The sequence below is a fragment of the Pseudophryne corroboree genome, chromosome 2 (genome assembly GCF_028390025.1).
Source record: "Pseudophryne corroboree isolate aPseCor3 chromosome 2, aPseCor3.hap2, whole genome shotgun sequence".
Lineage (NCBI taxonomy): Eukaryota > Metazoa > Chordata > Amphibia > Anura > Myobatrachidae > Pseudophryne > Pseudophryne corroboree.
In genome coordinates, this window is record NC_086445.1 from 501409718 (window position 1) to 501986433 (window position 576716).

General features: G+C 45.4%; 1 protein-coding gene and 1 pseudogene across 2 annotated transcripts; both read right to left on the minus strand.

The window, feature by feature from the left end:
- Positions 1-7513: 7513 nt before the first annotated feature.
- USP32 (ubiquitin specific peptidase 32) lies at positions 7514-441271 on the minus strand. 2 transcript variants are annotated; one of them, XM_063954012.1, is made up of 34 exons: positions 440772-441271; positions 307727-307857; positions 261081-261186; positions 259776-259894; positions 239126-239285; positions 195403-195534; positions 194523-194630; positions 187771-187886; positions 179191-179253; positions 178477-178560; positions 155903-155964; positions 154818-154920; positions 144634-144811; positions 140377-140552; positions 136144-136284; positions 135010-135127; positions 125353-125507; positions 119662-119743; positions 117198-117272; positions 116603-116741; positions 114136-114241; positions 112838-113011; positions 71778-71952; positions 68712-68863; positions 67213-67324; positions 65591-65802; positions 56998-57182; positions 44354-44440; positions 38639-38759; positions 30754-30945; positions 25450-25741; positions 19848-20269; positions 18685-18777; positions 7514-12086 (listed from the first exon to the last, which is right to left on the minus strand). In XM_063954012.1, the coding sequence occupies exons 1-34, from the start codon at positions 440827-440829 to the stop codon at positions 11913-11915; spliced, it is 4803 nt and encodes a 1600-aa protein (XP_063810082.1). In that variant the 5' UTR covers positions 440830-441271; the 3' UTR covers positions 7514-11912. The 2 variants fall into 2 exon arrangements, with proteins under 2 accessions (XP_063810082.1, XP_063810081.1); XM_063954011.1 differs by having other exon boundaries at positions 134968-135127.
- An 87393-nt stretch (positions 441272-528664) lies between these two features.
- On the minus strand, positions 528665-528782 carry LOC135051643 (5S ribosomal RNA; annotated as a pseudogene).
- Positions 528783-576716: the final 47934 nt, after the last annotated feature.

The following is a 576716-nucleotide window of genomic DNA, read 5'->3' on the forward strand; positions in this document are numbered from 1 at the left end:
AGATCGTCCAAGTATGGGATAACTGTGACTCCTTGCTTTCTCAGGATCACCATCATTTCTGCCATTACCTTGGTAAATATTCTCGGTGCCGTGGACAGGCCAAACGGCAACGTCTGAAATTGGTAATGACAGTCCTGTACCACAAATCTGAGGTACTCCTGATGAGGCGGATAAATGGGGACATGCAAGTAAGCATCCTTGATGTCCAGAGACACCATAAAATCCCCCTCTTCCAGGCTTGCAATGACCGCTCTGAGCGATTCCATCTTGAACTTGAATCTTTTCAGTTAAATGTTCAGGGACTTTAAATTTAATATAGGTCTGACCGAACCGTCCGGTTTCGGTACCACAAACATTGTGGAATAGTATCCCTTCCCCTGTTGAAGAAGGGGAACCTTTACCACCACCTGCTGGAGAAATAGCTTGTGAATTGCCGCTACCACTACTTCCCTTTCTATGGGGGAAGCTGGCAGGGCCGATTTTAGGTAACGTTGAGGGGGCATCACCTTGAATTCCAGCTTGTATCCCTGAGACACAATCTGTATAGCCCAGGGATCCACCTGTGAGCGAACCCACTGGTGGCTGAAATGTCGGAGACGCGCCCCCACCGCTCCTGGCTCCACCCGTGGAGCCCCAGCGTCATGGGGTGGATTTAGTGGAAGCCGGGGAGGACTTCTGTTCCTGGGAACTAGCTGTAAGGTGCAGCTTTTTTCCTCTGCCCCTGCCTCTAGCAATAAAGGAAGCACCTCTGACCTTCTTGCTTCTTTGTGCGCGAAAGGACTGCATTTGGTAATACGGTGCTTTCTTCTGTTGTGAGGGAATATATGGCAAAAAGTTTGACTTCCCAGCAGTAGCTGTGGAAACCAGGTCCGAGAGACCGTCCCCAAACAATTCCTCACCCTTGTAAGGTAACACCTCCATGTGTTTTTTGGAGTCAGCATCACCTGTCCACTGCCGAGTCCACAGGACCCTCCTGGCAGAAATTGACATTGCATTAATTCTAGAGCCCAGTAGGCAAATGTCCCTCTGGGCATCCCTCATACATAGGACAGTGTCTTTTATATGCCCCAGGGTCAGCATAATGGTATCCCTGTCTAAGGTATCCATTTCCTCAGACAGATTATCTGTCCACGCTGCTACAGCACTACACATCCACGCCGACACAATTGCCGGCCTCAGTCGAGTCCCTGAATGTGTATAAACAGATTTCAGGATACTTTCCTGCTTTCTATCTGCAGGATCCTTTAGGGTGGCCGTATCCTGCGACGGCAGGGCCACCTTCTTAGATAAGCGTGTCAGAGCTTTATCTACCATAGGGGAGGATTCCCAGCGCACCCTGTCCTCTGGCGGGAAAGGGTACGCCATAAGCAACCTTTTGGAAATCAGGACTTTCTTATCTGGGGAATCCCACGCTCTTTCACATAACTCATTTAACTCATGTGAAGGGGGAAAAGTCACCTCTTGCTTTTTCTCCCTATGCATATAAACCCTCTTGTCAGGGACAGGGTTTACCTCTGACATGTGTAAAACATCCTTCATCGCTATAATCATGTAACGTATAGCTTTTTTGCATCATCGTGATCGACACTGGAGTCAGAATCCGTGTCGAGATCTGTGTCAACCATTTAGGATAGTGGGCGCTTTTGAGACCCTGAGGGCCTCTGCGCTGTAGGATCAGGCATGGGTTGAGACCCTGACTGGCCCGAGGTATCAGCTTTATCCAACCTTTTATGTAAGGAGTTTACATTATCATTTAACACCATCCACATATCCATCCAATCAGGTGTCGGCGGCGACACGTCAGTCAACTGCACTTGCTCTGCCTCCACATAGCCCTCTTCGTCAAACATGTCGACACACGCGTACCGACACACCACACACACAGGGGAAGCTCTAAATCAGGACAGGACCCCCACAAGGCCTTTTGGAGAGACAGAGAGAGAGTCTGCCAGCACACACCCCAGCGCTATATAACCCAGGGATTACACAGTAACTTAGTGTTTACCCAGTAGCTGCTGTATTATGATTTATGCGCCTAAATTTATGTGCCCCCCCCCTCTCTTTTTTACCCTTCTACCGTGATTCTGCAGGGGAGAGCCTGGGAAGCTTGCTCTCAGCGGAGCTGTGGAAGGAAAATGGCGCTGGTGAGTGCTGAGGAAGAAGGCCCCGCCCCCTCAGCGGCGAGCTTCTGTCCCGCGATTTTTAGTAAAATAAATGGCGGGGGCTCATACATATAACAGTGTGCCACTGTCTATATGCAGCATTCGCCAGGAGGTAACAATTGCTGCCCAGGGCGCCCCCCCTGCGCCCTGCAGTGACCGGAGTGTGTGGGTTAGTGTGGGCGCAATGGCGCACAGCTGCAGTGCGCTACCTCATGTGAAGACAGGAGTCTTCTGCCGCCGATTTCGATGTCTTCTCCGCTTCTGCCTTCTGTCTCTGTGAGTGGGACGGCGGCGCGGCTCCGGGAACGGACGACAAGGTCAGGTCCTGTGTTTGATCCCTCTGGAGCTAATGGTGTCCAGTAGCCTAAGAAGTGCAACCTAGCCGCAGTTAGTAGGTTTGCTTCTCTCCCCTCAGTCCCTCGTAGCAGAGAGTCTGTTGCCAGCAGAAGCTCTCTGAAAATAAAAAACCTAACTAAAATACTTTCTTATTAGCAAGCTCAGGAGAGCTCACTAAAAGCACCCAGCTCTGTCCGGGCACAGATTCTAACTGAGGTCTGGAGGAGGGGCATAGAGGGAGGAGCCAGTGCACACCAGATAGTACTAAATCTTTCTTTAGAGTGCCCAGTCTCCTGCGGAGCCCGCTATTCGCCATGGTCCTTACAGAGTCCCCAGCATCCACTAGGACGTCAGAGAAATGTGGCTGAGAAGGAGTGTTCTTATGTAGGCAAAGTGCAGTTACAGTGTGTTTGCATAAATGTGGCCCATGCTTACCAGTAGACAAGTACATACAGCAGCGGTTCTCATAGTGTGTGCAGCAGCCCACTTACAGGGGTGCCGTGAAATGGCTGGGAAGTCCGGTCTCTGAAGTAACCGCCGGCATTCCCGAACATGTAGCTCAGCCCGACATTGTCGGGTTGAGCTACATGTCAGCTCAATATTGGTGATCGCTGAACGACGTGCGGAAGCGCGCACTGTTCACCAATAATACCCCCATACATACTGGACGATATGTCGTTTTCGTAAATTTTTTAGTCTGAAATTGCCCAGTGTGTATCCGGCTTTACAGTAGAAGATAATGTAGAAAAAGTACTTGATATATAAACATTTCTGCGTTAGCAGACATGACACTGAAATAAGCATCTGGGAGAAAGAAACTCAGAGTTAGACTTCTACTACAAACTGCTTTACGGGGCAGTACGGATGGTGTAATGGTTAGCATTACTGCCTCACAGCACTGCAGATGCAGCAAAAAGACGCTCAGTGTATCAGAGACCCTGGGCTGCAACTTTAATGGTGCAAAACTTGGTATTACACTCGTACAGAGCTGCAGATGAAGCACAACGAAACTTGGGAGTGAGGAGAAGCTGCAGCTGCTTGTATTGGAGCCCTTTTTACATAGGTTCAGTGGCATACAGAGGTTCAAACATCGCACACCAAATTGGTCAGTGTAAGCTGGCAATGCCGTCTAGCCGCTCCTATGTGGTTTAATTATGTGAATAAAATGCACATCTTCAGCGAGAAACACTCAGCGCAGTCGAGTCGCAATGAGAAAAGACATATCTCTATGACTATACTGAAAAAATACGATGTGTGGAGTGTTGAAAAATATAAAATGTTATTGGATTTATAACACTTCGAACATATATACACTGCTCAAAAAAATAAAGGGAACACTAAAATAACATCCTAGATCTGAAGGAATGAAATATTCTTATTAAATACTTTGTTCTTTACATAGTCAATGTGCTGACAACAAAATCACACAAAAATTATCAATGGAAATCAAATGTATTAACCCATGGAGGTCTGGATTTGGAGTCCCACTCAAAATTAAAGTGGAAAAACACACTACAGGCTGATCCAACTTTGATGTAATGTCCTTAAAACAAGTCAAAATAAGGCTCAGTAGTGTGTGTGGCCTCCACGTGCCTGTATGACCTCCCTACAACGCCTGGGCATGCACCTGATGAGGTGGCGGATGGTCTCCTGAGGGATCTCCTCCCAGACCTGGACTAAAGCATCCGCCAACTCCTGGACAGTCTGTGGTGCAACGTGGCGTTGGTGGATGGAGCGAGACATGATGTCCCAGATGTGCTCAATTGGATTCAGGTCTGGAGAACGGGCAGGCCAGTCCATAGCATCAATGCCTTCGTCTTGCAGGAACTGCTGACACACTCCAGCCACATGAGGTCTAGCATCGTCTTGCATTAGGAGAAACCCAGGTCTAACCGCACCAGCATATGGCCTCACAAGGGGTCTGAGGATCTCATCTCGGTACCTAATGGCAGTCAGGCTACCTCTGGCGAGCACATGGAGAGCTGTGCGGCCCCCCAAAGAAATGCCACCTCACACCATTACTGACCCACTGCCAAACCGGTCATGCTGGGGGATGTTGCACGCAGAACGTTCTCCTTGGCGTCTCCAGACTGTCACATCTGTCACATGTGCTCAGTGAGAACCTGCTTTCATCTGTGAAGAGCACAGGGCGCCAGTGGCGAATTTGCCAATCTTGGTGTTCTCTGGCAATAGCCAAACGTCCTGCACGGTGTTGGGCTGTAAGCACAACCCCCACCTGTGGACGTCAGGCCCTCATACCACCCTCATGGAGTCTATTTCTGATCGTTTGAGTAGACACATGCACATTTGTGGCTTGCTGGAGGTCATTTTGCAGGGCTCTGGCAGTGCTCCTCCTGTTCCTCCTTCCACAAAGGCGGAGGTAGCGGTCCTGCTGCTGGGTTGTTGCCCTCCTATACGTCTCCTGATGAACTGGCCTGTCTCCTGGTAGCGCCTCCATGCTCTGGACACTACGCTGACAGACACCGCAAACCTTCTTGCCACAGCTCGCATTGATGTGCCATCCTGGATGAGCTGCACTACCTGAGCCACTTGTCTCATGCTACCACTAGAGTGAAAGCACCGCCAGCTTTCAAAAGTGACCAAAACATCAGCCAGAAAGCATAGGAGCTGAGAAGTGGTCTGTGGTCACCACCTGCAGAACAACTCCTTTATTGGGGGTGTCTTGCTAATTGCCTATAATTTCCACCTGTTGTCTATTCCATTTGCACAACAGCATGTGAAATTGATTGCCAATCAGTGTTGCTTCCTAAGTGGACAGTTTAATTTCACAGAAATGTGATTGACTTGGAGTTACATTGTGTTGTTTAAGTGTTCCCTTTTTTTTTTGAGCAGTGTAGTTGAATGTGTAAAGTCAAGAATAGTGGCCTACTTACTTGTGAGGTGGAGATACCGTTGCCCTAATCAAGGTTGTCTGCTCATCTGACAGTTTATGGCACCATGGCATATTATTAACGTCCTACCTCACAGAGGTATTATTTATCAGGGGCTTCAGGGTTTTACCAAGCTCAACACAGACCTTGTCCACAGAAGCTAAAAGGCAGGGAATGGGCAGGATCCCAGTGCTACAAAGTCTGATCACCCATGGGTCTTGTCAGGAAAGCATATGTAAACAATATAAATTATCTCCTGCTTGAACATTTCAACAAAACATATAGGTCTACTATACAGATCTATACTTTAAACTGGTTCCAGAACAGGCACAATATAACTAAAACATGTCACATTTACCATGGTACAGGTAAATTGTGTTTTCTCCTTATTTGTGCCTTTTTACATTCCTAAATGAATCCGACCATCCTCTGAGCAGCATTTAGAGGTCTATTTACTAAGCCTTGGTTGGATATAAAGTCAACGGAGATAAAGACCCAGCCAATCGTCTCCTGTCATGTCACAGGCTGGGTTTGAAAAATGACAGTTAGGAGATGATTGGCTGGTACTTTTGTCACCATCCACTTTATCTCCTTTCAAGGCTTAGTAAATAGACACCTAAATATTCAAGTGTAGTACTGACCAAGCACACAGTCCATGTGCTGGCAGGAGCATGCTCACTGTGCACCTGACACATTCTGTGATGTCATTAACACTCAGAATATTGCCAGCTTTCAGGCACTAACATGTTAAGATTACTCACAGTACTGTCTGCTAACAATCACAGCAGTGATATATGCAGCACAGAATATGGAGTGTCATAATTACTGTAGTTTTGATTAAGGGTGTATTTTTGTCTACTCATTAGGTACACTATTATTAGTGCTATTTAATTAAGATAATGCCTATGGTACACACCTATACTATCATTGGCCTAATCACCTGATACCGGCTGATCAGCCAGACGATTGTATAGGTGTGTATCAGGTAGCATTAGCTGTAAACAACTTAAAAACCTCCAGCAATGTCGGAAACCAGGAGGCCGCATCTTTAGTGCTGTTTAATATTTTAGATGCCCAACCTCCTGATCCCATAGTAGACCTTAAGGTGCCCAACACGGTGCTATTTGTGCTAGATGCGACTTGAGCCTATACAATGTGTGCTATGCGATTTGGACTAAGTGGGTATGCTATTTGAACTACATCCGATTTTGAATACACTACAATGTACTATGGGGGTCATTCCGAGTTGATCGCAGCGCAGCGATCAGTGAAAAACACGGCAAATCTGCGCATGCACCACAATGCGCACGTGCGACGTACGGGAACAAAGAGCATTGTGGTTTTGCACAGGTTCTAGCGAAGCTTTCAGTCGCACGGCCGAATGCAGGAAGATTGACATGAAGTGGGCGTTTCTGGGTGTCAACCAACCGTTTTCAGGGAGTGCTCAGAAAAACGCAGGCGTGGCTGGGCGAACGCGTGACGTCAAAAGCCGTCCCTCCGTCGTTACAATCAAAGCACACGAAGAGTAACTTCAGGGCTGGTCTTGTTTTGCACAAAATGAGTTTGCAGGCGCTCTGCTGCACAAGCGTTCGCACTCCTGCAAAGCTAAAATACACTCCCGGTGGGCAGCGACAATGCGTTTGCACGGCTGCTAAAAGTAGCTAGCGAGCAATCAATTCGGAATGACCCCCTATATGCGATGTAGTACAAAAATACCTGCCTGCACATACTATTATGCCTTGAGATATGGACTAGACGGGAGCGCGCATCACATCGCAAGGGACAATACACACAGCGCAATTTGAACTCGACGCAATGCTATTTGAACTAAATAGATCACACATCATGCGAGAATTGCACCGTGTGGGCACCATTACACACTGACATATTTCTTGCTCAAAGTGTACAGGGTCACAGCGGGTCAAGCTGGGTACACACTACTTGTCTAATCAGCAGTGTCAGCCGAGTGATCGCAAAGTGTGTACCCAGCTTAACACAGGTAACAGTATTTCCATCTGCTGGCTCCTGGGGTACAACTACAACTGATGGAAAACACACTATTTAGGTAATGCATCGTTCTGTACAATAACAAAAACCGAAATAATTCAGTCCATGGAAAACATCTGCATCCACAGTTTTTAATTTGTTGGAATAATAGTTACAGTTAACAAGGTCACTCCATGTACAATAACCAATACTTTTTTTTATACATCTCATATTTCAATAACATCAACACTATTTTATTTACAGAGCACATATGTACATAAAAATCTTTCTAAAGTCAGTGCATTGTCAATATTTATACATGAATTTACAAAGTGAACATAGTGAACGGTTAATTTCATAAATGTCCTGGTAATTTCTGAGCTCATATAATTTTATAATTTAAAAAAATAATTACAACCAAGCATAAGACAAATAAGATTAAAAAACAGAAGTATGCTACCAACATAAATATGATTATTTAAACAATCTCCATCTTTTTCCCACTAAAGTTTGTTCATAACAAATAAATGCACTTTTTCACATTTTTTTTGTTTTAATTATGTAAGAAAATTTAGAGGCATAAACTGTGTTGTTATACTGGCACATCCTAAAATATATTGGGAAACATGGGTGCGGACATAGTTAGGATGGAACTTGTGAGCCCGGAAGGATGACTAACACTGTTAACCCGTAATTTTTATTACATATTATCTATCTGAACAGTTCCCGACTTCCACCTATACAGCTTTTGACACTGTCTAACTTAATAAACAGATAACACACATGACTTTACTTATACTGTAGACAAATTCAGAACAATGAGATGCACTGTGGTAACTAAACGTTTAAAAGTAATAGGAGACATAGATATGGTAGGAGAACATTCATATTAAGAAACAGGTATTTCCATGTACGTGGGGAACTTGTACAAGTTCACAATATTGGGGCGAGTGACAGGTGTCCACACACAGGTCAACTGCGGTCATCTCCAAATGAATTCATCATGCCCAATAATTAGCCGATCTGATGGTTATTTAATTTACGGTTTATTTTTGAGGCCGTATGCTCTGCAATATCAGCCCAATGCTCTATTATTGCTGCAGATATTAACAGTAGCTTAATAAAAAACAAAGTAGCCATCCAAAGATCTGCTTATAATTTGCACTATACTGATGTCCCCCCCAGCTGACCTGAGAACCGATGGTACGATATATTGTGTGACAGAACACACTGCACGACCGGGAGATATCGTTATCATTCACCTGCATGCCGTCGTTAGCGGTGTCGGCCTATCTGACATACAGCACGTCAGGTTGGACGACCCTGCTTATGACAGCTGGGAGTGCGCAATCGCAGGTACACACTAGGCAAAATATCACCATATCGTTCAATGTTTACCTGGCCTAAAGCTATAATCTGACAGACTGTAATAACCAGATGGAGCTGATGTTCAATTAAATGCAAAAAAATATTCAAGCATCTATAATTTGGCAAATCAAAAGAACTATAAAAATATTACTTTCCACGTGAAAATAAATGTAAACAGCCTACTACTGGGTCTCTGTTTCAATTAAAGGTAAATTGAATATAACGACCATAGAGCACTGCGCACAATGAAACACTTATCTATGCTTACAAACGTGCTATGTTACCGAACATCTTGGTACATTTTTGTCTCAGTACTTAATTCATTTCCTATGTCTATAAACCAGTAGTTTACACAGCGGCTATAATTCATGTGGCAAACGAAGATCTAGTTAATCAGTGCTACTGTACCTGTCTGACAAAGGAATTTTATAAGTGGGCAACAAAACATACATAGTGGCTTATGCTTGTATGGCAATGCAAAGTGTTATGGTATGGAAACACGGTCACATTTCAATGGCATACTTTGGTTAATCATCTGGTCAACCGTCTTCACTATAAGTAATCACATGGCACTTCAGTTTGCATATTTACATAACGGGGAAAAGATTAACTGGAGACAGAATGATTTACACTATGCGGTCCATACATGTCAGATATTGTGCTTATCTGTGTGTTGGTGAAAGCCATAATGAAGACATGTAGAGCTTAATAGATACAATATTGATGAGGGGAGTAGCTGGATAATTTAAGGTAAAAATTTTATATATTAACAGTGCAAACTTGTTGACAGACAGGTTCTACTTTCTAGCTGTCAATCTGAAAGAAGAATACAAATGCATTTAAATAATAAATGATGAGGCATTGGCCATTTTTGTTTTCATTTCTGCATCTCACCACAGACCATCAATAACAGGGCTTATGAGTAATGAATAAAGACATATCGACGTGTTATGCAACGTATATTGATCATTAACAACTTTGGAAACATTCCTGAGAAACACTGAAATTGGCAAGCTTTTAGAGTCCCTTACAATATGAAATAGAACATATTTGCAATATACACAAGGTGACACAGTAAGGTTAATAATCAATGAGTGTGCAGTTTGTGTATGTCCTTTGTATAAACCTTGGATGGTGTAATGCAAAAAACATAACCATGAATTTCCCCGAAACTATTGCAGAAAGAGTACAAAAATCAAGTCTTGTATTAATGCACATCAACTCACTGATCAATAAAATCTTATAAAATATTAAGAGGAGGAAGCTCATATATACCTTCTGAGGTCTGTACTCTAACTAAACAGAGATACATGTTCCAGGTGGTTGACTGCTCCCCTTAAGATGAGCAATCGGAATAAAACAGTGGTAAAAACTTAGCTGGTTTAGTAGTCTATTATGCTGGGTTACACTAAACAGCACATTCTCACTGCAGCACCTCAGCATGAAGTGCTTTTCAGATTAAGTTTTCACTATTTTAAGAGCACCCAGTTTAGAGGGAAAACTGAAGTGGATTTGGTAAATTATAAAACGATGTATAAATTACTTGATGAAGAGCCAATTCATATACCATAAAACATTACTGATGCTTCAGCATTAAATTTAGAAAACAGGGAGATACTTGTCTCTCAGAAGACAAAAAAAGAGTAGCATGTTATTTTGTATAAACCTGCAAGAACTAAAGTTTTGTTTTTATTTTGCCTTTTCTTAAATCATGTGTGCTTAGATAGGAAAAGATACAAATATGACACTAGCACAAAACGTTTCGTTTAATATGTACATTGTATAAATTCCCACAGAGTTTTCTTCAACTAGACTCAAATCATTAATGTACTTTTAAATGCCTCAGCCTTATTCAAGACGATTCAACACGCTAAAACAAGCTCAGATGTTTCCACATTATACATGTGACTTGAAAACATTGGTATTTTATCTTCTTGTGTATATTTAGGGGTGTATTCAATAGGACGGAGAGAATCCGACACTGCAGTATTAAATTTGCGGGCACTTTTGACAGGTTTTTGCCCGTTTTCGACAATGCCATTCCGACTTTTTTTTTTTTTAAAGTCGAATCGGCATTGTCGAAAACGGGCCAAAAACTTCTAGAAAACGCCCTCAAATTCCGCAATGTACGTGTATCGGTGGTGAATTCGCCGATACACGTACTTTACGACAGGGTCAGATTTTCCGACCTGTCTAATTTATTGAATAGGGCAGGCACGAATTCGCCTGAAAAACGGGCGTTTTTGGACGGGCCGGAAAATCCGACCATAATTAAATACACCTACTAATCTATAAAAGTGTCACAGCAAACGAATAATGTATTTTGCAGTGCTTTTCATTGGTATGTCATAAAAATCTATAGTTAACATTGTCATTTTTATAAGTGCATGCAAATAATAGCACCGTGTTTCAGAGTGATGCAAGTGCATGGTTTTAGTAATGAAGTTTATTTTTCACAATGAAGCCAAATGCTCTCTGATACTGTACTTTCAAGCTGTCCAAAATGGAAATTGCCATGACAAAGGAATAGAACAAGGAAATGTGTTTTTCAAACATATTTATGTTATAGTGCTCACTTTAGCACCCTGCACCTAATCAGTGAGGAGGGCATATTTTCATTTTTAGAGGCAACATTGTAGACGTGATGTTTCCCTACAGATACTGTAGCGTTTGCCCTTAAAAAATAAAATATACCATCCTCAATAATTAGGTGCAGGGTTCTAGAGTGAAGACTATGTAAGCCATGATATTTTTCCATCTTAAGCACACATGAAAAAGGCCTAGTACATTTATTTAGTGAAATTTAAACAGTGAATTCCAACATTTCAGAAACTGCTTTAAACCATTTAAGTTATTTTCAAATTGTATTCGTGTTTTTTGCAGCTCAGAATAGTTATTGCTGGCTTATTATGCTTTCCCCAAATACAGTGCTCAACAGGACATAAAAAAAAAAAGTTTAAAATAAATAAAATATTATTGAACAAAATAGGACATTTAAAACAAACAATGCCATGTTACCTATATTTGTTGAATGGCCCTACATGCATTGGTGACCTCAACACCAGTATGTTTAGATTAATTAATGACAGCTTAACATTATTCTCTAGGTCTCCTTTTGATCATCCTTTCTTACGCCAATGTATACATTAACTGTATAGAAACAACCATTTTACTGCAGCACACAATATTTTTTATAATCCGATTCAAAGTCTTCATCCATGCTGCTAGTGTCTGCCATCTTTTTCCCATCAATCTTTGGCAGAAATTGTGCATAGTCTACCCCTTGCTGCTCATAGAATAGGATGTAAGCAGAATCTGTATCAATTTCATCAGGATGCAACTCCTGTTGATTAAAAAAAAGACATACACTGTGTTTAATAATAGTATTAAATAAAATGGAATAATAATAATAATAATAATAATAATAAATAAAAAAAATGATTTGCTCTCTGTATGCAAATACCCCTGCCACTATTGTTTTGTAAATGGCACAACACACATCCGATCAGCTACAACTGCTACATTGATGCATTTTAACTAGGCAACTAACTAACTTTCTCTAACGTCCTTGAGGATGCTGGGACTCCGTAAGGACCATGGGGAATAGACGGGCTCCGCAGGAGATAGGGCACTTTAAGAAAGCTTTGGATTCTGGGTGTGCACTGGCTCCTCCCTCTATGCCCCTCCTCCAGACCTCAGTTTTACACTGTGCCCAGAGCAAGATGGGTGCACTTGCAGAGGGATCTCCAGAGTTCTCTGCCTGAAAGCATTTTTGTTTGGATTTTTCTTTCTACTTTTTACTACTTTTTCACAGGGAGCACTGCTGGCAACAGGCTCCCTGCATCGAGGGACTGAGGAGAGAGGAGCAGACCTTCTTGTCAAAGATAGGCTCTGCTTCCTCGGCTACTGCACACCATTAGCTCCAGAGGGGGTGAACGCAGGTTCTTACTGGGCGTCCACCCCCGGAGCCGCGCCGCCGTTCTCCTCACAGAGCCAGAAGTACAGAAGTCAGAAGACGTCTCAGGCGGCAGAAGCCTTCAGCTTCACTGAGGTAAGGCACAGCACTGCAGCTGTCCGTCATTGCTCCCATACACCTCACACACTCCGGTCACTGTAAGGGTGCAGGGCGCAGGGGGCGCCCTGGGCAGCAATATAAACCTCTGCATGGCAAAAAGACTATATACATGTACAGGTGGGCTCTGTACATGTATATAAAAGAGCCCCCGCCATATTTTAAAAAGTTTGAGCGGACAGAAGCCCGCCGCCGAGGGGGCGGGGCTTCTCCCTCAGCACTCACCAGCGCCATTTTCTCTCCACAGCACTGCTGAGAGGAAGCTCCCCGGACTCTCCCCTGCTTACACATAGGGTGCTTAAAAGAGAGGGGGGGGGGCTGCACATAAATGGCGGTTTACATATTACACAGCGCTGCTGGGGAATAACAGTTTGTGTTGGTCTCCAGGGTTATTGCGCTGGGGTGTGTGCTGGCATACTCTCTGTTTCTCCAAAGGGCCTTGACAGAGATACTGTCTTCAGAAAAGGGGTTCCCTGTGTGTGTGAAGTGTGTCGGTACGCGTGTGTCGACATGTTTGACAAGGAAGGCTCGCGTACTGTGGAGGGGGAGTGTTTGAATGTCAGGTCGCCGTCGGCAGCGCCGACACCGGAGTGGGTGGATATGCTGAATGTCTTGAATGCAAATGTCAATCTATTGCATAAAAGGTTAGACAAGGCAGAAGCTAGGGATCAGTCAGGTACCCAGTCCATTCCTGTCCCTGTGGCGCCAGGCCCGTATCCCAGATCGATGACACAGATACCGACACAGATTCTGACTCTAGTGTCGACTATGAAGATGCAAAATTACAGCCGAAGGTGGCAAAAGGTATTCGGTACATGATTATGGCCATTAAAGAAGTTTCGCATATTACTGAGGAACCCCCTGTCCCTGACACGAGGGTACACATGTATAAAGAGAAAAAGCCTGAAGTCACTTTTCCATCATCATTTGAATTAAGTGAATTGTGCGAAAAGGCTTGGGACTATCCAGATAGGAGACCACAAGTTCCCAAAAGGATTCTTATGGCGTATCCTTTTCCACAAACTGATAGGATACGCTGGGAATCTTCACCAAAAGGTGGACAAGGCGCTGACACGCTTGTCCAAAAAGGTGGCACTGCCTTCTCAGGATACGGCTTCCCTCAAGGAACCGGCTGATCGCAGGCAGGAAATTACCTTGAAGCACATTTACACTCACTCAGGTACTATTGCTAGACCGGCTATGGCGTCGGCCTGGGTTTGTAGTGCGGTTGTGGCATGGGCAGATTCCTTATCTACGGAGATTGACACCTTAGATAGGGATGCCATTCAAATGACCATAGAGCATATCAGAGATGCTGCCTTGTATATGAGAGATGCTCAGAGAGACATTTGTTTATTAAGCTCCAGAATAAATGCTATGTCTATTTCTGCTAGGCGACTCCTGTGGACCCGGCAGTGGACGGGAGATGCCGATTCTAAGCGGCACATGGAGTCCTTGCCATACAAGGGGGAGGAGTTGTTTGGAGACAGCCTCTCGGACCTTGTCTCTACGGCTACGGCTGGTAAGTCGAATTTCTTACCTTATGTCCCCCCGCAGCATACTAAGAAGGCACCTCATTATCAAATGCAGTCCTTTCGTTCCAATAAAAACAAGAAGGTACGGGGATCATCCTTTGTTGCCAGAGGGAAAGGCAGGGGAAAAAAGCTGCACACAGCTAGTTCCCAAGAGCAGAAGTCCTCCCCTGCAAAGTCCACCGCATGACGCTGGGGCTTCACGGGGGGAGGCAGATCTGTTGGGGGCTCATCTTCGGTTTTTCAGCCACGTCTGGGTTCAATCGCAGGTGGATCCCTGGGCAGTAGAGATTGGCTAGAATTCGAAGACTTGCCTCCTCGCCGGTTTTTCAAATCGGCTCTGCCGACTTCACCGTCAGAGAGGGAGTCAGTGTTGACAGCAATCCAAAAATTGTATGTTCAACAGGTGATTGTCACAGTTCCTCATCTCCAGCAGGGAGAGGGATATTATTCAACCCTGTTTGTGGTCCCGAAACCGGACGGTTCGGTCAGGCCCATTTTAAACCTGAAATCTCTGAACTTGTACTTGAAAAGGTTCAAGTTCAAAATGGAATCACTCCGAGCGGTCATCACCAGCCTGGAGGGGGGGGGGGGGGGGATGATTGGATGGTGTCCCTGGACATAAAGGATGCATACCTTCATGTTCCAATATTCCTCCCCATCAGGCGTTCCTGAGATTTGCAGTGCAAGACTGTCACTACCAATTTCAGACCTTGCCGTTTGGGCTTTCCACGGGCCCGAGGGTTTTCACCAAAGTAATGGCGGAAATGATGGTGCTCCTGCGCAGGCAGGGGGTCACAATTATCCCATACTTGGACGATCTCCTAATAAAGGCGAGATCTCGGGAGAAGTTGCTGGACAGCGTGTCTCTGTCCGTGAAGACGTTGCAGCTACACGGCTGGATTCTCAATATACCGAAGTCCCAGCTAGTTCCTACAACGCGTCTGACCTTTCTGGGCCTGATCCTAGACACAGACCAGAAAAAGGTTTTTCTTCCGATCGAAAAGGTTCAGGAACTCATGACCATGGTCAGGAACCTATTGAAACCAAAGAAGGTTTCAGTGGATCAGTGCACGCGGGTCCTGGGGAAGATGGTGGCTTCATACGAGGCCATCCTTTTCGGCAGATTCCATGCGAGGACTTTTCAATGGGACCTCTTGGACAAGTGGTCGGGGTCCCATTTACAAATGCATCAAAGGATCACCCTGTCTCCCAGGACCAGGGTATCTCTCCTGTGGTGGCTGAACAGTGCTCACCTTCTAGAGAGTCGCAGGTTCGGCATTCAGGACTGGGTCCTGGTAACCACGGACGCAAGCCTCCGAGGCTGGGGAGCAGTGGCACTGGGAAGAAATTTCCAAGGTCTCTGGTCAAGCCTGGAGACTTGTCTCCACATCAACGTCCTGGAGTTGAGGGCCATATACAACGCCCTGCGTCAAGCGGAGAACTTACTTCGGAGAAGACCGGTTCTGATTCAGTCAGACAATGTCACGGCAGTGACTCATATAAACCGCCAAGGCGGAACAAGGAGCAGAGTGGCCATGGCAGAAGCGACCAGGATTCTGCGCTGGGCGGAAGGCCATGTAAGCGCGCTGTCAGCTGTGTTCATCCCGGGGGTGGACAACTGGGAGGCGGACTTCCTCAGCAGGCACGACCTGCATCCGGGGGAGTGGGACTTCATCAAAAAGTCTTTGCACAGATCGCGGATCGGTGGGGCCTGCCTCAAATAGACATGATGGCGTCCCGTCTCAACAAAAAGCTAAAGCGGTATTGCGCCAGGTCAAGGGACCCTCAGGCGGTAGCGGTAGACGCTCTGGTGACACCTTGGGTGTTCAGATCGGTCTATGTGTTTCCTTCTCTTACTCTCATACCCAAGGTGTTGAGAATTGTAAGAATAAGCAGGGTCAGAACAATCCTCATTGTTCCAGATTGGCCACAGAGGACTTGGTATCCGGAACTGCAAGAGTTGCTCACAGAAGATCCGTGGCCTCTTCCTCTAAGGCAGGACCTGCTGCAGCAGGGGCCCTGTCTGTTCCAAGACTTACCGTGGGTGCGTTTGACGGCATGGCGGTTGAACGCCGGATCCTAGCGGAAAAAGGAATTCCGGAGGAAGTCATTCCTACCCTGATCAAGGCTAGGAAAGATGTGACGTTGAAACATTATCACCGTATATGGCGGAAATATGTTTCTTCGTGTGAGGCCAGAGCTGCTCCTATGGAGGAGTTCCATTTGGGCCGTCTACTTCACTTCCTTCAAACAGGAGTGACCTTGGGCCTAAAATTAGGGTCCATAAAGGTCCAGATTTCGGCCTTATCCAGTTTCTTTCAAAGAGAATTAGCCTCTCTTCCTGAGGTACAGACTTTTGTGAAGGGGGTGCTGCATATTCAGCCTCCCTTTGTGCCTCGGGTGGCGCCTTGGGATCTTAACGTGGTGTTACGTTTCCTCAAGTCACCTTGGTTTGAACCACTTAAAACTGTGGAGTTGAAATACCTCACGTGGAAAGTGGTCATGTTGTTAACGTTAGCTTCGGCGAGACGTGTTTCAGAATTGGCGGCTTTATCGCATAAAAGCCCATACTTGGTTTTTCACGTGGATAGGGCAGAGTTGAGGACTCGTCCTCACTTTCTGCCAAAAGTGGTCTCATCTTTTCATGTGAACCAACCTATTGTCGTGCCTGTGGCTACAAGGGACTTGGAGGATTCCGAGTCCCTGGATGTAGTCAGGGCTTTGAAGATTTATGTGACCAGAACGGCTCGGATCAGGAAGACTGAAGCTTTGTTTGTTCTGTATGCGGCCAACAAGGTTGGCGCCCCTGCTTCATAGCAGACTATTGCTCGCTGGATCTGTAATACGATTCAGCAGGCGCATTCTACGGCAGGATTGCCGTTACCGAAATCGGTTAAGGCCCACTCCACTAGGAAAGTGGGCTCTTCTTGGGCGGCTGCCCGAGGGGTCTCGGCATTACAGTTGTGCCGAGCAGCTACTTGGTCGGGGACAAACACCTTTGCAAAGTTCTATAAGTTTGATACCCTGGCTGAGGAGGACCTCCTGTTTGCTCAATCGGTGCTGCAGAGTCATCCGCACTCTCCCGCCCGTTTGGGAGCTTTGGTATAATCCCCATGGTCCTTACGGAGTCCCAGCATCCTCAAGGACGTTAGAGAAAATAATATTTTACTTACCGGTAAATCTATTTCTCGTAGTCCGTAGAGGATGCTGGGCGCCCGTCCCAAGTGCGGACTTCTTCTGCATGACTTGTATATAGTTATTGCTTACATAAGGGTTATGTTCTAGTTTTCGGTGATACCGGGGCTATGTTGTTGTTCATACTGTTAACTGGGTAAGTTTATCTTAAGTTATACGGTGTGATTGGTGTGGCTGGTATGAATCTCGCCCTTAGATTTACAAAAATCCTTCCTCGTACTGTCCGTCTCCCCTGTACACAGTTTCCCTAACTGAGGTCTGGAGGAGAGGCATAGAGGGAGGAGCCAGTGCACACCCAGAATCCAAAGCTTTCTTAAAGTGCCCTATCTCCTGCGGAGCCCGTCTATTCCCCAAGGTCCTTATGGAGTCCCAGCATCCTCTACGGACTACGAGAAATAGATTTACCGGTAAGTAAAATCTTATTTAATATGTATGCCAGTTGAAAGGAGCAATGATAATATTCTAAAACAAAATAAAAAGCTGTGCTGTTTAACAGGGAGACCATCGCCCAAAATAACCACCAAAAATGGATATATTTCTAAGTACATTGTATTACAGGTTGAGTATCCCTTATCCAAAATGCTTGGGACCAGAGGTATTTTGGATATCGGATTTTCCCGTATTTTGGAATAATTACATACCATAATGAGATATCATGGTGATGGGACCTAAGTCTAAACACAGAATGCATTTATATTACATATACACCTTATACACACAGCCTGAAGGTCATTTTAGCCAATATTTTTAATAACTCTGTGTATTAAACAAAGTGTGTGTACATTCACACAATTCATTTATGTTTCATATACACCTTATACACACAGCCTGAAGGTCATGTAATACAATATTTTTAATAACTTTGTGTATTAAACAAAGTTTGTGTACATTGAGCCATCAAAAAACAAAGATTTCATTATTTCACTCTCACTCAAAAAAGTCCGTATTTCGGAATAGTCCGTATTTCGGAATATTTGGATATGGGATACTCAACCTGTATAAATAAAGCTAAAATAGTGGCTCCAGCTGCTGGATCTTCTCCCCTTGGTTGGACATCCCATTTAAACTTCAGAATTTTTTTTTTTTTTAACACAATGAAACCACCATGGAAAAAGGTGGGTGCAGCATCCACATCTTACCTTACAACTGCTGTCGTTGTAGCAGTACCATTTGTCATTTGGATTTTTGGCATAAGTAACATAATGACCTCCACCCATTATTCCTGAATGGCACTGAAGAAACAAAATTATTAATATAAAAATAAAGAGAACACTACAAAATAAATATTTGTTGTCTACCTCTTAAAGCAAAAATTGAGTTACTTATTAACATTCAGCACTGAATACACTGAATGACATCATAGCGGTGACGTCACAAGAAATCCCCAGTAGAGGCGGGGTATTAGTAGTGTACTAAATCTCGCATCTAACATGTAGACATCTATCTATGTAGACATCTATCTATGTAGACAGGAACAATTTGCTCTGGCTTAAGTGTGGGTACCTTACAGAAAGGTTTTTTTCTCTCTTACATGTGAGAAATAAAAGGTTGAGAAAAAAAGAAAAAAGAAAAACAGACTTTTTTCAAGTCTCCACCTTCGTTTTAGACCAAAATGAGATTTATGGCCTTCTTGTTAAATCCAATTATTTGAATCCTTTCAAGGGACACTGTTGCAGCAGTTACAGTATAATAGGGTGATACCAACTGATTGACATACACAAGGTTGACATTGTCAAAAGGTCAACACATGAAAAGGTCAAACAGAGTTGATGTTTTTTTTATTTTTTTTTGGGGGGGGGGGGGGGTTGTTACATTTTCCCTTTTAGCATGTGGAACCCCAATTAGTGTACTGCTTCGCTCACCATGCTTCAAGGCAAGGTGCCTCGCTCCGCTACACTTGGCACAGGTTACCATTACCATTGTAGGCCACGTGGATAGTAAAGTATGAAAAAGTACCCCAACAACATCCTGTCGATCATATGTGGTGTCGACCATTGTTATGTCGACAATTTTAACCTGTCAACCTTTTGACCACGTCGACCATTTGGTGTCAGCCTACTGACTGTCGACCTATCATCCGGATACTGTTGCAGCAGTATTCACTCTTGTAGGTAAATACACCTTTTTCATCCATCTCCTCACCTTTAAACTCTTTACCAATGAAAGCCCAGTTTGTAGACTAACAAAGCCCATAGGAAAGGACTGGGCAGAATAGAAGCAATCAATTCAAAAGCCAACTGTGTGAAAGCAGTCAATCACTCTATGTTAGTTTAGCTCATTAACTTAATGTTATGCTCCTTACCGAAATTGCATAAAGGTTATAGATAGGCTGACAGCAGATGTCTTCTCTTTGGTCATCAGTGATGTCCTCCTCTTCCCCCGTGTGGTTATCAAGCTGGCCATTGTTGCATGTGTTCTGCTCATTATTCAGTCCATTGATTAAAACCACCTCAGTGTCCTGATTTGTACCTAGCTCTGTTTGACTTCCACTCAAAACATGTCCTTTATTTGACTCTACCTGATCCAAAGTCTCTTTTGTTTCATTATCACCTCCACTGTCTTTGCTTTGATCCAAATTTTCTTTGCTGCTTGACAGTTTTTTGCCTCCTAGCTGAGGTAAACGTAGACGGCCTTTACCCCTTGCCAGGCACCTGGGGCTGTGGTTAGGACTGTTATTTTTACTTGAGGAGTTCGTAGCAGCTTTCCTTCCCTGGGATGGGGATGCTGAAAAACAAGGCCATATGCATAATGTAAAACAACTTAAGAGCATATTATTTTTGTGCAATAACAGCAAGTAATTAACAAATTTTAACTAAACATAACTGTTTAGAGAGACTGCAACTCTTCCAAGTTGTATCCATGGCAAAAAGTATTATAAGGGCACGTTTGTGCCCTTATATTAAAGCAGAATTGAATAAATGGATTTTTTTCCCATAGGGATTTTCTGAGAGTATGGCATGGTGCTTGAGGAGCTACACATCAGAAGTTATTTGACGTACTGAGCTGAAATTTGGTATGGATATGTAGAACCGTTGGTTGCTACTGCATGCCAAAGTCCAAAGCAAAAAAATAAAAAATAAGAAATTTGGAATAATCTGAATTTGAAAATGTCAGTGTTGTTCTTCTTCCTGTTTGACCAAAACTGCTACTTTTCACCTTTTTTGCTGTATGCTTGGGAAGGCATCACTCAGGGTTCAGGACGTGTTAAGATTAGGGGTTTGTTTTGTTAGATAATTCTGGTTTCAGTTTAGGGCCTTTTGGTGTTAAGGTTTTGAGAAAAGTACAGGTTTAAATTGAGTAAAATATGGCCCATATTTTAAAGATAGGGAATTTCAATTTGATGTGCATGCTCAATACATGGCCATCTACAGGGAAAGTAGAGTGACTTCACTTTGGTGTACAAACATGGCCGACTTTTCACCTTGCATCCAATTTTTACACAGTAAACTGTAGAGGAATTACTTACATTTGATTGATACAGTGGGGCAAGGGGTTGTTTTGGGGTTGGTGGGGGCACATTGTGACAATAATTAGCTATGGCATTGCTCTAATAAACAAGTGTAATTATTCAGTGTGAGCAGTGCCACAGGTCGGCTGTTACAGCACGTGATCAATGAGTGATATCACATAATTTATTTCTTTATTTACTGAACTGGTGAGAATTTCAAAAGTGCCATGTGTGCTAGGTGGCGGTGCAAGGAGAACCCCGGCGCTGTACACCGGCACACAAACTATATATGTGAAGGAGACGCACATCGGGCTTGGGGAGGAGCTGGGGGCTGTCTCCCCATCACTGACCCCCGGGCTGTGCTGTTCATCCTCTCCTGATACCCAGGCTGTGCTGAACCGCCACTGAACCCCAGCCTGTGTTGTCCCACCCAACCACTGGCACCTGGGCTGTCCTGCCCCCCACCCCCCCCAGCCATTGACCCCCAGACTGTGCTGTCCCTCCAGACACTGACCCTCAGGCTTTACCGTCTCCCACTCTACCCTCACTGACCCTTGAGCTGTGCTGTCCCCCATTCACTGACCCCCAGATATCGCTTTCTGGTCCCCCAGCAGAGGATGTGGTCTCCGCTCAACAAGTGATCATCGTCCTCCGGAGTGGTCTGTGATCAGTGTCCGTGTTCCGGCGATCGCGGTGCTGCCAATCAGCAAGGACAAGCAGCGGGAGCACTATGCGGATGGAGGAAGGTGAGGGGGTAGTCGTGGGCAGTCCCAACAGAACTCTCTTACCTGCTGCCTTCAGGACACCAGCAATTTCTATGGCAGCTCTAGGCAGGGAGGCACCAAGAGACCCCCCCAAACTAGTCCAGATCCGCTGCAGCAAGAGGTGAGGGCTGGCCTCAAAACATTGTGTCCACCCTGACATCACCAGCAGAAACCTGTGTGTATCCCCATGTTACCTTCTCCACCCTGTGTGTACCCCCATGTGTCACTTTCTGCCCCCTATGTGTACCAAATATGTCACCTTTTGCACCCTGTGTGAACTCCCATACGCCACCAGCAGCATCCTGTGTTTACCTCCTATATCACCCTATGGACCTGATTCAGTATCAGTTTTGCTAAATTAGCAAAACTACAACTGCTAACTATTGCATGCTGGGGGCCGTCTAGCATGCTAATGGCTGCCAGAATGTGATCGCAATTCAATTGCATCGCTGACCCCGCAAAATAAGTGATGCACCCTGTCTGCACAGCCTTACTCTGAAGGCAGACACAGCGCAGCCATCTTGCCTGTTGCAGCGGCCGCATGTGATGTCACACGGTCGCCCGGAAAACATCCCGGACCCGCCTGCGTTTCCGTTGCCATGCCCCATGCAACACCGCCCCTGTCTGTCAATCAAGCAGAGGCGTTCACATCAATGTGTGCACACTGACTCCGTTTTCCCTGTAGTCACTGAGGTAGGGAGGTACATGTGGGTCAGTTATTACAGGGGGCAAGTGATCACTGTAATCGCTGACCTTCGTGCACCTCCCTACCTCACCTGCACCCTAAAATCACTAACTTACGTGTACCGTCCTATCTCACCTGCACCCTGTAATCGCTGACTTCTGGGTACCTCCCTAGCTTCTCCCCATAATTGCTGAACAATATGTACCACCCCTGGTCCGTGTACCTTTCTACCCTCATTTGCACCTTATAATTGCTGACCTACGTGTACCTCCCTACCCTCACCTCTAATCACTAACCTACGTGTACCTCCCTACCCTCACCTATAATCTCTGACCTACATGTACCACATCTGTAATCACCAACATACGTGTACTTCCCTATCCAGACCTGCAATCAGTAAACTTACTATACGTGAATTTCCCTACCCTCATCTGCACCCTATAATCTATGACCTATGTGTACCCCCTTACATCACCTCTATCCTGCATGTACCACCCCTACATGCATGTACACCCTCTTACATCGTTGCACCCTGCGTGTACTTTTCCCCCCTACATCTCTTGCACCCTGGATGTACTTCTCCCCCCTACATCTCCTACGCATATCTCCTCCCCACATCACCTAAAATCTACGTGTATCCCCCCCGAACATCACCAGCAGCCTGCATGTATCCCTAATGCCCATATGCAGCTCTTTATTTGCACCAGAGTCCAAACACATAAGAACTGCAGCTCCCCTTGTCCTCCTCCTAAGGTGTCTGGAAGTCATTACCAGCATCATGCCAGTGGATTAAAGTCATCGCAACTTACTCCTATTGCAAAAAAGTGAAGGAGAGGGTTACACACTGGTCCCAGCATCTGTATGCACAGTAGCAGCTCCTGCTTATCTTCATACTCTTGGGCCAAGAGTCCACTCTCTTTAAAAGTAAGTCCCAAACTAGTAGACGGTGCTAGATTGTTCATATGGCAACCAGCACATCTGCGTTTACTCGTGATATATTTCTGCATGAATTCCTGTGTACCATTCTTGCTGACCCATGTCCTGAGTCAGCTCCTGCTTAGCTCCCCTGAACCACTGCCAATGTACAGTCTTGTGTATCTGAGCTGGACTTCATATTTGTATTCCACTGCTGTCTACTCCTTCTGTGATTTGTTTGCCTACATGTGTAGCAGTTCTCTGACTGATTTAATACAAGGATAGATTAATAAGTAAGGTAACAGGAGCTCTCATGTCTGTAATATCCTCTATTATGTTCTAATTTCCTGTCAGAGCAGGTAGACCACTGCTTCCCCACACAGCCTTTAAATTGTGCCTCATATCAGTCATACTGTCCCAACGTTAGTCATAAGATGGCGGGGCTGTCGGAAACATGGTCACACATTGAGGTGCGTAGTGTGATAAGATCTCTGCGTCACATCAGCAGCTGAAATTCATTGCCAACTTATTGAGGTGTATGGGAAAAACAATGTCACGGAAACAGGTTTGGATTTGGTGCCTTTGATAACTGCAGGCCAGTCCTTCACAATCTGACCAGTCATGCACGTCCACCACGGATAACAAATTGTGCCGCACTGAAGGTCTAATTCAGGCGGACAAATGTATTTGTGTATGAATACTGCTGACGAACTGAGCATCTCAGTGGGTATGGTGTACAACATTGTTAATGAGCCACAATGGCTCAGGAAAAAATGTGCACGCTGAGTACCAAAGCAACTCACAGAAGTTCACATAACCAATAGGATGAGATTCTCTCTCCTGCAGTGTATTGTCACAGACAATGAAACGTGGGTGTACCATATAACAATGGAGACAGTTCCCACCTTCAAAGAAACTGAAAACAACTCCATCAGCAGAAAAAGTCATGGTGACTGTGTTTTGGGGCCTCAATGGCATCCTTCTAGTTGATTTCCTTACCAAGAGAGAAACTGAATGCTGACTAACAAAGTGAGCCAGTTTGTGGAGGGCAATTTTTTTTTTTTTTTAAACGACCAGGGTTGCTGCGAACATGCATTGTATTGCAGCAAGGTAACGCCAGGCCACATTTAGCCTTCCACACGCGTGAGTTGTTACGGCGCTACAATTTGGAGGTACTGGACCATCCTCCCCACAGTCCTGACCTGGAACCAAGTGATTTCCACCTCTTTGGATCAATAAAAAAAGCACCTGGAGGGAAGTTATTTTGTAACAGATGGTGAAGTTCAGCAAGCTGTAATGTCCTGGCTTCAGGCGCTTGACACTGAGCTATGCCAGGATAGATGCTTAGACAAGTATGGGGACTATGTGGAAAAATACTCTGTACTAAGTCCATACTATTTATTACATACATATATACAGAGGCGTCACCGAGACGGGGGCACAGCCGCGACGGGGGTGCAGTGCAGAGTCTATTTCTTCACTCTGGGGACGTGTCCAGCATCCTCGGAGATGCTGGCTGCCCCCTGAGATTGGGCTGAGTGCAGTGCCGGCTCTTCATGTGTGACAAGAGCAGAGTGCTGCAGGTGAATATCACCCGCATGTGACGCCACTACATATTTATGTACGAGTTGACTAAATTTAGGCAGTGAGAGGTCTTGTCACCATATTTATTGAACCACCCTCATAATAGGACGTTGGTTAATTTCTTGTCTTTCAATAATCTCTATCCTGCCATATTATGCATGTCTCTGTTTTCACCCCACTACTGGTATTAACATTCTTGTTGCAAATATTGAACTCTCTGCTTTAACACAATTTGGCGACGCTCATCTGCTAACATGACGTCATTTATATCATTTCAAATTTACATTTTAGATTTGGTTTATTTACAAACGATATAACAGTACTGTTTGCTACTTAGATGTTTACTTATTTAGAAATATTCATACACTATTCCAGATAACTAAACAGCTACACATATAAGCGAAGTGTATGTGAAAGAACACCAATATCATTTTGAAAGAAATACAAATCAATTAGCTCCTACAAATTTACTGCTAAAAGCAGCACAAGGAAAATTTATTTTAAATACCTTTACTGTTATTTGTTGTGGAAGAACTGATTATTGGCTGAACCTTACTGAGTGCATCCACATCTCCAGCAGAACAGGAGTTTATCAAGTCCACTTTCTTCAGGTCACCCTGTATCAAACGTGGTTCAGCTTGATCATTCCACTGAAGTCTTGCTTTCCTTTTCTGGTATTGTACTGGCCCTTTAGGTACCAAGAAGGCACTCGGATCAAACTTCTCCCGGGGAAATTTGACAATTTTTTGAGACTTTATCCAACGACCATTAACAAACTGGAAACGCTTTAAGTGGATGATCTAAGATCCAAAGACATTTCACAATATTAAAATGAAAATTGCTAAAATACAGGTTCGTTAACAAAAACTCAAGGGGCTAAGCTATCTTTATATATGCTGAAATATTTCAATATGGACTTCTTACAGTAATATAGAGATGTGCACCGGAAATTTTTCGGATTTTGGTTTTGGATTCGGTTCCGCGGCCGTGTTTTGGATTCGGACGAGTTTTGGCAAAACCTCCCTGAAATTTTTTTTGTCAGATTCGGGTGTGTTTTGGATTTGGGTGTTTTAAAAAAAAAAAAAAAACCCTCAAAAACAGCTTAAATCATAGAATTTGGAGGTAATTTTGATCCTATAGTATTATTAACCTCAATAACCATAATTTCCACTCATTTCCAGTCTATTCTGAACACCTCACAATATTATTTTTAGTCCTAAAATTTGCACCAAGGTCGCTGGATGACTAAGCTAAGCGACCCAAGAGAGCGGCACAAACACCTGGCCCATCTAGGAGTGGCATTGCAGTGTCAGACAGGATGGCACATACAAAAATTGGCCCCAAACATCACATGATGCAAAGATAAATAAAAAAACAAAAAAAAAGAGGTGCAAGATGGAATTGTCCTTGGGCCCTCCCACCCACCCTTATGTTGTATAAACAGGACATGCACACTTAAACAAACCCATCATTTCAGCCACAGAGTCTGCCACACGACTGTGGCTGAAATGAATGGTTGGTTTGGGCCCCCACCAAAAAAAGCAATCAATCTCTCATTGCTCAAAATGGCTCTACAGAGGCAAGATGTCCACCTCATCATCATCCTCCGATTCCTCACCCCTTTCACTGTGTACATCCCCCTCCTCACAGAGTATTAATTCGTCCCCACTGGAATCCACCATCACAGGTCCCTGTGTACTTTCTGGAGGCAATTGCTGGTGAATGACTCCACGGAGTAATTGATTATAATTCATTTTGATGAACATCATCTTCTCCACATTTTGTGGAAGTAACCTCGTACGCCGATCGCTGACAAGGTGACAGGCTGCACTAAACACTCTTTCAGAGTACACACTGGAGGGGGGGCAACTTAGGTAAAATAAAGCCAGTTTGTGCAAGGGCCTCCAAATTGCCTCTTTTTCCTGCCAGTATACGTACGGACTGTCTGACGTGCCTACTTGGATGCTGTCACTCATATAATCCTCCACCATTCATTCAATGGTGACAGAATCATATGCAGTGACAGTAGACGACATGTTAGTAATCGTTGGCAGCTCCTTCAGTCCGGACCAGATGTCAGCACTCGCTCCAGACTGCCCTGCATCACCGCCAGCGAGTGGGTTCGGAATTCTTAGCCTTTTCCTCGCAGCCCCAGTTGCGGGAGAATGTGAAGGAGGAGCTGTTGACGGGTCACGTTCTGCTTGAGTTGAAAAGTGTCTCACCAGCAGGTCTTCGAACCTCTGCAGACTTGTGTCTGCTGGAAAGAGATACAACGTAGGCTTTAAACCTAGGATGGAGCACGGTGGCCAAAGTGTAGTGCTCTGATTTCAACAGATTGACCACCTGTGAATCCTGGTTAAGCGAATGAAGGGCTCCATCCACAAGTCCCACATGCCTAGCGGAATCGCTCTGTTTTAGCTCCTCCTTCAATCTCTCCAGCTGCTTCTGCGAAAGCCTGATGAGGGGAATGACCTGACTCAGGCTGGCAGTGTCTGAACTGACTTCACGTGTGGCAAGTTCAAAGGGTTGCAGAACCTTGCACAACGTTGAAATCATTCTTCACTGCGCTTGAGTCAGCTGCATTCCCCCTCCTTTGCCTATATCGTAAGCAGATGTATAGGCTTGAATGTCTTTTTGCTGCTCCTCCATCCTCTGAAGCATATAGAGGGTTGAATTCCACCTCGTTACCACCTCTTGCTTCAGATTATGGCGGGGCAGGTTCAGGAGTGTTTGCTGGTACTCCAGTCTTCGGCACGTGGTGGCTGAATGCCGAAAGTGTGCCGCAATTCTTCGGGCCACCGACAGCATCTCTTGCACGCCCCTGTCGTTTAAAAAAAAAATATATAAATATGCACCACCAAATTCAATGTATGTGCAAAACATGGGACGTGCTGGAATTTGCCCACATGTAATGCACGCACAATATCGGTGGCGTTATCCGATGTCACAAATCCCCAGGAGAGTCCAATTGGGGTAAGCCATTCTGCGATGATGTTCCTCAGTTTCCGTAAGAGGTTGTTAGCTGTGTGCCTCTTATGGAAAGCGGTGATACAAAGCGTAGCCTGTCTAGGAATGAGTTGGCGTTTGTGAGATGCTGCTACTGGTGCCGCCGCTGCTGTTGTTGCTGCGGGAGGCAATACATCTACCCAGTGGGCTGTCACAGTCATATAGTCCTGAGTCTGCCCTGCTCCACTTGTCCACGGTTAAGTGGACATTGGGTACAACTGCATTTTTTAGGACACTGGTGAGTCTTTTTCTGACGTCTGTGTACATTCTCGGTATCGCCTGCCTAGAGAAGTGGAACCTAGATGGTATTTGGTACCGGGAACACACTACCTCAAGAAATTCTCTAAGTCCCTTTGAGCTAATGCCGGATTCCGGACGCACATCTAACACCAACACAGCTGCCAAGGCCTGAGTTATCCGCGTTGCAACAGGATGACTGCTGTGATATTTCATCTTCCTCGCAAAGGACTGTTGGACAGTCAATTGCTTACTGGAAGTAGTACAAGTGGTCTTCCGACTTCCCCTCTGGGATGATGATCAACTCCCAGCAGCGCCAGCAGCAAATCAAGGATCCATCGGAGGAATCTCAGTCAGGAGAGGACTCGTCAGACTTGCCAGTGACGTGCCTGCAGGACTACTGGCATTCCTGTCTAAGGAGGAAATTGACACTGAGGGAGTTGGTGGTGTGGTTTGCAGGAGCTTGGGTACAAGAGGAAGGGATTTAGTTGTCAGTGGACTGCTTCCGCTGTCACCCAAAGTTTTTGAACTTGTCAATGACTTCTGATGAATGCGCTCCAGGTGACGTATAAGGGAGGATGTTCCTAGGTGGTTAACGCCCTTACCCCTACTTATTACAGCTTGACAAAGGCAACACACGGCTCGACACCTGTTGTCCGCATTTCTGTTAAAAAAATTCCACACCGAAGAGGTGATTTTTTTTGTAATTTGACCAGGCATGTCAATGGCCATATTCATCCCACGGACAACAGGTGTCTCCCCGGGTGCCCGACTTAAAGAAACCAACTCACCATCAGAATCCTCCTTGTCAATTTCCTCCTCGGCGCCAGCAACACCCATATCCTCATCCTGTGACATCTTCAATTTGACTATCAGGGACTGGATTGTGGGTGCTCCTTTCAGCACTTCCAGGGGGCGTGCAAATGGTGGAAGGAGCCACCTCTTCCCGTCCAGTGTTGGGAAGGTCAGGCATCGCAACTGACACAATTGGACTCTCCTTGGGGATTTGTGATTTAGAAGAACGCACAGTTCTTTGCTGTGCTTTTGCCATCTTAACTCTTTTCAGTTTTCTAGTGGGAGGATGAGTGCTTCCATCTTCATGTGAAGCTAAACCACTAGCCATGAACATAGGCCAGGGCCTCAGCCATTCCTTGCCACTCCGTGTCGTAAATGGCATATTGACAAGTTTACGCTTCTCCTCAGACGCTTTTAATTTAGATTTTTGGGTCATTTTACTGAACTTTAGTTGTTTGGATTTTACATGCTCTCTACTATGACATTGGGCATCGGCCTTGGCAGACGACGTTGATGGCATTGAATCGTCTCTGCCATGACTAGTGGCAGCAGCTTCAGCACTAGGTGGAAGTGGACCTTAATCTTTCCCTATTTCACCCTCCACATTTTTGCTCTCCATTTTTTAATGTGTGGAATTATATGCCAGTAATAATATTATATCAATAGCAATGGCCTACTGTACAACTATATACTGTTGGTCACCAAAATGCTGCACTGTACTACTATATATACTGCTCACAAAAATGCAGCGCAGATATGGAATGGATACTTGCAGTGACACGGAGCTGCAAGATACAGCAATGGCCTACTGTACTGTACAACTATATACTGTTGGTCACCAAAATGCTGCACTGTACTACTATATACACTGCTCACAAAAATGCAGCACAGATATGGAATGGATACTTGCAGTGTCACAGAGCTGCAAGATACAGCAATGGCCTACTGTACTGTACTGTACAACTATATACTGTTGGTCACCAAAATGCTGCACTGTACTACTATATATACTGCTCACAAAAATGCAGCACAGATATGGAATGGATACTTGCAGTGACACAGAGCTGCAAGATACAGCAATGGCCTACTGTACAACTATATACTGTTGGTCACCAAAATGCAGCACACTGAGCACAGATATTTGCAGCACACTGAGCACAGATATGGAGCTTTTCAGGCAGAGAACGTAGATATTTGCAGCACACTGAGCACAGATATTTGCAGCACACTGAGCACAGATATGGAGCTTTTCAGGCAGAGAACGTAGCCACGTCCTCTCCGTTCAATATCCAATGCACGAGTGAAAATGGTGGCGGCGCGCGGCTCTTTATATAGAATACGAATCTCGCGAGAATCCGACAGCGGGATGACTACGTTCGGCCGCGTTCGGGTTAACCGAGCAAGGCGGGAAGATCCGAGGCTGCCTCGGACCCGTGTAAAATAGGTGAAGTTCGGGGGGGGGGGGGGGGGTTCGGATCTCGACGAACCGAACCCGCTCATCTCTACAGTAATATAATACATAATATAAAACTTGATGTGCTAGAAGCTTCCGAGTTATAACAACATGTACATGCTGGCTTATTAACAGCTAAATGTGACTACAGTATGAACACATTATTGGTAATACTATATACCTGTCAGATATATATTAGATTGCAAAGAACAATTAAACGACTAGGTTTAATTAAGTTGTTGACAATTAACTGCTAGATTACAAAACACTTTAAAACTATAAATTTTCTTAAAGATTTAAGAATATAAAAACAAGACGTACTAGAATTGGCGGAAGCCTCCAAAGGTCAAGTTTCTTTGTGGCTAAACAGTGTGTTCTACATTTGGAACAATAATACATTTCATCCTCTCCCAGCTCCTCCTCATTTGTGAAAGCCCGGAGACAGCTATCAAGGTTAATGGGTTCTGCTTGTGCCCTACGACTCTGTTCAACACTTTCGTGCTCCTCCACAATCTGCACACGAGGGAGAAAAGGTGGAGTTTAGGCTGGAGTCTATGAGGGACAGCTCAGTATGCGGCACAGAAGATTCTAACAAAAAACAAACATAGGGGAAATGGTTCTCCAGCTCGGACTTAAAGATAAGCACTTGATGTAATTCAGATTCACATATATTAATACAAGATAGCACCCATATACCAGTATTAAATAAAGGGATGGTTAAATTACTGTAACTCAGTAAATGAGCTATAAATGTGATAAACCAATAAAATTGATCTTTATTTATAAAATCCATAATACAAGGTGGGTACAAATCCCCAAATATAGAATACAAAATAAGAATTTACTTACCGATAATTCTATTTCTCATAGTCCGTAGTGGATGCTGGGGACTCCGTAAGGACCATGGGGGATAGCGGCTCCGCAGGAGACTGGGCACATCTAAAGAAAGCTTTAGGACTATCTGGTGTGCACTGGCTCCTCCCCCTATGACCCTCCTCCAAGCCTCAGTTAGGATACTGTGCCCAGACGAGCGTACACAATAAGGAAGGATTTTGAATCCCGGGTAAGAATCATACCAGCCACACCAATCACACCGTACAACTTGTGATCTGAACCCAGTTAACAGCATGATAACAGAGGAGCCTCTAGAAAAGATGGCTCACTACAGCAATAACCCGATTTTTTGGTAACAATAACTATGTACCAGTATTGCAGACAATCCGCACTTGGGATGGGCGCCCAGCATCCACTACGGACTATGAGAAATAGAATTATCGGTAAGTAAATTCTTATTTTCTCTAACGTCCTAAGTGGATGCTGGGGACTCCGTAAGGACCATGGGGATTATACCAAAGCTCCCAAACGGGCGGGAGAGTGCGGATGACTCTGCAGCACCAAATGAGAGAACTCCAGGTCCTCCTCAGCCAGGATATCAATTTTGTAGAATTTTACAAACGTATTTGCTCCTGACCAAGTAGCTGCTCGGCAAAGTTGTAAAGCCGAGACCCCTCGGGCAGCCGCCCAAGATGAGCCCACCTTCCTTGTGGAGTGGGCATTTACAGATTTTTGGCTGTGGCAGGCCTGCCACAGAATGTGCAAGCTGAATTGTACTACAAATCCAACGAGCAATAGTCTGCTTAGAAGCAGGAGCACCCAGCTTGTTGGGTGCATACAGGATAAACAGCGAGTCAGATTTCCTGACTCCAGCCGTCCTGGAAACATATATTTTCAGGGCCCTGACAACGTCTAGCAACTTGGAGTCCTCCAAGTCCCTAGTAGCCGCAGGCACCACAAATAGGTTGGTTCAGGTGAAACGCTGAAAACACCTTAGGGAGAAAATGAGGACGAGTCCTCAATTCCGCCCTGTCCGAATGGAAAATCAGATAAGGGCTTTTTCAGGATAAAGCCGCCAATACTGACACGCGCCTGGCCCAGGCCAGGGCCAACAGCATGACCACTTTCCATGTGAGATATTTTAACTCCACAGATTTAAGTGGTTCAAACCAATGTGACTTTTGGAACCCAAAACTACAGTGAGATCCCAAAGTGCCACTGGAGGCACAAAAGGAGGCTGTATATGCAGTACCCCTTTTACAAACGTCTGAACTTCAGGGACTGAAGCTAGTTCTTTTTGGAAAAAAATTGACAGGGCCGAAATTTGAACCTTAATGGACCCCAATTTCAGGCCCATAGACACTCCTGTTTGCAGGAAATGTAGGAATCGACCCAGTTGAATTTCCTCCGTCGGGCCTACTGGCCTCGCACCACGCAACATATTTTCGCCAAATGCGGTGATAATGTTTTTCGGTTACATCCTTCCTGGCTTTGATCAGGATAGGGATGACTTCATCCGGAATGCCGTTTTTCCTTCAGGATCCGGCGTTCAACCGCCATGCCGTCAAACGCAGCCGCGGTAAGTCTTGGAACAGACAGGGTCCTTGCTGGAGCAGGTCCCTTCTTAGAGGTAGAGGCCACGGATCCTCCGTGAGCATCTCTTGAAGTTCAGGTTACCAAGTCCTTCTTGGCCAATCCGGAGCCACGAATATAGTGCTTACTCCTCTCCATCTTATCAATCTCAGTACCTTGGGTATGAGAGGCAAAGGAGGGAACACATACACTGACTGGTACACCCACGGTGTTACCAGAGCGTCTACAGCTATTGCCTGAGGGTCCCTTGACCTGGCGCAATACCTGTCGAGTTTTTCCCAACGGTTTATAAACAAGTGGAAGACTTCTGGGTGACGTCCCCACTCTCCCGGGTGGAGGTCGTGCTGAGGAAGTCTGCTTCCCAGTTGTCCACTCCTGGAATGAATACTGCTGACAGTGCTATCACATGATTTTCCGCCCAGCGAAGAATCCTTGCAGCTTCTGCCATTGCCCTCCTGCTTCTTGTGCCACCCTGTCTGTTTACGTGGGTGACTGCCGTGATGTTGTCCGACTGGATCAACACCGGCTGACCTTGAAGCAGAGGTCTTGCTAAGCTTAGAGCATTGTAAATGTCCCTTAGCTTCAGGATATTTTTGTGAAGTGATGTCTCCAGGCTTGACCATAAGCACTGGATATTCCTTCCCTGTGTGACTGCTCCCCAGCCTCGCAGGCTGGCATCCGTGGTCACCAGGACCCAGTCCTGAATGCCGAATCTGCGGCCCTCTAGAAGATGAGCACTCTGCAACCACCACAGGAGGGACACCCTTGTCCTTGGTGACAGGGTTATCCGCTGATGCATCTGAAGATGCGACCCGGACCATTTGTCCAGCAGGTCCCACTGGAAAGTTCTTGCGTGGAATCTGCCGAATGGGATTGCTTCGTAGGAAGCCACCATTTTACCCAGAACCCTTGTGCATTGATGCACTGAGACTTGGCTCGGTTTTAGGAGGTTCCTGACTAGCTCGGATAACTCCCTGGCTTTCTCCTCCGGGAGAAACACCTTTTTCTGGACTGTGTCCAGGATCATCCCTAGGAACAGAAGATAAGTCGTCGGAACCAGCTGCGATTTTGGAATATTGAGAATCCAATCGTGCTGCCGCAACACTACCTGAGATAGTGCTACACCGACCTCCAACTGTTCCCTGGATCTTACCCTTATCAGGGAATTGTCCAAGTAAGGGATAACTAAAATTCCCTTCCTTCGAAGGAATATCATTATTTCGGCCATTACCTTGGTAAAGACCCGGGGTGCCGTGGACCATCCATACGGCAGCGTCTGAACTGATAGTGACAGTTCTGTACCATAAACCTGAGGTACCCTTGGTGAGAAGGGTAAATTTTGACATGAAGGTAAGCATCCCTGATGTCCCGAGACATCATGTAGTCCCCTTCTTCCAGGTTCGCAATCACTGCTCTGAGTGACTCAATCTTGAATTTGAACCTCTGTATGTAAGTGTTCAAAGATTTTAGATTTAGAATCGGTCTCACCGAGCCGTCCGGCTTCGGTACCACAACAGTGTGGAATAATACCCCGTTCCCTGTTGCAGGAGGGGTATCTTGATTATCACCTGCTGGGAATACAGCTTGTGAATGGCTTCCAAAACTGTCTCCCTGTCAGAAGGAGACATCGGTAAAGCCGCCTGAAGGATCCAGGGGTCTACTTGCGAGTGAGCCCACTGCGCGCTGAAATTCATTGAGACGGGCCCCCCACCGTGCCTGATTCTGCTTGTAAAGCCCCAGCGTATACTGAGGGCTTGGCAGAGGCGGGAGAGGGTTTCTGTTCCTGGGAACTGGCTGATTTCTGCAGCCTTTTTCCTCTCCCTCTGTCACGGGGCAGAAATGAGGAACCTTTTGCCCGCTTGTCCATGAAAAGACTGCGCCTGATAATACGGCGTCTTCTCATGTTGAGAGGCGACCTGGGGTACAAACGTGGATTACTCAGCTGTTGCCGTGGCCACCAGGTCTGAAAGAGCGACCCCAAATAACTCCTCCCCTTAATAAGGCAATACTTCCAAATGCCGTTTGGAATACGCATCACCTGACCACTGACGTGTCCATAACCCTCTACTGGTAGAAATGGACAACGCACTTAGACTTGATGCCAGTCGGCAAATATTCCGCTGTGCATCACGCATGTATAGAAATGCATCTTTTAAATGCTCTATAGGCAAAAATATACTGTCCCTATCTAGGGTATCAATATTTTCAGTCAGGGAATCCGACCACGCCAACCCAGCACTGCACATCCAGGCTGAGGCGATTGCTGGTCGCAGTATAACACCAGTATGTGTGTAAATACATTTTAGGATACCCTCCTGCTTTCTATCAGCAGGATCCTTAAGGGCGGCCATCTCAGGAGAGGGTAGAGCCCTTACAAGCGTGTGAGCGCTTTATCCACCCTAGGGGGTGTTTCCCAACGCACCCTAACCTCTGGCGGGAAAGGATATAATGCCAATAACATTATAGAAATTATCAGTTGTTATCGGGGGAAACCCACGCATTATCACACACCTCATTTAATTTCTCAGATTCAGGAAAACTACAGGTAGTTTTTCCTCACCGAACATAATACCCCTTTTTGGTGGTACTCGTATTATCAGAAATGTGTAAAACATTTTTCATTGCCTCAATCATGTAACGTGTGGCCCTACTGGAAGTCACATTTGTCTCTTCACCGTCGACACTGGAGTCAGTATCTGTGTCGGCGTCTATATCTGCCATCTGAGGTAACGGGCGCTTTAGAGCCCCTGACGGCCTATGAGACGTCTGGACAGGCACAAGCTGAGTAGCCGGCTGTCTCATGTCAACCACTGTCTTTTATACAGAGCTGACACTGTCACATAATTTCCAACAGTTCATCCACTCAGGTGTCGACCCCCTAGGGGGTGACATCACTATTACAGGCAATCTGCTCCGTCTCCACATCATTTTTCTCCTCATACATGTCGACACAAAAGTACCGACATACAGCACACACACAGGGAATGCTCTGATAGAGGACAGGACCCCACTAGCCCTTTGGGGAGACAGAGGGAGAGTTTGCCAGCACACACCAGAGCGCTATATATATATATACAGGGATAACCTTATATAAGTGTTTTTCCCCTTATAGCTGCTGTATAGTTAATACTGCGCCTAATTAGTGCCCCCCTCTCTTTTTTAACCCTTTCTGTAGTGTAGTGACTGCAGGGGAGAGCCAGGGAGCTTCCCTCCAACGGAGCTGTGAGGGAAAAAGGCGCCAGTGTGCTGAGGAGATAGGCTCCACCCCTTTTTCGCGGACTTTTCTCCTGCTTTTTTATGGATTCTGGCAGGGGTTAAATGCATCCATATAGCCCAGGAGCTATATGTGATGCATTTTTTGCCATCCAAGGTGTTTTTATTGCGTCTCAGGGCGCCCCCCCCCAGCGCCCTGCACCCTCAGTGACCAGAGTGTGAAGTGTGCTGAGAGCAATGGCGCACAGCTGCAGTGCTGTGCGCTACCTTGTTGAAGACAGGACGTCTTCTGCCGCCGATTTTCCGGACCTCTTCTGTGCCTTCTGGCTCTGTAAGGGGGCCGGCGGCGCGGCTCTGGGACCCATCCAAGCTGGGCCTGTGATCGTCCCTCTGGAGCTAATGTCCAGTAGCCTAAGAAGCCCAATCCACTCTGCACGCAGGTGAGTTCGCTTCTTCTCCCCTTAGTCCCTCGATGCAGTGAGCCTGTTGCCAGCAGGTCTCACTGAAAATAAAAAACTTTCACTAAGAAGCTCAGGAGAGCCCCTAGTGTGCACCCTTCTCGTTCGGGCACAGAGATCTAACTGAGGCTTGGAGGAGGGTCATAGGGGGAGGAGCCAGTGCACACCAGATAGTCCTAAAGCTTTCTTTAGATGTGCCCAGTCTCCTGCGGAGCCGCTATCCCCCATGGTCTTTACGGAGTCCCCAGCATCCACTTAGGACGTTAGAGAAATATAATATTGTTCTGTAAAGTACATTCTCAATATTACAGACAACATAAACAAAAACATAATAGGCATCACAGTATCGCATTAAGAGGAGCAGGCATAAAAAGATAAACATTTTAAACAAAAACACAGCATAAAAATATACGTTATCTCACTCTGGTTTCGCTACATTTTTATTTATGTTTTAAACAGCTCCTAAAATACCATGGGGTATATTCACTTGAAGTCGAAAACTGCCGTCTGTCGAAAAGACGGCAGTTTTCAACTTTTTAAGGTCGAATCCTGATTCGACCTATTCAATATATCCCTAAATTTTTCGACAAGTCGATGAATTCGACTTGTCGAAAAGCACGTGGATCGGCGGAATAGCTGCCGAACCGCGTGTTTATATCGAAAACAGGGCCAAAACCGACAGGTTTTGGCCCCCTTTTCGACCATATCAGTCCGACATCAAAATGATGTCGGACTGAGATGCGGACCCAGAGGAGGCAAGGGCGGGAGCCGCAGGGAGACAGCCGCGGGCATACAGGGAAGATCAGCGCTACAGTAGCGCTGCAGCTGGATGTCACTCAGCCGCCCAACCTCACGGCTGCTTCCACCCGGCTCCAGCACGCTGCTGGAGCCGGGTGGAAGCTGCCGTGAGGTCGGGCGGCTGAGTGACATCCTGCTGCAGCGATACTGTAGCGCTGATCTTGCCTGTATGTCCGCCGGCTGTCCCCACGCGGCTCGCCCCCCTTCTCCTTCTCTGCGTCCCATCTAAATTCGACTTGAAAAAGTCGAATTAAGATGGGATTGAATAGGGGTTGTCGGATCCATTCCGACAAATACATGTCGGAATGGATCCGTCTTTAATTGAATATATCAACATGTCTGCACAGGCCTTATTCAGCTTTAAATAATGAAAGTAAGAGGATAATGGCACGGAAAGATTTAGGGTATTTTTTTTTATCACAATGGGACAATTGTGCATATAGGTTTGGAAAGTGCAAAATATGTTCGGATGACTAAAGCACTCAACATACCCTAAAAAATGACACATCCAGAGCACTGGAAAGAAATACCCCAAAGTGCGCACTCTACATTGCGTGAACTCATATCAATATATCCCCTAATCTTTGCATCTACATTGCACAAATTGGGCAATTTTCTTGATCATTAAGAGAAACCTCTTTCCAGCAGCGCAGTCACACACATCTTAATGCACTAATACACACATTACCCATAACAGGTACATTTGGTGAAAAAAACCCATAACATTTCCTCTGGGATGATCACTTTCCATATTTATAAATAACCTTTTTCATTTCTTGTGCCAAAGCAAATTACCAGAATGAGATCTTAGAAAACTGGGAATATATACAGGAAATACAGTATGCATAAAGACTTCATTAACTAATTATATTAAAAAAAGGTAATCTAGTGTCATAAGTAATTTTGCTTTGGCTCCAAGTAGTGATCCAACCACAAAATTGCCGACACCAAGTAAAAATATTTATTTACTGCAGCCAGTTGTTTTAGGTTCAGTGCATATTAGTATGGAAAGGAAGCGTGAACACGGCTCACCCGTGCCATAAATTAGCATAAGACCAAGGTCTTAGCTGTAAGGATTTTGTATGTCCTTCTACAATTCAAAACCATACTGATAGGTTAAAATGGCTTCTGACTAAAATGGACCCCAGTGCATATGTGTTTGGACATTAGTAACTGCTCCATTAGAGCTTAGTGTCTTAATGTGACTCATTAATATTCTGTACATAGCACTTGGCAACAGGGTATCGCTTTACAAACTACAATATAAAAAATATAATGAGGCATAACTTTCACCAGAACAGTGTCCTTACCCTTTCTTGTGACGTCTGGTAACGGAGATGTAGGGCTGTGGGGTCCCAATCCACAGCAATGTAAGCATTACCAATGTAAGCGCGGTCTTCTGCACAATCAATTTTACATCCCCGACAAAATCTACATGAGAATCAAAGGCAAGAGATACTTTAGAGTGCATCCACATAAGGAACAAGGGATAGAGAAAAGGATTTCCGAGAAAGATACTGCCGCGGGCATTCTTTCCTCTGATGTTCGGTACGCATATAACTTATAAAGATTTATACTGAAAGATCAGTCACTGTCATAGCACTGAAGGCGCAGAGGTTTTACTCTCAATGAACATACACACATATATATATATATATATATATATATATATATATATATATACACACACACACACACACACACACACACACACATGTATGTGTGTGTAACATAACAATCCCCTCCCCCCAAAGGGGGTATTGTACGTGTGTGTGTGTATATATATATATATATATATATATATATATATCTCTCACAATAAATTCCTTAGGTGCACCAATATACTCAGAATATATTTTAAAATTATCCTCTATGGACCTAATGTCCCTTTTCTTACAACACCAATGTGTATTCAAATGTACATATAAAACATTTACATAAAACCCAAACAGCATAATACAATGAATAATATCAACAAGACCTGTCTATTAATAGAGGCTGGATGTTCATGCACTTTGCCCTTACGGGAGTGTGCTCACAAAAAAAAGAAAAAGAAAAAAAAAAAAAAAAAAAAAGAGATCCACTGTATATTTTCAGGTCGTTTGAATCACCCAACACGTTTCGTCCTTTAGGTTGGACTTCTTCAGGGTAAATTATAGGTGAATTACTCCATAGTCAAAAATTGCTGTAGGCTTGATCTCCACTCAGACATTTCTAGTACTAGGGAATAGTCAGTTTCCATCCACAGATAAAGTAATGTTGTCTTGTAGACACTGTGTCAGAATCTGTCTTTCTAGCAAATGCTGCAACATATGTATGTATGTATATATATATATATATATATATATATATATATATATACACACACACACACATATACAGGTTGAGTATCCCATATCCAAATATTCCGAAATACGGAATATTCCGAAATACAGACTTTTTTTGAGTGAAAGTGAGAGATAGTGAAACCTTTGTTTTTTGATGGCTCAATGTACACAAACTTTGTTTAATACACAAAGTTATTAAAAATATTGTATTAAATGACCCCCAGGCTGTGTGTATAAGGTGTATATGAAACATAAATGAATTGTTTGAATATACACACACTTTGTTTAATGCCCAAAGTTATAAAAAATATTGGCTAAAATGACCTTCAGGCTGTGTGTATAAGGTGTATATTAAACATAAATGCATTCTGTGCTTAGATTTAGGTCCCATCATCATGACATCTCATTATGGTATGCAATAATTCCAAAATACGGAAAAATCCCATATCCAAAATACCTCTGGTCCCAAGCATTTTGGATAAGGGATACTCAACCTGTATAGTGCATCTGGAAAGTATTCACAGCGCTTCAATTTTCCACATTTTGTTATGTTACAGCCTTATACCAAAACTGAATAAATTCATTTTTCCCCCTCAAAATTCTACACACAATACCCCATAATGACAATATAAATAAAGTTTTTTTTGAGATTTTTGCAAATTTATTAAAAATAAAAAACTAAGAAATCACATGTACAGAAGTACTCACAGCCTTGTCATGAAGCACAAAATTTAGCTCAGGTGCATCCTGTTTCCACTGATCATCCTTGAGATGTTCCTACAGCTTAATTGGAGTCCACCTGTAGTAAATTCAGTTGACTGGATATGATTTGGAAAGGCACACACCTGTCTATATAAGGTCCCACACTTGACAGTGCATGTCTGAGCACAAACCAAGCATGAAGTAAAAGGAATTGTCTGTAGACCTCCGAGACATTATTGTCTCAAGGCACAAATCTGGGGAAGGATAAAGAAAAATATCTGCTGCTTTGAAGGTCAAAATGAGCACAGTGGCCTCCAACATCCATAAAAAGTTCGGAACCACCAGGACTCTTCCTAGAGCTGGCCGTCCGTCTTAACTGAGAGATCGGGGGAGAAGGGCCCTAGTCAAGGAGGTGACCAAGAATCCAATGGTCACTCTGTCAGAGCTACAACATTCCACCGTAGAGAGGAGAAACTTCCAGAAGGACAACCATCTCTGCAAGAATCCACCAATCATGCCTGTATGGGAGAGTGGCCATACAGAAGTCACTCCTTAGTAAAAAGCACATGGTAGCCCACCTGGAGTTTGCCAAAATGCATCTGAAGGACTCTCAGACCATGAGAAACAAAATTCTCTAGTCTGATGAGACAAAGATTGAACTCTTTGGCATGAAAGCCAGGCATCATGTTTGGAGAAAACCAGTCACCGCTCATCACCAGGCCAATACCATCCATACAGTAAAGCATGGTGGTGGCAGCATCATGCCGTGGGGATGATTTTCAGTGGCAGGAACTGTAAAACTAGTCAGGATAGAGGGAAAGATGAATGCAGCAATGTACAGAAACATCCTGGATGAAAACCTACTCCAGAGCACTCTTGACCCCAGACTGGGGCGACAGTTCATCTTTCAGCAGGACAACAACCCTAAGCACACAGCCAAGATATCAAAGGAGTGGCTCCAGGACAATGCTGTGAATGTCCTTGAGTGGCCCAGCCAGAGCCCAGACTCGAATCCGATTGAACATCTCTGGAGAGATCTGAAAATGGCTGTGCACAGACAATTCCCATCCAACCTGATGCAGCTTGAGAGGTGCTGTAAAGAGGAATGGGCGAAACTGCCAAAGACCAAAGATAGGTGTGCCAAGCTTGTGGCATCAAATTCAAAAGGACTTGAGGCTGTAATTACTGCCAAAGGTGCATCAAAGTATTGAGAGAGGCTGTGAATACTTATGTACATGTGATTTTTTTCTTTTTTATTCTTGACAAATGTGTAAAAATCTCAAAAAAACTTTTTTCACGTTGTCATTATGTGGTATTGTGTGTAGAATTTTGAGGGAAAAAAATGTATTTATTCCATTTTGGAATAAGGCTGTAACATAACAAAATGTGGAAAAAGTGAAGTGATGTGAATACTTTCCAGAAGTAATGTATGTATGTATGTATGTATGTATGTATGTATGTATGTATGTATGTAGCTTGGGAGAGACACGCTCGTCTCCGAAATAACTTTTGCACTTTATAAACTTATATGTATAATCTATTTACTGAAAACAGAACAGGTAATTCACATTACAGGGGGGGCGGGTATACTGTTAGCTGCAATAACACAATCCACGATCGTAGCGAATGTTATTGCAACTATTGCCTGACAAATCAGGTTATCGCAGCTTGCGCACTCCCATTCTTCACACCTACCAGATTACAAAACGGCGATAAAATGTAAACGCGCGATAATTCTAGCCAGCAAAAGCAAAGGAAAAAATTGGAGAAATGTGCCTGTACCCAAAAATGCCAAACTGATATTGGAAATCATTACAGAGGTCTATTAGTAGCCATAAAGAACTAATTGGTGTTATTAAATCTGGTCAAATGGCTGTTATTCTTTTTTTTTTTTAGCTTTAAATGCTGAAAAATTATATAAATCTATTTTTTCCAGCTAAATAAGTGCTCTTGGGTACATACAAATGGGTATAAGTACAGGTATATATTTGTGTAATTTTAAGGGACTTTAAAATAAAAAGTGGAAACGGACAGTTTACTCCCACCTGCAAGACTACAAACACTTGTCCAACTCATAAAGCACCCCAATATACCTGTCCCATACCTTGTACACCAATTTCCATTGCTCTGCATTTTTGACCCCAAAAATGACGTCATTATTAGAGAATTAAAAATAATTAAAAACTTTTCAGTGGCTAATTAGTCATTAGGGGGTGTCCCAGGGGTTCTGAACCAAACCCCGACATTTTTAGCTTAAAATAGGGATTTTGCACTACTTACCACCAGCTCTGAGATGTTGAAGAGAAATCTGCGATAAACCCTATGGAGACCTATTAGCAGTAACTTATCACCGCTAATAGGATACTGAATTATCGCATTTGCGATATTGCGGCTAATAGGGCACCTCCTTACATATATAATGAGCATCAAAATCATGAACCTGTTAAGCCATGTAATAAATTCAATAAAAACAAAAGTCATACCACCATTGTCGCAAGGAAGTTGTTGTTTCCTAGTAACAAATGAGGAATAGGGACGGGTAGGGAATTGGGTGGGGGGATGTTGGGGGAAAGAACAGGCAACCACTAATACAAGCACTGCAGAGTAGGAAATAAAAAGGCATAAACAATGAGGGTGAAACTGTGTCGTAGCTCTGAGGATGCGCTTAGGTAAAAACAGGGAGTTGTCTGTTGAAGTGAGAGAACCAAGGACCCCAAACTGCATGAAACTTATGTAGAGTGTTGCGAATGAGGACGGTAATGTACACCATCAAGGCAGAGCACCATATTTATTAATCAGAGCAGGGAGGGAAGGAGCAGTAGGGTTGCTTCCAGTGTGTTGCAATGAGGAGTTTAGATTAAAGATGTGGCTACAAAGTTTCTGTGGGTCAGGGACCCCAATCAGTTGTTTACACAACAGTACAGGTACAATACTTTAGGAGAAGCAAGATTAATCAAACTGCCAGCCAAAGAAAGGACTTCATCCCAGTATGTTGAAATCTGGGGGCGTTCTCACCAAGCATGCAAGAAAATACCCTTAATTCCACAATTCCGCCAGCAAAAGTCTCGGACATCGGAAATATAAAGGTAAATTTATTGTATCAGCATGGATCGTGCCGCTATAACACTTCCTGTTTCATCTCGTTACTGAGGCGAAGCAGGAAGGGACATCGACAAGATGTATTAACATCTTGTCTGACAAAGCAGGGCAGTGAAAACTCCCGCCTCTGGCTTAGTGCTGATGTGCTGTAACTCCCTGCCCGGCCGGCTGTGCATGTGCAGAATCTCGCTACTCACACAAAATTCCCTGAACAGTCCGGAGTTGGCACCCGCCACAGCCAGGGACAGCTGTGGAGATAGGGCATCGCTACCTGTCGAAATCGGTAGCTGCAAGTATCGGAACGGTCAGCAGTGCATTGCCAACGCACATTGGTGTGCCATCTTATAGACAAGCATTGTCGATATGGACAGGGTTGCATACCGGCACATTCATATATGGGGGAGAAGAGGTAGAGCGCACATAACGTGCGCTGACATCGCTTCTCCCCCATAACGACAGATAATACATTTGCCCCACAGAATGCAGTTTAGCAGTAACCAAGTACTATCATTTATATATTTTTAAGGATTTAAAAAAAATTGGTATTAATGGAGGATTTAGCTACCCCATTATCCAAATGCCTATTCACTCTGTCCCAAACTGTAAGAATGGCTCTCACACATGAAACTTCATGTACCGAGGCTGGCCTCAAATATTGGGGGCATCCATGGGAGAAACCCAACCAACTGGTGTCCAATCAGGCCACCCATTTTTTACATCCCTCACTCATATGCCACCACTTGATGTTAACTAAAATAATTTTAAAATGGCAGAATACTCACAATAAATATTCAATACATATGGCATTATGACACAATGGAAGGAGCAGTCTATAAAACAAGTGATTAGAACTATTACTGTACAATATAAATTTAATATAACATTTTCATGATTTACCTGTACCATGGGCAGGACGCACATGAATTACCATCTTTTTGCACCACTCTCAACGTGAATGGATACTGATATCCCATGCTGTCATCACTGAAAATGAAAAGAAAAATGAAGACTAGCTGGATGGTGAGCACATTTGCCATGTGTTAAATATCTGTACTGGAACGATGTTATATCACATGAGGGTTCTATCTATTTAATATATACATATAGATTATATACATACTTGTATTTGACCTATCACTGATTGGAGAGCACAATTGATTGGGCATTTGCTTTTTGGTGTTTATTAGTATCTGATATGCTTTATGCACAAAACTTGTATGTGTTTTTTGGTACCCAAACCATTGGCGGGATGTAATAGAGTCCGAGATTGCTGTATATGCGAGATGCCGCAGGATCTTTGACTTTTGATTTAAAGGGGCAATCACTTACAAGACATGGTATTGCCTTGTAAGGGACAGCCTCTTTAAAAAAACGTCAGAGATTGTCCGGCATCCCACACTTCAGGTGATCTCGGACTCCATTACATCCTGCCGCATGTGTTTATTGTTTTTGACATGTTAAATTGCTTAAAGATGCATACTACTCAGGAGCAACATATACAATATGGGGTTATGACAAGACTGATGAGAATCCTGGGACATGAACTTGAGAGATCTTGTCTGAGGTTCCTGTAAATCCTCTCTATCAATCACCATATTTTCCGTGAATGAGGCACAGTAATATACTGCAATACAGCAGGTAAAAAACGAGATTTATGGTAAGAACTTACCTTTGTTAAATCTTTCTGCGAGGTACACTGGGCTCCACAAGGATAGACATTGGGGTGTAAAGTAGGATCTTGATCCAAAGCACCAACAGGCTCAAAAGCTTTGACCTTCTTCCCAAGATGCATAGCGCCGCCTCCTATATCACCCCGCCTCTGTGCACAGGAGCTCAGTTTTGTTAACCATCCCAATGCAGTAGCAAGTAAAAGACGACAACTGCAAGTTGCCACAAACACCACACCTTCCCGACAGGAGAATGTGGCAGCGGCCATAGCCACACCAACCCAAAGAAGCTAAGTGCGTCAGAGTGGGCGCCTTGTGGAGCCCAGTGTACCTCGCAGAAAGAGATTTAACAAAGGTAAGTTCTTACCATAAATCTCGTTTTCTGCTGCAGGGTACACTGGGTTCCACAAGGACAGACATTGGGGATGTCCTAAAGCAGTTCCTTATGGGAGGGGATGCACTGTAGCGGGCACAAGAACCCGGCGTCCAAAGGAAGCATCCTGGGAAGCAGCAGTATCGAAGGCATAGAACCTTATGAATGTGTTCACGGAGAACCACGTAGCCACCATGCACAATTGAACAAGGGTCGCACCACGTTGGGCCGCCCAAGAAGGTCCAACAGACCGATTAGAATGGGCCTTAATGTGATCAGGAGCAGACAGACCAGCCTTCACACAAGCATGTGCAATCACCATTCTAATCCACCTGGCCAGGGTTTGCTTGTGAGCAGGCCAGCCACGTTTGTGAAACCCAAACACAACAAAGATAGAATCATATTTTCTAATAGAAGCAGTTCTCTTCACATAGATACGGAGAGCCCATACCATATCCAAAGACCGCTCTTTGGGAGACAAGTCAGGAGAGACAAAGGCCGGAACCACAATCTCCTGATTAAGGTGGAACGAAGAAATCACCTTCGGTAAATAACCGGGACGAGTCCTAAGGACCGCCTGGTCACGGTGAAAAATCAGATGTGGGGAACTACAGGACAGGTCACCCAAATCTGATACTCGTCTAGCAGAGGCAATAGCCAGCAAGAACACCACCTTAAGGGAAAGCCACTTAAGATCAGCTGAACCAAGGGGTTCAAACGGAGGCTCCTGTAACGCCTCCAAAACCACCGACAAGTCCCAAGGAGCCACAGGCGGGACATAGGGAGGTTGGATACACAACACACCCTGAGTAAAAGGTATGAACATCAGGTAAAAGGTTGCAATTTCTCTCTGAAACCACACCGACAAGGCAGAAATATGAACCTTGAGGGAAGCCAGACGCAGGCCTAAATCCAGGCCCTGCTGCAGAAAAGCCAACAGTTTGGCTGTACTAAATTTGGAAGCACCATAATTATTAGATGTGCACCAAACAAAGTAGGAATGCCAGACCCTATGGTAAATCCGGGCAGAAGCCGGTTTCCGGGCCTGCAACATAGTTTTAATGACTGCCTCAGAAAAACCCTTAGCCCTCAAGACGGAATCTTCAAGAGCCACGCCGTCAAAGACAGCCGGGCTAGGTCCTGGTAGACACATGGGCCCTGAACGAGGAGGTCTGGGCGTTGTGTAAGTAGAATTGGACGCTCTGACGAGAGGCCCTGCAGGTCTGAGAACCAGTGCCGTCTGGGCCATGCCGGAGCTATGATCAGCAGGAATCCTCCTTCTTGCTTGAACTTCCGAATTACCCTGGGCAGGACTGACACCGGAGGGAACGCGTACGGTAGCCGAAACCTTCATGGCACCGCCAGCGCATCCACGAATGCCGCTTGAGGATCCCTTGTCCTTGCTCTGAAGACCGGAACCTTGTGATTGTGTCGAGACGCCATCAGATCTACATCTGGAAGGCCCCACCTTTCCACTAAGAGTTGAAACACTTCGTGATGGAGGCCCCACTCTCCGGCGTGTACGTCCTGACGACTGAGAAAGTCTGCTTCCAAATTCAGAACCCCCGGAATGAATATTGCCGATATCGCCGGTAGATGGCGTTCTGCCCATCGAAGAATCCGTGAGGCTTCCTTCATAGCCAGGCGAATTCGAGTGCCGCCCTGATGGTTTATGTAAGCCACTGTGGTGGCGTTGTCCGACTATACTTGAACAGGACGGTTCTGTATCAAATGCTGGGCCAGGTCCAATGCGCTGAAGACCGCCCGCAATTCCAGAATGTTGATCGGGAGGAGAGACTCCTCCCTGGTCCACCAACCCTGAAGGGAGTGTTGCTCCAACACTGCGCCCCAACCCCGTAGACTGGCATCCGTTGTTAACAAGACCCAGTCGGGTATCCAGAAGGGACGACCCCTGCACAGTCGCTGATTCTGGAGCCACCAGTGTAGCGACAGACGAACCTCCGGAGTCAATGAGATCATGTGAGACCTGATCCGGTGAGGCAGGCCGTCCCACTTGGCTAGAATCAGCCTCTGGTAGTGGGCGAGAGTGAAATTGAGCATACTCCACCATGTCGAATGCTGACACCATGAGGTCCAGCACCTGCATCGCCGAATGTATAGACACTTGCGGACGAGATAGGAAGCAACGAATCCTGTCCTGAAGTTTCAGGACCTTCTAATGAGACAGGAACAACCGTTGGTTGGGAGTGTCCAATAACGCTCCCAGGTGCACCATGCTCTGAGCAGGGACCAGGGAGTATTTCTTCCAGTTGATGAGCCACCCGTGGGCTTGCAGAAACCGGACCGTCAGATCTAGGTGACGTAGGAGAAGTTCTGGGGAATTTGCCAGGATCAACAAGTCGTCCAGATACGGTAGGATCCTGACCCCTTGATGGCGGAGTACCGCCGTCATCACCACCATAACTTTGGTAAAAACTCGCGGAGCCGTGGTTAAACCAAAAGGTAACGCCGGAAACTGGTAGTGGAGGTTGCCCACCGCAAACCTCAGGTACTGCTGAAGCGACACAGGAACATGCAGGTAAGAATCCTGTATATCCAGGGAGACCATATAATCCTCAGGTTCCAAGGCCAGAACTATAGAGCGAAGGGTTTCCATACGGAACTTGGAAACTTTCACAAACCTGTTCAATGCCTTGAGATTGAGCCGAGAGGACCCATTCGGTTTCGGGACTAGAAACAGCGGAGAATAGTACTCCCGGCCCCTCTGAGCAAGAGGCACCTGTACTACGACTCCTGTATCCAGGAGGGTCTATACCACCGAATGTAGAGTGTTTGCCTTTGTCTGGTCCAACGGGACGTCTGTCAGGCAAAATCGATGAGGGGGGCGGTTTTTGAAGGCAACGGCGTAACCTCGAGTGACGACTTCCCGTACCCAGGCATCTGAAGTGGTCTTCAACCATTCCTGGGTATACCCTAGAAGCCGGCCCCCCACCCTGTCATGCGGCAGGCTTATCCGTCTTGGAAGCTGGCTGACGGGCAGCCCAGGCTCTTTTGGCCTTCGGCTTACCAGGTTTGAAAGTGCGGGCCTGCTTGTTGTATGCCTGACCTTTTGCTTTACCTGAAGGACGAAAGGGGCGAAAGGAAGTACCTTTAGCCTTCGACACAGAAGGAGCGGTACTTTGCAGACAGGCAGTTTTGGCAGTAGCCAAGTCAGCCACTATCTTATTTAAGTCCTCCCCAAACAGAATATCTCCCTTAAAATAAGAATTTACTTACCGATAATTCTATTTCTCGTAGTCCGTAGTGGATGCTGGGGACTCCGTCAGGACCATGGGGAATAGCGGCTCCGCAGGAGACAGGGCACAAAAATAAAGCTTTAGGATTAGGTGGTGTGTACTGGCTCCTCCCCCTATGACCCTCCTCCAAGCCTCAGTTAGGATACTGTGCCCGGACGAGCGTACACAATAAGGAAGGATATTGAATCCCGGGTAAGACTCATACCAGCCACACCAATCACACCGTATAACTTGTGATCTGAACCCAGTTAACAGTATGACAAACGTAGGAGCCTCTGAACAGACGGCTCACAACAATAACAACCCGAATTTGTTTGTAACAAAAACTATGTACAAGTATTGCAGACAATCCGCACTTGGGATGGGCGCCCAGCATCCACTACGGACTACGAGAAATAGAATTATCGGTAAGTAAATTCTTATTTTCTCTAACGTCCTAAGTGGATGCTGGGGACTCCGTCAGGACCATGGGGATTATACCAAAGCTCCCAAACGGGCGGGAGAGTGCGGATGACTCTGCAGCACCGAATGAGAGAACTCAAGGTCCTCCTCAGCCAGGGTATCAAATTTGTAGAATTTTGCAAACGTGTTTGCCCCTGACCAAGTAGCAGCTCGGCAGAGTTGTAATGCCGAGACCCCCCGGGCAGCCGCCCAAGATGAGCCCACTTTCCTTGTGGAATGGGCCTTGACAGATTTAGGTTGTGGCAAGCCTGCCACAGAATGTGCAAGTTGAATTGTGCTACAAATCCAACGAGCAATCGTCTGCTTAGAAGCAGGAGCACCCATCTTGTTGGGTGCATACAATATAAACAGTGAGTCAGACTTTCTGACTCCCGCCGTTCTTGAAATATATATTTTCAATGCCCGGACCACGTCCAACAACTTGGAATCCTCCAAATCGTTAGTAGCCGCAGGCACCACAATAGGCTGGTTCAGGTGAAACGCTGACACCACCTTAGGCAGAAAATGAGGACGCGTCCGCAGTTCTGCCCTGTCCGTATGGAAAATCAGATATGGGCTCTTATATGATAAAGCCGCCAATTCTGATACTCTCCTGGCTGAAGCCAGGGCCAGTAGCATGGTTACTTTCCATGTAAGATACTTCAACTCCACCGATTTGAGCGGCTCAAACCAATGGGATTTGAGAAAATCCAAGACTACATTAAGATCCCACGGTGTCACTGGGGGCACAACCGGGGGCTGTATATGTAGTACTCCTTTTACAAAAGTCTGGACTTCAGGAACTGAAGCCAATTCTTTCTGGAAGAAAATCGACAGGGCCGAAATTTGAACCTTAATGGACCCCAATTTGAGGCCCATAGACAATCCTGTTTGCAGGAAATGTAGGAATCGACCCAGTTGAAATTCCTCCGTGGGGGCCTTCCTGGCCTCACACCACGCAACATATTTTCTCCAAATGCGGTGATAATGTTGTGCAGTCACCTCCTTCCTGGCTTTTACCAGTGTAGGAATGACCTCTTCCGGAATGCCTTTTTCCCTTAGAATTCGGCGTTCAACCGCCATGCCGTCAAACGCAGCCGCGGTAAGTCTTGGAATAGACACGGTCCCTGCTGAAGCAGGTCCCGTCTTAGAGGTAGAGGCCACGGATCCTCCGTGAGCATCTCTTGAAGTTCCGGGTACCAAGTTCTTCTTGGCCAATCCGGAGCCACTAGTATCGTTCTTACTCCCTTTTGCCGTATAATTCTCAGTACTTTTGGTATGAGAGGCAGAGGAGGGAACACATACACTGACTGGAACACCCACGGTGTTACCAGAGCGTCCACAGCTATTGCCTGAGGGTCTCTTGACCTGGCGCAATACCTGTCCAGTTTTTTGTTGAGGCGGGACGCCATCATATCCACCATTGGTTTTTCCCAACGGTTCACAATCATGTGGAAGACTTCTGGATGAAGTCCCCACTCTCCCGGGTGTAGATCGTGTCTGCTGAGGAAGTCTGCTTCCCAGTTGTCCACTCCCGGAATGAATACTGCTGACAGTGCTATCACATGATCTTCCGCCCAGCGAAGAATCCTTGCAGCTTCTGCCATTGCTGTCCTGCTTCTTGTGCCGCCCTGTCTGTTTACGTGGGCGACTGTCGTGATGTTGTCCGACTGGATCAACACCGGCTGACCCTGAAGCAGGGGTTTTGCCAGACTTAGAGCATTGTAAATCGCTCTTAGCTCCAGTATATTTATGTGAAGAGACATCTCCAGGCTTGACCATACTCCCTGGAAGTTTCTTCCCTGTGTGACCGCTCCCCAGCCTCTCAGACTGGCATCCGTGGTCACCAGGACCCAGTCCTGTATGCCGAATCTGCGGCCCTCTAACAGATGAGCACTCTGCAACCACCACAGAAGAGACACCCTTGTCCGTGGCGATAAGGTTATCCGCTGATGCATCTGCAGATGTGATCCGGACCATTTGTCCAGCAGATCCCACTGAAAAGGTCGTGCGTGGAATCTGCCGAATGGAATCGCTTCGTAAGAAGCCACCATCTTTCCCAGGACTCTTGTGCATTGATGCACAGACACTTTCCCTGGTTTTAGGAGGTTCCTGACAAGTTCGGATAACTCCCTGGCTTTCTCCTCCGGAAGAAACACCTTTTTCTGAACCGTGTCCAGAATCATTCCCAGGAACAGCAGACGTGTCGTCGGGGTCAACTGAGATTTTGGAAAATTCAGAATCCACCCGTGTTGTTGCAGCACTAGTCGGGTTAGTGCTACTCCGTCCTCCAGCTGTTCTCTGGACCTTGCCCTTATCAGGAGATCGTCCAAGTAAGGGATAATTAATACGCCTCTTCTTCGCAGAAGAATCATCATTTCGGCCATTACCTTGGTAAAGACCCGAGGTGCCGTGGACAATCCAAACGGCAGCGTCTGAAACTGATAATGACAGTTTTGCACCACGAACCTGAGGTACAGTACCCTTGATGTGAAGGGCAAATTGGGACATGCAGGTAAGCATCCTTTATGTCCAGGGACACCATAAAGTCCCCTTCTTCCAGATTCGCTATCACTGCTCTGAGTGACCATCTTGAACTTGAATTTTTGTATGTACAGGTTCAAAGATTTCAGATTTAGAATAGGTCTTACCGAGCCGTCCGGCTTCGGTACCACAAATAGCGTGGAGTAATACCCCTTTCCCTGTTGTAGGAGGGGTACCTTGACTATCACCTGCTGAGAAAACAGCTTGTGAATGGCTTCCAATACCGTCGCCCTGTCTGAGGGAGACGTTGGCAAAGCAGACTTTAGGAACCTGCGAGGGGGAGACTTCTCGAATTCCAACCTGTAACCCTGAGATACTACCTGCAGGATCCAGGGGTCCACCTGTGAGCAAGCCCACTGTGCGCTGAAATTCTTGAGTCGACCCCCCACCGCTCCTGAGTCCGCTTGTAAGGCCCCAGCGTCATGCTGAGGGCTTTGCAGAACCCTGAGAGGGCTTCTGTTCCTGGGCAGGGGCTGCTTGCTGCCCTCTCTTACCCCTTCCTCTGCCCCGAGGCAGATATGACTGTCCTTTTGTCCGCTTGTTCTTGTAGGACCGAAAGGACTGCGGCTGAAAAGACGGTGTCTTTTTCTGTTGGGAGGGGGTCTGAGGTAAAAAGGTGGATTTTCCGGCAGTTGCCGTGGCCACCAGATCCGATAGACCGACGCCAAATAATTCCTCCCCTTTATACGGCAATACTTCCATATGTCGTTTGGAATCCGCATCACCTGACCACTGTCGCGTCCATAAACTCCTTCTGGCAGATATGGACATCGCATTTACTCTCGATGCCAGAGTGCAAATATCTCTCTGAGCATCTCGCATATAAAGGAAAGCATCCTTTAATTGCTCTATAGTCAATAAAATACTGTCCCTATCCAGGGTATCAATATTTTCAGTCAGGGAATCCAACCAGACGACCCCAGCACTGCACATCCAGGCTGAGGCGATGGCTGGTCGCAGTATAACACCAGTATGTGTGTATATACTTTTTAGGGTAGTTTCCAGTCTCCTATCAGCTGGATCCCTGAGGGCGGCCGTATCAGGAGACGGTAACGCCACTTGTTTTGATAAGCGTGTGAGCGCCTTATCCACCCTAGGGGGTGTTTCCCAGCGCGCCCTAACCTCTGGCGGGAAAGGGTATAATGCTAATAACTTTTTTGAAATTAGCACTTTTCTATCTGGGTTAACCCACGCTTCATCACTTAATTCCTCTGATTCACGAAAAACTACAGGTAGTTTTTTCACCCCCCACATAATACCCCTTTTTGTGGTACTTGCAGTATCAGAGATATGCAAAGCCTCCTTCATTGCCGTGATCATATAACGTGTGGCCCTACTTGAAAATACGTTTGTTTCATCACCGTCGACACTAGATTCAGTGTCTGTGTCTGGGTCGACCGACTGAGGTAAAGGGCGCTTTACAGCCCCTGACGGTGTCTGAGACGCCTGGGCAGGTACTAACTGGTTTGCCGGCCGTCTCATGTCGTCAACTGATTTTTGTAATGTGCTGACATTATCACGTAATTCCATAAACAAAGCCATCCATTCCGGTGTCGACTCCCTGGGGGGTGACATCACCATTATCGGCAATTGCTCTGCCTCCACACCAACATCGTCCTCATACATGTCGACACACACGTACCGACACACAGCAGACACACAGGGAATGCTCTTATCGAAGACAGGACCCCACTAGCCCTTTGGGGAGACAGAGGGAGAGTTTGCCAGCACACACCCAAGCGCTATAATATATATGGGAACAACCTTATATAAGTGTTGTTCCTTATAGCAGCTTAAATATATCAAAATATCGCCAAAAAATGCCCCCCCTCTCTGTTTTACCCTGTTTCTGTAGTGCAGTGCAGGGGAGAGTCCTGGGAGCCTTCCTCACAGCGGAGCTGAGCAGGAAAATGGCGCTGTGTGCTGAGGAGAATAAGCCCCGCCCCCTATTTCGGCGGGCTTTTCTCCCGGAGTTTTAGATATCTGGCATGGGTTAAATACATACATATAGCCTCAATGGCTATATGTGATGTATTCTTTTGCCATAAAGGTATTAAATATTGCTGCCCAGGGCGCCCCCAGCAGCGCCCTGCACCCTCCGTGACCGCTTGGTGTGAAGTGTGTGACAACAATGGCGCACAGCTGCAGTGCTGTGCGCTACCTTCATGAAGACTGAAGAGCCTTCTGCCGCCTGTTTCCGGACCTGAAATCTTCAGCATCTGTAAGGGGGGTCGGCGGCGCGGCTCCGGGACGAACCCCAGGGTGAGACCTGTGTTCCGACTCCCTCTGGAGCTAATGGTGTCCAGTAGCCTAAGAATCCAATCCATCCTGCACGCAAGTGAGTTGAAATTCTCTCCCCTAAGTCCCTCGATGCAGTGAGCCTGTTGCCAGCAGGACTCACTGAAAATAAAAAACCTAAAAACTTTTTCTAAGCAGCTCTTTAGGAGAGCCACCTAGATTGCACCCTGCTCGGACGGGCACAAAAACCTAACTGAGGCTTGGAGGAGGGTCATAGGGGGAGGAGCCAGTACACACCACCTAATCCTAAAGCTTTATTTTTGTGCCCTGTCTCCTGCGGAGCCGCTATTCCCCATGGTCCTGACGGAGTCCCCAGCATCCACTTAGGACGTTAGAGAAAAGGGAGTACCTCCAGGGTTTTTCTAGAGTCCAAATCCACAGACCAGGATCTCAGCCACAATATCCGGCGAGCCAGGACTGACGTAGTAGAGGCCTTGGCTGCTAGAATACCGGCATCAGAAGCCGCCTCTTTAATATAGTGAGAAGCTGTGACAATATATGACAAGCATTGTCTAGCATGGTCAGAGGAGATGTCAGTTTCCAACTCTAGGGCCCATGCTTCAATAGCCTCTGCAGCCCATGTTGCAGCAATATAGGGCCTTTGTGCAGCACCCGTGAGGGTGTAAGTCGCTTTCAGACAATCCCCCACACGTTTATCCGTAGGCTCTTTTAGAGACGTGACGGTAGTGACAGGTAGAGCTGAGGAAACCACCATCCTAGTCACATGTGAGTCTACTTGAGGAGGTGTTTCACAATTCTTAGACAGCTCTGGCGCGAGGGGATAGCGAGCCAGCATCTTCTTTTGAGGCACAAACTTCTTTCCCGGGTTTTCCCAGGGTTCCTGACGTATATCCACTAGGTGGTCAGAGTGAGGTAAAACTTGTTTAACCACCTTCTGACGCTTGAACCTATCTGGTTTCTTAGGAGGGACGGATGGCTCGGGATCATCCGTAATCTGTAGAATTAACTTAATAGCCTCCAAAAGATCAGGAACATCCACATGTGAACTACCCTCCGCATCAGCAGTATCTGTGTCAGAATCTGTGGGGTCAGTGTAAGCGCCATCTTCATCAGACGAGGTGTCAGTGACGGCAGTGGATTGTGAGGAGGTAAGAGCTCGCTTAGAGGACCCCTTGGTCTTAGGCGAGCGAGGGTCAGACTTTTTAGTAGTCAGGGACTGGTTCAACTTCTTCAGTTGAGCAGACAAGTTATCCGCCCACGGCGGGTTAGCTGCGGGGACCACATACGGTTGAACCGGCATTGGAGGTCCCATAGGGGGTGTTAGTTTAGTAACTAGCGTATTTAGAAGCGTGGAGAAAGTAGCCCACAGTGGGTCATTTTGGACCCCAGTTGCCACAGTCCCACTGGAGGGCAAGGAGCCCCCAGAACCAGAGCCGCCAGCTGCTATAGTCTCCTCATAGGGATCTGTGGCTTCAGCAACACCGGCAGTGTGTTCAGCCCCAGAACCGTTACCTTCAGAAGCAGACATGATATAGGTAACACAGTACAATTGTCAGCAGCACAATACCTCTTACCCAAACCCCTGCGCAGTGTAGTCAGCACCAGCAGAAATACAGGAGAGATATGGTGACTAAAATCACAGAGAAAAATACGTATTAGAGTATATCTTGTGAATATCCTATATTATTATAAAACCTGACGCACCAAGCCCCCTCAGGTTATAGAATATAGGGATAGCAAGTTGAGTGAGAGACACGAAATGTAAATCACCCAGCAAGCTAATGCACGCTTATTTATATATATATATATATAGCTCTGTAATCAATAGATATAACACTGCACAGTAAGAACTGGATGTATATCACAGGGTGCTTGTACCAGAGAACCCTGACTAAATGCACTCTCTTAACTAACACTGTCTAATTGACATGTAGAATACTTAAGTGTCATGTAAAGGCACAGCGCTGACAAGCAGGCGGCTTTACAAAGGAGGATTTGCCCAAGCAGTCCCAGGAACAGTGTAGCTGAGAGAAATGGCGCCCAAACACTGACAGGGAGTGAGGTAGAGACAGATATGCAGCTCCAGGGCGGGAACATTTGCTGGAAATGGCGCCCTCGGGCTGGGGGAGGGGCTCCAGGTCTAAGCCTTATCCCCTCTGCAGGCAAAACCACCTGGTACTGCGGGCTACACACAAAAAAGGGTTTTAAGAGAATACCTGACCTGCACCCGTGCCCTGGTGATCTAGTGGGATCGCCTGTACTGCCACAATGTCCACCTCCAGCGCGTGCGGCTCGCCTCCCACCGGCCGCGCCGGATCGCGGTAAAGCGCGGGACCCGCTTACTACCTCCCAAAGTGCGGCCACGCGATCCTGAAGAGCCCCAGCCGTGTGTGACTAACTTGGAAGAAAACCGGAGCCTCCTGCTGTAGGTACCCGGCAACCAGAGCTCGGGAGTGTACAGCGCCGCTGGGGGAGAGATGGAGCTGTAACAGGCAATGTCTACTGACATCTAGCACAAGCTGTGCCTCTGCTGCAGCCCTTGTAGTCTTCTTTTTTCCTCAGAAAAAGCTTTTTCTAGAGCTGCTGTGAGCAGCTCTTCCTGTTACATGCTTGCACTGCAAGCACCAACTACAAACTGAGCACCTGTGATATAGGAGGCGGCGCTATGCATCTTGGGAAGAAGGTCAAAGCTTTTGAGCCTGTTGGTGCTTCGGATCAAGATCCTACTCTACACCCCAATGTCTATCCTTGTGGAGTCCAGTGTACCCCGCAGCAGAAATAAGAGATACTCGTCCTCTGGGATCTTTGCTGCAATGAGCAATAGTATGGATAGTGAATGGATAGTGGTTGGAGGTATTTTGCTGAAAAGGTTGCACTAGCATTACATAAAAGTGTCATTTGATCAATTCCCAAGCTACCCTGGGCCTATCCCCAGCTTAATTGTGGTAAATATTACGACAAAGCCAGGGGATTCTCATCCATTTAGTTTAATTTACGTACCAGTCTTGTGCATGGTTACTGGCTTCTTGTGGAGGGAGTGGACTTGCCAGTCGGGAGACCTGAATCCAAACAGCATCATACAAATCTTTCTTGCGGGTATGGACAGTACAGGGAACGATTAAAGGCATGCCAAACAGGCTGGGGCGGTTTTTTTGAGATGACAGGAAATACAGCTCTGTTCTCATCTTAAAAAAAAGAATATAAAAAAAAAAGAAAATTACATAAAACACCAAATAACTGTAAACAGTAAAAAATAAAGAAAGAAAAATTAATAATAATATTAATAAAAAAAAGAAACACTGTTTACTACCACAAAGTATTTAAGCAGTAGAAATGTAAGAAATATGCTATTTGTTTCTACATTGCCTTTTACGGGATCCGGTTAGCATAATGTAAGTTAGGATGCCGGCAGTCGGACTCCTGACACTGTCCATAAGTCCGGCACTGGGATCCCAACATCGGTCACAATGCCGGCACAGGAATAACAACTGTCGGCATCTCAATCGTAAGTATGCTGGGAAGCAGAGGCTGGCTGGTAACGTTCAGTCAGGGGGGCATATAAGTGGTCCCGGCTTTTCTACCAGCTCACTGCAATGGAAAAACTGGCATGACAAAAACCCCTGTAAGCCTGACGATTGTAACTGAAACAGCCAATGAAATATATGGAAAATTAGCATTTCAAAGATCTACAAATAAATCGAACACCTACCAGCACCATCTAGCAAAGGAATGACCCCTACAAAAGACAAACAGCACTCTAGTGCCCAATACATACAATGTAGGGACCATTCTAGGGACTGATATACATCCTAGTGACCAATAAACAATACAGGGACCACTGGTTTAAAACATTTAGTGGTATATTCAATTGACGTCGAAAGCTGCGGTCTGTCGATAAGACGGCAGTTTTCGACTTTTTTCGGTCGGAAGGGGTTCCAACCTGTTCAATATATTCGACAAGTCGAGGAATTCAACTGTGTCGAAAAGCACGTGGATCGGCAGAATAGCTGCCGATCCACGTGCTTGTGTCGAAAACGGAGCCAAACCGACAGGTTTTGGCCCCCTTTTCGACCATCTCAGTCAGACATAAAAAAATATCGGACTGAGATGTGGGACGGGGAGCCGCAGGACAGCCGCGGGCAGACAGGGGAGATCAGCGCTACAGCACAGCGCTGCAGCAAGATGTCTCACAGACGCGCCGCTCACGGCAGCGTCCACCCGGCTCCAGCAAGTGAGGTCACGCTTGTTGGAGCCAGGTGGACACTGCTGTGAGGTCGGGCGGCTGTGTGACATCCTCCTGCAGAGCTGATCTCCTCCGTCTGCCTGCCGGCTGTCCCCGCTGATCTCCCCACGGCTCCCCCCCTCCTCTCCTCCTCTGGGTCCCTCATCTCAATTCGACTTTTTAAAAGTCGAATTGAGATGAGATTGAATAGGGGTTGTCGGATCCATTCCGACCCTAATTGAATATACCCCTTAGTAAGCTAAGTATCACTCCATATACTTTGTACATAAAAATGTACCTGATGTAGTATAACACAAGTCACAATATATTCTACTACACATACACTAGCAATATGAAAGCAAAGTATTATAAACTGCCATTCTCAAAGGTTTTCACAAGAAGGTCAGGCTGTGGGAATGGGGGTGGGATTGAAGTTCCAGTAGTGACCCGAGAACAAAGCAGGGTGTAATGACTGAAGCCACTCTGGGACACAAGTGGATTCATAAATATCTGGCGTGGGGGGGGGGAGGGGGGATTCAAATACAATGTAGGCCGGTTACCGGAATTCTAAGAGATCTGTGCAGCCAAACTTCAGTGGTAAGTGAATCCCACCATCTGTGTCTCATTTTAACAGCAAAATTACACGGAGTAAATATAGTACACCACCAGCAGCAGAGCTTTGCAAAAATGAAAAATGCAAGTGCAACAACAGTATTTTCCATTTCCATTCTTGTGCTGGGGGAATTTAGGGTTAATGTTTATTACCAGTGTAGATTATCTTAAAATGCAGATGTAGTGCTTTCCAATACTAGGCATCACATCACACTGCACCTATTACAAGCAAAAATATTGACATGACTATAAAGTCAATTCAGTCACGTTTGATCTCATAAAATAAGAATTTACTTACCGATAATTCTATTTCTCGGAGTCCGTAGTGGATGCTGGGGTTCCTGAAAGGACCATGGGGAATAGCGGCTCCGCAGGAGACAGGGCACAAAAGTAAAGCTTTCCGATCAGGTGGTGTGCACTGGCTCCTCCCCCTATGACCCTCCTCCAAGCCAGTTAGGTACTGTGCCCGGACGAGCGTACACAATAAGGGAGGAATTATGAATCCCGGGTAAGACTCATACCAGCCACACCAATCACACCGTACAACTTGTGATCTAAACCCAGTTAACAGTATGATAACAGCGGAGCCTCTGAAAAGATGGCTCACAACAATAATAACCCGATTTTTGTAACTATGTACAAGTATTGCAGATAATCCGCACTTGGGATGGGCGCCCAGCATCCACTACGGACTCCGAGAAATAGAATTATCGGTAAGTAAATTCTTATTTTCTCTATCGTCCTAGTGGATGCTGGGGTTCCTGAAAGGACCATGGGGATTATACCAAAGCTCCCAAACGGGCGGGAGAGTGCGGATGACTCTGCAGCACCGAATGAGAGAACTCCAGGTCCTCCTTAGCCAGGGTATCAAATTTGTAGAATTTAGCAAACGTGTTTGCCCCTGACCAAGTAGCTGCTCGGCAAAGTTGTAAAGCCGAGACCCCTCGGGCAGCCGCCCAAGATGAGCCCACCTTCCTTGTGGAATGGGCATTTACATATTTTGGCTGTGGCAGGCCTGCCACAGAATGTGCAAGCTGAATTGTATTACACATCCAACTAGCAATAGTCTGCTTAGAAGCAAGAGCACCCAGTTTGTTGGATGCATACAGGATAACAGCAAGTCAGTTTTCCTGACTCCAGCCGTCCTGGAACATATTTTCAGGGCCCTGACAACATCTAGCAACTTGGAGTCCTCCAAGTCCCTAGTAGGTGCAAGGCACCATAATAAGCTGGTTCAGGTGAAACACTGACACCACCTTAGGGAGAGAACTGGGGACGAGTCCGCAGCTCTGCCCTGTCCGAATGGACAAACAGATATGGGCTTTTTTGAGAAAAAACCACCAATTTGACACTCGCCTGGTCCAGGCCAGGGCCAAGAGCATGGTCACTTTTCATGTGAGATGCTTCAAATCCACAGATTTGACTGGTTTTAAACCAATGTGATTTGAGGAATCCCAGAACTACATTGAGATCCAACAGTGCCACTGGAGGCACAAAAGGGGGTTGTATATGCAATACTCCCTTGACAAACTTCTGGACTTCAGGAACTGAAGCCAATTCTTTCTGGAAGAAAATCGACAGGGCCGAAATTTGAACCTTAATGGACCCCAATTTGAGGCCCATAGACACTCCTGTTTGCAGGAAATGCAGGAAACGACCGAGTTGAAATTTCTTTGTGGGGCCTTCCTGGCCTCACACCACGCAACATATTTTCGCCACATGTGGTGATAATGTTGTGCGGTCACCTCCTTTCTGGCTTTGACCAGGGTAGGAATGACCTCTTCCGGAATGCCTTTTTCCCTTAGGATCCGGCTTTCCACCGCCATGCCGACAAAACGCAGCTGCGGTAAGTCTTGGAACAGACATGGTACTTGCTGAAGCAAGTCCCTTCTTAGCGGCAGAGGCCATAAGACCTCTGTAAGCATCTCTTGAAGTTCCGGGTACCAAGTCCTTCTTGGCCAATCCGGAGCCATGAGTATAGTTCTTACTCCTCTACGTCTTATAATTCTCAGCACCTTAGGTATGAGAAGCAGAGGAGGGAACACATACACCGACTGGTACACCCACGGTGTTACCAGAACGTCCACAGCTATTGCCTGAGGGTCTCTTGACCTGGCGCAATACCTGTCCCGTTTTTTGTTCAGACGGGACGCCATCATGTCCACCTTTGGTATTTCCCAACGGTTTACAATCATGTGGAAAAAACTTCCCGATGAAGTTTCCACTCTCCCGGGTGGAGGTCGTGCCTGCTGAGGAAGTCTGCTTCCCAGTTTCCATTCCCGGGATGAAACACTGCTGACAGTGCTATCACATGATTTTCCGCCCAGCGAAAAGTCCTTGCAGTTTTTGCCATTGCCCTCCTGCTTCTTGTGTCGCCCTGTCTGTTTACGTGGGCGACTGCCGTGATGTTTTTCCCACTGGATCAATACCGGCTGACCTTGAAGCAGAGGTCTTGCTAAGCTTAGAGCATTATAAATTTACCCTTAGCTCCAGTATATTTATGTGGAGAAAAGTCTCCAGACTTGATCACACTCCCTGGAAATTTTTTTCTTGTGTGACTGCTCCCCAGCCTCTCGGGCTGGGCTCCGTGGTCACCAGCATCCAATCCTGAATGCCGAATCTGCGGCCCTCTAGAAGATGAGCACTCTATAACCACCACAGGAGAGACACCCTTGTCCTTGGATATAGGGTTACCCGCTGATGCATCTGAAGATGCGATCCGGACCATTTGTCCAGCAGATCCCACTGAAAAGTTCTTGCGTGAAATCTGCCGAATGGAATTGCTTCGTAGGAAGCCACCATTTTTACCAGGACCCTTGTGCAATGATGCACTGTTTTTAGGAGGTTCCTGACTAGCTCGGATAACTCCCTGGCTTTCTCTTCCGGGAGAAACACCTTTTTCTGGACTGTGTCCAGAATCATCCCTAGGCACAGCAGACGTGTCGTCGGGATCAGCTGCGATTTTGGAATATTTAGAATCCACCCGTGCTGTTGTAGCAGTATCCTAGATAGTGCTACTCCGACCTCCAACTGTTCCCTGGACTATGCCCTTATCAGGAGATCGTCCAAGTAAGGGATAATTAAGACGCCTTTTCTTCGAAGAAGAATCATCATTTCGGCCATTACCTTGGTAAAGACCCGGGGTGCCGTGGACAATCCAAACGGCAGCGTCTGAAACTGATAGTGACAGTTCTGCACCACGAACCTGAGGTACCCTTAGTGAGAAGGGCAAATTTGGGACATAGAGGTAAGCATCCCTGATGTCCCGGGACACTATATAGTCCCCTTCTTCCTGGTTCGTTATCACTGCTCTGAGTGACTCCATCTTGATTTGAACCTTTGTAAGTGTTCAAAATTTTTTTTAGAATAAGTCTCACCTAGCCTTCTGGCTTCAGTACCACAATATAGTGTGGAATAATACTCCTTTTCTTGTAGTAGGAGGGGTAATTTAATTATCACCTGCTGGGAATACAGCTTGTGAATTTTTTCCCATACTGCCTCCTTGTCGGAGGGAGACCTTGGTAAAGCAGACTTCAGGAGCCTGCGAAGGGGAAACGTCTCGACATTCCAATCTGTACCCCTGGGATACTACTTGTAGGATCCAGGGGTCCTGTACGGTCTCAGCGCCATGCTGAGAACTTGTCAGAAGCGGTGGAACGCTTCTGTTCCTGGGAATGGGCTGCCTGCTGCAGTCTTCTTCCCTTTCCTCTATCCCTGGGCAGATATGATCTTATAGGGACGAAAGGACTGAGGCTGAAAAGACGGTGTCTTTTTCTGCAGAGATGTGACTTAGGGTAAAAACGGTGGATTTTCCAGCAGTTGCCGTGGCCACCAGATCCGATGGACCGACCCCAAATAACTCCTCTTCCTTTATACGGCAATACACCTTTGTGCCGTTTGGAATCTGCATCACCTGACCACTGTCGTGTCCATAACATCTTCTGGCAGTTATGGACATCGCATTTACTCTTGATGCCAGAGTGCAAATATCTCTCTGTGCATCTCGCATATATAGAAATGCATCCTTTAAATGCTCTATAGTCAATAAAATACTGTCCCTGTCAAGGGTATCAATATTTTTAGTCAGGGAATCCGACCAAGCCACCCCAGCTCTGCACATCCAGGCTGAGGCGATCGCTGGTCGCAGTATAACACCAGTATGTGTGTATATACTTTTTATGATATTTTCCAGCCTCCTGTCAGCTGGTCCTTGAGGACGGCCCTATCTATAGACGGTACCGCCACTTGTTTTGATAAGCGTGTGAGCGCCTTATCCACCCTAAGGGGTGTTTCCCAACGCGCCCTAACTTCTGGCGGGAAAGGGTATACCGCCCATAATTTTCTATCGGGGGGAACCCACGCATCATCACACACTTTATTTAATTTATCTGATTCAGGAAAAACTATGGTAGTTTTTTCACATCCCACATAATACCCTCTTTTGTGGTACTTGTAGTATCAGAAATATGTAACACCTCCTTCATTGCCTTTAACGTGTGGCCCTAATAAGGAATACGTTTGTTTATTCACCGTCGACACTGGATTCAGTGTCCCTGTCTGTGTCTGTGTCGACCGACTAAAGTAAACGGGCGTTTTAAAAACCCCTGACGGTGTTTTTGAGACGTCTGGACCGGTACTAATTGTTTGTCGGCCGTCTCATGTCGTCAACCGACCTTGCAGCGTGTTGACATTATCACGTAATTTCCTAAATAAGCCATCCATTCCGGTGTCGACTCCCTAGAGAGTGACATCACCATTACAGGCAATTGCTCCGCCTCCTCACCAACATCGTCCTCCTACATGTCGACACACACGTACCGACACACAGCACACACACAGGGAATGCTCTGATAGAGGACAGGACCCACTAGCCCTTTGGAGAGACAGAGGGAGAGTTTGCCAGCACACACCAAAAACGCTATAATTATATAGGGACAACCTTATATAAGTGTTTTCCCTTATAGCATTTTTTATATATATTTCTAACGCCAAATTAGTGCCCCCCCTCTCTGTTTTAACCCTGTTTCTGTAGTGCAGTGCAGGGGAGAGCCTGGGAGCCTTCCCTCCAGCCTTTCTGTGAGGGAAAATGGCGCTGTGTGCTGAGGAGATAGGCCCCGCCCCTTTTTCGGCGGCCTCGTCTCCCGCTCTTAACGGATTCTGGCAGGGGTTAAATATCTCCATATAGCCTCCGGAGGCTATATGTGAGGTATTTTTAGCCAAAATAGGTATTCATTTGCCTCCCAGGGCGCCCCCCTCCCAGCGCCCTGCACCCTCAGTGACTGCCGTGTGAAGTGTGCTGAGAGGAAAATGGCGCACAGCTGCAGTGCTGTGCGCTACCTTTAGAAGACTGAGGAGTCTTCTGCCGCCGATTCTGGACCTCTTCTTACTTCAGCATCTGCAAGGGGGCCGGCGGCAAGGCTCCGGTGACCATCCAGGCTGTACCTGTGATCGTCCCTCTGGAGCTGATGTCCAGTAGCCAAGAAGCCAATCCATCCTGCACGCAGGTGAGTTCACTTCTTCTCCCCTAAGTCCCTCGTTGCAGTGATCCTGTTGCCAGCAGGACTCACTGTAAAGTAAAAAACCTAAGCTAAACTTTTCTAAGCAGCTCTTTAGGAGAGCCACCTAGATTGCACCCTTCTCGGCCGGGCACAAAAATCTAACTGGCTTGGAGGAGGGTCATAGGGGGAGGAGCCAGTGCACACCACCTGATCGGAAAGCTTTACTTTTGTGCCCTGTCTCCTGCGGAGCCGCTATTCCCCATGGTCCTTTCAGGAACCCCAGCATCCACTAGGACGATAGAGAAAATCATATTTATTTTTTTATTTTTAAAAATAATTTACCGATAATTCCTTAGTTTACCAGGGAGTAACTGTAATCCCAGAAGCGTGGTCTCTCTACACCATAGGGTGTACAGTTACAGCACAGTGTAATATGGGTGGCACTTGCAATAGTGCTTGGGAACCAAACTGCTACTGGCTATGTATAACCACCAGGAACCAAGGCAGACAGTTCTAGGCCAATAGGCTCTTCCAGCACACACCATGTATATACAACCCTCTAAGACGTATTTTGAAGAAAGCCAAACAGCACACCAAAATTAATTTCCACATATATCTAAAATAGAAACACAAGGTGTAGAACAGTGAAAGAAATAATGAACTAAAACTTACATCTAAAGCATTGATTCCCAAAATGTGGATACACTGACAGCTAAATGGATAATTGCACGTCTGAAATGCTGACTGAAAAGGTGACAGCTGCTACACTACCTTGGGACATGCCTCCACAGCACTGCAGGGGGAACACTAATGAAATCAGGGCTCCACAACTGAAATTAATTTAAGGAGTAGGCATCAGAGCAGCATACCGTAAAGGCCCACCTCCAATTGTATTGCTAATAACTGCATGTCCTACTTAAACCCATCCCTGTTACACCGTGATAGATTGGCTGTGTGCACTGCAGTAACATCTGTCTGGGTGAGAACTGGTCTCACTTAACAAAAGACAGAACAGAGGACAGGTGTATGACAGGATTCCCATGTGTACATGCACACCTACCTTGCTCATCAGAAAGCTGCACAGCTGAAGTGCTAAAAGTACCTCACCTATGATTTCACAATCAAGAATATTACACACCTTCATGTCCAGACAATATTACCCAAGTATTATCATGTGTGTCAATTACACTGACTACAGGACTTTGTGTACCTTTTGTGTAGGAGGTTTCCAGACAAACATACAAATTAAACTCTGTCTTACCATTTTCCTGTGAATAGCAATGATATAGCCTATGAAAGGGCCATCTGGGTGAACAGAGACATGACCATTAAGTACTCCATTGGCCATAGTCTTCTCCGTTCCACATGGCACTACAGTATTTGGCATCCCATTGGGGATTATTGGTGGCTGACCAAGACCTCCATTTGCAATGAGACTGTGTGGTCCATTTGATGATGGCATGGGGTTGAAATCTGCAAATTGAAGAACAAGCTCAGAGAAATCTACTTAGCACTGCCTGACTATTAATATGGATTACTGTTTAAACCTCTTTGGCTGGGCATTTTACTAACTCAGCAAAGCTCATTTAAAAGCATAGGGGAGATGAAAAGATATTAACTATTTAACACCCAGAAAATACAATAATTCTAATTGAATGTTAATGGTGTGGGTTTTTTTTTTTATACCTTACATAAGCATTGCAGGCTTTGCAATAAATGATGCTTAACGTAACAAACCAAACATTTATACTGTGTACTGTACAGGTTAGGCAGTCTTTAGTGCACAATGAGGGTCATTCAGATGTGGTTGGAAATTCCTTGGAAGCAGCAGTGATTGCACTGTATGGTAATGCAGCAGGAGGAGTCTATTACACGCAGACACCTCCTGCCCTAGGATGCAGCATCGGATCACTCACAAACCATAGGGAGATCCGCCCGTCGCAGAGACCAGGAAATCCCCGTCCAACTACTGAGATACCAGGCCTCTTCCCTCCCCCTAAACAACAGCGACACACCTGTTTTTATAAACGGAGGCTGACACCACCCCCAAAATGGCATCAGACTGTAAATCACTGACAGTCTGATGCTGGGTTGCTTGCTACATCGCAGGGCACATCAGAGCATGCGCAGAACGGGTCCAGCTCATGCGCAAAGTACCGATAATCGGTAGTTAGCAACATGAAAAGCAACTCCATCCACATCTGAATAACATCCAATGTGCAATGATGCAGCCTACATACTACAGCTTGACCCCTTCACTTCATATTCAGTGATTCCTAACTAATGCACCAATAAGAATCCCATAAAGCTTCCTCCGTGTCTTCAAAAAATACATTTCACGGCTGCGATTTTAAAAGCTACAAATGGCAACTGACATTAGTTTAAGATTATTTTTAATATGTATGTTTTTTCTTCAAGCTGAAGATATAGCAGTAATCTCTGTTTAGCAGGCATCAATCTGCATTGGTTTTCCATGTGAAAGTATACAACTCTGAGTGAGGCAGTTCTGTCTGCGTAATTTCAACCAAAGAAACTACCATATAAGAAGAAAATCAAAACAAAACACAAGTGTAGGAAAATGGCAAATAATATGGGTCTTACAACACATGCATATTGAAAAATACATAACTACAGTACAAAGCTTGTGTGAAAGCTTTTGACAGTATAAGAATTCTAGTAGTAGTAGTAATAGTAATAGTAGTAGTAGTAGTAATAGTAGTAGGAATAGTAGTAGGAATAGTAGTAGGAATAGTAGTAGGAATAGTAGTAGGAATAGTAGTAGGAATAGTAGTAGGAATAGTTAAAAATAACCCAGTAAAGCCTGGTAGTATGTGAAACAGAAAGACCAATTAATGATATGCTTACCCCTTGACTAGTTCTCACCTGGTTGAGTGGGGCTTGTGGCTGATGTAGGAGATCCAGGAATTGGAATTTCAAAAGCACAGAGAAAGCCACTCACCGATAACCGGACCTTCTGGTTATCTTGGGGAAAGTTCTATAAATAACAGTGATATTTTAAATAAAACAATTTTATTTTGCTCAAAAGATAAATACAAACTAGTACAGGCTAGAAACTTTAAAAGGGTAAATTTAAATAAAAAGACAATGCTTTTAAAAGCAAATCACCCAGTGCTTTGCTATTAAAAGCATGAAGCGCATGATACTAAATTGCTGATAGGAGATAATCCTATAGCACTTAATGATTAGACAACCTGGGGTACTTCAGCCCCCTCCTACTCCTGTTGTAAGGAATCTCTGGGCAGATGTATTAAGCCTGGAGAAGTGATAAGTGGAAGGTGATAACACACCAGCCAATCATTATGGGTTTGAAAAATGACAGTTAGGAGGTGATTGGCTGGTGCATTATCACCTTCCACTTATCACTTCTTTATCACTTCTCCAGGCTTAATACATCTGCCCCCTCATGACTATTGGTTGGATCATATAATGGTTTCAACTGATTTCTCAATGTGTGATTGGAATATGTATATGGGGAATGCTGAGAGCTACGATCATTTGTAATGCTGTCAACCACTGCAGACATGGACTTGCTTTTATATGTAATGTTCTATTTTAAACCAATGTATTTGATGGGTGTAGTATGATGTGATGATGTAATAAAAAGCATAAAAAACCCCCCAAAAAACACAGGCCTCTTAAGTTTTGGAATTAAACATACCGGTAAGCAGTGTTAGTAAATAAATCCCTAGATGTCAGTGATAGATGTAGCTACTAACAAATATTTTAAACCTTATGTGGAAGACACAGTACACAGATACTGACCACATTTAAATACTTATAGCAGTACATTAATATGATTTGCAAGAAACAAATGAAAAATAAAAAGTTTTGTATTTGCAAATCCTACTAAAAAGAACTGCACTGACCATGTGGTGTTGACAACCTTAAATACAACGTAATTTTGTCATGATTGCAACCATTTTTCATTTTGTCTTCTACCCTACTCACTAATGGACAGACTCAATTAGCTTTAATGGGAGACCAGCTATCAACCCTGAGGCTGCAGCTGACAGTACTTGTGGCACAGTGCTTGTATTATTGCTTAACATTACTGAGGTTTTGGGTTCAATGCCCACCCAGACACACTCTATGGATTTAGTATGTCCTCCCCTTGTTTGCATGGTTTCCATCCTCGTACTCCAGTTTCCTCCAACAATTGATGTGAATGAGTAAATATTCTTTGTAAAGCCCTGCAGAATATTTCTGCGCTACATAAATCACTTAATAACTAAAACCCCCCACTAATCTCTGCTCGCACCTCCAGGCACTTTACCCGGGGTAACAGCCCATGCAAATCAACCTGTTGCTATTTGAATCTGCCCCAAGTGTGAAAACTTGCACAATAAAATACTCGTCATTACCTTAATGTTAGACCCATGTACTTCTGCCAAAAGTATCTGCTCAGGTTTCAAACCGCAAAGCTCACTCAGCTGTTTCTTCAGCCCTGTGTACTTTTCATCCATGTTTAGTCTCAGCCCATACCGTACAGGCGTGGTGCCATCTAATTTAATCACTTATAAATGCAAATTAGAAACAGTGTTAACTTCACTTTTTTTGATAAAAATGTTCTTAGCCATCACTTAAAGGTTTTTAAATAAATGGAAATTGAATATGCTACTTAACAGTGTCATATGCAGTAAATCAAATTCATATTTAATAAAAAAAAACATTTATGGTCATGGTCTACAATGCACTGCGCTATAGGTTAAACACAACGTGTATACTGCACCACGTTACTAAATAAGCGATATGCAAAAAAAAAAAAAAAAAAATGCCACCGAAACATTAAAATAGTCAAAACTGGGATTGCCAATATAAACCTATGTAAACAGTGTTAGAACTGTTAATTTTCTGTTCTAACTATGCAAACTATTGTTAGAATAACAGAGGCTTATCACAAATTACATAAGCTAGAACAATGGTCCGCAAACTCTGTCCTCAGGACCCCAAACAGATAACGTTTTCCAGGTCACCCAGCAGGTGCATAAGTGTCGTCATTACTCACTGACACATTTTTAAAAGATCCACAGGTGGAGCTATGTATTTCCCTTGTGATTCTGTGAGGAGACCTGGAAAACTAACTATTTGGGGTCCTGAGGATGGGATCAATATGAGATCATGGCGGCGAGCGCAGCGTGTCCGCTTCGGGCCCGGTGGCGACCCTCCGGGTGGTGGTGTGGACCACCACCCAAGAGGGGTAACCAGCCGGCAGTCAGAACTCCGACCGACGGTATTTCAGCTGGTGTCGGGATTCCGGTGTCGGTATCCTGACAGGCGGCAAAGTGACTGCCTCCCCTGAGGACAGTGTTCGAGAACCTATGAACTAGAACTTACATGTGTTTTATCAAAAATTAAAATAGGTTGGTCTGCAGTGTCATCAAATGACTGTATAGTTTAAATCAGTGGTTCCAAACCGCGGTCCTCAAGTACCCCCAACAGTTCATATTTTCCAGGTCTCCTCACAGAATTGCAAGTGAAATAATTAGCTCCACCTGTGGGTCTTTTAAAATGTGTCAGTGAGTAATGATTACACCTGTTCAGCTGCTAGGTGACCTGGAAAACATGAACTGTTGGGGATATTTGAGGACCAAGGTTGGGAACCACTGGTTTAAATGCTTAGGAAATACACAGAAGTATTAAATCAGAGGTGATCTTACATGGAAAGTTCCAGCACAATGTAGGGGAGATGAACAGCAAGCACAAATCCTGTACATATGGTATGTTTACATTGTGCACTTTAATGTGCCCCCATATGAGGCTACGAGATAAAATGTATGGTGTAGGGCACAGGTTCTCAAACACTGGGGCAGATGCATTAACCTGGAGAAGGCATAAAGAAGTGATTAACCAGTGATAAGTGCAAGGTGATAAACGCACCAGCCAATCGGCTCCAATATGTAAATTAACAGAAGCCGATTGGCTGGTGCATTTCTCACCATCCACTTATCACTGGTTAATCACTTCCATATGCCTTCTCCAGGTTAATACCTATACTCCTCTCTGTCCTCAGGACCCTCAACAGTTCACGTTGTCCAGGTCTCCTCACTGAATTGCATGTGAAATAATCAGCTCTACCTGTGGATCTTTTAAAATGTGTATCAGTGAGTGATAAATACACCTGTGCACCTGCTAGGTGATCTGGAAAACGTGACCTGTGTGGGATCCTGAGACATACTTGCCTACCTGACCCTCTCCATGAGGGAGAAAATGCTCTGTTCCTGGACTTTCCTGGTAATGTATGATTGCCATCACCTGTGGTGAAACACCTTTCTTATCTATTAACTAGCTCACCACAGTTGATGGCAATCATACATTAACAAGAAAGTCCAGGAACAGAGCATTTTCTCCCTCATGGAGAGGGTCAGGTAGGCAAGTATGTCCTGAGGAGAGTTTGAGAACCACTGGTGTAGGGTACCATTGCTGGTATATAACCCATACATCATTTCTATTTAAACTGCCACCATTGTGTAATGAACAGATAACCTGACAGCAGGTGAATGCTACAGTACATGTTTTACTTTATAGCACTTCAATGTCATAATGAGGAAACCGTAAGCCAGAGGTTCCCAAACGCGGTCCTCAAGGCACCCCAACTGTCCTGGTTTTAAATGTATCCATGTTTGGCCACAGGTGACTTAATTAGCACCTTAGTCAATTTGATTTAACCATCTGTGCTGATCCATGGATATACCTTATACCTGGACTGTTGGGGTGCCTCGAGGATCGTGTATGGGAACCTCTGCCATAAGCCATTAATACAGTAATGTATGTGTGGTACTGTAGGTGAGTGCACAGTATTAGTGCAATTTGTCTGAACTTAAAGTAATGAAATCTAAATACCAGCCCGAAGTCTACAGCTGATTACAATTGCATGCTACATTAGTGTTATGCTTTATGTGTAACTGATAGATAATAGATTGAGGAAACTTGATCTCTCTCCATCTCACAGGTTCTCAAACTCGGTCCTCAGGACCCCACACAGTGCATGTTTTGCAGGTCTCCTCACAGAATCCCAAGTGAAATAATTAGCTTCTTTTAAAATGTGTCTGTAAGTAATTAATACACCTGTGCTCCTGCTGGGTTACCTGCAAAACATGCACTGTGTGGGGTCCTGAGGACCGAGTTTGAGAACCTGTGATCTATCTCAGGGGTTCTCAAACTCGGTCCTCAGGACCCCACACAGTGCATGTTTTGCAGGTAACCCAACAGGTGCATAGGTGTATTAATTACTCACTGACACATTTTAAAAGGTCCACAGGTGGAGCTAATTATTTCACTTGCAATTCTGTGAGGAGACCTGCAAAACATGTACTGTGTGGGGTCCTGAGGACCGAGTTTGAGAACCTGTGATCTATCTCATTCAAGCTACATGTAATAGTATCATCAGTAGCCTCAGATATTAAAATGAAAACTGTATATCCACCAACCTGTGATTTCCAAATGCATGTAACTGTCCATAGGGAGAGGCAGGGAGAGAAAGTTGAATGGATCAAATCGGACACTCACGTGTCCACACGTTTTACATTTTACTTGAGATCTCAACTGTCCATGAAACAAGTCTACGACTATTGACCTGTTTCTTCTCAAGTGATTGTCCCATGCCTGTGACAAAAAATAAGAAACCTATGTTTTATAAAACTCTTTAGTAGATAATGAGTATAGCTGTAACATTCTAAATTATTGCCAATTTTAGTGAAAATAAATGAATCATTCAACACCAAAGTCAATAAGATGATGGGTAATATGGTCTAATCTACTTTTACCACTATTCCACCAAAAATCCAGGTCCGTCCCAGGTTTCTGAACACTGTTCCAACCCAGGTCAGACCCGGTGAATAGTCGATGGAGTCTAAAAGTCCTGCTCCGCAGGCGCCTGTGTTAGAACATCACCGCTCCCGTGGGAAGAGACGCCGCTCGGCTATTTTCACAGTGGGAAAGAGAGAAAGGACCTATTAGGAGCAGGACTTTCAGTCTCCACCGACTATTCGAACTAATCTCTGAATATATGAACTGCAGAATTGCCACTCTTCATTCTTTTATATTGATTAAATCTATCAGCTTTTTATTTTGTGATACCCCTTTTATATTGTGACACCCATTATTATTGTACTGTTTATATTTTACTTGTGTTTATTCAAATGTTATACTACACAATTATATTATTTTAGAATGGTCAATCTCTATGCCATACTTGTACCATTGACAGCATATTACAAATAGATAAGGGTTGGGTATGCATGACCACCGCTGGGGACGGGATGGGGGTTTGAGGGGGGGAGGGCAACAAGCCCCTTGCGGGCTCACCACAGGTTCTATTTCCACTCTATGGGTGTTTGTGACCGCCGGTCACACAACTACATCCCATAAATACTACCTTTAAATAACGAGTTTTATGGTAAGAACTTACCTTTGTTAAAACTCTTTCTGCGAGGTACACTGGGCTCCACAAGGATTGAACAATGGGGTGTAGAATAGGATCTTGATCCGAGGCACCAACAGGCTCAAAGCTTTGACTGTTCCCAGAATGCACAGCGCCGCCTCCTACATCATCCCGCCTCCCAGCACAGGAGCTCAGTTTTTAGTTAACCAGCCCAATGCAGTAGCAGGAAAAGAGACAACAGTTAGTAGCCACATACACCACACTCTCACGACAAGAGAAGTGTCAGCGGCTAATGCCATACCAACCCAAAGAAGCTAAGTGCGTCAGGGTGGGCGCCTTGTGGAGCCCAGTGTACCTCGCAGAAAGAGTTTTAACAAAGGTAAGTTCTTACCATAAAACTCGTTTTCTGCTGCGGGGTACACTGGGCTCCACAAGGATTGGACAATGGGGATGTCCTAAAGCAGTTCCTTATGGGAGGGGACGCACTGTAGCGGGCATAAGAACCCGGCGTCCAAAGGAAGCAACCTGGGAAGCGGCAGTATCGAAGGCATAGAACCTTATGAACGTGTTCCCGGAAGACCACGTAGCCGCCTTGCACAATTGTTCAAGGGTCGCACCACGTTGGGCCGCCCAAGAAGGTCCAACAGACCGAGAAGAATGGGCCTTAATGTGAACAGGAGCAGAGAGACCAGCCTTCACATAAGCATGTGCAACCACCATTCTAATCCATCTGGCCAGGGTCTGCTTGTGAGCAGGCCAGCCACGTTTGTGAAATCTAAACAAAACAAAGAGAATCAGATTTTCGGATAGAAGCAGTTCTCTTCACATAGATACGGAGAGCCCGTACCACATCCAAAGACCACTCATTGGGAGACAAATCAGGAGAGACAAAGGCCGGAGCCACAATCTCCTGATTAAGGTGAAACGAAGAAACCACCTTAGGTAAATATCCGTGACGAGTCCTAAGAACCGCCCGATCACAGTGAAAAATCAGATATGGGGAACTACAAGACAAGGCTCCCAGATCCGATACTCTTCTAGCAGAGGCGATAGCCAGCAAGAACACCACCTTAAGGGAAAGCCACTTAAGGTCAGCTTGAACCAAGAGGTTCAAATGGAGGCTCCTGCAACGCCTCCAAAACCACCGACAAGTCCCAAGGAGCCACAGGCGGGACATAGGGAGGTTGGATACGCAACACACCCTGAGTGAAAGTATGAACATCAGGCAAAGTCGTAATTTTTCTCTGAAACCACACAGACAAGGCAGATATATGAACCTTTAGGGAGGCCAGACGCAGGCCCAACTCTAGGCCTTACTGCAGAAAAGCCAAAAGCTTGGATGTACTAAACTTGGAAGCGTCATAATTGTTTGATGCGCACCAAACAAAGTAGGAATGCCAGACCCTATGGTAAATCCAAGCAGAAGCCGGTTTCCGGGCCCGCAACATAGTTTTAATTACCTCTTCAGAAAAACCCTTAGCCCTCAAGACGGAAGCTTCAAGAGCCACGCCGTCAAAGACAGCCGGGCTAGGTCCTGGTAGACACAGGGGCCCTGAACGAAGAGGTCTGGGCATTGTGGAAGTAGAATTGGACGCTCTGACGATAGGCCCTGCAGGTCTGAGAACCAGTGAAGTCTGGGCCACGCAGGAGCTATGAGAAACAGATTTCCTTTTTCTTGCTTGAACTTCCGAATTACCCTGGGCAGGAGTGACACCGGAGGGAACACATACAGCAGCCGAAACCTCCACGGCACCGCCAGCGCATCCACGAATGCTGCTTGAGGATCCCTTGTGCTTGCTCCGAAGACCGGAACCTTGTGATTGTGTCGAGACGCCATCAGATCCACGTCTGGAAGACCCCACTTTTTCATGAGGAGTTGAAACACTTCTGGATGGAGGCCCCACTCGCCGGCATGCACGTCCTGACGACTGAGAAAGTCTGCTTCCCAATTCAGGACTCCCGGAATGAATATTGCCGATATGGCCGGTAGATGGCGTTCCGCCTAACGTAGAATCCGTGAGACTTCCTTCATTGCCAAATGGCTTCGAGTGTCGCCTTGATGATTTATGTAAGCCATTGTGGTGGCGTTGTCCGACTGTACTTGAACAGGACGGTTCTGAATTAAATGCTGGGCCAGGTTCAACGCATTGAAGACCGCCCGCAATTCCAGAATGTTGATCGAGAGGAAAGATTCCTCCTTGGTCCACCGACCCTGAAGGGAGTGTTGCTCCAGCACTGCGCCCCAACCTCTTAGACTGGCATCTGTCTTCAACAGGACCCAGTTGGATATCCAGAAGGGACGACCCCTGCACAATTGTTGGCCCCGGAGCCACCAGTGTAGCGACAGACGTACCTCCGGAGTCAAAAAGATCATTTGAGATCTGATCCGGTGAGGCAGGCCGTCCCACTTGGCTAGAATCAGCCTCTGGAGGGGGCGAGAATGGAATTGAGCATACTCCACCATGTCGAATGCTGATACCATTAGGCCCAGCACCTGCATTGTCGACTGTATCGACACTTGCGGACGAGAAAGGAAGCAACGAATCCTGTCCTGAATCTTCAGGACTTTCTCCTGAGACAAGAACAACCTCTGGTTGTGAGTGTCCAACAAACGCTCCCAGGTGCACCATGATCTGAGCAGGGACCAAGGAGGATTTCTTCCAGTTGATGAGACACCCGTGGGATTGTAGAAACCGTACCGTCATATCCAGATGACGCAGGAGAAGATCTGGGGAATTTGCCAGGATTAACAAGTCGTCCAGATATGGCAGTATCCTGACCCCTTGACGGCGGAGTACCACCGTCATCACCGCCATAACTTTGGTGAAGACTCACGGAGCCGTTGTTAAACCAAAAGGTAACGCCCGAAACTGGTAATGGAGGTTTCCAATAGCGAACCTCAGGTATTGTTGATGTGACACTGCTATAGGAATATGCAGGTAAGCATCCTGTATGTCCAGGGAGACCATGTAGTCCCCAGGTTCCAAGGCCAGAACTATAGAGCGAAGGGTTTCCATACGGAACTTGGAAACCTTCACAAACCTGTTCAATGCCTTGAGGTTGAGAATGGGCCGGGAGGACCCATTCGGTTTCAGGACTAGAAACAGCGGAGAATAGTACCCCTGGCCACTCTGAGCAAGAGGCACCTGTACGACGACTCCTGTATCCAGTAGGGTCTGTACCACCGAGTGTAGAGTGTTTGCCTTTGTCTGGTCCAAAGGGACGTCTGTCTGGCAAAATCGATGAGGGGGTCGGTATTTGAAGGCTATGGCGTCACCTCAAGTGACGACATCCCATACCCAGGCATCTGAAGTGGTCTTCAACCATTCCTGGGTATACCCTAGAAGCCGGCCCCCCACCCTGGAATCCCCCAGGGGGAGGCCCGCCCCGTCATGCGGCAGGCTTATCGGTCTTGGCAGCTTTTGGGCTTTGGCTTACCAGGTTTGGAAGTGCGGGCCTGGATCTCAGCCACAATATCCGGCGAGCAAGGACTGACGTAGTAGAGGCCTTGGCTGCTAGGATACCGGCATAAGAAGCCGCCTCTTTAATATATTGAGAAGCTGTGACAATATATGACAAGCATTGTCTAGCATGGTCAGAAGAGATTTCAGCTTCTAACTCCAAGGCCCATGCTTCAATAGCCTCTGCAGCCCATGTAGCTGCAATAATGGGCCTTTGTACAGCCCCCGTGAGGGTGTAAATCGCTTTCAAACAACCCTCCACACGTTTATCCGTTGGCTCTTTTAGAGACGTGATGGTAGTGACAGGTAGAGCTGAGGAAACCACCATCCTAGCCACATGCGAGTCCACTTGAGGAGGCGTTTCCCAATTTTTAGACAGCTCTGGCGTGAGGGGATAGCGAGCCAGCATCTTCTTGTGAGGCACAAACTTCGTACCCGGGTTTTCCCAGGGTTCCTGACATATATCCACTAGGTGGTCAGAGTGAGGTAAAAATAGGATTTTGGTACTTACCAGGTAAATCCTTTTCTTTGAATCCATAGGGGGCACTGGAGTACTCTTGGGATATGGACGGCTTCCACAGGAAGTAGGCACTGAATAAATTAATTTTGGAACTATACCTCCCCTCCATATCCCTGAGTACCTCAGTGTTTTTTACTGAGCTGAACAGGAGCGATAGAGAGGTTGACAATGGAGCATTACATATAACATAACTGACAACAATAAAGTTGACCCAACATTACTGACAACTAAACAGTTGACACCATAACTTGTTAATCTGAACCAGTCGGTGAAAGTGTGTTACCATAAGATCTACTGAACCTACCACAAACCAGGTAAACTGCTCTGGGTGGGCGTCCAGTGCCCCCTATGGATTCAAAGAAAAGGATTTACCTGGTAAGTACCAAAATCCTATTTTCTTTTTCATCCACTAGGGGTCACTGGAGTACTCTTGGGACGTACCAAAGTTTCCCCCCGCGGGCGGGAGAGCTGTTTGGCACTTGTAACACTAGGCGGCCAAAGCTAGATGCTGATGCCGCAAACGTATCAAACTTGTAGAGGCGCACAAACGTGTGCACCGAAGACCATGTAGCCGCCCGGCAAAGCTGTGTCGTAGAAGCTCCACGACTCGCTGAACATGATGTTCCCACAGCACGTGTGGAATGAGCTGTTATCGATGTAGGCGGCTGTAACCTAGCATGAAGGTAAGCCTGACGTATGGTCACTTTAATCCAACTGGATAAGGTCTGCCTAGAAGCTGGCCAACCCATCTTGGCAGCATCATAGAGAGCAAACAACGTATCCGTCTTACGAACGGTCGACGTTCGGGATACATAAATGCGTAAAGCGCGTACCACATCCAACCTACCAGAGTCTCCTGTTAACATAGGAACTACTATTGGTTGATTGATGTGAAAAGATGACACTACCTTTGGTAGAAAAGCAGAATTCGCTCGGAATTCCGCTCTGTCATCATGAAACACTAAATACGGTGGTTTGCACGACAAAGCACCCAATCTGAAACACGCCTTGCTGACGCTAAGGCTAAAAGAAACATTATTTTCCCAAGTGAGAAATTTAATATCCACTTGTTGTAAGAGTTCATAATAAAAAGACTAAGACATCTAAAAACTAGATTCAAGTCTTATGGCGCAGTAGGTAGAGTGAATGGAGGCTGAACTCTGAGGACACCCTGCATAAAAGGTGTGAACCGACGGCAATAGGGCCAATCTACTATGAGAATAAATGGACAACTCAGATATCCGCACTTTTAGTGTGGATAAATTCAGACCTCTATCTAACCTAGGCACGCCAAATTCTGTAATAATGAGCTGCCGTAACCGGCTTCCTAGCTCATAACATGGTTGGAATAACCGATTCTGGAATGTCCTCTCTTCTTAAGAGGGCTGTCTCAACAGCCACCCCGTCAAACGCGGCCGCGCTAAAATCGGGTAAAAGGAATGGACCCTGCTGTAACAGGTCAGAACGTAGTGGGAGCGGCCAAAGACCGACTGCGAGTAGACCGCGGAGATGCGAGAACCAAGCTCTCCAAGGCCAAAGAGGCGTCACTAGTATAACTGTGACGGACTCCCTTTGATCCGTTTTAGCCACAGAGGGAGCAGCGGAAACGGTAGAAATAGATACACGAGACTGTATGGCCACGTGATTGTGAGAGCATCCACCGCCACTGCCTTTGGATCTCTCATTCTGGACACGACCTGGGGCGTTTGATGATTGTGGCGAGATGCCATCAGGTCCACCTGCGGGTAACTCCACTTCTGGACCAGCATGTGAAATACTTCTGGATTTAATGCCCATTCTCCTGGATGAAAATTCAGACGGCTGAGATAATCCGCCTCCCAGTTGTCCACTACCGGAATGACTACTGCCGACAATATCATTTGGTGATACTCGGCCCAATAGAGGATTCAAGCTACAGATGTGACAACTTACATCTTCGCATTTTTTTTTTTTTTTTTTACAAATTTGGCACATCATGCAAAACACAGCTAAACTGTTTTTCATGAAAAGCGAGTGGATGAATTTTAAAATTTTTGTTTGCCATAAAAGAATATGTATAAAGTAACATATTAAGGAAGCAAATTTAAGAAAAAAACACAAGACATGACTAAATCTCCGAGTATATAGCATGCAAAACTGTGCCATACATGACGGGATATAGTAAAGATGTATGTGGACACATCTGTACTTCCCGCATTGCCATACGGCTTTTCGTTCCTCCTTGTTTGTTGATGTATGCGACCGCTGTCGCATTGTCTGACTGCACCTGAACAGCCTGAGCCTGCAGCCTGTGCACTACTTGTCATAGCGCATTGTAAATTGCCCGGAGTTCCAGGACATTTATAGACAGCAATCTTTCGTGATCCGCCCAGAGACCCTGGAGCTGATAATTTTGAACTACAGCTCCCCAACCTCTGAGACTTGCGTTCGCCGTGAAAATTATCCAATTCCAGGCACCGAACCGTTTCCCTGCGGTTAGATTCTGTACTTTGAGCCACCAGAGTAGAGACTCTCTGGCCCTTGGAGACAACCTCACTTCTGCAGTAAATCTGCAGATGCGAGCCCACTACTGTGCGAACACATCCAATTGAAAAGGACGTGAGTGAAGTCCTCCGAACTGAAGCGCTTCGAAAGCCGCCACCATTGTGTCTAATAGGCGAACGCACAAGTGAACCGAGACTGTGCGTGGCTTGAGCACTAATTGTACCAGATGACGAATTACCTGTACTTTCTGTTCGGGTATGTAAGTTCTTTGATTTACCGTATTGAGAATCATACCTAGGAATTGAAGTCGTTGAGACGGAATCAATCAGGAATTCGCGTAGACAATGGTAGGAAATCAGATTTTTCCTCCCCAAATGGTCTGCGATCTATCTCGTTTGGAATCGGACTCCGCCTGTTAGGAACGTAGCCAAAGTGGACGTTATGCGCTACTAGCGAAGCTGAAAACGCAAGAACCAACTGCCAACGTCCAAAGAAGCTGTAGGCAGCAAGAAGTGTAAGGTGGTCTTTATTTAGGGCAAACCTGAACTGGAATGCCCTGCCACTACAGCCTTGTTACCTCATCCCCTACCAAAGCAGGGCGAAGCAACAGCCCTACTGCTGTGTAGGGTATACTCCGATATGTAGTAAAACACCCAATAATTGCAATTGTCTCTGATTGGAAATTGTTCAGCCTTCGCTGAGAACCTGACGTACTGGCCTGGTGCTATGAGGGCTGGCGGCAAATCGACCGCAACAATGTAACTGAAACTGTCTGCTTTACGCAGAGTACTAACCACTATACGATCACGGCAACTTAAACGAGCCAGGTAGGAGACGACCTACAATCCTGTTATCCATAGTCAGATGCGTTATACATTGCGCCACTGGCCCAGATTCGTATTTGTCCGACACACTGTGTGACCGACTTTGCAGCGAAGCTGCTTGTTTGATTATGCCTTAGACTTAGTGATCATGTACTCCAACCAGTAAGTACACCACGGAAGTAACGTGTGTATAAACCTGCATTACCGTGCATGTGGTTACCAGCAATAGTGAATCTTTCTGTAGAGTCATGCTGTACAAAACAATTAATAAATTAAACTCCTAACAACACCCCGCTCCTCCAGAGTCTAAGTGTTGTAGGGCAGCAACTTCCGAGAAAGAACCAGGAAGTAACATTAAAAGCAAAAATGGTCCTACCATGGCTTTTTTTTTTTTTTTTTTTAAAACACCTGTTAAACCAGGATCTGAACCAGTGTCCATGCAAACACAATGTTCACTGTGGCCGGAAACCTAACCACTTGGCTACAGAGCCACCTGTAAAACAATAAGCAAAGTTGCTGCAGGTGTGGCCATGTTTGCAGTGCTCAACAGATACTGTTAATAAGCACTGAGTGCTAACCAATTATTCTTGCTTACTGCAAAATAGATTTTTAATGTCAGCATATTATATATATATATATATATATATATATATATATATACACATACATACAACAATGTATATTCACACATATTCAGACTTTAATAAATATATAAATATATATATATATATATATATATGCATACATGCACACTATATATATACACATATCCTGATACACAGGTATAACACATTTTTACAAGTCTGAAACTAAATGTGACCTCACACAGGCTTAAAACCTGAGATGACTGCTGCTTGACCACAGCTTAGTTAATGGGCCCTTCTAGTGGCCGGCGCCGGGAGCGCGCTCTGGAGAGCTATCCTGACTGTAAAACCTATGGTAGGTTTATATTGATAGTGTAAGCCCAAACTGAGCTATTTTTAACAGTTTAAACTAGCATGTATCACTGGTAGTACACTGGTGATACCTGTGATACATGTATGTAGGTGATCACTGGTGATACATGTGATACATGTATGTAGGTGATCACTGGTGATACATGATACTAGCATGTATCACTGGTAGTTGGATCACCAGATTCCCCCAGATGGCAAAACAGTATGCAACCCTTGCTTAGCTTCCAAGCTCAGATGAGTTTGTCCAGTGTGGTGTGGCTGTAGATTAAAAAATACCTACAGCACCTTGTACTCCCAGGTGGCTAATCAGGCCCAACCCTGCTTAGCTTCCAAGCTCAGATGAGTTTGGGCGTATCCAGTGTGGTGTGGTTGTAGATTAAAAATACCTACAGCACCTTGTACTCCCAGGTGGCTAATCAGGCCCAACACTGCTTAGCTTTCAAAATCAGATGAGATTGGGCGTATCCAGTGTGGTGTGGCCAAGTGAATTAAGCCAAAGCTGCTGCAGGTGAGACCTGAACTCATACTGCTCCACAGATACTGTTTTATAAGCACCATGTGCTGACCAAATGTTATAACATATCTTACTTTACAACAATGAACAAAGCCAGTTTTTGGCTGCCACAACCATGATTCAGATTTGCAGTCTTTAGGATAATATCATTATAAACAGTTATGATATAAATAATTATGTATATCCATGTTTTAGACATGGCAAGGAAACTGCTTATTAGTAATTGCTGGTGTCTTACTCATGCAGACAGACAATACAAAAACAAAACAAAAACAAAGACAGACAACTTGCACGACTCAGTAATTATAGCACTAAGTTGTCTCTATAAATATATATCTGGCCAAGTGCAGTGCACGCCAGCCATATGCCTGCTCCCAAATTCCCCTTAACACCCCTGCGCCTTCAATGGAGGAGAGATGTACACAGGAAATTCTGGAAATACAACAGGAAACATGGTTAATCTTGTTTTAACAAAGACTTCATAGCCTATTGTAATACATATGCAGCGCTGCTGTATTCCCTTATCAATAAGAGTTGAATCATGAGATTTCATCCAGTGACCCTGACATTTCTGTGTGCAGGGAACATCACTGTGGCAGCAAAGTTACTCACTATAAGAAACCTGCCTTTTGACTCTCATTTGTGTGCCCCCCCATGCTCCGTATACCATTCTCTATACACGGAGCCGGGCTATGGTGGAGAGGGAGCCCAAAGCGGCATCGAGGGCCTGGGCCACACACACACACATACACACAGTATCCCACACAGTGGGGCGGCAGCGTGAGCTGACCGCCCCGTTCAACATACCTGGACCCTGTGGTGAGGGCTATGACGGGCCTTCTCTGTAAGTTCCGTCCAGCCTTTACTGCAGGTTTTAGTCCTGCACATGGTAGTGAGGGAGCTCTTTTTAGAGAGGTCCGACAACCACAGCTGCTAAAGCAGCCTTCACTATCCCTGACCCACGCCTATTGGAAAGGAGGATGGGATGTGGTAAATCGTTGAAAAAAGAAAAACTTAGAAAAAAAATCCAATGAAATGTGGACCTCTGTGGCAGCAAAGCCACAAGCCTACTAACTGCGTCGAGCACAGAAAAAAACACTGAGGTACTCAGGGATATGGAGGGGAGGTATAGTTCCAAAATTAATTTATTCAGTGCCTACTTCCTGTGGAAGCCGTCCATATCCCAAGAGTACTCCAGTGACCCCTAGTGGATGAAAAAGAAACTTGCTTAACCACCTTCTGACGCTTGAACCTATTCTGGTTTCTTAGGAGGGACGGATGGCTCGGGATCATCCATAATCTGCAGAATTAACTTAATAGCCTCCAAAAGATCAGGAACATCCACATGTGAACTACCCTCCCCCATCAGCCGTATCTGAGTCAGAACCTGAGGGGTCAGTATATGTGCCAGTTTCATCAGACGAGGTGTCAGTGACAGCAGTGGATTGTGAGGAGAGAAGTGCTCGCTTAGAGGACCTCTTGGACTTAGGCGAGCGTTGGTCAGACTTTTTAGTAGTCAAGGACTGGTTCAACTTCTTTAATTGAGCAGATAAATTGTCCGCCCACGGCGGGTTAGCTGCAGGGACCACATACGGTTGTACCGACATTGGGGGTCCCATAGGAGGAGTTAGTTTATGAACTCTAGCGTATGCAGAAGCGTGGAAAAAGCGGCCCACGGTGGGTCAGTATGTGCCTCCGTTGCCACAGTCCCACTGGGGGCAAGGAGCCCCCAGAACCAGAGTCCACAGCTGCTATATTCTCCTCATATGGCCCCGTGGCGTCAGCAACATCGGCAGTGTGTTCAGCCCCAGAACCGTTCCCCTCAGAAGCAGACATGATATAACTTGTAGTATGAGGTTAACACAGTACAATTATCAGCAGCACTATACCTCTAAACCCAAACCCCTGCGCAGTGTAGTCAGCACTAGCAGAGATAAAGGAGAGATATGGTGACTAAATCACAGAGAAAAATACGTAATACAGTATATCTTTGTGAAAATCCTATATTGGATAACACCTGACGCACCAAGCCCCCTCAGGTTATGGAATATAGGGATAGCAGGTTGAGTGAAAGACACGAAATGGACACCACTCAGCTATCAAATGCACACACAGAAAGTCACAGTTTGTACAATGCAGAGGTTATTACTGACAATAATACTGCACTGGACTAGCTTACACAGCTATATAACAATAGATATAACAGTACACAGTAAGAACTGGATGTATATCACAGGGTAATTGTACTATAAAACCCTGACTAAGTGCACTCCTTCTTAACTAACACTGAATAAAAGGCAGGTAGAATACTTACGTGCCATGTAAAGGAGGAGGATTTGCCCAAGCAGTCCCAGGAACAGTGAGCTGAGGGAAAATGCCGCCGCAGACACTGACAGGGAGTGAGGAAAAGACAGATATGCAGCTCCAGGGCGGGAACACTTGCTAGAAATGGCGCCCTGGGGCTGGGGGAGGGTCTTCAGGTCTAAGCCTTATCCACTCTGCTGGCAAAACCACCGGGTACTGTGGGTGATATAAGAATTGGTTTAGAGAGAAAACCTGACCTGCGCCCATGCCCTGGTGATCTAGTGGGATCGCCTGTACTGCCACAGAGTCCACCGCCAGCGCGCGCGGCCCGCCTCCCACTGACCGCGCCGGATCGCGATAAAGACCGGGTCCCGCAAGCGGGACCCACTTACCACCTCCCGAAGCACGGCCACGCGATCCTGGAGAGCCCCAGCTGTGTGTGTCTAACGTGAAGAAAACCGGAGCCTCCGCTGTAGGTACCCGGCAACCAGGGCTCGGGAGTGTACAGCGCCGCTGGGGAGAGCTGGAGCTGCAGCAGTGAATGTCACAAGACATTTACCACCGCTGCTGCCCTTGAAGTCTTCACTTTTTACCTCATAAAAAGCTTTTCTTAGGGCTGCCTGGAGCAGCCCCTCTGTTCAGTGCCTGCTTACTGCAGCACCAACTTACAAAACTGAGCTCCTGTGCTGGGAGGTGGGGTGATGTAGGAGGCGGCGCTGTGCATTCTGGGAACAGTCAGAGCTTTGAGCCTGTTGGTGCCTCGGATCAAGATCCTATTCTACACCCCATTGTCCAATCCTTGTGGAGCCCAGTGTACCCCGCAGCAGAAAATAATCATATTGATAAATATCTTGCTGTGCCCTAGATTACTCTTGCCTTTTACCTATGCTTAAAAGCTGCTGATTGGCTGTGTATGTAGAAGTCGCCCTAAAAGGAAGTGTCTGTGAGTATCTTGCAAGGCAGACTTGGGTTCAGTGTAAACGGGGTTGACCTGGGAATAACCTGGGACCAAGGTGCAGTGTAAACGGGGTCTGACCCGGGTTGGAACAGTCCCCAGACCTGAGTTTTTGGTGGAAAAGTGTTATTTAGTTTGAAGGATATACAGCCTACTCCTGTGCAGAATGATGTAGAATAGCACTGCATTATGGCATTTCAAATTGGAAAGGCATTAACGACTACATTTCCCATTAATTCAGCATGATCCAAAATGCAAATGTAGTGCTCACCAACATGCCTGTGTCTATGTAGCAGTTATGCACCCTAATCACACCTGGAAACTGCAAACATATACAAAATGAGAATGCCTAAAAGAGAAAACTAAATTGATATTTCAGACCCAATTACTTTAAAATGCATTTGATAACATATGGGAAGCTGGCTGTACAGCTGTTGAGCCACATTAAGAGGAACAGAACCAATCTGAAATTCAATTTTTTGGCCTAAATGTAATAATTATTTATTTATCAGTTATTTATATAGAGCCCACATATTCCGCAGCGCATTACAGAGAATATTTGGCTATTCACATCAGTTCCTGCACCAGTGGAGCTCACAAGCTATATTCCCTAACACATGTACAGGCACACACATTCACTCTACGGTTAATTTTGTTGGAATCCAATTAACCTACCAGTGTTGCCATATAGGTAATTGTCCACAGTTAACATAATATTAGGGCAATAGATATTGTCTGAATTAAAATATAATTCATTATAAATAGGTGATGTAACCATAGTGAATAGTATAGTGGATATATATAGTAAGAGATAGCTGAATTAGGTTTGTATATGTATAAGTTAAATGTTTAAGTAATTTACAAAACTACATTGTGTGTATACTGTATATATATATTTGTGTTTTACTGCAATATTAAGAATCATTATGGTCTAAATAGGTTTCAGCCCATAAATGATAATAGATATGTGACTGAGAGCTCTAATGGTCACTTGGACACTGGAATTCACAAATGTGCTTACAGTAGATTGGAACCAAAGCTCAAATTGCCTTTGGCAATTATAAACTAGCTGGCCTATTGTATTGTCCAGTTATATTGCAGGCCAGTGACAATGACAACAGAAGATCTATTGAAACTGTAACCCCCAAACCAAGTGATAATATTTACAGGGAAATAGTACTGTAAGATCTTTGATGATGAAGGAAGTAACATTTTATGACACCATGCCTCCGTGAACAGGACACGAAAGCTCAGATCAATGTTTGTTTTACGACACCTTGGAATCTGGCAAACTTATAATTATCTTTTACACTGAGAAGAATATGAGAATATACCAGCAGATGGTTAACAGTATAGGCATATATACTTGAGTCAGTCAGTGGTAGAGTAGTCAGGAAGAGAAGAAGTCAGGAACAGGAGAGAAGATGCAGAAGTAAAGGATCTGTAACTTGCAAGTATACACTTTATGTTAGTAATTGAAACTGTTTTATGTTCTATAACTAAGAAAGCATATATAAATATTAATATATATATATCTCTATCACTACTGTGTATATCTTATTCTGTACGATTTGATCTACCTGTAAATAAATAATCATATAAAAGGAGCAGTAATATTCAAGCTTGAACTCTCTTCACTTCATAATTTCATAAGTCATATGTATAAGGACTGCATATATTTATCAGCCGCTTAGTTTGTAAGCCTGACATAATATATTTGCAGATATATATGATAAATGCATATTAATTAAAATATATCCATATATTAAATACCATATATGATATATTAAATATTAATATTCATAAATATGATTCCATGAATCAATACCAGTATATTTTTGGATTGTGGGAGGAAACCCACGCAAGCACGGGGAGAATATACAAACTCCACACAGTGAGAGCCATGGTGGGAATCGAACCCATGACCTCAGCTGTGAGGCAGTAATGCTAACTATTACACCAACCGTAATCATGACACAAACCATTCTAAATAAGATTTTTTTTTTACAATTTGGCTTATTTCTGATGTTATGACTATCTAGAAAAGAGATGTGATTTAAAGGGGTGGTCTTCAGTATGCCGGCGGTCGGGCTCCCGGCAACCAGCATACCGGCGCCGGGAGCCCGAAAGCCGGCATACAGACACTTATTCTCCCTCGTGGGGGTCCACGACCCCCCTGGAGGGAGAATAAAATAGTGTGGCGCGCGTAGCGCGCCACCGTGCCAGTAGCGTGGCGAGCGCAGCGAGCACGCAAGGGGCTCATTTGCGCTCGCCACACTGTCGGTAAGCCGTCGGCCGGCCTCCCGGCGCCGGTATGCTGGTCGCCGGGAGGCCGGCCGCCGGCAGATCGTAGTGAACCCATTTAAAGAACTTACACCATTCATAAATACATGGCATGTTCCATTTGGTGGTTGATTGGCTGAATTGCCAGAGCGTCCACGAACTTTGCTTGAGGATCCCTTGTCCTTGCTCCGAAGACCGGAACCTTGTGATTGTGTCCACTAGGAGTTGAAATACTTCTGGATGGAGGCTCCACTCTCTGGCGTGTACGTCCTGACAACTGAGGAAATCCGCTTCCCAGTTTAGGACTCCCGGGATGAACACTGCCAATATGGCTGGCAGATGGCGTTCTGCCCCCTGAAGAATTCTGGATACTTCCCTCATTGCCATGCGGCTTCGAGTGCCGCCTTGATGATTTATGTACGCCACCGTGGTGGCGTTGTCCAACTATACTTGAACAGGTCTGTTCTGTATTAAATGCTGGGCCAGAGCATTGAACACCGCCCGCAGATTTAGAATGTTTATCGGGAGGAGAGACTCCTCTCCTTGGTCCACCAACCCTGAAGGGAGTGTTGCTCCAACACCACGCCCCAACCTCTCAGACTGGCATCAGTCGTCAGATGGACCCAGTTGGAGATCCAGAAGGGATGACCCCTGCTCAATCATTGGTCCTAAAGCCACCAGTGTAGTGACAGACGGACCTCCGGAGACAAGGAGATCATGTGAGACCTGATCCGGTGAGGCAGGCCGTCCCACTTGGCAAGAATCCATTTCTGTAGAGGGCGGGAATGGAATTGAGCGTACTCCACCATGTTGAAGGCCGACACCATGAGACCTAGCACTTGCATCGCTGAATGTATCGACACTTGCGGACGAGATAGGAAGCATCGAATCCTGTCCTGAAGTTTCAGGACCTTCTCTTGATACAAGAACAACCGCTGGTTGCGAGTGTCTAACAACGCCCCCAGGTGCACCATGCTCTGCGCAGAGAGAAGAGAAGATTTTTTCCAGTCGATGAGCCACCCATGACCTTGCAGAAATTGGAGCATCAGATCCAGATGGCATAGGAGAATTTCTGGGGAATTCGCCAGGATCAACAAGTCGTCCAGATACGGGAGGATCCTGACCCCTTGACGGCGAAGTACAGCCGTCAATACCGCCATGACCTTGGTGAAGACTCGCGGGGCTGTGGTCAAGCCAAAAGGTAATGCCCAAAATTGGTAATGGAGGTTGCCGACAGCAAACCTCAGATATTGCTGACGCGACATTGCAATAGGAATATGCAGGTAAGCATCCTGTATGTCCAGGGAGACCATATAATCCCCTGGTTCCAAAGCCAGAACAACAGAGCGAAGGGTTTCCATACGAAACTTGGAGACTCACAAATTTGTTCAAGGACTTGAGGCTGAGAATGGTCCGAGAGTACCCATTCGGTTTTGGGACTAAAAATAGCGGTGAATAGTACCCCATGCCTCTCTGAGCCAGAGGCACCTGTACTACCAATCCTGTGTCCAGGAGGGACTGTACCACCGAATGAAGAGTTTTTCATTCACCTGATCCGAAAGGACGTCTGTCAGGCAAAATCGATGAGGGAGACGATTCTTGAAGGATACGCCGTAACCTTGAGTGATGACTTCCCGTACCCAGGCATCGGAAGTGGTCTTCAATTATTCCTGGGTAAACCCTAGAAGTCGGCCCCCCACCCTGTGATCCCCCATAGGGAGGCCCGCCCCGTCATGCAACAGGCTTGTCCGTTTTGGAAGCAGGCTGACGGGCAGCCAGGCCCGTTTAGGTCCTCTCCAAAAAGAATGTCTCCCTTAAAAGGGAGCACCACCAGGGTTTTCTTAGAGTCCAGATCCACAGACCCGGACCGTAACAAGAGAATCCGGCGAGCCAAAATGAACGTAGTAGAAGCCTCGGCCGCCAGAATACAAGCATCAGAAGCCGCCTCCTTAATGTAATGACATGCTGTGACAATATACGAGAGACATTGTCAAGCAATATCAGAAAAGTTGGATGGCAGCTCTGCTTCCACCTCCTGAGCCCACGCTTCAATAGCCTCTGCAGCCCATGTTGCTGTAATAGTGGGCCGATGCGCAGCACCTGCTAGGGTGTAAATCGCTTTTAAGCAACCCTCCACACGCTTATCCGTCGGTTCTCTCAGAGAAGTGACTGTAGTTACAGGCAGAGCCGAGGACACCACCAGCCGCGCCACTTGAGAATCCACTGGCGGGGGCGTTTCACAATTTTCACTTAGCTCCGCAGCGAGTGGATGGCGAGCCAGCATCTTCTTGTGAGGTGTGAATTTCTTTCCTGGATTTTCCCAGGATTCCTGACGGTCAGAAAGAGGTAAAACTTGTTTAATAACCTTCTGAAGTTTAAATCTGTCTAGTTTCTTGGCGGTAGCATCAGGCTCTGGGTCATCAGTAATTTGAAGAATTAGCCTGATAGCCTCCAATAAATCAGGAACATCCACATGAGAGACAGATTCCCCATCAGAATTATCTGGATCAGTGTCTGTGGGGTCAGTACTTACGCCTTCTTCATCAGACGAGGTGTCTGGGACGTGGGTGGATTGTGAGGAAGTAATGGCCCGCTTAGAGGACCCCTTGGTCTTAGGCGGGCGAGGGTTAGACGTCTATTTAGTCAGTTCAATTGCTGTAACTGACAGTTGATCTGCCCATGGCGGCAGAATATAGGGGTAGCAATCTGAGTGAGATACACGAAATGGAAGTCACGCAGCAGCTATATGCACACACACACACAGAGTCACATGTACAATGCAGAAATTAGGACATGCAATAAAACTGCACTGGACTAGCAATACAAAGCAATACTAAGTACAGCTATATAATCAAAAGATATAACAATGCACAGTAAAGACGATGTATATCACAGGGTATTTGTACTAAATAACCCCGGCTAAATGCACTATTTCTTAACTAACACTGTCAGCAGACATGTAGAATACTTAAGTGTCCTGTAAAATGCACAGCGCTGACATGCAGGCGGCTTTACAGAGGAGGATTTGCCTAAACAGTCCCAGGATTAGCTCAGCTTGAGGTAATGGCGCCCAAATGCTGACAGGGAGTGAGGGAAAGAGAGATGCAGCTCCAGGGAGGGAACATTTACTCTAAATGGCGCCCTGGGGCTGGGGGAAGGGCTACAGGTCAAAGCCTTATCCCCTTGCTGCGCTTCACCACCGGGTACTGTGAGCTATGTAATAAACGGTTTACGAGGACTTCCCTCGTCTGTACATGTTTAGACGAGGGAGGAGGTCGTTAACAATGAGTGGGAGCGCGCATCATTAAAAACATTGAGTGTACACACTAGACTAGATTGTAAAAGATCTCGCTCAGATTGACCCTTCTGAGCCAGATCTTTTACTTTCTCGTCTAGTGTGTATGGGCCTCTACACCAATATACTGTATGTGCTTTAGTACAGTGTATACTGCTCAAACTTTTATTTACATTATTGTGATAACCCTATAAGCATATAGTAAATAATGTCTTTCTTTTGGCAGATGGAAACTTCCCTCGGGTAGAACACCTCGGCAGACTGGTTCTCATTTGGAGTGTCCTATTCCAAATGCTGACCGGACAATCCCCAGAAGAGGGGTCTACTATGATATCCCGGCAGTGGGGCGAGTGCAAAAAAACCCTTGCAGGCACGGCTATGCACGCCACGCTACTTATTCACCCTCCAGGGGTGTCGTGGACACAACAAGAGTGAGAATAGTTGTCGGTATCCCGGCGGTCGGGATGCTGAGCGCCGGGATATCAAATGCTTACCCCGTAAGAGTGCAGGCTAGTTGGTCTACAGGACTTTTCATTAGATCCTGATGCTGAAGACATCATTGAAAAGGTGAGTGTAAGTGCCGAGTATGCAGCTCAGGTTGCCAGGTCACTCATTTACAGTGAGGCACAGGAAATGTAGGTGATACATTTATATAGAAACCATTACAAAGAATGACACCCTAAGGGCCTGATTCATACTCACTGCAGATGGCCATGAAGTTGAGCAATATATTTGCTACTGTGTGCGCTCACGGGAGGTAGTTATGTGACCGACGGTCACAATACCTACACCTACATCCCGCCGCCTCAAAATCCCGACAGTCGGCATGCCGATAAAAAGCCATAGAGCGGGAATAGAACCTGAGGCAAATTCAACTCGCCACCGAACACACTGTGCTCGCCCCCCCCCAGCATACTAATCCCCGGGATCCCGTCAATATGGTGATTGGCGGGATCCCAAGCGCCAGTCACCCATACCCAACCTGTGCGCACAATCAGTAATAAGACAGAGGGCATGCACATAGGCACAGTTGTGTGAGACACACAGTATCAGATATGTCTTGTACTGGGCAGCCTGGGCAGAGACTGGGAGGTGGCTAAGCAGACACATGGAGATGTCTTATGGGTGTTTGGGAGTGCCTTGGCCAAGTCACTGATGTGGTTGCCAACTCAGATGCTTCATTGCTTACATTGGAGGCCATACTCAGTCGGGAAATCTGCACCTGCTATAAGGCTAGCACAAGTTCTGATGGTGCAACCAATGGCAGTGTCTATACATGCACCAGGCAGTATTAACACGCTTACAGTGGGCAGTAGCCCCGGCAGCACTCAAAGCACGTCACTGGGATGGGCTCCTTTCGGAACCCCTGTGCCTCCAGGTTCTCTTTAATACATCCTGCAAATGTAATCACATTCTGCAATGCGATTCTGGAATCACAACCATATCGCATTGCAAATGCAATTAATAATAAATGGGCCCCTTAATGTTTTAGCAAAACACAAAAGCATGGATGACACGTCTTTATAACACACCACAATAATCCTGCAATATAATTATGAATGCCATCTAAAACAAATTTATTAAGAGCATATTAAATCACTGCAATCTTAGTGCCACAGCATAAAAGGGAAAAATAAGGGCAGTGAGACATGTTAGAGACCTACGTGTTTTGCATCATGGACCCTGCACCTATACCCTGCATATAGCAAGCAGAAAAACCCAAGTTCCTGGCACATTAACACTGATACAGTCTATGGGGGGTATCCAATTACCAGCGGTGGCTGACGGCAGGTTATTTTATCGCTGGGGGCTGTCCTATTAGCCACGATGCGCCGGGCTCCCCCCGATGCCGGCACTTATCTTGGATTATGCTTCGGGAGCCTGAGGCTCCCGAAGCATAATCCACGATAAGCGGCTGCCGGAGCTGATAACACATGGGATTGGGGACTTATCCCCATTCTCATGTGTTTTTGCGCAATCGTGGGTCATTTTCGGCCAATGAAAACAGACCTTAACTGGAAACCACGATAATGATCATCAGTCATTAATCGAGATTTCCATCTGTTTTCACCCACCGAAAACAGATCTGATCTAATTGGATACCCCTGTAAGAGAGCTGCCCACTGTACCAGTGCTGGTGTTACATGAATGCAGCACTCACATTTAATGCACTAAAAAACATAGCACATAATTGATTTCCTCTCTGTAGCAAGTAGAGGAGAGGGGAAGGGGCGAGTGGAATGAGCAGTGTCTGGTGTTTTCATAATTCCTCTCCACATTTACTAATGGCAGCCCTGGTTACTGCTATGTGTGTTCTGCATTCTGTATGGGAGTAACTCCAGTGCAGACACGCAGCATGTATATAGCATATCTGTGCCATGTTTTAAATGAGCAACCTTTCAACCCAACATACTGTACATTATTTAAAACACATTTCTTTCTATTTACAATTTGTCTCGTCTGAAATATTTTTCACCTGAAATCGTTTATAGATTTATTCTTGAGCTTATCTGATGTGTCAAAAGCTGGTGTCACTTGTTTGATCTTGCAAGTGAACAACAGCTAATGAATGACTAGATATACGGGTCAGAATTTCATTGGCGATTAGCTGTTACATAGTTATGGTCTTGTTGCTCTTTTCAGCTCCTGTGTGAAGATCCGGATAAGCGTCTGGGTGCAGATGGTGTAATTAGAGACCATCCCTTCTTTTGGAGTATGGATTGGGAGAGGCTACAGGCCATTCAGATACCACCCCCATCCAGCAATCCTGGCGTCTGGATACCAGCACCACAATACCGACAGCCGACATCCCGATCGTCCTGACAGCTGGGGGTTAGGTTTGGACAGAAGGGGGTTAGGGTGCAGGGCCGGGAAGGTTAGGGACCGGGGAGGGAGGATTAGGTTTAGGCACACAGAAGGGGAGATTAGGGCTTGGCATTAAGTGGAGAGGGTTAGCTTTAGGCAGCGGGCAAGGGAGGGTTAGGCATCACCCGGGAAGGTTAGGTTTAGGAACCCACAAGGGAGTACTAGGGTTAGGGTAGGGGGCAGTGGAGGGTTAGGGGTCTCTAGAGGGGGCTGTCGGTATTCTGATGGACAGGATGCTGCTGTCTGTATTTTGACCACCGGCATTCCGTACATCGGTAAATCGTGCTGAACCCGATAAAACACCTTAATTTGGGAAGACAAATGTGAATTCTCCAAATGTGAATAAAATATTATGTATCGTCGGTCTGACACATATAAGGGTGTTCTCTCTCCCTATTTATATGAAATACAAGTATCATATTTCTTCTCTCTGCAGCCACCTAAGAAGTCACTTTCACACCTGGCGTTAGAGGACCTTCTGTCAACTGCAACATCTGCCTATGATCCACCAATAAGTTCTGAGACCAGCATATAGCTGTCCTGCTGCAGAATACACCTGACACCCCTTCATGAGCCCTGCTGCAATTTTATATGAGATAACATCGCCCATCAATTCTCTGAAACCCTGTACCCAGTCCAGAACGTCTATCATCTGACGTTTCCAAGATTAAGGCAAGGTAAGATCTCCTTTACTAATTATCATCCTAAACTTACCATTATACTATATTTTATATTTATTTTATTCTAAATTATTTTAGATAGTAATTGGTCTCAGAACTTATTGGTGGATCATAGGCAGATGTTGCAGTGGACAGAAGATCCTCTAACGCCAGGAGCGGAAAGGACTTCTATTTAGTATATTAAATGCGTCTTGCTTATGTACTATGCCCTAGTTATTTTTCTGACTTTATTATAATTGTTCTATTAGCTTTAAATCTTACTAATATGCCATATTTTATATTTTATTTTAGATCTATTAAATTAGTACAGTATGTGTGTCTTGGTTTATTTACTTTGCCATTAGTCTCTATTTATTAAAGTTACGGTTATGCCATATTTTGTTAAATGAACACTCTGAGCCAAGTTCCCAGCTAAGCTCCAATGCCTCTCTGAGGATGATAGAGAAATTAAAATTTTTAGGAGTGTGATTGGCCGGTTAGTAAGGGGAGGTGGAGAACAGATTTGTATTTCTCTATTATTCTCCCACATAGGATACTAGAGAAATAATAACTAAGGAGTGTGATTGGTCAGCTATTGAGTGGAGATGGAGGCAGGAATTTTATTTCTCTATCATCGTCCCATATAGTATAATAGAAAAATAATATTAGTGTGACTGGCCAGCTATTGAGGGGAGGTGGAGGCCAGAATTTAATTTCTCCATCATCCTCCCACAGAGGACGCTATATATCTGAATGTCATCATTATGCCATATTTTATATATTTGTTTAATTCTGTATTATTTTAGATATTAAATTAATTTAGTAAAGTATGTGTGTCTTGCATATTTAATATTCCATTAGTCTATTTTTGAGATTTTTATTAGATATGTTCCATTTGCTATATATTTAAAACTTACCAATTTGCCATATTTTATATTCATTTTATATTATTTTAGATATATTAATTTAGTACAGTATACGTGTCTTGGTTGATATACTATGCAATTAGTCAATTTTTGAGAATTTTATTAGCATTCTTACATTTGCTCTATATATGAAACTTACCATTATGCCATATTTTATTAAACGCACACTGTGGGCCAAGTTCCCAGCTAAGCCCCAGTATCCCTCTGAGGATGATAGAGAAATAATATCTACAGAGTGTAAGTGGCTGGCTAAAGAGGGAGGTGGAGACCAGAATTTTAACCACAATATTTTATAAAAAACTAAAAAATTATTTATTTTTCACATCTTTAATATATTAAAGAAATTCTATATTGGTATGATATGTATTTGGCCTATATAGGCCTATGTAGAGTTCTGGGGAATTGGTAAATCACGGTGTGCTTATTAACATACCTTGCTGTGTTCATTATTTATTTGCAGATAAACTCATGTATTCAGGTACTATATTAATAAACTATGGGCGGAATCCTATTAGCTGTGGTGAGTTACCGCAGCTAAAGGATTCCCCAGGAGCTATCTAAGTAGCACCGTAAACCGGCACTTATAAGTAATTATGCTTCACGTGTCCCCGACAAGCAGCCCCAGAAAACCTGTTATCAGACGTAAACACATGGGTCACATGTGTTATCGGCTGATAACGGGTGATTTACTGCACAGTAAAAAATAAGATTTTACTTACCGATAAATCTATTTCTCGTAGTCCGTAGTGGATGCTGGGGACTCCGTCAGGACCATGGGGAATAGCGGCTCCGCAGGAGACAGGGCACAAAAGTAAAAGCTTTAGGATCAGGTGGTGTGCACTGGCTCCTCCCCCTATGACCCTCCTCCAAGCCTCAGTTAGGATACTGTGCCCGGACGAGCGTACACAATAAGGAAGGATTTTGAATCCCGGGTAAGACTCATACCAGCCACACCAATCACACTGTACAACCTGTGATCTGAACCCAGTTAACAGCATGATAACAGCGGAGCCTCTGAAAAGATGGCTCACAACAATAATAACCCGATTTTTGTAACAATAACTATGTACAAGTATTGCAGACAATCCGCACTTGGGATGGGCGCCCAGCATCCACTACGGACTACGAGAAATAGATTTATCGGTAAGTAAAATCTTATTTTCTCTGACGTCCTAGTGGATGCTGGGGACTCCGTCAGGACCATGGGGATTATACCAAAGCTCCCAAACGGGCGGGAGAGTGCGGATGACTCTGCAGCACCGAATGAGAGAACTCCAGGTCCTCTTTAGCCAATGTATCAAATTTGTAGAATTTTACAAACGTGTTCTCCCCCGACCACGTAGCTGCTCGGCAGAGTTGTAATGCCGAGACCCCTCGGGCAGCCGCCCAGGATGAGCCCACCTTCCTTGTGGAATGGGCCTTGACAGATTTAGGCTGTGGCAGGCCTGCCACAGAATGTGCAAGTTGAAATGTGCTACAAATCCAATGAGCAATCGTCTGCTTAGAAGCAAGAGCACCCAGTTTGTTGGGTGCATACAGGATAACAGCGAGTCAGTTTTCCTGACTCCAGCCGTCCTGGAAACCTATATTTTCAGGGCCCTGACAACATCTAGCAACTTGGAGTCCTCCAAGTCCCTAGTAGCCGCAGGTACCACAATAAGCTGGTTCAGGTGAAACGCTGACACCACCTTAGGAAGAAACTGGGGACGAGTCCGCAGCTCTGCCCTGTCCGAATGGACAATCAGATATAGCTTTTGTGAGACAAAGCCGCCAATTCTGACACTCGCCTGGCCGAGGCCAGGGCCAACAGCATGGTCACTTTTCATGTGAGATATTTCAAATCCACAGATTTGAGCGGTTTAAAATGTGATTTGAGGAATCCCAGAACTACGTTGAGATCCCACAGTGCCACTGGAGGCACAAAAAGGGGGTTGTATATGCAATACTCCCTTGACAAACTTCTGGACTTCAGGAACTGAAGCCAATTCTTTCTGGAAGAAAATTGACAGGGCCGAAATTTGAACCTTAATGGACCCCAATTTGAGGCCCATAGACACTCCTGTTTGCAGGAAATGCAGGAATCGACCGAGTTGAAATTTCTTCGTGGGCCTTCTTGGCCTCACACCACGCAACATATTTTCGCCACATGTGGTGATAATGTTTTGCGGTCACCTCCTTCCTGGCTTTGACCAGGGTAGGAATGACCTCTTCCGGAATGCCTTTTTCCCTTAGGATCTGGCGTTCCACCGCCATGCCGTCAAACGCAGCCGCGGTAAGTCTTGGAACAGACCTGGTACTTGCTGAAGCAAGTCCCTTCTTAGCGGCAGAGGCCATGAGTCCTCTGTGAGCATTTCTTGAAGTTCCGGGTGCCACGTCCTTCTTGGCCAATCCGGAGCCACGAGTATAGTTCTTACTCCTCTACGTCTTATAATTCTCAGTACCTTGGTTATGAGAAGCAGAGGAGGGAACACATACACCGACTGGTACACCCACGGTGTTACCAGAACGTCCACAGATATTGCTTGAGGGTCTCTTGACCTGGCGCAATACCTGTCCAGTTTTTTGTTCAGGCGGGACGCCATCATGTCCACCTTTGGTCTTTCCCAACGGTTCACAATCATGTGGAATACTTCCCGATGAAGTCCCCACTCTCCCGGGTGGAGGTCGTGCCTGCTGAGGAAGTCTGCTTCCCAGTTGTCCACTCCCGGAATGAACACTGCTGACAGTGCTATCACATGATTTTTCGCCCAGCGAAGAATCCTTGCAGTTTCTGCCATTGCCCTCCTGCTTCTTGTGCCGCCCTGTCTGTTTACGTGGGCGACTGCCGTGATGTTGTCCCACTGGATCAATACCGGCTGACCTTGAAGCAGAGGTCTTGCTAAGCTTAGAACATTGTAAATTGCCCTTAGCTCCAGTATATTTATGTGGAGAGAAGTCTCCAGACTTGATCACACTCCCTGGAAATTTTTTCCCTGTGTGACTGCTCCCCAGCCTCTCAGGCTGGCATCCGTGGTCACCAGGACCAGTCCTGAATGCCGAGTCTGCGGCCCTTTAGTAGATGAGCACTCTGCAGCCACCGCAGAAGAAACACCCTTGTCCTTGGAGACAGGGTTATCCGCTGATGCATCTGAAGATGCGATCCGGACCATTTTTCCAGCAGATCCCACTGAAAAGTTCTTGCGTGAAATCTACCGAATGGAATCGCTTCGTAAGAAGCCACCATTTTTCCCAGGACCCTTGTGCAATGATGCACTGACACTTTTCCTGGTTTTAGGAGGTTCCTGACTAGCTCGGAGAACTCCCTGGCTTTCTTCTCCGGGAGAAACACCTTTTTCTGGACTGTGTCCAGAATCATCCCTAGGAACAGCAGACGTGTCGTCGGAAACAGCTGCGGTTTTGGAATATTTAGAATCCACCCGTGCTGTCGTAGAACTACTTGAGATAGTGCTACTCCGACCTCCAACTGTTCTCTGGACCTTGCCCCTATCAGGAGATCGTCCATTTTCTTTGAAGAAGAATCATCATTTCGGCCATTACCTTGGTAAGGACCCGGGGTGCCGTGGACAATCCAACCGGCAGCGTCTGAAACTGATAGTGACAGTTCTGTACCACGAACCTGAGGTACCCTTGGTGAGAAGGGCAAATTGGGACATGGAGGTAAGCATCCCTGATGTCCCGGGACACCATATAGTCCCCTTCTTCCTGGTTCGCTATCACTGCTCTGAGTGACTCCATCTTGATTTGAACCTTTGTATGTAAGTGTTCAACTATTTCAGATTTAGAATAGGTCTCACCGAGCCGTCTGGCTTCAGTACCACAATATAGTGTGGAATAATACCCCTTTCCTTGTTGTAGGAGGGGTACTTTGATTATCACCTGCTGGGAATACAGCTTGTGAATTGTTTCCACTACTGCCTCCCTGTCGGAGGGAGACGTTGGTAAAGCAGACTTCAGGACCTGCCAGGGGGAGACGTCTCGAATTTCCAATCTGTACCCCTGGGATACTACTTGTAGGATCCAGGGGTCCACTTGCGAGTGATCCCACTGCGTGCTGAAACTCTTGAGACGACCCCCCCCACCGCACCTGAGTCCGCTTGTACGGCCCCAGCGTCATGCTGAGGACTTGGCAGAAGCGGTGGAGGGCTTCTGTTTCTGGGAATGGGCTGCCTGCTGCAGTCTTCTTCCCTTTCCTCTATCCCATGGCAGATATGACTGGCCTTTTGCCCGCTTGCCCTTATGGGGACGAAAGGACTGAGGCTGAAAAGACGTTGTCTTTTTCTCCTTTATACGGCAATACTTCCATGTGCCGTTTGGAATCTGCATCACCTGACCACTGTCGTGTCCATAAACAACTTCTGGCAGATATGGACATCGCACTTACTCTTGATGCCAGAGTGCAAATATCCCTCTGTGCATCTCGCATATATAGAAATGCATCCTTTAAATGCTCTATAGTCAATAAAATACTGTCCCTGTCAAGGGTATCAATATTTTCAGTCAGGGAATCCGACCAAGCCACCCCAGCGCTGCACATCCAGGCTGAGGCGATCGCTGGTCGCAGTATAACACCAGTATGTGTGTATATACTTTTTAGGATATTTTCCAGCCTCCTATCAGCTGGCTCCTTGAGGGCGGCCCTATCTGGAGACGGTACCGCCACTTGTTTTGATAAGCGTGTGAGCGCCTTATCCACCCTAAGGGGTGTTTCCCAACGCGCCCTAACTTCTGGCGGGAAAGGGTATACCGCCAATAATTTTCTATCGGGGGAAACCCACGCATCATCACACACTTCATTTAATTTATCTGATTCAGGAAAAACTACAGGTAGTTTTTTCACACTCCACATAATACCCTTTTTTGTGGTACTTGTAGTATCAGAAATATGTAACACCTCCTTCATTGCCCTTAACAAGTAACGTGTGGCCCTAAAGGAAAATACGTTTGTTTCTTCACCGTCGACACTGGAGTCAGTGTCCGTGTCTGTGTCGACCGACTGAGGTAAAAGGACATTTTAACGCCCCTGACGGTGTTTGAGACGCCTGGACAGGTACTAATTGGTTTGCCGGCCGTCTCATGTCGTCAACCGACCTTGCAGCGTGTTGACATTATCACGTAATTCCTTAAATAAGCCATCCATTCCGGTGTCGACTCCCTAGAGAGTGACATCACCATTACAGGCAATTGCTCCGCCTCCTCACCAACATCGTCCTCATACATGTCGACACACACGTACCGACACACAGCACACACACAGGGAATGCTCTGATAGAGGACAGGACCCCACTAGCCCTTTGGGGAGACAGAGGGAGAGTTTGCCAGCACACACCAAAAACGCTATAATTATACAGGGACAACCTTTATATAAGTGTTTTTCCCTTATAGCATTTTAATATATATAGTCATATCGCCAAATAAGTGCCCCCCCTCTCTGTTTTAACCCTGTTTCTGTAGTGCAGTGCAGGGGAGAGCCTGGGAGCCTTCCCACCAGCATTTCTGTGAGGGAAAATGGCGCTGTGTGCTGAGGAGAATAGGCCCCGCCCCCTTTTCGGCGGGCTTCTTCTCCCGTTTTTCTGAGACCTGGCAGGGGTTAAATACATCCATATAGCCCCCAGGGGCTATATGTGATGTATTTTTAGCCAGAATAAGGTACTATCATTGCTGCCCAGGGCGCCCCCCCCAGCGCCCTGCACCCTCAGTGACCGCTGCTATGAAGTGTGCTGACAACAATGGCGCACAGCTGCAGTGCTGTGCGCTACCTTATGAAGACTGAAAAGTCTTCTGCCGCCGGTTTCTGGACCTCTTCACTTTTCGGCATCTGCAAGGGGGTCGGCGGCGCGGCTCCGGGACGAACCCCAGGGTGAGACCTGTGTTCCGACTCCCTCTGGAGCTAATGGTGTCCAGTAGCCTAAGAAGCCAATCCATCCTGCACGCAGGTGAGTTCACTTCTCTCCCCTAAGTCCCTCGATGCAGTGAGCCTGTTGCCAGCAGGACTCACTGAAAATAAAAAACCTAACAAAACTTTTACTCTAAGCAGCTCTTTAGGAGAGCCACCTAGATTGCACCCTTCTCGGCCGGGCACAAAAATCTAACTGAGGCTTGGAGGAGGGTCATAGGGGGAGGAGCCAGTGCACACCACCTGATCCTAAAGCTTTTACTTTTGTGCCCCGTCTCCTGCGGAGCCGCTATTCCCCATGGTCCTGACGGAGTCACCAGCATCCACTAGGACGTCAGAGAAATGGGCTGTAACTGGACAGTCCAAAAGAGCTATTGGCCTAAAAAGCAGGTATCACCATGCAGTAAGTCACAGCACCTAATAGGATACCGTCCTATGTTTTTTTTATTTGATTTGCGCTACTCCATTTGCTATATATTTAAAATCTAATATTATGCTGTACTACCTTGCTGTGTTCATTATTTGTTAGCGGATAAACTCATGTATTCAGATATTGTATTAACGGATTATGTGTTTGAGTACTGTTGTGTAAGCTTAGTATAGTGTTGTATCATTTAGCATAGTGTACCACATCCAGAGGTCAGGGGTTATTATTACACTAGGACAGTTGTGTCAGTGTATTGTTATATAGTTAGTTACCTAGCTGGGTGGGCACATCACTAGGGCTAGTGAATAGACTAGCTGTTTGGGTGGTCCCATTACATTTCCATGCAGGGCGATCAACCAGCGAGATGACAAGTGGCCAGCCAGAGAGTATACACTCCATCTTGTTCTGCATCTTTCTTTCCTCCGTTTTTAACAGGCATTGCCAGTGCATGCATACTTGTGCAAGGACAAAGTACCTCACCTGAGCGTGTAAGCGCTCGATAGGTTACCCGAGGCTTATGATGACCAATTGGCTTCCCTGATGCAAAATACACCTGGCAGCTTGCACAGAATGGATCACACTCTCCGTGCTTTCATTCACCAATGGAACAAAGTTTGAAATTCATCCCCATACACTAAATGGCGCGCAGCCAGAGCGCTACACAGAGGAGCATCTTTTGTATTTCTCATGCTACAAACTTACACGTTCTCATTTATCTAGTGTTTTTACACCATATAGCACAAGACGCTAGACGTGACTAAAATGCTTTCCCATGGGTAGCAAGGTGAACTGGTGCCAGAATCACTATTGCAATGCCAGACGGAGCATCCAGATGTGCACATTACAGCTCTGTAGTCCTCTGGAGCATCCTCAGCATGCCCTGGCCAGTGCTGTAATTAGTAGCGCTGGTGGCCCCACCCTCTCTACATGACATCATGATGCCATGCACTTAATGGGCGTGACTGACACAAAGTGCAGTAACTAATGGCTCACAAATCCACTAACATTGACCTTTGAACGCGATAAAAACATCCACTACTTTGCCTGGCAGCAATACTACCAGAGGACCTGAAGAGAAAGCGTGTGTGTATAATATATATATATATATACATATATATATATATATATATATATACACACACACACACACACACACACACACACACACATCATACAGTTGTGCTCATAAGTTTACATACCCTAGCAGAATTTGTGATTTTCTGGCCATTTGTCAGAGAATATGAATGATAACTCACAAACATTTTTCACTCATGGTCAGTGGTTGGGTGAAGCCATTTATTGTCAAACAAATGTGTTTACTCTTTTTAAATCATAATGACAACAGAAACTACCCAAATGACCCTGATCAAAAGTTTACATACCCCAGTTCTTAATACCGCGTATTGCCCCCTTTAACATCAATGACAGCTTGAAGTCTTTTGTGGTAGTTGTGTATGAGGCTCTTTATTTTCTCAGATGGTAAAGCTGCCCATTCTTCTTGGCAAAAAGCCTCCAGTTCCTGTAAATGCTTGGGCTGTCTTGTATGAACTGCACGTTTGAGATCTCCCCAGAGTTGCTCAATGATATTGAGGTCAGGAGACTGAGATGGCTACTCCAGAACCTTCACTTTATTCTGCTGTAACCAATGACAGGTCGACTTGGCCTTGTGTTTTGGATCATTGTCAAGTACGTCCCATGCGCAGCTTCCGGGCTGATGAGTGCAAATTTTCCTCCAGTATTTTCTGCTAACATGCTGCATTCATCTTGCCATCAATTTTGACCAAGTTTCCAGTGCCTTTGTAGCTCACACATCCCCAAAACATCAGCAATCCACCTCCGTGTTTCACAGTAGGAATGGTGTACCTTTCATCATAGGCCTTGTTGACTCCTCTCCAAATGTAACGTTTATGGTTGTGGCCAAAAAGTTTAATTTTGGTCTCATCACTCCAAATGACTTTGTTCCAGAAGTTTTGAGGCTTGTCTCTGTACTGTTTGGACTATTGTAAGCGGGATGCTTTGTGGCATTTGCGTAGTAATGGCTTTCTTCTGGCAACTCGACCATGCAGCCCATTTTTCTTCAAATGCCTCCTTATTGTGCATCTTGAAACAACCACACCACTTTTTTTTCAGAGAGTCCTGTATTTCAGCTGAAGTTATTTGTGGATTTTTCTTTGCATCCCTAACAATTTTCCTGGCAGTTGTGGCTGAAATTTTTGTTGGTCTACCTGACCATGATTTGGTTTCCACAGAATCCCTCATTTTCCATTTTAATTAGAGTTTGAACACTGCTGATTGGCATTCTTTTTATATCCCTTTCCTGTTTTATACAGTTCAATTACCTTTTCCAGCAGATCCTTTGACAATTCTTTTGCTTTCCCCATGACTCAGAATCCAGACACGTCAGTGCAGCACTGGATGAAAGATGCAATGGTCTTTCAGGAGTCCAGAAACTCACTGACCTTTTATACACACACACTGATTACAAGCAAACAGATCACAGGTGAGGATGGTTACCTTAATAGCCATTCAAACCTGTTTGTGTCAACTTGTGTGCATGTTATCAGGCCAAAATCTCCAGGGTATGTAAACGTTTGATCAGGGTCATTTGGGTAGTTTATGTCGTCATTATGATTTAAAAAGAGTAAACACAGTTGTTTGACAATAAATGGCTTCACCCAACCTCTAACCATGAGTGGAAGAAAAGTTTGTGAGTTATCATTCACATTCTCTGACAAATGGCCAGAAAAAATCACAAATTCTGCTAGGGTATGTAAACTTATGAGCACAACTGTATATATAAAATAGAAAGTGCTTAACGGGACGAAACGCGTTGACGTCACTCCCCAAGTCACATCCCCAAAAGCTCCGTTGCCTGGCTGCACGCCAAACGGCAAGGAGACCGCTTCTGTTCAGACCTCCGGTCCTCTTTATATCGACCACCCGCAGCGGTGATCCACTTACGTGACAATCCGGAGCGCAGAGATATTACAGCCGGCTTCCATCCTGAACAGCGCGGCCAAACGGATATAAAGAGTGTAATTATTATCGGCTCTATATATAAGATTTTCAGAGCAAGTAGTAGGAAAATACGTGTGTAGCTGTGACTCCACTTTAATTACCCACTAATACCGATACAGCTTGGCTCAGTAACTTTGTATCAACTTTTACGGGCATATTCATGGATGAGATTGCTGGCCCAGTAACTTCATAAGGATTAGCAACATCCTAGTTACAAATGACATTGTCACAAAATAACAAATACACTGACAGTAATGGCTTACTACAACGGAGCCGACTAGGGGAGTGTGGAATGCTCAGTAGAACTTCTTGAATTTTTTAACATTTACATCTATTTAATATTTATATATATATATATATTTTTATTTTATCCTTTCATTTCATATCCTTTCGTGTTTTACCTTAAATTTGTAGTCTGTATAAGACTTATAAACATTGTCTTAAATAAACTATATTATATTTTGCAGAAGCACAAGTTTTCTATTTACTGATAGAGAGCAGGCACCGACCTAAAAACAATCTTATTAGGGTGATTCTTCATGATGCACGGGACAGCTACACAAATTAAAACCACATACTTCACCAAAGTTCCAAGATTTTAGTGGGTCTTAAGTTATATATAAACTCACAAAATTTCCAGAAGTTTATACTGTTGCACCTCTGTATAATGCACAGATGAACCCTTTGGCTCATATATTGCATGTAATCTGGCACTGGTACAAGCCAGTGCCTCCTGAACCATTTAGCTCACTGCAAGTCCCTGGATATATGATAGATAGATAGATAGATAGATAGATAGATAGATAGATAGATAGATAGATAGATAGATAGATAGATAGATAGAGAGAGAGAGAGAGAGAGAAATACAGGTTGAGTCTCCCTTATCCAAAATGCTTGGGACCAGAGGTATTTTGGATATCGGATTTTTCCGTATTTTGGAATAATTGCATACCATGAGATATCATGGTGTTGGGAACTAAATCTAAGCACAGAATGCATTTATGTTTCATATACACCTTATACACACAGCCTGAAGGTCATTTTAGCCAATATTTTTTATAACTTTGTGCATTAAACAAAGTGTGTCTACATTCACACAATTCATTTATGTTTCATATACACCTTATACACACAGCCTGAAGGTCATTTAATACAATATTTTTAACAACTTTGTGTATTAAACAAAGTTTGTGTACATTGAGCCATCAGAAAACAAAGGTTTTATTATCTCACTCTCCCTCAGAAAAGTCCGTATTTTGGAATATTCCGTATTTCGGAATATTTGGATATGGGATACTCAACCTGTATACATACAATTTCTATATATGCAGAGTCTAAATGCAATGTTCATAATGTATTAATTACAAACATACATATATTTTGTTATTTATATAAATATATATAAAATAAGAATTTACTTACCGATAATTCTATTTCTCGTAGTCCGTAGTGGATGCTGGGAACTCCGTAAGGACCATGGGGGGATAGCGGCTCCGCAGGAGACTGGGCACAAAAGTAAAGCTTTAGGACTACCTGGTGTGCACTGGCTCCTCCCCCTATGACCCTCCTCCAAGCCTCAGTTAGGATACTGTGCCCGGACGAGCGTACACAATAAGGAAGGATTTTTGAATCCAGGGTAAGACTCATACCAGCCACACCAATCACACCGTACAACTTGTGATCTGAACCCAGTTAACAGCATGATAACAGAGGAGCCTCTGGAAAGATGGCTCACAACAACAATAACCCGATTTAGTTAACAATAACTATGTACAAGTATTGCAGACAATCCGCACTTGGGATGGGCGCCCAGCATCCACTACGGACTACGAGAAATAGAATTATCGGTAAGTAAATTCTTATTTTCTCTGACGTCCTAGTGGATGCTGGGAACTCCGTAAGGACCATGGGGATTATACCAAAGCTCCCAAACGGGCGGGAGAGTGCGGATGACTCTGCAGCACCGAATGAGAGAACTCCAGGTCCTCCTCAGCCAGGGTATCAAATTTGTAGAATTTAGCAAACGTGTTTGCCCCTGACCAAGTAGCTGCTCGGCAAAGTTGTAAAGCCGAGACCCCTCGGGCAGCCGCCCAAGATGAGCCCACCTTCCTTGTAGAATGGGCATTTACAGATTTTGGCTGTGGCAGGCCTGCCACAGAATGTGCAAGCTGAATTGTACTACAAATCCAACGAGCAATAGTCTGCTTCGAAGCAGGAGCACCCAGCTTGTTGGGTGCATACAAGATAAACAGCGAGTCAGATTTTCTGACTCCAGCCGTCCTGGAAACATATATTTTCAGGGCCCTGACAACGTCTAGCAACTTGGAGTCCTCCAAGTCCCTAGTAGCCGCAGGCACCACAATAGGTTGGTTCAGGTGAAACGCTGACACCACCTTAGGGAGAAACTGAGGACGAGTCCTCAATTCCGCCCTGTCCGAATGGAAAATCAGATAGGGGCTTTTGCAGGATAAAGCTGCCAATTCTGACACTCGCCTGGCCGAAGCCAGGGCCAACAGCATGGCCACTTTCCATGTGAGATATTTTAAATCCACAGATTTAAGTGGTTCAAACCAATGTGATTTGAGGAACCCCAAAACTACATTGAGATCCCAAGGTGCCACTGGAGGCACAAAAGGAGGCTGTATATGCAGCACCCCCTTGACAAACGTCTGAACTTCAGGAACTGAAGCCAGTTCTTTCTGGAAGAAAATCGACAGGGCCGAAATCTGAACCTTAATGGATCCCAATTTGAGGCCCATAGACACTCCTGTTTGCAGGAAATGCAGGAATCGACCCAGTTGAAATTCCTCTGTTGGGGCCTTCCTGGCCTCGCACCACGCAACATATTTTCGCCAAATGCGGTGATAATGCTTTGCGGTTACATCCTTCCTGGCTTTGATCAGGGTAGGGATGACTTCCTCCGGAATGCCTTTTTCCTTCAGGATCCGGCGTTCAACCGCCATGCCGTCAAACGCAGCCGCGGTAAGTCTTGGAACAGACAGGGTCCTTGCTGGAGCAGGTCCCTTCTTAGAGGCAGAGGCCACGGGTCCTCTGTAAGCATCTCTTGAAGTTCCGGGTACCAAGTCCTTCTTGGCCAATCCGGAGCCACGAGTATAGTTCTTACTCCTCTCCGTCTTATAATTCTCAGAACCTTGGGTATGAGAGGCAGAGGAGGGAACACATACACTGACTGGTACACCCACGGTGTTACCAGAGCGTCCACAGCTATTGCCTGAGGGTCCCTTGACCTGGCGCAATACCTGTCCAGTTTTTTGTTGAGGAGGGACGCCATCATGTCCACCTTTGGTTTTTCCCAACGGTTTACGATCATGTGGAAGACTTCTGGATGAAGTCCCCACTCTCCCGGGTGGAGGTCGTGCCTGCTGAGGAAGTCTGCTTCCCAGTTGTCCACTCCCGGAATGAACACTGCTGACAGTGCTATCACATGATTTTCCGCCCAGCGAAGAATCCTTGCAGCTTCTGCCATTGCCCTCCTGCTTCTTGTGCCGCCCTGTCTGTTTACGTGGGCGACTGCCGTGATGTTGTCCGACTGGATCAACACCGGCTGACCTTGAAGCAGAGGTCTTGCTAGGCTTAGAGCATTGTAAATGGCCCTTAGCTCCAGGATATTTATGTGAAGTGATGTCTCCAGGCTTGACCACAAGCCCTGGAAATTCCTTCCCTGTGTGACTGCTCCCCAGCCTCGCAGGCTGGCATCCGTGGTCACCAGGACCCAGTCCTGAATGCCGAATCTGCGGCCCTCTAGAAGATGAGCACTCTGCAACCACCACAGGAGAGACACCCTTGTCTTTGGTGACAAGGTTATCCGCTGATGCATCTGAAGATGCGACCCGGACCATTTGTCTAGCAGATCCCACTGGAAAGTTCTTGCGTGGAATCTGCCGAATGGGATTGCTTCGTAGGAAGCCACCATTTTTCCCAGGACCTTTGTGCATTGATGCACTGACACTTGGCCTGGTTTTAGGAGGTTTCTGACTAGTTCGGATAACTCCCTGGCTTTCTCCTCCGGGAGAAACACCTTTTTCTGGACTGTGTCCAGGATCATCCCTAGGAATAGAAGACGTGTCGTCGGGATCAGCTGCGATTTTGGAATATTGAGAATCCAACCGTGCTGCCGCAACACTACCTGAGATAGTGCTACCCCGACTTCCAACTGTTCCCTGGATCTTGCCCTTATCAGGAGATCGTCCAAGTAAGGGATAACTAAAACTCCCTTCCTTCGAAGGAGTATCATCATTTCGGCCATTACCTTGGTAAAGACCCGGGGTGCCGTGGACAATCCAAACGGCAGCGTCTGAAACTGATAGTGACAGTTCTGTACCACAAACCTGAGGTACCCTTGGTGAGAAGGGTAAATTGGGACATGGAGGTAAGCATCCTTGATGTCCAGAGACACCATATAATCCCCTTCTTCCAGGTTCGCAATCACTGCTCTGAGTGACTCCATCTTGAATTTGAACCTCTGTATGTAAGTGTTCAAGGATTTTAGATTTAAAATCGGTCTCACTGAGCCGTCCGGCTTCGGTACCACAAACAGCGTGGAATAATACCCCTTTCCCTGTTGCAGGAGGGGTACCTTGATTATCACCTGCTGGGAATACAGCTTGTGAATGGCTTCCAATACCGCCTCCCTGTCGGAGGGAGACGTCGGTAAAGCAGACTTTAGGAAACGGCGAGGGGAAGACGTCTCGAATTCCATTTTGTACCCCTGAGATACCACCTGAAGGATCCAGGGGTCCACTTGCGAGTGAGCCCACTGCGCGCTGAAATTCTTGAGACGGGCCCCCACCGTGCCTGAGTCCGCTTGTAAAGCCCCAGCGTCATGCTGAGGACTTGGCAGAGGCGGGAGAGGGCTTCTGTTCCTGGGAACTGGCTGTTTGCTGCAGCCTTTTCCCTCTCCCTCTGCCACGGGGCAGAAAAGAGGAACCTTTTGCCCGCTTGCCCTTATGGGGCCGAAAGGACTGCGCCTGATAATACGGCGTCTTCTTATGTTGAGAGGCTACCTGGGGTAAAAATGTGGATTTCCCAGCAGTTGCTGTGGCTACCAGGTCTGATAGACCTACCCCAAATAACTCCTCCCCTTTATAAGGCAATACTTCCATATGCCTTTTGGAATCCGCATCCCCTGACCACTGTCGTGTCCATAACCCTCTTCTGGCAGAAATGGACAGCGCACTTACTCTTGATGCCAGTCGGCAGATATCCCTCTGTGCATCACGCATATATAGAAATGCATCTTTTAAATGCTCTATAGTCAGTAATATACTGTCCCTGTCTAGGGTATCAATATTGTCCGTCAGGGAATCCGACCAAGCCACCCCAGCACTGCACATCCAGGCTGAGGCGATTGCTGGTCGCAGTATAACTCCCGTGTGAGTGTATATACATTTTAGGATATTTTCCTGCTTTCTGTCAGCAGGTTCCTTAAGGGCAGCCGTCTCAGGAAAGGGTAGTGCCACCTGTTTAGACAAGCGTGTGAGCGCTTTATCCACCCTAGGGGGTGTTTCCCAACGTGCCCTATCCTCTGGCGGGAAAGGGTATGATGCCAATAACCTTTTAGGAATTATCAGTTTTTTATCGGGGGAAACCCACGCTTCATCACACACTTCATTTAATTCCTCCGATGCAGGAAAAACTACAGGCAGTTTTTTCTCACCAAACATAATACCCTTTTTAGTGGTACTTGTATTATCAGAAATATGTAAAACATATTTCATTGCCTCAATCATGTAACGTGTGGCCCTACTGGAAGTCACATTCGTCTCTTCATCGTCGACACTGGAGTCAGTATCCGTGTCGGCGTCTGTGTCTGCCATCTGAGGTAACAGGCGTTTTAGAGCCCCTGATGGCCTTTGAGACGCCTGGACAGGCACAAGCTGAGTAGCCGGCTGTCTCATGTCGTCAACTGTCTTTTGTAAAGAGCTGACACTGTCACGTAATTCCTTCCATAAGCCCATCCACTCAGGTGTCGACTCCCTAGGGGGTGACATCTCTATTACAGGCAATTGCTCCGCCTCCACATCATTTTCCTCCTCAAACATGTCGACACAATCGTACCGACACACCGCACACACACAGGGAATGCTCTGATAGAGGACAGGACCCCACTAGCCCTTTGGGGAGACAGAGGGAGAGTATGCCAGCACACACCAGAGCGCTATATATACACAGGGATACCACTATATAATGTGTTTTTCCCTTTATAGATGCTGATATTATCAAACTGCGCCAAATTAGTGCCCCCCCTCTCTTTTTTACCCTTTTCTGTAGTGCAGGACTGCAGGGGAGAGTCAGGGAGACGTCCTTCCAGCGGAGCTGTGATGGAAAATGGCGCCAGTGTGCTGAGGAGATAGGCTCCGCCCCCTTCTCGGCTGACTTTTCTCCCGCTTTTTGCTGAATTCTGGCAGGGGTTAAAATACATCCATATAGCCCTGGGGGTTATATGTGGTGTATTTTCGCCAGCCAAGGTGTTTATATTGCTGCTCAGGGCGCCCCCCCCTAGCGCCCTGCACCCTCAGTGACCCGAGTGTGAAGTGTGCCTGAGGAGCAATGGCGCACAGCTGCAGTGCTGTGCACTACCTTGTTGAAGACGGATGTCTTCTGCCGCCGATTTTCCGGACCTCTTCTTGCTTCTGGCTCTGTAAGGGGTCCGGCGGCGCGGCTCTGGGACCGGACTCCGAGGCTGGGCCTGTGTTCGGTCCCTCTGGAGCTAATGGTGTCCAGTAGCCAAGAAGCCCAAGCTGGCTGCAAGCAGGCAGGTTCGCTTCTTCTCCCCTTAGTCTCTCGATGCAGTGAGCCTGTTGCCAGCAGGTCTCACTGAAAATAAGAAACCTAAAACTAACTTTTTCTAAGAAGCTCAGGAGAGCCCCCTAGATTGCACCCTGCTCGGTCGGGCACAAAAATCTAACTGAGGCTTGGAGGAGGGTCATAGGGGGAGGAGCCAGTGCGCACCAGGTAGTCCTAAAGCTTTACTTTTGTGCCCAGTCTCCTGCGGAGCCGCTATCCCCCCATGGTCCTTACGGAGTTCCCAGCATCCACTAGGACGTCAGAGAAAACATATATAAATGTCTATATATTATATTTAGACTGCGTATAGAGAAATTTATATATATATATATATATATATATATATATATATATATATATATATATATATATATATATATATATATCTTTATTAATCAGTGCCATTTATTTTCTTGTCCACTGCAGATAACAATCTACAGATGTTGTGAGCCTATTTGGACAGTGGGCCTGGAATTGTAGCTCCATTAGCCACATTGTTAATCCAGCCCTGTATAAATAAATTTGACTATGACACAAGAGATTGTGATAACCTTCAGAAACCTATTTCTAAATGTGGTCACTGATGGCATTTAGACAGCTTGGCATTTTATCAGCTTACGATCATTAGGTCGACAGTCATTTGGTCGACCACTATTGGTCGACATGCATTAGGGCGACATGGTCATTAGGTCGACATGTACTAGGTCGACATGGAAAAAGGTCAACATGAGTATTTAAAAAAATTTCCTTCACTTTTTCATACTTTACGATCCACGTGGACTACGATTGGGAATAGTAGTCGAAGCATGGTGAGCGAAGCGAGCCATGCGAGGGGACACGGTGCACTAATTGGGGTTCCCCATCACTTTACGAAGAAAACAACATAAAAAAAGTAAAAAAACCAACCATGTCGACCTTTTTCCATGTTGACCTAGTACATGTCAACCTAATGACCATATCGACCTAGTGACATGATGACATAATGCATGTCGACCTAATGACTGTCGACCTAATGACCCATACCCATTTTATCTACTCTTGTTACATAGCTTTGTTTGGTAATCAGATACTTCAACCAGAGTCCTGCTTTGTGTCTCTCTAAGGGCAAGTCAGTTCTGCACAGAGATAGAAGATCTTACAACACAATAACACTACCTCAAATATCTTTAGTTTAGATAAGCATGTTACATTATATGTTTGTGAAACTTATTAGTAGTCCTTTGTATAAACCAGAGGTTCTCAAACTCTGTCCTCAGGACCCCTACACAGTGCATGTTTTGCAGGTCTCCTCACAGAATCGCAAGTGAAATAATTAGCTCCACCTGTGGACCTTTTAAAATGTGTCAGCGAGTAATTAATACACCTGTGCACCTGCTGGGTTACCTGCAAAACATGCACTGTGTGTGCCCCCGAGGACCGAGTTTGAGAACCTCTGGTATAAACCAACCTGTATTTTAAGTTCCGTTGTCCTGTAACAATAAGTGCACATTGTAATAGCCTGAACTGTTTGTGTACAATATATACATTCAGCCTGAGCATGGTGAGGTCATTGATGATACAGGTTGAGTATCCCTTATCCAAAATTAAAAATCCCAAATTTGTTGGTCCCCTACTGAGATAATCACATAAATATTATATATACTATATATATTATTTAATTTTATATATATATATATATATATATATATATATATATATATATATAAAATACATATGTCATTATCTCAGTAGGGGATCCAAAAATGTTGGATTTTGAAGTTTGGATAAGGGATACTCAACCTGTATTGCAATCTACTCAAAGGATTTCAAGCAAAGCCCAAATGTTTTGCAACACAAATGTAAAACTGCTCTGTACTATAAATTATGCACAGTGTGCTCAGATTTGCAAATAAATGCTGCATTATAAAACATCTAACCTCTGCAGCAACTTCCCAGTCTGGTCGTCCATCACTGTCCTTGAGCTCAACATACGGCTTGTCATGGACTCTGTTGAGGTCTTCATGCAGACCATCGAGTAGAAACGCAAGCAGCTCCTGGGAGTCCTGCTGCTGAAAGCCATTGAATCGTGGAGCATACTTTGCTATTGTCCACTGTCAAAGCATTAATATACAGGTCAGATTTTCACTTTACTGATCATCTTATTTTTAAGCTTAATTTCTAGAAGCCAATTTTTCTGTGACTACACTTTCCAGACCATACAGTTCTTACATAATGACTGCTCAGAAAAGAGAGCACACAGCATGCTGCCTAATATTTCTGGTCAACAATACCAAGATAGCAGGAGGAAATGTTATTTTTGAGTTTGAAGTTGTTCTTCCATTTAGTCTGCAATTTTTATTCACCCCTTTATTTGAAGGAGTATTTCATATCACAATTACCAGAATAAATATCATATGTGGGTACGATGGTTTTATTGGGAATAAATCCTAGTGGTAATGCTGGTTAGTCCTGTATAGTCATTTTGATATCTTTTTATTATTATTCGAGCACAAGGAAAACCAGGCAAATTGGGACAGGTATAGGGGGACAAAATTTTTCATTATTCGTCCCATAGTTACTGTCACGTAATTAGTGTAACTACACAATTATACCCAAAAATGTCCGCTGGTTGGGATAGAGTAGAGGGGTATAAAACTGTGTCATTTACACTGTAATAGGACCGGCAACATATATATTTTAAATTTTTTTATAATTTAAAATACTCTATGATGGCACATATAATTATAATAAAATTATAGAAAGTTGACACATGTCAACATGTTGGATACTTCCCTGTGCATGGTTAAAAAAAATTTAAAAAATATAAACCTTTCTTTCTTTTACTGTACATTATTTTAAATACAGCATTACTATACAGATCCAGCATCAATACTCTACACAGCCGGATATGCCTGTCACGAGAATAAAAAAAAAGAAGAAAAAAAAAGATGCAAAGACAACGCTGCTACCAGAGTCTCACGGGACCTGGTGTTCCAAGAGGGGCTGTTTGGATATCTTCTATGCTTTTTATATACATTGCTCTTCCCATACCACATACTTGCATCCATTTTTAAAGCTCTAAGTTGCAGTCGTAAAGTGCTCTGCAACAAAAATAATAACTGGTGTCTTACAAGTCGTAGTTATTTCAGTGTTTCTTTCAACATTACTAACTGAACACTCTCTTGCATACTGACAATATTACTAAATACAGCACACATGTAATTCTACATCTTACCCTTAATTTAAGAGGCGCTACATTCTTCTGAGTCCCACTCCACAACTCTTGAACCAAATCACCATAGCATTTTGCCATATGTCCTTTCATTCCTATAGGGTTCATTCTAAAATGGGCAGAATGTTTCAAAATAAATGACAATGAAAGATTCTCCAATGAGATATTATACCATGGTTCAGATCAGTTAAACTTAACATTATTACAACTGGTGCATCCTGCAGCTGTTACTGTAATGTTCTGTGGAAATTCATGGAAACTAATTTGTATTATGTTGCAGAGGTTTAGTAAATGTTAGGTTTCTGATTGTATATCACACAGTTCCCTTAGGCTACCAAGCATCAGATGTCTTACTAAAGAAATATACAGTAGATGAAAACTGTACGCATGTGTCGGGGATTGCATTCATGAATGGGACAGCTTCATAAATAGATAACGTAGTGGGACAGCTTCATAAATAGATAACGTAGTGGGCATGGCCTAGATGTTTGTTCCACGATTAGGTTGATATTAGAGTGGCCTGGTCCGGCGTTAGGTAATATTATGCCATATGGTGTTTATGTATAAGCAGGCTTTTTGCATAGTAATAAGTACTATTTGATGTTTGAGGTGTAAGTACCACAGTTTTTCCTTTTCTTGCCGTGTCTTCTGAAATACTGGTTACTTTTCCTGCTGAATACGGAGTCATTGATTATCTATTTTTACACTATATTTCTATTTGGTTTCTCAAATTTAGTGTCAACTTTGCTGTGATACCTCTTTCCTCCAGTCCTATATACCGGATATGCGCACAGCTATTTGTAATTTTACATGTTAGTCATGTGTCAGGCTTATTCTGTTTAATGTGTTTATGTGGGAGTAACATCTAAAAGTCTATAAACACAATGTAATAAAACATGGCACCAACACACAATCCATATCCAGCACCAGCCCGTTAAAGCATCTACGAGTACTAGGCTTCAAACTCCCAGGCTGAAGAGCGCTGGGTACTCCTCAAGGTACTAATCTGCTGCATATACTGGTGTAATGCTGAACAGTTCAAACTAGGGGGCGTGGAGCTGCAATTCTGGAAGCCACAGTATATCACACCATTATTCCAACTCCCATTATGCTAGCATATTATAATAGATAAAAAACAGAGCACAGACACAAAAGGTTAAAAGCTTATTAAATACTGTATGAAACTATACATTGTAAAAAATATGCTTCTATCTGATGAAATTATTGCTATTTTCTTCTTTAACATAATCATTTCTTTAAGCACAAGTGGTGATAGTTATGGGAATGACACTGCAGGATCATATCATCATCCTAATGAACCAGCAACTTGAAGCAGAAGAATTTCTCTGTAACTCGAGTCCCACGCAATGCTGATGTTCACGGAGATGACCAATCTTTTTCTACTGTGTGTGTGTGACAAACCCTAAACACTTGTATGGGTTCACATGCGAATGACATGCACAGTGCCAGAAACGTAGTGAAATGTGTTGGGAGTTCCAGGGCACTGACTATTCAGAAGTATGGTAATTGCCCATCTTATGGGAGTGTCACAGGTGTGTCGCTGAACTGGTTGCATAAACAGGCCATTCACAGATGGAAAATATGCACCTGCCATAGGCTAGATCAAGTTTTGATGGTGCGACCGATAGTGGCGCCTTAAAATGCTCAAGGTAGGTGGCTCAGCCCCATGCACACTGCATCCAGGAAAAGGGATAATACTACTATTAGCATAAAGTTACAGGCATGACTATGGCAAAGGACGCTACAGCAGCGCGCGACTATAGGTGGTAATTCAGCTCCATAGAGGCTTCCCTTTTGGGTATGGGTCATTAGGTCGACAAGATTTAGGTCGACCACTATTATTCGACATGCAGTAGGTCGACATGTCATTATGTCGACATGAGGTTGTTGTTGTTTTTACTTTTCTTGGAGTCGTTTTCTTCGTAAAGTGACGGGGAACCCCAATCGGTGCACCGTGTTCGCTCGCCATGCTTTGGGCAAGGGGCCTCGCTACGCTCGGCAAAGATTACCGTTTCCAATCTTAGACCACGTGGATCGTAAAGTATGAAAAAGATCAAAAAAGTGAAAAACTCATGTAGACCTTTTTCCATGTTGACCTAATGACCATGTCGACCAATAGTGGTCGAGGTAAGTCTTGTCGACCTAATGACCGTAAGCCTTCCCTTTCATACATTACAGTGCTGCTTGAGTTCCCCCTGTGGACAATACTGGTAATGCAAGCAAACACTATTAATGATTGGAGGATGTTGTATTATCATTATACAAGATAGTAATTCTTGAACAGCTTAAATTCATAGATTTCTAAAGAAATAAATATAGGAATTCTTAACACTTCAGGGCAAAATAGTTATCACAATTTCTATTTGTGGGGAGTTTATATCTCAACATAATTTACAACTTAACGGTCACTAGTTTTCAAAAACTAAATCTAAAAAGTGTATATAGTTACCTATTTAGCTCATACAGATGTCTCCCTGAGATGAAATACTTTGTTAGTGGCTGTGTGTTGCTGACACACTGGATACTGGAATTCATAAAGCAGGTGTTTCCCAAGTTGCTGAGCCCTGTTGCTCCCTTTTCAGTGGGAACTAGAAATATAAATAGAGTATTATCAATTATAAGTAAAGCCATAATGGTAAGCAGGTAGACAAAAACACAAAACAGTGCTTTAATTTAAAATGAAACTCTAAAATGTACTAATGTTACCAGAAAACAGAAAATAAGTGAGGGATTTAGAAATAAGAGACACGATTGTGTGTAGATAAGACCTATAGAATTAAGGCAATTACATATCTGTAATTATTTCATGATACTTTGAAAAAAAATTAATAAATAAAAATCTGATGGTTATAGGTATATAAATAGTGCAGGTTTATAAATAGTTCCAAGACACCAGTCCTAAATACACTATTTATCAATTTACTATTTTAATAACAGAACAATTTATACTGTGCTACATAAACAACAATCAGGTGTTCTTCTCACACTATTCCCTATTACAATAAACTCCCCAAGGTGAGCCGTCGCTTATCCTTTAGCCTTACCTTTATGTCTATCTATTTTACTGCTGTTTGCAATAAATGACATTTCTTCTGGCCAGCTCATATCTTTGTTACGAACTACAAAAAAGCATACACAAAAAAGTAACGTATTAGAAAACGGACTGACTTTAATAATATAACAACTAATTGAAACATATCAAATAAAATCATTGCGACATTATAGAAAGAAAGGGAACTTACTAAATACATAGAATGCACATTTCAAAAAATAATAATAAATTAAAATACTTCCTATACACTCTATTTAGTCATGAACACAGATCATTGGGCCTGGTTCAGACAAGATCCGGTGTGAAGGTCGACAATGTTTAGGTCGACATGTTTTCAAGGTCGACAGGGTTTCTAGGTCGACATGTTCAAGGTCGACAGGTCAAAAGGTTTTTGACCTTTTCATACTTAACGATCCACGTGGACTACGATTGGAACGTCGCTGCGCTCGGCACATTGACCGAAGCATGGCGAGTGAAGCGAGCCATGCGAGGGGACACAGAGAAAACAACACAAAAAAACCCATGAAAAACTCATGTCGACCTTTTGACCGCATGTGGCTCTTTCTTTATTCAAATGTGGCTCCCGACATTTGAGGTCCACAACCGCTTCACTCCAGCCAGACACGCAGCAGCACTATGCGGGCTGACAACTGAGGGAGCCAGACACTAGAGTTGAGACACCCACCGGCAAACAGAGGACAAATAAGGCGCTGCTGCAATGGCAAGAGTTGAGGGACTGTAGTGACACATGAGAGTGGGCTGGAGTGACATAAGGGGGTGCTGGCGGGAGTGACACAGGGGAGCTGGCTGGAGTGACACGGTGCTGGTAGGAGTGAAACATGGGGAAGTTGGTTGGAGTGGCAGGAGGGTGCTAGCAGGAGTGACATATGGGGAGCGGAATTGAGTGACATAGAAGGGTGCTGGCTGTAGTGACACATGGTGGAGCTAAAGTGTATTATGTGAATCTGTCTTTTTCAATATATTTTATGTGGATCGGCTTTTCAATTATTTTATGTGGAAGTAGCTTTTTTAATATATTTTATGTTGTATCTGACTTTAAAATGTATTTTATGTGGATCTAGCTTTTTCAATGTCTTTTTTTGTACTAGTGGCGTGGCCTAGCAGGAACAAGGCCACACCCCATTTTTACACATGCAACTTTGGTTCGATGTCGGCTTTTAGATGTACCTAATAAGATTTTTTTTGCTCTGTCACTGACTGGTTGGCCACCCCTGACCTAGAACATGTCGACCTAGAAACCCTGTGGACCTTCAAGCCCTGTCGACCTAGTTACTGTCGACCTATAGTCGTCTCATGATCCACACCCATTCAGACTTGTACGCTAACCCACTGGTTAGTATACAAGTCAGATGGTAGGGACACTGCGCATGTGCAAAACGGGTCTTGCATCATCACACGCAGTGGCCCCTAAGCCCCAGCTTGATTGACAGGCTGAGGGCGTTTGGGGTCGGGGAAGTGGTGACAAGCCTTCCATTCTTCAAAATGGAGGCGTGTTGCCTCCGTTTTGTGGGAGTGCCATAGTCAATGTCTGCGTCTGGCAACGAAGACTGACCTCAGCTGCGGACCTGGGTCGGAAATCTGAGTAACCCCAAGGTTACTCAGATGACCGATGGTCATGCGGAGTGATCCGATGGTGCATCTTGAGACGCAACAGCAGATCACATAAATGGGCAGGAGGCACCTCTTGCTGCATTAGCATATTAGCTGTACAGTATTGCACAGCTGCTTCCTTGTGGCTGTGCAATATCGTACAACTCTGAATCAGGCCTAATAATACTTATGCTAACTAATGGGAATGTTGCATTCTGCTAAGTATTGATAAGCATCCTCAATATCACCGTTTTTCTACTATTCCAAAATTCAGACGGACATCAAAACTAACTAATATGTGCTTTTCCACAATTTCTATTAATTTAAAAGTACTCTCTAAAGAATCCAAAAAGTGTTTAACAGTACAGCAAAGAGCGAGCTGTCATCTTACTGGCTGTGCTGTACACAGGCAAGAAATGAACAACAAAATGTAAGAGACTACAGGCAGCAAGGTGGCTCAGGGATTAGCACTAACGCATGATAGCACTGAAGTCACGGGTTTGTGTGGGTTTCCTCTGGGTGCTCCAGTTTTCTCCCATAATCAAGAGACATACTGGTTAATTGGCTTCAAACAAAAAAAATTAAAAATCACCGTTGATGGTTCATGTGTGTGTGTGTCGGTGTGGTAGAGTTCAGATTGTAAGCTCCATTGGCGCAGGGACTGATGTGAAGGACTACTTATTCACTGTCATGTACTGCGTAATGTGTGTCTATAAATAAAATAACTTTGGAATTTCATAAGGGAATGGAGTGTTATAAAAATGTTTAGAATATATGGTACATACAATTTCCATGCATTTTGTTTGCTTCTACTAAACATTAATATCATAGAATGTTTTGAATACCTTCTATTACCAAGTGTTGATCATCTTGAATTTTGAGATATTCTAGTCTATGATCTTCATCGTCCAAAAGAGTGAGATAGTTCTAGTGAAAAACAGATATTTACTTTTTAGATCACAAAAGTGAGTCCTAAAGGGCCCTACACACTGGCAGCTGATACTGCACGATATGAACGATCTTGTTCATTAAAGAACGAGAACTCGTTCATGTCATGCAGTGTGTAGGCACCAACGATGAACGATGCGCGGCCCCGCGCTCGTTCATCATTGGTGCCCCATCGCTTATGCATGCAGAACAGTATGGACGAGACTGTCCATATTAGCATGCATTGCTATGGCTCCGGGTGACGGGGGGAGTGAAGAAACTTCACTCCCCCCCCCCCCCCGTCACCTTCCCCCCCACCGGGTCGCCCGTCTGTCGTATAGGCGGTCAGGCAGCTCGGCGGCGGGTCGCCCAGTCTGTAAGGCCCATCAGAAACAACTATTTAGTCACATTTATGTATACATTTGCATGCTGAATTGTTACAAATATAGAATGTTGTTTTTAGATCAGTGCTTCTCCTGGTCCTCCACCTAATGAATAACATTTATTTGCGGCTTAAATTGACATTTAGAACACATACAGATCAACCAATAACACAATAGCATTGCCTACACTTTATAAGAATTCATTTCCAGTACATTTTTTTTTTTATCTTGTTCGTGTGTCTGTTAATAAAATCAAACCAGTTATCAGGGACTCAGCCAGATGACTACTTTTAGGTAATTTTCTAATATCACATTCTCTGTACTCCTAAGGGCAGTATCCAATTGGCCGCTGTAATTTATTGCCGATAATTACCTCCCCCCAGGGCTATCCAATTAGCACCAATGCAGGCATTTATCGTGGGTTTTGTTTTCGCCTACCTCAGGCAGGTGAAACCAAACCCGCAATAAGCTTGCATTTTTTTTATCCGATTGCAGCTGCGAAACACACATAGGTTCTTTGTATCCCTACCCCCGTAAATGGGGAAAAAAAATGGGGACTAATTAAATAGCCTGAAATGTTTTTTCTTTTAAAAACTCCAGATTTTCGCGTCCAAAATTTTTTCGGGACTAATTGGATACCCCTATAATGTAAACTTGAAATTAAAAATTGGTTTTACAAAGAATTTAGGGATTACATAATTTACTGAACCCTATAGAATGCAATGGCCAATGTCAGATATCAGAGATTGCGAATTGATCAATGACTGCGTCAGTACTTGTTCAATGCTAGTACTGTCTCAGCAGGATGGTGGGAGCAGGGTGCAGTAAAGGGAAAAAATGCCTTATTTAATTTATTTAATTAAAGCTTTTTTTTTTTAATCAATTTAAACAATGTCATTTTTTTTTTTTTTTTTTACTTTTGGAGAATCTGTATCTGGAGCCCGAGGATGGTGTTCATGTGAACTGGTTCATTCGAGCTCAGAGGAAAAAGCAAAGTCTATGCTTACCACTGCCAGGTCAGTCTCACATGAGCTGAGCATCGCTCAACTGTTCTTGAGATTCAAAATGCTAGAACCCAAATAATAAACACACTATTTTTGTGTGTAAAATAATTAAAAAATTTTTGCACACTGTCTAGCAAAATTCTCTCTAAAAATTATTTGATTTTTCAATACCGGTATCCAATAAGCCCCGGTAATTTACCGCAGCTAACTGACTCACCCGGGGCTATCCTATAAGCCCCGATGCCGGGACTTATTAGGGGTTTTGTTTTGTCTGCCTCAGGCAGGCGAAACCAAATCCCTGATGAGTATGTTAATACATTTTGCGGAACCTATGTGTTTTATAGGCTACGTGCGATATAGGGTATTTGTCACATGAAAAAAACGGGCTATAAATTAGATAGCCCGATAATGACCATAATGACCATTGTGAAAAACAGCGATAAAAGGCAACAAATTATCGCGACTAATAGCATACACTGTAAGACATATTTAGGTACATATTGCACATGTTCTTGCCTGTCCCTCCTCTGTGGTGCAACTTCCTTTTGCTTTTATCAGCAACAATGAAGAGGATAATAAGGAAGGAAACAGACTGAGATAAGGGGGAAAAAAGTGTGGAAAAAACATAACATTTGCAGCAAATAATTTTCTCCGCGGCCCACCAGGTGCACACACAGTCAAACGGTGATAACGCCCTTGTCCAGCTCTAAAACTAATCAACCCACCGTGAATACTTCAAATGTAATAATAGTATAAAAATAATATAAGGTCACCGCAGCACACAATGGGATATATAATTTAAAAAAAAATTGCAACATTATAAATGCTAGGGTTTATCAATTACCACTTGCAAAACTTTGAGGTCAAAAACTGTCCCTTTGGAATATATGAGGTCCAATCGGTAATGATGAACACAAGCGCTGAAACACCACTTGGCTGCACAGCTACTCAGGTCTGTTGGAGTGCTCTTTCTTTTCAAGTAGTAGTCACCAATTTTGTAGCCAGAGTATCTGCTGTTGAACAGGCAAAGGTAATGGAATGAAAATTCCACTTGGTGAGGGTGTCAAATTTAAATACTTTCTCCTATGATTAGCAAACCCTTAAATGTCATATTTTAAGCACTACTGTAGCTCTTGTTACCTTAACTTGGAAGTATTAGTCTTTGTATTATTAATGATAAGGGCAGAAGATTGCAGAAAAATTTATGTTGAAGGAAGACAAGCCTTAGGGCTTTAGGAGAACTTTATGTGTTAGTAAGTCATTTTTATGATAAATATACTGATGGCGGTGCTCCAAAATTCCATCTTCTACTGCTATATGATCTGGATGCCCGACTCCATTCCGCTCTCAGTGCTACCTTAAGCACGAGGGAGGATCATCAGACTCAATCTTTTATATTAACACAACGCTACCCTTGCTAATTTGGGCATCAATTGAACTACTTTTCAGCCATTTACTCCAGAACAATTCCAACAACTGGACAAGCATTTTACTGGAGAATATCCCTTTCTATCAAGAAGGGCTACACCTGGCAGCTGGAGTGTGCTGTTAATGGTGCCCTGAAACAGTGAAGAGAACTGGCGCTGTAGTGGTGGTTAGTAATTTCTAATAAAGGAATGGTGACTTTCTATGTTCAGGCAAAGGGCAGGACGTAACAGTTTGCCCGACGTGTGGGATGCCGGTCGAACTTAGACTTTTTTTTAAAGGAGCAGTCATTTACAAGGCAAAAACATGCCTTGTTAATGAGTGCCCCTTAAAAAATACAAATCTGCATTCCACCGGCATTCCCGCACGTCGGGCGAACACAGACTCTATTACATCCGGCCTTTAATGATAAAGACTGAATTATAGAACATATACCAGAGAATCAGTGCTACCGAGAGCAACAACCCATATTAGCTGCTATTTGTTCTACTAGGTATATCAACTGATTATACAAAAGCAGTTCTAATATTCATGAGCACATTTAATATCACATTATGCATTTTATTGGTGAAAACTACTATATTTGTATTTTATAGGTTTTATCTCAGCAACGGATATTATATTAAATGTATTACTTTTCTGTCCAGTTTCCATCTCTTTTTAAATTAAGAGGCACAGCCTCAGTTTTTCTATATAAATCCATACAAAACATCACTGAGATGTGTTTTATATACAAAGAATTAAGAGAAACGTAAGGTCCATACACTCTATGAGCGTCGTCTAGTGTTTCCACTCCCGGGCTGGGCGGTCGGCGGCTGCCCGTACACACTGAGCAATATGACCGCTCGTATCGCTCAGTGATGTCACGCAGCCGCCCATGCATGCAGCTCCTGGACGACAGTCCAGATGCTGCATGCATGCACTGCCGACAGCGCCGATCGTTGCCGAACAGCAGGGCCGCACATCGATCGTCGCTAGCGGCATACACACTTGTCGAGAAATGAGCGACGTCGCTCAGTAAGGGGGAAAATTAGCAACGTCGCTCATTTTCTCGGCAAGTGTGTATGCACTTTTAGAGGCAAATTTAATGTTAAAAATAAAAATAATAATAAAATAAACAAGCAAAAACAAACTAAAACCCCACATTTCCTATTAAAAGACATGGGAGTGTGGGAAAGAGGGAAATAACTAAGCACGCCATACACTGGCCAGGAATCTTTATCTTTGTTTTTCTTTGTGCACGTGCTAGTTGTACTCACTCCGTATTATCAGTGTTTTTTTTTCTTTTGTGCATTATTATTCCTATACACATCTGACATGTACGATTACTTTTCCTCATATACTGTATCCTGGACTGGACTGTTTGCTTATTTTTTATTGTTGTTTTCTTTTAGTATTTTTCTAATTTTTTGAACAGTTAAAAATATCTGAATAGAACACACTTTAAAGAATGAAAGCATTCATTTATTCATGAGCGACTGCCTTGGCTGGAGGAAGGAAAGTCAGACCAGGTAAGCAGACTTTTGACTGCAAAAGAACTCTTTTTTTCTTTTTCTTTTTTTTAAGAGTCTAAAATTGATACTAAATAGACATTACAAAGCTACTGAAAATGATGGCTCACTTTAATAGTGAGAACAGATTTTAAATGGAAGAAACTCTGAGATGCAGTATATCATATCCCATTGTGTGTGCTGATATGAGCAACGTGGAAACAAATATTCTACCTACATCCTATGTTTTGGCTTGCAGTTAACGTACCTCAGAATAAGTCAAGGATAACTTAAAATCTGTTAATTATAACATTTATTAGTAATCAAAACAAAAGAAAAACCATACAAAACTTAATAGATTAGGTATTCCTAAAATACAGTCAGTGGCCACTTAATTAGGTACTCTTTTAAGTACTTTGGTATAACTGGTGTGAGGTTTGAGCAACAACTAAACCTCTTGACCAAGTCCACATGCTTTTATAGATGAGGTTGCTGCCACATAATTGGCTTATTGTATATTTACAATAACAATCGGGTACATCTAATAAAATGGCAACAGAGTATTTACAAGATGATACAGAGCACATTGGCACTCATTGTTCACTCAAGTTAGGTAGCTTTGTGAATACATTTACATAATTAGGAGTTTTTTTTACAAGAATAAACTATTGTCTATAAATGGTTAATATGTCACATATAGGTAGTAAAATGTTTGAATTTTTTTGAAAGCCACCCATAGTGGTTCATGGCTAAAGGGGACAAGGCCACACATGGCTGCAGCTCTTTGGAGGCCTGGGCCCTAATACATTATACCAGCTGGCAGCCCTTAAGGATCCAAAGCATAAGTAATATACTAAACTATATTTTATTTTTTTATATATATATATATATATATATATATATATATATATATATATATATATCTCTCTCTCTCTATATATATATATATATATATATATATATATCTCTCTCTATATATATATATATATATATCTCTCTATATATATATATATATATATATATATATATATATATATATCCGTTCACGCCTTGACAAAGGAGCTACAAGCCCCGAAACATTGGCCCTTAGTGACCACTTTTTTGCTTTTTTCACTAAAGTGACTTGTTTAACTTTTATCGGAGTGTAGCTGCTTCTTTCCATGTTTATTCTATTACCATTCCGTGGAGGGCACCCGTGACTACTGCAGGTACGCAGGGAGTGCCGGGCACATACAATCATATATATAAGTTAAATACCAAAAAATACTGTTTAGACAGAACATATAATTATAAGAACTATATATTACCTCACTATTATACAACCACAAACGCATATCTTCTTCTTTTATGCGCAGACGCTGCGAAAGATATTCATGGATTTCTTTTATCGTCTGCATCCGGCTGAAGCACCCGGTATAAGCCAATACTCTTTTTAGAGGCGCATTTGGGGATGGAACATTTCCTGTTTTATTTTGCAAAAGAAACACACACATAAATACCTACAGCATTTAGGTATACACATCATGTTTATTATGCTATCTCACACTATACCCAACACAACTATTGCATTATATTCGGAATGGCCTTCTGTCAAGATGTTAAGTGAGTGATATATGCCACTAAACATAACTAAACACACTGAATGGGATAAGACTATAAAATGGAGCTTAAATTAAATGCGATAAATGCATTGCTGATCATTAAAACGCATTGAAATGTCTATCTTGATATTAAATATTAATTTGCTTTATGAAGCAAATGATAAATGTTTTATATAAATATACAGTATATATGAAAGCCAACGATGAACTAAGGTTTTAAACGTTGAAGAAAACAAAATCCTAGTTACTTATATTATCTTTTCATATCATGACACAACATGTTTCTCTGGCCTGAAAAATAATCTTATCTTTTGCCAAATAGTAAATTTCTTATTTCTTCACTTTGGCATTGAGTCTCATGCATCTGGGATACCATTTCTATTTCTTTGCAGTGAATCAGAAGGTATGATTGCTTTCTGTTTGCCTTATAACCCTACTAAAACAACTCTGCAGGCATGTTGTAATGCCCCTGATTAGAACACCGTAAGACTTACTTAATAATATGGTGCAAAAAGCTATGCTGTAACCCATAGCAAGCAGTCACAGAGCTATTGCAGCACGTTGATTCATACTTGCCTACTCTCCTGGAAGCTGCGGGAGGCTCCCATTTTTTTGGGTAGCCCCTCGCACCTCCGGAAGAGTAGGCAGGTCTCCCGCATCCTGCTAGCACCCTAGTGATGCGGGCAGGATGGAGATAATCTCCCATATTCGCGGGTCCGTGGGGTGGGGAAGGGGTTAAAATGATGCAAATCGCTTGATGATAACACAGCCCGGCCCCGCCCCCGAACTCTTCTGCAGAAATGTAAAGTAGGTAAATATGCGTTGATTTCATGATGTAGTAGTGAGTACTGTAGAATAAGCATCTTCACCTCTGTTCTCCTTCCACTGGATACCAGAGTGATCATTTGGCAAGTGGAAATGATGAACAGACTGGGACGCTAATCAGTGTCAAACATCTAGCAAGGTTTTGTATCAGTTTTATGCTTACTGCTCCTTTAAACTTTTGTGCTGCAATGGTATCCCAATAGGACACTGCTTTACTGTGAACCACACTGCTTAACAATTGGAGCAACTGAACAATAATATCAAACAGATATACATTTTTGTAGGAGGACGTGATTAAGGAAGATTAGTTTTATTAACAAAGCCGACAAAGTTTTCTACACAAGGCTTTGTGGAGAAAAATAAGAATTTACTTACCGATAATTCTATTTCTCGGAGTCCGTAGTGGATGCTGGGGTTCCTGAAAGGACCATGGGGAATAGCGGCTCCGCAGGAGACAGGGCACAAAAAAGTAAAGCTTTACTAGGTCAGGTGGTGTGCACTGGCTCCTCCCCCTATGACCCTCCTCCAGACTCCAGTTAGGTACTGTGCCCGGACGAGCATACACAATAAGGGAGGCATTTTGAATCCCGGGTAAGACTCATACCAGCCACACCAATCACACCGTACAACTTGTGATCTAAACCCAGTTAACAGTATGACAACAGAAAGGGCCTCTTAAAGATGGCTCCTTAACAATAACCCGAATTAGTTAACAATAACTATGTACAAGTATTGCAGATAATCCGCACTTGGGATGGGCGCCCAGCATCCACTACGGACTCCGAGAAATAGAATTATCGGTAAGTAAATTCTTATTTTCTCTATCGTCCTAAGTGGATGCTGGGGTTCCTGAAAGGACCATGGGGATTATACCAAAGCTCCCAAACGGGCGGGAGAGTGCGGATGACTCTGCAGCACCGAATGAGAGAACTCCAGGTCCTCCTTTGCCAGGGTATCAAATTTGTAAAATTTTACAAACGTGTTCTCCCCCGACCACGTAGCTGCTCGGCAGAGTTGTAATGCCGAGACCCCTCGGGCAGCCGCCCAAGATGAGCCCACCTTCCTTGTGGAGTGGGCTTTTACAGTTTTAGGCTGTGGCAGGCCTGCCACAGAATGTGCAAGTTGAATTGTGTTACAAATCCAACGAGCAATCGACTGCTTAGAAGCAGGTGCGCCCAACTTGTTGGGTGCATACAATATAAACAGCGAGTCAGATTTTCTGACTCCAGCCGTCCTTGCAATGTATATTTTTAAGGCTCTGACAACGTCCAACAACTTGGAGTCCTCCAAGTCGCTAGTGGCCGCAGGCACCACAATAGGTTGGTTCAGATGAAATGCTGATACCACTTTAGGGAGAAAATGCGGACGAGTCCGCAGTTCTGCCCTATCCGAATGGAAGATTAGATAAGGACTTTTATAAGATAAAGCCGCCAATTCAGATACTCTCCTGGCAGAGGCCAGGGCTAGTAACATAGTCACTTTCAATGTGAGATATTTCAAATCCACCTTTTTCAATGGTTCAAACCAATGGGATTTGAGGAAATCTAAAACTACATTTAGATCCCACGGTGCCACCGGAGGCACCACAGGAGGCTGTATATGCAGTACTCCCTTGACAAAAGTCTGGACCTCAGGGACAGAGGCCAATTCTTTTTGGAAGAATATTGACAGGGCCGAAATTTGAACCTTAATGGATCCCAATTTGAGACCCATAGATAATCCTGATTGCAGGAAATGTAGGAAACGACCCAGTTGGAATTCCTCCGTCGGAACCCTCCGATCCTCGCACCACGCTACATATTTTCGCCAAATGCGGTGATAATGTTTCACGGTGACTTCCTTCCGTGCCTTAATCAAGGTAGGAATGACTTCTTCTGGAATGCCTTTCCCTTTTAGGATCTGGCGTTCAACCGCCATGCCGTCAAACGCAGCCGCGGTAAGTCTTGAAAAAGACAGGGACCCTGCTGTAGCAGGTCCCTTCTCAGAGGTAGAGGCCACGGTTCGTCCGTGAGCATCTCTTGAAGTTCCGGATACCAAGCCCTTCTCGGCCAATCCGGAACCACTAGTATTGTTCTTACTCTTCTTTGCCGTATGATCTTCAATACCTTTGGTATGAGCGGCAGAGGAGGAAACACACACACTGACTGGTACACCCAAGGAGTTACCAGTGCGTCCACAGCTATTGCCTGTGGATCTCTTGACCTGGCGCAATATTTGTCCAGTTTCTTGTTGAGGCGAGACGCCATCATGTCTACAATTGGTCTTTCCCAACGGTCTATTAACATGTTGAAGACTTCTGGATGTAGACCCCACTCTCCCGGATGAAGATCGTGTCTGCTGAGGAAGTCTGCTTCCCAGTTGTCCACGCCCGGGATGAACACTGCTGACAGTGCTATCACGTGATTCTCCGCCCAGCGAAGAATCTTGGCAGCTTCTGCCATTGCACTCCTGCTTCTTGTGCCGCCCTGCCTGTTTACATGGGCGACCGCCGTGATGTTGTCCGACTGAATCAACACCGGCTTTCCTTGCAGGAGAAGTTCCGCCTGGCTTAGAGCATTGTAGATTGCTCTTAGTTCCAGAATGTTTATGTGAAGAGACTTTTCCAGACTCGTCCATACTCCCTGGAAGTTTCTTCCTTGTGTGACTGCTCCCCAGCCTCTCAGGCTGGCGTCCGTGGTCACCAGGATCCAATCCTGAATGCCGAATCTGCGGCCTTCTAATAGGTGAGCCTTCTGCAACCACCACAGAAGTGACACCCTTGTCTTTGGTGACAGGGTTATTCGCAGGTGCATCTGCAGATGCGACCCTGACCATTTGTCCAACAGATCCCTTTGGAATATTCTTGCATGGAATCTGCCGAATGGAATTGCTTCGTAAGAAGCCACCATTTTTCCCAGGACTCTTGTGCATTGATGTACTGACACTTTTCCTGGTTTTAGGAGGTTCCTGACCAGATCGGATAACTCCTTGGCTTTTTCCTCTGGAAGGAAAACCTTTTTCTGAACCGTGTCCAGAATCATTCCTAGGAACAGCAGACGAGTTGTCGGGATTAAATGGGATTTTGGAATATTCAGAATCCACCCGTGTTGTCTTAGCACCTCTTGAGATAGTGCTAAAGCTGTCTCCAGCTGTTCTCTGGACCTTGCCCTTATTAGGAGATCGTCCAAGTATGGGATAACTAATACGCCTTTTCTTCGAAGAAGAATCATCATCTCGGCCATTACCTTGGTAAAGACCCGAGGCGCCGTGGACAATCCGAACGGCAGCGTCTGAAACTGATAGTGACAGTTTTGAACAATGAACCTGAGGTACCCCTGGTGTGCGGGGTAAATCGGAACGTGTAGATACGCATCCTTGATGTCCAAGGATACCATAAAGTCCCCTTCTTCCAGGTTCGCTATCACTGCTCTGAGTGACTCCATCTTGAACTTGAACTTTTTTATGTAGAGGTTCAAGGACTTCAGATTTAGAATAGGCCTTACCGAGCCATCCGGCTTCGGTACCACAAATAGAGTGGAATAATACCCCTTTCCTTGTTGTAATAGGGGTACTTTGACTATCACCTGCTGAGCGTACAGCTTGTGAATGGCTTCCAACACCCTCTCCCTTTCGGAAGAGACGGTTGGTAAGGCAGACTTCAGGAAACGATGAGGAGGATCCGTCTCTAATTCCAACCTGTACCCCTGAGATATTATCTGCAGGATCCAGGGGTCTACCTGCGAGTGAGCCCACTGCGCGCTGTAATTTTTGAGACGGCCCCCCACTGTCCCCGAGTCCGCTTGAGAGGCCCCAGCGTCATGCTGAGGTTTTTGCAGGAGCCGGGGAGGGCTTCTGTTCCTGGGAAGGAGCTGCCTGTTGGTGTCTCTTCCCTCTTCCTCTGCCTCGTGGCAGGTACGACAAGCCCTTTGCTCTCTTATTTTTGTAGGAGCGAAAAGGCTGCGGTTGAAAGGTCGGTGCCTTTCTCTGTTGGGGAGTGACTTGAGGTAAAAAAGTGGATTTCCCGGCAGTAGCCGTGGCCACCAAGTCTGATAGACCAACTCCAAATAACTCCTCCCCTTTATACGGCAAAACCTCCATGTGACGTTTTGAATCCGCATCGCCTGTCCACTGTCGTGTCCATAAGGCTCTTCTGGCTGAAATGGACATAGCACTCACCCGAGATGCCAGTGTGCAAATATCCCTCTGTGCATCACGCATATAGATAAATGCATCCTTTATTTGTTCTAACGACAGTAAAACATTGTCCCTATCTAGGGTATCAATATTTTCAATCAGGGATTCTGACCAAACTACTCCAGCACTGCACATCCAGGCAGTTGCTATAGCTGGTCGTAGTATAACACCTGCATGTGTGTATATATTCTTTTGAATAACTTCCATCTTTCTATCTGATGGATCCTTAAGTGCGGCCGTCTCAGGAGAGGGTAACGCCACTTGTTTGGATAAGCGTGTGAGCGCCTTGTCCACCTTAGGGGGTGTTTCCCAGCGCGCCCTAACCTCTGGCGGGAAAGGGTATAATGCCAATAACTTTTTTGAAATTATCAACTTTTTATCAGGAGCAACCCACGCTTCATCACACACGTCATTTAATTCTTCTGATTCAGGAAAAACTGTTTGTAGTTTTTTCACACCATACATAATACCCTGTTTTACGGTATCTGTAGTATCAGCTAAATGTAACGTCTCCTTCATTGCCAAAATCATATAACGTGTGGCCCTACTGGAAAATACGTTTGAATTTCTACCGTCGTCACTGGAATCAGTGCCCGTGTCTGGGTCTGTGTCGACCGACTGAGGCAAAGGGCGTTTTACAGCCCCTGACGGTGTTTGAGGCGCCTGGACAGGCATTAATTGATTGTCCGGCCGCCTCATGTCCTCAACTGACTGTTTAAGGGAAGATAAACCATCACGTAATTCCACAAATAAAGGCATCCATTCTGGTGTCGACCCCCTGGGGGGTGACATCTGCATATTTGGCAATTGCTCCGCCTCCACACCAATATCGTCCTCATACATGTCGACACCACGTACCGACACACACCGCAAACTCACAGGGAATGCTCTAATGAAGACAGGACCCACTAGCCCTTTTGGGGAGACAGAGGGAGAGTCTGCCAGCACACACCACAAAGCGCTATATATACAAGGGATATCCTTATATTAAGTGCTCCCTTATAGCTGCTTTAATATATATATATATAGCCATTAATGTGCCCCCCCTCTCTGTTTTACCCTGTTTCTGTAGTGCAGTGCAGGGGAGAGACCTGGGAGCCGTTCTGACCAGCGGAGCTGTGACAGAAAATGGCGCCGTGTGCTGAGGAGATAGGCCCCGCCCCTTTTTCGGCGGGTTCTTCTCCCGCTATTTTTCCAGTCAGGCAGGGGTTAAATATCTCCATATAGCCCCTATGGGCTATATGTGAGGTATTTTTAGCCTTGTATAAGGTTTATATTTGCCTCTCAGAGCGCCCCCCCCCAGCGCTCTGCACCCTCAGTGACTGCCCAGTGAAGTGTGCTGAGAGGAAAATGGCGCACAGCTGCAGTGCTGTGCGCTACCTTATGAAGACTGAGGAGTCTTCAGCCGCCGGTTTCCGGACCTCTTCACGCTTCAGCATCTGCAAGGGGGTCGGCGGCGCGGCTCCGGGACCGGACTCCACGGCTGGGCCTGTGTTCGATCCCTCTGGAGCTAATGGTGTCCAGTAGCCAAGCAGCAAATCCACTCTGCATGCAGGTGAGTTTACTACTTTCCCCCTAAGTCCCACGTTGCAGTGATCCTGTTGCCAGCAGGACTCACTGTAAAGAAAAAAACCTAAACTAAACTTTCTCTAAGCAGCTCTTTAGGAGAGCCACCTAGATTGCACCCTTCTCGTTCGGGCACAAAATCTAACTGGAGTCTGGAGGAGGGTCATAGGGGGAGGAGCCAGTGCACACCACCTGACCTAGTAAAGCTTTACTTTTTTGTGCCCTGTCTCCTGCGGAGCCGCTATTCCCCATGGTCCTTTCAGGAACCCCAGCATCCACTTAGGACGATAGAGAAAAAAGGTTATGCATTTTCCAAGTTTCAGGAATGTAAAGCTAATAAGACTAATCACTGGTAGCAGATACTTTTCTTCAACTGATAAAGGGAAAGTAATCAGCATATGAAAAAGCTGAACAAAAATGTTGTTTTGCATAGCTATCCTACCAGAAGACATGTAATGAATATCATCTAATTCTTAGTATGCAGTATACACTATGGACTGAAATTAAGGGATGTTCAGTCAAAATGTTTATCTTATCTTTAGCTAATGAGTGTAAGCCATATTTTACTTTATAATGTTACCATTATTAATTATGACTATCTAAAAGATACTGCCAAAGATTACTGCCTTTACAACGCAATAAAAATGATGAAATGCATATCAAAGATTTTGTTTTCCTCAATTTTTAAAGCAAATGAAAATTTGGGGACACAATAGAAATGTCAAACTAAATTAAATATCCAAACGGTTGATTAAAGCACAGAAATCATCACGGACCGGATGCAATGGCTTGTGAGACAGACGGAGCTCTGAGACTCAGGCCGAACTCATGTTTTTTTAAAGCAGGAAACATTTACAAGACAAAACCAACCAGATTTTGGCTTGTAAATGTTTGCTGCTATAAAAAAAACGTACGAGTCCGTTGGAGTATCGGAACTCCAGCCGTCTCGTAAGCAATTATATCCGGACCTACACAATTATTTTAAATACATTTTTCAAGATCAACTATTAAACAAATCATTATTATTTAATTGCTGCTTAACATGGGGTGTGGGTTGTAATGCATATAGAAGGGCAAATTACATACCCAACAATATAAATGCGTGTCACTAGAGTATTAACAAAATTTTACCCCAGCAACAAAACTCAATCTCTTATGTGGTAGGTAGCATGCCATACCATTAGTATCACTTAATGCTACACAAAACATTTTTTAATTGCAAAGCAACAATGTTACCTTAACTGTATCACAAAATGTATCACAATATCCCTTAAAAAGAAAAAAAGCTCATTTTCAGCAATTACAGGTAAGAGGATTAGTTGTAAGATTACAGCAAGAAAGCTTTTTTGTAAAACAAAAACCCAACAAGATTAATTACTGATTTGACATTAATTAGTGCACAGCAAAAACGTAAATTTAAAATATCTAAATTATTTTGGACACAAATCATTTGATAAATTTAAGTAAATTAATAAAGTATTTAACTTACATATTCTCCACAACCAAATAATTAATAATTTTGATTATTTCGGAGGGATGGGGGAAATAAAAGCTCGGAAGCAGCAAGACCCATGGTCTGCACAAGAACTGGATCAATATGAAATGTGCAGCTGTCTCTTTATTTCAGTGATCAAATGTATCTTATCTTGGTTTTGAAAATATGACATGCATGGAAACAAATTACAGCAGACCAGAAGAACAACTGCAACAAAATTTAGATCTGTTTCAACTATTCCCACAACAAAAGACTTAAGTAATGGTGAGGAATAATATTAAGAGAGACATTTTAGTTTTAACAGAAAAGATAGACGTTAAAGAGAATCTCTTTCCTTAATGAAACATATTTATGTATTTAAATAAAAATGCAAAACATACTGCAGTTTAAGATCTTGCGTTCTTATTTCTAGTGATGTAATACCTTTGAGAATGCCACAGAAACATAAAAAGTAACAATTTGGTGTCTGCCATATTCACTTTAGGTGGGTATCCAATTAGGTACGATAAAACATTGGGTGCAGAAAACATCAGTTTTTTTTAAGTTTTTTTTAAAAGCATTTTTCCTGATGCTTCACTCGATTTTTTTTTCCGACTATAAAAAAAAAAAAAAAATGTTCTCCCGAAAACACACCGGTTCAGTGAAACCTTTGTTTTTGTGTCCACAGCTCCGTTTTCACACAAAAACAGAGCTGCTTTCGGGGATTTTGTTTCGCCTGCCTGAGACATGTGAAACGCAATTCCCGATAAGCAGTGCCTTGTTATCAGGGCTAACTGCATAGCCCCCGGAGATATAACTACCCGCGGTAAATTACAGCGGCATTGGATACCCTCCATTAAACAGGCAGTGGTGTTGTCAATCCACAACCCCGATGTACTTCCTACTGCATGCTAATGGTAAGTACATAAGGGAGAGCTGATAAACCCATTACCATGTTAAGTGAACTTAAAAAGTACACAGTAGAATAACATAGACCAAGAGAAAACAGACATTTTGGGGAATAACGCATTAGGGATAAGTAGAATGTATATATAGCTCCTAGAATGTATATATAGCTCCATCCAATACATGATTTAAAACTTTGGGCAGAGTCTTCTTTAACACTATTAGTAATATTTCATTTTATTTTTAATGTTTTACATGTTCTTGTGCAAGACCATAGGTTAAAGACCGACTGCTTGGAAATGCAGCTTGCAGAGCTAGCAGACGTAACACTGGCCTAAATACTATGGCACCCCATTCTTGCTGCATTCTTACGTTACCTCTGGGTAAATGCTGAGGAAACATTCTCAGGCTCATCATACCCATATTCACCCAGATGTTAGACTGTTGCTGGCGTGTCACTGGCTGCTGTCTCAAGAAAAGCAAATAGCGTGGGAAGAGTTCCAGCTCTGGAAAGTTTGTTTTGCTATTTTTGATGACCTAATAAAAGATAAAATAAAATAAAGTAAAGTATCCTATTATTCACAGTATCAAACTGTAAGTAACTGGCAGAAATAAATGTCCAAAGTATGCAGAAAGAACATATAAAATATTGAGACAATAGTGACTGCTCAATTCCGTACAGTTATTTTCTGAAAAATTGAATGGATATGTCCAAGATCATGTATTATTTAAACCTTGTTAAAGTAATGAACCCATAGTGTTTCTGGACTAAACACGGACGACTACAATGTCAGTACACACAGTAATATTTATTTCAAATGCTAGATGGACCTTTAGTCCATGTGTTTGCAGTCAATACCATAAGTATGGAAGATGCAGTCCACATAGTGAGAATGTTTGACTAGTAATGAATTTATTTTATGAAAAGCACGCAAAAATTAACAAATAGTATATGGAGTTCTTATAGTAATATATAACAAATAATTTTTAGTGATGGATAAATGAGGGAAGCACACAGTAACAACAGCATTTAAATTGGGAAGTACCATTTTGAATTAAAAAAATAAAAAAATAAAAATGTGCAAAAACGGTCACAATGATAGCGTTCTATTACTGCAACTAAAAAATAAGAAATATAAAAAACAAAACAAGCATTAAGAAACCCTCCACGATTATTAAATTCAGTAAGTTTTAGCATTAGCTGCAGGTGTCCGTAAAATCACAACAAATACATTATCTAGACTGCAACATAGAATAAAGTGGCCCACATACTGTATCAATCGGATAAATCCCCAATGTTCAATCTGATTCACCAGCAATTGACAGGTGATTGGCAATATAAAACTTGTTATATATCTCTGACTCACTGCATACAATCATTTTTGGGTTGGGATTGGCAAATTGAGGTTTTCCAACATGTTGGGGTTTTCCTATTTTCTTTTTTTTTTTTTTTAAATTATGGGCTACTTAAACTGGGCACATAGATCAATGATTCTTGATATCTGTGTTAAATACCACACCTGTGTTACACGTGAAAAACATTTAGCACTTACTGGTCGAGGTAAGGACAGGTTAGCCCCGTACCAATGATAAAGTGCTCTCCACACTGGCTCTGGTACTATTTCATAATCTTTTCCACGGACTAGAGAAGGACTTTGTTTCAAGCGCCCCCCTTCCAGTGTTAAGGTGGGTACCTAATCAAACAAAAACAAAGAAATCAGGTATTAGTTTTACACTAAAACATTAACTAAACTAGGCCATAAACTACACTGGATAACACCTGAAGTACACTGAATAGATAAAACAGCTGTTACTGAGAGAGACTAAACTCACTAAAGAATAGGACGGATCAAATTTAGGACATGATACATTTTTAGTGTATCCTGATCTTAGTACATAGAAGGTATTTGCAGACACAATGATCTGTATGTATTCAGCTTTTCAAGCTGTGCCCTCTTTACAGTGGACACAACTAACTGCAATATGGGTAAAATTATACATGTTTACCCATTGTGTAATGACTGATCTGTACATAGGTGATTCTTATGCTGAAAATAATCCCACAAACTACCTGGTAGATGTCTGTTACAAAAGTGTAGCAATGTGGTTTTATGTAAAATGGAAGTCTGCTTTTGTGAAAGTAGCACCAGCCTTAAAAAGTGCATACTGTCCAAAAACTGTATTTTCAAGCAATCACTATTATAATGCAAAGGAGCTATAACCCCCTTTATATTTTCATGAAATTTTGTAGGAGGTGCCAGGCTATTACAATAGCTTCATGACGCTACACTAGTTTAGCATTATTACAATTCCTGCTGCTTTAGAGATAGTGCTGGTACCTTTGTAGGCTTGGTAGCCTTACCTTAGAAGTCAAAGGATTGTTATATAGTAGGTTCCAAGAAACTAGCTTTGTAACGGATTACAAATTTACATTTAGCAGCGTGCTAGCCGAAATTATGCCAGTTCCATTATCTCAGAACCCCAAAGAGTCTTGACCTGCCATGGCAAACATAGATTGTGATGTTTCGCAGAGAAACATGTTGCAGTCAGTTAATGAGTCGAGTCAGTGACTCTACATTAACAATATTACCCAATTATGATTCAAAATGTATACTATGTGCTTCACAGATTTCTTATATGCTTCATTATATTTCTGAATTTCTGTTCCAGGTCCCATCACATTTTAGCTGTTTTTTTTCTCCATATATGCTTCCCGAGGTCTCATGAGCTAGCTAGGTTTCTTAGACATTCCCCCAGTGCATACTTCCATTATTTCTTCAGCTCTCTCATGACTTCTAATATGACTGTTTCTCCTGATTTTCTACAAGCAATGCAACAAACACAATAAAGCGGTTCTCAGTTTGTAAACTCTCACAGAAGCACTGATCTCACCAGAGACAGACAAACTTATTTGAATGTTTCTATATGCAGACTATAATATGAAGCACTGCAAGCATATTGATGTCTGATGTTTGGGGCAGTACGGATGGTGTAATGGTTAGCATTACTGCCTCACAGCGCTGAGGTCATGGGTTCGATTCCCACCATGGCCCTAACTGTGTGGAGTTTGTATATTCCCCCTGTACATGCTTGGGTTTCCTCCCACAATCCAAAAGTATACAGGTAGGTTAACTGGCTCTGTTCAGATCCACACAAATTATTTGGATATGAACGTAACCCAAATCAGGTCTGGATCCCCCAAGGAAATCTGATCCAGAAAGAGTCACGGTTCGAATATTAAATCTGAATTTATTGTTTTTGAATGTCAAAAATTACATGATTTTAGATATTTATTTTAATTGATTTCATTTTTTTTTTTTTAAACCAAACCGAAATCCAAATCCGTACCAAAACACGTGAGTGGTTCTGCAAAACCAAAACACGAGGATGAAATTAGAACCAAAACACAGGGGTCAACTCACATCTCTAATTAAAAGTAGGCTGTTGGCAGTTTAATGCAATATTATAATCAAAATACTAACTATAGAACAACTGTGATCAATTGTTACTAGAAGTTTGTGTTACTACTTTGTGGGACTATTGCTAATCCTTTTCATTTATGTTATCTTTTTGCACACAGCCATGAGTCATATGGCAATAAGCTGAGGGGTGCTGCAGCACATAAACAAGTTAACAAGTAATGTCATGGACTCAAATTCGATTCTTCAAATGCATTAAAAACAAACTTCTACAACAAATTACTACAGGCAGTCATCTGTGAATGTTATGTTACTAACAACATATTATATACACAATAATTAAGAAATACTTTTTTTCACTTATTATGTTGCCATTTTTCTTCCCATGGTGTTTCAAATTAAGAAAATCAAGGCTGATATTTATAGAATTCTTAAACTCCAACTTTGAATTCCCAGTTTCAGACTGTGCTTACAGATTGTTGAATTTGAGAACTGCAATTTGGAGCCCAGAGGGAAATAAAACACAATTGTTTTCTTGTGTTAATACAATACTTGAGCTGTGCTGTCCCTTTTTGCTCATACGGTGCAATGTCTGGCTTCCTTTAATTAAGTATAGAATAACTTGCTCTTCTACTGGTACTTGTTCTCTCCAGTACCACATTAAAAAAATATAAATTTTTCTTCCCTCAACCATTCTTGTCTAAGTTTCACAATCTATAGTTGTGAAGAAAGATGGGTCAGGAAGATAAATTTCAACATTATGTAAGTGTCCACAATCTGCTAGCACAGGATTGATGTAGATGCTTGACATTACACATAAAGCATCAATAGATTTTTACATTGCTTCTAAAAGTTCAGCGCATAACTCAGGTCCCAGGGAACAGCCCTGGAGCTCCATTTCCTACATTTTAAAGAGTTAGGCCATATTTAATTAATTCATTTTCAACATAAAAAATGAGGAGGCAGGTGAGATGACTAAGTACAGGTTGAGCATCCCATTTTCAAATATTCCAAAATACAGAATTTTTTGAGTGACTGAGATAGTGAAACCTTTGTTTTCTGATGGTTCAATCTACAAACACTTTGTTTACTATACAAAGTTATTAAAAATATTGCATTAAACGACCTTCAGGCTGTGTGTATTAAACATAAATGAATCGTGCGTATGTAACAAACTTTTTTTTAATGCACAACGCTATTAAAAAAATTGCCTAAAATGACCTTCAGTCTATGTGTATAAGGTGTATATGAAACATAAATGCATTCTGTGCTTAGACTTGGGTCCCATCGCCATGATATCTCATTATGGTATCTCATTATGGTATGCAATTATTCCAAAATACGGAAAAATCCGATATCCAAAATACTTCCGGTCCCAAGCATTTTGGATATGGGATACTCAACCTGTAGATACATTTTATTCAGCCTTATTCAGAATTTATTGTGGCGTTCACAGCAAAAGGTCTAAACTACAGTTTATAAAGCAGAGGCAAATGCTAAGAAATTTAGGTCCTTCCAAACATATCTTGTGTTTGGCAAATCTCCTGTATTGCTGTAAGCTAGTTTACAAGCTTTAGTATTACCTTGGTAGAGTAAAAGTTAAGAGAACACAAATTACTTCAGCATTTAAATGTTTCAGTAATAGTTTAGAGACGGACTGCCTCAAATTCAATGGCCTTGCTGTGATATCCTAGCTCGCTGTCACATTGCAAGAAACACTTTGACAGTATCATCTTAAAAGATTTTATATTGTTCAGGTAGGATTTCTTTAATATCTGCTTTTTTTCTATTTAAGCATTTTAAGACATTTTACTTCACTTTTACGGAACTCTGGCTGAAATACTCTGAATGAGTAACATAAGATATAATTATCGGATATAATTATCTCCAGGAATGATTAAGCAGCTACCACTGTTTGTCTGCATCAGTAACATAAGAGACAGGTACATTTAGAACCACTGAAGTACAGTTTCTAAGTACAAAGTTATTTTATAAATACATGATCAATTTTATTTTTCAATAACCATTCATGTTTCCAGTTTGATTGTTGTTGTGGACTTCTTTACCAATATTGCTAATATCAAGCAGATCAGTCCAAAGTTATGCAAGTAGCTATTTAAACATTTAATAAATGGTCTACAGATATTCATATGGAATTTTGCAGAGGTCATATTGTTTGCCCGTTGTCTCACAAAGACTTAATAATTGTTTCACGACTTAGTCTGTCCCGTAATGTGCTCATGTTAAAAGAAAAAAAGCTTATCCATCATTAACTGCAGAGCACATAATTAAATTAGTCAGGAGACCCCACCCATAACAGAATCGCAGTAGCCAAATGATAAACAATCCTTGTTATGTGCAACTTACCTTTACATTCTCTTGCATTACCAGAGGATGATTGTCAATGGCCCCAGGTTTCTGCGGATTAAGATGTAATAATACACTGCCATTGGAACCAAGCATACTCTGGTTATTATTATCTGAAGTATTATGTTGGCGTGCAAAGCACATGTCTGCACCTGGTGTGCTGGAATAAATGAAAGCTGAAAGAGAAAGAATATCGCTATGTGCTTATCCTTACTTAACCTGAAGGCACAGCCACTTGACAACAAAATGAAAAAAGACAATATATAAGTACAAGTTTGGGACCATGTACAGGTAAACTATTACAAAGCGGTTCAGAAAACCAGAATGTTATTAAAGTAACGGGATCCAGTCAAAATCAGGGCGGTTGGGATCCTGGCAGTCGAAATACAGACGTTGAAATTTCGACACTACTCGGAATGCTGGCACCTGCATCCCAACTAACTAGGTTTAGGCACCCATGGGGAGGGTTAGGTTCAGGCTGCGGGAACGGGGGGAGGAAGGGGGCTGTTAGGTTTAAGCACCACCAGGGAGGGTTAGGCTGCGGGGGAGGGAGGGTTAGGTTTAGGCTTCTGGAAGGTTAGGGGGTCATTGGGGGAAGGCAAGTATACTTACCTTCCCCCTGTCTGGATTCTCAACATTGGGACTACACGGGCAGTATTCTGTTCGCTGGCATAGTAATCCCAAACCAAAAGTAACTGTACATAAGTTATACATTATCACACCCTCCTTAGTGCATCCTCATACAGTAGCAGTGAACACTTAGGGTCTGATTCAACTAGCCGTGGTTTCTGTGCCCTCTGCTTAATGTTAACATTATGCACATTTCACTGGATATTTCATGAAGCGCGCTACCAATTCCTTCGCAAATAATTACACACGGCAAGTAGAGCATTATTTCTGCAGTGTGCAACCTATGTGAAGTGAATGAAAGTGTGGAGAAAAAAATCCAGAAACCCAAAAATGTCAAGTAAGATAGCAGAATAGTGTAGAAGGCTATTAGTGGCAAAGTACTGCAGGCAGTTCAATGGTAACAAATGGTTGAATTTTGCAACTTTTTTAAATGATGCAACCATAACAGCCAGTAAGTGTATTTTACCACATAAACGTTTTTTGGAGTGGTTTGGTGTACATTAAAATGGCTCTATAGTGATTTTTAGGTGTATATACACAAATGTATGAATAGACAAAAAAAACACACAAAAAAAAACACCACACTTTAAATTCCCATCTACAAGTTTAGAAACCCCTTTGGAATCAATATTACAGCCAACATACTTGTCCCCACACCATTTAACCCACTCTTCTGCTTTTTAGAGAAAATTACCTGTCTTTATTGGTTGGATTTTAGAAATGCTGACTTTGCAAAAATGGGGAGATGTTTTAAGTGATTCATTGGCAGACTGGAGGAACTTGGAATGAGTGCAGGAGAGGTGGAAAAAACTGAAAAGTGCAATGCTAAGTGCAACAGACCTTTGTATCAAAATGGTTAGGAAAAGCACCAGGAAAAGGAAGCCAGTGTGGTTCACAAAAGAAGTATCAACTAGTGTGAAAGCAAAAAAGATGGCTTTTAGGAAATACAAACAGACTCAAAATAATAACGACAAAGAGGTGTATCTGGACAGATGGAAGGATGCTAAGAAAGTGATCAGACGTGCAAAGGCAGAAGCTGAGGAGAAAATGGCCCAGTCAGTAGATAAAGGGGGCAAATTTTTTTTTTAAGTATATAAGTGAAAGGAGAAAATCAAATGGAATAATAAGACTTAAGACAGAGAGTGGGCATTTGGTGGAGGGAGACAAGGCAATAGCAGATCACCTAAATAATTATTTTTGCTCAGTATTTACTACAGAAGAAGGGATGGGGCCACAGTTAAGTTGCAAGGACATTCATAAAAATAAGGTAGATGAAAATACATTTACAGAGGAGAAGGTCCTAACAGAACTTTCAAAACTAAAAGTGGAAAAATCAATGGGACCAGATGGGATACACCCAAGGATACTCAAAGAGCTAAAAGATGTGCTGGTTACACATTTAACAGAATTATTTAACCAGTCACTAAATACAGGTGCTATTCCAGAGGACTGGAAAAGAGCAAATGTAGTTCCACTGCACAAAAATGGAAGCAAGGAAGAAGCAAGTAACTACAGACCAGTAAGCCTTACATCAGTAGTAGGGAAAGTAATGGAAAAACTATTAAAAGAAAGAGTAGTGGAATACCTTAAATCAAACAACTTACAGGATCCAAAACAGCATGGATTTACTGGTGGGAGATCATGCCAAACAAATCTTATTGACTTTTTTGACTCTGTGATGAAAATAATAGATCAAGGGGGAGCTGTAGATGTAGCATATCTAGACTTTAGTAAGGCATTTGACACTGTCCCACATCGCAGACTGCTAAATAAACTTGAAATCCTGGGGGTGGATTATAAATCAGTTAAATGGATAAGAACCTGGTTGCAGGATAGGAAACAGACAGTCGTAGTTAATGGAGTGCAATCTATGGAGGGAAATGTTACCAGTGGAGTACCCCAGGGATCTGTACTTGGTCCAGTTCTCTTTAATATCTTTGTTGGTGACATTGCAGATGGTATTGAAGGGAAGATATGCCTTTTGGCAGATGATACAAAGATATGCAACAGGGTAGACACACCGGGAGGGGTCAAACAAATGATTAATGACCTAGGTAGGCTTGAGAAATGGTCAAGAACGTGGCAACTACAGTTTAATGCTAAAAAATGCAAAATCATGCACTTGGGTCTCAAAAACCCAAAGGCTAAGTATAGTATCAAGGGTACTATAATGGAAACTACTGAGGAGGAAAGAGATTTAGGAGTCACTATTTCAAGTGACTTGAAGGCAGGAAAGCAATGCAACAAAGCAATGAGAAAGGCAAGTCAGATGCTTGGTTGCATAGGGAGAGGAATCAGTAGCAGGAAAAAAGAAGTGATAATGCCACTGTATAGGTCATTGGTACGGCCCCATCTGGAATACTGTGTCCAGTTCTGGAGACCCTATCTCCAGAAGGATATAAATACATTAGAGAGTGTACAAAGAAGGGCAACTAAAATGGTGCATGGCCTACATCACAAAACTTACCCGGAAAGGCTAAAAGATCTTAACATGTATAGTTTGGAGGAGAGAAGGGAAAGGGGGAACATGATAGAAACTTTCAAATATATTAAGGGTCTTAACAAAGTTCAGGAGGGAAACATTCTTCAAAGGAAAAGAAGTATTAGAACTCGAGGGCATACATTGAGACTGGAGGGGGGGAGGTTCAGGGGAAATTTAAGGAAAAATTACTTCACAGAAAGGGTAGTGGATAAGTGGAATAGCCTCCCATCAGAGGTGGTAGAGGCTAAGACTGTAGGGCAATTTAAACATGCTTGGGACAGGCATATGAATATCCTTACAAAGAATTAAGGTTAAAAAAGTGTTGAGATTGCCTAAAGGATAAAATAAAAAAGGGGCAGACTAGATGGGCCAAGTGGTTCTTATCTGCCGTCAAATTCTATGTTTCTATATTATTATTTATTAGGCGGGGTGATGCAAGGATACTGACCTGTGTCCCCACAATTTTGCCTTAAAGTAAGGCTTTCCCTATTTTTCAACTAGTCTGGAGCGGACATATATATATATATATAAAAAAATCTGCGGTAACTCCCACCGAGACCCATATTAACTTAATGCAGATTTCTAATAATATAACAAAGTCACAGCCGGAGGTTTTTAACAAAGTTAAGAACATTTTCAGCCAACTCGATGCTGATTAAATCAGTCTAGAGATTACAATGTGTGTAAAAATAGGGTATTTTATTTTTAAAGCTATGGTGCTGAAAATGACAGAAAGTGTTATTTGAAAATCCTTAAGTATTAAGACTTCTGTATAATAAATCACACACCTGTATGTAAAGCCTAAATGAATTTCAATAAAAATGAACCCAAAGTTGTAACCTAGCTACAGACTAAGAGGCTATGAAGCTAGTGTGTTGCTTGTTTCTTAAGTTCACCCCAAATGATAGCTGCATTGCGGGAATGGATATTACTCTATAGTGTATTACTTCTTCTCTCTGAGCAAATAAATAAAAACCTAAGGACCCTATGATCGTATAAAACAAAAATATGGACATCTTATTTGATTTTCAACCATCTTTTTTTTTTACTGTGTTGTGTAATGGAAAACATTCATTTCCCTGTGGGCTTCACCTCAGATAGAACTAGACATAAAAGCACTGCTTGGAAAGAGCCTTTATTCTTACTGCTCGTTGCTGATTCTGAAGCTTCTGATGCAGTAGATATGTTATCAGAAGATTTATCTTCTGTAGTGCCATGTACATTAGTGCCGGCCCTGTCATCTTCCCTTTGATCCAATGAAGGCAGTGAGTGTCGGCTGCCATTTAATGATGGAGAAGGCTCAATAACCACAGGTTTAGATTCCTGAAAAAAAGCAAATGAAAAACTGACAATATAACGAGTACATCTTTCAAGCTTTTAATAAAATTATTTTTTTCGAGCTTTGCCTTTCCAATAACTGAGGCAAGTTAGCGGCAAGCTATGTAGTGAATGTGGCAGCTCACATGGCGCAGTCACACACTGCTCTGCCCAGGACAGCTGAAGACCTCTACATTTCAAATTCTCCGACAGCAGAAAGAAACGCTAAGGGACAGATTTACTTAAGCAGCAGAGTATTAGACACAGCTTGTGAAAAGTGCTGGTGTTGTCCACATCAGATGTCTATCATACATCTAGGATGCAACAGAGAAATGATAGATAGAATCGGATTGGTTGCTATGGGAAACACCACTTTTCATTTTTAGAAGCTTTAGTAATTCTACCCTTAATTATAAGGTTATGATTGTGCCCAAAATGAGAATCTTTACTTAATGGGACAAAGTGTACTGACTTCAGAAAGGTGCCTTCCAAAGCTCCCCTGTCCATCTTCTTACAATACAATGCCTTAATGAGACAGCTGTAATGGATGTGTCATGTGTGACATAAGCAAGATGGGTGCATGCGGAATCATTTCAGTACCGCACCTACTCAGTCACCCTCCATCACCCACTCAGGTGCTGCCCAAACTCTTGCCATGAGTGGAGCAAAGAATGAAGGGGGAGAATAATCTTCTGCAAGGCTGGCAGTGTGGTGCCAGCCATGCAACATAAATATCGTAGACCAACAATAACATAATAAAAGAAACAAATAATCAAAGACAATTATTGCTGTTAAAAGTAGACAGGAGTAAGGGAACATCGTGGCAGATAAAGAATGGCTGACAAACCAACTATCCATAAACAATCAAAACATTTGCTGGAGAACTACTCTCCCTTAGATACAACTTATGGTGGACACACATGGATGAGTGGTGGCACCAAAACAGTGGGGGGGTCATCAGCAACCACAAAACTGAAAGAGAGAGCAACATTTAACATGAGTAAATAAATACAAACACAATCGTTCATACTAAAATACAAAAACATCAGAAGACAACCAACCCCCCCTCAAAAAACTACTAACTAACCAAGGGTGGGTGGGAGTCAAAGCCTCAGGACGAAGATGCTGGACAGAAAGGTAAACTTACAGATAACTCAACAAGATAACACACCATTTACCACACCACCAATCACAAGTAACCTAACAAAAACAAAACAGTCATACCACACACTGAAAATGTAACTTTCCTAACCTCCTCAATTGAAAAAAATACACATGACCACGTCCCTTATTGAGCTTTAATTATTTTCAGGGTTAAATTAAACCTTTAGTTGCCCTTCACCTCGCATCAATAGCATGAAAAACTAGCATTTAATTTAAGATAGCCAGCTCTGAAAATATCTGGAAACATGACAGAGCAGGTAAAGATGAAGCAAAAATATTTATTCTACAGAAGTGTCCTCTTACATTCTTGCTGCAGCCACGCTAGACAGCCTTTCAAGTCACGCCATGCTGTGGTGGAAGTCTGTAGTGCCAAGCATCTTTTTTTTTTTTTGGCAGCAAAAATGCATCTTAGTCATAAGTAATGCAATAGTACGCATGAATGCATTACTTGCGACTAAGGTCATGCTGATTAAAATGATATGGAGCATGCCTATATTTTGTGTGTGATTGCGGCTGTATCTGCAACTGAAATGGCACACTACAGTGTTTTCCTAAAAAACACTGTAGCATAGCCTTTTGTATGCAAATACAGTCACATACAGAATATAGGCATGTCGCATATCATTTTAATCATCTGCTTGTGCGTCCTATTACATTACTTTGCGACTAAGATGCATTTTCGCGGTGAAAGATGCAAAAAAAGATGCTCAACACCTCAGAGTCACATGGCACTTACATGTTATGTGTAACGCGACTTGTGGCGCATGGAGCAAAGATATGAGGACACATCTGTATTTGCTCGAGTGTAAAGAGATGACTTAAAGTTGTGTCTAAAATAAACTCAGCTGCTTAAGTCTCAATTAGCATATACACTTTTGTCAAAATAAAAATATATCCCCAAACAAAACACCTCCAAACAGGAGCAAGTAAACGTAAAGACAGCAGCTCACTTACCTGTCACACTAAGCCAATTAGAAAGAACGTTAATAACAATTAAAGCTCTCCACAACATAAATAAAGCTTTTTATGCAGTAACAGCAAATTACAATGCTTTTAAGTATATGACACTAATGATAAAGATTTTTAGGACCATATATATTGTGATTAAACAGATGTCCTATTAAACCCACTTTTCTAAACCTGTGGTGCCAAAGATCCTGTCTGTGCCTTGTAATGTATTTTTAAATGCGCTTCTGGCAGCTTTCAGAGCAAAACAGCAACTTAGAAAAATGAAATTGTCTGCAAGCCATGACCATTTTCAGATCAGTAGCTATGAACCTTCATAAGCATACTGTGCATTAATAGGACTAAACACTGAAAACAAAGCAAAGAAAAAAAAATGTGAAAAGAATGACTACATAAGCTTTCATTAGTCTAAGGCAGTGTTTCCCAACCGCGGTCCTCAAGGCACACTAACAGTGCAGGTTTTAGTGATATCCAGGCTTCAGCACAGGTGACTTATTTAGTAGCTCAGTTATTTTGATTTAACCATCTGTCCTGCAGCCTGGATATCACTAAAACCTGCACTGTTGGTGTGCCTTGAGGACCGTGGTTGGGAATGCCTGGTCTAAGGGGTCAATTCAATTAGATGGGAGAAGAGCGAGTTATCGTTGCAATGATGTAGAAACCCCTGGCAGCTGATTTCACTATCCTCCGCGCAGCACGATCTCACACTGAACTCATACATTTTTGTAAACAGCCCTGTAGGGCTGCAAACAATATCTGAGTCCAGTAGTAACACAAGTGTAGCATATAGCTACACTTACAGCAGTGACTCATTTGCGCCTATTTGAACTGACCCCTGAAGTAAAAAACAAAAAAACAAAAAAAACAGCTTTCAAAGAACATACATACCAGATATATGCATAATATTCTAGCCTGCAAATATCACATATGCTTTAAGTTGTTACTGACCATATTTTTGTGGCAAGAAAATACTGTTTTTTTTATCTTCAATATCAATTCAAGCTGGTATTTGCAGTAGAGAAGCATTTATGCATTGCAAATCTGTCTTCTGTTTTTTACTACTACGTAGATGACCAATCCTTGGGACTGGCAATGCATCACGTCACAGCAATGGCATTGGGTAGAGACACTGTTACACTAACACTGTCACAACACATTGACAGGGTTCGGTATGAATTACTGATTGCCGGCCGTCAGTATACAGACAGTGCCATCCTGGCCACCAGTATGCCGACAGCAGGGCGTGCGCTAGTAAGCCCCTTGTGGGCACGGTTGCTCGCTGCGCTGGCCACAGGTTATATTCTCCCTCTATGGGTGTCATGAAGAATTACCAACTCTGCCGGTATTCCGGCACCGGCATTACACCCCTGTGCGGCGGTATGTTAACCGCTTCCCCATTGACATGTCCATTAAATCCATTAAAGAGTCACATCATCATTATTAATAATTTTAGTCAAACACTGAAAAATGCTGCTTGCTCAGCTGTCAAAGAAAAGTGTTACCTGTGTACAGTACACACGGGAGACATTAGACAACACACAAGTTCATGAGAAAATGTAATGCAGTAGCAAATAACCCAAGCCCTTTGATACCCATCATGAAACTCTAATTTGACTTAAATATCTATGTAAAATGTAACATACTGTATAAAACATGTTCCTAATAAATGACAAAGGCATGGCATTACTCCGCACCTACTTAATGTCATTGCATCAAAACTTTATTTCTCATACATCCTAGAGAATGCTGGGGATGCTTCAAGAACCATGGGATATAGACGGGATCCGCAGGAGACATGGGCACACTATAAGACTTTAAATGAGTGTGAACTGGCTCTTCCCTCTATGCCCCTCCTCCAGACTCCAGTTAGATTCTGTGCCCAGTGAGACTGGATGCACACTGAGGAGCTCTCCAGAGTTTCTCTGAAAAAGACTTTATTAGGTTTGTTATTTTCAGGGAGACCTGCTGGCTACAGGCTCCCTGCATCGTGGGAGTGAGGGGAGAGAAGCAGACCTACTTCTTAAGAGTTCAAGGACTCTGCTTCTTAGGCTACTAGACACCATTAGCTCCAGAGGGTTCGATCACTACGGTACGCCTAGCTGCTTGTTCCCGGAGCCGCGCCGTCACCCCCCTCACAAAGCCAGAAGATAGAAGCCGGGTGAGTATGAGACGATCAGAAGACTTCAGTGACGGCAGAAGAGGTACCGCGCTGCGCGCCATGCTCCCACACATAACACAGCACTGCAGGGTGCAGGGCACAGGGGGGGCGCCCTGGACAGCATGAATACCTCAAATCAGACTGGCATGAGTTATAACAGTGCCCCGGGCACTAGTTAAGGGACCCCCGCCAGTATAAACATATTTTTAAGTGGGACTGAAGCGCGCCATGTAGTGGGCGGGGCTTGGCCCACACAGCTCTGACCAGTGCCATCTTCTCTCCTCAGAAGCTGCAGAGACGCTGGCCCTGTCCTCCACACTGCTGTACAAGTAACAGGGTGCAAAACAGGGGGGACGGGGGGGGGGGGACGGGGGGACGACACAAATAAATTGGTGCCGATTTGTATATATATATATAAAGCGCTAACAGGTCTGGGCAGTCATTTTACTGGCCTCAGTACCGGGATAGGCGCTGGGTGTGAGCTGGCAGAACTCTTTCTGTGTCCCTCTTGCAGGCTTTATTGTGGGTCTGTCTCCTATAGCCCCAGTGTGGTTGTGCGTGTCGGTACGTGTGTGTCGACATGTCTGAGGCTGAATGCTCTTCCCAGGAGGAGCCTGGAGTGGGGACAGAAAACAATGTGAGAGTGACCGTGTCGGCATCGCCGACGGATGATTGGGTGAATATGTTGAGTGTTTTAAACGCAAACGTGACTAAGTTGAATAAGAGATTTGATAAATCTGAGTCTAAGAACCAAACATGGAGGAAATCCATGGAAAATGCTTTGTCACAGGCCCAGACCCCTTCGGGGTCACAGAAACGTGCATTTACCCAGATAGCAGATACAGATACCGACACGGACTCTGATTCCAGTGTCGACTAGTGATGCCAGATTACATCCAAAGCTGGCTAAGAGTATTCAGTACATGATTGTGGCGATAAAAGACGTATTACATATCACTGAGGAGGACCCTGCTGTTCCTGATACTAGGGTCTGTATGTTTAAAGGAAAGAAACCTGAGGTAACGTTTCCTCCCTCTCATGAACTGAACGCGCTTTTTGAAAAGGCTTGGGAAAATCCTGACAAAAAGATACAGGTTCCCAAAAGAATTCCAGTGGCATATCCGTTCCCCTCTGGGGACAGGGAAAGGTGGGAGTCAATCCCCACGGTAGACAAAGCTTTATCGCGTCTATCCAAAAAGGTGGCACTTCCGTCTCCTGACACGGCAGCCCTAAAGGATCCTGCAGATCATAAGCAAAAAAATACACTGAAATCCATTTATGTCACTACAGGGTCGCTACTCAGGCCTGCCGTTGCTGCGGCATGGGTGAGTAGCGCTATTGAAAGGTGGGCAGATAACTTGTCATCTGAGGTAGATACCCTAGACAGGGATAGTGTGCTTTTGACTCTGGGTCACATCAGGGACGCTGCAGCATATTTAAAAGAAGCTGTAAGGGATATTGGCCTTTTGGGTTCAAGGGCCAATGCCATGGCGGTCTCAGCAAGGAGAGCGTTGTGGATACATCAATGGAATGCTGATGCTGACTCTAAGAAGGCGATGGAGTCTCTTCCGTTTAACGGTAGGGTCTTGTTTGGCGACGGCCTCACTGACCTGGTGTCTACGGCTACCGCGGGTAAGTCTTCATTTTTACCTTATGTCCGTGCACAGCAGAAGAAATCGCCTCACTGTCAGATGCAGTCCTTTCGGCCCAATAAATTCAAAAAAAGGACGTGGGTCCTCCTTCCTTGCTGCGAGGGGGAGAGGACGGGGAAAAAGGTCACAGGCTGTGGCAAGTTCCCAGGAGCAGAAGCCCTCTCTGGCTTCTACTAAATCCACCACATGACGCTGGGGCTCCGTTGCGGGAGTCCGCACCAGTGGGGGCACGTCTCAAACTCTTCAGTCAGGTCTGGTTGCACTCGGACCTGGATCCTTGGATAGTAGCCATAGTAACCCAGGGGTACAAGTTAGAGTTTCAAGACATGCCCCCTCACCGATTTTTCAAATCAGCCATGCCAGCTTCTCTTCCAGAAAGGGAGCTAGTAAGCGCTGCGATACTAAAGTTGTGTCAAAATCAAGTGATTGTCACGGTACCCCCGTCTCAACAGGGGGAAGGGTTTTATTCGAGCCTGTTCGTGGTCCCGAAGCCGGATGGCTCAGTCAGACCAATTCTAAACCTAAAATCCCTCAATTTCTTTCTGAAAAAATTGAAGTTCAAGATGGAGTCTCTACGAACAGTGATCTTCAGTCTGGAGGAGGGGGATTTTATGGTGTCGGTCGACATACAAGATGCCTACTTACATGTCCCCATATTTCCTCCACATCAGGCTTACCTGAGATTTGCTGTGCAGGATTGTCATTACCAATTTCAGACGTTGCAGTTTGGTCTGTCCACCGCCCCGAGGATTTTCACCAAAGTAATGGCGGAAATTATGGTTCTCCTGCGCAACCAGGGAATCACAATTATCCCGTACTTGGACGATCTCCTCATAAAGGCGAGGTCCAAGGAGCAATTGTTGAATAATGCTGCCCTTTCACTGACAATTCTGCAACAACACGGTTGGCTCCTAAATTTGCCAAAATCACAGTTGGATCCAACGACACGGCTGTCGTTCCTGGGTATGATTCTGGATACAGAATTGCAAAGAGTTTTTCTTCCAGTGGAAAAAACTCTGGAAATACAGAACATGGTAAAACAGATTCTGAAACCGGCAAAGGTGTCAGTTCTTCACTGCACTCAGTTGCTGGGGAAGATGGTGGCGGCCTACGAGGCCGGGTCTCACCTGGACATGCACCGGAAAATAATCCTATCTCCCAGGACCAGAATTTCACTTCTGTGGTGGCTGCACAATTCTCACCTTCTGGAGGGACGCAGGTTCGGGATTCAGGATTGAATCCTGGTGACCACAGATGCAAGCCTCCGAGGCTGGGGAGCAGTCACACAGGGAAGAAACTTTCAGGGAAAGTGGTCAAGCCAGGAAGCTTGTCTACACATAAACATTCTGAATTAAGAGCCAACTACAACAGCATACTGCAAGCAGAACATCTTCTTCGAGGTCTGCCAGTCTTGATTCAGTCAGACAACGTGACAGCAGTGGCGTACATAAACCGCCAAGGTGGAACAAAAAGCAGAGCGGCGATGGCCGAGGCCACGAAGATTCTTCACTGGGCGGAAAGACATGCCAGCGCTCTGTCAGCGGTCTTCATTTCAGGAGTGGACAACTGGGAAGCAGACTTCCTCAGCAGACACGATCTCCTTCCAGGAAAGTGGGGTTTTCATCAAGAGGTCTTTGCAGAGGTGACAAGTTGTTGGGGAGTTCCTCAAGTGGACATGATGGCGTCCCGCCTCAACAAGAAACTTCAGAGATATTGTTCCAGGTCAAGGGACCCTCAAGCGATAGCGGTGGACGCTCTAGTGACACCGTGGGTGTTTCAGTCGGTCTATGTGTTCCCTCCACTTCCACTCATTCCGAAGGTGATAAAAATTATAAGAAGAACAAGGGTTCAGGCGATCCTCATTGTTCCGGATTGGCCAAAAAGGGCCTGGTAGCCAGATCTTCAGGAGTTGCTCATAGAAAGATCCCTGGCCTCTTCCTCTTCGATGGGACCTGTTACAACAGGGGCCGTGCGTGTATGAGGACTTACAGCGGCTGCGTTTGACGGCGTGGTGGTTGAACGCAATATCCTAGCCCGAAAGGGTATTCCCAGTGAAGTCATTCCTACACTTCTTCAGGCTAGAAAAGAATTAACGGCAAAGCATTACCACCGTATTTGGAGAAAATATGTGTCTTGGTGTGAATCCAAGAAGGCTCCCACGGAAGAATTTCACCTGGGGCATTTGCTCCATTTCCTACAAGCAGGTGTGGATGCGGGCCTAAAGTTAGGCTCTATTAAAGTACAGATTTCAGCCTTGTCGATCTTTTTTCAAAAAGAATTGGCCTCCCTTCCAGAAGTTCAAACCTTCGTAAAAGGCGTGCTGCACATCCAACCTCCCTTTGTGCCCCCAGTGGCACCATGGGACCTTAATGGGGTGTTGCAATACTTGCAATCACATTGGTTTGAACATTTGCGCAAGGTTGAGTTAAAATTCCTTACTTGGAAAGTGGTCATGTTGTTGGCCTTGGCGTCTGCAAGGCGAGTGTCTGAGTTGGCGGCTTTGTCTCACAAAAGCCCCTATTTGATTTTCCATGCTGATAGAGCGGAGTTGAGAACTCGTCAGCAATTTCTGCCAAAAGTGGTTTCATCATTTCATGTTAACCAGCCAATTGTGGTGCCAGTGGCTACTGACGCCTTGGCGGAGTCAAAGTCTCTCGATGTTTTCAGAGCTTTGAAGATCTTTGTCGCCAGAACGGTGCAGATTAGGAAAACAGAGGCTCTGTTTGTCGTGTGGGCTCCCAACAAGATTGGGGCTCCTGCTTCTAAGCAGACTATTGCACGCTGGATTTGTAATACGATTCAGCAGGCTCATTCTACGGCAGGATTGCCGTTACCGAAATCGGTGAAAGCCCATTCTACCAGAAAGGTGGGCTCATCCTGGGCGGCTGCCCGGGGAGTCTCAGCGTTACAACTTTGCCGAGCTGCTACTTGGTCGGGTTCAAACACCTTTGCGAAGTTTTACAAGTTTGATACCCTGGCTGAGGAGGACCTCTTATTTGGTCAATCGGTGCTGCAGATTCATCCGCACTCTCCCGCCCGTTCTAGAGCTTTGGTATAAACCCCATGGTTCTTGAAGCATCCCCAGCATCCTCTAGGACGTATGGGAAAATAGGATTTTAATACCTACCAGTAAATCCTTTTCTCTTAGTCCGTAGAGGATGCTGGGCGCCCGTCCCAGTGCGGGTTGTACCTGCAGTTTGGTTATAGTTACGCTCATGTTGCGTTGAGTTCAGTCAATCTGTGACTGTTGTTGGTCATGCCGTTGCATGCGTTGTTGTTGTTGAATGCCGTGTTGTACGGCGTGTTAGTGGTGTGAGCTGGTATGTATCTCACCTTAGTTTAAAATAATTAAATAAATCCTTTTCCTCGAAATGTCCGTCTCCCTGGGCACAGTTCCTATAACTGGAGTCTGGAGGAGGGGCATAGAGGGAGGAGCCAGTTCACACCCTATCAAAGTCTTATAGTGTGCCCATGTCTCCTGCGGATCCCGTCTATACCCCATGGTTCTTGAAGCATCCCCAGCATCCTGTACGGACTAAGAGAAAAGGATTTACCGGTAGGTATTAAAATCCTATTATATGCAGAATATTCATGTGACTCATGTTTTTTATGGAAGCTACATTATCAATATTATCATATTACATTTTAACAAAAGGAAAGGCAGCAACTATAATATAGTTGGACTTATTAAGCCAATACAGTAAGGATTTGTATTCATTCCCTAAAAAAAAAAAAAAAACGATATAATTTTTATTTTTATCACCTCACTAAATCCTTAAAGCATTGTAAAATTCCATTTCATAGTCCGTTGTACAAAAGAGCTCACCACCAATAACTTCCCTGTAGAAAGACTGCGGACTCCCTATTTGCTACTTATCCCAGTTATTGTACACCTGTATGTGAAACCACTCTATTTGGTCACAAAGTTACTGTATTTCCACATGCATGGTTATAGTAGTATACAGTGAGAACCAAATCTGCCATACCATCGTTTGTCAACATTTAACTATATTCCCACACATAAACTGTACATGTTCGTGCACAGATTGCTATGTGTATAATAATCACTTACATATCTGACATATTCCTTCCATTGGTGCCACCACTGCATAGAGATCAGAAACCAGTTGTGCCCAAATTGGAGGCCATACCGACTCTCTCTTTCCAACCATCCCCTGTAGGCAAAGACAAATAGATTATGGTGGGTATCCTATTAGCACTGGTAGGTTCGCCGGGGGCTATCCAATTAGGCCCAATAATAGGCACATATCAAGGAATATGCTTCGGGTGCCTGAGCCAAAGTATAGTCTCGATAAGCAGCCCTCAGAGCAGCGATAACTCATGGGATCCCATATGTCACCCCACGATAATGGGTACTTTTTCGGCCGATAAAAACAGCCTATACCAGGATAAATAAAAAATTAAAAAACGCCATATCAGGCTGTTATTATCGTCCGAAAAATTATCGGGGCTAAATGGATACCACCCTTAGTGGGTAATTCAAATTTGCGCGTGAAAAACACGGATTATTAAGGGTTATTCAATTATACCCCATTTTTTTCCCTCACAAAACACATCCCAGACCTATTTGTTTTCACGAGAAAACAGGACTGATAAGGCTGGTTACTGGCATTTTTTTTCCCCGCCTGCCTCAGGCATGTGGGAAAAAAAATCCAAGATTACAGTCGGCTTTGAGGACAATTAAATATCCTGGGGACAGGGTCAACCATCCGCAGTAAATTACAGCAGCTAATTGAACATCACCCTTATACCCCTTTCACATCGCAAATCCCAGGTCCCACCCAGTAATTGGAAACGGGTCCTTACCAGGTGGGACCAGGCATTTGACCCAAAACGCTGCCATCCCAATATGCCAGGTTGGGTTGATATCTGGGGGCGGCGACTGTGGCGTCATCGGGGGTGGCGCTGGAGATGAGCTCATCCCCGCGCCGCCTCTCCCTATATAGTGAACGGGTCCCGGGTCGCATCGACTCAGGAATTCGCCATGGACCCTTTCACATATCAGAGTGACCCGTGTCGACCCGGCAATATACCGGGTCAATATCAGGATATTTGTGCGGTGTGAAAGGTGTATTAGTGTGTAATATATGGTGTCTGCAGTTATTCAGAAATGAATCATTAAAACATTTACTGTACCTGATGATCTGTCCCTCTTCCTCTGGGGTGGCTGGTCTTAAACCCAAAACTATATGGCAAACCTAAAAGTTCATGGAGATATGAGTACATTATTGATACTAAAAACTTGTCTTTTGTTGTATAATAATTAGGAGATCAACCTGGTAAATTATAATAAAACATATTGTACAGTCAGGATATAAGCATGTTCATTATTTTCAAGTAGATTGTTAGTTATCCATATCACCACTAATGCTATTGCTTCAATTGTAACACTATCACAATCCATTTATTTACATTTTCAATACTGTCATCAGCACTTCAGTCAACACAAACACACATTTTATATATACACATTATATACACATACCCCCCCTTCCTCCTCTCACAACTGTCACCGGAAGCATACTTCCCTTACAGCACATCCCTATTGTATACAAACCCCCCTTTTTCCCCTCAAAGCTGTCACCGAATGCATACCTACCTCACATAAAAACCGTATTCCCTCCCTCAATGTATACATACCCCTTTCCTCCTCTCACAATTGTTACCGGATGCGTACCTCCATCACAGCTCACCCCTATTCCCTCCCTCATTGTATACATATCCCCTTTCTCCTCTCAAAGCTGTCACCGGATGCATACCTGACTCACATATCACCCCTATTACCTACCTCATTGTATACATACCCTCTTCCTCCACTCAAAGCTGTCACCAGATGCATACCTCCCTCACATATCACCCCTATTCCCTTACTCATTTTATACATACCCCCTTTCTCCCCTCACAGCTGTCAACGGATGCATACTTCCCTCACAACTCACCCCTAATACCCAATGCAACAGAGGAGGAAAAGAGAGACACAATGAAAAGGGAATACAGTCATAGTGGAAGATAGAGACAGTTGGGCCAGATGTGATAAGAGAGGGTCAGACAGAGTGGGTGATTAGGGAGGTCAATCTCGGGCCATTTTTTTCAATCCTGGGATTCGGGATTAAAAATGCTCAATCCCGGGATTGCAGTAGGGATCAGTGTAGGGAGCAGGGAGAGTGGATGTGGAGGGCAGCTAGGGAGTGTGGGTGTCGGGAGCACGTAGGGAGCAGCGGGAGGGTGGGTGTAGGGAGCAGCGGGAGGGTGGAAGGGTGTAGGGAGCAGCGGGAGGGTGAGTGTAGGGAGCAGCGATAGGGTGGGTGTCGGGAGCAGCGGGAGGGTGTAGGGAGCAGCGGGAGGGTAGATGTAGGGAGGGTGTAGGGAGCAGCGGGAGGGTGGGTGTAGGGAGGGTGTAGGGAGCAGCGGGAGGGTGGGTGTAGGGAGGGTGTAGGGAGCAGCGGGAGCGTGGGTGTAGGGAGCAGCGGGAGGGTGGATGTAGGGAGGGTGTAGGGAGCAGCGGGAGGGTGGATGTAGGGAGGGTGTAGGGAGCAGCGGGAGGGTGGATGTAGGGAGCAGCGGGAGGGTGGGTTTAGGGAGCAGCGGGAGGGTGGGTGTAGGGAGCAGCGGGAGGGTGGGTGTAGGGAGCAGCGGGAGGGTGGATGTAGGGAGCAGCGGGAGGGTGGATGTAGGGAGCAGCGGGAGGGTGGATGTAGGGAGCATGTAGGGAGCAGCGGGAGGGTGGGTGTAGGGAGCAGCGGGAGGGTGGGTGTAGGGAGCACGTAGGGAACAGCGAGAGGGTGGGTGTAGGGAGCACGTAGGGAGCAGCGAGAGGGTGGGTGTAGGGAGCACGTAGGGAGCAGCGAGAGGGTGGGTGTAGGGAGCACGTAGGGAGCAGCGGGAGGGTGGGTGTAGGGAACAGCGGGAGGGTGGGTGTAGGGAGCAGCGGGAGGGTGGGTGTAGGGAGCAGCGGGAGGGTGGGTGTAGGGAGCATGTAGGGAGGGTGGGTGTAGGGAGCATGTAGGGAGGGTGGGTGTAGGGAGCATGTAGGGAGGGTGGGTGTAGGGAGCAGCGGGAGGGTGGATGTAGGGAGCAGCGGGAGGGTGGATGTAGGGAGCAGCGGGAGGGTGGATGTAGGGAGCAGCACAGAAGAATGGATGTAAGGAGCAGGAAGGGAGGGTGGGTGTAGCGAGCAGGGAGGGAGGATGTCAGGAGCAGTGAGGGAGGGTGGGTGTACATTAGGTAGCATCAGCTATACTTAAATATTACTTAATACTCTTACTATTAGGCAGGCAGTAGCCATGGACACACACAGTGACTGCGCCGGCGGCATTTCAAATGTAGCGCTGGCTGCCGGACAGTCAGAACTGGCAGTCCGTCAGCCAATCAGGAGCGGCGGCTAATGCCGCTTCCCTGATTGGCTGTCGGTCTGCTAGCGCTGATTGGCTGGCGACCGGCACTACAATTGAAATGCCGCCGGCGCGGTCACTTTGTGTGTCCATAACTGCTGTAAGTACCTCGCTGACAGCCAGGCAGCGCTGTGCTATAGTGCTCAGCGCTGCCCGCCAAAACTGCGCATGCACCACCTAATACCGGGATTGGAGACTCCAATCCCGGGATTCAAATCCCGGCGTTTTTGGGCTTGGCCTCCCTAACTTCGATGCGAATGAGCAACAGAAGCAGAAAAACACACAGGTTTTACTCGAGTGTAGTATGGTATGCCGGCGGCCGGGCTCCCGGCGACCAGCATACCGGCGCCGGGAGCCCGACCGCCGGCATACAGACAGCGTGGTGAGCGCAAATGAGCCCCTTACGGGTTCGCTGCGGGCACGATTTTTATTCTCCCTCCAGGGAAGTCGTGGACCCCCACGAGGGAGAATATCTGTCGGTATGCCGGCTGTTGGGATTCCGTGGCCGGTATACTGTGCGCCGGGATCCCGACAGTCGGTATACTGAAGACAACCCGTTTTACTCCCATCAGTTAAGCGTCTACAGTGTGCACAAGCAGAGCAATACTGGATAGTTTACGATTAGAAAAACATCTGTTTTGCAAATATTGATTTCTGCTGCAACATGCATATGGCAGGGTCTGAAATGATCATAAACCTGCAGCATACTACAGCTATCTCCTCTTCAGTGCTGGACTCTCCTGCTATTAGGCTCTGACCCCAAAATGGAAAAATACCACGAATTGCGGGTTCGTGGGTAGGGGGCAGGGATAAAATGACGTGATTCACGTCATTAAGCCATTCCCCCTCTTTTCCTCGCCACAATTCCTGTGATACACTCCCATTCCTGCCCGCTTCACTATGAAGTAGCCAGGATGCGGGAGATCTGCCTAATCACCAAGGGGTGAAGAGGACTACCTGAAAAATCGGGCGTAACCCGCAACTTCCATGAAAGTAGGCAAGTATCACATAAAGCCAACCTGCCATTTGTTAATGGTTCTCGGGACACATTGAGCCACTTAATACCAATTGAGCAATGTTTTAAAGTACTGTGGCACACCAGGTGCAACTCTTTAATGGCACAGTCTAACCATCCTCTAGTGCAGGCCTGGTCAATCTGTGGCTCACCATCTGTTGTGAAACGAAGTCCTAGCATGTCCTGCCACAGTTTTGATAATTAGGTAATGTTAAAACTGTGGCAGGGAATGCTGGATTTTTTAGTTTCATAACAGCTGAAGAACAATAAGTTGGCCAGGCCTGCTCTAGTAGCTATTTCCAGTAGGATAATGTGCTACAAGTGTGTCCGCATACATCTAGATTCCCAGCACGTTAAACAATCCTTCTAGTCACCCCATGCCGTGGATCAAATCGGTAGAGATGAGCGAGACTTTTTCTATTTAAAGGAGTCTTATTCACAAACTGATGTACATAGAATGCACATGCAGTTTATGGTGATAAAAATGATGTGCGGCATGCCTATATTCTGAGAGTGACCGGGGCCGTATCTGCATATTAAATGCTACGCTACAATGTTATACTAGAAAATACTCTAACATAGCATTTCGTATGCAGAAACAGCCACAGTCGCACACAGAATATTGGCTTGCAGCATATCATTTTAAATCAGCAGAGTCTGCTTGTGCGTCTTATTCCCATAGCGAATTAAGACAAATTTTTGACCAAAAAAACATACCCGACGCTAACAGACTTCACGGGACCTGTAAGCCTACTCACCACCAGGCATCTCCCGTTGTGTGGCGTATTGAGGCAAGATGTATGAAGACACATCTGTATGTCACAAGGCACATGTAATCTTAAACTGGTTCCACATACATAAGTGTGTTCAGTCAGTGTACCACAAAATAATCTCCAGTCAGCACTGAAGACCTAAATCCAAAAGAGCATCTAATACAGTGTCCACTGAATGTTTTCTTTCCTCTTTAATAGCAGTGAACTAATCTAGCACAATGGAAACATAGCCCTTTTCCACTGCAATCCCAAGTGCGACCCAGGTTTTGGAACGTGGTTCCAACCAGAGTCGGACCCCGTTCACACCACACTGGCAACCCTGGTTTATTCCTGGGTAGGTGCTGTTTACACTGCACACAGTGCAGTCTTTCTGTTCTGCCGACGCCCGAAGATGATGTCATCTCCAAGTACCAGCGATCTTGCTTTCCCTATGCTTTTGACAGGACGTGGGGCGTAAGACCCGGATCACTGTTTACACTGCCTAGTTAGATGGGTCCAACCCTACTCGCTACACGGGTTGGATGCCTGGCTCACTGGACCTGGGTTACTGTATCTTTTTTGGACCATTTCCACTGAGCTGTGACCCAGGTTAACCAGATAATAACCAGAGTTATTACGGCAGTGGAAAAGGATTATTCTAGTACCCAAAACATACATATCTCAACTACACTTGTGGCAAAGTAGCAGTAGTGCAGAATTTGAGAAAGGCTCCTGGCACTTTTTCTTTTCTACCAGCACTTAAACGACATGAGGCATCTTTCTCCATATAAAGCAAGCCCATATGTTAACATACGCTGTTACTGATAGCTTGTGATAGCAGAATTTCACATCCAACTGTTTATTAGTACACAGAGCCACATTCTGCTACAATTACTGACACAGCAGGGAACAGAACAGAAGGGTGTACATCATTCTGCCTCCTGCTGGAGAACACATAACATTGTAACATTCACCTCATATCTTAGTTTCTTTAGAAAGCAGGGAATATGATCTTTTAAGGAAGGCAAATTCTCACTCCATATACCCCTCAGTGTCATTCTAGTAGAACAGAATGGTAGTATTATGTCGTAATTTAAAACACATGAAATACTGCTTAAAATAGTCTCAAAGTGAGTTTTTAAGTATAGTGGGCATTGAGAAGCCCTGGGGTTGAATGCCAGTTTTCATCTATTGCAGTATGGTATCTGGGGGTACTGGAAGGTTTCTCATAGATACTGTAAGTACATTTTATATACCAAATTCACAGGAATAAAGACTACCTTCTTTTTTGTTTTTAAACAGCAAAGATTCAGAACGAAGCATCTTCAAAATTACACAGTTGTTACATTATAATTAAATTGCTTTTAAAATGTGTTGCTCTCTCCCAACAGATGTAGTGACTAACAAAAATTCTCTGATTTATATTTGAAATGTGTGAATTCTGAACATTCAGCACAAGCTGTAAAAAGTAATATTTATTTGCAGTTTACATAGGATGGACACTTATTATGCGGATTCCAAAGAGATCATTCATTTTCAGGAATCTAAATTCTGAATTTTTTGGTACACCTTCGGAAGAATAAATATATATATATATATATATATATATATATAGGCTTGTTATATAGTAATATACATTTTATATATATATATATATATATATATATATATATATATATATATATATATATATATTTATTTATTTTCTCTGTGGGTAGTCCGCCACGCCCAATACTTCTTAAATAATGCCCTGGTGACTTCTGTGGTATGAGGTAGTAGAAAAGAGCAGACAGCAGCACTCCAGGTCTTCCATGCAAATACCCCAGTGTCAGCATGTTCCAGTGTTCCCTAGTGGATGACTGAGAAAAGATGTATTTGGCAGTCAAAAAAACATGAACCAGCGTTTCGGGACTGCCAAATACATCTTTTTGCACATAAGATCTGAAGTGACGCTGTCTGCTTCTTTCAATATACAGTGCAAGATCTCAAAGGAGTGGCTTCAGGACAAAGCTGTGAATGTCCTTGAGTGGCCCAGCCAGAGCACAGACTTGAATCCAACTGAACATCTCTGGAGAGATCTGAAAATGGCTGTGCACCGACGCTTCCCATCCAAGCTGATGGACTTTCCGAGGTGCTGCAAAGAGGAATGGGCGAAACTGCCCAAAGATAGGTGTGCCAAGCTTGTGGCATCATATTCAAAAAGACTTGAGGCTGTAATTGCTGCCAAAGGTGCATCAACAAAGTATTGAGAAAAGGCTGTGAATACGTATGTACATGTGATTTCTTAATTTTTAAACGTTGTCATTATGGGGTATTGTGTGTAGAATTTTGAGGGGAAATATTAATTTATGCCATTTTGGAATAAGGCTGTAACATAACAACATGGAAAATGTGACGCGCCGTGAATACTTTCCGAATGCGCTGTGTGTGTGTGTGTGTGTGTATATATATATATATATATATATATATATATATATATATATATATATATATTTATATATTTCTCCCCAAAGGAACGGCACTCTGAGACCCACGGATGTGTTGTTGGTGGGCTTGAGAAAGGGGGTTGCACCCCGAAACGTTGCCCCAGCCTAAATACAAGTTGATGCTGATTAAAAGACTCAGAGTGCCGTTCCTTGGGGAGAAATATGCATGCTATGTATTGAACTGGACACCTGAGCAGTTGTTTTGTGCTAATGGGAGTGCCGACATACGATCATTGGATAATATATATATATATATATATATATATATATCTCACACCTGTGTAGCTGTGTTGGTGACTGTCTTACCTTTTAAAAGCCATACTGTAAGTGTGGCAGGTAAGCTTTAAACCAGGTAGGCACATTTTCCCCTATGAGACAGCAGTAGCCAGGTCCCTAAAAACTAGGATTTTAATTACCTACCGGTAAATCCTTTTCTCGTAGTCCGTAGAGGATGCTGGGGTCCATATTAGTACCATGGGGTATAGACGGGTCCACCAGGAGCCATTGGCACTTTAGGAGTTTAACAGTGTGGGCTGACTCCTCCCTCTATGCCCCTCCTACCATACTCAGTCTAGAAACTGTGCCCAAGAAGATGACATACTTCGAGACAAGGTAATACACAGATAGTGGCGAGATTCATACCAGCTTACACAACAAGGCAAATCCGGCCAACATGCCAGAAAACTCAGCAACAGCTGAAACAGTACTGAAACAGTAAAGAACGCGGAACTTACCTAGGAACCAGGCAGTACTGAACCAAACAACCACTGCAGGATAAAGATGCGCTGGGCGGGCGCCCAGCATCCTCTACGGATTACGAGAAAATATTTACAGGTAGGTAATTAAAATCCTATTTTCTCTTACGTCCAAGAGGATGCCGGGGTCCATATTAGTACCATGGGGATGTACCAAAGCTTCCAGAATGGGAGGGAGAGCGCACAGGCTTCTGCAGAACTGCTTGACCAAACTTGAGGTCATCAGAGGCCAAAGTATCGAACTTGTAAAACTTAGCAAACGTGTTCGATATAGACCAAGTAGCTGCTCGGCAAAGCTGTACAGCCGAGACACCCCGGGCAGCCGCCCAGGAAGAACCCACCTTACGAGTACAGTGGGCCTTAATAGATTTTGGACACGGCAATCCTGCCGTAGAATATGCATGCTGGATGGTGAACCTGATACAGCAGGAAATAGACTGCTTAGAAGCAGGACACCCAATTTTCTTGGGATCACAGAGGACAAACGGAGTCAGATTTTCTGTGACGTACCGTCCTCTTCACATAAATCTTCAAAGCCCTCACAACATCCAAGGCCTTTGAAGCAATTGAGGAGTCAATAGCCACTGGCACCACAATAGGTGGGTTGATATGAAAAGCCGACACAACCTTAGGAAGGAAATGTTGATGAGTCCTGAGTTCTGCTCTATCTTCATGGAAGACCAGATAGGGACCTTTACAGGACAAAGCCCATAATTCCGACACACGTCGAGCCGAAGCCAAGGCCAACACAGTTACCGCCTTCCACGTGAAAAACTTGATTTCAGCCTCCTGTAGAGGGTCAAACCAAACAGATTGCAGGAACTGTAACACCACATCAAGATCCCAGGGTGCCGTTGGCGCCACAAAGGGAGGCTGGATGTGCAGAACCCCTTTAAAAAAGGTCCGAACCTCAGGGAGGACAGCCAATTGTTTCTGGAAGAAAATGGACAAAGCTGAGATCTGGACCTTGATGGAGCCGAATCTCGGGCCCGTATCCACACCTGCTTGCAGGAAAAGGAGAAAACGTCCAAGTTGAAACTCCACCGCAGAAAACTTCTTGGATTCACACCAAGACACACATTTTTTCCAAATTCGATGTAATGTTTAGACGTTACCTCCTTCCTAGCCTGTATCAGGGTAGGAATAACCTCGCTCGGAAAACCCTTCCGAGCTAAGATCTGGCACTCAACCGCCATGCCGTCAAACATAGCCACGGTAAGTCTTGATAAGCGAACGGCCCATGCAGTAGAAGATCCTCTCGAAGAGGTAGGGGCCTTGGATCTTCCAGCAGTAGATCCAGCAAATCAGCGTACCAAGGCCTCCTTGGCCAGTCTGGAGCAATGAGGATTGCCAGAACTTTTGTTCTTTTTACAAGTTGTAAAACGCTTAGAATTAGAGGAAGTGGAGGGAATACATACACTGACGTGAACACCCATGGCGTTACTAGTGCGTCCACCACCACTGCTTGTGGGTCCCTCGACCTGGAACAGTACCTCTGCAGCTTCTTGTTGAGGTGGGAGGCCATCATGTCTATGTGAGGAACACCACACCAACTGGTTACCTCCTCGAACACCTCCGGGTGGAGGCCCCACTCTCCTGGATGGAGATCGTGTCTGCTGAGGAAGTCCTGGAATGAAGATTGCCGACATCGCTACAGCGTGCCTTTCTGCCCAGAGGAGGATTTTTGTCACCTCCGACATTGCAGCCCTGCTCTTCGTTCCACCTTGTCTGTTTATGTAGGCCACTGTAGTCACGTTGTCCGACTGCACCTGAACAGCCCAATCCTGTAGTAGGTGTTCTGCTTGAAGAAGACAGTTGTATACGGGCTCTTAGCTCCAGGATGTTTATCGGAAGAAAGGACTCCTGACTCGACCCCCTTCCTTGGAAGGTTTCCCCTTGAACGACTGCTCCCCAACCTCTTCGACTTGCATCCGTGGTTAGAAGGATCCAGTCCTGAGCTCCGAAACGGCCCTCCAGAAGGTGTGGTAGTTGTAGCCACCAGGAGCGAAACCTGGCTTTCGGAGTCAGACGTATCCTCTGGTGCATGTGTAGGTGAGATCCCGACCACTGGTCCAAGAGATCCAGTTGAAAGGAGCAAGCATGAAACCTTCCGTACTGCAGAGCCTCGTAGGAGGCAACCATCTTCCCCAGAAGGCGGATGCACTAATGAACCGACACCCTGGCAGGCTTCAAGACATCCCAAACCATTGTTTGAATCACCAACGCTTTCTCCACCGGTAGAAACACCCTCTGCACCTCCGTGTCGAGGATCATCCCCAGGAAAGACAGCCTCCTTGTCGGCTCCAGATGAGACTTTGGAAGGTTCAGAATCCAACCGTGCTCCTTGAGCAGATGCGTCGTGAGAGCAATGGATCTTAACAACTTCTCCTCGAACGATGCCTTGATCAGCAGATCGTCCAGATACGGAATTATGTTAACCCCCTGCTTGCGGAGGAGAGCCATCATCTCTGCCATCACCTTGGTGAAGACCCTCGGTGCCGTGGAGAGACCGAACGGCAGTGCCTGAAACTGATAGTGATCTTCTAACAGTGCAAACCTGAGAAAAGCCTAATGCGGCAACCAAATGGGAATGTGGAGGTACGCATCCTTGATGTCCAGGGACACCAGGAACTCCCCCCTTCGTCAGTCATGAGATAACTGCCCTCAGAGACTCCATCTTGAATTTGAAGTACCTGAGATAAGGGTTCAAAGATTTCAAGTTAAGAATTGGCCTTACTGAACCATCCGGCTTCGGAACCACAAAAAGGTTCTAACAGTAACCTTTGGTCAACTGATGAGGTGGATCTGGAACAATGACCTCGGACACTATCAATTTTTGGATAGCGTCCAGTAGAATAGCTCCGTCTGCCGGCAAGCCTGATTTGAAGAATCTGTGAGGTGTGAGTTTGAAACTCCAGCCTGTACCCCTGGGACACAATATCCTGTATCCAGAGGTCCAGGCCAGACGACACCCAGACGTGACCTTCCTCCCGGCTTTGTGGTCCACCGTCATGCTGAGGACTTTGAGGTACCAGAAGCAGGCTTCTGGTCCTGGGAACCTGCGGGAGCAGGCTTTTTGGATTTGGCACGACCACCTCTAAAGAAGGTGTGAGAGGGCTAGTGGGCAGATAGGACTGTGACGTGTTGGGAGTAAAAGGCTTCTTCGTAGCCGGTACAGCTGAGGGGAGAAAAGGAGACTTACCCGCTGTAGCTGTGGCAATCCACGCATCCAGCGCCTCCCCAAACAGAGCCTGACCTGTATGGTTAGGCTTTCCACACTTTTCCTGGATTCCGCGTCCGCAGACCATTGGTGGAGCCAGAGACACCTGCGAGCCGAGACGGATATGGAGGAGATCCCCGCAGCCATGGAACCCACATCCTTCATGGATTCTGCCAGGAACCCTGCAGAATCCTGCATGTTACATAAAAATAAATCATCGTCCCCTTTATTCATCGTAGTCAAGTCCTCCTGTAGAGTGATTGACCACTTTGCTATAGCTTTTGAAATCCATGCACAGGCAATAGAAGGCCGCAGTATAGCCCCTGAAGCCGTATGGATTTGAGCGTAGCATACACTTTGCTATCTGCCGGGTCTTTCAACGGGGTAGATCCCGGACTGGTAAGACCACCTGTTTTGACAGCCTAGAGACAGAGGCGTCAACTATAGGCGGAGACTCCCATTTTTTTCTATCATCTTCCGGGAAGGGAAAAGCAACCAGAACCCTTTTAGGGATCTGGATTTTTTTCTACGGGTTTTCCCAGGCTTTTTCAAATATAGCATTTAATTCCTTAGATGCCTGGAAGGTGAGAGGGGCTATCTTACTGTCTGTGAAAAAGGCCTCCTCAAACTGCTCAGGAAGGGTGTCAGAAATATGCAACACATCCCGCATGGCCTCAATCATCAACTGTACCCCCTTAGCAAGTGATGACGACCCCCTCGACACATCCCCATCACCGTCTGCGGTGTCAGAATCGGTATCCGTGTCATCCTGCATAATCTGGGCAAAAGCACGTTTGAGAATGTACCGCAAGGGGCCCCGAGGGAGCAGTATCGGACCATAGTGCCATAGGGGACTGCAATACCCGAGTAGCATGCTCAGTCCTTGCAACCCTTTCAGAAATCTGAGAAATAGCCCCCCTAAGAGAGGTTAACCACTCCGGTTCTCTAGCTGGGATCTGTGCTACAACAGTGCAATCCTGATTACATGGGATGGGATCCTCCTGAAAAGATAAATCCTCTAGACATGTTTGCTTGTACACCCCACACACACACACACGGTACAGGGCAGACAGAGACTCCCCCCCCAAGAATGGCAGGGAGACACAGAGATTGGAGCCAACCCACACACAGCGCTATATAGGTATAGGGAGACCCTTAACCAGCGCTGTGTCCCTTAATAGGTGACACAGTCTTTACACAGCCTCCCCTCCCTTCTACAACCCCCTTGGTACCATACAGATAGCTGGAGGTGCTCTGGAGGGACTGCTCTTCCACTGGCAGCGTGTCTGCAGGCAGGAAAATGGTGCTGAACGCTGCTGGGTCTGCCCTGAGGAGAAGATCTGCGCCCTTAAAGGCGCTGCCTTCCCGCTCTTCCTAGATTATACTGGCCTGAGGACCTTGACAGGCTTTCTGGTCAGTGTAGGGTTAAGGCGCCGGCTCAGGGCGCCCCTCACAGCGCCGCACCTAAGTACCGCTGAGCTCCCCGGAGCGCAGTTAGTACTACGCTCCTATCCTGTAGCTGCCATCTTTACATCGGCTCCCTGCTTGTTAGGGAGCCGATGACTCACTCACCACACTTCAGCTCTGTAAGGGGGTGGCGGCATGCTGCTGGGGTGAGCGTTCCCCTGCGGCGGGGAGCGATCTATCCCCTCTGGAGCTCAGTGTCGAGTCAGCGGAGACAGTGGCTCAGACCCCGCAGGGCGGACACTGCTCCACCCCTCAGTCCTTCGTTGCAGGGAGGCTGTTGCCAGCAGCCTCCCTGTAAAAAAACAAACTCTACAATAAACTTTTCTAAAGAAGCTCTGTAGAGCTCCCCTTGCTGTGACCGGCTCCTCCGGGCACATTTTCTAAACCGAGTCTGGTAGGAGGGTCAAAGAGGGAGGAGCAAGCCCACACTCTCAAACTCTTAAATGTGCCAATGGCTCCTGGTGGACCCGTCTATACCCCATGTTACTAATATGGACCCCAGCATCCTCTAGGACGTAAGAGAAATCTATGTGAAAGTCTGTGATAGAGTAGGACTTGCAGTGAAATGGGGTCCCGTGGAGTGGGCCGCAAGCTTAAGTGCATTGTACAATACATAAACCAAAACCCCATAGTTTACTCAGATGTATACTAAAGCATTAAGGTGAATGAAGCAGCCAAGGAGAGTGCAGGGTTCTCTGTATATGTATATTTGAGTTAGGTGGTCACAACCCACCGAACCCTAACCTAGGGGTGGGTCACCGGTAATTCTATTTCTCGTAGTCCGTAGTGGATGCTGGGTACTCCGTAAGGACCATGGGGAATAGACGGGCTCCGCAGGAGACTGGGCACTCTTTAAAGAAAGATTAGGTACTATATCTGGTGTGCACTGGCTCCTCCCTCTATGCCCCTCCTCCAGACCTCAGTTAGGGAAACTATGCCCGGAAGAGCGGACACTACAAGGAAAGGATTTGGAATCCAGGGTAAGACTCATACCAGCCGCACCAATCACACCGTACAACTCGTGATAACTATACCCAGTTAACAGTATGAACAACAACTGAGCCTCACTGAACAGATGGCTCATAACAATAACCCTTTAGTTAAGCAATAACTATATACAAGTATTGCAGACAATCCGCACTTGGGACGGGCTCCCAGCATCCACTACGGACTACGAGAAATAGAATTACCGGTGAGTAAATTCTTATTTTCTCTGACGTCCTAGTGGATGCTGGGTACTCCGTAAGGACCATGGGGATTATACCAAAGCTCCCAAACGGGCGGGAGAGTGCGGATGACTCTGCAGCACCGAATGAGCAAACTCAAGGTCCTCCTCAGCCAGGGTATCAAACTTGTAGAATTTTGCAAACGTGTTTGATCCCGACCAGGTAGCAGCTCGGCAAAGTTGTAAAGCCGAGACCCCTCGGGCAGCCGCCCAAGAAGAGCCCACCTTCCTCGTGGAATGGGCTTTGACTGATTTAGGATGCGGCAGTCCAGCCGCAGAATGTGCAAGTTGAATCGTGCAACAGATCCAGCGAGCAATAGTCTGCTTAGAAGCAGGAGCACCCAGCTTGTTGGGTGCATGCAGGATAAACAGCGAGTCAGTCTTTCTGACTCTAGCCGTCCTGGAAACATAGATTTTCAGGGCCCGGACTACGTCCAGCAACTTGGAAGCCTCCAAGTCCCGAGTAGCCGCAGGCACCACAATAGGTTGGTTCAAATGAAACGCTGATACCACCTTAGGGAGAAATTGGGGACGAGTCCTCAATTCTGCCCTGCCCATATGGAAGATCAGATAGGGGCTTTTACATGACAAAGCCGCCAATTCTGACACCCGCCTAGCCGAAGCCAAGGCCAAAAGCATGACCACTTTCCACGTGAGATATTTTAACTCCACGGTCTGAAGTGGCTCAAACCAATGTGATTTTAGGAAATCCAACACAACGTTGAGATCCCAAGGTGCCACTAGGGTCACAAAAGGGGGCTGAATATGCAGCACTCCCTTAACAAACGTCTGAACTTCAGGCAGTGAAGCCAGTTCTTTTTGAAAGAAAATAGACAGGGCCGAAATCTGGACTTTAATGGATCCCAATTTTAGGCCCATAGTCACTCCTGACTGTAGGAAGTGCAGAAATCGACCCAGCTGAAATTCTTCTGTTGGGGCCTTCATAGCCTCACACCAAGCAACATATTTTCGCCATATGCGGTGAATATGTTTTGCTGTCACATCCTTCCTAGTTTTTATCAGCGTAGGAATGACTTCAACCGGAATGCCCTTTTCCATCAGGATCCGGCATTCAACCGCCATGCCGTCAAATGCAGCCGCGGTAAGTCTTGGAACAGACAGGGCCTCTGCTGTAGCAGGTCCTGTCTGAGAGGCAGAGGCCAAGGGTCCTCTGAGATCATTTCTTGTAGTTCCGGGTACCAAGTCCATCTTGGCCAATCCGGAACGATGAGTATAGTTCTTACTCCTCTCTTTCTTATTATCCTCAGTACCTTTGGTATGAGAGGAAGAGGAGGGAACACATAAACCGACTGGTACACCCACGGTGTCACTAGAGCGTCCGCAGCTATCGCCTGAGGGTCCCTTGACCTAGCGCAATATCTTTTTAGCTTTTTGTTGAGGCGGGACGCCATCATGTCCACCTGTGGCCTTTCCCAACGATTTACAATCAGCTGGAAGACTTCTGGATGAAGTCCCCACTCTCCCGGGTGGAGGTCGTGCCTGCTGAGGAAGTCTGCTTCCCAGTTGTCCACTCCCGGAATGAACACTGCTGACAGTGCTATCACGTGATTTTCCGCCCATCGGAGAATCCTTGTGGCTTCTGCCATCGCCATCCTGCTTCTTGTGCCGCCCTGTCGGTTTACATGGGCGACCGCCGTGATGTTGTCTGACTGAATCAGCACCGGCTGGTTTTGAAGCAGGGGTCTTGCCTGACTTAGGGCATTGTAAATGGCCCTTAGTTCCAGAATATTTGTGTGTAGGGAAGCTTCCTGACTCGACCATTGTCCTTGGAAGTTTCTTCCCTGAGTGCCTGCCCCCCAACCTCGGAGGCTTGCATCCGTGGTCACCAGGACCCAGTCCTGTATGCCGAATCTGCGGCCCTCGAGTAGATGAGCACTCTGCAGCCACCACAGCAGAGACACCCTGGCCCTCGGGGACAGGGTGATCAGCCGATGCATCTGAACCACTTGTCTAACAGATCCCACTGAAAGATCCGTGCATGAAATCTGCCGAATGGAATTGCCTCGTAAGAAGCTACCATCTTTCCCAGGACTCGCATGCAGTGATGCACCGACACCTGTTTCGGTTTTAGGAGGTCTCTGACCAGAGATGACAACTCCTTGACCTTCTCCTCCGGGAGAAACACCTTCTTCTGTTCTGTGTCCAGAATCATACCCAGGAACAGCAGACGCGTCGTAGGAACCAGCTGCGACTTCGGGATATTCAGAATCCAGCCGTGATGTTGTAGCACTTCCTGAGATAGTGCTACTCCGACCAACAACTGCTCCCTGGACCTCGCCTTTATAAGGAGATCGTCCAAGTACGGGATAATTATAACTATTTCTTTCGAAGGAGTATCATCATTTCGGCCATTACTTTGGTAAATACCCTCGGTGCCGTGGACAGACCAAACGGCAACGTCTGGAATTGGTAATGGCAGTCCTGTACCACAAAACGGAGGTACACCTGGTGAGGTGGGTAAATGGGGACATGTAGGTAAGCATCCTTGATGTCCAGTGATACCATGTAATCCCCCTCTTCCAGGCTTGCAATAACCGCCCTGAGCGATTCCATTTTGAACTTGAACTTCCTTATATAAGTGTTCAAGGATTTCAAATTTAGAATGGGTCTCACCGAACCGTCTGGTTTCGGTACCACAAACATTGTGGAATAGTAACCCCGTCCCTGTTGAAGGAGGGGAACTTTTATTATCACCTGCTGGAGGTACAGCTTGTGAATTGCCGCCAGCACTACCTACCTGTCCTGGGGAGTAGCTGGCAAGGCTGATTTGAGGTAACGGCGAGGGGGAGAGGTCTCGAATTCCAGCTTGTATCCCTGAGATACCACTTGTAGAACCCAGAGATCCACCTGTGAGCGAACCCACCGGTCGCTGAAGTTCCGGAGACGGGCCCCCACCGCACCTGGCTCCACCAGTGGAGCCCCAGTGTCATGCGGTGGACTTAGTGGAAGCAGGGGAGGATTTTTGTTCTTGGGAACTGGCTGTATGGTGCAGCTTTTTCCCTCTACCCCTGCCTCTGGGCAGAAAGGACGCGCCTTTAACACGCTTGCCTTTCTGGGACCGAAAGGACTGTACCTGATAATACGGTGCTTTCTTAGGCTGTGAGGGAACCTGAGGTAAAAATGTCGACTTCCCAGCTGTTGCTGTGGAAACGAGGTCCGAGAGACCATCCCCAAACAATTCCTCACCCTTGTAAGGCAAAACCTCCATGTGCCTTTTAGAATCCGCATCACCTGTCCACTGCCGAGTCCATAATACTCTCCTGGCAGAAATGGACATTGCATTAATTCTAGATGCCAGCCGGCAAATATCCCTCTGTGCATCTCTCATATATAAGACGACGTCTTTAATATGCTCTATGGTTAGCAAAATCGTATCCCTGTCGAGGGTATCAATATTTTCTGACAGGGTATCGGACCAAGCTGCTGCAGCACTACCCATCCAAGCTGAAGCAATTGCAGGTCTCAGTATAGTACCTGAGTGTGTATATACAGACTTCAGGATAGCCTCCTGCTTTCTATCCGCAGGCTCCTTTAAGGCGGCCGTATCCTGAGACGGCAGTGCCACCTTTTTTGACAAGCGTGTGAGCGCCTTATCCACCCTCGGGGATGTCTCCCAACGTAACCTGTCCTCTGGAGGGAAAGGGTACGCCATCAGTAACTTTTTAGAAATCACTAGTTTCTTATCGGGGGAAGCCCACGCTTCTTCACACACTTCATTCAACTCATCTGATGGGGGAAAAACCACTGGTTGCTTTTTCTCCCCAAACATAATACCCTTTTTAGTGGTACCTGGGTTAATGTCAGAAATGTGCAACACATTTTTCATTGCCGTAATCATGCAACGGATGGCTCTAGTGGAATGTACATTTGTCTCGTCCTCGTCGACACTGGAGTCAGACTCTGTGTCGACATCTGTGTCTGCCATCTGAGGTAGCGGGCGTTTTTGAGCCCCTGATGGCCTTTGAGACGCTTGGGCAGGCACTGGCTGAGAAGCCGGCTGTCCCACAGCTGTTATGTCATCGAACCTTTTATGCAAGGAGTTGACACTGTCGTGTAAAACCTTCCACATATCCATCCACTCTGGTGTCGACCCCGCAGGGGGTGACATCACATTTATCGGCACCTGCTCCGCCTCCACATAAGCCTCCTCATCAAACATGTCGACACAGCCGTACCGACACACCGCACACACACAGGGAATGCTCTGACTGAGGACAGGACCCCACAAAGTCCTTTGGGGAGACAGAGAGAGAGTATGCCAGCACACACCACAGCGCTATATAATCAGGGATTTACACTAACACAAAGTGATTTTTCCCTATAGCTGCTTTACATATACAGTTTGCGCCTAAATTTAGTGCCCCCCCTCTCTTTTTTACCCTTTGAGCCTGGAAACTGTAGGGGAGAGCCTGGGGAGCTGTCTTCCAGCGGAGCTGTGAAGAGGAAATGGCGCCAGTGTGCTGAGGGAGATAGCCCCGCCCCCTTCTCGGCGGACTTCTCCCGCTCTTATATTTATATTATGGCGGGGGATTTTTGCACATATATAGTTTTTTAGACTATATTATGTGCTGTTCGCCAATGTAAGGTACTCTAATTGCAGCCCAGGGCGCCCCCCCCCCCAGCGCCCTGCACCCATCAGTGACCGGAGTATGTGGTGTGCATAGGGAGCAATGGCGCACAGCTGCAGTGCTGTGCACTACCTTAATGAAGACCGAAGTCTTCAGCCGCCGATTTCCAGGATGTTCTTCTTGCTTCTGGCTCTGCAAGGGGGACGGCGGCGCGGCTCCGGGACCGGACGACCGAGGCTGGGCCTGTGTTCGATCCCTCTGGAGCTAATGGTGTCCAGTAGCCTAGAAGCCCAAGCTAGCTGCAAGCAGGTAGGTTCGCTTCTCTCCCCTAAGTCCCTCGTAGCATTGAGTCTGTTGCCAGCAGATCTCACTGAAAATAAAAAACCTAACAAATACTTTCTTTACTAGAAGCTCAGGAGAGCCCCTAGTGTGCAACCAGCTCGAGCCGGGCACAGATTCTAACTGAGGTCTGGAGGAGGGGCATAGAGGGAGGAGCCAGTGCACACCAGATACAGTACCTAATCTTTCTTTAAAGAGTGCCCAGTCTCCTGCGGAGCCCATCTATTCCCCATGGTCCTTACGGAGTACCCAGCATCCACTAGGACGTCAGAGAAATATATATATATATATATATATATATATATACACATACACACACAGGTATAGGCGGGTCGCACTCACATCAACACAATGTCCATCGGCTGAGGTGTCACTTGGGAAATCCAAAGGAAGTCCATGTATAGAAAATTAGAAAAAGTGCACTCACCAGAGCAAATCCATAAAAAAGAATATTTTAATCCTCACATATGCATCATAGTTGGTGATCTCAACGTTTCGGTCTACTCCGGACCTTCATCAGGATAATCACAGCATTATCTGTTACAGCATCTTGTCACAGTCCAAACCAGACCAGCATCAACCAAACAATGCCTGACAGGCCCCTAAAATACCACCAGGAAGTCCCAGAAAAAGCGGCAAATTCAAATTAGCCAATCACAATGCATAATGGAATTGCATCACTTCCTGATCCAACCGCATAACAAACAGTAAATAATAACCTAAGTCAATGGGCTTTTTATTACCTGGCCCGTGCATGTCACACCTAGCCATCAATAGCATTGATCAGATCAGACAGGGGCCTTTAGCGTGCGCTCCACCGAATACCGGTGGAACGCACCGCGCCACTTCAGCTTCCGGAACAATGTGTTCCACCAGGCATCGGCGGAGCGCATCACGTCACCGTCACTTCCGCGTGCGCTCCGAGTAACACAGGGAGCACTCGTGCGACCACATTAAAGCCACCTGGGTGCGTTCCACCAGAACCCAGTGGAACGCATCCATCACTTCCGCCGCCTGTTGGTGATGCATCCATGGCAACCAGGGACGCAAATGCGCTCCACATACAACAAGTGGAGCACAACGCGTACTCGGCCACCATGAATCCGCCAACCTGTCATCCAAATAAAATAAGTGTTCAGATATATTACCCTAATCAAATGCATCCGGACACACGGCGAGACATGTATAGGTAATTTTGGAACATCATAATTAAAGGGACCCTGGATCGTAATTAAGGAGCCCGTCAGGCAAGAAAAGAGCACATAGATCAGATCTAACCTTAACCAGATATACACACAGTGCGACGTCCATGCTAGCCAGGCACAAGAACAATGTTAAACTAGCTAGTAAACATATATAATCCTAAAAAGTACCAAATATCAAACAACTAATGTATATAGAAACAAAAAAACAAAACAAAACAAGTACAAATGCCCGGGGATGTGTTGGTCAACAAAAAACAAAAAACCTTTTTTCGTGTATGACTTGTCCCTGAAGACGGGGCCTAGTCCCCGAAACGGCGTAGGATCTTGCCATAGATCGCAGAGGGCACCGCAGCAAGTACAATTATATACCCAACTGAGTGCCGAACCTTTCCATTGTCTATATATATATATATATATATATACACATATACACACACATATATATATATACACACACACACACACACACACACACACACACACACACACACACACACACACACCACACAGTGGAGGTCACTGGAGAATAACATGGAAAATGGCCGAGGAGCAGAGCAAGCCCCTCTATAACCTCCTTCACATATAGTGTCACAGTTTGATTACTATACAGACCATCCATACTATACAGACCAGTACAAAATGAAGGTATCTTGTAGTGTGCATCATAAAATGAGATGTATTATACGGATCGTAAAATACTTATACTTATATGTAAACTGCACTGATATAGTCCATATCACACGGACACTTAGTGCATATCGCACTGTGTGTATGCACTTGCAATGCCGATGCGCGGTCTCGCAGGATCGGCATGGTAAGAAAATATAGTGCATAGGGGTCTATATTGTCTACATGCCTCCGGGCACAATGTAGTCAGAATCGGCCTTTATAGTCTGCATCGGTGCGTGTGTACGCACCTAAACAGAAACAACTAACCCTTATATGATTTATTGCCTGAGAATTATTATATCCTGATTGAAATGAATTGCAAACACAACTTTAGGTTGAAAGGAAGGCAGTGTACACAACACTGCCCTATCCTTGTGAATTACCAGAAATGGAGGACTACAGAATAAAACTCCTAATTCTGACACTGCACTAGCTGACAAATTAGCCAAAAGAAACAATAACTTCCAAGTGACCCACTACAGGTCTACCTCCAGCAAAGGTTCAACAGTGCTGACAGAACAAGATTTAGATCCAAAAGCTCTAGGTGATGCCAATAAGGAGACTGTATGTGTAATATACCCTGCAGTAAAGGAACGTATTTACTTCTTCAATAAGAACCAATCTTCTCTGAAAATAGGTAAGACAAAACTGACACAGACACTTGCACCTTAAAGGATCCTAATCAGAGACCCAACTCAATTCCTGCATTAGGAACGAAAGGCTACTTGCATAGAAAGAGAGAAAATGCCTTTTACTTATTACATCAAGCAATATTATTTCAAGACTCTGTGGTAGTTGTCTGAAGAGACTGTCTTTCTGGCTTTGATAATAGTCTGAACTACTGAATCTGAGAAACCCTTCTTTTTTAAGATCTTGGTATCAAGAGCCATGCCATAAAATTTAACGGATGGATGACCTGACAAACAATTGGCACCTGAAACACGTCCTTTCAAAGCAAATATCAGGGGGAATCTGCTACACCACTGGATGGCTGCGTGACCCATGGAGCCGCGCAAGCTGGCCGCCTCGGGATCAAGACGCCAGGAAATCTCCATCATGGCTTTGTCCCTCTCCTGCAACGGCTGAACCAAAAGCCCTGAACTGAAAATATATTCCTCCAACAGCTAACCTTAAACTACATTGATGGCCATCTCAAATGGGCATGTGAAGATGAACATTCTTTAAGTCTATACATGTCAAAAACTTGTTTGCCTCCTTTCCATTTATAGCTAAATTTACAGATTCCATCCTGAATCTGTCTACCCTCAGTCTTGTATTTAAATCCTTCTAGTTTATAATGGGTTTGTGCTTCCCATCTGGTATTTGAACTAAAAACAGATTGGAATAAACTCCCATTTCTCTTTGACATTCTGGTACTGGGCAACTCCTGAGTCCTGAAGAGACGTAGTAGCTTGCTCTAAAAAACAGAGATTTTTGGATGTCCTTTGGTAAAGCACCTTCTTGGTGGTGGACCCAATAGACCTAGAATGTAACCTCATTATATTGTACGAATATATCTGTCAACAGTCTGTATGATGAGGACCTTCTCCACTGGTCCCTGAATGAAAGCACATGGGCATTCACCACAGACATTTCTGGATGTGTGCCGTTCTCATCATGATGACTTTTTCTGGAGCCTTAGCATCTGTTCCCTGGCTGCATCTTTAGACCTAGAGAGAGCGCCAGGTTTCCTCTGGCACTACTCTCGCACAGTCCCCTAGTTGGAACTTTCTATCCCTGCAAAGCAGCAACTGCCGCCAGACTGCCAGCTGAGACCGGATCCTGCTGCTCTGCAGCTGCTCTCACTGCCAGCTTGCTTTTGACAGCTGCTGTCAGCTGTGCGCTTCCAGCAGTGGCTCCTAGCTTCAGCCTGCTTCCCTGGTGCCAGTAGCTGGACTGCTGACGCCATATTGGACCATTGCACCCCACTTTGATACAATACAGGCCGTCGGCAGCCTTCCTTCCTGGGCAAGACTTTCTCTGACACTGCTAAAGGTATAGAAAGGGGTGGTTGAGTCCTGGAAGGACTGACTGATTCCTTTAACACTTAATTTTAAACTAAGAGGTTGGAGAGTAGGATTTTATATACCTTAAAAAAGTTCACTTATTCCTTTCATAATGTATGGGATGCCTGGACACTTCCCGCTGCGCTCGCCCCGCTTTTGTAGGTTCTAATCTACTACTGAGGCTCTAAGTCTGTTCCTCAGTTACACATTGCCCCCCTTTGTTTCCTTTCTTAATTTTTAAACCTGTAGGCATTTCAATTTTATACATATTATATATTTTGGTATAGCCATAAGGGTAATGTTACTCCTCTTCTCTTGCATCTTTGTCCCATCTCAGGGTTCCTTGTTATTTGTAATTTTATCTGTACTTCTGCTCCTCTGCCTAGGAGCACAGCATATTCTTATGAAGTGCGTGAGTGCCGCTTTAAGCTTTTTTACTGTCTATATAATGACCAAATTGATTTCAAAATAAATTAAAGGAAAAACATATGGCTTTGTATAAGACTCATTTTTAAAACTATTTATCATGTTTCATAAAAACACAATAATTTCTCCCCAAAGAATACAAGTATGCATTGTTAATGCACTTACCTGAAAAAGAAGATTTAAAAACTCATTGGCAAGAGCATTTTTAACACTCCATATCTGGTAATCCTCCAGTGTAAGGTGCCCACTCTGTAACAGATTAAAAAAAAAAATGTTATGTCCAAAATTACATTAAATGGTCAACAATTTTAATCATGAGGTATAAAAACAAAACAAATTGTCACCATATTATTGCTATGTGTTTATTGACTATGAAGAAAATAATATTTCCATCATAAAGCAGGCAGTCAATATTATATGGGTAAGCCCAGTGGTTCTCAAACTGTGTGGATTGGTGGTTCATGACCAATTCAAATTATTTATAGTCAATGTAATAGGCAAAACCAGTGCTGGTGGCTGTCAATCATAAAATATGTGGACAAACAGAAAGGAATCCTGTCCCTCACATACAATTGAACCTAAGGATGTCATATAAATCCAATTTACTTTATTTAACACTTCTTTCTAAATTTCTCAGTAAAAAACTTTTGGCCTAAGTGTGCTGTGAAAAAACATTCTGATCCTCTAGGGCGCCGTGATTCAGTAAAGTTTGGGAGACACTAGTTTAGCCTGTTCTAAGATATATAGCATAGCTTAAACAAATGTGTGTATGTTTGTGTAAAATATAAGGCTCTATGTAACTGTATAATAAATATGAAAAATGTAATTGCTTTCTGAAAAATATAGATTATGTACAACAAAGAAATTAAATTAACTTACCTTTGTCGTATCATGAGTTTTTAATATATGATCTATTATATCAGAAAGATTCAAGTGTAATTCCTGTAAAAGACAATCAGATGAGAAAAAGGCTTTATTTATTATTGCATTATTCACAACAAAAATTCTATGAAATAGAAGCAGTGATAACTCACACGAGTTTGTATCTATTTTTTGCACTGTTGGGTCTGTTTTTGGTACAGAACACAAGTAAGCACAAGCCAACAATTAAACATGCATACAAACATGAATCAGATGTCCATCTGTGCGTTTCATGTATGTGACCAGTGTATGCGCTGCCTACCTGTGTGCCTTCGGTGGGTATTCAATTAGCCCCGATAATTTTTCTAACGAAAAAAAAAGTCTGGTAGCGCAATTTTTGACCGAAGGTTATTATTGGGCTGTTCAACTAAAGCCCGGGAGAAAAATGTCCCTTTTTCGTGCGATAACATATGTGATCCGGGATCAGTTTCTGGACCCATGTGTTACTGCCAGCTGCTTACTGGAGATTATACTTCAGGTGCCTGAGGCACCCGAAGCATAATCCCCAACAAGTGTAGGTATCGGGGCTAACTAAATAGCCCCTGGAGAATCAATTAGCTGCGACAAATTACCACAAGTAATTGTATACCCCCCTTTGTCTACCCTCTCTAGATAACCAAATATGCTAAAAATAACTAAATTACCACTTGTATGTACCTCAATTAATAATGTGGACATGAGGTGGTTCATTAAAAGGTCCTATATTTAAATTCATTAATTTAAGTAGGAATGGCCATGGTCCATTGATGGATTGTAACCAGTGACTGTCTACAGTTAATGGCGAGTGTTTTATTTAAAAAAAAAAAGAAAGAATATATTTTCTTGAAAGGTTAATATACTTCAAGTACATTCGTTATGAGTACAAAATACCAGACAATATTACGGTATACCCTATGTATCCAGGTCCAGGCTGGAAGTGCCCAAATACAATCCTGACGGTCAGAACAAACAACCAGAGAGAACAATGTGTATGCTAACAATGGCCCTCATTCCGAGTTGATCGCTCGCTAGCTGCTTTTAGCAGCCGTGCAAACGCTAAGCTACCGCCCTCTGGGAGTGTATCTTAGCTTAGCAGAAGTGCGAACGAAAGGATCGCAGCATTGCTACAAAAATAGATTGTACAGTTTCAGAGAAGCTCGAGACTTACTCCTAGCTAGCGATCACTTCAGACTGTTTATTTCCTGTTTTGATGTCACAAACACGCCCTGGGTTCGGCCAGCCACGCCTACGTTTCCCCAGTCACTCCTGCATTTTTAACGGACACGCCTGCGTTTTTACACGCACCATACGCAAGTGCAGAAATGCCGCTTTTTTACCTATTCGCTGCGCTGCGACCGAAAGCAGCTAGCGAGCAACTCGGAATGAGGGCCAATATGCATATGATAATAAGGGTATACATCACTGGTGTCTCAAGAGTTACACAACATCCATATAAGAGCTAGAGAACCACTCAACATAGATACTTTTCGATACATATGTACATAAGGTGGTATACAATTCAGAAATGGGCATAAAAGATTTAAAGGAGACCCTGTGTTCAAGAGCCTCCAAATTATACCATGCAGGAAGTTGAAAGCACCTCTGTAAGGTGTACCAAATAATTTTCTATGTAGACCCTCATTGTTCACTGGGGCCAATCCATCATGAGGCAAGCGGATTATTTTTTCCCCTCATTGATGACACAGCACCGATGTTGATGGTAAAAATAAACAAACATTGGTGGCACCTCTCTAATGGCCGATGTCTGTGCATGCTCACTACTCAGCCATCGATGGCTAAACCATTGAAGATTTAAAATATTCAACCATCAATTCAAAAGCTATGACTACTTTGAAGTACATCATATTACACAGGAATGAAACAAATTGTGAAAGATTCCAGGCTGTTAAAGTTTCCCACAATGAGATTGTGACTCCACAAGGTGCAGCCTACAAAACAAGCCAGCTCGGACATATGAAACACCCAGCAACATCTCCAAAGTTCGTCTGGACATTTTTGCCATTTGTTTTTACCTCATCTGGTATTTCATACTTAAAGCACACTTAATGAATTAATGAGTAAGTGTAAATAGATACACTTATGTGTCTTTCTAGCACACACTCATCTCTTCTGCACCTTTGTAAAAGCCATGCAGATAAGCAAATGCCTAACCTCCCAAACTGAGAAATCACTCCACTGCACTTCATGCACAACGCAAACTGCACAAGTTGTGTTTAACACAACTACTGTAAAAACAAATATAATACATACACAATATAAAATTGAATAAGACATCAGTAAATATGTTAATTCTTTTTAGCAATGCCAAAAATAAGAATTTACTTACCGATAATTCTATTTCTCGGAGTCCGTAGTGGATGCTGGGGTTCCTGAAAGGACCATGGGGATAGCGGCTCCGCAGGAGACAGGGCACAAAAAAGTAAAGCTTTTACCAGATCAGGTGGTGTGCACTGGCTCCTCCCCCTATGACCCTCCTCCAGACTCCAGTTAGGTACTGTGCCCGGACGAGCGTACACAATAAGGGAGGCAATTTGAATCCCGGGTAAGACTCATACCAGCCACACCAATCACACCGTACAACTTGTGATCTAAACCCAGTTAACAGTATGATAACAGAAAGAGCCTCTTAAAGATGGCTCCTTAACAATATAACCCGAATTTGTTAACAATAACTATGTACAGTATTGCAGATAATCCGCACTTGGGATGGGCGCCCAGCATCCACTACGGACTCCGAGAAATAGAATTATCGGTAAGTAAATTCTTATTTTCTCTATCGTCCTAAGTGGATGCTGGGGTTCCTGAAAGGACCATGGGGATTATACCAAAGCTCCCAAACGGGCGGGAGAGTGCGGATGACTCTGCAGCACCGAATGAGAGAATTCCAAGTCCTCTTTTGCCAGGGTATCAAATTTGTAGAATTTTACAAACGTGTTTTCCCCCGACCACGTAGCTGCTCGGCAGAATTGTAATGCCGAGACCCCTCGGGCAGCCGCCCAAGATGAGCCCACCTTCCTTGTGGAATGGGCCTTAACAGATTTAGGCTGTGGCAGGCCTGCCACAGAATGAGCAAGTTGAATTGTGTTACAAATCCAACGAGCAATCGTCTGCTTAGAAGCAGGGGCACCCAACTTGTTGGGTGCATATAGTAACAACAGCGAGTCAGATTTTCTGACTTCAGCCGTCCTTGAAATGTATATTTTTAAGGCTCTGACAACGTCCAACAACTTGGAGTCCTCCAAGTCGCCAGTGGCCGCAGGCACCACAATAGGTTGGTTCAGGTGAAACGCTGATACCACCTTAGGGAGAAAATGCGGACGAGTCCTCAGTTCTGCCCTATCCGAATGGAAGATTAGATAAGGGCTTTTATAAGATAAAGCCGCCAATTCAGATACTCTCCTGGCGGAAGCCAGGGCCAGTAACATAGTCACTTTCCATGTGAGATATTTAAAATCCACCTTTTTCAATGGTTCAAACCAATGGGATTTGAGGAAATCTAAAACTACATTTAGATCCCACGGTGCCACCGGAGGCACCACAGGAGGCTGTATATGCAGTACTCCTTTAACAAAAGTCTGTACCTCAGGAACTGAGGCCAATTCTTTTTGGAAGAATATTGACAGGGCCGAAATTTGAACCTTAATAGATCTCAATTTGAGACCCATAGACAATCCTGATTGTAGGAAATGTAGGAAACGACCCAGTTGAAATTCCTCCGTCGGAACACTCCGATCCTCGCACCACGCGACATATTTTCGCCAAATGCGGTGATAATGTTTCGCGGTGACTTCCTTCCTTGCCTTAATCAAGGTAGGAATGACTTCTTCTGGAATGCCTTTCCCTTTTAGGATCTGGCGTTCAACCGCCATGCCGTCAAACGCAGCCGCGGTAAGTCTTGAAAGAGACAGGGACCCTGTTGTAGCAGGTCCCTTCTCAGAAGTAGAGGGCACGGGTCGTCCGTGACCAACTCTTGAAGTTCCGGGTACCAAGTCCTTCTTGGCCAATCCGGAGCCACTAGTATTGTTCTTACTCCTCCTCACCGTATACTCTTCAATACCTTTGGTATGAGAGGCAGAGGAGGAAACACATATACTGATTTGTACACCCAAGGTGTTACCAGTGCGTCCACAGCTATTGCCTGTGGATCTCTTGACCTGGCGCAATACTTGTCCAGTTTCTTGTTGAGGCGAGACGCCATCATGTCTACCATTGGTCTTTCCCAACAGTTTATTAGCATGTGGAAGACTTCTGGATGAAGACCCCCCTCTCCCGGGTGAATATCGTGTCTGCTGAGGAAGTCTGCTTCCCAGTTGTCCACGCCCGGGAAGAACACTGCTGACAGTGCTATTACGTGATTCTCCGCCCAGCGAAGAATCTTGGCAGCTTCTGCCATTGCACTCCTGCTTCTTGTGCCGCCCTGTCTGTTTACATGGGCGACCGCCGTGATGTTGTCCGACTGAATCAACACCGGTTTTCCTTGCAGGAGTGGTTCCGCCTGGCTTAGAGCATTTTAGATTGCTCTTAGTACCAGAATGTTTATGTGAAGAGACTTTTCCAGGTTCGTCCATACCCCCTGGAAGTTTCTTCCTTGTGTGACTGCTCCCCAACCTCTCAGGCTGGCGTCCGTGGTCACCAGGATCAAATCCTGTATGCCGAATCTGCGGCCCTCCAATAGATGAGCCTTTTGCAACCACCACAGAAGATATACCCTTGTCCTTGGCGACAGGGTTATTCGCAGGTGCATCTGAGGATGCGACCCTGACCATTTGTCCAACAGATCCCTTTGGAAAATTCTTGCATGGAATCTGCCGAATGGAATTGCTTCGTAAAAAGCCACCATTTTTCCCAGGACTCTTGTGCATTGATGTACAGACACCTTTCCTGGTTTTAGGAGGTTCCTGACAGGTCGGATAACTCCTTGGCTTTTTCCTCGGGAAGAAAAACCTTTTTCTGAACCGTGTCCAGAATCATCCCTAGGAACAGCAGACGTATCGTCGGAAAACAGCTGCGATTCTTGGAATATTTAGAATCCAGTCGTGCCGTCGAAGAACTACTTTAGATAGTGCTCTTCCGACCTCCAACTGTTCTCTGGAACTTGCCCTTTTTAGGTCGTGCAAGTAAGGGATAATTTAGATGCCTTTTTTCTTTGAAGAAACATCTTTTCGGCCATTACCTTGGTAAAAAGGCCCGGGGTGCCGTGGATAATTCAAACGGCATCGTCTGAAACTGATATTGACAGTTCTGTACCACAAACCAGAGGTACCCTTGATGAGAAGGACAAAATTTGGACATGGAGGTAATCCTTGATGTCCAGGGACATTCCGGTTCGCTATCACTGCTCTGAGTGACTTTATCTCGATTTGAACCTTTTATGTAAGTGTTCAAAACATTTTAGATTTAGACTATGTGTCACCAAGCCGTCTGGCTTCAGTACCACAATATAGTGTGGAAAAATAATACCCTTTTCCTTGTCGTAGGAGGGGTACTTTGATTATCACCTGCTGGATATACAGCTTGTGAATTGTTTCCAATGCTGCCTCCCTGTCGGAGGGAGCCGTTGGTAAAGCAGACTTCAGGAACCTGCGAGGAGAAGATGTCTCGACTCTCCAATCTTTACCCCTGGGATAATACTCGTACGATCTAGGGGTCAACTTGCGAGTGATCCCACTGCGCCCTGAGACTCTTGAGACTACCCCCCCACCTTGAGTCCGCTTGCACGGCCCCAGCGTCATGCTGAGGACTTGGCAGACGCGGTGGAGGGCTTCTTTTCCTGGGAAAGGGCTGCCTGCTGCAGTCTACTTCTCTTACCTCTATGTCTGGGCAGATATGACTGGCCTTTTGCCTGCATGCCCTCATGGGAAAGGAAAGATTGAGGCTGAAAAGACGGTGTCTTTTTTAGCTGAGATGTAACTTGGGGTAAAAAAGGTTGGATTTCCCAGCTGTTGCTGTGGTCCCCAGGTCCGATGGACCGACCCCCAAATAACTCCTTCCCTTTATACAGCAATACTTCCATCTGCCGTATGGGATCTGTATCACCTGACCACTGTCGTGTCCCTGACATCTTCTGGGAGATATGGACAACGCACTTATCTTGATGCCAGAGAGCAAATATCCCTCTGTGCATCTCACATACATATATATAGAATGCATCCTATTAAATGCTCTACATGAATAAAATATTTTCAGTCAGGGAATCCGACCAAGCCAACCCAGCACTGCATCTCCAGGCTGATGGCGATCGCTGGTCGCAGTATAACCACCGTATGTGTGTATATACTTTTTAGGATATTTTTCCAGCTTCCTATCAGCTGGCTCCTTGAGGGCGGCCGTATCTGGAGACGGTAACGCCACTTGATAAGCGTGTGAGCGCCTTATCACCCTAAGGGGTGTTTCCCAACGTACCCTAATTTCTGGCGGGAAAGGGTATAACGCCAATATTTGCTATCGGGGTAACCCTACGCATCATCACACACTTTTATCTGATTCAGGAAAAACTACAGGTAGTTTTTTCACTCCCACATAATACCCTTTCTTGTGGTACTTGTAGTATCAGAAACACGTAACACCTCCTTCATTGCCCTTAACGTGTGGCCCTAATGAGAAATACGTTTGTTTATTCACCGTCGACACTGTATTCAGTGTCCGTGTCTGTGTCGACCGACTGAGGTAAATGTCTGCCAGCACACACCAAAAACGCTATAATTATATAGGGACAACCTTATATAAGTGTTTCTCCCTTATAGCATCTTTTATATATATACAATATCGCCAAAATCAGTGCCCCCCCTCTCTGTTTTAACCCTGTTTCTGTAGTGCAGTGCAGGGGAGAGCCTGGGAGCCTTCTCTCCAGCTTTTCTGTGAGAGAAAATGGCGCTGTGTGCTGAGGAGATAGGCCCCGCCCCTTTTTCGGCGGGCTCGTCTCCCGCTATTTTTGAAGTTAGGCAGGGGTTAAATATCTCCATATAGCCTCTGTGGGCTATATGTGAGGTATTTTTTGCCTCTAATAAGGTTTTTATTTGCCTCTCAGAGCGCCCCCCCCAGCGCTCTGCACCCTCAGTGACTGTTGTGTGAAGTGTGCTGAGAGGAAAATGGCGCACAGCTGCAGTGCTGTGCGCTACCTTTATGAAGACTCAGGAGTCTTCAGCCGCCGATTTTGGACCTCTTCTCTCTTCAGCGTCTGCAAGGGGGCCGGCGGCGCGGCTCCGGTGACCATCCAGGCTGTACCTGTGATCGTCCCTCTGGAGCTAGTGTCCAGTAGCCAAGCAGCAAATCCACTCTGCACGCAGGTGAGTTCACTACTTCTCCCCTAAGTCCCTCGTTGCAGTGATCCTGTTGCCAGCAGGACTCACTGTAAAGTAAAAAACCTAAGCTAAACTTTCTCTAAGTAGCTCTTTAGGAGAGCCACCTAGATTGCACCCTTCTCGTTCGGGCACAAAATCTAACTGGAGTCTGGAGGAGGGTCATAGGGGGAGGAGCCAGTGCACACCACCTGATCTGGTAAAAGCTTTACTTTTTTGTGCCCTGTCTCCTGCGGAGCCGCTATCCCCATGGTCCTTTCAGGAACCCCAGCATCCACTTAGGACGATAGAGAAATAAATATAAGGTAGTCCATTATGGTATTCACAGCCAAACAACTACATGTGTGTCCTCATACACTATTGCCGCTGTGGCGCTAAACAGCCCTTTTCGGTCCTGTGCTACTCAGCTTGCGCTGATAGGCACATTTGAGCAAAAAAGACTCTTAATTGCAAAAATTAACTGGATGCGATAAAACAGCTTAATGAGACTGCACTGATTAATTTGATATGCAACACTTGTAATCTGTGTGTGACTGTGTCTGAATCTGTATATGAAGTGCTTGGATGCAGCAGGCGTGGCTTTTCTTCACACCAAGGTCCGCTGTACTTTATTTGTACATTTTTAAAACTAATTCCTGTGTGGTTTAAATTGCAGACTGTTGTCTCTGGTACAAACTGACTTGTATTTCCATGCATCTGCTGTGCAAATAAGGTGCAAATTGAACAAAAAAGTCACTATGTTACATTTCTCTGCGCCGCTCACTCTTTCCGGGTGTCTCCCACTGCATGGAGTATTGAGGTTTGTTGCATGAAGAGCAACTGTAATTCATTTTTAACACTGCATGAGGTCACCACATATTACATTATTTGAAAACTAGTTTATTGGACCCGGGGACATCCATCCCTCCTCAGCTCCAACACTTTCCTGGCAGCCAGTCCTCCTCTTTTAGGTCTGTCCAGTCACGCTCGCACTGGGAGCTGTTGGGGCATGAGCATAGGCCTCCACAGCACATGAAGTCAGGACAGTCCTTCTACAATTATAATATAAAGTCTCACCGGGTAAAAAACCCATCCACTGATGCTTTATTTTCTTAAGTTTCAAATGAGTGTAATAATTACAGTTTAAAGGACACATTCTAAATCAAAATGTTTTGCAATACTGTTCTAAAAGGCTGATCTAAGCTACATACATATACACTATTAAGGACAGCAGTTACATTATAGAAAATAAAGATCTTACAGGTATGGCATCAGTGCGGTTATCCTTCCACACCTCTAGTAGTGCAAGCACCATCTCTTCCAGTTCAGTGCGAGACAAAACACCATCTCGATCTATGTCAAATACCTTGAAACAAACTAGTTTAGAGGAAAATAAAAGAAAAAAAAGATAGAAATGTTAGAGACTAGATTGTGTCTGAAAATAATTCTATATAAATATATATTTGGCCAGTACGGATGGTGTAACGGTTAGCATTACTGCTTCACAGCACTGAGGTCATGGGTTCGATTCCCACCAAGGTCCTGTATGGAGCTTGTATATTCTCCCCATACTTGCGTGTACTCCGGTTTACTGACACAATCCAAAAATAATTGGCTCCAAAAAAAAAAATAACCCTAGCGTCTGTGTGTACATGTGATAGGGGATATAGATTGTAAGCTCCACTGGGGCAAAGACAGATGTGAATGGCCAAATGTTCTCTGTAAAGCGTTGTGGAATATGTGTGCGCTAGCTATATAAGTAACTGGTAACAAATAAACACATTTTTCATAAACTATCCTCCTAGCAAAAATGCAGGGTTCCCACATGCAAACTAGTTACATTTTTGTTAAGTCACCCTGAAGTCTGATTGGACTGCAGATTTCACTGCTCTGCCACTCCCACACAATGGCTATAAAAAATAAGATTTTACTTACCGGTAAATCTATTTCTCGTAGTCCGTAGAGGATGCTGGGACTCCGTAAGGACCATGGGGAATAGACGGGCTCCGCAGGAGACATGGGCACTTTAAGAAAGCTTTGGACTCTGGGTGTGCACTGGCTCCTCCCTCTATGCCCCTCCTCCAGACTACAGTTAGGGAAACTGTGCTCAGAGGAGATGGACAGTACGAGGAAGGATTTTTTGTAAATCTAAGGGCGAGATCCATACCAGCCACACCAATCACACCGTATAACTTGTGATACACTACCCAGTCAACAGTATGAACTGTTGAACATAGCCTCGGTTAAACCGATAAACTATAACATAACCCTTATGTAAGCAACAACTATATACAAGTCTTGCAGAAGAAGTCCGCACTTGGGACGGGCGCCCAGCATCCTCTACGGACTACGAGAAATAGATTTACCGGTAAGTAAAATCTTTTTTTTCTCTAACGTCCTTGAGGATGCTGGGACTCCGTAAGGACCATGGGGATTATACCAAAGCTCCCAAACGGGTGGGAGAGTGCGGATGACTCTGCAGCACCGATTGAGCAAACTTGTAGAACTTTGCAAAGGTGTTTGAACCCGACCAAGTAGCAGCTCGGCACAATTGCAATGCCGAGACCCCTCTGGCAGCCGCCCAAGAAGAGCCCACTTTCCTAGTGGAATGGGCCACAACCGATTTAGGCAATGGCAAACCTGCCGTAGAATGCGCCTGCTGAATCGTATTACAGATCCAGCGAACAATAGTCTGCTTTGAAGCAGGAGCGCCAACCTTGTTGGCCGCATACAGAACAAACAGAGCTTCAGTCTTCCTGATTCTAGCCGTTCTGGTCACATAAATCTTCAAAGCCCTGACCACATCCAGGGACTCGGAATCCTCCAAGTCCCGTGTAGCCACAGGCATGACAATAGGTTGGTTCACATGAAAAGATGAGACCACTTTTGGCAGAAAGTGAGGACGAGTCCTCAACTCTGCCCTATCCACGTGAAAAACCAAGTATGGGCTTTTATGTGATAAAGCCGCCAATTCTGAAACACGTCTTGCCGAAGCCAATGCCAACAACATGACCACTTTCCACGTGAGGTATTTCAACTCCACAGTTTTGAGTGGTTCAAACCAAGGTGACTTGAGGAAACTTAACACCACGTTAAGGTCCCAAGGAGCCACCGGAGGCTGAATATGCAGCACACCCTTCACAAAAGTCTGTACTTCAGGAAGAGAGGCTAATTCTCTTTGAAAGAAAATGGATAAGGCCGAAATTTGGACCTTTATGGACCCTAATTTTAGGCCCAAAGTCACTCCTGTTTGAAGGAAGTGAAGTAGACGGCCCAAATGGAACTCCTCCGTAGGAGCAGCTCTGGCCTCACACCAAGAAACATATTTTCGTCATATACGGTGATAATGTTTTAACGTCACGTCTTTCCTAGCCTTGATCAGGGTAGGAATGACCTCCTCCGGAATCCCTTTTTCCGCTAGGATCCGGCGTTCAACCGCCATGCCGTCAAACGCAGCCGCGGTAAGTCTTGGAACAGACAGGGCCCCTGCCGCAGCAGGTCCTGCCTTAGAGGAAGAGGCCACGGATCATCTGTGAGCAACTCTTGCAGCTCCGGATACCAAGTCCTCCGTGGCCAATCTGGAACATTGAGGATTGTTCTGACCCTGCTTATTCTTATTATTCTCAACACTTTGGGTATGAGAGGAAGATAGAGGAAACACATAGACCGATCTGAACACCCAAGGTGTCACCAGAGCGTCTACCGCTACCGCCTGAGGGTCCCTTGACCTGGCGCAATACCGCTTTAGCTTTTTGTTGAGATGGGATACCATCATGTCTATGTGAGGCAGACCCCACCGACCCGTGATCTGTGCAAAGACTTCTTGATGAAGTCCCCACTCTCCCGGATGCAGGTCATGCCTGCTGAGGAAGTCCGCCTCCCAGTTGTCCACCCCCAGGATGAACACTGCTGATAGCGCGCTTACATGGCCTTCCGCCCAGCGTAGAATCCTGGTTGCTTCTGCCATGGCCACTCTGCTCCTCGTTCCGCCTTGGCGGTTTATATGAGCCACTGCCGTGACATTGTCTGACTGAATCAGAACCGGTTTTTCCTGAAGCAATTCCTCCGCTTGACGCAGGGCGTTGTATATGGCCCTCAACTCCAGGACGTTGATCTGGAGACAAGTATCTAGATTTGACCAGAGACCTTGGAAATTTCTTCCCAGTGTGACTGCTCCCCAGCCTCGGAGGCTTGCGTCCGTGGTCACCAGGACCCAGTCCTGAATGCCGAACCTGCGACCCTCTAGTAGGTGAGCACTGTGCAGCCACCACAGGAGAGATACCCTGGTCCTGGGAGACAGGGTGATCCTTTGATGCATTTGTAAATGGGACCCGGACCACTTGTCCAAGAGGTCCCATTGAAAAGTCCTCGCATGGAACCTGCCGAAAGGGATGGCCTCGTAGGAAGCCACCATCTTCCCCAGGACCCGCGTGCAATGATGCACTGAAACCTTTTTTGGTTTTAATAGGTTCCTGACCATGGCTATGAGTTCCTGAACCTTTTCGATCGGAAGAAAAACCTTTTTCTGGTCTGTGTCTAGAATCAGCCCCAAAAAGGTCAGATGCGTTGTAGGGACTAGCTGGGACTTCGGTATATTGAGAATCCAGCCGTGTATCTGCAACGTCTTCATGGACAGAGAGACACTGTCCAGCAACATCTCCCGAGATCTCGCCTTTATGAGGAGATCGTCCAAGTATGGGATAATTGTGACCCCCTGCCTGCGCAGGAGCACCATCATTTCCGCCATTACCTTGGTGAAAATTCTCGGGGACGTGGACAGCCCAAACGGCAACGTCTGAAATTGGTAGTGACAGGCCTGCACTGCAAATCTCAGGAACGCCTGATGAGGGGGGAATACCGGAACATGAAGGTAAGCATCCTTTATGTCCAGGGATACCATCCAATCCCCCCCCTCCAGGCTGGCGATGACCGCCCTGAGTGATTCCATTGTGAACTTGAACCTCTTCAAGTACAGGTTCAGGGATTTTAGGTTTAAAATGGGTCTGACCGAACCGTCTGGTTTCGGGACCACAAACAGGGTTGAGTAATATCCCTCTCCTTGCTGGAGATGAGGAACTGTGACAATCACCTGTTGAATATACAATTTTTGGATTGCTGCCAACACTAGCTCCCTCTCTGACGGGGAAGCCGGCAGAGCCGACTTGAAAAACCGGCGAGGAGGCACGTCTTCGAATTCCAGCCTGCATCCCTGAGAAACAATCTCTAATGCCCAGGGATCCACCTGCGAGTGAACCCAGACGTGGCTGAAAAACCGAAGACGAGCCCCCACTAGATCTGCATCCCCCCGGGAAGCCCCAGCGTCATGCGGTGGACTTTGCAGACGCAGGGGAGGACTTCTGCTCTTGGGAACTAGCTGTGTGCAGCTTCTTTCCCCTGCCTTTCCCTCTGGCAAAAAAGGACGATCCCCGTACCTTTTGGTTTTTATTGGAACGAAAGGACTGCATTTGATAATGAGGTGCCTTTTCTGTATGCTGCGGGGGGACATAAGGTAAGAAATTCAACTTACCAGCCGTAGCAGTAGAGACAAGGTCCGAGAGGCCGTCTCCAAACAACTCCTCCCCTTTGTAAGGCAAGGACTCCATATGCTGCTTTGAATCGGCGTCTCCCGTCCACTGTCGGGACCACAAGAGCCGCCTAGCAGAAATAGACATAGCATTTATTCTGGAGCTTAATAAACAAATGTCTCTCTGAGCATCTCTCATATACAAGGCAGCATCTCTGATATGCTCTATGGTCATTTGAATGGCGTCCCTATCTAAGGTGTCAATCTCCGTAGATAAGGAATCTGCCCATGCCACAACCGCACTACAAACCCAGGCCGACGCCATAGCCGGTCTAACAATAGTACCTGAATGAGTGTAAATGTGCTTCATGATAATTTCCTGCCTGCGATCAGCAGGATCCTTGAGGGAAGCCGTATCCTGAGAAGGCAGTGCCACCTTTTTTGACAAGTGTGTCAGCGCCTTGTCTACTTTAGGCGAAGATTCCCATCGTATCCTATCCGTTTGTGGAAAAGGATACACCATAAGAATCCTTTTGGGAACTTGTGGTCTCCTATCCGGAGATTCCCAAGCCTTTTCGCACAATTCACTCAGTTCAAATGAGGACGGAAAAGTGACTTCAGGCTTTTTCCCTTTATACATGTGTACCCTCGTGTCAGGGACAGGGGGTTCCTCAGTAATATGCAAAACCTCTTTAATGGCAATAATCATGTACCGAATACCTTTTGCCACCCTCGGCTGTAGTTTTGCATCTTCATAGTCGACACTAGAGTCAGTATCCGTGTCGGTATCTGTCTCATCGATCTGGGATATGGTGCGCTTCTGTGACCCCGAAGGGCCTGGCGCCACAGGGACAGGCATGGACTGGCTACCTGACTGATCCCTAGCTTCAGCCTTGTCTAACCTTTTATGCAATAGATTGACATTTGCATGCAAGACATTCAGCATATCCACCCATTCCGGTGTCTGTGTTGCCGACGGCGACATGACATTCAAGCACTCCCCCTCCACATTAAGCGAGCCTTCCTCGTCAAACATGTCGACACACGCGTACCGACACACTTCACACACACAGGGAACCTCTTTTCTGAAGACAGTATCCCCTTCAAGGCCCTTTGGAGAGACAGAGAGAGAGTATGCCAGCACACACCCCAGCGCAATGAACCTGGAGACCAACACAATGTTTTTCCCCCAGCCGCGCTGTATAATATGTTATCCACCAATTATGTGCCACCCCCCCTCTCTTTTAAACACCCCTTTACTGTGTGTAAGCAGGGGAGAGTCCGGGGAGCTTCCTCTCAGCAGTGCTGTGGAGAGAAAATGGCGCTGGTGAGTGCTGAGGGAGAAGCCCCGACCCCTCGGCGGCGGGCTTCTGTCCCGCTCAAACTTACTAAAATATGGCAGGGGCTCCTTTATATACATGTACAGTGCCCACCTGTACATGTATATTGTCTTTTGCCATAATAGAGGTGTTATATTGCTTCCCAGGGCGCCCCCCCCCTGCGCCCTGCACCCTTACAGTGACCGGAGTATGTGAGGTGTATGGGAGCAATGACGCACAGCTGCAGTGCTGTGCGTTACCTCAGTGAAGCTGTAGGCTTCTGCCGCCTGAAGTCTTCTGACTTCGGTTCTTCTGGCTCTGTGAGGAGAACGGCGGCGCGGCTCTGGGGGTGGACGCCCAGTAAGAACCTGTGTTCACCCCCTCTGGAGCTAATGGTGTCCAGTAGCCGAGGAAGCAGAGCCTATCTTAGACAAGAAGGTCTGCCCCTCTCTCCTCAGTCCCTCGATGCAGGGAGCCTGTTGCCAGCAGTGCTCCCTGTAAAAAAGTAGAAAAAAATCCAAACAAAAATGCTTCTAGGTAGAGAACTCAAGAGAGCTCTCTGCAGTGCACCCATCCTGCTCTGGGCACAGTGTAAAACTGAGGTCTGGAGGAGGGACATAGAGAGAGGAGCCAGTGCACACCCAGAGTCAAAAGCTTTCTTAAAGTGCCCTATATCCTGCGGAGCCCGTCTATTCCCCACGGTCCTTACGGAGTCCCAGCATCCTCAAGGACGTTAGAGAAAATGTTTTAAAAAAAAAAATAAGAATTATTGCTAAAACCCTTAATTTAAAGAAATGATTGAAGAAAAAGCATAGTAAAACATCAGAAACAAAACAAACAAAAAAGCAAATAAAACTAGAAATACATTTTGAGCAGATGTATTGTAATGGCACGGATCGTGCTGCTATAGCACTTCCTGTTTCGCCTCATTACTGAGGCCAAGCAGGAAGCTACACCAACAAGATGTATTAACATCTTGTCTGCCAGGGTGGGGGAGTGGAAATAAACTCCCCCCTCCCTCCACAATCCCTGCCTGACTGCACAGTGCACCAGCTTAGTGTTGATGCGCTCTGTCTAAAATTAATGGGAGGCTACCACATTGGAGTACATTAGGCAGCAGTTATCACTGACAGAAAACATTCCTTCTTCCCTGTGAGCAATGGTATTTACATTTTTGTCTCTCAGCTAGTGGTCCCCTGCAGCACGCAGACAGCCCACATGATATCTCCTTGAAGTCTATGTGGTTGTCACGGTTTTCATCAAAGGCGTTAAATAAACCTAAAGAAAAGAAAAGAAAATTAAATTAGATATTTACATGTAACAGCTAAAAACAGTGCACTAATTTTACCTAAAATGTGATATAATACTCATAGAAGTTCTAAACCCACATGAAAGTAAATATGCATTTATTTAGCACCTTTATCCAATATCCACTGTATAATCTGTAAATATATATGCAATAATCTGAAATGTTAAGGTGCTAATTTATATCAGATCTGCCTACCAATTAGATGAGCAAACTGTAAGATGGTGAATCACAGCCTTAATGTAAGACTGCTGAGGACCTCAGAAAAGGACTGGAAATGGCAGCAGTTACTAATGCACAGCTTTTCTACGTGGATTAGGGAACAGTACCTAGGAGTAATACCTCTGTAATTCCAGCAATCTACTATTGAGTGAGAGGTAAATAGGTATAAATGTCCTGTGATGAAACTAACACAATGAAATATCAGTCAAATATGCATGCAGGTTTTTTTGTTAGCATTACATATGTATATGCCACTGTCATTCAAAAGACAAATACAGATTTGTTCATACTACTGTAATAGGGCAAGCAAATACATATCTGTTTGTAAGCATAGCAAATTCAATTAATAGTGCTTTAAATACAGAAAGGAGGATAAAAATGAACGAAAAAAAATCATATGTGATTTGTACATATATTTCTTTAGAAAATAATGTTTGCGTTTGAGGTGTACGTAAGATAGTAGCATAATTGTTGGAAGCTCTAATTGTTCACAAGCCCCAAACTGTATAAACAGTAAAATACCTTCACTCAAAGACTGATGAATTGGAGGTGAAATCAATGGGACAAATGTTTCCAGATCAAATCGTCCAGTCCGTGACTGAGCCTTTAATAGCCAATATCTTTTTTCCAGGTCGATGATGTCAGATTCTTCCACTGTCAAGGCATGCCAAAATAAGTGGTTGCTATAAGCATTGTGAGTTCAATAGTAATATACAGACTTCCAAATACATAACTAGACAGACAGAGAGTTTGGTAAAGTAACTGCAAATAAAAAATGTGCGCAAATGTTTCTGGCCAGTTTAATTTTTTTCCTAATCACACTTTTGCACTTGCACATAAAAATTACTTTTTAAACTGTTTTGGAACATTATATTGAAAATGTCTTATGCCAGATGTGCTAAGGTGTAGAAAAAGGTATTACTAGTCAACAGCACAAGCCTTCCTAAGAACCTGGACAATCAGTAGGAAATACCTCCTCGCAGGAATCCCAATAGTGGACGGAGGAGTGCAGTCTAAGCATAACTTGGTGACCCACAACCACCGTTCTGATAATTTCATCAATATCCTGTGTTTTAACCACTCACCTTATATAGATCATGAACATTAAATGCTATACACAGAATAGGAAGATCTGTAAAATGTTACTGGCTATGATAAAAAAAATAGAAACGTCTTTAAAATCTCAGACTGTCCTTGGAAGTAAGGATCATCAATTATGCAGCAAACAAGTGTACATACAGTAGTTGCTTAAATAATCTAAATACAATATGAAAATTGTGTAAGCTCTATTAAGGTATGGGGCCCTTTACAATACACACCGTGAATGTTCCTACTAAAAGAGAAACATACCAACGAGAAACCACACAATTGCAAATTGATGAAAAAATATTTGTTTACATGTTTATGGGCACTGGGTGTGCATTTTACATTTTGCCTCAATCTTATTTTTGTGCTAGCCCATAACGAATATCTATTTTAAACTGCACTGGAAGCAAAACTATACAGCAAATTAGTTATTATATAGATACGACAAAACAGAATAGTATGCCGAAAAGGTAATATTTGGTAACAAGATACCTGTAACCTGGACAAGCGGCAGACAAAGCATTCCTAGGCAAAGGCGCTCTTAAAATACAGAGTTCACAGTAAAATGCCATAAAGACTAAAGCCGGGTACACATTATACGACATGTAAATGATACGATGTCGCTCACGATTTCCCTGAAACTCCCGGACAACGATATTGAGCATAGACACTGAGCGATTTTATAAATGACCAAACGATATACGAGTCATATGACACTACTACATTGTTGGGTTTCAGCCTAATTTAACGACATTGTCGTAACTGAGCTGCATGTACAGACGACGTCACCAACGACCAGGGGTGTAGCGAGGGTGGCTCCGGTGGAGCGCGAGCTCCGGGCGCCAAAAAAGTTAAAGGGCGCGCTACCACCCCCAACCCCCCATTCCTGTGGGCCACTGTACTGGCACCCACAGTGCAGGAGGAGGGGAAGCAGAGGGGGTGCACACTGGTTCGGAGACAAGGTAGGGAACAGGGCAGGCCAGAGACGATAGTGGGAGAGACTGACAGCTCTGCCCACCCTCTTTATAGTGCTGTGAGGCAGTAATGCTAACCATTAAATCGTCCGTACTGCCATGCCCCTATATTGTTGTTGCAAGCCTTCAGTACACACTGAGCCTATTTTAAACATGGGGGGCACCCAAAGGAAACTTTTGCCCTGAGCTCCACAAGGTCTGGTACCGGCCCTGTCACCAATTTAGGATTTTTAAATATGGTTTCTTTTCAAATGTAACTTGCCACCACATGTTGACCAGGCCCCCAATTCAGTACAGGGGAAGGGGGCGCCAAAACATGCCCTTGCTCCAGGCACCATGGCGCCTAGCCACACCTCTGCCAACAACTCGCGGGAGCGCGCATCGCTAGCGACATAGTGCGTACACAATGGACAATATCACAAATCAGTTTAAAATGTCATCTAATGTGTACTCATCAAAAGTGAACTCTTATTTACTGCAGCATGACAGACGAAAGTATAATTTATCAACATTGTCGCAAGAATAACTTTAGGCAGGGTATTAGTCAAAACATGAAATAGGTAGTGTTTATTCTAAATTTGTATTTTATGTTAAATTGTCCTTTAAAATTTCAACAAATAGGCTACTACAAACTCTCGAAGTGTGGCAGCAATGCCCCCAGTAAAATAAATCATCTATGTGCCCTGTGATTGCGTAGTACTGTATTATAATCTACATGCATTTAAAGCTAAACAGAGGGGTTTTCTTTTCTAGTGCATACCACCATCGACCATAGCAGTTAAGTAAGAAGAAAAAACAAAACAAAAGTCTAATCTAAATGTCCCTTTCAATACTCACATTCAATTATGTATTTTAGCTGAGGAAACATTAGTAATATCAACTCATTTTGAGAAATGTACACAATGTACTGCTGCCCACTGATCTAAAGCATGCCTGTTTTTCTTTGTATTACATATTAATGAAAACCAGGGCTATAACACATACTGATCATTGCAGAAAAAAAATAGGATTTTAATACCTACCGGTAAATCCTTTTCTCTTAGTCCGTAGAGGATGCTGGGGACGCTTCAAGAACCATCGGGGGTATAGACGGGATCCGTAGGAGACATGCGCACTTTAAGACTTTGAAGGGGTGTGAACTGGCTCCTCCCTCTATGCCCCTCTTCCAGACTCCAGTTATAGGAACTGTGCCCAGGGAGACGGACATTTTGAGGAAAGGATTTATAGGTAACTAAGGTGGGACACATACCAGCTCACACCTCAAACACGCCGTACAACATGGCATTAAACAAACTCCAGTCAACGGCATGAACAACGTCAGCAACAGGCTGACTACAACATAACACAACCCGTGTGTAAACATAACTAATAACTGCAGGTAGAGTCCGCACTGGGACGGGTGCCCAGCATCCTCTATGGACTAAGAGAAAAGGATTTACCGGTAGGTATTAAAATCCTATTTTCTCATACGTCCTAGAGGAGGCTGGGGATGCTTCAATAACCATGGGGTTTATACCAAAGCTCTAGAACGGGCGAGAGAGTGCGGATGACTCTGCAGCACAGATTGACTAAACATGAGGTCCTCATCAGCCAGGGTATCAAACTTGCAAAATTTCGCAAAAGTGTTTGAACCCGACCAAGTAGCTGCTCGGCAGAGTTGCAATGCAGAGACTCCGCGGGCAGCCGCCCAGGATGAGCCCACTTTCCTGGTAGAGTGGGTCTTTACTGATTTCGGTAACGGCAATCCAGCCGTAGAATGAGCCTGCTGAATCGTATTACAGATCCAGCGCGCAATAGTCTGCTTGGAAGCAGGCGTTCTAATCTTGTTGGCAGCATACAGGATAAACAGAATTGAGCCGTTCTGGCGACATAAATCTTCAAGGCCCTGACAACATCGAGGGTTTTTGACTACGCGAAGGCGTCAGTAGCCACTGGTACCACAATAGGCTGGTTCATGTGGAACGATGAAACCACCTTCGGCAGAAATTGTTGACGAGTACTCAACTTTGCTCTATCTTCATGGAAGATTAAATAAGGACTCTTGTGAGACAAAGCCGCTAACTCAGACACCCGCCTTGCGGATGCAAAGGCCAATAGCATGACCACTTTCCACGTGATAAATTTCAACTCAACCTTCTGCAAAGGTTCAAACCAATGTGATTGAAGAAAATGCACCACGTTAAGATACCATGGTGCCACTGGGGGGCACAAAGGGAGGTTGGATGTGCAAAACTCCTTTCACGAAGGTCTGATCTTCCGGAAAGGAGGCCAACTGTCTTTGAAAGAAAACCGATAAGGCCGAAATTTGTACTTTAATCGAGCCTAACTTTAGGCCCGCATCCACACCTGCTTGCAGGAAATGGAGAAAACGCCCTAGCTGAAATTCTTCCGTAGGAGCCTTCTTGGATTCACACCAAGACACATTTTCTCCAAATATGGTGATAATGTTTAGACGTCACTCCTTTCCTAGCCTGAAGAAGTGTGGGAATAACTTAATTGGGAATACCCTTCCGGGCTAGGATTCGGCGCTCAACCGCCAAGCCGTCAAACGTAGCCGCGGTAAGTCGTGGTACACGCATGGCCCCTGTTGTAACAGATCCTATCGAAGAGGAAGAGGCCAGGGATCTCTTATGAGTAATTCCTGAAGATCTGGATACCAAGCCCTCCTTGGCCAGTCTGGGGCAATGAGGATCACTTGAACCTTTGCTTTTCTTATGATCTTTAGCACCTTTGAAATGAGTGGAAGCGGAGGAAACACGTACACCGTCTGAAACACCCATGGTGTCACCAGGGCGTCCACCGCTATTGCTTGAGGGTCCCTTGACCTGGAACAATATCTCTGAAGTTTCTTGTTGATGCGCGATGCCATCATGTCTATTTGAGGAATTCCCCAAAGACTTGTCACTTCTGCGAAGACCTCTTGATGAAGACTCCACTCTCCTGGAGGGAGATCGTGTCTGCTGAGGAAGTCTGCTTCCCAGTTGTCCACTCCTGGAATGAAGACTGCTGACAGAGCGCTTGTATGTCTTTCCGCCCAGCGGAGAACTTTTGTAGCTTCTGCCATTGCCGCCCTGCTCTTTGTTCCGCCCTGGCGGTTTATGTGTGCCACTGCTGTTATATTGTCCGACTGTATCGGAGACGGGCAGATTGCGAAGTAGATGTTCCGCTTAAAGAAGGCTGTTGTAAATGGCCCTTAACTCCAGAACCTTTATGTGTAGACAAACTACCTGGCTTGACCATTTTCCCTGGAAGGTTTCCCCCTGTGTGACTGCTCCCCAGCCTCGGAGACTCGCATCCATGGTTACTAGGATCCAGTCCTGGATCCCGAACCTGCATCCCTCTAAGAGGTTAGAGCTGTGCAGCCACCACAGGAGTGAGATTCTGGTCTTGGAGGATAGGACTATTTTCCGGTGCATGTGCAGATGGGATACGGACCACTTGTCCAATAGGTCCCACTGAAACACTCTGGCATGGAACCTGCCAAACTGAATGGCCTCGTAGGCCGCCACCATCTTCCCCAGCAACCGAGTGCATTGATGAATTGATACTCTCGCTGGTTTCAGAATTTGTTTTACCAAACTCTGAATTTCCAGAGACTTCTCTTCTGGAAGAAAAACTCTCTGTAATTGTGTGACCAGAACTATTCCCAAACACAACAGCCGCTTTGTCGGATTCAACTGTGATTTCGGCAGGTTTAGGAGCCAACCATGTTGTTGCAGCACTGTCAGGGAGAGCGCAATGTCCTGCTCCAGCTTGTCTTTGGACCTCGCCTTTATCAGATCGTCCAGGTACGGGATAATCGCGACTCCTAGCTTGCGAAGGAGGACCATCATTTCCGCCATTACCTTGGTGAAAATCCTCGGAGCCGTGGACAGACCAAACGGCAACGTCTTAAATTGGTAATGACAATCCTGAGTAGCAAACCTCAGGTAAGCCTGATGCGGAGGATAAATGGGGATGTGTAAGTAGGCATCCTTTATGTCGACCGACACCATGAAATCCCCTTCCTCGAGACTGGAGATCACTGCTCAGAGAGATTCCATCTTGAATTTTAATTTTTTCAGGTAAAGATTTAGGGACTTTAGGTTCAGAATTGGTCTGACCGAGCCGTCCGGCTTCAGGACAACAAACAGGCTTGAATAAAAGCCTTCTCCCTTTTGTGCCAGGGGGAACCCTGACAATAACTTGATTTAGACACAACTTTTGTATTACATCGCATACTACCTCCCTGTTCGGAAGTGAAGCTGGTAAGGCTGATTTGAAAAAACGTTGAGGGGGAACGTCTTGAAGCTCCAGTTTGTACCCCATGGACACTATTTCTACAATCCATGGGTCTAGGGCCGAACGAGCCCAGAATTGACTTTAGAGCTTGAGACGTGCTCCCACCGGTGCGGACTCCCGCAGAGAACCCCCAGCGTCATGCGGTGGAATTGGCATTAGCCGGGGAGGACTTCTGCTCCTGAGAACCTGCCATGGCCGGAGATCATTTACCTTTTCCTCTTCCTCTATTAGCAAGGAAGGAATAACCTCGGCCTTTTTTGTATTTATTCGGCCGAAAGGACTGCATCTGCAAGTGGTGCGCTTTCTTTTGTTGTGGAGGAACATAAGGCAAAAATGACGAATTACCCGCGGTAGCCGTAGATACCAGTTCAGCGAGACCTTCACCAAACAATACACCACCTTTATACGGTAGAGACTCCATAGCTTTCTAAGAGTCCGCATTAGCATTCCATTGATGAATCCACAATGCCCTCCTAGCTGTGACTGCCATGGCATTGGCCCTTGATCCCAAGAGGCCAATATCTCTCGCCGCTTCCTTTAGGTAGGCTGCAGCGTCCCCGATATAACCCAGCGTTAAAAGGATGGTATCCCTGTCCAGGGTATCTAAATCAGATGACAAGTTATCTGCCCATTTTTCGATAGCACTACTCACCCACGCAGATGCAATAGCTGGTCTGAGTAGTGTACCTGTGGTGACATAAATGGATTTCAGCTTATTTTCCTGCCTACAACCAGCAGGATCCTTAAGAGCTGCCGTGTCAGGAGTTGGTAAAGCTGCCTTTTTAGACAAACGTGACAGTGCCTTGTCTATAACGGGAGGTGACTCCCACTTTTCTCTATCCCCAGAGGGGAACGGATACGCCATTTGAATCCTTTTGGGAATCAGAAACTTTCTGTCAGGATTTTCCCACATTTTTTCAAAAAGGGCATTCAGTTCGTGAGAGGGAGTAAACGTTACCTCAGGTTTCTTTCCCTTATACATACAGACCCTAGTATCAGGAACAGCAGGGTCCTCAGTGATGTGTAAGACGTCTTTTATTGCCACAATCATGTACTGAATGCTCTTTGCCAATTTTGGGTCTAATCTGGTATCACTATAGTCGACACTGGAGTCAAAGTCCGTGTCGGTATATGTGTCTGCTAACTGCGCAAACGAACGTTTATGTGACACTGAGGGGGTCTGTACCTGTGATAACACATCCTCCACAGATTTTTTCCATAACTGGTTCTGAGACTCAGATTTATCTAATCTCTTATTAATAAGTGTCACATTAGCATTCAAAGCATTCAACACATTTACCCAGTCAGAAGTCGGCGGTGCCGACAGGGTCACTCCCACAGCCGTTTCTGCCCCCAACACAGTCTCCTCCTGGGAAGAGCACTCTGCCTCAGACATGCCGACACACCTTTACCGACACCCACAGACACACTGGGCCAAAAGGACCCACAGTAAAGCCTGTCAGAGAAACACAGAGGGAGTTTGCCAGCTCACAACCCAGCGCCTGTCCCGGTTCTGAAAGCTATAAATATAATGCCTCAGACCCTGCAGCGCTTTAAAAACACTTAATATTGCACCAAATATGCTGTGCCCCGCCCTGTTTTGCACCCTGTTATATCAGTGGTGAGGAAGGACCAGCGTCTCTGCATGCTCTGGAGAGAAAATGGCGCTGATGTGAGCTGTGAGGGCTAAGCTCCGCCCCCTACATGGCGCGCTTCAGCCCGCTCTTTTTTAAATACATTATGCCGGCGGGGGTATGAATTTAGTGCCCAGTCACTTCAATTCCAGTCTGCCAGCCAAAAGAGAGGTTTATAATGCTGCCCAGGGCGACCCGGGCGAAACCCCCCCCCCCTTGCACCCTACCGTGCCGCTGTGTATGGGAGCATGGCGCGCAGTGCGACCGCTGTGCGGTACCTCAGAGAAAGTCACTGAAGTCTTCTTTTCTTCTCCTACTCACCTGTCTTCTGACTTCTGGCTCTGCAAGGGGGTAACGGCGGGCTCTGGGAGTGAACCCCTAGGCGTACCTAGTGTTCCAAACCCTCAGGAGCTAATGGTGTCCTGTAGCCAAGAAGCAGAGCCTTTAAACTCCCTAGAAGTAGGTCTGACTTCTCTCCCCTAAGTCCCACGATGCAGGGAGACCGTTGCCAGCAGCCTCACCGAAAATAAAAAACCTAACAAAGTCTTTTCCGAGAAACTCAGTAGAGCTCCTCAGTTGTGCATCCAGTCTGCCTGGGCACAGATTCTAAGCTGGAGTCTGGAGGAGGGGCATAGAGGGAGGAGCCAGTTCACACCCCTTCAAAGTCTTAAAGTGCCCATGTCTCCTGCGGATCCAGTCTATACCCCTCATGGTTCTTGAAGCGTCCCCAGCATCCTCTAGGACGTATGAGAAAATAAGTTTTAAAAAGACATCCGAACACAAATATGGGCAGATGTCCATCTATAATATGTGCAGTAATACTTCAATTATTACTTACCCAGCTATGTAAATATCTGAGCAACTAACAAAGAAGGAGTATGCTTTTACAGAGTACGCTGACTCATTCCATGGGCAACAACTATTTTGTCCTAAGGGATGTAATGAGTGTTCCTAGTTTTTTAAAATGAATCCAAATAAGCAATTAGATTTTTCCTATCAGGATTATTTTTCTTGAAGCGTCTACAGCAGTGGTTTCCAAACTTTTTTGAATCACGGCGCCCTAGAGTAGCAGAATTTCTTTCACGGCACCCCTAGGCCAAAAATTTCTTATTGAGAAATTTAGAAAAAAATATTAAATTAACTAGATTGTGTTTATATGCCATCCTTAGGCTCAAATGTGTGGTGAGGGACAAGATTTGCTTCTGTTTGTCCCCATATTTTATGACTGACAGCTACTAGCACTGGTTTTGCCTATTATATTGACCATAAATAATTTGAATAGGTCCTGGACCACCAATCCAAGGCACCCCTGCAAGTGTCCCGAGGCACCCCAGGGAGCCACGGCACACAGTTTGGGAACCACTGGTCTACAGCATTTTCTTTTCTTATATAGGGGGGAATTCATTTAGAAGAAATACTGTAAGCACCAGGAGAGAAAAACACATTTTACACGACTTTTCACAATATTCATCCTGGATTTTTTTTCCGTGCTGACCAATTTGGCATGACCCCCCCCCCCCCCCCTCCCCCCAGGGTTCCAGACACACAGGATTCAGAGAAAACTGTGTCTTCGGAATAAGCAGTCTGCTATTTCCGGATGAGCAATCCCCAACAAACCCAGGCTCGAGCCGACTTATCAGGGTTAATTTAGTAGGCCCGGGGGGGTGGGGGGGGGGGGAGGGGCAGGGAAGGTGTGACAAAACATGGTGACTAATTAAATCCCCCCTTAGAATAATTGCAAGGGAGAAAAATGTATTACTTTTTTTTGTTTTTTTCTTTATTGGTCATGAATACTTCATGGACAAGTGACACTGGTTCACGGAATCCCCAGAATTCAGCTTATAAGCAGTCCTCCTTCTTAACAAAATTTATTTCCTTCTATACCTATTGCAGATGCTGCAAGCTGCATTTAAAAAGGTTCATTATAAGAAATAGAAGTGGAATACATGCAGAGATCTAACGATCATTGCAATTATGCTACGGATGCACCCGAGTTACACCAAGTACTGATATTTAAGTGATTGGGACAGTAGGGACAAAGAAAGCCATTATATTCAGGTGGATTGGCCAAAACACACCTCGCTTGTTCCAGGAAAGAAAAACGTTGTGAACAGGTAACTTGGTGACCCTGATAAAGTGAAACTTCCTCCTTTGTAGATCAAAATTAGACTATTAAAAAGAGCTTGTTTAAAATGGTGAATAAGGCGCAAACTGGGTTCACAACCTTGAGAAATAAGTTTCCCCTGAATCAGCGATGCCAAGAGTAAAGAAAGTATTTTTGTAGGTGGTCAGATCAGAGAATTGTTAAGAGATGGGAGATGTGTAGGAGCGCTGAATGATGCTGAGGAAGCGGTGTGGCAGAGATTCAGATGTGTCTGCACAAACATTTAGGGGGAATCACAAGGCCAAAAACTTCCAAAATAGTGGATGACCTTACATCTTACAAAGTAATGGGGTGCAATATGTCATTAAAGATTAATTGCTTAGACGCTCACTTGAAAGTTTTTCTGGAAAACATGGGTGCAGTGAGCATCTGTGTTGAGCCATGGATTTGGCTTGGTGACAGAGTTTGAGCACCTCTGCTGTACACATTTCGACCATTCTTGTGATGCTCTACCAGCAGTGCCGCCAATTCTCTGAGTTGTACAATTGCTTTCAATAATTGGGAAGTCCAGGATTGAAGGTTGTAAGTATGATTAGGTTTGTAGACACGTATCGGCACCGTGGTCGGGACTTCCGATTGCGAATTAAGGCAATCGAAACATTACATCAAAAGAATGATCGCAAAGTTGTGTACCTAGCTTTACGTGTCAATCAAAAACCTTGCCTGATGAGGGAAATTTCACAGATTTAATTTAAGCACAAAAAATACGTGGGATAGGACATTTTTTTCTTCTGGTTTCCCACCGTTATCAGTCAGAGACAGATAATGCAAAACTTTTTTTGAACATTTATCGCACAGCATGTACATAAACAAAAAAATTGTTCACTGCTGAAAATTGTAATACAATGGTCTGAATAGTCTGACTTGCTTTCAAAGCATGTTTTATCATCAAAAAGTTGTCCTGATGATCATGCCAAACAAAGTGAGGTGTACGGAGGCACGCAGGAATTGTAACATCACTCAACTCATACATCTGTTGTTTCGAATTGTCTCTAAAGTTAGGTAGTAACTAAAAGCTGTACATTTTCCTGCAACAAAGAGCTTCAAAACAAGCTATTTTAAAGTTCAACTTTACAGGCCATATACTGAATATTTTTTTCAGCAGATCAGACAAAACAAGATCCTGAAGTGACTCCATTCATAAAAAGTTTTGTCTTCACGTTTTTACAGTTCATTGGTCCAATAAAAGAAAATCTGCTGTAGAGCAGTCTGGCAGATCAAACATTGGGGAATATCAAAGCAACAAATCAGGAGTCAGGACCCTGTTTTGTTGTTTTTCAGCATTGGCAGATTATATTTCATGTCCATACCCTGAAAAATAATATTTTACCTTCAGCACCAGTCACCATTCCTGGCACTCACAACAGTTTCCAGTGTGCTCCTTTGTTACCCTCAGTGCCAATCGCTATTGCTGGGTGCTCTCCAGAGTTTCCAGGGTGGTCCTTTTGTTACCCTCAGTGGAAATCACCATTGCTGGGTGCTCTCCAGAGTTTCCAGGGTGTTTCTGTGTTACCCTCAGTGCCAATCACTATTGCTGGGTGCTCTCTGGAGTTTCCAGTGTGCTCCTTTGTTACCCTCACTGGCAATCACCATTGCTGGGTGCTCTCCAGAGTTTCCAGGGTGTTCCTGTTACCATCAGTGCCAATGTTCGGAATCAGGAGGCTGCATCTTATGTACGGTTTTCCCAAACCCATAGGGGTAGATGTAGTCAGGGTCCGGACTGTCACAATACTGGCTGCGGAATCACGACGGTCAAAATAATGACAAATCCAAACTGAGACTTAGGGTTAGGTACCAGGGGGAGGGTAAGGGTTAGGCTGCAGGGAGGAAATTTTAGGGTTAGGTTGCAGAAAAGGACAGTTAGGATTAGGCTGCGGGAGAGGTAGGTAAGGGTTGAAATACTCATCAACATTTGTTGAGATTCCGCTACCAGTATTGTGAACGCTGGGATGGTTAACCAACAACTGTTGCTGCTTTAAGGTGCATACACACGGTGCAATGTAACCTTACGATTTTGACTACATAGTCAAAATCGTAAGGAAAGTTTGTGCAAATCGTGCCATGTGTACACAGCTTGCGATACCGATGCACAGCCCCGCGGGATCAGTATCGCAAGAAAAAAAATAGACTGTGCAGGCAAGGCAATTTTGACTAGAATGTGTACAATCTAGTACATTGTATAGTCAAAATCGCAAGTAAAGATAGTCAATATCAGTGGTTCTGGGGAGTTCAAAGGAAATCACAAAGTCAAAATCGACACTTAGTATATCACCATGTGTATGCACCTTAACACAGGGGGTCATGCTGGATACACAATGCTCAGCTGACTGGGGGGGCAATTCAGACCTGAACGTAGCAGCAAATTTGTTAGCAGTTGGGTAAAACCATGTGCACTGCAGGGTGGTTAGATTTGGGTGAGGTGTGTTTAAACTGAAATCTAAATTGCAGTGTAGAAATAAAGCAGGTAGAAACAAAATAACCCACCCAATCTAACTCTCTCCGCAAATGTTATATCTATCACACCTGCTTTGCCCAGCTGCTAACAAATTACTATCAGGTCTGATTTACCCACTGGGAGCGTGAAACTCTGCCCCCTTGCTGTGCAACACGGTTTTCCCTTGCTATGTTTTTTCTTTGCTCCCAATATATAAACTGTAATTCATTCTGAACTCACTCCTACTCACAAGAAAATGCAGCTCAGCTTATAAACTAGTTAAGAGAAGACAAAGGAGTCTGCTATTCAATAATCATTGGGGTGCTGATGTGCTATCTATATAATAAATACCAATATGCTGGCTTAAACGCATTATTAAAATAAACTGCTGCACTTAGTACCTTATATTAGACTCGTAGACAATATCTGTCCAGAAGCAAAGGTTTGGAAATTAAACAAGACGGGTCCTGAGAGCTCCTAAAAGATGCGTAGATACCTGTAAAAGTGTACTTATATGGCCATTGTTAGCGTTTCTTTTTCAGGCAATTATTTACATCGTAAGCTAATCGCTTAACAAATATGACATTTGTGTCTTGTTCTACACTGTACAGCTTCCCTAAAGTCTGTGCTACTGTCTGTCATAAATGCTATTTCCTGCATTTTTTTCTCTCCAAATATAAAAATGTACAACACATTTTTTATTTTGTGCTCTGGGTGGGATTCAATTTTTTTGGGAGGGCACCCGCTCCTCCTGTTGGTGACTGGAGCTATTCAATTGTTTGTGCCAATGGGTGTGAATACCGCAGGCGTCCATTATTTCTAAAATGGAAGTGCTGAAATGGAAGAAGGCGGATATCTGGGGCTGCTGACATAAGCCTGACGGATAGCCAGACGAATCCATCTGGCTAACGTCTGTATTGAGGCTGGCCAACCCCGCCGAACAGAATCATACAGCACAAACAACGCATCTGATTTACAAGTAGACGCCGTTCTAGCAATGTAAATACGCAAGGCCCTGACTACGTCTAGGGTGGAAGATTGACCATAATCATCCCTGAAAGAACTAACCACAATAGGTTGATTTATGTGAAATGCGGACACTACCTTTGGAAGGAACGAAGCGTGTATCCTGAGTTCAGCTCTGTCCTCGAGAAAAATGAGGTATGGGTGATCTGCATGACAGTGCCCCCATTTTTGAAACCCGGCGAGCCGATGCCAGGGCCAAACGGAGAACCTTCTTCCACAAGTGATATTTGAGGTCCACGTCTTTTAATGGTTCAAACATAGAAAATTGAAGAGAAATGAGCACCAAATTAAGGTCCCACGGAGCTGTAGGTAGGATAAAGGGAGGTTGTAATCTGCGTGCCCCCTGAAGAAATGTTTGCACTTCCGGTAGAAGGGCTATCCTTCGGTGAAAGAAAATGGATAATGCAGAGAATTGTACCTTTTAAAGAACCCAGGCGGAGACCAGCCCATCCTGAATAAAGAGCAGCAGTCAAGGAAGACGAAAAGACCTGGATGGAATAGCTTTTCTTTCACACCATGAAATATAAGAACGCCAGATGTGATGATAATGAGCCGCCGTAACAAGCTTTCGGGCGCATAACATGGTAGGCATGACAGTTTCTGGAATACCCCCGTCTCTTAGTATAGCGGTCTCAACAGCCACCCCATTAAACGCTACCGTGCTAAGTTGGGGGGTGCATGAAAAGGCTCTGTTACAGAAGATCTGGACGAAGTGGAAGGGTCCAAGGTTCATCCGCCAGTAGAATTCGTAGGTCGGAGAACTAAGTTCTCCAAGGCCAGTTTGCCGCGACCAGAATGACTCTGACTGTCTTGTGTTTGATGTGTTTTAGCACTCAAGGAAGAAGTGGAATTGGTGGGAAGAGGTAGTCTAAATCGTACAGTCAGGCTACTGTGAGAGCATCTACTGCTTCCACTGTTGGATCTCTGGCTTTCAACACATGTCTTGGGAGTTAATGGTTCAGTGGTGATGCTATTAGGTCTATCTGAGTACATCCCCACCGTTGAACTAGGGCTTGAAACACTTCTGGGTGTAGTGCTCATTCTCCGGGGTAAAGGTCTTGTCTGCTGAGATAATCTGCTTCCCAGTTGTTCACTCCTGTGATGAACACTGCAGATAGGATCACCTGTTGTCTCTCGGTCCATGATAGGATACGAGTGGTCTCTTGCATTGCCATGCAACTTCAAGTACCACCTTGTCTGTTGATATAGGCGACTGCTGTCGCATTGTCTGACTGTATTCTTACTGTTTGAAAATGATGAAGATGAGCCCTCTCCAGTAATGCGTTGTAAATTGCTCTGAGTTCCAGTACATTTATGGGCAACCTGCTTTCCTGAGTTGACCACTTTACCTGAAAATGATAGTCTAGGACTAGCACATCCCATCCTCCGAGACTCAGAATTATCCAGTTCCTGATTCAAAATCGTCGACCCGCAGTCAGATTGTTGGTCTGGAGCCACCATAGGAGCGATAACCTGGTTTGAGGCGACAATTGGACAGTCCGATGTAGCTGTAGGCGAGAGCCTGACCATTGAGATGCTAGTTGAAATTGTATGGACTGAAAACGTCCGAGTTGTAGTGCCTCTAAAAGCAGCCACCATCTTTCCTAGCAGTCGAATGTAAAGGTGCAAGGAACACCTTCTTCGGTTTGAAGACCAATCGAACCATTTGACGAATGTTGTGAGCCTTAACCATTGGCAGAAACACATGTTGCTTCTTCGTATCCAGTATTAAGCCCAGAAATTGAAGTCGTTGGGATGGAATCAGATTGGAGTTGTCGAAACCGATTATCCAACCGTGCTGCATCAGAATCTGATACGTTAGGATAGCATGCCCTAGAAGCATGGTCTCTGATGAAGCCTTGATCAAAACGTTGTCTAGGTATGGGACTATTGTGACACCCCGCAATCGTAGGTGTGCAACCATCACTGACATGACTTTAGTAAAAACACGGGGTGCTGATGACAATCCGAACGGCAGCGCCAGCAACGGATAATGATCCTGTAAAATTGCAAACCTTTAAAACGCTTGATGAGGTTTCCAGATTGGGATATGGAGATCACTGATTGAATAGATTCCATCTTGAATCGATAAAATGCTTTGTACAGGTTTAGGGTTTTCGGGTTTAGAATTGGACTGAGTGAACAGTCTGGTTTCGGTACTACAAAAAGGTTTGAGTAAAACCACCTGACCCATCTGTAGTATCGGTACTGGCAACAAAACCGGAGGAGGGACTGGATTGCTTCTTGAAAAAAACTGCAGTCCTGTCTTGAGATACCAGCAGGCCAGTTATGAAGAACGGATTTGGCGGAGAAACTACCAAATCTTTTTTGTAACCTTGTGACACTAACTGGTGAATCCCGTGGAAGTCTGTATCCATACCTGTTGAAATGACTGCAGACGAGACACCACCTGTGGAGCCCCAAGGTGGGTTGGAAGAAGATCATGCCAACTGCTTGTCTGCAGGCTTAGCCTACGGATGGCGTGCTGCAGCTTGCGGGTGACCTCTACCTCTGCCACCTCTATCATGGGTGATGGAAACTCTACCTCTGCCCTGAAAGGGCTGAAAAGACGGTCCCGTATATGTTCATCTGGTGGGATTAGCAGCCGAAGGTAAAAAGGTGGACTTACTCCTGGTAGCTTGGGAGATCAATTTGTCCAATTCTGGGACAAACAGGATGTCCCCTGAGAATGGCAGAACCTTGACAGCTCGTTTGGAATTTGCATCCAATTGCCAAGAGTGTAGCAAAAGAGCCCTGCGAGCTGCTATAGCAGAAGCGGAAATCCTAGAACTGACCCGACTAATGTCATTTAGAGGCCACTTCTAAGTATGTCGCTGACTCACTGATGTGCTCTGCCAGTACTAGAAGATCTGCTCTCGGAGTACCGGAATCTAATCCTTGTGCTGCCCGTTTACCCACAGCTTAATTCACCGAAGCACTTACAAGTGCTGGTCTGAGTAGTACACCAGCGGCAATGTACATAGACTTTAGTGTTGTTTCTAATTTATGTTTAGACAGGTCCTTAAGTGAATTCGCCCCTGGAACAGGGAGGGTCGTCTTTTTGGACAATCTGGACACCGCAGCATCTACAGGAGGAGGAGTCTCCCACTTCTCCGTCATAGAAGGGAAATTTGAAAGGAATTTTTTGGGGACCTGAAAATGCTTGTCTGGCTGTTCCATGCAGTCACCAAGTGGTCATGCATCTGTGGCGAGAAGGGTAAAACCACAGAAGATTTTTGTTGCTCACCAAACAAGTCTTATTCCTGAGGCGCAGATACTGGTTCCTCCGGAAGTTTAGTACCTGTCTCACCGCAGTTATCAACTGTTCCGACACCCTGGGTTCTGATCTCAGTTTCTTGTGGAAGGTCTTCCATGCATTCTTCCCATTCACCTTCCTCTGCTTCCTCTAGGGAAAAGTGTTCCTCGTCCAACTCATTCTACTGAAGTACAGTAGGCTGTGGACGTTTCTGTCTAACGGAAGGAACAGGAGCAGTTATATTTGAAGAATACATAAAAGTTACTAATCCATCCACGGACATAGCCAAGCCCGTAGCCCAAGCTGGTTCCGTCTTACAAGACTCTGATAATTCTGAAGATAAATTAGCAATGCTTCCCCCACTAGGACCAAACCCCAGGGCGGGGCAGGAGAGGAATCAGCTGTCATATCAGCTTCTGCTGCAGTACAAGATCTCCCCTCTAACTGTGTAAATTTAGTATTACACGTAATACAATTAAACAGCTTCTGATTTGGCAGCAAGCCCAATACTCTGCACGGGTTTAGCCGCTTTAAAAGTCTAAACCCGATGTATTTGTGCACAACAAGGGCGATAAGTAACGTGCGGATGTGGCTGTCACGCCCAAGTGCCTAAAAGGCAATATTGGGCATAAGAGCTCCTAAATGGAAATGCTCAGGTAGCAGGCCAAATAACCATTACTGAGCTACATAGCTTTTTATAATAACGTTTAAAACTGCAAATATGCAGAAAAGCAGCAGCATAACATGACTATGCCATCTATTTTAGACAGCATCTTCTAGTTAGGTAAGCCCACTGCTCCCTTCAGCTCCTTTAAGTAGGCTTCCATTATTGGTACTGGGCTCTAGGTGACAAAAGTGAAGTCCTGCAGTGCTAACATCATAGAAAGCAGTCAGTCAAGCTAGACAGGTAGTTCATACTTCCTAACCCTGTAAGCGTGTAGCACATGGGCTTCTGATTATACAACACTTAATCCAATTAAGTTACACATGCAGTGCACATGCCCCTTTACTACACATAAGTGGCTAGGATGGGATCTCAGTACTATCCATTTTGGATGAGAAGCTACATATATGTGAAGTACTGGTTAGGATCCCAACGTTTAAAAAAAAAAAAAAGTGAATATACGTTTTATACACACACACACACACACACACACACAGAGATAGATAGATAGATAGATAGATAGATAGATAGATAGATAGATAGATAGATAGATAGATAGATAGACGCACCCCTATCACTTAAATTATTGTATTATAAAATAAATCATTATTACAAGTGATTGCTCTACATTGTGTTTTATGTACAGTAATTCCTGACCGGTTAAACAAAAGGAGGGAGACAGAGGTAGACATTTTCTCAGTGCTTCAACTTCTACTTTCAGGATATTCCATGAAATCAAGGACACAATACATGATAATTAAATCTCATATAACCGCTAACATTTCAGCATACTTCTGCTGCTAAAAGATTGTAGCATCTGTTACAAGAATCTCTGCTACAAGAATCTGTCGTACAGGGAGGGAAGTGCTACGCTAACCAGGCAGTGACTGGCAGAATGGGAATGTTGCTTTGCAGAAATGCACTAGTGGACTACATACAGAGGCAAGAACAATGATCTCACAATACTGTAGTTACATCTCCTGCAGAATAAGCTTTTTGGCCTGTAACAAATATACACCGTCTTAAAAGTGTAGGGAGGTGCATCAGCGGTCTGATTAACAATAAACAATGTAGTGAACCTTCATGGTGCTATCTGAATACAACAAATTTAGGGTTTTGCAGTATTTTAAAGACGAGCAATACTTCTAATATTAATTCCTTTGTTCATTCAAATTAAAAGGACAACACTGCTCCATTCTGCAAAAAAAAAAAAAAAAAGAAAGAAATCACACAAAAAAAAGCACAAAGGAAACGTAGCCAAACGCCTAACCTTTTAAAATAATCTTAAAAGGACACCACTATAGCAAAAGATTCAGTTTAGCAGGTTATACCCTGGTTGTATTAGGTGCTCTTTGGGCCATGAAATGAAAGAGGGCAGAGAAAAGATTTAGTATTATTAGGTAGAGATTACATTCTCTAATAACAGAATGCAGATGAAGTTGTGCACTGTTCTGCTTAGTCATTCCCAAGGTTTAATTGCTGGAAGAAGCTGCCAATTAAAGTTATTGCGGTTTCCTTCATGGCATCCTTCTAAGAGCTAGATAACCCACGTAAATTGATAAAAATGAAAAACGATTATTGTTCTGCTCTCTATAATTACGAAAGAGTAAGTTCCTAAATTTTGAAACAAACTATTACAACGTTTTCTGTTGGTCTAGGTAATTACATGTATTCACAAAGGGCACCTAATGCATGCCAAATCTAAAGACTTTTAAACTAACATTTCTGTATTTTTTCACACTAAGATCACACTAAAAAAAACTTTGCAATACATTAGTGATATACTGACATTTAAATGTGCCCTTCACAATATAAAAAAAATAAAAAATTTCATAAAACTGGTGAAAACATGCATTTATATTTCAGAAATCAATAATAAAAATGGAAATACGCAATTTGTCGATTATCAATGCACAACAAACTGGTGACATTAAGCATCAAATAAATCAAATTACAATGTCGTTGACTGATTCACCTACCTACGGGCCCGATTCTTGTTGGCTCACAGCAGTAGAGATATACCATGCTCCAAACATTTTAATAAGAGGATACATCTAGTATGTGCCAGAACTGAATTATACTAGGTTGGCAAATTCAACAGAATTTCCTATAGCAACACCGTCACCATTGTGTGGTCACTTCTACGCCACAAAAACAGCACACTGACAGCATGTAAGCTCTAAGAATATTAAGGATCTACTTAGTGTGACGTAGTGTGGCAGGGGAGAAAAGAAGATAATATAAGGGATAGATTCAGACTAAGCCACACTAGAAGGTTTACTGATTAGCCCAGTGATTTGGAAAACACTACCATTTCGTTTCAGTGACCATGTCACAGAAAACTATGACTCTATAACAGTGGTTCCCAACCTCGGTCCTCAAGTACCCCGAACAGTTCATGTTTTCTATTATTTTTAAAATAAAATACAACAGATTCTGTTCTACAGACTGAAGATAAAATTTCAAACAGTCAAATATCTTTGATAAGGAAGAACAAAGAAAATTAAAGAAAATAGAATTTTAATTACCTACTGGTAAATCCATTTCTCGTAGTCTGTAGAGGATACTGGAGTTCCATTTAGTACCATGGGGTATAGACGGGTCCACTAGGAGCCATGGGCACTTTAAGAATTTGATCGTGTGGGCTGGTTCCTCCCTCTATGCCCCTCCTGCCAGACTCAGTCTAGGAAACTGTGCCCAAGGAGACGGACATACTTTGAGAGAAGGATAGATAAAGATAGTGGTGAGATGCCGAACCAGCACACACAAACAGAGGAAAGCCAAGCTAACCAAAGTTGGAAAAGCAACGGCTGAACCAACATTACTTAACCAAGTAACAGTGCAGGAAGAATGAAGTACTGTGCGGGCGTCCAGTATCTTCTACGGAATACGAGAAAAGGATTTACCGGCAGGTAATTAAAATCCTATTATCTCTTACATCCTAGAGGATACTGGGGTTCCAATTAATACCATGGGGATGTACCAGAGATCCCAAACTGGGTGGGAAAGTGCTGATGTTCCTGCAGAACTGATTGACCAAACTGAAGTTCCTCAGAGGACAAAGTATTAAACTTGTAGAACTTAGCAAACGTGTTCGATCCTGACCAAGTAGACACTCGGCAGAGCTGTAAAGCCAAGACACCATATGTAGCAGCCCAGGAAGAACCCACTGACCTAGTAGAGTGGGCCTGTACAGATTTTGAAACCTGCCGTGGAATAAGCATGCTGGATAATGAGCCTGATCCAGCGTGCAATTGTCTGCCTTGAAGCAGCACACGCAATTTTATTGGGATCATATAGAACGAACAGCAAGTCGGAATTCCTGTGACGGGCTGTCCTCTTTACGTCTACCTTCAAAGCCCTCACAACATCCAAAGACTTTGAAGTAGCAGAAGTGTCTGTGATAACCGGAACCACAATAGGTTGGTTGATGTGAAACGCAGACACCACTTTCGTAAGAAATTGCTGACGAGTTCTGAGTTCAGCTCTGTCCTCATGCAAAATTAAATAGGGGCTCTTGTAAGACAAAGCCCCAGCTCAGACACACGTCTTGCTGAAGCAAAGGCCAACAGTGTGACGGTCCTCCACTTAAGATATTTTATGTCCACTTCCTGTAATGGTTCAAACCAGTTCGATTGCAGGAACTGTAACACCAAATTGAGATCCCAAGGGGCACAAAGGAAGGTTGGATGCGCAGAACACCTCTCAAAAACGTCTGGACCTCAGGGAGAGAAGACCATTGTTTTTTAAAGAAAATGGACAAGGCTGAAATCTGAACTTTTATGGAGCCCAGACGCAGGCCCACATCCACACCTGCCTGCAGAAAAAGAAGGAAACGTCCCAGGTGAAATTCCACTGCAGAATAAGTTCAGCTCTCACACTAAGACTTATTTCTTCCAAATACGGTGGTAATGTTTAGAAGTTACCCCCTTCTTGGCTTGGATCATAGTCGGGATAACTTTGTTAGGGATCCCTCTTCTGGCTAGAATCAGCCGTTCAACTTCCATGCCGTCTAACGTAGCCACGGTAAGTCCTGATAGACGAACGGGCCCTGTTGCAGAAGATCCTCACGAAGTGGTAGAGGCCATGGATCTTCCAGGAGCATCTCCAGAAGGTCTGCATAACAGGCCCTCCTTGGCCATTCCGGAGCAATGAGTATTGCTTGGACCTTTTACATTTTTATTCGTTTGAGAACTCTTGTGATCAGAGGAAGTGTAGGAAACGCGTACACCATCTGATAGACCCATGGAGACGTCAGAGCGTCTACCACCACCGCCTGTGGGTCTCTCGACCTGGAACAATACAGCTTGAGCTTCTTGTTGAGACGAGAGGCCTTCATGTCGATCTGTGGATATCCTCATCGATGTGTCAAGCACCTGAACACTTCCAGGTGAAGGCCCCACTCCCCCGTGTGCAGGTCGTGTTTGCTGAGGAAGTCTGCTCCCCAGTTGTCTACTCCCGGAATGAAGACCGCTGACAATGCCACAGCGTTTTTTTCTGCCCAGAGGAGAATTCTTGACACCTCTGACATTGCTGCTCTGCTTCTCGCTCCGCCCTGTCGGTTTCTGTACGTCACTGCCGTCACATTGTCTAACTGGACCTGAATGGCCCAATTGTGAAGATGTGAGGCCTGCAGGAGGGCGTTGCATATGGCCCTGAGTTTCAGAATGTTGATTGTAAGGATGACTTCCTGACTTGACCAGCTTCCTTGAAACTGCACCGCCTGGGTGACTGCAGCCCAACCTCTGAGGCTTGCGTCCGTGATTAACAGGATCCAGTCCTGAATTCCGAATCTCCAACCCTCAACGAGGTGAGAAATCTGTAGCCACCACAGAAGGGAGATCCTGTCTTTTTGCAACAGACAGATCCTCTGGTGCATGTGAAGATGCGATCCAGACCATTTGTCCAACAGATCGAGCTGGAAGGGTCTTGCGTGAAACCTTCCGTATTGAAGCACCTCATAAGAGGCCACCATTTTCCCCAGAAGGCGAATGCACAGATGCACCGATATTTGGTTTGGCTTCAGGACATATTGAACCATTGACTGGATAACCAATGCCTTTTCCAACGGAAGGAACACTTTCTGCGACTCCGTGTCCAGATCATTCCCAGGAATAGGAGCCATCCATGTTGGCTCTAGGGGAGATTTTGGAAAGTTCAGAATCCACCCGTGATCCTGGAGTAGTTGGGTTGTGAGGCCAATGCTGTCCAGCAACCTCTCCCTGGACGGCGCCTTTATCAGTAGATCGTCCAGGTCTGAAATTATGTTCACTAACTGCTTGCGGAGTACAAACATCATCTCTGCATCACTTCAGTGAACACCCTCGGTGCCGTGGAGAGACCAAATGGCAGGGCCTGGAACTGGTAGTGACAGTCCTGCAGTGCAAACCGTAGATAAGGCTGAATAGGCAGCCAGATCGGAAATGTGAAGGTACGCATCCTTGATATCCAGAGACACTAGGAATTCCCCTTCCTCTAGACCCGAGATCACCACTCTCAGAGACTCCATCTTGAACTTGAACACCCTTAAGAGCGGGTTCAAGGAATTGAGGTTCATAATTGGTCTTACCGAACCGTTCAGTTTCGGTACTACAAACAAGTTGGAAGAGTACCCCTTGTTGTGCAGATGAGGTGGAACTGGAACAATGACTTGAGTCTGTACCAGTTTCTGGATGGCGTGCTGTAAAGTTATACTTGCCTCTTGTGAAGCTGGTAAGCTTGATTTGAATAATCTGTGAGGTGGGAGCTCTTTGAACTCCAGTCTGTAGCCCTAGGAAATAAGATCTATGACCCAGGGATCCCAGCACGAACTTGACCAGAAATGACTGAAGAATTTTAGTCGGGCTCCCACCTGACAGTCCTCCAGGCATCGCAGTCCACCGTTATGCTAAAGGCTTTGAGAAAGCAGAGCCTGAGCTCTGTTCCTGAGCACCTGCACTTGCTGGTCTGCGTGGTTTACCTCTTGCGCCGCTGGAGCCCGTAGAAGCACCCCTGGATTGTCCCTTAAACTTGGCTGTTCGAAAGGACTGTAAATTTGAAGCTGAATAAGCTTTTCTGGCTGGGGGAGCTGCGGAAGGAAGATACGTAGACTTATCCGCAGTAGCTTTGGAGATCCATTTGTCTATTTTGTCTCCAAACAAGGCCTCTCCTGTGAATGGTAGGCCTTCCACGCCTTTCCTGGAGTCCGCATCAGCAGTCCACAAGCACCTGCATGCTGACACTGCCATAGCGGTGGTGCGTGCATTAAGCAAACCAATCTCTTTTATGGCTTCCCCCATAAAGTTTGCAGAGTCCTGTATATGTTGCAGGAGTAAAACAACATTTCCCCTAGACAAGGAATCTAACCCCTCAATTAGGTTACCTGACCATTTAGCAATGGCTTTTGTGTTCCATGCACATGCAATAGTGAGTCTCTGGGCCACCCCAGCAGCTGTGTACAATGATTTGAGTGTAGTCTCAATTTTATGATCAGACGTATCTTTAAGGGAGGCTGCGCCAGGGACAGACGATACAATTTTTCGTGACAGCCTAGAGACTGATGCGTCCACTATCGGTGGATTTTCCCTTTTTTTCCTATCCAATAGAGGAAAAGGAAAAGATGAGAGCAACCTTTTAGGGATTTGAAATTTCTTATCAGGATTAACCCACGGTTCTTCAAACAGGGTATTCAATTTCTTGGACGCAGGAAAAAAGTGACGGAGGACTTTTTTTTTTACATTGAAATAAGATTCCTCACACTCCCCTGACACCTTATCAGGAATTTGCAGAACCTCTCTGATAGCCTCTTAAGAGCCTCTATTCCCTGTGACAGAGTAGCATCCCCACCCTCCAAATTCACCTTACCCTCCTCCATGTCTGACCAGTCAGCATCAGTCAGACTGCAGGATATGAGCCAGAGATCATTTTTGCAGACAAAATGGGAGGGGACCGAGACGCTGGTTTGGGGACAGTCTCTATTCATAAACTCATCCACAGTCTGTCTTAAGTATTGCGTTTCTTTCTCATTGCGGGACAGCTTTGAAGAAATATGTGAGATCATTCCCTTAATGGAATTAACCCACTCCGGTTCAGTCACGCTATTCTGGGAAGGTGCACTGCCCTGAGTACCCAGTAGTGAGCCCCCTGGTTAAGAGGAACACTCCGCTGTACAAGAAACACACTCTTTGCCTGACATAATGTAAATGTGACAGCACACACACACACACAGGAAAAGGTTAAGCACAATTAACCCACAAAGAGCCCTTCAGGGAGACACTGAGTTATTTGGAGCCAGCCCCCAGCGCGCCCTTATCGCTAATGCCAAGCTTAGCCGGGTCGCAGACTAAGTACCCTGATATGGGACTTAGTACACTAATAATCGCTCCCACACTGCTATGACCCCCTGGTACTGCTGAGGTAATCTGGAGTTTCTCCGGAGGAGCTGCGCGTCTGTCAGTCAGCGTTTGTGTCCACTCCAGAGGGAATACGGCGCTGGTGAGTTGCTGGATCAGCTCATCGTGAATCCCCCCCCCCTCCCTTCAATGGCGCACGGTCTTCCCACTTTTTTTATACTGACTGAGGTAATCTGGTGCTTAAAATGGAGAGAAAACAGGTTTAAGGCTGTTTTAGACGGTGTGGGTGCTGTGTACAGTGTACCGAGATGCAGCTGTGTACTCTGTCTGGAGACGCATTCCGCCCCGGTTAGAAACCGTGCGTCTCCGTACCCTCATGCCGCCATAATGGCCGGTGACCCTCTAGTCGGGACGCCAGCTTAGTACTCACTCTTCTTTCTTCTAGCTCTGTTCGGGGTGGCGGCGTGCTGCGGGAATGTACGCTCGCCGTGGTGGGGCTTGCGAATAGTTCCCTCAGGAGCTCAGTGTCCTGTCGGTGTGGAGCGAGACCATTAACAAGTCAAGAGGTTGGTCCGTTTCCCACCATTCCCCCTAAGTCCCACGAAGCAGGCAGGCTGGTGCCAACCAGTCCTGCCTGAAAATAACAAACATATAAAATAAATGCAGAAAACTCTTCAGGAGCTTCCATAAGCGTGACCGGCTCCTCCGGGCACATATTCTAAACGGAGTTTGGTAGGAGGGGCATAGAGGGAGGAGCCAGCGCACACTATCAAATTCTTAAAGTGCCCATGGCTCCTAGTGGACCCGTCTATACCCCAGGGTACTAAATAGAACCCCAGTATCCTCTAGGACGTAACAGAAATGGGTATTGATTATTTGTAGTGCAGTTAATAAAGAGAATGCCTGTGGAATATATTTGATCAAAGTAGACTGTATGACTAGTATACAGGCTAGAGTTTCGGACAAAACCCTGTTGGACAGCACTATATTACAATTTCACAAAAAAACTCCAGGTAAAATTAGAAGCAAGATCAAAAGGTAGGAAAATGGGCTGGGTTTGATCTGCTGGCGTTTGGGATGCCAAAAGTCAGAATACTTTCTGCAGCATCCCAATGGTTAGAAACCCAACAGGGGAAGGTTAGTATACTCTCTTGAGCCCCGGTTAGAAGCTGCGCGTCTCCGTACCCCCACAGTGCCAGATACAGATATGCCCCCACAGTGCCATGTGCCCACAGTGCCAGATATGACCCCACAGTGCCAGATATGACCCCACAGTGCCAGATACAGATATGCCCCCACAGTGCCAGATATGCCCCCATAGTACTGCTCACCGTGCTGTGTGTGAAGAGCGCAGCGTGTGCTTCTCCTGCCTGCCGCCCTGCCACTCAGTCTGATCTCCGGCGGTGACGGCAGCGTGTATATCTCAAATCAGGTGCCGGTCCGCGAGCTCTGATTGGCTAACGAACCGGCGCCTGATTTGAGCTATACACTCCGCCGTCACTGCCGGAGACCAGACTGAGGGGCAGGGCGGCAAGCAGGAGAGGCGCGGCTTCGGGTGGATGGGCGGCGGATCGCAATCGACTGGTCGCATGTCCGCGATCGACTGTTTGGCCACCCCTGCTGTATGTGATAAAAAATAAATAAATAATTATCTCTTGCCAATTACAGGTTGAGTATCCCATATCCAAATATTCCAAAATACAGTGAGTGAGATAGTGAAACCTTTGTTTTCTGATGGCTCAATGTACACACAGTTTGTTTAACACACAAAGTTATTAAAATATTGTATTATATGACCTTCAGGCTGTGTGTATATGAAACATAAATGAATTGTGTGAATGTACACACATTTTGTTTAATGCACAAAGTTCTTAAGAATATTGGCTAAAATTTCCTTCAGGCTGTGTGTATATGAAACATAAATGCATTCTATGCTTAGACTTATGTCCCATCGCCATGATATCTCATTATGGTATGCAATTATTCCAAAATACGCAAACATCGGATATCCAAAATACTTCTGGTACCAAGCATTTTGGATAAGGGATACTCAACATGTATTAGCAATATATTACTGGGGCAGTTAAGTTACACTTAGGACAAGGTTTTGTGGGATATGTACATGTGACAACTGAAAAACATACTCTCCTAAGATGGTGACAACAGGAGCAGGAAATCAGAGGTACATTTACTTGCTATAATACTTGCTAAAAAAAGGAAAGTTTTCACTGTCTAGACCCAGCAATCCGTTTTGTTGGTGTAGGCAAACACTAACGGCATCTCTTTCACAGTAATAGTATATTTGTCTCTAAACTAGTGGTTCTCACCCCCAGCACTCAAGTACTCCCAACATGTCATGTTTTGATGGTTTATGACTGTGGACACAGATGGGACAATTACTTGAGTCACTACAGATACTTGAAATTGTGCTTCTGCCTGAAATTTGCCTGTTAAGGCATTAGAAACCAACTACTGTATTGCTAGTATGCCAAATCAGTTGTTAATACTGTAAATTATGTCATACCAGTTTGTTTCCATGGTTTCAGCTATAGCTAAGGATGGTTGACTATTCTGAGGTTACAATTACAGATAAAAGTCCAATTTCAAATATCAGCAGTGTTGCCGGAAGTGAAAAGTAAAAAATTGGTTTCTCTGCCTGTCACCCTAAAAAAGCTAAACTGCCATCAGATAGATGTATAGAGGTTTATTATTGGTTATAATAAAAAATATTTTGGGTACTGTGGGTCAAATGGCTGTTACAGGCATTTTTTAAAGTGAAAAAATTAAAGAAAGCAGGTATTTTTCATTAAAATAAGTGCTAAAATCAACTTGGGTTACATACAAAATGGGTATTAGTATATATAAAGTAGGTATCATTTTACACCACTTATGAAAAAAAGTTGCCCCCCCCCCCAAAAAAAAATGACTACTTCTACCGGCAAGCCTAAAAAGACTTGTCACACTCATAAATCACAACAATGTACCTGACCCATACCTTGTACCCCAATTTCCATAATGTCGCAGTTTTGCACCCCAAAAATGAAAGATCATTGTTGGCCAATTAAAAATAATTAAAAACTTCTAAGTGCCTATGTTTTCCCCAAGTTTATCACCTGCTCAGAGGTGGTGAATAGAAATTACCGCAAATCCGTTTTCACGGACAAATGAATAGGCACAATTAACATAATTTTACTGGATTCGGCCCTATATGTTAAAGTAAGGGAAAACAGTTTAACGGAAATTATGTTGGACGGAAGTTGCAGCAGATGTGACGGCAGCCAGTAGCAGACAAATACCACTAGAGGTAGAAAGAACGTTATAGACAAAAAAATAAAATCATACAAAAAAGATGCACAAAAGAAAAAATAACCCTGCTAGTAACTTATACATATATTAACCTATGTTTCTAGACTTTATGGCCTATATATATATATATATATATATATATATATATATATATATATATATATATATATATATATATATATATACATACATACATACATACATACATACATACTGCTCAAAAAAATAAAGGGAACACTTAAACACAATGTAACTCCAAGTCAATCACACTTTTGTGAAATCTAACTGTCCACTTAGGAAGCAACACTGATTGACAATCAATTTCACATGCTGTTGTGCAAATGGAATAGACAACAGGTGGAAATTATAGGCAATTAGCAAGACACCCCCAATAAAGGAGTTGTTCTGCAGGTGGTGACCACAGACCACTTCTCAGCTCCTATGCTTTCTGGCTGATGTTTTGGTCAATTTTGAAAGCTGGTGGTGCTTTCCCTCTAGTGGTAGCATGAGACGGAGTCTACAACCAACACAAGTGGCTCAGGTAGTGCAGCTCATCCAGGATGGCACATCAATGCGAGCTGTGGCAAGAAGGTTCGCTGTGTCTGTCAGCGTAGTGTCCAGAGCATGGAGACGCTACCAGGAGACAGGCCAGTACATCAGGAGACGTGGAGGAGGCCGTAGGAGGGCAACAACCCAGCAGCAGGATCGCTACCTCTGCCTTTGTGCAAGGAGGAACAGGAGGAGCACTGCCAGAGCCCTGCAAAATGACCTCCAGCAAGCCACAAATGTGCATGTGTCTACTCAAACGATCAGAAACAGACTCCATGATGGTGGTATGAGGGCCCGACGTCCACAGGTGGGGGTTGTGCTTACAGCCCAACACCGTGCAGGACGTTTGGCATTTGCCAGAGAACACCAAGATTGGCAAATTCGCCACTGGCGCCCTGTGCTCTTCAGAGATGAAAGCAGGTTCTCACTGAGCACGTGACAGAGTCTGGAGACGCCAAGGAGAACGTTCTGCTGCCTGCAACATCCTCCAGCATAACCGCTTTGGCAGTGGGTCAGTAATGGTGTGGGGTGTCATTTCTTTGGGGGGCGGCACAGCCCACCATCTGCTCGCCAGAGGTAGCCTGACTGCCATTAGGTACCGAGATGAGATCCTCAGACCACTTGTGAGACCATATGCTGGTGCAGTTGGCCCTTGGTTCCTCCTAATGCAAGACAATGCTAGACCTCATGTGGCTGGAGTGTGTCAGCAGTTCCTGCAAGACGAAGGCATTGATGCTATGGACTGGCCCGCCCATTCCCCAGACCTGAATCCAATTGAACACATCTGGGACATCATGTCTCGCTCCATCCAGCAAGCGGATGCTTTAGTCCAGGTCTGGGAGGCGATCCCTCAGGAGACCATCCGCCACCGCATCAGGAGCATGCCCAGGAGCATGCCCAAGCACGTTGAGGCCACACACACTACTGAGCCTCATTTTGACTTGTTTTAAGGACATTACATCAAAGTTGGATCAGCCTGTAGTGTGTTTTTCCACTTTAATTTTGAGTGTGACTCCAAATCCAGACCTCCATGGGTTAATAAATTTGATTTCCATTGATCATTTTGTGTGATTTTGTTGTCAGCACATTCAACTATGTAAAGAACAAAGTATTTAATAAGAATATTTCATTCATTCAGATCTAGGATGTGTTATTTTAGTGTTCCCTTTATTTTTTAGATGAGAGAGAGAGAGAGAGAGATGTATATATAGAAGGTGCAATGGTTAGCATTACTGCCTCACAGCACTGTGGTAATGGGTTCGATTTCCACCATAGCCTTAATTATGTGGCGTTTGTATAGTCTCCCCGTGCTTGCGTCGGTTTCCTCCCGGTACTCTGGTTTCCTCCCAAAATCCCAAAAACATACTTGTAGGTTGATTGGCCCCCAACAAAAATTAACCCTAGTGGAATGTGTGCGCATGCACATGTGGTAGGGAATATAGATTGTAAGCTCCACTGGTGCAGGGACTGATGTGAATGACCAAATATTCTCAGTAAAGCGTCATGGAATAGATGTGCGCTATATAAATAACTGGTAATAAATAAATAGTGCAGACAAACAGTGGTAGTTGCTCAATGTGTGAGAAGGCAGTGAATTGGAGCAGCATTTGGAAGGCATGCTGTTCCTTGTTGTGCTAATGGGAGATCCTGGGGGTAGCTCCCAGGTAAGTTATCCCTCTGTCTGGATGCGTTTTAGTATGAGCCTTTATCATGAGGCCTTACTGTAGACAAATCACATGGCCCTATGTGGGCACAGCTATTATGTAGTGTTAGGACTGCTGGTATCGGAGAAGCCTTGACGCGGCCAACAGCTAAACATGTCTTTGCAAACACATGTGACCAATTTCTCTGAAAACAGGAATTTGATACCTACCGGTAATTCCTTTTCTCGCAGTCCGTAGTGGATACTGAGGTTCTGTACTTTAGTACCATGGGGGTATAGATCGGGTCCACTGTAGCCTGGCACTTTAAAACATTTAGTATATGTGTGTGCTGGCTCCTCCCCTCTATGCCCCTCCTACCAGACTCAGTCTAGGAAAACTGTGCCCGAGGAGACGGACATACCATGAGAAGGAATAAAGACAACAGCGGTGAGGCACGAAGCCAGCACACAACCATAACTAAAAGGAGGGCACAAACCAGAACAGAGTATAGCAACACTAACCCAACCTGGATAGTACAGCTATCCCAACAACATAATGGGACCGAAACCGCAGCCAACCAAATACTTACTCAGGTAGGCAGGAATCGAAGCACTGAGGCGGGCGCCCAGTATCCACTATGGATTACGAGAAAAGGAATTACCGGTAGGTATCAAATTCCTGTTTTCTGAAACGTCCTAGTCACCTAGTGGATACTGGGGTTCTGTACTTTAGCACCATGGGGAAGTCCCAAAGTTCCCAAACGGGTGGGAGAGTGCCGAGACCCCTGTAACAGCGCCAGACTAAACTGAAGGTCCTCCTTGGCCAAGGTGTGGAACCGATAAAATTTCACAAAAAAGTGTTCAAACCAGACCAAGTAGCAGCTCGGCACAACTGTAAGGCCAAGACACCCCGGGCAGTCGCCCAGGAAGATCCCACCGACCTTGTTGTGTGGGCCTGAATAGACGATGGCAAAGGCAGAGCCGCAAAAGTATAGGCCTGTTGAATGGTTAACCTGAGCTAACGAGCAATGAATTGCTTGGAAGCCGGACGACCAATCTTGGTGGCATCATAAAGGACAAACAGCGAATCAGATTTCCGATGACGAGCCGTCCTCTTTACATAAATCTTCAGAGCCCTCACCACATCTAAGGATTCTGGCCCAATGGAATTGTCAGACAACACCGGAACCACAATGGGTTGATTCACATGAAAAGCTGAAACCACCTTTGGTAAAAACAGAGGATGGGTCCTGAGTTCCACCCTGTCTTCATGAAAAATCAAATAAGGGCTGTTATAGGACAAGGCATCCAATTCAGAGACGCATCTTGCAAACGCCAATAACATTACCGTTTTTCCAGATGAAATATTTTAACGCCACCCTATGCAAGGGTTCAAACCAGTCCGATTGAATTAAGGACAAAACCACATTTAGATCCCACGGAGCCGTGGGAGGTACAAAGTACGGTTGTATATGAAGAACTCCTTTTAGAAAAGTTTGTACTTCCGGCAACATGGCAAGTTGTTTCTGGAAGAAAATAGAGAGCGCCGAAATCTGAACTTTGATGGAGCCTAAACGTAGGCCCATATCCACTCCCGCTTGGAGTAAAAGTAGAAAACTACCAAATCTAAATTCCACGGGAGACACTTTTCTTCTTTCGCATTAAGAAACATGCTTCTTCCAGATATGATGATAATGTTTTGACGTCACCATCTTCCTGGCTTGGACCATGGTGGAAATAACCCGGGAGGGAAGACCTTTTCTTGCTAAAATCTCCCTGTCAACTTCCAAGCTGTCAAACGTAGCCACTGTAAGTCTGAATAGACAAACGGACCTGGTTGAAGAAGATCCTTTCGGAGCGGTAGAGGCCAGGGATCCTCCAGAGCCATGGTTAGAAGGTCCGAGTACCACGGCCGTCAAGGCCAGTCCGGGGCAATTACAATTGCTTGAACGCTTTCCCTTCTTAGTCTTTTTAGAACCCTTGGGATTATCCGTAGAGGAGGGAACAGGTATACAAACTGGTACGTCTATGGTGTCATCAGCGTGTCCACTGCTACAGCATGCGGATCCCTCGTTCTGGAACAGTAATGGCAAAGCTTCTTGTTGAGATGAGAAGCCAGGATAAAACTAACAGAAATAGTTCCGCAACAGGTTATTGATACAGACAATAACCAAAATAGGTTCTTGGTCTGTGACCGACTTTAAACAAATAATGTACACTAAGTGTATTAATTACCAGTCGGTGGTGCTCCCAGAGTCAGTGAATTTCAAGCAAAAGAACGGAGAGGAGAAAGACTCTTTGTTGGGGCACTCTTTGTCAAATATTAGACATTTAAAACATAACTTTTAATAATTATATTAAAAATAAAGTGACACAATTATTAAAGATATGTTTGCAAATAGTGATACATATCAATTATGCTTATCTTAAAAAATTATTAATTAACAAATGTAAAGATAGTGAGCGCCTTGGTGAAAATTATTAGTAATCAATAAATAATTAATTTGAACTGGGAAAAGGTCTGTCTATAATATATGACAGATTATTTTTCTGATCCCAGAAAGAAAAGGATACCTTGGTTTAGTTACCTCCGTGTTTGTGAATGCTTACCATGAAAAGGAGAGTATGTGTGATATGGCAGATTTGAATGTTGCCTATGTGGGTTCTTGAACACCTTCTGCTCTATGTTTAGGCAGACCTGTACCCGGGAAGGCTTTTGCTTAATAAGTATAGTGTCATTCGGCTTTCTACTATGAATAGAAGTCTGAAAGTCCGAATAGTTACTGATTTGGTATGAAATTATACTGATCACACAAATCGTATAATAAGGTAAACAAAGAAGAAATTAATTGGGTATATGATATATGTGATTGTCACTACTGAATTTTTAAGATACAGAAAAGACAAGAGTGAAGAAAAAGGTGGAATAATTTAAGGGGGTGTCTTACTTCTGCTGTTCAGCTGGGTTGTTTACTGCACCTGGTGTTCACTGCTGGTCCCCCACACAGTTACTGACCAGGCCTGCCACAGATTTGCTTCCAAGATCGACCGGGATCAGGCGTATCCTGTGGAGTATGGCCGTAATCTGCTGAATGAGAGAGTATGACTACCAAAGTGCTTCTGCTGTCCAGTTTAGTGGATGAGAGAGCATGAAATTTAAAGGCTGTGTATCAGAAGGAGCACATTGGCTGTATAACAGAAAGAACATATATCAGAAAGAGCATAGGACAATCTTCAATAATATTAGCCTATACAGGTTTGATACCAAAAAAAGGAGAAATCCTTGCTCCACCTTGTAAATAAGATTTTTTACTTTTTACTGAAAAAATAGTTTTTTTCTCGTCCCTAGTGCAGAGCAACCTTCTGTGCACTGTTGTAACCAAATTTAAATATCAAATTAAATTGTAAAAAAAGTAACAGGAAATCAACAAAACAAACACACACTGATTTTCTATTTAAAAGAAACAGGATAAAGTATTATGTAAATTGCTGCTTTGAGAATAAAGACTGGTGATATGTTTAGATTGCATAGATATAACCATCACAGTTTTGCTCCTCTAACAAATTAAAGCACATGAACAAAAGGAGGTCCCTAGATAGAAAAAAAAAAAAAAAAGGAAAATGGAATGATAATAAAAAAGATATGGTATATCTTGTTGCCCTAAATGGGCTCTTACTAAACCGTAGTATTCCTTCTCTGGGAGTGGGCTGCGCAGTCCCACTAGATCCCACTGAACCAAACGGACCGTTTCACCATAGAATAGGCTTGTTCACTGGTGATTAGCGTGGCTCATAATAAGGGCATATATAAGGTAAAACAAATTACCTAAGTGGCTGCCGGTGATTAGAGGGAACGCGCCGTGTGTAGCCGGCGGTTCCGGAAATGACGTTGAGGCTAGGACTGGAGTCATGGGAACGCAATGCGTTCCAGGGACGCTATGCGTTCCACAGCTTTGGCGGAAGTGACGTTGGAACGCTATGCGTTCCACAGCTTTGCGTTTCACAGCCATTACATTCGGCTGTTTGTAAAGAGAAAGCTCCCCGTGGCGTCTGACGTATGACGTATATATTATAGACAGACCTTTTCCCAGTTCAAATTAATTATTTATTGATTACTAATAATTTTCACCAAGGCGCTCACTATCTTTACATTTGTTAATTAATAATTTTTTAAGATAAGCATAATTGATATGTATCACTATTTGCAAACATATCTTTAATAATTGTGTCACTTTATTTTTAATATAATTATTAAAAGTTATGTTTTAAATGTCTAATATTTGACAAAGAGTGCCCCAACAAAGAGTCTTTCTCCTCTCCGTTCTTTTGCTTGAGATGAGAAGCCATCAGATCTATCTGCGGACAGCCCCACCGGTGAATTAGCTGTTGAAACACCTGGGGATGTAGGCTCCATTCCCCCGGATGGAGGTCGTGTCTGCTGAGGAAGTCCACTTCCCAGTTGTTCACTCCTGGAATGAATATGGCTGAGATGGCCCTTGCGTTGGCCTCCGCCAAGAGGAAGATTTTTGACACGTCTCGCATCGCTTCTCTGCCTCTTGTTCCCCCCTGTCGGTTTATGTACGCCACTGCTGTGGTGTTGTCCTATTGAACCTGGATCGGTCGATCTCTCAGGAGATGGGAAGCTTGCAGAAGAGCATTATAGATTGCCCTGAGTTCCAGGATGTTTATCGGCAGAGCAGATACCTGAACTGAACATATCCTATGAAACTGGGCCCCTTGGGTCACAGCCCCCCAATCCCAGAGGCTGGCGTCCGTCGCGAGTAGAATCCACGAGTGGATATTGAAATTCCTGCCTTCGATCAGGTGAGGAACTTGCAGCCACCATAACAGAGAAATCCGGGCTTTCGGAGATGAGGTCACTTCCTGAGGCATATGAAGGTGAGACCCCGACCATTTGTCCAGCAGATCCAGCTGAAATAGCCGGGCATGAAACTTGCCATATTGGATTGCCTTGTAAGCAGCAACCATCCTGCCCAGCAAGCGTATGCAAAGATGAGTGGACACCTTGCGAGGACGGATCACTGAGCGGACCATAAACCTGGATAGACAAGGCCTTGTCCATCGGAAGAAACACCTTTTGAGACACTGTATCCAGTATCATTCCCAGGAACTGAAGACGTTGGGTCGGTTCCAGGTGAGATTTCTGGAAGTTTAGGATCCACCAATGATTAGTAAGCAGGCGAGTCGTCAGATCGATGCTGTGCAATAGACGCTCCCTGGACATAGCCTTTATCAGGAGATCGTCCAAGTAGGGGACTATGTTGACTCCCATCATGCGCAGTTGCAGCATCATCTACACCATGACTTTGGTGAATACCCTCGGAGCTGTGGACAGGCCAAAGGGCAAGGCCTGAAACTGGAAATGGTCATCCAAGATGGCGAACCTGAGGTAAGCCTGATGAGGGTGCCACATGGGGATGTGAAGGCAAGCATCCTTGACATCTAGGGATACCAGGGATTCCCCCTCTTCCAGACCGGATACCACTGCCCGCAGGGACTCCATCTTGAATTTGAACACCAGCAGATACGTGTTTAGAGACATCAGGCTTAAGATGGGCCGCACCGAACAGTCTGGTTTTGGAACAACAAAAAGACTCGAGTAAAAACCCTTGTTGTGTAACGGAGGAGGTACGGGAACCACCAACCCTGCTAGCAAAAGTTTTTGAATGGCCTCTTGCAAGATAACTTTTGCTGCTGGCAAAACAGGCAAGCCCGATTTGAAAAATCTGTGAACATTAAGTGCTTGAAATTCCAGTCGGTATCCTTGTGAAATGAGGTCCGTCACCCAAGGATCACGTGGGTGAAGTGTTGAAGATGAGCACTTACCTGAAAATCGCCCTGCTGCTGGAGCCAACCGTCACGTGGAAGGCTTAGCGGCAGGGGATCCAGTGGCCTGGTCCATGGAGGCAGCAGCTGCAGGTTTACGGAACTTACCACGAGACCCTCTCGGAGTGGTGGAGATGCCCCGGCCTCTGCCTCTGAACCGAGCCATACGAAAAGACTGCAAGGAGGGTCCTGTGTAAGAACGTCTAGTAGGTAGCGCAGCCGACGGCAGATACGTAGACTTACCCGCCGTTGCCTGGGAGTTCCATTTATTGAATTCATCCCCAAACAAGGCATCACCTGTAAAGGGAAGATTTTCTACAACCTTTTTGGAATTAGCGTCCGCTGAGCATTGACGTAACCATAAAGCTCTGCATGCCAAAACAGCCACAGCAGTAGTGCGGCCATTTATCTTACACAATTCCTTTATAGCCTCGCTCAAAAAATGTTGTAGCAGAGTAATGACCTCATCCCGGGGCAGAGAGTCTAAACCATCAACAACAGAATCAGACCGCTTTACCATTGCCCTGGAAATCCACCCTTAAACTATTGTGGGGTGCTGTGCCACACCCGCTGCCGTATAAATTGCCTTGAGAGTGGTTTCAATTTTATGGTCAGCTGGTTCTTTTAGAGATATAGTCCCTCGTACCGGCAGCACCAATTTCTTCTGGACACAGGCTTATCAACCGACGGGGGGTTTTCCCAGACCTTCCTGTCCTCAGCGGGGAGGGGAAAGGTAGTTAAAAACCTCGGAGGAATTTTACATTTCTTTTCCGGGTTTAACCATGCTTCCCTGGCCAGGGAGTTTAACTCTTTAGACACAGGAAAAGTTGCTGAAGTCTATGATCTAACATTAAAGTACAACTCCTCGTCCGGTTCTGTCTCCTGATCTGGGATGTGAAGAACCTCTCTAACAGCAAAAATGAGGGCCTCCACCCCTGGGGACAGAGAGCGGTCCTCATCCATATCATCATCCACATCAGGCTGATCAGAATCAGACTGGAGCACCTGTGGCAGTGAGCGTTTATGTGAAACCAACAGAGGGGTCTGAGAAGCCTTTCTGGTATCTGCTGCTTTGGCCATAGAATCAATAGACTGCTTCAACACCCATCTCTCCTTTTTAGCTGCAGCTAATTCTGAATTGATATTCTGAATCATGCATTTAAAATTGTCTAACCAGTCAGGTGCCTGTGAACTGTGCCCCTGTGGAGATAAGGAGTACTGTTCACACCAGGCACCCCGCTGATGAAGGGGTAGAGTTACAAGCAGCACACATAACCATGTCCACAGACATACTGACAATACAGCGCAGCTCACTGAAAACGCCTCCACACAGACCCTAGAGAGCCCCTGGAGAGACACTGAGGAAACGGAAACCAGCGCACAAACACAGCCCCAATGTGTGAATGTAAGTGTATATTTAATATAAGTGCAGCGGCGCTGCCGCTGGAGAGCTCCTTCCCTGCTTTGACCCCCTGGTACCAGGACAGAAGTCTGTAACCGTGTGGGTCTCAGGAGGAGCAGCGTATATCCAGCCTTGATCCGCAGCAGCAGGAAATGGCGCCTTTTCGCCTCTGGTTGCCTGCTCCAGGAAGCCCCGCCCCTTGCAATGGCGCACGGTCCCTGTATGATATGAAATAACTATAATGGCTCCGTTATGCATAGTAAAAACCTGACAGCGCACACAAAGCCTTTCCTGACAGTGAGCACTGGTGAGGAGAGCAAGTTCTGTCCGCAGCGGGCACCACAGCTCGTGACCGCCGTGCGACCTGCCGCCAACCGCATCGGGGACCCGCTAAATGGAGATTCTGCTGTCTATAAATGGGTGTGTTTTTCAAGTAGCGTTAGTGTCTTTTAATTCATCACTATCACAGCTACAGCAGCCTCTCTGAGAAAACGCTCTGGGGTAGATGTTTGAAACGGTGTTATGGGGGGGGGGGGGGGGGGGGGGGGAGTGGTATCAGTGACGTTTTGTGCACCGATTCCGCTCCCCTTCCCCCCCATGTATTAATGCAGCAGGGTGTGCAATTTGATAGGGGCTCTGCCATTATCAGTGCTGCTATCTTTTAGACAGGCTGATGTGCAGGGTAATGTATGAGTTGTCAGTTGCACTGCAGGTGGCATTGCCAATACATCACAGCCATGCAGGGGTGGATTGGGGTGGAAAACCAGCCCAGGAAATTTATGGAAGCAGTCCTAATTGGGGTGCGGTCTGATTAGGGGGTGGGGTCTGTTGAGGGGGGCGAGAGGCCTCCTCATAGGGTCAGATTGTACGCAACTGCATTCTTCCTTGCGTCTTTTGCTGCAGACCAGGGGTGGATTGGGAATTAAAAGTGGCCCTGTAAAAGTTTGTAGAAGTGGCCCGACATGGGCAGCACAAGAGCTGTAACATTCCTTGTAGCCATTGCAGCATCACTGGATGGCAGAGTTTCTGTACTGCAGAGATGATATAACAGAATGAATGGGGACAATGCAGTGTGCTGCCCGTCATGTGGGGGTCGGGGCAACATGACAACAGGCAAAACAGGCCCCATGGACACGCCGGCCTACCAGGGATCTTCCTAACGGGCCCTATGGGCGATACACCCCTGCAGCCAGGGACAGCGCTGTCCTTGCGCTGTGATGGCTGCCAGCTTTGGGCTGCATATGAGACCTTGCGAGAGTAATGAGATCTCACACATGCGCACTGGAGCGAGACACAGAGCATCAGCACTAAGCTGATGCACTGTGTGCTCTAGCAGCGATTGTCTGAGGTGGGGATCACTCTTCCGCTTTGGCAGACAAGATAATACATCTTGCCAACAGGGACTGGCTGGCAACTCTCAACCTGCGAGGCATACACCAGCAAATGGCACGTCTTTAACCAACGCGTTATAAAGAAAACTGGGTATGACAAAACCCTGTAGTTGTGGTTTCTCTAATGAGGGTGTGGTTTATTTGCAGAGCCGCACTACCCACTCAGCAAGGGTTTGCAACGCAGGGAGGCGCTGAGGTGAAGAGGCGATCTCCCTGCTCTGCTACCCTGCTGCTGCCGCTGTGCCTGTCAGACTGGACGACAGTTTGCGGCGCAGGCAGCGGGTAGCTCAGCTCCCACCCCCTCCTCCTCCCCAGTGAGACTATAGGCAGTGTGCAGACTCACCCCTCACACAGCTCCGCTGCCGCCGACATCCCGTGAGCAGAATTGTATTGGGGGCGTGGCCTAATGATGGGAGGCGTGGCCACACCCCCTTATGGACAAAGTAAAAAAAACACTGCTGTGTGGTGTAACACTGCCAGCGTGGGCACACATACTAACGATGTGTGATCAGCACCTCAGTGTCCTGTCAGCTGGGATTATGAACCATTAACCCTCAGGAGGTTGGTTCAGTCAGGGAGGACCGAACCAACCTCCTGAGGGTTAATGGTCCCACGAAATAGGTAGCCTGGTTGCCAACCAGGGCTACCTGAAAATAACCAACTAAAATAAAAGAATCTGTCTGGAGCTCCAGAGAAATGCACCCGGCTCCTTGGGCACATTTTTCTAAACTGAGTCTGGTAGGAGGGGCATAGTGGGGAGGAGGCAACACACACATACACACACACTAAAGGTTTTAAAGTGCCAGGCTCCAGTGTACCCGATCTATACCCCATGGTACTAAAATACAGAACCCCGGTATCCACTGGGACGTCAGAGAAATTCTATTACCAGATAGGTTCAAGCATTGTCACAGGTAATTTTTAGTGTGCGGGGGGAGGGGGGGGGGGGATACCGGGGGAAGTGGAGGGAGGAGAACACATGGGAACACCCCCCCCCCCTCCTGTCTGCAATAAATAAATAGTGCAGGGGTGGGGTCTGCAAGATATTAAATATTAACTGAAGCCTATAGAGATATGGTTAAGCAAAGAAAGCAAAAGTGCACTAAATAAATTACTTCTTCATTTAGGTGTCATGGGCATTGATACATTTAATTGTTCTTGAATATTAGTCAACTAAGTAATACATGCCATTTCATATAAAACATTGGTTTTTAATGAATAAAGCTACCAAATTAACAGCAGCTTTAACAAATGAGGACATTTATTTCAATATGAAAGAAATAAAACAATACACAATGTTGTATAACAAGCAAATGAATATTGCACAGAACAAATGACTAAATTGTTCATTTAATGTTAAGCATACACTACACAGCCCTCTGAAGAGTCTGATTTCTGACCAAATATTTAATAAGAAAAAAAATCTAGCCTCTGTAAAGAAATTACTTATCTTCTTCATATGCCCAAAGTACAACCTTCGATTACATCTATTAATAATTAATAGCTTTTTGGATGCTATACTGTTGCAATTTAATATATTATAATCTTTCAAAGTTAAAAGGGAAAATAAATTAGTCAGGTGTTTTATGCTCTGGAAAGACTCCAAAGTCTGGCATAGAAAGCACTAACTAGTGACAATTCTGCTGCTAGCACAAATCTGTTCTGCCTGGGCCAGATGACAGGCCTTTTTGTGAACTGTCTTACAGTCCTGATGCACACATTCACTATCCCAAAGTTTTGTGAATAACTGAAGGTGTTAAAAAGGTACATATTCCAACATTCTTTAGAGATTGGAATGTTTCAGGCCTCTAAATTATGAGGCCCCACTCCCAAATAGTGTAGAGCCGCCACCTGTTTAAATGAGAAAACATGAATTTAAATCATGACAGCTTGGATATATGCTAATGACGTTTAGATGGGACTGCAGAGACAGGCAAGCCAATGCTAATGCTTTATTATTTAATAGGGAGGCAGTTATGTGGCAATAGATGCCGGAATCCAACCCCCTTACAGTCCCGACAGTCGGCATGCCGACTAACAGGGACCATTCCCACTTGTGGGTGTCCCCAGCACCCATAGAGTGGAAATATAAGTTGCGCTCGCCACCGGACCCGCAAGGGGCTTCATTCCGCTACACAGAACATACCTATATGACCAGGCAAAACTACCAAATAAAGCATCACCTAAAAAATAAAAAAAATAAAAATCTGAGGCCTCTCACATCCAGCTATCAGGCAAGAATTGAGCACATCTATCTTATTTTGATGTTAATATTTATAACTGTTATCTGCACTACATATACTGAAGAGGAGCGCAACTTTCAAACACTATTTCACAGGTGCCAAAAAAAAGTCAGCTAAAAGTTTTCATATGTTAAGTTTGGTACACACTTAACGATGCACCATTTGGGCACTTTGGGGCAAATTCAGTAAGGATCATACAGAATTTTTGCGGGGGTGGCGTGGGCGCATGCGCACCGGGACCTACTGCACATGCATCCGCATTTTCTGTGGGAGGCCGAAGAAAATGCGATCACCTCTGCCTGTCAATCAGGCAGAGGCGGTCGCGGGAGGAAACGGAGCATTGCGGGGCAACCCGAACGGTGGGTTGTGCGGCGTGAACGGGTGCGTGTCGAGGGCGCGGTCGCGGCGGCTGCGTGATGTCACACGCAGCAGTCCCGACAGGGAAAATGGCGCCGGGACTCCTGCAGCCGCAGCTAAGCTGATTAGCAGAATTTGCTATCCTTACTGAATTAGCCCCTTGTCCGCTCACAAATTAACACAAGCTTGGAGACTACTGTGATTGCTCTTACCACTGGTTTGAACAGATTCAGGTCTGAGCGGCGTAAGCATAGCAGAAAACTGTGTGATACTCGTTACCACCACACCTGAATCAGGCCTACTGTTAGATGACCACCACAGTTTCGATGAGTTTTTACTTTTGATTTTTGGAAGTCCCAATCACAGTGCAGATATGCTTGTACACACCCATTTAATCTACTTTGCGATCTTCAACCCCATCTATCTGAAATATTTGCTGAAAAGACACAAAGGAGTATATTCAATAAGAGTCGGGTCCATTCCGATATGCAGTTGTCGGAATGGACCCGACAACCCCTCTTCAAAGAGCGGCAAAATCCGACTGTCGGATTTGGCCGCTCCCTGTGTCTTGTCTGCCGGGTGCACTGACAGCAGCGGCGGGGGTAACAGTGAGCGGCGGCAAGCGGGGGGAACGGGATGCGGTCAAGATCTCGCCGGGCAGGATCCCGGCAGTCGGAATACTGACACCGGGATCCCGACCGGCACAATCCCGACATATTCTCCCTCTGTGGGTTTCCACGACACCCACAGAGGGAGAATAAATTAGTGTGCCGAGTGTAGCGAGGCAACGTGTACGCAGCGTGGCGAGCGCAGCGAGCCCGCAAGGGTCTGTGTGCGCTCACCACCTGTCGGTATTGTGCCGGTCGGGATTGCGGTGTCAGTATTCCGACCGCCGGGATCTCGTACTGATCCCGGGGGAACAGTGTGGCGGCCGGCGGGGAAGCTGGCAGCGGGGGTGATGTCTGTCGCAGCGGGGGAGGCACTGAAGGAAGAGAGGTGACTGGCCGGGGGATGGCCGTCAAGGTACCGCTCATCCCCGATCCCCGCCGCACCGCTCCCCGTCTCCTCACCTCAATTGAGTTTGTTGGAAAGGGGGCCAAAACCTGTCGGATTTGACACCGTTTCCGACAGCAGCAGGCGGATCGGCTGGTATTCCGCCGATCCACCTGCTTTCCGACAAGTCGGATTTCCCAACTTGTCGGAAAAAATTTGCCCGTATTGAATAGGTCGGAACCCCTTCAGATATATTCCAGTCGGAAACTGCAGTCTTTCCGACAAGACGGCAGGTTCCGACTCTTATTGAATACAGCCCAAAGGCTACAGGAGCGCCAGAATAATCAGTAGTGCGTACACACTTTACTTAATCCAATATTGTACCATTGGATACATATTAAACTGCACATAAAACCTTAAAATGTAACCTATTTTCTTCCGATAAAACATCACTGAAGGTGCGTACACACTCTTAAGATGTCATGAATGGGTCGGGAATAGAAATGGCCCGGCAAATGTACAGGAGTACAGATTGTACAGGCTGCATCTTTTGCAGCTCTTCTTCATGCGGCAAATGATGAGGTAATGCGCCTAGATGTAGCCACGATGAGCGAGGCTACATCTGTATCTTAATAAGACAGTAATTTCCATTCTATTGGACTCCCACAAAAAAATTATGTTGCCCAAGAACAAAATTGTGCTAGTTACTACAACTTACGTAAAAACACTTGTGTAATCACCTGCCTAAAACACAGAAATAGACTGTGATGACGTTTGATAGCTATATTTGAGACCCCTTAGCAACAATGAAAACATCAAGTATATAGATTGTAAGCTTGCGAGCAGGGCCTTCCTACCTCTGTCTGTCTGTCTTTGCCCAGTTTTGTTCTATAATTGTTGTTCTAATTGTAAAGCGCAACGGAATATGCTGCGCTATATAAGAAACTGCTAATAAATAAATTATAAATAAAATTAAGTCAGATTTATTAAAGAACTCTACAATTTAAATTGTTAAGCATATATCAGTCAATTCTAAATTGCAGCAAAAAGAATAAGTCATGCTTGAATTATCAGTTTTTCCGTCAATTTGTTGCACCCAGCCTAATGATTTTAATAAATCAACAGTGGAGGATCCCTTAAAGTGTAGTTGGAAAATAAACAAACCATACAAGTCTTTATCCTGATTTGCTGAGAATGATCTGAAAAAAACTTCCAAAAGAGAAAAAAAAAAAATCATAATCTATAAAACATCCTTGTTTCTTGCTGTAGAGATATCTGCTGTACCTCTATTTATGTTTTGCTGCCCATGCACGGTGCCTTGGACTAATTTCGATGTCAACCAAATGTTAATCAGCGTTTACAGAAAATGTGGTGGCAGATTAGGGTACTCAGAAGGGAGGCTAACTAACCTGCATATTAACTGACTGCTGTACTTACTATGGTCATTTTTTTTCAAATCATAATGTGGATACAATGAAGTTTGTGAAATAATGTGTATATACAAGCCAATATTTCAATGTGACCATAAGTAATGGACAATCTCTACACAAGACAAAAAAAAGATCTGCAAGTCTGAACTTCATGTAAAGAAGTTACTTATATGAATTTTAACTAGAACACAAATCAAGAAATAAATAAGACAAATACAAAAAGTACAGGACTTACAGTGCGTAACTCCAGCCAATGTTTGATAGAAAGTGGGTGTGTCACTGTCGTCAGTGAGTGTAACAAAGACTCCACCAGAAAGCAACCATCGAGAAAATGTGAAGGCATCTTTATTTTGTAGCAGCCAATTTCGAAATTTCTCATAGTTCACCTTCTCTCCCTAAACAAAGAACAATAAAATAATTAGTAAATAGCTATTTATGTTCTTAATATTCACTAAACATTTTTTTTGTAAGTTAGATGATCTAGTTCTCATTATCAAAAGTATTACAAGTACAATATCTGAAAAAGGACTAAAAAAGGAGATTAACCTAGCTTTTTTTTTTAAATTCAATGTTTTTTATTGAAGTTTTTCAATTTTGCATTAACACTTCACACAAACAACACATATAAATTACCCATACACAACATGTGTATAAACAGCAGTACATGTATACAGCATAAAGTACAGCTGTTAGATAATATTACTCATAGGACATATAGACGTATAGCACTGGTGTCCTAAATTTACATAGCCTAAGCACATCATTTCCATTATACTCATAAACATAGAAGAATTGGCACAGTATGTTACCTATATCATAGCAAGGCAAGACCGGCCGCGGGGGTGCCCACCTCCCACAAAATCCCAGACTAAAACACGGAGAGGAATACAGATCCAGTCATCACCTATCTTTGTAGTATTTAGAGTCCATCCATCTACCCCATATTGTAGACCATTTCCTCTCCACCTTCCTAGCCAGAAACACAAACTTTTCATGTGCAATTGTTTCGTTGACCAGGGATATCCACGCCCCAGATGTCGGGGCCTCACTAGCCAGCCATAGCCGGGCAATACAAACCCTAGCTAAGGCGCATAAATTAATAACATATCGCCTACTAGGCGGATCTAGAACTTCCTCATCCACAATCAGCAGTGTACAGAGCGCAGGGGTACATATAAAGGAGGGAATACCTGTATCACATAGGATACGTATAACAGCCTTCCAAAACAAAGACACGCCAGGGCACAACCACAGTAAGTGCCAGAAGTCCGCATCCATGGCTCCACACCTAGGGCATTGCGAGCTGTGGGAACCCCCAATATGTGCTAACCTCACCGGGGTCATATACACTCTGTGCAGAATGTATAATTGTATTTGCTGGTATCTAACAGAGGAAGTGGAGATCCGATGAGCTCCCATAGCAGTGTTCCATGCATCGTCCGATAGCATACCCACATCTGACTTCCATCTACCCCGAAGAACTGTAAGAGGGTCATTATGATGCATTTGCAGGATACGACCATATATCCTAGAAACTAAATGTCCCGAGTCCAGCGTCTGCAACATTAATTTAACCGGGGAGTCTGCCAGGACTGGAGGGCCATTTGGGAACTGGGCAGCCAACGCATGTCTCAATTGTAGGAATCGAAAAAAGAACCCAGAGGGGATATTGTGTGCGCGCTGAAGTTGTTGGAATGAGTTAAGAATCCCATCACTATATAAATGGCCCAAAGATGATACTCCCCACTTTCCCCAAACCTCTCGGACCTGAAGATGACACAGTTCTGGTAGCCCGTATAAGTTATCCAATGGGGTATCAGGATCAACACCATGGCCCCGCATCACAGAGTGCACCAATTTCCATATTAGTATGGATTGCTTAATAAGTGGTAATGTGGACATTTTAACACTACCACAAAGAAGTAGCTGTAGTGGGGAGCCCCCCGGGTAGTCATGGTGCAGCATCAGCGAATGCAGAGCCAGGGCATCGAGGTCATTAACCCACTCCCATATATGCGTCAGTTGCGCCGCATAATAGTAGAAACGGAAGTTGGGGAGGGCCAGACCCCCCATTTCTCGTGATCTGGTCATGGTATCTAGTCTCAAACGTGCCCGCCTACTGGCCCACACCAGGGAGGAAAGCAACCCATCTATTTGTTTAAAAACTTTCTGTGGAATATAAACAGGAGATTGCTGCAAGACATAGAGAATTTTGGGCTGGAAGACCATTTTAACCCTCCCCGTGACCGTTAAAGGCAATTTACCCCACGTCTGCACCCGGCCGCGGAGATACACTATTTGAGGGGTAATATTAAGAGATGAGAATTTTTGAGGGTCGTTAGACACCCAAATATTTGAAGGATTCCACCCATCTCAACGGAAGAGCCACCAACGGGGAGACGGGGACTTTGCCCCTAAGTGGGATAATAAAGGATTTCTCCCAATTAATCAGGAGGCCAGAATATCGCCCGAACTGAACAATAATTTCCAAGATCCTAGGTATAGACTCAGCATAGCGATCCACAAACATCAGAACGTCATCAGCATATAGGGCCACCCTGTCCTCCCGAGCACCCACTTAAAGTCCATATATCCCCGCATCTGCCCTCAAAAGACACGCAAGGGGCTCGATGGCCATAGCAAACAGGGTAGGGGACAAGGGGCAACCCTGTTGCGTGCATTAACCTAGCTTTTTAAGAGGAAATCAGTCACCCATTCTGAGTAAGCTCAGACCTACTCAGAAGGAGATGACGGTGACCATCAGCAACTGCTACTGGTATGGCAAACCGCCAGTTCTGCACAGACTCAGGGCCGTCTCTCTTTTCCCACCGCCCCATTTCTGCACCCTATGGCTGAGCTGTATGGCAGAAGCGCTGGAATATCAATCAGCAATAGGCAACTGGAGATGAAGGGAGGAAGGATTTTAATTAGGGGAAGATGGTGTTAGAATTAAGGGGGCTAGGTAGGATGATAGGGTTTTGATTTTAATGGATTTAATTTTGATGAGACGAGAATTAACTGATGATGTGGGAGCAATAATAACGGAAATGAGGGAATAACGGATTGTAAAAGAATTAATAATGTTGAATGGGGTTGTTGTTTTGAGGAGTATTTAATGATTAGGGGATGTTTCTATGTGGTGGTCACTGGGATTTTCTCTATATTGTATGCCAATCACAAGGATGCCATCTGTATTGTATGGACAGTATTGTGGTCACTAAACATACTCCCTGTACTGGACATTGTTCACTAGGATGCTCTCTGTATTGTGAGTTATGTATATGCCCCTAGAGGGGACACCTGGACATTCTGTTGGAAGTGCAAGGGAAGGAGAACATGGCTGCAATGAAACGAAGCTTCCCGCTGGTGGGATAGAGAGTACTACAGCCAGCCTGGCTGCAGTATGGGGAGGAGTGTCGGGTCCAGAGGGTCTCCCCTACAAACGGCCGCTTATTCCAGCATTAGAGGGCCAGCTGAGTAGTCACTACAGTGGAGTAAACATGCTCAAACCTTATATCCCCCTCTCCCTGTCCCTAACCCTGAATTTTGTCTCATTCAGTTGGAATAATGTGAATTTCGGCTCATACTGTGTGCTATAATATGAATTTCGCCTGATACCGTGTGCTATAATTTGAATTTCGGCTCATACCATGTGCTATAATATGAATTTTGACTCATACCGTGTGCTATAATGTGAAATTCGGCTCATAATGTGTGCTATAATGTGAATTTCGTCTCATACCGTGTGCTATAATGTGAATTTCGTCTCATACCATGTGCTATAATATGAATTTTGACTCATACCGTGTGCTATAATGTGAAATTCGGCTCATAATGTGTGCTATAATGTGAATTTCGTCTCATACCGTGTGCTATAATGTGAATTCCAGCTCATACCGTGTGCTATAATGTGAATTCCAGCTCATAGTGTGTGCTATAATGTGAATTTCTGCTCATACTGTGTGGCATAATGTTAATTTCGGCTCATACTGTGTGATATAATGTGAAAGGAGCACCAGTACTAGATAGTATAAGGAGTCCTACTATTGTGAAGCATAATGTGTATAAGGGTTATATGGTGTGGTAAACTACACTGAAGGACATGCCCCCTTTTTCCGTGGCGCACAAAGGAATATCACTTGTGTAATCTAACATTTCCCATCATAATCCTGCTAACAGACAGTATGTTTCTTCACCCCCCCGTCACCCAGCCCCATAGCCCTACATGCTAATATGGACAATATTTTCCATATTGGTTTGCATGCATAAACGAGCCGGCATCAACGATGACCGAGCGCAGGGCCGCGCATCGTTTGTTAGTGCATACACACTGAAAGATATGAATGATATCTCGTTCATTAATGAATGAGATCGTTCATATATTTCAGTGTAATCGCCAGTGTGTAGTGCCCATTATTGCATGCTTTGATAAAATATTATTTGATCCAACTGCCCAAAATTAAATAAATAGCACAACCTATTTATTTTTTTCCCCAAGATTTGGCTTGGAAGGGAAGAATTCAGTAAGTGGATGGAGAGATGGAGAGATAGATAGATAGATAGATATACTAGCCACGTCACAGGGGGCATGGCGAGTGCACCGGGAGCTGCTGGATATGCCCTCAGTCCCTCTCTGCAGTGAACAGATGACTTGTGCATGCACACAGCATCTGCTCATCGCTGCTTTGCCAAGCACAGCAGCAAGTGAGAGGGCCCCTCAACTCCCCACCCACACCCCCACCTTCGGGACACTGCGGCTTGCGAATGGGACAGCGCCAAAATTGGAACAGTATTAAACCTGTTAACATTTTGCGTTAACAGGTTTAATACGCCCCTATATATTCATGTTATCACTAGTGTTAGGGAGCATGATGTGGATAAGATATACTATTTTGAAATAATATAAACTTAGTGATTCTGATTGTTTGGAAAATGGAGGACTTTTTCATACACCCTTTTCACACTTACTGGTAAGTAAGGTAACTTGATGGAGGACATATCAGCTGCTTTTGAAAATCATATAACATGGTTACACATCATTAAAACATACAGATAACGAATGTGAACCTTTAGTCTTGCAATGTGATTCAGCAGGCCCTTATCTAAATGTTTATGCAAAACTGAATGGTAATATAATAGGAGAGCACAATCCTCGTTATTACTGTAGGAGTAAAGCATAACACAGATTTTGCTCAGTCAATTTGAATACTACCATTTTATATTATGTGCTGAGATTTTTTAATGTATTTTTTTTTTAAGATGTCCCTGATTTTGTATGTATGCCTGTCAATACTGTTTAATTTTTTTATAGTTTTTAAGTGTAGTTAATTATTGAAAAAAATATATATATTCTTTCTGTTTAAAGGATGATTATTTTCATTTGCATCTGCCCAGCACTCTTTTTTCCCCCCGTTTTGTGGTACTTTTTGAGGGGATAGGAGAAGTTCCCATAATAGCAAGCAGTTGTAAGATTCAATAATAGGGTCAATGTAGATTTGCACATATGATTTTATTTGTTGCTTTTGGTTTATAGCCCTATTTTGTTTGGGGCCAGCCACAAATTGCATCTGGGTATCATGGCATTGTTACATTGTGTTAAAGTCCGTATAACATGGAATCATATTCCCGATATTCCACAATTTATATATGGAGCCACTCACGTACCAATTGTCTGATTTAAAAATCTGAATAATTATTGGCATCTCCTTTAAATTGATATAACAAATATTGGGAACTTTTTTCTTTTTTTTAATAAGCATTTTTTTTTTTTTTTATACAGCACTGATATTTGTTTAAAATATTATGCAACTAGCTGTTCTACTCTGTCTTCGAACTGAAGTACTGAAGTTTCTGAATTTTACGGTTGTAAATATAAATGTGTCAACATTTTGGTACGTCTTAATGTAAGTAAATATTAATTCATGGTTCTTGGCAATACCCGAAGAGCACCTGTAGCAGAAACAGTAAGAAGTGACAGGACTATTGTTGTAGTTTATTAAAATTCTACACACTGGAGGTGGAATCTAAATTTTGATGCAATTGTCTGTTTGGGTGTTATCGTTGACGCAACTCAAGCCACGCCGCGGTAATGACCTCTTTATGTCAACCCCCTATTCATCCCCTTAGGAGAGGTTTATTAAAATTCTAATTACGTCGTTTTCCTATTTCCCACCTGCAGAATACTTACGTTACATTTCAGCTTCCTAACATATCGGGAAGCGAATTAGTGATCAGCCACTGAGTGAGTGAGGGACAGACAGACAGATATTTTAAACAAAGATCAGTGTGCTGTTAAGGAACTGGAAAAAAAATGCTTATAAATTTTAAAAAAAAATCCCAATATTTGTTATATTCATTGAAAGGGGATATTGAATTTCTTTTTAGGTTATGATGATAGCATTTAGAAGAACACCCCTCAATTTGTAGAATCAATTCTCTGCATAATAAGGGTCAGGAGACTTGTTGTATTAGAGTATACGACTAGTTGGATCTCTCTCTTATATTGAGAAAGAATTGTAGAAATCCATTTCCCATGTTATATTACAGTTTTAGGAATAATGGTTTATAATAAGAATTTACTTACCGATAATTCTATTTCGCGTAGTCCGTAGTGGATGCTGGGAACTCCGTAAGGACCATGGGGAATAGCGGCTCCGCAGGAGACTGGGCACAAAAGTAAAAGCTTTAGGACTACCTGGTGTGCACTGGCTCCTCCCCCTATGACCCTCCTCCAAGCCTCAGTTAGGATACTGTGCCCGGACGAGCGTACACAATAAGGAAGGATTTTGAATCCCGGGTAAGACTCATACCAGCCACACCAATCACACTGTACAACCTGTGATCTGAACCCAGTTAACAGCATGATAACAGAGGAGCCTCTGAAAAGATGGCTCACAACAATAATAACCCGATTTTTGTAACAATAACTATGTACAAGTATTGCAGACAATCCGCACTTGGGATGGGCGCCCAGCATCCACTACGGACTACGAGAAATAGAATTATCGGTAAGTAAATTCTTATTTTCTCTGACGTCCTAGTGGATGCTGGGAACTCCGTAAGGACCATGGGGATTATACCAAAGCTCCCAAACGGGCGGGAGAGTGCGGATGACTCTGCAGCACCGAATGAGAGAACTCCAGGTCCTCCTCAGCCAGGGTATCAAATTTGTAGAATTTAGCAAACGTGTTTGCCCCTGACCAAGTAGCTGCTCGGCAAAGTTGTAAAAGCCGAGACCCCTCGGGCAGCCGCCCAAGATGAGCCCACCTTCCTTGTGGAATGGGCTTTTACAGATTTTGGCTGTGGCAGGCCTGCCACAGAATGTGCAAGCTGAATTGTACTACAAATCCAACGAGCAATAGTCTGCTTAGAAGCAGGAGCACCCAGCTTGTTGGGTGCATACAGGATAAACAGCGAGTCAGATTTCCTGACTCCAGCCGTCCTGGAAACATATATTTTCAGGGCCCTGACTACGTCCAGCAACTTGGAGTCCTCCAAGTCCCTAGTAGCCGCAGGTACCACAATAGGCTGGTTCAAGTGAAACTCTGAAAACACCTTAGGGAGAAATTGAGGACGAGTCCTCAATTCTGCCCTGTCCGCATGAAAAATTAGGTAAGGGCTTTTATAGGATAAAGCCGCCAATTCTGAGACACGCCTGGCTGAAGCCAGGGCTAACAGCATTACCACTTTCCATGTGAGATATTTTAAGTCCACAGTGGAGAGTGGTTCAAACCAATGTGATTTTAGGAACCCCAAAACTACATTGAGATCCCAAGGTGCCACTGGAGGCACAAAAGGAGGCTGTATATGCAGTACCCCCTTGACAAACGTCTGAACTTCAGGAACTGAAGCCAGTTCTTTTTGGAAGAAAATCGACAGGGCCGAAATTTGAACCTTAATGGACCCTAATTTTAGGCCCATAGACAGTCCTGTTTGCAGGAAATGCAGGAAACGACCCAGTTGAAATTCCTCTGTAGGGGCTTTCCTGGCCTCGCACCACACAACATATTTACGCCAAATACGGTGATAATGTTGTACGGTTACATCCTTCCTGGCTTTGATCAGGGTAGGGATGACTTCATCCGGAATGCCTTTTTCCTTCAGGATCCGGCGTTCAACCGCCATGCCGTCAAACGCAGCCGCGGTAAGTCTTGGAACAGACAGGGTCCCTGCTGGAGCAGGTCCTTTCTTAGAGGTAGAGGCCACGGGTCCTCTGTGAGCATCTCTTGAAGTTCCGGGTACCAAGTCCTTCTTGGCCAATCCGGAGCCACGAGTATAGTCCTTACTCCTCTCCTCCTTATGATTCTCAGTACCTTGGGTATGAGAGGCAGAGGAGGGAACACATACCCTGACTGGTACACCCACGGTGTTACCAGAGCGTCCACAGCTATTGCCCGAGGGTCCCTTGACCTGGCGCAATACCCGTCTAGTTTTTTGTTGAGGCGGGACGCCATCATGTCCACCTTTGGTTTTTCCCAACGGTTCACAATCATGTGGAAGACTTCTGGGTGAAGTCCCCACTCCCCCGGGTGGAGGTCGTGTCTGCTGAGGAAGTCTGCTTCCCAGTTGTCCACTCCCGGAATGAACACTGCTGACAGTGCTATCACATGATTTTCCGCCCAGCGAAGAATCCTTGCAACTTCTGTCATTGCCCTCCTGCTTCTTGTGCCGCCCTGTCTGTTTACGTGGGCGACTGCCGTGATGTTGTCCGACTGGATCAGCACCGGCTGACCTTGAAGCAGAGGTTTTGCTAGGCTTAGAGCATTGTAGATGGCCCTTAGCTCCAGGATATTTATGTGAAGTGATGTCTCCAGGCTTGACCACAAACCCTGGAAATTTCTTCCCTGTGTGACTGCTCCCCAGCCTCTCAGGCTGGCATCCGTGGTCACCAGGACCCAGTCCTGAATGCCGAATCTGCGGCCCTCTAGAAGATGAGCACTCTGCAACCACCACAGGAGAGACACCCTTGTCCTTGGTGACAAGATTATCCGCTGATGCATCTGAAGATGCGACCCGGACCATTTGTCTAGCAGATCCCACTGGAAGGTTCTTGCGTGGAATCTGCCGAATGGGATTGCTTCGTAAGAAGCCACCATCTTTCCCAGGACCCTTGTGCATTGATGCACTGAGACTTGGCCTGGCTTTAGGAGATTTCTGACTAGTTCGGATAACTCCCTGGCTTTCTCCTCCGGGAGAAACACCTTTCTCTGGACTGTGTCCAGGATCATCCCTAGGAATAGAAGTCGTGTCGTCGGGATCAGCTGCGATTTTGGAATATTGAGAATCCAACCGTGCTGGCGCAGCACTATCTGAGATAGTGCTACTCCGACTTCCAACTGTTCCCTGGATCTTGCCCTTATCAGGAGATCGTCCAAGTAAGGGATAACTAAAACTCCCTTCCTTCGAAGGAGTATCATCATTTCGGCCATTACCTTGGTAAAGACCCGGGGTGCCGTGGACAATCCAAACGGCAGCGTCTGAAACTGATAGTTCTGTACCACAAACCTGAGGTACCCTTGGTAAGAAGGGTAAATTGGGACATGTAGGTAAGCATCCTTGATGTCCAGAGACACCATATAGTCCCCTTCTTCCAGGTTTGCAATCACTGCTCTGAGTGACTCCATCTTGAATTTGAACCTTTGTATGTAAGTGTTCAAGGATTTTAGGTTTAAAATTGGTCTCACCGAGCCGTCCGGCTTCGGTACCACAAATAGTGTGGAATAGTACCCCTTTCCCTGTTGTAGGAGGGGTACCTTGATTATCACCTGCTGGGAATACAGCTTGTGAATGGCTTCCAATACTGCCTCCCTGTCTGAGGGAGACGTCGGTAAAGCAGACTTTAGAAAACGGCGAGGGGGAGACGTCTCGAATTCCAATTTGTACCCCTGAGATACCACCTGAAGGATCCAGGGGTCCACTTGCGAGTGAGCCCACTGCGCACTGAACTTCTTGAGACGGGCCCCCACCGTGCCTGAGTCCGCTTGTAAAGCCCCAGCGTCATGCTGAGGACTTTGCGGAGGCAGGAGAGGGCTTTTGTTCCTGGGAACTGGCTGTTTGTTGCAGCCTTTTTCCTCTCTCTCTGCCACGGGGCAGAAATGAGGCGCCTTTTGCCCGCTTGCCTTTATGGGGCCGAAAGGACTGCGCCTGATAATATGGCGTCTTCTTAGGTTGAGAAGCTACCTGGGGTAAAAATGTGGATTTTCCAGCAGATGCCGTGGCTACCAGGTCTGATAGACCTACCCCAAATAACTCCTCCCCTTTATAAGGCAATACTTCCATGTGCCTTTTAGAATCCGCATCACCTGACCACTGCCGCGTCCATAAACCTCTTCTTGCAGAAATGGACAGCGCGCTAACTCTTGATGCCAGTCGGCAAATATCCCTCTGTGCATCACGCATATATAGAAATACATCCTTCAAATGCTCTATAGTCAGTAATATACTGTCCCTATCTAGGGTATCAATATTTTCAGTCAGGGAATCCGACCACGCCAGGCCCGCACTGCACATCCAGGCTGAGGCGATAGCTGGTCGCAGTATAACACCCGTGTGAGAGTATATACATTTTAGGATATTCTCCAGTTTTCTATCGGCAGGTTCCTTTAGGGCGGCCGTATCAGGAGAGGGTAGTGCTACCTGTTTAGACAAGCGTGTGAGCGCTTTATCCACCCTAGGGGGTGTTTCCCAACGTGCCCTATCCTCTGGCGGGAAAGGGTACGATGCCAATAACCTTTTAGGAATTATTAGTTTTTTATCGGGGGAAACCCACGCATCATCACACACTTCATTTAATTCCTCGGATACAGGAAAAACTACAGGCAGTTTTTTCTCACCAAACATAATACCCTTTTTAGTGGTACTTGTATTATCAGATATATGCAATACATTTTTTATTGCTTCAATCATGTAACGTGTGGCCCTAGTGGAAGTCACGTTTGTCTCCTCATCATCGACACTGGAGTCAGAATCCGTGTCTGTGTCTGCCAGTTGAGGTAACGGGCGTTTTAAAGCCCCTGATGGCGTTTGAGACCCCTGGACAGGCACAAGCTGAGTAGCCGGCTGTCTCATGTCGTCAACTGTCTGTCGTAAGGAGCTGACTCTGTCACGCAATTCCTTCCACAAGCTCATCCACTCAGGTGTCGACTCCCTACGGGGTGACAACTGTATAATAGGCAATTGCTCCGCCTCCATCTCATTTTCCTCCTCAAACATGTCGACACAATCGTACCGACACACCGCACACACACAAGGAATGCTCTGATAGAGGACAGGACCCCACTAGCCCTTTGGGGAGACAGAGGGAGAGTATGCCAGCACACACCAGAGCGCTATATATATACAGGAATACCACTATAAAATGTGCTTTCCCCTTTATAGCTGCTGTTAGTATAAAACTGCGCCAAATTAGTGCCCCCACTCTCTTTTTTACCCTTTTCTGTAGTGCAGGACTGCAGGGGAGTCAGGGAGACGTCCTTCCAGCGGAGCTGTGATGGAAAATGGCGCCCGTGTGCCGAGGAGATAGGCTCCGCCCCCTTCTCGGCGGCCTTTTCTCCCGCTTTTTGGTGAGTTCTGGCAGGGGTTAAAATACACCCATATAGCCCTGGGGGTTATATGTGGTGTATTTATGCCAGCCAAGGTGTTTTACATTGCTGCTCAGGGCGCCCCCCCCTAGCGCCCTGCACCCTCAGTGACCGGAGTGTGAAGTGTGCCTGAGTAACAATGGCGCACAGCTGCAGTGCTGTGCGCTACCTTGTTGAAGACTGATGTCTTCTGCCGCCGATTTTTCCGGACCTTTTCTTGCTTCTGGCTCTGTAAGGGGGTCGGCGGCGCGGCTCCGGGACCGAGCTCAGAGGCTGGGCCTGTGTTCGGTCCCTCTGGAGCTAATGGTGTCCAGTAGCCTAAGAAGCCCAATCCACTCTGCACGCAGGTGAGTTCGCTTCTTCTCCCCTTAGTCCCTCGATGCAGTGAGCCTGTTGCCAGCAGGTCTCACTGAAAATAAAAAACCTAAAACTAAACTTTTCACTAAGAAGCTCAGGAGAGCCCCTAGTGTGCACCCTTCTCTGCCGGGCACAAAAATCTAACTGAGGCTTGGAGGAGGGTCATAGGGGGAGGAGCCAGTGCACACCAGGTAGTCCTAAAGCTTTTACTTTTGTGCCCAGTCTCCTGCGGAGCCGCTATTCCCCATGGTCCTTACGGAGTTCCCAGCATCCACTAGGACGTCAGAGAAAATAGGAATTCACATGATAACCAGTGCAACCATATTGTTAGTGTTTGTGGAGAACATCCAATTCATCAGTTAATAACTCAGAGAAGCACAGTTACTTTAACAATATGCTATTCAAAGCAGAAACCAAGCGCTGGTGGGGTATGGTATCTTCTGAATTATCTGGATTAGAACATGATCACTGGTGGATTTAGGATTGTTAAAACTCCATCCTTTCAAGAGGATTCTACATTTTTAGATAATTGTAATTCTATTTTAGACTCATTGATGAGACTGCTGAGTAAATATAGAGAAAGTAAAAGCACAAAAAATTGGGAGGATGCCCTCTACCCACTATGTGATGATTAGTGAGTAGGATTTAGCATAGAGGGATCTGTGCGACCATAAAAAAGGTTGAATCATTTGAAAAAAAAAAACCCACTGAAAATAAAATTATTTAATGATATATTGCGTGATTGTATATCGGATTGTGCAGCGTGTATGTTAATGCGATAGATCGTTATATTTAATAGTGGAGTCAGGACATCGCTGAGGTGTACCTAGCTTCTGTTCAACTTATTCTCATCATGCGAGACTCATAATAAAACCAAACTGACGTTTTGATTCGATTACATAGACACAAATAATTATGATGCTTTAAGTCAAAGGTTCCCAAATTAGGTGACCACAGGGCATTAGCAAGAGTGCCACAGATTGGAGATCCAGTCCAAAATTAAATAATTTATAGACAATGTGATAGATAAAACGAGTGCGGGTGGGGGCCAAGGACAAACAAAAGTGCAACTACTTAACTGAACCTAAAGATGACAGGTATGCACAATTTACTTAATTTAATAATGTTTACTAATTATAAAAAAAAAACTTTTGGTCTAGGGGTGTCACAACACGTATGCTCAAGTTCTAGGGTGCTATGATTTGAAAAACGTTTGGGAAAAACTGCTTTAGGTAAAGAATGATATACTGTGAGTTATATTTACATTTATGAACTGTAGTAAGTAATTTGATTAGGGGCTTAATAGCTGTTATACACTTTCTATCTCCTGGCTGGAATGTACAGCACACTGGTGGCACAAGAGTATGATTAATAGTGTTCTATAATAATACACTTAGGGCCTTAACTCTATTGCAAGTGACTTTGTATGCAACAGAGTCTATATGTAGAGTCAGGGAAAGCTTGTGCTGTAGGGGTTTTCAAGACATTTCATATGTGCACAGTGGCAAATACTTGCTCAACTACATAAACATCGGTATTATGTCCACCTATGAAACAGGCCCTTGGAGTCTATATATAGTACTTAATAAGTTATTTCAAGTGTGTGCGTTATATATATTTAACAAACTCAATCCAGTCAGCTGATTGGTCAGGGACACTGAATAATCTTTTGTCAAAACCAGTACTGACTGGAGAAATGCATTAAGGCCAGTATCCAATAAGTGTGGTAGTTTACCACTGCTACTATTGTGGGTTCATGGAGGCTATCATATTAACCATGGAAACACGGCACTTAGTGGGGATTATGCAATTAGCAGAAATCAGTGACGCAATAGCACATAGGATCAGGAATTTATCCCAAATCCCACATATTATCATGATTGCAGGTCCTCTTTCGGACGATAAAAGCAGTCTATAATAAGATTTTACTTACCGGTAAATCTATTTCTCGTAGTCCGTAGTGGATGCTGGGGACTCCGTAAGGACCATGGGGATAGACGGGCTCTGCAGGAGACATGGGCACTTTAAGAAAGAATTTAGATTGCTCTGGCTCCTCCCTCTATGTCCCTCCTCCAGACCTCAGTTAGAGAAACTGTGCCCGGAAGAGCTGACAGTACAAGGAAAGGATTTTGGAAATCCAGGGCAAGACTCATACCAGCCACACCAATCACACCGTATAACTTATGATAAACTTACCCAGTTAACAGTATGAACAACAGCAGAGCATCAGATCAACCCTGATGCAACTATAACATAACCCTTATTTAAGCAATAACTATATACAAGCATTGCAGAAGAAGTCCGCACTTGGGACGGGCGCCCAGCATCCACTACGGACTACGAGAAATAGATTTACCGGTAAGTAAAATCTTATTTTCTCTAACATCCTAGTGGATGCTGGGGACTCCGTAAGGACCATGGGGATTATACCAAAGCTCCCAAACAGGCGGGAGAGTGCGGATAACTCTGCAGCACTGATTAAGCAAACACAAGGTCCTCCTCAGCCAGGGTATCAAACTTGTAGAACTTTGCAAAGGTGTTTGAACCTGACCAAGTAGCCGCTCGGCAAAGCTGTAATGCCGAGACCCCTCGGGCAGCCGCCCAAGAAGAGCCCACCTTCCTTGTGGAATGGGCCTTAACTGATTTAGGCAGCGGCAATCCAGCCGCAGAATGAGCCTGCTGAATCGTGTTACAGATCCAGCGAGCAATAGTTTGCTTTGAAGCAGGCGCCCCAAGCTTGTTGGAAGCATACAGGATAAACAAAGATTCTGTTTTCCTGACCCTAGCCGTTCTGGCTACATAAACCTTCAAAGCCCTGACTACATCAAGTAACTCGGAATCCTCCAAGTCAGTAGTAGCCACAGGCACCACAATAGGTTGGTTTATATGAAAGGATGAAACCACTTTCGGCAGAAATTGTGGGCGGGTTCGCAATTCTGCTCTATCCGCATGGAAAACCAGATAAGGGCTTTTATGTGACAAAGCCGCCAATTCTGACACACGCCTAGTCGAAGCCAAGGCTAGTAGCATGACCACCTTCCACGTGAGATATTTCAATTCCACCGTTTTGAGTGGTTCAAACCAGTGTGATTTCAGAAAACTCAACACCACGTTAAGATCCCAAGGTGCCACTGGAGGCACAAAAGGGGGGTGAATATGCAGCACTCCCTTTACAAATGTCTGAACTTCAGGCAGAGAAGCCAGTTCTTTTTGAAAGAAAATGGATAGGGCCGAAATCTGGACCTTAATGGAACCCAATTTTAGGCCCAAAGTCACCCCCGACTGTAGGAAGTGAAGGAAACGGCCCAGCTGGAATTCCTCCATAGGGGCATTCCTGGCCTCACACCAAGCAACATATTTTCGCCATATACGGTGATAATGTTGAGCCGTCACGTCCTTCCTAGCCTTTATCAGCGTAGGAATGACCTCATCCGGAATGCCTTTTTCTGCTAGGATCCGGCGTTCAACCGCCATGCCGTCAAACGCAGCCGCGGTAAGTCTTGGAACAGACAGGGCCCCTGTTGCAACAAGTCCTGTCTTAGAGGCAGAGGCCATGGGTCCTCTGTGAGCATTTCTTGCAGATCTGGATACCAAGTCCTTCTTAGCCAATCCGGAACAATGAGTATTGTTCTCACTCCTCTTTTTCTTATGATTCTCAGCACCTTGGGTATGAGAGGAAGAGGAGGAAATACATAGACCGACAGGAACACCCACGGCGTCACCAGTGCGTCCACAGCTATCGCCTGAGGGTCTCTTGACCTGGCGCAATACCTCTGTAGCTTTTTGTTGAGGCGGGATGCCATCATGTCCACCTGTGGCAGTCCCCACCGACTTGCAACCCACGTGAAGACTTCTTGATGAAGTCCCCACTCTCCCGGGTGGAGGTCGTGCCTGCTGAGGAAGTCTGCTTCCCAGTTGTCCACTCCCGGAATGAACACTGCTGACAGTGCGCTTACGTGATTCTCCGCCCAGCAAAGAATTCTGGTGGCTTCTACCATCGCCACCCTGCTTTTTGTGCCGCCTTGGCGGTTTACATGAGCCACTGCGGTGATGTTGTCTGACTGAATCAGAACCGGTTGGTCGCGAAGTAGGGACTCCGCTTGACGTAGGGCGTTGTATATGGCCCTTAGTTCCAGGATGTTGATGTGAAGGCAAGTCTCCTGACTTGACCACAGACTTTGGAAATTTCTTCCCTGTGTGACTGCCCCCCACCCTCGGAGGCTTGCATCCGTGGTCACCAGGACCCAGTCCTGAATGCCGAATCTGCGACCCTCGAGAAGGTGAGCACTCTGCAGCCACCACAGGAGAGACACCCTGGCCCTGGAGGATAGGGTGATTAGCCGATGCATCTGAAGATGTGATCCAGACCATTTGTCCAGTAGATCCCATTGAAAGGTCCTCGCATGGAACCTGCCAAAGGGAATGGCCTCGTATGATGCCACCATCTTTCCCAGGACTCGCGTGCAGTGATGCACCGACACCTGTTTTGGTTTTAATAGGTTTCTGACCAGTGTCATGAGTTCCTGAGCCTTCTCCATCGGGAGATAAACCCTCTTCTGGTCTGTGTCCAGAATCATGCCCATGAAAGGCAGACGAGTCGTAGGAATCAACTGCGACTTTGGAATATTTAGAATCCAGCCGTGTTGCTGTAACACTTCCAGAGAGCGTGCTACGCTGATCAGCAACTGCTCTCTTGACCTCGCTTTTATGAGGAGATCGTCCAAGTATGGGATAATTGTGACCCCTTGCTTCCGCAGGAGTACCATCATTTCCGCCATTACCTTGGTAAATATTCTCGGTGCCGTGGAGAGACCAAACGGCAACGTCTGAAATTGGTAATGACAATCCTGTACCACAAATCTGAGGTACGCCTGATGAGGTGGATAAATGGGGACATGAAGGTATGCATCCTTTATGTCCAGAGACACCATAAAATCCCCCCCCTTCCAGGCTTGCGATGACCGCTCTGAGCGATTCCATCTTGAACTTGAACCTTTTCAGGTATATGTTCAGGGATTTTAAATTCAATATGGGTCTGACCGAACCGTCCGGTTTCGGTACCACAAACATGGTCGAATAATAACCCTTTCCTTGTTGAAGGAGGGGAACCTTGACCACCACCTGTTGAAGATACAATTTGTGAATTGCAGTTAACACTATTTCCCTCTCTAAAGGGGAAGCTGGCAGGGCCGATTTGAGGCATCGGTGAGGGGGCATCTCTTCGAATTCCAGCTTGTATCCCTGAGACACAATCTCTATTGCCCAGGGATCCACTTGTGGCTGAAATTTTGGAGAAGCGCCCCCACCGGGCCTAGCTCCGCCTGTGGAGCCCCAGCGTCATGCGGTGGATTTAGTGGATTCCGGGGAGGACTTCTGTTCCTGGGAACTAGCTGCGTTGTGCAGCTTCCTTCCTCTGCCCCTGCCTCTGGCAAGAAAGGACGCACCTCGGACTTTCTTGCCTTTTTGTGATCGAAAGGACAGCATTTGGTAATACGGTGCTTTCTTAGGTTGTGAGGAAAACCTATGGCAAAAAATTTGACTTTCCAGCAGTAGCTGTGGAGACCAGGTCCGAGAGACCCTCCCCAAACAACTCCTCACCCTATCAAGTTCCTCAGATAAGGTATCCGTCCATGCTGCTACAGCACTACACACCCAGGCCGACGCAATTGCCGGCCTTAGTAAGCTACCTGAATGTGTATAAATGGACTTCAGGGTACCCTCTTGCTTTCTATCCGCAGCATCTTTTAGGGTGGCCGTATCCTGTGACGGCAGGGCTACCCTCTTGGATAAGCGTGTTAAAGCTTTGTCCACCCTAGGGGAGGATTCCCAGCGTAACCTGTCCGTTGGCGGGAAAGGATACGCCATAAGCATCCGTTTGGAAATCTGCAGTTTTTTATCTGGAGATTCCCAAGCCTTTTCACATAACTCAATTAGCTCGTGTGAAGGGGGGGAAGGTCACCACCTGCCTTTTTTCCCCATACATATGAACCCTTTTGTCAGGGACTGGGGTTTCCTCTGTGATGTGCAACACATCCTTAATTGCTATAATCACAAATAACGGATGGATGTAGCCAATTTAGGCTGTAACTTTCATCATCGTAATCGACACTGGAGTCAGAATCCATGTCGGTATCTGTGTCAACAATTTGGGATAGTGGGCGCTTCTGAGACCCTGACGGCCTCTGCGACATAGGATCAGGCACGGGCTGAGACCCTGACTGTCCTAAGGCTTCAGCTTTATCCAACCTTTTATGCAAGGAATTAACATTATCATTTAAAACCTTCTACATATCCATCCAATCAGGTGTCGGCGCCGTCGGCGGAGACACCACATTCATTTGCTCCCGCTCTGTTTCCACATAGCCTTCCTCGTCAAACATGTCAACACAAGCGTACCGACACACCACACACACAGGGAATGCTTTTTTTGAAGACAGTTCCCCCACAAGGCCCTTTGGAGAGACAGAGAGAGAGTATGCCAGCACACACCCCAGCGCTATATAACCCAGGAATAACACAGTAACTTAATGTTAACCAAGTAGCCGCTGTTATACTGATTTTTGCGCCTAATTATGTGCCCCCCCCTCTCTTTTTACCCTCTTCTACCGTGTATCTGCAGGGGAGAGCCTGGTGACCTTCCTCTCAGCGGAGCTGTGGAGAAACAATGGCGCTGGTGAGTGCTGAGGAAGAAGCCCCGCCCCCTCAGCGGCGGGCTTCTGTCCCGCTTTAATGTACAATATTTTGGCGGGGGCTCATACATATATACAGTGCCCAACTGTATATATGCAAAACTTTTGCCAAGAGGTCCTAATTGCTGCCCAGGGCGCCCCCCACTGCGCCCTGCACCCTTACAGTGACCGGAGTATGTGGGTGTGTGTGGGAGCAATGGCGCACAGCTGCAGTGCTGTGCGCTACCTCAGTGAAGACTGGAGTCTTCTGCCGCCGATTTCGAAGTCTTCTTGCTTCTTATGCTCACCCGGCTTCTGTCTTCCGGCTCTGCGAGGGGGACGGCGGCGCGGCTCTGGGATCAGACGACGAGGGTGAAATCCTGTGTACTTTCCCTCTGGAGCTAATGGTGTCCAGAAGCCTAAGAAGCAGGACCTATCTGCAGAGAGTAGGGCTGCTTCTCTCCCCTCAGTCCCACGATGCAGGGAGTCTGTTGCCAGCAGAGCTCCCTGAAAATAAAAAACCTAACAAAATACTTTCTTACAGCAAGCTCAGGAGAGCTCACTGAACAGCACCCAGCTCGTCCGGACACAGATTCAAACTGAGGTCTGGAGGAGGGACATAGAGGGAGGAGCCAGAGCACACCAGAATCTAAATTCTTTCTTAAAGTGCCATTGTCTCCTGCGGAGCCCGTCTATCCCCATGGTCCTTACGAAGTCCCCAGCATCCACTAGGACGTTAGAGAAAACTGGATAGCAATAATGGCAATCTGTCAAAAAGGCCATTTTTGTCCGAAAAAGGATTGCACGTAATAGGATACTGGCCTAAAGTTAGGTACACACTATCCAATTATCTTCCAGATCTAGATGGTTGGAATGAAAATCTGGTAATGGATGAGAGCAAATTACAATCTATCATTTGTTCCCAAACACTGGAAAACAGACAAAACCTGTTACTCATACAAAAATGGTTAAACACAAATTTAACCAACTTGGATGAACAATTGTTTTTGACAGTTTTGCAGTGTTTGGGAACAAATGATAGATTGTAATTTGCGCTTATTCATTACCAGATTTTAATTTCAACCAGCTAGATCTGGCATATTATCGGTCAGATAATTGTGTAGTTTGTACCTAGCTTAAGACTTATACATATAAAGAGGTCTACAATACGGTCAGTGCTGTGAGCCTACTAATGTGATTTCATTGCGTAAAAACAAGAACACAACCTAAGTGTTAAAAGAGAGAGACTATGGAGGCGATATATTAAGGCTTGAAGAGAAGAAAGTACCAACCAATCAGCTTTTATCTGTCATTTTACAGGCTGTGAAAAATGACAGTTTGAGCTGATTGACAAAGTCTGGTCTTTGTAATGGGCCATATACATTCGGCGACCCAGTGCTGAGCTGTCCCACGACCGATACAGGAGAAGGGTGGGACCCGGCGGCGGCGGGAGGGGGTGGAGGTGGTGAAGGGGGGAGTTAAGTTTTTTCATTCCCCCCGTCACCCGGCGTCATAGCAGTGCAAGCTAATATGGACGAGATTGTCCATATTGGTCTGCATGAAAAAGCGACCCAGCACCAAAGATTAACGAGCGCGGGGACGCCCATCGTTCATCGTTTGTGCCTACACACTGAACGATAACGTTCATATCATTCAGTTATATCGCCTAATGTGTAGGGCCTATAAGATATCTAGGGAGTCTTACGGGACCAGAAGCACACTCACCCTTGGTGCACCAGGTTCCATAAGATTCTGCTAGCGTCAGGTGTCTTTTTTGCCGAAAACGTATTTTAGTTGCAACGCAATGTGGCTAGGACACACCAGTAGACTGTGCTGATTCATTTGCTATGCGACACTTTTACATCTATGTGCATCTGAGTCTCTGAATCTGTATAACAAGTGCTAGGATGCAGCAAACGCAGTTTTTTTTTTGCAATACAAGCTCCAATGTGCTCAGTATAAAACCTCAGTCACACACAAGTTTTGCACATTAAAGTAATCAGCACAGTCTGCTGATGGGTCCTAGTCGCATCACGATTAAAATGTATTTTTGCAACAGAAAGAAAAAAAGAAAAGAAAAGAAGGACACCCAAGACTAGCAGAGCTGCACAGGACTTGACGGATAACTTGCACGAGGCTTCTCATGCTGCGTGGCATACTGAGGCTGTATGTATAAGCAAGTATTGAGCAACATGGTGAACAAGTTGAGTACAGATATCTATAAACTATTAAAACGCAACATGATGAATAAGATAAAAAGAACGCTGTTTTAGAAACATACCTCAGCAAAGCATTTTTTAAGGCTCAACGGGACTTCTCCATCAACAACAGAAAGCATACCCTCCATATCCTCCCGTACAACACAGCTACCTGATTCATTTGAGAAGAGGCTAAATATGTCTAAGTAGAATAAAACAATAAAGAGGAAACTTTAAAATACATATTTGCATAACATGGAAACATTAAGGACAGAATATTCATGTATCATTCTTGTAAAAGTCCTACTAAAATGAGTGACATATTACCACCAAAGGGATGTAGTTGGCATCCAGTGCTCAGGATGCAGACAGTCATACTGGTGCCAGAATCCAGACACTTGTGAGAAGACTGGCGTTGTTATCCTGACAACACTCACAATGCAGACGCCGGAATCACGACTGTCAGCATTCCAACCGTAAGCATGCAGGGGATGGTTTGGGTTAGGCTGCAGGAGGGTTCGGGTTAGTAGGGGATTCAAATTAGTATACTTGCCCACTGGGTGTCGGGATCCTGACCATTGGCATGCCACTGCTGGTATTCTGACTAACCGCATGGTAAGCATCGGGATCCCTTACCCAAACCATTCCAACAGCTCACAAAAGAGATTCTGTTACATTTATTTGTTACACATTGTATGTGCACTGAAATTCTTAAATTTAAGTAATGTGTGTTAATAAAAGCATGTAAATATTAGAGTGTGAAAACATCAAGGGAAATATGTAATAGCCTATGATGTGCAGGCTGCTCCTGAAAGTCTGTCTGTATTTTTAAAGTGCCAGTCATTTACAAAGGCAAATTGACAACAATTTGCCTAGTAAATGACTGCTGCTTTAAAAATAAGGTGGACTCTCAGGAATTCCCGAACCGCCTGCATTTTACAGGCTATTACATTTTGCCCCATGCATGAATGCATTCGTCAGTTTGTTCAATTGACGAATTTTAGGGGGGGAATTCAGTTAGCCATGGTAGATTACCCCGAAGCCAGGAGTTCTCAGAGTTTTTTTCTCACCAGCCTCCCAGTTAACATGCAAATCTGTGAACTTTTCACAGATTCTGTATTAACACCCGTTAACTTGTGTTGACGCCCTCTAACATGCTACTTTAACAGGCGTTAACAAAGATGGAAAAGGGAGTGCAACTGAGTAGCCATGGGCGTTAAAGCCTGAAGCGGCTTCCTTTTTCCACCTGTGAAAACTTTGCACGGTTAATCGGATTTCCCCCTTTATGTCTTGACATTTTCCTACCATGTACTGTAAGTGTTCCAATCATGCCACATACTCTGTATATAAAGATATAAATGAATATTTATGTAAAAAAAAGTACTTACACTTTGCCTTTTCTTCATCTCGACCTCGTGTTAGAAGAACAAGTCCTACTATTAAGTTGTTGAAGTGTAATCCTTTTGAGGTTCCACTAAACGAGCAGTAGATGACCTAAGAGAATACAGAAAGCAACACTAAGTGGGGAGCTAAAATATAAAAGGCACACAAGACTACTAAATAAAAAACTCTTTATTAACAGTTATGCTATAAACATCACTTAAAATCATTAAAGCTCCTACTTAATCCCAGGTCCATAATGTATCAACGGCCAAAACTAGAATTAGTGAGAGAGAGAGAGAGAGAGAGAGAGAGAGAGAGAGAGAGAGAGAGAGAGAGAGAGAGAGAGAGAGAGAGAGAATTCTAAAGCTACTACACTTTACTGATTCTGACTGACCCTTTCCATCACACATCCCCTTCTGCAGCATATCAGGACCCCAGTTGTCAGCAGGACTGGGAGAATAACTAAAGCAGGTGAGTAAAATGTGGCAATTTGGTGGTGAGGCAATGTTTAAGCATCTTTAGCTTGAGTATGTAGACCGTACATATACTGATAAGATCACAATTTAATAAGTCACTGCTAATCACAATATTACATATGTAATCAACAGCAAAAAATATTTAAACCATGTAATGCTAAAGTCTTATCTTAACTCACAAGTTTACACATCCAATATAATAATGTGACAGTGAAAGCAATTTCAACAGCCTGGGCACCTATACATATGTAGAAGACTCGTTTGCAAAACTCAGGATACTAAACACTTCTTTGATTAAGCATATTTTGCAACATCTGAACTGCTAATTTCAGCTCAACACAGACTCAAAGCAGAGGCCAGTATTCAATTAGCCACGATCATTTTGCTCCCGAAAAAAATAGGCGCAATATTTGACTGATGGTCATTTTTGGGCTATCCAATTAAAGCCTGTTTTTGTTCAGGAGAAAAATGTCCCACTTTCGTGCGATAACACATGGGATCCGGAATAAGTATCCAGACCTGTGTGTTATTGCGGCTCCGAGGGCTGCTTCTAGGGGAAGATACTTCCCGTTCCCTGAGGCACCCAAAGAATAATCCCAGATAAATGCCAGATATCAGAGCTACTTGGATAGCCCCTGGCAAATGGGAGTAGTATGGTATGCTGGTGGCCGGGCTCCTGGCGACCAGCATACAGACGCTGGAATCCCAACCGCCGGCTTACCGAAAGTGTGGCAAGCGCAAATGAGCCCCTTGTGGGCTCACTGCGCTCGCCACACTGCGGGCACAGTGGCTCGCGCACGCCACACTATTTATTCTCCCTCCAGGGGGGTCGTGGACCCCCAAGAGGGAGAAAGTGTCGGTATGCCGGCTGTCGTGAATCCGGCGCCGGTATACTGTGCGCTGAGATCCCGACAGTCGGCAAACTGAAGACCACCCCTGGCAAATCCATTTGCCACAGTAAATTACCCCAGCTAATTAAATACTGGTCAAGACTGACATTTTAGTGAATTTTATGTAGTATTAAAGCTTATATAAAACACAAAACTAAAGGATGAACAATACTATCATGCCAATTGAGATTAGAATAACCAATTCTTTGCCATCAGCATCACTTGGTGTCAAGCTATTTAATTTAAAATGACATCTACTAAAAATTTAAAAAATAAGTTTGTTTAAGTGGCATATAGACTAACTGCATCCCAAACAAAAAAGGTAATATTCCTTTTTTTTTTTTTTTTTTTTTTAACCCTTTTAATGATAACTTAAGTACAATCAAATCTGTTTTTATAAAAAGCTGATTTAACACAAACTCTTTAGTCTCACAGCATCTGTAAAAATAATTATTGCTCCACAAGTTTTATATTTTCTTCAAAACCTTCCGCAAGAGTCACCGCCAGTATCTTAAACACCTTGCACAAATTAGCTTAAAAAATTATTTGGCTCACCAGAAAACCAGGAACATACCGTATTTGCCGGCGTATAAGACGACTTTTTACCCCTGAAAAACATGCCTCCAAGCGGGGGGGTCGTCTTATACGCCGTGGGTCGTCTTATACGCCGGGCGGGAAGTCGCGCTGTGGGAAGTCGCGAAACAGGGGCGTGGCCTAGCATAAGGGGGCGTGGCCTCACGGTCGGACCGCCGTTTTCAGCAATCCAGGGGGTTAAGAAGATGATGTTGGCAGCCCACCCCACTTCCCCCGTGAAGTGCCTCTATCTGTACGGTGAGTGTACGGCGCTGCCGGCGGGTGAAGCTGTGTGAAGTCCGGCTCCTACACAGGGACAGGAGCCAGGTGCTGCACGTATTGTTACAGTGCAGCACCAGGCTCATGTCACTGAGCAGGAGCCGACATTTTGGTGTCACCCCCACGTTGTGACGCCACTGCATATAGCTGCCCCAAGGGTTACACTTTTATACATTTCATACACACTCCTCGGCCCCCCGCCTTCTTAAGCATACCTTGATACTCCAAATCTCTTATGTCAGTGCTGCCGCTGTCCTCCCTGCCTAACCGCCTGTCACATTCAGCAGTGACAGGCGGTTAGGCAGGGAGGACAGCGGCAGCACTGACATGTCTCTTATAAGAGATTTGGAGTATCAAGGTATGCTTAAGAAGGCGGGGGGCCGAGGAGTGTGTATGAAATGTATAAAAGTGTAACCCTTGGGGCAGCTATATGCATGTAAATCTGATGTTCTTTACGTGCGGAAGAGGGGATAGTCTTATATGGCGAGTATATAACAAACTCTATATTTTGAGTGGAAATGTTGGGGGGTCGTCTTATACGCCCAGTCGTCTTATATGCCGGCAAATACGGTATGTCAATGTGTAAACCTATTCAAATTTCATCAAATACTATAGAGCTAACTTCCTAAATAAATTGGGAGTATTCAATACAGCACACTGTGGTGCCTCGAAATTCAGCTGTACACATTACAAACATTGCTAATTTTCCTATGGAACGCGAGGGAAATTACTGATGTTACTGGTTGCAAATTGCCGTTGACTGAAGAACCTTTGCACGACTGCACTGAAATTAATTCCCTCCAATGAGTTTTATTATATTCCCTTCCTTGGTTGATCTAGAGACTAACATTGTTGATCTATACTCTGCAACAAAGCTATTTTGGTTAAAACTGCACAGAAGACACAATTATTCTGCTTACTAGCTACGCAGCTTTTTTTCCTTAGCCACATAGAACTATTCAGCTAATATGTATGATCTGCAGTCCATGCAGCATCTGACGATCTAGTCAGACTGAGCTGCATGTACTGGCGACAGCAAGGGTTAACGTCTTGGCCATCACTGGCAGTATATCGCTCAGGAGGGTAGAAATTAGCAATATTGTTCCAAAACCACCTAGCATGTACCCACCATAACTCCAATGTGGAAGAACCCTTGTTCAACTCTCATATTTTGCCCAGTGGATCAGTACTAAATTTTAATTCTTGACAGATCTTTCTCTTCTGTGATCATAGCGATCTACAATCTAGATCAGGGGTTCTCAAACTCGGTCCTCAGGACCCCACACAGTGCATGTTTTGCAGGTCTCCTCACAGAATCACAAGTGACATAATTAGCTCCACCTGTGGACCTTTTAAAATGTGTCAGTGACTAATTAATACACCTGTGCACCTGCTGGGTTACCTGCAAAACATGCACTGTGTGGGGTCCTGAGGACCAAGTTTGAGAACCACTGATCTAGATGAACCTTTCCCATTATCTACCTTTATCAACATTTTCAACTCTGACATTTGTATACTACATATCAATTACTTATTCCAGAAGTCTTATAGCAGGATTTCATCATTTAAAGTCATTGTAGCAGCATCCAAAAATTAGTTCAGATGTGACACAAGAAAATCTTTGAAGCCTAAAAAAAATAAAGCAGGATTTTTGTATTTACTGATAAATCACTTTCTCAGATTCCATAGGGGACACTGGAGTATAAACTGAGGTATAGACGTGGGTAGTAGAGTAGAGACTGGCAATTTAAGAATTCAAAACAATTATAGAGGGAGCGCAATATGCGTATCTATATGTTACATCATAAAACATCAATAAACTGACATACATTTATATGGAATTGAAGATGAAAATCACCATAATCAGCCAGATGTATAGATGTTCACAAAACCCGTTGCCACACCGAAGTTTTACTGGGCGGGGGCGATTCCTGCAACAAGCAGTGAGCTGATTACACTGTGGGAAGGTCGAGCATGACACGTGCCGTGCGCTGTATAAACTGCACTGCTGTATAGCTCTATAATCTAACGGAGCACTGCCAAACTTCTAAACAAGTGTGGATATACATAATTGGTGAGGTATGGCTGACCGGCGGTCAGCGTACCGACGCCGGGATCATAGAGGGGAGGGGAGAGTGCAGCAAGCCCCTTGTGGGCTCGCTGGCAACCTGCGGTTGCCACAGGTTCTATTCCCACTCTATGGGTGTCGTGGACACCCACGAGTGGAAATAGTCCTGGTTGCCGACCGTCGGGATAGTAAGGAAGCGGGATGTTGGTGGAGGTCATGTGGCCATCATAATCTTATAATAAACTACATTTGCAATGGAGCTTGAAACCAAAAGGTGGACTGGTTTTGTAGACATCTATACATGTGGCCAATTATGATGATTTTTAGCTTCAAGTTTATTTAAATATACATCAGTTTATTGAAGTTTTATGACTTCTGGGAGCAGGGAGCGGATCCTATCGGCGGTAGACAACTGTAATGCAGTTCTCGTCAGCAACATATGAATAGCTGCCGGCGGGCACGGTCGCGGACGCAAGGGCAGGAAAACAATTGAATTCTGCCCAAAGAATGAGACTCTCTCTTTTGGGGGGCACACTTTGGTCTACTGTCTACATATACGTATGTGTTAAGGCAAACAGTAGTTTTAAAAACAAAAACTTTATTTCACAATAACTCTAAAATAGAGGTGGGAGAAAGATCCCTGTGTGTGAAAAGGAGATGATCCTCACTATAGACAACAACAACCAAAAACATAACATATTTCTATATTCATATATTATATGAAATAAACTATTCTATATAATATAGAATAGTTTATTTCAATGATAATTTATTAATCCACAAAAAAACCCGTTTATAATACCCGATGTTGAGATGGTGAAATAATAGATATTAATGGTTATGGTTAAATGCTCAAATAGAGGATGCAAAGATTAATCTCCAAACATCTCCTATATAATAGCCAAGATCTGTGACTGTGTGTTTAACGCTGGGCGTGGCTAGGAGCTCTCATTGGATTAGCGGCAGGTCTATCGCACCCAATCCACAGCTGTTCACAGGATACATCCAATGGGAGGCTCTGCCCTTTGGCCGCTGTGTGTTCCCAGAGCAGGATTAACAATGGAGCAGATGAAGCTGCAGCTCCAGGTCCACACCCCAAAATAGACCACTGCATCTGCAGCAACATACCCTCCAACAATTTACACATAAAAATCGGTACAAATTTGAAACGCCCCTTTTACTATACTTTCAATGGGAGTTTGAAGAGCCAAAAATCAGTACAGACCATAAAAAAAAAAAAAAAAAAAAGGTACTGTACCTGCCCAAAAAATTAACAATCCCTAGTCGCGGCACAGGTGAAACAAAAGCTGCTGCGGCCACCAGCATAGATGTGTATGAAAGCGGCGCAGCAGAAGGCTTTCGTAGCCCTCCCTGCGCTGCATACTCTGAGCCCCAGAGACTCCTCTGCGCATGATGTCACAGAAGTGCCTCCCCGCCCAGATCCCCAGAGGCCCAGACTCCGTAAACACAGCACCTGGGCTGCCGGCCTGCAAGCCCCGAGATGGCTAACGTAACGGTAGAAGTGGGTGATATTGCGGAGGGTAATGTCTGAATGATGAATCAATGTAAAAGGTGACAGTGCTGTGCAGTGTAGTGGGTGTGCAGTGTCACTGACACTGCACAGCATTCTCACCTTTTACATTGATTCAGCCAGTCCGTTCTGCCAGCCACTCACTATTGTTAGTGCCGGTGTCCCAACGTGCCGCATTAGAGGGAAGTAGACGCACTAAATAAACTACAGCTCCCAGCAGCCCTTAGCGCCAAAGGATTCCGGCGCTAAGGGCTGCTGGGAGCTGTAGTTTATTGAGTGCATCTTCTTCCCAGTAATGTGGAGCGTTGGGACCCCGGTGCTAACAATAGTGACTGGCTGCTTGGCTGCTGTGCGAGTCTCCAGGAGAGCCACTGCCAAAGGGAGGACAGCAGCTTAGCTGCTTCAAGGAGGAGAAGCATTACCTGCCCCTCCCCACTCGCAGTACCTCCGGGACCCATCCACGACAGCCCCACACACCCCCTCCACCACCCGTCTTGGATCCAGAACCCCTCCCCCCAGCCCCCGCCCCTTCACCACCCGCTGTGGCTCCGGACCCCCTTCCCCCACCTGCTGCACCCGCCCCACCCACGGCACCTCCGCAACCTCCCCTCCCCCACCCACGGCACCCCAGGACCCCAACCGCAACTCCCCCAACCACAGAACCTACTAGGTGATTCATCAGACCCGGCAGCCAAGGTGTTTTTATTGCTGCTCAGGGCACCCCCCCCAGCGCCCTGCACCCTCAGTGACCGGAGTGTGAAGTGTGTATGAGGAGCAATGGCGCACAGCTGCAGTGCTGTGCGCTACCTTGGTAAAGACTGATGTCTTCTGCCACCGATTTTCCGGACCTCTTCTTGCTTCTGGCTCTGTAAGGGGGCCGGCGGCGCGGCTCCGGGACCGAACATCAATGGCCGGTTCCATGCGGTCGATCCCTCTGGAGCTAATGGTGTCCAGTAGCCTAAGAAGCCCAAGCTACCACCAGTTAGGTAGGTTCGCTTCTTCTCCCCTTAGTCCCTCGCTGCAGTGAGTCTGTTGCCAGCAGATCTCACTGTAAAATAAAAAAACTAAAATATACTTTCTTTCTAGGAGCTCAGGAGAGCCCCTAGTGTGCATCCAGCTCAGCCGGGCACAAGAATCTAACTGAGGTCTGGAGGAGGGTCATAGTGGGGGGAGCCAGTGCACACCAGGTAGTCCTAAAGCTTTCTTTAGTTGTGCCCAGTCTCCTGCGGAGCCGCTATTCCCCATGGTACTTACGGAGTCCCAGCATCCACTTAGGACGTTAGAGAAAAGTAGTACAGGTTGAGTATCCCATATCCAAATATTCCGAAATACGGAATTTTTTGAGTGAGATAGTGAAACCTTTGTTTTTTGATGGCTCAATGTACACAAACTTTGTTTAATACACAAAGTTATTAAAAATATTGTATTAAATGACCTTCAGGCAGTGTGTATAAGGTGCATATAAAACAAATGAATTGTGTGAATGTACACACACTTTGTTTAATGCACAAAGTTATTAAAAATATTGGCTAAAATTACCTACAGGCTGTGTGTATAAGGTGTATATGAAACAAATGCATTCTGTGATTAGACTTATGTCCCATCGCCATGATATCTCATTATAGTATGCAGTTATTCCAAAATACGGAAAAATCTGATATCCAAAATACTTCTGGTCCCAAGCATTTTGGATAAGGGATACTCAACCTGTACTCCCTATTCTTCTAATATATGCTGCTTGGGCCCAAACACGTCATTTTCAAATGGTACAACTATTTTTTTGTGTTCTGACTATACAACAAAGATTTCCTATGTTTGTCACAACTAATTTTCTTAAGTACTTAGTTGCAAAGAAGTTTTTGTAGTGCAGGGTCTGAACATTTCTTGAGAACGATCAATGACTGTCAGCACTGCCCATCATGCACACTGATGCTTATTGTACAGACGTTGGCTAAAATCGGATGTTGTGTAGACTCTGTGGGTTATTCAGAGCTGGTAGCAGTTTTTTATAAAATAGCAAAAACTCTTACCGATCAACATGCATGCTGAAGGCTGCCCAGCATGTTTAGTGCCAACCAGCGATGCGATCGCATCACAGAATTGGAAAATAGAGGTAGACCCCCTGCATACTTAGCAAGGTTTTTTGTAACAGGAAACGTCATCCAGGCGCCCACGAAAACTGCCATGAAACATTTGCGTTTCTAGCGCCGCTTCCCCCTTAACGTCGCGCCGCCGCCGCCCCCAGATGCTAGTCACCTGTCAATCACTATGCGATCGCATCCTTGGGGATGCGATTGCATTGTGTCAGCTTGTGCGATAGCTGTGCCTGCATAGACAACCGAAACACGTCCATTTGAGAAACTGTAGCAAGAGCGTCCAGGTCTGAATAACCTTTGTAAATGTGACCAACGCTCTACTTATATAAGTAATACTGGGGTAGCAGCAGTACGTGTGAGAGGTTAAACCCAGAAACCTCCAGTATTTAAAGTTCAAACAGGATTTACACAACTGCGCCTACTTGCAAAATAAATTGTCAGTATAAGTGAAAGAACCACGGAATAATATGTAGTATGAAAAATACTGACGTTTATTTGTATATAAATAATATAGGGTCAAAATTTGCTTTTACCCAAATGTATGAAAAAAATGATAGTGATAATCATGAAGTTGGGCAAAGAATGATGATAAAAAAAAAAAAAATATATATATATATATATATATATATATATATATAAAATATAAAAAAAGAAAATGAAAAATATAAAGTGGAAATGAAAAAATTAGAAAAAATATGTCTAAGTCCCAAAATGTCTGGTGTGAGCAGAGTGTGGCGTCCCACCTCTTTTCCACCTTATTGTCGTTTTTTACTATCCGGTATCACAGTATAGATTGATATTTCTGGATTAGCAGGAATGTTGAATTCCACAGTTAGTCACAGTATCGCTGTGGGGTACCCCAATCTGGACAGTGGTGGGATGAGGTGATCAGGGTGAAGGTAAAATTAAATATCCCCGGACTCCCCGCTAACCTCCTCCGTCCTGTGCAGCAGGAGACGTCCGCAAACACAGACGTCTGCCAGTGTTCAAAACCGGAGGGACGCGGTCATGCCTCTGGGGGGAAGGTATCGACGACTTCTGGACCCACAAGGGGACTGTCCGCCGTGAACCTTCCCTCCTACGGGGTGTATTACCTTTTCTCCTGCGCTCGATCCCGTCACACACTTCCACTCCTTTCTTCTGTCTTCTCTCAGCCTGACGATCGGTGCTCCGCTCTCAGGTCTGTGTCCTCTCGGCCGTGCGGCTCCGTTTCTCCTCCACAGTGTCTCTTGCGAATCAGTTTGTTCCGTCCAGATATATTTCAAAATACTGTTGTTTTCTATAGATGATATGGAGAGTGGTGATGCAATGCTCAGTTCCTTCTCCAACGCGTATCGACCCGTTTGGGTCTTCCTCCTGAGGAAGACCCAAACGGGTCGATACGCGTTGGAGAAGGAACTGAGCATTGCATCACCACTCTCCATATCATCTATAGAAAACAACAGTATTTTGAAATATATCTGGACGGAACAAACTGATTCGCAAGAGACACTGTGGAGGAGAAACGGAGCCGCACGGCCGAGAGGACACAGACCTGAGAGCGGAGCACCGATCGTCAGGCTGAGAGAAGACAGAAGAAAGGAGTGGAAGTGTGTGACGGGATCGAGCGCAGGAGAAAAGGTAATACACCCCGTAGGAGGGAAGGTTCACGGCGGACAGTCCCCTTGTGGGTCCAGAAGTCGTCGATACCTTCCCCCCAGAGGCATGACCGCGTCCCTCCGGTTTTGAACACTGGCAGACGTCTGTGTTTGCGGACGTCTCCTGCTGCACAGGACGGAGGAGGTTAGCGGGGAGTCCGGGGATATTTAATTTTACCTTCACCCTGATCACCTCATCCCACCACTGTCCAGATTGGGGTACCCCACAGCGATACTGTGACTAACTGTGGAATTCAACATTCCTGCTAATCCAGAAATATCAATCTATACTGTGATACCGGATAGTAAAAAACGACAATAAGGTGGAAAAGAGGTGGGACGCCACACTCTGCTCACACCAGACATTTTGGGACTTAGACATATTTTTTCTAATTTTTTCATTTCCACTTTATATTTTTCATTTTCTTTTTTTATATTTTATATATATATATATATATATATATATATATATATATATTTTTTATTTTTTTTATCATCATTCTTTGCCCAACTTCATGATTATCACTATCATTTTTTTCATACATTTGGGTAAAAGCAAATTTTGACCCTATATTATTTATATACAAATAAACGTCAGTATTTTTCATACTACATATTATTCCGTGGTTCTTTCACTTATACTGACAATTTATTTTGCAAGTAGGCGCAGTTGTGTAAATCCTGTTTGAGGTCTGAATAACCGCCTATGTGCACAGATTATCAGTTATAGTTTTAGGATGATAAGGAATAAATATTTTATTAGGTATGGTTAATTACTCCAATCATAAATCTGAATTAGAACAAAACAACTATTTCTGGATATCTGAAAAACACAAATCCATTCTGAACATATAACACACTGCAGTAAAATAAACTAGTACAGAGTGGTCTAAATACTGGCTCCATGACCACATTGTTTAAGTACAATGTACAGTTGAAGACAGAACTGTATATAAAGTAGCCAGTCAATCGCATACCGTCAGGGCCGGCTCCAGGCACGCTCGACTAGAGTGGCCGCCATATTTGTGCCTGGAGCCAGCCTGCAGTGCTTTCTGGCTTGTGTGCGCGGCTGGCCTAAACGCTTGTGTGCGCGGCTGTGTGTGCTGCCCTGCACGCTACTGGCTGCCAGCCGCGGGCTCCTGCCAGGGTAGCAATCCCATTGGTCCGCCTTGTCCCTGGCACTCGGGCCCATTGATTGGATGGTGTCGTAACTCGCCAGAAGACCTTTCCTCCCCCCAGGTAGAGGCAGCAGATGGCTGGTGACGGTGGCAGCATACGGGCGGGAGCGGGTCGGATGGCCGGGAGCTGGGGACGTTCACCTTGTGCGGGGTCAGCGCCTCATAGTGCCCAGAGTGAGCAGAGGATACAGAGAACATGCTTACAGTACTTTATGCACTGTGTCAGCTACTATATATTTCCACACAGTACATACTATATACACTACCTGCTACTGCCCACACTGTATATTCTCCTTCCAGATACAGTACCATATACGGGAGGGGGAGTGCCGCTAAGGGCGCGGGCGGACTCTTCTAAACCTCTTGTGTGCATATACCGCGCACACAGGAGGTTTAGAAGAGTCCGCCCGCACCCTTAGCGGCACTCTCCCTCCCGCCACCACCGCAGGTATCGTGGGGGAATTTATGGATTGGGCACTGTGTGGGGGCATATCTTGCACTGTGGGGGGTTTTATGTATCTGGCACTGTGGGGGCATATCTGGCACTGTGGGGGCATTTATGTATCTGGCACTGTGGGGGCATATCTGCACTGTGGGGCATTTATGCATCTGGCACTGTGGGGGCATTTATGCATCTGGCACTGTGGGGGCATTTATGCATCTGGCACTGTGGGGGCATTTATGCATCTGGCACTGTGGGGGCATTTATGCATCTGGCACTGTGGGGGCATTTATGCATCTGGCACTGTGGGGGCATTTCTGCATCTGGCACTGTGGGGGCATTTCTGCATCTGGCACTGTGGGGGCATTTCTGCATCTGGCACTGTGGGGGCATATCTGCATCTGGCACTGTGGGGGCATATCTGCATCTGGCACTGTGGGGGCATATCTGCATCTGGCACTGTGGGGGCATATCTGCATCTGGCACTGTGGGGGCATATCTGCATCTGGCACTGTGGGGGCATATCTGGCACTGTGGGGGCATATCTGGCACTGTGGGGGCATATCTGCATCTGGCACTGTGGGGGCATATCTGCATCTGGCACTATGGGGGCATATCTGCACTGTGGGGGCATTTATGTATCTGGCACTGTAGGGGCATTTACGCATCTGGAACTGTGGGAACATATCTGCCACTGCTGGGGTGCATGTCATGTTTAACTGGCACTGCTGGGGGGCATGTCATGTGTAGCTGGCACGGCTGGGGAGCATATCATGTAGTGTTCCCACTAGGCGTCTGTGGCTAGGCAATGTGTCTCAGTGCTCCACCTGGCGCAAAGTGTCTAACGTGCACTGCCTGGCGCAGTGTGTATAGGATGTTCTACCTGGTGCAATGTGTATTAGCTGCACTACTGAGTGGTGTAATGCGAATTGCCACTATTATGTGGCCACACCCCTTCTCCATGAAGCAACGCCCCAAAATTTTTGCTGTGCGCCTTCGCGCGCACTGTCCGTGCTTTGGCATGTAGGTAGGGGAGCACCAAGCATTACAGTATGTACATCATTTTGCCATCCTAACTTAAAAATGTGCCCTCCCTGTGATCAGCACCCTGACCTAAAAAGTGAACACTATCATGTGTAGCTGGCACTGCTGCGGGGCATGTCGTGTGTAGCTGGCACTGCTGCGGGGCATGTCGTGTGTAGCTGGCACTGCTGCGGGGCATGTCGTGTGTAGCTGGCACTGCTGCGGGGCATATCGTGTGTAGCTGGCACTGCTGCGGGGCATGTCGTGTGTAGCTGGCACTGCTGCGGGGCATGTCGTGTGTAGCTGGCACTGCTGCGGGGCATGTGTGTAGCTGGCACTGCTGCGGGGCATGTCATGTGTAGCTGGCACTGCACATTATGTGCATCTGGCACTATACTGGAGACATTGTGTGTAAGGAACACTACTGTGGCTGTTATGTGTAAGGCTGCTAATTGTGTGCGTAGAGGGGGTGTGAACATATATTTTATAGTTTGATTATATGAAGTTATGAGGCCACGCCCACTTTTCCAGGGGCACACGGTTTTGGGGGGCTCTTCTCGCTCGGGGTGCTAGTAGGTCTGGAGCCGGCCCTGCATACTGTACATGGACAAACACAAGTGATCCAGGGAGTAGTAACATACACTGTTCAGAGAGTTGGCGGACTGAATAATAAGAATTTACTTACCGATAATTCTATTTCTCATAGTCCGTAGTGGATGCTGGAGACTCCGTTAGGACCATGGGGAATAGCGGCTCCGCAGGAGACTGGGCACATCTAAAGAAAGCTTTAGGACTAACTGGTGTGCACTGGCTCCTCCCCCTATGACCCTCCTCCAAGCCTCAGTTAGGATACTGTGCCCGGACGAGCGTACACAATAAGGAAGGATTTTTAATCCCGGGTAAGACTCATACCAGCCACACCAATCACACCGTATAACTTGTGATCTGAACCCAGTTAACAGTATGATAACAGAGGAGCCTCTGAAAAGATGGCTCCCAACAATAATAACCCGATTTTTGTAACAATAACTATGTACAAGTATTGCAGACAATCCGCACTTGGGATGGGCGCCCAGCATCCACTACGGACTATGAGAAATAGAATTATCGGTAAGTAAATTCTTATTTTCTCTAACGTCCTAAGTGGATGCTGGGGACTCCGTAAGGACCATGGGGATTATACCAAAGCTCCCAAACGGGCGGGAGAGTGCGGATGACTCTGCAGCACCGAATGAGAGAACTCCAGGTCCTCCTCAGCCAGGGTATCAAATTTGTAGAATTTAGCAAACGTGTTTGCCCCTGACCAAGTAGCTGCTCGGCAAAGTTGTAAAGCCGAGACCCCTCGGGCAGCCGCCCAAGATGAGCCCACTTTCCTTGTGGAACGGGCTTTTACAGATTTTAGCTGTGGCAGGCCTGCCACAGAATGTGCAAGCTGAATTGTACTACAAATCCAACGAGCAATAGTCTGCTTAGAAGCAGGAGCACCCAGCTTGTTGGGTGCATACAGGATAAACAGCGAGTCAGATTTCCTGACTCCAGCCGTCCTGGAAATATTTTCAGGGCCCTGACAACATCCAGCAACTTGGATTCCTCCAAGTCCCTAGTAGCCGCAGGCACCACAATAGGTTGGTTCAGGTGAAAACGCTGGAACCACCTTAGGGAGAAACTGAGGACGAGTCCTCAATTCCGCCCTGTCCGAATGGAAAATCAGATAAGGGCTTTTACAGGATAAAGCCGCCAATTCTGACACGCGCCTGGCCCAGGCCAGGGCCAACAGCATGACCACTTTCCATGTGAGATATTTTAACTCCACAGATTTAAGTGGTTCAAACCAATGTGACTTTTGGAACCCAAACTACATTGAGATCCCAAATTGCCACTGGAGGCACAAAAGGAGGCTGTATATGCAGTACCCCTTTTACAAACGTCTAAACTTCAGGGACTGAAGCTAGTTCTTTTTTGGAAGAAAATTGACAGGGCCGAAATCTGAACCTTAATGGACCCCAATTTCAGGCCCATAGACACTCTGTTTGCAGGAAATGTAGGAATCGACCCAGTTGAATTTCCTCCGTCGGGCCTTACTGGCCTCGCACTACGCAACATATTTTCGCCAATTGCGGTGATAATGTTTTTGCGGTTACATCCTTCCTGGCTTTAGATCAGGATATGGATGACTTCATCCGGAATGCCTTTTTTCCTTCAGGATCCGGTGTTCAACCGGCATGCCGTCAAACGCAGCCGCGGTAAGTCTTGGAACAGACAGGGTCCTTGCTGGAGCAGGTCCCTTCTTAGAGGTAGAGGCCACGGATCCTCCGTGAGCATCTCTTGAAGTTCCGGTAACCAAGTCCTTCTTGGCCAATCCGGAGCCACGAATATAGTGCTTACTCCTCTCCATCTTATCAATCTCAGTACCTTGGGTATGAGAGGCAGAGGAGGGAACACATACACTGACTGGTACACCCACGGTGTTACCAGAGCGTCTACAACTATTGCCTGAGGGTCTCTTGACCTGGCGCAATACCTGTCGAGTTTTTTAATCATGTGGACGACTTCTGGGTGAAGTCCCCACTCTCCCGGGTGGAGGTCGTGCTGAGGAAGTCTGCTTTCCAGTTGTCCACTCCCGGAATGAATACTGTTGACAGAGCTATCACATGATTTTCCGCCCAGCGAAGAATCCCTGCAGCTTCTGCCATTGCCCTCCTGCTTCTTGTGCCACCCTGTCTGTTTACGTGGGTGACTGCCATGATGTTGTCCGACTGGATCAACACCGGCTGACCTTGAAGCAGAGGTCTTGCTAAGCTTAGAGCATTGTAAATGGCCCTTAGCTTCAGGATATTTATGTGAAGTGATGTATCCAGGCTTGACCCTAAGCCCTGGATATTCCTTCCCTGTGTGACTGCTCCCCAGCCTCGCAGGCTGGCATCCGTAGTCACCAGGACCCAGTCCTGAATGCCGAATCTGCGGCCCTATAGAAGATGGATACCCTTGTCCTTGGTGACAGGGTTATCCGCTGATGCATCTGAAAATGCGACCCGGACCATTTGTCCAGTAGGTTCCACTGGAAAGTTCTTGCGTGGAATCTAACGAATGGGATTGCTTCGTAGGAAGCCACCATTTTTACCCAGAACCCTTGTGCATTGATGCACTGAGACTTGGTTCGGTTTTAGGAGGTTCCTGACTAGCTCGGATAACTCCCTGGCTTTCTCTTCCGGGAGAAACACCTTTTTTCTGGACTGTGTCCAGGAACATCCCTAGGAAACAGAAGACAAGTCGTCGGAACCAGCTGCGATTTTGGAATATTTAGAATCCAATCGTGCTGCCGCAACACTACCTGAGATAGTGCTACACCGACTTCCAACTGTTCCCTGGATCTTACCCTTATCAGGGAATCGTCCAAGTAAGGGATAACTAAAATTCCCTTCCTTCGAAGGGATATAATTTCGGCCATTACCTTGGTAAAGACCCGGGGTGCCGTGGACCATCCCTACGGCAGCGTCTGAACTGATAGTGACAGTTCTGTACCATAACCTGAGGTACCCTTGGTGAGAAGGGTAAATTTTGACATGAAGGTAAGCATCCTTGATGTCCCGAGACATCATGTAGTCCCCTTCTTCCAGGTTCGCAATCACTGCTCTGAGTGACTCAATCTTGAATTTGAACCTCTGTATGTAAGTGTTCAAAGATTTTAGATTTTAGATTTAGATTTAGAATCGGTCTCACCGAGCCGTCTGGCTTCGGTACCACAATAGTGTGGAATAATACCCCGTTCCCTGTTGCAGGAGGGGTACCTTGATTATCACCTGCTGGGAATACAGCTTGTGAATGGCTTCCAAAACTGCCTCCCTGTCAGAGGGAGACGTCGGTAAAGCCGACTTTTGGAAACAGGGGTCTACTTGCGAGTGAGCCCACTGCGCACTGAAATTCATTGAGAACGGGCCCCCACCGTGACTGAGCTTGTAAGGCCCTAGCGTCATACTGAGGGCTTGGCAGAGGCGGGAAAGGGTTTCTGTTCCTGGGAACTGGCTAATCTCTTCAGCCTTTTTCCTCTCCCTCTGTCACGAGCAGAAAAGAGGAACCTTTTGTCCGCTTGCCAACAAAGGACTGCGCCTGATAATACGGCGTCTTATTTTGAGAGGCGACCTGGGGTACAAACGTGGATTTCCCAGTTGTTGCCGTGGCCACCAGGTCTAAAAGACCGACCCCAAATGTCCCTTTTCAAAGGCAATACTTCCAAATGCCGTTTGGAATCCGCATCACCTGACCATTTTACTGGTAGAATTGGACAACGCACTTATACTTGATGCCAGTCGGCAAATATTCCGCTGTGCATCATGCATATATAGAAATGCATCTTTTAAATGCTCTATAGGCAATAATATACTATCCTTATCTAGGATATCAATATTTCCAGTCAGGGAATCCGACCATGCCAACCCAGCACTGCACCTCCAGGCTGAGGAGATTGCTGGTCACAGTATAACACCAGTATGTGTGTGAATACATTTTTGGATACCCTCCTGCTTTCTATCAGCAGGATCCTTAAGGGCGGCCATCTCATGAGAGGGTAGAGCCCTTGTTCTTACAAGCGTGTGAGCGCCTTATCCCCCCTAGGGGGTGTTTCCCAACGCACCCTAACCTCTGGCGGGAAAGGGTATACACCAATACTTTTTAAGAAATTATCAATTGTTATCGGGGGGAAACCCACGCATCATCACACACCTCATTTTATTTCTCAGATTCAGGAAAACTACAGGTAGTTTTTCCCTCACCGAACATAATACCCCTTTTTGGTGGTACTCGTATTATCAGAAATGTATAAAACATTTTCCATTGTCTCAATCATGTAACGTGTGGCCCTACTGGAAATCACGGTTGTCTCTTCACCGTCGACACAGGAGTCAGTATCCGTGTCGGCGTCTGTATCTGCCATCTGAGGTAACGGGCGCTTTAGAGCCCCTGACGGCCTATGAGACGTCTGGACAGGCACAAGCTGAGTAGCCGGCTGTCTCATGTCAACCACTGTTTTTTTATACAGAGCTGACACTGTCACGTAATTTTCAACAGTACATCCACTCAGGTGTCGACCCCCTAGGTGGTGACATCACTGTTACAGACACTCTGCTCCGTCTCCACATCATTTTTCTCCTCATACATGTCGACACAAACGTACCGACACACAGCACACACACAGGGAATGCTCTGATAGAGGACAGGACCCCACTAGCCCTTTGGGGAGACAGAGGGAGAGTATGCCAGCACACACCAGAGCGCTATATATATATATATATATATATATATACAGGGATAACCTTATATAAGTGTTTTTCCCCTTATAGCTGCTGTATGTTTTAATACTGCGCCTAATTAGTGCCCCCCTCTCTTTTTTTAACCCTTTCTGTAGTGTAGTGACTGCAGGGAAGAGCCAGGGAGCTTCCCTCCAACTGAGCTGTGAGGGAAAATGGCGCCAGTGTGCTGAGGAGATAGGCTCCGCCCCCTTTTCGGTGGCCTTATCTCCCGTTTTTCTGTATATTCTGGCAGGGGTTAAATGCATCCATATAGCCCAGGAACTATATGTGATGTATTTTTTGCCATGTAAGGTATTTTTATCATGTTTTATTGCGTCTCAGGGCGCCCCCCCCAGCGCCCTGCACCCTCAGTGACCGGAGTATGAAGTGTGCTGAGAGCAATGGCGCACAGCTGCAGTGCTGTGCGCTACCTTATTGAAGACAGGAACGTCTTCTGCCGCCAATTTTTCCGGACCTCTTCGCTCTTCTGGCTCTGTTAGGGGGCCGGCGGCGCGGCTCCGGGACCCATCCAGGCTGGGCCTGTGATCGTCCCTCTGGAGCTAATGTCCAGTAGCCAAGAAGCCCAATCCACTCTGCACGCAGGTGAGTTCGCTTCTTCTCCCCTTAGTCCCTCGATGCAGTGAGCCTGTTGCCAGCAGGTCTCACTGAAAATAACAAACCTAAACTAAAACTTTCACTAAGAAGCTCAGGAGAGCCCCTAGTGTGCACCCTTCTCGTCGGGCACAGAAATCTAACTGAGGCTTGGAGGAGGGTCATAGGGGGAGGAGCCAGTGCACACCAGTTAGTCCTAAAGCTTTCTTTAGATGTGCCCAGTCTCCTGCGGAGCCGCTATTCCCCATGGTCCTTACGGAGTCCCCAGCATCCACTTAGGACGTTAGAGAAAATCCTTTATTAGAGATCAAAGTGGAGCGGTTTACCATAAGCAGAAGATGCAACAATTGCGTGGGCTGACCAATGTTCATGAAATTGAAGCAGTTTACTAATGGCTTGCAAAAACAATAAGGCACGGCTTATTAAGTGTAAACAGTAGCATAGTAAATTTCATGTTACATTAGTAAAGGAAATATTTTAGAATATGTTGGATTCAAACAACGTTCTATAGTGTTCCAACTATTAACAGATATAAAAACCATTCCATTTCTTAAGAGATGTCTTGTTCAAACACATTTTGGTAGAAAAAAGCAAGAATGCTCCATTTATCCAAAACCTAATTTGCTAGATCTCCTTTTTTTTCCTTTGGCCTTTCACATTTTTTACGCCCACTTCCTTAATGACAGCTAAGATTTTTCAGTAACATGTCACAATGTACACATCACCCGATCACAACTAGCAGTGAATTGTTGTGGAAACTGGACCAAGGAATCTAGTGTACCTCATAAGAACATAAGTCATTAAATGCTCCTAGTTGGGTTCCTTTCAAGGAATTTATCTTTTTTTCAAATTACACAAAACTGTTTTTTGTAGTGAATTCCCAGCAAATAGCAACTATGCACTGGCTGAGATCTGGTCAGCGGGATCACAGCTGTCAAAATACTGACAACAGCTGCTAAGAAGACCAGCACCAAAATGCCGAATGTGATCCCAGCCCCGGAATGAAAATATCAGGAATCCCGATTGTTCCACTCCCGGCACGCAGGACAGGTAGGCCACAGGAAGGGGGGTTAGGTTTCGGCTGCAGGGGGAGGTTTAGCATGTGGGGGGTTATGGTTAGGCACCACCGGGGAGGGTTAGGATTAGGTTGTGGAGGGAGGGCTAGGTTTAGGCTGCAGGAAGGGGAGGGTTAGGGGGACATTGAGGGAAGGTAAGCGTCCTTACCTTCCCCCTGTCGGGATTCTCACTGTTCGGATGCCGCTGACCGCCGGTATTCTGACTGCCGGCATAACGAACCCAACCCCACTTGCTATGTCTAGCTAAGCTTATGCCTACTATGAGCACAATTTAACAATGTGATCTGATATTTAAAGTATTTCGTTTCTGTATACGTATTTGTATAGATTTAGTATACAGTATATGCAGAGCAAATAGTGTTGTGAGCACATATGCACAGCCTGTACAACCACATTCTTTCATAAATATAATAAGAATCAACCAAGTTGGTAAAATGAGGAATTCGTTATCATATTTTATCACTGACATTAGTTGCTCCCGGCACTCCTATTCTGAGATCAGGGTCAGGAAAGGTTTCTACACTGCACCACAGCCTTCCATACGGGTACTCCTCAGCTAAATTATTTCACTGCTACAGAACTGTAAATGTCAAACAATGTTATCAATCAAAAGCAAGAAAAGAAAAAAGTAGATATTTTTAACCACTCATTACACTGTTACATGACCATTTCTGCCAGTGTAACAGCTACTATTCAGAACTTATAATTTATTACCAGTTATTTACTGTATATAGCGCACACATATTCAGCAGCGCTTTACAGAGAAGATTTGCCCATTCACATTAGCCCCTGCCCCAGTGGAGCTTACACTTTTTACACAGAACTGTGTAAAAAGTCCCTGATATTTGACCTAAAAAGGAGGACATTACTATAAGGTTGCACGGTATTAATTTCTTATGATGTACAAAATGACACATAAGTAATAATTTGTTTCCAACTGTTTGAATACAATGAAGGCTTGAAAGCCAGTTGTACTTTTTTAATATTAATTAATTTTAATAAATGATACTTTTTTAGATTACCATGTTATAGCATTGTCTGCATAATCTATTAGTGTAAGCGCTGTTTTCTTTCTGTTTTTGTGTGTATCTAATGTGTGGAGAGTGACTATCTCCATAAAACAGCTGCTGGGAAAACCAACTAAGTAGTGCCTGTTTGGATATATCTTGGTATATCTTTTTTCTACTATCCTAGAGGATACTGGGTCCATATTAGTACCATGGGAATGTACCAATGCTCCCAAACCGAGTGGGAGAGTGCTGAGGTTCCTGAGGAACCGATTAACCAAACTGAAGGTCCTCAGACGCCAAAGTATCGAACTTGTAGAACTTTGCAAACGTGTTCGAACCTGACCAAGTAGCTGCTCGGCAGAGCTGTAAAGTGGAAACTTCCTGGGCAGCCGCCCAGGAAGAACCCACCGACCTAGTAGAGTGGGCCTGTACAGATTTTGGACACGGCAAACCAGCCGTGGAATAAGCATGCTTTGAAGCAGGACACCCAATTTTTTTGGGATCATAGAGAACAGCGATTCAGATTTTCTGTGACGAGCTGTCTGCTTCACTTAGATCTTCAAAGCCCTCACAACATCTAAGGACTTGAAGTAGCAGAGGTGTCGGTAACCCCAGGAACCACAATAGGTTGGTTGATATGAAACAGACACATCACCTTTGGAAGAAATTGCCGACGAGTTCTGAGTTCAGCCCCATCTTCATGAAAAATTAAATAGGGGCTTTTGTGAGACAACGCCCCAAGCTCCGACACACGCCTCACAGAAGCTAAGGCCAACAACTTGACGGCCTTCCACGTAAGAAACTTGACGTCAACGTCCTGTAAAGGCTCAAACCATTCCGATTGCAGGAACTACAACACCATGTTGAGATCCCAAGGTGCCGTAGGAGGCACAAAGGGCGGTTGGATATGCAGAACCACCTTCAAAAATGTCTGAACCTCAGGGAGAGAAGCCAATTGTTTCTGGAAGAAAATGGATAAGGCCGAAATCTGGACTTTTATGGAGCCCAAACATAGGCACACATCCCCACCTGACTGCAGAAAAAGGAGAAAATGTGCTAGTTGAAATTCCAATGCAGGAAATTTCTTATTCTCACACCAAGAGACATTACCCCCTTTCTGGCTTGGAATAACCCCATCCGGTATCCCTTTCCGGGCTAGAATTTGATGTTCAACCTTCATGCCGTCAAACGTAGCCATGGTAAATCTTGATAGACGAACGGCCCCTGTTGGAGAAGGCCCTCGCGAAGAGGTAGATGCCACGGGTCCTCTAGGAGCATCTCCAGTAGATTTGCATCCCTTTTTGGCAAGTCCGGAACAATGATAATTGCTTGAACCTTTTCCCTTTTTATTCTTTTGAGAATTTTTGGGATCAATGGAAGTGGTGGAAACATGTACACCATCTGGTAGACCCATGGAATCACCAGAGCGACCACCACCACTGCTTGTGGGTCCCTGGACCTGGAACAATACCGCTTGAGCTTCTTGTTGAGATGAGAGGCCATCATGTCAATTTGTGGCATTCCCCACCAATGTGTCAAGCACCTGAACACCTCCGGGTGAAGGCCCCACTTTCCTGGGTGGAGGTCATGTCTGCTGAGGAAGTCTGCTTCCCAGTTGTCTACTCCCAGAATGAAGATCGCGGACAACGCCACAGCGTGTCTTTCTGTCCAGAGGAGAATCCTTGTCATCTCTGACATTGCTGCCCTGCTCTTCGTTCCGCCTTGTCGGTTTATGTACATTACTGCCGTCACATTGTCCGACTGAACCTGAATGGCTTGATCTTGCAGATGCGATGCCTGCAGAAGGGCGTTGTATATGGCCCTTAGTTCCAGAATGTTGATCGGAAGAATGGCTTCCTTCCTTGGAACTGTTCCCCCCCGGGTGACTGCTCCCCCAACCTCTGAGGCTTGCGTCTGTGGTTAGCAGAATCCAATTTTGAATCTCGAACCTTCAAACCTTCGGCCCTCGGTCAGGTGAGAAGTTTGAATCCACCACAGAAGAGAAATCCTGGCTTTTAGCGACAGACTGATCCTCTGGTGCATGTGAAGACGCGATCCGGACCATTTGTCCAACAGATCCAGCTGGAAGGGCCTTATGTGAAACCTTCCATACTGCAGCACCTCGTAAGCGACTACCATCTTTCCCAGAGGGCGAATGCATAGATGCACCGATATCCAGGTTTGTCTTAGAACATCCCACACCATCGACTGGATCTCCAATGCCTTTTCCAACGGAAGAAATACCTTCTGTGCCTCTGTATCCAGTATCATCCCCAGGAACGGAAGCCTCCGTGTTGGCTCCAGATGAGATTTTGGTAGGTTCAGAATCCACCAGTGATCCTGGAGTAGTCTGGTTGAGAGGGCAGTGTTGACTAACAACATCTACCTGGATGGTGCTTTTATCAGCAGATCGTCCAGGTATGGTATTATGTTCACTCCCTGTTTGCGGAGGAGAAAACAGCATCTCTGCCATTACCTTGGTGAATACCCTCAGTGCCGTAGAGAGGCCAAATGGCAGGCCTGGAACTGGTAGTGACAGCCCTGTAAGGTAAACCTTAGATAAGCCTGATGAGGCGGCCAAATCGGAATATGAAAGTACGCATCCTTGATATCAAAAGACACCAAGAATGCCCCTCCTCTAGACCTGAGATAACCGCTCTCAGAGACTACATCTTGAACACCCGTTAAGTACGGGTTCAATGACTTGAGATTTAAAATGGGCCTTTTCGAACTGTCCGGTTTCAGAATTACATACAGGTTGGAATAACCACCCTGATTTTGCAGCTGAAGTGGAACTGGAACAATGACCTAAGTCTGTACGAGTTTTTGAATTGCTTCCTGTAAAGTCATACTGTGAACCTGCAATTGCTGGTTTTCTGGGTTTACCTCTATTGCCTTTGAAGGCCGTAGAAAAACCTTTAGTTTTGTTTTTAAACTTCGCTGTCCGAAAGGACTGCACAGTTGGAGCAGTGTAGGATTTGACAGACGGAAGGTATGTAGACTTCCCTTCAGTAGTGTCAAAGTCGGAAAAATATCATGCTACACGTTGCCATATATTCACCTCATGCGCTTGCCCGCTGCACATGCACTTTCTCTGGCGTGCGTGCACATATTCGCAATTGCGTGACGGCGCCTCTACGGGCGTGCGCTCGAGCGCATGGTATGTGCATTTACGGTAGAGTTCGTGTGCGTCTAGCGGGCGACTCAATTGTTACTTAATAGATCCATATAGCAGGTTTTATAGGTAATGTTCCCCTTAATGATAACTGTAAGTTTGTTTAATGTGACTTGTTCATGGACATGGGAATCCCTCTTTTCGTGGTACAAGGGGTCTGACTAAGGTTGAACAGTGGTGTCTGGTACCTAACCGAACAGTATTTTAATAGCAACAATCCGGTGTTGGTTAGGTAAAGATTAATCGCTCCTGCATATAGTTATGCCCATTAGTAGTTTCTGGACATTTATTTATTGTCCATGTGTTGGAAATCCTGAGTTTCCCTCCCACCTGAGCAATTTGATATAGTCACAGCCCACCTGTTCAAACTAACCTATGACCTTTTGTTATGATGCGAGGAGACATTCCTGTGTCCAATGAACAATGAGATGGTAGGGCCCTTTGTAGTGTACTGTATGTAGTGTATATATATACAGCCAGCCTGGAGCAGCTCAGGTCTCACTCTACACAAACGGTTTTCATCTTGACTAACTTGGAGCTGGTACCAGAAGCTGCGCAGCGATCATTCCCAGTGTGTGTAAGTAATTCTCTGTAACCAACTTGTTCCCTGTTTGTATTGGCCATACTCTCTCTCTCCGTTATAGTATAAGATTGTGACGCTATTGTATATTTCTGTCTAGATATTCTGTTAGAATGATATGTTAGCTTGTAGTGTATGACTTGTAAACTGTTTCCCCTTTTCGATATAACTAAAAGCTTGTTAGTAAAGGTGTTGGAACCTCAGCAGGGTGTCTGTGTCTCTCTAGCTAGTACAAAGGGTTTCTGAGTATCTCAATTGCTCAAACAGCTTGCATACTCACAAAGGTTCAGTGTTATACCATTATAGTACCACAGTATTAAGGTTTACAGTGTAAGCATATTCTGTGTTTAAAGTTTATAAAGGTTACTGTCTGTGTGTATGCTCGCTGTGGGTATTCCGTACACCCAGCACAGCGCGTGTACTTAATTTGCGTACCACGTGCGAGGTCTTCATACGCAAATAGCGTACGGAGTGCGTAGCATGTGCACGTGGTTTAGCAGCCATTACGGCTACACGGTATTAGTATACAGCTAATGTTAAAAGGTAGATATATGACTATCAGTAGCCTTGGATATCCACGTATATAGTTCATCTCCAAAAAGGGCATCACCTGTAAAAATAAGAATTTACTTACCGATAATTCTATTTCTCGGAGTCCGTAGTGGATGCTGGGGTTCCTGAAAGGACTATGGGGAATAGCGGCTCCGCAGGAGACAGGGCACAAAAAGTAAAGCTTTCCGATCAGGTGGTGTGCACTGGCTCCTCCCCCTATGACCCTCCTCCAGACTCCAGTTAGGTACTGTGCCCGGACGAGCGTACACAATAAGGGAGGAATTTTGAATCCCGGGTAAGACTCATACCAGCCACACCAATCACACTGTACAACCTGTGATCTGAACCCAGTTAACAGTATGATAACAGCGGAGCCTCTGAAAAGATGGCTCACAACAACAATAACCCGATTTAGTTAGCAATAACTATGTACAAGTATTGCAGATAATCCGCACTTGGGATGGGCGCCCAGCATCCACTACGGACTCCGAGAAATAGAATTATCGGTAAGTAAATTCTTATTTTCTCTATCGTCCTTGTGGATGCTGGGGTTCCTGAAAGGACCATGGGGATTATACCAAAGCTCCCAAACGGGCGGGAGAGTGCGGATGACTCTGCAGCACCGAATGAGAGAACTCCAGGTCCTCTTTTGCCAGGGTATCAAATTTGTAGAATTTTACAAACGTGTTCTCCCCCGACCACGTAGCTGCTCGGCAAAGTTGTAATGCCGAGACCCCTCGGGCAGCCGCCCAAGATGAGCCCACCTTCCTTGTGGAATGGGCCTTAACAGATTTAGACTGTGGCAGGCCTGCCACAGAATGTGCAAGTTGAATTGTGCTACCAATCCCACGAGCAATCGACTGCTTAGAAGCAGAAGCACCCAGCATTGTTGGGTGCATACAGGATAAACAGCAAGTCAGATTTCCTGACTCCAGCCAACCTGGAAACTATATTTTCAGGGCCCTGATAACATCCAGCAACTTGGAGTCCTCCAAGTCCCTAGTAGCCGCAGGTACCACAATAAGCTGGTTCAGGTGAAACGCTGACACCACCTTAAGGAGAAACTGGGGACGAGTCCGCAGCTTTGCTCTGTCCGAATGGACAATCAGATATGGCTTTGTGAGATAAAGCCGCCAATTCTGACACTCGCCTGGCCGAGGCCAGGACCAACAGCATGGTCATTTTCCATGTGAGATATATCAAATCCACAGATTTGAGTTGTTTAAACCAATGTGATTTTTTAGGAATCCCAAAACTACGTTGAGATCGCCCAGTGCCACTGGAGACATCAAAGGGGCTGTATATGCAGTACTCCCTTAACAACTTCTGGACTTCAGGAACTGAAGCCAATTTCTTTCTGGAAGAAAATCAACAGGCCGAAATTTGAACCTTAATGGACCCAATTTGAGACCCATAGACACTCCTGTTTGCAGGAAATGTAGAAATTAACCTAGTTGAAATTCTTCCGTGGAGCCTTCCTGGACTCACACCCTGGCACATATTTTCACCTAAGTGGTGATAATGTTGTGCGGTCACCTCCTTCCTGGCTCTGACCAGGGTAGGGATGACCTCTTCCGGAATGCCTCTTTCCCTTAGGATCCGGCGTTCACCCGCCTTGGCGTCAACGCAGCTGCGGTAAGTCCCGGAACAGACACGGTTCTTGCCGAATCAAGACCCTTCTTAGTATCTCTTGAAGTTCCGGGAACCAAGTCCTTCTTGGCCAAACCGGAGCCACGAGTATAGTTCTTACTCCTCTCCTTCCTATCATTTTCAATACATTGGGTATGAAAAGCAGAGGATGGAACACATACACCGACTGGTACACCGACGGTGTTACCAGAGCGTCCCAGCTATTGCCTGAGTGTCTCTTGACCTGGCGCTTCAGGTGGGACGCCATCATAACCACCTTTGGTCTTTCCCAACGGTTTACAATCATGTGGAAACTTCCAGATTAAGTTTCCACTTTTCCGGGTGGAATTCATTTATGCTGAGGAAATCTTCCCAGTTGCCCACTCCCGGAATGAACACTGCTGACAGTGTTATCACATGATTTTCCGCCCAGCGAAGAATCCTTGCTGTCATTGCCCTCCTGCTTCTTGTGTCGCCCCGTCTGATAACGTGGGCGACCGCCATGATGATGTCCTACTGGATCAGCACCGGTTGACTTTGAAGCAGGAGTCTTCCTAGGCTCAGAGCATTGTAAATTGCCCTTAGCTCCAGTATATTCATGTGGAGAGAAGTCTCCAGACTTGACCACACTTCCTTGGAAATTTTTTCCCTGTGTGACTACTCCCCAGCCTCTCAGGCTGGTATCCGTGGTCCCCAGAACACAGTCCTGAATGCTGAGTGTGCTGCCCTCTAAAAGATGAGCACTCTGCAGCCCCCACAGAAGAGACACCCTTGTCCTTGGAGACAGGATTATCCGCTGATGCATCTGAAAATGCGATCCGGACCATTCGTCCAGCAAATCCCCTGAGATCTGCCGAATGGAATCGCTTCGTAAGAAGCCACCATTTTTCCCAGGACTCCTGTGCATTGATGCACTGATACTTGGCCTGGTTTTAGGAGGTTTCTGACTAGGTCGAATAACTCCTTGGCTTTTTCCTCCCGGAGGAACACCTTTTTCTGGACTATGCCCAGAATCATTCCTAAGAACAGCAGACGTATCGTCGGAAAACAGCTGCGATTCTTGGAATATTTAGAATCCAGTCGTGCTGTCGTAGAACTACTTTAGATAGTGCTCTTCCGACCTCCAACTGTTCTCTGGAACTTGCCCTTTTCAGGATATCGTCCAAGTAAGGGATAATTTAGATGCCTTTTTTCTTTGAAGAAACATCTTTTCGGCCATTACCTTGGTAAAAGGCCCGGGGTGCCGTGGATAATTCAAACGGCATCGTCTGAAACTGATATTGACAGTTCTGTACCACGAACCAGAGGTACCCTTGTTGAGAAGGGCAAATTTGGACATGGAGGTAATCCTTGATGTCCAGGGACACCATATAGTCCCCTTTTTTCCGGTTTTGCTCACTGCTCTGAGTGACTCCATCTCGATTTGAACCTTTTATGTAAGTGTTCAAAGATTTCAGTTTAGACTATGTCTCACCAAGCCGTCTGGCGTCAGTACCACAATATAGTGTGGAAAAATAATACCCTTTTCCTTGTTGTAGGAGGGGTACTTTGATTTATCACCTGCTGGATATACAGCTTGTGAATTGTTTCCAATGCTGCCTCCCTGTCGGAGGGAGCCGTTGGTAAAGCAGACTTCAGAAACCTGCGAGGAGAAGATGTCTCGACTCTCCCATCTGTACCCCTGGGATAATACTTGTACTATCTAGGGGTCAACCTGCGAGTGATCCCACTGCGCGCTGAGACTCTTGAGACTACCCCCCCACCTTGAGTCCGCTTGCATGGCCCCAGCGTCATGCTGAGGACTTGGCAGACGCGGTGGAGGGCTTCTTTTCCTGGGAAGGGGCTGCCTGCTGCAGTCTACTTCCCTTACCTCTATGTCTGGGCAGATATGACTGGCCTTTTGCCTGCATGCCCTCATGGGAAAGGAAGGATTGAGGCTGAAAAGACGGTGTCTTTTTCAGCTGAGATGTAACTTGGGGTAAAAAGGTTGGATTTCCCAGCTGTTGCCGTCCGATGGACCGACCCCAACTAACTCCTTCCCTTTATACGGCAATATCCATGTGCCGTATGGGATCTGTATCACCTGACCACTGTCGTGTCCATGACATCTTCTGGGTGATATGGACAACGTACTTATCTTGATGCCAGAGAGCAAATATCCCTCTGTGCATCTCACGTACATATATATAGAATGCATCCTATTAAATGTTCTATATGAATAAAATATTTTCAGTCAGGGAATCCGACCAAGCCAACCCAGCACTGCATCTCCAGGCTGATGGCGATCGCTGGTCGCAGTATAACCACCGTATGTGTGTATATACTTTTTAGGATATCTTTCCAGCTTCCTATCAGCTGGCTCCTTGAGGGCGGCCGTATCTGGAGACGGTAACGCCACTTGATAAGCGTGTGAGCGCCTTATCACCCTAAGGGGTGTTTCCCAACGCGCCCTAATTTCTGGCGGGAAAGGGTATAACGCCAATATTTGCTATCGGGGTAACCCCACGCATCATCACACACTTCATTTTATTTTATCTGATTCAGGAAAAACTACAGGTAGTTTTTTCACTCCCACATAATACCCTTTTTTGTGGTACTTGTAGTATCAGAAATATGCAACACCTCCTTCATTGCCCTTAACGTGTGGCCCTAATGAGAAATACATTTGTTTATTCACCGTCGACACTGGATTCAGTGTCCGTGTCTGTGTCTGTGTCGACCGACTGAGGTAAATGGGCGTTTTTAACGCCCCTGACGGTGTTTCTGAGACGCCTGGACCGGTACTAATAGTTTGTCGGCCGTCTCACGTCGTCAACCGACCTTGCAGCGTGTTGACATTCTCACGTAATTCCCTAAATAAGCCATCCATTCCGGTGTCGACTCCCTAGAGAGTGACATCACCATTACAGGCAATTTCTCCGCCTCCTCACCAACATCGTCCTCATACATGTCGACACACACGTACCGACACACAGCACACACACCGGGAATGCTCTGACAGAGGACAGGACCCACACTAGCCCTTTGGGGAGACAGAGGGAGAGTTTGCCAGCACACACCAAAACGCTATAATTATATAGGGACAACCTTATATAAGTGTTTTCCCTTATAGCATCTTTATATATATCTCAATATCGCCAAAATCAGTGCCCCCCCTCTCTGTTTTAACCCTGTTTCTGTAGTGCAGTGCAGGGGAGAGCCTGGGAGCCTTCTCTCCAGGCTTTCTGTGAGAGAAAATGGCGCTGTGTGCTGAGGAGATAGGCCCCGCCCCTTTTTCGGCGGGCTCGTCTCCCGCTATTTAGTGAATCTTGGCAGGGGTTAAATATCTCCATATAGCCTCTGGGGGCTATATGTGAGGTATTTTTCGCCAAAAAAGGTTTTCATTTGCCTCCCAGGGCGCCCCCCTCCCAGCGCCCTGCACCCTCAGTGACTGCCGTGTGAAGTGTGCTGAGAGGAAAATGGCGCACAGCTGCAGTGCTGTGCGCTACCTTTAGAAGACTGCAGGAGTCTTCAGCCGCCGATTCTGGACCTCTTCTTACTTCAGCATCTGCAAGGGGGCCGGCGGCGCGGCTCCGGTGACCATCCAGGCTGTACCTGTGATCGTCCCTCTGGAGCTGATGTCCAGTAGCCAAGAAGCCAATCCATCCTGCACGCAGGTGAGTTCACTCCTTCTCCCCTAAGTCCCTCGTTGCAGTGATCCTGTTGCCAGCAGGACTCACTGTAAAATAAAAAACCTAAGCTAAACTTTCTCTAAGCAGCTCTTTAGGAGAGCCACCTAGATTGCACCCTTCTCGGCCGGGCACAAAAATCTAACTAACTGGAGTCTGGAGGAGGGTCATAGGGGGAGGAGCCAGTGCACACCACCTGATCGGAAAGCTTTACTTTTTGTGCCCTGTCTCCTGCGGAGCCGCTATTCCCCATGGTCCTTTCAGGAACCCCAGCATCCACAAGGACGATAGAGAAAGGTAGGCTTTCCATACCCTTCCTGGAATCCGCGTCCGTAGTCCACTGGCGTAGCCACAAGTCCCTGCGAGCTGACACTGCTATGGCAGTGGTGCGTGCATTGAGTAAACCAATTTCTTTTATGGCCTCCACCATAAAGTTAGCAGAATCCAGTATATGTTGTAGGAGTAAAATTATCTCCCCCCCTGGATAAGGAATCTAACCCATCAATTAGATTACCTGACCATTTTGCAATGGCCCTAGAGATCCATGAACAAGCTACAGTGGTTCTCTGTGCCACCCACGCAGCTGTGTACAGAGATTTGAGAGTGGTCTCAATCTTGCGGTCTTGCAGCATCCTTCAAGGAAGCTGCCCTAGGAACAGGTAAAATAATCTTACGAGAGCCTAGAAACCGATGCATCAACTATCGGTGGGTTTTCCCATTTTTTCCTGTCATCCTGAAGAAACGGGAAGAATGTGAATAACCGTTTTGGGACCTGAAACTTCTTGTCAGGATTTACCCAAGTTGATTCAAATAGGGAAAAGTAGCTGGGAAGTAGCTGAGGATATCTTTTTCACATTAAAATAAGATTTTACTCACCGGTAAATCTATTTCTCGTAGTCCGTAGTGGATGCTGGGACTCCGTAAGGACCATGAGGATTAGCGGCTCCACAGGAGACTGGGCACAACTAAAGAAAGCTTTAGGACTACCTGGTGTGCACTGGCTCCTCCCACTAAGACCCTCCTCCAGACCTCAGTTAGGATACTGTGCCCGGAAGAGCTGACACAAATAGGAAGGATTTTGAATCCCGGGTAAGACTCATACCAGCCACACCGTATAACTCGTGATACTATACCCAGTTAACAGTATGAAATATAACAGCCTCTCAACAGATGGCTCAACAATAACCCTTTAGTTAGGCAATAACTATAAACAAGTATTGCAGACAATCCGCACTTGGGATGGGCGCCCAGCATCCACTACGGACTACGAGAAATAGATTTACCGGTGAGTAAAATCTTATTTTCTCTGACGTCCTAAGTGGATGCTGGGACTCCGTAAGGACCATGGGGATTATACCAAAACTCCCAAACGGGCGGGAGAGTGCGGATGACTCTGCAGCACCGAATGAGCAAACTCTAGGTCCTCCTCAGCCAGGGTATCAAACTTGTAGACTGTTGCAAAAATGTTTGAACCCGACCAAGTAACAGCTCGGCAAAGTTGTAAAGCCGAGACCCCTCGGGCAGCCGCCCAAGACGAGCCCACTTTCCTCGTGGAATGGGCTTTTACAGATTTAGGGTGCGGCAGTCCAGCCGCAGCATGTGCAAGTTGAATCGTGCTACAGATCCAGCGAGCAATAGTCTGCTTAGAAGCAGGAGCACCCAGCTTGTTGGGTGCATACAGGATAAATAGAGAGTCAGTTTTCCTGACTCCAGCCGTCCTGGAAACATATACTTTTCAGGGCCCTGACTACGTCCAGTAACTTGGAATCCTCCAAGTCCCAAGTAGCCGCAGGCACCACAATAGGTTGGTTCACATGAAAAACTGATACCACCTTAGGAAGGAATTGGGAACGAGTCCTCAATTCCGCCTTATCCATATAAAATACAGATAAGGGCTTTTGTATGACAAAGCCGCCAATTCTGATACACGCCTGGCCGACGCCACGGCCCACAGCATGACCACTTTCCACGTGAGGTATTGTAGCTCCACGGATTTAAGTGGCTCAACCCAATGCGACTTCAGGAAATCCAACACCACGTTGAGATCCCACGGTGCCACTTGAGGCACAAACGGGGGCTGACTATGCAGCACTCCCTTAACAAAAGTCCGAACTTCAGGCAGTGAAGCCAGTTCTATTTTGGAAGAAAATCGATAGAGCCGAAATCTGGACCTTCATGGAACCCAATTTTAGGCCCATAGTCACCTCTGACTGTAGGAAGTGCAGAAATCGACCTAGCTGAAATTTCTCCTTTGGGGCCTTCCTGGCCTCACAGCACGTAACATATTTCCACCATATGCGGTGATAATGGTTTGCGTTCACTTCTTTCCTAGCTTTAAATAGCGTAGGGATAACTTCCTCCGGAATGCCCTTTTCCTTCAGGATCCGGCGTTCAACCGCCATGCCGTCAAACGCAGCCGCGGTACGTCTTGGAACAGACAGGCCCCCTGCTGCAGCAGGTCCTGTCTGAGCGGCAGAGGCCATGGGTCCTCTGAGATCATTTCTTGGAGTTCTGGTTACCAAGCTCTTCTTGGCCAACCCGGAACAATGAGTATAGTTCTTACTCCTCTCCTTCTTATTATTCTCATTACCCTGGGTAAGAGAGGCAGAGAAGGGAACACATACACCGACTGGTACACCCACGGTGTTACCAGAGCATCCACCGCTATCGCCTGAGGGTCCTTTGACCTGGCGCAATATCTTTTTAGCTTTTTGTTGCGGCGGGACGCCATCATGTCCACCTGTGGCCTTTCCAAACGGTGTACAATCATTTGGAAAACTTCTGGATGAAGTCCCCACTCTCCCGGGTGGAGGTCGTGTCTTCTGAGAAAGTCTGCTTCTCAGTTGTCCACTCTGGGAATGAACACGGCTGACAGTGCTAACACATGATTTTCCGCCCATCGGAGAATCCTTGTGGCTTCTGCCATCGCCATCCTGCTTCTTGTGCCGCCCTGTCGGTTTACATGAGCGACCGCCGTGATGTTGTCTGACTGGATCAGCACCGGCCGGTGTTGAAGCAGGGGTCTAGCCTGACTTAGGGCATTGTAAATGGCCCTTAGTTCCAGAATATTTATGTGCAGGGAAGTCTCCTGACTTTTCCATAGCCTTGGAAGTTTCTTCCCTGTGTGACTGCCCCCCAGCCTCGAAGGCTGGCATCCGTGGTCACCAGGACCCAGTCCTGTATGCCGAATCTGCGGCCCCCTAGAAGATGAGCACTCTGCAGCCACCACAACAGCGACACCCTGGCCCTTGGAGACAGGGTTATCCGCCGATGCATCTGAAGATGCGACCCGGACCACTTGTCCAACAGATCCCACTGGAAAATCCTTGCATGGGACCTGGCGAATGGAATTTCTTCGTAAGAAGCTACCATCCTTCCCAGGGCTCGCGTGCATTGATGCACCGACACATGTATACTTATTAGGAGGTCTCTGTCTAGAGACGACAACTCCTTGGACTTCTCCTCCGGGAGAAACCCTTTTTATCCTGTTCTGTGTCCAGAACCATACCCAGGAACAGTAGACGCGTTGTAGGAACCAGCTGCGACTTTGGAATATTCAGAATCCAGCCGTGCTGTTGTAGCACTTCCCGAGATAGTGCTACTCCGATGAACAACTGCTCCCTGGACCTCGCCTTTATAAGGAGATCGTCCAAGTACGGGATAATTATTTCGGCCATTACCTTGGTAAATACCTCTGTGCCGGGGACAGACCAACGGCAACGTCTGGAATTGGTAATGACAATCCTGTACCACAATTTTGAGGTACTCCTGGTGAAGAGGGTAAATAGGGACATGCAGGTAAGCATCCTTGATGTCCAGTGATACCATGAAATTCTCCAGGCTTGCAATAATCGCCCTGAGCGATTCCATTTTGAACTTGAACCTTCGTATATAAGTGTTCAAGGCTTTCAATTTTAGAATGGGTCTCACCGAACCGTCTGGTTTCGGTACCACAACATTTTGGAATAGTAACCCCGGCCTTGTTGAAGGAGGGGTACCTTGATTTCACCTGCTGGAAGTACAGCTTGTGAATTGCCGCCAGTACTACCTTTCTCCGAGGGCAGCAGGCAAGGCTGATGTGAGGTAACGGCGAGGGGGAGTCGCCTCGAACTCCAGCCTGTATCCCTGTGATACTATTTGCAGAACCTAGGGATCCACCTGTGGGCAAGCCCACTGGTCCCTGAAGTTCCCGAGACGCGCCCCTACCGCACCTGTCTCCACCTGTGGAGCCCCAACGTCATGCGGTGGACTCAGAGGAAGCAGGGGAAGATTTTTGATCCTGGGAACTGGCTGCTGGTGCAGCTTTTTCCTTCTTCCCTTGTCTCTGTGCAGAAAGGAAGCGCCTTTGACCCGCTTGCTTTTCTGAAGCCGAAAGGACTGTACCTGAAAATACAGTGCTTTCTTAGGCTGTGAGGAAACCTGAGGTAAAAAATTTTCTTCCCAGCTGTTGCTGTGGATACGAGGTCCCAGAGACCATCCCCAAACAATTCCTCACCCTTCTAAGGCAGAATCTCCATGTGCCTTTTATAGGCAGCATCACCTGTCCACTGCCGGGTTTCTAATACCCTCCTGGCAGAATGGACATTGCATTAATTCTGGATGCCAGCCGGCAAATATCCCTCTGTGCATCCTTTATATCTAAGACGACGTCTTTAATATGCTCTATGTTAGCAAACTATTATCCCTGTCTTAGAGTATTAATATTATCTGACTGGGTATCAGACCACGCTGCAGCAGCACTATTTATGCTGAGGCAATTGCAGGTCTCAGTATATAACCTGAGTGTGTATATACAGACTTCAGGATAGCCTCCTGATTTTTATCAGCAGGCTCCTTCAAGGTGGCCGTATCCTAAGACGGCAGTGCCACCTTTTTTGACAAACGTGTGAGCGCCTTATCCACCCTAAGGGATATCTCCCAACGTGACCTATCCTCTGGCGGGAAAGGGTACGCCATCAGTAACTTTTTAGAAATTTATAGTTTCTTATCGGGGGAACCCACGCTACTTTACACACTTCATTCATTCATCTGATGGGGGAACAAAACACTGGCTGCTTTTTCTCCCCAAAAATAAAACCCCTTTTATGTGGTACTTGGGTTCATGTCAGAAATGCGTAACACATTTTTCATTGCCGAGATCATGTAACGGATGTTCCTAGTGGATTGTGTATATGTCTCAACCTCGTCGACACTGGAGTCAGACTCCGTGTCGACATCTGTGTCTGCCATCTGAGGTAACGGGCGCTTTTTTGAGCCCCTGATGGCCTTTGAGACGCCAGGGCAGGCGCGGGCTGAGAAGCCGGCTGTCCCACAGCTGTTTTACGTCATCCAGCCTTCTATGTAAGGAGTTGACATTGTCGGTTAATACCTTCCACCTATCCATCCACTCTGGTGTCGGCCCCACAGGGGGCGACATCCCATTTATCGGCCTCTGCTCCACCTCCACGTAACCTTCATCCCACATGTCGACACAGCCGTACCGACACACAGCACACACACAGGGAATGCTCTGACTGAGGACAGGACCCCACAAAGTCCATTGGGGAGACAGAGAGAGAGTATGCCAGCACACACCAGAGTGCTATATAATGCAGGGATTAACACTATAACTGAGTGATTTTTTCCCCAATAGCTGCTTGTATAAACAATATTGCGCCTAAATTTAGTGCCCCCCCTCTCTTTTTAACCCTTTGAGCCTGAAAACTACAGGGGAGAGCCTGGGGAGCTGTCTTCCAGCTGCACTGTGAAGAGAAAATGGCGCCAGTGTGCTGAGGGAGATAGCTCCGCCCCTTTTTCGCAGACTTTTCTCCCGCTTTTTTATGGATTCTGGCATGGGGTATTTATCACATATATAGCCTCTGGGGCTATATATTGTGATGATTTTGCCAGGCAAGGTGTTTATATTGCTGCTCAGGGCGCCCCCCCCCAGCGCCCTGCACCCATCAGTGACCGGAGTGTGAGGTGTGCATGAGGAGCAATGGCGCACAGCTGCAGTGCTGTGCGCTACTACCTTGGTGAAGACTGAAGTCTTCTGCCGCCGATTTTCCGGAACACTTCTTGCTTCTGGCTCTGTAAGGGGGCCGGCGGCGCGGCACCGGGACCGAACATCAATGGCCGGTTCCATGCGGTCGATCCCTCTGGAGCTAATGGTGTCCAGTAGCCTAAGAAGCCCAAGCTACCACCAGTTAGGTAGGTTCGCTTCTTCTCCCCTTAGTCCCTCGCTGCAGTGAGTCTGTTGCCAGCAGATCTCACTGTAAAATAAAAAACCTAAATATACTTTCTTTCTAGGAGCTCAGGAGAGCCCCTAGTGTGCATCCAGCTCAGCCGGGCACAAGAATCTAACTGAGGTCTGGAGGAGGGTCTTAGTGGGAGGAGCCAGTGCACACCAGGTAGTCCTAAAGCTTTCTTTAGTTGTGCCCAGTCTCCTGCGGAGCCGCTAATCCCCATGGTCCTTACGGAGTCCCAGCATCCACTTAGGACGTCAGAGAAAATAAGATTCCTCATCGTACTCCGATACCTTACCAGGGATGTGCAGGACATCTCTAATAGCTTCTATCATGGCCTGTATTCCCTGTGACAAAGCTGCATCCCCCCCTCCCATGTCTACCTCACTCACCTCTCAGAGAGCCCTTCTAGGGAGACAGAGTATAATGGAGCCAGCTACACAGCGCCCCTATAGCTAAATAACGACATTTATGGTAATAACTTACCGTTGTTAAATCTCTTTCTGCGAGGTACACTGGACTCCACAGGGAATGACATTGGGGTGTAGAGTAAGATCTTGATCCGAGGCACCAACAGGCTCAAAGCTTTGACTGTTCCCAGAATGCCTAGCGCAGCCTTTTCTATAACCCCGCCTCCGTGCACAGGAGCTCAATTTTTGTTAACCAGTCGAATGCAGTAGCAGGCAAAAGAGACGACAACTGTTAGTAGCTACATACACCACACTAACGACAGGAGAAAGTTTCAGCGGCTAATGCCATACCAACCCAAAGAAGCTAAGTGCGTCAGGGTGGGCGCTCTGTGGAGCCCAGTGTACCTCGCAGAAAGATTTAACAACGGTAAGTTCTTACCATAAATCTCGTTTCCTGCTGCGGGGTACACTGGGCTCCACAGGGAATGACATTGGGGATGTCCTAAAGCAGTTCCTTATGGGAGGGGACGCACTGTAGCGGGCACAAGAACCCGGCGTCCAAAGGAAGCATCCTGGGAGGCGGAAGTATCAAAAGGCATAGAACCTTATGAACATGTTCACTGAGGACCACGTAGCCGCCTTGCACAATTGTTCAAGGGTCGCACCATGGCAGGCCGCCCAAGAAGGTCCAACAGACCGTGTAGAACGGGCCTTGATGGTAGCAGGAGCTGGAAGGCCAGCCTGTACCTAAGCATGTGCAATCACCATTCTAATCCATCTGGCCAGGGTCTGCTTGTGAGCAGGCCAGCCACGTTTGTGAAAACAAAACAGAACAAAGAGAGAATCAGACTTCCTGATGGAGGCAGGTCTCTTCACGTAGATACGGAGAGCCTGTACCGCATCCAAAAACCGTTCTCTGGAAGACAAATCAGGAGAGGCAAAGGCCGGAACCACAATCTCCTGATTAAGATGGAAAAAAGACACCACCTTAGGTGGGGACGTATTGTAAGAACCGCCCGGTCACGGTGAAAAATGAGATCGGGGACTTACAGGATAGGGCACCCAAGTCTGAGACCCTTCTAGCTGAAGCGATAGCCAGCAAAAACAAAACCTTAAGGGAAAGCCACTTAAGGTCCGCAGACGCAAGAGGTTCAAACGGAGACTCTTGCAAGGCATCCAGAACCACCGACAGATCCCAAGGGGCCACAGGTGGTAGATAAGGAGGCTGAATCCGCAACACGCCCTGAGTGAGGGTATGAACATCAGGCAGGGCAGCAATCTTTCTATGAAACCAAACCTACAAGGCATAAATATGAACCTTGATGGAGGCCAGACGAAGGCCCAAGTCCAGACCTTGTTGTAGAAAGGCCAAAAGATCGTCCGTACTAAATTTGTAAGTGTCATTTTTAGATGCGCACCAACCAAAATCAAAATTGCAGACCCTATGATAAATCCGAGCAGAAGCCGGTTTCCGGGCCTTACAACATGGTTTGAATGACCGCCTCAGAAAATCCTTTGGCCCTCAAGGCGGAAGCTTCAAGAGCCACGGAAACTAAGCCAATCGGGCTAAATCCTGATATACACAGGGGCCCTGAACGAGGAGATCTGGACGCTGCGGAAGAAGAAGGGGACGCTCTATCGAGAGACACTGAAGGTCTGAGAATCAATGCCGTTTGGGCCACGCTGGAGCGATCAGAAGTAGGATTCCTCCTTCTTGCTTGAAATTCCTTATTACTCTGGGCAAGAGCGACACCGGAGGAAACACATATGGCAGCCGAAAGTTCCATGGAATTGCCAATTTCGTCCACGAACGCTGCTTGAGGATCCCTTGTCCTTGCTCCTAAGACCGAAACGTTGTGATTGTGTCGAGATGCCATCAGGTCCACATCTGGAATGCCCCACTTGTCCACGAGGAGTTGAAACACTTCTGGATGGAGGCTCCACTCTCCGGCGTGTACATCCTGACGACTGAGAAAGTCCGCTTCCCAGTTTAGGACCCCCGGAATGAACACTGTCGATATGGCTGGCAGATGGCTTTCCGCCCACTGAAGAATCCGTGATACTTCCCTCATTGCCATGCGGCTTCCAGTGCCGCCTTGATGATTGATGTACGCCACCATGGTGGCGTTGTCAGACTGTACTTGAACAGGTTTGTTCTGTATTAGATGCTGGGCCAAGTTCAAGGAGTTGAACACCGCCCACAATTCCAGAATGTTTATCGGGAGGAGAGACTCCTCCTTGGTCCACCGACCCTGAAGGGAGTGTTGCTCCAAAACCGCACCCCAACCCCTCAGACTGGCGTCCGTCGTCAGAAGGACCCAGTTGGAGATCCAGAATGGACGACCCCTGCTCAAATCGTTGGTCCTTAAGCCACCAGCTCAGTGACAGATGGACCTCCGGAGACAAGGAGATTATTTGAGACCTGATCCGGTGAGTCAGGCCGTCCCACTTGGCAAGAATCTGCTTCTGGAGAAGGCAGGAATGGAATTGAGCGTACGCCACAATTTCAAAAGCCGACACCATGAGACCTAGCACTTGCAGTGCTGAATGTATAGACATTTGCGGACGAGATAGAAAGCATTGAATCCTGTCGCGAAGCTTCAGGACTTTCTCCTGAGACAAGAACAACCGCTGGTTGTGAGTGTCCAATAACGCCCCCAGGTGCACCATGCTCTGAGCAGGGACCAGGGATGATTTCTTCCAGTTGATGAGCCATCCGTGGGCTTGCAGAAACTGGATAGTCAGATGCAGATGGCGTAGGAGAATCTCTAGGGAATTTGCCAGGATCAACAAGTCTTCCAAGTACGGTAGGATCCTGACCCATGGACGGCGAAGTACAGCCGTCATTACCGCCATGATTAGGGTGGCCAATCCCGGGGTCGGGATTGGCGGGATCCCGGGAATTGAGGCCAAAAATGGCGGGATTTGAATACCGGGGTTGGAGCCTCCAATCCCGGGATTAAACTGCGCATGGTGCGTTTTTTTGTCCGAGCAGTGCTGCTGAGCACTAGCGCTCGGCTCAGCCTCTGCCCGGTCCAGGCTCTGCGTGGCATGCGCATCCCCACACCTTCCCTCTGGAGGCCCGCTGCATCTACTCTTCAGCTGCCTTCCAGCCCGCCTGATAAAAGGAAGAGGCCGGCCCCGGCTGCCCGGCTGTGCGCGGCGTGACATCAGCGAGGTCACGCTGCGCATCCGCACACTTTCCCTCCGGCGGCCCACCGCATCTGGTCAGCATCGTGCCTGCGTTCCAGCCCGCCTTCTTTGATCTTAAATGAAGGAAGACGCCGCCAGACTGCTCCTGCCTGCCTCTGGACCGCGTTACTGTAGTGAGTATGTTATATTTATTTTATTTTTTTAATCTAAACTTGAAATGGGCAGGGCTGGGGTGGGAGAAAAACTGAATCACAGTTCAATCCCGGGATTGAGCATTTTTCAATCCCGATTCCCGGGATTGAAAAAATGCCCCGGGATTGGCCTCCCTAGCCATGACCTTGGTGAACTCGCGGAGCCGTGCTCAAACTAAAAAAGTAACACCCAAAATTGGTAATGGGGGTTGCCAACCGTAAACCTCAGGTACTGCTGGTGCGACATTGCAATGGGAATATGCAGGTAAGCATCCTGTATGTCCAGTGAGACCATATAGTCTCCAGGCTCCAAGGCAAGAACAATAGAGCAAAGAGTTTCCATACGAAACTTGGAGACCTTCAAAAATTTGTTGAAGAAGGACTTGAGGTTGAGAATTGGCCAGGAATACCCTTTCGGTTACGGGACTAGGAACAGCAGTGAATAGTACCCCTTGCCTCTGTGAGCCAGAGGCACCTGTACTACCACTCCGGTGTCCAGGAGGGACTGTTCCACCGAATGTAGAGTTTTTGCCTTCACCTGATCCAAAAGGGCGTCTGTCAGGCAAAATCGATAAGGGGGGACGATTCTTGAAGGATACGGCGTAACCTCGAGTGACGACTTCCCGTACCCAGGCATCGGAAGTGGTCTTCAAGCATTCCTGGGTAAACCCTAGAAGTCAGCCCCCCACTCTGGGATCCCCCAGAAGGAGGCCCGCCCCGTCGTGCAGCAGGCTTGTCAATTTTGGAAGCAGGCTGACGGGCAGCACAGGTCCGTTTGGGTTTGGACTTATTGGATTTAGAAGTGTGAACCTGTTTTGGGTACGCCTGACCTTTTGCTTTCCCTGAAGGACGTAAGGAGCAAAAGGAAGTACTCTTAGCCTTCGGCACCGAAGGAGCAGTGCTAGGCATGCTGTTTTAGCAGATGCTAAGCCAGCCACTATCTTGTTTAGGTCTTCTCCGAAAAGAATGTCTCCTTTGAAGGGGAGTACCTCCAGGGTTTTCTAATAGTCCATGTCCACAGACCAAGACTGTAACCAGAGAATACGGCAAGCCAAAATGGACGTAGTAGAAGCCTTGGCCGCCACAATACCGGCATCTGAAGCCGCCTCTTTAATGTAATGAGACACTGTAACAATATATGACAGGCATTGTCTAGCATGATCAGAAGCATTGGAAGGCAACTCCGGAGCCCAAGCTTCCACAGCTTCAGCAGCCCATGTCGCTGCAATAATGGGCCTATGCACCGCACCGTTTAGGGTGTAGATTGCCTTCAAACAACCCTCCACACACTTGTCCATCGGCTCTCTCAAGGACGTGACGGTAGTTACAGGCAGAGCTGAGGATACTACCAGCAGCGCCACTTGCGAATCCACTGGCAGGGGTGTTTCCCAATTTTTACTAAGCACCACAGCGAGGGGGTAGCGAGTCAGCATCTTCTTGTAAGGCGTGAACTTCTTTCCTGGATTTTCCCAGTACTCCTGACGTATGTCAACTAAATGTTCAGAGTGAGGTAAAACTTGTTTAACCACCTTCTGACATTTAAACCTGTCCGATTTCTTAGGCGCAGTGTCAAGCTCCGGTTCATCATCAACCTGAAGAATGAGCCTGATAGCCTCTAACAAGTCAGGAACATCCACCTGCGTAACAACTTCCCCATCAGAAGCATCAGTATCAGAAGCATCAGTATCAGAAGCATCAGTATCAGAAGCATCAGTATCAGAAGCATCAGTATCAGAATCTGAGGGGTCCGTATAAACGCCATCCTCATCAGAGGTGGTCCCACAGGGGGCATTAGTCTAGTTACCAACGTATTCAATAGCGAAAAGGTAGCCCAAGGTGGGTCATTTTGTACCCCCGTTGCTACAGTCCCACTGGGGGGTAAGGAACCCCCAGAACCTGAACCCTCAGCTGCTGTGTTATCCTCAAATGTGTCTGCAGCGTCAACACCACGCAATTTGGGATCAGCCCCAGCTCCGTTGCCCTTAGAAGCGGACAATCAACAGCTCAATGCAAGGCAACACAGTACAATATTAGCAGCACAATACCTGACAAGAACCTCCTGTGCAGTTTATCAGCACAAACAGGGAATTCAAGAGGTATATGGTGACTAATAATCACCGAGAAAAATACACACGAGTATATCCTGTGAACTGCCTATATTATGATACACCTGACACACTTAGCCCCCTCAGGTTATAGAATATAGGGATAGCAATCTGAGTCAGATATACGACATGGAGGTCACACAGCAGCTATATGCACACACACAGTGTCACAGTTTGTACAATGCAGAAATTATGACATGCAATAAAACTGCACTGGACTAGCAATACAGAGTAGTACTATGTATAGCTATACACTTAATAGATGAAACAATGCACAGTAAAGACTGGATGTATATCACAGGATACTTGTACTAAATAACCCTGACTAAATGCACTTTTTCTTAACTAACACTGTCAGCAGACATGTAGAGTACTTAAGTGTCCTGTAAAATGCACATCGCTTTACAGAGGAGGATTTGCCAAAACAGTCCCAGGATCAGCTCTGCTTGCTATATTGGCGCCCAAATGCTGACAGGGAGTGAGGGAGAGACAGAGATATGCAGCTCCAGGGCGGGAACATTTAGTCTAAATGGCGCCCTGGGGCTGGGAGACGGGCTACAGGTCAAAGCCTTATCCCCCTGCTGGACTTCACCACTGGGTACTGGGGGCTTAATAAAACAGTTTTATGAGAGAAAACCGACCTGTGCCCATGCCCTGGTGGTCTAGTGGGGTCCCTGTACTACCAGTGTCCACGCCAGAGCACGCGGCCCACCTCCCACGCGGGATCGCGATTTACAGCGGGTCCCGTCGAGGGGACCCCTTACCTCCTCCCTGAGTGCGGTCACACGATCCGGGAGAGCAGCGATCGTGTCTGTGACTAACTTGGAAGAAACCCGGAGCCTCCGCTGTAGGTACCTGGCAACCAGGGTGCGGGAGTGTACAGCGCCGCTGGGGGAGGTGATGGAGCTGCAGCAGGAGATGTCTGACTGACATCTAACACACAGTCTCTGCTGCAGCCCTTGAAGTCTTCAATATTCTTTAAAAGCTTCTCTCAGGGCTGCTGGAGCAGCCCCCCTGTTATGTGCCTGCTTACTGCATGGCACCAACTACAAAACTGAGCTCCTGTGCACGGAGGCGGGGTTATAGAGGAGGTGGCGGCGCTAGGCATTCTGGGAACAGTCAAAGCTTTGAGCCTGTTGGTGCCTCGGATCAAGATCCTACTCTACACCCCAATGTCATTCCCTGTGGAGCCCAGTGTACCCCGCAGCAGAAAACAAGTTTAGCTGGGTCTCAAACTAAGTACCCTTAATAGGGCATAGTACACCAAAATATTGCTCTTCCCCCCTGCTATGACCCCTTGGTACCGCTTAGGTGTTCTGTAGTCCTTGTGGTGGAGCTGCGCTTCCCTGTCAATCTGCCTGTGTATAGCTGCACAGGGAAAATGGCGCTGGTGAGCTGCTGGATCTGCTCATAGTGAAGCCCCGCCCCCTTAATGGCTCGTTGTCTTCCCGGGTTTTTCAATACTGAGGTAAATATTCTGTTCTACAGTGGATTAAAACCCCTGTAGTGCACTGCCAGTGTGGGTATCCTTAGAGGCTTCAGTTCGCCCCTCACAACGGTCACTACAGCGTCTCTGGAGACTGGAGCGCAGCCTGCATATCAGCGCTGCGCTCCTACCCTTGTACCGCCATTACAGACGGCGACCCGCTAACCGGTACGCCGGCCACCTACTCACCACTCTTCTGACTTCTGGCTCTGTTAGGGTAGGAGGCGTACTGCGGGTCCAACGAAGCAGGCAGTCTGGTGCCAACCAGACCTGCCTGAAAATAAAAAAAATAGAAAATAAATGCAGAAAACTCTTTAGGAGCTTCCCAAGCGTGACCGGCTTCTCCGGGCACATTTTTTAAACTGAGTCTGGTAGGAGGGCTATAGAAGGAGGAGCCAGCCCACACTTTCAATTTCTTAACGTGCCCATGGCTCATTAGTGGGCCCGTCTATACCCCTATGGTACTAATGTGAACCCAGTATCCTCTAGGATGTATGAGAAAATAAGTGACATTTATGGTTCTCTACTACAAAAAGACAATTCACGTTTTGAAGATTTGGGGCGGGATGTTATGAAGTCCGAGTTCAGCAGCCATGCGGTATGCCAGCCGAACTATCACGATTTTTTCAAGGGGCAATCATTTACAAGGCATGGTTTAGCCTTGTAAATTATTGCCCCTTTAAAAAAAAAACTCTGAATTCGTCCGGCATACCACACAGCTGCTGAACTCGGACTGCATTACATCCAGCCTTGAAATTTAAATAGTTTCAGTTAGACAAATAAATTCTAGCAATCACGTTTTTTCTGGCTTCTGTTAACAGCTAACCTATTATAACACTGTGATACAAGTATGAACCTATTTGCACAAACTGTATTCTTTTAGAGTAAGAGAAGATGGGACTAGTATGGCTAGCAAAAGTGCTGGATGCATTTAACCATTTTGTAGGTTGCCGTCACATTTTGAATATGATGTATAGACAAGGAAGAAGAGATTTATGTTTCTTAAGCATTTAAATATCAAAATGTAGCGTAATATAAACTATTATATTCATCTGCGGTCTTTGGTAATGTCAAAACCAATAATTTATACCAAAGATCAAACATTAAATCGGTCAATGATTGTAAAAAAAGCCAAAAAGAATAAAAAAAAGCAGCAAAACAAACATAAAAGCAGAATGGAAAATCAAATAAATGTCATAACTTCACAAAGCGTGAATTGAAACTAGTACTGAAATACTAATAATTAACAAATTATAATGAATATTGTGAGATTAGATTGCAATATAACCAAAACGGCAACTGTCCCTTTTCAGGAATCCCTCTGCAAAAAATGCAAGATAAAACATTTACTGTACTTGTGAGATAAATACTTTCACGTAAATGATCTAGGAATATAAAGAAAGCATGTGCAGAGCTCAATGGGGACTATGCTGAATGTTATTTTTTATTTCAGTAATATCACTTATGATTTACAGCGAACAAAAAAAAAAAAACTAGTTTACAATCTGTATTAAATATTTTACAAAGAACATAAGTTTAAAAACTGATTAGCCTTGCAAGGAACATTTCTACATTAAATGATACAGTACAATGCACAAATTCAGGTGACTAAAGCCCGATTTCTAATGGTTGCTTGAATGGCATATTCCTTGTACCAGCAGGCAGCTACTTTGCTTGTTCTTAAGACTCACTTAAGATAGCTAATACTTCTTTTCCACTGCCTAAAAAACTCTAGGAATTGCCTCGTCTACCCGGGACGCGGCTCTGTGAAAAAGTCTCTGAGGAAAAAATCCCTGGTCTACTGACCCAGAATTTTTTCCCAGGTATAGAGCAGGGTTTTTGGTAGGGAAAAACCCAGTAACACTGTAGTGAAAACAACTCTTACGCTGGGTTTTTGACCCAGGTAATTGCAAAAGCCGCTGGCTGGTCCTTCCAGGACGCTGGCTGATGGTGTAATCACCCAGAGACTGGAGAAGATGCGTCCAAGCTTGGAGAGGCTGTTGAGAGAGGTCCTGGAAAGGGCACTGGCCCCACAGGTCACAGAGCACACAGGTCAGGAGAGAGAGGGCTTGGAAGGAGAGATGGGCTGCAGGGCACTGGGTGCACACGGGCCTGTGACCGAAGCTTTGTGAGCCTGAATAAAGTGCATAATTAATGACATCCACGTTTTGCTGGGCTTATCCGGGTTCAGTGGAAATAGAGGCGACCCGGAAAAAACACGCAACAAGGGTGCAGTGGAAACGGGGTCTAACCCGGGTACGACCTGGCACAATGCCAGTAATAAATCCCGGGACAGACCCGGATTTTGGGGGAAAAGAAGTATTAGAGAATCCCAATCAGCTAAACTAAATGAAATACATTCTTGACCTCTCTGGTAAAAAGTCATCCAAATATGAAGCAATAATAATTTTAAAATGCCTAACGAGAAGTTCTGCATCAACACTACCTGACCATATATTTCTATGACAGTTAAGAGCCCACTTTCAGCTCTCCACCTGTGAATAGCAGATGAATATAGCCAGAATACAGTCCTACCAATTGTTACACCTAAACAGGCTGTTGAAGAGACATATTAATACAACTCTTGTCTTTGCTGACAGTAAACCCCAAGAGAAACTTTCATACATGGTTAATATTGGACTGCACTATTTGGGCCCCAGGGACAGCTATGCGATTGGCTAAACTAGATACAAACTGGCTATCTCTGCCCAGCAGAGAATTATTTGGAGAAGCACTTGGCTGCTAAAATTCACAACACACCGCGTTCTAAGTCGGACGCTGACTTAGTGTTGCTTTAGTACGTGTCTCATCATATAGGTGCCACAATGATAACTTTTTTGTCGTTCTCACATAGGTGGGAGAGCCTGTGAGTTTAGCAACACCCAGTGCATGACTCTGAAAGCGACCCTACTGTTACTATATGTGTTTATATAGTTGTCACCAACACCTAAGCTTTTGTCATTGAATGTTGATAAAGCGTCAACATTTTTCTTTATTTATACTGTAAACACAAAGGGAAATGCCAAAAAAATATGTTGTGCCTGTGAATAAAGACATATCTGTGCAAGACAATGATTTTGTTTACATAAATCAGATAGCCATGATTAGTTCCTCAGCGGCCCCTCTCCCCCAACGGACCAACGTCTGTCTTTACATACACAAATCATAAAAACATAAGTTTGTAAAACAAAAACAATATTTTCATATATCATAATGAGCTGTAATTTTCAAAACAGGAATATATCGAATTATGTCACTGCTATAATGTGAATTTTTACCATTGGAAACCAATAATTTCTCACCTCTGCAACCTTAGGAGGAACACCATCACCTAGCACTTCCCTGATGAAGCACTGTTGGCTCATATAATAAGAAGGACCACCACACGTTCGTTTGAATGCATCTTTCAGCCTCTTCAATTCTACATCCGTCACTATATTAAGGGGGGGAAAAAAATCCTGGGTTATTTATCAACATTTATTTATTAACAATTACTCATAGCACCATCATATTCAGTTGTGCTTTACAACTGGGTCAAGTTTTAGACATCCATCAAAACAACTGTGGTATTCAGTGAATTAATGATAAATTACCACGAAAAAAAATGTTTTAATAAATCAGATTACAAGGCTGGACTTAGAAGCAGTACAAAGAGCAGACAGCCACAAAAGGAGCATGAACTAGAAAGACTACTAGCATAAGACAAAAAAGCAGCCACTAACATCTGGGAGGTTAGAGGCACGGAGGCAAACTGTAAATTAAGTAGACATTATAGAGAAAGGTGAAACCAGGTACCATGCTCCTAACTGTCATTTTTCAAACCCATAATGATTGGCTGGTGCGCAATCACCTTCCACTTATCACTGCTTTATCACTTATCCAAGCTTAATACATCTGCTCCTGTGTGGATGTGTACCATCTTAAGGGGGCAATACATGGTAACCATACTCAAAATTACATTTAAAAGATATATCAGGCCAACTGGAATCCCACCTCACTCCTCCCTAATTAGAATATTGCTACAAATTAAAGATTACTTTTAAGATACAGTTCCTTTGCATATAAACATAAGCCCATTTTATATATTTTCCATCAGTTTCAAAACGTGTTTGCATTCTTCTAGCCAAAAGCATGTGGAAAACACACTGAAATGAAGCAAGATACTCATTCGGAATTATTAAGAAAAAAAACCCCACAACTAATGTTATTTAAGAACACAAATGTTAATGGTCCCAATAAATATGATGGATTTTACTTTCAGATACATTTACATGCTTTCAATAGGAGTTAAAATAACCAGTAGAGTAATTTTAGCACTAGATAAAACAAGGTTTTAGCAAATTAGAACATTTAGATTAATCTTATCTTATTTCTCCCAACAGAATTACATTTTTTCCCTTCCTTGCCCTGTACATAGCTCAACAGACTTTTGAACATACAGTTGAAACATTGTCACCTTCATGTAAATCAGGCCTGGCCAACGTGTGGCTCTATAGCTGTTGTGAAACTGCAAGTCCCAGCATGCCCTTCTACACTTTTGATATTAGGAAATGCTAAAACTGTGGCAGAGCATGCTGGGATGTGTAGTTTCACAACAGCTGGAGAGCCACAGGTTGGCCAGGCCTGATGTTAATACTTGGACAGCAATGGTATGCTAGATCAGTGGAATCAAAGAAAGGGTAGAAATGTCATATATTAAGCAAGTTATGCTATCTTAAGAGAACATACACAAATCACAGCGCTTATTAAAAAGTTATGTGCCTTTTATTAATACACTGTAAAATAACAACAATTATTAATATCAGAAGACCCGTCCTGTGTATCGGCCGATCCTGCCAAGCATTAAACACAATTATAGATGTATCTCCACATTAGTATGGTTAGTAAGTCAATCTTCCACAATCAGCTGATTAATCAGTATCTTGACTTGTGTTAGTTAAAAGTACTTATCCATGCGGTAATTATTGTCACTGATGTTTCGAATTCTGATCCCATACATTGGTTTCTCCCGGCTCCTGGTGCTTTATCATCCCATCTCAAGAGACTTTCAGCACCCCTCCGGTACCGGTCGGAACTTTTTAAGAATACCTGCAGGCATTTTCCAAACATTTGGACACTCCAGATATGGCACCATTGATGGGATGATAAAGCACCAGGAGCCGGGAGAAACCAATGTATGGGATCAGAATTCGAAACAGGTTTACTATTAACTTTCCTCTGTGGATCACTGCCATTGCTTTTAAGCTATAAAACAGCATGCTGTACTAACCACTAAATAACAACTCTAATGATTGTTGCAACTAATTAACATCAGTGACAATAATTACCGCATGGATAAGTACTTTTAACTAACACAAGTCAAGATACTGATTAATCAGCTGATTGTGGAAGATTGACTTACTAACCATACTAATGTGGAGATACATCTATAATTGTGTTTAATGCTTGGCAGGATCGGCCGATACACAGGACGGGTCTTCTGATATTAATAATTGTTGTTATTTTACAGTGTATTAATAAAAGGCACATAACTTTTTAATAAGCGCTGTGATTTGTGTATGTTTTAGTTTTTAATTTAGGGTGGAGTACTCTCCCTTTTTAAAGCTGCTATTGATTAGTGTGTGTTTTTTTATGTAGATTATAATTAATGTGTACTTATCTACCTAGCAATTAGCGCCGAGATACTTTGTTGTGTATCTTAAGAGAATCAGAGATGTTTATCACTGTATTTACAATTGTTATGCTACAGAATGCTAAATATTGTACTCTTATTAGCAACTACATATTCTGTCAGATAATCGGGGTTACAATTTGAAAATCTGCTGAGAACAGGAAAATACATTTTCAGATTACCCATGAAGTTGTGAAACAGGAAATCGGTAAGCTATCCCAGAACACGGGATCCTGGCAGTCGTAATACAGACGCCAGGATCCAGCTGATGAAAAGACCGACAGGGTTGAGTAAGGGGTGTTCTCTCCTCTCCCCAACCCCCTAACTGTATCTTTCTGCAGTCTAACCCTATACTCCCCCATTAGTGCCTATCCCTAACCACCACCCACCCCCAGCGGAGGTGGCTAATTCTAACCCCTATCCCCGATGCCTAAACCTAACCCCTCCCGCAGCCTAACCCTATCCTCCGGCCCCCTGGGGGCATTACAGTAGGCCAGATTTAACATTTACTAATACCACCAAGCACAGGCCACATATAATCACAGGTAATCAAGTAGATCCAAGGTCTATGTCATACTCTGTCACTCCAACATCACAAAGATGTTATTCTGCAGGTAAATAAGAAATGTGCATGAACTATTTGCTGGACTGAAAATCGCACACAAAGTAAAAGTGGGTTTGCAGAACAAACAGAAAAAAAAAAAAAAAAGACAGGTATGGCATATTGCCATTTTCAGGTATATTGTACATCTTTACTACAAAGTTAGCTACATTTGTATTTTAAAACAAGTATATGTATTTCTAGATACATATCTGTTTAAATAAATGAAAGTATAGGTGAAATAAATCCAACTTGCCAGCGGTCACATGATCGGCTGCAGCATCCCCACACTGAAAATGCAGACATTGGAGGGAGTAAATATTTCTACCCCTAACCCTCGTCGTCTAGGGCTAACACCCCCTCCTCCCTCCCAATGCCTAAAATCTAAACCTCCTCCTTTGATAGCCGGTATATCAACCGCCGGGATCCTGACTAAATCCCTTGTGTAAAATATGGTCGCATTTTGGATATGTTTTTTTAGATACATGTAACATGATTTTGAAGCAGATTGAATGTGGGGAACAAAGGACAGTTCAGAGTCAAGGATGACACCTAGGCAGCGAGCTTGTGGGAAAGGATCGATTGTTGCGCTCTCAACAGTGATAGAGATATCAGGTTGGTAACTACTATTTACCGGTGGAAAAAAGGATTCTAATTACCTACCGGTAAATACTTTTCTCGTAGTCCATAGAGGATACTAGGGTCTATTTAGTACCATGGGGTGTAGGCGAGTCCACTAGGAGCAATGGGCACTTTAAAAATTTGATAGTGTGGGCTGGTTCCTCCCTCTAAGCACCTCCTACCAGACTCAGTCTAGGAAACTGTGCCCGAGGAGACGGACATACTTCGAGAGAAGGATAGATAAGGATAGTGGTGAGATTCCGAACCAGCACACACAACAAGAGGAAAGCCAAGCTAACCAAACTTGAAACAGGAACATCAACGGCTGAATCAACATTACTTAACCAAGTAACAGTGCAGGACGAACGAAGCACTGGGTGGGCGCCCAGTATTCACTACGGACTACGAGAAAAGGATTTACCGGTAGGTAATTAAAATCCTATTTTCTCTTTCATCCTAGAGGATACTGTGGTCCATTTAGTACCATGGGGATGTACCAAAGCTCTCAAAACCGTGTGGGAGAGTGCTGAGGTTCCCGCAGAACAGATTGATCAAACTGAAGGTCCTCAGAGGCCAAAGTATCGAACCTGTAGAACTTTGCAAACGTGTTTGAACCTGACCAAGTAGCTGCTCGGCAGAGCTGTAAAGCTGAAACACCCCGGGCAGCCACCCAGGAAGAACCCACCGACCTAGTACAGTGGGCCTGTACAGATTTTGGACATGGCAAACTTGCCATGGATTAAGCATGCTGGATGGTAAGTCTGATCCAGCGTGCAATAGTCTGCTTTGAAGCAGGACACCCAAGCTTATTGGGATCATAAAGAAAACACAGCGAGTCCGTCTTTCTGTGACGAGCTGTTCTTTTCAAATACACCTTCAAAGCCCTCACAACATCCAAAGACTTGTCGGTGACAACCGAAACCACAATTAGTTGGTTGATGTGAAGGGCGGACACCACCTTAGGAAGAAATCGCTGATGAGTTCTGAGTTCAGTTCTGTCCTCATGGAAAATTAAATAGGGACTGTTGTGAGACAAAGCCCCAGCTCCGATATTTTACGTCCACCTCTCGTAAAGGCTCAAACCAGTCCGATTGGAAGAAATGCAGCACCACATTGAGATCCCAAGGTGCCGTAGGAGGCACAAAGGGAGGTTCGATGTGTAGAACACCTTTCAAAAACGTCTGGACCTCAGGGAGAGAAGCCAATTGTTTCTGAAAGAAAATAGACAAGGCTGAAATCTGGACTTTTATGGAGCCCAGACGTAGGCCCACATCCACTCCTGCTTGTAAAAAAAAAAAAAAAAAAAAAAGACGGAAATGTCCTAGATGGAATTCCACCGCATAAAATGTTCTGCTCTCACAACAAGAAACAAATTTCTTCCAAATACGGTGGTAATGCTAAGACGTTGCCCGCTTCCTCGCTTGAATCATAGTCCTGATAACCTTGTTAGGGATCCCTCTCCTGGCTAGAATCAGCCGTTCGACTTCCATGCCGTCAAACGTACCCACGGTAAGTCCTGATAGACGAATGGGCCCTGTTGCAGGAGATCCTTGTGAAGAGGTAGATGCCACGGATCTTCGAGGAGCATCTCCAGAAGGTCCGCGTACCAGGCCCTTCTTGGCCAGTCCGGAGCAAATAGAATTGCTTGTACCTTTTCCCTTTTTATTCTCTTTAGCATTCTTGAAATCAGAGGAAGAGGAGGAAACACTTACACCATCTGATAGACCCATGGAGTCGTCAGGGCATCTACGGCCACTGTCTGTGGGTCTCTCGACCTGGAACAATACCGCTTGAGCTTCTTGTTGAGACGAGAGGCAATCATGTCAATCTGTGGATATCCCCATCGACTTATCAAGCACGTGAACACTTCCGGGTGAAGGCCCCACTCTCCCGGGTGCAGGTCGTGTCTGCTGAGGAAGTCTGCTTCCCAGTTGTCTACTCCCGGAATGAAGACCGCTGACAACGCCACAGCGTTTCTCTCTGCCCAGTGGAGAATTCTTGACACCTCTGACATTGCTGCTCTGCTTCTCATTCCGCCCTGTCGGTTTATGTACGTTACTGCAGTGTCACATTGTCTGACTGAACCTGAATGGCCCGATGTGAGGCCTGCAGAAGGGCGTTGTATATGGCCCTGAGTTCCAGAATGTTGACTGGAAGGACAACTTCCTGACTGGACCATCCTCCTTGAAACTACACCCCCTGAGTGACTGCTCCCCGACCTCTGAGGCTTGCATCTGTGGTTAGCAGAATTCAGTTCAGAAATTCTGAACCTCCGACCCTCGACGAAGTGAGAAGTCTGTAGCCACCACAAAAGGGAGATCCTGGCTTTTGGCGACAGACTGATCCTATGGTGCATGTAAAGATGCGATCCGGACCATTTGTCCAACAGATCGAGCTGGAAGGGTCTTGCGTGAAACCTTCCGTATTGAAGAGCCTTGTAAGAGGCCACCAATTTCACAGAAGGTGAATACATAGACGCAACGATATCCGGGTTGGCTTCAGAATATCCCAAACCATCGACTGGATTACTAATGCCTTTTCCAACGGAAGGAACACCTTTTACGACTCCGTATCCAATATCATTCCCGTATCCAGTATCATTAATTGCCGCCGTGGTTCTAGGTGAGATTTTGGAAGGTTCAGAATCCAGCCATGATCCTGGAGACGTTTGGTTGAGAGAGCAATGCTGTCCGGCAACCTTTCCCTGGACGGTGCTTTTATCAGGAGATCATCCAGGTACGGAATTATGTTCACTCCCTGTTTGCGGAGTAGAAACATCATCTCTGCCATCACCTTGGTGAACACCCTCTGTGCCGTGGAGGGGCCAAATGGCAGGGCATGGAAATGGTAGTGACAATCCTGCAGTGCAAACCGTAGATAAGCATGATGAGGCAGCCAGAACGGAATGTGAAGGTACGCATCCTTGATATCCAGAGACCCTAGGAATTGCCCCTCCTCCAGACCTGTGAACACCACTCTCAGAGACTCCATTTTAATTTTAAAAACTCTTAAGTAAGGGTTCAACGACTTGGGGTTAAAAAATGGTCTTCGCAGACCGTACGGTTTCGGTACTACAAACAAGTTGGAATAGTACCCCTTGTTTAGCTGATGAGGTGTAACTGGAACAATGACGTGAGTCTGTACCAGTTTTTGGATGGCATGTTGTAAAGTTACACTTGCCTCTTGTGAAACTGGCAAGCCTGATTTGAATAATCTGTGAGGTGGGATTGAATAATCTGTGAGGTGGGAGCTCTTGGAACTCTAGTCTGTAGCCCTGGGAAATTAGATTTATGACCCAGCGATCCTGGCACGAATTTGACCAGATTTGATTAAGAATTGTAGGCGTGCTCCCACATGACAGCCTTCCAGGCATCGCGGTCCATCGTTATGCTGAAGTCTTTGATGAAGCAGAGCCTGAGCTCTGTTCCTGAGCACCTGCTGTTGCTGGTTTGCGTGGTTTACCTCTTGCGCCGCTGGAGGACGTAGAAGCACCTCTGGATTTGCCCTTGAACTTGGCTGTCCTAAAGGACTGTAACTTGGAAGCTGAATAAGTCTTCTTGGTTGTGGGGGCTGCAGAAGGAAGATACATAGACTTATCCGCAGTAGCTGTGGAGATCCATTTGTCTAATTCATCTCCGAACAAGTCCTCTCCTGTGAATGGTAGGCCTTCCACACCTTTTCTGGAATCCGAGACAGCAGTCCACTAGCGTAGCCACAAGCCCCTGCGTGCCGACACTGCCATAGCGGTGGTGTGTGCGTTAAGCATGCCTATTTCCTTTATGGCTTCCACCATAAAGTTTGCAGAATCCTGTATATGTTGCAGGAGTAAGACAACATCCCCCCTAGATAAGGAATCTAACCGCTCAATTAGGTTACCGGACCATTTACTAATGGCTTTAGTGATCCACGCACATGCAATAGTGGATCTTTGGGCCACCCCAACAGCTGTGTACAATGATTTGAGTGTAGTCTCAATTTTACGATCAGTCGTGTCTTTCAGGGAGGCTGCACCAGGAACAGGCAATACAATTTTACGTGACAGCCTAGAGACTGATGCGTCCACTATCGGTGGATTTTCCCATTTTTTCCTACCCTCCAGAGGAAAAGGAAAAGATGAGGGCAACCTTTTAGGGATCTGAAAGTTTCTTTTCAGGATAACCCATGGTTCTTCAAACAGGGTATTCAATTCCTTTGACGCAGGAAAAGTGACTGAGGACTTTTTTACATTAAAATAAGATTCCTCACACTCCTCTGACACCTTATCAGAAATATGCAGAACATCTCCGATTGCCTCTATAAGGGCCTCTATTCCCTATGACAGAGCTGCATTCCCCCCCACCTCTGAGTCCACCTCCCATCCTCCATGTCTGAGACTGCAGGATATGGGCAAGAGATCGCTTTTGCGTACAAATGGGAGGAGATTGACACGCTGTCTTGGGGACTGAGTCTCTGTTAATAAACTAATCCATAGTCTGTTTTTAGTATTGCGTCTCTTTCTCATTGCGGGACAATTTTGTAGAAAGAGTTGAGATCATTCCCTTAAGAGAATTAACCCATTCCGGTTCAGCCTCGCTAGCCTATGAACCCTGAGTACCCAGTAGTGAGCACCGTAGTGAAGAGGAACACTCCGCAAACAGCCCTTCAGGGAGATACACTTGTTTGGAGCCAGCCCTCACCGCGCCCTTATCGCTAATGCCAAGCTTAGCCGGGTCGCAGACTAAGTTCCCTGATAGGGGACTTAGTACACTAATAGTCGCTCCCCCGATGCTATGACCCCCTAGTACCACTGAGCTAATCTGGAGTCAAACTGGTGGAGCTGTGTGTCCCTATCCTGTCAGCGTCTGTGTTTTATACTGGCTGAGGAATCTGGTGCTTAAAATGGAGAGAAACGGTTTTAAGGCTGTGTTGCCCATCTGGGTACAGTGTACGGGGACGCCGTTGTGTACTGTGTCCGGAGACGCATTCTGCCCCATTTAGAAGCCGTGCGTTTCCCTACCCTCATGCCACCATAATGGCCGGCGCCCCGCTAGCCGGGACGCCAGCTCAGTACTCACCACTCTTCATTCTTCTGGCTCTGTTAGGGGTGGCAGCGTGCTGCGGGACTGTACGCACGCCGTGGTGGGGCTTGCAAATAAGTCGCTCAGGGGCTCAGTATCCTGTCAGCGGGGAGCGAGACCATTAACTCTTCAAGAGGTTGGGCTGTCCCCCCCGTAAGTCCTACGAAGCAGGCAGGCTGGTGCCAACCAGTCCCGCCTGAAAACAACAAACGTAAAAAATAAAATGCAGAAAACTCTTCAGGAGCTTCCTGCAGCGTGACCGGCTCCTCCGGGCACATTTTCTAAACTGAGTCTGGTAGGAGGGGCATAGAGGGAGGAACCAGCCCACACTATCAAATTCTTAAAGTGCCCGTGGCTCCTAGTGGACCCATCTAAACCCCATTGTACTAAATGGACGTAAGAGAAATATAATTATTTGTGTTTCGGAAATATTAAGTTAGAGGTGGCAAGATGACATCCAAGATGAAACTGCAGAAAGGCATTACTTCAGAATCTTAGTAGACATCTCCTCCCACTGGGTAATTGAACATTTGGGGTCCCTCTATACCACAAACCCCATTGACTGCAGACACCCAGCGGCTGAGTATAACACTGAAGCCATTTAGAACAATGCATTATGCAATCAATTAAGCTGAATAATTAAGTGATGGTGCCCCTAACATAACAAAACCATGGAATACAGAGGTTTTTTCCCTGAAAAGAAAAAAGCAAATCATGTTATGAAGAATTTATAAATCTTATAATAATTTTATTTCTTATTGCACCATTTCATAAACAGAAAACCTGATCTACACACTTCCAGTGGAAAATTAGTATGGGAGTTCCACTCTAGTAATTCCACCAGGGTTCAGTATGGTAGGCCGGCGGTCGGGCTCCCAGCGACCAGCATACCGGCGCCGGGAGCCCGACCGCCGGCTTACCGACAGTGTGGCGAGCGCAAATGAGCCCCTTGCGGGCTCGCTGCGCTCGCCGCGCCACGCTATTTTATTCTCCCTCCAGGGGGGTCGTGGACCCCCACGAGGGAGAATAAGTGTCGGTATGCCGGCTGTCAGGATTCCGGCGCCGGTATACTGTGCGCCGGGATCCCGTCAGTCGGCATACTAAAGACCACCCATTCCACCACTACCTCCTCACCGAGCACAGAGAGCACACAGCTCCACCCTAGAAAACATTCATTTGAACAGACAACTGTAATTTACAGAATATCTGCATTTTGATGGAAGTAGAGGCAATCATAACTGGCTGGAGGGGGACATAAATTATCCCATTTTCGCTTTAGAAAGAATCAAACAATATTTGAATAGCCAAGAAAAAAAGCCCAAAAAGTCAAATGCTTTGAGCAAGAAATAACCTTAGAAAAAGGGTTACTGTCAAATGGGAGGCACTCGATATCCCGGGGGTCTCTGCATACCGGCGCCGGAATACCGACAACTATTCTCCTACTTGGGGTGTCCATGACACTCCTGTAGGGAGCATAAATAGTGTGGCACACGTAGCGCGCCACCATGCCCGCAGCGTGGAGAGCGCAGCGAGGGGCTCTTTTCTCCTCCCCCTAGCGGTCGGAATCCTGGCGCCGGGATCCCCAGCGCTGGTTTATCATAGTACACCCCTGTCAAATAAGGAGTCTTTGATTCCTTGGGAATATTGCCAATTGTTTCATGTAATGCATTATGGAGTGAGAGATCCAATACACTACACAAGTGGTACCTTAAGAGCCCTTGCAGAAGCATACATGCAAAAGATAAATCATTGCCTAAAAAACTCCCTGCTAATGAAGCAATGTCAGTTTATTTTGAGAAGACAGCTCTCCTAAGCAATGCAAGTGGAGGACTATAAATAAATGTGGCATAATCAGCTTACAGCATTATTGCAAATTACTTCTGCAAGGGGGTGGGGGGGTAGAGTATACATAATATATATGTTTGGAAGGCTCACTACATTTCTTTGACATATCACAACTTTTAATAAGGGTACGCCTATGAATGAAGTGTATTCCTTTTTGTTCTTAAAAAGAAATTCCTAAGATCTTTAAAAAAAAAAAATACATTTTTTACTTTTTAAACAAATGCACAAATCAGCAATTTGACACATTAAGAGCATCCAGTAGTTTCCATATTGCCCGTTGACAGACATCTATAGGATTCTGCTAGCTGTCATTTTTCTGGGGTCCAGGAAGGTCGCCCCACTTTCCCATACACTTCTCCCAGACAACATTTTGTGGAATATTCACACCTCCTTGCCCAGAGTACCACAAATAGGCATTTGTAATTGGATCTTGCATTTCTCAGGTGCGCACATTTGTGCAGTCCGAGTTTCATGAAACAAAATCACATTTGCAGACTTGCACCTAATTGTATTGACCACTAAAACTGTTGCATTCAAGGTACAAACAATTTTTATCCCTCCTTATAGCTTTTAAAGGGATTTACAAAACAGATGACTGTGGACACAATAAATTACAGCCATGTACAGATGGTTAATATCAAGCGTTCAACACAAGATCCCTAAGTCGATTAAATGCCCTCTGACACAGACAATCCAAAAAATAAATATAAGTGAATGGACCATTATACACACTTTGACATGCTCAATTCACTTTCTTTACTTTTGCATCAATGTCTTAGTTGTTTGTTTGGGTGTGTTACTGTTTCACCAAATAAAATTGGGTTCTATCAAAATACACATTTATGTACATAGGTTACTAGAGCAGTGCAGGGTTGTTCAATGGGTATGGGACTTTAAATAGTCAATGCACAGCAGCGTGACTTTAAATAGTCAATGCACACTACATGAAATCCGCACATTTTCCCTAAGCTTTACCCTCAGCAATGATAAAGCTATTTTTAACGTACTGTTATGACGAACTTGTGACAGGGTAAGACAGCTAGACCATCATACTGTATGTGTGAAGTTTTAAGAGAGAAGCTGCCTGGCCAAGCTGAGTTTCTGACGATTGGTTGCTTAAGGAAGATTTCTGCTTAAAATAACCCTATTTACTGCCCGAAGCTGCTCTTCAAATGTTTACTGTAAATGTTCAAAAAGAAAAAAAAAAGAAAAATGGAAACAGTCATACAAAGGTCAGTCTGAAACTCCAAAATCTGAAATACCTAGTTATGTACACGTAAACAAAGGGTAGACTACCCCGTTTGGCCATGTGATTATTTGGATAGAGTACCTTTGTAAAAAAAATCAAAGAACTCAAGCCAACCCACACTGAAATGGAAATGTGGGATGCTCTATGATATGATATGTAACAACAAATTAAAAAATAAAACACAATGGTCATATTAAACCCTCTATATAATGTGTGTAGGACATATCAAACATTGAAAAAACCTTAATAAATACTTAAGTCTTAGTACATGGCCTTGAGAAGTACCTAAATAAAGTTGAGAACCTACTGTATATGGGGATGAACTTATTTTTCTCTCTCTATTATACGAGGTGCCTCCTGTGTAATATAAAACTCGCACTGCAACCTTGGAAAATATTCCCCTAAAATTTTTAGCCCAACCCCAAGTCAAAGTACCAGCTACTACATGCAACCGTTTTCCTTAAGGCCCGTACACACTGGTCGATGTATCGGCCGTTCTCTTGAACGGCCAATACATCGCGGGACCGTCGGCCAGTGTGTACGGGCGATACGTCTGTGAACTCCTTCGTTCACAGACGTATCGCGTCGGCCGCGCAGTACAGCCGACAGCCACCATATCTAACGATATATTGGCGCGTCGCTGTGTGTGTACGGGGCGGTCGTCCGACCGCCCGTACACATGCTGCGGCGGCCGGCGGTGATTGACAGGTGAACTGGGCGGGCGCGAGCGCCCGGCCGCCCAGTTCATGACGTCAGTCCCCCGACGGATCGGGCTGTGTGTATGCACAGCACACTGCCCGATCCGTACATAGATATATCTGCAGATCAATTGATCTGCAGATGTATCTAATAGTGTGTACCCACCTTTAGACTCCGACATTCGGAATGCTTGCTGTCCCTATTCTTAAAATGTTCCTTTTTAGCATAGAAACAACTGTGCAAATTTTTTGGGATGTACGATTTGACTTAAGTGGTCCACCTCCACACCCAAAAATTGTCTGTATCTTGGTACTAAAGCACGTGTATTGTATTATACAAAACAACTAACTTTAGCAAAACGAAGCCAACTTTTGTATGTGTGCCATGAATGCGTGTCTTACATTGATTTAAGAACAAAAGAACATAACAAAGAAAGGGAACAGCATGAAGTCTCATGGGCCTATCGTGGCTGTTCCCATCCAAATAACAAAACATTAATCAAATCATTATTACTTTTTCAGATTTGTCACATCAGAAATAGATTCATGGTTTATGTTTAACATTCTTCAGCTAAACAGTGATTTTCTTACGAAAGACATTGGTAAATGGAAAGAATCTGATGCTTATCAGAATTCACAAACCAATATTCAAGCATTGAATGTTGTCAATGATTGTGCTGAACGTGGTGTCAAGCTTAGTTCAGACTTCTTATCAGCAGCTAAGAAGGAAGAGCACTATCAAAATGTACTCCCAAGTAGTTGAAGATGATCGCAAAGAGAGACCAAACTCACGCAAGCCCAGCGGCCAGCAATAAGAGTTTCAACTTTATAATAAGCCAACTGTAACGTGTTGTTCACTGTTCCGTCACTAATTCTGCTTATATCTCTGTTTAGTTGTAAACAATGAATAAATCACTTTATCATTAACCTACTAAATTGTTTTAAGTCCTTGTATCAGAGAAGTTAAAACAAGTGTTATTGCATTTAAAATAAATAGAAATCTTTAATCTTCAGGGGCATGGTGGGCCACATAAATATCATGGAAAAAAGGGGGGCCTGGACTGCACACCCTAATACTAAAGATTTCAAGAGGTGCTATCACGCTGAGGCTCCTAATACTATGCTGGAGGAAGAGAGATGCAGATGCACACTCCTAGCACTAAGAACACTGATGGTAAAAAAAAAAAATTAAATAAACTCTCACAATTAAAATGGAGTATAATTGAAGTTCTTAGCACACATTTGCGCAAATATGCGGGCCCATGTGAGGGGTGCCCCTTTACCCTCGGGTGTTTTAATTAGCTAGGTTCCTGCATTTCAGATCACACACTGAAATGGCACTATTTAGAGGTAAGTACTGTATAAATTTAAATAATGTGATAGCATTAGGAATGTTAGGGACCCATGTGATGAAGTCACCTGGCCGCGGTACATGGGCCCGCATATTTGCGCAAATGTGGGCTAAGAACTTCAATTATACTCCATTTTAATTGTGAGAGATTATTTAAAAAAAAATTTACTATCAGTGTTCTTAGTGCTAGGAGTGTGCATCTGCATCTCTCTTCCTCCCACATAAATATCATCTCAGATCCTTCAAAATTTGTATGCAATATATCCTTAACAATTCTAAAAAATGTAGCATGGGGACAAATCAATTTTCTTACTTTTAAAACTTCATGGGGCGTTTGATACACACACATACATACATACATACATATATACACACATACATATATACATATATATACACAGCAACAAAGACCGGCACTCCTATATTCCCATCCGGTGTAAGGTGCCAGTAAATAATATTGCACAGTCCAAGAAAAGGATACGGCACTCCAGGACTTAATGTAACATGCCTATAGCAACTTCAAGCAAAGCTGACAGCGCAGCGCAGCACAGTTCAGTCAACGTTTCATTTAATATCTTAAATTTCGTCAGGACAATATCAAAAGTACAAACAAAAGTGCTTACCTTATATACCAACACCATATACAGATTTGTCCACGCAGCACGAGCGGGTCCCGGACGGGGACTGATGACATCACGGTCAAGCGACGTGCGCCCTCCAGCGCCGTTGTCATAGTAACCCGCCGGGTTTAGCCGCACCAGTGCACGTTTACTTCATAAGGATGCTCGCTGGATTTTTGAACTCCGGACTTTGGCCCCGAATGGGCTTAATGAATCTAATAATTTAGGATGCTTTCTGTGATTTCCTATTCATATTTCTTTGATTGATTTATATGCATTTTTTGTCACTTTATTTCATGTGATTATATCATTCCTTATGATAAGTGAGGTGATTATCTCCTTAAATTTATGGGTAGATGTCCCAGTGATTTTTGACATTTGATAGTTATTGATTTATATTTATTGATATTATTTGCATCAGCTATGATTGTCCGCTTGTGTGCATTTAGGGACCCGGTGGCCTCTGGATGCACACAATTCCATGATAAACCCTGAGGGCATTTATGTATTATATATATTTTATGTACTTAGGTTTCAGCATATTGAAGATGTTCTTGGGTTTTTGATGTTTTTTTATGTGTGTTTGATTACTGTTTTTTGACCCTCAGCACTGGTGCGGCTAAACCCGGCGGGTTGCTATGACAATGGTGCTGGAGGGCGCACGTCGCTTGACCGTGACGTCATCAGTCCCCGTCCAGGACCCGCTCGTGCTGCGTGGACAAATCTGTATGTGGTGTTGGTATATAAGGTAAGCACTTTTGTTTGTACTTTTGATATTGTCCTGACGAAATTTAAGATATTACCGTATATACTAGAATATAAGCCGACTTTTTCAGCACTTTTTTTGTGCTGAAAAAGCCACCTCGGCTTATACTCGAGTCGGCTTTAGTGCCAGATATGCCCCACAGTGGCAGGTGTGCCAGATATGCCCCACAGTGCTAGATACTTACCCTCCGTCGCTCCCGCGCTGTCTTCTGAAGGAGGGACACAGAGAGCGCAGCACGCGGCTCTCCCGTGTCCCTCCTGCATCTCCAGCGGCGTCTGAGTGGTAAAGGAAGTGCACGAACCGGCACTTCCTTTAACACACGCCGCTGCCGCTGGAGATGCAGGAGGGACACAGGAGAGCCGCGCGCTGCGCTCTCTGTGTCCCTCCTTCAGAAAACAGCGCGGGAGCGACGGAGGGTAAGTATCTAGCACTGTGGGGCATATCTGGCACACCTGGCACTGTGGGGCACACCTGGCACTGTGGGGCATGTGGGGCACCCCTGGCACTGTGGGGCACCCCTGGCACTGTGGGGCACCCCTGGCACTGTGGGGCACACCTGGCACTATGAGGTCTGTGTACGGGTAGAGCTGCATTTCCCACCCTAGGCTTATACTCGAGTCAATAAGTTTTCCCAGGTTTTTGTGGTAAAATTAGGTGCCTCGGCTTATATTCGGGTCGACTTATACTCGAGTATATACGGTAAATGAAACGTTGACTGAACTGTGCTGCGCTGTCAGCTTTGCTTGAAGTTGCTATAAGCATGTTTCATTAGGTCCTGGAGTGCCGTATCCTTTTCTTGGAATATAGGAATATATATATATATATATATATATATATAGATATATATATATATATATATAGATATATATATAGATATATATATATAGATATATATATATATATAGATATATATATATATAGATATATATAGATATATATATATATATATATATATATATATATAGATAGATAGATATATAGACATATAGTAGAAAAAGTCTAGCACTCATCTTAATTGGCAACAGCGGGGTGCACTACACGAAAAATTTCCAAGTCATGGGAAATCTCCGTTAAATATTATCCAAACATAGGCACTCTCCAGACTTCAATAAGCTTCAAGGTATTTTTAATCCAATACTCACAAAGTGATCATGCAAGGCTTGCATAGATGCATAGCAGAATTGTCAGCAGCGTTTCAGTCCTTCCGGACCTTTGTCAAGCATTCAACATGGGAGGAGACGCTGTGAGGCTTACGACACGTGAGACCCAGAACCGGAAGTGACGTGAGCCGGTTGCCGGGCGCTGGGGGGACGAGCAGGATGCGCTCGTGCAGGCCGGGGGAGCCCCAGAGCAAAGAGCCGATCGGGCTCTCACTCTGAACCCAGGGGCCAGGCGAAGCAGGCAGCAGGAGATTGTGCTGCTGCTGCTGCTCCGTGTGTTGTGAGCCAGGACAAATAGGAGCAGGGGAGTGTGCTTTTCCGTGTGCGTGTGTGCGAGTGTGAGCCGAGGTCTGACCAGTGAGTGAGCTGCTCCAGGGACTGTGCGAGTGTGTGTTCCGGGAACTGAGTGTGAGTGTGAGCTTGGGACGGAGTGTGAGCCGGGGACTGAGCATAACAGGCTGCAGGTGAGGTTGTGATTGTGTTACAGGTTAGAGTGCAACTACTGCAGTCCTATTTGCGTGTGAGGCTTGAAAGTGAATTAGGAAGACGATCACAAAGTGGAAGAACTTTGCTGAAGGCGGGCCGGACACGCAAGTATCACACCTCTTAAACACTAAATTTCTTTTTTTTTTAAATTATTATTATTATTCTTTTGACTGTTTTCCATTGATACACTCATACGAACTAAGTTGTATTGTAGTACATAGTCGGTATTGTCTGTATTATATTGTATTTTTTTTTTATTGTATTGTTTTTATAAAGGTACAGGGAGTTCGTTTCTTTTTAGACATAATGGGGGAGTCCGTGGTTGGGAATCTCACTCAGTGCATGTCGTGTATGATGTATGCGCAACTGGAGCAACCAGCCCAGTGCGAATACATCTGCGCGAGGTGTACGCGAACGGTTGCCCTGGAAGCACAGGTAACTTATCTAGAGCAAACCGTTACGAGACTGAGGAGTATTCACAATCTCGAACTGAGCTTAGATAGAACGGTGGAGGAGTTGCAGGGGGGGCCAACGGTAGAGGAGGACGAGGACAATCCGGTAGCAAGCTGGGTCATGGTTAGAAGGAAGAAGAGGGGGAGGGGTAGACAGGACATCTCCGACCTGCCAAACCCCAATAAATTCGCCCGATTGGATGAAGATTCTGGGGATTGCAGTGAGGAAATGACGGCACTGGAGGATACCGCTCCCTCTAGCAACCAGAGGAGCGGTCCCTCCAGGACAAAGGGGAAAAAAAGATAGTGAGGTACCTAATCAGATTGTGGTGGTAGGGAATTCTATTATCAGGAGAACAGATAGGGCAATCTGCTACCGGGACCGCGATCGCCGTACAATCTGTTGTCTCCCGGGTGCTCGAGTACGGCACATTGCGGACCGGGTAGAAAAATTGTTGGGAGGGGCCGGGAACGACCCGGCAGTCTTGGTGCACGTTAGCACCAACGACAAAGTTAGTGGAAGGTGGGATGTCCTTAAGAGAGATTATAGGGACCTAGGACAAAAATTAAAGGCAAGGACATCTAAGGTAATATTCTCTGAAATATTACATGTGCCACGCGCTAGTCCAGGAAGGCAGAGGGAGATCAGGGAGGTAAATGTGTGGCTTAGAGACTGGTGTAGGAAGGAGGGTTTTGTGTTCTTAGAACACTGGGCGGACTATTCAGTCAGGCGCCATCTTTTTGGACGCGATTGATTGCACCTGAATGAGGAGGGGGCAGCGGTGCTGGGGGGAAGGATGGTTAGACGGTTGGAGGAGATTTTAAACTAGGTGCCTGGGGGAAGGGATTAGAAAGAATTAGTGGGACTACTAGAGAGCAAAGAATAATGGGATGTATAAAGTATAATGGGGGTGGAGAGGGGGGAAGGAGTGAAAGAGTCAGCAATGGTAATTTAAGGGATACCATGGTTCCTAAGGAAATGTCATGTACACCAGAACTTGCGGATCAGGGAATTAATAAACTTAAGTGTATGATTGCAAATGCAAGAAGCCTAACAAATAAAATGGGGGATTTAGAGGCAATTGCACATAATGACCATTATGTCATAATAGGCATTACTGAGACATAGTGGGACGATTCTCACGACTGGACGGCAAACATCGAGGGATACACTCTCTTCAGGAGAGATAGGATTAATAAAAAGGGAGGGGGTGTTTGTCTCTATGTTAAACCATTTTTAAAACCATATTTAAAGGAGGTCAGTTACGAGGGGACTGGAGATAATGTAAATTTATTATGGGTTGAGATTTCGAGTGGGGGTAAAGATACAAAAAAACTTTTAATAGAGACATGCTATAAACCGCCAGATATTAGTGTGGCTAATGAATTGCTACTCTTGCAGCAAATCGAAAAAGCAGCAGGTATGGGGGACGTCGTTATTGTTGGGGACTTCAATTACCTGGACATAAACTATACATCTAGGGGTAACAGGTTCTTAAACATGCTAAAAGATCATTACTTGTCACAGGTAATTGAGGAGCCAACTAGGCAAGGGGCTATACTGGACCTAGTACTAACAAATAATGAGGAAATTATAACAAATACTAAAGTAGGGGAGACCCTAGGAAATAGCGATCACAATATGATCACATTCGAAATCAGCTTTCAAAAACAGCAATATAAGGGTTTAACCAAGATTTTTAACTTTAGGAAAGCAAATTTCACATTGCTGAAGCAAACAATGAAGGAGATTAATTGGGAAATTGTATTTCATGGTAAGAATACTGCTGAAATGTGGGACATTTTTACAACTGCGCTCAATAAGTACACTAATTTATTTATTCCCAAAGTCAACAAAAACAGAAGTAGGAAATCCAAACCAATGTGGCTTAATAAAAAGGTCAAGGAACAAATGGATAAAAAGTGTGCTTTCAAAGCATTTAAGTCTGACAGAAAGGTGGAATCATTCCAGTTCTACAAGGAATGTAACAATAAATGCAAAAAGGCGATTAGAGCAGCTAAAATAGAAAACGAAAAACAAATTGCAAAGGAGAGTAAAACAAATCCGAAAAAGTTTTTTAAGTATATAAATGGTAAAAGGTTGAAAAGGGAGAATATTGGGCCCTTAAAGGGTAAGCGGGATGTCTTGATTAATGATAGGAAAAAAGCAGATTTATTTAATAAATTCTTTTCATCAGTATTCACGAACGAGGACAAGTTGACAAGAATAGAGCATAACATAAATAATAATAATGACCCTCTGCTTGGTAATTGCTTAAACGAGGGAGTAATCCGGGAGAGACTGAGTAAAATTAAGACAAATAAATCTCCTGGGCCGGATGGACTCCACCCCAGGGTTCTTATGGAACTCAACGTAGAGATAGCCAAACCTCTATATTTGATCTTCATCGAGTCAATTAGATCAGGAATGATACCAAAGGACTGGCGTATAGCAGAGGTAGTCCCAATATTTAAAAAGGGAATTAAAACGCTCCCCGGGAACTATAGACCGGTTATAGCTTGACATCTATAGTGGGGAAAATACTAGAAGGTATATTAAGGGATAGCATTCTGGAGTACTTGGATACCTCCAAGGTTATTACTAGGAATCAACATGGATTTGTGAAGGACAGGTCATGTCAAACTAACTTAATAAGCTTCTACGAGAAAGTGAGCGATAGTATTTATAAGGGTCAAGCAGTGGATGTGATCTTTTTAGACTTCTCTAAGGCTTTTGACAAAGTTCCACACAGGAGACTAATCCTCAAACTAAGAAAGCTTGGGGTGGGAAATACTATCTGTACTTGGGTGAGTAACTGGCTGTTTAATAGGTAACAGCGAGTGGGGGTTAATGGGATGTACTCTGAATGGGCTTCAGTACTCAGTGGAATACCGCAGGGCTCAGTACTCGGACTATTGCTGTTTAATACATTCATTAATGACCTAGGTGAGGGACTGGAAAGCAGTGTGTCAATTTTCGCAGATGACACTAAATTATGTAGAATAATTAATTCTGACAAGGATGTTGAGTCTCTACAGAATGACTTAACTGGACCGGAGGCCTGGGCAGACAAATGGGGAATGAGGTTCAATATAGACAAATGTAAAGTTATGCACCTTGGGACTAAGAACAATCAATCAGGCAGCCTATAAATTAAATGGGGAAAATGTAGGGATAACGGTAGTTGAAAAGGATCTGGGTGTGCTCATCGATAATAAACTTGGTAGCAGTTTGCAATGTCAAAATGCAGCAGCGAAGGCTAATAAGGTGTTATCATGCATAAAACGGGGTATGGAGACAAGGGATGAGAGTGTTATCCTGCCACTGTATAAATCATTGGTGCGACCACACCTGGAATATTGTGTACAGTTTTGGGCACCATACTATAAAAAAAGATATCTCGGAACTCGAAAGGGTTCAGACGCGAGCCACCAAACTGGTTAAGGGGTTAGAGGCATTGGACTATGAGGAAAGACTAAAAAGGCTTGGTATGCTCACACTGGAAAAGAGGCGAATGAGAGGGGACATCATTAATATTTATAAATACATTAAGGGACAATACAAGGATCTATCAAACGATTTGTTTACCAAAAAAACACTACATAGGACACGCGGACACCCACTGAGGTTAGAGGAGAAAAAACTCCATACCCAACGGAGAAAAGGATTCTTCACAATAAGAGCAGTAAGGATTTGGAATTCTCTTCCAACAATTTACACATAAAAACTGGTTCAAATTCCAAAAGTGGGGGTGGCCACACGTAAAGTGGCGTGTCCACGAACTCTTTCCTATACTTTCAATGGAGGTTTGGAGAGCCAAAAATCAGTACAGACCATTAAAAAAAATAAAAAGGTACTGTGCCTGACAAAAATGTACAGTTGGAGGGTATGCCACTGCATCTGCAGCAAGTCTCTGCACTGTAGATAGGGAAAGAAAAATCCTTTTACTGCAGCGTCCTATGTCCTGCTGCCAGTCCGCCTGCCCACTCCGGCATCAACAATCCCCACTCCCTAGCCGCGGCGCAGTTGGAACAAAAGCTGCTGCGGCCACCAGCATGGATGGGTATGAAAGCGACACAGCGGAAGGCTTTCATAGCCCTCCCTGCGCCGCATACTCTCTGAGCCCCGGAGCCTCCTCTGCGTGTGATGTCACAGAAGTGCCTCCCCGCCACAGCCGCGCCCAGATCCCCAGAGGCCCTGACTCTGCAACACAGCACCTGGCCTGCCGGCCTGAGAGCCCCAAGATGGCTTCTGTAACGGATAGAGTGGGTGATATCACGGAGAGTAATATCTGGATGCGGAATCAATGTAAAAGGTGACAGTGCTGTGCAGTGTAGTGGGTGTGCAGTGTCACTAACACTGCACAGCACTATCACCTTTTACATTGATTCAGCGAGTCAGTCAGTTCTGACAGCCAGCCCCTATTGTTAGCGCCGGTGTCTCAACACGCCGCATTACAGGGAAGTAGACACACTAAATAAACTACAGCTCCCAGCAGCCCTTGGCACCGAAGCTTTCCACGTTGGGACACCGGCTCAAACAATAGTGACTTGCTGCTTGGCTGCTGTGCGAGTCTCCATGAGAGCCACTGCCAAAGGGAGGACAGCAGCTTAGCTGCTTCCAGGAAGAGAAGCTGGAGCAGCAGTACCCACCCCTACCCCACTCACTGTACTTCCGTGCCCCATCACCCGCAGTGGCTCCGGACCCCCTCACCCACCTGCAGCACCCCCGCCACATCTCCTCCCCCACCCGCAGTGGCTCTGGACCCCAACCAGCGGCACCCACCCCTCCCCCGACATCCCCGAAACCGCCCCTCCCTCATTCACGTATGCCCCGCACCCGGCACTCCCCCAACCACAGCACCTACTAGGCGATTCATCAGGCCCTGCGTGCGCTGTTCACACTGTTGCAAAGGGCTACGACCCCTTAACCATCGCACGTCCTTTGTCCGTGCAATATTTAACCACTCACACAATTAGGATTGGAGGTAATACTCCATATAATACAAACATTGTAGGGTGTGCAAGGGTTAAGGGGGCGTAACCCCTTACAACGGTGTGAAGAGCGCACGTAGGGCGCGATGAATCACCTAGTGTACACATATTTGCTTATAGTTTCACTAAAGCAATGGTAACTTACAGGTTAGCTGCTGGTGTAAAAATATAGTAAAAGTTCCCTTCTGATATCCAATCTTTGTGTGTGCTAGAGATTTGCAATATCAAGTGAGCTTGAAAAGTTATCTAGTGTCCCATATGCCCTTCCCATATCTATGTACTGTAACAGAACACCACACTACTATTTTATTTTTATTGCTTTGTCACAATGTTGTTGCAGGGGGGAAAAAATCCATCTTTTTTTTAGACCTACTGTAATATTGACTCTTGGCAACTTAACAGTGTTGTGATAATGTAAAATAATCAAAAGCAACATTTCATAGACATCATAAACTATGAATTAAATATTGTCAAAAATATCCTACCCAGAAACTGAATTGTGTTATTTGGTATTTTTGCCACGTACTTATGCTTTGATCCACTACTGCATTTATAGATGAAAAAAAGAAAAGTAACCTGGCGCTGTTGTCAAATTGGATTATAATATGCTTATATTCCTACTGGTCTGATACCACCCTTAGAGGTATATTCAATAACTGTCGGAAGCTGCCGTCTTGTCGGAAAAACGGCAGCTTCCGACAGTTTTATGTCGGAAGGGGTTCCGACCTATTCATTACGGCCCTATTTTTTCCGACAAGTCACTGATAGCCGCCGACAGGTTTTAGCCCCGTTTCCGACAATCTCAATCAGACTTTAAAAAAAGTCGGATTGAGATATGTGATCTTAGAGGAGACAGGGGAGCAGCGGGGAGAGCAGGGACCCAGCAGCAGCATCCACCTGGCTCCAGCAAGCGACGTCCTGCTTGCTGGAGCTGGGTGGACGCTGCTGTGAGCCTCCACTGCTGCAGCCGCTGCTCCCCTGTCTCCTCCGCCGTTCCCTCCGTCTCCTCCGCTCCTCTCCCCCCCGGCGCCGCAGACATCACCTCACCTCCGATGCCACATCCCGCTTTCCCCTCAGCTCTGGCACCGGCGCCCGCTCCCCCCCTCACCGCTCCCCTCTACCCCCGGCGCTAATGACAGCTCCCTCTGCCGCTGCTGTCAGCGCACCCGCAGCGCTGACAGCAGCAGCAGGACACGGGAGCGGCCAAATCCGACAGTCTGATTTGGCCGCTCTTTTGAATAGGGGTTGTCGGGTCCATTCCGACAACTACATATCGGAATGGACCCGACTTTTATTGAATATACCCTTAATCATTAAGCTGCAGAAAATTGACTTGGGGTTTACAAGTCAAATAGAACACTTGAATCACCAGGTGCATATATCAGAAATACTACAACAACTATCCCCCTGTGCTATAGTTTGAAATATACGATATGGCTAGAAATCCAATAATTTACATAATATATAGTTTTATAAAAAGTTTTTTTTGTTCATATTTGACCGGTCATAGACAATAAAAATCACATACAACAAGTTTAAAAACACTATGGAGGTGGATCTAAAATTACTATGTGCACAAAAATATATAAAAAAAAAAAAAAAAAGTCAGTCTGTGGACTATAATTTGCTTGTATATTCCGTATACTTATTGTAATGCTAGCATATCACCATAAATGCAATTAATTCCAGAAATAATAAGATTTTACTTACCGGTAAATAGATTTCTCGTAGTCCGTAGAGGATGCTGGGACTCCGTAAGGACCATGGGGAATAGACGGGCTCCGCAGGAGATAGGGCACTTTAAGAAAGCTTTGGACTCTGGGTGTGCACTGGCTCCTCCCTCTATGCCCCTCCTCCAGACCTCAGTTAGGGAAACTGTGCCCAGAGGAGATGGACAGTACGAGGAAGGATTTTTGTAAATCTAAGGGCGAGATCCATACTAGCCACACCAATCACACCGTATAACTTGTGATAAACTTACCCAGTTAACAGTATGAACAACAACATAGCCACGGTTCCACCGAAAAACTATAACATAACCCTAAGCAATAACTATATACAAGTTTTGCAGAAGAAGTCCGCACTTGGGACGGGCGCCCAGCATCCTCTACGGACTACGAGAAATAGATTTACCGGTAAGTAAAATCTTAGTTTCTCTAACGTCTTTGAGGATGCTGGGACTCCGTAAAGACCATGGGGATTATACCAAAGCTCCCAAACGGGTGGGAGAGTGCGGATGACTCTGCAGGACCGATTGAGCAAACAGGAGGTCCTCCTCAGCCAGGGTATCAAACTTATAGAACTTTGCAAAGGTGTTTGTCCCCGACCAAGTAGCTGCTCGGCACAACTGTAATGCAGAGACCCCTCGGGCAGCCGCCAAAGAAGAGCCCACTTTTCTAGTGGAGTGGGCCTTAACCGATTTTGGTAACGGCAATCCTGCCGTAGAATGCGCCTGCTGAATCGTGTTACAGATCCAGCGAGCAATAGTCTGCTTTGAAGCAGGAGCGCCAATCTTGTTGGCCGCATACAGAACGAACAAAGCTTCAGTCTTCCTGATTCTAGCCGTTCTGGTCACATAAATCTTCAAAGCTCTGACTACATCCAGGGACTCTGAATCCTCCAAGTCCCGTGTAGCCACAGGCACGACAATAGGTTGGTTCACATGAAAAGATGAGACCACTTTTGGCAGAAAGTGAGGGCGAGTCCTCAACTCTGCCATATCCACGTGAAAAACCAAGTATGGGCTTTTATGTGATAAAGCCGCCAATTCGGAAACACGTCTTGCCGAAGCTAACGCCAACAACATGACCACTTTCCACGTGAGGTATATCAACTCCACAGTTTTGAGTGGTTCAAACCAAGGTGACTTGAGGAAACGTAACACCACGTTAGGATCCCAAGGCGCCACCGGAGGCACAAAGGGAGGCTGAATATGCAGCACTCTCCACAAAAGTCTGTACTTCAGGAATAGAGGCCAATTCTCTATGAAAGAAAATGGATAAAGCCGAAATCTGGACCTTTATGGACCCTAATTTTAGGCCCAAAGTCACTCCTGTTTGAAGAAAGTGAAGTAGACAGCCCAAATGGAACTCCTCCGTAGGAGCAGCTCTGGCCTCACACCAAGAAACATATTTCCGCCATATACGGTGATAATGTTTTAACGTCACGTCTTTCCTAGCCTTGATCAGGGTAGGAATGACTTCCACCGGAATCCCTTTTTCCGCTAGGATCCGGCGTTCAACCTCCATGCCGTCAAACGCAGCCACGGTAAGTCTTGGAACAGACAGGGCCCCTGCCGCAGCAGGTCCTGCCTTAGAGGAAGAGGCCACGGATCCCCTGCGAGCAACTCTTGCAGCTCCGGATACCAAGTCCTCCGTGGTCAATCCGGAACAATGAGTATTGTTCTGACCCTGCTTCTTCGTATTATTCTCAACACCTTGGGTATGAGAGGAAGAGGAGGAAACACATAGACCGATCTGAACACCCAAGGTGTCACCAGAGCATCTACCGCTACCGCCTGGAGGGTCCCTTGACCTGGCGCAATACCGCTTTAGCTTTTTGTTGAGACGGGATGCCATCATGTCGATTTGAGGCAGTCCCCAATGATCCGTGATCTGTGCGAAGACTTCTTGATGAAGTCCCCACTCTCCCGGATGCAGGTCGTGCCTGCTGAGGAAGTCCGCCTCCCAGTTGTCCACCCCCGGTATTAACACCGCTGACAGCGCGCTTACATGGCCTTCCGCCCAGCGTAGAATCCTGGTCGCTTCTGCCATGGCCATTCTGCTCCTTGTTCCGCCTTGGCGGTTTATATGAGCCACTGCCGTGACATTGTCTGACTGAATCAGAACCGGTCTTCTCCGAAGCAATTCCTCCGCTTGACACAGGGCATTGTATATGGCCCTCAACTCCAGGACGTTGATGTGGAGACAAGACTCTAGGCTTGACCAGAGACCTTGGAAATTTTTTCCCAGTGTCACTGCTCCCCAGCCTCGGAGGCTTGCGCCGTGGTCACCAGGACCCAGTCCTGAATGCCGAACCTGCGACCTTCTAGGAGGTGAGCACTGTTCAGCCACCACAGGAGAGATACCCTGGTCCTGGGAGACAGGGTGATCCTTTGATGCATTTGTAAATGGGACCCGGACCACTTGTCCAAGAGGTCCCATTGAAAAGTCCTCGCATGGAACCTGCTGAAAGGGATGGCCTCGTAGGAAGCCACCATCTTCCCCAGGACCCGCGTGCAATGATGCACTGAAACCTTTTTTTGGTTTTAATAGGTTCCTGACCATGGCTATGAGTTCCTGAACCTTTTCGATCGGAAGAAAAACCTTTTTCTGGTCTGTGTCTAGAATCAGCCCCAAAAAGGTCAGACGCGTTGTAGGGACTAGCTGGGACTTCAGTATATTGAGAATCCAGCCGTGTATCTGCAACGTCTTCATGGACAGAGACACGCTGTCCAGCAACCTCTCCCGAGATCTCGCCTTTATGAGGAGATCGTCCAAGTATGGGATAATTGTGATCCCCTGCCTGCGCAGGAGCACCATCATTTCCGCCATTACCTTGGTGAAAATTCTCGGGGCCGTGGAAAGCCCAAACGGCAACGTCTGAAATTGGTAGTGACAGTCCTGCACTGCAAATCTCAGGAACGCCTGATGCGGGGGAATATCGGAACATGAAGGTAAGCATCCATGTCCAGGGACAACATCTAATCCCCCCCCCTCCAGGCTGGCGATGACCGCCCTGAGTGATTCCATTTTGAACTTGAACCTCTTCAAGTACAGGTTCAGAGATTTCAGGTTTAAAATGGTCTGACCGAACCGTCCGGTTTCGGGACCAAAAACAGGGTTGAGTAATATCCCTCTCCTTGCTGGAGATGAGGAACTGTGACAATCACCTGTTGAATATACAATTTTTGGATTGCTGCCAACACTAGCTCCCTCTCTGACGGGGAAGCCGACAGAGCCGATTTGAAAAATCGGCGAGGAGGCAAGTCTTCGATTTCCAGCCTGTATCCCTGAGAAACAATCTCTAATGCCCAGGGATCCACCTGCAAGTGAACCCAGACATGGCTGAAAAACCGAAGACGAGCCCCCACCAGATCTGCCTCCCCTCAGAAAGCCCCAGCGTCATGCGGTGGACTTTGCAGACGCAGGGGAGGACTTCTGCTCTTGGGAACTAGCTGTGTGCAGCTTTTTTCCCCTGCCTTTCCCTCTGGCAACAAAGGATGATCCACGTACCTTCTTGTTTTTATTGGAACGAAAGGACTGCATTTGATAATGAGGTGCCTTTTTTGTATGCTGCGGGGGGACATAAGGTAAGAAATTTGACTTACCCGCCGTAGAGACAAGATCCGAGAGGCAGTCTCCAAACAACTCCACCCCTTTGTAAGGCAAGGACTCCATATGCCGCTTTGAATCGGCATCTCCCGTCCACTGTCAGGTCCACAAGAGCCGCCTAGCAGAAATAGACATAACATTTATTCTGGAGCTTAATAAACAAATGTCTCTCTGAGCATCCCTCACATACAAGGCAGCATCTCTGATATGCTCTATGGTCATTTGAATGGCGTCCCTATCTAAGGTGTCAATTTCCGTAGATAAGGAATCTGCCCATGCCACAACCGCACTACAAACCCAGGCCGACGCCATAGCCGGTCGAGCAATAGTACCGGAATGATTGTAAATGTGCTTTAAGGTAATTTCCTGCCTGCGATCAGCAGGTTCCTTGAGGGAAGCCGTATCCTGAGAAGGCAGTGCCACCTTTTTGGACAAACGTGTCAGCGCCTTGTCAACTTTTGGCGAAGATTCCCAGCGTATCCTATCAGTTTGTGGAAAAGGATATACGCCATGAGAATCCTTTTGGGAACTTGTGGTCTCCTATCCGGAGATTCCCAAGCCTTTTCGCACAAGTCACTTAATTCAAATGATGATGGAAAAGTGACTTCAGGCTTTTTCCCTTTATACATGTGTACCCTCGTGTCAGGGACAGGGGGTTCCTCAGTAATATGCAAAACCTCTTTAATGGCAATAATCATGTACCGTATACCCTTAGCCACCTTCGGCTGTAATTTTGCATCTTCATAGTCGACACTAGAGTCAGTATCTGTGTCGGTATCTGTGTCATCGACCTGGGATATGGTGCGCTTCTGAGACCCCGAAGGACCTGGCGCCCCAGGGACAGGCATGGACTGGCTACCTGACTGATCCCTAGCTTTTGCCTTGTCTAATCTTTTATGCAATAGATTGACATTTGCATTCAAGACATTCAGCATATCCACCCATTCCGGTGTCGGCGTTGCCGATGGCAACCTGACATTCAAGCACTCCCCCTCCACATTAAGCGAGCCTTCCTCGTCAAACACGTCTACACACGTGTACCGACACACTTCACACACACACACACACACACAGGGAACCCCTTTCCTGAAGACAGTATCCCTGTCAAGGCCCTTTGGAGAGACAGAGAGAGAGAGTATGCCAGCACACACCCCAGCGCAATAACCCTGGAGACCAACACAAAATGTTTTTCCCCAGCAGCGCTGTATAATATGTAAACCGCCAATTATGTGCCCCCCCCCCCTCTCTTTTAAGCACCCTTTCACCGTGTGTAAGCAGGGGAGAGTCCGGGGAGCTTCCTCTCAGCAGTGCTGTGGAGAGAAAATGGCGCTGGTGGGTGCTGAGGGAGAAGCCCAGCCCCCTCGGCGGCAGGCTTCTGTCCCGCTCAAACTTAGTAAATATGGCGGGGGCTCTTTTATATACATGTACAGAGCCCACCTGTACATGTATATAGTCTTTTTGCCATGCAGAGGTTTATATTGCTGCATAGGGCGCGCCCCCCTGCGCCCTTACGGTGATTGGAGTATGTGTGGTGTATGGGAGCAATGACGCACAGCTGCAGTGCTGTGCGTTACCTCAGTGAAGCTGAAGGCATCTGCCGCCTGACGACTTATGTCTTCTGTACTTCTAGCTCTGTGAGGAGAACGGCGGCGCGGCTCCGGGGGTGGACGCCCAGTAAGAACCTGCGTTCACCCCCTCTGGAGCTAATGGTGTCCAGTAGCCGAGGAAGCAGAGCCTATCTTTGACAAGAAGGTCCGCTCCTCACTCCTCAGTCCCTCGATGCAGGCAGCCTGTTGCCAGCAGTGCTCCCTGTGAAAAAGTAGTAAAATGTAGGAAAAAAAAAAATCCAAACAAAAATGCTTCTAGGCAGAGAACTCTGGAGAGCTCTCTGCAGTGCACCCATCTTGCTCTGGGCACAGTTTAAAACTGAGGTCTGGAGGAGGGGCATAGAGGGAGGAGCCAGTGCACACCCAGAGTCCAAAGCTTTCTTAAAGTGCCCTATCTCCTGCGGAGCCCGTCTATTCCCCATGGTCCTTATGGAGTCCCAGCATCCTCAAGGACGTTAGAGAAATTGTATATTTCAAACTCTAGTGCAGGGGGATAGTGCTACTGAATTTATGCAGTGCATCTTATGTCAATACCTTAAAAATAAACAGATGATGAGGATGACGACAACATAAAGAGAGGTTGGAAAATACAACTTGCACTATATAGTGTTTTTGGTAATAGCTGCACAAGGGATGATTTTGCAATGTACCACCTGTAACATGCCATCCTCAGATCGACTAGGGGCCCCCAATTCGTTTGATAGTCAATTTAAAAATAAATAAATAAATTTGCATCAATTTAACTAGATCACTAAAATAAATGAAGATTTCTTAAAAGATCTACGTTCTACTTGTACAGTCAGCATTCACATTAAAGGAAGGTCATTAGATATCGATCAGACCATTCACCATTCATACGGTTTTCTAAACTAAATAGGTTTACTCAAAGCATTTTCAACAGCTCTCCCGTGCAATGCAGTTGTAGTAAAAGGGTTTCACAGCATTTTTCCAAACTGCAGTAGCTGTATTCCTTTTTGTCATATGAATTTGGTGTTTTCACATTTGCTAGCAGAAAGTTGTATTTGCAAGACTTCCGACAAAAGATCGATAATACAAAATACATGATTGTGTTGAACTCTCTAATGAGTTTAGGAGTACAATTATCTAGTGAAGCCACAATCAAAATAATATTAAACCGCTCTCTTGTGTGTCTTAATGACATACAAATATGGCATATCATTACGTACTAATTGTGGGAGCATACAAATTGGATACTGGCATCTATTCTAACAATTTTAATAAGCAACTATGCAAATCAGAGTAGGATTATTAGGCGTTATATTTACAGGAAATCACACACAGGTGTCCTGTTTTATTTCATCTGCAAAGAAAATGCAATAAAAAATAATTAAAATGAAACCGATCACACAACTCTATCATAACGCAAGCAATGAGAGGAATCCTGCTCATATTTTTGCCTGCAAAGGATTAAGAGCTGTGGCTCATTACTATGCCTTATTGGACTTGAAAACTGTTCACGCAGCTTCTGAGTAGTATCTTGTTCACAACTACACGGCTCTGCGCTTTGCTTAAATAAAGGAATTGAGATTATTTTTGCAAATACATTGGTGTGCTTGCCTCCGTTACCCCTCACGTAGATGTAAATACAATGTGCTATTAACTCTTCATGACCTAGCACCTTCCCCTATATTGCTTAAGTGTATGTCGCATTTATTTATATGTCCATATACACATTTATTTATTTTTATTTACAAAACTAGCGGGTCAAGTTCAGTCACTGTCAAGAGTTGCAAACTTTGTCCGGTTGTCTTTTCCCAGCTTCAGTCCTGTTCTGCTGTCCCCCAAACTGCCTCTGCCCTCCATTCAGTCATGACAAGCATAAGCAAGCTCACAGCTCTCAGAGCAGAGAAAATGCTGCTGTGCTTTCTGACAGTTCCTTGGTGATCACAGCAGTGCAACTGTGAGCTAAACTGGTGCGCGAGGCTTAAATTGATTCCAGTTACAGATATCTAGTGAGCGGGGAGGTGCTGATTATGCCAGTGGAAGCATCTTCTCCTACCAAGTGTGCTGGGTGCATGAATTGGGAGTACATAGTCAGCGCGGGTGTGGTATGGTCAGCGCATTGGACCAAAAAGACATGAGAGCAGATTCCAGCATACAAAAAACAGCCTTAACTAGGAGAATGCGCTAATAAAGTAAATTTTTGTCTCCGACTGGTTATATTATGTACTTAAAAAATTAAACCCAGCGGCTCAGCCTGGCCCAGCTCAACCCCTGTATTGTCCCCAATCCACCCTCCAGCAATACCTACCTGTGCTAACTCTGGAATCCCCTGTGTTGCAACGGTGAGAGCAGCTAGTGGAGTGGTGGCATCCACGGTGCTCAGAATACGCACGTACATCTCTGGACATGCCATGGCCACATATACCAACAATACGTCCCTTTTTTTGCTATCATTCATATAATTTCCTAAATTGTATGTACCATTGCTCAATCTATTTTGTATTCTATTGTGCCCTTGTGTTCTGAGGCCTCATGATGTCACAATGTAGTTAAGTAGAAGTTTTAGTCCATCCCTTCACTTTCCCAGGGATAATTGGACCCTTAGTCATGGCCTGATCACCCTGCTCAAATCGTGCAGCCAGTGTGATTTTTGAGGCACCTAGTCTCCCCATGGGTGCACATGAAGGTAGTACAGATAGTTAACTTTTCCCATCTGTTAGTGGCCATTCCTGCTCCTGCACTACAAGCACCTTACTGGCTCCAACACAATGACCAGCTGACGAAAGTCGATCCTCTGCTACATGGAAACATACAGACACTGCATAAGTTTCCGCTATGCAATCTTGCGGAACTGCAGTGTTCTAGACCTTCATCTTGGAGTACACTGTGCAAGGAACTTTATCTCCGCTGCTCCACTGTACTTTAGCTGCCTCCATTCTCTACCTGGTCGAGACTTTTACTATAAGCTGTCAGAAAGCTAAACAATTTTGGTTAAGAGCCTGGCTTGGAGTCCTTATTGTTAGCTGTATTTCTATAAAGATTTCCATTTTTCCATCCGTCTTCCTATAGTGTTTACTGGGGGCACAATGGTGTCACATATAGTGTGCACTGGGGTCACTAGTGTGGCATACAGATTGAAATGTGGGCACTAGGATGTGGAATATATGGGGGGGATTTATCAAACCTTCTAAAGAGGAAATTATAAACATAAGATGTTACCTAGAATCTGGTTGCTATGGCCAACAGCGCTATTTGCCCTCTTTAGTAATGTGATAAACCTTCCCCCATAGTGTGAACTGGGGGCACTACACAGTGTGGCATGTTGTGTGAACTGGGGCACTGTAATAATAAAATCTCTCCTTAAAAAATGGACGGGGTGCTTTGACAATTTTCTCATCTTGTTCACTATGCCATTAGTTGAAAATGCGGAACAGCTGTCAGGTCTCAGACTTGGAAGACAGTCTCTAAACCTGGCGGTGTTACACCACGCTGCATTCCACAATGTGTTTGTGTAGTGATGTCTCCATCAGCCCGACCACTTTAGTCTTCCAACTTCATCAGGTGGCATGTCGTGGACACCCATAGAGTTGAAATCACCTAGGTCGCTGGTATACCGGCGGCGCTATAGTACCCTTGCCGGGATCACGGCATTGGTGTTGAGACAGTAGGGATCCCGACGGGCGGTATGGTAACTGCATACCCAAACAAGCAAACAAACATTATTCATTCACATCTTAATAAATTAGCAATAATTAATAGACATATAGAAAAAATAAGATTTTACTTACCGATAAATCTATTTCTCGTAGTCCGTAGTGGATGCTGGGGACTCCGTCAGGACCATGGGGATTAGCGGCTCCGCAGGAGACAGGGCACAAAAATAAAGCTTTAGGATCAGGTGGTGTGCACTGGCTCCTCCCCCTATGACTCTCCTCCAAGCCTCAGTTAGGATACTGTGCCCGGACGAGCGTACACAATAAGGAAGGATTTTGAATCCCGGGTAAGACTCATACCAGCCACACCAATCACACCGTACAACCTGTGATCTGAACCCAGTTAACAGTATGACAAACGTAGGAGCCTCTGAACAGACGGCTCACAACAATAACAACCCGATTTTTTTGTAACAATAACTATGTACAAGTATTGCAGACAATCCGCACTTGGGATGGGCGCCCAGCATCCACTACGGACTACGAGAAATAGATTTATCGGTAAGTAAAATCTTATTTTCTCTGACGTCCTAGTGGATGCTGGGGACTCCGTCAGGACCATGGGGATTATACCAAAGCTCCCAAACGGGCGGGAGAGTGCGGATGACTCTGCAGCACCGAATGAGAGAACTCCAGGTCCTCTTTAGCCAGGGTATCAAATTTGTAGAATTTTACAAACGTGTTCTCCCCCGACCACGTAGCTGCTCGGCAGAGTTGTAATGCCGAGACCCCTCGGGCAGCCGCCCAGGATGAGCCCACCTTCCTTATGGAATGGACCTTGACAGATTTAGGCTGTGGCAGGCCTGCCACAGAATGTGCAAGTTGAATTGTGCTACAAATCCAACGAGCAATCGTCTGCTTAGAAGCAGGAGCACCCAGCTTGTTGGGTGCATACAGTATAAACAGCGAGTCAGATTTTCTGACTCCAGCCGTCCTTGAAATATATATTTTCAATGCCCTGACAACGTCCAGTAACTTGGAATCCTCCAAATCGCTAGTAGCCGCAGGCACCACAATAGGCTGGTTCAGGTGAAACGCTGACACCACCTTAGGCAGAAAATGAGGACGCGTCCGCAGTTCTGCCCTGTCCGAATGGAAAATCAGATATGGGCTTTTATACGATAAAGCCGCCAATTCTGACACTCTCCTGGCTGAAGCCAGGGCCAGTAGCATGGTTACTTTCCATGTAAGATATTTCAAATCCACCGATTTGAGTGGCTCAAACGAATGGGATTTGAGAAAATCCAAAACTACATTAAGGTCCCACGGAGCCACTGGGGGCACAACCGGGGGCTGTATATGTAGTACTCCTTTTACAAAAGTCTGGACTTCAGGAACTGAAGCCAATTCTTTCTGGAAGAAAATCGACAGGGCCGAAATTTGAACCTTAATGGACCCCAATTTGAGGCCCATAGACAATCCTGTTTGCAGGAAATGTAGGAATCGACCCAATTGAAATTCCTCCGTGGGGGCCTTCCTGGCCTCACACCACGCAACATATTTTCTCCAAATGCGGTGATAATGTTGTGCAGTCACCTCCTTCCTGGCTTTTACCAGTGTAGGAATGACCTCTTCCGGAATGCCTTTTTCCCTTAGAATTCGGCGTTCAACCGCCATGCCGTCAAACGCTGCCGCGGTAAGTCTTGGAATAGACACGGTCCCTGCTGAAGCAGGTCCCGTCTTAGAGGTAGAGGCCACGGATCTTCCGTGAGCATCTCCTGAAGTTCCGGGTACCAAGTTCTTCTTGGCCAATCCGGAGCCACGAGTATCGTTCTTACTCCCCTTTGCCGTATAATTCTCAGTACTTTTGGTATGAGAGGCAGAGGAGGAAACACATACACCGACTGGAACACCCACGGTGTTACCAGAGCGTCCACAGCTATTGCCTGAGGGTCTCTTGACCTGGCGCAATACCTGTCCAGTTTTTTGTTGAGGCGAGACGCCATCATGTCCACCTTTGGTTTTTCCCAACGGTTCACAATCATGTGGAAGACTTCTGGATGAAGTCCCCACTCTCCCGGGTGTAGATCGTGTCTGCTGAGGAAGTCTGCTTCCCAGTTGTCCACTCCCGGAATGAACACTGCTGACAGTGCTATCACATGATCTTCCGCCCAGCGAAGAATCCTTGCAGCTTCTGCCATTGCTCTCCTGCTTCTTGTGCCGCCCTGTCTGTTTACGTGGGCGACTGCCGTGATGTTGTCCGACTGGATCAACACCGGCTGACCCTGAAGCAGGGGTTTTGCCAGGCTTAGAGCATTGTAAATCGCTCTTAGCTCCAGTATATTTATGTGAAGAGACATCTCCAGGCTTGACCATACTCCCTGGAAGTTTCTTCCCTGTGTGACCGCTCCCCAGCCTCTCAGACTGGCATCCGTGGTCACCAGGACCCAGTCCTGTATGCCGAATCTGCGGCCCTCTAACAGATGAGCACTCTGCAACCACCACAGAAGAGACACCCTTGTCCGTGGCGATAAGGTTATCCGCTGATGCATCTGCAGATGTGATCCGGACCATTTGTCCAGCAGATCCCACTGAAAAGTTTGTGCGTGGAATCTGCCGAATGGAATCGCTTCGTAAGAAGCCACCATCTTTCCCAGGACTCTTGTGCATTGATGCACAGACACTTTCCCTGGTTTTAGGAGGTTCCTGACAAGTTCGGATAACTCCCTGGCTTTCTCCTCCGGAAGAAACACCTTTTTCTGAACCGTGTCCAGAATCATTCCCAGGAACAGCAGACGTGTCGTCGGGGTCAATTGAGATTTTGGAAAATTCAGAATCCACCCGTGCTGTTGCAGCACTATTTGGGTTAGTGCTACTACGTCCTCCAGCTGTTCCCTGGACCTTGCCCTTATCAGGAGATCGTCCAAGTAAGGGATAATTAATACGCCTTTTCTTCGCAGAAGAAACATCATTTCGGCCATTACCTTGGTAAAGACCCGAGGTGCCGTGGACAATCCAAACGGCAGCGTCTGAAACTGATAATGACAGTTTTGCACCACGAACCTGAGGTACCCTTGATGTGAAGGGCAAATTGGGACATGCAGGTAAGCATCCTTGATGTCCAGGGACACCATAAAGTCCCCTTCTTCCAGATTCGCTATCACTGCTCTGAGTGACTCCATCTTGAACTTGAATTTTTGTATGTACAGGTACAAAGATTTCAGATTTAGAATAGGTCTTACCGAGCCGTCCGGCTTCGGTACCACAAATAGTGTGGAATAATACCCCTTTCCCTGTTGTAGGAGGGGTACCTTGACTATCACCTGCTGAGAATACAGCTTGTGAATGGCTTCCAATACCGTCGCCCTGTCTGAGGGAGACGTTGGCAGAGCAGACTTTAGGAACCGGCGAGGGGGAGACTTCTCGAATTCCAACCTGTAACCCTGAGATACTATCTGCAGGATCCAGGGGTCCACCTGTGAGTGAGCCCACTGTGCGCTGAAATTCTTGAGTCGACCCCCCACCGCCCCTGAGTCCGCTTGTAAAGCCCCAACGTCATGCTGAGGGCTTTGCAGAAGCCGGGGGGGGCTTCTGCTCGTGGGAAGAAGCTGCTTGGTGCACTCTCTTACCCTTTCCTTTGCCTCGGGGCAAATATGACTGTCCTTTCGCCCGCTTGTTCCTATAAGAACGAAAGGACTGCGGCTGAAAAGACGGTGTCTTTTTCTGTTGGGAGGGGACCTGAGGTAAAAAGGTGGATTTCCCGGCTGTTGCCGTGGCCACCAAATCCGATAGACCGACCCCAAATAATTCCTCCCCCTTATACGGCAATACTTCCATATGCCGTTTGGAATCCGCATCACCTGACCATTGTCGCGTCCATAAACTTCTTCTGGCAGATATGGACATCGCACTTACTCTCGATGCCAGAGTGCAAATATCCCTCTGAGCATCTCGCATATAAAGAAAAGCATCCTTTAATTGCTCTAAAGTCAATAAAATACTGTCCCTATCTAGGGTATCAATATTTTCAGTCAGGGAATCCGACCAAACCACCCCAGCACTGCACATCCATGCAGAGGCGATGGCTGGTCGCAGTATAACACCAGTATGAGTGTATATACTTTTCAGGGTAGTTTCCAGCCTCCTATCCGCTGGATCCTTGAGGGCGGCCGTTTCTGGAGACGGTAACGCCACTTGTTTTGATAAGCGTGTGAGCGCCTTATCCACCCTAGGGGGTGTTTCCCAGCGCGCCCTAACCCCTGGCGGGAAAGGATATAATGCCAATAACTTCTTTGAAATTAGCAGTTTTCTATCGGGGTTAACCCACGCTTCATCACACACTTCATTCAATTCGTCTGATTCAGGAAAAACTACAGGTAGTTTTTTCAGACCCCACATAATACCCCTTTTTGTGGTACATGCAGTATCAGAGATATGCAAAGCCTCCTTCATTGCCGTGATCATATAACGTGTGGCCCTACTGGAAAATACGTTTGTTTCTTCACCGTCGACACTAGATTCGGTGTCCGTGTCTGGGTCTGTGTCGACCGACTGAGGTTAAGGGCGTTTTACAGCCCCTGACGGTGTCTGAGACGCCTGTACAGGTACTAACTGGTTTTCCGGCCGTCTCATGTCGTCAACTGATTTTTGTAATGTGCTGACGACATCACGTAATTCCATAAACAAAGCCATCCATTCCGGTGTCGACTCCCTAAGGGGTGACATCACCATTACCGGCAATTGCTCCGCCTCCACACCAACATCGTCCTCATACATGTCGACACACACGTACCGACACACAGCAGACACACAGGGAATGCTCTTATCGAAGACAGGACCCCACTAGCCCTTTGGGGAGACAGAGGGAGAGTTTGCCAGCACACACCCAAGCGCTATAAATATATAGGAACAACCCTATAGAAGTGTTGTCTCCCTTATAGCAGCTTAATATATATCAAAAACACCAAAAAAAAGTGCCCCCCCCACCCTCTCTGTTTTACCCAGTTTTTGTAGTGCAGTGCAGGGGAGAGTCCTGGGAGCCTTCCTCGCAGCGGAGCTGAGCAGGAAAATGGCGCTGTGTGCTGAGGAGATAGGCCCCGCCCCCTATTTCGGCGGGCTCTTCTCCGGAGTTTGAGAGGCCTGGCAGGGGTTAAATACATCCATATAGCCCCAGGGGCTATATGTGATGTATTTTTTAGCCAGAATAAGGTATTCTCATTGCTGCCCAGGGCGCCCCCTGCAGCGCCCTGCACCCTCCGTGACCGCTGGTGTGAAGTGTGTGACAACAATGGCGCACAGCTGCAGTGCTGTGCGCTACCTCATGAAGACTGAAAGTCTTCTGCCGCCGGTTTCTGGACCTCTTCGCTTTTCGGCATCTGCAAGGGGGTCGGCGGCGCGGCTCCGGGACCGGACTCCATGGCTGGGCCTGTGTTCGATCCCTCTGGAGCTAATGGTGTCCAGTAGCCTAAGAAGCCAATCCATCCTGCACGCAGGTGAGTTCACTTCTTCTCCCCTAAGTCCCTCGTTGCAGTGAGCCTGTTGCCAGCAGGACTCACTGTAAAATAAAAAAACCTAAAAACTTTTTCTAAGCAGCTCTTTAGGAGAGCCACCTAGATTGCACCCTGCTCGGACGGGCACAAAAACCTAACTGAGGCTTGGAGGAGAGTCATAGGGGGAGGAGCCAGTGCACACCACCTGATCCTAAAGCTTTATTTTTGTGCCCTGTCTCCTGCGGAGCCGCTAATCCCCATGGTCCTGACGGAGTCCCCAGCATCCACTAGGACGTCAGAGAAATATACACTACTGGCTTATTATAAAGAAATTCTGTTCTAGAAATGATTTCCAAGAGCGCCTACTTTGCTCTATTGATGTTGTAATCTCCCGCATTGATTATTGCAATAGTCTCCTAACTGGTCTTCCCAAAACGAAACTCTCACCACTACAATCCATTCTGAATGCAGCGGCGAGGCTTATCTTCCTCGCTAGACGTTCATCGTCTGCAGATCCACTCTGTCAGTCCCTCCATTGGTTACCTGTACTCTACCGCATTCAATATAAAATACTTTTACTCACACACAAGGCCATTAACCAAACTACACCAACGTACATCACTTCGCTTATCACAAAATATCTCCCAACCCGACCTCTTCGCTCTTCACAAGACCTGCGTCTCTCATCCACACTCATTACTCGCTCCCACTCACGACTGCAGGACTTTCATCGGGCTGCACCCACTCTGTGGAATGCCCTACCACGCACAATAAGACTATCCTCTAGTCTCCAAACCTTCAAGCGTTCCCTCAAAACTCACCTCTTTAGGCAAGCGTATCAAATCCCTGAACCGCCCACATAACTTTCATAAACCTTCCTATCAAATTACATCCACTCTGTACAGTCCACACATATCCTCACATGTCTGTTCATTCTATGCAATAGGTAGCACCTTTCCTTGTGTACATATGCCTATTTCCCTATAGATTGTAAGCTTGCGAGCAGGGCCTTCCTACCTCTATGACTGTTATCACCCAGTTTGTTATTGTTATTTCAAATTGTAAAGCGCAACGGAATGTGCTGCGCTATATAAGAAACTGTTAATAAATAAATAATAAATAATAATGCAGGACTTCAAGCACTCTTTTCTTCTTCAAAACAAGAAGTATGAATAACCAAGGGGTTTATTTTAAGAAGAGTTCGGTAGTAAAACCGGACACTTTTGATTTTGTTTATGTCCGAAAATTAAAAGACCAATGCTTTTACTAGCAAGACACATCTAGTAAAATAATTTTCCTTTTAAAATATTGGCATAAATACGCTCAGAAAGATCAGCTTTTTTAACCCAGCTATTTATAAATAAACCCAGAGTGGAAAAACCCCTTCCACATTAACTTTTTGAAGGGGTGCACTACTTACAGCTCATAAGATACGCTATGAGATCAAACGTAATCCCTTCTTTTTAAATTCATATATATGTTTTCTACTGAGAAGAAGCTTATTCCTTGAAAGTGAGGCATTTGCTGGATGTCTCAACCTGTTTACAAGACACTAGAGCAGATATTGTTAAAATCTAACAGGAAATAAATCAGACAGATGATCTCATGAAATTTACCTATGAGTATAGCACAGAAGCTATCCATTAATGGAATGTCCTCATTTCCAAACAAAGCAACAATTTGGATACAAAAAAATATAAGCCCAAGGGTGGATTTATGGGTAAGGGCGCTCCTAGGCACAACAGTAACGGAGGGCCCCTGCCTGCCTAATTTTATTATTATTTTCATTGATTGGTTATAAGCCCTTGGTTATACAGGTTGAGTATCCCTTATCCAAAATGCTTGGGACCAGAGGTATTTTGGATATGGGATTTTTCCGTATTTTGGAATAATTGCATACCATAATGAGATATCATGGTGATGGGAACTAAATCTAAGCACAGAATGCATTTATGTTACATAAACACCTTATACACAGCCTGAAAGTAATTTTAGCCAATATTTTTTATAACTTTGTGCATTAAACAAAGTGTGTCTACATTCACACAATTCATTTATGTTTCATATACACCTTATACACACAGCCTGAAGGTCATTTAATACAATATTTTAATAACTTTGTGCATTAAACAAAGTTTGTGTACATTGAGCCATCAAAAAACAAAGGTTTCACTATCTCACTCTCACACAAAAAAGTCCGTATTTCGGAATATTCCGTATTTCGGAATATTTGGATATGGGATACTCAACCTGTATAGCCAATTTAATAGAATAATAAAATAGCCAGTAACTATTAAATATGTTTACATTTAATTTAATTTGTATGATAGCTTACAGGGGCAGTATGTGTATGTCCTAGAGACATTTCCAGTCCATTCAATATGGCATATGGCACAGTATAGTGGAAATATTTTGCAGTTGCTAGTACTTTTTGGGCTGACAGTACACAAGCATCCAAGTGTCGCCCCTAGGTACGTGCCTAATGGGAAATTCACACTGAATAAGCCCACTGACTGCAATACTTATTGACATGCTAATATCTATCACCCGGTAGCCATAAATAAATACACCACTTATTCATAAATCCTCAGAGTGAGGAGAATGACAATTACGGTTATGGAATCATTAAACATATGGATAACCTATTAAATAAACGTAAGAGATATAACCGTCAGGAATTACAGAAAGCAAAGTCCAAAGCATTATCTATTAAACGTGAAGATACGCTGAAACCAAGAGATAGAAAGGACATCTCTACAACAGCAACAACAAAAATTTCATTTTACACATCGCCATTCTACAGCAAGTAACTTGATCAACTGTACGACTAAACACATTAATTAGTATGGATACCAGCATTACTGCTTTAACCAACAGTGAACTCATGTAGTTTAATAAAAAAGAGGGAGAGATTTAATAAATTGGTTGATTCATAGTAATATAACTTCCTAACCAATGGAATAATCTACACATTTTTGTGTAAGACCACAGTATGTGACTGATACATAGGATGTACTACATGTAGACATATAGCAGTAGTACCACACTTGACTCATCCTTGTTCAGGCAAAATTATCCCAATTAGACATGTTCTTACAAGTAGCAGCCATATTCTAATTTATGACAAGATGTCCATGTAAACTTGAATATGTGGGTAAAAACACTTATTCAAAAGGATTGTTCCATGATCAGACTTACAATTGGAGGTAGGAAGGAACAAATACAAAAGTTAGCATCTTTAACTAAATAAAACATCTGTAAAAATTAATCTATTTGTCTCATATCCCATGTCAACAAAATCTGTTAAATATAAAAAACTTATCCCCAAGTCTACCCTATATACTGTAAATATCTACAGTGCATTTGGAAAGTATTCACAGTGCTTCACTTTTTCCACATTTTGTTATAGTACAGCCTTATTCCAAAATGGAATAAATTCATTTTTTCCTCCAAATTCTACACACAATACCCCATAATGACGTGATTTTTTTGTGTGTGTTTTAGTTTATTTTTATTTTGCAAAAGAAATCACATCTAAATAAGTATTCACAGCCTTTGCCATGAAGCTCAGATTGAGCTCAGGTGCATACTGTTTCCGCTCATCATCCCTGAGATATTCCTACAGCTTAATTGGAGTCCACCTGTGGTAAATTCAGTTGATTGGACATGATTAGGAAAGGCACACACCTGTCTATATAAGGCCCCACACTTGACAGTGCATGTCTGAGACCTGTAGACCTCCGAGAGAAGTTCGTCTCGAGGAACTAAACTGGGGAAGGGTAAAGAAAAATATCTGATGTTTTGAAGGTCCCAATGAGCACAGAGGCCTCCATCATCCGTAAATGGAAAAAGTTCGAAACCACCAGGACTCTCCCTAGAGCTGGCCGGCCGTCTAAACTGAGCGATCGGGGGAGAAGGGCCCTAGTCAGGGAGGTGACCAAGAACTCGATGGTCACTCTGTCAGAGCTACAGCATAAACACTGTGGAGAGAGGGGAACCTTCCAGAAGGACAACCATCTCTGCAGCAATCCACCAATCAGGCTTGTAGGGTAGAGTGGCCAAATGGAAGCCACTCCTCAGTAAAAAACGCACATGGCAGCCCGCCTGGAGTTTGCCAAAATGCATCTAAAGGACTCTCAGACCATGAGAAACCAAATTCTCTGGTCTGATGAGAAAAAGATTGAACTCTTTGGTGTGAATGCGAGGCGTCTTGTTTGGAGTAAACCAGGCACCGCTCATCACCAGGCCAATACCATTCCTACAGTGAAGAATGGTGATGGCAGCATCATGCTATGGGGAGCTTTTTCATCGCCAGGAACTGGGAGACTAGTCAGGATAGAGGGAAAGATGAATGCAGCAATGTACAGCTATATCCAGGATGAAAACCTGCTCCAGAGCGCTCTTGGACCTCAGACTGGGGCGACGGTTCATCTTTCAGCAGGACAACGACCCTAAGCACACAGCCAAGATATCAAAGCAGTGGCTTCAGGACAACTCTGTGAATGTCCCTGAGTGGCCCAGCCAGAGTCTAGGCTTGAATCCAATTGAACATCTCTACCGACGCTTCCCATCCAACCTGATGGATTTTCAGAGGTGCTGCAAAGAGGAATGGGCGAAAGATAGGTGTGCCAAGCTTGTGACATCACATTCAAAAAGACTTGAGGCTATAATTGCTGCCAAAGGTGCATCAACAAAGTATTGAGCAAAGGCTGTGGATACTTATGTATATGTGATTTCTTAGGTTTTTATTTTTAATAAATTTGCAAATTTGTTGTCATTATGGGGTATTGTGTGTAGAATTTTGAGGGGAAAAAAATAAGAATTTACTTACCGATAATTCTATTTCTCGGAGTCCGTAGTGGATGCTGGGGTTCCTGAAAGGACCATGGGGAATAGCGGCTCCGCAGGAGACAGGGCACAAAAAGTAAAGCTTTAGGATCAGGTGGTGTGCACTGGCTCCTCCCCCTATGACCCTCCTCCAAGCCTCAGTTAGGATACTGTGCCCGGACGAGCGTACACAATAAGGAAGGATTTTGAATCCCGGGTAAGACTCATACCAGCCACACCAATCACACTGTACAACCTGTGATCTGAACCCAGTTAACAGTATGATAACAGCGGAGCCTCTGAAAAGATGGCTCACAACAATAATAACCCGATTTTTGTAACTATGTACAAGTATTGCAGATAATCCGCACTTGGGATGGGCGCCCAGCATCCACTACGGACTCCGAGAAATAGAATTATCGGTAAGTAAATTCTTATTTTCTCTATCGTCCTAGTGGATGCTGGGGTTCCTGAAAGGACCATGGGGATTATACCAAAGCTCCCAAACGGGCGGGAGAGTGCGGATGACTCTGCAGCACCGAATGAGAGAACTCCAGGTCCTCCTTAGCCAGGGTATCAAATTTGTAGAATTTAGCAAACGTGTTTGCCCCTGACCAAGTAGCTGCTCGGCAAAGTTGTAAAGCCGAGACCCCTCGGGCAGCCGCCCAAGATGAGCCCACCTTCCTTGTGGAATGGGCATTTACAGATTTTGGCTGTGGCAGGCCTGCCACAGAATGTGCAAGCTGAATTGTACTACAAATCCAACGAGCAATAGTCTGTTTAGAAGCAGGAGCACCCAGCTTTTTTGGGTGCCTACAATATAAACAGCAAGTCAGACTTTCTGACTCCAGCCGTCCTGGAATTATATATATATATATATATATATATATATATATATATATATATATATATATATATATATATATATATATATATATATTTTCAGGGCCCTGACAACGTCTAGCAACTTGGAATCCTCCAAGTCCCTAGTAGCCGCAGGCACCACAATAGGTTGTTTCAGGTGAAACGCTGACACCACCTTAGGAAGAAACTGGGGACGAGTCCGCAGTTCTGCCCTGTCCGAATGGAAAATCAAATATTGGCTTTTGTAAGACAAAACCGCCAATTTTGACAATCGCCTGGCCGAGGCCAGGGCCAACAGCATGGTCACTTTCCATGTGAGATATTTCAAATCCACAGATTTGAGTGGTTCAAACCAATATGATTTGAGGAATCCCAACACTACGTTGAGATCCCACGGTGCCACTGGAGGCACACAAGGGCTGTATATGCAATACTCCCTTGACAAACGTCTTGACTTCAGGAACTGAAGCCAATTCTTTCTGGAAGAAAATCTATAGGGCCGAAACTTGAACCTTAATGGACTCCAATTTGAGGCTCATAGACACTCCTGTTTGCAGGAAGTGCAGAAATCGACCTAGTTGAAATTTTTTCGTGGGGCCCTCCTGGCCTCACCCACGCAACATATTTTTACCACATGTGGTGATAACGTTGTGCGGTCACCTCCTTCCTGGCTTTGACCAGGGTAGGTATGACCTCTTCCGGAATGCCTTTTCCCTTAGGATCCGGCGTTCAAACCGCCATGCCGTCAAACGCAGTCGCGGTAAGTCTTGGAACAGACAAGGTCCCTGCTGGAGCAGGTCCTTTCTTAAAGGCCGATGCCACGGTTCCTCTTGGAACAGACATGGTACTTGCTGAAAGCAAATCCCTTCTTAGCTCCCGAGGCCATTAGTCCTCTGTGAGCATCTCTTGAAGTTCCGGTTACCAAGTCCCTCTTGGCCAATCCGGAGCCACGAGTATAGTTCTTACTCCTCTATGTCTTATAATTCTCAATACCTTGGTTATGAGAAGCAGAGAAGGGAACACATACACCGACTGTTACACCCACGGTGTTACCAGGACGTCCACAGCTATCGCTTGAAGGTCTCGTGACCTGGAGCAATACCTGTCCCATTTTTTTGTTCGGGCGGGACGCCATCATGTCCACCTTTGGTCTTTCCCAACGGTTCACAATCATGCGGAAAACTTCCCGATGAAGTTCCCACTCTCCCGGGTGGAGGTCGTGCCTGCTGAGGAAGTCTGCTTCCCAGTCGTCCACTCCCGGAATGAACACTGCTGACAGTGCTATCACATGATTTTCCGCCTAGCGAAAAATCCTTGCAGTTTTGTCACTGCCCTCCTGCTTCTTGTGCCGCCCTTTCTGTTTACGTGGGCGACTGCCGTGATGTTATCCCACTGGATCAATACCGGCTGACCTTGAAGCAGAGGTCTTGCTAAGCTTAGAGCATTATAAATTTGTTCTTAGCTCCAGTATATTTATGTGGAGAGAATTCTCCAGACTTGATCACACTCATTGTGTGACTGCTCCCCAGCCTCTCAGGCTGGCCTCCGTGGTCACGAGCATCCAATCCTGAATGCCGAATCTGCGGCCCTCTAGAAGATGAGCACTCTGTAATCACCACAGGAGAGACACCCTTGTCCTTGGATATAGGGTTATCCGCTGATGCATCTGAAGATGCGATCCGGACCATTTGTCCAGCAGATCCCACTGAAGAGTTCTTGCGTGAAATCTGCCGAATGGAAGCGCTTCGTAATAAGCCACCATTTTTACCAGGACTCTTGTGCAATGATGCACTGACACTTTTCCTGGTTTTAGGAGGATCCCGATTAGCTCGGATAACTCCCTGGCTTTCTCCTCTGGGAGAAACACCTTTTCCTGGACTGTGTCCAGAATCATCCCTAGGACCAGCAGACGTGTCGTCGGAACAACTGCGGTTTTGGAATATTTAGAATCCACCCGTGCTGTCGTAGAACTACTTGAGATAGTGCTACTCCGACCTCCAACTGTTCTCTGGACCTTGTTCTTATCAGGAGGTCGTCCATTTTCCTTGAAGACGAATCCTCCTTTCGGTCATTACCTTGGTAAGGACCCGGGGTGCCTTGGACAATCCAACGGCATCGTCTTGAAACTGATAGTGACAGTTCTGTACCACGAACCTGAGGTACCCTTGGTGAGAAAAGGCAAATTTTGGGACATGGAGGTAAGCATCCCTGATGTCCCGGGACACCATATAGTCCCCTTGTTCTTTGCTATCACTGCTCTGAGTGACTCCATCTGGATTTGAACCCTTGTAAGTGTTCAAATTTTTCAGATTTAGAATAGGTCTCACCTAGCCTTCAGTACCACCATATAGTGTGGAGTAATACCCCTTTCCTTGTCGTCGGAGGGGTAAATTTATTATCACCTGCTGGGAATACAGCTTGTGAATTGTTTTCAATACTGCCTCCCTGTCGGAGGGAGACATTGGTACAGCAGACTACAGGAACCTGCGAGGGGGGAAACCTCTCGCCATTCCAATCTGTACCCCTTGGATACTACTTGTAGGATCCAGGGGTCCTGTACGGTCCCAGCGTCATGCTGAGAACTTGGTAGAAGCGGTGGAGGGCTTCTGTTCCTGGGAATGGGCTGCCTGCTGCAGTCTTCTTCCCTTTCCTCTATCCCTGGGCAGATATGACTCTTATAGGGACGAAAGGACTGAGGCTGAAAAGACGGTGTCTTTTTCTGCAGAGATGTGACTTAGGGTAAAAAACGGTGGATTTTCCAGCAGTTGCCCTGGCCACCAGGTCCCATGGACCGACCCCAAATAACTCCTCCCCTTTATACGGCAATACATCTTTGTGCCGTTTGGAATCTGCATCACCTGACCACTGTCGTGTCCATAAACATCTTCTTGCAGATATGGACATCGCATTAACTCTTGACGCCAGAGTGCAAATATCCCTCTGCGCATCTCGCATATATAGAAATGCATCCTTTAAATGCTCTATAGTCAATAAAATACTGTCCCTGTCAAAGGTATCAATATTTTTAGTCAGGGAATCCGACCAAGCCACCTCAGCTCTGCACATCCAGGCTGAGGCGATCGCTGGTCGCAGTATAACACCAGCATGTGTGTGTATACTTTTTAGGATATTTTTCAGCCTCCTATCAGCTGGCTCCTTAAGTACGGCCCTATCCGTAGATGGTACCGCCACTTGTTCTGATAAGCGTGTGAGCGCCTTATCCACCCTGAGGGGTGTTTCCCACCGCGCCTTAACTTCTGGCGGGAAAGGGTATACCGCCAATAATTTTCTATCGGGGGAAACCCACGCATCATCACACACTTCATTTAATTTATCTGATTCAGGAAAACTACAGGTAGTTTTTTCACCTCACACATAATACCCTTTTTTGTGGTACTTGGAGTATCAGAAATATGTAACACCTCCTTCATTGCCCTTAACGTGTGGCCCTAAAAGAAAATACGTTTGTTTCTTCACCGTCGACACTGAAATCAGTGTCCGTGTCTGGGTCTGTGTCGACCGACTGAGGTAAATGGGCATTTTACAGCCCCTGACGGTGTTTGAGACGCCTGGACAGATACTAATTTGTTCGCCGGCCCTCTCATGTCGTCAACCGGCTTGCAGCGTGTTGACATTGTCACGTAATTTCCATAAATAAGCCATCCATTCCGGTGTCGACTCCCTAGAGAGTGACATCACCATTACAGGCAATTTGCTCCGCCTCCTCACCAACATCGTCCTCATACATGTCGACACACACGTACCGACATATAGCACACACACACAGGGAATGCTCTGATAGAGGACAGGACCCCACTAGCCCCTTGGGGAGACAGAGGGAGAGTTTGCCAGCACACACCAAAGCGCTATATTTTACAGGGATAGCCTTATAATAAGTGCTCCCTTATAGCTGCTTTTATAAAATCACAATTTCGCCAAATTTTGCCCCCCCCTCTCTTGATTTAACCCTGTTTCTGTAGTGCAGTGCAGGGGAGAGCCTGGGAGCCTTCCTGACCAGCGGAACTGTGTGAGGAAATGGCGCTGTGTGCTGAGGAGATAGGCCCCGCCCCCTTTTCGGCGGGCTCGTCTCCCGCTTAAAAATGGATTCTGGCAGGGGTTAAATATCTCCATATAGCCCCGGAGGCTATATGTGAGGTATTTTTTGCCAAAAAAAGGATTTTCATTGCTGCCCAGGGCGCCCCCCCCCCAGCGCCCTGCACCCTCAGTGACTGCCGTGTGAAGTGTGCTGAGAGCAATGGCGCACAGCTGCAGTGCTGTGCGCTACCTTAAGAAGACTGAGGAGTCTTCTGCCGCCGATTCTGGACCTTCTTCTCTTTTCAGCATCTGCAAGGGGGCCGGCGGCGAGGCTCCGGTGACCATCCAGGCTGTACCTGTGATCGTCCCTCTGGAGCTAATGTCCAGTAGCCAAAGAAGCCAATCCATCCTGCACGCAGGTGAGTTCACTTCTTCTCCCCTAAGTCCCTCGATGCAGTGATCCTGTTGCCAGCAGGACTCACTGTAAAATAAAAAACCTAAGCTAAACTTTTCTAAGCAGCTCTTTAGGAGAGCCACCTAGATTGCACCCTTCTCGGCCGGGCACAAAAACCTAACTGAGGCTTGGAGGAGGGTCATAGGGGGAGGAGCCAGTGCACACCACCTGATCCTAAAGCTTTACTTTTTGTGCCCTGTCTCCTGCGGAGCCGCTATTCCCCATGGTCCTTTCAGGAACCCCAGCATCCACTAGGACGATAGAGAAATGAATTTATTCCATTTTGGAATAAGGCTGTAACATAACAAAATGTGGAAAAAGTGAAGCGCTGTGAATACTTTCCGGATGCACTATATATTCAGTTTGTGTGTGTTCATTCCCGATAGCATGTCCCTGCTCACCCCCAATATTGTATTTAAGCCTGCTTAATATTGGTAATACATGCAATTGTGTTATGTTTCTGTTACACTCTTGGTAATGTATTATTGTTAGCCCTAATTTTCCATTGTTTACTGACACCACAGTGGACACACAGGCTTAGTCATTTAAAGGTACAGGGGGGTAAACACGGAGAGATCTGTGCTTAAATTAAGCACGGACCTCTCCGTGTGTATGCTGCACAGCGATAGCAATACGCGGTGCTATTGCCGGTACTAGATTGACCTGCATGCAGTCACAATCTAGCACATCGCTCATTTCACCACAGGATGAAATGAGCGCCCCCGTGTCCTGTCCCTCACAATCAGCACACAACGCTCAGTATGTTATTGATCGCTCGGCACGCATCTCTCCCGTGTGTACGGGACTTACCATTGTCCCTTCTGTTGACTCCCTATTGTCCGACAGTAAAGCCCCATACACACGGGGGAGATGTGTACTGAGCAATCTATCACAGACTGCTCAGCACACAGTGCGATGTGTGCTGAGTGAGGGCGCTCACTTCACAGAGCAATGAAGTGAGTCATCTACTAGATTTCGCATGCATGCCAAATCCAGAGTCAGCGATAGCGGCGCGCAGGGCTGCGTATCGCTATCGCCATGGGCACAGACACAGAGATCTGTGCTTAATTTCTAAGCAATCTAGTCAGATTGTTTAGAATTTAAGCACGGATCACTCTGTGTGTACCCCCCTTAAGTGGGCCAGGCAGGGTGGTTCTCTGGCTGACTTATTCACCTTGATTAAAATAGGATTTTAATACCTACCGGTAAATCATTTTCTCCTAGTCCGTAGAGGATGCTGGGGACTCCAAAAGGACCATGGGGTATAGACGGGATCCGCAGGAGCTTGGGCACACTAAAAAGACTTTGACTGGGTGTTTACTGGCTCCTCCATCTATGCCCCTCCTCCAGACCTCAGTTATAGGAACTGTGCCCAGGAGAGACGGACATTTAGAGGAAAGGATTTTTGTTTAAACTAAGGGTGAGGAACATACCAGCCCACACCACAAACATACCGCACAACTGGAGTAGCATGAAACCAGATAACAGTATGAATAAACAGCAACAAGCTGAATATAACCAATACACAACCTATGTGTAAACAAATATAACCAGTAATAAAACAACTGCCAGTAACAGTCCGCACTGGGATGGGCGCCCAGCATCCTCTACGGACTAGGAGAAAAGGATTTACCGGCAGGTATTAAAATCCTATTTTCTGTTACGTCCTAGAGGATGCTGGAGACTCCAAAAGGACCATGTGGTCTATATCAAAGCTCCAGAACGGGCGGGAGAGTGCGGACGACTCTGCATGCACCGATTGAGCAAACATGAGGTCCTCATCAGCCAGGGTATCAAACTTGTAAAACTTAGCAAAGGTGTTTGTACCCGACCACGTAGCTGCTCAGCAAAGCTGAAGAGCCGAGACCCCTCGGGCAGCCGCCCAAGATGAGCCCACCTTTCTGGTAGAATGGGCCTTTAAAGACTTCGGCAACGGTAGCCCAGCCGAAGAATGAGCTTGCTGGATCGTATTACAAATCCAGCGAGCAATAGTTTGCTTAGAAGCAGGATTTCCAATCTTGTTGGAAGCATACAAGACAAAAAAGCCTCTGTTTTTCTGGTAAGAGCCGTTCTGGCGACGTAAATTTTCAAAGCTCTTACAACATCAAGAGACTTTGGAACTGCCACAGCATCCGTAGCCACAGGCACCACAATAGGTTGGTTAATGTGAAACGAAGAAACCACCTTCGGCAGAAATTGTTGACGAGTCCTCAATTCCACTCTATCCGAATGAAAGATCAAATAAGGGCTCTTGTGAGACAAGGCCGCCAACTCTGACACTCGCCTGGCAGACGCCAGAGCCAAAAGCATGACCCCTTTCCAAGTGAGAAACTTTAACTCAACCTTACGCAAAGGTTCAAACCAGTGAGACATAAGGAACTGCAAGACCACTTCAAGATCCCACGGCGCCACTGGCGGCACAAATGGAGGGTGGATATGCAGCACTCCCTTCACAAAAGTCTGAACCTCGGGAAGGACGGCCAATTCTTTCTGAAAAGAAAATAGATAAAGCCGAAATCTGCACTTTGATGGAACCCAATTTCAGGCCTGCATCTACGCCTGCCTGCAAGAAATGGAGAAACGGACCCAAGTGAAACTCCTCCGCCGGAGCCGCTTTGGTTTCACACCATGAAACATACTTCCTCCAAATACGGTGATAATGTTTCGACATAACCTCCTTCCTAGCTTTAAGGAGAGTGGGAATGACCTACCTGGAATACCTTTCTGAGCTAAGATTTGGCGCTCAACTTCCACGCAGTCAAACGCAGCAGTGGTAAGTCTGGAAACACGCAGGGCCCATGCAACAACAGATCCTCTCTTAGAGGAAGTAGCCAGGGATCTTCCACTAGTAATTCTTGAAGATCCGGATACCAGGCCCTCCGTGGCCAATCTGGAACCACGAGTATCGCCTGAACCCTTGTTCGTTGAACGATCCTCAGCACCTTTGGAATGAGAGGAAGCGGAGGGAACACATATACCGACTGAAACACCCACGGAGTCACCAGGGCGTCCACTGCACTGGCCTGGGGGTCCCTTGACCTGGAACAATATCTCGGAAACTTCTTGTTGAGGCTAGACGCCATCATGTCTATCAGAGGAATTCCCCAACATTTTGTCACTTCTGCAAATACCTCTTGATGAAGAGTTTACTCTCCTGGATGGAGATCGTGTCAGCTGAGGAAGTCTGCTTCCCAGTTATCCACTCCCGGGAGAAAAACTGCTGACAGAGCGCTCGCGTGCTGTTCCGCCCAGCGCAGGATTCTTGTGGCCTCCTCCATTGCCACCCTGCTCCTTGTTCCGCCTTGGTGGTTTACGTACGCCACCGCTGTTATGTTGTCCGACTGGATCAGGACAGGGAGACCCTGAAGAAGGTTCTTTGCTTGCAGCAGGCCGTTGTTAATGGCTCTCAACTCGAGAACTTTTATGTGTAGACAAGATTCCTGGCTCGACCACTTTCCCTGGAAATTTCTTCCTTGCGTGACTGCGCCACAACCTCGGAGACTTGCATCTGTTGTCAGCAGGACCCAATCCTGGATTCCGAATCGGCGTCCCTCCAGAAGGTGAGAGCCTTGGAGCCACGACAGGAGAGAAATCCTGGCCCTGGAAGATAGACTTATTTTCCGGTGCATGTGCAGGTGAGACCCGGACCATTTTTTCAGCAGATCCCACTGAAACACCCGGGCATGAAACCTGCCAAACGGAATGGCTTTGTAAGCCGCAACCATCTTTCCTAGTACCCGAGTGCATTGATGAGTCAACACACTTGTCGGCCTCAGAAGCTCCCTGACCATGGTCTGGATTTCCAGAGCTTTGACCTCCGGAAGAAACACTCTCTGTATCTCTGTATCGAGGACCATGCCCAGGAAGGGCAGCCGAGTGGTCGGGATCAGTTGAGACTTTGGCAAATTTAGTATCCAACCGTGATGACGCAAAACCGACAGGGAGTGATCCACATTTCTTAACAACTGTTCCTTGGACCTCGCCTTTATCAGGAGATCGTCCAAGTACGGGATAATTTTGACCCCTTGCTTGCGAAGGAGGACCATCATCGCCGCCATTACCTTGGTAAAAACCCTCGGGGCCGCGGAAAGCCCAAACGGCAACGCCTGAAATTGGTAATGACAATCCTGCACCACGAACCTCAGGAAGGCCTGATGAGGAGGGAATATCGGGATGTGTAAGTAAGCATCCTTTATGTCGACTGACGCCATAAAATCCCCCCCTTCGAGGCTGGAGATCACTGCTCGAAGAGACTCCATCTTGAATTTGAAAGTTTTCATGTATGGACTGAGGGATTTTAGGTTCAGAATCGGTCTGACCGACCCGTCCGGTTTCAGCACCACAAAGAGGCTCGAATAGAACCCTTTTCCCCGTTCTGACGGGGGAACCGGCAGCACGACCCTCTGTTGACACAACTTTTGTATCGCATCCCTTACCACCTCTCTTTCGGGAAGAGAAGTTGGCAAGGCCGACACGAAAAACCGGTTGGGGGGCATCTCCTGAAACTCCAGTCTGTACCCTTGGGACACTATGTCTAAGACCCAAGGATCCAGAGCCGAACGAACCCAGACCTGACTGAAGAAGTGGAGACGGCCCCCCACCGGTAGGGACTCCCCCAGGGGAGCCCCAGCGTCATGCGGTGGACTTGTTAGAGGTTGGGTAGGACTTTTGGTCCTGGGTGCCTGACACCGCAGGCGACTCCCTTCCCCTTCCTCTACCCTATGAAGCGAGGCCGAAAGGACTGCATCTGCTGATGGGGTGCCTTCTTCTGTTGTGTGGGAAAATAGGGAAGAAAAGATGACTTACCCGCCGTAGAGGTCGACACCAGGTCAGCCAGACCGTCACCGAACAAGACACTACCTTTAAAAGGGAGAGCTTCCATATTCTTCTTGGAGTCGGCATCAGCATGCCATTGGTGAACCCACAGCGCCCTTCTGGCCGAAATCGGCATGGCATTGGCTCTTGATCCCAAGAGGCCAACATCCCTCGCGGCATCCTTTAGGTAATCTGCAGCGTCCTTGATATAACCAAGAGTCAAAAGAATATTATCTTTATCAAGAGCATCCATATCAGAAGCCAAATTTTCAGCCCACTTAGCAATAGCACTACTCACCCATACTGACGCCACAGCAGGTCTGAGCAATGCACCAGTATTGACGAAAATGGACTTCAATGTCGTCTCCAGCTTGCGATCCGCCGGATCCTTGAGAGCAGCCGTGTCAGGAGATGGAAGCGCCACCTTCTTGGACAATCGCGAGAGAGCCTTGTCCACATTTGGAGACGACTCCCATTTTTCCCCATCATCAGAGGGGAAAGGATATGCCATCAAAATTCGCTTGGGAATCTGCCACCGTTTTTCAGGCAACTCCCAAGCCTTTTCACAAAGCTCATTCATTTCATGAGAGGGGGGAAATTTCACTTCAGGTCTTTTCCCTTTAAATAAACTCTAGTGTCAGGAACGGCAGGTTCCTCAGATATACGCAAAACATCTTTAATGGCTATAATCATGTACTGAATACTCTTGAAAACCCGTGGATGCAAAGAAGCCTCATTCAAATCGACATCGGAGTCAGAGTCCGTGTCGGTACCTCTATCTACCATCTGGTTAAAAGAACGCTTTTGCGATCCTGAGACTGTCTGCACCTGAGACAAAGCGTCCTCCACCGATTGTCTCCATGTTTGTGTCTGAGAATCAGATTTATCCAATCTTTTAGACAATAAAGCCACATTCGCATTCAGTGTACTCAGCATAGTCATAGTCATCCAATCAGCAGCTTGGAGGACCGGGCCAGCGTCTCTGCAGCACTGTAGAGATAGAAGAAAATGGCGCTGGTCAGCAATGTGCGGCTAAGCCCCGCACCTTCCCGGCGCGCTGTAGCCCGCTAAAATTCAAATCTGCACACTGGTGGGGGTAATCTATACAGTGTCCGGACACCGTATAGCCTGTTTTCTGCCAGCCACCGACCCCAGTAACTGCTGCCCAGGGCGCTCCCACCTAGCGCCCCGCACCCAGCAAGTGCTGTTGGTGATGTGTGTGGGAGCATGGAGCGCAGCGCTACTGATGCACTGTACCTAGTCACTGAAGTCTTCGGTTCTTCTCATACTCACCCGGCTTCTTTCTTCTGGCTTCTGTGAGGGGAGTGACGGCGCGGCTCCAGGAACAAGCAGCTAGGCGAACCAAGTGATCGAACCCTCTGGAGCTAATGGTGTCCAGTAGCCTAAGTAGTAGAGCCCTTAACTAAGAAGAAGTGGGTCTGACTTCTCTCCCCTCAGTCCCATGATGCAGGGAGCCTGTAGCCAGCAGGTCTCCCTGAAAATAAAAAACCTAACAAAAGTCTTTCCAGAGAAACTCTGTAGAGCTCCCCTAGTGTGTGTCCAGTCACTCCTGGGCACAAAGTCTAACTGAGGTCTGGAGGAGGGGCATAGAGGGAGGAGCCAGTTCACACCCAGTCAAAGTCTTTTTAGTGTGCCCAAGCTCCTGCGGATCCAGTCTATACCCCATGGTCCTTTTGGAGTCCCCAGCATCCTCTAGGACGCAAGAGAAAATATGTGTATTGTATTCCAAAGCCATAATATCCTAAGACAAAGAAGAAAGTAAAACACACCCGTGCAACCAGACTTCTGGGGGTAAAAGTAGAGCTACCAGAGGGCTGAGAAAGCTTTGCTGCTCCTAGGCCAAGAAGTGATATTCTGACAGGAGTTTGTGGTCAGAATTGTCATTTGGAATTGGATTACTGAAGTGTGCTGGTTCAATAAACCATTGTTGGTTTTCATCTATCACTGTGCCCGCTTTGGACTCGCGTATCTTCACAGGCCTAAAGAAAAATCTGTCTGCCATGTTTTGTTTAGGGACGTTCTATTTAAGTAGCACTACACTAATCACTAATATAGTTATTTCCATAACAATCTTTCAGTAGTTGTCATTTTAGAAACATATATAACTAAAAATATTAAGATCGTTCATATTATTATTATTATCATCATCCTTTATTTATATGGCGCTACAAGGGTTCCGCAGCGCCCAATTACAGAGTACATATGCACATAATCAAAACAGGAAAACAGTGACTTAAGGCCCGTACACACTGGTCGATGTATCGGCCGTTCTCTTGAACGGCCGATACATCGCGGGACCATCGGCCAGTGTGTACGGGCGATACGTCTGTGAACTCCGTCGTTCACAGACGTATCGCGTCGGCCGCGCAGCACAGCCGACAGCCAATATATCTAACGATATATTGGCCCGTCGCTGTGTGTGTACGGGGCGGTCGTCCGACCGCCCGTACACATGCTGCGGCGGCCGGCGGTGATTGACAGGTGAACTGGGCGGGCGCGAGCGCCCGCCCAGTTCATGACGTAAGTCCCCCGACGGATCGGGCTGTGTGTATGCTCAGCACACTGCCCGATCCGTACATAGATATATCTACAGATCAATTGATCTGCAGATATATCTAATAGTGTGTACCCACCTTTAGGGTGTGTACACGGTGAGATAAATCTGTGAGATTTTGACTATATAGTCAAAATCTTATGAAAAGTTAGTGCATATATCATGGTGCTAGGCAGCTTGCGATACAGATTCGATCCCGATGCGCGCTCCCGTGGGGTCGGTATCGTAAGGCTAGATAGACTGTGCAGGCAAGTCAATCTTGACTATCTAGTGTACAATCTAGTACAAAGTCTAGTCAAAATTGGCACTTAGTCAAAATCGTACAGAGACAAAATCTCAAGCACAGAGTCAAAATCTGTACAATCTGTGCTATCTGGGCTCTGGGGGAGTTCAAGGGAAATCGCATAGTCAAAATCGAACATAGCAGGGATCTCACTGTGTGTACACACCCTTACAGTTAAAGACAATATAGGACAAGAACAGGGTAACTAAGCATAACTACATCAGTAGACGACACTGAGATAAGTATCAAGGTGGCCAAGAACTGCAGGATTTGGGCAGTTTAGGATTATTAAAGTAAGAAAAGGATAAGCACATGAGGGAAGAGGGCCCTGCTCGTGAGAGCTTACATTCTAAAGTCATATTTCACTAATAATGTTTATTAAGCCTTAGACAGAATATTTCAGTATGTGTTACGGTTTGACTAAGTCCGCTATCTGTTTAAATGGCTCACACTAGAATGGAAAATAAGATTTTACTTACCGATAAATCTATTTCTCGGAGTCCGTAGTGGATGCTGGGGTTCCTGAAAGGACCATGGGGAATAGCGGCTCCGCAGGAGACAGGGCACAAAAAGTAAAGCTTTTTCCGATCAGGTGGTGTGCACTGGCTCCTCCCCCTATGACCCTCCTCCAGACTCCAGTTAGGTACTGTGCCCGGACGAGCGTACACAATAAGGGAGGATTTTGAATCCCGGGTAAGACTCATACCAGCCACACCAATCACACCGTACAACTTGTGATCTAAACCCAGTTAACAGTATGATAACAGCGGAGCCTCTGAAAGATGGCTTCCTTCAACAATAACCCGAATTAGTTAACAATAACTATGTACAATTTATGCAGATAATCCGCACTTGGGATGGGCGCCCAGCATCCACTACGGACTCCGAGAAATAGATTTATCGGTAAGTAAAATCTTATTTTCTCTATCGTCCTAGTGGATGCTGGGGTTCCTGAAAGGACCATGGGGATTATACCAAAGCTCCCAAACGGGCGGGAGAGTGCGGATGACTCTGCAGCACCGAATGAGAGAACTCCAGGTCCTCCTTAGCCAGAGTATCAAATTTGTAAAATTTTACAAACGTGTTCTCCCCTGACCACGTAGCTGCTCGGCAAAGTTGTAATGCCGAGACCCCTCGGGCAGCCGCCCAAGATGAGCCCACCTTCCTTGTGGAGTGGGCCTTTACAGATTTAGGCTGTGGCAGGCCTGCCACAGAATGTGCAAGTTGGATTGTGCTACAGATCCAACGAGCAATCGTCTGCTTAGACGCAGGAGCACCCATCTTGTTGGGTGCATACAATATAAACAACGAGTCAGATTTTCTGACTCCAGCTGTCCTTGCAATATATATTTTTAATGCTCTGACAACGTCCAGTAACTTGGAGTCCTCCAAGTCACTTGTAGTCGCAGGCACTACAATAGGCTGGTTCAGATGAAATGCTGACACCACCTTAGGGAGAAAATGCGGACGAGTCCGCAGTTCTGCCCTGTCCGAATGGAAAATCAGATATGGGCTTTTGTAAGATAAAGCTGCCAATTCTGACACTCTCCTGGCAGAAGCCAGGGCTAGAAGCATGGTCACTTTCCATGTGAGATATTTCAAATCCACCTTTTCTAGTGGTTCAAACCAATGAGATTTTAGGAAGTCCAAAACCACATTGAGATCCCACGGTGCCACTGGAGGCACCACAGGAGGCTGTATATGCAGCACTCCCTTAACAAAGGTCTGGACTTCAGGGACTGAAGCCAATTCTTTTTGAAAGAAAATCGACAGGGCCGAAATTTGAACCTTAATAGATCCCAATTTGAGACCCATAGACAATCCTGATTGCAGGAAATGTAGGAATCGACCCAGTTGAAATTCCTCCGTCGGAGCACTCCGATCTTCGCACCACGCAACATATTTTCGCCAAATTCGGTGATAATGTTGCACGGTTACTTCCTTCCTTGCTTTAATCAAAGTAGGAATGACTTCTTCCGGCATGCCTTTTTCCTTTAGGATCCGGCGTTCAACCGCCATGCCGTCAAACGCAGCCGCGGTAAGTCTTGAAACAGACAGGGACCCTGCTGAAGCAAGTCCCTCCTTAGAGGTAGAGGCCACGGATCTTCCGTGATCATCTCTTGAAGTTCCGGGTACCAAGTCCTTCTTGGCCAATCCGGAACCACTAGTATCGTTCTTACGCCTCTTTGCCGTATAATTCTCAATACTTTTGGTATGAGAGGCAGAGGAGGAAACACATACACCGACTGGTACACCCAAGGCGTTACCAGCGCGTCCACAGCTATTGCCTGCGGATCTCTTGACCTGGCGCAATACCTGTCCAGTTTTTTGTTGAGGCGAGACGCCATCATGTCCACCATTGGTCTTTCCCAACGGGTTACCAGCATGTGGAAGACTTCTGGATGAAGTCCCCACTCTCCCGGGTGAAGATCGTGTCTGCTGAGGAAGTCTGCTTCCCAGTTGTCCACTCCCGGGATGAACACTGCTGACAGTGCTATCACATGATTCTCTGCCCAGCGAAGAATCCTTGCAGCTTCTGCCATTGCACTCCTGCTTCTTGTGCCGCCCTGTCTGTTCACATGGGCGACTGCCGTGATGTTGTCCGACTGGATCAACACCGGTTTTCCCTGAAGCAGAGGTTCTGCCTGGCTTAGAGCATTGTATATTGCTCTTAGTTCCAGAATATTTATGTGAAGAGACGTTTCCAGGCTCGTCCATACTCCCTGGAAGTTTCTTCCTTGTGTGACTGCTCCCCAGCCTCTCAGGCTGGCGTCCGTGGTCACCAGGATCCAATCCTGTATGCCGAATCTGCGGCCCTCCAATAGATGAGCACTCTGCAACCACCACAGAAGAGACACCCTTGTCCTTGGAGACAGGGTTATCCGCAGGTGCATCTGAAGATGCGACCCTGACCATTTGTCCAACAGATCCCTTTGGAAAATTCTTGCGTGGAATCTGCCGAATGGAATTGCTTCGTAAGAAGCCACCATTTTTCCCAGGACTCTTGTGCATTGATGTACAGACACCTTTCCTGGTTTTAGGAGGTTCCTGACAAGCTCGGATAACTCCTTGGCTTTTTCCTCCGGGAGAAAAACCTTTTTCTGAACCGTGTCCAGAATCATCCCTAGGAACAGCAGACGAGTTGTCGGCATTAACTGGGATTTTGGAATATTCAGAATCCACCCGTGCTGTTTTAGCACTTCTTGAGACAGTGCTAATCCCATCTCTAGCTGTTCTCTGGACCTCGCCCTTATTAGGAGATCGTCCAAGTATGGGATAATTAATACGCCTTTTCTTCGAAGAAGAATCATCATCTCGGCCATTACCTTTGTAAAGATCCGAGGTGCCGTGGACAATCCGAACGGCAGCGTCTGAAACTGATAGTGACAGTTTTGTACAACGAACCTGAGGTACCCCTGGTGTGAGGGGTAAATTGGAACGTGGAGATACGCATCCTTGATGTCCAAGGATACCATAAAGTCCCCCTCTTCCAGGTTCGCTATCACTGCTCTGAGTGACTCCATTTTGAACTTGAACTTCTTTATGTACAGGTTCAAGGACTTCAGATTTAGAATAGGCCTTACCGAGCCATCCGGCTTCGGTACCACAAAAAGAGTGGAATAATACCCCTTCCCTTGTTGTAGAAGAGGTACCTTGACTATCACCTGCTGAGAGTACAGCTTGTGAATGGCTTCCAAAACCGTCCCCCTTTCGGAGGGGGACGTTGGTAAAGCAGACTTCAGGAAACGGCGAGGTGGATCTGTCTCTAATTCCAACCTGTACCCTTGAGATATTATCTGCAGGATCCAGGGATCTACCTGCGAGTGAGCCCACTGCGCGCTGTAATTTTTGAGACGACCGCCCACCGTCCCCGAGTCCGCTTGAGAAGCCCCAGCGTCATGCTGAGGCTTTTGTAGAAGCCGGGGAGGGCTTCTGTTCCTGGGAAGGAGCTGCGTGTTGCTGTCTCTTCCCTCGACCTTTGCCTCGTGGCAGATATGAATAGCCCTTTGCTCTCTTATTTTTAAAGGAACGAAAGGGCTGCGGTTGAAAAGTCGGTGCCTTTTTCTGTTGGGGAGTGACTTGAGGTAGAAAGGTGGATTTCCCGGCTGTAGCCGTGGCCACCAAATCTGATAGACCGACTCCAAATAACTCCTCCCCTTTATACGGCAAAACTTCCATATGCCGTTTTGAATCCGCATCGCCTGTCCACTGTCGCGTCCATAAAGCTCTTCTGGCCGAAATGGACATAGCACTTACCCGTGATGCCAGTGTGCAGATATCCCTCTGTGCATCACGCATATAAAGAAATGCATCCTTTATTTGTTCTAACGACAGTAAAATATTGTCCCTGTCCAGGGTATCAATATTTTCAATCAGGGACTCTGACCAAACTACCCCAGCACTGCCCATCCAGGCAGTCGCTACAGCTGGTCGTAGTATAACACCTGCATGTGTGTATATACTTTTTTGGATATTTTCCATCCTCCTATCTGATGGATCTTTAAGTGCGGCCGTCTCAGGAGAGGGTAACGCCACTTGTTTAGATAAGCGTGTTAGCGCCTTGTCCACCCTAGGAGGTGTTTCCCAGCGCTCCCTAACCTCTGGCGGGAAAGGGTATAATGCCAATAATTTCTTTGAAATTATCAGCTTTTTATCAGGGGCAACCCACGCTTCATTACACACGTCATTTAATTCTTCTGATTCAGGAAAAACTATAGGTAGTTTTTTCATACCCCACATAATACCCTGTTTAGTGGTACCTGTAGTATCAGCTAAATGTAACGCCTCCTTCATTGCCAAAATCATATAACGTGTGGCCCTACTGGAAAATACGGTTGATTCGTCACCGTCACCACTGGAGTCATCGCCTGTGTCTGGGTCTGTGTCGACCGACTGAGGCAAAGGGCGTTTCACAGCCCCTGACGGTGTTTGAGTCGCCTGGACAGGCACTAATTGATTGTCCGGCCGTCTCATGTCGTCAAACGACTGCTTTAGCGTGTTGACACTATCCCGTAGTTCCATAAATAAAGGCATCCATTCTGGTGTCGACTCCCTAGGGGGTGACATCCTCATATTTGGCAATTGCTCCGCCTCCACACCAATATCGTCCTCATACATGTCGACACACACGTACCGACACACAGCAGACACACAGGGAATGCTCCTAACGAAGACAGGACCCACTAGCCCTTTGGGGAGACAGAGGGAGAGTTTGCCAGCACACACCAAAAGCGCTATATATATATCAGGGATAGCCTTATAATAAGTGCTCCCTTATAGCTGCTTTGTTATATCAAAATATCGCCATAAATGTGCCCCCCCCTCTCTGTTTTACCCTGTTTCTGTAGTGCAGTGCAGGGGAGAGACTTGGGAGCCGTCCTGACCAGCGGAGCTGTGAGAGGAAATGGCGCCGTGTGCTGAGGAGATAGGCCCCGCCCCTCTTCTGGCGGGCTCGTCTCCCGCTATTTAGAAAAATTAGGCAGGGGTTAAATATCTCCATATAGCCTCTAGGGCTATATGTGAGGTATTTTTAGCCTTTATAGGTAATCATTTGCCTCCCAGGGCGCCCCCCTCCCAGCGCCCTGCACCCTCAGTGACTGCCGTGTGAAGTGTGCTGAGAGGAAAATGGCGCACAGCTGCAGTGCTGTGCGCTACCTTTAGAAGACTGCAGGAGTCTTCAGCCGCCGATTCTGGACCTCTTCTGATTTCAGCATCTGCAAGGGGGCCGGCGGCGTGGCTCCGGTGACCATCCAGGCTGTACCTGTGATCGTCCCTCTGGAGCTTGATGTCCAGTAGCCAAGAAACCAATCCATCCTGCACGCAGGTGAGTTGACTCCTTCTCCCCTCAGTCCCTCGCTGCAGTGATCCTGTTGCCAGCAGGAATCACTGTAAAATAAAAAACCTAGCTAAACTTTTTCTAAGCAGCTCTTTAGGAGAGCCACCTAGATTGCACCCTTCTCGGCCGGGCACAAAAATCTAACTGGAGTCTGGAGGAGGGTCATAGGGGGAGGAGCCAGTGCACACCACCTGATCGGAAAAAGCTTTACTTTTTGTGCCCTGTCTCCTGCGGAGCCGCTATTCCCCATGGTCCTTTCAGGAACCCCAGCATCCACTAGGACGATAGAGAAATATGTAATATTTCTAAATGAACTATTATGTTACTACTTTATTATGTTCCTACATTTTTATTGGTGTTGGAAGAGTCACTAGTTACCCAGCAGGCCGCATGGCCACGCACTGCAACACCATATATGTCAGACGCTGGTGACACATACACATGGGTGTCCTACAGCATTTAAGGTAAGATCACTTTTGTAGTCACTTGTCACTGAGGAAAGGTCTTAATAGTCAGAATAATTCACTATAGACTGGTCCATATTTGTATGTTGAGTGATGTTCTAGTGAGTCAATTTGTCTTCGGTTAGGACACCTATTTACCTCTAAAAGATGGATGGATACATTGATCATCTCTGAACAGTGGCATCTTTCAAGGAGTGGGATATATTTGGCATCAAGCGAACACTCAATTTATGAAGCTGATGTGTTGGAAACAGGAAAAATGGGTAAGCATAAAGATAGGAGCGTATTTCACAAGGGCCAAGTTAGGATAGCTACATGACTAGGTCAGAGCATCTCCAAAATGGCAGGTCCTGTGCGGTGTTCCTAATATAAAGTGGTTAATACATACCAAAAGTAGTCCAAGTAAGGACCAGTGACAACAGTGTCATGGGCACCCAATAGCTCATTGATGCAAGCAAGTAGAGAAGGCTAACCTGTCCGGACTGATGCTACAGAGGAGCTACCATAGCACAAATTGCTGAATAAGTTAATGCTGGCTATGATAGGTGTCAGTTTTTCTTTTAGATCATGTAGATGGCATTTACCTGGAAAGAGACTGCACCATGAAGCACTATAGAAAGACATAACCAAGTCAGTTGAGGTAGCATGAGGCAATGATATTTTCACAAACACGAATGCCATTTTGTTATATATAAGCAGCTCTCAAGACTTTAAAGAAAAAAAAAGGCAGAAACATGGCAGCAGGTGCTGTGGATTGGGGAGTCAAAATTTAAAATATCTGGCTGAACCAGAAGGCAGTTTATTCGCTGAAGGGCTGGAAAGTGGTACAATAATGAGTGTCTGCAGGCAACAGTGAAGTATGGTGGAGGTTCCTTGCAAGTTTGGGGCTGCACTTTAGCAAATGGAGTTAGGGATTTGGTCAATGGGGTCCTCTATGCGGAGATATACAGACAGGAAACCATCAATAGTGCAATACCTTCTGGGAAGCATCTGATTGGCTCCAAATTTATTCTGCAGTAGGACAACAACCACAAACATACAGACAATATCATTAAGTACTCCCTTGTTCTTCTTTACGCTGAAGGAGTACAGGAAGTAATGATATGGCCCCCACAGAGCCTTCATCTCAACATCACCCATCTTACAGTATGCTTCAGTGGTGGCTCTGTTGTGGAGGGATGCAGTCAGAATACCAACCATATTCTGAATGTCGATACTGGCATCCAGAATAGGTAAACCATCCCGGCACCGGAATACAGACAGCCAGGATCCCGAACGAGGACTGCCCGCGGCGCACCACAGGTAAGCCACAGGGGTGAGGGGGGTGGTAAGTTTAGGCTGCGGGGGGGGGGGGGTTTAGTCTGTGGGGGTGAGGGTTAGGTTTTGGCAGCGGGTACAGGGGGTTAGGTTCGGTCACCTACGGAGGGAGGTTAGGGTTAGGCACCAAGGGGAGAAATTAGGGTTAGGCCCATTGTGGACAGATGCTGGTCTTCTGCCAGTCTGCACCCGCCACAGTGATGTTCCTCTTCTGCTGGTAGCTATGGCTGCCAGCGTCTCCTCTCTGGCAGTGGCTGGAGAAGTCTTGGTCTTCCATCCTTGACAGCCGCTGAAGGCGGCTCTTTTCCCCCGATGGGATATGTGCACCATTCGGTTTTCAAATTAAAAAGGACATGTGCACCAAAACACCCCCCCCCCCCCCCCCCCCCCCCCCAATTGGGCATATGCATATCATTTTCCTGGATATGCAGGAAAGAAGATGACGTTGGACTTGATTCTCAAGAACATCTAGTAGCCGTCAATGCAGCTGGATTTAAGATTTTGTGCAGCTAGTTCAACTTCGGCCAAGCATAAGAGTGAACATCAGTTTCCTATAGAGCCCATGCATGCACACATTTCCATGGACTTCATAGCTGAACTACCTTCTACCAAGCACTCAATACGATCTCAGTGGTGGACAGGTTCTCTAAAGCAGTTAAACACTTTGTTACAATTTAGAATAAAGGTAAAGAGGGATCCTTTACTTGTTACCGTATATAATCGATTATAAGCCGACTTTTTCAGCACGTTTTTTTGTGCTGAAAAAGCCACCTCGGCTTATAATCGAGTCAGCGTTAGGAGGGGACACGGAGAGCGCAGCGCGCGGCTCTACTGTGTCCCTCCTGCATCTCCGGCGGCGTGTGTGTTAAAGGAAGTGCACGAACCAGCACTTCCTTTAACACACGCCGCTGCCGCCGGAGACGCAGGAGTGACACAGGAGAGCCGCGCACTGCGCTCTCCGTGTCCCTCCTTCAGAAGACAGCGCGGGAGCGACGGAGGGTAAGTATCTGGCACTGTGGGGGCACATCTGGCACTGTGGGGGCACATCTGGCACTGTGGGGGCACATCTGGCACTGTGGGGGGCACATCTGGCAGTATGAGGGCATATCTGGCACTGAGGGCTGTGTACGGCTAGAGCTGCATTTCCCACCCTAGGCTTATACTCGAGTCAATAAGTTATCCCAGGTTTTTGGGGTAAAATTAGGTGCCTCGGCTTATATTCGGGTCGACTTATACTCGAGTATATACGGTACTTTCTTTACTGACTGGAAAAGAACATTATTTGCTAAAGAAAGAATATACACTTTGGCTTTCAACTAAACATCTGTGTTTTAAAAGGTGCCTACAATGAAACTTTCTCCAAGATTCATTGGCCCATTACAAATTCTACAAGTTACTAGTCCCAATGGTGTCCAGGTTGAAGCTCCCAACTACACTCAAGATCCCTAGTGTCTTCTGAAACCTGTAATTCTAAAATCGGTTTTCTAAGTGGCCTCGCTCAGCCATCTTGGTTGAACACCAGGTAGAATATGAAGAAAAGCAAATCCTGAACTCTACAAAATCCAGGTGACCTATTCAATATTTGGTGGATTGGAAGGCATTTGACACAGAGGAGAGCTGTTGTGTGAAGTCATCAGCTAGCCATGCCCCTCAACTGGTTCGCAAGTTCTAAAAGAAGTTTCCCCTTAAATCTTTTGTGGTGTGTTTGGAGTCAATCCCTGGCGAGGTTAGTAATGTCACAGTGAGTCAGAGCTCAGCTCCTTCTTAACTGGTCTAGGCTTACACCCTACTACTAAAACTTCCTGAATAGTGTTCTTATCCTGTCCATCTGACGATTGTCCTCTCCTGTTCACTTGAAACTGCTTCTAGTGATCTCCTGGTTCTAACTTTGGTGACCTGATTCTGCTTGTCCTTTGATACCGCATTTCCCATCCAATTCTGACCCATTCCTGATGAGTATAATCTAGTCTTACTGTGCCACTTTCATATTCAGCAGCACAGGCATAGGAACCCAGTCAGAGTGCCGTGCCTGCTTGTCAAGCTCAGCAAAACCCAAACCCCCTTCCGAGAGTTTGAATGCCACCAATACATTAAACTCAATGCCTGTAGGTCCACGCCAATCATTTGTATGGTCTCTGTGCCTATACACTGCATAGAGATTCCCCTTTGGTGGTTCACTCCCAAATACCCCTCCACTTATGCTAGATAACAAACTTGCCCTGGACTGGAACATTAGTGTTATGGAATCACTACATGAGGTCAACTGGTCGGTTAAAATTATGCTATGCATCTCAAATTTACTCTATATTGTATTGCATAGTTTAATTATTCTGATTAGCAGTGTTTAGTAGTTAGAGTGTGTACCTGCATTTACTCTTTTTTTCTGTGTGGAACTACGAGTCTCAACATGGTACATCTCTTTTGCTTAGAATTAGCAAGTGAAGTCCAAGCCACCCCACATATATTCTATATTGTGTACACTCGAAGGTAGAGACTCCTTTAGCTTGGATTAGCATCTCTCCCACCTGCACAAGGGAGTTTTTAATTAGCATGGATCTTTGACATTTACAGACTGCATATTGGAAATGGCACTATGAATGGTAAGTCCTGAATAAATTTATACAATTTGACAGCTTTAGGGATGAGATTGAGGTGTGGGGCCCCCTGGGTTGGCGTGGCCTAGCTGTTTAGGGGCATCATATTTGTTACACTTAATCTAGCACTTTTTTTTTTACATTTTTTTTTTTATTACATTTTTACAATGTAAGACTTTTTAACAGTAGTTATTACATCTTACCTATGTAACACTCTCAACACATAGCAGCTGCTTCTTACTAATGTAACAGTTTTTAACACTTAAACCTCTAACTAGTGTGATGCCTTGGGGCAGTTGGCTGGTGGTGACCTGGAGGGGGAGGAAGGGGGGAGTCCATGCTCCAGACTTGAACCTTCATATTAGGGAACCACCAGATGAGGTAACCTGGTCGCAGGTGATGGGCCAATATTTTTGGCCAAAATTGTGCACCTCAAAATTTCCTCAATGTTATATTGCAGAATTTAATAGAACTGTTCTGATAAGCAGTGTTTAATATTTAGAGCGTGCACCTTAATTTTGTCTTTTTTTTCTGTAAGGAACTACAAGTCTCAGCATGGTGGCCTCTTTTTATTATGTTTAGAACTAGGGTGTGCAGCCCAAGCACTCTCCTACGTATATTCTGTTAGAATATCAGATACACATACCTCCCAAGATGACCCTCTCCATGAGAGACAAAATGCTGTTCCTGGACTTTCCTCTTAATGTAGGATTGCCAGCACCTGTGTTGAACTAGTTACTTGATTAAAAAAAAAAAAGGTGTAAAGTGACGGCAAATCATAAATTAAGAGGGAAAAAGAGGAACAGAGCATTCTGTCCCTCCTGGAGAGGGTCATGTTGGGAGGTATGGCTACATATAATCTATAGATTGTAAGCTTGCGAGCAGGGCCTTCCTACCCCTATGTCTATCTGTTTTTACCCAGTTTTGTTATATTACTGTTGTTCTAATTGTAAAGCGCAACGGAATATGCTGCGCTATATAAGAAACTGTTAATAAATAAATAAATAAATATTGCATGTCTGCAGTGCAATAAAGGTACACAGCATGTATCTGAATGAAAATGTGATACATTCAAACAAGTGTATTTCATAGGTTTTTATAAGACTGGCTTCCAACCCGCCATAGAAAGTTAAGCTAGAAACATCTCTCTCTCTCTCCAATATTTTCAACGCTTTCACAGTCTCTTACACCAGATGCTGGCTTCAAGCCCACTGCTAGCACCTGTTAATTATAAGACTCCAGCATGCAGTCAAAAACATTGGTTGTTAGAATACATGTGTTCCATTAAGAAAAGCCACATCAACCTAGAAACATGCAGATTTATCTAACAGAACTAAATAATATATCCACTTTATCTTCAATTCAGTTTTCCTTTAAATCTATGTTACTCTCAATTACAGAAAAACAAAATGAAAGAAAATAAAAAGCCAGTTATTGCAAGAGTTTTGTTTATCATTTATATAGAAAGCAAGTTAATCCCATTTCCAAAACCAATCAATGTGGTCTAGTATATCAATACAACAATTTATTTTAAAGTGGAGGTTACGTTTTGTTTTTGTTTTTTTGATTTGGGGGTTTTTGTTTGTTTGGGGGTGTTTTTTTTTTTTTTTTGGGGGGGGGGGGGAGATTATTATATGTACTCTAAAATTTTAAAACAAAATGTTTCATTGATCTTACTGTTGTGGTTCACTTGATACTACTGTTTGGAGACTAATTACTTTACTCTGTACCTGATGCCCATTAGCCCCATATTGGAGTGACTGTATTATTGCCATGGCCATGGTTCCCAAGCCCTTTATCATTCTTCCCCAATATGTGCTTTAAATTGCTGGCGTTGCCTAAAGCCTGTTTAATATGTATTTCTGCAATCTCTATCTGCCTTCTTGTTTTGCTATGCCCACATTTGCACAATAGTTTATGAATGCTTGGCCACAATGTTTTTGCATTTACAATGTGTACATTTACAACTGTACTTTTGACAAAGCTACACTACTACACAGAAAACCTTCTCCATGTCCCACTGTGCCCCAAACTCCCTCGGTTTACCGGATTCCTTTCCTCCTTGCTAACTTAACCGCTCTAAGGATTTCTCCCATTCTTTTGACATTTAATTTTCATCCAGCATAGTCAATTCTATTTAAAAAAAAAAAAAAACACACTACTCTCCCTACCTACAGCCCCAGATATCCCTCATTCACGTTCCATTATCTTTCTCTATCTCTCAACAACCTTAACATCCTGCTGTATTTATTGTTCTTTCTCCTCTATAATTAACTTTATACTCAATAAGGGTTGCCCTCAAGACCTGGTTATTTTTTGCAGGCAATACAGTGAAGCCATGTGCTAGCATTCTCAGTTATCCTAGGGAATGGTCATTTCACAGTTTAGTTCCAGTTGTACAACAATCCTCGAAGGCTTCACGGAGATAATACAGATGACACAACTGCAGTGTCACTGGGATGACAGCAGATCTTGTTATCTCCCCTAAGCCTCCTTGTCTGACGGAGTTAAAAGTTTTGAGCCATGGGACAGCCAAAGACTTGAACAGTGGTCTTTAATTTAGGTTTTCCTCTAGCTCAAACTTCTTTGGGAGTCTATATAGTTCAAATTCACAGCACAAATAACGAACCCTTAACTGTGGGGTTTTTATGCAAAAAGTGTGGCAGTTACTTAAACTATTTACTAATAGAGCCTACCTTTAAGGCAACTATCATCTTTGGTCATTTGTTTTTCACCAGTCTCAAATCACTACACAGGGATTAAATACTCCTGAAAACATCATACTTCAGTTTTAGGTAGGGTTTGCTATTCTGTAACATCAAAGAATAGATCAGGTATCTGAATACTTTTAAAAAGTGCACTGAACTCTGTGGAGGGGGGGAACTCAAATAGCCCCAAAAATGTAACATGTGCAAAAAAACTCCAGGGGGTTAATTAGCCCATGGTAAAATTTCCACAACTAATTGAATCCCCCCTATGAGCACATCATCTGCTATTTATATAGCACTAACATATCCAGGGGCGTATCTACAGAGGGCGTAGAGTGTGCAGTGCACACGAATCTTTGGGCCCAATACACCGCTCACCCTGCTCCCATATCACTGGAAAATGGATCTGACGCCATGGCGATATGCACATGCACAGTAGACTCTGGCACGATGCTGGGAGTCCACTCAGCACGAGTGGAGAATGCACATGAGGTCCTATTCTCTTACAGAGCACCAGAACACAAAGGACTGTACACAGAATATTTAATCTTTCACATCAGTCCATAGTGAATTGAAGCTAAAAGACTAAAGCTGGGTACACACTAGACAAATCGTTCATATCGTCCAGTGGGAAAGAACTATTGTGCGCTCCCGTGAGTCATTCGTTGCATCCTCAGGTTGGTCATGCATGAAGGTCAATCTGACGAAATTGTCAATGATTTTAATCACATCGCATAGAGCGTATGCACTACCTACATCTATATACCTGATATATCATTAACGACCAAACTATCAAATGAGGTACGATATAGCGTTCGGTCATTTGTAAGACTGCACAGTGTGTACGCAAGGAAAATCAAGAGGACCATCGCATCATTTGCACATCGTCTAATGTGTACCCAGCTTTAATTTGCAGGGGTAAATGAAATAGAGTGCGAGAAGCCGCAGGTGCAGGAATTTGTTTGTTAAACGCTCGTATTCGTAAAGTGCCAATTATTTACAGGGCAAATGTAAATAATTGTAAATGACTGTCACTTTAAAAATATGGGTAAGATAACAAGTATTTCCACTCAGGTGCTTCTCCAAGATTAACATATAACAGCAATTTTCTGAATAGAATAGTATTTCTTCCGAACTCTATTATTCCTCCTCTCCGTATTTAATAACCTGTGGGGTGTGTTCTTGATTGTCTTGCAGACAAGACCTCATTTTTCACACAGAACAAAGGAAACAAATAGTGCAGCGATCCTCAAAAAAGTAACAAACTTTAATGAAACAATGTACTCACAAAGTAGTATATAAATATATAAGCATAACACCTCATCCTGCACAAACTCGTCTGTGACCCAAATTATGTCCCAACAGCGTGCTGAGTTTGTACTTTGCAACCAGGTGAAGCAGAGTCGCGTAAATACAGCTTACCCATCAGGGGGATATCAGATGATCTAGTCACGACCAGGATGGAAAGATAGATGGCAAAAGCCCCACTCAACTCGTTTTGGATATACTTTTTCAAAAGCGGATATTGTCAACCTGCCAGACACTCCTTTTATACCTACATATCCCATAAGCCCTCCCGCACAAACACAATTAATGTGCATCAGCAGGGAGAAAGAGAATCATTCTTCTTTATCCAAAATGGCGGCCGATACATCTGGTCATGCTTTCCACACTCAAAAGGCAGTAACCAGATCCAGTGTGGTAAGCTCTACTTCTGGTTTCCGGTCATGTGCGTTTCACACGCGTTCAAACATCCACGGAATATCAGAAGTCCTTTTTATCATTGTTCATAATAAAATCTCTGAATCAGTCCTCAAATTGAATAAAGGAGGCTCCATAAAAGTGTGTGGGATAGTGCAGACATATATAAAAAATAGAATAGATATAAAATACATACAGGTTGAGTATCCCTTATCCAAAATGCTTGGGACCAGAGGTATTTTGGATATCGGATTTTTCCGTATTTTGGAATAATTAGATACCATAATGAGATATCATGGTGATGGGACCTAAGTCTAAGCACAGAATGCATTTATGTTACATATACACCTTATACACACAGCCTGAAGGTAATTTTAGCAAATATTTTTTAGAACTTTGTGCATTAAACAAAGTGTGTGTACATTCACACAATTCATTTATGTTTCATATACACCTTATATACACAGCCTGAAGGTCATTTAATACAATATTATTAATAACTTTGTATATTAAACAAAGTTTGTGTACATTGAGCCATCAAAAAACAAAGGTTTCACTATGTCACGCTCACTTAAAAAAGTCCGTATTTCGGAATATTCCGTATTTCGGAATATTTGGATATGGGATACTCAACCTGTATCACTAAAAATACAAAACATTAAGTTAAAAACCACTTTAATTCAAACTGCCCATTAAGACCACGTGGTATTTGGGTTTTAAAATTATAAAGCCATTTAATTTCTGTTTTTGCTAATTTGGTTTCAATATTCTTATTTCTCCAAGTACGGCTTACTTGTTCTAGACCCCAAAAGGTTTTGATGTTGCACACTTTAGATTTATTGCATGATTCAAAATGCAAAGAAAGGGTGTGCGTCTCTAATCTTCTGTAGTCTTCAGTAATTTCGTGATGGATTAAACACCAATGATAAAAAACATTAAATTGACCTATACTATCAGCAAACAAAAAATACATGTGTATATATATTATATATTAATATACATATATATATATATATATATATATATATACACATATATATATATACACATACATACATATACATACACATATATACATATATATATATACACATATATACATATATATATATACACATATATATATATATATATATATATATATATATATATATATATATATATATATATATATATATATATATATATATATATATATATACACACACACACACATACACTGCTCAAAAAAATAAAGGGAACGCTAAAACAACATATCCTAGATCTGAATGAATGAAATATTCTTATTAAATACTTTGTTCTTTACATCGTTGAATGTGCTGACAACAAAATCACACAAAAATTATCAATGGAAATCAAATTTATTAACCCGTGGAGGTCTGGATTTGGAGTCACCCTCAAAATTAAAGTGGAAAAACACACTACATGCTGATCCAACTTTGATGTAATGTCCTTAAAACAAGTCAAAATGAGGCTCAGTAGTGTCTGTGGCCTCCACGTGCCTGTATGACCTCCCTACAACCCACACAAGTGGCTCAGGTAGTGCAGCTCATCCAGGATGTTACATCAATGCGAGCTGTGGCAAGAAGGTTTGCTGTGTCTGTCAGCATAGTGTCCAGAGCATGGAGGCGCTACCAGGAGACAGGCCAGTACATCAGGAGATGTGGAGGAGGCCGTAGGAGGGCAACAACCCAGCAGCAGGACCGCTACCTCCGCATTTGTGCAAGGAGGAACAGGAGGAGCACTGCCAGAGCCCTGCAAAATGACCTCCAGCAAGCCACAAATGTGCATGTGTCTACTCAAACGATCAGAAACAGACTCCATGAGGGTGGTATGAGGGCCCGACGTCCACAGGTGGGGGTTGTGCTTACAGCCCAACATCGTGCAGGACGTTTGGCATTTGCCAGAGAACACCAAGATTGGCAAATTCGCCACTGGCGCCCTGTGCTCTTCACAGATGAAAGCAGGTTCTCACTGAGCACATGTGACAGACGTGACAGAGTCTGGAGACGCCAAGGAGAACGTTCTGCTGCCTGCAACATTCTCCAGCATGACCGGTTTGGCAGTGGGTCAGTAATGGTGTGGGGTGGCATTTCTTTGGGGGGCCGCACAGCCCTCCATGTGCTTGCCAGAGGTAGCCTGACTGCCATTAGGTACTGAGATGAGATCCTCAGACCCCTTGTGAGACCATATGCTGGTGAGGTTGGCCCTGGGTTCCTCCTAATGCAAGACAATGCTAGACCTCATGTGGCTGGAGTGTGTCAACAGTTCCTGCAAGATGAAGGCATTGATGCTATGGACTGGCCCGCCCGTTCCCCAGACCTGAATCCAATTTAGCACATCTGGGACATCACGTCTTGCTCCATCCACCAATGCCACGTTGCACCACAGACTGTCCAGGAGTTGGCGGATGCTTTAGTCCAGGTCTGGGAGGAGATCCCCCAGAAGACCATCCGCCACCTCATCAGGAGCATGCCCAGGCAATGTAGGGAGGTCATACAGGCACGAGGAGGCCACAGACACTACTGTGCCTCATTTGAACTTGTTTTAAGGCCATTACATCAAAGTTGGATCAGCCTGTAGTGTGTTTTTCCACTTTAATTTTGAGGGTGACTCCAAATCCAGACCTCCATGGGTTAATAAATTTGATTTCCATTGATCATTTTTGTGTGATTTTGTTGTCAGCACATTCAACTATGTAAAGAACAAAGTATTTAATAAGAATATTTAATTCATTCAGATCTAGGATGTGTTATTTTAGTGTTCCCTTTATTTTTTTTAGCAGTATATATATATATATATATATATATATATATATATATACACACATATATATATATATATATATATATATATATATAAAAAGAGAGAAACAGGTAAGGCACTCCATGTAACCAAGTACACCGCCGGTGCCTACGTAAAATCAGGTAGATATATCCAAGCAAGGACGTGGCACTCGTGCATAACAGAATCACATAATCATATGTAATTTGTAACGTTTCAGTGGACTCACCACTGTCGTCAGACTTTATACATATATATATATTATACATACACATATATATATATATATATATATATATACATACACACACGCACATATACACATACATATATATACACTCACGCGTATACATATACATACGTACACACACATACATACACACATACATGCGGTACCAGTCAAAAGTTTGGACACACCTTCTCATTCAATGGTTTTTAATTATTTTCTACACTGTAGATTAATACTTAAAACATCAAAACTATGACAGAACACATATGGAATTATGTTGTAAACAAAAAACTGTTAAATCAAAATATGTTTTATATTTTAGATTCCTCAAAAGTAGCACCCTTTTGCTTTGATGACAGCTTTGCACACTCTTGGCATTCTCTCAATCAGCTTCATGAGGTAGTCTCCTGGAATGATTTTGAATTAACAGGTGTGCCTTGTCAAGAGTCAATCTGTGGAATTACTTGCCTTCTTAATGTGTTTGAGACCATCAGTTGTGTTGTGCAGAGGAAGGGTTAGTACACAGTGGACACCCCTATTTCACTACTGTTGTAATCCATATTATGGCACGAACCACTCAATTTAGCAAAGAAAAACGACAGTCCATCATTACTTTAAGACATGAAGGTCAGTCGATACGGAAAATTTCAAGAACTTTGAATGTATCCTCAAGTGCAGTTGCAAAAACCATTAAACGCTATGATTAAACTGGCTCTCATGAGGACTGCTCCAGGAAAGGAAGACCAAGAGTAACCTCTGCTGCAGAGGATAAGTTCATTAGAGTTACCAGCCTCAGAAACCGCTACTTAACAGCACCTCAGATGAGAACCCACATTAATTCTTCAGAGTTCAAGTAGGAGACCAATCTCAACATCAGCTGTTCAGAGGAGACTGCGTGAATCAGGCCTTCATGGTCGAATTGCAGCAAAGAAGCCACTACCGAGTATGAACAATAAGAATTGTTTGGGCCAAGAAACACAAGGAATGGACATTAGACCAGTGGAAATCTGTACTTTGTTCTGAGTCGTCCAAATTTGAGATTTTTGGTTCCAACCCCCGTATATTTGGGAAATGCAGAGAAGGTGAGCGGATGGTTTCTGCATGTGTGGTTCCCATTGTGAAGCATGGAAAAGGAGGTGTGATGGTGTGAGGGTGCTTTGCTGGTGACACTGTTGGGGATTTATTAAAAAATCAAGGCACACTTAAACAGCATGGCTACCACAGCATTCTGCAGCGCCATGCCATGCCATCTGGTTTGCGCTTACTGGGACTATCATTTGTTTTTCAACAAGACAATGACCCCAAACACACCTCCAGGCTATGTATGGGCTACTTGACCAAGAAGGAAAGTGATGGAGTGCTGCGTCAGATGATCTGGCCTCCACAATCACCCGACCTAAAACCAATTGAGAAGGTTTGGGATGAGTCGGACCACAGAGTGAAGGAAAAGCAGCCAACAAGTGCTCAACACCTTTGGGAACTCTCTCAAGACTGAAGGAAAACTATTCCAGGAGACTACCTCATGAAGCTAATTGAGAGAATGCCACGAGTGTGCAAAGCTGTCATCAAAGCAGAAGGGGGCTACTTTGAGGAATATAAAATATAAAACATATTTTGATTTGTTTAACATTGTATTGTTTACAAGATAATTCCAAGTGTGTTCTTTCATAGTTGTGATGGCTTCAGTATTAATCTACAATGTAGAAAATAACTAAAATAAATAAAAGCCATTGAATGAGAAGGTGTGTCCAAACTTTTGACTGCTACTGTATATAATCTTCAATGACAGCAGCACTATGGAACAGTAGTGAAAAAAAATAGATCCTGATGAAGGGGGTAACACCCTGAAACGTTGATTAAAAGCACTTTTTTTTTCACTACTATTCCGGAGTGCCGCTGTCATTGAAGATTGTATTCAGGGGTGCTGTCCCCTATATGAATGAAAATTATATATATATATAAAATCTTGAAAGGAGTGCACTCACCAGACGAATCACGTAATCAATCAGGATTTAATGTAGCATAGACATAATAATCACACCGACGTTTCGGTCCTTACTAGACCATTTTCAAGGTTCAAATGATACATACATAGTTCACCCTTTTATAGCCACAATAATAATCACAGTGTGATATATAAAACCCGGAATATCCGTGCACAACAACATATATTAAAAGATAGACTGGTGTGTAATACACAGTGTATGGACAGAACCCCCACCTTTTTGCACCACTAAATCCATTGCACATAGTACTTAATTTTAACAAACTTACCCAGCCGCGCTGCAATCCACCGCCGCTGGTGACACGCACGCTAGCGGAAGCGGAAGTAACAGCCCGGCTGTAGTGGAACGCAAACACGTGTAAAATCACGTGATTTGCTGATCAGAGCATCACGGAAGCATATGATCTACAGGGCAACCAAATGATACGCAAGGACGCATCAGATGACTCACGGTCTCTTAGTAACCACACTAACAATATTGTACCATATCCATATATAAAGGAAAAGATTAGTAAAACAGCATTCATTTAAGTCATCAATACTCCCTGATAATGATTGGTGTGGAGTAATCAGACTATCATTAGGTCAAGTGGTTAGACATCATAGAGTATCCTGCGTATTTGAACATTGCAATGTTTTGACAAATATAATACATATGGATCGTATAACAGGACTGGTCTCACTGATCAGAACACACTACCAAAAATGAAAAAAAAGAAAGAAAAAATAAAAAATAAAAAATAATAAAAAAGGAAAAAATTTAAAAAATGCCCTTTAGTGGAACCACCACGAAATAACTATTACATGGTTTACAAAAAGATACTTAGGTGTACTGAGTCATTCAGACCCTTAGGATGAACAGTCTCCAGTCTATGGATCCAATAAGCTTCCCGGCGTAATAAAATCTTCGCTCGATCGCCGCCCCTGGGTAATGGTGGTACTCTGTCAATCACCATATAGCGTAAAGCTGTTAATTGGTGCTTGTGTTGCACAAAGTGTCGGGCTACTGGTTTATCAGACCCGCCCGTTTTTAGTGCTTGTCTGATATTCGAGCGGTGATTAGAGATCCGTTCTCGGAAGGACCTGATAGTTTTGCCCACATAAACTAGTGAGCATGGGCATGTCAATATATAAATGACATAGTCAGACGTACATGTCAAGCGATGTTGTATAGATATCCGTTTTCCATCATGTGGGTGTGGGAAAGAATTGCCTGTTAGCATACCCCTACATGTCGTACAATTTGGGCATTTATAGCACCCAAGCTTCTTTGGGGGTAGCCATCCTTCCACCTCCTTCACCACTGATTGGTCCGGACGCATCAACATATTACGTAGGTTTGGTCCACGTCTGTAGGCTATTAGTGGTTGTTTCGGGAGTACATCTTTGAGGGTATTGTCAGTTGCCACAATCCCCCAATTCTTTTTCATAGCAGTTCTCGTGGCAAAGCTACCTGTGTCATAAGTCGTCAAGAACACAAACGGTTTTTCCATCTTGCTTGTGGATTTTTTACCGCCCTTAAAGCGGATTTCAGCTTTGCGTAAACATTTTTCAACCACATTGGGGTGATATCCCCTCTCGAGGAACCGATGTTGCATCTCCAACAATTGGTCATTAAGGATCTGAGTGTCCGAGTTGTTGCGCATGACCCTAATGAATTGGGAAATAGGTAAGCTCTCTTTGAGTGGTTTTGGGTGGTAGCTGCCATATTGTAGTAGTGTGTTCCGATCAGTGATCTTCCTGTATAACTTAAATCCATAACCCCTGTCAGTGGTGAATACAGTCACGTCCAGAAAATTAATACTATTAAGATCACATTCCATAGTAAAACGAATCGGTGTGTCTAATTGATTGAGGTGCGTCACCATACTCTCCAAGGCAGCTTTACCACCAGACCATAGCAAAAACACGTCATCTATGAACCGTTTATAGTAACCGATACTACCACCAAACATCTGGAATATATACTGTTGTTCATACTCTTCCATGTATAAATTGGCATACGCCGGAGCTATGTTACTTCCCATCGCGGTCCCAGACGTTTGGAGGTAGTATCGGTCACCAAATTTAAAGTAATTACATGTAAGAGTCATCTCTAGCAGCTCCAGCAGGAACTCAATCGGTGGATGACAATGGTGACTGCTTAGCAATGCTCTTCGGACTGCGGCCATACCTGCCTGATGAGGTATGACCGTATACAGTGAGGATACATCCATAGTGACTAACAAAAAGCCTTCAGTGTCGATCACAATAGATTTTAACTCATTTATGAAGTCACCAGTGTCTTTGATGTAACTCTTTATTTTTTTCACACATGGTTGGAGGTAGGTGTCAAGATATCGTGCAACTGGTTGGAATAATGACCCCCGGGCAGAGATGATGGGTCTGCCCGGTGGAGTTTCCATATTCTTGTGCACTTTCGGCAGTGTATATATAATAGGGCATATAGGGAAATCTGTGTGTAAAAAGGATGACACAGTTTCAGTAATAATGCCCATATTTAATGCACCCTCTATCACCATATCCAACCTCCTTTTAAATATTGCAGTAGGATCACTATCCAGTATCCTATATGTGTGATCGTCACTGAGTTGGCGTATGATTTCATCATTGTACACCGTTGTATCTTGGAGCACCACTGCCCCACCCTTGTCTGCTGGGCGTATAGTAATGGTAAAATTTTCTTTTAGTTGTTTTAAAGCCATATTTTCTGCCTTGCTGAGATTAGGCCTACCCTGGGTGGAATTTTTCATACATTCAGTAACCGTTTGATCCATCATGCGAGAAAAGGTTTTTATATTGATATTATTACATGATGGATCATAAGTACTTGTCTTTCTGAACTGGGAATCGGCTATCTCACGTTTATTGGAGGCAAATTTCTCTTTAAGTCTAAGATTGCGAGCTAAACAATAATTATCAATCCTCCACCTCATAGGATCAAAATGTACAGTGGGGATAAAAGACAAACCACGTGAGAGAACCTTTTCCTGGTCCGAACTGAGGGTAACTGAAGACAAATTAATTACTTCGCCCGTGGATTTTTGGGAGATTTTTTTGTTGTATTTTTTGTAGGACACCCTCCTTGGGTGGGGCCTTTTGTGTCTATTTGTATAGGGTCTAGTTGTGACCGTGTAGCCACCCGAGAAAAAGTTTGACGTTGATAATTTCTAGAGTTGGAGTTTTCTCTCTCAGAACTGGAGGCAGTAGAATATTGATCAAATTGGTATTGACCCCTCCTGGATCTAAAATCTCTTGTTTTACGAGAAGGAAAATCATTCCCTACTAACCAGCCATACACCCTATGGTCCCTGTAGTCTTTTTCTACTTTCTCCAGTTTACTCCGCTTAAAATTGATCAAATCGGTTTTATATTTGTCAATCTGCGTGTTTAACTTAGAAAGCCAATCCTCAGATTTATCAATAAGGAGTACACCCTCCAATTGTTCTTTATTAGTACTCAAGTCATTTCTAACCTTTTTGAGTTCAACTCCAACCTCCTCAATCACTAATAATAGTAAATCCAGTGAGCACTTGTTCAGAACTCCACACCATCGGCTACAAAAAACAGGATTATTGCGGCCGATGGTGGGGATATTCCGAACACGGAACCCACGTGGAATTTGTTTCTTACGAAAATAGTCAGACAAAAACTGACCATGTAGTAATAGATCAGTTTCACGCTTATTGAGATTCAATAGTTTATAATAAACGTCAATTGCCTTTTCTCCCGGTATGGTATTAAAATCAGCAAAATTAAAGAGAAGGCGTTCTGCATCATCATCAGTATAAGACACCAGACCATATTCCGCATTAGACAATAATTCTGGATTAACAAGGTTTTCCATCAATAAACCCTGCCCAGGTAACTAGACGTGAGTGTATCAACCAGAGACTTATGGGAAAAAAACTAATACAAAAACATAATAGCTATATAAATAGAAAAAGAGAAAAAAAGAAAAAAGGAAAAAATTTAGAAATTATAAATAAGCACCATCAGTCCTGGCAGGTATCCTGATGTCCACCAATCATGGAACAATTAGTAAGTATCCAAAATCAAATAAGGGCAATAGCAGCATTCATTGGAAAAAATATGTAAATCCAGCTTAAATCGGGGTGCACAACAAAAAAGATCCAGATGACCTCCACTAGGGAATGAGCATGAGGAAATAAGTATATATAAATCACAGGATGTTGGCACTCTCCATATCCCAGACACTTGCTGGGGTGTCACTCAAAGTTCATGAGACAAGAGTAAAGATCCCTTCTCCATGAATGCATAAAATCTTGAAAGGAGTGCACTCACCAGACGAATCACGTAATCAATCAGGATTTAATGTAGCATAGACATAATAATCACACCGACGTTTCGGTCCTTACTAGACCATTTTCAAGGTTCAAATGATACATACATAAACTAGTGAGCATGGGTGCTATAAATGCCCAAATTGTACGACATGTAGGGGTATGCTAACAGGCAATTCTTTCCCACACCCACATGATGGAAAACGGATATCTATACAACATCGCTTGACATGTACGTCTGACTATGTCATTTATATATTGACATGCCCATGCTCACTAGTTTATGTGGGCAAAACTATCAGGTCCTTCCGAGAACGGATCTCTAATCACCGCTCGAATATCAGACAAGCACTAAAAACGGGCGGGTCTGATAAACCAGTAGCCCGACACTTTGTGCAACACAAGCACCAATTAACAACTTTACGCTATATGGTGATTGACAGAGTACCACCATTACCCAGGGGCGGCGATCGAGCGAAGATTTTATTACGCCGGGAAGCTTATTGGATCCATAGACTGGAGACTGTTCATCCTAAGGGTCTGAATGACTCAGTACACCTAAGTATCTTTTTGTAAACCATGTAATAGTTATTTCGTGGTGGTTCCACTAAAGGGCATTTTTTAAATTTTTTCCTTTTTTATTATTTTTTCTTTCTTTTTTTTCATTTTTGGTAGTGTGTTCTGATCAGTGAGACCAGTCCTGTTATACGATCCATATGTATTATATTTGTCAAAACATTGCAATGTTCAAATACGCAGGATACTCTATGATGTCTAACCACTTGACCTAATGATAGTCTGATTACTCCACACCAATCATTATCAGGGAGTATTGATGACTTAAATGAATGCTGTTTTACTAATCTTTTCCTTTATATATGGATATGGTACAATATTGTTAGTGTGGTTACTAAGAGACCGTGAGTCATCTGATGCGTCCTTGCGTATCATTTGGTTGCCCTGTAGATCATATGCTTCCGTGATGCTCTGATCAGCAAATCACGTGATTTTACACGTGTTTGCGTTCCACTACAGCCGGGCTGTTACTTCCGCTTCCGCTAGCGTGCGTGTCACCAGCGGCGGTGGATTGCAGCGCGGCTGGGTAAGTTTGTTAAAATTAAGTACTATGTGCAATGGATTTAGTGGTGCAAAAAGGTGGGGGTTCTGTCCATACACTGTGTATTACACACCAGTCTATCTTTTAATATATGTTGTTGTGCACGGATATTCCGGGTTTTATATATCACACTGTGATTATTATTGTGGCTATAAAAGGGTGAACTATGTATGTATCATTTGAACCTTGAAAATGGTCTAGTAAGGACCGAAACGTCGGTGTGATTATTATGTCTATGCTACATTAAATCCTGATTGATTACGTGATTCGTCTGGTGAGTGCACTCCTTTCAAGATTTTATGCATTCATGGAGAAGGGATCTTTACTCTTGTCTCATGAACTTTGAGTGACACCCCAGCAAGTGTCTGGGATATGGAGAGTGCCAACATCCTGTGAAATATATATATATATATATATATATATATATATATATATATTTCTCCAACTCCGGCACTCCGCTGACATAAATCTCATACTGCACCCGGTGCCTTCCTCATGTAAACCTGCACGGCTCCACGTAATATAGCCCTCCAATGGCGGCACTCCAGGGTTCAAGAAAAAATGACACAAGTCGGCTGTTTTACCCCTGGCCCTTGGGTGGCTGGGGGGGGGACCCCTTGATTGAAGGGGTCCCCACTCCCCCAGGGTACCCCGGCCAGGGGTGACTAGTTGGATATTTAATGCCACGGCCGCAAGGCACTGTATAAAAGTGAACCCCGGCTATGGCATTATCTGTCCAGCTAGTGGAGCCCGATGCTGGTGTAAAAAATACGGGGGACCCCTACTCTTTTTGTCCCCCGTATTTTTTGCACCAGCACCAGGCGCAGAGCCCGGTGCTGGTTTTAAAAATACGGGGGATCCCCTGTCAATTTTTTCCCCGCATTTTTAGAACCAGGACCAGCTCGAAGAGCCCGAGGCTGGGGGTTTTTTTCGGGTTTTTCCCCGTTTTTTTAAATCGCGGCAAAATCCGGCAAATCGGCCGTTTTTCGCCCGCGGGACTGTCGAATCCGTTTTTCATTGAATATGGTGAATTCCGGAAGCCACCTGCCAGAATTCACCTGTCGAATTGTGTCGAATTAAAAAACGGCGATAATTTGCCGCGATTCGCCGCTAATTGCATATACCCCTAAAATTCATGGTGTTGATTATGTATTTTAAACAGGATTTAGAGACATATATAGACATGACATCCAGTATACAATATGCATATCCTTACAACTGGTCTAGAGCCAACACCTTTCCTTTCTACATAAAATGTATATATAGTTTCTTGCAAATTTGCATTCTGCAGTATTGGTGAATATTATAATCTTTGCTTGCTGGCCACAGTACTTTCAGTATAGTGTTGGCATCAGTAAACAGCATTCTAGTGGCATATACATTTGAAACAAGGCATTTAAATCAGGTGCCATTAAAAAACGAGCAGGGAAACCACTTTTGGCACACATGATATTAGCCAAGCAAACAGCCGTATGACGTTGTTTTAGGTTACAAAAACTATTATAAACAAATCAGCCTGCACTCACTTCCTAACAAGCGCTCAATATTTGCCTATTTCAACACTGCCTTCAGCATTCATGAGCTTTAATAGTTGGAATAATAACATGGAGAACTACAGTATGTGAACGCTTATTAAGCATGTAGCAGACAATATTGAAGGAAGGCTTTAAAAGAGTAGTTCCAACATGGTATTAAAATAAGGATAGATTATAAGAATTTGCCCATGCTTTTAACAGGTTCTTTCAACATCTGTATAGAAGACCTATCTGCATCTTACTGATATTATGGGGAGGTAATTTCAGTTATGAAGTTTGGGGGGGGGGGGGGGATTGATTGTAATTTCAAATATTTCAAAAAAAAGAGTTGTTATCATAGAGAAATATTTAATTCTTGTCATTTTCCATAATCTGTGCTGGAGCATTATTATTATGGACTAAAACATTTTAGGAGATCTACAGGTGAATCCAATTTATTCACTTGAAATTCTGTGAGAGAAATACTGGGTACTCATTGACAGATATAGCGCCTGTTAAACCAAATGGGCGATCAATGTGTAGGTCATCGGCAGGTGCATGTACCCAAAATACACTGCTCAAAAAAATAAAGGGAACACTAAAATAACACATCCTAGATCTGAATGAATGAAATATTTTGTTCTTTACATAGTGGAATGTGCTGACAACACAATCACACAAAAATTATCAATGGAAATCAAATTTATTAACCCATGGAGGTCTGGATGACCTCCCTACAACGCCTGGGCATGCTCCTGATGAGGTGGCGGATGGTCTCCTGAGGGATCTCCTCCCAGACCTGGACTAAAGCATCCGCCAACTCCTGTACAGTCTGTGGTGCAACGTGGCATTGGTGGATGGAGCGAGACATGATGTCCCAGATGTGCTCAATTGGATTCAGGTCTGGGGAACGGGCGGGCCAGTCCATAGCATCAATGCCTTCGTCTTGCAGGAACTGCTGACACAGTCCAGCCACATGAGGTCTAGCATTGTCTTGCATTAGGAGGAACCAAGGGCCAACCGCACCAGCACATGGTTTCACAAGGGGTCTGAGGATCTCATCTCGGTACCTAATGGCAGTCAGGCTACCTCTGGTGAGCACATGGAGGGCTGTGCGGCCCCCCAAAGAAATGCCACCTAACACCATTACTGACCCACTGCCAAACCGGTCATGCTGCAGGATGTTGCAGGCAGCAGAACATTTTCCTTGGCGTCTCCAGACTCTGTCACGTTTGTCACATGTGCTCAGTGAGAACCTGCTTTCATCTGTGAAGAGCACAGGGCGCCAGTGGCGAATTTGCCAATCTTGGTGTTCTCTGGCAAATGCCAAACGTCCTGCACGGTGTTGGGCTGTAAGCACAACCCCCACCTGTGGACGTCGGGCCCTCATACCACCCTCATGGAGTCTGTTTCTGATTGTTTGAGTAGACACATGCACATTTGTGGCTTGCTGGAGGTCATTTTGCAGGGCTCTGGCAGTGCTCCTCCTGTTCCTCCTTGCACAAAGGCAGAGGTAGCGGTCCTGCTGCTGGGTTGTTGCCCTCCTACGGCCGCCTCCACGTCTCCTGATGTACTGGCCGGTCTCCTGGTAGTGTCTCCATGCTCTGGACACTACGCTGACAGACACAGCAAACCATCTTGCCACAGCTCGCATTGATATGCCATCCTGGATGAGCTGCACTACCTGAGCCACTTGTGTTGGTTGTAGACTCCGTCTCATGCTACCACTAGAGTGAAAGCACCGCCAGCTTTCAAAAGTGACCAAAACATCAGCCAGAAAGCATAGGAGCTGAGAATTGGTCTGTGGGCACCACCTGCAGAACAACTCCTTTATTGGGGGTGTCTTGCTAATTGCTTATAATTTCCACCTGTTGTCTATTCCATTTGCACAACAGCATGTGAAATGGATTGTCAATCAGTGTTGCTTCCTAAGTGGACAGTTTGATTTCACAGAAGTGTGATTGACTTGGAGTTACATTGTGGTGTTTAAGTGTTCCCTTTATTTTTTTGAGCAGTGTATATGTGAATTGATTTTCAAAGACATATCGTGTCAACCCTGCAGTACAGCCAATGCAGAAATATCAGCGTGTCTGGCTGTGTGTGTGGTCGACCCACCAACCGCCCGAACACAGACATCACAGCTGGGAATGCAAATTCAAATGCCTGCCCAGTTGTGATGTCTGTACAGTCATATCAAGCAGCTGATTGGTATGCTTACTAAATAGGCCACTACGCCAGCAGATCTATTGGCAGTGTGTACCCAGCCTAAGTTTGCAAAGATGCACAGTTTAGATCCTCAGTTTTCCCTAAGGACTGTACTTGGAAACACTGGTCCTCTTCACCCTTTCATATCAGTTGTTTTTCATTTTCAATTATTAAAATGCCTTACATATTCTACAACACTTGATAAAGTTGTAAGATAATTATGGGTAATATCCAATAGAAAATGGACCAATCAATGATAATATAATGGAAAAAATGGCTTCACTTTGAACAAAGCACCTCTCAGGAAGTATAGTACCCTATTTATTCATAAAGTAAGCCGCATCACAATTCTTTGGCCAAATCCACAAGGGACCACCAACACTACAGAACAGTATTTCATACTGATGTGTCCGCATTGGTCACATCTGTACCTGGGGGTCTTCTGGGATATATTATTCACAGGATTTTCTGGGTGTTTTAATAAGACCACAGATCGGTGGATGGACTGTATGCCTATGTACTAGCCCATAACTGCTGGCTTGCTGCTACAATTACTTTCCTGATAAGTATTATAATGTTTCAAACAGCCATATTATTTCTAGAAAATATCTGTCTATTCATCTGGTACCTGTGAGGATTTCAAATGAGATTAAAGGAAGCAGATGGTAAATGAAGAAACAGGAGAACTCCTTTCATAACTATTTCCTGCGTATGTTTTGTAACCTAAAAATACAAACTGAATAAAATTATACAGGGTCCCAAATTGCAAGAAAAAATTTGCTCAAACAGAATATTTAATAGCATAGAACAACAGAAATCTATTCAAAGATTATGATAAATTCAACTCAATATTTTCATCAATCCATGTGAAATATAATGGTGATGTAAATTTTGTTATAGAATAGCAGATTCAATTCACATATCCATGTGGTGTCTTGCAAAAATCATATGCAGATAACATGTATGGTTGTTGCATAAGCAAATAACCCTACACTGATAAAATAACAAAGTATGATGTTTGCACAAGTAATCCTTGTGCAGTGGAAGCTCTACATTTACACTGGTGAAAAAGAATTAACAAGATAAAGTTAGTAACATAGTAACATAGTATCTGAGGTTGAAAAAAGACAATTGTCCATCGAGTTCAACCTATTTGTGGTGTCCTATGCATGATGATTTGACTAAAATTTCTGACTGATGCTGCTGTCAGCCATTGCATTTTATCCCTATTTATAGTAACTATAATGCATGACTATGCACCATACCCCTGGATATCCTTATCCAATAGGAATTTATCTAACCCATTCTTAAAGGTGTTGACAGATTCCGCCATTACAACTCCCTCGGGCAGGGAATTCCAAACACGTATTGTCCTTACCGTGAAAAAGCCTTTACGCCGTATTGTGCGGAATCTCCTTTCCTCTAACCTGAGCGAGTGTCCACGAGTTCTCTGTGTTGATCTAACCAAAAACAGGTCCCGCGCAAGCTCTGTGTATTGTCCCCTTATATATTTGTAGATGTTGATCATATCCCCTCTTAGTCTCTGCTTTTCCAATGTAAACATGCCTAGTCTTTCAAGCCTTTCCTTGTATTCCATCGTCTCCATGCCCTTAATTAGTTTGGTCGCCCTCCTCTGTACCTTTTCAAGCTCCAGGATATCCTTTTTGTAGTACGGTGCCCAGAACTGTACACAGTATTCAAGGTGTGGCCTCACTAGTGATTTATATAACGGGAGTATAATACTCTCGTCCCTAGCATCAATACCCCGTTTTATGCATGCTAATATCTTATTAGCCTTCTTTGCTGCAAGTTACCGTATAATTGGCCACTATTGGCGAGTCATCATAACTGCATTATAGATTATTGGTGCCAGAATGTTAACAAGATGCCATGTTCCTGCAGCTATATATAAACTCAGACAAATAAATAAAAATTCATTTTTACTATAAAGGATTGCCACCCCCAAGCCCTTCTATACAGCAGGGCATAAATGTATGATCCTTTGTTATGGGGGAGAGGTGGTATCAGCACACGTTATTTGTACCACCCCCATGTATGACAGCGGTGGTGCGGTCTGAGTGACAGGGGCGATATGTTCCCCTGCCCATATCAGCGCTGCTATCTGTGCCGCTATAATACATTTAATCCCCACATTTCCCGCAGGAAGAACTGCAGACACTACATAAACCTTTTAAAGGGTCTGAAATTGTAGTGAGCCAAACAGTTATGTCCTCTGAGTTTTCTACAAGGTGTATGGCTTAATTGTCACTGGCCTCCCATTATTCACAAGTCTTCAGGAGCATACCAATAAAGTACCCAACAAAAACTTTAGGTTTAGTGAACCACAAATGATTTAAAACCGAGCAACTCCTCACTTCAGTAGCTTCATTTTATCCCTTTACTCCCATGTGTTTATTTTGTGTTACAATAAACGTCAATGTTTTGTGGATTGGCACCAACGATCTAAGTTTCCTGCCTCCCAAAATGCAACGGGGCAGTCCCTATATCACTGCCTCCTGTCTCAGGCAATTCAGTTGTTTTCCAAGGCTCAAGGCAGGAACATCATAGAGAGCACTAATCAGGCGAGAAAAACACACATGCACACCCTTCCATACAAGAAAGAAGAGGTTAGTAGGTGAAAACGATCCTCAAATAAGGTGCGTCAGGGTGGGATTCCTGTGGATACTTTGGACTTAGTAGAAAGAGTTATCATAGGTAAGTCTACCATAACTATTATTTCTCCTGTAGGGTCCAAAGGATAAACATAGGGATGTCTCAAAGCAAATTTAGTGGTTGGGACGCTCCTGACTGGACAGGAGAATCCTTCGCCCGAATTCAGCATCCTGAGAGGCAAAAGGTATCAAGGGCATAATGTCTAATGAATGTGTTAATGGAAGACAATGTGGCTACTGAAGCACCACGCTGTGCTGCCCATGATGGACCTACCTTATGGCGAAGTGAAAAATATTGCAGTACACACATCACGTACAAACTACACACAGATGGCCTCCGTGCGCGTACTTGTTCTGCCGTGCGTGCACATATTCGCAATTTGCGTATGGTTGCTCCCGTGGTCCTGCGTATTAGCGCGTGGTATGGATAATTACGGTAGAGTTTGTGATCGCATGGAAAAGCCATAAAAAACACATTACATATTTAATACAAATAGTGCACAATGTACACTGTCTCCCTGCACCACACCAGCAAGTTACAATAGTTTAAATGGTATCAGAACAAAGGGATTCACCTTTACAGGATAGGAGGGGACAGAACTAGGTTATAAGGTGGTGTTTGGTATCCAGCTGTAGGGTATATTAAGGGCAATATTCCGGTGTTGGTTTGCAGAAGATCGCACGTTCCTGCGAATAGTTATGTGCAGGAGCAGAATATAAATATTAACTGTATTCACTGTACATTTGGTATGCGGCAGGAACCCAGAGGAGAACATCTGCAAGTGGACCTGGAACAGACATCGCCCACCTATTCAAACCGACCTATGACCTCTCCTGTACTGTAAATGACAATCCCTGTGCCCAATGGACAAAGAGATTACAGTATCCATTGTGTTAGGTTTTGGACTATTGTATAAAAGAGCCAGCTGCATGCCCGGTCAGACACAGACACTGAAGGTCATCTACCTTGATGACTGAGGACCAGACTGGGAAGCGCAGGCGAAACCAAACACGAATGTACCATTGATTGTAGCCCTTATTGTATTGTATTGTTATTATGACCCCCTTTCAGTAACTATATGTTGGTGTGTCGGAACCCGGCATTTTAAAGTACAATCTTGTGTCGTGTCTCCTTTCCTTGCTAAGGTTATAAGTGTATTTCAGTCACACGTGCAGCTGCTAAGTGCTCACAGTGTATCTTTGGGTGTGTACGCACTGAGTGTACTTTGTACGGCCAGCGCGGCGTTTGTATGCAAAGTACGTACACAGTACGGGGCTTGTATGCTAATGGTGTAAAAAGTACGTAGGCTAAGGATTGAGTACAGCGGCCGCAGCAGCTCCATTTAAAGTGTATTAAAGGTCTTTTTAAAGTAGTGCTTTTAGTCCTGTAAATAAACCGACGTTTACACTTACGAGTAGAGTGAGCAGAGACATTAGCCGGAACAGGGAGATCAGCTTGAGAATATGCTACTGAAATAGTCTTCCGAAGCCACCTCGCCAGTGTTTGCTTGTCAGAAGGCCATTTTCTCGTGAAATATGTAGAGAACGAAGAGAGTGTCTGTCTTTTCTGATGGCACTGGTACGATCCACGTAGATACTTAAGGAATGGACTACGTCCAACGATGTATCTCCTGCAGAAAGGTTCATCCCTTGGAAGGCCGGGACTACAATTTCTTCATTAAGGTGGAATTTAGACACCACCTAAGGAAGATATACATATTTACTTTCTAAGAACCGCTCTATCTGGATGAAAAAACAGAAAAAGAGGGCGACATAATAATGCCCCTCAGTCAGAAATCTTCTGGCTGAAGAAATAGCCAGTAGAGAGTTTTAGCTGTCAACCATTTAAGATCCACTTGCTTTAGTGGTTCAAATGGAGCAACTTGAAGTGCCTTTAGGACTAAACTTAAATCCCAAGGCACTGCAGGAGGTACAAAGGGAGGTTGGATGTGAAGCATTCCCTGGAGGAAAGTGCGAACATCCTGAAAGTTAGCAATTTTCTTTTGGAACCATACAATTCCTGCACTCTAAAGGAAGCCACCCATAGACCTTTGTCCATTCCTGCATGAAAGAATGCTAGGACTCTGAAAACTCTGAATGACCTTAGGTCAACTTTCCGGTCACTGTACCGTTGAATATAGGGCTTGCCATATTCGGTGATAAATGCAAGCTGAGGAAGGTTTCCTTGTTCTGAGCATTGTTTGAATTACCTGTGAGAATCCTCTTGCTTTCAGAATGGAAGTCTCAAGAGCCACACCTTCAAAGACAGTCGGATTCAGGTGCTTGTAATAGCAAGGACCCTGTGACAGAAGATCTGGACTTGAGGGAGTAGAAATGGAGCATCCATAGACAGTCTCAGCAGATCTGTGTACCAATGTCTTCTGGGCCAAGCCGGCGCTATTAGCATCACGACGCCCTTTCCTTGTTTTACCTTTCGCATCACCCTGGGCAACAGGGAGATCGGTGGAAACACATAGGCCAGACGAAATTCCCATCTCACTGACAGGGCATCCACAAAGGTCGCTCTGGAACCTTTGTTCTTGACCCGTACGCAGGAACTTTGGGGGTCATTCAGAGTTGATCGCTCGTTACGGATTTTCATAGTGCAGCGATTATGGCAGAATGGGGCTAATCTGCGCATGCACTGCAATGCGCAGGTGCGTCGTACAAGTACAAAGAGCTTTGTGGTTTTGCACAGGTTCTAGCGACGCTTCCAGTCGCACTGGCGGACGCAAGGAGACAGACAGAAAGTGGGAGTTTCTGGGTTTCAACTGATCGTTTTCTGGGAGCATTTGGAAAAACGCAGGCGTAGCCGGGCGGGTATCTGACGTCAATACCGGTACCTTCGTCGCAGCAATCATCGCACAGAATAAGTGACTACAGGGCTGGTCTTGTTCTGCACAAAATGTGTTTGCTGCCGCTCGGCTACACAGGCGTTCACATTCCTGCAAACCAAAGATACACTCCCCCGTAGGCGGCGACTATGCGTTTGCACGGCTCCAAAAAGTAGCTAGCAAGAGATCAACTCGGAATGAGGGCCATTGTTGTTCTGACGGGACACCATGAGATCTATCTCCGGTAATGCCCACTTGTCTACCAGAGTCTGGAAGACCTCAGGGTGTCAAGCCCATTCGTTTGCATGAACAGCGTGTCAAGAAAACCCACTTCCCAGTTTAGGACTACCGGAATAAACACTGCGGACAAGGCTGGATGATGAAGTTCTGCCCATCTTAACGTGCGGCTTACCTCCTTCATTGCTTTTTGGCTGTGAGTTCCTACTTGATGATAGAGGTACACTACTGCTGTTGCTTTGTCTGAGCGAATTTGAGCTGGTTTCCCCTGAAAAATGCCCTTTGCCTGAATCAGTGCCATATAAATGGACACACATACATACATACATACATACATACACACATACACACATACATACACACACACACACAGTATATATTTTATTTGCAGGCAACTTTCTTCTTTGGTCCACTGTCCTTAGAAGCAACTTCTTCCTGACACTGCTTCCCAGTCCTAAAGACCGGCATCTGTTGTCAGAATTTCCCATTCTGATATCCAAAAGGGTCTCCCTTTGTATAAATGGGTTGTCTGTAGCCACGAGGCTAATGACCTCCTTACACCCACAAAAAGGACCATAGTCTGCGTTTTTATTGTCTGATGAAAACCATTCCATTTGGAAAGGATCAGATGTTGCAGAGGCCTTGAGTGGAAACTGAGCATACTCCACCATGTTGAATGTCGACACCATCAATCCCATCACACGCATTGCTGCATGAATGGATACCTTTTGACTGTGTAGCAGCTCCTGAATCCTTGACTAAAGTTTGAATATTTTGTTCAGAGGTAACATTACTCTCTTTAGACCCGAGTACAACAGCCCCCAAGTGAACCATCCGTTGTGACAGAACCAGGGATAACTTTGCCCAATTTATGAGCCAACCGTGTTTCTGTAAACAAGCTATTGTCTGTTGCAGATGAAACTGAAGCAATTCCTGAGATTGTGCAAGGATTAATCGTCGAAGTATGGAAAAATCCTTATCCTCTGCTGACGGAGATAAGATGCCATTACAACCTTAATTTTGGTAAATACTCTGGGAGCTATGGCCAGTCCAAATGGTAGGGCTTGAAACTGAAAATGTTGCTGGAGGATAGCAAACCTGAGATAGCGCTGATGGGACAGTGCAATAGTAACATGTAGGTAAGCATCCTGGATATCCAGGGATACCATAAAATCCTCCGGCTCCATGGCCCAAAATAATGGAACGTAAAGTCTCCATATGATACCGAGGCACCCAAATGTACTTGTTCAGCACCTTGAGATTGAGTATGGGCCGGAACTACCCATTTGGTTTCTGGACTAAAAACAGGTTGGAATAAAAACCTTATCCTCGTTGCGCAGGGGGAACTGGAATGATGACTCATGACTAAAGCAACTTCTAAACTGCCTCTTGCAAAGCCCTGGCCTTCATTTCCACTGAAGACGGGCTCGTACAAAAAAAAAAAAAAAAAGCTTTGAAGAGGGTGTTTCTTGAAAGCAAACGCATAAACGTCTGATACCGCTTCTTGCATCCAGGCATCTGTGGTAGACTGCTGCCAGATCTGTGCAAAATGAAGAAGTCAGCCTCCCACCCTGGGGTCCCCCAGGTGGAGGCCCGCACCACCAGGCTGATGGCTTATCTTCTGATTTAGAAGCCGGCCCTCTGGTAGTCCAATGCATTTTAGTCTTACCAGACTTGTAAGATTGAGACTGTTTGCAATAACCCTTTCCTTTTGCTTTTCCTTGAGTCCGAAAGAGCCGAAAAGCTGGAAACCTAGACTTGTATTTGTGTGTGGAAGGAAACTTCACTTTCTTGGAGTCTGCTTCTGACTCCAAAATACTGTTTAATTCTTTGCCAAAAACAAAATATCCAGTAAAAAGGCAAAGACTCCACAACCTTCTTGGATTCAGAGTCAGCTTTCCATGTATGTAGCCAAACCACTCTGTAAGCTGCTACTGCTGAGGCTGATGCCAAAGATGCAATTGTACCCATATCCAAGGCTGCTTCTTCCATACAAATAGCCGCCTGTTTGACATGTGCAATATGGGATTTTTGCTCTCTAGATGCCAATGAAAGATCATCCTCCAACGCATCAGCCCAGACTGCCACTGCTTTTGCCATACAGGCTGAAGCCATGGCTGGTCTTATGATTGCCTCAGACAAGGTGAAAATATTTTTTGGAAAACCATCTATTTTCCTAGTGACATCATTTAATGATGTTGAAGGCCAGAGGTAATGTAGATTTTTGCACCAATCGAATGACATGCATATCTACTTTGGGAGCCACCTCCCTTTTTAAACAGTCCCCAGCCGGAAGAGGATAATGGGAAGTCCAATTCTTTGGAATTCTAAATTTCTTACTGGGTGTTACCCAAGCCTCTTGCATAATTGCTGTCAGCTGTTCTGAAATTCAGTCCTAACTGTGTTGGTACATTTAAACAGGTGCCTTAAAGCCCATACACACTTGCCGATAAAATGAGCGACGTCGCTCATTTTATCGGCAAGTGTGCATGCCGCCAGCGACAACAGATAAGCGAGCCCGCGGGTCGGAAATGATCGTTGCTGTCGGCAGTGCATGCATGCAGGATCTGGACTATTGTCCAGGACCTGCATGCACGGCTGGCTGTCATATCGGTCAGTGTGTAAAGTCGGCCGCCAACCGGCCGGCTTGGAGGGGAAACATTAGGCGACGTCGCTCATAGAGCGACATCGTCTAATGTGTACGGACCTTTAGATTTCAACAAAGGCTCTGCTGCTTGCTCTAAGGATTGAATGGCTTTCATAGCACTAATTAGCTCAGGTATGTCCACTGAGCTGAGACCTTCATCCTAATATCTGTATGCAGACCCGGAGTGCGATGAGTCCTCATCCTTCAATGAGTCCCCATCTGAAACATGTGTAGACTGTGAACATGTTGTTTCATGTCTATGTGATTTACTTTCCATCAGCCCTTCAGCCTGTTTTTGTTGAAAGGCTGCAGATCCCTGTACTGGATGTGAAAACTGTGGTGGAATGTTGCATGTAAGGGTTAATAGGGTAACCTAACCCTGGTATAGGAGCTGGCATTATCCGCTCAGTAATACTGTATAATGACTGTGCAAACGTAGCCCATGGGGGTTCCACTTGAACTTGTGCCTGCCTTGGATTATTTAGGAGGCTTTGGTGAAAACAGTTTGCACATAATCCATTTCCAGATCCTGAGAGGTTAACCCAGCTTTGCAAGACAAACATGAAATGGGTGTTGGTGCTGATGTTTAGAGTGTATCCTCCTCACCCTTGCCAAATCACACACCAGTACAGTGTTAACTACACAATTTGTGACTGAAATAACTTTAAAACTTGTTAAAGTAACATGCAATACAATCCCTCCCTGCTTTGCACCAGCACTGAGGATCGGAATACACATAAACTGACAAAAAAAAGTAAGTCAGCAATCACACTAGCAATCAGTCACAGACTATACATTAGTATAATAAGCAATATGAGCACATATAAACTACAGATACATTTCAAATATGTAGGAGAAACATATTACTGCATTACCTCATGTAGGAGTATAAACGTATTTAGTCGCACAGCAAAAGAAAATAGCAGCAATAGTTTAACAGACTCATATGCATCAGGCACTTATCCAACTATTCGTACTTAATGGTTGATAGAGACTTAGTGCTGTATCACCCAGCTCAGGAGAGTGGGATACAGGGAGACTTTACCCCGCTTCCAGGATCGATCAATATGTTAGTGAACGCTGAGTGGATCTAGACGCTATTAGTGTACACTGGAAAGAACTAATCAGGTACCCAAGGCGTAAACACACTTGTGCAGCCACTTGAGAATGAAAGGGCCACTTCACCCTTAATTAAAATACAGTGCACAAAAATTACTCAAAGAACAAGGCGCTCAGTGCAGTTTCATATGAAATGATACTTAATGTCCATATGTGTCTAAAAAGAGGGGATCCAGCGTCAATGTGTCTCCTCCTGTTGTGATACAGATGACTCTACTTTGAGCGGATTTGTATTAGCCTGAGAAAAATATTATTGGACATACTACACTATGATGTGTTTTTCATATTATGTTTTATTGCATATCATCATGAGACAATCTGTGGAGTAGAAGAGTCATCTGTATCACAACAGGAGGAGACACATTGAAGCTGGATCCCCTCTTTTTAGACACATATGGACATTAAGTATCATTTCATATGAAACTGCACTGAGCGCCTTGTTCTTTGGGTATTTTTTGTGCATGCTATTAGTGTACACAACCGCCCCGTGAACCTACAGTGAACACAGACGCCCAAGTGAACGCCGACGCCCCAGTCATACAGCCGCCTATGCTGCTGCTACTTTGTCCTTTCAGCTACACAGCGTCTCAGACGGAAGCGGAAACTCAGTTCATGACAGGAAGCTCGGAGGAAACTGGTCATGAACCGGGGGAGGGGCAACCAAGGGAGCGTCTTACTCCCGACTGATTAAATCAACCCCAGGGATCGTGGCCTCATACTACCCCCTGGAGCCTATGATCCCTGAGGCCTAGCGCTGGTGCACCCGAGGTGGCAGCAGCATCAGCAACTGTTCGGTAGTCTCCATCCCGAAGCAGTGCGGCTGTGTCTCGCGTTTCCCCTACTAAGCAGAACCGATGCCTTAACTTCTTCTCCATGCTCTGGTCACAGCCAGATAACGTCTGCTGGACTTGCTAGTACATCCTACGCAGACGCCTGCCAACACAGCATTGTATACGTGGGTAAGCGTTGTTGCGACCCGGCGGGGAGTTGTTAGAGCGACTCTTTCTAAAGGTACGTTAAGACACTTTTTAGAAAGCTCGCTCAAATAAAAAATAAAAAAATAAAAAAGGCTTAACACTATAAAAATAAAATAAAAAGCTTATGGCTGCTAAAACTAGCAGCCCATTAACCATGGTCCGGCTCCTGCCGCACCAAAGAAAAAACTGAATTGCCTGAGCCAGGAGGCGGGGATATAGGGGACTGGCACGTTGCATTCTGGGAGGCCAAAAGCTTTGATCGTTGGTGCCAATTCGCTGTCGCTACCTCATATCCCAATGTTTATCCTGTGGATAACCTGTGGACACTGCAAGGGAAAAATCCATCAGAGAGGTAGCGGGAAGCTTATGAGTTGCCAAACCATTGCTGCGGTACATTCTGAGAAATAAAATACACTAGTGAGCTCGGCAACACAAAAAGGTCTGGACTACCATGGAAGCCAACAATGGTGGATGCTCACCATAATAAAGAAAATATCCTTCACAATATCCAGCCAGGAGGCAGACATATCAGCTGCAATGTAATGGCGTGCTGCTGTGCTGAGAATATATGCTAATATAGGGACCTGCAGAGAATTGGGGGTCCTTTGGCGACGGGCTGCTAGCTTAAATGTTTTTATTGAAATAAGAACAAAATCCCCTCTGTTTTATTTGCTACACATACACATAATTGCAGTCTAATATTGTTAGCGCAGATGATAAAAGTCAATCAGGATTCATGACCACTTCTGCCACAGATGTAGGACCCCACAAGATGAGCAGGCAGATGGCTTCTGCCCTCATGTGGTGGAAACATGGCTACACACACATGGTAAAAACACAGTTGTAAGTTAACCTAACATATCAAATAGTGAATTTAATATTTTTGATGAATTACCAGGCACTGCAAATACTCTGGTAATTGGCCAATATATACAAATTTATCGTTTTCAGACCAAGCGTCATCCTATTGATTTATATGCAAAAAAATAATAATTTGAAATTAAAAAAAGCTTATTGTTACACACATTTGGGAATGGGTCGGGCACAAGATATTATACATTAAATAATAGGAATTTAATACTTACCGGTAATTCCTTTTCTCGTAGTCCGTAGTGGATACTGGGGAACTGTACTTTAGTACCATGGGGTATAGATCGGGTCCACTGGAGTCTGGCACTTTAAAAACCTTTAGTGTGTGTATGTGTGTGCTGGCTACTCCCCTCTATGCCACTCCTAACAGACTCAATCTAGGAAACTGTGCCCGAGGAGGCGGACATACCACACGAGAAGAAAAAACTGGTACAACAGTGGTGAGGCACTAAGCCAACACACAACCATAAACAATAGGAGGGCGCTAACCAAAAGAGGATAGCAACACCAACCTAACCAGAATACCAGATTTATCCCCCCCAAAAAATGGGACTGCAACAGCGGCCCAACCAAACACTTACTCAGGTAAGCAGGAATCGAAGCATTGAGGCGGGCGCCCAGTATCCACTATGGACTACGAGAAAAGGAATTACCGGTAGGTATCAAATTCCTATTTTCTATTACATCCTAGTGGATACTGGGGTTCTGTACTTTAGTACCATGGGGAAGTCCCAAAGCTCCCAAACGGATGAGAAAGTGCTGAGACACCTGTAACACCGCCTGACCAAACTGAAGGTCATCCTTGGCCAAGGTGTCGAACTAATAGAATTTCACAAAAAAAAGTGTTCGAACCAGACCAAGTAGCAGCTCTGCACAACTGTAAAGGCGGAGACACCCCAGGCAGCCGCCCAGGAAGAGCCCACAGGCCTTATCGAGTGGGCCTGAATAGACGTCGGCAAAGGCACAGCCGCCGAAGTATAGGCCTGTTGAATGGTCAACCGGAGCCAACGAGCAATTGATTGCTTAGAAGCCGGATGACCAATCTTGGTGGCATCAAAGGACAATCTAATCAGATTTTTGATGACGAGTCGTCCTCTTTACATAAATATTCAGAGTCCTCACTACATACAAGGACCCTGGCACAATGGAAGCATCAGACAACACCGGAACCACAATGGGTTGATTCTCATGAAAAGCTGAAGCCACCTTTGGTAAAAACTGAGGACGGTTCCCGAGTACCGCCCTGTCTTCATGAAAAATCAAATAAGGGCTCTTACAAGATAAGGACCCAAATTCAGAGACACGTATGGCAGACGCCAAGGCTAGTAACATCACCGTCTTCCAGGTGAGAAATTCCAACTCCACCCTATGTAAGGGCTCAAACCAGTCCGATTGAAGAAAGGACAGAACCACATTGAGATCCCACGGAGCCGTGGGAGTCACAAAGGGCGGTTGCATATGAAGAACGCCTTTTAGGAAAGTTTGTACTTCCGGCAACATGGCAAGTTGTTTCTGGAACAAAATAGAGAGCGCTGAAATCTGGACTTTGATGGAGCCTAACGTAGGCCCATATCCACTTCTCCTTGCACGAAAGTAGAAAAACGACCAATTCTAAATTCCACGGGAGAAACCTTTCTACTTTCACACCAGGAAACATACTTTTATAGATACAATGATAATGTTTTGACGTAACCACCTTCCTGGCATGGACCATGGTGGAAATAACCTGGGAGGGAAGACCTTTTCTTCTTAAATCTCCCTCTCAACTTCCAAGCCGTCAAACGTAGCCGCTGTAAGTCTGGAAAGACGAACGGACCTTGTTGAAGATCCTCTTGGAGCGGTAGAAGCCAGGGATCCTCCAGAGTCATGGTTAGTAGGTCTGAGCACCACACCCGTCGAGGCCAATCCAGGGCAATTAGAATTGCTTGAACGCTTTCCCTTCTTAGTCTTTTTAGAACCCTTGGGATTAGCGGTAGAGGGGGAGGACACAAACTGGTACGTCCAAGGTGACGTCAGCGCGTCCACTGCTACAGCCTGTGAATCCCTCGTTCTGGAACAGTAACAGCCTAGCTTCTTGTTCAGACGAGAAGCCATCAGATCTATCTGCGGACAGCTCCTCCATTGAATTAACTGTTGAAACACCTGGGGATGTAGACCCCATTCTCCCGGATGGAGGACGTGTCTGCTGAGAAAGTCTGCTTCCCATTTGTCCACTCCCGGAATATGGCTGAGATGGCCCCTGCGTTGGCCTCTGCCCAGAGGAGGATTTTTGACTCTTCTCGCACCGCTGCTCTGCTTCTTGTTCCCCCTTGTCGGTTTATGCACGCCACCGGTTGGCGTTGGCCGACTGAACCTTGATCGCTTGATCCCTCAGGAGATGGGAAGCTTGGAGAAGGGAATTGTAAATAGCCCTGAGTTCCAGGATGTTTATCAGCAGAGCAGATACCTGACGTGACAATATCCCCTGGCTGGCATCCGTTGTCAGTAGAATCCACAAATGGATATTGAAATTCCTGCCTTCTACCAGGTGAGGAACTTGTAGCCACCACAATAGAAAAATCAAGGCTTTTGGAGAGAAGGTCACTTCCTGATGCATGTGAAGGCGAGACCCCGACCATTTGTCCAGCAGATCCAGCTGAAATGGCCGGGCATGAAATCTGCTGTATTGGATTGCCTCGTAAGCAACAACCATCCTGTCCAGCAAGCGTATGCAATTGCAAAGATGGATGGTGACCTTGCAAGGACGGAGCAGTGAGCAGACCATAGCCTGGATAGCCAAGGCCTAGTCCATTGCAAGAAATACTTTCTGAGACACTGTATCCAGTATCATTCCCAGGAACTGAAGACGTTGGGTCGGTTCCAGGTGAGATTTCTGGAAATTTAGGATACACCCATGATCTGTAAGCAGATGAGTCGTCAGATCAATGCTGTGCAATAGACGATCCCTGGACATAGCCTTTATCAGGAGATGGTCCAAGGGAGGCAGCAGCTGCAGGTTTACGGGACTTACCAAAAGATCCTCTCGTAGTGGTGGAGAAGCCCCGGCCCGTGCCTCTGAATCTTGCCACACAAAAGGACTGCAAGGAGGGTCCTGTGTAAGAACGTCTAGCAGGTGGTGCAGCCGACGGCAGATAGGTAGACTTACCCGCCGTTGCATGGGCGATCCATTTATTTAATTCGTACCCAAACAAGGCATCACCTGTAAAGGGAAGATTTTCCACACCCTTTTTGGAATCAGCGTCCGCTGACCATTGACGTAACCACAGAGCTCTGCATGCCGAAACAGCCATAGCAGTAGTGCGGACATTTATCTTACACAATTCCTTAATAGCTTCGCTCATAAAATTATTGAATGTGTGTTGCAGCAGAGTAATAACCTCATCCTGGGGCAGATTGTCTAACCCATTAATAATATGATCGGACCACTTGACCATTGCCCTAGAAATCTACCAACAAACTATTGTGGGGCGCTGTGCAATGACCCGCTGCCGTATGAATTGCCATGAGAGTGGTCTCAATTTTACGGTCAGACGGCTTTTCGGGATATAGCTCCTGGCACCGGCAGTACCAAGTCTGACTGACAGGGGGGGGGGGGGGTTCTTATACCTTCCTGTCCTCAGCAGGGAGGGGAAAGGTAGCTAAAAACCTCTGATGAATTTAAAAATTTCTTATCAGGGTTTAACCACGCTTCCTTGGCCAGGGAGCTTTATTCTTTAGACACAGGAAAAGTTGCTGAGGTCTTTGGTCTAACATTAAAGTACAACTCCTCATCTGGTTCTGCCTCCTAATCAGGTATGTGAAGAACCTCTCTTACAGCAAAAATGAGGGCCTCCATCTCTGGGAACAGAGAGCTGTCCTCATCCATATCATCTTCATGCTCATCAGGCTGATCAGAATCAGACTGGAGCTCCTGTGGCAGTGAGCGCTTATGTGAAACCAACAGAGGGAGCTGAGAAGCCTTTATGGTATCTGCTGCTTTAGCCATACAATCAATAGACTGTTTCAACACCTGTCTCTCCTTTTTACCTGCAGCCAATTCTGAGTTGACATTCTGAATCATGCTCTTAAAATTATCTAACCAGTCAGGTGCCTGTGAACTGTGTCCCTGTGGAGATCAGGAGCATTGTTCACACATGAGGGACCCCGCTAATGAAGGGGTAGAGTTACAAGCAGCGCACACAACAATGTCCACAGCTGTCCACAACTGAAAATACAGCACAACATCTCCACACAGGTCTTAGAGAGCCCCTGGAGTGACACTGAGGAAACGGAGACCAGCACACAAACACAGCAGCCCAATGTGTGAATTTAAGTGTACAACCTGTATAAGTGCGGCGGCGCTGCCGCTGGATAGCTCCCACCCCCCTGGTACCAGGACAGAAGTCTGTAACAGCGTGGGTCCCCGGAGAAGCAGCCTTGATGATCCGCAGCAGCAGGAAATGGCGCCTTCCCGATTCTGGTCCCGCTCTCGGAAGTCCCGTGGTCCCTGTAGTTTGTTTTTTTATATTGGCCATGTTAAAACACAGTAAAACCATAACAGTACACACACAGTACACACAAAGCCTTGTCTGACAGTGAGCACTGGTGAGGAGAGCCAGTTTTGTCCGCGGCGGGGCACTGCAGCTCATGGCCCGTGACCACCGTGCGACATGCTGCCAAAACTGCACCGGGGACCCGCTAACCGGGACCCCAGTGTAACACTCACCACACCTTGATCTTTGGCATCTGTTAGAGGGTGGAAGCTAGCTGCCAGCGTGGGCACACATACTAACAATGTGTGATCAGCTCCTCAGGAGCTCAGTGTCCTGTCAGCTGGGATTACGAACCATTAACCCTCAGGAGGTTGGTTCGGTCCCCCTCCAAGTCCCACGAAGCAGGTAGCCTGGTTGCCAACAAGGGCTACCTAAAAAAAATAACTAACTAAAATAAAGGAAACTCTGGAGCTCCAGAGAAATGCACCCGGCTCCATGGCCACATTTTTCTAAACCGAGTCTGGTAGGAGGGGCATAGAGGGGAGGAGCCAGCACACACATACTAAAGGTTTTAAGTGCCAGGCTCCAGTGGACCCAATCTATACCCCATGGTACTAAAGTACAGATCCCCAGTATCCACTAGGACATAAGAGAAATAAAATATAACCATTTTAGATTAAAATTTTAGCATAGTATTTGTGTGGCATTAACAAACAATAACTCAACACAATATCTTGGAGGCATGAGAGTACAATCTAAAGCTATGATTTAAAATTGAGATTGGGGTCAAGCATTCGTCAGTTTTTCTATCATGTTGGAAATATTTTTAGTTTTACAGGCTGTCCAATTTAGTCGCCTGTAAAAAAAAAAAAAAATTCTCACGAAACACACAGGTTCACTGAAACCTGTGTGTGTTCAGTAGAAACAGATAGTTTTCAGATGAAAATAGGCCCGATTTCGGGGATTTGGTTTTGCCTGCCTGATGCACGTGAAACAAAATACCAGATAAAGCCGTGCCCATTCCGGCTTATTGGGACCAATAGGATAGCCCATGGAAAGAAAATGAATTTCCGCGGCTTATTGGATACCCCCAAGATATGCGCTGCAGGCTCAGTGGTTTGCTGCGCTCGCCACATGTTCTATTCCCACTCTATGGGTGTCGTGGGCATCCATGAGTGGGAATAGCCCGTTAGCCAGGATTCAGGCAGACAGCATTGTCAGCGGTCGGGATTCTGCCGGCAACATAATTACATACCGTTCATAACGAGCATAACAACTTGTACTGAACAGTGTGCACACAGCACAAGTCAATCTGTCTTAACAGTTTATTGCTTCCTTGTGTCAGGAACACAGAGTACACACCAAGGACTACATGGATCCTCTTCTGGAGGTGGCATGGATAATGAAAACTTCAAGCTAGCTGAGAGGGCGGCTGTGTTATACCAGCATTTTATTACTGTGTGGGTTTCTTAATTTAAATCCGTTAACAAATCTTTTGTTAAATTTTAATTGACACAGTTCAAGACAAAGTATTCATGTGGTTATTATATATAGCTTGGCAGTGGGCACTAGACGTTGCAATATTAGTCTATCAGGAACAGCAATACTACGACCGCTTTCATGCACAACAGTGTTTAATTGAAAATGAGCCACCAAAATCGCAACAGCTGTCAAGTGGTCGGAAGGACGCCACTGATGAAAACTACTGACATAAGCGATGTTGCAGAAAAAGGCAACAAAGAAAGCCTTAGCTATTGGGACACTAAAGGCCCATACACACTTGCCGATAAAATGAGCGATGTCGCTCATTTTCCCCCTCCCTGAGCAACGTCGCTCATTTTATCGGCAAGTGTGTATGCCACCAGCGACGACCGATGCGCTGCCCCGCGGGTCAGCAACGATAGTCGCTGTCGGCAGTGCATGCATGCAGGATCTGGACTGTCGTCCAGGACCTGCATGCACGGCTGGCGTAAGAGTGACGTCACTGAGCGATCACATCACTGTGTGTGTACAGTTGGCCGACGACCGGCCCGGGGGGTCATTAGACGACGTCGCTCATAGAGCGACATCGTCTAATGTGTATGGACCTTTAAGATAACGATCACACTCATGGTCAGTGATTAACAAGCAGTGTGGTAGCAGTCAATTGAGAAGCTCTAACACAGGAGGATGGTGTGATGAATACGGGTACAGTCAGACTCTTGAAGAGAGGACTATATATGCAAAAGACACTCTGGGTAATCTGGTGTGTGTTTATAGCACTCTGAAAAAGTCCCCCAAATATTAGACTGAAACGTCAGATAACCCTGCTTTTTAATGAACATTCTAATCTTTCCAGGACTACTTTGAAACTTATTAGAGATTAGAGTGGACAGCAGCATCCAGCGTGCAGGCAGTGTGTTCTGAGACCGAGATGCACAGTTCCATTAGCTCCATACATAGTGGAATACTAACTGGATAGCAAGCTCCCGACAGTGAACTACGTTCTTTTGGATACATTCTATGAGCGTGTCACTCAAGTAAGCCTCAGTGACCAGAACAGTCAGTACAATCACTTTCAATGAACTTGCTAGGTTACATTGTAGCTGATGTGTTACATATACACTAAAGGAAATTGGGAAGGGGAAAAGGGGGGGTATCCAATTAGCCGGGGATAATTACCATGGCTAATTGTCTCGTCGGGGGCTATCCTATTATCCCCGATAAGCCAGCCTTAGGCAGACAAAACTAAATCCCCGGAAACAGTACAGTTTTCATCTGAAGACGAAGCTGTTTCTACTGAAAAACACACAGGTTTCACTGGCCTTCAGTGTTTTGGGGGTCATTTCGAGTTGATCGTAGCTGTGCTAAATTTAGCACAGCTACGATCAGGCACTGAGACATGCGGGGGGACGCTCAGCACAGTGCTAGTCCGCCCCGCATGTCAGTGCCGGCCCCCCAACAGAAATGCAAAAGCATCGCACATTGGTGATGATTTTGCATCTCAGGAGTTACTCCCAGTCAGCGCAGCTCCTGCGGCTGGCTGGGAGAACCACTTCGCTGCCACGGGTCGCAGCGGCTGCGTGTGAACACCGCCGTCCAGCCCCCTCCCGCCCAGCGGCAATCGCTAGGCAACAACAGACTTCGGCCGTCTGGCATGCTCCGGCGCATGCGCAGTTCCGACCCGATCACTGCGATAAACTGCAGCGAGCGATCGGGTCGGAATGACCCCCTTTGTTCCTTTTATTCACATCCCCTAATGTAACGGAAGTGCTCACTATCCAAGGAAGGACTGGAAGGCAGTATACAATTTCTGCCGACACTTTTAGGAAAGTTACAGACCGTTACAACAGGTTCCAAACAAGGGAAAGATAATGTGATTGACTCAACTTAAGTTATGGAGTCAAGTTATGTTTAAGTTTTAAAATTTCAAGATTTCTTGTGTTAATTATGTGTGCGGTGCAACAGTAATTGAACGTAAACTTCATGATTTTTTTTTCTCCACTATGAAACAGAGTACCATGCTGATTTTTTGTGTGGTATTCATGTATACCTTTGGTAATATAAGGGTTCAAGCGACCATTTGTGTCTCGGTTTAAAGTGCTCAAGTTATGACCTATAAATGTAGACCATGTACGTATAGCTAAAATTAACAGTATTTTATTTTATCAAAATCTCTGTAATAAGCTATATAAAAAATAGCATTAAAAAATTAATTAAAAAGGGTGAGATAAACCTCCACTAAAAATACAGGTCAATTCAATATATAGATAAAAATTTTGGAGAGTCTTAACTTAGTTGGCAGAAGGTCACAGAGGGCTCTCCCTCTGTGAACAAGTTAAGACTCTCCAAAAAGTTTTATCTTTTTATATTGAATTTTAACACCTGTATTTTTAGTGGAGGTTTATTCCCCCCTTTTTAATTATTTTTTATGCTATTTTTCTTATATAGCTAATTACAGAGATTGTGATAAAATACTGTTAATTTTATCTATACGTACATGGTCTACATTTATAGGTCATAACTTGGGCACTTTAAACAGAGACACCAATGGTCGCTTGTACCCTTATACTACATTACCATACACATTTCTCACAGTAACTCACCATTACTGTGTATTTAAGGGACAGCTGATGACCAGGATAATTGGGAGTGTCTACAGACATAGTCTAAGGTATTTTTGGAGTATCAATCACACAAGTGGCGCTACATTTCTTCTCTTTTGATAATATATACCTTTGTTAAGCACGCCAAAAAAAATGGGATATCTAATGTTGATTGAACCTAGCATTTTTAAGTATTTTCGAAAAATTTGCGTTTTTACCGTAACTTGAAACGTAAAGCAGATGAAGTAATTTGGTTTAAATTTTTGGATTCAGGAGGAAGATTTACCTTAGGGGTCCAAATTTCATGGTAATTCCTTAATAAACACCCGTGATGCTTCAAATAAACTGGATAAAGAAGCCGCAAATGGTAAATAATTTAAGAAATTGAAAAAACAATATTTAATAAACAAATTGTCAGATAGTCGAGATATTTGGCATAAATAGTTGACCTGTCATCCTCTCTTAACTAAAAAACAAATCGTAAAAATCTGATATGGGTGGTGGACCTTTAATTATTTATTTATTTTATTTTTTGGGGGGGGGGGGTGATTTGATGTGGAATGACCCTTTATTTCACGAGAAAAGAAAGAGAGGCGCCCGTGACTTACAACCTCGGTGAACTTCCTGGTGCCGCACAGTGTGGAAAAATGGGGAAGCTGTCAACCCCCAAAAATAGCATTAACAAGAAAAAAGAACCAAAAACGTGCGCAAAAGGAAGAGCCAAAAAAATATTTGGATTTATTATTTATTTTTATTTGTATTTTTATTAAGTATTTATTTAATTGTAGTTAATACCAAATAAATAAATTATAAATATAATCCTTAGAGTGACCACAATAAGATAATGAAAATAATATTAAAATGAATAAAACACAATCATGAAATATATAACCATCTAATTAATTTCTCATATATGGTTAGTATTCCAAAAGACCAATAATAGATACAAATGTATAAAATCCTGAAGAATAAATGGTTCCTAAAACAGGTAATACTGTATCACTTAGGATACATATTTAGATCACAATGATGCAAAAGAAAAAATATTAATAAATAGACTAAGAAGTCCACATTGGCTGGCCAGCCTTAATTAATACTTATTATATTGTGCACAAATAAAAATTTATCCAAGATCAATAGAGTAAATAAATGAAAGATGTATTGCCTGTAAGATATCATGGAATTGAATAAACAATAAGGGATCAAAATTCTTCCAATAACGATCTAAACTAGTAATAATTATCCGTTATACATGTATCCAATAGTCTTGTGCGGCTCATTAGCTCCTAACCTCGTACGGCTGCTGATGTAAATGTTAAATGTTGGAGCAAATGGATAGAAGCCAGTCCCGTCCCTTTGACCAATGCTATTTGAAAGTCTCGATATAGGCACCTAGCTTTATGCGGCCGTAAGTGTGGGCAGCCAATGCCGTAATGTTACAGTCCCGTAATATGATGAATGTTATGAATAAAAAAAACTACTAATACACAGTCCCGAATGGCTCAAATAGCCCCTAGCCTAATAAGGCCATTGATGTGGGTGGCTATAATGACGGGATAATGTATTGATAAATAAACCCCGTCTCACTCGTAGCAATCTCACCCGTGCCAGTAAATGCAGTAGCCGTCCGGCCGGCCGGATGTTCACCGGACCTCCGCCGTTTCCAATCCACAAGCCGTTCTGTGCTGCGCTGCCTGGGTGCTCCTCCGACAGCCGTTCGGCTTTGGAGTGATCCACGGACCTATACCATCTCTCTGCCATTTGGAGACGAACGGACATCACCGACAGCCCTAACCCGCCTTAAACCGCCAGAGTTATTTCCATCTCTTTCATCCCAGCCTAAGGATTACCCAGCTGCGCTGTCGGAGGAGCACCCAGGCAGCGCAGCACAGAACGGCAATTACAGGCAATACATCTTTCATTTATTTACTCTATTGATCTTGGATAAATTTTTATTTGTGCACAATATAATGAGTATTAATTAAGGCTGGCCAGCCAATGTGGACTTCTTAGTCTATTTATTAATATTTTTTCTTTTGCATCATTGTGATCTAAATATGTATCCTAAGTGATACAGTATTACCTGTTTTAGGAACCATTTATTCTTCAGGATTTTATACATTTGTATCTATTATTGGTCTTTTGGAATACTAACCATATATGAGAAATTAATTAGATGGTTATATATTTCATGATTGTGTTGTTTTATTCATTTTAATATTATTTTCATTATCTTATTGTGGTCACTCTAAGGATTATATTTATAATTTATTTATTTGGTATTAACTACAATTAAATAAATACTTAATAAAAATACAAATAAAAATAAATAATAAATCCAAATATTTTTTTGGCTCTTCCTTTTGCGCACGTTTTGGTTCTTTTTTCTTGTTGACCCTTTATTTACAGGCAACCAAATTTGATAGCCTGTAAAAAAATACGGGGGAAACATTGGGAAAAGTTTCAGTTTTTCACGCCCAGTTTTCTTTTCCAAAGTAATTGGTTATCCCCCTATTATACTGGTGTTGGAGGAACACATTTGACTTCAACTAATTTAGGACCTCCCATTACAGCACCTGATACAGTCATATCTTTTACAAAGAACTTACATTTTGATGTTTATATGATTTGCTGGAAACTAGATTTTCCATAAATTGATAATATATGCAGACTTTAATCTTGTTACACCTTTTTATCACCTCTCTATATAGGGTTTGATATTTTAGATCAATTATTGTATGTAAGTAAAATGTTTTTTATATTGTTATATATGTATCCAAATTAACTTAATTTCTGCCATCTCTTATTAAAGAACCATACTATATTGTTATAGCGCAGTTTTCAACTTTGTATTTTTCGTATTCATTAAGGATTTTTAATGACATCTAACAACCAGGCCTGATAGCCGCTAAGTGCCAAGCGCTGCAGTTAACTCCATATGTTCTGGGCGCAAGAATGGGACCATCACACCAGTCCCACTGTAAACCATCAGGAATATGAAAAGAAATAAATGCTTCTCAAAGCATTAAATATATGCAACCTGTTTCAAATATGGTACAGGGTGAACTGCTCATGTCTGTCCCTAAGTAAACCACTAATGGCTTTGTTCTACATAACCCAAAAGGATGCTTTGGAATAGCAAAGACATTCCTCAAACTCAGAATAATGAAGTATACAACTGACACATGCGACCATCTAAACACACACACACACACACACACACACAAACAGATAAAAGGATTTCATAAAAGACATGCAATAAAAACTTCTATAGACGAAAAACTCTATTTTGTTCCCAAACAGATATAAAGGGGCCTGCATATAGATCATGTTGAAGTAGGTCATTAATCTTACAGGAAGCAGAAGCTGCTGACCAACTGTAAGGCAGCTCATACATCCTGTCCTGTGGTTTTAAAACCATGCTAAGGACTCAGTGGGTGCAATTTAATTGTTCTGTACACCCATAGCTTTCATCTAAAGTGACCAGGAGTAATTTAATTGTTTTGGGAGCCCAGCCTCACAGCTGCACTTATGGATAGCTGCTCATGCCCTCATGAGGTGCAAGCAGAAATCCAGATAAAGTAGGGCTACGGGGCCAATGTGGAAAGTTCTGGGAGTGCCTTAACTGCATCACACTCTGCATTTAGCACACTAAAAGCTACTATACACAGTTAAACCCATTGCATTTGGGCACGAGAATGCACTGTCGTGACTGACGCTGTGCTGGTCGCACAAACAATTGAATAGCTTCCGTCGCTTTACATTTGAGCTATGAGTGCCAAAACAATTGAATTGCCCCTCAATGTGTAACATTATATGTAGTATAATACATTGTAATAAATTGTTCTGTTCTTCGTTACCTTGAATGTTTGCACTTAAGATATATTTCGGTTGGCCGTGCAGCACAGCCAACCGGAAGATAGTGCATGCGACTACAGAAGAATGCAGACTGACCATACACAATGAGCGATCCGGTCAATACGTCGTTCAACTTTGGTTGGAAAGATATCAGTCAGAGATCGCTCCAGTGTGTACCCAGCTTTAAAGTGGTGACTGGAGGCACAGCTGGGAATGGCAGGCAGTGAAACTGGGTACTTGAGCGGGCGTGGATTATTAGCTTTACATTAAAAATATCTACAGTCAATAGTTTGACCACTAATGGTAAACATGCATTAGATTGACAGGGACAAAAGGTCAACATGGAATAGGTAAAAAGTAGAAAACGGTGGATATGGTCAAAGGGAGTATCTGACTGGTTGCTATGGGCAACATCCCATCTTAAATAGAACTCCCAACTTAGTAAGTTTACACACAGATACATTTTTGCCCTTGGTGCGCATGAAAATGATAGGCATATTATTACTGACATATTAACATGTTGCATGTTATGCTGCAACATTTGAATTTTCCTAGACCTAATATTTATGTTTGATAGTAATCATTTTGATATATAGTAGTATCATTTTACATTTAACTACGATTGTGCCTCAATTTGAAGTAGCAGACATATTAGGAAAATAGATGAGGAGAGACAGGAAAGAGGTAGGGAAAGTGTGAAGATGAGAGAGAGGGGGGATGTGGTCGTCATGTGACCGGCGCTCGGGGTCCCGGAGGTCACCATGCTGACGCCGGAATCCCGAGCGATCAAAATGCCGACAGGGTCTATTCCCAATCGTGGGTGTCCACGACACACACAGAGTGTGACTTGAACCTGCAGAGAGCCCACAAGGGGCTTTGTTATTCTATTCAAGAGAAAGATGAGAGACATGAGACCAAACAATGCAGAAGAGCTGAAGGCCACTATTGAAGCATCCTGGTCTTCCATAACACCTCAGCAGTGCCACAGGCTGATAGAATCCATGCCATGCCGCATTGAGGCAGCAATTCATGCAAAAGGGGCCCAAACCAAGTACTGAGTACATATGTATGATTATACTTTTCAGAGGGTCGACACTTCTCTATTTAAAATCCTTTTTTTAATGATTTTATGTAATATTCTAATTTACTTAGATTTTGGATTTGGGGTTATCTTAAACTGTAAGCCACAATTAAAGGTTTGAATTATCTCACTTTACATGTAATGAGTCTATATAATATATTAGTTTCACATTTTAAGTTGAATTACTGAAATAAATGAACTTTTGCATTATGTTATAATTTTCACCTGTATATATGAAGATGTACATATGTACATATGGAGAACATGCCAACATTGTATTAAGGGACAAGATCAACATATGGGGGATGGGGGAGTAACCAATTACCCGCGTTAAAACATCAGGTGCCAAAAACGATGTTTTACAGATATATTTTTATTTTTTATAGGCTATCCAATTAGACAGACCCAAAAAAAAAAAAATCCTCACTTTCGCGGGCCGAAGCCCTGTTTTCACAAGAAAATGGGGCTGCTTTCGGGGGATTTGGTATCACCTGTCTGGGGCAGGTTAAACAAAATCCACAATAAGCTGCAGCTCATCTGGGTTAAACGGATAGCCCCCATTGAAGCAATTACCTGCGGTAAATGATCTGCAGGTAATTGGTTACCCCTTATGGAATGACACCCATTGTTGGATAGCAGTTCACAACAGTCCATGTCTTACCACATACTTAAATTTGTTTAAATAATGCCTGAATAAAGAAAGATTCATGAAGTAAGGCTATTTAATTATTGATACATAATTCACATTGAAATCCAATCGTCAATTCATACCACTTACTATCTTCAGTAATGCCCAATTATCAGAGATCATTTATGTGAATATAGAGTTGTATTGATGAAAGATACAATTAGTGAGAAGAACCTCAGCAGGTTTCGATAAAGGACGCTCATGGCCTCTTCCACAACAGCCTTAAGAGGAATATTTCTCTAACCCACATTGATGTATCTATTTTATATGTTTATTGTGCACACGATTCAATCAATGCCACTTAGTTATTTTATAGTATTTACTTGTTTATTAATATTTTCCTGCATCTGCACAGAAGACCAAGCAAAGACCAAGTCAAATTAGTTATACTAAGTATCACTGACATTAAGAGGTGTAAGCGTTATACCAATACTTGGACAAAAAGGCAGTAAAAATGCTGTCTGCCAGTAAATTTTAATAACGCGGTCAATAAAAATATTTTCAAGAGTTGGCAGACTGCTGTCCAAAGGCAGATGAACTTTTCTACTTAAGAGGAACTTGATATGCTATGCTATGACTCATGTGCGTTTAAGCCCACCCCAAAAAGACTGGGCTCCACAAGTCTGGACAATGGGGTGTAGAGTAGGATTTTAATCCGAGGCACCAACAGGCTCAAAGCTTTGACTATTCCCAGAATGCACAGCGCCGCCTCCTATATCACCCCACCTCCCAGCACAGGAGCTCAGTTTAGTTAATCAGCCTAATGCAGTAGCAGGAAAAGAGACGACAACGGTTCGTAGCCACATAGACCCCACTCTCACGACAGGAGAAGTGTCAGCGGCTATGAACCCAAAGAAGCTAAGTGCGTCAGGGTGGGCGCCTTGTGGAGCCCAGTGTACATCGCAGAAAGAGTTTTAACAAAAGGTAAGTTCTTACCATAAAACTTGTTTTCTGCTGCGGGGTACACTGGGCTACACAAGTCTGGACAATGGGGATGTCCTAAAGCAGTTCCTTATGGGAGGGGACGCACTGTAGCGGGCACAAGAACCCGGCGTCCAAAGGAAGCATCCTGGGAAGCGCAGTATCGAAGGCATAGAACCTAATGAACGTGATCCCGGAGGACCACGTAGCCGCCTTGCACAATTGTTCAAGGGACGCACCGCATTGAACCGCCCAAGAAGGACCAACAGACCGAGTAGAATGGGCCGTAATGTGAGCAGGAGCTGACAGACCAGCCTTCACATAAGCATGTGCAATCACCATTCTAATCCATCTGGTCAGGGTCTGCTTGTGAGCAGGCCAGCCACGTTTGTGAAATCCAAACAAAACAAAGAGAGAATCAGATTTTCGAATAGAAGCAGTTCTCTCCACATAGATACGGAGAGCCCGTACCACATCCAAAGACCGCTCTTTGGGAGACGAATCAGGAGAGACAAAGGCTGGAACCACAATCTCCTGATTAAAGGTGGAACGAAGAAACCACCTTAGGTAAATATCCAGGACGAGTCCTAAGAACCGCCCGGTCACGGTGAAAAATCAGATATGGGGAACTACAAGACAAGGCACCCAGATCAGACACTCTTCTAGCAGAGGCAATAGCCAGCAAGAACACCACCTTAAGGGAGAGCCACTTAAGGTCAGCTGAACCAAGAGGTTCAAATGGAGGCTCCTGCAACGCCTCCAAAACCACCGACAAGTTCCAAGGAGCCACAGGCGGGACATAGGGAGGTTGGATACGCAACACACCCTGAGTGACAGTATGAACATCACGTAAAGTCGCAATTTTTCTCTGAAACCACACCGACAAGGCAGAAATATGAACCTTGAGGGAGGCCAGACACAGGCCTAAATCTAGGCCCTGCTGCAGAAAAGCCAACAGTTTGGCTGTACTAAACTTGGAAGCGTCATAATCGTTAGATGCGCACCAAACAAAGTATGAATGCCAGACCCTATGGTAAATACGAGCAGAAGCCGGTTTCCGGACCTGCAACATAGTTTTAATGACCTCTTCAGAAAAACCCTTAGCCCTCAAGACGGAAGCTTCAAGAGCAACGCCGTCAAAGATAGCCGGGCTAGGTCCTGGTAGACACAAGGGAACTGAACGAGAAGGTCTGGGCATTGCAGAAGTAGAATTGGACGCTCTGACGTTAGGCCTTGCAGGTCTGAGAACCAGTGCCGTCTGGGCCACGCAGAAGCTATGAGAAGCAGATTTCCTTTTTCTTGCTTGAACTTCCGAATTACCCTGGGCAGGAGTGACACCGGAGGGAACACATACGGCAGCTGAAACCTCCACGGCACCGCCAGCACATCCACGAATGCTGCTTGAGGAAACCTTGTCCTTGCTCAGAAGACCAGAACCTTGTGATTGTGTCGAGAGACACCATCAGATCCACATGTGGAAGACCCCACCTTTCCACAAGGAGTTGAAACACTTCTGGATGGAGGCCCCACTCGCCGGCATGCACGTCCTGACGACTGAGAAAGTCCGCTTCCCAATTCAGGACTCCTGGAATGAATATTGACGCTAGATGGCATTCTGCCCAACATAGAATCCGTGAGGCTTCCTTCATTGCCAAACGGCTCTGAGTGCCGTCTTGATGATTTAGGTAAGCCACTGTGGTGGCGTTGTCCGACTGTACTTGAACAGGACGGTTCTGAATCAGATGCTGGGCTAGGTTCAACGCATTGAAGACCGCCCACAATTCCAGAATGTTGATCGAGAGGAGAGATTCCTCCTTGGTCCACCGACCCTGCAAGGAGTGCTGCTCCAGCACCGCACCTTAACCTCTTAGACTGGCATCTGTCATCAACAGGACCCAGTCAGATATCCAGAAGGGACGGCCCCTGCACAATTGTTGGTCCTGGAGCCACCAGAGCAGCGACAGACGGACCTCCGGAGTCAAAGAGATCATTTGAGACCTGATCCGGTGAGGCAGGCCGTCCCATTTGGCTAGAATCAGCTTCTGGAGGGGGCGAGAATGGAATTGAGCATACTCCACCATGTCGAATGCTGACACCATGAGGCCCAGCACCTGCATTGCCGAATGTATCGACACTTGCGGACGAGAAAGGAAGCAACGAATCCTGTCCTGAAGCTTCAGGACTTTCTCCTGAGACAAAAACAACCTCTCGTTGTGAGTGTCCAACAGCGCTCCCAGGTGCACCATGCTCTGAGCAGGGACCAGGGAGGATTTCTTCCAGTTGATGAGCCACCCGTGGGCTTGTAGAAACCGGACCGTCATATCCAGATGACGCAGGAGAAGATCTGGGGAATTTGCCAGGATTAACAAGTCGTCCAGATACGGCAGTATCCTGACCCCTTGACGGCAGAGTACCACCGTCATCACCGCCATAACTTTGGTGAAGACTCGCGGAGCCATTGTTAAACCAAAATGTAACGCCCGAAACTGGTAATGGAGGTTGCTAATAGCGAACCTCAGGTATTGTTGATGTGACACTGCTATAGGAATATGCAGGTAAGCATCCTGTATGTCCAGGGAGACCATGTAGTCCCCAGGTTCCAAGGCCAGAACTATAGAGCGAAGGGTTTCCATTCAGAACTTGGAAACCTTCACAAACCTGTTCAGTGCCTTGAGGTTGAGAATGGGCCGGGAGGACCCATTCGGTTTCGGGACTAGAAACAGCGGAGAATAGTACCCCCAGCCCCTCTGAGCAAGAGGCACCTGTACTACGACTCCTGTATCCAGGAGGGTCTGCACCACCGAATGCAGAGTGTTTGCCTTTGTCTGGTCCGACAGGACGTCTGTCTGGCAAAATCAATGAGGGGGTCGGTTTTTGAAGGCTATGGCGTAACCTCGAGTGACAACTTCCCGTACCCAGGCATCTGAAGTGGTCTTCAACCATTCCTGTGTATACCCTAGAAGCCGGCCCCCAACCCTGGGATCCCCCAGGGGGAGGCCCGCCCCGTCATGCTGCTGGCTGACGGGCAGCCCAGGCTCTTTTGGGCTTCGGCTTACCAGGTTTGGAAGTGCGGGCCTGCTTATGGTACGCCTGACCTTTTGCTTTACCTGAAGGACGAAAGGGGCGAAAGGACGTGCCTTTGGCCTTCGACACAGAAGGAGCTGTATTAGGCAGACAGGCAGTTTTGGCAGTAGCCAAGTCAGCCACTATCTTATTTAAGTCATCCCCAAACAGAATATCTCCCTTAAAAGGGAGTACCTCCAGGGTTTTTCTAGAGTCCAGATCCACAGACCAGGATTTCAGCCACAATATCCTGTGAGCCAGGACTGACGTAGTAGAGGCCTTGGCTGCTAGGATACCGGCATCAGAAGCCGCCTCTTTAATATAGCAAGAAGCTGTGACAATATATATGACAAGCATTGTCTAGCATGGTCAGAGGAGATTTCAGCTTCTAACTCCAAGGCCCATGCTTCAATAGCCTCTGCCGCCCATGTAGCTTCAATAGTGGGCCTTTGTGCAGCACCCGTGAGGGTGTAAATCACTTTTAGACAACCCTCGACACGTTTATCCATAGGCTCTTTTAGAGACGTGACGGTAGTGACAGGTAGAGCTGAGGAAACCACCATCCTAGCCACATGTGAGTCTACTGGAGGAGGCGTTTCCCAATTCTTAGACAGCTCTGGCGCGAGGGGATAGCGAGCCAGAATCTTCTTTTGAGGCACAAACTTCGTACCCGGGCTTTGCCAGGGTTCCTGAGGTATATCCACTAGGTGGTCAGAGTGAGGTAAAACTTGTTTAATCACCTTCTGACGCTTGATCCTATCTGGTTTCTTAGGAGGAACGGATGGCTCGGGATCATCCGTAATCTGCAGAATTAACTTGATAGCCTCCAAAAGATCAGGAACATCCACATGTGAACTACCCTCCCAATCAGTCGTATCTGAGTCAGAACCTGTGGGGTCAGTGTATGTGCTGTCTTCATCAGACGAGGTGTGTCAGTGACAGCAGTGGATTGTGAGGAGACGAGCGCTCGCTTAGAGGACCTCTTGGACTTAGGCGAGCGTTGGTCAGACTTTTTAGTAGTCAGGGACTGGTTCAACTTCTTTAATTGAGACGATAAATCGTCCACCCACGGCAGGTTAGCTGCAGGGACCACATACGGTTGTACTGGCATTGGGGGTCCCATAGGGGGTGTTAGTTTATGAACTAGCGTATGCAGAAGTGTGGAAAAAGCGGCCCACGGAGGGTCAGAATGTGCCTCCGCTGCCACAGTCCCACTGGGGGGCAAGGACCCCCCAGAACCAGAGCCCACAGCTGCTATATTCTCCTCATATGTGCCTGTAGCCTCAGCAACACCAGCAGTGTGTACCGCCCCAGAACCGTTACCCTCAGAAGCAGACATGATATAACTTGCAGTATGAGGTAACACAGTACAATTATTAGCAGCTCTATATCCCTAAACCCAAACCCCTGCGCAGTGTAGTCAGCACCAGCAGAGATAAAGTAGAGATATGGTGACTAAATCACAGAGAAAAATACGTAATACAGTATATATTTGTGAAAATCCTATATTAAATAACACCTGACACACCAAGCCCAGTCAGGTTATAGAATACAGGGATAGCAAGTTGAGTGCCCAAGCAGTCCCAGGAACAGTGAGCTGAGGAGTAATGGCGCCGCAGACACTGACTGGGAGTGAGGAAAAGACAGAGATGCAGCTCCAACACTTGCTGGAAATGGCGCCCTGGGGCTGGGGGAGGGGCTTCAGGTCTAAGCCTTATCCCCTTTGCTGGCAAAACCACCGGGTACTGTGGGCGATAGTAAAATCGGTTTTAAGAGAAAACCTGACCTGCGCCCATGCCCTGGTGATCTAGTGGGATCGCCTGTACTGCCACAGTGTCCGCCGCCAGCGTGCGGCCCGCCTGACCGCGCCAGATCGCGATAAAGACCGGGTCCCGCGAGCGGGACCCACTTACCTCCCGAATCGCGGCCACGCGATCCTAGAGAGCCCCATCCATGTGTGCCTAACGTGCAGTAAACCGGAGCCTTCGTTGTAGGTACCCGGCAACCAGGGCTCGGGAGTGTACAGCGCCGCTGGGGAGAGCTGGAGCTGCAGCAGAGAATGTCATTAGACAATTACCCCAGCTGCTGCCCTGAAGTCTTCACTTTATCTTCAGAGAAAAAGCCTTTTTAGGGCTGCATGGAGCAGCCCCTCTGTTAAGTGCCTGCTCACTGCAGCACCAACTGACAAACTGAGCACCTGTGCTGGGAGGCGGGGTGATATAGGAGGCGGCGCTGTACATTCTGGGAACAAAGCTTTGAGCCTGTTGGTGCCTCGGATCAAGATCTTACTCTACACCCCATTGTCCAGACTTGTTGAGCCCAGTGTAACCCGTAGCAGAAAATTGAGTTTTAAAGGGGCATCATTAACCCTAGTCAAGTCTCTGGCAGGGGGTTTAGCAGAAGAGCGTTAGCTTGCTGGGGGAATAAGGGACAACAGCAAAGCGTTTCAGCCAGAACAGAGAGCGTTAACTGGCGTAAAGGGAGAACACAATAAGCAAGGGGAAAACAAGGGGGAGAGCTGAGAGTAAACCAAAAGAAGTAGAGAAGGGCAGGAGGTAAAGATGGAGGAGAGAGCACATGGGACAAAGGAGGGCTGAGGGAAATAATGGTGTTTGCTTGGGGGAGACAAGCAGAGTATGGATGGAGAAATGTGCAGCTGCTGGCGATCCTAGTAGAGAGTATAGCGAGAGCAGACATGCAGACCAAATTCGCAGAACAATGAGAAATTGGACCAGCCAATAGTCTAAAGGTTAAGCCGCATATACACGGTGTGATATAACTACCGATATTGACTATATAGGTTCATGCCTCCGGCCAGATCGCATAGTCAATATCAACCGTAGCCTGCACCACACAGTGTATGCGGCTTTAGAGTGTATTTGTGTCAGGGTTGGGGAAAATTCCTTTTATTTTTTTTTACACTTTTGATTAAACCATTTTTTCTTTGCATTAATGTTTTAGTGAAAAAAATGGAACCATGTATTAGAAACCTCAATCAACCATGTTTTAATGCTTTGTAACATTAATAATGTTATTAGGCTTTGATTTGATTTATTTTACATATTTCAATAAAACCAATTTTTGACAGTTTATTATTCCCATTACATTTTAATACATGTGGATAGACTAACTATTTTAATACATACAAAGTACACTTAGATAGATGAAATTGAAAATAAGAAAAAGTTTATGTTATGCATTAGTCTTACTTATTATAATTAAATAAATCTGAATAGTAAAACAAAGTGAAAAATGCAAAAGCACTTTTCAGAGAAACACACACACAAAAAGGAGGAGTTAAGCATAAGCAGTGGGCATGTCATTGGCATTAAACATTTTGAATAAATAAACGTTATGGTAAGAACTTACCGTTGATAACGTGATTTCTCTTATGTCCACAGGTATCCACAGGATAACATTGGGATATTGTCGAGCGACAGCGAAAATGGCACCAACACGGTCACGAGCTTTCTGGCCTCCCAGGATGCATTGGGGCCTCCACTATATAGTCCCGCCCACTGACTCAGTCAGATCAGTTCTTTCCACAGCGATTATAGGCAGGAACATTAGGTAGAGACCTGTACAGGCGATAAAAACACACATGCACACCCTTCCATACAAGAAGGAAGAGGTTTTTAGTGTTTGTCTAGATCCTCAAATCAGATGCGTCCGGGTGGGATCCCTGTGGATACCTGTGGACATAAGAGAAATCACGTTATCAACGTTAAGTTCTTACCATAACGTTTATTTCTCTGGCTGGGTCCACAGGATTATCCACAGGATAACATTGGGATTCCCAAAGCCATTTTAGTGGTGGGGACGCTCCTGATTGCACAGGAGGACCTTTCGCCCGAAGTCTGCGTCATGAGAGGCAAAAGTATCCAAGGCATAATGTCTGATGAATGTGTTTATTGAAGACCATGTGGCTGCCTTACATATCTGTTCTGCTGATGCACCCTGTTGTGCTGCCCAAGAAGGACCTACCTTACGTGTAGAGTGTGCAGAGACATTAGCCGGAATAGGGAGATCTGCATGAGAATAAGCTTCAGATATTACCACTCGGAGCCATCTCGCCAGCGTCTGTTTACTAGCAGGCCAACCTCTCCTATGGAATCCGTAGAGGATGAAGAGGGAATCTGTTTTCCTGATGGCACTAGTACGATCTATATAGATTTTTAAAGACCGGACCACGTCCAGTGACGCTTCTCCCGCAGATAGTCCCGATACCTGAAAAGCTGGGACTACAATCTCTTCATTCAGGTAAAACTTTGACACCACCTTTGGAAGATAACTAGATCTCGTTCTGAGAACTGCTCTGTCTGGAAAAAAACTTAGGAAAGGAGACTTACATGATAATGCTCCTAAATCTGACACTCTTCTGGCTGACGCCACTGCCAGTAAAAAAAGAACTTTAATCGTTAACCACTTAAGATCCGCTCTCTCAAGTGGTTCAAACAAAGGACCCTGGAGAAATTTAAGAACTAAATTCAAATCCCAGGGAGCTGCAGGAGGAACAAATGGAGGTTGAATATGTACTACTCCTTGGAAAAACGTACGTACATCCTGTAGGTCAGCAATCTTCTGCTGAAACCATACAGTCAACGCTGAGACTTGCACCCTCAAGGAAGCAACCTTCAACCCCTTATCCAATCCTGCCTGCAGAAAATCCAAAATTCTAGCTACTTTAAAGGCTCTTGGATTGTAATTTTTTCCAGAACACCAATGAATATAGGCTTGCCATATTCTATGATATACACGGGCCGAAGAAGGCTTTCTTGCTCTAAGCATGGTTTGGATTACTTGCTTTGAAAATCCTTTAGCCTCTAAGATAGAGGTTTCAACAGCCACGCCGTCAAAGACAGGCGATCCAGATGACTGTGACAACAAGGACCCTGCATTAACAGATCTGGACGTTGAGGGAGCAGTATCGGTGCTTCCACGGACATTCTCCACAGATCTGTGTACCAATGCCTTCTTGGCCAAGCTGGAGCTATTAGAATGATTGTTACCCAGAGTAGTGAGAAAGATAAAACAGGCAAAAGGAGCAGAGATATTGGAGGGAACAGATATGCCAGCTGAAAACTCCATTCTACTGACAGTGCGTCTACCAGGACTGCTCCTGGGTCCCTTGTTCTTGATCCGTACCTCGGAACTTTGTTGTTTAGACGAGACGCCATAAGGTCCATCTCCGGTAGACCCCATCTGTTCACCAGTGTCTGAAACACTTCTGGGTGTAGTGCCCATTCGGTTTCCTGAATGGTGTGCCGACTGAGAAAATCCGCTTCCCAATTTAGTACACCCGGCACAAATACTGCTGACAATGCTGGGAGATGGAGTTCTGCCCACTTTAGAATGGGAGTTACTTCCTCCATCAGACTCTTGCTGTGAGTCCCTCCTTGATGATTTAGGTATGCTACTGCCGTCGCATTGTCTGAGCGGATCTGGACTGGTCTTCCTTGTAGATTGTCCTTTGCCTGAACTAGGGCCAAGTAAATGGCTCTTATTTCTAACAGATTTATCGGCAGGCGACTTTCCCTTGCGGTCCATTTTCCCTGGAACCATAGGCTTCCGAGTACCGGCCCCCAACCTTGCAGGCTGGCATCTGTCGTCAGGACTTGCCACTCTTTTATCCAAAAGGGTCTCCCCTTGTTTAAATGGTCTGTCTGTAGCCACCATGCTAGAGACCTTTTTATATTTACTGGAATCTTTATCATCTGCTTCTTTATTGTTTGATGATTTCCGTTCCATTTTGTCAAAATGAGATGCTGCAATGGTCTGGAGTGGAATTGCGCATATTCCACCATGTCGAACGTTGATACCATCAGACCCAACAGTCGCATTGCTGCATGGACTGACATTGTCTGGGCTTGCAACGCTTCCTGAGCCATGACCTGCACCTTGACTATTTTCTTCTCTGGTAAGAGAACTCTCTGTAGGTCTGAATCCAATATGGCTCCCAAATGAACCATCCGCTGTGGTGGATTCAGGGACGACTTCTCCCAATTTATGAGCCACCCGTGTCTCTGTAAACAAACTATCGTCTGTTGGAGATGGCTCAACAGTAAATCTTGCGACTGTGCTAAGATTAATAGGTCGTCTAGGTATGGGAATATCCTTATCCCTTGTTTGCGCAGACAAGCTGCCATAACCACCATGATCTTGGTAAACACCCTGGGTGCTGTAGCTAGCCCGAAGGGCAGAGCTTGGAACTGGAAGTGTTCCTTGAGGATGGCAAACCTGAGGTAACACTGATGTGATAGTGCTATAGGCACATGTAGGTAAGCATCCCGCACATCCAGAGATACCATATAGTCTCCCGGTTCCATAGCCAACATTATGGAGCGTAACGTCTCCATGTGGAACTTCGGGATCCATATGTAATTGTTCAACATCTTCAGATTTAGAATTGGTCGATATGACCCATTTGGTTTCTGGATTAGAAACAGATTGGAGTAATACCCCTGTCCCTTTTGTGATGGAGGTACTGGGACAATCACACCTGACTGCAGTAATTTTTGGACTGCTTCTTGCAGGGCATTGGTCTTCGACTCTATACGAGACGGGCTGGTGCAAAAAAATCTTTGAGGAGGCTGCCTCCTGAATGGGAACCCATACCCCTGAGATACTACCTTCTGCACCCAGGCATCTGTTGTTGACTGTTGCCATGTGTGTGCAAATTGCAGGAGTCGGCCCCCAACCCTGGAATCCTCCAGGCGGAGGCCCGTCTCTTCAGGCTGAGGGCTTTTGTTCAGGTTTGGAAGCTGGCTTTTTGCTAGCCCACTGCTTCCTACCCCTGGATTTAAACTGGGGTTGTTTAGGCTCCTCTTTACCTTTCGCTTTGCTTTGCCAGCGAAATGATCGAAATTTTAAACCCTTGGACTTAGGGTTGTAGGTAGCCGGAAATCTGACCTTCTTCGATTCAGCCTCTGACTCTAGGATATCCGATAAAGGTTTTCCAAATAATATATTACCCACAAAAGGCAATGCTTCCAATTCCTTCTTGGACTCCCCATCTGCCTTCCAGGTCCGTAGCCAGACTGCTCTGCGAGCGACTACTGCCAGGGCTGAAGCTTTAGAAGCAACAGTGCCTACATCAATGGCTGCTTCTTCTAAATACTGGGCAGATTGTCTTAAACGGCAAAAACGATCCTCTTGCTCCCTAGTAGGAGAGGGGATGTCATTCTCTAGTTCCTCTATCCATTCGCCCATTGCATTTGCTACCCAGGCCGAAGCCATAGCAGGTCTTACCACTGCACCCACAAGAGAAAAAATATTTTTCAATAGGCTCTCTACCCTCCTGTCTGTGACATCATTCAAAGAGGTAGATGACAGTGGCAAAGCAGATTTGTGCACGAGTCGCAGAACATGTGCATCTACTTTTGGAGGAACTTCTCTCTTCGAACAATCTCCAGCAGGAAATGGATAATAAGAATCCCATCTCCTAGGAATCTTATACTTTTTACCGGGCGCTGCCCAAGACTCATCCATCATTTCCGTCAACTCCTCTGACGCTGGAAATTCAGCTTTCACTGACTTTGTTCGTTTGAATACAGGTGCTTTTGCTTTTAACGCTGTCTTGGCTGTTTCTTCCAGAGAAAGCACAGCCTTTACTGCATTAATGAGTTCAGCTACATAATCTGAACTAAAGCTCTGCGACTGATCATCATACGGAGTTGAATCTATTGTTTCCGCATCATCATCCGATGTATCCTCTTGTGTAGTCTGCCATACAGACGTATCTGTCTTAGTCTTACCTACCCCTTGGTTGCTTGTAGAGGCTACTGGAACCAAACCATAGGAAGGGAGCTGCATGTATGGGTTCATAGTGTAACCTAACCCTTGAGGTGGTGCTACTGGAGCTAACCTGTCCGCTATTGAAGACAGAGTCTTTGCGAACATATTCCATGGTGGCTCTACTGGAGGTTGAACTAACTCCTGTTTTTTACTTCGCTGAAAAGCGAAACAGTTTGCACACAAACCCTCATAAGTGACCAATTACCCCTGACTTACAAGATAAGCATGTTAGGGCTGTAGGAGTTCTTGACAAATTCTCCTCATCACTTTTGCCGCTCACAGACATTTTTTCTGATATTGACTACACAATTTTGTGACTGAACCACACCCTATAATCAGTATATAGAGGTGAAATCAATCTGACCACAGTGCACCTGATTTGAGGGTCAGAACAGGACTGACATTACACAGAAAAGTCAGCACACTTACTAGCAGTCAGTCACATGTTAAAGCATTAGACATTGTCATATGAGAATACAACCTCCATATAACATACATAAGTAGGAAAATTGTACTTCTGTTTAACTGGTTCTTTTTCAACATAACATGCAGAAAACACAGTAATATACAGGTCTCATATGCAATAGGTACTAAAAATTAACAGTACACACTAAGAAGTAGAAGGAATTTTTAGTACTGTATACCCTGCCTCCAGGGAGCGGGATACAGGGAGACTCACCAGACTTCCATATCCAAGCAAAGACGCTCGAAAGACGCTGAGTGGATTCAGACGCTACTGGTGTACACTGCCGCTCTTGGTAACTGATAACGGACACGGACGCTCACCAACGGACACGGACGCTGAGCGACTCCAAATGCATGCAGACACTAAAGGCCTGCGACTCGGTCTGGACGGGTTTATATCCAGTGTACACAACCGCAGCGTCTAAGCTGCGACCGAGTACCCTCGTGGTAGCGTCTGAGCCGGAAGTGAGGTCATTCAGTTCATGAAACGAGAGACCCGCGGGAACTGGCCATGAACTCGGAGGAGGGACGGCCAGGAGAGCGTCTGAAACCCCCTGTTGACTTAAACTCCCAGGATCGCGGCCTCACCTAGTCCTGGCGCCTATGATCCCTGGAGCGTAGCGCTGTCACACTCGAGATGTTCGGCGCATCAACACGCTGTTTGTAGTCTCCACCAAATCAGCGTAGCTGTGTCCTGACCCCTCTAGTAAGAGGAAGTCCATATACTCACTGTCTCCCCATGCTCCGGCCACAGCCTGGTAACGTCTGCTGGACTTGCTAGAACATCCGACACAGACGCCCGTCGAGACAGCACTGTACCGCGAAGGTAAGCGTTGTTGCGACCCGGTGGGGAGTTGTTGGAGCGACTCTTTCTAATACACGTTTAAGACGCTGTTAAGAAAAGTCGCTCAAACCAAAACAGTAAGTCTATAAAAATAAAGTAATGAAAACTTGAGGCTGCTTTCACAGCAGCCCTGTGACCATGCGGCTTCCTGCTGCACCAAGCAAAAAACTGATCTGACTGAGTCAGTGGGCGGGACTATATAGCGGAGGCCCCAATGCATCCTGGGAGGCCAGAAAGCTTGTGACCGTGTTGGTGCCATTTTCGCTGTCGCTCGACAATATCCCAATGTTATCCTGTGGATAATCCTGTGGACCCAGCCAGAGAAAAACACTTTTTTTTTAGTATAACAGGCTTTTTTTTTTTTAATAAGTCACAGCGCCCTGCCTGTACTAATAGCATAATAAAAAAAATTTTGAGTGTTTATAAAAATAAAAAAAAATACCATTTGTTTAAACCAACCAACCCCGATTTGATTGAATTTTTATGTAGATTGTATGTTATATATTGTGGTGAGAGGGTTCGTGACTCACCACAGTTGCCCACATTCTGGTTGGATCAGCTCCCTCCAAGGGAGAAGAAAACAAGACCTACACATTCTGCACCTGTAGTGAAGATTTATAACTGCGGCCTTTATTTATTGCACAGCTGCAACTGGAAAAACAGAAGTCTTAGTTTTCCAGCTCACCAAGAGACAGCAGGAAGTCAGAAGCAGGAGGGAAGTTTAAAAGTCCCATTCACCCAATGCACATGGCGCTGATGCCTGTTAGAGGCCAGTGAGTAGGGAACAGTTTGTAGTGCCAGGGACTGTGGACATTGGCCATGCCAGGATAGGAAGGCATATGTGACTGCAAGCCACTGCAGTGGACTAATTAATGAACACAAGGAGTTCTAGGACTTTTTATGTTTGCTTATTTTCAGTTATGTACCTGTGTGGCCAGGCCTAAGCCTGTGTATGCTGTTCTACAGTGTCTGATGTTAGTAAAGACACTGGGTTCAATTCAATTCAGTGCGGATTGAATAGTGCCGGGAATTAACCCCTGTTGCTGTGCAGTCTGAAAGGAGCCGGTTGAAATAATCCGGGTCAAGCAACCCAGTATTTCAACTCGGGAAGCAAGCAGGGTTGAACGCTAGTTCAACCCGGCTCGTTGTGCTGTGTGAACGGGAAAGCCACGTCGATGCGACCCGTTTCCTCTTCACACTATAGGGACAGGCGGCGCTTGGAGATCATGTGCCTGCATCACTGCTGGGTTGGGGACAGCGGCAAATAGGGGCTCAGGCGGGTTGCACCAAGGAAGCACCCGTGCACGGCTCCCGAGTGCGATCCGCCTTACGTGGTCTGAAAGGGGTAGTAATCACTTAGCATTGTTCTAGTTTTGTGGAGACACATGCAGTTATTATGTTGGGTAAACTGTCTAATATTGTCTGTGACATTGCAACAGCTATGACCAACCTAATGAAAACAAATATTATATATAATACAAATGTTATAAAAAACAAAAAAAAACACATTGTCGCTTTTACCAAAAACAGTGTGAGGAAGCTACAGTGCTCACGATTTGGCTGCGATCCAACAGCTCATCATTTGACCAGTTTTATTGTTACTTATTATTGTATGTGTTATTTTGTGTTCATTGAGAAATCACTGGTTTTAAGTGAATTTTTAACTGATAAACAGTAACAAAAATTACTAGAAGCAAGTTTCAAATGTATTGAGTGAAACCAAACACAAATTTTATTTCTGTATTAATGTCAGTACATCAAGTGCATTAATTGTTGTTTGTTATTTATGTTAATCTTAAGGCCTTGCTAAACCCAAATTATATGCAGCTGATGTTTATCTAATGATTACTTGAAACTCATTGATTATATTTGCATCAGGAGTTTAGGTGGATTTCCACCTTAATTTTCTTTGAATGAAAACAAATGTCTGATGCACTGTATTGTACATTTAACATCTAATCTATGTTTCCTGTGATATTAAAGTCTTCTGTAAATTAACAAAGCACAGTTCCACTTATCTTTTAGAATAGGGAAAATAAAATGTTAAAAAAAAAAATTTGTTCACTAGATTTAAAAAAAAAAATCTTCAACAAAAAAACAGCATGTATCTTGTTATGTCATTTTGTAAAAGCAACTTTATTATATATACATTCTAATAATAATCATAATAAATAGAATACTTCAAAAAGGCACAACCTTACTTCTCTACAATGCAACAACTAAACCAAGAACTCAATGTTTTATCACTGTGACAATCCAGCAGAAAATGGGCAGCATGTGTAAATGTTATTGTTGCTTCTTCCTGCCTTCTGAATTATTTAATAAGAAACTATCTGCCACTGTGGCTTTAACAACGGTAAAGTACTGACTTGATTAGATGCAGTAGAGGATTTTACAGCTGTGCATTACATATCTAATCATAAGAACAAGTCTTAAATAGATGGTCATAAATAGTGAACGGCTGCCAAGATCATCTCCATGAACCAAGTCAACTTTGCTCCATGGTATAAAAAAAAAAAATATGTAATAAACATGTCACTCCTATAGTCGAAATTATACAGTCTAATGATTTCTAAATGGGTTCAGTGTGCTGTGCAAAGAAAAACAGGTGTACTTAGTATTTTAAGGAAAATACAAGAATATATATATATATATATATATATATATATATATATATATATATATATATAGAGAGAGAGAGAGAGAGAGAGAGAGAGAGAGAGAGAGATAGAGAGAGAGAGATAGAGATAGAGAGAGATTATATATATATAATATACATATATACATACACACATATACACACGCGTATGTATGTATGTATGTATGTATGTATGTATGTATGTATGTATGTATGTATGTATGATTAAAAATAAAAAAATAAAATGCATTGCTTTACCAATAACCAACCATGGAAAAGGAAAAGCAATGAAAGGAAAAGCAATGCTCTATGCACTGATCGCAGAAAACTTACAAACCATACAAAACAATGAATTTATATTGCTGGCTACATACAGGCAGATGCGGCTTAAGATTCGCTTCCACATCAGCAGACTGAAGAACTGCTTCGATTTGGCCCAAAGGCGCTTTGACAGAGCGGACAGATCACTGGCAGTGCAGATACCTATTGTTGGCCTTTGTGTTCACTCACCTGATGATCAGATTTTAAAACATGCAAGAAAACTTTCTATAGACCAAATTATTATTGTGCAAAGTCCCAATTTCAAGGCTTGCACAGCACTGTCAGGGCATTATGCCAATATCAATGACTAACCACAGACTAGTTGAACATCCAACTAATTCCTAGTCTCCTGCAATGGGGAGCTCACTCTTTGCATTTACCTCCACCCAGCAGGCACTGTAAGCTGTATCCGGATTATAGGTCGTCAATAGGTCAACACTATATGTCGACATACATTAGAATAACAGGTACAAAATGTCAACATTGTCAAAAGGTCGACAGGTACAAATGGTCAACATAAGTTTTTATTTTATTAGGGGGTTTTTGCAACGTTTTCATCCTTCACTATCCACGTGGACTATGGTTGGGAATGGTAAGCCCTGCTACTACTGTGCTTGGCACAGGTAACACCCTGCCCAAAGCGTGGCAAGCAAACGCAGTACACTAATTGGGGTTACATGTGGTTTAACGTTGAAAATGACATAAAAAAAACAACTGATGTCAACCTTTTCAAATTTCTGTCTTTTACATGTAGACCTACTGACCCTGTCGGCCATATGGGGTCAACCTATTGACTGTCGACCCAATGATCCACACCCCTGTAAGCGCAGAGAACCTGGCACATGACAAGCATACAATACTTACAGAGCACATAAGCGCTAATATGCCAGAAAATTTGGCGGGCAACAGAAATTATTATGATCTGCGTCCGCACACAGAACTCATACTTATGGTAGCCCAACATCACTCATTAAACTGCGCACCCCCATGGAGATGTGAAGAAAGATGAGCAATGTTGCTGTTATGAGTGTTTCCATGTAGTTACTGTGCACTTTGCTAACACCACAATTAATTAAATTACTCAGTAACAGTCTACTTCATGCAGACAAACAAAGGTTGGTTTCTAAGAGCTAAAGCATGCCTGCGCTGGAAGTCTCATGTGAGTCCCTAGGCCTAGGTCTGCAAAACTGGACTATAAGAGAAAAGCTCCACTTCAGTAGTTCTGCAATATACAGTACTTTATTTCCTACTGAGCATCAACAAATCTAAATGAAGCAAAATACATTTAAAGAGCTGTACTGCTAGACACTTGGTATAAAAAAAAATGCGTAGACTGTCCAGGTCATTAACATTATTTTTGGACAGACAATATTAAAGTATACTCATCAAACCTTAAAAACACCTCATCGCAACACCTGCATATATAAGCTTTTAAGTAGCTCTTACAGTGGCTAATGCATTCTTTTTTCCCAGGGCCTTATTCATGTGCTTAATGTACAGCATTTCTGTTATGTTTCCCAGCTGACAATAAGGCACCAAGAGCCAGCCCAACTTACAGAAGAGTACTCCAGTGATTGTGGGGAGAATTTATCAAAGCTTGGAGAGCTATAAAGACATTTTACAGATGTGTAAGAGTAAAAAAAAAAAAAAAAAAAAAGACAGTTGAGAGCAGGTTGGTTGGTACTTTATCTCTCTCCCCAAGCTTTGATAAATCTCACACAGGGATTGGTCCATCCCTAAAAAGGTGGGTACACACTAGGCAATGTGCTCTATGAGCGACGTTGCCTAGTGTTTCCCCTCCCGGACTGGTCGGCAGCAGTGTGTACACAATGAGCGATAGGACGACCAGATCGCTCAGTGACGTCACGCTGCGGCCGGGCATGCAGCTTTTGGACGACAGTGCAAACTGAGCTGTATGCACGGCCGACAGCGAGGATCGTTAAAGATCGGCAACATACACACTTGCCAAGAAAGTAAACAACGTCACCCCGGCTACCTAATAATGCCAACAGGCTTTAAAAAAAAATAAAAAAAATAATGAAGTGGTAAAAACTTACGAATACAACCATTTGCAGCTTGGGGGTGACTACAGATGTATTAACTGGCTAACAGGATTTACTCATTTACATCTCAACAGAAATGTTGATTTTATTCAAAGACTTCTTTGGCCCAAGGAACACTAATTTCTAGGCCAAATAGCTGGAAAATGTTCCATGGGTATGGACAACTTTACTGAATAAATTCCAGATAGGGAATATCTTTACTAGCATTTCCTTCTCTCCTACCATAAACAAACAGCAAAACTGCTGGGCTGAAACTTTCAAATGTGTGCTAAGGTTTAGTTATCCTTATCTCAAACTTGTGCTAATAGAACATAAAGGAATGCTAATGTTTAAGCAACCTTTGATAATTCTGAAGCCTTTGTCCTTTGAGTTAAAATGAAAAAGTATCTTAGTAGTTTCCAGCCGAACTCATTTACGCATGTAACACCATTGTAAAATGTTTATTTAGTGAACCGTAACAAAATATGTTTAAACCAATTCTAAATTGTTATTACATTTTAACCTCGACATGTCATTATACAGATATTATAGCTGCATTTGCACCACACAGAACCTCTCAGCGCTCCAGGTCCCATGAGACTCAGCTAGTGCCGGGCATGCGATGCGACTTACACACCAGGAGACTGTGCTCATCCATTCGATATGAGACACTTCTATATTTGTGTGTGACGGAGTCTGAATTTGTATGCGAAGTGCTACTATGTAGCTGCCGCAGATTTTATGAGGACACAACTGTATATTCAGGACTCCCCTTCCCCTCTATGTGCTTTGCGCATAGCTTAGTGGTGAGCCTTCGGTAACGCTCGGCATTAAAGCCACAGCAGGAATCACTGTAGTGCAGTGCCAGAAAGTTTAAGATGGTGCCTGCTTGTTTCAAATCTTGAACATGTAATGCATTTTGAGTGTCCCAGAAGGCAAGAACCACTCTGAAGCCTGAAAGTGCTGTCCCAGGATCCGTCAACCAAGCTTCTGAAGCCAAAATCACTTTTGGCTCATGTAAGTACTTTTGGGGCGGAAGATTTAAAGATTAACACTCCTAGCTCATACATAGGGCGAGATTCAAATGATGTATCACGCCCAATTTCCTTCTAAAACGATCTCCGTTATTGAGCATATTGCGCCCATAGTAATCCGGTTTAGCTGTGTAAAGGGTTGGGTGCCTCGCTACTCCGGGGGTAGCGAGCTGAAATAATGATACAACGTCCCTGAGGGCAGAAACAGAATGGGTGTGGAAAAGGGTGAAAAGAACTGAATCCCGCACATAGTGTCACTGAGGCAGAGAGGGGGCTAAACGGGGGTACACCTGGGAGATCTCTCCCGGAGATGCATGCTGAGCGATCTATCACAGACCGCTCAGCACACATTCTCCCACCCCACTCAGCACGATGTGTGCTGAGCAAGGAGCGGGGCCGCGCATCGCTGTCGCCGGCACTCCTACACATGGAGCCAATGTATTCTTAATTTCTAAGCAATCTAGTCAGATTGTTTAGAAATTAAGTGAACATCGCTCCATGTGTACCCCCTTTAAGCGCCCCACACTTTGACAGCATGAAGATCGGACACAAACACACACACTGTGCCAATGAAAGCTATGTCAAAATATAAGAAAACATCCAGAATGATTCACATTCACAATGTAATATAATTTTACTGAATTACTGTGACATACAAATAAGTTCTAACCCTCTAATTCAGTTGTAGGTAACACAGGTAATGCCTTGCTTTATTCAGTAGGTAGTCAATATGCAATTCAGATTTGAGTGCCATTTTTGATTAAAGTCTTTTTAAATAATTTCCCAGTTCTTAAAATTTATGGACTGACTCCTCAATTCTACATGAGTTATTCCACACTTTGGGGCCCTTTAACGAGACATAACCCCTTCAGTACTCGTTAAAGGGGATTTGTCCTGCTTTCAGTATTTAACAAACAGCAGTAAGCTTAGCTGGGTGGTCTTCTGTATGCTGAATGTCGGGATCCCGGCGCACAGTATACCGGCGCCGGAATCCCGACACCCGACATACCGACAGCTATTCTCCCTCGTGGGGGTCCACGACCCCCCTGGAGGGGGAATAAAATACTGTGGCGCGCATAGCGCGCCACCGTGCCCGCAGCGTGGCGAGCGCAGCGAGCCCGCAAGGGGCTCCTTTGCGCTCACCACGCTGTTGGTACTCCGGCGGTCGGGCTCCCGGTGCCGGTATGCTGGTCGCCGGGAGCCCGAGCGCCGGCATACTGTACTACACCCGTTTAGCCTACTGCTATTTGTCACTGTACCACTTACGCCATCTATAGATGGCGATACCAATATTCAGTGAAGCTTGCCACAATAGCCACCTCTGGCACCAATAAGCTGCCAGCAATATCGTGGAGGAGGTTGTTGAGGAAAGGGGACACTGCTCGAGCTGGGGTAAGTAATAGTGTCCCTGCGATACTAAATATGCCACTGGTAATAACCATTCTTGTTAAATGGCGCCCTTTAATGGGTATTAAAGGCAGTAGAGAGAAAAAGTAGAAAGAGCTAGTGAATCGAAATAAAGTACCAACCAATCAAGCTCCTGACAGACATTTTTAAAACACAGCCTGTAAAATGACTAATCGGTTTCTACCTATCTTTCTCCAAGCTTTGATAAAAATCACCTTTTATTTCATGGTTTCACCTTGGCAACAACACAAAGTACATCTAGATTTCCTTTATTAAGATTCTCAGCTTTTTTATTTTGGTATGAATTGTCCTGCAGCCGCTATAAGATGACTGGAGCATGAAAGATTAACTATGGCTCTTATGGCCAAAGCACGACCAGGAACTCCCAACATTTTATTGTTTTGTCAAAAACAAAAGGAAAATACCAAAGACGCCGAGAACTTTATGTATGGCTGTACTTAATTATTCTCAAGAGAAAGCTAGATTAGCAAGTGTCCTGTTCTATCCACTGCCATGTTGGGAGCGACTCTGACAGGAGATAATAGACTATTTACATACTGAACAAACCTGAGATACTTACTCAATAGGACGGGTGTAGAAAATATATTAAGACACTCCCAAAAAAAACTACATTACAGCACTAATAACATAAATTGTGTTCTCATCACACAAGTATATTAATTCAACTTTTATTTAAAAATGCAGCATACGTTCATCTTGCATGCCACCTGAAGGACAACTTATGCATTTGGTCTTTAAGATGTCATAAGCTTTTTACAAAGAATTTCAAATAATGTTTAGGTTTTGAAATATTGTATTTACAATTTTACTGCATAAAAGGAAAGTAAAGATATCTACACCACTAAAAAGTATGACAGTGCTAGTGAACATAAAATACCCTTCCATGCACTGGCATTCCTTTAGGTTATCTAGTTTTGACAGTCTTTGGGAATGAAGTAGAGTGAGTTGTGTGTGCTATGTAAATGTTTTTATGGCTCTATCTATTTAACCTGACAGCTGTAATTTCCTTGCAAAATTATATATTGGGCATAATTCTTTAAAGCAACATAATTTAAAAAAAAGAAAGTGCCATTATGGACAATCGCTGTACAAAACCTCTAACATGATTTATTCCTAAACTTTCTCTCGTCTTTTTAACACCATCATAAGTAAATAAAGCTTAGATAAAAAATAATACGCAGTTGTAGCTTTGCATGCAAATTTAAAAAAACCTAATCAACAACTTGGAAGTTTGGGGGGGGGGGGGGGTTTTATATTTATATATATATATATATATATATATATATATATATATATATATATATATATTAAAATGTATCTGTCAGATCTTACACAGCTAGAAAAACACATCTAAAAAACTTACTCAGATAGGTGGAATTCACTATATTTTTAATAACAAATAGAATAAATCAGATAACTAAAAGATATTGCCTCATTCATTAAGAAAACAATATGTAAATCAGTGTTGATATTTCAAGTATATATATATATATATATATATATATATATAAAAATTTAAATAAAGCACAAATGAAACCCTCCAACAAAAGTACAACGTCACTGCCATAGAGACAGGTCCACAAACAGAGCCTTAAGGAAGATATGATTGCAGAGCCTGGTCTGCATCAGTAGTACACAGGCAGCAGATACGCCTGTCACTGACTATGGCATGGAGTGTGCAGCAATATGCAAGGACGCAGGCTGGGGAGCTCTGCCTGCCCCCCTGTTACACACACACACACACGCTGAGTGAGCAGTACAACTATTACACCGTGCATGCATCTGCCCCCCCCCCCACCCACCCAATGTGCCAGTCACCCCCATGTTACCCAGCAGCTAATGCCAGGAGGCAGCTACCCCGCGTCACACAGTGACCTTTCCATCCCACACCATCATCTGTCACTCAGCTGCCCCTGCGCTCTCCCAGCCAGGCCCCCTGTGCCCACCCAACCGCACCTCCTGCTGATCACCTGCTGTCACCCTGTGCACGGCCCGTCCGCCTCCTTACCCCTTTTGACGGCTTCATCATACGTGAGGAACCCAATCCGGGACTCCTTGGCCCCCATGATGATCCCGATAAGAAGAATGATACGAGCGTCTCCCTCAGTCCATGGCCGGGTGGCTGCCTGTCCCGCCTTCCTCCCTCTTATTGCTGTGCGCTGTCGGTGTGCACGGCTCCAGGGCTCATCACCTGCTTCGCTCTCACTCAGCAACACTAACCCCGGCGGCCCCGCCCTCCCCTGCTACAGCGCCGTCTCTGCTGCTGCTTCTGCTGCTTCTGCTGCTTCCTCTAACGGAAACCCCGCCCCCTCACCGAAACAGTCACATGACAGCCGCTCCACACTGCATCACCGCCGGGCGGACTCCGCCTAGTGCCGCCTAGCGGCTGTAGCCCTGCTGCCTCGCGGCTTTCCTGTCCTCGGTATTAGCTTTCCGCCGAGGCACCCGACCTGTACGTGATGTCACTATCAGGGCGATACGCTGCTGCTCTCCTGCCCCGCACCACCGCACTGATCGCAAATACTGACGTAGCATAAGCAGGTGCTCATGTGACCGCTGGAGTCCTAACACGAGCGGCCATATTTGATCCGGGCACAGCCACTCCACTGTGTTGACAAAATGTAGTGTTTGAAGTGAAAGTGTTTATTCCTGTGTCCTCTCTGTATTACACTCTCAGTATAATATGGCCGGTACACTGTGCTGCCAATAGTATAGGAATTTACACGTTGGTTGCTCTACTTTCTCTGTGTTACCTCTGTATATATACTTTCTATTATTTACAAAAATGAAATTCATATTCTGTGAAGTGGTACTATCACTTTGATGGGTCACATGTAAAAATATATTTGACAAAAGTTATTCAAACTTTTTTTTGTTAGCATATGTGGCTGCAGTGAACTTAATGCTGTGATAATGATATATTGATGATGACTTCATGGAGAGTTTGGAAAAGGGTGTGTAGGTACTGTATTGTTCACAAGATTGCAAAACAGTTTCCATGGACTCTTTGCTCCTGATTACAGGGCTTCCCACAAAATACTGTATTGGCAGTACTTGGAGCACTGCAGTCCTCCTGATGTTATGTTCACAGAATTTGATCAATTTTTTTTTATTTATTTGTTTTTTTTCTTCATTTCAAAAACAGCTTTTCAATTAAAAACATTTTTTTAGCAAAATTATGATAAAAAAAAATGAAAGGTAGGAACTGCATGAAATATGCAAAAATGTGGCATTTTATTATGCAGTTGAGCAACATTACAAAAACAGGGACATTTCCAGAAACAAATATTTACAAGGAGGCACAATTTAAAACTTAGGAATGTCTCTGGAAATTAGGAACAGTTCTGAAGTGTGTGTACTAGTTTGGTGCTTGTTAACTATACCCTTGCTACAGAATGCGGGGTGGCCTCCACTATCCTGTCATTCCAAGGAGGATCCAGTTACAGTACTACAAGCTAGTGCAGAGAACTGATCAATGAGAATTGGAAAAACTGAAGGTGACTAGACTATGATTGCACAAAGGTCATTCAATTCCCACTGTAAACAAAGTTTAGCAACAAGCCATTATTTATCATACAACATGCATTTACTTCATATGTGATGAGTGTCATTCATGGTGCAGAGGGCAGCAGCACTGTAATGGTGCCCATACATTTATGAGATAAGAGAAAAAATCGGTGCTATCCTTCGATTTCGACCACATTTGTGAGAGAAATCGAAGGATTGTATGCACATTTTAGGTACCTTGAGACGCGATGCGCGGGCACGCCGGTCGAATATCGCATCTCAAGATATTATGTGCTGCACATAATATTTCTTGCATCGCAGTGAGATCGCATGTGGTTTTAAACCCACGTGAGATATATCGCACTGCGATGTGTGATGGGCACCCGGCGGTGACGTGCCCATCACATGATTACCATGCGATCTATCGCATGATCGCATGGTACCCACTTTGGCAGTTCAGGTGCGATTTGATCGCACCTGAACTGCTGGTGCGATGCCCCGCGATGTCGCGTCGCGGGGCATCGCACAAGTGTATGGCCAGCATAAGATGTGTCTCACATCAGCCACGCCACTCACTCTTCCCTGAGCCCTAGCTTTGGGGTAGGGGGAACTGGAATAGGTGTTCTCACACTGCTTTGTGCTGGCTTAGGCTGCATTGCAGCAAGGCACAGTCAGTTCTGATCAAAGGGCTGGCTCTGTCCGTTGCCTATCACAGTATGATACCTGATCTTGTATAGCAGGGCTGGCCAAACCGGTCCTCGAGATCTACCAACAGTTCATGTTTTCCAGGCCTCCTGGAGACCTGTAGAATTGTCAGTTAGGAATGAATGCAGCACATCTTAATTAGTAATGACTACACCTGTGCACCAGCAAGGTGATCTGGAAAATGTGTACTGTTAGTAGATCTTGAGGACTGGTTTGGCCAGCCCTTGTCAGGTCTCTGGTTTTGTCTGTCCCCGGCGGGGGCGCTAGTGGGTCAGTGTTGGTGCGATGTATAAAGCGGGGAGGCAATATAAAAGTCCTGCGCATAAGCGCTGATATTTATTAATGCAAAGCAGATGGTATAGTACTGAGTACAATGGAAACCGGTAATGTAGGAAACTATGACAGGTAACTGAATCCAAATAACATAAAAGTCTCTTGCAGCAGAACGTAAATAACTTGATAATGAATGCAGGTGAAATAACAGAACTCCAGTAATATTTGGAAATACACAGTCTCTGAGTAACACAGGGTAAACTGATAATGAGTAGGAAAGCAGAACTCCGGAATATATGAATAACTCACAGTCTCTGTAAAGCACAAGTCCATATAGCCACACTGAGGCTAAAGCAGGAGACAGTCTCTAAGCCAGTAGATGTTATGCGGCTGAGTTGCACAGATGGTATGCTGACAATTAGTGCACAGGTAAGTAATGAGAAAGAACACCTGAGGAGAGTCTCTTACTGCTGATGGGTTTGAAGCTGGATGTAGCTGAAGTCCGGACTAACAGTCAGGAGAACTGTAGAGATGGAAGCTGGAACGAATGAGGTATCCACAGGGGATCGCTAGAAACAGGAACGCAGGAACTGGGAGAACTAGACACAGGGTATGTGACTCGTTGTCCGAGGCGATGAGAGTGAGCCCCGGACAGGAACTTACACCCCTTGTTCTGCAGTGATTGGTCGCAGTGTTCTGGCTGGAAACTCAGGGCTGGATTAGAAGCAGGAATCGTAGCAGCATCCACACGGACCGGATGCCGGCACACAGCGGAACACAAACGCAGGACCAGACTCAGGGGCACTCAGCGACACGGGAGATGACGCTCGCGGTCAGCGCATCCATACAGCCGCAACTGGGGCCATGACCTCCGGAGGCCTGCACACCAGCGCGCTGGTAGGTGAGACGCAGCTGACCGCCGATTCCTGACAGCCCTGTTGTATAGGGCCTCATTCAGAGCTGATCGCTAGGGTGTGTTTTTTGCATCCCTGCGATCAGGTAGTCATCGCCTACAGGGGGAGGGGAAATTCGCTGTGCAGGGATGCAATCGCATGTGCAGGAGAGCTGCACAAACAGAAGTTTGTGCTATCTCTGCACAGTGCGATGATCGGGTCTGGAGCTGATGTTAGAAACTCTCCCTTCAAACGCCGGGTCCCTCCTGCGTTTCTCTGGACGCTCCCTGAAAACAGTCAGTTGCCACCCACAAACGGCCTCTTCGTGATAGTCACCTTGCGATCGCCCGTGCGAGCGCTTTTCTCGCACCATCCCGTCACTGCCCGCCGATCCCCATCGCTGCGGACCGACGCGCCTGCGCATTGTGGTGCATACTAATGCGCAGTTCAGACCTGATCGCAGGCTGTACAAAATGGTTATGCCGGTTTCTGCACCAGGCACTGTTACTGCATTTCAGTGCATCACTTAACTAGACTGTCAAGACATGTTTCAAACAGTAATGATCATAAAGGCTGGTTGTTTTCTTTTTCTCAGCAGGACATGGACGCCCCCATCTTACCTGAGATCAGCTGACCACTGCTTAACCAGTCTCAGTCAAGATGAGATAGTAGGCTGGATGCATCAAGCCTAACAATGCGGCTAAACCTCTGAAAAATGGCATTTCCAGCGGTTTGGACGCCTACCTCATATGCACCAAGCCCCAGAGTGCAATAGAATCTTGGATGCTTGGATGCGGTGGGCAACACCATCTTTAGATAGCATTACCCTATAGAATCATATGGGCTTCTATCACACTGCCTCTCTGAGAGGGATCCAGACGATCCCTCCCAGCACCCCCTTGGCGCGTGCATCACTTAACACATGCGCAGATAGGACACTGGGTCCTAAACCCGAGAGTCTTATTATCGCAAAGGACAGCTCTAACCGCAATAGCTGTCCTTTGTGATTTTATTCACGCATACGGCATTAGTAAATGCTGAAATGCATGATTGATGCATCCCGCCCAGTGAGAGGTAGTGGGTGATAAGGAGAGATAGTGGGTGACAGTGAGAGAAAGTGTGTGACGGAGAAGTAGTGGGTGACAAGGAGATGGTGACAGGTGTAGGCAGCGAGTTACAGGGAAAGGGTGACAGATATAGGCAGTGGCTGACAGGGAAATGATGACAGAAATAGGCGAAAGGTGACAGGTATAGGTAGTGGGTAACTGGGATAGGGTGACAGAGAAGCAGTGGGTGAAAAGAGTGACAGGAAGAGGCAGTGGGTGATATATAGTAGGTGAGGGCGATGGTGATGGAGAGAGGGAAAGGGAGAGGAAGAGAGTGACAGGGAAAGGGTGACAGATATAGGCAGAATGTGACAGGTGTAGGCAGTTGGTGACAGGGAAAGGGTAACAGATATAGGCAGAGGGTGACAGGGAAAGAGAGACAGGTATAAGCAGTTGGTGACAGGGAGAGTTACAATTAGTTTACCTGGGCCCAGAACGACAGAGCGTAGAGAACAGCTTCTCTTCTTTGATTAATGCATTCCAGCCAGTGAGAGGTAGTGGGTGACAGGGAGAGATAGTGGGTGACAGTGATAGATAGTGTGTGTGACAGGGAGAAGTAGTGGGTGACAAGGAGATGGTGACAGGTGTAGGCGGTGGATGACAGGGAAAGAGTGACAGATATAAGCAGTGGCTGACAAGGAAATGGTGACAGATATAGGCAGTAGGTGACAGGTATAGGCAGTGGGTAACTAGGATAGGGGGACAGGGATAGACAGTGGGTGACAGGGAAAGGGTGACAGGAAGAGGCAGTGGGTGATATGAAGCAGGTGAAGGGGAGAGGGTGATGGAGAGAGGGAGAGGCAGAGGGTGACACAGAAAAGTTTGAAAAAGAGAGGTTTTGGGTGACGGATAGGCAGTGAGTGACAGGAAGAGTAAATGGGTGACAGGAAGAGGATGACAGTGAGATGTACTGGATGACAGTGAGAGATAGTGTGTGACAGAGAGAAGCAGTGAGTGACAGGCAAAGGGTGACAGATATTGGCAGTGGGTGACAAAAATAAGTAGAATGTGACAGGGAAAGGGTGACAGGTATAGGCAGTGAGTTACAGGGAAAGGGTGACAGGTATAGGCAGTGGGTGATAGGGAAAGGGTTACAGGTAATGGAAGTGGGTGACAGGTATAGGCAGTGGGTGACAGGGAAAGGGTAACAGATATAGGGGTGTAATCAATAAGAGTCGGCATTGATCCGACATGCCCTATTCAATGAGAAGCCAAATCCGACTGTCGGATTTGGCCGTTCCCTGTGCCCTGTCCCTGTTGCTGCTGTCAGCAGCTCCACAGGGAGCTGCTGGAGGGAGCCAAGGAAGGAGCCGCTGGAGGGAGCCGTGGAAGGAGCCGTTGGAGGGAGCCAAGGAAGCAGCCGCTGGAGGGAGCCGCTTGAGGGTGCCGTGGAAGGAGCCGCTGGAGGGAGCCGTGGAAGGAGTCGCTGGAGGGAGCCATGGCTGCCGGTAAGCACTCTCTCTCTCTCCCTGCCTCGCACCGCTCCCCGTCTCTTCACCTCAATCCGGCTTTGGCCCTGTTTCTTACAGAAGCACACGGATCGGCGGCTATTCCGCCGATCCATGTGTTTTCCGACAAGTTGGGAAGTCCCGACTTGTCAGAAAAAATCAGCCCCTATTGAATAGGTCAGAACCCCTGCCGACCTAAATCAGTCGGAAGCTGCCGTCTTTCCGACAAGACGGCAGCTTCCGACTCTTATTGAATACACCCCACAGGCAGTGGGTGACAGGGAAAGGGAGACAGGTATAAGCAGTGGGTGACAGGAAGAGTTAAAATGAGTTTACCTGGGTCCAGAACGGCGGAGCGTAGAGGACAGTTTCTCTTCTTAACGCCAGGGGCAATCAGTCACGAGATCAAGGAAAGCCTCAATTACACAGAGGAAGCCGGATCAGGGGAAAGGGGAGGAGCTGAGGAAGACAGGGGAGCGGCACCTCCCCCCTTCCTGCTGGGGCCTGATTGCAGACAGCAGTGAACAGATTTAGCATTGCTGCAGTACAATACTGTGTAATTTACTAGGGAAGTCAGACTGGCGGCGGGCGGTACAGCGGCGACATATAGTGAGTCTGTGACTCATTGTAATGTTATCAGCTGTGGGCCCCTTCACTGCGGTGGGCCCAGGTGCAATGCACCAGCATCACTGCCGCTAGTTCCACCTTTGCCCAATGAATTCGATAGCTGTACATGCCCAGGTTTCAGGCGCCTTACAAAATTTGGAGAGCCGATTGGAGAACCAAGAAACTACTCAGAGGTAATTATCACAACTTCTTAAATAAGTATCCATTCGTTTACACAACATGCAAGTGGCTAGTACTAGACCAAGGGCCTAATTCAGATCGCTGGGCTGCTAGTCGCCACCTACAGGGGGGAGGATAAAATCGCTGTGCAAGTGTGCGTTCCTATGTGTTGCAGAGCTGCAAAAAAATCAGTTTGTGCAGTCTCTGCACAGCCCAGGACTTACTTCTCCAGTGCGATGAATCCTGCTGATCGGGGCCGGAACTGACATCACACACCCTTCCTGCGTTTTTCCAGACACTCCATGAAATTGGTCAGTTGCCACCCACAAATGGCATCTTCCTGTCAATCACCTTGCGAATGTGCGAATGGATCCTTCGCACCATCCCGTTGCCGGTGATGCCCGTTGTAGCTGCCCAACGCGCCTGTACATTGCGGTGCATGCGTATGCGGAGTTTGGATCTGCAAAATCACACAGCAGCGATCAGATCTGAAGTAGGCCCCAAGTTCAAGTCCAGTTCATACTCAAGTTCAGTAGAACAGAGAACCACTAACTGGTATACTACTGGTATACAGGTGAATTCTTGGACATCAACAAAATATCTTCTGGGGTTCCCGGTTGGAAGATGTCCTAAAGGGCAGGTTTCCGAGCTTTCTACGACCAAGTCTTTCAAAAGCTGAACGCCATCTTTGAACAATATTCTCTATCTGTATTGTGGGAATTCTGAACATTTCATTCAAGTTTGTCCCTTCCGCAAACCTAGGAATGGGGTCAGGGGGCAAACCTAGTTCCAGGTACCTGTAAGCAATCCCAAATTCCACATGTCAAGATACCATCGCCAGTTCCAGTGTCTTCTGCCCCTGGTGGAGGTTCCAAGTTTTTTGCCATAAGAAGGGCTTCAAGTCTTCAAGTATCACGGAGGGGCTCCAAATCTGCCACTCCCAGTGATGGGCTTCTGTTTGCTGGTCCCAAGGAGGGACTTCTGTTTGCTTGTCCCAGTAAAGGACTTCTGTCTGCCAGTCCTAGTAAGGAACTTCTGAATGCTTCCCCAGGAAGGGGTTCTGAGTTTGCCACCCGAGGAAGGGGTTTAGAGTTTGTTGTCCCATGGAAGGGTTCCATGTTTGCCACGATGATGGAGTGATCAAATCTACCTGCACATTTGAGTACTGCTCAGATAAAAAATGTGGGGGTTGAAGGGTACGCTCAGTCCATGAGAAAAAACAGCCATGCATGAGTTGCATGGTCTGAATTAGGCCCATTGTCTCATGCATTTACTATGTTATAAAATAAAGCAAAGAAACTGGGAAAAGAGATAAATTATTGCTTATTCCCCACAGATATAGTAAAAGGGCCTGGACAGATTTGTTGATACCCCTTAGAAAAGATAATAAATAAATGGATTATTGTGATATTTCAAACTAATTGCTTTCTTGAATTAGCATCAAACTGTCAATTCCAATCAGTTATTCTGTAGTTTGGTATCACCATGTGAACCACACTGAATTTTGACCAGAGAAAACACAGGAGAGAGAGATAAAATTATAGACAAGCATGTTAAATTTAATGGCTATAAGACCATCTCCAAACAGCTTGATGCTCCTGTGACTACAGTTGCAAATGTTATCAATAATTTTAAACTCCAGATTATACAGAAGGATATTGAGAATGTTAGAATAAGAGCCAAGGAAAACTTCCAAAGATACACAAACTGAACTTCAAGGTCCAGGTACATCAGTGTCTGATTACACCAAACAACGCTCTGAGTAACAGTGGAGCCCATGAAAGAAGACCTAGTGGGACTTCACTTTTCAAAAATAACATAAAAAAGGCAGTCTGGAATCTTGTAAAATACATATTGACACAATGGGGTAAATTTACTAAGATTCGTATTTTCCCGTTTGAGGTCAAAGTTAAATCACTAATGACATCGAAAGTGTAAATATGCAACTTTTTGAATTGATTACGACTAATTTACTAAGCTGCCGTATTCTGCATTTTCGGGTTTTCCGATGTCGATGTCATTCGGTTTTTTTGGCAGTGTTTTACGTGAGTGACTTGTAAAACACTGACGACTTTAATACAATGAATCTCGGCCGGATCTGAGAGATCCGTGCTGGGCTTCATTGTACACCTTGTAAAAAAAAAAAAAAAGTTTAAATGTAAAAAAAAAATTGCGTGGGGTCCCCCCTCCTAAGGCAAACCAGCCTCGGGCTCTTTGAGCCGATCCTGGTTGCAGAAATATTGGGAAAAAATGGACAGGGGCTCCCCCATATTTAAACAACCAGCATCGGGCTCTGCGCCTGGTTCTGGTTCCAAAAATACGGGGGACAAAAAGCGTAGGGGTCCCCCGTATTTTTGAAACCAGCACCGGGCTCCACTAGCTGGACAGATAATGCCACAGCCGGGGGTCACTTTTATACAGTGCCTTGCGGCCGTGGCATCAAATATCCAACTAGTCACCCCTGGCCGGGGTACCCTGGGGGAGTGGGGACCCCTTCAATCAAGGGGTCCCCCCCCAGCCACCCAAGGGCCAGGGGTGAAGCCCGAGGCTGTCCCCCCCATCCAATGGGCTGCGGATGGGGGGCTGATAGCCTTTGTGAAAAGTGTTTGATATTGTTTTTAGTAGCAGTACTACAAGGCCCAGCAAGCCTCCCCCGCAAGCTGGTACTTGGAGAACCACAAGTACCAGCATGCGGCGGAAAAACGGGCCCGCTGGTACCTGTAGTACTACTACTAAAAAAATACCCCAATAAAGACATCACACACACACCTTGAAAGTATAACTTTAATACATACATGCACACCAACATACATACATACTTACCTATGTTCCCACGCAGGTCGGTCCTCTTCTCCAGTAGAATCCATGGTGTACCTGTAGAAAAAATTATACTCACATAATCCATGGTTGAAGGCTCCTCTGCTTGTAATCCTTTTGTAATCCACGTACTTGAAAAAATAAAAAAACGGATACCCGACCACGAACTGAAAGGGGACCCATGTTTTCACATGGGACCCCTTTCCCCGAATGCCAGAAACCCACTCTGACTGATGTCTAAGTGGGTTTCTTCAGCCAATCAGGGAGCGCCACGTTGTGGCACCCTCCTGATCGGCTGTGTGCTCCTGTACTGTCTGACAGGCGGCACACGGCAGTGTTACAATGTAGCGCCTATGCGCTCCATTGTAACCAATGGTGGGAACTTTTTGCTCAGCGGTTGACCGAGAGTGACCTCACCGCTGACCACAAAGTTCCCACCATTGGTTACAATGGAGCGCATAGGCGCTACATTGTAACACTGCCGTGTGCCGCCTGTCAGACAGTACAGGAGCACACAGCCGATCAGGAGGGTGCCACAACGTGGCGCTCCCTGATTGGCTGAAGAAACCCACTTAGACATCAATCAGAGTGGGTTTCTGGCATTCGGGGAAAGGGGTCCCATGTGAAAACATGGGTCCCCTTTCAGTTCGTGGTCGGGTATCCGTTTTTTTATTTTTTCAAGTACGTGGATTACAAAAGGATTACAAGCAGAGGAGCCTTCAACCATGGATTATGTGAGTATAATTTTTTCTACAGGTACACCATGGATTCTACTGGAGAAGAGGACCGACCTGCGTGGGAACATAGGTAAGTATGTATGTATGTTGGTGTGCATGTATGTATTAAAGTTATACTTTCAAGGTGTGTGTGTGATGTCTTTATTGGGGTATTTTTTTAGTAGTTGTACTACAGGTACCAGCGGGCCCGTTTTTCCGCCGCATGCTGGTACTTGTGGTTCTCCAAGTACCAGCTTGCGGGGGAGGCTTTCTGGGCCTTGTAGTACTGCTACTAAAAACAATATCAAACACTTTTCACAAAGGCTATCAGCCCCCCTTCCGCAGCCCATTGGATGGGGGGGACAGCATCGGGCTTCACCCCTGGCCCTTGGGTGGCTGGGGGGGGGACCCCTTGATTGAAGGGGTCCCCACTCCCCCAGGGTACCCCGGCCAGGGGTGACTAGTTGGATATTTGATGCCACGGCCGCAAGGCACTGTATAAAAGTGACCCCCGGCTGTGGCATTATCTGTCCAGCTAGTGGAGCCCGGTGCTGGTTTCAAAAATAAGGGGGACCCCTACGCTTTTTGTCCCCCGTATTTTTGGAACCAGGCGCAGAGCCCGGTGCTGGTTGCTTAAATATGGGGGAACCCCTGTCAATTTTTTTCCCATATTTTTGCAACCAGGGCCGGCTCAAAGAGCCCGAGGCTGGTTTGGTTTAGGAGGGGGGACCCCACGCATTTTTTTTTTTTTGAAAAATTATAACATTTCCCACCCCTTCCCACTGATAAACATGCACGGATCTCATGGATCTGTGCATGCCTATACAAACACGGGATAAAAAAGCAGGTCTGTTTTTTTTTAGCACTTTTTCACGATTTGTATTTTAACACGGCAGTGTTTGGCTATTGTCGGCAGTGTTTGTGTTTTGCACTTTTTAGTAAATGACCGATTTCTACCAAATTGCAGGCGTATTTGACCGATGGTGTATTGATTCGTGATTTTTTCCAAGGACTTCCAAAATATTACGAATGCCCTCATCACTGCCGTGATTTTTGCTTAGTAAATTACCGAGATGACACTTTGAAGAAAAAACGGCATCTCGGTCAAAATCGGGACCTTAGTAAATATACCCCAATGCTTCTAGGAGAATGTACTTTGGCCATATGAGTCAAAACTGGAGCTTTTTGTCAAATCGTATATGTTCACAGATTTAAAAAATCAGCTTTCAAAGTAAAGAACACCATACCTACTGTGAAACACGGAGGAGGCATCTGGGACTGGATGCCTTAAATCTGTGCAGTTCACAGTGAAATCTCAAGACTATCAAGGCATTCTATATTGAAAAATACTACACAATTTTTCCAAAAGCTCTGTCTCAGTCACTGATCATGTGTTCTCCAACAGAATAATTACTCAAAACACACAGGTAAAAGTGCCCAAGAATGGATAAGAACAAAACGTTTTACTATTATGAAGTGGCCTCTATGAGCCCTGATATGAATCAAATGTCTGTGAAAAAGCTGAAACGTGCAGTCTGGAGAAGGCACTCACCAAGCCTGAGACAGCTGGAGCAGTTTACTCAGGAAGAATGGGCCAAACTGTGGGCCTGACTCAAATCTGTATGCCCACCTGATTCTTTCGCAGTTGAACGATTATTGACCAACTGCACATGGGTCAAATCGCACTGAGCATGTCCAGCGATGGTCTTGCAATAGTATACATAGAGAGGATTTATTTGCAAAGTGATTGACAGTCTTGAACTATATTGTATGTGGATGAGGTGGTATGTTGCGACCGTTTTTAGGGTGTGCCTCAGCCTTCATCTGCTATTCCATACACAGTCACATTGGCTCTCAGTTAGTGCAGCCATGCTGCGTGTCCATAGAGTTACTCATAACTCCAATAAAGGTCTGATCTACAACGGATGCTGTGTTTCTGTATGCAGATGTTGATATATGCGATGTCGCCGAAGGTCGTCTCAATACATTTCCATGTGGTTGCAGCATTTGCATATTTTTACCCATTAGCTGCTTACAAATTCGCAGCTATGAATGCATTAGCATATAACTCTGAATCAGGCTTTATCTGGTGACAGGTGCAGAAGCCTCATTGAGAGTTACAGAGATCACTTGATTGCAGTGATTACCTCTAAAAGCTGTGCAACAAAATATTAGGGAAGTGTCCCATCATTTTTGTCCATGCCAATTTCATTTGTTTTATTATTTCAAATTTTCTGTTAAATGAAAAATTAAACATAAAGTCTGATTTCTATTAAATAAGCAATAATGGGCCAGACCTGGATGCAGCCACGCAGTGATAAAGCTGAATCTATTTATCGTATAAATTACCCTTTAAGAGGTCTAAGAACACTGTACGCTGACTACGTAAGAAGTACCGTAAGGGTACGCAATTTGCGTAACGATCGCTCAGCCGTAGGCGAGACGCTCAAGCGTCGCGTTCGCTCACGGCCCAGAGATCACAGACTGGCACACTATTGGCTACAGACAAACGTAATGATTCGCTATGGCGTAGCGGACGCTCGAGACCACGAGGAGATCACCAGCGGCGCAGACGCTCACAACGCTATACCTTGATTATACCTTTAACCATGAGATACACAGTATACCTTTATGTAGAGACAGTGTGTAAGTGCAACCTGGTGTAACCTGATTAACTACAAAGCTGCTTGAGCGTCACCGACGCTCTGTGAACACTTAACACTATGAGGAAATACACAGATACTTGTTTAGGGTCCAAAGCCTATTAAATGTATTATAACTAATATACTTGTAAAAAGGAATCACAGTACAAATGATACACTACAATATAACAGAGACTTCCTAACCAAATAACTACACTATAAATACAATACAATACAATCTAATCAAGGGAAAATACGAGAGAAAGAGTAGAGAAAGAGAGAGAGAGATGAGAGAAATGGCTCACAGTAAGACAATATGATCACGGAGAAAAACTTACGCACAAGGGTAACGATCGCAAGCGCTTCTGGACATCCAGCTTCCCGATTATCAGGAATGAGAACCGTTTGATGAGAAGTGAAAGCTGGATGCTACAGGCCCGTCTTTTATGCTCCACACACAATGCAATCCAATGGTCCCTACAATCTTGTCGTCCATTGGACACAGGAATTCGGCTTCGCATCATAACAAAAGGTCATAGGTTGATTCATACAGGTGGGTTGTGACGATTTCAAACAGCTCAGGTGGGTGGGACACTGGGTTTCCCGCTGCATACCTGAGTAAGAGTAAATAATAGTAATGGACATAAACTCCTTATGTCCATAACTATTCGCACGAGCGATTAATACGCTCCAAACCAACACCGGAATATTGCTATTTAAATACTCTTCCGATGGGTACCAAACACTGCTGTATGACTCCTGTTAGACCCTTCCTACAATACAAAGAGGGATCCCTCCGTTCAGGGACATTCTATATTAACCAAACTTTCAGAATCTATCAAAAGGACCATGATCTATAAACTACGTTAATTGTGGAAATATGTAACGATTGGGTCGCACGCTACGACTACATACTCTTTACCGTAAATACGCATACCGATGCGAGCGGGTGCACGCATCAGCGGGTATGCGCTATCACGGGAAAGCGCACGCATGCGCAGCGCGGACCAGTGTGAGGTGCAAATATGGCAGTGTGCATAGGGATATTTTTCTGACTTTGACAGTCCACCCTTTGGCAGTCAATAATAACTGCCACCTCCTAAAACATTTCAAAAAGGAGAAAAATATATGTCAGGGGTTAATTCATTTCCATGGTTGGGTAGGGGAGGAGAGAGGAGTAGGCGTGAAGAGGGTATGACCTAGTGAGATAGCAGAAGCATGTGTGTATGAGTCCATGTTTGGGGGGGTCATGTATCATCGTGCCGTACGTGTTGTAAATCAAGCTTCTGTTATGAGCCACGGCTGTGGCTCATTCCTGTTTTGCATTTTGGTTCTGTATTTTATGTTATACTTCTGTTTATGTTCCCCGTGGGTGTCATGGGGTGCTCGGAGCTCACCCTTAAGGAGGGGATACTGTTATGAACCACAGGTAGTGGTTCATTCCTATTTTATGTTTATTAAGTTGTCTTGCATGCCAGGATTTCCTGTTGCTCTGTTTTAGTATGCTCTTGTCTGCTGCCGCTGGTTAGTCTGTGTAATTGCAGCTTGTTCCATGTGTTCAGCCTCACCTGGCTGCTAATTGCATCTTGTCAGTTGGAATCATGCAATAGGCCAGCTGCTCTGGATTATTAATTAGGCCTCTCTGTTATATGCTGGCTGATTGCAGTTCACAGACGCTGGTGATATTTCTGGGTTTTCAGTCTGCTTGAGTTCTGAGCTTGGTTCCTGCTAGTTCCTGAGCTTCCTGTTTGCCTGTGTCTGCTGCAGAGAGTTCCCAGTCCCGGTCTATTCAGTTGTTCCTGTCCTCAGAGATCCTGTACTCGGAAGTTTACCATCTGTTCCTGGAGTCTGACCGAGCACCTTTAACATCTGGTGGTGTTCGTGAGTCGCGGCGCAGCCGTGTGTTGCGGCTTGTCCGCTTACAGTTTATTATTTTGTTTAATTGTGTTCTGGAGCTTTTGCGGAGGATTCCGCTTCCACAGATCCACTCTGGTGTCCAGCGGTGCTGGATAGGAGTGTCGGATCAGTGGATCTTTGGTTGTCCTTTTCCCTGGCGGCTAGTCCGCACATACCTTTTGATTTAAGTTAGTTAGCTTGTAACCCCTGGCCTGGTTGCTTAGTCAGAGGGCCCCTTGTTATCACCCTGTCTCGGATTTCCCCTTGTCTCCCATTAAGACCTGCGGGGGCATCGGGGTTGGGCAGACATAATCCGCCCTTCGAACGCGGCTGCCATGGGCTCAAGCAACCATAGTCTCGCAGGGGATTTCTGATAACACGGGCGAGACAACGGAGTTAGGGCGCCAGGGGTTACTAGGCTCTCCAGCTCCCACTACCAGCATATTGTTCCTGTACTCAGATCCCTGCCATAAGATCTTCTCCGGTCTGGAGTACAGGAATCATAACAGCTTCGAGGTATTGCGAAGTATACATTTGAATTCCTTCTTATCCCGTGGTACAGGTCTGTGGATGGGCTGTCAAACTTTACCGAGCTCTTATCGGCTTTTGAACAAAATGGGGAGCACATTTTAGTTGATGATACATGAATGGGGGAATATGTGATTGCTGATATCTGTGCCTGTATTCCCTATACTATGTGTGTTATTACCTGAGGGTTGTAGAGATGAAGATGAAGAACACTTATGGAGAATGCAATGATATTCTATGTCAGGTAAATGTACATCTGTCGTCGAAGTTTTGTTCGGTATCAGTTGAAAGTCGTCTTCTTTGCGCTGTTTTGCTCCTTAGGCATGAGCAACAAGCTTTGTCAGTGCCATCAGATTTACAAAAAATGTTGGGCTAGCGTGAGTTTAAAAATACTAGGGAAACTGGGGATCCATGGCAAAGTTCATCAAGTGTCCATTTCTCAAGTGGTCAAAAACTCTTTCTTTGGTCCATCCGTTGTCTGTATAGCGTCTCGTCAACTTCCTCGTCCAAGGGGGTCTTGTTATCTTGGAGAAAAGCAGAAAAACAGGTGAAAGAAACGGACCGTATAATCGCATTTTCATCACATCCTGGTTTCTATCATTGGGTCATAAATCAAATCCAGGTTAATTATAGTTTCCTCACTCCTCAAGCTCATCACTCTTGTACTTTGTTTGCACTTCATTAAAGCCTGCCCGCATTTAAATATCAATCCAATCGATATGACAACACCCAAAATACATAGGAGAAACTTTCCAACATCCATTATGACTCCTTGAGCCCAGTCTCCCAAACCGGAGAACCAATTTCGCGGGTTCAACCATGACACCCAACCAGTCAGCTCATTACCTACAGCAGCAAGAGTGAGATTGTGTTTTCGGCGAAATTCCCACTTCAATTGGAGAATATCGTCCATCTTTTGGTCTATGACCTCTACCGGATCCTCGGTGCTATTCGTGATGTACGTGCAACACTTCACGCCGTACTGTGTTGCCAATGTAACACAATATCCGCCTGTCACTGCTGTGAGGTAATTAAGAACCATTCTATGCTGTACCAGTTCTGTTTTATAAGCTTGGAGTTCTCTTCCAGTGTATCTAAACGTGTCATCATACATTTCAGTGATATTATCTAACAAATTGGCGAGTGCGGAAATGTATCTATAATTCATCACTCCTCGAGCGGTGCGAGTGAAATCTAACGCCACCAGAACCTGAATCCCGGTGGATTCATGGATCAGATCAGAGGCCGGATGCTCTAACCTTTCTGACAGTTGTCTTTTAACGAGGTGCTCGTAATGAGTGTGAGTATAAGGAGTTTGGGCACCACGGTGTATGTCTTTCATTTTATCATGAGTTACAGTCATTACTTCAGGCAATACTCTTCCAATATAACACAATCCTTCAGAGTTTGGGGCAAGCCACTTGTACGCCTTTCTCCCGCATATGAAATATGCATCATCGGGGAGAACATATGGGACGGAGTAGGACATTACCATATTACACACCTTCCAGGTGAAATCTCCTAGCCCTAATTCTTCCATCTGCTTAATGCACGTATCAGGTTGTACGATATGTGCACAGTATCCTGGTGATACTTCTCCAACTCTAGTAATCCTATTTCCTAAGGTATATCTATACCTGAAAGATTTTCCTCTACTGGCTATGTGGCGTACAAGCTCTGTATCTGTAGGCATTCTATCTGCTCTATGCGAGAAGGTCATGGTCAGGTTGCTCCATGACACTTCCCAATTTCCCGGCTTTCGGGGATTGGAGATGTTGAAACATAAGAGGGACCTATCCACATGGTATTGGTGGAGCTTCAAACTAGGAGGGCTGGAGATATTAAACCTCCTGTCCACCGGTCTCCCACCATTTAACTCAAGTACCTCCCCTATCGTTAAAGGAAATGGTACTAGCCCTGATTTGCTATGACCCTGAGGTACTTGAGAGCATACCCAACAATCTGTTTTGTTTAACACATTACCCACTAAGGAGTGATAGTCACTCAATGGATGCCGGTCCATATGGATATTAAAACTGGATTGGCATTTCTTTATGCACCCATCTTCAATGACATTGTTACAAAGCCTGCAGATACAGTTTTCTTCAGCTAACAATCCGTCACAATTTCTTCTATGATCAATGCTATCGGATCGCTTTCTGATACTCGCCTTTGCTTGTTGGTTAGGTTGATCTTGGAAAACTACGCCTCCATCATCATAATCGGAACCCATTCCAGAACCTCTCTCGACCTCCATGGTACTTTCGCCGGAACAGACTGCTCTAGTCAACATCATGGTTAACAGGAAAATCCGGATCACAGTCTCTTGGGGCAAGTCCATCTTTGAGGAGGAAATGGAGAAGAATGAGAAGGGGGAAAAAGAAATTTCAAGGGAGAAGGGATGGAAAGTGGAAAAAAAACAATAAAAGGGATTGGGGAGTCGACAACTGCTTTCGGTCTTCAAGGCTCAGGTGCCGCCTCAGTCCTCCTGGAACAGACACTCCAGTGATACAACCTCTACCGTCTGTTCCTTATCACGGGACTTCTCTGGATCAGCAACCTTCTTGCAGTGGGATGAATGGACCCAAGTCTCTCTCTCAGCAACCTTCAATGCTGTGGTGCTAGCCAATAAGACCTGGTATGGTCCTTCCCATCTATCAATAAGGCAACCTGAGCGTAGAAAATTTCGTATCATTACATAATCCCCAGGTTCAATGTCATGACAATTACTATCAGGTAGATCAGGAATCACCAACTTCAGATTTTCATTTTGATTCCTCAACTGTTTACTCATGTTAATTAAGTACTTTACAGTTACTTCATTGTTACATTTCAAATCATCCTGAGGGTTAATCATGACATGCGGTTGTCGACCAAATAAGATTTCAAAGGGGGACAGATTAAGAGGGGACCTGGGAGTGGTTCTGATACTGTACAATACAATGGGTAAAGCTTCTGGCCATGTCAATCCTGTCTCTGCCATTACTTTACTCAATTTATTTTTAATCGTGCTGTTCACTCTTTCGACCTTCGCACTCGCCTGTGGACGGTACGGAGTGTGCAGCTTGCTATCAATTCCCATCAACTTACACATTCCTTGAAAGACATCACCTGTAAAATGGGTACCCCTATCACTTTCGATTATTCTAGGGATACCATATCTACATACAAATTCCTGCACAATTTTCTTAGCTGTAAACATAGCGGTATTTGTAGCCGCTGGAAATGCTTCGACCCAATTCGAGAAAACATCTATACAAACAAGTACATATTTCAAATTTCGACATGGGGGTAATTGAATGAAGTCAATTTGTATTACCTGAAAAGGGCCGCCGGCAGGTGGGATATGGGATGGTTCTGTAGGTATTGCCTTTCCAATATTCTTTCTCAGACAGGTAAGGCATGACATTGCTCTTTTACTCGCATGAGAGGAGAATCCTGGGGCGCACCAGTATGCTCTTACCAATTTGCACATCCCCTCCTTGCCTAGATGAGTCAGCCCGTAAGCTGCTTCAGCCAGACATGGAAGATATGTCCTGGGGGCCACTGGTTTACCATGTCCATCCGTCCAGAGCCCTGAGGACTCCTGGCCATATCCCTTTGCCTTCCAGGCTGCTCTTTCCTGTGCGGAACACAAATTCTGCATTTCACACAACTTCTGTGTGTTGATGGTATTGAATACCATCAGTTGTGTGGTGTCTGTCGGTATGGGGGTAGCAGCTGCTAACTTAGCAGCTTCGTCTGCTCGGCTGTTACCAAGTGATACTGGGTCTTGACTATATGTATGTGCTTTACATTTGATAACAGCCACTCTGTCGGGTTCCTGTATCGCTGTTAGAAGCCTTTTTATGTGAGCTGCATGCGCTATCGGTGTACCAGCTGCCGTCATGAAATTTCTGAGGCGCCATAGGGCTCCGAAATCATGGACTACCCCGAATGCGTATCTAGAATCGGTGTAGATATTGGCTGACTTACCCTTAGCCAATTCACATGCTCTGGTTAGGGCGACCAGTTCAGCAACCTGGGCTGAGTGAGGTGGGCCTAGCGGTTCCGCTTCTATGGTGTCTTGGTCATCTACGACTGCGTATCCAGTACACAAGTCTCCCGAGTCTGACTGTCTGTGACAACTACCGTCCGTGTAGAACGTGAGTTCTGCATCTTCCAGTGGATTGTCACTGATGTCAGGCCTTGCGGTAAAATTTTGGGTCAAATATTCCATACAATCATGTGTATCTTCCTTTGTATTAAATCCTCCTTCCCCAGCACTCTCACCTTCCACCCTTTGTGCCTGACCAGACACACCTGGGAGATATGTTGCAGGATTTAATGCACTGCATCTCCTTATAGTGATGTTTACTGGGGCCATTAGTGCCAATTCCCATCTTGTAAACCTCGCTGATGAGACGTGTCTGGTTTGGGCAGAATTCAATAAGGCTGACACTGCATGTGGTGTATGGATTGTGAGGTTGTGGCCTAGCACAACATCTTCGCTTTTTGTTACTAGCAATGCTATTGCGGCAACGCTTCGCAAGCATGTGGGGAGGGATCGCGCTACCGTGTCTAGCTGAGCGCTGTAGTATGCAACTGGCCTGCTGGCATCACCGTGTTTTTGGGTTAGTACACCTGCTGCGCAACCAGCACTTTCTGTTCCGTATAGTTCAAAGGGTTTCCCATAGTCTGGCATACCTAGTGCTGGCGCCTGCGTTAGGCACTGTTTGAGTCTCTCAAATGCTGTTTCGGATTCGTCGGTATGCAAAATCCTATCAGGTTTGTTTGAGGAGACCATTTCCTGCAAAGGTAGCGCCAATATGGAAAACCCTGGGATCCAATTACGGCAATACCCACACATTCCTAAAAACGTTCTGATCTGTTGCTGGGTTTGTGGTAGGGTCATGTCTCTAATTGCTTGGATTCTATCAGCGGTCAGGTGTCTCAGTCCTTGTGTTAGACAGTGTCCCAAATATTTTACCTTAGTTTGGCATAATTGCAACTTGTCTTTGGACACCTTGTGTCCGGTGTCTGAAAGATGAAACAGGAGCTGTTTCGTATCCTTCAGAGATGCTTCCAGTGAATCTGAACACAGTAATAAATCGTCCACATACTGTATCAATACTGATCCACTGTCTGGTTGAAAAGACTGTAAACAATCATGCAAAGCCTGAGAAAATATACTTGGACTATCTATGAAACCTTGGGGTAATCGAGTCCACGTGTATTGGACTCCTCTGTATGTGAATGCAAACAAATATTGGCTGTCAGGGTGCAGAGGTACCGAAAAGAAAGCGGAGCAGAGGTCAATAACAGTGAAAAATTTGGCAGTGGGAGGAATTTGCATTAGGATGACAGCTGGATTTGGCACTACGGGGAACTGACTCTCAACTATTTTGTTAATCCCCCTTAGATCCTGCACTAGCCTGTAACCCCTCCCCCCACTCTTTTTAACAGGGAAGATGGGGCTATTGGCAGTGCTGGACGTTCTTACCAGAATGCCCTGTTGTAGCAAGCGCTCTATTACTGGGAAAACTCCTAACTCCACCTCTGGCTTCAGAGGATACTGTGGGATTTTTGGAGCTATCCTACCATCTTTTACTTGTACAACTACTGGAGCTACGTTTGCCATTAATCCAGTGTCCTGTCCGTCTTTTGTCCAAAGTGACTCTGGTATTTGAGATGTCATCTCTTCTACTTGGGATGGATTCCTATTTGTCATAATGGAATGTGACATTAATTTTGATGGGGAGTCTAACATGTCTCGTACTTCCTGAGCGTGATTCTCAGGTATGTCCAAGAATACACCTTCAGAAGTACAATAAATGACGCACCCCATTTTACATAGTAAGTCTCTTCCCAGGAGATTGGTTGGTGCCGATGCAGCCAGCAAAAAGGAATGTTTGGTATGCAAAGGCCCTATTGTAATCTCGGCTGGTTTGCTAACAGGGTAGTGCTGGACTACTCCTGTTACTCCCATGGCTGGAATTGTCCTACCAGTGGTTCTCATACCCACTGTCGAATTTATCACTGACTTGGCCGCCCCTGTGTCTACAAGAAAGTTTAAAGTTTTATCAGCTACATTGATTGCAATCTCTGGTTCACTTCCAAGACTGGCAATCAATTTAACTGGCTGCAGATTACAGGTATGGCCACACCCCTATTGGGTATGCTGACCTCCCTGAATCCCGTTGGCAGCAACTACTTGTGAGGGAGTTAGCTGGGAACTACCAGAGGCATGCCAATCTCTGTTCGGGGGGTATCTTTTTGTTTCCCCTGTATGTGGCTCAAAACTCCGCCTCTGTGGACCCTGCTCCCAATGTCTTGTGTTGTGTCGTTGTCTAGGGGGTTGAAAAGATCTTTGTACACTCTTTATTCTACAGTCTCGTGCATAGTGTCCCTGTCTGTTACAGGAATAACAAGTTATTTCAGTTGACTTACTTACAGGATTCGATGGTACATACGCAGGCTGCTTTGTGGTCAGCGCCTGTATACTTACTGACATTAACTTATCACTTTGCGATTCTCTGTGCCTGGTGATGTTTCTGTCGTGATCAATAGCAGCCTCTCTCAAAGTGGACACTGACAGACCTCGCCAACATGGTTGTGTGGTCTGTACCCTAGCCTTTAATGTTTCCTTTAAACCATCCATCAGTACAGATACTGCTACTTCTTGATGGTTTGGGTTGGTCCTAATGTCTTCTATACCAGTGTATTTTGCCATTTCTAATAGTGCCCGGTGAAAATATTCTGCTGCCGTTTCGGACTCTTTTTGTCTAATGGAGAATATTTTGTTCCATTTAACAACGGCTGGGAAATACTCCTTTAGCTGTAAATTTATCCTTTTTACGTTATCTTTGTTGTACACATCTGAAAGCGGTACATCTTTATCTAGTCCACAATCAGCCAAAAATTTAACTGAGTCGACATTTGAAGGCAAACAAGCTCTTAGCAGTATCTGCCAATCTTTGTTGTTGGGCTCTACAGTGTTCCCTAGATCCCTGATGTATTTTTGGCTAGCAACTAAGTCTTTCCTGGGGTCAGGAAATTCGGACACTATGGTTCTTAATTCCATTCGGGAAAATGGTGTGTACATGGCAATGTTCCTTATGGGAGTGGCTCCTGATACATCTGTTTTCCCATTGGGAACTGCTATTACTCTAACAGGGTTAACTCTAACAACCTCATTCTGTGTAGATTCTACAACTTGTGGTGAAATTGTTTCGGTATAATGCATGGTGCCGTACTTACCCGTTGACACGACCTCACCTATCCCTCCGCTAGGGGCCTTCACTAATCTCGTGAGTGGTGCAGTTCCTACTGTGGTTTCTGATATGGTGGCCGCTAGAGAGAGCGCTGAAATTGTTGCCGAATCGTCTTCTTGATCACACTCCTGAGGAAAGTTCAGAACAGGGTACAACTTGCACGGGTCAATAATTGCATGGGTTACTTGGTTAACATCATTAACATTTACAGGGTTGCTAAGAGTTTGTGTTTTACACCCCAGTGCGTTTTTCTCCGCAATCAACTTCTCTCCTGCAATGTATGGTGGAGGCGGGGCTGTGGCTATCAGTTTCCTGACTGCCCCAGATCCCGCCGCCAGAGCCAAACCTCTCTGTATCTCACCTTCCTGTTGCCATAACTGTAAATAATCATGATGCTGGATTCGTCTCTTTGTTGATTTTATGAGACATATCCTCCTCCTTAAATTTTGTAACACTTCTGGACTGAAGCTACCTATTCTTGGGAATTTCTCCCTGTCTTGTACAGTCATTCTCTCCCATTCATCACATAAAACCTCTGTGTGACTTCCGTATTTCTCACACATGATGTACCTTGCCGACCCGACTGGTCGGTTCTCTGAATCAACCCGAACCGAGGTTGATCGCCCCCTACCTGAACAACTGGCCCCCATAATCTGCAGGTGTTGCTTACTACTCCTTTGATCTTTATATCACGGTCTTCAGCGAACCCTTACAGCAAACCAAATTATTCAAAATAGGCCGGCGGTGGCGGTTTACCGAGTACCCCACTCACTCGCCCACCTCGACCAATACGACCTGATCACACCGATATGGTGCTGGCGTACTCGATACAGGGCCCTACCAAAAAACCTTCTGTTTACTGGAACATGTGAGGGTTACCCGCAGGACACTTACTCTTTCCAGTAAAGGTGGGGCTGTTAGATAGTTCCTGAGTGACCAGCGAACTTCCCTTCAAAAATAAAAAATTACACAAATCACGTCAGAATGTACAACTAGCGTTTATGACTTTTGTACGCAAAATGATACTAGTCAGGTTTACTAATGCACACAATGACGTGCGGTACAATCGTTCAGTACATAAGCACTACCTGTTATGTACTGAGAGATCAGTGGAATCGAAAATTTCGGCTGCGAATTCCTTCAGCCAGAGCTTATATGGCCTATATGGGTTCTGCACCAACCCCCGGGGTTGTGCCTCTTACCTTTATAGCGGACTTCTTTGTCTCCTTATGACCTCCTGGTCTTGTTCTGTACGACCTCCTGGTCTTGTACTGGTCCGCTATACTCTAATGCTCAAATATTATGTTTAACCAAGGATGCCTCCCTAGCCACCGTGTATGTCACTTACACGTATGTCCCTTACGAGTACCCGATTTCTTTTTGGTTCAACCTCTTATGTGATAAAAAACACACTCACTCAACACATGTATACTTTCGTTTCTATATCTATTTCTGCGCAGAAATTTTCTTTAGCCCAGCTGTGTTACCAATTAGGAGCAGGATCTGTTAAACTAAATTTCAGATTTTCCAAAAATAGACTTGCGTTATTTATCGCCTCTTGCGCTATTTACCGCTTAGCGCTAACTATCGCCTTTGCGTTAATTATCGCCTTGCGCTAAAATTCAACTTTTCGTGATTTGAGCTACGTGGGCGTAACCGGACGCTCCGTTGCGTAATGTACGCTGCGTGCGTCGGCCTTTGGATTGCGTAAGCTAGTCTTTGTTAGAGACACGTGTACGCAATGCAAAGATCCACCGTAACCCAATATACTTTTATCAATGTAGACGATCCCTGATCATCTACCGCGTACCCCACTGGCTTTGCCTTATCTCCCAGGCAAACCTGTGTGTTTCTCTACACTTTTAACTATTACCTCTATTCTTAAACTATAAAATAACAGCAAGTCTCTTTTAGCACTTTTCTATCAACTATAAAATTGGCAAACAGGATAGTGATATACGAAAATGAAAAAGAAATGCAGATATATGTATGCGTGCGTGTGTACGCAAGACAGAAGACAAATAAACAGTTTTAAAAGACACAAGCGTTTTGTTCTTACCTCCGTTTCCCGGATTCCTTCAGCACTCTTTATCTAAGCGAAGCAGACGCTTATCCCGTCAGCACTGCGAGACAACCTCCCACCCTTTGCTGGGGGATAATGTCTGCTGATCTACCTAGTGCAGATATGTGAAGGACAGGACGAGCCGCCAATTGATAAAGCTGAATCTATTTATCGTATAAATTACCCTTTAAGAGGTCTAAGAACACTGTACGCTGACTACGTAAGAAGTACCGTAAGGGTACGCAATTTGCGTAACGATCGCTCAGCCGTAGGCGAGACGCTCAAGCGTCGCGTTCGCTCACGGCCCAGAGATCACAGACTGGCACACTATTGGCTACAGACAAACGTAATGATTCGCTATGGCGTAGCGGACGCTCGAGACCACGAGGAGATCACCAGCGGCGCAGACGCTCACAACGCTATACCTTGATTATACCTTTAACCATGAGATACACAGTATACCTTTATGTAGAGACAGTGTGTAAGTGCAACCTGGTGTAACCTGATTAACTACAAAGCTGCTTGAGCGTCACCGACGCTCTGTGAACACTTAACACTATGAGAAAATACACAGATACTTGTTTAGGGTCCAAAGCCTATTAAATGTATTATAACTAATATACTTGTAAAAAGGAATCACAGTACAAATGATACACTACAATATAACAGAGACTTCCTAACCAAATAACTACACTATAAATACAATACAATACAATCTAATCAAGGGAAAATACGAGAGAAAGAGTAGAGAAAGAGAGAGAGAGATGAGAGAAATGGCTCACAGTAAGACAATATGATCACGGAGAAAAACTTACGCACAAGGGTAACGATCGCAAGCGCTTCTGGACATCCAGCTTCCCGATTATCAGCAATGAGAACCGTTTGATGAGAAGTGAAAGCTGGATGCCACAGGCCCGTCTTTTATGCTCCACACACAATGCAATCCAATGGTCCCTACAATCTTGTCGTCCATTGGACACAGGAATTCGGCTTCGCATCATAACAAAAGGTCATAGGTTGATTCATACAGGTGGGTTGTGACGATTTCAAACAGCTCAGGTGGGTGGGACACTGGGTTTCCCGCCGCATACCTGAGTAAGAGTAAATAATAGTAATGGACATAAACTCCTTATGTCCATAACTATTCGCACGAGCGATTAATACGCTCCAAACCAACACCGGAATATTGCTATTTAAATACTCTTCCGATGGGTACCAAACACTGCTGTATGACTCCTGTTAGACCCTTCCTACAATACAAAGAGGGATCCCTCCGTTCAGGGACATTCTATATTAACCAAACTTTCAGAATCTATCAAAAGGACCATGATCTATAAACTACGTTAATTGTGGAAATATGTAACGATTGGGTCGCACGCTACGACTACATACTCTTTACCGTAAATACGCATACCGATGCGAGCGGGTGCACGCATCAGCGGGTATGCGCTATCACGGGAAAGCGCACGCATGCGCAGCGCGGACCAGTGTGAGGTGCAAATATGGCAGTGTGCATAGGGATATTTTTCTGACTTTGACAGCAGTCACACGCAGCAGCCACATCCAGGTGGTCTGCGCACCGGCTGTTGTGCATGTGCGTGACCTTACACATTGCGACTGCATCCCTGAAGGATGCTGCCGCAATGTAATTGACAGGTGCAGACATTGCTGGGGCAGAGTTACGGCGTTGCAGAAGTAGTGCCAGGAAAACGGGGGCGTGCTGGGACCACTTTCAGGGCAGCTGCATGACATCACACGCAGCCACTCTGGAAAAAAAAATGGCCGCAGACTTCCTAACAGCGCGCCAGGGGTCAACCTTAGATCCGATGCCTCTGCAATCTAATTGCGGACGCATCGGGGGGCTGCCTCACATATGCTGAGTGGCCTTGCCCTGTGATGTGCGGCTCCCAGCATGTGCGGAGATGAACGCAGATCTGGCTGCGGATGCAGCGATCTGCGTTCATCACTGAATAACCCCCTATGACTAGCAATTAGTTTTGTCACTTTCAAGTTATTTCAGAGACAAATATCAGTTCTTCTGTTGTTTTCTTGGTAGGGTACAAACAAATTTGTCCACGTCTGTATGAATTTTGTTTCACTCTCTTTCCATAGGCGTGCGCACGGGGGGTGCCTGGTGCGCACAGGCACCCCCTAATGTCCGGCACCCCCTCACATATGCGGCACGCTAACAGCAATAGTAATGCGGGTCCATCCTCCTCCTCTCCCTTCCCCCCCACCCGTGCACTGCAGCCGAAGCAGCTGGGAGGTCCTCCAAACGAAGGGGATGTAGTACCGCTGCGGAGGCTGGAACTCACTCCTGAGCTCCGCCTTCTGTATACCGGCTCCAGCAGTGTGTGAAGGGAGAGACGTCATGACGTTGTGACGTCTCTCCCTTCACACACTTACTACCAAGCGCGAGAAGCTGCGGGCGGCGGTCAACGCTGGAGCGGGTCTCATGTAAGTATTGTGCTGCCGTGTCGGGATTTGGGACTGTCGGAATGCGTTAGGGGCACTAATACTATTGGTGGGGCATTGTGTAGCGGGGACTACCACTATGGGCATGTGTAACTGGCACTACTGCTATGGGCATGTGTAACTGGCACTACTACTATGGGCATGTGTAGCTGGCACTAACACTATGGGCATTGTGTAGCTGGCACTACCACTATGGGCATGTGTAACTGGCATTACAACTATGGGCATGTGTAACTGGCACTGCTACTATGGGAATGTGTAACTGGCACCGCTGCTATGGGCATGTGTAACTGGCACTACTGCTATAGGCATGTGTAACTGGCACTATTACTATGGGCATGTGTAACTGACACTACTACTATGGGCATGTGTAACTGGCCCTACTACTATGGGCATGTGTAACTGACACTACTACTATGGGCATGTGTAACTGGCACTACTACTATGGGCATGTGTAACTGGCACTACAACTATGGGCATGTGTAACTGGCACTACTACTATGGGCATGTGTAACTGGCACTACCACTATGGGCATGTGTAGCTGGCACTACCACTATGGGCATGTGTAGCTGGCACTACCACTATGGGCATTGTGTAGCTGGCACTACCACTATGGGCATGTGTAACTAGCATTACAACTATGGGCATGTGTAACTGGCACTACTACTATGGGAATGTGTAACTGGCACTACTGCTATGGGCATGTGTAACTGGCACTACTGCTATGGGCATGTGTAACTGGCACTACTACCATGGGCATGTGTAACTGACACTACTACTATGGGCATGTGTAACTGGCACTATTACTATTGGGCATTGTGTAACTGGCACTACTACTTTTGGGCATTGTGTAGGAGGCACTACTACTATGGGCATGTGTAACTGGCACTATTACTATGGGCATGTGTAACTGGCACTACTACTATGGGCATTGTGTAACTGGCACTATTACTACTGGGCATTGTGTAACTGGCACTATTACTATTGGGCAGTGTGTAACTGGCACTGCTGTGTTTGGGCATTGTGTAGGGGGCACTACTACTATGGGCATTGTGTAACTGGCACTACTACTATTGGACATTGTGTAACTGGCACTACTACTGTTGGGCATTGTGTAACTGGCACTACTACTATTGGGCATTGTGTAGGGGGTACTATTACTATGGGCATGTGTAACTGGCGTTACAACTATGGGCATTGTGTAACTGGCATTACGACTATTGGGCATTGTGTAAGGGGCAGGACTACCATGGGCATTGTGTAAGGGACACGACTACTATGGGCATTGTGTAACTGGCACTACTACTATTGGGCATTGTGTAAGGGGCACTACCACTGGGGGCATTGTGTAAGGGGCACTACCACTGGGGGCATTGTGTAAGGGGCACTACCACTGGGGGGCATTGTGTAAGGGGCACTACCACTGGGGGCATTGTGTAAGGGGCACTACCACTGGGGGGCATTGTGTAAGGGGCACTACTACTGGGGGCATTGTGTAAGGGGCACAACTACTGTGGGCACTGTCAGTAAGCAGCATTAGACACAGAAGGAAGGGAGGTGGAGGATGAAAGACAGAGTGAAGAGGGCAATCTGAGAGACAGTGAAGGGTGGGAGGCTGAGAGGCACACAGTGAAGGGGGCAGGCTCAGAGACACAAAGTAAGGTGGATTGTGAGAGATTCGTGGCAGGGAAACGCAGGCAGGAGATGAATGTGGATGAGAGATAACGCAGGGAGGGGATGATGGTTGGGGTGAGTGACGATGCAGGGAGGGGAGGAGATGGTGTGGCTGAGAGATGCAGGCGGGAGATAAGGGTCTGGCTGAGAGACACAGGGAGGAGATGATGGTGTGGCTGAGAGACACAGGGAGGAGATGATGGTGTGGCTGAGAGATGCAGAGGACAGTAGGTGACACAAGTCTGGTTGAACCTCTGTGACATGATGATGATATTGGTTATATTCCTACACAAACAGGCCTCTTCAGGACCATGTGATATCCTACATGAATAGTGATTACCGACTGAAGATGCTGTCTGCCCAGGCAGGACATTTCTTCAGAGGATCCCCATTCTGAGAAACCACCATATAGGTAAGGTGCATATGTAATGGAAAGGAACGCTCCCAGAGTGATTAGAAACAGTTGGCGTGTCATGTTGACACGCCCCTGTTTGCAGTGGCCACACCCCTTGTAGTATGTGATTTATATTACATTAAGTGCCAGTAGGTGGTGCTAGTCACGACCAATAGGTGGTGCTAGACACGCCCAATAGGTGGTGCTAGACAAGCCCAATAGACGGTGCTAGACACGCCCACTAGCTGGCGCTAAACACCCCTCCGATGGTGCACCCCCTAATAAAATGTTCTGCACACGCCTATGTCTCTGACACTTTACCCTGATCAATTTAATTGAGGTCTGCACAGCGCATAATAAATGTATCAGAAGGGCAAGCATCTTTCATGCATTGATTTCTGTGTCATAAACCTGAAAGGCAACTCTAATAGGCACATACACTCAAGTTTAAAGATCATACAAATGACAAGTCCGAAAAAGTTCAAATACAGTGACAATTGTTATGTTATAAATGAACATTTTGCATCATGTATTAATTACTGTATTAATTACTTTTAATTACTTATTTATTTCATTAATTAAGTAATAATTAAAAATAATAATCATTAATTATTATTATTATTATTATTATTTAATTACTTTTCATGAATACTATTTCAAGTTGCTTAGAAAGTATCATATATACTAGACCCGATACTGGGGTTATAATTGCACACTTGTTCATATGTTAAACATTAGCACATTAATTCCACCACTTGGGTCATGTACAAAGGGTTTGTTTTTTTTTATTTTAAATATTGTAAAATACACCCAGCAAATAACCTGGAGTAAAATGTTATTAACGCTAGAAAAATAGTGTGAGATGTGTCACTCAGTTCCTCTGTGCCTCTCCTGATTTCCAGTTTGTGCTCCACATACACACCTGGAAAAACAGGAAATTCAGAATTCAGTGGAAGTTGTTGTGCCTTTTACAATGTAAGTCTTAGTATGTGCAGCAACACTGTAATTCCCAATGTGGCCTTTAGGCCAGGATGTAACCTTAGTGTAAAGAAACTTGGAAGCCAGCATTTACAGCAATAGGACCTTATTCAGTAAGGATTGCAAATTTTGATTTTTAATTTGCAATCCTTTGAATCGCATGTGCAGCATGCAGCCCACCACCCACCCAATGCGATCACGCTGAAATTGCGATCGCGTGGCAATTTCAGCATGAACGCTGAAATTGTGGATGCCTACTGCCGGAGCAGCCTGGCTGTGACGGCAGGAGACCCGCCGCCATTTTTCAGTTTGGGGCGGCTGCGTGTGATGACTGGAACCAGAGCCGGCCCTAACCAATATGATGCCCTAGGCAAGATTTTGGCTGGTGCCCCCTAGCACCGCTGCTAGTTCTGCAGGAGATGCCTGGCGTGAGTCAGCTGGCAGCTCTGCTAACATCGGGCGACTTTTGTTTATGAAAATGCATCTTATTTGCATTACTATGTGGCTAGGATGCACAAGCAGCTTCTGTTGATTAAAATGATATGCAGCATGCCTATATTCTGTGTACGACTACGGCTGTATCTGCATACGAAATGCTACATTACAGTGATTTCCAGGAATACACTGCAACGTACCATTTTATATGCAGATACAGCCGCAGTTACACACAGAATATAGGCATGCCGCATATCATTTTAATCAGCATAAGCTGCTGGTGCCCCTAAGCATACCAAATGCCCTAGGCATTTGCCTAGTTTGCCTATGCCTAAGGCCGGCTCTGACTGGAACCAATGGAGACTGTGATAATATTGGGCTGGAACCGATGGAGACTGAGTAGGCCCCTACACCGTGTAAGCCCTTACACTAAGCCTACAATGTATTACAACTGCACTGCTTTCCTACAGTAACAAACTGGGTCTGACCTTACTGGACTAAGGTACTTTTAAATATACAACACAACGTGCAATACAAACGTGTTCTAATATATTGGGCCTGCATGGCACAATAACGTGAATTTCTAACACACACCACAAGAGAAACCACAATAATTAAATACTATCTCTTTAAATCCTCTACCTGCCTATACATAGCTGGCCAGCTACTAATTACTAATAGGGCTGTTATTACTTCATCACATAACACCTGGGCATATCAAAAGGTATTTGAATTTGCCAGAAAAATAGGCTTTTTCAGTGAAGGCTTAACAGCCCTCCATTCCCTACACAACCACAGGCCTAGAAAGAAGGACACACAGTTGGGCACTTTAGTTAACTGGGCCTAATGCCCAGTTTATTGAGTGTGGCCCTTGTGCACACCTATCTAGGTTCCTTGGATAGTAATAAACTGGGCCTAGTGCCCAGATTATTACCAGGGGCACAAGCCTAATTAACACTGAGTGATCTGCTCCTAAATTCCTAAATCACATATCAGGGGGCTCAGGTCATGACCTGGTTAAGTAGTCACACAGTGACTCGGGCATAATGCCCCAAGTCACTTCCAGGGGTTCAGACCTAGTGTCTGCATAACTGCTGCTTAAAGTCAGTGACCTGGACGTAATGCCCAGAGTCACTTATAATGAGGATTTAGGCCTAGTGCCTGCCTATTTGCAAACACAGTGACCTGGGCCTTATGCCCAGAGTCACTTTTATCAGGGGCATGGGATCTCTGCCCGCCTAACATGCACCACAGACCTGATTGCCTCAATGGGCCTAGTGCCGAACAACTATGCGTTAGTTTAGAGAGGCATAGATGGGGCATGAATTTGGAGATCGTGCTGGTTCATCTAGTGCTGTTTGGAGGACCTAGGGGTGACTCCTTGTAAGATGGCTCTCAAGTTAGATATATTTTTGTATGTGCTATTATCATGTAACCTTACAGTAGACAATTATATGTGTCACGATCCGGGTATCTGGACGCCATTACTTACCCTTCAGATGCCTCCTAAGGCTGGCTCAGCGTTCCAGGACCGGATCCCGCTGTTCCTGAGTTTCCACATGCAGAATGTCAGAGTGGTGATTTCATCAGCCGCGGCCTCCGCTGTGCCCGCGTGGTTAAATGTGCGCTTGTCAGTCTGGCGTCTCCTGTCTCCTGTGGCCGGCGTCGCCATTACTGTTTCAATTCTCACATGGATTACAAACCAAACTTCCCTCCAAGTGTCTGCATGGGCGCAGCCATCTTGGATTTTGTCATCTGATCATTTCCACCAATCTGCTGTCTGTATTGTTGATTTGCATAATTGCCTAGCCAACCCCTTCCTTGCTGCAGGTATAAGTAAGCTGTGCCTGAGCAAGGAAGGCGTCAGTGCTTTGGTTGTCTAACCTAGTTCCAGTTTGTCTCTCTCCTGTGGTTGTCTTCCAGGTTCCAGCTCCTGTCTCCAGACTTCTGCTATAGAGACCCGCACCAGCATTCCATCTGCGGTGTAGCCTGACTCTCCGATCCATTCTGGACTCACCTGTTTCCAGTTACAACAATCACCTGCTTCCAGCCCAGCTTCCAGCAGTGTACAGCTTCTCTTAAAGGGCCGGTGTCCTTTCTGCAGTTTACCACTCTCCACCGGTATTATTATTTCACCGCTCTCAAACTCCAAACTTCATTATCAATCACCTGCTTCCAGCCCAGCTTCCAGCAGTGTACAGCTTCTCTTAAAGGGCCGGTGTCCTTTCTGCAGTTTACCACTCTCCACCGGTATTATTATTTCACCGCTCTCAAACTCCAAACTTCATTATTATTTCATCGCTCTCAAGTTCGTTTATTATTTAACTGGTTCCAGCCAGTACCCACTCCGTACCAACAACAGTCTGGTTCCAGCCAGTATTCACAGCAGCCGTTTTATCTTCAGCAGCCCAGCCTTTCCTGGAACACCAGCTGGTACGATCCTGGGTTCTCTCCATAGCTACAGTCAGGCCTGGTAAGGACTTTCCAACTAGAAGATTATAACCAGTGCCTGTGGCCCTTGCCACCCTGTAGTACCCAGGAATTGTATTTATCCTCTGTTGACTTTTATGTTTCCTTTACTGCTGCTGTGTTACGGAGTTTGTCATAATAAACATCATTGACTTTTATCCTGGTTGTCGTGGTCACGCCTTCGGGCAGTTATTCTACATGTTACTTACATGTCTAGGGGTCTGATACAACCTCCCAGGTTCCGTTACATCTCAGCCCCTACAACTGAGGCTGCCTCCCGTCAGCTCAGGCCCTCAGTTGTGACAGTAAGCACTGACCTAATGAATCCAGCCGGAGACCAGGATCAAGCGACCAGGCCGATGCAAGAACTGGCAGCCCGACTTGAACATCAGGAGGCTGCACAGGGCCACATCATCCGCTGTCTCCAGGATCTCTCTACACGGCTGGATGGGATTCAAACGACCCTCCGTGGACCTGGCACGTCCGGTGCGTCCACTACAGTGACACCAGCTGTAACCCCACCCACCTTACCCATTTCCAGTCCACATCTTCATCTTCCAACGCCAGCAAAATTTGATGGATCTCCAAGGTTCTGCAGGGGATTTCTCAATCAATGTGAAATCCACTTTGAGCTTCTACCTGGCAATTTCTTCAGTGACCGTACCAAAATTGCCTATATCATCTCCCTTCTCAGTGGCTCAGCCCTTGACTGGGCATCACCTTTATAGGAGAAGTCTGATCCCCTGCTATCCTCCTATACTGACTTTGTAGCTACATTCAGGCGCATCTTCGACGAGCCAGGCCGGATAACATCTGCTTCATCTGAGATTCTCCGTTTACGCCAGGGAACACGTACTGTGGGACAGTATCTTATACAGTTTAAAATCCTGGCATCCGAACTGGCATGGAACGACGAGGCCCTGTATGCTGCATTCTGGCATGGCTTATCAGAACGCATCAAGGATGAGTTAGCTACCAGAGACTTGCCCTCTAAGTTGGATGAGCTAATTTCTCTTTGCACGAAGGTTGATCTACGTTTCAGAGAGAGAGCAACCGAGCGAGGAAGATCATCTACTCCTAAATCTTCTGCTCCTCCTCCTCGTCAACCATCTCCATCCAAGGATGAGCCTATGCAAATTAGTCGTTCCCGTCTATCTCCCGCTGAGCGCCGAAGACGTCTCTCTGAGTCTCTCTGTCTCTACTGTGCAGCTCCGTCGCACACTATCAATGCCTGTCCCAAACGTCCTGGAAACTCCAGATCCTAGCTCGCCAAGGAGAGGGCCGGCTAGGAGTAATGATCTCCTCTCCATCTCCTCATGACTGTAACCTCCCAGTGTCGCTCCAAATTGCTCAACGTTACAGGAACGTCATTGCCCTCCTTGATTCCGGAGCAGCTGGGAATTTCATAACCGAAGCTTATGTTAAACGGTGGTCCCTACCCACCGAGAGACTGTCCTCGTCCATCTCTTTGACTGCCGTGGATGGCAGCAAGATTTTTGACGCAGTCATTTCCTTAAGGACTCTTCCAGTTCGTCTGAGAGTGGGAGTTCTTCATTCTGAGTATATTTCTTTTTTAGTGATTCCAAGAGCCACACATCCAGTGGTTTTAGGCCTTCCATGGCTCCGTCTCCACAACCCATCAATTGACTGGACGACTACGCAAATACTGGCATGGGGTCCCTCCTGTGCTGAGACTTGTTTAGCCAAAGTTCTTCCTGTTTGCTCTTCCTTCCCCAGGTCATCTGATGTTCCGCCTCCTCCATATCAAGACTTCACGGACGTGTTCAGTAAAGCCTCTGCTGATATCCTTCCTCCTCATAGAGAATGGGACTGCCCAATCGACCTCATTCCAGGGAAGGTTCCACCGCGAGGTCGAACTTATCCGTTGTCTCTGCCTGAGACACACTCCATGGAAGAGTACATCAAAGAGAACCTGGCGAAGGGTTTCATCCAACCATCTTCTTCTCCAGCCGGCGCAGGCTTCTTCTTCGTTAAGAAGAAAGACGGTGGTCTGCGTCCGTGCATCGACTACAGAGGTCTGAACGACATTACCGTCAAGAACCGATACCCTTTACCCCTGATTACCGAGCTCTTTGATAGAGTTAGTGGTGCAACTATTTTCACAAAGCTGGACTTGAGGGGTGCCTACAATCTCATCCGAATCCGTGAGGGTGACGAGTGGAAGACCGCCTTTAACACCCGTGACGGACATTATGAGTACCTCGTCATGCCCTTCGGATTGAGCAACGCTCCAGCAGTCTTCCAGCACTTCGTGAATGAGATTTTCAGGGACATCTTGTACCGCCATGTCGTGGTTTATCTAGACGACATCCTCATCTTTGCTAATAATCTCGAAGATCATCGTTTCTGGGTAAAAGAGGTTCTTTCCCGTCTCCGTGTCAATCACCTCTATTGTAAATTGGAGAAGTGTGTGTTTGAAGTTAAAACCATTCTGTTTCTAGGTTACATTGTGTCCGGTTCCGGACTAGAGATGGATCCTGAGAAACTCCAAGCAATCCAGAATTGGCCTATACCCTTAAGCCTCAAAGGGGTCCAGAGGTTCTTAGGGTTCGCCAATTATTATAGAAAATTTATACGAGACTTTTCCACCATTGTGGCGCCTATCACTGCATTAACCAAGAAAGGTGCTAATCCGTCCAAGTGGTCCGAGGAAGCTACACAGGCCTTTCACCTTCTGAAGCAACGGTTCATCTCTGCACCAGTTCTGAAACAGCCCGACACCGACTCTCCTTTTATCTTAGAGGTAGATGCCTCCTCCGTTGGAGTAGGAGCAGTCTTATCCCAGAGGGCCAAAGATGGACATCTACATCCTTGCAGTTTCTTCTCCCAGAAGTTCTCCCCAGCTGAGCGCAACTATGCCATTGGCGATCAGGAGTTGCTAGCCATCAAGCTCGCTCTGGAGGAGTGGAGATACCTGTTGGAGGGAGCTTCCCACTCAATCACCATACTTACCGACCACAAAAATCTTTTATATCTCAAAGGCGCACAATGTCTGAATCCTCGTCAGGCCAGATGGGCACTTTTCTTCTCTAGGTTTGACTTTAAACTCCAGTTCTGTCCGGGTTCTCAGAATCGTAAGGCCGATGCCCTTTCCCGCTCATGGGAGCAAGAAAATGAGTCCGAGTCTGCAGACAAGCATCCTATTATTAATCCGTTGGCATTCTCCACGGTAGGGATGGACTCTACGCCTCCACCAGGGAAAAGTTTTGTTAAGCCAGTTCTAAGGAAGAAGCTCATGCATTGGGCCCATGCTTCCCGTTTTGCTGGACATACAGGCATTCAGAAAACCCTTGAATTTATTTCTAGGTCCTACTGGTGGCCAACTCTGAAGAAGGACGTTATGGAATTTATTGCCTCCTGCCCAAAGTGTGCCCAACACAAAGTCTCCCGCCAGTCGCCTGCGGGGCAACTGGTTCCATTATCTGTTCCCCGTCGACCTTGGACCCATTTGTCGATGGACTTTGTTTCCGATCTACCTATCTGCAACAAGTTTAATACCATCTGGGTGGTAGTTGACCGGTTCACCAAGATGGCACATTTCATCCCTCTCACCGGTCTTCCGTCAGCTTCCAAGTTGGCTCAAGTGTTTATACAAGAGATCTTCCGACTTCACGGTCTTCCTGAAGAGATCATCTCGGATCGTGGAGTACAATTTGTAGCCAAATTTTGGCGAAGTTTGTGTCAAGCCCTCCAAGTCAAGTTAAAGTTTTCCACGGCTTACCATCCTCAGACCAATGGTCAAACCGAGAGGGTGAATCAGGACTTGGAGGCCTTCCTCCGTATATATGTGTCTTCCTCTCAAGATGACTGGGTTCAACTCCTTCCTTGGGCCGAGTTCAGCCACAACAATCAATACCATTCCTCATCTTCTACACCATTCTTCATTAATTATGGATTCCACCCTAAAGTCCCAGAATTCCAACCGCTTCCCGCAACTTCTGTTCCAGCAGTGGATGTCACCTTGCGTCAGTTTTCAAATAACTGGAGGAACGTCCGCGCAGCCCTGCTTAAAGCCTCATTCAGGTATAAGAAGTTTGCCGATAGGAAGCGTAGAGCGGTTCCTGCTCTCAAGGTGGGTGATCGTGTGTGGCTGTCCACGAAGAATTTGAGGTTGAGAGTTCCCAGCATGAAATTTGCACCTCGCTACATCGGACCCTTCAAGATTGAACAAGTCATCAATCCTGTTGCCTACAGGTTACAGTTACCATCCTTCTTGAAAATACCCAGGACATTTCATGTTTCTTTGTTGAAACCGCTGATCCTGAATCGGTTTCATTCCGCACTTCCTCCAGCTCCCAAAGTTCAGACTCAACGGGGAGTCGAGTACGAGGTGGCCAAGATTTTGGACTCACGTTTCCGTTACGGTCAGTTACAATACCTCATTGACTGGAAGGGCTATGGTCCTGAAGAACGCTCTTGGACCAATGCCTCAGACGTCCATGCTCCTGCCTTGGTCCGAAAATTCCACGCAAAGTTTCCTTTAAAGCCTAAGAAGTGTCCTGGGGCCACTCCTAAAGGGAGGGGGGGGTGCTGTCACGATCCGGGTATCTGGACGCCATTACTTACCCTTCAGATGCCTCCTAAGGCTGGCTCAGCGTTCCAGGACCGGATCCCGCTGTTCCTGAGTTTCCACATGCAGAATGTCAGAGTGGTGATTTCATCAGCCGCGGCCTCCGCTGTGCCCGCGTGGTTAAATGTGCGCTTGTCAGTCTGGCGTCTCCTGTCTCCTGTGGCCGGCGTCGCCATTACTGTTTCAATTCTCACATGGATTACAAACCAAACTTCCCTCCAAGTGTCTGCATGGGCGCAGCCATCTTGGATTTTGTCATCTGATCATTTCCACCAATCTGCTGTCTGTATTGTTGATTTGCATAATTGCCTAGCCAACCCCTTCCTTGCTGCAGGTATAAGTAAGCTGTGCCTGAGCAAGGAAGGCGTCAGTGCTTTGGTTGTCTAACCTAGTTCCAGTTTGTCTCTCTCCTGTGGTTGTCTTCCAGGTTCCAGCTCCTGTCTCCAGACTTCTGCTATAGAGACCCGCACCAGCATTCCATCTGCGGTGTAGCCTGACTCTCCGATCCATTCTGGACTCACCTGTTTCCAGTTACAACAATCACCTGCTTCCAGCCCAGCTTCCAGCAGTGTACAGCTTCTCTTAAAGGGCCGGTGTCCTTTCTGCAGTTTACCACTCTCCACCGGTATTATTATTTCACCGCTCTCAAACTCCAAACTTCATTATCAATCACCTGCTTCCAGCCCAGCTTCCAGCAGTGTACAGCTTCTCTTAAAGGGCCGGTGTCCTTTCTGCAGTTTACCACTCTCCACCGGTATTATTATTTCACCGCTCTCAAACTCCAAACTTCATTATTATTTCATCGCTCTCAAGTTCGTTTATTATTTAACTGGTTCCAGCCAGTACCCACTCCGTACCAACAACAGTCTGGTTCCAGCCAGTATTCACAGCAGCCGTTTTATCTTCAGCAGCCCAGCCTTTCCTGGAACACCAGCTGGTACGATCCTGGGTTCTCTCCATTGCTACAGTCAGGCCTGGTAAGGACTTTCCAACTAGAAGATTATAAGAACTGTCTCACACTACCAGTGCCTGTGGCCCTTGCCACCCTGTAGTACCCAGGAATTGTATTTATCCTCTGTTGACTTTTATGTTTCCTTTACTGCTGCTGTGTTACGGAGTTTGTCATAATAAACATCATTGACTTTTATCCTGGTTGTCGTGGTCACGCCTTCGGGCAGTTATTCTACATGTTACTTACATGTCTAGGGGTCTGATACAACCTCCCAGGTTCCGTTACATCTCAGCCCCTACAACTGAGGCTGCCTCCCGTCAGTTCAGGCCCTCAGTTGTGACAATATGGCCCAGGGTGGGTACTGTTATCATGCAGTGTAGGGGCCTCCAGTATCAGAGAAGCTTTGACGTTGGCCTGGAGGCTTACCATATATTTTCAAATATATGTTATTAAAATCTCTTAATTATCTACTACCATGTAGTTTTTCAAATCTTATTGCTAATGCCCCTTGGTGTGCTGGGGAAAATCTGTTTTGTGTAATATACTAGTGGGTCCAAGCCACCAACTAGATCGCTGGGAGAGTCTGAAGTAGAGAGCTTCATTCTTTTGCTTCTCTCCACTGGCAGCTATCTCCGGTCCTCATTTGCTTTCTTGCCACCTCCTGGTGTTTGCTGCCATCTTCATGGTTACCTGACGCATCTTCAGATCTTCTTGCCTCTCACATGTGGCCTCCTGCTGGCGCTTGTTCCTGGGCCAGCTCTTCTTTCTTGTTTTAGTCGTCAGGAGGGCTTCTTTCCTCCCTATCAGCTGCTGAACTGATTAAACAAAGTATTCAAATTGCAAATTATAAAAACCTAATAATGTCAAAATAAATTGGAACTTATTTAATAGAGCTGTTAAAATTACGGTTGTAACATCTTCTATAGTCAATAATGATTTATCCTCATGTCTGTTCTATATATCGGTATAATGACCAGTGTGATGAATAAACCTTTTCCACCACTTTTCCATCATTATAATGAAATAACATATTTTAGTTTCCATTCATGAGTAACCACTGTCCAGTGAAGAGATATATATATATATATATATATATATATATATATGTAAGCCTACTTATTAATGGGTTAATTTACCACCCTCTGTGGAAAATCTGCGAACAACTGCGATGGCAAACCAGATAATTATTGCATGATTAATCCACCTTCATAATTGACCAAGCAGCAGAATTATATTAATGTTCACAAATCAGCTAATATTCATATTAAATGATATATAAACATGTGGGGGGGGGAATTCAAATGTTTAAAAAGTCGGTTGGGTGTCTGTTTTTCTTGTCTATTAGAGAGGTAAAAACAGACACCCAAATTACTTTTCAAAAAATTGAATATCCCCCATGGAGTTCTCTCTAAGGCTTAGGGCCTAATTCATGTTTGTACGCGAATGCATTAGCAAGTGTGATTTTGTAGGCTACAGCAGTGGTTCCCAAACTTTTTTGAATCACGGCGCCCTAGAGTATCAGATTTGTTTTTCATAGCACCCTTACGCCAAAAGTTTCTTATTGAGATATTTATGAAGAGATATTAAATGAAGTAAATTGTGTTTATATGTCATCCTTATGTTTAGTTATGGGGTGGGGGACAGGATTCCATTCTGTTTGTCCACATATTTTATGACTGGCAGCCACCAGCACTGATTTTGCCTATTACATTGACCATAAATAATTTGAATTGGTCCTGGACCACCAACCCAGGGCACCCCTGCATGGGTCCCAAGGCACCCCAGGGTGCCATGGCACACAGTTTGAGAACCACTGGGCTATGGAATTGCTAATGTTAGCAAGTGCTTCTGCTCAGAAATGAAAAGACACACACCCAAGTATTTGGGAAACTGTCATTTTGACTTGATTTTAATGTAAAAGAAGCATGATAAATAAGGCCCTAAATGTTAACATGAGGGTTCAGCCACAAGGGAAGATATATCGCGTCTTGGACAGAGATAAAGTGAGAAGTTGTCCAAAGTAACCAATCAGCTTCTTTCATTTCAAAGACTGTGCTAGATAAATGACAGAAACAGTTTTTTTCTCCACTTTATCTCTTTCCCAGGCTTGATATACAGATGTGTTCTCACACATCTTTGCCCGGGATGCGAACGTATCACAGGCTGCGAATCGCTGCAAATGCACGCTCCCGCTACTACATTGTGTGAATGTGGTCAATGCGGCGGCAGGCAGCGGGGAAGTGACTCCCCCACTGCCGAATACACAAGGGGGGCCGCCGGCACTTATGAGAGAAGGGCAGCGGGGGGCGTGGCCTAGCCAGCGAGCTGCACAGACGTGCCTGCTGTGAGCTCCTGCTGGCTCGTGAATATAAGTGTTTTATACCCCAGCATACCTCCCTCTCTCCGCCCACCCATGGCTGCCTGCCAGGCCGGGTACCCGGGGAGACTTGAGAGACGTTCCCTGCCGCGTTTATACATCGGGGCCTACATCCAGCGCCGCGGCCTTGATTTTGAGATCTGCCCAGGCGCGGGCTACGTGACCGGCCCGCCGACGCAGAGGCGTCTCCGGCAGCCTCCATCAGCCCCACATCCAGCTCCCCCTCTGCCCCATAACTGCTCCGGGTCATCGGGAGCGGCGGCAGGCCCCGGACCTCTGCTCTGTGTCTTCAGGAGCTGCTGCAGCAGACTCCCAGCCCCGGCATCCACGCTGACGGTGGCCATCTTGTTACACCCGGCCCTCTCATCGACTGCTTCTCCGCGCTCTCACGGGCGACGGGCGTGCTCCGGACCCCTCCTGCTGCATAGGTGCCCCTGCAAGTCGAGGCCTACACTGAACCCGGAGACCGCAGCCTGAAGTGGTGGGGTGGCCCCCCTGAGGGGATCTGGCCGACGTGGGATCGACACACAGCCTCCCTAACTTGTAGCTCCTGCTGTGGAGGACCCACCTGCCCTCTGTGCTTTCCGGGGACCTGCTAGCCGAAGTACAGCAACGCGGAGTCGTCCCCACAAAAGTAAGTGAACGCCCAGCAGGACCTGGGCTGTTGAGCACCTGTGACGCGGTGCTGCCAGCTGCCGTTTGGGAACCTTGCTTCACCCTTCCCTCTGCTCACTGGGAACCTGATATACAGGCGCTATAGGTTTCCCCCTGCATATGTCTGTTTCATTCTCCTGTCTCCAGCGTCAACCACTGGAGCCTCATAGATTTCTACAATAGTCTGCCACACATAACTACAACGGAAATCCCCCTCTTAGGCAGGGCGGACCTCACGTGGCCACCTGGTCCTGAATTTGGAGTCGCTGCTGGTCGGGACTTCCTGCTCGGTCTGGGTCTATTATAACTCCGTTGTGGTTAATGGAGGTGTTTGAAACACGGGCAACCTCTGACGGCCACAGGTGTTTGCTAATGTCACCCTCTCTAGCCTCCCATGAAGATCCTCACATGACAGCCTAGTACCTACGGATCGGCTGGGTGCCCCTTTTGTTTCTACCACCTTTGTGTTAGGTTCCTGGTGCTCAGAACAAGGGAGATGTTGCGTAGTGAGTCCTGAGCACCAGAACGTGACACTGAAGCGAGGTGTGGTGTGGAAATAGCCCCTAGCACCCTACCTCCGTTGTTTCACCCGTGTGGTCCGTTCACGCCTGAGTGACTATGGTTTCTTGGGCCCACGGCAGCCGCGTTTGAAGGGCGGATTAGTTCTGCCCAACTCCGATGCCCCCAGGTCTTAGATTGAGACAAGGCGTGAACCGAGACAGGATAATAACAAGGGGACCATTAGCTAAAACAAACAGAAGGCTAGGGGCTACTAACAACCCTAAAACCTAAATATATGTGCGGCACGCCGCCAAAGGAAAAGAACAAAGGAAATGCTGTCCACTCGCCGACACAATACCGTTGTGTACCGGCGGTGACAGCACAAGCAGAACCCTCTGCAAAACACCAGAAACAAATTATAACCAAAGAATACTGCGGCCTGAGCCGACGGACGCGGCAAAGCCGCTACTCACGGAACCGGTACAAATACTGGCAAACGGACAGGAACCCCCAATGTAGCCGACACAGACTCTCAGAACTGGAGGACAGGCAGAATCCCAAACGACAAACCGGTGGACACCAAGAAGCCAGATATTCGACCAGGCACAGACAAAGCCACAGGACTTCTGGACAGGAACGCTTCACGGCAGGACACGGGACCAGACACTGGAATCGACACAGGAACCGACACTCAGGAACTGACACTCAGGAACCAACACTCAGGAACCGACACTCAGGAAGCAGCTAGACAGACACTGCTAGACAGGAGCTCAGGAACTGGCAGAGACTAGCTCAGAACTCAAGAACTCTGGAACCTTGAAAATCTGGAAATCTGGAAATATCACCAGCGTCTGTGAATTGCACTGAGCCAGCATATAACAGAGAGTCTTAATTAATTATGTCGTGCAACTGCCCTGTTGCACAACTGAGAGGTGCAATCAACAGACAGGTGAGGCTGAACACATGGGAACAAGCTGCAATCACACAGACTCACCACTGGCAGCAAACAAGAATCTTCTTAAACCAGAGCAACGGGAAATCCTGGCCTGCAAGACTACTTATAAACATAAAATAGGAATGAACCACTACCTGTGGTTCATAACAGTTGGAGTGTGGTCTGGATCTGCCCTGGATCAGTTCTGCCTCCGTCAGCCACCGTCTAAGGGTCTCATTTCCACCTTTTACCAGATGATGATTAAACATAAACAACCCCCTTTGGCTAAACATGAGGTAGCTTGGGAATCAGACTTCCGTGAACAGCTGGGACCTGACACATGGGCCCAAGTTAGACGAGATATGGTAATCTCCTCAACGGCAGTAAGACATAGAGAAAACTCTTATAAAATTTACACGAGATGGTACTTGGTCCAATCTCAATTAAAGCGTATATTCCCAAACTCTTCGGGCCTCTGTTGGAGGGGTTGTGGGATGGAGGGCACCCTGTTCCACATATTTTGGGAATGCCCAAAAATCTCCCCGTTATGGCTAGCGGTTAAAAGGCTGATCTCTAACATCACTAATGTTAGGGTCCCATTCTCCCCTTCCTTTTTCCTGCTCCCGCGGGAGATCCAGGGTCTGGAGGGAGCAGACCAGAGACTGATATGTGACTTGACTGGCGCCCAAAATGGCTGCCTCATCTTTTGCATGCTCCTGATCATCTCCATAAAACAGCTTAAATTCTCCACAAAAGACCTATGAATCATCATAAATATCCAAGGACTTACCTTTGACTTGTACTACTCTACGCGGACATCTCATCATAACCAACGGATTGCATTCCTGCGCTGAGATACTGTTAGGGTCTCCTGCCCTGTGCTGCCACGTCGTCATGGCAACTGGGAGACAAGTGCTAGCGGAGTGACCTGAGCGCAGCTGATACTCCGGTTCGGGTCTTTTGCTGTGCAGTGGTTATAGGCTCTGTGCATGGCAGGGGATCCGGTGCTGGTTTTTGTGCTCACAGTCTGTGAGGTCTGAGTGGGGCGTGGACAGCACCTGCTTTATAAGGCCTCTTCTCAGGGTAAGCAGATGCTGCTGAATCTTTGTTGGTTAGTCAGTTTCTGAAAGTTAGCCAGTACTGTGTAGCTTTGTATTTGTTTGTTGCTTACTGCAAATAGGCCTGGGGATTTGGTATTACACTCTGCCAATCCAGACCTAGCAGTAAGACTGGAGTCAGTCGTTTAGCTTGCTGGGGTTCTGTTACTACTCTGTGAACTTAGCAAGTTTGCGGCTGTATTCTAAGACTTGCCTGTCTAATCCTGTCTCACTGTGCTAGGTGTCAGTGGTCAGTTTAGTGGCAGTAAACTGAACCTGTGCACTGCAAGTGAGAATTAGGATTGTGGAGACTCTCCTTGTGTCTATCATTCCATCTCTGACCAAGGAGTTTACTGCCACACCCGTTGGTAACCCTTTAGGGTTTTGCTGTTGCCCTTAGCAACAGCATTTCGGGTTCTCTACGTATTAAAACACAACATCTTGCTTTTCCCATCTGAGCAGTTCTAATACAAGGGAGATACCCAGTTCCTTAGCCTCTGGGCTTCTCTGTTCACTTTGTGTGTATTTTGTTAACCTATCACCTTCTGTGTATGTTATGTCATATTCCCCAGTCTGTCTGTAAGTCCATTTGTTTTGCATAACAGTTCAAACACCAGTACATTCCTGCAGGCACTGGAGTGCATAACAGTCCTGACACCAGTACTTTCCTGCAGGCACTGGTGTGCATAACAGATACAGACTAGATTGAATCCTCTGCAACTCTCCACTGAGAAGTCCTTCAGTTTGGAATCTGCTGTACTCTGCATTGGACATCCCAGACAAGGTACTGTGGACTACAACCTATATTTGGCTCCATCCAGCCCTTCATTTAACTCTGACTTCTTGCATTTTTCAACTAATATCAGTATATTCAGGCTCTGAATGGCTTAAGGGCCACCATTTCAAATAGCAGGATACCAGCCATTCCCCTGGACAAAGGATATCACTACCCCCACAAGAAATCTACTTCAAAGGCCCCTCACACTGAGACTTTTCACACCTACACAGTAGGAATTGGATTCTAACACCTTCCACAAGCCTGCTCTGTTCCAGAATAATTTACTAAAACAGCAACAGAAAACTAAAGTTATTTTATTTATCACTTGTTTCAAATATACACATTGGATTATTGGAGCAGCAATAGGTTATAGCAATAACTCTGTTCATGTACCCATTATAATTTTTGGATCACATATCGAATTGGGGGGAAAATATATATATATATATATATATATATATACATATATATATATATATATATATATATATACACAGCTTTCTCTCCCTTTCTCATCATCATATGCAGCTCATACTTATAGTAATCTGTCATTGATGACCCAATGTATACGTATTCCTCCAGCTTCATTCTTTCACTCCGCCCACCACGTTCCGCAGTTCCTATTACACCATCACAGGCTTCTATCCTCCAATCCCTTGGCATTTTAAAAAGAAAACACAGGCGCATTCGTGGGAAGCGAGCATGCCGGAAACTTCTTTTCCCCGGTAACCACCTAACTCTTTTGCCCACCTGCTCACCCCCAGCTTCAAAGAGCAATCAAATAGAAGTGATACCCAAAAGATGGTCCTGTGCTTGGAAGAACAGAACTGTCAATTCTCGCTTGGTAACCCCATACCCAGAGCTCCTGCACTTAACATAAAGAAAACTGGAGGCACACTGGTATGCCCAATCAGGTCAGTCCTTTGTAATGCCAGATCTATAAGAAACAAGCCTGCAACAATTGCTGACCTTATTGAATCTGCAGATCTAGCCTGTATTACAGAGACCTGGCTAGATGAAAATGCAGCACCTATATTGGAGGCTGCAGTTCCAACAAACTACTCTGTCATCCACAACCCAAGACTGGACCGCAGGGGTGGCGGGGTGGCTATCTGCTTCAAAAAAGACCTTAAACTTAGGGTCCACCCTATTGAAATTACTCGCTCATTCGAGTGCATTGCTGCCCGGAGTTCGACAGGATTAGGTTTCAGAGTACTTCTAATTTACCGGCCCCTGGAGATGGAAAGATATTTCTACAAGAAATTGCAGACACTGTTGCTGGCCTGGTTCTGGAACATCAAAGATGGCTCATCCTCTGGGATTTCAGTGCATGGGTGGATGATGAGCTCTCTCGCCTTGGCCAAGACCTCCTGTGCACAATGAATGGTCTGGGCTTCACACAGGTCATTCCTTCTGCCACACATAAAAGTGGTCACACTCTTGATCTTGTCTTTCAGATTGCATTAGAAGTCACTGACCTAAAAATAAACCCAGTCATCTGGTCAGACCACCACGCCCTTGGTTCTCAGTTGCAACCCCTCAAATAAAATCTCTGCCCGTGAAGTTGACCAGGTATCGTCCAAGGAGGGGTATGACTCCCCAGGCTCTAACAGCAAATCTGGATCTCTCTGCTATACTGGGCGCCTGTGAAGATCCCTGTTCCCTAGTACGTTATTATAATAGGGATGTTATGGCTGCAATTGATATTATCGCCCCTGTGCGTATAAGACCTCGTAAACCACAACGTCAAGCTCCCTGGTTCGACAACAGTGTTAGTGAGCTCAAGAAAAGGGTGCGTAGACTGGAAAGACGATGGAGGAAGACTAACCTAGTGGATGACAAAATAAAACTAATAAAGCATAATGAAGAATATCAATCGACAATCACCCGTAAGAAATCACAGTTTCTGTCAAATGAGATCACGGCAGCAAACAATAGGCCAGATCAACTTTTCCGCACAGTGGAGATGCTTTGCAAGCCAGCATGCCTGTAGACTGATGAAACGCTCTCCCAGGCAAGATGCAACGAGTTTGCAAACTTCTTTGCAGATAAAATATCCACCATTCGGGCTGGAATCTCCACAGTGCCATCAAAGGAGCGTCAAACTACAAAACCTGCCAATATAAGCCACCTGCCTTCATGGACCAGCTTTCACCCAGTGGATGTAAAGGACATTGCTGAAATTGCTCGGATTTTGCGTCACACCACCTGTGATCTGGACCCTGCCTCAACCAAGCTTCTAATAGGTTGTATGGACATAATTGGTCCTGTCTTTACAAAAATTGTTCAATGCTCTTTGCAGACAGGCATATTTCCTGGACCCCTAAAGGAAGCAATTGTTAGACCTCTTCTTAAAAAACCTAATTTAGATCCCGACTGCATGACCAACTATAGACCGGTATCAAACCTTCCATTTCTAGGAAAGGTTATTGAGAAAGTGGTTGCAAATCAACTGGAAACCCGCCTGACAACCCATGATATCTATGATCCATTCCAATCAGGATTCAGGAGAAGACATAGCACTGAAACAGCCCTTGTGTGTGTGTTAAATGATCTTCTGACGGCAAGAGACAGAGGCGACTGTTCAATATTAATCCTTCTGGATCTCTCTGCAGCATTTGATACCGTGGACCATGGACTTCTGATTGAGCGTCTGATACATTTTTGTGGACTGGATGGCACAGTCCTAAATTGGTTCAAATCATTTCTCACAGGCAGGTCACAGAGAGTATCATCTGGATTACACTCATCACCACCAGTGCCATTGCCATGTGGTGTCCCACAAGGTTCTATACTATCCCCTGCTTTTTGCAGTATACATGCTCCCGCTGGGTGAAATAATCAGGTGCCATGGGCTAGTCTACCACTGCTATGCAGATGATACACAACTGTACTTGTCCTTTGCTCCGGGCACTGATAACCCAATAGCAACCCTAAATGGCTGTCTAGCTGAACTCCAGGAGTGGATCAGTGCTAGTTGGCTGCGACTGAACCCGGATAAAACAGAGGTCCTTATGATAGGACCACAACATCAAAGGACAAGACTGCAGCATAGCCAACCAACTGGACTTACACTCGGGGATTCAGAATTACAAACCACTGATCGTGTGCGGAATCTTGGCGTTGTCCTGGATGGTGGCTTGACACTTAAACATCAGATATCAGCCATAATGAAATCCTCATTCTTTCACCTAAGGAACATAGCCAGAATCAAGCTCTTAATTCCCTCAGATGATCTGCCAAAAGTCATCCACGCATTTGTATCATCTCGATAAGACTACTGTAACGCCCTCTACCTTGGTCTCCCAGCAAAAGAATTGCAGCGCTTACATCTGGTGCAAAACACAGCTGCCAGGCTGTTAACCAAACAGCCCCGTTCTAGCCATATAACACCCATCCTCTACTCCCTTCACTGGCTGCCTGTAAGATGGCGAATCATCTTCAAGATTGGCTTACTGAGTTTCAAAGCACTACATGACCAGGACCCAAGGTACCTGAAGAAGCTACTGACCCCATACTGCCCCACTCGATTACTGCGATCTGTAGATGAAGGACTTTTAGCAGTGCCTAGAATCTCCCGTAATTCATCTGGGGGTCGAGCTTTTAGTCATGCGGCTCCGACTCTATGGAACTCACTTCCCCGCACAGTGCGAGAGGCCCCAAATATAGAATCCTTCAAAGGTAGACTCAAGACTTTCCTTTTTACTCAAGCATTCCCATAATTGTCCCTTTAGTATCTCCATGCTTCTGTATTTTATGAAAATCTGTTCTGTACTTCATTATTTTTTGTACTATATTATGCTATGTATCTGTTAAGCACCTTGAGTCCTATTGGAGAAAGAGCGCTATATAAATAAAATTATTATTATTATTATTATTATTATTATTATTATAATAAATCTGGCACGTCACCCATGCGGTGAAGTGCAGGATTGCTTTTCACTGGAAATCCGATACTATTCCATCCATGGCCGCTATTACATTGGCCATATGGAATACTTATCAGATGGAATTTATGTCCAGTATTGTGGAGAGTAGATCCTCCGCCTTCTCTAAAACTTGGGCTGCGTGGTTACGTTTCCATGATGCCCACCCCCCCCTTTAACCTGCGGATTGTAGAGAAGTGAGGTTATGAAAGCCCTTCTATATTACCTTTCAAATGTCTTTGTGGTTACTTGGGGTGTTGTCTCCTGGCTTTGATATCATAATGAATGTGTTCTTACTCCTGGTGTTCTGAGGTCACGATTATGCCTGTACCAACTTTCTTTGCTTCTCAGCGGAGTGTATCTGCACGTTCCCCCTCCCCTGCCCTCCCGTTCCCCTTCAATCCTCCCTTTTTCAACAGAATCTTTGAGCTGTTATTGTTTACTATGCATTCATACTGAAATGTCTATGCTGTATTATAAAGAAAAATTTCTCAATAAACTGTTCTTTAAAAAAAGAGATAAGGGCAGCAGGGAGTTATGCGCCTGTAGCCCGTACTAATATGCAGGTTCTCCCAGTGTGATCGCAGGAGCGTGCGTATGCACGTTCCTGCATATAGTAGCAACACTCCGTTATGCAATGTCCCGCCACCAGGCTATTTATAGCAAAGATGTGTGAGGACACATCTGTATCTACCTTTTGATGTGATTAAAAGCAGGGCTTTAAACTGAAATGTCACTCTTTGGGGGCAGATTCAATTAGTTGTGGGGTTTACCTCTACCCTTAGTGATTCAATTAGTGCCGCTACCACCCATGGTAAGAGCCACAGGGTGCACTTAACACAAATTTTTCCTTGCAGCCTCAGGACTGTGAGGAATAACCCATGAGTTTATCGCGTGGGGATATCCATAGATTCCGAGCATTTAACCTGGAATCTATGGGTTAATGCACATTACTATTGTACTTACAAGGGGAAATTGCCAAATAATTGAATAAGCTCTGGGTATTATATCCAGAACTTTAGACTTGTGGTAAACACTGTCGCTAATTGAACCTGTCCCTTTTAATCCATACCACTTAAAGTCACAGCAAAAAATGCATTTTACAATGAATCTACATAAATGGACAATAACACTGATGATTATGATGTGAACCTCTTATTTGTAGTAATATTATTAATATTTATTTATATATTACCAGCATATTCCATTTCACTTCATAGTAGGAGCATAGTAGTAAAATAAAAGGTAACAGAGCCCTACTCACACGTGCTGTGTACATAAAATAGGCACAGCGCCACATCAAAAAAAATGTTCATCACCAAATTATTCACAATATCTCCAACTGTATTACTGTAACACTAATTAGCTTAGTGCTGATTAGTTGTCTGAGCGCCCTGTGGTTGACATTTTGGAAAGTACCACTTCCAGGGTGGTAAGTATCCAATATTAGTTTAGGTATTCGATGGTTTAAAGTGCCTTTCCTGATTCTAGGTCAGATTTAGTCTGGGCAGGAATCTGAGCCAAAGAATGGGGGTAGGATAAATTGGAACAGATGCAAGTGTTTAAAGAATGTTACTATATATAAAATTGGGCAACAGATTATTTTAATTAAAAAAAAAGCTGTGAATGCAGGACTTCTCTTCTAATCATCCCTTTACAAAAGGCACAAAGGTTATAATTATCTGCTGTCAAATAGCATTGTGTTACATTGTAGTTGGAGATCACAGTTTGTTGAAAAGGCTGTAATACCTTTATGCCAATGTCTAACATTGAAGAAGTGTCTTATTAATTGTAGGATAAAATGATATGTTTCTCTGAATGTTCCAAGTAAACAGATGTAAAGATGAAGGGGCAGTTACTGCATTTGGGTACTCTGTCTTGTGCCAATGTTAGTCCTGCGCTCATTTTATGCAGTAAATGGATTACAGTAAATGGATTACAAATCAACTTTTTTTTTTAAATCTGCCATTGGGTAATTTAGTGTCCAATATGGTTTTCATGTAGCACTCCAGAACAATCACAGTGATTTCTTGCCTTGCATTGCACATAAATGTAAACACAGAGATAAAAGAAAAATGCAATTGGTGAAGAGGCAATGGAAAAATGTAGTTATTAAAAGCAAAGAAACATAAAACCTTCACTTTGCATTGAGATTACAGAAGACATATTATCGCTGCCAGGCCATTTCATGTTCCAAATGTGTTTCTGTATCTACTTGGTATTTCAGTGAAATCTGGATGAAATTAAGTACTGTAGTGTCTTTCGAGTCCATTAACCCCAAACCCACCAACTCAAGGGGTGTGGGGAATAACCCCGGATTTTCAGCCCAGGGTTGGGACCATTTTTTGGAAGGTCCGAACTTCCAAGGCTTTCCAGGGGCTGACCAGTTTGGGTCTTGTTAACGTTATATCAGGGGTCCTTACACTGTGTGTCTCCCTGCTGTAGCTTTATCTCCCTGGCTAGAATAGGAAAATAGGGGGGTCCACAGGCCATTTCTACCCTATTTTCCCATTCCAGCCCAGGCTGAGAGGTCCGACGCTGGTTATGGTAAGTTTTTGGTTTTCTTAGGGGGTTGTCTGGGAGGTGGGGTGGGGGGCAGGGGGGGGGGGGCACACTTTTTTTTCACTTTTAACTATTTTATTTCTTTTAAACCTATGAAGTCTGCACAGTTAATTCTGATCTGTGCAGTGCTTCTCCCAAACTCATCTGCCTGATGCAGATTCCATTGTTTTTTTTTTTGCTTTATGGTTGGTTTTAAATCTGTGAATCCTATTATTGTCTATGTTAAAAAAAATGTGATTATTGATCCGATGTTCTAAAGTCCTCTAAAGCCATGATTTTGGCTGGTTTTGCATTCGTTTTACCTTTAGTAAATGGGCAGTCTGCAAAACCGATTTTTATTATCCAAAAACACAAATCCAACCATAGGTAAACCCAAAAATGTCAATCTGAAGATATCAACAAAAAATGAACTTTATACTGTGAGAATAAGGGAACAAATTGGGTTCAGAAAGTGGTTACTTTCAAGTTATGGGATATCCCAATCATCTTATCTAGTCAAAAAACAAACAGAAATTTATTGCATTATCTACAAAAGTAGATTTCAGCAGTTCCTGCTAGCCAAGAAAATAGGTTTTGTGCCAGGTGTGTGGAGCTTATATATTTATATATATATATATATATATATATATATATATATCTCTCTCTCTCTCTATATATATATATATATATATATATACCTGTTCTAGACCTTGTGGCGCCCAGGGCTAATGTTTCCTTTGGTGCTCCCAACTTCCCCATTCAAAACAGGGGTGTGCCTAAGGCGTATGTTAAAAATATAGGGTGTGGCTTCATGGGGAAGGTGCATGGCCACAGAATAGTACCAATTTACATTACACCATCTGTCACATTATGCAACACATTAGTACCCCTTAAACATGCCAGGAAGAGCTGCTTATACACATTACGCCAGGTAGAGCCTCTTATACACATTATGCCAGGTAGTGCCTCTTTTACACATTGAGCCGGTAGGGCCTCTTATACACAATGTGCCAAGTAGAGACTCTTTTACACATTGCACCAGGGAGCCCCTTATACACTTTGCACCAGGTAGAGCCTTATACACATTGCACAAGGTAGCTCCTTTTAAACATTGCGCCAGGGAGCCCATTATACACATTGCACCCAGAAGCCCCTTATACACACTGTGCCAGGTAGCCCCTTGTACACACTACACCAGGTAGCCCATTATACACATTGCACCAGGTAGAGCCCCTTACACACATTGTCAGGTAGAGCAGCTTATATATATTGCGCCAGGTCAAGCCTCTTATACACATTATGCCAGGTAGAGACCCTTTAAACAAATTGTGCCAGGTAGAGCTTCTTATACACAATGTGCTAGGTAGCCCCTTATACACCTTGTGCCAGGTAGAGCCTTATACAAATTGGCAAAGTAGCCCCTTATACACGTTGAACTAGGTAGCCCCTTATACACCTTGTGCCAGGTACAGCCTTATATACATTGCGCTATGTAGCTCCTTATACATATTGTGCCAGGCAGCCCCTTATATACATTGCACCAGGTAGCCCCTTATACACACTGTGCCAGGTAGCCCCTTATACACATTGCTCCAGGTAGCCAATTATACACACTGCACCAGGTAGCCACACATTGTGCCAGGTATCCCCTTATACACATTACGCCAGGTATCCCCTTCTACACACTGCACCAGGTAGTCCCTTATACACACTGCGCCAGGTAAACCCTTTTACACACTGTGCCAGGTAGCCCCTTAAACTCATTGCAGCAGGTAGCCCCTTAAACTCATTGCAGCAGGTAGCCCCTTATACTCATTGCACTAGGTAGCCCATTATACACATTGCACTAGGTAGCCCATTTTACACATTGCACCAGGTAGCCCATTATACACATTGCAACAGGTAGAGCCCCGAGAGAGAGAGAGAGAGAGAGAGAGAGAGAGAGAGAGAGAGAGAGAGCGCATTTGTGTGTATGTATGTATATATGTCCACAATGCTGCCTCTGTACCCATCACTCAACATCCGGCGCCGGCTCCTCCTGTCTAGTAGGTCCCCTGCCTACATGCTCTTACTCTACTTCAACGTGCAGGCAATGGGAGGTGGCCAAGGGCAGACCTTTGCAGTGTGGGCACTGGGTGGGCACTGGTGGTGATAGAGGGGTGACTGTGGCCATGCCCTCAAGCCGCAGCACCCGGGCGTCAGCCCAGTTTGCCCACACCTAAAGCAGCCACTGATTATAATAAGGTTGGTTATATGCTTATTGAGACACAATGGGTGGAATTCAATTGTTTGAAAAGTCGGTTGGTTGTCTGTTTTTTCCTGTCTATTAGACCCCAACGGACTTTTTAAACAATTGAATACCCCCCCTGTGTGTATGTGTTATGTTTAAGCTGTTAATAAAAGAATACAGCACTAGAATTTGACTGGTCCACACAGGTGTGTATTACTGATGTGTAAGTAGAAGCTTGAAAGATTTGAAAAGATAGATTTGCTCCTCATAAAAAGGAATCATCATCTCTAACTTCAACACTGCTGGCCAAGGTACTGAATGCTCTTCTGCTAACAGTAATCCACATTGGTGTGAGTCTCACAGGTCTGTGTCCTTATGGCATATTTGTTTTCCAGCAGATGCGCCATTCCTGGAAATATGTATAATACCCTGGTTGTAGCCTAATCTACAAATTGAATTACCTCTTTGCCCATGACACAAAGTATTATATGAGATGTTTCTCTGTAACAGTTTTTTGTCCACCTTTGTAACAATAGGTACATAATCTGATTATGAGGCAGATGTACTGGTTCCGGTATGAATGGTCGACCATGTTATGGTCGACAGTCATTAGGTCGACCACTATTGGTCGACATTGACATGGTCGACATGGACACATGGTCGACACATGAAAATGGTCGACACATGAAAGGTCGACACATGAAAAGGTCGACATGAGTTTTTTTACTTTTTTTGGTGTTGTTTTTTGCGTAAAGTGACTGGGAACCCCAATTAGTGCACCGCGTCCCCTCGCATGGCGAGCGAACTTCGGGCCTGGTGCCTTCGCTCCGCTACCGCTTCGCTCGGCACAGATTACCGTTCCAATCGTAGTCCACGTGGATCGTAAAGTATGGAAAAGTTCCCCAAAAGAAAAAAAAGTTAAAAATCTCATGTCGACCTTTTCATGTGTCAACCATTTTCATGTGTCGACCATGTGTCCATGTCGACCATGTCAATGTCGACCAATAGTGGTCGACCTAATGACTGTCGACCATAACATGGTCGACCATGTGAACGGATACCAGATGTACTAAGCATTGGAGAGTGATATAGAAGACAGATAAAGTACCAGCCAATCAGTTCCTAACTGCCATGTTACAGACTGTGTTTGAAAAATGACAGTTAGGAGCTGATTGTTTAGGAGTTTATCTCTCTCAACTGTTATTTTTTTACTGCTATGTATGATAAATAGTTTTCCCTTTCTCCTTAAAAATCCTTATATTTATATTTTTGGTCCCCGCAACCCTTAAAAAAAAGTTTTTATTCATAAAATACAATATATAAAACATCAATAGAAAATATTGAAGAATGATTATTTGTTTTTAAGTGAAGCTGTGACAAGTAATTACGTACACAACAATAAGAATTGGATATTTTGGTCCAGAATGCTGTAGGACTATGTATTTTTGGCAGCTTTGCAATGTTGTACTGGGAATTTTTTTTTTTTTGCTAGGATGATGTAGAAATGGATGGGAATCTTACAATGGCCTCTAGAGGAATAAAAGAATACAAGTATATTTGTGTTACTTACAACAGATGCTGTAGAGCTTTCATTCTTTATAAAACTGTGCTGCTTCTCTAACCCCAACAGGGAAGGAGACACTGGCAACAAACACAGGGTTTATTTATGAGATATAAAGCTACAATGACTTCGCAAGCTCAATAAAGATGAAATATTGTGGAACAAAATGGTGATTATCGCTTTTTGTTTTGTGTGTTGTAAACTGGCATTTAATTTTATCTTGTAGTCTGTAATATCAATATCACATAATGATGCATCCTGGGAGTTAGATCATTTAACACATATTAATGAAACTGAAATTATTAGAGAGAAGATCAAAATATCCCTACCCACAAATGGCTCTGTATTTTTTTTTGTAATAAGTGGAAACAGCTTTACTACTTAACTATTAACTAGTTTTTCATATACCTCACAGGGCCGGCCCTAGGCATAGGTAAACTAGACAAATGCCTAGGACATTTGGAATGCCTAGGGGCATACGCATATTCTGCTGATTAAAATGATATGCGGCATGCCTATATTCTGTGTGTGACTGCGGCTGTATCTGCATACGGAATGCTATGTTACAGTGTATTCCTGGAAATCACTGTAAAGTAAAAAAATTTCAGGCAGTACAGCCACAGTCGCACACAGAATATAGGCATGCTAATTATCATTTTAATCAGAAGAAGCTGCTTGTGTGTCCTGGTCACATAGCAATGAAAAGAAGATGCATTTTCAGCAAAAAAAAAAGTGCCCAATGTTAGCAGAGCTGGACGGGAGCTACATGGCATATTGAGGCAAGATGTATGAGGACACATCTGCATCCAGCAGAGGCATTGGTCACAGTGTTAGCGGCTGTGTGAGTGTGGTGTGTGGGTAGGTTCGTTGTGCAATAGTGTTTGGCATATGTGTAAGGGGCATTGGGGGTCATTTTCGAGTTGATCGTAGCTGTGCTAAATTTAGCACAGCTACGATCAGGCACTCAGACATGCAGGGGGACGCCAAGCACAGGGCTAGTCCGCCCCGCATGTCAGTGCCGCCCCCCTCCCCCGCAGAAATGCTTTTGCATCTCAGGAGTACCTCCTGGCCAGCGCAGCTCCTGCGGCTGGCCGGGAGAACCTCTTCGCTGCCCCGGGTCGCAGCAGCTGCGTGTTATGTCACGCAGCCACCGCGGCCCGCCCCCCCAACGGTCCAGCCACCGTGAAAGTGGTATTGCACTGGTGACAAGATCACCCAAGGTTCTGGCTAAACTACTGTGAACCGAGAAGGCTACATGGACTCAGAGATGCCTTAATTATACTTACAGTACCTACTCTTCCAGAATATAAGGGAGACTACTGATCTCAGTTGGCTCTCCTGGACTCCCAGAATAGTATGCAAGCCTTCCACAATCCCTTGCGGCCTTCCGATGCCACCCACTTCCTGAGTGAAGTCAGTGGTCCACAGTGGTCGATTTGGGAGTCAGGGAGCCCCTAGACACCAAAGTATACACCCCCTCTATCTGCTCCTGTCCCTCCCATCTATTCTCCATTCAAGATGGCACACAGAGTGTTAATATTTTATAGTGACTGGTAAATTTCGTACTGTCAGTACTAAAACAAGTGTCCTTGTGCCGCCCCCCAGATAAGTGGTGCCTATTGGGAAATTCACCACTGTTGGTCCAGGCAGCTAGATGATGCCATTTGCGCTGGAACGCATCATTATGGCCCCCATATCTGCTTTGCAATGCCAGGAATCTCTTTGTATAACTGGAGGCGGGGCCATGATGATGCAATTGCACTGCCATATCTCTATTCTGACTGCATCAGATTCCCCGCAGCTCCCACCTGTCTGCCTCCGCTCAGAGACAACCAGCAAGTCAGTACCTATGGCTTGTATGATTTTCTCTTTGATACTGGAGAAGCCATGTATCTATAACCTTCTCTGCACAGTACTTTCACAAGAATTCAGAAGTGGACACTCCTACAGCTTTTAATTCTTCAAATGGTTAATCCAAACCTATCTCTTTATTAGTGCTTTACCATGCTCCTACCTAAACTACCCATATTAATGGTCCTCACAACAGTCCCAATAAATTACAATAGCATGTTTCAGCTGTGCCCTGTCAGGATTTGTGTTTGTTTTGAATTTGTGTCAGTACCCAAGGTGTTAATATAACTTGAAGGTATGTTGAGAAAACAAGTTCCGTTACATAGGAAGTGTATTTATTGAATACAGGAATATATATAACTCAGCAACAGTCAGTCATAAATGGAGGCCGGCAAATACACGGTCAAGTCACATTATTATGACCACCAGCTAATAGCTAGAGTAACCACCGTGTGCAGCACAGACAGCAGCTAGACGGGCTGGGAGTGACTCAGTAAGGTGCTGGTATGTTGACACAGGTTCATTTTGATGGTGTGCTGCTCCACTGTAGCGTGTCGGTCGACGCTCACGCACCTTCATAACGACGTTCACCTCTCACATCAATAACACGTGGTGCTCTGCAGTTTCCACGTCGGTTACTCGCAATGGTACCATTTCTCCAGTCACAATACACCTTCACCACATCAGCACGTGAACAGTTCACAAACTGCACTGTTTCAGAAATACTGCCACCCTTGGCCCAAAAGCCAAGGGCCTTTTTGCAACTCAGATAAATTGCCCCTTTTACCCATGACAGCAATGAGTGATATGTGTGCAGACGGCCTATCGCACACCTTAGATACCCACCATGCCAGTGCACGACACGTGACGTACTTCATGGGTTACACGCTGCCGATGTCAAATGTAGGAGGTGGTCATAATACCCTGTATGATACTTATGTGATGCTGAAGTGTTCAGAGATAAGTAAACAGTGATGAGGTGCTGAGCTGAGGAATTCCCCAACCAGGGAAAGATAGAACATAGTCCCTCATTCCGAGTTGATCGCACTAAGCGGCTTTGATATCAGACATCCGCCCTCCGTTCGCCTGGACACGCCTGCGTTTTTCTTACCACTCCCCGAAAACGGCTGGAAACGGTGAGTATCCACCCCGGAATGCCTCCCGTCTGTCCATCTTCTTGCGATCGCCGATGCCATCTCATTTGTCGCTGGCGGCATCGTTGCCCGGCGACGATCGTTGCCAGGCAACGACTTGCGTGTGCAATGCATCCACCGCGCATGCGCATTTCTGACACATTCGCACAGCAGCGAAGAATCGCTGCATGCGAACGGGTCGGAATGACCCCCATAGTCTATAGGCTCAGATGAGGAGATTCTTGCCACTGAGATGCTGTATACTGTGGATTACTATTGCAGAGATTGGCAACTGGAAGCTGGCTAAATAGTATTAGTACTCCATGCCGATCCCAACAGGACTGAAGCTGACTGTGACAACAGGAGTGGATGAAGACTTGTACTCTGCATGCAGTAATAGTGGATAAGTAGAAGTGAATGTCGTTTCACAGGAAGAGCAGATAGCTGTGGCTGTAGAGGTGCTTGTAGATGTACGCAGGAAAATTTGATGGGCTGTGGCTGCAGCTGTACAGCTGTGTGACTGGAACAGTACAAAGGTATGGCAGACAGTTATTACTTAAGCTGTACACAGGAATGGCAGATGACTACTAACGCAGAACTAGAAGCAGAAGGTTTTGCTGAAAACAAAGTGTTAATTCTAGCAAACTGAACGTCTAAGGCTAGATTATGACTTGGAGTGCAGAAGCAGGCAGATGTTGCTTATGCTGATTGAGAACTTGAACACTGGAAACACAGGAGCAGCTTGGATTAGTTGCAATGGAGGAGTACTTGTAATACCCTGGAACTGCAAGCACAAATCAACTGTGGCACTACAGGTGCCAGCATGGCTGTGTAATATAGAACAGAGCCAGCAGCCTACAGCTTGCAGCACAGAAGGAGTTAACAGCCCAGCTCACAGCAATACAGATCAGTCTGCAAAATGCAAAGGGCATGACTCACCCATTTGCAGACTCAGAGCGGGAAACTGAGAGCGGGAGATCCCAGATGGAATGTGTTCCTGGGAATGCAAGGTTATAAAAAGGTTGTCCTGCAGTGAGAGAGCACACAACCTCAACTACAGCAGAGAACAGAGAGCAGACAGACAGTGAGGAGACAGTGAGGAGAAGCACGTGTATTAGCTAGCAGAAGTGTGGTGGATTAGCTAGAAAGATGTAGCCCCAGTGAGGGCTCCCCACATGTTTTGGTGGGGAGTGATGCCAGCCACAGCAAGGCACTTGACAGAGGGAGACATCGCAGTGTGAGAGCAGCAGTATTCATAATGCAGTGAAATTGTGACGCCAGGAGAAAAGTGTGCTAAAGGTGTGAGTCTCGAGAGGTATCTGGGTGAAGTGGTCGGAAGCCACGTGGCGTGATTAAAAGCCCCCATGGAAATGAATCTCGAGAGGTATCTGGGTGAAGTGGTCGGAAAGCCACGCGGCGTGATTAGAAGCCCCCCATGGAAAAGAATCCTCGCTAAGTAAGAGAGAGAGAGAGAGAGACGGCAACCTGATGTGTAGCACTACTGGTCACAGAATGCCCTGGTACGTAATGCTGTTCGCCCTGTTTATGCCGCTGCGACTAAGTGATGCGCTGGAGGAGGTGCCCTGATATGGGATCCACTGTAACTGTTATGCTTTGTGCTGGAGGAGTGTTCACAAGTTATCCCTGCAATATCCCTGTTTGATGTTAAAATAAACTTTATGCTGTTTTTCTGAGATGGCCTGGCGCCCAGTTCTTTATGCGCTGCACCGACACCTGTAGTCCACACCCACAATGCACTTGTAATTAAACACCTGATTATTCAGGGCGCCCTCTGGTATCCGTGCCTGAACCCATGACCAGCCGGGGCAGAGTAAGTGTGATGCACTATACACAGTGACTGCAGATTTTGCATACCTACTACCAGTGGGGTGTTACATACTTAGCAGCAAACTTGGAACAGCTGACAGTTAATGCTGATTAGTAACACACAGGTTTAGCACAAATCAATAAGACTTGCTGAAAGGAGTTGCACAGTAATAGTATAGGATACTGTGGAGTCAATATACTGAGTACAGCTGTACAGGCACACATGCAGGAAACACAAAAGTTGCACTGGTCATGGATGATGCATACCTGGAGGACTTTAAATAGAAAGCCCTGGCATCTGATTGGCAGCAGCAGTCATGTGCAGTAAAGCTGTTCTTGGAATGGAGGGATCACAACCACAGTCATCTGATTCAGAGCAAGATGGAGGTGCCCATGTCCCAGCTCCACAATGCAAAGTACAACAGGAAAACCTGGACAGGTTAGTGATGAATCATTATGAAGCAGCATTGCTCATTGCATGAAACTGGTTTCTCAGGCTCAGTTTGTGACACACACAGGGGGTTTTCAAATGCCAAGACCTCTCCCTAAACCAGTGGAGTAGCTAGTGGAAGTGCTGTCTCAGCCGACATCAGCGCCTCTGCTGGCCCCTGCATATTTGGTGCAGTGCCTGATCTGGGCACCGAGTTCCCCGTAGTGGGATGGTATCGGGATCACAGCGCTTGGGATGCCGGCAGTCAAAATACCGACAGCGGTATCCCGAATCTCAAGATCCTGACACCGATTTGGTAAGTAAAGTACCCCTAACCTCCCTAACCCTCCTTTCCTGCAGCTGACTGTATCTCCCCTTCTGCAGCATAACTGTAACCCTCCCTGGTCGTGCCTAACACTAACCCTCCCCCCGCAGCCTAACCCTTACCCCCTCACCCTGTAGCCTAAACCTAACCCTCCCTACCCCACAGCCTAACCCTAACCCACCCCTGGGGGGCCTAACCCGAACCTTCCCTCACCGCAGCCTAACACTAACCTTCCCCTCACAGCCTAACTCTCCCCCCGCAGCCTAGCCCTAACCTCCCGCTCCAGCATTCCACTGCAGAGGACTGGAGGGGACACAGATTGGAGGCAGTTTATTTATGATCTAGTGTTCTGGATTACTTGCACCAGAAGTGTCTGAAATTCTTGAAGTCCAGGGATATGCAGCCTGGGACGTTAGAACTGTTCAACTTCAGTTCCAGGGGGTTGTAGTTTATAGATAGGGAGTTTTGTCCTGGCACTTTCTTTGTCTTATTGGTATGTAAAAGTAGTATAATGTTCTCCCAGCGATGTGGTTATAAAATAATACTGTTGTGAAGTTGTATAGTGGAATATAAAAAAAATAGGAATTTAATACCTACCGGTAATTCCTTTTCTCATAGTCCGTAGTGGATACTGGGGTTCTGTACTTTAGTACCATGTGGTATAGATCGGGTCCACTGAAGCCTGGCACTTTAAAAACCTTTAGTGTATGTGTGTGCTGGCTCTTCCCCTCTATGCCCCTCCTACCAGACTCAGTCAGGTAACTGTGCCCGAGGAGACGGACATACCACGAGAGAAGGAATAATACAACAGCAGTGAGGCAACAAGCCAACACACAGCCATAACCGAAAGGAGTGCGCTAACCAGAATGGAGGATAGCAACACCAACCGAACCAGGATAGCAAGGCTATCGCAACAACAAACTGGGACCGCAACGGCGGGCCACCCAAAGACTTACACAGGTAAGCAGGATTGAAGCACTGAGGCGGTTGCCCAGTATCCACTACGGACTATGAGAAAAGGAATTACTGGTAGGTATTAAATTCCTATTTTCTCTAAAGTCCTAGTGGATACTGGGGTTCTGTACTTTAGTACCATGGGGAAGTCCCAAAGCTCCCAAACGGGTGGGAGAGTACTGAGACCCCTGTAAAAACGCCTGACCAAACTGAAGGGCATCCTGGGCCAAGGTGTCGAACCAGCCACCCAGGAAGAACCCACAGACATCGTTGAGTGGGCCTGAATAGACCAATCTTGGAGGCGTCATAAAGGACAAACAGCGAGTCAGATTTTTGATGATAGGCCATCCTTTTGACATAAATCGTCAGAACCCTGACCACATCCAAAGACTCAGGACCAATGGAAACGTCAGACAACACTGGAACCACAAGAGGTTGATTTACATGAAAAGCGGACACCACTTTAGGTAAAAATTGAGGACGGGTCCTAAGTTCCACCCTGTCTTCATGAAAAATCAAATAAGGTCTCTTACAGGATAAGGCCCCTACTTCAGAGACACGTCTGGCAGGCGCCAATGCCCATAACATCACCGTCTTCCAGGTGAGAAATTTTAACTCCACCCTATGTAAGTGTTCAAACCAGTCCAATTGAAAAAAGGATAGAACCACATTGAGATCCCATGGAGCCGTGGGAGGTACAAAGGGCGGTTGCATATGAAGAACACCTTTAAGGAAGGTGTCAGGTCTGTGTAAATGTCTGTTCCCGGAGGGGGCACTAGTGGGTCAGTGGTGGTACGATGGAGGAAACGAGGAGGCCATTGTAAGTTCCTGTGTAATGATGTTTATTAAATACACACAGCAATATAACGATTACTGGAACAGGAATAACAATACAGAAGTTTCACAGCGTGGAAGCTGACATTGTTTTTAAGTACAGTCACGAAGAATGAGCTGATCTGGAAACCAGCTGTAATTAGAGAACAGTAATGACCGGCCTGGGAGCCGATGGCAATCAATGATGGTCGGCCTGGGAGCTGATGTGAAGCAGAGTCTATATCCTGAGGATAAATAATGACACAGAGGATCGGCCTGGAAACCGATGGGAGAATGTGATGGAACAACACAGGCAATAAGTAACTTTTGGTATTCAGTCTGGAAACCGTTAGCAACTTGCAAATAATGGTCGGCCTGGGAGCCGATTGCAACTGAAATCCGTACTCTGCAGATAAGTAATACAAATGGTATGATAACAATCACAGATAATGAACTGGTCTGGGAACCAGTGTAATTAGCAAACTGCGATGATCGGCCTGGAATCCGATGGTGAACATCGATGGCTGGCTTGGAAGCCGATGGTAACAGGATCAATATGCAGTAGGTAGGTAATGCAACGATACTCAGTCTGGAAACCGACAGCAATAGATTCACACATTCAGAATATATGCACAAAGTCCACAGAGCCAAGCAAGCTTATAGCAGGAGACAGTTGGTAATATACAAGCTGGTTGTTTAAGTGCTGGATGCAATAGCACAGTGCTGAATGCAGATTAACAACACACAGGTGTGAATGATGAGGCAGCACCTGGAGAGAGTCTCTTACTGCATGTAGAAGTGGAAGCTGACTGTGGAAGGAGTTGTAGCAGAGCTGGATGGCTGGAGCCTGTAGTTTTATGGAGACACTGAAGCTAGGAAGTCACTGGAGACTGGTGGTGACTGGATCTGAATGCAGAGGAACTTGCACCAAACTGGATGGCTGATGCCTGTAGTTCCACGGAGCTAATACACAGGGTAATCTCTGAAGACAGGAGACTGGAGCCAGGAGATGCTTGTTCACAGGATGTGACGCGCTGTTCAAGGCAATGATACTGAGCATGAACTCTGAGTATATACCCCCTGGTCAGCAGGGATTGGATAATCAAGTCATATGAGCGCTCCAATTCTCAGGAGTGGTTAGCACCAAATCAGCTGACTGCAGGTGTCATGGCGCGGCCCATACTCTGGAGAAGGTGGGAATACATCAGGGTACATGCTGTATGGCAAATGGGGTACACACTGGAGAGAGTCTCTGCACATTGCAGGCAATCATGGAACATGCTGCCAGGCTGAGGATGTGACCTCCGGAGGTCAGTACATCAGAGCACTGGTACATGACATGATGCAAAATGCAGATTCCTGACAGACGGTTTGTACTTCTGGCAATAAGGCGAGTTGATTCTGGAAGAAAATAGAAAGTGCAGAAATCTGTACTTTGATAGAGCCTAAACACAGGCCCAGATCCACTCCCGCTTGCATTAAAAGTAGAAAACAACCGATTCTAAACTCCACGGGAGACACCTTTCTACTTTCACACCAGGAAACATACTTCTTCCAGATAGATGATAATGTTTGGAAGTCACCATCTTCCTTGCTTGGATCATGCTGGAAATAACTCTGGAGGGGAGATCTTTTCTTGCTAGAATCTCCCTCTCAACTTCCAAGCCGTCAAACATAGCCGCTGTAAGTCTGGATAGATGAACGGAACTTGTTGAAGAAGATCCTTTTGGAGCGGTAGAGGCCAGGGATCCTCCAGAGCCATGGTTAGGAGGTCTGAGTACCACACCCATCGAGGCCAGTCTGGGGCAATTAGATTTGCTAGAACGCTTTCCCTTCTTAGTCTTTTGAGAACTCTTGGGATGAGCGGTAGAGGAGGAAACAGATACACAATGGGGATCCCTCATTCTGGAACAGTAGTGGCATAGCTTCTTGTTGAGACGAGAAGCCATCAGGTCTATCTGTGGACAGCCCCACTGGTGAATTAATTGTTGAAACACCTGGGGATGTAGACCCCATTTCCCCCAGATGGAGGTTGTGTCTGCTGAGGAAGTCCACTTCCCAGTTGTCCACTCCTGGAATGAATATGGCTGAGATGGCCCTTGCGTTGGCCTCTGCCCAGAGGAGGATTTTTGTCACTTCTCGTATTGCTGCTCTGCTTCTTGTTCCCCCCTTGTCGGTTTATGTACACCACCGCCGTGGCGTTGTCCGATTGAACCTGGATCGCCCGATCCCTCAGGAAATGAGAAGCCTGCAAAAGAGCATTGTAGATTACCATGAGTTCCAGGATGTTTACTGATAGAGCAGATTCCTGTCTCGACCATATCCCCTGGAACTGGGCCCCTTGAGTCACAGCCCCCCAAACGCGGAGGCTGGCATCTGTTGTCAGTAGAATCCACGAGTCGATATTGAAACTCCTGCCTACCACCAGGTGAAGAACCTGTAGCCACCATAACAGAGAAAGCCGGACTCTCGGAGATAAGTCACTTTCTGATGCATGTGAAGGTGAGACCCCGACCATTTGTCCAGCAGATCCAGCTGAAATGGTCAGGTATGAAATCTGCCATATTGGATTGCCTTGTAAGCAGCTGCCATCTTGCCTGATGCAAAGATGTATGGATACCTTGCGAGGACTGAGCACCGAGCAAACCATATCCTGGATAGACAAGACCTTGTCCATAGGGAGAAACACCTTTTGAGACACTGTATCCAGTATCATTCCTAGGAACTGAAGACGTTGGGTCAGTTCCAGGTGAGATTTCTGAAAATTTAGGATCCACCCATGATCCGTAAGTAGACGAGTCGTCAGATCGATGCTGTTTAGCAGACGCTCCCTGGACACAACCTTTATTAGGGGATCGTCCAAGTAGCAGCATCATCTCCACCATGACTTTGGTGAAGACCCTCGGAGCTGTGGATAAGCCGAAGGATAAGGCCTAAAACTGGAAATGGTCATCCAGTATGGCCAACCTGAGGTAAGCCTGATGGGGGGGGGGGGGATATGGGAATTTGTAGGTAAGCATCTTTGACCTCCAGAGACACCAGTAACTCCCCCTCCTCCAGAGCGGACACCACCGCCCGCAGGGATTCCATCTTGAACTTGAACACCCGCAGATACGGGTTTAGAGACTTCAGGTTCAATATGGGGTGTACCGAACTCTCTGGTTTGGGAATGACAAAAAGACTGGAGTAAAAACGCCTGTTGCGTAACGGAGGAGGTACTGGAACCATCGCCCCTGTTCACAAGTTTTTGAATAGCCTCTTGCAAGGAAACTCTTTCTGCGGGTAAAGCTGGTAAGCCTGACTTGAAAAATCTGTGAGGAGGGAGTGTGTGAAATTCCAGCCAGTATCCTTGGGAAAGGAGGTCCCTCACCCAAGGGTCCCGGCAGTACTCCGCCCACACGTGGGCGAAGTGTTGAAGGCGAGCACCTACCTGAAAGTCGCCTTGCTACTGGGGCCAACCATCACGTGAAAGGCTTAGCGGAAGGAGATCAGGTGGTCTGGTCCAGAGAGACAGCAGTAGCAGGCTTACGGGATTTACCATGAGATCCTCTGGAAGTGGTGGAGACCCCTCAGCCCCTGCCTCTGAACCTTGCCACATGAAAGGACTGCAAGGAGGGTCCTGTGTAAGAATGTCTAGAAGGTGGCATCACCTGTAAAGGGAAGATATTCCACACCCTTTTTGGAATCAGCATCTGTCGACCACTGACATAACCACAGAGCTCTGCGCCAAAACAGCCATAGCAGAAGTGCGGCCATTTATCTTATACAACTCCTTAATAGCGTCGCTCACAAAATTTGCAGCATCCTGTATATGTTATAGCAGAGTTATGACCTCATCCCGGGGCAGAGAGTCTAAATCGTCAATAACCATATCCGACCACTTGACTACTGCCCTGGAAATCCACCCACAAACAATTGTGGGGCATTGTGCGGCGCCTGCTGCCATATAAATTGCTTTGAGTGTGGTCTCAATTTTACGGTCAGCTGGCTCTTTAAGGGATACAGTCCCTGGTATAGGCAGCACCAATTTCTTAGACAGTCTGGATACAGACGTATCGACTGACAGGGGGTTTTCCCATACCTTTCTGTCCTCAGCTGGGAGGGGATAAGTAGTTAAAAACCTCTGAGGAATTTTACATTTTTTTTATCAGGGTTTAACCAAGCCTACCTGGCCAGGGAGTTTAATTCTTTAGACACAGGAAAAGTTGCTGAGGTCTTTGGTCTAACATTAAAGTACAACTCCTCATCTGGTTCTGCCTCCTGATCCAGTATGTGAAGGACCTTTTTTACAGCAAAAATGAGAGCCTCCACCCCAGGGGACAGAGAGCTGTCCTCATCCATATCATCATTATCTACATCAGGCTGATCAGAATCAGACTGGAGCACCTGAGGCAGTGAGCGTTTATGTGAAACCACTAGAGGGGACTGAGATGTCTTTCTGGTATCTGCTGCTTTGGCCACACAATCAAAAGAATGTTTTAACACCTGTTTCTCTTCTTTAGCTGCAGCTAATTCTGAATTTACATTCGGAATCATGCTTTTAAAACTATCCAGCCAGCCAGGTGCCTGTGAACTGTGTCCCTGTGGAGATAAGTAACATTGTTCACACATGAGTGACCCCGCTGAGGACGGGGTTGAGTTACAAGCACCACACATAACCATGTCAACAGACATCTTACACAACTGTAGTACAGCACTGCCCACTGACCAACACCTCCACACAGACCCTAGAGAGCCCCTGGAGTAACACTGAGGAGTGGACACCAGCACACAAGCACATCAGTAAAATATGCTGACAACAGTGCAGCGGCGCTGCCACTGGCGTGCTTCCCCCTTCTATGTTACCAGTACAGAATCTTGTAGCAGCGTGGGTCACCGGAGGAGCAGCGTAGATGCAGCCTGAAACATCCACAGCAGAAGGAAATGGTGCCTTCCTGCTCCAGGAAGCCCCACCCCCTGTAATGGCGCGCGGTCCCTGAGTAATAGATTATACTGGCCATGTTATTTACACATCAGAAAATGTATACAGTGCACACAAAGTCTTCAGTGACAGGGAGCACCGTGGGGCATCAGCTCTGAGCCAGTTTGTCCTCGGCGGGCACCGCAGCACTGGGCCCGTGACCACCACGTGACCTGCCGCCAAACTTCACCGGGGACCCGCTAACCGGGACCCCGGTGTAACACTCACCACACCTTGAAACTTCGGCATCTGTTAGAGGGTGGCGGCTAGCTGCTGGTGTGTGTACATACTAACGATGTGTGATCAGTACCTCAGGAACTCAGTGTCCTGTCAGCTGGGATTACGAACCATTAACCCTCAGGAGGTTGGTTCGGTTTCCCCTCTAAGTCCCATGAAGCAGGTAGTCTGGTTGCCAACCAGGGCTACCTGAAAATAACAAACTAAAATAAAAATTAAGGAAATTCTCTGGAGCTCCAGAGAAATGCTCCCAGCTCCTTGGGTACAGTCTGGTAGGAGGGGCATAGAGGGGAGGAGCCAACACACACATACACACACTAAAGGTTTTAAAGTGCCAGGCTCCAGTGGACCCGATCTATACCCCATGGTACTAAAGTACAGAACCCCAGTATCCACTAGGACGTTAGAGAAACTCACCATATACAGTAACCGATAAAGGTAGATGTTGGACAATTTTAACATTGTTGTTCTCTTTACATCTGGGTGTTCAGTATTGTGGTTCCAATACTCAAGAGATAGGACAAAGTGAAACAACATGGGGGGGGGGGGGTTAATTCAGACCTGGGGCCTAATTCAGACCTGATCGCAAGGCTTTGTTTTCGTACAGCCTGCGATCAGGTCTGAACTGCGAAGGCGTATGCGCCGCAATGCGCAGGTACGTCGGTCCACAGTGACGAGAATCGGTGGGCAGCGACGGGATGGTGCGAGAAAAGTGATCACTCTTAAAAGGTAAGAGTGATGTACATTGTCAGTGACACTACACACCCACTGCACTGCACAGCACTGTCACCTTTTCCATTGATTCAGCGTCCAGACATTACTCTCCGCGATATCACCCACTCTATACGTTACATTAGCCATCTCGGGGCTTCCAGGCCGGCAGCCCAGGTGCTGTGTTGCGGAGTCAGGGCCTCTGGGAATCTGGGCGTGGCTGTGTCAGGGAGGCACTTCTGTGACATCACATGCAGAGTGTCACAACTGAGGGCCTGAGCTGACGGGAGGCAGCCTCAGTTGTAGGGGCTGAGATGTACCGGAACCTGGGAGGTTGTATCAGACCCCTGGACATGTAAGTAACATGAATAATAACTGCCCGAAGGCGTGACCACGACAACTTGGATAAAAGTCAATGATGTTTATTATGACAACTCCGCAACACAGCAGCAGTAAAAGAAAACGTAAAAGTCAGCAAAGAATAAATACAGTTCCTGGGTACTACAGGATGGCAGGAGCCACAGGGCACTGGTAGTGTGAGATAGTTCTTATGATCTTCTAGATGGAAAGTCCTTACCAGGCCCGACTGTAGCAATGGAGATAACCCAGGATTGTGCCAGCTGGTGTTCCAGGAAAAGCTGGGTTGCTGAAGATAAAACAGCTGCTGTGGATACTGGCTGGAACCAGACTGTTGTTAGCACGGAGTGGATACAGGCTGGAACCAGTTAAATAATAAATGAACTTGGGAGCGATGAAATATGAACTGAAATGTAGAACTTGAGAGCGGAGAAATAATAATACCGGTGGAGAGTGGTAAAGTGTAGAAAGGACACCGGCCCTTTAAGGGAAGCTGTACTCTGCTGGAAGCTGAGCTGGAAGCAGGTAATGTTGTAGCTGGAAACAGATGAATCCACAATGGATTGGAGAGTCAGGCTACACCGCAGGTGGAATGCTGGTGCGGGTCTCTATGGTGGAAGTCTTGAGACAGGAGCTGGAACCTGGAAGACAATCACAGGAGAGAGACAAACAGGAACTAGGTTTGACAACCAAAGCACTGACGCCTTCCTTGCTCAGGCACAGTGTATTTATACCTGCAGCAAGGAAGGGATTGGCTAGGCAATTATGCAGATTAACAATACTGACAACAGATTGGAGGAAATGATCAGCTGACAGAATCCAAGATGGCTGCGCCCATGCAGACACTTGGAGGGAAGTTTGGTTTGTAATCCATGTGGTAATGAAAACAGTAATGGCGGCGCCGGCCACTGGAGACAGGAGACGCCAGGCTGACAAGTGCACATCCAACCACGCGGACACAGCGGAGGCCGCGGCTGACCTAATCGCCACTCTGACACTCTGCATGCAGAAGCTCAGGGACGGCGGCGGAGGCCGCGGGAGACGCCATGCCAGATGTAATAAGGCGTTACTGTGACAGCGTCTCAGAGAGACAGGAGAGGATGCAGGAATGTGAACATTAGGATAACAGATGGGATCCGGTCCTGGAGCGCTGAGCCAGCCTTAGGAGGCATCTGATGGGTAAGAAATGGCGTCCAGATACCCGGATCGTGACAGCACCCCCCCCTTTAGGAGTGGCCCCAGGACACTTCTTTGGCTTTTGAGGAAACTTGGAATGGAATCTCCGGACCAAGGCAGGAGCATGGACATCAGAAGCATTGGTCCATGAACGTTCCTCAGGGCCGTAACCCTTCCAGTCAATAAGATACTGTAGTTGACCGTAACGGTGACGTGAGTCCAGGATCTTGGCCACTTCATACTCAACGCCTCGTTGAGTTTGGACTTTCGGAGTTGGAGGAAGTGAGGAATGAAACCGATTCAAGATCAGCGGTTTCAACAGGGAAACATGGAATGTCCTGGGTATTTTTAAGAAGGGAGGCAACTGGAGTCTGTAAGCAACAGGATTGATGACTTGTTCAATCTTGAAAGGACCGATATAGCGAGGTGCAAACTTCATACTGGGAACTCTTAACTTCAAATTCTTCGTGGATAACCATACCCGATCACCCACCTTGAGAGCAGGAACTGCTCGACGCTTCTTATCCGCAAACTTCTTGTACCTGAACGATGCCTTGAGCAGAGCTGATCGTACGCTCTTCCAGATATTGGCAAACTGATGCAAGGTGATATCCACTGCGGGAACAGAAGTTGCTGGAAGCGGTTGGAACTCAGGAACTTTAGGGTGGAATCCAAAGTTAGTGAAGAATGGTGTTGAAGCAGATGAAGAATGATACTGGTTGTTATGACAGAACTCGGCCCAGGGAAGTAATTGAACCCAGTCATCTTGAGAGGAGGACACATAGATGCGGAGGAAGGCCTCCAAGTCCTGATTCACCCTCTCGGTTTGACCATTGGTCTGAGGATGGTAAGCCGTGGAAAACTTTAGCTTGACTTGGAGGACTTGACATAAACTTCGCCAGAATTTGGCTGTGAATTGAACTCCTCGATCTGAGATAATTTCTTCAGGAAGACCGTGGAGTCGGAAGATCTCTTGTATGAATACTTGAGCCAACTTGGAAGCTGACGGAAGACCGGTGAGAGGAATGAAGTGTGCCATCTTGGTGAACCGGTCAACTACCACCCAGATGGTATTGAACTTGTTGCACATGGGTAAGTCTGTAATGAAATCCATCGACAAGTGGGTCCATGGTCGACGGGGAACGGATAGTGGAACCAGTTGCCCCGCAGGCGACTGGCGGGATACTTTATGTTGGGCACACTTTGGGCAAGATGCAATAAACTCCAAGACGTCCTTTTTCAGAGTTGGCCACCAATAGGACCTAGAGATAAACTCCAGGGTTTTTTGGATACCTGTATGTCCGGCAAAACGGGAAGCATGGGCCCAATGCATGAGCTTCTTCCTTAGCATCGGCTTCACAAAACTTTTCCCTGATGGGGGCGTAGAGTCCATCCCTACCGTGGAGAATGCCAACGGATTTATAATAGGATGCTTGTCTGAAGACTCTGACTCATTTTCTTGCTCCCATGAGCGGGAAAGGGCATCGGCCTTGCGATTCTGAGAGCCCGGACAGAACTGGAGTTTAAAGTCGAACCTGGAAAAGAAAAGTGCCCATCTGGCCTGACGAGGGTTGAGACATTGTGCGCCCTTCAGGTATAAAAGGTTCTTGTGGTCTGTAAGTATGGTGATTGAATGAGAAGCTCCCTCCAACAGATACCTCCACTCTTCTAGAGCGAGCTTGATGGCTAGCAACTCCTGGTCGCCAATGGCATAGTTGCGCTCAGCTGGGGAGAACTTCCGGGAGAAGAAACTGCAAGGGTGTAAATGGCCATCTTTAGCCCTCTGAGATAACACCGCTCCTACTCCAACGGAGGAGGCATCCACCTCTAAGATGAAAGGAGAGTCGATGTCAGGCTGTTTCAGAACAGGCGCAGAGATGAACCTTTGTTTTAAAAGATGAAATGCTTGCATGGCTTCTTCAGACCACTTGGACGGGTTAGCACCCTTCTTAGTGAAAGCAGTAATAGGCGCCACAATGGTGGAAAAGTCTCGTATAAACTTTCGGTAATAGTTGGCGAACCCTAAGAACCTCTGGACCCCTTTGAGGGTTAAGGGTACCGGCCAATTTTGGATTGCTTGTAGTTTCTCAGGATCCATCTCTAGTCCGGAACCGGACACAATGTACCCTAGAAACGGAATGGACTTGACTTCAAAGACGCATTTTTCTAATTTGCAATAGAGATGATTGACACGGAGACGGGACAGAACCTCTTTAACCCAAAAACGATGTTCCTCTAAATCGTTGGCAAAAATGAGGATATCGTCTAGATAGACCACGACATGACGGTATAGAATGTCTCTGAAGATCTCATTGACAAAATGCTGGAAGACAGCTGGAGCATTGCTCAATCCGAAGGGCATGACGAGGTACTCATAATGTCCGTCACGGGTGTTAAAGGCGGTCTTCCACTCGTCACCCTCACGGATCCGGATGAGATTGTATGCACCTCGCAAGTCCAGCTTTGTAAAGATGGTAGCTCCGCTAACTCTGTCAAAGAGCTCAGTAATCAGGGGTAAAGGATAACGGTTCTTGATGGTAATGTCGTTCAAACCTCTGTAGTCGATGCACGGCCGCAGACCACCATCTTTCTTTTTTACAAAAAAGAAGCCTGCGCCGGCTGGAGAAGAAGAAGGTCGAATGAACCCCTTTGCTAGGTTCTCTTTAATATATTCCTCCATAGAATGCGTCTCAGGCAGAGACAACGGATAAGTTCGGCCTCGAGGTGGAACCTTCCCTGGAACGAGATCAATCGGACAGTCCCATTCTCTATGAGGAGGAAGGATATCAGCAGAAGCTTTACTGAACACATCCGTGAAATCTTGATATGGAGGAGGTGGAACATCAGACGACCTGGGGGAGGAAGAACAGACAGGCAATACTTTAAACAAACATGTCTCAGCACAGGAGGAACCCCATGCCAGGATTTGCGTAGTCGTCCAATCAATTGTAGGATTGTGAAGACGGAGCCATGGAAGGCCCAGGACCACAGGATGTGTGGCTCTTGGAATCACTAAAAAAGAAATAAGTTCGGAATGAAGAACTCCCACTCTCAGACGAACTGGTAGAGTCCTTAAAGAAATAACTGCATCAAAAATTTTGCTGCCATCCACGGCAGTTAAAGAAATGGACGAAGGAAGTCTCTCGGTGGGTAGGGACCACCGTTTAACATAGGCTTCGGTAATAAAGTTCCCAGCTGCTCCGGAATCAAGGAGGGCAATGACGTTCCGATAACGTTGAGCAACTTGAAGCGAGACTGGGAGATTACAATCTTGAGGAGATGGAGAGGAGATCATTACTCCTAGCCGGCCCTCTCCTTGGCGAGCTAGGATTTGGAGTTTCCCGGACGTTTGGGACAGGCATTAATGGTGTGAGACGGAGCTGCACAATAGAGACAGAGAAACTCGGAGAGACGTCTTCGGCGCTCAGCAGGAGTTAAACGGGAACGGCCAAGTTGCATGGGCTCATCTTTAGATGGTGACAGTTGACGAGGAGGAGGAGCAGAAGATTTTGGAGCAGATGATCTTCCACGCTCAGTTGCTCTCTCTCTGAAACGTAAATCAACTTTCGTGCAGAGTGAGATTAGCTCATCTAACTTAGAAGGTAAGTCTCTGGTAGCTAACTCATCTTTAATACGCTCAGATAAGCCATGCCAGAATGCAGCATACAGGGCCTCGTCGTTCCATGCCAGTTCGGATGCCAGGATCTGGAACTGTATCAGATATTGTCCTACAGTACGTGACCCCTGGCGTAAACGGAGAATCTCGGATGAAGCTGAGGTTACCCGGCCTGGCTCGTCGAAGATGCGCCTGAATGTTGACACGAAGGCAGTGTAGGAAGATAGCAGGGTGTCGGACCTCTCCCATAACGGTGATGCCCAATCAAGGGCTGAGCCACTGAGAAGAGAAATAATGTAGGCAATTTTTGTACGGTCACTGGGAAAATTGCCAGGTTGTAGCTCAAACTGAATCTCACACTGGTTGAGAAATCCCCTGCAGAATCTTGGAGATCCGTCAAATTTTGCTGGCGTTGGAAGATGAAGACGTGGAGCAGAAATGGGTAAGGTGGGTGGGGTTATAGCTGGAGTCACTGTGGTTGACGCACCAGACGCGCCTGATCCACGGAGAGTTGTCTGAATCCCATCCAGCCGAGTAGAGAGATCCTGGAGACAGCGGATGATGTGGCCCTGTGCAGCCTCCTGATGTTCTAGTCGGGCTGCTAGTTCTTGCATCGGCCTGGCCGCTTGATCCTGGTCTCCGGCTGGATTCATTAGGTCAGTGCTTACTGTCACAACTGAGGGCCTGAGCTGACGGGAGGCAGCCTCAGTTGTAGGGGCTGAGATGTACCGGAACCTGGGAGGTTGTATCAGACCCCTGGACATGTAAGTAACATGAATAATAACTGCCCGAAGGCGTGACCACGACAACTTGGATAAAAGTCAATGATGTTTATTATGACAACTCCGCAACACAGCAGCAGTAAAAGAAAACGTAAAAGTCAGCAAAGAATAAATACAGTTCCTGGGTACTACAGGATGGCAGGAGCCACAGGGCACTGGTAGTGTGAGATAGTTCTTATGATCTTCTAGATGGAAAGTCCTTACCAGGCCCGACTGTAGCAATGGAGATAACCCAGGATTGTGCCAGCTGGTGTTCCAGGAAAAGCTGGGTTGCTGAAGATAAAACAGCTGCTGTGGATACTGGCTGGAACCAGACTGTTGTTAGCACGGAGTGGATACAGGCTGGAACCAGTTAAATAATAAATGAACTTGGGAGCGATGAAATATGAACTGAAATGTAGAACTTGAGAGCGGAGAAATAATAATACCGGTGGAGAGTGGTAAAGTGTAGAAAGGGCACCGGCCCTTTAAGGGAAGCTGTACTCTGCTGGAAGCTGAGCTGGAAGCAGGTAATGTTGTAGCTGGAAACAGATGAATCCACAATGGATTGGAGAGTCAGGCTACACCGCAGGTGGAATGCTGGTGCGGGTCTCTATGGTGGAAGTCTTGAGACAGGAGCTGGAACCTGGAAGACAATCACAGGAGAGAGACAAACAGGAACTAGGTTTGACAACCAAAGCACTGACGCCTTCCTTGCTCAGGCACAGTGTATTTATACCTGCAGCAAGGAAGGGATTGGCTAGGCAATTATGCAGATTAACAATACTGACAACAGATTGGAGGAAATGATCAGCTGACAGAATCCAAGATGGCTGCGCCCATGCAGACACTTGGAGGGAAGTTTGGTTTGTAATCCATGTGGTAATGAAAACAGTAATGGCGGCGCCGGCCACTGGAGACAGGAGACGCCAGGCTGACAAGTGCACATCCAACCACGCGGACACAGCGGAGGCCGCGGCTGACCTAATCGCCACTCTGACACTCTGCATGCAGAAGCTCAGGGACGGCGGCGGAGGCCGCGGGAGACGCCATGCCAGATGTAATAAGGCGTTACTGTGACAGCGTCTCAGAGAGACAGGAGAGGATGCAGGAATGTGAACATTAGGATAACAGATGGGATCCGGTCCTGGAGCGCTGAGCCAGCCTTAGGAGGCATCTGATGGGTAAGAAATGGCGTCCAGATACCCGGATCGTGACACAGAGGAGGCTCCGGGGCTCAGAGAGTATGCGGCGCAGGGAGGGCTATGAAAGCCTTCCGCTGCGCCGCTTTCATACACATCTATGCCGGTGGCCGTAGCAGCTTTTGTTCCACCTGCTCCGCGGCTAGGGAGTGGGGATTGTTGATGCCGGAGGGGACAGGTGGACTGGCAGCAGGGCATAGGACGCTGCAGTAAAAGGATTTTTTTCCCCTATCTACAGCGCAGAGACTTGCTGCAGATGCAGTGGCATACCCTCCAACTGTACCTTTTTGGCAAGTACAGTACTGTTTTTTATGGTCGGTACCGGCCAAAAAGGGCTTTGTACTGATTTTTGACTCTCCAAATTTTCATTGAAAGTATAGGAAAGGGGGCGTGGCCACTAATCCTTTACCCATGACCACACCCCTTTTTCTAATTTGTAGCATTTTTTTAGTGTCAAATGTTGGCGGGTATGGCAGTGGGCCTACTTTGGGGTGTGGGCATGGAGCTGCAGCTCCATAAGCCCCATTGTTAATCCTGCAGCTAAAGGGCAGAGCCTCCCATAGAAACATAGAATTTGACGGCAGATAAGAACCACTTGGCCTATCTAGTCTGCCCCTTTTTTTATCCTAATGCAAAAAGATAAAGAGGGTGTTCCGCACTGGTAAATGATAACAGACAAGACCTTACTGAAAGGTAAAAATGTCCGTGACCGACATTGGAAATATAACACTGATGTGTGAATATACCGTCGGTGGTGCTCCCAGAGTCAGTAAATTTACATAGGAAAATAAAAAGGAGAAAAGAAAGAATCTGTGCTGGGGCACTCTTTATGAAAAAATGAGACAATAAAATTTAACCTTTATTTAGGATCAAGTAAAATATGGTGTGACAATCAAGATACGGTATTCTAAAAAAATATATATATTTTTTTAATTATTTTTTTAATAAATATAAATACCAAGGTAATATGAGATTAATAAACAGTAAATACTGCCAAGGTGAAAAATTATTGTATGTAATCGCAGGAGTATCTTAACATATGTCCACTAACAGCGAGTGGGTAGCTAAAGTCTCCTATGATAATATCCCGTAGGTTAATCTAAGCACCAATAGATTCAAAGGTTTGTTGCCTAATGTGGTGTTGATCCACCTTCTGTATAGATGTCTGACAGTGGTGTCACCATAGGCATTTTAATGCAGCGGATTAGACAGGAGTGTATAATCTGCTGAGTTCATAAGAAATTAGTAATGACCAACAGATAGTAGATTAAACCATAAAGAGGTGGTGTTGCGGACACAGCAAGTTTTTTATCCTTTAGGTAATCTCAACCCCTTTTCGAACCTTAATTCTTTGTAAGGATATTCATATGCCTATCCCAAGCATGTTTAAATTGCTCTACCATCTTAGCCTCTACCACCTCTGATGTGAGGCTATTCCACTTATCCACTACCCTTTCTGTGAAATAATTTTTCCTTAAATGTACCCTGAACCTGCCTCCCTCCAGTTTCAGTGTATGTTCCCGAGTTCTAATACTTCTCTTCCTTTGAAGAATGTTTCCCTCCTGAACTTTGTTAAGACCGTTGGTATATTTGAAAGTTTCTATCATGTTCCCCCTTTCCCTTCTCTCCTCCAAACTATATATGTTAAGAACTTTTAGCCTTTCTGGGTAAGTTTTGTGATGTAGGCCATGCACCATTTTAGTTGCCCTTCTTTGTACACTCTCTAATGTACTTATATCCTTCTGAAGATATGGGGGCTCATTCCGAGTTGATCACTCGCTAGCTAGTTTTAGCAGCCATGCAAACGCTATGTCTCAGCCCACTGGGGAGTGTATTTTAGCTTAGCAGAAGTGCGAACGCATGTGCAACCGAGTTCTGCAAAAACAGTTTGTGCAGTTTCTGAGTAGCTCTGAACCTACTCAGAGCTTGCGATCACTTCAGCCTATTTGTGTCTGGATTTGACGTCATACACCCGCCCAGTGAACGCCCAGCCACGCCTGCGTTTTTTCAGACACGCCTGCGTTTTTGCAAACACTCCCTGAAAACGGTCAGTTGACACCCAGAAACGCTCCCTTCCTGTCAATCTTCTTGCGGCCGTCAGTGCGACTGAAAACTTTGCTAGAACCTGTGCAAAACAACAAATGCCTTTGTACCCGTACATCGCGCGAGCGCAGTGCGGGGCATACGCATGCGCAGGAATGCAGATTTTCAGCCTGATCACTGCGCTGCGAACAACGGCAGTTAGCGATCAACTCGGAATGACCCCCCATGGTCTCCAGAACTGGACACAGTATCCCAGATGGGGCCGTACCAATGACCTATACAGTGGCATTATTACTTCTTTTTTTCCTGCTACTGATTCCTCTCCCTATGCAACCAAGCATCTGACTTGCCTTTCTCATTGCTTTGTTGCATTGCTTTCCTGCCTTTAAATCACTTGAAATAGTGACTCCTAAATCCCTTTCATCTTCAGTAGTTTCCATTATAGTACCCTTGATACTCTATTTAGCCTTTAGGTTTTTGAGACCCAAGTGCATGATTTTGCATTAAACTGTAGTTGCCATGTTCTTGACCATTTCTCAAGCCTACCTAGGCAATCAATCATTTGTTTTACCCCTCCGTGTGTCTACCCTGTTGCATATCTTTGTATCATCTGCAAAAAGGCATACTTTCCCTTCAATACTATTTGCAATGTCACCAACAAAGATATTAAAGAGAACTGGTCCAAGTACAGATCCCTGGGGTACTCCACTGGTAACATTTTTCTCCATATATTGCACTCCATTTACTACAATTGTCTGTTTCCTATCCTGCAACCGGGTACTTATCCATTTAACTGTTTTATAATCCACCCCTATGCTTTCAAATTTATTTAGCAGTCTGCGATGTGGGACAGTGTCAAATGCCTTACTAAAGTCTAGATATGCTACATCTACAGCTCCCCCTTGATCTATTATTTTCATCACAGAGTCAAAAAAATCAATAAGATTTGTTTAGCATGATTTCCCACCAGTAAATCCATGCTGTTTTGAATCCTGTAAGTTGTTTGATTTAAGATGTTAAACAACTCATTCTTTTAATAGTTTTTCCATTACTTTCCCTACTACTGATATAAGGCTTACTGGTCTGTAGTTACTTGCTTCTTCCTTGCTTTCACTTTTGTGCAGTGGAACTACATTTGCTCTAAATACTGAGCAAAAATAATTATTTAGGTGAACTGCTATTGCCTTGTCTCCCTCCACCAAATGCTAACTCTCTGTTTTAAGTCTTATTATTCCTCCATTTGATTTCTCCTTTCACTTATATACTTAAAAAAAGTTTTGCCCCCTTTATCTACTGACTGGGCCATTTTCTCCTCAGCTTCTGCCTTTGCACGTCTGATCACTTTCTTAGCATCCTTCTGTCTGTCAAGGTACACCTCTTTGTCGTTATTATTTTGAGTCTGTTTATATTTCCTAAAAGCCATCTTTTTGCTTTCACATTAGTTGATACTTCTTTCATGAACCACATTGGCTTCCCTTTTCTGGTGCTTTTCCTAACCCTTTTGATACCAAGGTATGTTGCTCTTAGTATTGCACTTTTTAGTTATTCCCACCTCTCCTACACTCCTTCCAAGTTCCTCCAGTCCACCAATGAATCACTTAAACATCTCCTCATTTTTGCAAAGTCAGCATTTCTAAAATCCATTGGATGTAACCTGTGTGGGAGGGCATTTCTCACCCAATCAGCTGTGGACTGGGTGTGATAGACCTGCCGCTAAACCAATGAGAGCTCCTAGCCATGCCCAGCGGTATACACACAGTCACAGAGTCACAGATCTGGGCTATTATTATAGGAGATAACCAGCCCATAAACCCGTGTCGAAGTCAAAAATATTACATAAAGAGAACATACAAACTACACACATTATGAGTCACTATACTTGCAAATACGCACAGCGAGCACAGCAATATATGGTAACACACGCATTTACACGGACATGCCACAGAGATGGATTCGACACTTATTTCATGCAGTACATAATTATAATAATATCAAGCACCAGACATCATGATGATTTAAAATTATATATATTGAAGTAATGTCATGTATGTGTATTATTTGAACGAAACCAAATAGACTGGTCATGTTTACTATTGAAGCAATCAGATTGATGTGTAGATTAATTTGATACTTGTTGTGAAGTTGTGGGACATGGCAGCGGATAGTTATGATTACATGTATAAAAGCTAAAATCACTTTTATTAGACCAATACATAGACCAAACAGGTAGTGGACAGGAAACTCAGGCCAGCCCTTTGGACGTCTTCAAGGCTGAACCTGATCAGCATATTCAAAGAGAATAGTGACTCATCATGAACCCCTCCCCCAGAAACTAGATAACACACTGATCACACAGGAAGGTAGTCCCTGTTTTGGTCTCAGAGTGGCTGTAAAGTCTGAGACGATGATGGACTTGCTGGCAGATCAGTTCCTGTTTTGGTCTCAGAGTTGCTGTAAGGTCTCAGAGGAAGATGGAGTCCCAGCATTACATTACAGAGAGAGAGAGAGTGATATGGAAAGACGAATTTATATAACTTAAGGATAATGGTATTGTATCGCTGGCATGTAACTGTATGTAATTGTATGTAACTATGTTTTAACTGCTTACTGTGTGAGTTGTATTCATGTAACTATAGGTATACTGTACTTTGTAATATATATTGAATCCATATCCTTTTAATAGCAAATATTTACTTCAATGAGCTTTGGAACTCAGATAATGTGTGGGTGTATTGTTTTCTCTTATGGTATACAGTGTTTTGCGATGTACAGCGCACTTTTATCGTATATGGTAATAAGATGCGCCTGTCGTCTGCAATATATATTAGAGCGGGCATTTTAACTATTTGTGAGAAATCAATTTGGCATTCTTAGATGGGGGCTGGTCCGCGATATCACGTTCTTAATGATGCACTGTACATTATAAACGCGATGCTGTGGTCGATCAGCTTGTGATGGACGCATCATAAAAACTGAGAAAATCATCATATTCGTGTGTATTGTTGTGTTATTAGTAAGACGCTGATATGAAATTCAAGGGACAATGCGTTTCTCATAATATTTAAGATGAAAATTTTTATTTTTATTGTTGCAAAACAAGGTTCAAATAAGTCATATTGTGTTTGATTCAGATTGGATTGCTTATCTGTTAAGTAGGGTTAAAAGTACATTTAAAAGTTGCTGCATAGCCTTGATATAGTTTTTATTTTTAACTCAGGCCTAAAATAACTTCTGGTGCTTGTATGATGTGTGATTTCTTTGTGACAAAGGAAGCCGCATGGTCTGTCCTCCATTTTGGACTAACCACATGGCCTGTCCACCATTTTGTGTAATCCTCATGGATGTGGAAGGTGGAGGAGCAGCGGCCATTTTTGGGAAGGTCATTTTCTAAATGGCTGATTTTCACTGCTCAGAATAATCAGCTTTCCTTGGTCACATCAAACACCATTTATGAGTTGCCAATGCATTTATTTAACCCATGCCATAGTCAATTACAAATAGTTTCAGCTGGGCCTAGTGAGAGTTAAGAGATGAATACTTGACGTAAGAATTACACACAGACTTAAAAAAAAAGTTTTTTTTTCTTTTACCTCTAGGATTTAGTTAAAATCTGCTTGCTAGTTTAGGATAGCCATTGAAATGTTAATTAACCTGTCCCACTACCCTCTTGAACAGGCATATGAACCTCTGTTGATATGCAAATTAGAAGCACTGAATGGGTAAATGAGTCTCATAGGAGACCAGTGAATGGTACATATATATAATTATTATAACTATGTGTATATTTATATCAGTGTATGTTCTGCAAGATAGCTATCCAATCTGAATCATATCATTTAAATTATTGATTATTGCTAGTCATTATAGATCTGTGTGAAACCGGATACATTTGTTGCTATATAGTTAAAACTAAAATAAATGTTTAAGGAAGTAAGTATAAAGACACAAACGCAGGTCTTCATAAAAGTTTATACAGAACAAGTTGTGTTTAGTGGGCAATAGTAGTTAGTATTGCTCACATTTATAGAAGCTGTGTGATTTGTTTTATTGCGGACGCAGGGTTTTGTACACGTGTCTCGGACAAAGTAAAGGACTGCGCAAGCAGCGTAAGGGACACGCACGGACGCGTCTTTGCGCAAAGTGCGTAAGAATGCGGGCGCTAAGTACAAATTATACAATAGTGTCGTTTAGTTCAAAGGTTGGATAGTAGACATTTAATACAATAGCACATAACTATCAGATTTCAAAAGCAGGTTACTCTAAATTTAGTTTAAAAACTGTATTGCCTCTGGGGTAATGCTGCCTATCTGAATGACTCCAAATTTTCTGTACAGAAAAGACAAAGTGTACTTGAGAGAGGGAACGTAGGAGTGAGTGGAACTGAACCCCGGAAGTCGGGTCCCGTGGGTACATCAAGTAAGAGGAAGCTTGGTGGCGTGAAGTGGCTGACTCACATTAATATAGATTGAAATACGCAAATCATGAGGTGATTTGTAGAGGAGCGTGATAGTGCATTGTATTGCGAAGTATTGAAGTAAAAAGGTTTTTTTGGTATTACGCTCCGGACTGAGGGTCCCAGTTTGTACAACGACCCGTGGTTGTACGGCAGATCGGTAACAAGTACCTATATGCTGTGCAATTGGACCGCGCATTTGTGGGTGCGATATATATATAGTGCAACTGGATACCCCTTTACGAGCTTTTGCGTAAAATCGCGGTATCATTAGCGCTGTATAGAGCATACGCAAGTGTGATTTGTGTATAGGTGTATAGGGAGTTTTCGTTGGTCTCTCTCAGGAAATTCTCCAGCGGCAGATATTCACTGGAATAGGTAAGTCACTCCTAAACACTTCCAGTGAATAGAAACCAGTTAGGGCCTCGCTGGGTACGCGGTGGTCACTATTGGAGTGAGTCGTGGTACTCAGTGGAGAAGGAGCGAGTGAAAGCGTTAAGTGTCTTTCACCGTCTATCTGCGGTGTGCATTGGGGATTGCGTTTATTGGCAAAAAGTCCGCGATGGGATCCAATTGCACAAGCAGTGGGCATTTAGAAACTAGGGTTCAGGTTGAGGTGCCGCGGCCCAGGGGGTCAGCGAGGTTTATTATGTGTGAAAAGTATGGTTCACACACGGAGGCTTTTTGCAATGAATGGGTATGTATGACTGACAAAGATAGGGTACCATTCCCTAAAGTGGGCAGCTTTGAACCAGAGGTATTGCAGAACTTAAGGATAAGAATATGTCTGATAAACCCCCCCCCAAAAAAAGGGTCAGACATACAAATTGTTTAAACCTGTGACAGCAAGAGGGGTTGGTGAGTTTGATCCTAAGGTATTGCAGGTGGTATGTCTAACCAAAGTCATATAAGACAAGAATGGAAATATAAGAACTGTTTAAACTTGTAGCAACAATAAATAAGTGGGAAGAAAAAAAAAGAGAATGCAAGTACACCGCCTTATGTAGATGTGGAAGCAGTTACGACCGGCATACAAACTATAGATAATAATAAAAATAATAAAAATATGACTGTAACCTATATATGTACTAATGAATGTTGAAGTTTTATTTAGGAGGAGAAGGTGACCTGATCATTTTCAGCCATTTCTCATGCACCCAGAGGAGTATCCAACTGGTAAAAGAAGAGCAGTAGCCTGTGGGGGAAGTCGCTGAGACCAGTGGAACAGGTAAGTATGGTATCATTCGTGTACATATATAGTAAAAAAATAAAAAATAAAAAATCAAGAAAGTAACGTCAGAAATGGAGAAAAAAACCTGTCCGCACATTAGTATTTGCCAGTAGGAAAGCAGACAGAGACAAGGTAACCCCAGGGTATTTCTTTCAGTTACCATATAAGAAGTATTCATTCCTAGTAATGCCCCTAGTAAAGATGAGCTTGGAAATGTTTGTTGGACCACGTACAGACCCTTAATACGGGATGAGAAGGATTGAATGAAATACTTTGCATGACCTAGAAGCTTGTTTAACTTTTTTTTGTTTTTGTCTTTTGCAGAAATAGAAAACTCTCCGTCTGGATAAGATCACTGGAAAACACTAATTCGGCAAATGGGAGGTGGCTGTCTCTGTACAAATGGACGGGCTCAATAAGGCATTGAGTGTCAGGGTGCAGACTTCTTTGCGAAATTGGAAAGGAGTCACAGTAGCTAATTTTAGATAGTGTGCTATCACAAGAATAGTGTTAGGCGCAGAGAACAACAGGTGGAGAGGTTGAGGACGGTAAGTATACTGGCACATACAGGAAAGACCCATCAGTCCAAACCCCAGATCCCTAATGGTCAATAATATGTTACACTTGTAGGAAGGAAGGGCATTTTGCCAGAGATTGTAGGAGTAGTAGGACACATAGTCAATATAGATCCCCTAGACAGAAAACACAAGCCACATTATTAAACACATAGACGGGACCAAGGGACATATAGTAAGGAATCACGAGCCATATAGAAAACACAGATTCGGTTAATGGGAAGAACAGAAAAAATGCAACTTACTAATGTTACATTTCACTGTTCTAGATGCATGTCCATCACAGGTAGAGGAAATTAACTCACAGATACCGGGTTCCCTATGAACTTAGGATGGACAGGACACTGGATTGATGGCTGGGATAGTCCCAGTAGAGATAAGACACACAGATTTTTTTTTTAGGGGGAGTAGACCAAGTAGAGAATCACTCCCCCGTAGTGCCCAATCCAGTTGTCAAATTTTTATAAAATCTTCTTCACCTCTACAAACTCATCTGTCACCAACCTCTGTTCTGTTTCTCTACAGTTTCCTCTTCATCTTTTGCGTTCACACAGGGTGGTACAATACATGGACCCAAGTACAGTTCAAACTCCACATGCCTAGGTCCTTCAGAGTTCTGCCCAAACCCAGTATATCTCAACAGCACGATGACACCAGTATTACTGCAGTGTGCCTTGTCATGCACAAAGGGTGGAGAATGGGAATACTGGTGAAGGGAAATTTTGTATAGACACTGATATGCCTGTTGGTGAATGGCAAACCTGACATTTTCTTTTTCATTTTCTTCTTCTTTCTCTCCTCTAGAGATGTTTCTTTTTTCTTTTTTTTTCTTTTTGAGTTATTGCAAACACACGATAGTTAAATTAAGATACAAAAATTTGTGTTCCCTGCAGGAAGAGGCAGTCTGGAGGACAAAGGGGTATGGCCAGGAGTCCTCAGGACTGTGGGCAGGTGGACACGGTAAGCCAGTAGCCCCTAGAGCATACCTTCCAAGTCTAGCTGAGGTGGCACACGGTCTGACTCATCTAGGCAAAGAGGGTAGGTGCAGGCTGATGAGAGTCTACTGGTGTGCGCCAGGATTCTTTTCTCATGCAGGTAAAGAGAGCAATGACCTGTCTTACTTGCTTGAGGAAGAATATTGGTAAAGCAATACCAACAGAGCCATCCCATATCCGTCCTGCAGACGGATCTTTTCAGGAAATACAAATCGACTTCGTACAGTTAACACCCTTTAGGAATTATTGTTATGTATTGGTGTGCACTGATGTTTTCTCAAACTGGGTAGAGGCATTTCCTGCCGCCACGGATGCTGCTGTGTTTACCGCAAAGGAAAATTGCGCAGAAATTTGTGTGTAGATAATGATACCCCTAGAAGTAGGAGCAAAGCTTGAAATTGTACTATTGTGATCATAGATACTGCCACTAGTATTACGTAGCTTCGGAACCACTCCCAGATCTTCACTCGACAAATCACCCTCTTCAAAATTTGTTTTTGGTTTTGGTATTTGTGTCTTTTTGGTTGTTTTTGGAAGACAACCTCATGTCATGATTGATCCGCACAATGATCAGAAATACACCAATGAGGTGACAGTACAGTACCTTGTTGAGATGAGCCAGCATTTGAGAACTTGACAAAAGAACTTGAAACTGTTGATTGCTGGTATGCCAAATGCTAATTGTCTTGATTGTGAACCAAGAGACTGTGTGATTGCTCTTACGCTCGGGTTGCCTAATAGACAGGTGGGAAGGACCATACCAAGTTTTGTTGACAGCACTAAAGGTCGCCGAAAGAGAGATTTGGGTCCACTCGTCCCACTGCAAGAAGGTCGCTGACCCGGAGAGTACTCGTGACAAAGTAGTTTATTGCTCACATTCATCGAGTTTGTGAACTGTGTGTTCGTAGTGAACTGTGTGTTCCAAGTGAACTGTGTGTTCAAAGAGCAAGGCGGAGAGCAAAGTGAACTGTGTGTTCCAAGTGAACTGTGTATTCAAAGAGCAAGGCAAAGAGATCGCAAAAGTATATCCAGAGACTCTGTTCTGTGAAGACTGAGAGGTGGCACTGTTGGACATTACCTGAGCATACTAAAGGACTGCAGAAAGACCAGTCATTGTAATTGATTTGTTATGAACAAGAGTTGTTTTGTTCTATTTCTCTTTTCTCTCTTTCCCGCTGACAAACATTTTCTTTCAGGATATTCTATTTTTGCGAGGTTTTTTTATGAGGAGTCGAGTGTGGGACTGGAACTGGTTCTCTAGGAAGGAGTGATTTCCTTATAGGATCCCAGGATTAGCCGATCAGTTTGTTAAAGTCAGAGAAAAATCAAAGTTCTAGTAGTTATGGAGTTCAGAGGTAATCAGGAACAGTCAGACAATGGCTATTCACACATTGCAGATAAAGAGCTCATTAATATATGTGGAAGAAAGGTTTATGAGTGGCTCTCACCGAACTCCGAAGGTTTACGTTATTTAGGAAGGACACTACTTATAACCCTTGTTCAATGATTAAACAGACCTAGCATACGTTCCAGAAATGGAAACAATGTTCAGAAAATGATAGGAATATGTAGATCATGAAAATTTTATATGTCACTGTCACGATTTGTTTGTGTCTTTTTCACCTACCCAGCAGAACCTCAATTGAATCCAAACATCAGTGTACAAAGACGTAGGTACATGTATGTGTGAAATGTTCGTCGCAAATCAGACATTATAGGCCAAAGCACTGTCCCAGCATACTCTATAGGTTAAATGTTGTCCCACACCCAACCAGTGGTCCCGTGACCGCCGAGTGCATATAGAGGATGTCTCGTCCTCCTCCCTGTCTTCCCCAAATATAGTCAAGCATCTGATTTGCGAAATGCATACATACTTGTGTCTAGGTCACCGATTATGGTATGAAATATTTTTTTCTTATGTTAATAATTGATGGCAGTTATTGTTTACTGCCAAAGGGTGGACTGTCGAAGTCAAATATATTACATAAAGAGAACATACAAACTACACACATTATGAGTCGCTATACTTGCAAATACGCGCAGCGAGCACAGCAATATATGGTAACACACGCATTTACACGGACATGCCACAGAGATGGATTCGACACTTATTTCATACAGTACATAACTATAATAATATCAAGCACCAGACATCATGATGATTTAAAATTATATATATTGAAGTAATGTCATGTATGTGTATTATTTGAACGAAACCAAATAGACCGGTCATGTTTACTATTGAAGCAATTTGGAAAAGAAGGAGAAAAAGACAAAAAACCCTTTTTTGGGAGCACTCATTTGTAATATTAGAAATAATATGTATAATAATAAATATTAAAACGTAACTTTTAATCAATCCTTGAATAAAGAAACTTTTGGACAAGAAGTTGGGACTCGTGTCTGTTATGATTAATATGTAGAAGAAATCTTATTTAACCTTTTTAACAAATGAGGTACAAGATAAATTAAAGAAAAGGGTGAAAATATCAAAGGGATAGTGGAGGATACCGAATGGTTTCTTAAGGTCCCAGGTATCCAAGAAATCACTGTACATGCCTAAGTTATGGATATCAATGATAGGTATATATGCATATATGCAGACTGGATGAGGTTTGTAAAAATAGAGCTCAGGATGGATGTAATGAGAATGGGGCGAAAAGAGTATTTAGATTTCCCTAGATGGGAGGAGGGGGGGAGAAAGGAACGGGGAGATAAAAAAGAAAGGGGGGGGGAGGGGAGTTGGATTGGGGCGGAGAGTAGGGGCCCACTGCACCTGGTATTCTCAGGAAGTTGCCCGTCCTGATACTGGCCAGGCCATGCCTGCTATGCTTCCGAGATCGGTCAAGATCGGGCGTATTCAGGGTAGTATGGCAGTGGGCCTAGGATGGAGGAAAAGAGAGAAAAGAGGAAGAGGGGAGAAAAAGAAAAAAACCACCACTAGTTCTGTACTCTAATGAGTCAGTACCATAATAGTCTGAAATGTTTTTCCAAATAAGAGAGTGTGTGGAATAAATTCAGAATTGGGGGCAGCTCTTTTCCTTAAAAAATGGCCCACTGCACCTGGTATTCTCAGGAGGTTCCCCTTCCTAATACTGACCAGGCCATATCTGCTTAGCTTCCGAGATCGGACAAGATCGGGCGTATTCAGGGTAGTATGGCCGTGGGCCGTTAAATAAAGGAAAAAGATAAGTCACACTCTACTTATTGTACTTTGCATGAATCAAGACTAAAATTAGTCCGAGGTATTTCCAGAAAAGAGTGTGCGGTGAGTCAATAAGATAGAGAGAGAAAGGGAAATCTTAAAGTAGAAAGGTGTTATTTATATAGGTCTCCCAATAGGAGATCTAAAAGATAAATAATCCTAGAGAAAATATCTCAAATAGTTACTGAGTGAAAATGTGGAAAAATGCACTCACAATGAAATATGTTGTGTAAATAGCAAATTCTGCACACACGGTATATTAAAAGCTCAGGGCTGGCTCATAGATAATTGCAACACAACAATAATAATAGAAGCACTAAAGTATGTGCACTGTTATTTGTTCCATCAATAAGGAGCAAAAAAAAGGGGAGTCAGGAAGATATAGGTTTAGAGCTCAAGGCTGGCTCGCATGAAAAATTAATTATACCGTATAACATTCAGTAAAGGCAACAAAGAATGTGTGCTCATATCTTGATCAATAGATACAGGGGCAAAAATGATGATTAGAGCTCAAGGCTGGCTCACAGGAAAATAAACTCTGTAGCATATTCTTATGGACTGACATAGCATTAGAGATTATTATGCAAATAATTTGCTACTGTTGAAAAAAAGAAAGAACATGCAGTGGAGAGATACAATTATAATAGATAGCATAAAGCTATTTGATATCCATTAAGGCATGAGCGGGGAGATAGTACAAATAGTGAATACTTTGTACAGTTTTAGCTGTGCACTACCGCTGTAGGAGTAAAGTACTGTGGGGGAGAAAAAATAGTCAGGTGTTGGTAATCCTAATGAGAGCCTCGTGACCAAGCCTACCAAAGGTGAAACGTACGTCGAGAGGCGTCCTTAGTGACGTCACCGCGGCAACGCCCAATCCGGAAGCAGGCGTCCGCGTTCCTCACTGTCAGCTGGTGCACGTCTGGGGGATACCGGGACTACACTGGCCGCACATCGTGCGGTCGCGGTAATACATTAGGATTACCAACACCTGACTATTTTTTCTCCCCCACAGTACTTTACTCCTACAGCGGTAGTGCACAGCTAAAACTGTACAAAGTAAAAAATCAAACTTAGTCACACTGCACATAGTATATCGTAGACTTGCAGCGCCTTGCACAAGTTGAGGAGAATGGCTATCACTGAATGTTTCCTGTGTAATGGGCCCCACAATTTAGGTAGCAGCCCTACCCCCAACTTAACCACTTGCCTGGCATGGTCGCATCCATGGCCGGTGCAAGGGTGTTTGGCGTCCCCCTGCAAGCTATAAATTTGCGACCTCCCTACCCTACTTAATAAAGGGATAGTGCGCACTGAAGTTCGGCTTCCCCCCCTCCCCCAATAGGGCTTGCACTTAACACTGCAGACTGGATTCCCTTGCACACTCCCCAGTCAGTGACAGCCCCACACTGCTCACCTGCACAGTGTCCCGGTCGGCTCCTCACTGTGCAGCACGATCCCTTGGGTCTCCAGCTACTGTACAGCTGGAAGGTGTTGGCAGCAAGGAAGGGTAACTGCCTCACACAGGCACTTCAGCAGCACCCGGAGTGAGAGATGCGGCCACACCACAGCACAAAGAAAGCAGGAACCCAGACGCCGACAGCCGGGTGTAGGGACGCCAGCTCAGTGCAGGCCACGTGCTACTCAGCCAGGCAGCGCCTATGTATAAGGGACACCGATGTGTTCCTGGTGCTTTCCGGTTTAGCCATGACCCCCTTACATCGCCGACTCCTCACTCCGGGTTGCTGTTGGATGTCACGTGATGACTGCAGGCCAGAGCACCGAGACAGTCACAGAGGAGGAGCGAGCGCCGCTGATGATATACGCTGTGCTCGGTGGCTCCTCTACTACAGCAACTGCAGAATAGGTACAAATGGAACGGGGGACAACAGAGGAAGTGCCCCCTTCTGGGCTGGAACCCGGTGGCAACAGACTCCGTTGTCTCCGGCAGATCCGCCCATGGACAGACACATAGATAGACAGACAGATAATAGACACATAGATAGATAGATAGTAAACACATAGATAGACAGACAGATAGATAATAGACAGACACATACAGTAGATACTTTACCGTTCTTTACCTGAACCCTCTGGCACTCTTTCTTCATTTGATCCCACAAATAAAGATGAAGTATCATCACTCTTCTCATCCTGCTTCTCTACTACCTCTCCTCTTGATCCTTTACCCTCACAAATAAGTAAAGCTCTGTCTCTGGTGCTCATCCCTACCTTAACTAACATCTGTAATCTCTCTCTCTCTCTACTGGTATTTTTCCTTCACTCTTCAAGCATGCAGTGATTACTCCCATTTTAAAAAAACAAAATTCTGACCCTAATGCTCTCTCAAACTACCGCCCTATCTCTCAGCTCCCTTGTCTCTCTAAGCTACTTGAGAGACTTGCCTACACTCGACTCACACACTTTCTTAAGTCATACACTTTGTTGGACCCACTTCAGTCAGGCTTTCGTTCCCAACATTCCACAGAGACAGCACTGACTAAAGTGGTTAATGATTTGGTCACTACGAAGTCTAAAGGCCACTACTCACTACTTATTCTTCTAGATCTATCTGCTGCTTTTGACACTGTAGACCACTCTCTTCTCATACAGACACTACAATCCCTAGGTCTTAAAGACACAGCCCTTTCTTGGTTCCTCTCGTACCTATCTAATCGCTCCTTCAGTGTTCGCTTCTCTGAATCTACCTCCTCTTCGCTACCTCTTTCAGTTGGAGTACCGCAAGGCTCAGTCTTGGGTCCTCTGCTTTTCTCTATCTATACCTCATCTCTTGGTAAACTAATCAGCTCTTTTGGTTTTCAGTATCATCTGTACACAGATGATACTCAAATCTACCTATCCTCCCCTGACTTGTCCCTATCTGTACTGGACCGTGTCACTGAATGCCTTTCTGCCATTTCATCCTGGATGACATCTCGCCACCTCAAACTGAATATTTCAAAGACAGAGTTAATTATATTTCCACCGGCCAATAGTAGGTACCAACCTGATATCTCTATCACTGTTGAAAACTCGACTATCTACCCTACACCACAAGCTCGCTGCCTAGGTTTCATCCTTGACTCTGATCTGTCCTTTGTTCCCCACATTCAATCTGTCTCAAGATCATGTTACATGCATCTAAAAAACATATCCAAAATACGACCATACCTTACACAAGACACTGCTAAAACTCTAATCCACGCTCTAATTATCTCCCGCATTGATTATTGCAATAGTCTCCTAACTGGTCTTCCCAAAACGAGACTCTCACCACTACAATCCATTCTGAATGCAGCGGCGAGGCTTATCTTCCTCGCTAGATGTTCATCGTCTGCAGGTCCACTCTGTCAGTCCCTCCATTGGTTACCTGTACTCTACCACATTCAATATAAAATACTTTTACTCACACACAAGGCCATTAACCAAACTACACCAATGTACATCACTTCGTTCGCTTATCACAAAATATCTCCCAACCCGACCTCTTCGCTCTTCACAAGACCTGCGTCTCTCATCCACACTCATTACTCGCTCCCACTCACGACTGCAGGACTTTCATCGGGCTGCACCCACTCTGTGGAATGCCCTACCACGCACAATAAGACTCTCCTCTAGTCTCCAAACCTTCAAGCGTTCCCTGAAAACTCACCTCTTTAGGCAAGCGTATCAAATTCCAGAACCGCCCACATAACTTTCATAAACCTTCCTATCAAATTGCATCCACTCTGTACAGTCCACACATATCCTCACATGTCTTCTCATTCTATGCAATAGATAGGCATATGTACACAAGGAAAGGTGCTATTTCCCTATAGATTGTAAGCTTGCGAGCAGGGCCTTCCTACCTCTATGACTGTTATCACCCAATTTGTTATTGTTATTTCAAATTGTAAAGCGCAACGGAATTTGCTGCGCTATATAAGAAACTGTAAATAAATAAATAAATAAATAAAATAATAGATAGATAGATAGATAGATAGATAGATAGATAGATAGATAGATAGATAGACACATACATACAGTAGATAGATAATAGGCAGACACATAGATAGATAGACAGACAGACAGACAGACAGAAACAGACAGACAGATAGATAGATAGATAGATAGACACAGATAGATAGAGATAGATAGATAGATAGATAGATAGATAGATAGATAGATAGATAGATAGATAGATAGACAATCACACATAAAAAGAAAATTCACTTAGTTACTCTGTACTGGTCCAGGGCAGTCTCTCTATTGCTCCATTGAGTCCAGGCAGGTGATGAGATGGCTCCGTCCATGGAGATGAGGGCATCTAGTGGCTCCTGGCAGTACTGCAGTCAGCAGTAACTGCAGCTCTCTGCTCCCGGAGTCAGTCCCGCCCCCACACCTCCTCCTGCTAGCGTCACTGCACAGGACGGGAGGAGGTGACATCAGCCGCGTGGCTGGAGTGGGGACTGGGCTGGAGCAGGCTGCTGGCTGCCACTGCTTGTACAGTGATAGGCGCAGCGGCAGCCGGCAGCAACAGCGCACAGCACAGGGATGCAGAGCAGTGTGAGCGCCTCTCCTGCCTGGCGCCTCCCTGCACTGCATCCCTTTGCTGAGCGGGTTCCGCCGGCTCTGGTCGCATAAGATGCGATCAGGCCAGGCTGGGATTTCCCTGACATGGTTGCATCTGATGCGATCAGTCAGAAATGCCCCACTCAGAAGGACCTGCCAGCCCTCCTGTACCCACCGCGGCTCTGCCCTCAGTGTATCCCGATCACTGCTGACCATAGTGATTATAGGGCATCAGTAAAAGCAGCGCAGCTCTGCCTTCCCTTCCGCCTTATCCCTCTGTCCCAATTACTGCAGCCACCAGTGATCGGACAGGCAGCCCAGTATCACCCCTCCCCTGCTGGCATAATAGAAAGAAAACATGGACTGCCATGGTACTACACTCCTCCTAATCTGATCACTGGGGCCAGCAGTGATCGGACAGCCCAGCATCACCCCCTACTCCTCCCTGCTTATCAGTTGCGATGGTCGCAGGTAATTCTGATCATGTAAGAAACTTGATAATTATTGTAGTTCATTGAACTTAGGGCTGTGTTAATAACATTTTAGGCAATGCCCTGGGGCCTCTATTTATGGGAATAAATGAAAAAAAAAAAAACCTTATCTTACCCGTCCTGTGGTTTCACGCCATCTCTCCACATGCTTCCATACAGTGCTATAAGAACTCTGACTGGTCGATAGCTCCAGCCATACACCAATCAGTATGCTGACAGCCATTCACTGATTGTGTGACTAAAGTGATGGATAAAGGTGGAGCCATGGATATAGCTTATCTTGACTTTAGTAAGGCTTTTGACACAGTTCCACATCGCAGACTGCTAAATAAACTTGAAAGATTGGGATTGGATATTAGGATTATTGAATGGATAAGATCTTGGTTGAAGGATAGAAAACAGAGAGTTGTGGTAAATGGAGTGCATTCACAGGAGGGAAATGTTACCAGTGGAGTACCCCAGGGATCTGTACTTGGACCAGTGCTTTTCAATATCTTTATTGGTGACATTGCAAATGGGATTAAAGGGAAAGTATGCCTTTTTGCAGATGACACAAAGGTATGCAACAGGGTAGACACACCAGGTGGGGTAAAACAAATGATTGAGGATCTAGGTAGACTAGAGGAATGGTCAAGAGTCTGGCAATTACAGTTTAATGCCAAAAAATGCAAAATCATGCACTTGGGTCTCAAAAATCCTAAAGCTAAATACAGTATTAATGGCACTATACTGGAAACTACTGAGGAGGAAAGGGATCTAGGAGTCACTATTTCAGATGACTTAAAGGCAGGTAAGCAATGTAACAAGGCAATGAGGAAGGCTAGTCAGATGCTTGGCTGCATTGGGAGAGGAATCAGCAGCAGAAAGAAAGAAGTAATAATGCCACTGTATAGGTCATTGGTACGGCCTCATCTAGAATACTGTATTCAGTTCTGGAGGCCATATCTTCAAAAGGATATTAATACATTAGAAACTGTACAAAGGAGGGCAACTAAAATGGTGCATGGCCTACATCACAAAACATACCCAGAAAGACTAAGAAATCTCAATATGTATAGTTTGGAGCAGAGAAGAGAAAGGGGGGACATGATAGAAACTTTCAAATATATGAAGGGTTTTAACAAAGTCCAGGAGGGAAACATTCTCCAAATGAAGAGAAGCAATAGGACACGAGGACATGCACTGAGACTGGAGGGGGGGAGGTTCAGGGGAAATTTGCGGAAAAATTATTTCACAGAAAGGGTAGTGGACAAGTGGAATAGCCTCCCATCAGAGGTGGTAGAGGCTAAGACAGTAGAGCAATTTAAACATGCATGGGATAGACATAAGGATATCCTTACAAAGAAATAAGGAACAAATAAGGTTAGTGATAAAAAAAAAATAATATATAAAAAAAAAAAAGGGGCAGACTAGATGGGCCAAGTGGTTCTTATCTGCCGACAAATTCTATGTTTCTATGTTTCTATGGCTGCAGCCTGGGAGGCAGGTAGGGAGAAATGCTGCCTGGCCCTCTGATTATGGATAATACACAATTAGTGCCTCTGGGAAGCATTCTCCAACTGCCTCCCAAGAAGCTCCGGAGGCCCCTAGAATTCATGGGGCCCTGGGCAGTTGACCAGTAATTGTCAGAGAAGTAACTTCATATAGTTAGAATTCTCATATTTCCTATACAGGAGAGGCGGCGCAGAGATTATGTCATCTCCCAGTGCCGCCTCCGCCACCGGCTCTGCCTCCCGCTGCTATGGGAAGCCTGCCATTAGGGTCCAATGCCGGATCCCACCCAGGAAGTACTCATTTCCAATTTCTGGGTGGGATCCGGTATTGGCGATGTGAAAGGGGTATAAGAGAAGTGATACCTGCTTTCAGGTTCTGCTGGATCATATTAGTGGCAGCTGCTTCGGTATGGGCTGATCACATACACAACAAATAAAGGATATTGGAAGTGTTTCATGATTTTATATCTATATTGGAAAAAGTAGTGCATGTTGTGTTGTATAGGAGTATGGTTGAATAGTATTAGTCAATGTATTAAATACAGATACTGTATGTATACAATGCATTGCATGTTTGTAATAGGATATTCTGTATGAAAATAAAATTACTTGACATCTCCTGTTACAATTTAGAAGTTATATTAGTAATAATGATCCTTATTAATTGTATTAATATTCTGTATTTATGTATAATTTGTATTAATACTCTGGATGTTATTGATTACTGTTATATTGAAAATGCAATGTTTCTCACTCAATGCAAGTTTCCCGATGGCTACCTCCCTTTCTAAGGGCCATACTACCTCTTTGGCTTTAGCCATAGCCTTATCTACATGTAATGAGCTTTTGAATTTCCTGGATTTGTCCTTGTCTATGGGGGTGATTCAGATCTGATCGCTGCGGTGCATTTTTGCACAGCGGGCATATGCACCGCAATGCGCACGTGTGTTGGCAAACAACAACAGGCATCGCCGGACAGCAACAGACTGGTGCGAAAATTTCAGTCGCACAGCCATTCACATGCTGATTGACAGGAAGAGGCCGTCTGTGGGAGGTAACTGACAATTTTCTGGGAGTGTCAAGGAAAAACGCAGGCGATTCCAAGCGTTTTCAGGGAGGGTGTGTGACGTCAGCTCCGGACACGATAAACCTGTTCTCATCGTACTGTAGGATTAAGTCCTGGGCTGCGCACAGACTGCACACACTGGAAAAATCTCCTAGCTGTCCACTGACAGAGGTTTTTTTTTTGCAGCTCGGCGTACACATGCGATCGCACACTTGCACGGTGAATATACACTCCCCTTGGGTGGCGACTATCTGAATGCAGCACAACAAATTTAGCAGCTTAGCGCTCAGGTCTGAATCACCCCCTATGTACAAGTGTTTAAACTGTTTGTGCTCTGTACCAACCCTTCAATAATTGTGTTAAAAAGAAATTGTGTTAAAAAAAATTATGTGACTTTCACAGAAATGAGAAAAACATTGTCATGATTTTAAACCAAAAAGTCTCAATTGCCCATGCAGTCACAGCAGTGTATACACATGGCCTGTACTGGGACTTAGCACAAAGGAAAGTCTGTGCAACTGAGTTTTGTACTAGAGCCATCCCAGCAGCATGGCACTGTCTAATATACCAGCTGATAGGGCTACAACTCAGAATGTCTCGTCTGAATCTCTCTGTCCTTACCGGATTACAATGGCATTCAAGAAAGGGTTAAGTTAATAAATAAATAAGATTGCCATGATGGAGCCTCCAAAACCTTTTCAACATCAGGCAGCATTTAAATTCGAGATGAGCGGGTTCGGTTCCTCGGGATCCGAACCCCCCCGAACTTCACCTATTTTACACCGGTCCGAGGCAGCCTCGGATCCTCCTGCCTTGCTCGGTTAACCCGAACGCGGCCAAACGTCATCATCCCGCTGTCGGATTCTTGCGAGATTCATATTCTATATAAGGAGCCGCGCGTCGTCGCCATTTTCACTCGTGCTTTGGAGATTGAACGGAGAGGACGTGGCTGCGTTCTCTCCCTGAAAAGCTCCGTAATCTGTGCTCAGTGTGCTGCAAATATCTGTGCTCAGTGTGCTGCAAATAATCTGTGCTCAGTGTGCTGAAAATATCTACGTTCTCTGCCTGAAAACGCTCCATATCTGCATTGTGGGGACTGGGGACCACCAGTATATAATAATTATAGTAGTACAGTACAGTAGGCCATTGCTGTATCTTGCAGCTCTGTGTCACTGCAAGTATCCATTCCATATCTGTGCTGCATTTTTGTGAGCAGTATATATAGTATTACAGTGCAGCATTTTGGTGACCCAACAGTATATAGTTGTGTACAGTAGGCCATTGCTGTATCTTGCAGCTCTGTGTCACTGCACGTATCCATTCCATATCTGTGCTGCATTTTTGTGAGCAGTATATATAGTATTACAGTGCATCATTTTGGTGACCCAACAGTATATAGTTGTGTACAGTAGGTCATTGCTGTATCTTGCAGCTCTGTGTCACTGCACGTATCCATTCCATATCTGTGCGGCATTTTTGTGAGCAGTAAATATAGTATTACAGTGCAGCATTTTGGTGACCCAACAGTATACAGTTGTGTACAGTAGACCATTGCTGTATCTTGCAGCTCTGTGTCACTGCACGTATCCATTCCATATCTGTGCGGCATTTTTGTGAGCAGTATATATAGTATTACAGTGCAGCATTTTGGTGACCCAACAGTATATAGTTGTGTACAGTAGGCCATTGCTGTATCTTGCAGCTGTGTCACTGCACGTATCCATTCCATATCTGTGCGGCATTTTTGTGAGCAGTATATATAGTATTACAGTGCAGCATTTTGGTGACCCAACAGTATACAGTTGTGTACAGTAGGCCATTGCTGTATCTTGCAGCTCTGTGTCACTGCACGTATCCATTCCATGTCTGTGCAGCATTTTTGTGAGCAGTATATATAGTATTACAGTGCAGCATTTTGGTGACCCAACAGTATATAGTTGTGTACAGTAGGCCATTGCTGTATCTTGCAGCTCTGTGTCACTGCACGTATCCATTCCATATCTGTGCGGCATTTTTGTGAGCAGTATATATAGTGTTACAGTGCAGCATTTTGGTGACCAACAGTATACATATATAGTACAGTACAGTAGGCCATTGCTATTGATATATTACTGGCATATAATTCCACACATTAAAAAATGGAGAACAAAAATGTGGAGGGTAAAATAGGGAAAGATCAAGATCCACTTCCATCTCGTGCTGAAGCTGCTGCCACTAGTCATGGCTGAGACGATAAAATGCCATCAACGTCGTCTGCCAAGGCCGATGCGCAATGTCATAGTAGAGAGCATGTAAAATACAAAGAACAAAAGTTCAGTAAAATGACCCAAAAATCTAAATTAAAAATGTCTGAGGAGAAGCGTAAACTTGCCAATATGCCATTTATGACACGGAGTGGCAAGGAACGGCTGAGGCCCTGGCCTATGTTCATTGCTAGTGGTTCAGCTTCACATGAGGATGGAAGCACTCATCCTCCCGCTAGAAAAATGAAAAGACTTAAGCTGGCAAAAGCACAGCAAAGAACTGTGCGTTCTTCTAAATCACAAATCCCCAAGGAGAGTCCAATTGTGTCGGTTGCGATGCCTGACCTTCCCAACACTGGACGGGAAGAGGTGGCGCCTTCCACCATTTGCACGCCCCCTGCAAGTGCTGGAAGGAGCACCCGCAGTCCAGTTCCTGATAGTCAAATTGAAGATGTCACTAAAGATGTCACTGTTGAAGTACACCAGGATGAGGATATGGGTGTTGCTCGATGGTTATCCCTTTGGATCCTCTGAAAGCACAGACTTTACACTTGGTTATACAATCTCTCCTAGATACTGGAGTGATTGTGCCGGTACCTCTGTCTCAAAAAGGCAGGGGCTACTATTCGACCCTGTTTCTTGTCCCGAAACCAAATGGGTCCTCACAGCCTATACTCAACCTCAAATCTTTGAACAAATTTGTGAGGGTATGGAAACTCTGCGCTCTATTGTACTGGCCATGTAGCCCAAGGACTATATGGTATCCCTGGACATACAGGATGCTTACCTGCACATATCTATTGCCATGTCGCATCTGCAATATCTGCGGTTTGCTATTGGCAACCTACATTATCAATTCCAGGCCTTGCCTTTCGGACTGATCACAGCTCCTCGGATCTTCACCAAGGTCATGGCAGTCATGACGGCTCTTCTCTGCCGTCAGAGTGTCAGGATCTTGCCGTATCTGGACGACTTGCTGATCCTGGCAAACTCCCGAGAGGTTCTCCTCAGTCATCTGGAACTGACGGTCCAATTCCTACAAGCCCACGGGTGGTTCATCAATTGGAAAAAGTCGTTGCTGGTCCCTGCTCAGAGCATGGTGCACCTGGGGGCATTGTTGGACAGACACAACCAGCGATTGTTCTTGTCTCCAGAGAAGGTCCTGACCCTTCAGGACAAGATCAGATACTTCCTCTCTTGCCAGAGAGTGTCAATACACTTGGCGATGCAAGTACTAGGCCTCATGGTGTCGGCATTCGACATGGTACGCTCAATTTCATTGCCGCCCTCTGAAGCGGTTAATCTTTTCCAAGTGGGACGGCCTGCCTCACCGGAACAGGTCTCACATGATCTCCTTGATTCCGGAGATTCGTCTGTCACTGAGCTGGTGGGTACAGGACCAACAGTTGAGCATGGGCCGTTCTTTCTGGATCTCCAACTGAGTCCTCCTAACAACAGATGCCAGTCTGCGGGGATGGTGTGCGGTGTTGGAGCAACACTCTTTCTAGGGTCGTTGGACCAAGGAGGAGTCCCTCCTCCCGATAAAGATTCTGGAACTACGGACGGTGTTCAATGCGTTGACGCTTGCCCTGCCTCTGGTACAGAACAGGCCTGTTCAAGTACAGTCCGACAATGCCACCATTGTGGCATACATAAATCATCAAGGTGGCACTCGAAGCCGCATGGCAATGATGGAAGTGTCAAAAATCCTTCAATGGGAGGAACGCCATCTGCCAGCAATATCGGCAGTGCTCATTTCGGGGGTCCTCAACTGGGAAGCGGGCTTCCTCAGTTGTCAGGACGTGCATGCCGGAGAGTGGAGTCTTCATCCAGAAGTCTTTCAACTCCTAGTGAACATGTGGGGCCTAAGAGATGTAGACCTGATGGCGTCTCAACACAATCACAAGGTTCCGGTCTTCGGATCAAGGACAAGGGATCCTCAAGCAGCATTTGTGGATGCACTGGCAATTCCATGGAACTTTCGCCTGACATACGTGTTCCCTCCAGTGTCACTCCTGCCCAGGGTAATACGGAAGTTCAAGCAAGAAGGAGGAATACGACTTCTAGTTGCTCCAGCGTGCTCCAGATGGCATTGGTTCTCCGACCTACAGGGTCTCTCGATAGAGCGTCCTCTTCTACTTCCTCAACGCCCAGACCTCCTTGTTCAGGGCCCTTGTGTCTACCCTGACCTGGCCAGACTGGCTTTGATGGCGTGGCTCTTGAAGCATCACTCCTGAGAGCCAAAGGTTTCTCTGAGGCGGTCATTCAAACTATGTTGAAATACCGTAAACTGGCTTTAGCTCGGATTTATTACAGGTTCTGGAATTCTTACTTCACCTGGTGTGCCAGTAAGAACTATGGGGGTCATTCCGAGTTGTTCACTCGTTATTTTTCTCTCGCAACGGAGCGAATAGTCGCTAATGCGCATGCGCAATGTCCGCAGTGCGACTGCGCCAAGTAAATTTGCTATGCAGTTAGGAATTTTACTCACGGCATTACGAGGTTTTTTCTTCGTTCTGGTGATTGTAATGTGATTGACAGGAAGTGGGTGTTTCTGGGCGGAAACTGGCCGTTTTATGGGAGTGTGTGAAAAAACGCTACCGTTTCTGGGAAAAACGCGGGAGTGGCTGGAGAAACGGAGGAGTGTCTGGACGAACGCTGGGTGTGTTTGTGACGTCAAACCAGGAACTACAAGCACTGAACTGATCGCACTGGCAGAGTAAGTCTCGAGCTACTCAGAAACTGCACAGAGAAGTCTTTTCACAATATTGCAAATCTTTCGTTCACAATTTTGATAAGCTAAGATTCACTCCCAGTAGGCGGCGGCTTAGCGTGTGCAAAGCTGCTAAAAGCAGCTTGCGAGCGAACAACTCGGAATGACCCCCTATGATGCATATACTTTCAGGACTTCCAGACTTCTGACTTTTCTACAACAAGGCCTGGACTTGGGCCTTCGTTTGGCCTCCCTCAAGGTTCATATTTCTGCCTTGTCGGTATGGTTTCAGAGGAAAATTGCGTCTTTTCCCAACGTTCACACTTTCACTCAGGGTCTTTTACGGATTCAGCCTCTCTATGTCCCTCCTGTGGCTCCATGGGATCTGTCTGTTGTTCTGAATGCCTTTCAAAAGTCTCCGTTTGAACCTCTTGAGTCTGTGGACCTTAAATGCCTTACGCTTAAGGTCATTTTTCTGTTGGCTATTGCCTCTGCTAGGAGGGTGTCGGACTTAGGCGCTTTGTCCTGTCGTCCACCCTTTCTGATTTTTCACCGTGACCGGGCAGTTCTTAGAACTCGCCTAGGTTATTTGCCTAAGGTGGTATCATCTTTTCACCTTAACCAGGAGATTGTGGTTCTGGCCTTCATCTCTTCTGGTTTGTCCTCCAAAGAGCGATCTTTGGATGTGGTACGGGCTCTCTGTATTTATTTGGAAAGGACTGCCTCTATCAGGAGGTCAGATTCTCTTTTTGTATTTTTTGGTTTTCACAAACGTGGCTGGCCTGCGAATAAGCAAACCTTGGCCAGATGGATTAGAATGGTGATTGCACAAGCTAATGCGCAGGCTGAACTCCCAGCTCCTGCTGCTATCAAGGCCCATTCTACTCAGTCTGTTGGACCTTTTTGGGCAGCCCGTCGTGGTGCGTCCGCTGAACAATTGTGCAAAGCGGCTACATGGTCCTCAGTGAACAGGTTCTATGCCTTTGATACTTCCGCCTCCCAGGATGCTTCCTTTGGATGCCAGGTTCTTGTGCCCGCTACAGTGCATCCCCTCTTTTGAGGAACTGCTTTAGGACATCCCCGATGTTATTCCCTGTGGAATACCAGTGTACCCCGCTGCAGAAAAGGAGATTTATGGTAAGACTTACCATTGTTAAATCTCTTTCTGCGAGGTACACTGGATTCCACAGGGCACCCACCCTGTCGCACTTAGCTTCTTTGGGTTTGTATGGCATTAGCCGCTAGTCCCTTCTCCTGTCATTAGAATGTGGTTCTATGTGACTAACATCTACCGTCTCTCTTACCTGCTACTGCATTGGACTAGTTAACAAAACTGAGCTCCAGTGCCTGGAGGCGGGGCTATAGAGGAGGCAATGCAGTGCATCCTGGAAACAGTCAAAGCTTTAGCCTGTTGGTGCCTCGGATCAAGATCCAACTCTACACCCCGATGTTATTCCCTGTGGAATCCAGTGTACCTCACAGAAAGAGATTTAACAATGGTAAGTCTTACCATAAATCTCCTTTTTTGCTGCAAGAATATTGATTTTTCTTTAATTCTCTAATGCTTGCTGCAGACCAAAACTACTGTAGGATGACACATTATCATTTATATGTTGTAATATGTGTGTACAGGTGGTGGTGGTATGGCGTGTATACACCACACACCAACCAATTGCCTTGAGACAATGGGGGGTCATTCCGAGTTGTTCGCTCGCTAGCAGATTTTAGCAGCATTGCACACGCTAGGCCGCGGCCCTCTGGGAGTGTATCTTAGCTTAGCAGAATTGCGAATAGAAAATTCTTAGCAGTTTCTGAGTAGCTCGAGACTTACTCCTACACTGAACTCAGCTCAGCCCGTTTCATTCCTGTTTTGATGTCACAAACACGCCCTGCGTTTGGCCAGCCACTCCCCCATTTCTCCAGACACTCCCGCGTTTTATCCTGGCACGCCTGCGTTTTTCCGCACACTCCCAGAAAACGGTCAGTTTCCACCCAGAAACACCCACTTCCTGTCAATCACACTCCGATCACTTCAACGATGGAAATTCTTAGTTCGGACGTGAGTAAATCTACTAAATTTTGTGCTAAATTACTTAGCGCATGCGCATTTTTGCCTTAATCGCTCCATTGCGAAAATCTGCAACGAGCTAACAACTCCGAATGACCCCCAATGAACAGTCTAGTACTTAACCAGTGGAGTGGTTATTTAGCAGCATTATATTACAGCTGTACTCATACATACACAGGGGCGTATCCTATTTGCCGCCGTAATTTTTTTGGCAAAAAAAAAAAGGCTTTCTTTTCCACGATTTTTGCCGGATGGTCATTATCGGGCTGTCCAATTATAGCCCTTTTCTCTCAAGAATAATTATCCTTTTTTATGCAAAAAACACATAGGGTCCATGAAAGGACGCAGACTTATACGTTTCTGCAGCAGCGATCGCGGATAAAATGCTTACTTATATGGGATTTGGTTTTGCCTGCCTGAGGCAGTTAAAACGAAATCTCCAATAAGTGTCAGCATCGGGTCTAATAGGATGGCCCGAGGCAAGTGAATTGGCTGCTGTAAATTACAGCAGCTAATTAGATACCGCCCACAGACTTGTTACATGGAGCAGAGCATACAGGTCACCAGCCGACGACTGTATCTGGGTAGCAGTATGCCAGTGGTACCAGGCTCCCAAGTGGTAATACCAGCTCTCTGGTGGTGTGTAATGGCAGTAATCACAAGCAGGGTTGGACTGGCCCACAAGGGTACAGGGAAAACCCCTGGTGGGTCCTATTGCCTGAGGGTTAGGGCCGGATTGGCCATAGGGCTCACCAAGAAGATTCCTGGTAGGCTTATGTGTCTGTGGGGCTTGTTTTGTGTGTTGTCATGTGGCCCCTCCCTACACATAACAGACAGCCCACGGCACTCAGTACACTGCATTGTCCCCATGCATTCTGCTATTCCATCTCCACAGTACAGCAACTCTGCCATCCAGTGATGCTGCCATGGCCATACGGTATGTTATACCTCTTGCGCTGTTCACGTTGAGCCATGTTTACTAAATTTTACAGGGCCACTTTTAGTTCCCAATCTGGCCCTGGTTTCAGACACAACTGCAGCAAAACGAAGGCTGCAATTGCGTACAATCGGGCCCCATGGGGAAGGATCCCTCCCCCTCATCAGACCCCACCCCCTCATCAGACCCCAACCCTATTAGTGCTGCTTCCATAAATTTTCTGGGCTGGTTTTCCATCCGAATCCGCCCCTGCTAAGGGACCACCCCCTCCTCTATTGATCAGGTTCCAGAGTGTGCACTTGAATTATACATATGTTACATTATACTGCACGGAACTATGTAGTATTTCTGAAATGCATTGCAGTTATTAATCTGGTACGTTATCATGCATGCACTAGCTGTATTTATCTATATATATATAAAAATGGAAGTATGTGAATATGTGTGTATGTTCCAGCACAACTCTGGAATGACTGGAACAATTTACACCAAACTTGGTACACATATGATTTACAATCTGGAAAAAAATACTGTGGGGGTAAGACACCCCTAGCACCCCAGGGGTAGCAGTGGGAAGGGGGAGACATGTAAAAATCCATAGTTTTTGGGGTCGCTGAGATGAGATGGGCGCAATGAAAATAGTCCACCAATCTTGGTACACATATGACTTACAATCTGGAAGGAAATACTGTGGGGGTAAGACACCCCTAGCACCCATAGGAGTGGGGGTGGAAAGGGGGTGACATGTAAACATCCATAGTTTTCGGGTCGCTGAGATGAATAGTGACACTCCTAATGCTGTTTCAGTCCGAGTTCAGCCCCCAACAGCATAATAAAATGTCTATATACATATGTGGCACTGCAGTGCTGCTAACTCACAAAGTCTAAGGGGATGGAAAACTGTGCAGCCTGCCCAAGTGTCATGCTCCTCTCAAAGCTAGCAGATCCTCGAAGCGCTGGGCGGGGCGAAGGGCAGTGTGGGAGACCGAGTAAGCCGGAACAGGGAGAGACGTCTGACATCATCACCTCTCTCCCGAATTGCGGGGGTGGGGGATACGGCATCCAGGGCAGATTCCAGGCAGGCTGAGTGTCAAGGCAGAGAGGCAGAGACCCAGGAGCTGGCGGCAGCGCTCCCGAGTCCCCTGCAGAGGTGGCAGCAGTGGGAGACAGGCACCGGCGGGACTCAGAGACCTGAGATTGGGGGGAATGCGGCACTCAGAGTCCCTTCAGAGGCGGCGGCTCAGGTGGGCGGCGGGAGACAGGCAGCAGAGATTGAGAAGCTAAGCAACGAGACCTAGGGCCCTTTGGAATAAAGTCAGCCTGTCCCTGCAAACCTTATTTAACATACAGCGGGTGGAGTTTGGCCTGTTGTCCCAGCATTTACAGCACTGAGCAGGGCAGCATCAGAGGTAGGACGGGGCAGAGAAGGAGGTGGATTATTCTTCTCAGTGCCAGCCTTTTGACAGCATCAATCCGAGGAAGGCCCACCCGGAGGTGCGGAGTGACAAAGATTGGCAATGGTGGGCGGAGCATGTCCTGTTGTAAGTCTAATTAATTTACCAGGCAGTCCTTCAAAATTAGAGTTATACGCACGGAAATACTTGAAATTCCGCAGCGAAGCATGGGTATTCAACTAGTTACATATAATTATCAAGGAGACCAAACCTTGTACTCTCTAATGCAGTGATTTATAACCTTCGTAGCACACCATCAGTCCCCCATGGGAAAAAATAAAACATACACACATATTGGCCCCCACAGCAATTAAACAAACACACTGGCCCCCACAGTAATGCAAACACACTGGCCCCCACAGCAGTACAAACACATTGGACCCCACAGCAGTACAAACACATTGGACCCCACGGTAAGAAAACAAATGCTTTCACCCCTACAGTAATAAAACATATATAATAATGCCACACACTGTCCCCCACAATAATTCCACCACACACTGCCCCCACAAGTAATTTCACCTCCAACTTAACCTGGTCACTATTTGCTCAGGGATGTAGTCACGTGACCGGCAGTCGGGAGACCGCCAGTCTCTATACCAACGCCGGGATCCCAAGTGATCGACAGCTCGATAGTTGGAATGCTGACTAATAGGGACTATTCCGTACTTGGCAAGCTCGGTGAGCTACCGAGCCCGCAAGGGGCTTTGTTCACTGCTCTAATGGTTAGGCAAGCCTCTGTGGTGGCTGGCCACACCACTAAGCATGGGCCCCTAGCGATGCATTGTCCCGGTGGGCCCTTCATGCCCAGTCCAACACTGATCGCAAGTCTCTCTGGTGCTAAGTGAAAGGCATGCAAAGTAGTTGGTTGGTGGTAATCTTGATTAGGGATTTAAGTATTCCGGTAGGAACCTAAGTATGGGGTATGCGCAGTAGCACTCTCCAACTCCAACAATATATACATACCCTTATGTATAGTGAGAGGTACACATATTTATGTGTGTTTTAAAAATACACACACACATGGCAGGAGAGATACGTGTGAAACTCAACTCTGACGCTACTAAAACAACATTATACAAGCCATATCAGTAAAACTCAATTAGGCACATTAAAATGTCACTTATACACATTCAAGTTCTGGTTGTATCCTACACAAGAAGAGAATAAAGTATTGCTGAGTGAATTAACAAGAGCTTCAGAGGACACAGGCTGTTCACAAGATATTGTTTAATAACAATGCCACTCATATCTTAAAGAATAAGAACCTTGTGCCAATTCATTGCTCCAAATGAAAAAAGAGCTTGGCCATAGGTCACAACTTAGAGAAAATCTCATACAGTATTCATAAGTCAGTAAAGACCTAATAACCTGCATAAACCATAAAGCTAAATTCCAAGTGCTATTCATACCCAAGAATTGTTCTTTATTCCACACTGCTATAGAGTTCTTTTAAATTATCCCTGCATTTATATCTTGGCCTATATAAAGAACATTGCTCAGTGTTATTCACAGTCTGAAAAAATGAAGCAGAAATAAAAAATATGCCCAAGGCTATAAAGTAAAATAAGAAAAAAAATATTATTATAAAGGTTTTAGTTGTACACAATAAAACTCAAGTTATTACTACCAATTTCTTGACTTGTGCACAGTTTTACATAACATTATATTGACATTAACCTTATTTTCTTATTAATGGTTATAAATAAAAAGTTCTAAGGAAAATATGTAATAGAATGTATAGAAACAATATAAATAACTATTACATTTTGTAAAAAAAAACAAAACCTAAGCATGAAATGTTCTTTAGAGGTATAACATAAATATCCAAAATTGAAAAAAAAAGAAAAAGGGAAAATCTACAATGAATTAACAATTCTATTTTTTGGACTGTCAAGTATTATTTGCTTGGCAGCATTTTTCTTCTGCTCACAGAGAAGCCTCTTCTTGGCCATAGAAGAGCATTTTGCCTGAAAACATGATAAGCCCAAGGCAGATTGGGAGGTCTCATTTTTGCTTTTTTTTTTTAACTCCATATGTGCTGACATACATAGAAATATATAAAGAATATTCAGGTTGAGTATCCCTTATCCAAAATTCAAAATCCCACATTTTTCAGTCCCCTACTGAGATAATGACATATATATATTATATATTATGTGTGTATATATAGATACATTATATAGATATATAATATAATATATATAGATATGTGTCATTATCTCAGTAGGGGACCCAAAAATGTGGGATTTTGAATTTTGGATAAGGGATACTCAACCTGTAGTACATATTTTGCAGTTCTCTACTGCCCATGAGGGACATGCTTATGTTTGCAGTTGAAAGACAGCTCAGGAACAGTTGTATGAACCATTGCATCCTGTCCTGTAAAAATATCACTGCCAGATAAAAGGCTGTTTGAAGTTAGCAATAGCTGTAGCTGTTCACAGTTTAGACTTGTATGATACTTATCAGAAAAAAGCAGAGACTTTGATTTACCAAAACAGCATTTGGAAAATGGACAATTTTGTTTATTATCACACCTGATGAAGCTCAAGAGGGTATATTTACTAAAGGTTGATTTTCTTCAATTTAGATCGATTTTAAATTAATGAGAATTGATCTAAATTGATGCTGTGATTCAGGGGCTGTTACACACATTTACTAACAATTTTTTAAAACTGATTTTTAATTGTTAGCAAATGTGTGTTATAACCCCTGAAATACAACACTAATTTAGACTGTCATCAATTTGAAATCGATCTAAATCGATGAAAACAGACCTTTAATAGACATACCCCTATGGTGTCGTGTGCATCAGCATATTGCTGGAAGGTGTTGTGAGCGTCGGGGGCACACACAGATGAGACCTTTTTATTGTTGATGTTTTTCATTGAGTTTTTGGTGCTTGTGGACTTCACTAATCCATCAAAGTTTTCATTAACATTATTATATGCCAAAGGTTTGTCCTGGGGAAAATGGGAAATAACACAAATTAGTTATTGAAGAACTAACAAAACATGTAACTACTATGCATTGTGTTTTTATGTTCAACCAACAATTTGCACAGACTTTGTTAGAAACTAAAAAAACTAATAACCTCTTGTTGAGGTACTACTTTCTATCACTTTTGGACAATACCCTTTATTAAATACAAATCCTAACGTAATTCTCTCATACCAGAAATACTGTATAGAGGAGGTTGGGTGCGGGATTCCAGCAGTTAGGATGCCAGCGGTCACACCCCACCTCTTAACTACCCCTTAACCCTCCCTTTCGGCAGCCTAACCCTAACCTTACCCTCCTGATGCTTGACCCTCCCCCTAGTGCTTAACCCTAACCTCCCACTCCCGCAGCTGACCCTAACCCTCCTTGGTATTCTAACGTTTGGAATGCTAATTGTCAGGATTTCAGCATCAGGATTCTGAGCGGCGTCAGGATTCTGGTGTCTGTCTTCTGACCGCTGAAATCTTGACCGGCAGGGTGTCAATTATATGCCTATAGAGAAAGTATGTATCTTTGCACGCACCGTTGTCTCTGCAATGAAGCAATTGAGGATGAAAAAGAAGCCACAGTACAGTATGTGGGTAGGGCATGCATAAGTCTGGTGCAAGTGATATTAAAGACATACAATCTAACAAAATAAAAAACTATAATAGAGTCATGGCACACACCACTGCTACAAATTCATTTTAAAATATCAGTGGCAATAGAAATCAACAGAGAGAGTGTAAGACAAAGTAATGCCCAGTTAAGAGCTGTTTTATGCGGTCATGCAGAGGTGTAGCCAGAACATTGAGGGCCCCATTGCAACATTTTTAAGTAGCCCCTACCCCAATGCTTCTAGAGAGATGCCTCTCCACATCAGTTGTTGATGCCCCATAATAGCCCCATGTTCATTTTCTGAACCATAGCAGTTCCTCAGTTAGTGTTATGCCCTATAGTAGTGCCCTTGTTCACATTATATCACACTGTAGGGCTGCCAGAACACATTATGCCACACAGTATCCCCAATTCACACATTATGACATACAGTGTCACCAGTTCATATTATGCCACACTATAGTGCCCCCAGTTCATATTATGCCAGATTACAGTGCCTCCACTTTATATTGTGCTACAGTACAGTGTCACAATTCATATTATGTAACATTATAATGCCTTATAATGCCCTCCAGTTATTTTATATCACATTGCAATGAGCAGAGCCAAGGGCATAACTAGATATATTGCAAGCCCCAAGGCAAAAGTTGACCCAATGGTGAAACATGTATGTAACACTTGTAACTGTGACAGGGAAGGTGGGCCACCTTCAGCTCTGGGCTCCATAGCAGCTGTACTCTCTGCACCTATGGTAGCTACACCAGTGGCGGAACTAGAGAGTGGTGGGCCCAGGTGCAGCAATATGCTTTGGGCCCCCACCCCCCATTACGACAGTAGGTGCCTGCGATGGTCACAAGATTTTGGTGTGACGCTGTCAGACCCCCAGTGCCAGTGGCGTAACTATAAATTTTTCTCCCCCAAGCCAAAACATTCTCCGGCACCCCCCACCCACCCACCCATAATTGCCACTAGAAAAGTTATGAATATGCGCGCGCCACAAAAAAGGGTGCGCGGCCTTGCTGAAATGGGTGTTGCTTTGCCCCTTACATTATTTGTAATTTTTCCACCTTATAGTATTGCCCAGTATACAGTATGCCACATACTGCAATGGCCCTTAGACATTATGCCACACACCATTATGCCCAAAACACAATATGCCACATAGCATAATGCCCCTGACACATTATGCCACACACCGTAATGCCTGTGACACATTATGCCACGCATTGCAATGCCCGTTATACATTATGCTACACACTGCAATGACCCTGAGACATTATAGCACATACAATACCTGTGATACAGTACACCACACACGTCATGCCTGTGACACATTATGACACACACCGCAATGCCCGTTATACATTATTCCACCCACTGCAATGCCCCTGAGACATTATACCACATACCACAATGCCTGTGATATAGTATACCACACACCATAATGCCTGTGACACATTATGCCACACACCGTAATGCCCATTACACATTAAGCCCTACAGTAAGGCTTCTAATTACTTTTAAATTACCTGCTCGTTGCCAGGGGTGTCATGCTCTTGGTTCCATGCACGGTGCCAGGGGTTTCATAATTCATACACTGGGTGTCAAGTGGTGCAGGGGGGCTATGTGTACAATGTGCACTATTTGGATTAAATATGTAATGTTTTGATAGCCCTCCATGCGTTCACAAACTCCGCCGTAAATACCCATACCACGCGCAGGACCACGGGAGCGACCATACGCAAATTGCGGATATGTTCACGCACGGCGGAACAAGTGCACGCGCAGTGGGCATGTGTGTGTATTTTATACGTGCTGTGTGTTCTGGAATATTTTTCGACTTTGACACCTTTCACATAAATGTAAATGGATAAAAAGCATACACATGCCATCACAATAGATGACAAAGTAGTATTTGCATCACATCGCTGCAATGATCTGTGTTCATCAATGAATGTCATAGAATTGCTCTTTAAAATGACACTGTGTATAGGGTATCTTTTTTTTTTTTTTTCACAATTAACAAAGTGTTGTTGATGTTTATGTTTCCTAACTGTGTTGTTTAATGTTTTATTTAGCAGGCTGTGTCTACTGTTAAGGGGGGTACACACTAGGCGATTTTAGCCTAAAAAATAAATGTCGTTATCATTTATTTTTAGACTTATATCATCCAGGTGTATGGGGGCAATATTGGTGACCAATGAACGATGAGCATTCCCACACACTGTTCAGCGATCACCAATATTGAGCTGACATGCAGCTCAACACGTCAATGTCGGGCTGAGGTGCATGTTTGGGAATGCCGGCGATAACGCCACTGAACGTTATCGTTGAACGATAATGTTCGGTGTGTACGCACTATGGGGGTAATTCCAAGTTGATCGCAGCAGGATTTTTGTTAGCAATTGGGCAAAACCATGTGCACTGCAGGGGAGGCAGATATAACATGTGCAGAGAGAGTTAGATTTGGGTGTGGTGTGTTCAATCTGCAATCTAATTTGCAGTGTAAAAATAAAGCAGCCAGTATTTACCCTGCACAGAAATAAAATAACCCACCCAAATCTAACTCTTTCTGCACATGTTATATCTGCCTCCCCTGCAGTGCACATGGTTTTGCCCAATTGCTATCAAAAATCCTGCTGCGATCTACTTGGAATTACCCCCTATATCGTTGAATGCTGTATCGTTCAACTATATAGTCAGTCACCGTCAGCAATTCCCTGTCATGTAGTGTGTACCCGACTTTAATTTATGTCTAGAAGTCTGCAAATGTCTGAGTACAACAAAATATGATTTTTTTCTGTATTCATTAATGTAGAAGTGTGCTTTGTGGTTGGTTAAAGGGGGAAATTCAGATTTGATCGCAGCAGCAAATTTGTTAGCAGTTGGGCAAAACCATGTGCACTGCAGGGAGGGCAGATGTAACATATGCAGAGAGAGTTAGATTTGGGTGGAGTGTGTTCAAACTGAAATCTAAATTGCAGTGTAAAAATTAAGCAGTCAGTATTTACCCTGCACAGAAATAATATAACCCACCCAAATCTAACTCTCTCTGCCCAGGTTATATCTGGCTTAAAGAAGTTGCTATTCATAGGATATGTAAACAGTTCAGGGCAAAATGATAGACACCATCAGGCTTCTACCTGCTTGCTTGCACCTCATGTCATCTGTCTGTTGCCCCTCCCCACTAGATTGTTAGCTCTTCAGAGCAGGGCCCTCTTTCCTCTTGTCTAAACCCTCTTCTTGACACATTTAACTCAGCGACCATCTTTACCTGCTTTCTCTCCTGCTGGTAAAGGCTCATCTCTATCTATGGCCGCCAGCCCCAAGTAGTACAATGATTACTCCTTCGCTACTTACATCTAAGCTGTATTATGTTTTGAGAACTGTGTTGCTCTTTGTTACCTGCACTCCATTTTTGTTATTTATTTACTGTTATGCTAAGTTTTGTCTCCCTGTACTGTCCTTTGTACGGCGCTGCGAAACACTTGTGGCGCCCTATAAATAAAATGTAATAATAATAATAAGAGGTCAGAACATTGACTAGACCCAGAGCAGGGGGACGGAGTTTTATCCCAACAGTGGTCTTCTCCAGGGAAAACCACAAGGGGATTTTGGTTTCGCTGCACTCAGCAGGCCAGTCTACTGTGTCACCTGGCCTAGAGTTAGAATAACTGTGAACTTGGTTATTGAGTGAATTAGCTGTTAAACTATAATCAAACTGAAATGCAGGATTGAACTGGAACAATGATTCTGATACAATTAGTCTGGAACCAAACTGGAGTGCTAACCAGACTTGATCCGGAATGATGACACTGGAATAACTTGATTGGAACCGGAATAGAATGTTGACCGGCCTGGAACCATACTGGAATGCTGACCGGACTGTAATCAGAATGGTAACACTGAAATCACTAGGCTGAGACCATATTGGAATCGGACTGGAATGCTGACTGGATTGGAAATGGAATGGTCCTGAATACTGCTGGTTCAAAGCAGCAATTTAGAGCACAGCTACAAAGCTTGCACACAGAGCTGTGTGACATATGAGACATGTGAAGCAAGAAGCTTTATACTCCGGGGCTGATCCGGATTGGCTGGAGGAGTCAGTTGAGAATGAGCCTGGCCGGGATTGGACTGAACCCTGTCACCTGATCAGAGGCAAGCTGGGGACATCCATGTCTGGTTTTGGTGGGAACTTTGGGTTAGGCCCAAATACCAGGAAGCATAGCAAAATGGAGAATCACTCTGAGGATAATACACAGAATACTGAAAGCACTGTACAAAGATAGCATGAACAGACTTCACTGATAACTAAGCACAATGAGCAGAATCCTACAGATTACTCTCACAGAGAAATTCTCACACAGGTGCCTAATTAGGTGTTTACACAGACTGCAGATTGCATTCTGAATTGCAGAAGTGATGGCAGAAGTAAAGGCCCATACACACTAGAAAATATTTTCCAAAGATATGAGCGATAACGATGGCTGTGATTGTGAACGATCAAATCGTTCAGATCGTTCTAGTGTGTACACAGCAAACGATCAATGATCCGCGCACCCGTGGCCGTTGGAAGCAGGTTGTCAGTCATCCATGCATGCAGCTCAATCCCCTCAATCCCCTCAATCCCAGCAGAGCAGATCGTTCGTCATTCGGATCGTTTATAACAAAGCTCAGTGTGTATACTCAATCTCGTTTGTCAGGGAGTTCAAGGGAAATTGCTCATCTTCCACATTGTTCATCTTTCACATTGTTCAAGTCTTCTAGTGTGTATTGGCCTTAAGATACAAAACATGAGAGATTTATAGGCCCTACACACATGCCGATATTCTGAAAGATATGAACGATCTCGTTCATAAATGAACGAGAACTCGTTCATATCTTTCAGTGTGGAGACTCCAGCGATGAACGATGCGCGGCCCCGCGCTCGTTCATCGCTGATCTCCCGTCGGCTGTGCATGCAGGCCAATATGGACGATCTCGTCCATATTTGCCTGCACTTCAATGCAGCCGGGTGACGGGGGGAGTGAAGAAACTTCACTCCCCCCGTCACTGCCCCCCCGCCGCCGGGTTGCTCGTCGGCCGTATCGGCCGTCGGGCACCTCGGCGGCGCATCGCCGAGTGTGTAGGGCCCCTTAGTCAGGATTGCAACACAGATCTTATAAGGAGAGCGTTTCTTTGCAATTATAACCACATTTTTACAAACATACAGTGTTACTAAATGCTGCTATGCTTGCAATGAGTGGCAGGGTGCATGGCATGCAAAATGCGATGCTCAAAGCATCCACCCATTATCTTTTGCTCCTGGCACTGAGAATCCAATACTAACCCTAAATGGCTGTCTAGCTGAGCTGCAGTGCCAGCAGGGGCATATCTACCCCTTGGCCAGGATGGCACTTGCCAGGGGCGCTTACCAAGGGAGGGGCACCTCCCGGCCGTGCCACCCACGGCCAAGGGATAGAATCATAGTAGAACAGTAGTTCCGATGCAGATCTAATTTCGGCTCTTCTATCAACCATGATGTGGGGGCATCATGGGAGCTGTAGTCTGACCCGAGCGCTCAGCTAGGTGCCGGGGGCCACAGAATGATGATTAGAGAACTACATTTCCCATAGGCCTCCAGGAGCTGCATCTCGCTGCTGTCCGATTTTGTTACTCAGTTCACAGGGGGCTGGCTGAGAGGGGGTTCTCCGGCTCCAGCTCCGCTCATCATAAGGAGGAGACTGGAGGCTGCGGGAGGAGTAGGACACTGCTAGGTCCGCCCTAGAAGCAAGAGAACAAAGGCGGCTCTCAGGTCCCGCCCCAGGGGCATGATGAGACGGGATAACGGGGCTTAAAATAACACAAGAAGACACTGCAGACTGTATACTGAAATGAATATTAATTGATCAAGAGCGGCACTGATGGGGGAGGGGAGGGAGAAGGGAATATATGGTGGTGTGTGGGACAGAACTGTGTATGTCATGAATTGTTGTTATGTATTATGAATATAGTGTAATGCAATATGTGTGAGCTAATCTGATCTCTACTCTGATGACAGAATAATCACCCAAAGATAGTATATGTGGCTAAGGAATGTAATGATTTGTTAAAATACTACACAAATTTGTGGAGTAGTCACAATGCTCTCCAGCCAAAGTCTTGGCTCAGTGCAGTAACACAAGTAAATTCTATAGGAATCCAATTTGACAATAGGCAGGGCCGAAACTAGGATTTTCGTCACCCGGGGCAAGGCAGTAATTTGGCGCCCCCCACACAAAAAAACAACAACACACAACAAAAAACAAACAAACAAACAAACAAACAAACAAACAAACCCTATTAGAATAAAATAATCAGATTATCAAACATTTTGAAAAAAGGGGATACTACTGGACAATATTCCGCTATGTGCCTCAAATGCCCTATGCGTCACATGCACCTCCAGCGTATTCAACTACATGCTGCTCTGTGTGTCCTCATACGTTGCATTATGGGGGTCATTCAGAGTTGATCACTCGCTAGCTGTTTTTTGCAATCCTGCGATCGCATAGTCGCCGCCCACCGGGGAGTGTATTTTAACTTTGCAAGTGTGCGATCGCATGTGCAGCCGAGCTGTATTAAAAAAATTTGAGCAGTTTCTGTGTAGCCCAGAACTTACTCAGCCGCTGCGATCCCTTCAGCCTTTCCTGGGCTGGAATTGACGTCAGTCACCCACCCTGCAAACGCATGGACACGCCTGCGTTTCTCCAAACACCCCCAGAAAACGGTCAGTTGCCACCCACAAGTGCCATCTTCCTGTCAATCACCTTGCGATCGGCCGTGCAAATGGATTCTTCACACAAACCCATCACAGAGCAACAAATCGCTTTGTACCCCTGTGACACCCCTGTGCATTGTGGTGCATACACATGCGCAGTTCTGACCTGATCGTAGTGCTGCAAAAATCGCTGGCGAGCGATCAGGTCTGAAAGACCCCCTATATCATAACACTTTATCACTGCACTACATGCCCCTATCCAATGCACTACATCACTTTACTACATCCCCTATACGCTGAACTACATCACTACACTACATGCCCCTATCCACTGCACTACATCACTATACTACATCCCCTATACCAGGCTTTTTCAACCAGTGTGCCGTGGCACACTAGTGTGCCGCGACCAGTTGCAAGGTGTGCCGCGGAGCCAGAGCAGCTTCCTGCACCTTCAGAGAGAACTGTTGGCCCGGGCTCTTCTTAGAGCAGCAGTCATGCTCTGGCCGTGACGTATGCCTTGAAGACGCGGTGTGATATCATAGGCCACAGCCGCCGCGTCTCACCACCCAGCAAGCCCACCCGCCTGCATACACATCTTCCAGTTCCCGCCTGCATACACAGCTTTCCTTGCTCACCCACATCCACACCTGCCTGACCGCCCGCTGCTCAGTATTCGCAGCACTCCACTATGAACCCCCTCCACTGAGGGACAGGGAGGGACAGGGAGGAGGACAGCTGACCGGTAGGTGCTAATATTTGTTTTTGTTTTTTTCCTGTGGGCAACAATAGGATTTATGTGGGGAGAATAAGTATTTATGGATTTATGGAGGGAACAATGTGAATAATTCATGTGGGGGGTAATAGGATTTATGGAGGGAGCAATATGATTTATGTGGGGAGCAATGTGATTGTTTTTTTCTGTGTAGACTAATGGATGTGTGGATTTTTTTTTACTGTGAGGGCCAATGTGTGTTTTTGTATTTTTCCTGTGGAGAACGGATGGTGTGCCTTGGCAATTTTAAAATGTTGTTCGGTGTGCCGCGAGTAAAAAAAAGGTTGAAAATCACTGCCCTATACGCTGAACTACATCACTGCACTACATGCCCCTATCCACTGCACTACATACCCTATATGCTACACTACATCTCTAAACTACATCCTGTCACAACTGAGGGCCTGAGCTGACGGGAGGCAGCCTCAGTTGTAGGGGCTGAGATGTAACGGAACCTGGGAGGTTGTATCAGACCCCTAGACATGTAAGTAACATGTAGAATAACTGCCCGAAGGCGTGACCACGACAACCAGGATAAAAGTCAATGATGTTTATTATGACAAACTCCGTAACACAGCAGCAGTAAAGGAAACATAAAAGTCAACAGAGGATAAATACAATTCCTGGGTACTACAGGGTGGCAAGGGCCACAGGCACTGGTAGTGTGAGACAGTTCTTATAATCTTCTAGTTGGAAAGTCCTTACCAGGCCTGACTGTAGCAATGGAGAGAACCCAGGATCGTACCAGCTGGTGTTCCAGGAAAGGCTGGGCTGCTGAAGATAAAACGGCTGCTGTGGATACTGGCTGGAACCAGACTGTTGTTGGTACGGAGTGGATACTGGCTGGAACCAGTTAAATAATAAACGAACTTGAGAGCGATGAAATAATAATGGAGTTTGGAGTTTGAGAGCGGTGAAATAATAATACCGGTGGAGAGTGGTAAACTGCAGAAAGGACACCGGCCCTTTAAGAGAAGCTGTACACTGCTGGAAGCTGGGCTGGAAGCAGGTGATTGATAATGAAGTTTGGAGTTTGAGAGCGGTGAAATAATAATACCGGTGGAGAGTGGTAAACTGCAGAAAGGACACCGGCCCTTTAAGAGAAGCTGTACACTGCTGGAAGCTGGGCTGGAAGCAGGTGATTGTTGTAACTGGAAACAGGTGAGTCCAGAATGGATCGGAGAGTCAGGCTACACCGCAGATGGAATGCTGGTGCGGGTCTCTATAGCAGAAGTCTGGAGACAGGAGCTGGAACCTGGAAGACAACCACAGGAGAGAGACAAACTGGAACTAGGTTAGACAACCAAAGCACTGACGCCTTCCTTGCTCAGGCACAGCTTACTTATACCTGCAGCAAGGAAGGGGTTGGCTAGGCAATTATGCAAATCAACAATACAGACAGCAGATTGGTGGAAATGATCAGATGACAAAATCCAAGATGGCTGCGCCCATGCAGACACTTGGAGGGAAGTTTGGTTTGTAATCCATGTGAGAATTGAAACAGTAATGGCGACGCCGGCCACAGGAGACAGGAGACGCCAGACTGACAAGCGCACATTTAACCACGCGGGCACAGCGGAGGCCGCGGCTGATGAAATCACCACTCTGACATTCTGCATGTGGAAACTCAGGAACAGCGGGATCCGGTCCTGGAACGCTGAGCCAGCCTTAGGAGGCATCTGAAGGGTAAGTAATGGCGTCCAGATACCCGGATCGTGACAGCACCCCCCCCCTTTAGGAGTGGCCCCAGGACACTTCTTAGGCTTTAAAGGAAACTTTGCGTGGAAATTTCGGACCAAGGCAGGAGCATGGACGTCTGAGGCATTGGTCCAAGAGCGTTCTTCAGGACCATAGCCCTTCCAGTCAATGAGGTATTGTAACTGACCATAACGGAAACGTGAGTCCAAAATCTTGGCCACCTCGTACTCGACTCCCCGTTGAGTCTGAACTTTGGGAGCTGGAGGAAGTGCGGAATGAAACCGATTCAGGATCAGCGGTTTCAACAAAGAAACATGAAATGTCCTGGGTATTTTCAAGAAGGATGGTAACTGTAACCTGTAGGCAACAGGATTGATGACTTGTTCAATCTTGAAGGGTCCGATGTAGCGAGGTGCAAATTTCATGCTGGGAACTCTCAACCTCAAATTCTTCGTGGACAGCCACACACGATCACCCACCTTGAGAGCAGGAACCGCTCTACGCTTCCTATCGGCAAACTTCTTATACCTGAATGAGGCTTTAAGCAGGGCTGCGCGGACGTTCCTCCAGTTATTTGAAAACTGACGCAAGGTGACATCCACTGCTGGAACAGAAGTTGCGGGAAGCGGTTGGAATTCTGGGACTTTAGGGTGGAATCCATAATTAATGAAGAATGGTGTAGAAGAAGATGAGGAATGGTATTGATTGTTGTGGCTGAACTCGGCCCAAGGAAGGAGTTGAACCCAGTCATCTTGAGAGGAAGACACATATATACGGAGGAAGGCCTCCAAGTCCTGATTCACCCTCTCGGTTTGACCATTGGTCTGAGGATGGTAAGCCGTGGAAAACTTTAACTTGACTTGGAGGGCTTGACACAAACTTCGCCAAAATTTGGCTACAAATTGTACTCCACGATCCGAGATGATCTCTTCAGGAAGACCGTGAAGTCGGAAGATCTCTTGTATAAACACTTGAGCCAACTTGGAAGCTGACGGAAGACCGGTGAGAGGGATGAAATGTGCCATCTTGGTGAACCGGTCAACTACCACCCAGATGGTATTAAACTTGTTGCAGATAGGTGTTAGGGTCTCCTGCCCTGTGCTGCCACGTCGTCATGGCAACCGGGAGACAAGTGCTAGTGGAGTAACCTGAGCGCAGCTGATACTCCGGTTCGGGTCTTTTGCTGTGCAGTGGTTATAGGCTCTGTGCACGGCAGGGGATCCGGTGCTGGTTTTTGTGCTCACAGTCTGTGAGGTCTGAGTGGGGCGTGGACAGCACCTGCTTTATAAGGCCTCTTTTCAGGGTAAGCAGATGCTGCTGAATCTTTGTTGGTTAGTCAGTTCATGAAAGTTAGCCAGTACTGTGTAGCTTTGTATTTGTTTGTTGCTTACTGCAAATAGGCCTGGGGATTTGGTATTACACTCTGCCAATCCAGACCTAGCAGTAAGACTGGAGTCAGTCGTTTAGCTTGCTGGGGTTCTGTTACTACTCTGTGAACCTAGCAAGTTTGCGGCTGTATTCTAAGACTTGCCTGTCTAATCCTGTCTCACTGTGCTAGGTGTCAGGGGTCAGTTTAGTGGCAGTAAGCTAAAACCTGTGCACTGCAAGTGAGAAATAGGATTGTGGAGACTCTCCTTGTGTCTATCATTCCATCTCTGACCAAGGAGTTTACTGCCACACCCGTTGGTAACCCTTTAGGGTTTTGCTGTTGCCCTTAGCAACAGCATTTCAGGTTCTCTACGTATTAAAACACAACATCTTGCTTTTTACATCTGAGCAGTTCTAATACAAGGGAGATACCCAGTTCCTTAGCCTCTGGGCTTCTCTGTTCACTTTGTGTGTATTTTGTTACCCTATCACCTTCTGTGTACGTTATGTCATATTCCCCAGTTTGTCTGTGAGTCCATTTGTTTTGCATAACAGTTCAAACACCAGTACATTCCTGCAGACACTGGAGTGCATAACAGTTCTGACACCAGTACTTTCCTGCAGGCACTGGTGTGCATAACATATTCAGCAGCCTAATACTCCTGTTGAAATTTTGTGGGAATATGGAGCATACCCCTCAAAATACGTTGCAACAGGTGGTCGATCAGGTGCAGGTCCTGACTCGACAATTTAATGATTTGTCCATTAAAATGCACACCTCCCAGGCTGCTGGCGGATCTCCCGCAGCAGCAGCACCTGCAGGGGTTAAGGAGCCGAAAGTAAATCTCCCGGATCGTTTTTCTGGAGATCGCTCGCAGTTCTTTTGTTTCAAGGAGAGCTGCAAGCTATACTTCCGGCTTAGGCCTCAGTCTTCTGGGTCGGAGATTCAGCGGGTGGGCATAGTGATTTCCTTGCTACAAGGAGACCCACAGGTCTGGGCATATGGGTTGCAGCCTGACTGTCCGTCGCTTAAAAGTGTTGATGCTTTTTTTACGGCACTGGGCATGTTGTATGATGACCCTGACAAGACGGCCTCAGCCGAGGCTCAGATTTCGATCCTTAAGCAAGGGCGAAGGCCAGTTGAGGTTTACTGTACGGAGTTTCGGAGGTTGGCCCATGATACCCAGTGGACAGTGGGGCCGACGGGGTTTTTATGGACCGCCAATTCGCCCTGAAACACTCTGTTCCCTTAGTACCCTTGGCATCGGAAATTGAGATTTGTGGGTTAAACGGGGAACCATTATCCCAAGGTAAAATTACCTCTTGCACTAGCCAGATTTCTTTGTTTATTGGAGCCACACACTCTGAAAAATTGTCCTTTTATGTGACTGTCTGTACTTTTGCCCCATTGGTGTTGGGGTTACCCTGGTTAAGGGCCCACAATCCTCAATTTGACTGGGTCTCTGGGGAGATTCTTAGTTGGGGTACTGATTGTTTCAGGAGTTGCTTGAGCCTTCCAGTCAGGCTCTCGCAGCTAAGTTTGCCAGGATTGCCAGGGTGTTATGCAGATTTTGCGGACGTGTTCTCCAAAAAAGTTGCAGAGGTACTACCTCCCCATCGCCCCTATGACTGTGCCATTGATTTGTTGCCAAATGCTAAGCTTCCCAAGAGCAGGTTGTACTCCCTGTCACGTCCTGAGACTCAGGCTATGGCAGAGTACATTCAGGAGAACTTGGCTAAGGGATTTATCAGACCTTCACAGTCTCCAGTTGGGTCGGGGTTCTTCTTCGTGGGTAAAAAGGACGGTTCGTTGCGACCCTGCATCGACTTCAGGGAATTGAACCGTATCATGATTAAAAACTCATACCCACTGCCTCTCATTTCGGTCTTGTTTGACCAGCTTCGTACTGCCACCATTTTTTCTAAGATTGACCTACGCGGTGCGTACAATCTAATCCGAATAAGAGAGGGGGATGAATGGAAGACTGCCTTTAATACCCACTCAGGGCATTATGAATATTTGGTGATGCCTTTTGGGCTCTGTAATGCCCCGGCAGTCTTCCAGGATTTCATGAATGATGTGCTCAGGGAATATTTGGATAGATTCTTAGTTGTATACTTAGATGACATCCTAATCTTCTCCCATTCCCTGGAGGAACATCGGAAGCATGTACGCTTAGTCCTCCAGAAACTCAGAGACCACCGGCTTGGGGCGAAGCTGGAGAAGTGCGAATTTGAAGTTCAGCAAATCGCATTTCTAGGATATATTATCTCCCCAGAAGGTTTCCAAATGGAGGGTTCCAAGGTACAGGCAGTCCTGGATTGGGTGCAGCCCACTAGTTTGAAGGCGCTTCAGCGTTTCCTGGGCTTTGCGAATTTTTATAGACGATTTATCGCTGGATTTTCGTCTATAGTGGCGCCCTTGGTGGCACTCACTAAGAAAGGGGCGGATGTTGCTCACTGGTCTTGTGAGGCTAAAGCGGCTTTTGCCCGTCTCAAAAGGGCATTTGTTTCGGCCAAGGTGCTGCGACACCCAGATCCAGAGCGTCCTTTTGTGGTGGAGGTGGATGCCTCTGAGATGGGTATTGGGGCAGTGCTTTCTCAGATGGGAGTGTCTGATAATCGCCTTCATCCCTGTGCTTACTTTTCCCGTAAATTTTCGCCTGCCGAGATGAATTATGACGTGGGTAACCGGGAATTGTTGGCTATTAAGGATGCACTGGAGGAGTGGAGACACTGGCTTGAGGGGGCTAAGTTTGTGGTCTCAATTCTCACTGACCATAAGAATCTGGCATATTTAGAGTCAGCGAAGCGTCTCAATGCCAGGCAGGCACGATGGGCTTTGTTTTTTGCTCGCTTTAATTTTTTGATAACATATCGCCCTGGGTCAAAAAACATCAAGGCTGATGCGCTCTCGCTGAGTTTTGCTCCAATCCAGGAGACCACCGAGGAGCCGTTGCCCATTGTTTCCCCATCATGTATTAAAGTGGGCATTACCCAGGACCTCTTATCATTAGTCCTTAGAGCACAGGAGCAGGCTCCTCCAGACCTTCCGGTAGGTCTTTTGGTTGTGCCTCCTAGGTTAAGACAGCGAGTGTTCCTGGAATTCCATGCCAAGAAGTCGGCAGGTCACCCGGGTATTGCCAGAACTCGGGAGTTGCTATCTAGGGCGGTGTGGTGGCCCTCGGTGGCTAAGGATGTGGATCAGTGGGTTCGGGCATGTGACATCTGTGCCCGAAATAAGACTCCTAGAGGGGTTCCTGTTGGCCCATTACATCCACTCTCTATCCCATCTAAGCCATGGACCCACATTTCAATGGATTTTGTGGTGGACTTGCCCAAATCCTCGGGGATGACAGCCATCTGGGTTGTCGTTGACAGGTTTTCGAAGATGGCGCACTTCGTTCCACTGGTTGGGCTGCCATCAGCCAGACGCCTGTCTGAATTATTTATGCTGCATGTTGTGCGTCTCCACGGGTTGCCACTTGATGTGGTCTCTGACCGCGGATCCCAGTTTGTGGCCAAATTCTGGAGGGCATTTTGTTCCGATCTCCAGATTTCTGTCAGCTTGTCGTCAGGCTACCATCCGCAGTCTAATGGGCAGACTGAAAGGGTGAACCAGTCCTTGGAGCAGTTCCTCAGGTGTTATGTCTCCAAGTGTCAGACTGACTGGGTTGCTCATCTGTCCATGGCGGAGTTTGCCTATAACAACGCGGCTCACTCTGCTACAGGGATCTCTCCCTTCCTTTGTGTGTATGGGCATCATCCTAAGGCCAATTCTTTTGACCTCCTGGACTCCACGCCTGGTGGTTCCTCTGTGGTTTCGGTCCTTAGAGGTATTTGGCGGAAAGTGAAGAAAGCCCTTGTGTCTGTGTCATTAGTGACCAAAAGGGTTTTTGATAAGCGGAAAAGACCCTGCAGCTTCAAATTAGGAGACTTCGTCTGGTTGTCTACCAAGAATTTGAAGTTGAGACAGCCATCTCATAAGTTAGGGCCCCGGTTCATCGGCCCTTATAAGATCACCAGGGTTATCAATCCGGTGGCATTTCAGTTAGATCTGCCCCGTTCTTTGGGTATCAATAAAACATTTCATTGTTCCCTTTTAAAACGGGCGATTAGTAATCCTTCTTCCAGTGGAAGACCTTCCCCTCTTCTGATACGTGGCCAGAGGGAGTTTGTTGTTGAAAGGATTCTTGACTCCAAGGTGGTTCGGGGTCGGTTGTCATTTTTGGTGCACTGGAAGGGGTATGGCCCGGAGGAGCGGTCGTGGGTGCGCAGTTGTGATCTTCATGCCCCCAGACTGATACGCTCTTTCTTCTCGCAGTTCCCCGATAAACCCGGTGGTAGGGGTTCTTTGACCCCTCGTCAGAGGGGGGGTACTGTTAGGGTCTCCTGCCCTGTGCTGCCACGTCGTCATGGCAACCGGGAGACAAGTGCTAGTGGAGTAACCTGAGCGCAGCTGATACTCTGGTTCGGGTCTTTTGCTGTGCAGTGGTTATAGGCTCTGTGCACGGCAGGGGATCCGGTGCTGGTTTTTGTGCTCACAGTCTGTGAGGTCTGAGTGGGGCGTGGACAGCACCTGCTTTATAAGGCCTCTTTTCAGGGTAAGCAGATGCTGCTGAATCTTTGTTGGTTAGTCAGTTCATGAAAGTTAGCCAGTACTGTGTAGCTTTGTATTTGTTTGTTGCTTACTGCAAATAGGCCTGGGGATTTGGTATTACACTCTGCCAATCCAGACCTAGCAGTAAGACTGGAGTCAGTCGTTTAGCTTGCTGGGGTTCTGTTACTACTCTGTGAACCTAGCAAGTTTGCGGCTGTATTCTAAGACTTGCCTGTCTAATCCTGTCTCACTGTGCTAGGTGTCAGGGGTCAGTTTAGTGGCAGTAAGCTAAAACCTGTGCACTGCAAGTGAGAAATTGTCACAATCCTGACTGTAGGTTTTATATTTGGTGACTTACCCCTGCCATCTGTCCTGGATCCTGTGTCTTTTCACTCACGGAGTTAAACAGCTTGTCAGTTTTCCTGAGTTCTCTGCCTGAGAGGTAATAGTTAATTAGCTCCACCTGTGGTGATCTCCTGTGTGAGGCTGAATTCAGTAATCTAAAAGCAAGCATCCTGTGTTTTGCAGAAGTCCAGGCTTCAGTGTTCTCTTGGCCTGCTAGGCCTCATTCTACATCACAGCCTTGGCTAGAGTAGTCACATGACAGTGACATCACCTAATCCTGCCCACCAATCATCAAGGACCAGGAAGTATAAATCAGGAGGCTGAGTTGGAATCTGGGCCAGTTCCTTGTGTCACATACAGCCTTGTGTGGGTCTTAAGCTGAGCTCCCTAAAGGTAACCTTTGTACCTAAGTTCCTGTGGAAACTCTGTTCCCTTGTTACCGTTTGGTTTATTTGTGTGTTGCCATTTGATTTCACCATTTCCCTGAGTCTCAATGTAAAGGTACAGCTGCAATGTTTCGTCTTAAAGGCACAGTACTGAATTCCGTGTTCTCCACTGAAAACCACAGCTGTCGTGTTTCAGTTTTACTACTGTTGTAGTTGGGATCTCCAGGGCTCAGTATCTCCGTGCCTCAGCACCTCAGTGCCTCAGCATCTCCGTGCCTCAGTACCTCCGTGCTTCCAGCACCTCAGTATCTCCGTGCCTCAGCATCTCCGTGCCTCAGCACCTCAGTGCCTCAGCATCTCCGTGCCTCAGTGCCTCAGTACCTCCGTGCTTCCAGCACCTCCGTGCCACAGCACCTCCGTGCCACAGCACCTCCGTGCCTCAGCACCTCAGTACCTCCGTGCCTCAGTACCTCCGTGCCTCAGTACCTCCGTGCTTCCAGCACCTCAGCACCTCCGTGACTCAGCATCTCCGTGACTCAGCATCTCAGTGCCTCAGCATCTCCGTGCCTCAGTGCCTCAGTACCTCCGTGCTTCCAGCACCTCCGTGCTTCCAGCACCTCCGTGCCACAGCACCTCCGTGCCTCAGTACCTCCGTGCCACAGCATCTCCGTGCTTCCAGCACCTCCGTGCCTCAGCACCCCTACGCACCCCAGTGTCTCTACGCACCCCAGTGTCTCTACGCACCTCAGTGCCTCCACGCACCTCAGTGCCTCCACGCACCTCAGTGCCTCCAAGCACCTCAGTGCCTCCAAGCACCTCAGTGTCTCCAAGCACCTCAGTGTCTCCAAGCACCTCAGTGTCTCCAAGCACCTCAGTGTCCGCAAGCACCTCAGTGTCCGCAAGCACCTCAGTGTCTCCAAGCACCCCGTGCCCTTTAGCACAATTATACCTGGTATTCTTCACTGATTCATCAGTGCCTTTCCAGTTCTGTCTTTCAGGAGACCTTCAGCATGCCTCCTGTCTGCCGACCTAATCCTGCATGAGGAGAACCTAGATTCGGCCATCTCTGCTGCGGTTCCTCTTCCCAGTCTCCGGAGGAAACCCAGAGTCCACGGCATTTCCAAACCAGGTCAGTGGTAGTATTCACATAATCCTCCAGTCGCCCGCACAGACTTCACTACACCGGGTTCACAAAAACCTCAGTCATGACAGTAGGAACTGGCCACATGGACCCGGCCGAAAGTGTTAGTCTGACGCATGACCTCCTAAGCAATATTGCAGGACGCTTGGAAGGTCTGGAGTCGACTCAGCATCGATTGGCACAGTGTCTGCAGCGGAATTCGTCCTCCAGAGATTCTATGACCTTCTGCTCTAAGACTCCTGACCAACTGCAGATTTTCTACCAGATGTTACTACAGTTACAAGAACTTTTGTCTAGTATTCTCTCTGTGATGCCTGATCTCCTCAGGAATACTACCAACGTTGTTGATCCTGTTTTGTCCCATCCAGTTAATAGAGTCTCTTCCTCTGCGCAAGGGAAAGTTTTTCATCAGAGCTATCCACGGCCCAAGCTCTCTGAAGCTGAACGTCAGCGGCGTAAGGAGCTACATCTCTGTCTTTACTGTGGAAATTCTGGTCATTTTGTTAAAGACTGCATTCTTCGCAAGCCAGGTAATAGTGACAAATCTCAGTATCATAGTGCTCATGTCTACAAGTCATCCACAGTATACGATTCTTCTGCTGCTGACGGGGGTATCAAGAAGGCTACTCTTCTGAGAGAGACTCAAATTTATGACTGGGGTCCGGTGGTTAAAAGACCTTATCCCAAATTGGGTGTCCAGAGAAGAATGTTCAAGCCATTTACAGTCACAGAGGAGTCCGTGTCCACAGACCCAGGAGGGGCGTCTTCAGAGCGTCCAGCCCCAGGAGGGGCGTCTTCAGAGCGTCCAGCCCCAGAGAGTCTTCAGAGTGCTGCCCAGCCAGAGAGTCTACAGAGTGCTGCCCAGCCAGAGATTCTACAGAGTGCTGCCCAGCCAGAGATTCTACAGAGTGCTGCCCAGCCAGAGATTCTACAGAGTGCTGCCCAGCCAGAGATTCTACAGAGTGCTGCCCAGCCAGAGATTCTACAGAGTGCTGCCCAGCCAGAGATTCTACAGAGTGCTGCCCAGCCCCGTGAAGAGGGGGCTCTTGCCTCAGCCGAGCCCCGTGAAGAGGGGGCTCTTGCCTCAGCCCAGCCCCGTGAAGAGGGGGCTCTTGCCTCAGCCCAGCCCCGTGAAGTGGGGGCTCTTGCCTCAGCCCAGCCCTGTGAAGAAAGGGCTCAGCCCGTCCCGGTTCCAGCCGGTCCAGCAATACTCCAGGCCCTGCCTGGTCAGTCCGTCCCGGTTCCAGCCGGTCCAGCAATACTCCAGGCCCAGCCTGGTCAGTCCGTCCCGGTTCCAGCCGGTCCAGCAATACTCCAGGCTCCGCCTGGTCAGTCCGTCCCGGTTCCAGCCGGTCCATCAATACTCCAGGCTCCGCCTGGTCAGTCCGTCCCGGTTCCAGCCGGTCCAGCAATACTCCAGGCCCAGCTTGGCCAGTCCGTTCCGGTTCCAGCCGGTCCAGCAATACTCCAGGACCAGCCTGGTCCGTCTCCTTTGGCTCCAGCCAATTCAAGTATCCTTGGATCCAATCCAGTCCTACTCGTCCAGCCAAAGCTTTCTTCAGTTTCATCCTCTAAGCTTTCGTCTGATGGTTTTCCACCTATTTACTTTGATGGAGATTTATTGCAATATGCCGCTCTGGTTGAACAATTTCTCTCTCGGATGGAGTCTGATCCTTCAGGTGCAGTAACTCTTTCCAACGTTACTCGATATCTGTTCCTGGCATTCAGAGGAAGAGCTTTGGAGTGGGCCAACATGCTCTTTGAGAGTAATGATCCTGTGTTCCATGACTTACAGACTTTCAGTAACGCTGTAGTTAAAGAATTTAGTCCTAAACCTTTGGAATCTGCATCAACGAAGGTCCGAAATTCTTCTGTATGAATTTCTCAAGTTCCTCTAAGATTCAAGATGGGTGTCCGGAGTCCACCCTTGAAGAGGGGGATACTGTCACAATCCTGACTGTAGGTTTTATATTTGGTGACTTACCCCTGCCATCTGTCCTGGATCCTGTGTCTTTTCACTCACGGAGTTAAACAGCTTGTCAGTTTTCCTGAGTTCTCTGCCTGAGAGGTAATAGTTAATTAGCTCCACCTGTGGTGATCTCCTGTGTGAGGCTGAATTCAGTAATCTAAAAGCAAGCATCCTGTGTTTTGCAGAAGTCCAGGCTTCAGTGTTCTCTTGGCCTGCTAGGCCTCATTCTACATCACAGCCTTGGCTAGAGTAGTCACATGACAGTGACATCACCTAATCCTGCCCACCAATCATCAAGGACCAGGAAGTATAAATCAGGAGGCTGAGTTGGAATCTGGGCCAGTTCCTTGTGTCACATACAGCCTTGTGTGGGTCTTAAGCTGAGCTCCCTAAAGGTAACCTTTGTACCTAAGTTCCTGTGGAAACTCTGTTCCCTTGTTACCGTTTGGTTTATTTGTGTGTTGCCATTTGATTTCACCATTTCCCTGAGTCTCAATGTAAAGGTACAGCTGCAATGTTTCGTCTTAAAGGCACAGTACTGAATTCCGTGTTCCCCACTGAAAACCACAGCTGTCGTGTTTCAGTTTTACTACTGTTGTAGTTGGGATCTCCAGGGCTCAGTATCTCCGTGCCTCAGCACCTCAGTGCCTCAGCATCTCCGTGCCTCAGTACCTCCGTGCTTCCAGCACCTCAGTATCTCCGTGCCTCAGCATCTCCGTGCCTCAGCACCTCAGTGCCTCAGCATCTCCGTGCCTCAGTGCCTCAGTACCTCCGTGCTTCCAGCACCTCCGTGCCACAGCACCTCCGTGCCACAGCACCTCCGTGCCACAGCACCTCCGTGCCTCAGCACCTCAGTACCTCCGTGCCTCAGTACCTCCGTGCCTCAGTACCTCCGTGCTTCCAGCACCTCAGCACCTCCGTGACTCAGCATCTCCGTGACTCAGCATCTCAGTGCCTCAGCATCTCCGTGCCTCAGTGCCTCAGTACCTCCGTGCTTCCAGCACCTCCGTGCTTCCAGCACCTCCGTGCCACAGCACCTCCGTGCCTCAGTACCTCCGTGCCACAGCATCTCCGTGCTTCCAGCACCTCCGTGCCTCAGCACCCCTACGCACCCCAGTGTCTCTACGCACCTCAGTGCCTCCACGCACCTCAGTGCCTCCACGCACCTCAGTGCCTCCAAGCACCTCAGTGTCTCCAAGCACCTCAGTGTCTCCAAGCACCTCAGTGTCTCCAAGCACCTCAGTGTCCGCAAGCACCTCAGTGTCCGCAAGCACCTCAGTGTCTCCAAGCACCCCGTGCCCTTTAGCACAATTATACCTGGTATTCTTCACTGATTCATCAGTGCCTTTCCAGTTCTGTCTTTCAGGAGACCTTCAGCATGCCTCCTGTCTGCCGACCTAATCCTGCATGAGGAGAACCTAGATTCGGCCATCTCTGCTGCGGTTCCTCTTCCCAGTCTCCGGAGGAAACCCAGAGTCCACGGCATTTCCAAACCAGGTCAGTGGTAGTATTCACATAATCCTCCAGTCGCCCGCACAGACTTCACTACACCGGGTTCACAAAAACCTCAGTCATGACAGAAATAGGATTGTGGAGACTCTCCTTGTGTCTATCATTCCATCTCTGACCAAGGAGTTTACTGCCACACCCGTTGGTAACCCTTTAGGGTTTTGCTGTTGCCCTTAGCAACAGCATTTCAGGTTCTCTACGTATTAAAACACAACATCTTGCTTTTTACATCTGAGCAGTTCTAATACAAGGGAGATACCCAGTTCCTTAGCCTCTGGGCTTCTCTGTTCACTTTGTGTGTATTTTGTTACCCTATCACCTTCTGTGTACGTTATGTCATATTCCCCAGTTTGTCTGTGAGTCCATTTGTTTTGCATAACAGTTCAAACACCAGTACATTCCTGCAGACACTGGAGTGCATAACAGTTCTGACACCAGTACTTTCCTGCAGGCACTGGTGTGCATAACAATAGGTAGATCGGAAACAAAGTCCATCGACAAATGGGTCCAAGGTCGACGGGGAACAGATAATGGAACCAGTTGCCCCGCAGGCGACTGGCGGGAGACTTTGTGTTGGGCACACTTTGGGCAGGAGGCAATAAATTCCATAACGTCCTTCTTCAGAGTTGGCCACCAGTAGGACCTAGAAATAAATTCAAGGATTTTCTGAATGCCTGTATGTCCAGCAAAACGGGAAGCATGGGCCCAATGCATGAGCTTCTTCCTTAGAACTGGCTTAACAAAACTTTTCCCTGGTGGAGGCGTAGAGTCCATCCCTACCGTGGAGAATGCCAACGGATTAATAATAGGATGCTTGTCTGCAGACTCGGACTCATTTTCTTGCTCCCATGAGCGGGAAAGGGCATCGGCCTTACGATTCTGAGAACCCGGACAGAACTGGAGTTTAAAGTCAAACCTAGAGAAGAAAAGTGCCCATCTGGCCTGACGAGGATTCAGACATTGTGCGCCTTTGAGATATAAAAGATTTTTGTGGTCGGTAAGTATGGTGATTGAGTGGGAAGCTCCCTCCAACAGGTATCTCCACTCCTCCAGAGCGAGCTTGATGGCTAGCAACTCCTGATCGCCAATGGCATAGTTGCGCTCAGCTGGGGAAAACTTCCGGGAGAAGAAACTGCAAGGATGTAGATGTCCATCTTTGGCCCTCTGGGATAAGACTGCTCCTACTCCAACGGAGGAGGCATCTACCTCTAAGATAAAAGGAGAGTCGGTGTCGGGCTGTTTCAGAACTGGTGCAGAGATGAACCGTTGCTTCAGAAGGTGAAAGGCCTGTGTAGCTTCCTCGGACCACTTGGACGGATTAGCACCTTTCTTGGTTAATGCAGTGATAGGCGCCACAATGGTGGAAAAGTCTCGTATAAATTTTCTATAATAATTGGCGAACCCTAAGAACCTCCTGACCCCTTTGAGGCTTAAGGGTATAGGCCAATTCTGGATTGCTTGGAGTTTCTCAGGATCCATCTCTAGTCCGGAACCGGACACAATGTAACCTAGAAACGGAATGGTTTTAACTTCAAACACACACTTCTCCAATTTGGTGATTGACACGGAGACGGGAAAGAACCTCTTTTACCCAGAAACGATGATCTTCGAGATTATTAGCAAAGATGAGGATGTCGTCTAGATAAACCACGACATGGCGGTACAAGATGTCCCTGAAAATCTCATTCACGAAGTGCTGGAAGACTGCTGGAGCGTTGCTCAATCCGAAGGGCATGACGAGGTACTCATAATGTCCGTCACGGGTGTTAAAGGCGGTCTTCCACTCATCACCCTCACGGATTCGGATGAGATTGTAGGCACCCCTCAAGTCCAGCTTTGTGAAAATAGTTGCACCACTAACTCTATCAAAGAGCTCGGTAATCAGGGGTAAAGGGTATCGGTTCTTGACGGTAATGTCGTTCAGACCTCTGTAGTCGATGCACGGACGCAGACCACCGTCTTTCTTCTTAACGAAGAAGAAGCCTGCGCCGGCTGGAGAAGAAGATGGTCGGATGAAACCCTTCGCCAGGTTCTCTTTGATGTACTCTTCCATGGAGTGTGTCTCAGGCAGAGACAACGGATAAGTTCGACCTCGCGGTGGAACCTTCCCTGGAATGAGGTCGATTGGGCAGTCCCATTCTCTATGAGGAGGAAGGATATCAGCAGAGGCTTTACTGAACACGTCCGTGAAGTCTTGATATGGAGGAGGCGGAACATCAGATGATCTGGGGAAGGAAGAGCAAACAGGAAGAACTTTGGCTAAACAAGTCTCAGCACAGGAGGGACCCCATGCCAGTATTTGCGTAGTCGTCCAGTCAATTGATGGGTTGTGGAGACGGAGCCATGGAAGGCCTAAAACCACTGGATGTGTGGCTCTTGGAATCACTAAAAAAGAAATATACTCAGAATGAAGAACTCCCACTCTCAGACGAACTGGAAGAGTCCTTAAGGAAATGACTGCGTCAAAAATCTTGCTGCCATCCACGGCAGTCAAAGAGATGGACGAGGACAGTCTCTCGGTGGGTAGGGACCACCGTTTAACATAAGCTTCGGTTATGAAATTCCCAGCTGCTCCGGAATCAAGGAGGGCAATGACGTTCCTGTAACGTTGAGCAATTTGGAGCGACACTGGGAGGTTACAGTCATGAGGAGATGGAGAGGAGATCATTACTCCTAGCCGGCCCTCTCCTTGGCGAGCTAGGATCTGGAGTTTCCCGGACGTTTGGGACAGGCATTGAGAGTGTGCGACGGAGCTGCACAGTAGAGACAGAGAGACTCAGAGAGACGTCTTCAGCGCTCAGCGGGAGATAGACGGGGACGACTAATTTGCATAGGCTCATCCTTGGATGGAGATGGTTGACGAGGAGGAGGAGCAGAAGATTTAGGAGTAGATGATCTTCCTCGCTCGGTTGCTCTCTCTCTGAAACGTAGATCAACCTTCGTGCAAAGAGAAATTAGCTCATCCAACTTAGAGGGCAAGTCTCTGGTAGCTAACTCATCCTTGATGCGTTCTGATAAGCCATGCCAGAATGCAGCATACAGGGCCTCGTCGTTCCATGCCAGTTCGGATGCCAGGATTTTAAACTGTATAAGATACTGTCCCACAGTACGTGTTCCCTGGCGTAAACGGAGAATCTCAGATGAAGCAGATGTTATCCGGCCTGGCTCGTCGAAGATGCGCCTGAATGTAGCTACAAAGTCAGTATAGGAGGATAGCAGGGGATCAGACTTCTCCCATAAAGGTGATGCCCAGTCAAGGGCTGAGCCATTGAGAAGGGAGATGATATAGGCAATTTTGGTACGGTCACTGAAGAAATTGCCAGGTAGAAGCTCAAAGTGGATTTCACATTGATTGAGAAATCCCCTGCAGAACCTTGGAGATCCATCAAATTTTGCTGGCGTTGGAAGATGAAGATGTGGACTGGAAATGGGTAAGGTGGGTGGGGTTACAGCTGGTGTCACTGTAGTGGACGCACCGGACGTGCCAGGTCCACGGAGGGTCGTTTGAATCCCATCCAGCCGTGTAGAGAGATCCTGGAGACAGCGGATGATGTGGCCCTGTGCAGCCTCCTGATGTTCAAGTCGGGCTGCCAGTTCTTGCATCGGCCTGGTCGCTTGATCCTGGTCTCCGGCTGGATTCATTAGGTCAGTGCTTACTGTCACAACTGAGGGCCTGAGCTGACGGGAGGCAGCCTCAGTTGTAGGGGCTGAGATGTAACGGAACCTGGGAGGTTGTATCAGACCCCTAGACATGTAAGTAACATGTAGAATAACTGCCCGAAGGCGTGACCACGACAACCAGGATAAAAGTCAATGATGTTTATTATGACAAACTCCGTAACACAGCAGCAGTAAAGGAAACATAAAAGTCAACAGAGGATAAATACAATTCCTGGGTACTACAGGGTGGCAAGGGCCACAGGCACTGGTAGTGTGAGACAGTTCTTATAATCTTCTAGTTGGAAAGTCCTTACCAGGCCTGACTGTAGCAATGGAGAGAACCCAGGATCGTACCAGCTGGTGTTCCAGGAAAGGCTGGGCTGCTGAAGATAAAACGGCTGCTGTGGATACTGGCTGGAACCAGACTGTTGTTGGTACGGAGTGGATACTGGCTGGAACCAGTTAAATAATAAACGAACTTGAGAGCGATGAAATAATAATGGAGTTTGGAGTTTGAGAGCGGTGAAATAATAATACCGGTGGAGAGTGGTAAACTGCAGAAAGGACACCGGCCCTTTAAGAGAAGCTGTACACTGCTGGAAGCTGGGCTGGAAGCAGGTGATTGTTGTAACTGGAAACAGGTGAGTCCAGAATGGATCGGAGAGTCAGGCTACACCGCAGATGGAATGCTGGTGCGGGTCTCTATAGCAGAAGTCTGGAGACAGGAGCTGGAACCTGGAAGACAACCACAGGAGAGAGACAAACTGGAACTAGGGTAGACAACCAAAGCACTGACGCCTTCCTTGCTCAGGCACAGCTTACTTATACCTGCAGCAAGGAAGGGGTTGGCTAGGCAATTATGCAAATCAACAATACAGACAGCAGATTGGTGGAAATGATCAGATGGCAAAATCCAAGATGGCTGCGCCCATGCAGACACTTGGAGGGAAGTTTGGTTTGTAATCCATGTGAGAATTGAAACAGTAATGGCGACGCCGGCCACAGGAGACAGGAGACGCCAGACTGACAAGCGCACATTTAACCACGCGGGCACAGCGGAGGCCGCGGCTGATGAAATCACCACTCTGACATTCTGCATGTGGAAACTCAGGAACAGCGGGATCCGGTCCTGGAACGCTGAGCCAGCCTTAGGAGGCATCTGAAGGGTAAGTAATGGCGTCCAGATACCCGGATCGTGACACATCCCCTTATATGTTACAACACATTAATGCACCACATGCCTCTATATACTGCATTACATTACTACACTACATACCCTATATGGTACACTACATCACTGCACTACACCACCTTTTAAGCTACACCAAATCCCCCTATCTGGGAGGCAAAGCAGAGGTTGATACTGCTAACTGGAAGCACAGTGCGCTTCTATAGCTTGCATGTGTCACAACTGAGGGCCTGAGCTGACGGGAGGCAGCCTCAGTTGTAGGGGCTGAGATGTACCGGAACCTGGGAGGTTGTATCAGACCCCTGGACATGTAAGTAACATGAATAATAACTGCCCGAAGGCGTGACCACGACAACTTGGATAAAAGTCAATGATGTTTATTATGACAACTCCGCAACACAGCAGCAGTAAAAGAAAACGTAAAAGTCAGCAAATAATAAATACAGTTCCTGGGTACTACAGGATGGCAGGAGCCACAGGGCACTGGTAGTGTGAGATAGTTCTTATGATCTTCTAGATGGAAAGTCCTTACCAGGCCCGACTGTAGCAATGGAGATAACCCAGGATTGTGCCAGCTGGTGTTCCAGGAAAAGCTGGGTTGCTGAAGGTAAAACAGCTGCTGTGGATACTGGCTGGAACCAGACTGTTGTTAGCACGGAGTGGATACTGGCTGGAACCAGTTAAATAATAAATGAACTTGGGAGCGATGAAATATGAACTGAAATGTAGAACTTGAGAGCGGAGAAATAATAATACCGGTGGAGAGTGGTAAAGTGTAGAAAGGACACCGGCCCTTTAAGGGAAGCTGTACTCTGCTGGAAGCTGAGCTGGAAGCAGGTAATGTTGTAGCTGGAAACAGATGAATCCACAATGGATTGGAGAGTCAGGCTACACCGCAGGTGGAATGCTGGTGCGGGTCTCTATGGTGGAAGTCTTGAGACAGGAGCTGGAACCTGGAAGACAATCACAGGAGAGAGACAAACAGGAACTAGGTTTGACAACCAAAGCACTGACGCCTTCCTTGCTCAGGCACAGTGTATTTATACCTGCAGCAAGGAAGGGATTGGCTAGGCAATTATGCAGATTAACAATACTGACAACAGATTGGAGGAAATGATCAGCTGACAGAATCCAAGATGGCTGCGCCCATGCAGACACTTGGAGGGAAGTTTGGTTTGTAATCCATGTGGTAATGAAAACAGTAATGGCGGCGCCGGCCACTGGAGACAGGAGACGCCAGGCTGACAAGTGCACATCCAACCACGCGGACACAGCGGAGGCCGCGGCTGACGTAATCGCCACTCTGACACTCTGCATGCAGAAGCTCAGGGACGGCGGCGGAGACGCCATGCCAGATGTAATAAGGCGTTACTGTGACAGCGTCTCAGAGAGACAGGAGAGGATGCAGGAATGTGAACATTAGGATAACAGATGGGATCCGGTCCTGGAGCGCTGAGCCAGCCTTAGGAGGCATCTGATGGGTAAGAAATGGCGTCCAGATACCCGGATCGTGACAGCATGGTGCACCGCACGCTAGTTGCAGCACTGAATGGCAAAGAAGACAGTTTAAGACAGTAGGAGAGATCCCAGGTACTGGAGCTCACTCACACAGCGTCGGAGCGAGCTGCGGGCAGACAGGTGGGTCAGATACATTGCCCTTGGAGCTGTCTGCTGTCTCAATGGAGCAGCACAGAACTGACTGTAAAAAAAACCCACAAACAAACCCTGCTCCTCTGTAACTCCTTGGCAACCCCTCAAATCCTGTACCCAGGGTGTGTGCCCCCTTAGCCCCCCCCCCCCCAGTTACGGCCCTGCAATAGGCTTCTAGTCCCGGAGTCTATGGGGAAAATGTATTACCCTCCGATATGGGGGATAAGCAGAATTGGCGCACGTTATGTGC

What these genes read in the sequence shown, in the direction of transcription:
- USP32 (XM_063954011.1), bottom strand. Translation starts at nt 440,829, where the DNA reads ATGGGGGCCAAGGAGTCCCGGATTGGGTTCCTCACGTATGATGAAGCC. An exon ending in AGATGAAGAAAAGGCAAAGT is followed by an intron (nt 259,895 to 261,080) that starts GTAAGTACTTTT and finishes TATTCTACTTAG; the next exon opens with ACATATTTAGCCTCTTCTCA. An exon ending in ACCAGACGTCACAAGAAAGG is followed by an intron (nt 30,946 to 38,638) that starts GTAAGGACACTG and finishes CCTCGTGTGCAG; the next exon opens with ATTGTGGAGGAGCACGAAAG.